This window comes from Sciurus carolinensis, chromosome 2, assembly GCF_902686445.1.
Source record: "Sciurus carolinensis chromosome 2, mSciCar1.2, whole genome shotgun sequence".
Classification (NCBI taxonomy): domain Eukaryota; kingdom Metazoa; phylum Chordata; class Mammalia; order Rodentia; family Sciuridae; genus Sciurus; species Sciurus carolinensis.
Window position 1 is genome coordinate 197,306,056 of NC_062214.1, and position 569,720 is coordinate 197,875,775.

General features: G+C 48.4%; 11 protein-coding genes, 1 non-coding gene and 2 pseudogenes across 27 annotated transcripts; 9 read left to right on the forward strand and 5 right to left on the reverse strand.

Annotated features, from left to right (window-relative positions):
* Positions 1-1,187: 1,187 nt before the first annotated feature.
* Trnaa-agc (transfer RNA alanine (anticodon AGC)) lies at positions 1,188-1,260 on the reverse strand. The gene has a single exon. It is a non-coding gene; the product is annotated as a tRNA-Ala (tRNA).
* Positions 1,261-7,998: 6,738 nt separating this feature from the next.
* Positions 7,999-139,366, forward strand: Rcor1 (REST corepressor 1). The gene is made up of 12 exons (XM_047538626.1): positions 7,999-8,534; positions 8,615-8,674; positions 89,524-89,607; positions 110,901-110,953; positions 115,527-115,688; positions 116,341-116,459; positions 120,745-120,823; positions 124,004-124,198; positions 130,699-130,776; positions 131,005-131,062; positions 131,907-132,136; positions 135,150-139,366. Exons 1-12 carry the CDS (start codon positions 8,246-8,248, stop codon positions 135,189-135,191), a joined length of 1,449 nt encoding a protein of 482 aa, XP_047394582.1. The 5' UTR covers positions 7,999-8,245; the 3' UTR covers positions 135,192-139,366.
* LOC124976029 (60S ribosomal protein L9) lies at positions 15,183-15,918 on the reverse strand. The gene has a single exon (XM_047538627.1). The coding sequence runs from the start codon at positions 15,895-15,897 to the stop codon at positions 15,319-15,321; it is 579 nt and encodes a 192-aa protein (XP_047394583.1). The 5' UTR covers positions 15,898-15,918; the 3' UTR covers positions 15,183-15,318.
* Positions 33,548-34,334, reverse strand: LOC124976028 (E3 ubiquitin-protein ligase RNF138-like; annotated as a pseudogene).
* LOC124976030 (vacuole membrane protein 1-like) lies at positions 113,928-115,520 on the forward strand (annotated as a pseudogene).
* Positions 139,367-188,003: 48,637 nt separating the features above from the next.
* LOC124976651 (transcription initiation factor TFIID subunit 4-like) lies at positions 188,004-189,325 on the reverse strand. The gene is made up of 3 exons (XM_047539420.1): positions 188,438-189,325; positions 188,197-188,346; positions 188,004-188,087 (listed from the first exon to the last, which is right to left on the reverse strand). The coding sequence occupies exons 1-3, from the start codon at positions 189,323-189,325 to the stop codon at positions 188,004-188,006; spliced, it is 1,122 nt and encodes a 373-aa protein (XP_047395376.1).
* Positions 188,873-290,669, forward strand: Traf3 (TNF receptor associated factor 3). 3 transcript variants are annotated; one of them, XM_047539454.1, is made up of 13 exons: positions 188,873-188,892; positions 189,336-189,439; positions 242,331-242,454; positions 265,154-265,412; positions 266,452-266,503; positions 268,781-268,885; positions 269,946-270,113; positions 274,572-274,652; positions 276,960-277,034; positions 278,622-278,714; positions 282,620-282,760; positions 287,200-287,374; positions 288,116-290,669. In XM_047539454.1, the coding sequence occupies exons 4-13, from the start codon at positions 265,171-265,173 to the stop codon at positions 288,685-288,687; spliced, it is 1,704 nt and encodes a 567-aa protein (XP_047395410.1). In that variant the 5' UTR covers positions 188,873-188,892; positions 189,336-189,439; positions 242,331-242,454; positions 265,154-265,170; the 3' UTR covers positions 288,688-290,669. The 3 variants fall into 3 exon arrangements, with proteins under 3 accessions (XP_047395410.1, XP_047395409.1, XP_047395411.1); XM_047539453.1 differs by having other exon boundaries at positions 188,878-189,093; XM_047539455.1 differs by lacking the exon at positions 276,960-277,034 and having other exon boundaries at positions 188,878-189,093.
* Positions 290,670-298,728: 8,059 nt separating this feature from the next.
* On the forward strand, positions 298,729-307,608 carry Amn (amnion associated transmembrane protein). The gene is given in 15 exon segments (XM_047541144.1): positions 298,729-298,862; positions 299,479-299,597; positions 299,711-299,755; positions 305,356-305,443; positions 305,632-305,736; positions 305,739-305,845; positions 305,970-306,024; positions 306,027-306,106; positions 306,188-306,256; positions 306,258-306,297; positions 306,413-306,495; positions 306,680-306,842; positions 306,913-307,102; positions 307,182-307,275; positions 307,358-307,608. Coding segments are annotated over 15 exon segments (1,380 nt in total). The 5' UTR covers positions 298,729-298,819; the 3' UTR covers positions 307,457-307,608.
* Positions 307,609-313,616: 6,008 nt separating this feature from the next.
* Positions 313,617-408,039, reverse strand: Cdc42bpb (CDC42 binding protein kinase beta). 2 transcript variants are annotated; one of them, XM_047536544.1, is made up of 37 exons: positions 407,495-408,038; positions 369,719-369,810; positions 366,746-366,829; positions 363,314-363,409; positions 359,885-360,033; positions 356,628-356,721; positions 354,239-354,439; positions 352,567-352,815; positions 350,986-351,065; positions 348,038-348,204; positions 347,845-347,964; positions 346,783-346,916; positions 344,616-344,858; positions 342,372-342,482; positions 341,283-341,527; positions 341,086-341,191; positions 340,600-340,724; positions 340,083-340,188; positions 338,609-338,757; positions 337,341-337,435; positions 333,274-333,353; positions 330,055-330,144; positions 329,654-329,731; positions 328,181-328,286; positions 327,667-327,803; positions 326,947-327,086; positions 325,760-325,841; positions 324,077-324,293; positions 323,869-323,931; positions 322,395-322,991; positions 319,769-319,866; positions 319,597-319,681; positions 319,396-319,513; positions 319,172-319,289; positions 318,353-318,458; positions 318,194-318,264; positions 313,617-313,894 (listed from the first exon to the last, which is right to left on the reverse strand). In XM_047536544.1, the coding sequence occupies exons 1-37, from the start codon at positions 407,667-407,669 to the stop codon at positions 313,763-313,765; spliced, it is 5,139 nt and encodes a 1,712-aa protein (XP_047392500.1). In that variant the 5' UTR covers positions 407,670-408,038; the 3' UTR covers positions 313,617-313,762. The 2 variants fall into 2 exon arrangements, 1 of the variants encoding a protein (XP_047392500.1); XR_007106446.1 differs by lacking the exons at positions 313,617-313,894; positions 318,194-318,264; positions 318,353-318,458; positions 319,172-319,289 and having other exon boundaries at positions 319,456-319,513; positions 322,579-322,991; positions 407,495-408,039.
* Positions 408,040-420,113: 12,074 nt separating this feature from the next.
* LOC124976652 (translation initiation factor IF-2-like) lies at positions 420,114-421,364 on the forward strand. The gene is made up of 2 exons (XM_047539421.1): positions 420,114-420,997; positions 421,267-421,364. Exons 1-2 carry the CDS (start codon positions 420,114-420,116, stop codon positions 421,304-421,306), a joined length of 924 nt encoding a protein of 307 aa, XP_047395377.1. The 3' UTR covers positions 421,307-421,364.
* Positions 420,923-430,435, forward strand: Lbhd2 (LBH domain containing 2). The gene is given in 5 exon segments (XM_047539135.1): positions 420,923-421,493; positions 427,187-427,272; positions 428,880-429,039; positions 430,163-430,243; positions 430,246-430,435. Coding segments are annotated over 5 exon segments (510 nt in total). The 5' UTR covers positions 420,923-421,357; the 3' UTR covers positions 430,293-430,435.
* Positions 429,233-457,399, forward strand: Exoc3l4 (exocyst complex component 3 like 4). 9 transcript variants are annotated; one of them, XR_007107019.1, is made up of 14 exons: positions 434,408-434,523; positions 439,853-440,268; positions 441,175-441,829; positions 442,773-442,884; positions 443,090-443,212; positions 443,757-443,857; positions 444,081-444,161; positions 445,660-445,774; positions 446,240-446,359; positions 446,437-446,589; positions 447,203-447,324; positions 448,422-448,712; positions 456,266-456,413; positions 457,284-457,387. XR_007107019.1 is itself a non-coding variant. In XM_047539127.1 (12 exons), exons 2-12 carry the CDS (start codon positions 439,869-439,871, stop codon positions 448,612-448,614), a joined length of 2,175 nt encoding a protein of 724 aa, XP_047395083.1. In that variant the 5' UTR covers positions 429,233-429,319; positions 439,853-439,868; the 3' UTR covers positions 448,615-448,951. The 9 variants fall into 9 exon arrangements, 5 of the variants coding, with proteins under 5 accessions (XP_047395083.1, XP_047395081.1, XP_047395084.1 ...); XR_007107017.1 differs by lacking the exon at positions 456,266-456,413 and adding an exon at positions 453,733-453,901 and having other exon boundaries at positions 457,284-457,357; XR_007107018.1 differs by lacking the exon at positions 456,266-456,413 and adding an exon at positions 449,368-449,498 and having other exon boundaries at positions 457,284-457,314.
* On the forward strand, positions 457,155-470,599 carry Tnfaip2 (TNF alpha induced protein 2). 5 transcript variants are annotated; one of them, XM_047539132.1, is made up of 13 exons: positions 458,182-459,667; positions 459,769-459,868; positions 460,835-461,192; positions 461,451-462,093; positions 463,961-464,075; positions 464,219-464,341; positions 464,517-464,617; positions 465,234-465,332; positions 465,752-465,872; positions 466,718-466,840; positions 467,057-467,212; positions 467,377-467,498; positions 468,790-470,599. In XM_047539132.1, exons 3-13 carry the CDS (start codon positions 460,850-460,852, stop codon positions 468,929-468,931), a joined length of 2,088 nt encoding a protein of 695 aa, XP_047395088.1. In that variant the 5' UTR covers positions 458,182-459,667; positions 459,769-459,868; positions 460,835-460,849; the 3' UTR covers positions 468,932-470,599. The 5 variants fall into 5 exon arrangements, with proteins under 5 accessions (XP_047395086.1, XP_047395087.1, XP_047395088.1 ...); XM_047539130.1 differs by lacking the exons at positions 458,182-459,667; positions 459,769-459,868 and adding an exon at positions 457,155-457,536; XM_047539131.1 differs by lacking the exons at positions 458,182-459,667; positions 459,769-459,868 and adding an exon at positions 457,915-458,120.
* A 47,619-nt stretch (positions 470,600-518,218) lies between these two features.
* On the forward strand, positions 518,219-518,890 carry LOC124977376 (ras-related protein Rap-2a-like). Its single transcript, XM_047540885.1, has one exon. The coding sequence runs from the start codon at positions 518,283-518,285 to the stop codon at positions 518,883-518,885; it is 603 nt and encodes a 200-aa protein (XP_047396841.1). The 5' UTR covers positions 518,219-518,282; the 3' UTR covers positions 518,886-518,890.
* Positions 518,891-569,720: the final 50,830 nt, after the last annotated feature.

Consider the following 569,720-nt stretch of genomic DNA (forward strand, 5'->3'; position numbering starts at 1 on the left):
CTGTGTGCTGGTGCTGAGTCCCGGGGAGCAGGGAGAGGTCCCTCAGTCCATGCAGGGGTCATCGCAGCCCTGAGCCATGCCAGAGGAAGATGACGGGCTAGGGCAGGGAGTCAAGATGGTCAGGGAGGCCAGAAACCTGAGCCATGAAGGACCCGGGTACAGTATGGCCATGTGGCCTGGTAGGAGTAGCGTCCCCAGGGCAACTGGGAGAAGGGAGAGCCCCCACAGTGGGAACTCGGATGTGGCCGTGGGCCTGCAGAACCACTCCTGTCCCACGTGGAGACTCCTTCAGCCACCTCAGGGGCCTGGGACTGGGTCCTCCCATGTACTGTGGCCCTTTGAGGAAGTCACCGGGAGGCCCCACGAGATTATATGCTAGGCCTTTGCCATCTCCCCAGTCCTCTTATGGAGGCTCCTTAGAGTGGTGCTCCAGAGAGGGTGGAGAGGACCAGGCAGGAACAGGAGGCCGGCACCTCCCTCCACGCATCACACAGGGACGGCCTCAAGGTTGGGGCTGGCGTAGCTGTAAAATAGGGACCTGGGCAAAGAGGAGCATGTGGGGTGAGGAACCCTTAGGGTGGCCTTCCTCTGGGAGCAAGGTCACCACGTTGGCCTGGCACCCTAGCAGGTCAGCTTTGGTGGCAGCCGCTGAGCTGGCTGGTGTGGGGAGTCAGGCCGGAAGGCCAGGGGCCTGGCAGGGTGGTTGCTTCCAGCAGCACCTGGGCCAGTAGGGGTGCTAGGGGAACAACATCCGCAGAAACATGGCCCCCAGAACCCGTGTGGCTGTGTGGTGGGCCCTGCACCCCTTCCTCTTCCACTCTTGCTATTTAATCATCTTTTTGTCAGTACTGAGGATGGACCCAAGGTCTTGTGTACTCGAGGCAAGTGCTCTGCCACCGAGTTGCAGTCCATGCTCTTTATTTTTTATTTTGAAACAGGGTCTCACTAAGTTGCCTAGGCTGGCCTTGAACTTGTGATTCTCCTGCCTCAGCCTCCCCAAGATGCCAGGATAACAAGCATGTGCCACCACGCCCAGCTCATCTCTATTGTTTTTTTCAACCTTAGGGTTTGAATCCAGGGCCTTATCATACTAAGCAAGTGCTGTACCACAGAGTTATACCCCAACCCTTTTAAAAACTTTTATTTGTCTATTCATTTATTTATTCATTTATTTATTTATTTATTTTTGGTGGTGCTGGGGATTGAACCCAGGGCCTTGTGCATGCTAGGCAAGCACTCTACCAACTGAGCTATATCCCCAGCTCTCCCCAAATTTATGTTGAGACAGGGTCTTACAAAATTGCCCAGGATGGACTCAAACCCTCAATCCTCCTGCCTTGTTTTACTGAGTACCACCATGCCTGAGTCCTCTCCTTTCTTTTTTTCTTTTCTTTTCTTTATTTTGTACTGGGGATTGAACCCAGGGGTGCTTAACCACTGAGCCACCTTTTGTTCGAGGATCACTAAGTTGTTTAGGGCTTTGGTAAAGTGCTGATGCTGGAGCTAAATTTGTGATCCTCCTACCTCAGCCTCCTGAGTTACTGGGATTACGGGTGAGTGCCACTGCATCTGGCTCCTTTATTTATTTACTTACTTACTTTTCAGAGACATAGAGGTTTATTGAGGAAGTAGGTATGCATTCAAGGGAGAAGGCAGGTTATCTCCAGAGGCAGAGACAGCCTCTATTCTTTAAACACCTTTATTGAGATATAATTCACAAATTATACAATTCATTCACTCACTCTACAATTCAGTGGCTCCTAATGCATTCGCAGACCTGTGCGAGCAACTCCATAGTTGATGTTAGAACATGTCATCATCTCAGAGAGCTGTGTTGGGGCTGGGTGCGGCTCAGTGGTAGAGCGCCTGCCAAGGTGCATGGTGCCCCGGGTTCTGTGCCACGAGCAGCCACTCCCACTCCTCTGCCCTTCTGCCCTGGCAACACCACCCCACTTCCTGTCTTTACACATTCGCCTATTCCGGGCATTTCATGCAAGCGGACTACATACTATGTGTTCTCCTGTGACTGGCTTCTTTCATTTAACCTGATGCTTTTGAACTTCCTCCGTGCTGAAGTATGGATCCACTTCTCTCTGGAGCCGAATCACATTCCAATGCACCACATCTTGTCTGACGACTCCTCGGATGATGGACATCAAGGTTTTCTACTTCGAGGCTATCATGAACAATTTCTATGGACATTTGCATGCAAGTTTTTTGTGGACATATGTTTATGTTTCAGTCCTTTTTTCATTTTTACTTCTTGCAGTACTGGAGCGCCCAGCAAGCGCTCCGCCACTGAGCTGCACCCCAGCCCAGCTGTCCTTGGTTCTTTGAGTATATATTTAGGATTGGGATTTCTGGGTCAACTGGTGGCTTTCTGTGTGACTTTTTGAGGAACTGCCAGACTGCTCTGCAAAGCAGCTGCACCCTTTTGCATTCCCACCAGCAGTGGGTTCCACTTTCTCCTTGTCCTCGAAACACTGGTTGTGGTCTTTCTGGTAATAGCCACCCTTGTGGGCATGAAATGGTCTCTCATCGTAGGTTGATTGAGCCACTGAGTCATATCCCCAGCCCTATTTTGTATTATTATTATTATTAATTAATTAATTAATTTATTTAGTGACAGGGTCTCACTGAGTTGCTTGGGGCCTCGCTGTTGCTGAGGACGGCTTTGAACTCCCAATCCTCCTGCCTTAGCCTCCTGAGCTGCTGGATTGTAGGTGTGTGCCACCTTGACAGGTGCTCATTGAAGGTCTTTTGTTTTTCTTTTTCTGTTGCCTTGCACATGCCAGGAATATACTCACCACTGAGCTGCACCCACCGCCCTTCACTGTAGTTTCGATTTACATTTCCCTGAGTTTGGGAGTTCTATATTCTACAGTCATTTGCCTGACATGTTGCAAGCGACACCTGGCGTCGTGTGGGCTGTCTCCTCCTCTCCGTTCGTTCCGTCCCTTCTTCCTCTCTTTTTTTCTTTCTGCCATGTTGGGAATGAACCCAGGGACACTTTACCACTGAGCTTTATCCCCAGCCTTTTTAATTCTGAGACTGGGTCTTGCTAAATTGCTGAGTTGCTCACTAAGTTGCAGAGGTAGGACTCAAGGTTGTTATCCTCCTCCCTCAACCTCCCAAACTGCTGGGATTACCGGTGTGTGCCACCATGTCCAGCTAGAAAAGTTTTAATTTTTATTAAGCCGAGCTTATCTATTTTTTTCTTTTGCTTTGGGCATTACTATTGCTTATTTTTGGTTGTACTGGGGATAGAACCCTGGACCTTGTGTAGCTAGGCAAGTGCTCTACCACTGAGCTACATTCCCAACCCTTAAAAAAAATTTTTTTTTCTTAAAATTTCAAAACAGGGGCTGGGGAGATAGCTCAGTCGGTAGAGCGCTTGCCTTGCAAGCACAAGGCCCTGGGTTCAATCCCCAGTACCGCAAAAAAAAAAAAAAAAAAAAAAAAAAAAATTTCAAAACAGGTCTTGGTAAGTTGCCCAGGCTGGACTCAAACTTGCTACCCTTTTGTATTATAGTTTTACCTCTCACAATTAGATTTATGATCCTGGAGATGAGAGTAAATGCTATTCTGAGACGTCTCCAGCTGTAACCTGAGACAGTATCATAGGTGACATAGTTGTAGGCACTGCTAATACCGCCTACCTTCATAATTGAAGGAAATGCTAGATTTCAGTTAAAGTTTAATTTAAAGAAAGCTGTAACCACCCTCCCCAGCTCCTGGATCTCGGGCTGAGAACTCCTGGGGTGGCTAGAGTTCCTGCTGAAGTCTTGGGTCCCCAGGGCTCTTTGGGGGCCTGACCCTTTCCTGGCCTGACTTCAGGACTGTTTTTCCTGCTAGGCCCCAGCCCTGTCCCATGCCCTGCCACCTGCCTGTCTTCCTCCTTGGAGAAGCTTTTCCTTGCCAAACAGAAGTCCAACAGGATATCACCACCACTAAGAGACAGCAGCCATGGGAATGATCAGCGCTATGGTTTAGAACCAGACAGGTGTCCATGCTGGCTCCAGACAGGTCCCTCACGCTCCAGCATTTCTGCGAGTGGCTCTAGCTTCATAGCCACAGGTGCCCTCGCTGGCTCCTGCACTCAGCAAACACAACTTCAGGGTTACTTCACCACCCGGTGCCTCGGTTTCCTTATCTACAAGGCAGAGGCAGTGGTGCTATTGTATTTACTGATGGGGTTACTAAAAGTGCTCTCAATCTCAAGACTCAGGGCCAAGGCGGGCGGGCAGGACACTAGCTCTCTTTGGTCTGTGTGTTCTGTCCTAGGTTCTGTACCAGGTGATGTTTGCCATTTGTCATCTGGGTAGTTGTAACAGAAACTCAAATCGATCCAGGATTTGAGGCCTCGTTTATGGGGGTGGGGTAGGGAATGGGAAGTGTTTGAATAAACTCTTAGTCTTGGTTCTTTTCCCCCCATTGGACCCCCTTTTCACAGGATAGTGGGCTGGGGGATGGCTCCCTGGAGCAAGGGGGCTGTTCCTGGGTAAGGCAAGGGTGGCTTGGGTGCAGAAGGAAGGAGGCCCTCTCTCAGGAGCTACACGGAGTTTGAGATCCCTGAGCAGCCAGCTTCCTTCCCCCATCAGGCTCTGCCCTGGAGGTCACAGGCATTCCTGGCTCTGAGGTCTAGATCTCAGGAAGAGGAGCTTTCCTGAGAGTTCACAAGCGTTCCAGAAAGGGTCTTGATTGGCTTGTCAAAGTCGCATCCCATGCCTGAGTCAACATCTGTGGACAGGAGGCTGGGAGCTCTGATTGGCCAGGCCTGGTTCCCCTGCTGTTAGGAACAAGGACTCTGAAGTCAACCACTTAGAGGATGCAGGGGAGGTTCCTGCAGAATGATCCTGGACTGATAAGCCATGTCTTCCCCACAGCACACATCCAATGTCTCAGTCAGGAGCACTTGTTCCAGGGACATCCCCTCCCAGGGGGCAGCCCCTGCGTTGTGTACCTGCAGCAGGCTGTACTCCCTATCACCCATCCAATCACTCCTCACCCAATAAATACCTAATGAACATCTACTATGCTCCAGGCACAGAGAAGGAGCAAAAGCTGAGCAGGAACCCCAGCACTTACAGGGTTGAAGGAGGGGGGGAGTCTGCCAAAGCCACTGAAGGGGAGCGGTCTGTGAGGAAGGAGGTCAGGTGGGCCTGTGGTTCAGTGGTTAGGGAAGTAAGGGAGTTCCTGGGAGAGGTGATTTACTCAGGTGCTGCCCAGAGGCTCAGTGGGACTCAAGAAGTCACTACTGCACTGAGCAGCAGGAAAGTTGTAGGTGACTTTAGCAAGAGGTAAGGGGTGGGGACACAGTGGTGCTGGGTGGGGTGAGGAAAGACTGGGATGAGAGGGAGAGAAGGCAAGCGTGGACTAGTCTCTGGAGGATTATGTCTTCGAGGGGAGCCAAGAAATAGCTCCAAGGCAATAGGGGGCTTGGGAGCAAAGCAGTTTCCCTGCTTTTTGAAACAATGCCAGGTCAGGAGGTGGATGGCCCAGGAGGACAGCAGGAGGTGGGGTCCCCAGAGGGGAAGCAGAGCCTAAGGAAGAGGTGGGTGGAAGCAGGGAGATGTGTCAATCTGGGGACTCAGAGGAGACATCTTGCCTGATGATCCAGTTGTTCTGATTAAAGAATGAGGAGGTGAGGCCACAGGCAAGGGAGGTGTAGGCAGAGGGAGAAAGTGTGAAATCTTTGTTTCAGACCCTGAACCTGGAAGGCCTGCTGGCTGCCAGCTGTTTAGAGTGACCGTGTGAAGCATGAGGTCATGAATTCATGGTCAGGGGTTGTGTGTTGGACCTCCATCCCAGCAACAGGAATGGGGGCTTCTTTCAGATTGGGGTTCCCTATGAGGGAGGGAGAGAGGAGATGGGGAGGTAGACTTGATAAAAATCCACCAGGCCAGGAAGTAGGTGGCACTACTTGCATCTAAACATTTTTTTGAGAGGAGATCTTGTTATGTTGTACAAGCTGGTCAAACTCCTAGGCTTGAGTGATCCTCCCTCTTCAGCCTCCCAAGGGCTGGGACTAATGGCTTGCACCATCTTGCCCAGCTCCTTACTTGCATTTCATAGATAAGGAAGCTCAGAGTTTGCAGGTGAATATGGTATCCATGTGACTTTTGGGCCAAATTAGAGCAGGGCCTGGCACTTGTTGGGACCCATATTTTTTCCGGGAAAATAAAAAATGGTTGCAAGGTCGCTGGTGAGGTCTGTGAGGAAGCAGGTCAGGTGGGTCTGTAGTCCAGCGATTAGGGAAGTGAGGGAGGTGCTTATAGTCGTAACCCAGTTAGAAAGTGGGCTCAAGCTTGGAGGGGAGGACGACCCTGTGCTCTGCCATCCCACTGCCCTGGTAAACATCACCGTTGAGCCCTGTAGACTACCTTTCCGGAGCCTGATGGTAGATCTTGGTGGACAAGAGCCAGCAGGGCAGTGCTCCGAACCTCACTCCTCACACAGGGCTCACCTCTGGCTGAGTCACAGGCCACCGACCGGTGCCAGGCCAACCGGATACCGCCCCTGGTTCTCCCCTTAGCTTTGCTGCGGGCACCCTCCCTGCTCAGGTTCTCTATCCCGGCCAGCTGACCGGCAGCGCCCTGGGCTCTCCAAGGACAGGGGCGTCCTTCTCAGGAAAGTCCAAGAGCTACCCATGAACCTGGTGGGGCAGGGGGTCCTCTACTGGGAAAGCTCCCGGGTCCTGCTTCTTAAAGGTCACTTAGGCAGAACTGAACGTGGTCACTCCAGTGAAGTCAATGATGGTGGTTCGGGTCACAGAAAATGTGGAAGAGAAACCCGTATTCATTCAGGCATTGGAACCATAAAACTCGCGATTTCTCCCTGTAGCTATTTATATCCTGAGCGGGTCAAAACTGTCCCCATGTGAAGCTCAGGTTTGAAGTAACTTTAAAGACCCACGCCACTCCCGGCCTCCTCCGGGCCAGCGAGGAGCAGCGCTGCTGGGGGGCTGGTGCGGGTGGGCCAGTCCCGCCGAGTCCCCGGCTCAGCGGTCACTCTTCCGGCTGGACGCTCAGGCTGGGTCTCGGCCGGCCCCCGACCCGTCGGGGCTCGCGTCCTGCCCCGCGGGGAAGCCGGCCAGGGTGGGGCGAGGGGTAGTGCGGCCAGCGGACCCCGAGAAGCGGCCTGGCGCCCACGGCGGGCCTGGGACCGAGAGCCCCCTCCCTTCTTCCCGGGCCGCCCCGCCCGCCGCTGAGGGCCCCTCCTCCCGGGACCCCCGGGCCAGCCACTCGACTTCCCGGCCACGGACTGCGCGGCGGCTCCGCCCCCACCCCATCCCTCGCGCCGCCCGGGGAACCCCCCGCCCCCCGCCCAATTAGCGGAGAGCGCCCCCGGCCCGAGCCCACTGCGCCCGGCTGCCTCGGGGGACGCTGTCCCCTGGGAGCCCGCAGCTCGCGGCCCGCACAGCCCCAGGCCCTCGTGGAAGGCGGGGGCTCAATTAGTTTTTTCAATTAGTTTCCTCTCTTTGTATAGAACCCATTCAAACTGCCGTACTCCTCCGCGCGATGGGGAAAGTAGTTCCGACCTTGCCCGCAATTAGTTCTCGCGTCGGGCACATTGTACTGCGGGGGCCGGTGGGACTCTCGGCGGCCGGGCCCCTCGGGGGCCGGGGCCAGGGCGGCGGGGGGACTCGCGGGCAGGCGGGGCGGGCGGGGGCGGGGAGGCGGCGAACTCCTCGCGCTTGCCTCGAGAGATGGATCATGGGGCGTAGAGCGATGGCAAACCTCAAACCACGTACAGTGGGCGATACGCGTCAACCCAACCTGGTCAACGGAAGCGCGGAGCCTCCCCTCGCCCGCGCTCCCGCCCTGGTCCCCCTGACGGACGCACGCGGGAGCCAACCGGGCCGCCGCTCGCCGTCCAAATCCCACGAGGGCCAATCGGGGCGCGGGGGGGCGGGGCCTGCGCGCGTGGCGTTAGGCTGCGCGCGGCCCACCCCTCGGCGCGCAGGCCCCGCCCCTCCCCCCGCCCGCGGCTCCCGGAGTAGTTAGAGCCAGCGAAGTGCGGGCGGCGATGAGAGCCAAAGTTGCGCTCGGTTCGGCGCTGGGGGCTTGAGGCGGCTCGGCGCTCCGCCCGTCTGGGCCTCCCCCGGCCCCAGCGCGTGCCGCTGGGCTCCCGCGCGCCCGCCAGCCCGCCCGGCCCCGCGCCCACCCGCGCCCCCTGCCCGGCCGGCGCCCGCTCCCCGCGAGCCGGGGTCCCCGCCGCCGTCGCCCGGCCCCGGGCCCCGCCGATGCCGGCCATGGTGGAGAAGGGCCCCGAGGTCTCAGGGAAGCGGAGGGGCAGGAACACCGCGGCCGCCGCCGCCTCGGCCGCCGCCTCGGCTGCCTCCGCCTCGGCCGCCGCCGCCGCCGCCGCCGCCTCGGCCGCCGCCGCCTCCGCCTCGGCCGCCGCCACCTCGGCCGCCGCCGCCCCCAATAATGGCCAGAATAAAAGTTTGGCGGCGGCGGCGCCCAATGGCAACAGCGGCAGCAACTCCTGGGAGGAAGGCAGCTCTGGCTCGTCCAGCGACGAGGAGCACGGTAGGTGGCAGCCGCCCCCGCGCCCGGCCCCGCACGGCCCGCGCCCGCGCCCGCGCTGACCGCCGTGTCTGTTCCCGCAGGTGGCGGCGGCATGCGGGTCGGACCCCAGTACCAGGCGGCCGTGCCCGACTTCGACCCCGGTGAGTAGCGCGCGGCTGGCCGCGAGCGGCGGGAGCCCCGCGACAACTTTCTTTTTGTGCGTGTTGGCCCTGCGGTCCGCGGGGGCACGCGGGGCGCGGCGGGGGCCGCGCGCACGCACGGCGCGGGCTGCGGGCCGGCGGGAGGCCCGGCCCAGCCCGCCCCGCGCCCCGGGCCCTGGCCGCGACCGCACCTGGTCTGGGGCGCGGGGTGCCGGCGCCCAGGTGAGCTGCGCCCCGCCGGGCCCGGAGGCGTGCGGGAGAGTTGGCGTGCTGAGCGCCCGGACTGAGCGGCCCGAGACCCTTCCTGGGAAGCCTCGCCCAGCTTTGCTCTGCGGGCCTGTGCCCTCGCTGGTCCTGGACCCCTCGCCCCTCCTGAGAAGGAGTGGGACGACGACCCCAAAACCAGTTCATAAAACTGTGCTTTCCAGAGGACGTCCGCTTGGACAAGAGAGGCTCTCGGGTGGCAGTTTGATTTTTAGGACCTATTTGTAAATTGTGTGTGCATTTCCTTTTTTTTTTTTTTTTTTTTTGGTTGGGTAGTGAGGAGGAGCGGAGAGGAAGAGGTTGTGAAAGAATAGAACCATCAGGAGCTTTAGCTAACCAGTGGTTTCCACCTACCCGAAATCCCTGCACCCCAGAAGGGAGCATTTACTTCCCTTGCTGCTCTGGGTGGAAGCAAATTTAAAGTGGTACAAGGGGGGAAGAATCCAATCAGACAAAGGAATTTTTCAGATTTTAATACATGAGATTCTCCCCCGTCTCTGTATGAGACTGTCTTTAAAGGTTGTTGGTATAGAAAATGTTTGAAAGAACGTGGGTTTTGTTTCAGAAGTAAAATTTAAAAGTCTCTTGTACAGCCGGAGTGAGCAGTCCTTCTTCCTGGTTGGAGGGCTTTAGAACTGGAGGTTCTCTAAGTAGGTTAGACCACTAGTTTGTTTGAAGAAATAAATGCTTTTCCTTGGAAACAAGACTGCCGAAAATTGCAAGGGATCTAGTCCTCAAAAAAGGCAATTGCTCTTAAGCTGTGATTAAGGTACTAAACACTGGGTGTGCTTAGAAGTGAAAATGCAGAGGGATCCCCTGGTGGGCTGGGGCACTCTGGGAATAAATGACTTTTCCCAAATTTGCATTCTAAATTTTGGCTTGAAGACTTCCTCTCATATTTATGTAGCCTGACTTCCAGATTTGTATTCTTTTTACGCCCCTTTGGTAGTTTCCCCTTCCCCCAGATCTTCCTTTTTTGGTAGTCACTTCTCATTTGTGAATGACAGGATAGAACCAGGCGGCCAGGCTTTTTCTCTTCTGTGCAAAGCTCCTCCATTCCAGGGTTGGCCACCAGGGGAAGCATTCCGTTTTTTGGTTACAGTTCACCCCATCTTCATTTTGTAGGTCAAGTCTTATCTGTGGTAATATACAGAACTGAAAGCTTGTCACTAAGTTTTTCCCAGGTGTTATTTTTAAGAGTCAAATTGAGCATATCTTTGAGTAAGTTGGTCAGTTTTTGATGTATTAATTTCGGAAGATTTATTTAAGTATGTTGAATGTGACTGAGGAAAAGGGGCATATTTGATAGTCACAGGTCTTAGATTTCTTTCTTTTTTGTTTTTTGGCTTCATTGTTGGGAATCCAACCCAGGGTGTCAGGCATTCTAGGCAAAGAGCTCTACCACTGAGCTACTTAGAAGCCACTTACATCCTCATCCAGGACTTAGAGTTCTGACATTCATCTAATACTGATGTTTAGCTCCGGCATTGTTAATAATGAGCCTGACCTCTTGGGAGTTGTATCTTCTTTGAAACAGTATATGTTATAGGATAGTATTTTGAACTGTCCTTTGATATATTATCCCCCACCCCCACCCCCGTTGGTACTGGGGATTGAAATCCTTGGACTTCCTGATGGGGTAGGTACAAGCATAAACTTGCTAGAGCCATAGGATTTTAGAAAGTAAAACGTTGTAGATGTTCTGATGCATCACTGTGCCGCCAATTGATATTAACATTTCCAAATTTTCCTGTTTTGTGTTTTAATCTGAAAGGAATCCAACTAGTATGAAATTATTTCATATCCTATTTTTTCACCCTGAGCAGTGGGACACATTCTTGGATATGGCTGAAAATTGTGAGACTTTTCTACTTTCTAGTAATTTTTCATGTGTGTTCTCATTTAACTTGAAATCTAAGGGAGAGACTTTTATTTTGGAATAGAAATTTTATGACATGTTTGTTTTGTGGCACATTTTTCTTTTAGGTCTTTAGACTTGAGCTGTGTTCCTTCTTTTTTATTTATTTTATTTTTATTTTTTTGTGGCATGAGGGATGAAACCCAGGGAGTCTCTATCACAGAGCTACATCCCCAGCCCTTTTTATTTTGAGACAGGATCTTGCTAAGTTGCCAGGCTGGCCTGAACTTTCCATTCTCTTGCCGCAGTCTCCCGAAACACTGGGGTGACGTTCTTTACACTAGTAAAAGAAGTTAGAATAACATGGAAATGAGGCTGCAATTGTGACTGTTTTTTCTTTCTCCCTGCTGGAGTGGGTTTGCGTTTTTGAGTGCTGGGAGTTGAACCCAGTTCCTTGCATATGCTAAGCACACACTTTGCCACTTAGCTAAACCACAGTCACTCCCCCAGGTTTTTTTTTTTTTTTTTTTTTTTTCCTCTTTGTGGTGCTGGGAATTGAACCCAGGAGTGCTCTGCCACTGGGCTACATCCCCAGCCTTTTTATTTTTATTTTTACAGAATGCATTTTGATACATTGTACACAAATGGGGTACAACGTTTCATTTCTGTGGTTGTGCACCCTTGTAGTTTCATACCATTGGTGTAATCATACATGTACATAGGTTAATGACATTTGTCTCATTCCACTATCTTTCCTTCCTCCGCCCCCTCCCCCAGCCTTTTAAAATTTTATTTTGAGACAGGATTGCTCTAAATTGCCAAGACCGGCCAAGAGCTTTTGATACTTCTTCTGAGATTACATGCATGTGCCATGAACCCTGGCTTTTTTGTCTGAGTTTTGGGTGCATCTTTGTGTTTTTTAAAAATTATTATTAGTAGTAGTAATGGTAGTATCGTTATCCTAGAAATTGAACAAACAGATATGAAATTCATCAAAAGCTTCTTTTTTTTTCCTTCCCTAAAATTGAACTGAGCTACATCCCATCCCAAACCTTTTTTGTTTTCACTTTGAGACAGGGTTTGTAAGTTTCTGGGCTGACCTCAGGCTTGTGATCCTCCTACCTCAGGCTCCAGTGTAGCTGGAATTATGGGCATGTGCCACTGTAAAATAAAATTAAAATGTGGCTTTTTTTTTTTTTTTTTTAAACTATATACAGTAAAGGTATGTGGGTGGAAAAAGTTGACTTTAATTTTTTTTTAGTCAGATTTTATTTATTTGCAGATCACAGCTTGACCCTGTTCTGTGACTGGTGGGAGCTAAGATTGCCTGATAGTCCCTGTATAGTCCAAGGAAGAGTTAATTTTGTTATCCCTTGCAAATAGCAAATGAAGTGAATAGATGTTGGTAGTGCTAAAATGCTGATTCAGCTCTTATAGTCTAATTAAGACAGAGATTAAGAGCGCTTGCCTGGCATGTGTGAGGCACTGGGTTCGATTCTCAGCACCACATAGAAATAAATAAATAAAGGTCCACTGACAACTAAAAATAAAAATTAAAAAAAAAAATTGTTCCAAAAAAAAAAAAAAAAAAAAAGAGAGACTAAGATCAGTAGAGAAAAAGTTTTTCCATTTAGTATCAAAAACAAGCCAGAGTGCAGCCCCTCCACCTTTTTAAAAAATATTTTTTTAGTTGTAAATGGACACAATATCTTTATTTATTTATTTTTATGTGGTACTGAGGATCCAACCCAGTGCCTCACACATTTGAGGCAAGCACTCTACCCCTGAGCTACAACCCCAGCGCCCTTTCCACCTTTAATTTGGGCTTTGTTCCCATAGGTGGTACCCAAGCCTATTATATTGCCATGGAGGATGTTGAGTGGTGGCTGGTTTCTTATACAGTCAGCAGATACAGAACAGTGAAGGGGATCTTGTGGATCCCACCTCTGGTTCTTTCCTGCACTAGCAAAGCGTTGCTTATCTTGAAATGAGTAGTGTTTTTCTATATAAAAATATGAATGTTCCTGTGGTCTAGCTGGGAGCATGCAGCTCCAGCATACAGTCTGGTCTGTATATCTCTTTGGTCATTTCTTTGTGGCTCTTCCTCTTTGTTTTCTTCTAGCCAAAGGAGCACAGTGATAGGAGGTTAGGATTGACTCCAATTCTGTTTTCTGAAGCATGTGTTTGTTATGTCAACTTTATCCTGAGTTGGTTTTCAGTATCACAGTTCACTGTGCTAAAATTACAACTTTCAGAAGAGAAACCCACTCCCCCCCATCAAACCCAGGGTTTGCACATGCATAGGAAGCGCCTTGCCTTAAATTACACCCCCAGTTCCTAGAAGAGGAAATTGTTAATGGTGAATATTTTTGAGATAATGATCCTTTAGAAGAGCATCCTGTAGTTTGAACATTGAGTTCAATATGTGGAATCAGCTTTGAAAATTTGTAGTGTCATTGGAGCTTAATTGTCACTTCAGAGTTGACTTGTAGTAAGATGTGTGATGCTTTCATGTGGACAGATTTTACCGAATAGGATGCTTGGCCTGCTTTTCATTTGCTTTCATTGATAATCCTATGCTGTTCTTCAGACACATTTTCTGTGCTTCTTGTTCATTGTAAAAACCTATTTTGTTTTTTAATTTTGTACGGGGGATTAAACTCAGGGGTGCTTAACCGCTGAGTCACATCCTCAGTTTTTTTGAGACAGGGTCTCCCTAATATGCTTCGTGCCTTGCTAGGTTGTTGAGGCTGGCCTTGAACTTTCAATCTTTCTATGTCACTGGGATTACAGGTGTGCTGCACTGTACCTGGCTGTGAAAATCTTTTTCATATACATCCTAAGATTCTTAGGTTGTGGTAAATGCATTGTGATTTAAACATACTTTCAGGCAGTGTTTGCCCAAATGAGAGGTAAGTGGCAATGAGTCCTGTGAGTGATCTACTTGGTTTAGTGGTGTGGTAGGGTGATATACAGAACTGGTGGTTGGGAAATGAATGTCTATTCTCTGCTACTAAGAAAGTGAATCTGACTAATTTATTTCTAGGGTCCTCAGTTTCTCCACTTGTGAATCATGGAATTTTTTAAAAAGTATTCATTTTGGTTGTTGATGGACCTTTATTTTATTTATGTGGTGCTGAGGATTGAACCCACTACCTCACACATGCTAGGCAAGTGCTCCACCACTGAGCTACAACCCCAGCCCATGAATCAATGATTCTTTTCAGCCTGAATTGTCTACAGTAATGTCAGTTATAGAAAAGTATCTTTTTTTTGGGGGGGGGGGGCGGGGTACTGGGTATTGAACCCAGGGGTGCTTAACTACTGAGCCACATCCCCAGCCCTTTTTATTTTTTATTTTGAGACAGGGTCTTGCTAAGGTGCTGAGGCAGCCTCAAACTTTCAATCCTCCTGTATCAGCTTCCTGAGTCACTAGGATTATAGGTGTGTGCCGCTGTGCCAGGCTAGAATAGCGTCTTATAAGCATAATGGGTTTTTTTTTTGTTTGTTTTTTTTTTGGTGCTGGGGATCGAACCCAGGGCCTTGTGCTTATAAGGCAAGCACTCTACCGACTGAGCTATCTCCCCAGCCCAGCATAATGTTTCTTTTAGAAGCAATTTAGAGTAGAATGCTGGAACTTGGGCTATGAGAGTTAATTCTGGGTTCCAGTCTTGGATGTGCTGTTGCCACCTTCTGTTGACTCTAGGCTAGCAACTTCACTTTTGCCTTAATCTGTAAATACAGAGAGTCGAACTTTGTTCTCAAGGGAAGGAATTTATTTATCTAGTATATGTAAAATGCTTAGCATCATGCTTGGCATGCAGTGGGTGCTAAGTAAACATTTTCTGCTGTCCTTATTCTGACTATTATTTATGTAACATAGGTTGCCAAGTAGTGGTCCCAGAATTTTTGGCCTCACTGCTTCTATAAGACTCCATTGTAAGGAAGCCATTGGTTGCTTTTAAGTTACGTGTACCCGCTACAATTTAAATAAATGTCCTTTCCTGGAAGAGAGAGTAGTTCAACACTTTTGGATAGCAGAAGAAAACACAGAGGTCCAGAAAGAACAGGTGAACTTGTTCAGGTTAAGTTTTTGGATAGTACAAAAAAAACCTTGGGAACCAGGGCTGGAGGAAGTTCCGAGTGACTGGGTTCTGGGTGAGGAGGTTTTTGCTCTGAACTTCCAAATTCTTGTCTTTGAGAGTTAATGCTTTTGAGGTGTTGCTCTCCTACTACAGTATTTCATTCCATAGGTGGTGACAGTGACTCCAAGTTCAGCTGGTTGAGGCTGACCTGGGCAGTTGTTTTCAGAGCAGTATTGAAGGCCATTTGTACTGAAGAAATTTAGGGTTACTCTTTTTTTTTTTTTTTTTCCTGTTTTGTTCCTTTGAAAGGACACTAAAGTTTATTCATCCTGTCGGAAAAGATTAAGTCCGAAGTCAATAGATATCTTTTATTGCATCACTTAATATCAAATTGACTCTCCAGGACTGTGTTTCTGTGGCTGGATAACTCTTAGATCTTATTCATCAGCCTGCTGAACTGTTCCTTTTTCAGAAACATAAATACCATCCAAAAATTTTCTGATATCTTTGTTTTTCACTGTTGTGGCTTGCTGAATTAAAGCAGCTGAATTTGAAACAAGTTCAATATCATTTCCTTCAAGGATTAATTCATCTTTCTGAGCTTGAGACACTGAGCAAGCAACACCTGTCCTCATACGAACCCTGCGGATATATTTTTCACCCAAGAAATTTCGGATTTCAACAAGAGACCCATTCTCCTGAATAACAACGTTGATGGGGAAGTGAGCGTACACAGACCTCATTTTGTAACGAAAGCCCAGTGTAACACCCTTGATCATGTTCTGTACATGACTACAGATCGTGCGAACAGTGGCCAATTCCTTCCTATTTCCCCACCATTTGTCAACCCGAAGCCTCTTCTTTTTCTTTCCAAGGAGGCTGAGTTCTACATTGATATGATTGAAATCCCTCCGGAGGGTTCCTCTTGGGCCCTTCACAATAACTGTGCGTCCCTTCAGAGTAATGTCGACATTTTCTGGTATGTCGACAGTCTGATTGCTGAGAATGGTCTTCATTCTCGCAGTAGATGCGGCAAAAAGAGCTAGGGTTACTCTTGGGAAGATGTTTTCTTTGACATTATCAAATTCTGTGGGGCAATTTAGTTGAAAAAAATATTTATATTTGGAGATAAACATAAAAGTCCTGTCCACAAAACTGTATTCCTTCCTAGTTTATTGTGCTGCTTTTATTTTCCTTCTGATACTTATACCATTGTAATTGGTCTGTGGTGTAGCCCTCCCTTTTTTTGAGGTGTTCTTCAGAGGTTCCATGCAGTCTTTGAAGATAAGAAGTGAGGTTTCCAATTTTCTTCTTGCCCTTATAGGAAACCATGAACTCGATGTAGGGAACTTGGTATAGGGAACACATGTTGTTGGTATTTGTTTTAAAAGCAGAAAACCTGATAACTTTCTGGGAGAGAGCAAGTCAGCAACTGTTATTAAAAGACTGGATAAACAGGAGTTGAGGACCAGATGCTGACCCAGTGAATGCCTGCAGCTGAAAGGCAGTTGTAAGAAATGTTTGTGACACCAGAAGTGGTAGGGAGGAGGATCTAGTTTCAGTATAACAATTTTTCTTCTGTTTTGTGATCTGGAAGCTTAATGTATATATTTAATGTCTGCTTGGATTTTGTGGTTTCTGTTGTTGACGTCTAAAAATGGAGTGTAGGGCTGAGGTTATGACTCAGTGGTAGAGTGCTCACCTAGCACGTGTGAGGCGCTGGGTTTGGTCCTTAGCACCATACAAAAATATATAAGTAAGTGGGACTGGGGATATAGCTCAGTTGGTAGAGTGCTTGCCTCCTGGGTTTAATCCCCAGCACTGCCTACCTAAACAAATAAATAAATAAATAAATAAAATGAAGGTAATATGTCCATTTACAACTAAAAATATTTTTATTTTATTTATTTTTTTGTTTTTTGTTTTTTTCAGTTTTATTTTACCACTAAAAATATTTTTAAAAAATTAAAAATGGAGTGTAAAGTTGATTTTAAGTGGCCAAAATGTATTTAGTGAAAGTATTTGAGAGAAAAAATATTTTAGCTGGGTGCAGTGGTGCATGCCTGTAGTCTAGTGACTCAGGAGGCTGAGGCAGGAGGATCACAGGTTCTAGAACAGACTCAACAACTTTGAACTCCTGTTTTAAAATAAAAAAATTAAAAGGGCTGAGGATGTAGCTCAGTGGTAGAGCACCACTGAGTTCAATCCTCAGTTTAAAAAAAAAAATGTATATCAAGGTAGACTATTTAGGGCCATTTGAGGCTAAACTTCACACTTACTGTTAGAGCCTTGTCACTAGGTACAAAAATAATGTGTGGTGATGGTACTAGTGTTCATAATTTCAGAAACAAAGAGTTAAACTTTTAACAATTCCCCTGTACTGGGGATGGGACCCAGGGCTTTGTGCATGCTAAGCAAGCACTTTACCACTGAGCTACAAACCCAACCCAAGAATTAAGCTTTTAAAAATTGAATGTGCATAATTTGAATATACCTTTTTGCAGATCACCCTAAAGTAGGATAGAATTATACAGACAGGGTTTTTGAAAAAACACTTCAAATAGAATAGTACCTCCACTGTGGTTAACGCTGTCACCATTAGGCTGTATTTGCTTGAGGTGCAACTAAAGCCTAATTGCACCCCTCTCCTTTTCATTAATTTGTAGTTGATTTGTATTATTTCTGTGATCCTTTGCATCCTCAGAAAAGCAGATGCCAAGATGAAATTAAATGTGGGAATGATTCATTGGAGTAGGTGCTTGTGAAGGATAAAGAGGAAAGGAAGGAGGTTTTGGTGGTCAGAGCCAGTAGAGGATGCAGTGGGACACTGTGCAGAGGGAAGGATGGCTGTGATTGGCAGAGGATCCTCAAATGACAGTGCACTTGAAACCCGAGTGGAGCTGTCTCAGGAGGCCTGCTGTGGGACATCTGCTGTGTCCAGTCATTGGCTGGCAGCACCTGGGAGAGCCTGCCTCAGAGGACCCAAAGGTGCTGGGCAGCTGGGTCTGTTGCAGAACCTGCTCTGGAAGAGAAGTGGAGGGACACACTTGAGGCTGTGAGAACTCACATGTTTTTGTACTTCAGTGTATACTTATGTGTGATAAAGAAAATATTTTCTTATTTTTATTAGTCTTTACATAAATGGTTACTTGTGCATATTCATTTGCTTTGATGCTTTCCAAACAAGGGCACTCCCACTCAGAAGGCACAAGTTTTTTTTGTTTGTTTGTTTTTACCTGTGATTGAACCCAGGGGCATTTAACCACTGAGACACATCCCCAGCCATTTTTTAACTTTTTATTTTGAGAAAGGGTTTTGCTGAGTTGCTTAGGGCCTTGCTGAGTTGCTGAGACTGGCCTTGAATTTGTAATCCTCTTGCCTCAGCCTCCCAAGTAGCTGGAATTACAGTCGTGCCCCACCACCCCTGGCATATATGTAGTTTTTTTTAAATGTCTCTTTAATATTGTGTGTGGGGAGAAATATTGAGTTGTTTGATTAGGAAGGAATAAAATTATATCCTGCACTGGAGACTATTCTCCAAGACTGGTTTTGGCATAGTTGTTGTAATATTTGTCACCAGGGCCCTTGATTACTAAAATGAATGTCACTGAGAATTGACACCTTTTTTGTGTTATTTTAAAACTAATGTTATTCAGTTCATTTTTGTCTGCTGACTATTAACCAGTTGGCCAGAGTTACATTGCCTAATGTCTAGAAAAGTTCTGGCTTAGTTTCTGAGTAGCATGTAGTTGTAATAGCATATTAGAGGTTATAGTTACAACTGATTACTATAATGGTCAGTTATTTTCTCACAAAAGATTAAAGTGGGGCTGGGGTTGTGGCTCAGTGATGGAGTACTTGACTAGCATGCGTGAGGCACTGGGTTTGATCCTCAGCGTGGTGTACAAATAAATAAAATAAAGTTCTTGTGTTAATCTACAACTAAAAAACAACAACAAAAAACAACAAAAAACTAAGTCACTAAGTGCCTCAGTTCCCTCATAAGGAAAATGAAGATACTAACTTCATCTCATATGGCTGTTGTGAGGGTTAAAGACTTAAAGTGGTCAGACCAGCTTTGTACAGAGTAAGCACCACATTGAGCTGGCACTGAAAGATCATTCTTTTGAGGGTTTTCTGTTAGTAACAAGCTGCACCTCCCCATCCACACATTCACCCATTTCCTTCGATTAGTGGCTAATCTGTTAACATAGCTGAATTTAGTTTTTAATTCACAACACTTTAATCTTTTAAAGTGCTCTATCACTGAGCCACTACCCCAGCCCCTGACTTAGTGTTTTTATTCAGTCTAATAACTTGCTCAATACATTATTAACTCAGTCTGAGATCATCTATCAGCTACATTATTATTTTATATATCACTAAGAAAGGAAAAACAGCCCTCAGACTTCAGTCTATGTTTCAGGGAGAGTTAGCCAGAAATCCTCTTTAGAGAAAAACACTTAAGAGCAAGACTTTATTGGATCGGTTAGTTGATGGGCTGTTTCCACATGGCCTCAAGTGTTGTGGAGTTTTATGTTTAGGGTTGCCAGAGCCAGCTTCATGTCTGTATTCCTCTTTTTGAGAGTGAAAACACAGATGAAATGGGAGGTAGCCAGCTTGGTTGGAGTGAGTTGCTTTACACCTGCTTGTGTGTGTGTTGAAGTAGGGTCTTTAGCACTCAGAATGCAGTGGAAGGTGGTTTTGGTTTTGGTTTTGGTGGTGCTGTGTATTGAGCCCAGGACCTTGCACATGCCAAGCAAGTGCTCCACCACTGAGCCACATGGCAGCCAAGTGGAAGATATTTTGAAGGGAGCAATTTCTTGTGATTGTGTGATTTAGAGTTACCTACCAGATAGAGTGTTGTAGGCTACAGACTTGCAGCTGTCTTCTTTTTCCCCTGCTCCCTCTCAAATTTGCTTTTATACAGGATTACATTTCAACCTGAACTATAGAGTGAGTTCAAGAACCTTGTCTTGAATAGATGTGAAATGATAAAATATCTAAGAGTATTTTAAGAAATCCTTGATTTCAACTGTACAGCAAATGTATCTGTCTGGCTAGTGCTGTTTTATAGCTAATTTCCCTCCCTTGCATAGTCTTATTCTCTTCCTTCCCACCAAAAACCAAATTCCTTTCCCCTCCTTCCACAAAACCAATGTGTAAATTTGTTGGTGTTATTAGATAATTTTATTATAATTTTCAGAGACTTGAATATATAACTGACTCTTGCAATGTGGATTTGAACTGTAGGGGTCCACTTATATGTGAATTTATTTTTTGGAGATTTGTGACAATTTGAAAAACCTCACATAAACCTTATAGTCTAGAAATATCGAAAAAATTAAGAAAAAAATCATGAATGTATATATGTGGTTATTGCCTGTTTTACATTTTACTACCATAAAATATGTATAAACCTATTATAAAAAGTTGAAATTTATGAATACTTATGCACACAAATACAGACCTACATAGTGCCATTTATGGTCTAGAGAAACATAAACAAACATAAAGTTGCAGAATTAAGTCAGAACTGCATAAAATTAACTAGTACATACTGCACTATGATGATGATTTCATTGCCACCTCCTGTTGCTAATGCAGTGAGCTCAAGTGTTAAAAGTGTGTGTGAGCTGATAATTTTCACATGGGCAGTTTGTCTCCAGTAAATTGCCTGTTGTAGTAAAAAAAAAAAATGATCTCTGGCAGTTCTTGAGTATTTTTAACCATATGTAATAAATATAATATACAATGTATGTGGTAATCAACTGTTATTGATAAGACTTCCAGTTAGTGGCAGATGATTAGTAGTTATATTTTTGGGGAGTGAAAAGTTATATGTAGGCTGGGGATATAGTTCAGTAGTAGAGTACTTCCCTGGTATGCACAGGCCCTGGGTTCCATTCCCAGCACCACCAAAAGAAAGAAAAGTTATGGGGTTAGGGTTGTGGCTCGGTGGTAATGGGCCTCCCTAGCATGTGTGAGGAACCGAGTTCCATCCTCAGCACCACATAAAAATAAATAAAATAAAGGCATTGTGTCCATCTGCAACTAATATATATTATAAAATATATATAAATATACATATATACTTTTATAAAATATATATATAAATATAAGTTATACATGGATTTTTAAAAAATTTTTGGTGGGGGGCACTGGGGGTTGAACCCAGGGGTGCTTAACCTCTGAGCCATATCTCCAACACTTCTTATTTTTTTATTTATTTATTTTTGGTGTGGTACTGGGAATCGAACCCATAACCTTGTGCTTGCAAGGCAAGCACTTTACCAACTGAGCTATCTCCCAGCCCTTCTTTTTGTTTTTTTGAGACAGGGTCTTCCTTTACTTAGGGCCTTGCCAAGTTGTCGTCTTTGAACTTGTGATCCTCCTGCCTTAGTCTTCTGAGTTACTGGGATTATAGGTGTGCCCCCACCACGTCCAGCTGCACATGGATTTTTGACTGTATGATGATGGGGTCTTGCTTAAACCTGGGGTGTTTCTTGCTGTTTATACACTCTCACTGAAGGCTCTAGTTCCTGGATTATCTTTACTGGCAATAAAGCCTAGAGTTCTGCTTACAAACTTAGTTAGGTCTTAGGTGATCAGGGTAGGAGTAAGTGGAGGTAAGTTCATACCTAGTCTGTTCTTGTTACACTGGAGCTTCTGGGAGCTAGTGATATCATGTACTTCAGGTTTTGTTGAACCACCAAGTCAGTTTAAGTAATTTTAAGACTCATCTTTTGCTTATTTGTCATAGTCAAAAGGTCAGAAGTAGTTCTGACCAGGTGCAGTGGCGCATGCCTATGATCCCAGCGACTTGGGAGGCTGAGGAGAACGAGTTCAGAGCTAGCCTTAGCAACTTAATGAGACCCTGTCTCTAAATAAAATATTAAAAAAGGACTGGAATGTGGCTCAGTGGTTAAGTGCCCCTGGGTTCAATCCCTGCAATCCCTGTCTCCTCCCCCACCCCCCCAAAAAAGTAGTTTTACTGGCCAGGCGTGGTGGCACATGCCTGTCATCCCAGCAACTCAGGAAGCTGATGGAGTATTTAAGTTCAGGGCCAGCCTGGGCAATTTAGCAGGATCCTGTCTCAAAACATTAAAAATTGGGGGGTGGAAAGGAGAAAAGGGCAGGGTAGAGAGCTTGTGTGGCATGTGCATGTCCCTGGGTTCAATCACCAGTGCTGCAAAAAACAAAGAAAGGGGGAAAAAAAACAAAAACAAAAACCCAGAAATCAAACCAAAACAATAAAGAATATGTGCTTGATTTGACTAACTTTTCTTGAATAGGCATTTTGTAATGGACCAACTATAGTTATTTAAGAAATGGAACCCAAAGAAAAATGAACTTTTAAATTGCAGTTAAGAGCTTATTTTCCTCATTTTCTGACTTTTCTTAAAGTGAATTGAAGTGAAAAACACGATCGAATATATTACATTTATAGGAAAGCATGAAACAAAAACAATTTTGCCTTTTAATAAGAGGTATATATTTTGTATAGTTACATACTCTTTTTTTTTTTTTTTTAATGGAAGGGAACGTCATATGACAAAATTAACCATTTAAAAATGAGCAGTTCAGCCAGGTGTTGTGGCAGGTGTCTCTGGTACCCCTCCTTGGGAGACTGAATCTGGAGGATCACTTGACCCTAGGAGACATTGGGGCAGCGTGTCTCGAAAACAGTTCAGTGGCATTCAGTACACTCCCATTGTGTGTTACCAGTACTCCTTCTGGTACTAAAATAGTGGCACATCCCAGAAGAAAATCCCAGATTCATGGGTCAGGCCCTTTCTCTACTCTTTCCAGCTCCAGGCAACTTTTTGTCTCAATGATTACTTATTCTGGATCTTTCATACAAATGTATATGTGACCTTTTCTCTTTGGCTTCTTGTTTGTTTTGTGTTGGGGGGTGTTGAACCCAGAGTGCTTTACAACTGAATTACATCTCCAACCCTTTTTACTTTTTATTACTCTTAATTTTTTTGTAGTACTGGTGGTTGAATTCGGGCCTTAGGCGTACCAGGCAGGTGCTCTACCACTGAGCTTCATCTCCAGCCCCCTATTTATTTTTTATTTTGAGACAGTGTCTGGCTAAGATCAAATTTGTGATCCTCCTGCTTCAGCATCCCATGTGGCTAGGATTATGGAAATTTTGGGGGGGAGGGTACCAGGGATTGAACCCAGGGGCACTTAATCAGTGAGCCACATCCCCAGTGCTTTTTTGTATTTTATTTAGACAGGGTTTCCCTGAGTTGCTTAGGGCCTTGCTAAGTTGTTGAGGTTGGCTTTGAACCTGCCATCCTCCTGCCTCAGCTTCCCTAGCTTTTGGGATTACAGGCATGAGCCACCATGCCTGATTGGGATTATGGAATTGTGCCACCTTGCCTGACTGTCTTTGTACTCTCTCTTTTTTTTTTTGTACTGGGGATTGAACCCAGGGGCACTTAACCGCTGAGCCATATTCCCAGCTTTTTTTTTTTTTAATGTTTTTTATTTTGAGACAGGGTCTCACCAACTTTCTGAGGGCCTTGCTAAATTGCTGAGGCTGGCTTTGAATTTGCCATCCTCCTGTCTGCCTCCCAAGGTGCAGGGATTACAGTGCATCCTTTTACTTAGCAAGAATTTTTTTTTTTTGGCAGTGATGGGAATTGAACCCAGGGCAGGACCTCATGCATGCTAGGCAAGTGCTCTTCTACTGAGCTACATCCCCAGCCATTTGTAGAATTAATTTGTAAAATTTAAAAATTCTTAATATTTTGTAGTACTGAGGAATTGAACTCAGGACCTTGAGCATGTTGGACAAGCACTCTACCAATGAGCTATCTTCCCAGCCCTTTTTAATTTTTGAGACAGGCTCTCACTAAGTTTCTCAGGCTGACCTCAAACTTCCGACTCCCCTGCCTCAGCCTCTGAGTTGCTGGGTTTACAGGTGTGTACCACTGAACCAGGCCAAGGGTTCTGGTTTTCCTATACCCTTGCCAATATTCTGTTTTATTTTTTGTGGTACTGGGGATTGAACCCAGGGTTGCTGTACCACTGAGCTATACCCCTAGCGCTTTTTATTTTTATTTTGAGACAGGGTCATGTGAAAATGCTGAGGTTGGCCTTGAATTTGTGATCCCCCTGTCTCACCTCTTGAGTTGCTGGAATTACAATTGTGTACCACCTTGCCAGGCTCACTTTTTATTTTCTGTTTTTTAAAAGTTATTGATAAGGTATGTTTTATTTTCTAAGTATGCACTCTACCACTGAGTTGTACCCCCAGCTCTAAGATACATTTTCGAGCTCCTTCCTGAGTTAATTTATTGGGTAGCATTTTGGTTTGTAGAGAGCAGTGTTTGAGGGACTTAGAGATTTAAATTCCCATGTCCGCTCTCAAGGAGTCTGACCTAATTTAAGAGATAAATCACAATGAAGTATGAAAATCCACTGGTAACGGTGTAGAGAGGTCTATAAGACCTGATGTTGTGGTGTCACCACCTGTGGTGGAGGGTGGAAATTGAAGGGACCAGGGAGAAGTTTTAGATGGAACAGTTCTTTAGCCAAGGCTATAAAAGTAGGAGTTATTCAGTACTTATGATTTTATGGTGCTTAGTAATTAAAAATTAATATGTGACATAGAAACTTTTTTTGGGGGGGGGATACTGGGGTTTGAACCCAGGGGCACTTAACCACTGAGCCACATCTCCAGCCCTGTTTTGTTTTTTATTTAGAGACAGGGTCTCACTCAGTTTCTTAGGACCTTGCTCTTGCTGAGGCTGGCTTTGAACTCTCAATCTTCCTGCTTCAACCTCCTGAGCTGCTGGGGTTAGAGGCATATGCCACTGCCCTCAGCCATAAACTTTAAGTATTATAAAATTGTTCAAAAAATTCTAATTTAAAGATGTTCAGTTATCCCAGCAGTTTGGGAGGCTGAGGCGGGAGGATCGTGAGTTCAAAGCCAGCCTCAGCAAAATCAAGACCCTAAGCAACTTGGTGAGACCCTGTCTCTAAATAAAATACAAAATAGGGCTAGGGATGTGGCTCAGTGGTTAAGCATCCCTGGGTTCAATCCCCGATACCCCCTCCCCTGCCCCCCAAAAAAGATGGTCAGTCCAGGTTTTCTTTTTAATTTAGAGTTATTTAGCTACTAGTAACTACTAAATTTAGCTGGGCATGGTGGTTATACACTTATAATCCCAGTGATTCAGGAGTCTGAAGCAGGAGGATTGCAAGTTTGAAGCCAGACTCAGCAACTTAATGAGTCCCAGTCTCAAAATAAAAAGAGCTGGGGGTGTAGGTCAGTCCCCAGTACTGCAAAAAAAGAAAGAATGAATCCATTCCTTCTGTTATTCTGTTATACTAGGCACGTTTCAGATGCTACTAGCTATCATATTAGCTCAGATAGAACATCTCCATTGTTCCAGAAAGTTTGATTGGATAGCACTGATCTAGAGGTTCTGAAGAATTGAAAGCTTTGTTGTTGGTACTTTTTATAGCCAGTTCAGAAGCCTTGCCTCTTCGTCAAGGTACATGATGAAATTTGAGATTAGTACAGCTGATAAATATGATGGCTATGTACTGAATTCCTCTAGTGGGATATTTGTTCACCATACTGCTATTAAGCTGCTCAAAATAAGTTTCCTTGAAAAAGCAAGTAGAAATGGATGGTTTTACTGAAGATAAACACATGGCCTAAAAAAAGTTAAAAGGCTGGCTCAGCCTTGTGGTTTAAATGGTTTGATTTGTGAAAACAGCCTCCTTATTGAGGTACAGTTGACAGAAAATAAAACTGTACATAGTTAACCTTTTTTTGGGGTAGTACTAGGGATTGAACACAGAAGCTTACATGGGCTAGGCAGGGGTTTTGCCACTGAGCTACATCCCTGCCCCTTTATTTTTCCTTCCTTCTCCTCCTACTTTTTTTTTTTTTTTTGAGGTCCTGGGAACTGAACCTAGGGGTGCTCTACCACTGAGATATATTACTAACCCTTTTTAAATTTTATTTGGAGATGGAGTCTCAGTGAGTTGCTAGGCTGGCCTCAAATTTACAATCCTGACCTCAGCCTTCCAAGTTGCTGGGATTACAGGTGTGTGCCACATGCTGGGCCAAACTGTACATATTTAAAAGTGTATAATTACATGTATTATTAGGCTGAATGACATCTTGTCGCTTTTTGAAAATCTCTTCAGTATTCTCCTCCTCCTCTTTTTTTTTGAGAAAGGGTCTTACTCTGCCCAGGTAACCTTCGATTCCTGAGTTTTAAGTGATCCTCCCTGCCTCAGCCTAATCTTAGTAGTTGGGCTACTGGTGGTCAGTAGGTTGACCACTACACTGGCTTCTTCATTTTGAATATCTGCAAGTTGTCTCGGCTAATGCAATGTTGAGTATGCCTTTAATTTTATCCGTTGTATTTTCCATCTTAGATACTGTAGGTTTGATTTGGGTCTGTTTTCTTTGTAGTTCATGTCTCAGCACATGCAGTCTTCTTAATTTTTTAAGACATTGGGTCCAGGGGTCCCCCGCTCTACTTTTGGTATTGGTGATTGAACCCAGGGTTGCTTTAACACTTGAGTCATATCCCTAGCCCTTTTTATTTTTTATTTTGAGATAGGGTCTTGCTAAATTGTCCAGTCTGGTCTCCCATCTTGTGATCTTCCTGCTCTGGCCTTCTGATTACTGGCAAGCACTGCCATACCCAGCCAGATACAGTATGAATGCCCTTGTCTATTAATTCTATAATAGTGTCATTTCTGGGTCAGTTTTGGTTGATTTTCTCCTAATTTTGGGTTGTCTCTTCCTCTTTCTTTACTTGTCTGGTAAGTTTTGTTTGGAGCCAGACCTTATAAATTTACTTGGGTGGGTACTGGGTATTTTTATATTTCTAGAAATGTTCTTAAATTTTGTTAGGAGATATGGCTAAGTTAATTAGAAGTACTTTGGTCATTTCAAGTCTACCCTTTAGTTTGTTAGAATGAAAACAGCATTTCTTCTAGGGCTGATGTTTCCCACTACTGAGTACTTACCTAATGGTCCTTGAGTTCTGAGGCTTTCTGCTCTGGCTGTCAGGAGAAGGCACACTTTTATCCTTGTGTGAACATCACAGATTGTTCCATTTGGGTGGTTCTTTACTAAAAAGCCTCAAGTAGTATGATGATTGTACTCTGCTGGGTGCCCCAGGCCCTTTGCAGCTACTTGGGGTTCTCTTTCCTGATACTTTGCCCTATGTGCTCTAGCCTCTTGGCCTCTCTGCACTTCTGCCTTTTTCTCACCAACTCTGAAAGATGACTGACTATTTCATTCAGCTTTTTTGTTGGTGTGACCACAACAACCAACAAGGACAACTTAGAAGAGGAATGTTTATTTGGAGCTTTTGGTTTCAGAGGTCTATGGATGGCCAGATCTGTTGCTTTGGGCCCAAAGTGAGGTCACACGTGGTGGAACGTGCGATGGGTGAACTTCGTTCCACTCATGGAGGCCAGGAAGTAGGGGGTGGAAAGGAGGGAGGAAGGGGCTGCAGGGGAGATGAGCCCTTCTAGGGCATGCCCCCAGTGATACCCACCTGCCTACAGTTACTTACCTCCTGGTCAGTCCACTTAGACTAGGATGGACTGATTCGTTTGCAGCCCTCAGAATCTCATTTTACCTCTGCATATTCCTTCCTGCATTAACAGGAGCTTTTGGGGGACACCTCATATCTAAACCATAACACTGATGCCCTGCGGTCTCCTCTCTCCACACTGCCGCACTTGTAGGGTTCACCTCATTTGTTTCCCCTGGCAGGGACCACTGTACTTGTTACCTCATGTTTGGTGACTTGAAAACCTGCTTCATGTATACCCAGTCTTTAGTTGCCGGAGATAGTAGGGTGAGAAGAAGACAAACCTGTTTTCCTCCTCTGCTCTGTTACATTCGCCACAGAACACTCCTGTGACCTGATGTGAGGGGTTTTTTCCTCACACCAGTTTCCCTGTGGACATAACTAGGCATCACTTCTGATGCTGTAGTGTCAAATCCCACAGGGCTGAGTGCTGAAAACTGCCCCTGGCTCAGATACCAGTTGCAAGTCTAGGTCACTTGTTTTCTGACTGACTGACTACAAACTGGGATTCCCATTTCCCCTTTTCAGGTTGGAATAATTTACTTAAACAGCTCATAGAACTCGGGGTAATTCTTATGTTTGCTGGTTATTGTATCAAATAACAAAATCAACAATTTAAAGAAAAAAGTTCTTATTAGGGATTGAAACCAGGCAGCTGCCCATGCCAAACATTTGTTCTAACACTAAGCTATAGATTAAAGATCTTTTTAAATTTAATTTAATTTTTTAATTTTTGGTGCCAGGGATTGAACCCCGGGATGCTTAACCACTACCTTTGTATTTTTTGAGACAGGATCTTGCTAAGTTGATTAGGGCTTACCTAAGTTGCAGAGGCTGGCTTTGAACTTGCAGTCCTCCTGCTTCAGCCTCCTGAGCTGCTGGGATTACAGTCAGGTGCCACTGTACCCAGCTTGATTAAAGATCTTAATTGACTTTTATTTTATTATTTTATTTTTTGGTACTGGGGATTGAACTCAAAGACACTCAACCCCTGAGCTACATCCCCAGCACTGTTCTATATTTTATTTAGAGACAGGGTCTTACTGAGTTTCTCAGTGCTTTGCTTTTGCTGAAGCTGGCTTTGAACTCTGGATTCTCCTGCCTCAGCCTCCCCACTTAATTGGTTTTATTTATTTATTTTTTGGGATCGAGGATTGAACTCAGACGTGTTCTATTACTGAACTACATTCCCAACTCTTATTTTATTCTATTATTATTATTACTGTTATTAATTTTTGATACTGGGGATTGAACCCAGGGGCGCTTAACTGCTGAGTCACATCCCCAGCCCTTTTTATTTATTATTTTGAGACAGGGCCTCGCTAAGTTGCTGAGGCTGGCTTTGAACTTGTGATTCTCCTTTTTGAGCCTTCCAAGCAGCTGTGATTTCAGGTGTGCACCACCGTGCCAGGAAAGTTCCTAGAGTTTTTATGTAGTTTAGTGCTGTCCCCCCACCCTTTTCCTGGAGGTTGGCAAGTGTGACTGAGTGCTCCAACCCTGTCTTCACTTGGACTTTTCTGGTTCCTGTTCCCATTCTGAGGTGACCTAGTCACCAGGAGACACTACCAACACTTAAGAGGCTCCCAGGGTTTGTGAACACCCAAGGAAGATTGGGAGTGTTTCACATCATACAGGGCAAGTCTGGATGATGATGTTCCATTTGACTGAGAGCCGAATTCTAGATTTCTTAAGGAAGGAAAATTCAGGAATTTGTTATATTCCCTTTTTGTTAGAAAACATTAATAATTATTTAAAATGTATATATGTGCACATGTGTATAACCCCTACCCCTGGTGCTGGGGATTAAACCTAAGGCCTTGTGCTTGCTAGGCAAGCACTCTACCACTGAGCCACATCCCCGCTTCTTTTTGAAAGATTGAGGTAGAGTCTCACAGTGTTGTTTCAAACTTGCCTCAGTCTTCCAAGTAGCTGTGAGTATATGTATGTGCCACCTCACCTGGCAAGTGCTTACATGTTTGTTTGTTTGTTTGTTTCAGTCCCTACCCTATTCTGTTTCTTCCTAAAGATACTAGTTTTTTTTTTTTTTTTTAATAGCTGAGCTATATCCCTAGTCTCCATGGCTTTTTAGCTTTTAGCTTTGGATTTTTGCTTATGGAAACATTTAATGAATAGAACACAGGTTGAGTAAGTTTTCCTTACCTGGAATACCTGGGATCAAAAGTGTATCAGTTTTGGAGCTTTTGAAATATTTGTGTAGACATTGTAGGTTTAGCATCTCTCAGCTGAAAAATCAAGATGCTCAGAAATTTTTAACTCTTTGAGGGACGGTACTGTTGGTCAAAAAGTTGAAATCTGAAAGCAAGTGGAGTATTTAGGATTTCAGATTTTCGAATTAGAGGTTCTCAGACTGGCTTTTACAAACAGAATACCAAGTTTTATGTTTTCATATAGCTACTTATTCATTTCAGTATTTGTGATGAAGTTTTTGTTCTGATTTCATTGCTTCTTGAAATCTGATCTCTACATTGATGACTGTAGTCCAGAGTTCTCCAAAGGGTAGTTATTTTGAATTAATCACTTGTTAAAAAGTGAATTATTTAAGAATTTTTACAGGCCTGGGGCTTGGGCTTAGTGGTAGAGGACTTGCCTAGCATGTGTGAGGCTCTGGGTTCGGTTCTCAGCACTGTATATAAATAAATAAAAAATAAAGGTCCATCAACAACTAAAAAATATTAAAAAAAAAAAAAGAATTATTACTTGTAATTAGTGTACTTTGGAGAAGAGTATGATTTAAGAACTATGCTTGTAATGTGGTAGCTCCATCTTGCTGGAAGATGGTCAAATGAGAACTTGTGTTCCTTTTGAGGTACTTACAGAACATTTACTCTCTCCTGGGCAGTTTCCATTATATGTTAAGTGCTTTTCCTGTGCCCTATATTGACACTCCTGAACCAAACTGGGACTTGATATTCCAACTGATGTACTCTCTTGTTTTCTGGTCCCCTGTCAGTCAACAGGTCAGTTTCCATGGCATGGCCATTTTTGTGCAGCATCATTAGTGGAACTGAGGTTGGGGTTTGGGGCTGTAGCCTCTGTATCCTGCTAAAGCAGGGTGTAGATTTTAATAGCTGTGTTTTATCTGGTTTTACATATTAAGTTTCTGGATAGTAATCCGTTCTTAGTTTCATTGCTGTAAAAAAAAAAAAATCATGTTTATAAACTTTTTTTTTCTTTTTTTGGTACCAGGTATTTAAACCAGTGGTACTCTACTACCACACTACCCCCCAGCCCTATTCATTTATTTATTTATGTATTTATTTATTTATTATTTTTGTTTTTTTTAGGAGATCATTTTTAATTGAAAAATAAAGCCATAAATCTCAAATAAGACTGTTTAAACAAACAACATAAACTAATTTATTGAGAGAAAAAGCTTTCCTAAGTGGTGTGAAATTTAGGTATCGGTATTGATAGTTTCTCTCCTTTATCCTGACAAATATTTAAAATAAGAACTTTTCCCCATGAATTAAATGTGTACAGGTTTATCCCTATTTCTAACCTACTGACAAAAGGAGGTGAGATTTTAAACAATTATTTCCATACTTGTGTTCCCAGAGAAAAGCAAATACCAAAGTCAATATTTTCCTTATGGAAAACATGAGACTATTAATATTTAACTCATTCAAAAACACAATTTCATCAAGATAATCTCTCTCTTTTTTTTTTTTTTTTTTTTTTTTGGTGCTGGGGATCGATCCCAGGGCCTTGTGCTTGCAAGGCAAGCACTCTACCAACTGAGCTATCTCCCCAGCCCTCATCAAGATAATCTCTGCAACAATTTTCTTTTAAAGAAGTCTATAAATTTCAGAATGGTTGAATTGACATGCTAGATGTGTTAAACTTTAAAAGAAATTACTAAAGCTACTGCTTTAAACTGGAAAAAACTGGTTGAAAATATCTTTTTGAAAAGAACTCATACAGGGGTTGGGGATAGCTCAGCTGGTAGAGTGCTTGCCTTGTAGGCACAAGGCCCTGAGTTTGATCCTCAGTACCACAAAAAAAAAAAAAAAAAAGAACTCATACAGCTGTTCTTAACATTACATTCATGTTAACTGCAGAGAAAATGTTAAAGCATACAGTAAACATCACTCCTAGAATAACAGAACAAAGGCATTAAGATGTAGGGCTTTTTTGTGTGATTGCTATTACTATCTATAAACAAAGTCACTACTGTTTGAGAAAGGTTTTTATAAAATTTCACTTCCGAAATTAACATTTTTATTAAATCAAGTTTAAAAAAATGTTCACTGTAGAAAAGTCAACAGGGGTTTTAAGAAAACCAAAATATACCTTTTTATACAATATATGTATATGTTAGCAGCAAACTGCTTCTAAGATTTTGATCTTTTCATAATTTTAAAGAAAGCATAAACATTGTATATTAGTATGGAATATCAGTGAATTTACTTTATCCTTTTTTCTGTGATTTGACCCATCTACAAAATACTTTGATTCCCATTACTGAATATTAATAATAAAATTAGTTTTGACTTCAAAGTAGTGAAACTATGGCCGGTAAAATAATATTCACACATTATTTTTGAGAATAACAAATGAGCACCATATAAATAGGTAGTTGTATTTAAACTCAAAATTTAAGGTGTAATAGCAACCAACTTAGACTGCTTATTAGCATTTGACTGTTAATTTTTTTAAAATTTGGTGATAGTCAAAATTTTAATCAAGTCAGATAATTCAATCCTATATTGCTTGCTCATTTTTAAATTCTTAGTAAAAATTCTATATAACATGACAAAATGCATGCAAAGATGTGTATGTATATTCATTATGTATATATACATACAAAAGTGTATGCACATAATATATCTTCAGCTTTGAATTTCTTTAAATATATCTATAGAGTATAATATCATCAACTGAAAGTTTCTCGTAAGTTTCATCTTAGCTAATGAGAAACACAGGCTATTGAAAATTTTGCAGCCAAATAACTGTTATTCAGCTTAGTATTTCAGCTTACAAATTAGTCAAACAAACAAGATTGAATTACCAGCTCCCCCCAAAAATAAAGTTTTCTCTTGATAGTTTCTTCTAAGAGCAAATGAACTTTTTTTTAAGTTGTAGATGGACACAAAACCCTTATTTTATTTATTTGTTTTTTATGTAGTGCTAAGTTTTGAACCCAGTGCCTCACATGTGCTAGGCAAACACTCTACCCCTGATCCACAACCCCAGTCCTACAGTGAACTTTTTATTTTTAATTTATATTTAAATATTTTTTTTTTAGTTGCAGATGGACACAATACCTTTATTTTATTTATTTATTTTTATGTGATGCTGAGTATCAAACCCAGTGCCTCACAGGTGCCAGGCAAGTGCTCTACCACCAAGCCACAACACTAGTCCTACAATGAACTTTTTAAAGAGTTAAAATTGTTAAAGAATCTCCTAGTCTTCAAAAATACTAAATGTTATATAAATGTAATTTTCTTATACTTGAATACTTCAGCTATAATCAGTGTTTAAAAAATTTCCTTGGGATTCTTCAATTTAGCACTTGAAGTTTTCATTCTGCAACTCTGACAACTGACTCAGATTTGTTAATTTTTTATCAATCATGAATTTGCTATTGTTGGGATACCTGTGTACCATAAATAAGAGAAACTGCACCAAATTTCAAAAGCAACATAATAATAATGAAGAATTTAAAAATATGTAATATAAAAAAGATAAAAGTATAACAGGGATTCCCTTTTTACCACTATATTAGTGAAATGTAATCCTTTTTATGCTCTCAAAGAAATGTCACAATCAGAACTTTGATTTTTTAAATTTGTCAAGAGGATGAAGTTTTTAGGAGACCCAACCTTTATTTTTCAATTAAAAAATTTAGAACAGTAGATTGAATTTCTTTTTCTTTTTTTTTTTTTAATAAGCGGTGCTGGGGATTGAACCCAGGGCCTTGTGCTTGCGAGGCAAACACTCTACCAATTGAGCTATCTCCCCAGCCCTGAATTACTTTTTGAAATAGTGATTTCATGTAGTTTTCCCCTTAAAGATGGCACTTGCAGGTACAGAGATGCAGAGATATCGGTAGGCCTCAGATGTTTACTTGAAAAGATTCTTCAATAGCAGTTTGATATTGGATTTCCTCATCTAGCTGGAGATTCACAAATTCTCCGTAATTGAACTGATGTCTTTGATTTAGGTGACTAGCAAAATTTCTAGTAATCTGACTAGGATCTCCCCAAGGAAGAGACACACAAATAGGACATGTCATAGGAACTGTCTAAAATAGGTGGTTGGTGGTCGGGGGCTGAGGAGATAGCTCAGTTGGTAGAGTGCTTACCTTGTAAGCCCAAGGTCCTAGGTTCAATCCCCAGCACCGCAAAAAAAAAAAAAAAAAAAAAAAAAAAAAAAAAAAAGTCCTGATCTTTAAAATAGGTGGTTACTGTTACAGTGATCAAGGGAATGCCGTGTGGTAAAATTTGACTCTTGACTCAGGGGACACAGGTGGGATGCTCAGAACTTGAATTCTCTCGGTAAGTTTCTCTATTATCAGACAGGGATGTTTCAGTCCTGTAACTATTCCCTACTGAATCTTGAAATGTCTGAGTTTGGAATAATACAAGAAACACCATATTCATCCTGATACTTCTTACAAAATTCATAATGATATCTCATGTGATAGAGTTTAATCTCTTTTGCACAGCATCTACAGCTGTCAGAAAACTTTCTCATGATATTTTCAAGATCTAAAGCCTGTTTTGGGGATGCTCGTTTTCTTCTAGTTACAATTCCATGAGACAGGGGACTTTGATCGCAGTCAAGAAACAGTAGAAACCATCTTTGGTGTAAGATGTGGCTGTGGACAGCTCGTCGGCCATGGAAGGTGTGGTGCAGAGGAACAGGGTGATGGTGGTGGCCTGGGGCCCGACTCCCTGCGTGGTCTTACTTTTAAATTTTGAGACAGTGTCTTGCTAAGTTATTGAGGGTCTTGCTATGTTATTCAGGCTGATGTGGAACTTGATCCTCCTACCTCAGTCTCTCTAGTACCTGGGATTACAGGTGTGCACCATTGCACTGGGCTAAAATAGTTCATTTTAAAGCTGATGAAACAGAGGTTCAGAAACATGGAGTCATTTGCCCAGGAACACACAGCCTGTGGGGAGCTCACTGTCCAAATTCAGGCAGCCAGAATGGGGTGCTGGGTTGTGCCATATACCCAATAATTTCCCCGCTGGGGTCAAGCCCTAGCAGGGGTCGGGGGTCCTAGGTGGATGGGAGGTGTCGGCGTGGTGGAGAAACAGCAGAGACACCAAGTGTTCTGAGGCTGAATCTCTCTTTTTATTTTTCTGCCAGCCTTTTTATAGATATATTTCTTTAGTAATGATTATATCATTCTATGGTTAGTTTTAAAATAAGAAAAACCTTCAAAGTACAATCTATGCTTCTTCTCAAAGTACACATTCTCTCTGTATGACAGCCCAGACCAGAACAACCTTATTTTCCAGCTAGATTAAAACAACCTTGTCTCCCAGCTAAACTGAGGGCACCATGATCTGCCAGCCTTCAACCTTTAGAACAAACACGTCACTAGATTTTCTGAGATACCACCCCCACCATGAACTCCAGTGTTTAACAGTGAAGTTTTTATTATTATTAAAGGGCAAAGAAATCAACTTATTGTTAATATTTAGTCTATTCTATTTCATATAATGGTGGACTACAATCTTATTTGATTCTCAAAGAATTAGACTAAACATAGGAAAAACACAAATTATATTTATGACTAACCTAAGTATTTTTATTGTGTAAAGTATCTCTAGAATCAACTATTAAAACTAGGAAAGCAACAAAGGCTAAATACTGCATCCATGCTCAGAGGAATGCTTCTTTATCCATCTATATTTAGAAATTATACCAAAGCCATCACAGACTCCTTGTAACTTGAGCATAGCTACAGTTGTTTATTTTCATATATTTTATCTATATGTTACTGCTAAATTTTTATTGTTTACTCTTTTGTGTCCCAATACAGTAAAACCTTCCCAATGTTTTTCCAGTAAGTTTCTAATGCTATATTGATTATTAATATTAAAAAGTAACTACACATGGAGACATGCCATGCCTGTGTCCCCCAAGAGGGAGGACAGTCAACAGAACCATGTCAAGTTTTGGGTCCTCTACTCCAGCAGAAACGTGCTAAGCATTGGAGTGGCAGGAAATAGATGCAGCATTCCCCTCACTCTTGTTCCATCTGAAAAGGATTGTCTCCTAATGACACTGCTTTCCCTCAGGCCCTCTTGGTGGTACTTGTTCCCGTGTGTCCCTTGCACCACTGTACCCAGAAGGACAATGTCCTCCTTTGTCATCTTGCCATTGCCATACCTTTCTTCTCTCCTGCCTAAAAACACCTCCCATGCACTTGATGTTATATCCTTGCAGTACTGCCTTTTGCTATGATCTTTTTTTAGCAAAGATTGCTCTTGAGGGCGAAGGCCTTTATCATTATGCAGTACCCCTCTTTTTTAATCTCTAGTGATGCTTACTGCCCTCAGATCAATATGGCTTGGCTAGCTTTCTTGTCAGTGTTCAAATGGTATTTTTTCCCCGTTCTTTTACTTTCAGCCTTTCTTTATTCTAGTATCTGGGTATGTGAATGGGTTTTGTCTAACTCCTAAAAGCAAGGCTTTAGTTCCATTTAAAGTGGTTATTGTTATGTTTGTATTTAACCTACTGACTCAGTTTTCTATTTAACCCATCTATTCTGTTGTTTCTCTCTCTCTCTCTCTCTCTCTCTCTCTTTCTGACTTTATTTTGTATTGATTGTCTTTATTATTCTGTATTTTCCCTTGGTTTGGTGGTCGTGATCTTTTTGTTTGTATTTTGTTTTGGCAGTGCTGGAGATCCAGCCCAGGGTCTCCCACTTGCGAGGCAAGTGCTTTTACCGCTGAACTATACCCACAGCCTCCCCATAGTGTTGTTTTAAAAAAATAAAACAACAACAAAAACCTTTCTCTTAGTGGTTGTCGTAGGGATTAAAACTTGTATCCTTGATTTCCTCAATCTAATGTTAACTTGGTGCTTTTACCTGATGACAGGACAGTACTCCTTGTAATACTTTGCTGCAGTGAGCCCTCAGGTCCCCAGTGTGTCCAGTTGATATTACACATTGTATTTATTAGAATAAACCGTAAACTTATACAGTTACTTCATTCTGATTTACCAAGATATTGGTCTTTTTAATTGCTCTTGTTTTTTTTTTTTTTTTTGTGCTCCTCTTAAGTTTCTCTGTGATTTATTTTTCTTTTGCCTAAAGAATACCCTTTGATATCACTTTTAGCATGGGCCTGCTAGATGAACCTGTTTAAAGCAGTTTTTATTTCAGCTTTTTTTTGGTACTGGGAATTGAACCCAGGGGCACTTAACCACTGGAACCACATCCCCAGCCCTTTTATTTATTTTTTATTTTTTATTTTTTTATTTTTTTTTGCAGTACTGGGGATCAAACTCAGGGCCTTGTGCTTGCAAGGCAAGCACTCTACCATCTGAGCTATCTCCCCACCCCCCCAGCCCTTTTAAAGAAATATATTTTATTTAGAGACAGGGTCTCACTAAGTTGCTCAGGGCTTCACTAAGCTGCTAAGGCTGACTATGAACTCGAGATCCTCCTGCTACAGCCTCCTGAGCCACTGGGATTACAGGTCTACACCACTGTGCCTGGCTCAGCTTTGTTCTTAAAGGTCATTTTTATGGGACATAGAGTTGCAATATGCAGTTAGAGTTGACCTTCAGTTTTTGTGGGTTCTGCAGATTGAAAATATAAGGAAAAAATAGCCTCTATGCTAAGCTGGTACAGATCTTTTTTTCTTGTGGTTGTTCTATAAATAATATAGTGTAACAAATATTTACATAGCAGTAACATTGTATTAGGTTTTATAAATAACCTTGATCTGGTTTAAAGTATAGGAGGATATGTGTAGGTTGTGTGCACACATGCATTATTTTCTATAAGGGACTTGATCCTTCATGAGTTTTGGTATCTTCAGGGTGTTCTGGAGCCAGTGTTCTGAGATATTGGACCACTCTATAGTAGAGGGGGACCACTGTACTTTCCTTTTGCAATTCATGGGTATTTCATTGTGTTTGACCTTAAATTTTTCTAGTAGTGGGTTAACCATCAGTATAATTGTAATCTGCCTTTTTTCCCAGTTGTTTTAAAATTCATTACTTTGGATTTGAGCTATTTTTAAAATTTTATTTTATCTTTAGTTGTCATTGTTTTTTTTAATTAATTAATTTATTTATATGCCGTGCTGAGGAACGAACCCAGGGCCTCACACATGCCAGGTAAGCTCTCTACCATGGGGCCACAACTCCAGCCCAGGATTCGAACTATTTTATTGTAATTTCCCTAGTGTGATTTCCCTTTCCTTTCCTTTCTTTTTCTTCCCTTCCCCTTCTGTTTCCCTTTTCCCTTTTCCCCTTTCCCCTTTCCCTTTCCCTTTCCCTTTCCCTTTCCCTCCTCCTCCTTTGCCTGTTGGGAATCAAACTCAGGGCCTTGTGCCTGCTGGGCAAGCTCTCTACTCCTGCACCATGCTTAACCTGCCTTGCTTTTTTTTTTTTTTTTTAAGATTTGATCTTGCTGTTATTTTGTCAGGCTGACCTTTTCAACTCCTAGGCTTAGGTGATCTGCTCACCTCAGCCTCCTGAGCAGCTGGTATTACAGGTGCCTGTCACCATGTCTGACTTTTTACCTGGTTATTTTTATTGTGTGTTGTATATCAAATTTACCATTTATAAAACTTTTTAAAAATAATTTGAGACCCAGAATAATATCTTTTTCTAGGGAGGATTTATATTTTCTCTGCTACATACAAGCACTCTGAAATTACTTAAATCCAAATTTAAGAACTGAGATGATTCAAAGCTGAGTTGAAGCCCCTTTTGTTTTGTTTTTGTGGTGCCGGAAATTGAATCCAGGGCCAATGCATGCTAGGCCAGTGCTCTCCAACTGAGTTTCAGTTCAGCTCCTGAGACTCCTGGGAGGGGGTTGCCTTCTTCAGCCTCCTTCCTAGTGTTATGCCTCCTAAGATAGAGGCTTTTGAGGGCGCAGCCGAGAGGAAGGGCGTTCACTAACTGCTGTCTCCTTCCCCTCCCCTGATGGCATACCCTGTATTCTGTGCCCAGATGCATGACTCAGTTGTCTTAGTGTTTCAGTGCTCTTCTCTGGAATTGGCACATACCCTTTGTGGGAAAAGGTGACCCTGTAGCTGAACCTCCTTTTATGAACCTCAGGATCTCCTGAATTCTGAACCTATGTTGTTAGTTTTCTGATTCCTTCATGCAGATACTTTTAAAAAATGTTTTATTCAGCTTTTGGTTGTCCTTAGTGGGAGGGGTTCAGATTACTTAGTCTAGAAGAGAAGTAGTTTCTGCCTTTCTGTTACTTAGTCCAGTACAGTTCCTGAAGTCTTGTGACTTCAGTGTCTGTGCGGATCATTCTTCCCAGAGCTACGGGGATGGCTACGTAGGTTAAACCACACAGTGACCTCCTCCTTCAGATTCCATAGGTTCTTAATTCCCTACCCCTTCTCCTAGGGCTGCTGTTCTCAACCTCAGCAGGCACAGGCCCTCTGTTGAACTCCCATTCCTTGAGTTACCTTTGTTGTCTGAAATTCCTTTCATCTTAATTTTAAACTTAGTGTTTTATTTCTTCTTGATTGTTCCAGTTCAAACCTTCTAAAATCCTAGTCCCCACTGTTTTTAACCCCTCCATGACCTGTAGCGTATGTCACCTTCCCCCCATCATTCTCGTTTTTTTTTCTTTTCAGAATTTAATGTTTTTATTAATGTAGATTACTAGACAAAATTGATGCTGCAGGATCAGTCTTGTTTTTGTTACCAGGGATTGAACCTAGGGGTGTTTAACCACTGAGCCACATTCCCAGCCCTTTTTTAGTTTGAGACAGGGTCTCTCTAAGTTTTTTAGGGCCTCACTAAGTTGCTCACTGAGTCTGATTTTGAACTCTTGATCTTCTGCCTCAGCCTCCCAAGTCATGGATTACAGGCATGTGCCATTGTATCCCACCCCCAAATCATCCTTATTTCTTAGATTCAGTAGTCATTGTAACAGGTTCTGTCTTTTCCCTTTCTTCATCTTGTTTCATCTCCTTTTTGACTAAGCCACAACCTGTATCTTATCCTGGATTCCCCAGAAAAGAGTTTAGGACAAAGCTTACATTCTAATACTTTATTTGAAATTTGATTTTTTGGGGGGAGAAAGTGAGGCAGGGAGGAGGGAAAGCAAATACAAGTGCTTGGTATCCAGCGGGCAATAGCTTCACAAGCACCTTTGCTGGCTAGGCATGCTGGAACTCTAGAGAATCAGGTGCCTCTCAGAACACTTTCAGGGGTCAGCTATGTGGGGAGGACAGCTGAGATACTTGTTTATTTGGTTCTTCCCCCTCTCTTGTCTCTTTTTAGTCAGAGTTGCCCAGTGGTCTTAAATACTCTATGCTTTTGGGTTTGTTATTTGGAGACGCAACTGAGTTTGGACCTTGGAGCTTCTGCCACTGTGGGCTTGAGGAAGGCCAGCCCTTACCATGGGTGAGATGTAGATGGCTGGTGTTGTTAGGATTGAGACACTGGTGACTCACGGCTTTAGGGTTCTGCAAGCTTGCCAGGGTTGCTGAGCTGCTTCTGCTGGGAAGCCGAGCAGTAGGCAAGACTGTGGATTTCGGGGAGGGGACATGACCTACATCTGGTGTGGCTGATTGTGATCTGGCCTTTGCCTGTGCTGTGCTTGCTTCTGTAACTGAGCACAGCTGTAGGCATCATCAAACCAGTCTCAATTTAAAGTCACAGTCTCCTTGTCCATTACAGCTGTATTTTGTTTTCTGATTTTAGTTGCTCTTCTAGATAGTTTGTTTCTCAATTTAATTAATAATTTAATTTTGCAGTGCTGAGAGTTGATCCAGGGTCTTATTCATGCTGGCTAGTGCTTTCCTACTGAGCTAAACCTACATCCCCCAAGATAGTATTATTTTTATTTTTTTGGTCTTGGGGATTGAACTCAGAGATGTTCTACCACTAAGCTAGCTATATCTGCAGCCCTTTCTGTTTTGAGTCAAGCCCTCTCTAAGTTGCCCAGGCTGACCTTGAACTGGGGATCCTTCTGCCTTAGCCTCCTGAGTCACTGGGATTACAGGTGTACGCTGCCATACCCAACTCTCAACAGTAAATTTAATCTTGTACTTTAAATCTTAAATTCTTCTTTTCCCACCTTTCCTTTATTTCACTGGGGAAAAAGTTGAAGCACTTAGAAGAAAACCTCTACAAGCTGCCAGGACAATTTGTGCCCCCAGCTGATGCCTGCACCTAATACTCTGCCTACTTCTGTAACGGTTTTTGCTCCCAGGGGATGTGAACTAGACTCCCTCCCCTCTGCCTATTTAAGGATATCACTCCAGTGATGTGTCCTTCATTTTTGTCATCAGACTTATTTTTTGTATCATTCCTATCAGCTTATTGTTTTACAAAATTCCTCTTGATTATTGTTTCTATTCCATCTTCTTTTTTTCTCCTATTGGTATTGTGGATTGAACCCAAGGATGCTTTACCTCTGAGTTATACCCTCAGCCCTTTTTATTTATTTTTTGTCCCATGACTAATTCTAAAATGAAAAACTAAGTAACCTATAATTAGAAGAATCTTAAAGGGAATTTTGCAAGTATAAATGGATGAAACCAGGTAGAGAAAAGACCAAGCAGGGGAATTGCCTGAGCAGGTAGAAAAGAGGCAAAGCATACATCTTTATGTGGAGAACTTCTTCCGGAAAGTTAACCATAATTGGGGCTAAAAAAATGAGGTGACTACACGCTGGGAATTTTCACTCTTTGGGGGGAAATGTTTATTCACAGGAAACGAGTAGTTTAGAGTCGCCATGAACTGACTGTCCATTATCTTTACTCTTACAGCCCTGGGAACTTGGTGGAAGAGGTGGGCCAGGAGCTAGGCCTTCACTTTTTATTTTTTGATATAGACCCTTGCTAAGTTGCTGAGGTTCTCAACTTCCCAAGTTGCTGGGGTTACAGGTGTGTGCCCCTGCCCGGCATTTCTCATTTCCTCTTGAACACATTGAATGTAGGCTTTCACTAGCACTGCTCCTCCAGAATTGTGCTCATGTTGCTAAATCCAATACTCAATCTGTATTCCTCACCTTATGTGACATAGCTACCACAAGAGATACACATGTATGTCTATGCATACATGAGAAGAAGCTTATTATACATAAGTGAAAAAAGTGGGGCTGGGGATGTGGCTGAGTGGTAGAGTGCTTGTCTAGCTACATGAGGCTCTTGGTTTGATTCCCAGCACCCTCCTCCCCCATTATAGATGTTGATAGAGTTGACTTACATGACTGCGGAGACTGAGAAGTCCCCAAATCTGCCTTTGGCAAGCTGATACCCCAAGAAAGTGGTGGTAGAAATTCCCATCCCAGTCTAAAGACCTGACATCCAGGAAGGCCAACGTCCCAGCTCAAGCAGTGAGTCCAGAAGAGTTCCCTTACTGTTCCATTCAGGCATGGATGAGGTCCACCCACATTAGGAAGGGCCATCTGCTTTACTCACTCTACAATTCAGATTATCTCATCCAGAAAACTTGCATAGACAGACCTAATATCTGTATACCCTATGTCCCAGTTGAATTAATACATAAAATCAACCATCACAGAATTCTTTTTTCCCTTGACATCTAGAATAAGATGCCTACATAGACTGTTCAAGATGTGATCCCTGTCACCCCTGGCCTCAGCTTCAGGTACTCTCCCCTCTCTCCTCTCCAATTACATGTGCCTGCTTGCTGCCTCTTGATTGTGTGGGCAGGATGTGCCCTTGCCTTAGGGCCTCTGCACTCAGTGTCCTGGCCTTGTCCGCCTGCATTCTCATGGCTCATGGTCTTCTCCATCTGCATTGTAGTGGTACATTCTTAGGCTTTTTCTAGTCTAAAACTTGAGCTGCATCCCCAGCCCTTCCCGTTCTTTTCTTTCTCATTCACCCTTATCATTATTTAACTTGCTTCCTTATTTATCTTATTTATTGTCATACTACAGTTCAGCTGAAAGGTGAACGCTGTGAAGGTTTTTTGAATCTTCTTGTCTCTTATTGCCCCCAGCTTCCAGAATAATGCCTGGAGAAAATTTGGCTTTACTAGCAACTTTCCACTTGTTTGTTTATAAGTGTAGACAGAATCCTCATCAATGAATGCCTTTAGTGACCTATAGATACCTCCTGTTGTCTAACCAGGATGAGCTGATGTGATTCTGAAGGCATGTGCCAGTTTCTCACCTTCTTTCTTTCCAGCTCTTGTGTTTCTGAGTCTGCACGTGCACTTATGTAGGATGTGGCACTGTGCCGAAGAGCTTTACAGTCAGATTTTATTTAGTCCTCATGACAGTCCTACAAGAGCAGTAGTATTGCTATTGTACAGATGATGAAACTGATATCTGGAAAGTTTCAGCAACTTGCCTGAGGGCTCAAGTGGTAAGTGGGAGAACTCAGCTTGGGGTGACTTAATCTGGATCCTGTATTTCTGGGTTAGTACATTATATGCCACTTCCTAGATATGAAGATGTCATCTAATTTCGTGTCATTCAGGAACTGTGGAAATCTTGAGTGGTTATTTAAAGTCTTTAAGCCATAATAGTATACCCACTTACATTCTCAAAGTATAGGTTTAGCTTATTCTCAGTATAAAACAGCAACTCAGAGTTAGGAACCCTGTCAAGATAAGTGCAGAAGCGCCACGCTTCAGGCCTTTGTCAGTCTTAGCCTCCCAAATTACTGAGGTTTTGGTCCCCTTGTTCGGTTCCTGGGTCTGTGATGTGTACCTAATTCATAAGACTGGAAGGACAGTGTGACCACCACCATGAAGGAGCTGGTCTGTTCTACCTCATTGCTCAGCTCCACTTCCCTCTGGAATGTTCCATGGGAATTGCAGAAGTCCTACCTTCCCTCGTAGGAAAGTGTGCTGGACCACTCAAATGTGGTGGCTTAAAATAACTACTGTTTTGTGATTTTTGATTAGCCGGGTAGTTCTGCTGGGCTAGCTGGTTTTGGTGTTATCTGGTGGCTCCAGTGTGAAGATAGGACTTCTGGGCCTTTTTCTTTTTCCATGTAAATCTCAGGGCCTCCCCTTTTCCAGTGTGGGATCTCCAGTGGGCTGGCCAGATACCTAGGCCAGATATAAACAAATAATCCATTGGAGCAGGAAGCAGAGATCGCTAGTTCTTATAAAGTGGATGTCCAGAACTGACTCATTGTGACTTCTGCTACATGTTCTTGGTTAATGTGAGTCATGGACCAGCCCAGAATTGTGAGAGGTGACTACACAGGGTCATGGGAGTAGGTCTCTTGACAGTAGACTAGTGTAAACTACCTTTGGAGTGAACAGGAGCCTATTAAAAGTTATGCCATGGGGCTGCGGTTTTAGCTCAGTGGTGGAGCCCTTACCTAGCATGTGTGAGGCACTGGGTTCAGTCCTCAGTATCACATAAAAAAAATAAAAAAATAAAGTTATTTAAAAAATCTAAAATAAAAGAGTCCACTGTGTGGATGGACCACGTTTTTAAAAAAAAAAAAAAAAAAGTTAGGCCAGGGTAACAGGTATGAACTGGAACTAAGTCATCCCTGGACACATGGTCCTTTTTGTCATGCTTATGCTCTGGAGGGAGCAAGACCTAGGTCTTCCCTTGAATCCCTGTCTCTTTGATTCTCCCGGTGTGAAATTTGACTGACTGTGTTAAGTACAACTTTGATGTTTTAGATTCAACACGTTCTTTAAACACATCCCTGTAACTTCATCTACGGGTGCTCAAGGACTGTAGAGAGAGATACCAGTGTTAACAGTGGAGATAAATTTACTTTGTACTTCCTGGGAGAGAATTTTGTATGTTGGTCTCCATTGGGGAGTTTTCCTGTGGGATGTTTTGTCTTCTCTTTCCTTCCTGAGGGAATTTTTCAAGATTTATTTTGGGGCTGGGAATATAGCTCAGCTGGTGGAGTGCTTGCCTTGCAAGCACAAGGTCCTGGGTTCAATCCCCAGCACCACCAAAACAAACAAACAAACAAATTAGTTTGTGTACTGTTTTCAATTTCCATGCTAACCTGGAACCAAATCCTCTCAAAACACAACTCCATTCTTGCAGATGATCAGATGCTCTTAGAGGTCTCCTCCAGTCCAGAGTTTCAGAATTCTCTTGAGACCGCTAGAAAGTGGTTACAAACACAAATAGAACAACTGGAAAGCTGAAGTAAAGTCTTCCACAGTTCAAATGTGACCTGAGGCCGGTGGCGTTCAGGACACTTTGAATGCAAGTTATTTGCAATCCACATGGAAGTTGTTCTTAATAAAATCCCAAGACATGAAAAATTGACTAAAAATGCTAAAAGTAAAATCCTTCTTTTTTATATAGTGGAGGATGGACTTCTAAGGTCTGACCATCTTGGGAGATCAATGCCTGTAGAATGTCTCTGATATGCTTGTACACCCACACAGGGTATGCTTTAGGCAGCAACTTCAGTGAGACCTTTGCTTTTTCCTGAAACATGGTTTGCTGGGAAGATGGCAGTTCCTGCAGAAGGCCTGCCTGGTTCAGGGCTACATTTTGTCTGGGGTGAGGCGATGACAGTGAAGACCCTCAACCCAAATGCTATATGGTAGCCTCCTTGTTAATCTTGACCACAGCATGAACAATGAAACAAAACAGACCTCCCCAAACAAAGCCTCAGTGGCTTTGGTTGTATAGTCTGTTGGGCAAAGCTAGTTGCTCTCTAATGTGACAAAGGCAGATAAGGCTCTGTGCTTCTGGCCATGATGGGACAGAGGCTTCCCAGCAGAGTGGATTGTCATGTATGCCAATCAGTACTCTGCTTTATGACACATTTCCAGAGCATGTTTTACATTGCGTCTTGTAGTCAGGCGGCAGCTCTAACTCCAGGCACATTTGTAGTGAGGAAGGCCAGCTTCAAAAACTCTGTCAGTGGAGAGAGAGGGTGAGTCATGTTGGATCAGGATGATGGTGCATTTCTTCGCATTAGTTTGACAGGCTCATATTCAGATCCGGGAAAATTGTTAGCAAGCTTATTTTATTTTCAAGATGACTTGGGCATAGATGTTAATCTTTACAGTTATTAAATAACCACACAGGGAGAAGATTGCACTTACAGAGCACCTTTTGCTCATTTTTAGAGGTCTGTGAAGAAGAACAGAGGCATTTTATGTATGAGGAAACTCAGGTGATGATGTGACAAGTACTCTTGAAAGCCTAGGATATTATCTGTGGTCTCGGACTCTCAAATTCTCATAGTTTTGTCCTTCCTCTGCCCTCCCCATTCCGGTAATTTATACAGCCATCCTTCCCAACTACACCATGTATGCTTTATCTTCCACTGTGAGGTGTGTGTGTGTAATCTTCACCCTTCCTGGTAAAATAGTCACATCTGGCTGTGTTGCCCTAATATTTCTCATATGCACGTTTATTACATTGTTATATGGAACATACTGAATTTTTTAACCCAGGTTCCAGAATCCTCTGAAGTTGTGTGCAAATGTTGTATGCTCAGTTTTTTTTTTTTTTTCCTGGAAAATGGCAGCTTCCATAGCCTTCTTCACATTCTCAGTGATTTCTGACCAAAACAAAGTCCCACAGTCTCAAGAACCAGTGTTTTTTAGATTAATATTTTGAAACACTCTTATTAAATGAATGAATGCACATGACTTGCTTAGGAAAGTGCCTGACAAGAAGTTCACTATCATCCTTTTATGATATTAATTTTTTTAATATGTGTGATCTTCAAAACTTTGAACAGCAGCAGTCCATGGAGAAGAATATTACCAGGTTAACAATCCTTGTGGTTGACTGCATTTGGGTTTTCTTTCATTTTTTTTCCCTTGTAATCATTTGGAGACAAATCTCCAAATATTTATAACACTTCCCCATATTTTGGATTATTTCTTAGATTCTTAAAAGTGAAATTAATTGCTGGGTCAAAATGTGTGAACATTTCTAAAGCTCTTTGTACACCTTTCCAGTAGTACCGTATAGCAAGTCTATTAAGTGTATCTACTGAATACCAGAAGGCACTGCCCGTTCATCCAGCATTTCTCTGCAGCAGAGATATTGAGTATGTTTACTGTATATTTTTGCTTGTACTAGATACATGCACTAGGGAAAGTCTGGCCTGAGTAGTATGTATTTTTCCAGTTTCTAGAAGGTGGAAAACTACTCTCTTTTGTGAATTGTCTTGATATCCTGCTATTTATGGAGTTCTTACTGTTTTCTTATCAGTTTGAGGTATTAACAGCCACCTGTTGCAAGTAGGTATTCTGATTGTTTGCCTTTTAATTATTTAGCTACTTGTGTTTTTGGTTAAATTGGTGGTTTCCTTTGCATATGCTTCTTTTTTTCTCTCCCAATTTCTAGATTCTCCTGCCCTGTTCCATTTCTCCTAACTTTTCTCATGCAAACTTAGACAATTTTCTTTATATTTTTAGGAAATCTCTCTTTTTTAATGTTGCTATTTTTTTAAACCTATATTTATTTGTATGTGGTGCTGAAGATTGGAGCCAGTGCTTCACACATGCTAGGTAAGTGCTTTACCACTGAGCCACAACCACAGCCTGCTGAAATCCCTTGAAATGAAAGTATTAAAGCAATATATATTTATTAAAATGCATTTTATTTATTTATTTATTTGTTTTGCACCATTAGGGATGGAACCTAGGGCCTCGTGTGTGCCTTACCATTGAGCTGTGTCATCAGCCCTATATTTATGTATTAATTATTATTTTTTTGGTACTAGGGATTGAGTACAGGGGTGCTTAACCAATGAATTACACCCTCAGCCCTTTTTATCTTTTATTTTTGAATAGGGTCTCACTAAATTGTTTAGGACCTTGCTAAGTTGCCGAGGCTGACTTTGAATTTGTGATTGCCCTGCCTCATCCTCTAGTCACTGAAATTATAGTGTGTGCCATTATGCCCAGTTTAGATTTAGGGTATTTTTGGTTTTGGTTTTTGTTTTTTTAAAAATCTTTCAGTGTATAAACACTAGAAATAAATATTCAAGTTTAAAATAAATGTCTTTTCAGGCTGGGGAGATAGCTCAGTTGGTAGAGTGCTTGCTTTGCAAGCCCAAGGCCCTGGGTTCGATCCCCAGCACCGCCCAAAAAAAAAAAAAAAAAAAAAAAAAAAGTCTTCTCTACAGTTTAAATTATGTACTTCTGCAAATTTCAGTACTTAGGAAAAAAAGATGGGTTTACAAAACTAATAAAAATATTGGTGGGCCCCAAATTAAAGACTTATAGAGTAGAATGATTTTTCTCATCATGTTTTCAAGCCAGTTTGACAAATTTGCTGTATCCAAAAGACCAGAAATCCGTGTACCAGTTCCGGGAGTAGCACATGTAGACAGCCCAAGGTCATTATCTACCCAGAAGTGCAGAAGTTGTTCCTGAAGCCTGGTTAGAAACACTGTGTGGGGTTGGGGATGGGTTTAAGGGGTTAAACTCATGTGAAAGGGTATTTAGGATTTGTAGGGAAGGGAGGGTGGGTTCTTGATGGGGTGATACTAGAGAGTGTTCCTGCCTTTATGGTATTACTTTCTGTTCTAGTTGGGATATGATTCTCTTGGGATTCTTTTCTTGATTTGTACAGCTGCCACTGTGCTGTTCTTGACTGTATCCATGGAAACCTAAATAGAATGATAGCAGTTTATAACCTGTTGTTAGGCAGATCTAGCTCATAATGTATTAAAACTTTTCATTAAAAAGAGTTTGATATTTTACCTTTTATGGGGAAAGGTAACTAAGTGAGGGTAGTTTGGAATTACAACTGTGAAATTATATAAATCCTTTCTTGTAGAAAAGAATAGTCTTGGTTTTTTTTTTAGTTAATCAAATGTCAGAAATGGAAGAGAATTATTTTAAATGACTGCATATCTTAAGGCTGGCCCCTTAGTTGTAAAGGGTCAGTGTTGAGGTGTGTGTGGATTGGATGCAAACCCTTAGAGACAGCAGACCTCAGAGTGATCACATCCTAAGTGTGATCACTAAGCCTCTGGAAGGCTTAGAGACTAACCAGGGTGGCTTCATGGAAATTGAGATACCAACCTCCTATTTGGGTTACAATTTAATAAGAATACAACTTAATAATAACACCAATTATTGTTATTATTATTGTGGTACTAGAGATTGAACCCAGCTCTACTGCTGAGCTGCATCCCTAGTACTTTTTTGGGGTGGGGTGGCAGAACTGGGGATTGAACTCCTGTGCACCTACCATGGAGCACATCCTCAGCCCTATGTTGTATTTTATTTAGAGACAGGGTCTCAGTGAGTTGCTTAGCGCCTCACCACTGCTGAACCTGGCTTTGAACTCAGGATTCTCCTGCCTCAGCCTTCTAAGCTGCTGGGATTATAGGTGTGTGCCGTGGTGCCCAACCCCAGCACTTTTTTTTTTTTTTTTTTTTTTTTTTTTTTTTTAATTTTGAGACAGGGTCCATCTAAGTTGCCAAGGCTGGCCTTGAACTTTCACCTATCTCAGTTTTCCAAGTTGCTGCAGTTACACAATTTAATTTTTTTTTTTTTTTGTACTGGGGATTGAACCCAGGGGTGCTTAACCACTGAATCACATCCCCAGTCCGTTTTTACATTTCATTTAGAGACAGGGTCTTGCTGAGTTGCTAAGTGACTCGCTAATCTGCTGAGGCTGTCTTTTTGAACTTGAGACCCTCTTGCCTCAGCCTCCCAAGTTGCTGGGATTACAGGTGTGTGCTACTGTGCCCAGCAGTTTTAGTTTTTAATAGATAAAGTGACTTGGAATAAAGTACTTTTCAGAAGGCATCAAGTGAACTGTAATTGGCCTCTTATCGTGTTGTTCATATCACACGGTGTTCTTCCCGAAAGACTGGTCTAATTTTTTTTCTTTTGGTCTGATTAAAATTTAAAGAACCATTTGAGTATTCAGTAGATAATATGTGAGGTTTTTGCACCAGTCATGTTAAGTGTGTTGCAGGATAATTTTAGGAAGCAGTTATCAACTCCACTTTACTGATAAGAAAACTGAGGATTTAGAGGTGATACTAACTTGCCCACTTGATTGCATTCTTTAAGAAAGCAGGGGCCACCTTTCATTTCTGCTGTGATCCCTGTTTCTGGTAGAGTTTCTCTGCAAAATTTCTAAAGGCTGGTTTCACAAAAATGGTTGTTGTAGCTCTCATTTAGTAGCTTTGAACTTTGAGCTGCAACTCTCTCTTCATAGAAAAGTTGTTGGGAATTGGAACAGCAGTCAGTCTGCATATTTAGCAAGGGAATCTGACATCATTTCTTTGTTGCTCATGTTGGGAACATTTGAGAATACCTCTTGTGATTTTTGTAAAGCCCGATATTTGGGCGCAAGGATAGCTAAGACAGGGTCTGTATAATTAGTGACAGCATTCTATCTGGGTGTGTTTAGTTTTCACTTCTTTCCCTTCACTCCTGCCCCAGCTGTATCTTAGTCTACTGTCCTTTTCTTGATCTAAAAGAAAATGTAAGAATAGAAGGAATCTGAGCTGGGCACAGTGGTGCATGCCTGTAATCCTAAGGACTCAGGAAGCTAAGGGAGGATCATAAGTTCCAGGCCAGCCTCAGCAACTTAGAACCTGTCTCAAATAAAAAATAAACAAGGACTGGGGATGTGGCTTAGTGGCTAAGTGCCCTGGATTCAATCCCCAATACCAAAAAATAAAATTAAGGAATCCAACAGATAGAATGAATTTCTTTGCCAATATTAGCAAGTGCCTGTGATCTTGCAAATCTTGGGTATAAGTTGCATGTAGTGCTTTGAATTTTTTTAACTTTTTTTTTTTCTTTCTTGGTAGTAGGGATTTAACCTAGGAGTGTTATACCTACAGCCTTTCTTAAATTTTGTTTTGAGACAGGTCTCCTTAAGTTGCCCAGGCTGGTCCTGAATGTGTGATCTCCCTGCTTTGATCTCCTAGGTAGCTGGGATCATAGGCCTTTGCCACCATTCATGTTTTGGAAACAGAAAAGTGGATGAGTGTATAGTTACTTCTTTGGCAGAACTGACAGGATGGTGTGATGGCAGTGTGCTGCAGGTCTCAGAAAGGCCTAGGAAGTGGAGGTGCCTCGTGTCTCCAAAGGCCTGGCATTGTAAGCGCTGTGGCTAAACTGGAGTGCCAGCTGCAGGTCTGTAGGCAGTCCTGGATTTCTAGATTCTGTTTTCACCCCAGCAGCCCAGCAACTGTTCTCTCCTTATCCCAAAGAGACTTGAGAATTATTTGAAGGCAGAGGCTGTATGGGACCAGACTTGGGGGAGTGGGAATGTGCATAGATCAAGTGAAGTTTGCATATTAAATGGTGAGAAACACTTGGCATCCCTGAATTCTATTAGCTTGGCATATGCTCTGCAGGTACCAGTTTTGAAGATTTTTCTTTGGGAGGAAACTGACCCAGTGGGAACTCTACAGATGCTGACAGTCGAATGTTACCCTATATTCCAGGTACTGTTCCCATTAGTGTTTCCTTAAAACAACAGTGGCATCATTTCGTTGTGTCTGGCACTTTCTGGTGTCTGGATTTGGAAAGAACTCGGCAGGCAGTTCTGGCTCAAGTTTCTTGACTGTAGCTTCAGTTGTGGGCACTTGGTGGCTGGACTGAACAGTAAGGTGCTGAAGCCGCTGGGTCTGTCCATACCCTTCCTCTTGTGAGCTCTCACAGATTGGTTTGTGCTCTGTACAGCATTATACTTTGGTGGTTTAAGAGGAGGCGCAGGCCTCAGAGGCAGGGTTTCCTGGAGACCTAGGGGTACCTGTATGTCCTGGCCTTGGCAGTTCCATGGCAGTATTGTTCTGCCATAGTCACACATATGCTCAGCTTTAAGGGGAGGGAACATGAATTCCCGTTCCCTGCTGGGAGCTGCATCAGAGTCGGACTGTAAAGGAGCACATGTGTGCTGAGAGAGGTTGTTGTGTGTGTCTTTGGGAAATAACATATGCTGCAGTTTTTGGTTTGATCCTAACAATTCATATTCCTCCTACTTGGAAATTACTCTCATATCCTTCCCCTGAACCTTCTGGTCTCATCACCTTATGGTATTAGCTATAAGTTCAGGATGTTATCACCTAAAGCAGTCCTGTTGTGACCAGCTGAAGCTCCTTAGGTGTGCTTTCTCTTAGTAATCTGCTGCTCCCTCCAGCTTAAAATGGTGGGACAGTTTAGGATAATTGCTACAGACACATCTGTTCAGAAGAGTGGACAGCAGGAGGTTCAGTAGTCCCTGGTGTGTAGCTTTTCTGAAATTCAGCCAGGACTCAGTTCTGTTGCCTGGGAGTGATTCTCTGGGGTTCTTGTCCTTGCTCTTTGAGAATTTTGTTTTAACTTTTATTTTTTGGTGTGCTGGTGACTGAACTCAGGGCCCTGAGCATGCTAGGCAAGTGCTCTATCACTGAGCCACATCACCAACCCCCCCCCCCTTTTTTGGGGGGGGTGCTGGGGATTAAACCCAGGGCCTTATGCTTACAAGGCAAGCACTCTACTGACTGAGCTATCTCCCCAGCTCCCTCCCCAGCCCTTTTTATTTTTTATTTTGAGGTAGGGTCTTGCTAAGTTGCCCATTCTTGACCTGGAACTTGGATCCTCCTGCCTCAGCCTCCTGAGTAGTTAGGATTACAGGTGTGCACCATGGTACCAGGCTTTTTGTTCTGCTTTGAGTTACGTTTTTGTACAAGAAATGGTTGTTGTTTTAATAGAGGACTAGTTATCTTTGTCAGCTTTTGTGCTCATAGTATTTTGGAAGGAATATAAACGTCCCTTCATCCTGTGCTGTTTTTGTCTCAGTCCAACTGGTACAGTTCCTTTAAGAATGTTGTGGTCTCTTTACATTAATTTATAATCCACACCATTAGGCAGAAAACACATTGAGAAATTTCTTTGTGACAAGTCCTTCAGTTCCTTGGGAGTCCACTGTGGAAGAGCTGACCTTCACCTTCTCAGAAGCTGTGGAAGGAGGGGGCCTGCAGAAGCAGTCTGTAAGATCCTTAGGAAATTCTGGGTCTGTTTTGGAGGTCAGTATGGACCACCTTTTTAGATCTGAGGTTTTTAAAAAAGTTTTATAATTACAGTCTGGTTTTGATCTTCTCCCCTGAAAATAATTGAGAATCATTTCTTACTTTTTGTTTTCATAATCATTTTTGCAGTGGGGATAATAGTTTTATTATTTAATTACTTATTGAACCTAGCTAGTCTTGATGCCTTTTTAAAAAAATATTTTATTTCATTCATTTATTTTAAAATATTTTTTAGTTGTTGATGGACCTTTTATTTATTATTTATACACGGTGCTGAGAATCAAACCCAGTGTCTCATGTATGCTAGGCAAACACTCTACCACTGAATCACAACCCTTGCCCCAAAATTATCATTTTAGTTTTCTTGCTTGTTTATTTATCCAGTACTGGGGATAGAACCCAGGGGCGCTCTCCCACAGAGGCACACCCCTAGCCTTTTTGTTTTGAGATAGGGTCTTGCAGACTTGCCCATGCTGGCCTTGAACTTCTGATCCTTATGCCTCAACCTCAGGAGTAGCAGGGATAATAGGTGTCCACTGTCACACCTAGCTTGATTCTTTTATTTGCTTTTTAATTTTTATTTTTCTGCAGTTCCACATTTTTTGTTGGAGTGTTATGGTTATACGTGATAGGATTTGTTACTGCATATTTGTACGTGCACACAATATAACAATATAATTTGACCAGTGTCACTCCCCAGCACTCTCCTCCTCCCTTCCTTCCACCCCTTGGTCCCTTTCCTCTACTGCTCTCCCTTTGATTTTCATGAGGTCCACCCTCACCTTTCTTTTCCTTTTTTCTCTCTAGTTTCCATATAGGAGAGAAAACATATGACCCTGACCTTATGAGTTTGACTTATTTCATTTAACATGATGGTCTCAAGTTCCACCATTTTCCTCCAGATGACATAATTTCATTTTTCTTTATGTCTTTATCCTTTCTTCCATTGATGGCACTCACGCTGGTTCCATGGTTTGGCTACTGTGAATTGTGCTTCTGTAAACATGGGCTTGCGTGTGTCACAGTAGTGTACCAATACTTTGATTCTTTAGGATAGATCCTGAGGGACGGTATAGCTGGGTCATATGCTGGTGGTTCCATGCCTACTCTTTTGAGGAACCTCCGTATTGACTTTTTTTCCATTTATTTGTTGGTCATTTGTATTTCTTCTTCTTCTTCTTCTTCTTTTTTTTTTTTTTTTTGGGTGCTGGGGATCGTACCCAGGGCCTTGTACTTACAAAGCAAGCACTCTACCGACTGAGCTATCTCCCCAGCCCCTGTATTTCTTCTTTAGAAAAGGATCTGTTTAATTCATTTTTCCATTTATTAATTGGGCTAATTGATTATTTCTTATTGTTATTTTTTTAGTTCTTTATATATTCTAGATATTCTGTCAGAAGAGTAGCAAGCAGAGATTTTCTCCCGTTCTGTAGGTTGTCTCTTCACATTCCTAATTGTTTCCTTTGTTGTGCAGAAGCTTTTTAATTTGATGCCTTCCCAAGTATTAACTGTTGGCATTATTTCTTCAGCTTTAGTGGTCCAATTGAGAAAGTCATTGCCTGTGACTGTGTGCTGGAGTGTTGACCCTATGTTTTGTTCTAGGAGTTGCAGTTTCTGTTCTAATTCGGAAGTCTTTGATCCATTTTCAGTTGATTTTTGTGCAGGGTGAGAGATAAGGGTCTAGTTTTATTCTTCTACATATGGATAACCATTTTTTCCCAGTACCTTTTGTTAAAAAGGCTCTTTTCTCTACTGTTTTTGGTGCCTTTGTGAAGGATCAGATGACTATCTGTGTAGGTTTGTCTTCTGTTCTGTACCACTGGTCCATGTGTCTGTTTTTAAGCCAGTACCATGCAGTCTTTGTGACTCTAGCTCTGTAGTATAGTTTGAAGTCATGTATTGCTCTTTTGACTTGGAATTGCTTTGGCTATTCTGGGTCTTTTATTCTTCCAAATGAATTTTAAGATTTTTTTTTTCTAATTCTGTGAAGAATGTCATTGGTATTTTGATAGGGATTGCTCTGTATCTATGTATTGCTTTCAGTGGTATGGCCATTTTAACAATATTAACTCTGCCTCTCCATGAATATGGGAGGTCTTTGCATCTTCTGAGGTGTTCTTCAATTTCTTTCTTTAGTATTCTGTAGTATTATAGAGATCTTTCCCTTCTTTCATTAGATTCGTTCCTACATTATTATTATTTTTTTTTTTTTGGAGACTGTTGTGAATGGAATGAATTTCCTGATTTCTTTCTTGGCAAATTTGTGGTGAAAATGGTGGAGGTTTTTTTTTGATCTTCTAAGCATAGGATCATCTACCAACAGTGATAATTTGATTTCCTCCTATTTTAATCCGTTTTATTTCCTCTAGAATTTCTAACACTATGTTAAGTAGGAGTGGTGGGAGTGGATATCCTTGTCATGTCGCAGATTTTAAAGGGAGTGTTTTCTTTTTACTTTTTTTTTTTTTGGGTGCTGGGGATTTGAACCCAGGGCTTTGTGCTTACAAGGCAAGCACTCTACCAACTGAGCTATCTCCCCAGCCCCAAAGGGAGTGTTTTCACAGGGTTCACAGGTGTGCACTACCCGCCTGGCTTGACTACTGTATTCTTACTTTGCTTCACAACTCAACTCTGTGCAGCCTTATTTTATCACAGCAGTGGGAAGCAGTCTGAGGGGCACTCTTTGAATTCTGCCTGGAAATCTCCTTAGATGGAGCATTGAATTGAATTTATTAGGTACATTTTCTGTTTTTCACATTTCTGTAGGCCAAATTTCCCACTTCTACATAACAGGAGTCCCTTATTCTCCAATCTTTTTTTAAATTTCCCACTGGTCTTTTCCTGTCAGTCTCCTTGCTGAGGCCCTCCAGTGTCTGCCTGCTTCTCAGACCTGAAGCTGGTGCTAGTTTTTTGTTGCAGCAACATCTTACTTCCACATGCCAAAATTTGTTTCACCACTCTTTTTTTCTTTAAATATTTTTTTAGTTGTAGATGGATTCAGTATCTTAATTTATTCATTTTTAATGTGGTGCTGAGGATTGAACTCAGTTCTCCCAGCGCTCCATTCACTCTTACTATCTGGAAAATGACCCCCAAAATTCAGTGACTTAAAATAGTTTCTTGCTTAGGGTGGTGGCACAAGCCTGTAATTCCAGCAGGTCTGGAGGCTGAGACAGGAGGATTGTGAGTTCAAAGCCAGCCTCAGCAACGGTGAGGTGCTAAGGAACCTAGTGAGACCGTGTCTCTAAATAAAATAAAAAATAGTGCTGAGGATGTGGCTCAGTGGTTGAGTGTCCCTGAGTTCAATTCCTGGAACAAAAAAAAAATTCATGGTTTTTGTGGGTCAGGACTTTGGGAAGAGCTTGGTTGGACATTTATGGCTCAGGTAATTTCTGTGGTTGCAGTGAAAACAGAGAGCTGGAGGACTAGTGGATGTGGGTGGATGAGGCTGTGCTTGCAGCTGGGGGTGACTGAGCTTTTCTGACCATGAGGTCTGTGTATATTAGTTTGCATTTCAGGGCATTGAGACTGCACATGTGATGACTCTCTGTCTAAAGCTGTTTTTCCCAAGAGAACCAGGCAAAATCTGTTTTACTCTTTATGACTTAGTCTATTTATTTATTTACTTTTTGTGCTGGTAATGGAACCAAGGGCCTCAAGCATTCTAGATAGGTAAGTGTCTACCATTAAGCATCATTTCAACCCTGAATTAATCTTGGGGGACTTCTACATAGCTTCCGTTGTAGTCACAAACCTGTCCATGTTTATGGAGGGAATGTAGACCTCACCTCTTAAAAGGCAGAGCGACAGTTGACCGCACTCTGAAAAGATCAAGTAGGGTGGCCAGCTTTGGAAATTACAGTTTCCTGTGAAGTAGTCAGATCCCTGTCTGATCACTGCAGGGCAGTCTGGCCACTGAACGTGCCTCATCTGTGTACTTGATGTTAAAACCTAATGTTTCCTTTTCAACTACGGCTGAACAGTCAAGGGTTATCAGGCACATGAAAAAAGTCTCTAACAGTCTTAACACAAACAGATAAAAGGAAGCCCATGAAGAAACAGGAAATGCTTTGCGGAAGAGAAGTTCAAACGTCAAAAATAAAAAAGCTTAAAGCATTGGGACAGAATTCATGACACAAAATAGGGGACCATTCAGAGAACCAAAAAGAGCTCTTGGAAAATAGGACAGCAGGGGGAAATTTTAATAGGAAACAGGAAGTCTTTCAGAAAATATTAAGCAAGGATAGATGAAAAGAAGGGACAATGTACAAACCTTGATTGAATCCTTGACAGAAAAATATTATTTGAGTCAGATGCAGTGGCGTATGCCTGTAATCCCAGCGACTCGGGAGGCTGAGGCAGGAGGATTGTGAGTTCAAACCCAGCCTCAGCAAAATCAAAGTGCTAAGCAACTGAGTGAGACCCTGTCTCTGAATAAAAAGATACAAAATAGGGCTGGGAACATGGCTCCATGGTTGAGTGCCCTTGAATTCAATCCACAGCACCCCCAAAATACCAAGAAAAAAGAAACATTATTTGAGGTCAGAGGATTTGTGGAAATGTGAACAAGGATTGTATCCTTAGTGGTAATGAATAAATGCTGATTTTCTGTAAGTATGATAATGACACCAACCATATGGAAAAAATTCTTATTTCTAGAAGATGCATACTAACAGTGTATGATGTCTACATTTTGAGGCAGGAGGTGTATACACATACTATATGGGAGAAGTGAGGGCATGTGTAAGAGCAAGGGACAATTATGTGATTATGGCATAAGGTTAATAATTGAAAAATAAAGACCAAAAACAACAGAATACTTCAGTGTTAACTAATCATAATCAGTTCAGGGAACCCAGTGTCTGAATTATTATGTGTTCAGAGACAGGGAAAAGAGGATATTGAGAGGAAGCAATATTGAGTTAATGCTTGAAAAATTTCCAGAGCTGAAATAAGTCTCCAGATGGAGCAGACCCACTGAGTGCCCAGCACAGGGATGAGAGTGAAAAATAGATTTGGCACTGCACCATGCCATTTTAGAACACAGAATAAATTGTTCAAATTATGACATTGTTCAAGTTAAAACAATGGACTGAGAACCTAGGTGGCAACTGTTTCTAAGTGCCCTGGCTTTACTTACAATCTAGGATTCTGTGCCAAACAGCAATGTGGAGATAAGACAGTTGTGGTCATGTAAGATTTTTTGCAATTACCTTTTTCCTCCTGGATGACTTGAAAATAAGTTGCAGGTGTGATGCTCTATCCCTCACTCTCTAGGTTTTTTCTTTTCTTTTTTAACCTTTATTTTATTTATTTATCTTTTTTGTGGTACTGAGGATCAAACCCAAGGCTTCAACTTGCTAGGCAAGTGCTGTACCACTGAGCTACAACCCTCACCCCAGGATTTTTCTTCTTAAGTAATAGCTTTATTGAAATGTAATTTATGCAGCTCATCCTTACTAAAGTATATGTAATTTTGTGATTTTTTTTTTTTTAAACCAATCTTCACTGGGTTGTACGATCCTCACCACACCTGTTATAGAATTTCGTCACTCCTGAAGGAAACCATGTACCTTCTAGCAACCACCCCTGTGATCCCCAGCTCTACATGTTGCCTGTCTACTTCTGGGCTCACCTGTTCTGAATGTTTCATGTAAATGAGCCCATATGAAATGTGGTTCTTGGTGACTGACTTTGTACTTAGCATAATTTCCCTCAGTGTTAGGGATTGAACCCAGGGCCCCTCTACCACTGAGCTACACCCCAGCCCTTTTAAAATTTTTATTTTGAGACAGTGTCTAAGTTGCCTGAACCTTCCAAGTAACTGGATCACAGTCATGTGCCCTAACACCCGACTCCTTCATTTCTTTTTATTATTGAATAATATTCCATTGTATAACTACACTATATTTATCCATTATCAATTGATAGACATTTGATATTATATATAGCTAAACTTTTGTGTACAATTTTTAAAAATATATGCAGAAATGAAGTTTCATTTCTTTTTTCGGTGGGTACTGAGGACTGAACCCGGGTTACTTAACCACTGAGCCATATCCCCATCCCTTTTTATTTTTTATTTTTGAGACGGGGTCTTGCTAAGTTGCTTAGGACCTCACTGAATTGCTGAGGCTGGTCTTGAACTTGGGATCCTCTTACCTCAGTCCTCTGAGTTGCTAGGATTATAGGCATGTACCACCACACCTAGCTGAAGTTTTATTTTTATTAGGAAAAAAAAGTTCCTTGAGGATTCATTTTGACAAAGTGGAAAGTGATTCCAATAAAGAGGAGGCTGAGGGATACAGGGCAAAGTGAGGAAGTAAGAAATCAATCAGGCCAAAGTGGTGCATGCCTGCAATCCCAGCCACTTCAGTGCTGAGGCAGGGGGATCACAAGTTCGAGACCAGCCTCAACCACTTAGCCAGGCCCTATGCAACTTTGCAAGACTTCTGTCTCAAAATAAAAAGAGCTGGGATATGGCTCAGTGATAAATCATCCCTGAGTTCAATCCCCATTTGTCCCTCCACCCCCCAAAACTTTGGTCATGGCTAAATTGTTGATGTATGATGTTTGTATACATATATATACATATATTATATATATATGTATATGTGTGTGTGTGTGTGTATATATATGTATATATATGTGTATATGTGTATATTTATATATGTATACGTGTGTGTGTGTGTGTGTGTGTGTGTGTGTGTGTGTGTACGTACGTCTCCTTAAATCTCAGGCCACAGATCTGAATGAACTCAGCCTAAGGAGCTGAGGGAAAGGGACCAGAAGGAAGCAAGTTGAAACATCCATGAAATGATCTTGTCTCTGGGTGTTGACTTGGGCTGGATGCTGGGGGGAGGTTGAGACTTCTTGTCATGGATGTCTTGAACAAAGATATTAAGCCTGGTCCTGAGAGAAAGATATGTGTCCTGGGTCTTGGCTTTCAGGAATGTTTGGCTCTCCATATCTTTCCTGGATTTGCTGTGTGGGCCATGCTGGCTTTCCTCATGGCATCTGTGAATCGACTGAGCAGCCTTTGCCCAAAGACTGTCTGTTGGTTTCCTGCCCTGTGTTCTGCCTGTATTACCCTTGCAAATCCCCACTCCCAGTGCCTCAAATGTAGTGCCAGGCTCCTTTGTATGTGAATGTATGTGAATGTGAAGGTTTTTATGTGAATGTATGTTTTAATTTCTCTTGGAAATACATGGGAGTGTAATGTTTAACTTTGAGGAACTGCCAGACTGTTCTCCAGAACGGCTTACCTTATACAGTTCCCTCCGGTGGTTCATGAAGGCCCAGTGTCTCCTCCACGACTTTAATCATAACGGTTCGGGGTGTAAAGTGGTAGCTGATTGTGGTTTTGATTTGTGTTTCCCTGACCGCTGATAGTGTTGAGTTTCCTGTGCTTTTGTGCAGAAATGTCTGTTTTAGACCTTTCTCCATTTTTTAATATTTTTAATGTATCAGTGTATTTTTCCTGTAAATAATGGTGTTATAATTATATGTGTATAACCATTAAAATCTGGAAATGAAAACACTGATACAGTAATACCTCTAACCTCTAACATCTCTTTGATGTTTTTCAAACGTCTGGAATCCAGTCTAGAATTATGTGTAATATTTAGTTGTCAGTTTCCTTAGTTTCGTTCCTTCTGGAATTGTTCCTTAGTCTTTTTTTTTTTTTTGTGGTCTTCTGTGACTTATTTGATTTTGAAGAATACAGCAGTTACTTTATAGGATGCCCACCAAATTGAGAATGTCTGATGCTTTTTCATGATTAGATTCAGATTTTCTTCTTTAGGCAGGGTTAGAAAAGAGATGTGCTTCTTTGTGTGCCACATCAGGAAATACATGATGTAGATTCATCTCACTTTTGGTCCCATTAGCTTTTATCTCTTTATTTTAAGATGACATCTGCCAAGATTCTCCATTGTGAAGTTATTTAAGAAAAATCTGTGTACTTATTAATTAATGAGTGTATTAGGTATTTTGTGGGAGGTGAGTTTGGGGGCTTCTCTGCAATTTACTTACTCATTTCAGTATGGACTTAGGGTTTCCCATTTTATTAAATAGTTACAGCCAGTTCATAACTATCATTTTTTTTATTCGATGCTCAATTTATTCCACATGTGGCTAGTGGGAGCCTCTATAAGCTGGCTCCTATGAACTTTTGAGAAGTCTCCATCATTCTTTGAAGGCTATTTGCTTTCCAGTATATCAAAATATTCCAAGTTCATCTCGCACTTTCTTGACCCATCCTGGCATCAGCCGTTTCTCTAAGGAGCAGTCAGTTGGTGGAGTAAAATAGAAACTAAATTCTGGGCACTAGGTATGTGTATTGCTGCCAGGGTATCATTGATTTTAGGCCTTGAAGCAGGCAGAATAGTTAATATCTGTGAACATCTACCCCACATCCACAATCCATTTCTCTACCCACACGTGTTTGCAGACTAGACAGCATAAATTCATAGCATTACTGCCATTTTTTTATCTAACACCATGGAGTTCCTTCTAGTCTCTTTCTTTCCTTATTTGTAATTCCCTTCTCTGACAGGGAGAATCCTGGTTCTTGTTATCCTTACTATATTTATCCATTTGTTTAACCAGCCTAAAAACGTGGCCCAGACACAGGATTCAGAAAATGGGGAATCCAGCAAGGGGGATCGTGAAGTCTTTTCTTAGAGTAAAGAGAACTTATGGGGCCAGGCTTGGTAGCTCATACCTGTAGTCCCAGTGACTTGGGAGATAGACAGTAGAGTCATAAGTTTGAGGTCAGCCTGGGTAATTTATTGAGACTGTATCTCAAAAATAAAAGGGCTGGAGATGTAGCTCATCTTCAGAGGTAAAGTGCCTATGAGCTCAATTCCTAATACAGAGAGAGAGAGAGAGAGAGAAAGAGAAAGAGAGAGAATTGTGATAATTGCGGTGCAGGCGTTGACCAACCAGTCCACATCTGTGGATGAAGACAGAGCTATAGAGGGATGTTATTAAGAAATAAACCTGAAGTTGCTGGGTGAGGTGGCACACTCCTGTAATCTCAGCTGCTTCGGGAGTCCAAGGCAGGGAAGATCACAAGTTCCAGGCCAGCCTGGGCAACTTAGCAAGACTCTGTCTCAAAATATAAAACGCTAGGAATGTAGTGCAGTGGTAGAGTGCTTGCCTGTGTGAGGCCTGGGTTCAATCCCTAGCACCACAAAGAAGAATGTATGAGATGTATACTTCTCATGGAAATTTGGGGATGAGTTAATGATCAGTATACAGAAAACACAGTCATCCCCCCCACCAAAAAAAAAAAAAAAAAAGGACAATTATCAATTCCACGTGAAACAAATTGTGTAAGAATGAACTTGAATGGGGCTGGGGTTGTGGCTCAGTGGTAGAGTGCTTGCCTAACGTGTGAAGCACTGGATTCGATTCTCAGCACCACCTATAAATAAATAAGTAAAATAAAGGTCCATCAACAACCTAAAATATTAAAAAAAAAAAAAAGAATGGACTTGTAACAATACTATACAACATGGCTCAACAATAAGGTGTTCATAAACATTGAAGTACAAATTTTAACCCAAGCACGTTAAACTGGGGTGATTGAAGCAGGGGAAGTTGTTTGTATAATAAAACCAAGTCCTTCTCTATGTTTGATATTGAATAGATGCATTGAAACTGGAAAAGACATCAATAGTAGTTGAAGCTTATCATTTGGAAATACTGGAGGAAACAGCTAATAAAATTGAAAGCTGTTCTCTGCGGTTAGGACAGATTGCCATTGTCCTGAACTGTATGGAGCAATTTAGGAAATAAGTCTAGATAAAATATGTAGGGGCCTGAAGAGGTGATTGTCTAGTGTGGTATCCCTTAAGATATTTGGGGGGGCTGGGGAGATAGCTCAGTTGGTAGAGTGCTTGCCTCGTAAGCACAAGACCCTGGGTTCAATCCCCAGCACCAAAAAAAGATATTTGGGGTGCTTTTTGGCCACCAACACCTTTCGGGCACCCTATATTTAAAGATAATTTCCCATCTTACTAGTTCAGATTACACTAAAATGGAAGCTGTTAAGATCCTTCTACCCAATGTAGTTAGCCATGGGCATGTGACTTACTTTTGGCCTATGGGCCAGGACCACATGAGGACTGGCAAGCAAATGATGTGCAGTCCATGCACTTCAGTATAGGAGACCCAGCATGCTCTATGTGGTGTTCTGTCCCCAGTGCCCTCATGTGTGGCAGCCGCAGTAGTAAGGTCTCTGCTGGCTGCGTGGCCTCTAAACCTGAGTCTTCCACTCTGCTAGAGAGTACATGAACCCCTTAGTTGCTTGAACTAGCTGGGATGGGTTCTGTTTATTCTAAAAAATCTGACTAATGAAGAAATTGGCCCTGGAAGTGATCCCAAGGAAATGGATTGGTTATGTAGCTTAACTGTGTGAAGGCAGTGAAGAAGGGAAAGAACTGGAAGAATCATAGTCTATTCTGAAATCAGCCAGTGAATAAAGTTTCAAGGATCAGGGGATGAGAGTAAAAAGGCACACAAGTTCTACAAACCTTGCCATACCCACTTGATTAAAAAAAACAGGACAATACAGACTTCCCTCAGATGGTGGGAAGGGAGGTCAAGACCACACAGTAATGGGCAGGATCAAGCCATTTAACCTGTCTGTTAGTGGACTGTAAGGGTGAGACCTGATTTTACTGATGAGGAAATGGGGTCCCACACATGCTGTGACCTTTCTGTATTTGTGCAGTGGATCCGTTATTCTGCAGTTGTATGTGGAGAAAAGCACTCAGGTTCTGTCCTTGGGTTCTATTTTTTCTCATGGGTGGTAGGAGTGCTCTGACAGCTGAGCAAGGAACGACTGTCCTGAGGCGTGCAGGACATGGAGAGCTTTTCATCTGAGTTGTGAAGTTCTGTATGGTTTACCCTTGGTGAATGACTTAGTTTCTCTACTGGGCAGTGAGAACAGGATCCAGGTATCTGGTGAGGATGTCGTCATTGTACTGCAAATTGTTGATTGTTAATTGTTAGAAGGATTTATTAGTGAGTTTGGAGTATTGCTGTTGGTAAGGGATATAGAATTTAAAGTTTAAGAGACTAGAGAAGCAGGGAATTGATGCAAGGAAGTTACTGATTATTTCAGTAGCTGACTTCTGTGGCTGATTATCAGAAGGTTTTCTAATACTGAAAGTTTCCTTTCCTGCTGTAGGATCTTTTTGCTGAGTTGGCCAGATTAAGTAGGAAGTGCTTAGTCAGCCTTAGATGAGAGAGCCTTGTAACCTTAAAGTCTTAGAGTCTTAAAACCTTTAGCGTCTCCTTAAAGCATCTTTAGGATTGAATCTAGTCCTGGTGTCTGGATTCTTTTAAACTCCTAATATGTGCCAGCACCTTTGCTACTTTCAAACATGCTATTTTGTTTAATCTCTGTGAAAAGGGAACTGCTTTCACAGAAGAGAAAAATGAATCCTAGAGAGAGAAAGGAACCCTGTTTCCACCAGGCAGTGCTGGAATTCCATTCCAGGATTGTCACACTGTATCAAGTAAATGTTTGCTGCATTAAGCAAAGACTCAGACACTGAGTATTCTGAATCAGCTGTGAATTCCAGCACCTAGTGGGATCCCCTTGGGCAGGCACATTTCTCAGACCTTTGTCTGATTCTTGTTGTCTTCAAACTCCCTGCTGCTTTATGTAACTGTATTTGTTTCTTCCTCACGTTTTCCTGTTGGCTTGTTCCTCTAAAGAATTCCCTTCAAGTATTATGTCATCCACCCACATCTATATTTAAGTATTTTTATTGTGTTCTTTCACTGAGACCCTAATTAGGGTGAAAATTCCAAACTGTTTTTCTTTCTAGCATACTCAGTTTATATCACCTAGAATCACCCTACCAGCCGAGATCCCTGTGGCCCCCTCTCCCCAGTACTGGGGTCCTAATCCCTTTTCATTTTATTTTGAGACAGAGTCTTTCTAGGTTGCTGAGACTATCCTCCAGCGTTATCCTATTGCCTTAGCTCCCTGAGTAGCTGGGACTATGAGGTGTGTACCACTGAGCCTGGCTCCAGCCAAGATTTTTTTTGCTGGGTGCCTAATAACCACCTACTTTGAACATTTTCTATTTTTTCACTGACAAACATTATCATTGATAAATAATGAATACTTAGAGTGTACACCTTTGCATGAGATGTCAGGGAGGTATATCTATAAGATTTGAGGGGAGTACAGAGAAGAAACCATTGGAAATACCTGCTGTTGGAATTATAATTCCGTTCTTTAATAATTTTTAAGAGATTTGCATCTGGTGTTTTTAGCCATTATGTAAAGTATGGATTCCATTTTGAGTTGGACACTTGGATAAAACTGAAGAGTAGATAAGAGGAGCTGGAACTTAGTGATAGAGTATTTGCCTAGCACATGTGAGGCCTTGGGTTCAGTCCTCAGCACCACATAAATAAATAAATAAAATAAAATAAAGGTTAAAAAAGAGTAGGTAAGAGACAAGTTATAATTCCTGCTAGTCACTTAGCAGTAGAGTAAGGCTTCTCAGTGCTGGTCGCTGAGGTTCTGGGGGCACAGCCCTTCCTGTGATACGGGATGCCTAGGGAGAAGGTGTTGGTTGCAACCACAATTCCTGACAGAGGGATGTGACCAGAGTTAGTCTGTGTCATTTAGAATTGGTGGTCTTGGCCACATCTTTTTCCCTGTGGCTACTACCCCCCATCCTTTTTTAAAAGAATTAAACTGTATGTAGGTACATGGTACAAAATTAAGAGATGAAAAAGGTTTACACAGTGCAGCTAAGTTTCCTCCAAACTCCTGTCCTACCATCTCCCCTCCCTGGAAGGAGCAGCTGTGACTGGTTTCCCTCCTGGGTGTCAAACTGGCTTCCCAAGGGTTTTACTTAAGGTGAGGTGCATTTTACTTTTGCTTTGAGAAAGGCAGGAGACAGGATGGTTCGTACCTTTCTGTGGCAATTTGTAAATTTTTTTTTTTTTTTTTATCATAACATTTGTTTTGGTAGTCTTTGAATTTTTAAGAACTTGCCTGGATATCTATTTAGAAAGTCATGGTAATTATAAGTTCTTGTTTGTGAATGTGCTTGGCACATAACAGATGATGAATAAAGGTTTCCTTATAGCTTGTCCTTCTGTGCCTCCCACTGGAAGTTGGAGGTATGCTTGAAACAAAGAACAGGGAGGAAGAGTTGTCTTTTTTTCTTTTTGGTACCAGGGATTGAACCCAAGGACACTTAACCACTGAGTCAGAATCCCCAGCCCTTTTTATTTATTGTTATTATTTTTTATTTTAAAAATATTTTTAGTTGTAAATGGACACGATATCTTTCATTTATTTATTTTTATGTGGTGATGAGGATTGAACTCAGTGCCTCACATGTGCAAGGCAAGCGTTCCACCACTGAGCCACAACCCCTGCCCCCTTTAAATTTTTTTAAATTTGAGATAGGGTCTCACTAAACTGCTGAGGCTGGCTTTGAACTTGGAATCCTCCTGCCTTAGCTGGGATTATAGATGCAGACTACTGTGCCAGACTTGAGTTGTCCCTTTTCTTGGTATAAATTTGAGTGGAGTAAATTATTTTCATTTCTTGAAATCACATTGCTCAGATACTTTTTATGAAAAATTTTCTCAAGTCTAATCTTATTTTTTCCTTATATAATTTACGTTGAGCATGTAAACCAAAACATATAAAGAACAGAAATTTGTGAAAAAGATTTCTGAAGATAGCTTTGCAAAGTGTTCCAGATTGAGTAGTGTGTGCTGATGTGTGCATGGTGCCAGATTTAGGATTTCCCATCTGTATTTTCCTGTTGGCAGGTCCTTTTAGGTGACTTCCTTCCTTGTGTGTAAGGCATACAGGCTTCCTGCCTTTTAGGTTCATTAAGGCCAAGTGCTGTAGTCCTGATCTAAGGTTGATCTGCTTTCACTTGGAATTCCGTGATTAGCCTTCCTAGTGAAGTTTTGTTTGTGTCTAAGATGAATATAGCACAGAGGTGTTGTGAGGATGTTTTAGTGGTTTAGTTAATGGTTTCTGCTTTTTAAATTTTTCATAGTGTTGGGGATGGATCCCAGGGCCTCATGCATGCTAAGCAAGTGCTCTACTACTGAGCTATAACCTCAGCCATTTAGTTACTGGCTTCTGAAGATGAAAAGGACCTTGTGATTGGTGTAAGATTAGAATGTCAGACATCACGTTGCCCTGGAAGATTAGAGTATAAGACAGAACTTTCAGTTTTATCCATTCCTTTTGATAATAGGAAATTTGGCCTATTTGTCCTGTGGGATTTTATTTCACTTTATTTTATTGCAGTGCAAGGGCTGGAAACCAGGACCTTGCCTGTGCTAGACTCCCAGCTTCTACAAGTGCAGTCTTCCCTGATTTCTGGCATGTGATCTTTCTTTGAAAAAATGAACTGCACACTGTAACTTTACAGTTTTCCTTCTGTTTGTGAATAGTTTTTCTTACATTTTTTAGTGTTCCTTTCTCAGGAACAGAGTAGCTGTTGTCCCCGCCTTTGCCTTTTCTTGTACTCTAGATGAAAGCCCTCATCCAGATCCCATGTTGGCATCCTGTATCACCACGGTGAACCAATTGAGTCCGTGGGGGCAAGGGGGTATACCACTAAGCTCCAGCCTTGATTCAGAGGTCACGCCTTCTCCCACTGGAGTCCTCGTTGTGTTGCAGGATCCCATCCAGGCCATCACGTTGCATCCCATGGTCTTGCCTCCCCAGTCTCCGGTCTGTGACAGTTTCTCAGCCTTCCTTTCTTTATAAAGATCTTTAGAGTTTGGAGGAGTGCTGGTCTAGTTTATAGAATATCCTCTCCACTTGTTTGATGTTTTACTTTTGATTAGAGTGGGGTTATGGGTTTTGGGGAGGAATCCATGGAGATGAAGTGCCCTTTTCATCCCATCCTATTGCAGGAGGGTGAATACAGACGGTCATTACGATGTTAATCTTGGGTGTCTCACCAAGGTAGTGTTTGCTAGATTTCTCCACCGAGTGCACCCACTCCCTCCCATGAAAACTCTTTGGAATCAAGTCACTAAATCCAATGTACACTTTGGTGGGGGAAATTAAGCTCCACCTCCTAGAGTGGAGTTTCTGCACAAATTGATTTCCAGTGCAGGGAAGCTGCCTTTTCTAGGAAATGCCTTTGCCTACTTTTCCGTTGTCTTGTTGAGATTTTAATAAAAGAACCTTTTATATAGTATCTTCATAAATATTTGGATAAATTACTGAAATTAGCTGTTTGCATATGAAAAAATGGAGTTGTCCTGTTGCTAGAAAGTTACATATTTCTGCTCTGCGTGCAGAACTGTCTTCACCTCACCAACATTTACAGTGGCCAGGTACCACAATTGTTAGGGTCCATTAGCATTTCTTGGCTATTCTGGTGGCAGGTAACACAACACTAACAACAGGAAGATCACCTGCAAAATACCTGTGAACTGACACAGAATGCCAGAACAAGGGACTTTATCTTGGAAATCTTATTTCTTAAGAAGACGGGTATGTGGCAAGTGTGATCAAGTGTGTTCAGAGATGCCTGGACTGGAACCTGTGCCCCCAACCCCTTTGGTTTTGGTACTTGGGCTTGACCCCCAGAGCACTCTACCAGTGAGCTATATCCCAAAGCCCTTTTTATTATTTATTGTGAGACAGGGTCATCCTAAGTTGCTCAGACTGGTCTCAGACTTGCCGTCTTCCTGCCTCAGGCTTTCAGGTTGCTGGGATTAGCATATACCACTGTGCCCAGCTAAGGCTTGGCCTCCATACCATATCATCTTAAGCAAGGCACTTCTCAGATGTGGTTTCTTCCCATGTAAATTAAGCAAAACCATCTGTGAAGTTCTGTCTAGCTTTAACATTCTAAATTGGTTTTGGGGGCTGCATGGACTTGGCGGGGATTCTTATAAGGTAATGTGAAGCAGTGTCAGTACAGACTGGGGAGAGATTTCCCTCTGTTGTTTAGAGAATAAATTTGAATTTGGATACAGAGAAAATAGAAAGTTTGGCAGGGGCATTATCTTTATTTTTATTTTTTTGTGCGTCTGGGGCTGGGGATTGAACCCAGGGTTACTATACCAATGAACCACATCCCCAGTCCTTTTTACGTTTTAGTTTTGATACAGGGTGTTGCTAAGTTGTTGAGGCTGGCCTTGAATTTGTGATTGTCCTGCCTCAGCCTCTCAAGTCTCTGGGATTACAGATGTGTGCCATTGTATGTACAGCTGGCAAGGCCATTATTGCAACCTAAAGAAGTCTCCCCATCCACCCAGGGCCTAGATCAATGTTTGGGAATGCTGGAATAGAGAACCATAGCCACAAAATATGGAGGAAGTTTTGCTCAGTTATTTTAAGGTGACTTTCTCAGTGTCTTAATCTGAACACTGTCTTTCATAGGTTAACCAATTGTCTGGTGAGCAGAGTGCTCAAGGTGTGCCAAGGTATTTAGCTAAGCACCTTGTATAGAAATTCTCATTTAATTCTGTCACCACGAGGCAGCCAGTTTTTCTACATGCTCTTCTAACATCTTGCTTTACAAGCTTTCAAAATAATTCCATTCAAAATAATGCCTCCTAATTTAATTCATTATGAGGAACTCATATAACATGGGCTTAGTTGTTAGCTGTGTCCTTGGCTAGTTGCTCAGTTTTCACTAGGGAAAGGAGAAATGGAGATGGGCTGAGTCTGTGTTAGAGGCTTGCAACGGTGGGCCTTCACCAGCAGCAGTCACTGTGGCTGCAGAGTTCTTCTCTTGGAGTGCTTGGTACTGGCACATCTATGTAGCGTAGCTGATGCTGAGCAGCGTGCTGGTGCAATGTTGCTGGTGTGTGGTCCCATGAGGAACAAGAGGAGCCTGGGGCCAAGACTCCACTGTGAAGTTCCTTGGTCTTCACAGTGCATTTCTCCCAGCTTCATTTTGTTATTAGGATTTTACATAACCGTATTTCATTGATGTTAAGTGGTGGTCTTTTTCAGTTGATATTATGGAAGAAAAGTGTTTGTGGTCTCTCCAAAGAAGACCGATTCTGAGTCCAAGCCACCAACAGGTTCAGAGGAATGAGCGAATGAAAGGTACTTTTAGTTCGAAGGAAGCTGCAGTTTGCTTCGATAGCGTTGATTGGAACTAGCTTTCCTTTTGGGAATAGGGAAGGACATGGATCAGGTATTGGCTGCATAGTGATGTAGTCAGTCCTGAGGAAAGTATTCATCTAGCTTTGTCCTGGGCGCATTGTGAATCATTACTTTTTAAGTAGCCTTGCCAGAGGTGCCAAGTTTAGGCCCTTCCAGTGCTCTCTTGAAGAGAGGCAGGTGGAGGAAAGCTATGCACTTCCTGGCAGCCTGGAAGTAGAAGGGAGGGGTGTGTCCCAGGGGCCCTGAGCAGCAGCAGCCACAGCCTCATCCTCTTGGTTCTCTGACTTGTCGGCAGGGACTACCATTGTGAAGAAGAGGAAATAGAATGAGGCCCTGCTCCCTTTCTAGAACTTTTATGGGTTGACCTCCCAACCTCTATATTTTTTAACTCAGCACATATGAAACACCTGTAATGTGCTAGAGGCTAAAGTACTGTAATTGACAGGGGTATACGGCCCTCATTCAAGAAGCATTACCCAGCATGTCCCCGGTGTTCAGTATGTGCCCCTTCTGGTCCTCACGGACACATGGGCATGGTTGCATCACACTCTTCATTTCTGCAGGGTCACTGAAACTGGGTAGCTCATTTATCATCCTTCAACACAAAGTGACTGAAATGGGATTCAGACCCAGCCTGGAATTTTGGTTTCAGTTGCAAGCTCAGATCCTAACCAGAGGTACGATTCTGTTCAAGTCACTTAACTTCTTTTCAGATGTGAACTAGGACAGTTCTTATTTCGTGGGGTTATTTTATGTACAAGGTACATGACACAGATATGTAAAGTTCTTTGGCCATTTAACTGGTACCTAGTAATGTTAATTATTTTAGGTCTTACTGACCCCAAAGCTACTAATGACTACTGCGAATAATTGAATCTTACGTGGTGATTTTCTTTCCCCAGTAGCATTTGTCTTTGTGCAGACTGTTAATGACGAGAGCCTGCTGGGATGGAGGGTCTGTCTTGTGGGAATATTGAGGGGGTGTGGATCGCCAGCCTGGACTCGCCAACAGTGAGAGCAATGTTCACAGAAGGTGGTCCTCCAACCCATAGTAGTAGTGGTCAGCTGGTGGGAAATAGGAAGGGACACTGCAGTGGGAAGGAATTGGTAGAGGGAAATGAAGGGCACAGCATGAGCAGGTGTACTGGGAGCTCAGGGTGGAAGGGTGTATGGTGGGTTTTATCACACACAGGGAACTTTGGAGTGATTTTTTTTAAAAACCCTGTGTTTTAGAATAATTTTAGATTTACAGAAGGATTGCAAAGATAGTGTGTTAAACTTTTAGTCAGCTTTCTGTTGCTATGACCAAAATACCTGACAAAATCAATTTAAAGGAGGAAAGACTTATTTTGACTCCGTTTCAGAGGTCCCTTGCTTTGGGTGCGGCAGAAAATCATGGCAGAGTGGTGTGGTGGAGGAAAGCTGTTCACCACATGGCAGCCTGGAATAGGCGAGAGGGCCACACAGAAAGGACTGGGGACAAGACACACCCTTGCAGGACACACCCCTGGGGCACACTGCCTCCAGTTAGGCCCCAGCTTCTACAGTTTCTACCACCATCAAGTGTGCCATCAAGTTGTTCACTCATGGATGAGGTCCAAGCCCTCATGATCCAGTGAAGTCCCCAGAGCCCTACCTCTGAACGTTGCTGCACTGGGGACCAAGTGCTTTTAGGGGGCATTTCAGATCCAAACCATAAGAGAGAATATGGAGAGTTTCTCTGTGCCCCACAACCCAGATTTCCCTGTTAACAACATCTTCCATTAATATGGTACATTTGTTACAATTAATGATTGATTTGATATTATTACAGGGAAACCATGATTTATTCAGATTTCCTTAATTTTTTCCTAATGTCCCTTTTCCATTGCAGAAACCCATCTAAGACACCACATTATACTGAGTTGTCACTTCTCCTTAGGTTTCTCTTGGTTGTGGTGGTTTCTTAGATTTTCCTTCTTTTTGGTGACATTGCTCTTTTGAGGAGTACTTTTGGGAAGTTTGTAGGATGTGCCTCATTTAGATTTGTCTGGTGGTTTTCTCATGATTAGACTGAGGTTATGGGTTTGCAGGGAGGAAGACTACAGAGGTAAAGTCAGAGGTACCTACTGTCAGCATGGCTCACCAGTTCTGATGCTGCCGTGGTCAGGTGTCTCCTCTGTAGAGTCCCCTTCCCATACTCTTAGCAGCAGTCACTGTGCACAGCCCATGATTAAGGAGTAGGGAACTGGGTCCACGGGGAGTGACTTGATCTGAATTGTGATTCACAAAGGTTGTGCTAGCCACAGTGGAGAGACTGCATTGGGGGGTGGGTTCCTGTTAGCCTGGAGTTGTTTGTTTGTTTTCTTTTCTTTCTTTCTTTTTTTCCTGACAGGGTCTTGTTAAGTTGCCCAGACTGACCTCAAATTTGTAATCCTCCTGCTTCAGCCTCACAAATAGCTGGGATTACAGGCAAGCACCACCTTGACTGGCTAGCCAGGAACTCTTTTTATTCATTTATTTTATTGATTCTTTTTATTTGTACATGACAGTAGAGTCCATCTCCATAAAATTATGCATTGTGATTAGGGTACCAATCTTGTGAATGTTCACAATGGTGGGATTCCCTGTGGTGCAGTCACATATGTACAAGGGAAAATTATGTCGGATTCATTCCACTGCCTTTTCTATTCCTATCCCTGCTCCCTACTGTTCATTCCTCTTTGTCTAATCCTTTGGACTTATATTCCTCCTGCCCATTTATTGTAGGTTAGCTTCCACATATAAGAGAAAACATTCATTCTTTGTTTTTTTGGGGGACTGGCTGGTTTCACTTAGTATAATGTCTCCATTTACTGGCAAATGTCATAAATTTATATCATTCTTCTTTAAGGCTGTATAATATTCCATCGCATACATATGCCACAAATTATCCATTGATCTGTTAAAGGGCACCTAGATTGGCTCCATTAGCTTAACTATTGTGAATTGTGCAGCTGTAAACATCGATGTGGCTATGTCACTGTAGTATGCTGGTTTTAAATTCTTTGGATATATACTGAGGAGTGGGATGATTGGGTCAAATGGTGGTTCCATTCCTAGTTTTTTGAGGAATCTCCATACTGCTTTCCAGAGTGGTTGCACTAACTAGCAGTCCACCAACAACATACGATCCTACCCTTTTCCTCACATCCTCACCAACATTTATTGTTGCTTGTATTCTTGATAATTGGCATTCTGATTGGAATAAGATGAAATCCCTGTGTAGTATTAGTTTGCATTTCTTTAATTGCTAGGGAAGTTGAAGATTTTTGCATGTATTTGTTGACAGTTCGTATTTCTTCTTCTTTTTTTTTTTTTTGGCGGTACTGTGGATCGAACCCAGGGCCTTGTGCTTGCAAGGCAAGCACTCTACCAACTGAGCTATCTCCCCAGCCCTGTATTTCTTCTTTTGAGGTGTGTCTGTTAAGCTCCTTTGCCCATTTGTTGATTGGGTTATTATTTTTTGGTATTAAGGTTTTTGAGTTCTTTCTGTATCCTGGAAATCAATGCCCTAACTGAGGTGCGGCTGGCAAAGACTTTTCCCCATTCTGTAGGTTCTGTCTTCACAGTCTTGATTGTTTCCTTTGCTGTGAAGAAGCTTTTTAGCTTCAATCCCATTGATTGATTTTTTAAAATTTTATTTCCTGTGCTTTAGGAGTCTTGCTAAGGAAGATGGTTCCTAAGCCTACATGTTATATTGCTGGGCCTACATTTTCTTCTAGTAGGTGCAGGGTTTGTGGTCTAATACTTAGGTACTTGATCCACTTTGAGTTGAGTTTTGTGCAGGTTGAGAGATAGTGATTCACATATGGATTTCCAGTTTTCACAGCACCATTTGTTGAAGAAGGCTATCCTTTTTCCAGAGCATGGATTGGTGATTTTGGTGCCTTCACCTAGTATGAGATAACTGTATTTGTGGATTTGTTTCTGTGCCTTTTATTCTGTTCCATTGATCTTCAGAGTTCAAACTGTGTTTGCCAAGGACATGATCCTATATATAGAAGACCCAAAAACTTCATCAGAGAACTTCTAGAATTCATTAATGAATTCAGCAAAGTATGATACAAAATTAACACTAGTAAATCAATTATGTTCCTATACACCAGTGATGATGAATCAGCTGAAAGAGAAATTAGGAAAACCATCCCATTCACAATAGCCTCAAAAAAACAAAAACAAACCAACTTAGAATCAATCTAACAAAAGAGGTGAAAGACCTCTACAATGAAAACTACAGAACGCAAAGAAGATTTTAGAAGATGGAAAGCTCTCCCATGCTCTTAGATAGATAGAATTAATATTGTCAAAGTAGTCATACTACCAAAAGTGCTACACAGATTTAATGCAATTCCTATTAAAATTCCAACAAATTTATTTCCAGTGGAAATAGAAGAAGTAGTCATGAAATTCATTTAGCTGGAAACTCTTATGACAAGGTGAGAAAAGATGAAGCTCTCAAGTCATTGTCATTGGAGGAGGAGAGGAAGTGTGGGTTGAGAAGAGTTGAGATTTGCGGTTCATGAGGCTTAATGGATTTGGGGGTGCTGGAGGACATGAGGGAGCAGGAGTCCTAGGTGATTGGCAGTTGGTGACTGGACTATGTAAGTAACAGTGTCCTTTTTCAAGAACAGCTAGAGGGATCAGCATGGTGGCAGTGACAAGGGTGAATGAGGTAGACAAGCACTGGGGATTGAACCCAGTCAACATCCTACCACTGGGCCACATGCCCAGCCCCCTTGTTTTTATTTTTCATTTTGAGATAGGGTCTCTTTAAGTTGTGAAGGCTGGCCTTGATTTGTAACCCTCCTGCCTTTGTTTCCCAAGTAGCTGGGATGACAAGCATGTGCCACCATGCCCAGAACAAGTACAGTTTTAGACATTCTGTGTGGAGATACTTTAGAGTGGTTGTTGGATTATGTGGGTTTTGTGCTCTGTAGGCACAGAATGTGGTAGTCACTGTTGCAAATGGTAGGAGAAATCTTGACTATACATGTTGTGTTTTAGGAAGATTAATTACTACCAGGGTGAGAAGAGGCACCGAGGGGACACTGATGTTTAGGGAGAGGTTGAAAAGAAATGGGAAAGGCCAACGTCTCAGATCAGATCTGACTGCTGATGAGTCCTGTGTCTGTTTAATTCCTTTGCTTCAGATCCTGTGTTCTGCACTCCCTGCAGATAGAAAATACTGTACCAGGACACTTCCTGTAAGAAAGACACTTCTCCCCAGGATAGTTGATTGTTCTGGTTGACGGTTGATTCTGGTACCAATCAGAATAGATCTTGCTGAAATTAAGAATCAAGACAGATGAGGAGCCAGCTACTGGAAGGCCAAGGCAGGAAGATCAGTTGAGACCTGGAGTAGAGACCAGACTGGGCAACATAGGGAGACGCCCACTCAAAAACAAAAACAGAGATGGCAGAGGGCCTGTGGGAAGTAATTGACCCAGCAACACTGAGAAGCAGCAGTAGGGTAAATGAAAACCTGGGAGTTCACATGTAGTTGGACACAATACTGCTGGGAAACCCAAAGCAGGCATCCTGTTCATGGGCATGTTTGGGGCAGTATCTAACGTTGCTTGTGCCCTTTCTGTCTCCCCTGCTTCCTCCCTCAGCCTTGCTTTGTTCTTGTTTTCCTTTTTTTTTTTTTTTTTTGCTATACCTCTTGTTAATCAAATGCAGTGTAAGTTAAAATATTTTTAAAATTATTTTTGTTTTGTAAAAGCAGGTGGGTAGGGCATTTATTATTATGGAGAAAAAAAAAATCTTCCAAAGACAAAAGCCTGACTCGTGTAGCTCTTTAATTTTTTTTCTTTGTAAAAATCACAATCTTTAAGAGGGAAGTTATTTTCCAGCAAATTTAGGAAAGCTTCCAGGAGGTTCTAGTTTTTAAAGTCTTTATGACTTTCTTGTGTGTGTTTTTTTTTTTTTTTTTTTTTTTTTTTTTTTTGAGGTACTGGGGATTGAACTCAGGGCCTTGTGCTTGCAAGGCAAGCACTTTACCAGCTGAGCTATATCCCCAGCCCTGACTTTCCTGTGTTTAATGGGTTTAATTCCATAAAGTTAGTGATTGAAAATTGTGTAGTTATTTATTCCAATTTAAACTTCAAGCATTTAGAAAGGAAGAGATGAGAAGAGAGCACCAAACAGGACATGTGTACTCTGATTGTAGGAAGATGTAAGTATTTAAAAATTGGAGTTGCTGTCAACTGCCTCTGAAAAAGAGGACAAACTATTTTCAATCGAGAATACTTAGGCATTTAACTTATGGGCAGAAATACTGGATAACAGGGGGGAAAATTGAATTTTATACTCTAGTAGTTTTTTGGTTTTGTTTTGTTTTTCTGGTGCTGGGGTTGAACGCAGGATCTCACACAGGCTGAGCATGCACTCTACCACTAAGCTGTGTCTCCAGCCCTATACTGTAGTTTTTGATCTGTCTTTATACTTCTGACAACATAGTGCTCAGTGGTTAACACCACTGGCTCTCGAATCTGTTGCTTCAGTTTGCTTTCAGCTTCGCTGCTGATACATGTGATCTTGGTCAGGCTACCGCATCTGTGTGCTTTCTCTCATCTGTGAAATGGAGTAGTGATAGCACCTGTCTCCTAGGGTGGCCATGAAGGTTAGTAGGAGCCGTGAGGGGCTGGGGCGGTAGCTGTAGCTTGGAGCACTTGCCTAGCATGCAGGAAGCACTGGCATTGATTCCTGGCACTGCAAGGAGGAAAAGTAAAACTGAGTGCACGCATGTAATAGCATGCAGTGAATGCTTGAAAGTGTCAGTTATGGCAGCAGGAATCCTGTCCTCCTCCCTGTCACCTGGATTTGTATCTTTCTGAATGCTCCAGGTCAGAAACCAGCAGTTTGGGAGTTATAAAATGTTTTTGGTCCCTAAGCTAAAGATGCTCTGAAGGTGAAATCCAGGGATGCTTACCTTCTCGTGGTGTAGTAGGAGTAGGGTGGCCAAGGGAACACTTAGGAATAAGAATTTGCCTATTTTTAAAGCTATATTCCTTTATTATTCCCTTGATCCCTACTCATGAGTAATCTGTCCTATTTGGAATTCCATGTGATATTTTATGTGGGTACTGGTGTGCAGCCTTAAGGAGATGAACTTGAACTTTGAAAGTGGACAGAACAATCATTTACTTATGAGAGCTAACTTACCATTAAGATGGGTTGTCACTGTGGAGACATGGTAATTAGTGTGAATATAATGACACTGTGGTGTTCTGGAGTTAGAACATTCAAATTAAGTTTTCTGGTCAGAATCCTTAGAAGATAGATAGTATTTGGTTTGTAGATCATCATCTATCTCCATGACAACTATTTTGTACCTTTTTATTGAACTTCTGGTGAAGTTAAGACATTTCAGGAAAAGTTATGAGTTAGGGTTGTGGAAAAGAAGACTTGTTACAAGAGCTTGTAGTCAGCATGTCTTACAACAGGATATTGCAATATGATTATTATTCATGGCAAGAAAAGCCTACTGGGAGGGAAATGAGCCATTTCAGTTCATCCCGTTCATCTCTCTTCCCCTTACTCGGTGTTCCTCCAGCTGTCTCTTTTCTTATCTTCCCCTTTCTGCTCCCACTCAGGTCATCAAGGGCATAGTGGACCCTGAGTTCAGGACAACCCCTTCTCATCTTCAGCACCCTGGGGGATGGTCCTGTGGGAGCATGGTGCCTGCACCCACGCAGCCCTCTCCTTTCCATCAGCTCACACTTTATATGGACACCCACAGATGGGCTAGTGTGTCCTGTCCAGCTGGTTCACCCTTCTTGGCCATTGTCATCACACACAGCCTGGGTCTGTGCTCCTAAAGTGTGAAGCAGTACTCAGCTGCTGGCAACCCTGACCTCTGCAGGAGAAAGCACGCAGTGTGCAGTGAGGACACAGTCACAGTTCTCTTGCCTGGACCCTGAGGGTGGGCATGCTGCTGCTTACACCATCCATCTTGAATTGCTAATAGATGTGGAGTGATAACTAGTTTTTTCTTCCTAAAATTATTTATATCTTTTACCTTATCAAATTCTGCAGCAATTAATCTATTTTATTGAGTTTTATGGAGGACCACCCTTGACTTTGTTTATCTTTGTGTCTTTGTTTTCCATTTCACTAATTTCTGATTTTCATTTCGGGACTTCTGCTTTCCTCAGTTTGGAATTTCCAAGTTCTTCAGTTGGATACTTAGCAAAGTAATTTTTAGCCTAATTTTATTATAAGCATTCACAGCTAGGAACTTTTGGTAAACTACCTCTTCTGCTGGTTCTCATATGTTTATATAGTCTTTTATAGTTCAGTTTTAAGTAATTTTAATTTTTTTAGTTGAGAGTTTTCCTTCCACTGAGGATTTTTTAAGAGTATTGTATGAAGGATTTTGGTTTAGCTTTTACTTGCATTGTGGCTAGAAAGTATAATCTCGATGCTACTTAGTCATTGCATTTTGTTTATAGAGTTGATTTATGACCTTGTACGTGGTCAGTTTGGGAAACTCTTTTATGAATTTTTAGTCTTTGCTTAGGCTGTCAGCTGCACCCTCTGTGTAGGGTACTGAGTGTGGAACCCAGCCTTGTGGGTGCTGTAGGCAGGTGCTCTCCTGCTGAGCTGCACCCCTAGCAAGGGATGCATTTTTTTACACCATCATTTTATCTCTTTGGCATTGTGACTAATATTTTGGCTTTATACTTCTTCACCTGTATCTCATCTGCTTAATTTACTCATTAAGCTGTTTGTTTGGATGATTCTATTTTTCTTAAAGAATACTAGCTTGTTATTTTAAAAACTTTGTCATTTTTTTATGCTGTCTTGTTGCTTACTCATTTTGTGATCTCAGCTTACTTCAAGATTTCATATGTATTCATAATTCTGAAATTCTGAATTTTTATTAATTACAATATAACTGGTATTTGCAAACCCAGATTGAAGGACTGTTCATCTCTGAAGGTGATGTTGCCCAAGTATTTTTAGGTCTTGGTCTGTGGTAATTTGCCTCCCTATAATCATACCGTGAAGTGGCACCACTTGAGCAGACTAGCTGCAGCTGAGTGGAGTGATCTGCCTGGGTTTATTTCCCTTAGAGTGGTGTCCCCTTCAGCACTCAAGAGTTCTTGAGTTTTGAAGGTGTGTTGTGTTTATTTGCTGTAAGTAGTTTGTGCAAGTTCTCTCCTTTTAGGGAAAGAGCAGTATAAGAGATACATTATGAAATGACTCTTCCCAATTTTTAGTTGTTCCCTTAACATTTTTCTAAAGAAGTATTATGAATGTGTTCTTATGATGGAAGTTCAAACTGGGGAACATATGAAGCTAAATTACAAATTCTTTCTTTTTCCCTATCCAGTGACCCACTTCTTTTCCTAGGAATTATCTGCATTTTAAATTTATAACATGGGTTTTCTGATCTACAATTTGATATTTTTGCTTTTAAATTCATTTACTCATGAGAAAAATATACTAAAAGCATATAAAATAAGTAATCCCTCTGGTTTTTTATAACAGCTTTATTGAGATGTAATTTACTAAATAGACAGTTCACTTATTTAAAAAATACAGCCCAGTGGTTTTCAGTACATTCACAGAGCTGTGCAGCCATCACCACAAATCAGTGTGAGAACATTCTCATCATCTTACAAAGAAACCCTATGCTTGGCAGTGACTCCCTGTTTCCCCAAGCTCACAGCTTCTGGCTACCACTTGTCTATTTTCAGTCTCTATAGTTGCTTGGTGTATTATTTTTATTTTCTTAGTTTTTCTTTAATTGATTTTGGTTTTGGTACTGGGCTTGAACCCGGGTTCACTCTACACTGAGCTACACTCCCAGACCTTATTATTTTTATTATTGATATTTTGAGACAGGATCTTACTAACTTGCTGAAGCAGACCTTGACCCTGTAATCCTCTCTTCCCCCCACCCTCCCCAGTTCCTAGGATTAAAGGCATACACCACTCACCCAAACAGGTTTTATTTGTTTTTTATTTTTCTGTGACTGGCTGCTTTCATTTAACATAATGTTTTCAATTTTCATCTGTATTGGGCATGCATTAGTGCCACATTCCTTTTTGTGACCATCATGTGAATAATGGTGCCATGAACATTTGTGTACAAATTTTTGTGTGGACCTGTGTTTTCATTTCTCTGGGCTGTGGTACCGCGGCTATATAGCACCTCAGTTTAGCCTTGGAAGGAACTGCACCATTTGTATCTCCAGCACTAGACGAGGAATCCCATTAAAACATGGCAAAGGATCTAAACAGAAATAAATGTTTTTCCAACGAAGATGTATACAAATGGTCAATAAGCATAGCCAGTGTGCTTAGCATCATTAGTCATCAGGGAAGTCCACATCCAGCTGCAATGAGACACCACTCCTGCTGGCTAGAACCTAAGGTCAGTCAGTACCAGGTGCTGGCAGAGATGTGGAGAGATTGCAGTCCTCACACAGTGCTGGTGGAATGTCAGGTTAACATAAAATGATGCTCTGCTTCTGACCAGAGGACACTAAAATATGCCACTTTAGTATAAGAAGTAGCTAATTCATGGTTTCAGGGAAGAACAAAAAATAGGATAGGAGAGTATTTTCCTTAGTGTGGGTCACTGAGATGATTTTAAAATTGAATACAGAAGCTGTATTAGAAACATCAAATCATACAGTAAAGACTTCTTTTGTAATTCTTTTGTTTTGAAATTGTATGAACATAAAAATAGACAAAATAGCATTTGTCTACCACAGATTTGCAGGGAGAAAAATCCCCTCTTAGAATGGCTATCAGCCTGATGTTTAAAATCTTTTTTTTTTTTTTTTTCCTTCACATAAGAGAGTTTATTAAGCAAACAGGCAGAGTGTCTCCCTGCAGGATAAGAGAGAAAATGAGAGGAAAAGAGAGAGATCGCCCACGCAAGAGAGAGTGAAAGGGGGCGGGGGTGGGGGTGGGCGATGGCCAGGGAGCCATTCTTAAGTAGTGGAATTTCGCGGGCTAGACTGACAAGCTAGTTTATAAGTTGGGAGGTGGGGAAACGATTGCAGCAAAAAGGGTGGGGGAGGGCTGGGGAGATAGCTCAGTCGGTAGAGTGCTTGCATTGCAAGCACAAGGCCCTGGGTTCAATCCCCAGCACCCAAAAAAAAAAAAAAAAAAGGGTGGGGGAGCAGCTTTATATTATATTCCCCCAGTTTTTTTTTTTTTTTTTTTAATAAGAAGATCTTTTGTTCTCCAGTTCTTTCCCCACTTATCTCTCCTTTCTGCCTATGTGACTAGGCCTGGTTTTGCAGGCGAGATGTAAAAAGTAAGAAGCGTATGGGGCAAGGGGAGAGCCAAAGTAATTCAGCCAGGCAAGGGCTTAGGGGGCATTAATTAGCAACTCCTTGCAGTCCTTGCAGGGAAATTTGGTAATCAGTGGCCTCCAAGGATCCTTGACATTCCATTCTCCCAGGGCAGTCTCCAACTTCCAGACTTCCAGAGGCAGATGGCTTTCATGGACATCATTTCCTCGATTTGGCCAATTCCCTATTTCTACACTAACTGCCTGTCCCCAATTCTGGCTTCACTCCTGTTTTGAGATCACAGTAATTTTACAAGAAGAACCAATCTTTTAAATATAACTTTAAAGAAGCTGAAGTCTGGCTTATTTTGGAGCCACTCTAACATGCAGTAAGTTGGGAAGGGAGGCAGAGCCTTATCTCAGGTACTGCATGGCTCTTTACAAATCTTAAGTGCAGTGTTTTAATTCTGATGTTGATCTTTGCTTCTTTCTTAAATGTTTTTAAGACATTTACATATATTGATTCCTGAGTCTATATGAACATTAATTAACACAATTTAACATTGTATCTAAAACATGAATTAAAGAAAGGCTGAGAGAGCCTATAACTTTGCTTTTGTGTGGCAAAGTGGCAAAATGCTAGAGCATTAAATGATAGAAATAAATCCCCAATAAAATTTACTCAAAAAAGTTTAAAATTGCCATTACAGACAAGTTTAATTTGGAGAATAGCAGCTTGATAAATTTTCTGCTTTAAAGTCTTGTATACCTGGAAAATATGAACACATTTAATATACAAAGAATGACCATTGCACAAGTACCTTGATACTTATATGTTACCAAATACAGTTTTTAAAGAAAACTTTAGATTCTGTAACGTGGTACAATACTCTAACGGTTGTTGTTTAACCATAATGGTATGAACCCTAATTTTTAAGGCTAATCGTTCTAAAGAATAAAACTTATCAGACACAATGTTAAGAGTAAATTAGTGTTTCTGTAGAATTGTGCATGTTAGGGCATAGCTCTTAGTAAACCCTTTTTTATTTATCAGTCTATGAAAACACCAATAATGTTTAAGTATGTTATCCCATGGAATTTAAGGAGTTAAAGAGTACTTGATGTTATTTAATAATTAAGATTTTTAACTTTGTAATTAATCAGATGTCTCTAACAAACACATTTGGGTAATCCCATACATGTCAACTCAAATTCACTCATCTTACTGTAAAAAAACAAACAAAAACAAGGTATCAGACAAGTGTACTAACAGTATTTGCCACCTCTTTCCTGTTGAAGAAAAGTCCTAGAAAAACTGATGTTAGACATTTTATAAACATCAACATTTTATTAGTTTGACCTTGTGAGTTAACTTTAAAGACATTTTACTTTTATTAGTTTACCCAATTTAAATTGAACTTTTTAAAATCACGTGAATTAAAGGTATTCAGATCCATTTTTTAAATTTTAATTTTATGTGCGCTATATTTAGTTGCACACAGACAACACATAACACAAAACAAAGGCCTTATAACGTTTATCTCCATTGCAGTGTAACAGATGTTCAAAAATAACTCCAGAGTTGGATAAAAAGAACTGATCAAAAATCATTAACCTAGGTATGTAGGATCAAAATTGTGAGCTCAAAAAATATAGCATTTAGGAAAATCAAGAGTCCAAGAAGAAAAATGATAATGGCCATTAATTATAGCATGAGAGAGTGAGAAAGAAAAGGGCAGAGAGAAAGGGTGAGAGGGAGAGATAGAGTGTTCTGTGTTGCAGTCCAGGAGAAATTTAAAATGGACACTTTTTTTTTCCCTCTTCAATCGCAGGTTGGTCCCTCTCAGAGCCAGCTGCAGTTTACATTCCAATGTAGGCTTCAGCAAGGCTAGGAAGGGGGAATTGCTTAGGGCTTTTAAATTTTTTTCCTGGTTGGGAATCAGGTCAGGTTTGGATGCAGAAGATCATGAAACATTATCTCCGGCTACTTTTGAGGAATTGGGCTGCTATATCACACTCCTTACTGTGACATACCACTGACTGTTGAGCTGGTTAAGGTTACTTCCTCCACACCAGCCACTTCCCGTGGGAGTCTAGAATATGTGCGCGGGACCTTGTGGCAGGAGGACTGGGTGGGCTGTGCAGGAGAACGGAAGCAGAAACAGAATTGGGCAAAGGAGATGGAGAAGCAGTGGCTGGAGGGGCCGCTGTCGAAGTGGTCCGTTATGAGGGTGGTTTTTAAGCTGAGCTGAAGTTGGAGGAGGAGGAGGGATTAAAAGGGGGAGAAGAAGCCAAAAGGAGGTGTTTGAGTTTGCAGGAAGAGCAAAGAAGTGCAAGAAAGAAAAGACTTGAAGATAAGGACTCCCTTTGCATCTGCCCGCTTGCTCACAGAAGCTTTGTGCAATTACATGGCCATTTTGGATTGATTACCTAGGTCGGGAGTTAGGTAAAGGGGTTTAAGATTGTCTAGTAGACATCCCAGGGATGAATCTGCCAGAATGGAGGACCCAGATCCGATGGTGGAGACTGATACAACTGAGCTAGTGTCCAGGGTGTCCTGAGGTCACAGACTAGTTAGCTGGAGACGAGAAGGCAGCACAATGATGGGGTCATCACACAAGCATCAGTGTGTGCCAGGCAAAAGCCGAGAGTTGAGGACCCGATGTCAGGATTTTCGAGAGTGAGCACAAAGAGGAGCCTTAACCCTGAGAGAGAATTGCCACCATAAAGATCAGGGCCCCACCATCATATAAGATCAACTAAGGGGGCCAGCTATAACTGCAAAAGTTGTGGATGGAGGAGCCCCCATTCCTCAACCACCTTGAGGGTACCGGACCATCAACAGTCGCGTCTCAGGTCAGCAGAGGAATGTTTAAGCTGACCTAGGGGAAAACTCACCAATCTGAAGGCCAGTGGTGGATGTGGAGAGCGTCCAGGCGAATGGAAGATGAGACCAGCATCTGGGGGTCTAGGGCTACAGATGGGAGTCCACCCACCTAAGCGGCAGTAGAAGAGCCCATCCAAGTCATGGCACCAATGTAAGAACCCAGAAACCACTCCAGACGCGGGAACTCTCATAAGAGAGTTTATTAAGCAAACAGGCAGAGTGTCTCCCTGTGGGGTAAGAGAGAAAATGAGAGGAAGAGAGAGGGGGTGGGGGGAGAAGCGTGCAAGAGAGAGAGTGAAAGCCAGGAGGAGAGGGAAAGAGAGAGCTGAAATCTTTTTTGTGTAATCCTAGCAACTTGGGAGGCTGAGGCAGGAGGATTACAAATTCAAGCCAGCTCAGGAATAAGATGTTATGGGGTGCAACTTAAGAACAGACCGATCACCACTGAGAAGTCCAAATTTGAGAGTCTTTATTAAGCTGGCCAGCTGACTGTCTCACACAATGCCCCAAAAAATGGCTATTGGGAGAACAGCCCCAACCACAGGGTTGTAGGGATTTTTATACCAAAAATCACATCAATCATAAGTGTCTGTTGCTATGATTCAAAATTACAAACTAACATCATGAGATCATTGACAGAGGGGGAAGTGTGTCAAACCGACCCTTACCTAGGTACAAACTAAAGAATGGTTGCTAACATCCACACAATTACCGTTTACATGGTACATTGGTTACTACATAGGAGTTGCCATTGTATATTATTAAACATGTCACACCAAGTAACTGATGATGGGTACAGAGGCAGGGTGTTCCCATGGGAGAAGCTTATTTCCTACATAACATGGAGTCTCAGAGCAAAATGCAGTCTGTTTAGTTATTTCCCTTTGAGTCTGGCCTATAACATTCTCATGGAGTCAGATCTGTCAGCCCATCACATAAGACACATTCCTTAAATGAGTGTACCCCCATAACATAGATCATCACTTTTACATTTTAATATTGCTTCTGATATACGTTTCCTTTAACTTGCTTCTTGTCATAGAAATGGTATGGATCTGATTAATTTTATTTTCAGTGTTTAATTCCTTTTAATTCAGATAGCCATAGTTTATCCAGTCCCTGTTAACAGGTGTTAAAGAGTTTAGTTTTTGTGCTGCACCTGCTTCTGTAGTGACTATGCTTATCAGTCAGTGTTCTCCAGGTAGACAGAGCTGATAGAGTATTTATGAGTGAGTATCTGCATATGTATGTGAAGTTTATTTTAAGGAATTTATTTGTCTGATTTTGGGAGCCCGACAAGTCTGAAATCTTCAGGGCAGGCCAGCTGGGTAGAGTTGAGATGTCAGTTTCCGTTGCTTCTCTAAAATTTCAGTTTTACAACTGGGCACTGTGGCACATGCCTGTAATCCTAGCAACTTGGGAGGCTGAGGCAGGAGGATCACAAGTTCAAAACCAGCCTTGGCAATTTAGCAAAATCATCTCAAAATAAAAAATAATAATAGTAAAATTAAAAAACAGCAGGGAATGTAGCTCAGTGGTAAAGTGTCCCTGAGTTAAATCCCTAGAACTGAATAGACAGATGGATGGATGGATGGGATCTCAATTTTTCTCATAAAAGTCTTTCTTTAGTTGGGATAAGCCCTTTCCATGTTACAGTGGGTAATTTTCTTAATAGTCAACCGATTGAAGGTGTTAATTCTATCTACTAAACTTTTATAGCAATACCTGTGTTAGTGTTTGATTAAATAACTGGGTATTGTAGTCCACCCAAGCCGAAGCATGAAACTCGCACACCTAGGTGCAAACTACTTGGGAGCTGAAGCTTCCTGGCTGCTGAAATGGGTGAGGGGCTTTGGCTGGAGGCCTTCCAGAGCAGCTTGGACATAGTGACACCTGGTCTCAAAACAGAAAACAAAACAGAAACCAGACTGAGCAGCACATTATTGTTCCAAGCCATGTCTTAACGAGTCTCCAGGGCAAGGACTTTCATACTTGGGAAAAAACCTCTACCCATAGTTCATACACACATTGAATGAGATTTTATGCTGTTTTTCATTCTTATTCTTTAAAAAAAAAAATACAATAATTAGGACTAGTAAATTTCCACAGGTCTGAGCAGCATGTGGAAAATGTGTGGACAAGGAATTGCCGATTGTAGGGTCACCCTGCTTCTGCTTTCCCCGCTCCCTGTCACTCCCACCCCCAGTGCAAACCCCTTTCTTCTCTGCGGATGGCACTGATTTGTTTCCTTGTGTCCTGTCTGGTTGCTCTGGGTAGGTCTCTGTTCATGTTCTGAGGTCTTTAATACTTGATTACCTACTCCAGACAGCAGCTTTAGCACACACCAGTTTCTATGACATTGTTCCCTTCTCATTGTATTTATAGTTCTCCGTTTAGATATAGCAAAATTGACCCATTTTGATGTACAGTCCATCTCCTCAGAAGATCAGCTCTGCTTGCCGTGACCCTCCTGCACCTCTGTCTTGGAGACCATTGGCCTGCCCTCTGTCTGGTTGGGCCCTTTCAGAGTGTCCTGTGAATGGGTGACTTGCCTTTGCCTGGGTGGTGCTGGGGAGATGTGTCCTTGTCTCTGCGCAGGTGAACAGCTCCTTTGTTTTTACTGCTGTATCCTCTTCTGCCATTTGTCCATTCCCTGCAGAAGGATCTTTGAGTAGTCGATGGTAAATGCAGCTGAGGCACGCCGAAGTGGTAAGGTTTGGACCCCGTTTCTCCCGAAAGCTGTTGCCCTACTCCAGCAATTCATGAACGTGTCAGTTGCTCTTGGTTTCATCAGCACCTAGTGCCACCTGTCTTTAGCTTTAGACATTCTCGTAAGCATGTGATGCTTACACATTGTATTGGATTTACATTTTCTTGATGACTGATAATGTTGAGCGTCTTTTCGTGTGATACCCATCACATACTTACACTACTTTGGGGAAACCATTTTTTAAATCTTTAGCCAAGCATGTTAAAGATTGGGTTATTTTACTGTTGTGTTTGAAAGTTTTCACATATACTGGATGCAGTCCTTTGTTGGGTGTGTGATGTGTATATTTTCACAGGGTATCTCAACAGTGTATTTTGGAGAGCAAGTTATTTATTAAATTTTACTAAAGCATAGTTTACTGTCTTTTATGGATTATACTCTTGGTTTCATGCCTAGGAACAGTTTTCCTAAACCAAGTTTATGAAGATTTTTCCCATATTTTTATTCTAAAAAATGTATAATTTTATGTTTGTCTGTAAGATCCTTCTAAATCAGAATGTTAAGATGTGGAATACGGATTGAGGTTCACTTTTGCATATGGAGATCCAGTTGTTCAAATATTCTTTGTTTGTTTTTTTTTTCCTAGCCTGAATTCTTTTTGTACCTTTGGCCTTTGTTACAAATCAGTTGAACATATTTACATGGTCTGTTTCTGGACTCTTCAGTTGCACTGACCTCTGTGTCCTCTGCCAGTGTCACGCTGACTGGGGTGCCTCACACAGCAAAGGACCTTCACACAGCTTGGTTCTGGCTCCGCTGGTTGTCTTGCCTCCAGCTTTCTTCCATTTATCTGTCATTTTATTTATATTGGTATAGACTTGTAGTTTGTTATTTTATTACTCTCATTCATTTTGTTGTTTAAGTTGTTCTTGAGTTGCCTCACAGGAGATAGATCTCATTGTTCTCTGAGTGCCTTCTTACTTTCTAGCATAACAAAATATTGTAGTGTTTCTAATATTGCTGTCCTAGCCCTCGAATAAACCATTTCTTCAAGGAGTGCTAGTTTCTTTTATTGATATTTGGAAACCATGCCTGAGAACTGATGTACTCACTCTTGCTGGTTTGTCATTCCTTCAAGACCCTCTTGGTGGATGACTGTGGGAAATAAGTGCATACGTGTGTATATGCCACAGATACAGTTTAGTTGATCCTGTAAACCATGATTTCACACTGTTACCATCGGTTCCTATCTATTCCTATTCTAAAGGAAATCTTTTCTAAAAATTCCTTTAGAATTTTTCTAAAAACCCTTTCCTTCCCATAGTGTAACTCTTTGACTAGATGTTAATTATTTTGAGATTCATTTGTGTTCTCATGTTTAGTGTTCCTTTTTATTGCTGAATTGTTTGCCATTCATGGATACACCACAATGTTAGAAACTGTCAGACCTTTCCCCCAAAGTGATACTGCTGTTTCATACTCTCACCAGCAGCACAGAATTCTAGTTCTGCCACTTCGGGATTGTTAATGTCTGTAGTGTGGTATCTTTTAGTGGATAATGTGAATGCATTTCATGGAGCTCTGGTTTGCCTTTTCCTTAATGACTGATAATTGTAAACACCTTTTTGTGTGTTTATTTGCTAAATCCATGCTTTTGGTTGCTGTGGTCTGAATGCCTGTCTGTCTGTCCTGCCTGTCTGTCCACTACAACCTAACTGTGGAGTGTGGGCAGGAGGTCTTCAGGAGGCAAGAGGCTACAGGGCATCACCCTCATGTGTGGATTTACTCCCTTAAAGAAAGGGCACTTGGGAGGCGGCTTTTTCTCTTGACTTAATTTTATTTTTAGATTATGTGTACCATCAGTATTTTTCTAAAAGTCAGAAGTATATAAAAAGGCAAACTCAAAGGTAGTCACCACTATCTTTTTTGGTCACATTCCTGTCCCCTCATGCTTCACACCTTGTTCCATCCATAAATTCAATTTACCAGACCCTGCATTTCCTAATTCCCTATTTATAGTGGGGGGGAGGGGTGGTGTTTCTTTATTTGTTTCTGCCTCTGGTTGAGTGGGGTCCATAACTTTAGTCACATTTTAGAGGCAGTTATGATAAGACTGGAAGAAAAAGGCCATTGCTGTAGCCATCCCTGTGATCCCAGCCACTCAGGAGACTGAGGCACAATGATCCTGAGGTTACTATAATAAGAATACATTTCAAAAAATAGAAAAGGAAAAAGGATGATGCTTTAAATGTCCTTGTTGTAATATATGACATTTGTTTGCAGTTAATCAAGTTATACCAGTGGTCAGCTGGACACTTGGCATACATAAACCTGTTGGCCTTTTGTTTTGCATCACAGATTTTTAAGAATTTGAAGACATTTTAGAAGCTGCTTTTCTGGTTAAAAATTTTTAATGGTTAAAGCTGTTGATAGAATCTTTGTACCAGTGTTGTTAGGTCACTGAAAAGTCAGACTGGCAGAGAAAGGTAAGGGTGCTGTGCACATGGAGAACTCACAGTTTGCAAGAACCTGGGGGGCAGACAGCTCCTTTCTGGGTGTACCTGAGGGCAGAGAGGGGAAGGAGCCCTGGGTGCTCTGCCCTGTTGTGCCCTGCTGTGCTGTCTCTCCACCTAGCAGGTGGCAACAGTGATACCTGCCTCATATGCACTGTATTTAGGAAATAAAAATCAGGTAGGAAAGGACCTGGAGATAGAAGGGTCTCAGCAGCCTGCTCCTTCCCCATGCCCTGTCTGGGGAAGCATGGATGTCTCAGACAGCTTCAGGAAAAGAGGCCCCTGTTCTCACTACTTGGGGCCTAGAAGGCCAGAGTGCTGGTATTACTTACTGCTTGCTATTATATCTGCTAAATTATATTTAATTTATAAAATTATAATGAAAACTTTTTTTTTCTTTTCACAGCAAAACTGGCAAGGCGCAGTCAAGAACGGGACAATCTTGGCATGCTGGTCTGGTCGCCCAATCAGAATCTGTCCGAGGCAAAGCGTAAGTCTGGAAGCCTTCCTTTCTGCCATGGGACCGGGGCGGCTTCTCCACATTGGGAGTGCCTGTGCATACTGCATTCTCTCACATTTTTAAGTCATTTGTAGAGTTTGAAAGTATGGTTTTCTTTACTTTGGCTTCCTAACCTGTGGTTTCTTGATCTTAATTTTTTTTTTTTTCTCCTTCAAAATTCTGTATAAGCTACTATTGAAGTAAGTAGGAGAAATGACTCAGAGTGGAAAGAAAATTATGCTGTTTATTAACTCCCTCAGCTGGGAGTTTATAGATTTATGAGGACAAAGAGTTACACAAGTCTTAATTTGGAAGATCATTAAGGGCAAATGTGTATTATTGGAAAGAGGCCTTACTATTAATCCTTGAGCCTACCCGGAAATAAAATTTCTGAATTTTCTGTTAACAGTGTGTGAAATTTTTTTAGGCAAATATTTTAGTGAGTTACACTGAGTTTCCTTTGTGACAAGAGATAGGGTTTCTATAGCTGTTAATATTAGTTGTATTTTCTGTCCTCTCTGCTCACTCAAGATTAATTTTACATCTGCAATATTACTATGAATCTTTGCCATTTTCAAAGTTCTTATTTTCACCATAACTTGAAGATAAACCCTCCTTTTGAGAATTTTTTTGGAGGAGGTCTATGGATGGCATTTATGGGCTTTGTTAATTCTGAACTTATGTGCAGTGTTTTTGATCTGATGTACAGTTTTTTTCTGAAGAAAAGGACCTTGGATCCTCTAAGAGATCTTTGACAACATAGGTTAGAAATAATTGTTCTGCAGTATGGTAAGACTTAGAAATTTATCAATGATGATGGTCATAAGGAATCTCTTGAATCATCAGTGAAAACTGGAACTCTTAGGCTTCGATTAAGATTTCCTCCTAGGTTATATTTTGCAGTATTAAAGTAGGTGTTAACGGATTTCCAGTGCTAAGACAGTATGAGAGATGATGCCTATTCTGTATCCTCCTCATGAATATTCAGCATCCATGTTAGCATATTTAAGTTGTTAAGAGCTTACATACAAAGAAATATGTTTAATTTTGACTCAGAGGGATCTGTTTTTTTTGTATAGTACCTTCCCTGGAACATGGAAATTGAACTACTTGTAGTAATGTTAAACATAATTAATATGATACTCTTCTCAATCTAATGTGATTTTTTTTTTTGAGGGGGGGGGTACTAGGGATTGAACCCAGCAGTGCTTAACTACTAAGCTACATCCCTGCCCTTTTTTATTTTTTATTTTGGAACAGGGCCTCCCTAAATTGCTGAGGCTGGCTTTGAACTCATGATCCTCCTGCCTCAGCCTCCCAAGCCTCTGGGATTACAGGCATGTGTCAGAGTGCCTGACTCAAAAGAACATCTTAATTTTATCACCATCAAGCTATTGTTGAACGAGTTTTTATAAGAACAGAATAGCAGAGAAAGAGTACTGGCATTTCTGATGCCTTTGCCATGTTCGAGAAGACCTTTCTAAGCATTTCCTGATTTTCTTCTTTCCTTGTGAGCATTTGTAGGGACTTAAAAAAGCAATCTATGCCATTTTTGAACATACTGTTCTTTCTTAAAGAGAGCTGAAAATCTGCCTCCCTGTGTTGTAAAGCTTTGTTTGCTGGGCTCTGCTGAATAAGTCTGCTTCACATGAGTCATCCTGTCTCCTTTATTCTGAGTCCAAGTTTGACCTGCCTAGTTGCTGTGAGTGCTCTTCAAGGTGGTTTGATTGTGGAGTCTCTTTCCACGTGTTGCCTTCCTGGACGTATTCTGTTCATAATGCTCATCTTCAGGTGTGGTGTACAGAACTGAATATTGAGGAGGGTGGGCATTTGCTGAACTTTATGCCAAGCACAACAGGTATTGAAATGCTGTCCGTGTTCCCATAGCTTTCAGTCTCCACGGTAACCCAAGGGAAAGTTCCTGCTTTCATTTTACAGCTTGCCTTCCACATGGGTATGTAGAACCAGCATGGATCCTATGTGATGGAGCCCAGAGTGCTGTCCAGAGTTACTGGGCTTCTGGTTGGGCTCTGAACCTGTCTCTCAGACTGAGTCCTTCAAGTCTCAGTCCTGTCTTCACTCCTACCACCGTCCATCTGTCATTGCAAGCCAAGATTATATTAGCATCTTTTGCATATTTGTATTTTGTTACCTGTTACAATCTTTGGAGTCAGAATTTGATTTTAATATTTTTTTCTAGACCTAGAAGGAAAGAGCAGAATATAGAAAGTTAGTAGGTTTTAAAATGGTGCTTATTGCCTAAAATAAATTTGCAGTTTTAGTTTATCGTTTGTTTATTTTAAAAAATTCTTTAGTTGTAGATGGACACAATACCTTTACTTTATTTATTTTTATGTGATGCTGAGGACCGAACCCAGTGCCTCATGCATGCTAGGCACAACCCCAGTCTCCTGTAGTTTTAGTTTAGTCACTGCTCAGTATTAGTTAAAGCTTTAAACCTTACAGACCAATCTAAAAGTAAAAAAATTTTTTTAAGTACTGAGATTTGAACCCAGGGTGTTATGTATGCTAAGTAATCACTCTACCACTTAGCTACATCTCTAGGTATTTTTAAATTTAATATTTGAGACAGGATCTTGCTAAATTGCCTAGACTGGCCTCAAACTTGTGATCTTGCAAAATGCTACTATCCTTCCTCCACTATTCTGCTTTCGTAAACTCACAAAACAGATTTTTTTCTCCTTAAAAAAATCACATTAGATTGAGAGTATTGTGTTTATTGTTTAACATTACTAGCTTCCAAGTAGCTTGGATTTCAGGCATGCACCACTCTATCCAGGTGTAACATTTATATACTGTTGAAAGTTTAGAAAACAGAAAAGCACAAAGAAGAAAAATTAACCCATTTTCCCATCACCCAGAAATAACTGCTAAACATTTTGGAATGTTTCTTACAGTCACTTTCCCCCTACGTATTGTATAGATGAAATGAGATGATGGGTGTATATGTGTGTGTGTGTTGTTTTGAGCACTTCCCACATTGTTAAAATGCCTTGTGGACATTTTAAAACACTAATAGTTCATCCTATGGATTTATCAGTGTACTTAGCCATTCCTGTACTGAAAATTCAAATTGTTTTAAATTCATTGCTATTGTAAACAGTCTGCCATTAAAAACTGAGTCATAGACCTCTGTCCATTTTTTGTTTTCTTTTGTTTTAGTACTTTTTAGGGTTGCATTCCTAGGAATGGGATTGTGAATTAGAAGGGATTTGCTTCACTGCCCAAGTGTGAGGACGTGTACATGTGGCATTCTTTCATGTCAGTCAGGTTTTTCTGAGTAGGTTTGTACTTGTGGAGTTTGGGAATTATGCCCTTGACTAGTGATCTAATCAAAATTAGGCATTAAAATGTAATTTTGGTGTTACAAGTATAGAGAATACAACTATACAGAATTTATTCTCTTGGTCATTTATCATCTTTCTTAGTTCTTCTTCTTGGTAATAGGCAAAAAAAGTAGTTTTCTACTTGCTACTTGCCTTTCTCCTTTATTTTAAAGGAATGTTGAATCTTGATTGTTCATCATTGACTTGAACTTTAGGTGGAATCAGGAAATTGGAATGTGAGTAGATTTTAGCAAATTGCAAGAAATTTTGCCTATAGATCCCTGACTTTTCTCTGTTGGTTTCTTTTTCTCTCAAAGGAATTGTTGAGATTCTGCCTCTTAGGATTACTTAAGATTATTACAAAATTTTTAGTTAAAAACTTATTTATAAGAGTAAATGGTGCTGGACTGGGATTACAGCTCAGTGGTAGAGGACTTGCCTAGCACGCGTGAGGCACTGGGTTTGATCCTCAGCACCACATAAAAATAAATGAATAAAATAAAGGTATTGTGTCCATCTACAACTTAAAAACACAGTACTGTAAAACATTTGAACAATGTGTAACACATAATGTAGATAGTGAAAGCTCTTTCATAGCCATTGTTTATAATACATATTTTTCTAACATTTTATGCATATTAATAAATATATAAACTATTATCACAAAATATAAACTATTCATCAATATGCTCTTCAAAATATATTTGGGACTTTGTTCCATCTTACCACATCTACAGTTACTTTTTGACTATAACAAAGTATGGCTGTACTATAATTTAGTTGTTGTCTTTTTTTTTTTTTAAACAAAATTGCCTCTAATAATAAATATTTGAATATTATAGTCCTTTCCCCGCCCCTTTTCTTTTAATAAAAGCTGCAGTGAACATTCTTATTTACTGTACCGGTAGCATAATGATGTTTCCATCAATGCATATATGGTGGTCCCATAAGATAATAATGTAGTTGGGCACAGTGGTACATGCCTGTGATCCCAGCTGCTTGCAAAGCTGAGGCAGATGGATCCCAAGTTTGAGGCTAGCTTCAGCAAGTTAGTGAGACCCTGTCTCAAAATAAAAAGGGCTGGGAATGTAGCTCAGTGGTAAAAGCACCCCTGGGTTCACTCCCCAGTACCCCCCAAAAAAAAAAAAATAAGCACTGAACTGAAAAATTCCTATTATCCAGTGGCATTGTAGCTCTTGCATCTACTCATTTGTTTGTGGATACTGCTCTGCCAGTCCTTTAAGTATAGCCCATATAATCATGTACAAAGCATGAAAATGAAGACAAATGATGATGGGACTGGTTTCTGTCTTTATTTTATTTTGAATCATGATCATTATTTATTTATTTTTGACGATCTTAAGGATGGAACTCAGGGCCCCAGACATACGAAACAAGCACTCTGCCACTAAGCCACATCCCTAGTCCTCATTGCTATTGTAGAGTGTACTTCTCTTTACTAAAAAACGCTGTAAAACCGCGTGCTGTGTCATGTCAGCAGCTCATACTGCTCATGTTTTCTGCATCTCTTGATTGCTTCGTTTTCTCGTGTGTGATCACCATGACCTAGGAGCAGAGGCTGTAACTAATGCAGCCCAGTGTGCAGTAGGCTATATATACCACATACATTTGTGTAAGTATACTCTGGTTTTCGCACAATGACAGAAGAGCCTAATGACACATTTTCAGAATGTATCCCCATTGTTAAGTGGCACATGACTGTCCTTCAGAGAGTAATTTTAGGTTTATAGCTAAAGAAAGCAGAAAATACAGAGAATGCCCACATACCTTCTGCCCCCCTAAACCTGTAATCTACCCCTCCATTGACATCTTGTACCTGAGCTCACCAGAGGGGTGTATTGGTTTCAGTTGATGAACTTTCACTGACAGCAGATTGTCACCCATGTGCCATTTTGACACCAGGGCTCACTCCTGTGCTGCATGAACACATGGGTAATGGCATGCTTCCACTGTTGGAGTTGTCATGCAGTGTAGTTAGAGTGCCCTAAGAATCCTCTGTGCTTTGCCTTTTCATCTTCCTCTGCTCCTCAGCCCCTGGCAACCACTGACCCTGCACTGTCTCCGTAGACTTGCCTTTTCCAGAGGCCATCTGGTTGGACTCAAAGTACAAGGCCTGCCACTTAGGACCATGCCCCTGAGGTTCCTCCATGCCTTTGTCCTGCTTGATGGCACATTTCTGTTTAGCACTAAATGATATTCCCTGTCCAGATGTGAAGGCTGTGGTTATCCATTTGCCCACTGGAGGGCCTCCTGGCTGCCTCTGGGCTCTGCAGCCTGACCAGAGCTGCGGTTGCTTCTCATGGAGGGGTTTGTATGGTATTCACCGAGGAGCATGGTTGCTGGACTGCAGGCAGGAGCTTGTGGTCTCCTCCACTTGGTTTAGCCTTGTGCGTACCTGTGTGTCTGAACTCTTGATTTTGTTTCATTGTTCTGGGTTATTTTGTTGTTGTTTTCCTTTATTTAGTACCATCTTTTCCATCTTCCTGACTCATGTATTTTTTTTTAAGTAAATCTTAGACTCGTGGAATGAAGTTCTCCCCAGAAGTATCTTGCTTGGGTTGCATTGGATTTGAGTTCATTCATCATTGATAGAACTTCCTCCTGCTCAACAAAAATAGAAGTAACTAGGTGAGGGATGCAGAAAGCTTATGCTTAGTGGTGAAGAGAGAGCACAAAAATGAACATGTGAACAAATAATTTGTTTCTAGTCCTTTTTAGAGGCAAAAAAATTGAATTCTAGAGAGGTTTCATCAAATGTTTACAGTCTCACAGCTAGTTAGTAGCCAAGATTTGCCTAGCACACATCTGCCTTCATGCAGGCCTTGTTTAAGAAAGTACATAAGTACTTAAAATATTACTAATATTACAAGGGTTGCTTTGGACTGTGCCTAACTAAAAGCCATTTAATGGGAGGTACAACCTGTGGGGTTTGCTTAGAACAGGTGCTCTGTAGAGACACCTTTTGTGTTGAAGAAATGTAAATAATTCTTAGCAGCATAGATAAGAGCAGTAGAGTTGAAACAATATTCCAACAAATGGTCATAGAAAATTGTTTGAAACAGTGTATAAGGTGTAGGGGCAGAGACTTGAATGACAAGAACAGTCTGCCATTGTGTGGTGAGGCTGGAAATGGTCACTCAGTGGAGAAGACTCTTGACCCTTAGATTATTTCAGTCCTGGGTGTCTCTTACCCTGGCAATCCCTCAGGCCCAGCAGAAGGCACTAGTCTCTCCTGGGGAGCAGCTGCAGGACACTGTACACCTTTGGGCAAACTGGGGAGGCATTGAGTGTGCGTTCACTTACAGGACAAGAGCCCAGTGCTCTCTGAACAGGAGAAGCACATCCACAGAGGAATGGGGCATGAGGAGGAAAGCAGTGCTTTGTTTTGGAGATTGCCAGAATGTGATCCATGGTACCCTTGAGGAATTGAGATGGGAAAAACTAGAAGGCAGTTGGCTTCTTAAAGGAATGAGGATCCCTTGAAGGGTTTATAGTTGGAAGTGGTAGCATTCACATGAGAAAGCTCTTGACAGCCTTAGGATGTAGACAGGGGTAGGGACTAGGGCAAAGAGTTTCTGTGCAGTTTGAGGTGGGCTGCCCTGGCCATGCCAGCACTTTGGAAGCAAAGCAGAAACTCAGGAAGGCCAACCAGCAGTGTCATGAGTCTTTGAACTTGTCAGAATTGGTGTGGTGGTCCAGGGCCTTCGGCATGCCTTTCTTACAGGTGTACCTGCACCCTTCAATCCTTGATTCCATGCTGCCTTCCCAGTTGCTTCCCTTCCCCACATTGTCCCCAGTTTAGGCCACCAGACCTTGCCTGACTGCACTTACGTATTTTCTAGGGATGCTATGCACTGTGCAGTGCCCAACCCCCCGCAATAATGGTGTTGGGGATTGAACCCAGAGCTTCAAACATTCTAGGTAAGTGCTATTAACATTGAGCTGTATCTCCAGGTCACCCCTGCTTAGATTTTATTTTGAGACAGGTCTCCCTAAGTTGACCAGGCTGGCCCTGAACTTGGCATCATCCTGCCTCAGCCTCCTAAGTAGCTGAGACTACAAGTATGCACCATAGCACCTGTACACTTCCCTCTTGTTCCTACACTTTCATCAGGGAGGTGCAGACTCACCTGATGGACTTCGTTTGTGTAGGGAGCAACTGAAGATTAGCAGAACACTAGTGGACATATGAGTACCAAAAACTTGCAAAAGAGTGTTTGGTGTTGTTGGTTTTGTGACACTGGGGATTGAAACCTGGTGTGCTCAGAGCCACAGAGCAGCATCCCCAACACTATTTTAAATTTCATTTTGAGACACCATCTTGCCAGGCTGTTCTGGAACTTGAGATCTTTCTGCCTCAGCCTTCTCAGTCAGTAGAATTACAGGTGTGGACTCTTGCATCTGGCTTTTTGTTCTGCATGGGTAGAGGGTTTGTTTTTTTTCCGCCTTGGTACTAGGGATTGAACTCAAGGGTGCTTAACCACGGGTCTACTTTGCCAGCCCCCCACTTTTCTTTTTCCTCTTTTTTTTTTTTTTTAATTTGGAGACAGGGTCTCACTGAGTTGGTTAGGCCTTACTAAATTGTTGAGGCTGGCTTTGAACTCAGAGTCCTTTTGCCTCTCCCTCCCAAGCTGCTAAATTCTAGGCATGCGCCACTGTGCCTTACTGTGTTCTGTTTTTACTAGTGAGTCTTGCTTTGAAATGTGTAGTTAGGTCACATCTCAGGCCCAGTCTGGTTCCTTTTACTGATTTGGGGAAAGCAAAGCTTACCAAAGCAAGTGTGGTTGAGTATACAGCAGAAGTGTGACCTGGGGCAGTCAGGGTGGGGGGTTCTTAGGGAAAAGAAGGGGCTAGGAAAGGGAATTATCTGAGGATGATTTGATGTTTGAGTTTTTGAAAATGGAATTTGAAAGAGGTGGGTTGGAGCTAGTGTGTAGATTCCAGCACTGAGGTCCCCAGGGATGGTGACGGTTACTTCCTGAAGGAGCACACTTCCCAGGAGGGCTTGCTGCTGTCTGGGGCTGCTGTGAGCAAGGCAACATTTGGCCATTGGAAGTCGCCACAAATAGATTGTCCTGCTCACTTATGCATTATGTATTTTATAAGATATATATAGTAAGTGCTTATGCAGTTATTTAAGTGTTTGCATCTTAAAAATTTTAGAAAAATGAGAAAAATCTGGTACAGTGGTAAGGAGCATGGTTCTCAGTGTTAAAGGACAAAGACAGAAATTATTAGCTGTACCAGAGATAGTCAAACTGAGTGATTCTGTTTTTGAGCTGGCTATTAATGGTTAAGGAAGAGTTAACACATACATGTAAGATGTCTGTTTGTGCCAAAATACAAGATTAGATTAGGGATATTAAAATAAGCTTTAGCTTTTCTTAATAGGAACCCTTCTTGCAGGACCCTTCTGCTTCAGCACAGTTTTAGTACTGTGTACTGTGTGAAAGTTGAGAATTCATACACACGCACACTCAAACGCGTTCTGTACTTTCACATAGATGTGTGTGGTGAATACATTTGCCACCTATGTTGTGACTAGAGAGCAGTCTGTGTTCAGAAGATCCTGGGCTCTGCATCCCTGTGAATCTCACCAGAACCTGACAGTTGTAACCAGGCCTTGGGTAGCCTGACTCTTCTTCTGCCTTGTGAGCTCACGAGTGTCCTCAGTGCCCTCTGTGGAATGTGTTCCCAGATCTCCACACAACTTCTGCCTTCAGTTCCTGCTGTCACCACTGGGGTGTCCCTGTGTCACAGAGACCTTCTCTGACCACACTGTGAAATAGGAACCACTTACTGTCTTTGTCTTATTTCCTTCATTCCTCTTATTATCACCTTCCTCTAAAATATTATTTATTTTGTGTCTCTCCACTGTACTGGGAAACCGAGTGGGGGAACTTGTACATGTGTTAGCTCTTTCAAACTTCTTGGCACATAGTGGGTGTACCACACACTTCTTGCACACACTTCTGGTGCAAGAAGAGAGAGTGGGAGTTTGGAGATTCCTTGGGATAGAGATTTTCAAGTATGGCGTATTTAGCTAATTACTGTGCAAATTGGCTCATCTGGACTCCTCCATGTGTTCTTCACAGCCACTCACCTTGTGGTCACCGTTTTTTTAAACTCAGTAAACATTTGAGTGACTGCTTATGTGCATTGGTAGGCACTGGAGGAGAACATGGGCAGCCCAACGGGCTGGCTCAAGTGTGGCCTACAGTCCAAGGGGATGTGGCACCAGGAGGTGCCTGGTTCACTGTGTTGTGACACTGGAGTGCATGACAGCTCTCTCATGTCCCACCTCTGACTGCATTTTGGGCAGGGCTGGGAAGATAAGCCTACACTGGCTGGTTTCCAGCTTTCTATAAATACATGACTATAGCAAAGATTAGAATTTGTGATTAGAATGAGTTTTTGAGTGTGTGAAAATTACCTTCATCATTTCTACTTCCTATCAGGTGCTTTTAGAATTGGCTAAAACAGGCTGGACTGCCAGACAAACAAAGCCAAATGTCTCTGTGCGTGAAAGCTCCGTGGTTACTTGATGATGCCGTCCTTGCTCCATCACTCCTCAGCCTTCACCCTCTTGAGCTGGAGTCTCAGCTCTTTGGTTATGATTTTTCTCTTCTTCCTGCTGACAGTGCACGTTTGATTATAGTTTGGAACTGCTGCAGATGTTACCATGGGAGTATTATTTGACCTATTTCTTCATCCCATCTGGAGTATAGATTCTCGGCTTTGAGAGATTGATGCCAGATAACTTCCCAAAGTGGTCAGACTGGTTTATCCTGTTGCCACAGTAAGATGCAACTTTTATTTGCTCTTTGTCCTCTTTAATTGCTGGGGTTGGGTTTTAGACATCTTGTGAGTATCACGTTGTTTTTCATACCCAAGAATTTTGCTACTTTTATTAGGTGTGATGATGGCCTTATGTTTATGTAAAATATGTTCACATTGAATAAACATTCAGATTGGTATTTGTAGCAATTAAATAAATAACTGGGATTACTGTTTATTTATTTATTTATTTATTGGTACTGGGGATTGAATCCAGAGCCTCATGCATGCTATGCAGGTACTCTGAGCTGTATCCCCAGCTATGAGATTTACTTTAAAATTTTTGAGCACATTTTGGGTTCAACTAGCTGACTTAGAATATGGACACAGATTATTGTTGCAGTATTTATTAACTATTTTGTGGTTATGTAGAATATATATACTCAGACACACTCAATATTTGACTGTAATATATAAAAATAACTCTCAGATGCCTCAGAAAAAAGTCACCTATGTACATAGAAGTTTGTTTTATTATTAATAATGACCTATAATCCTTCACCCCCTGATGTAGATTTTTTTTCTGTTTAGGATTTCTGGGGGCCCAACCCAGGTGCCTCTCTTAACATGTGTTCTGTATCTATGCCCCCAACAATGTAACTATAACTAGTGTGTGCTTCTGTGCACTTTGGTTGTAAGCACAGATGTTATCATACTGCATATAACAGTTTTAAAACTCCAGTTCCTGTGATTAAAAAATAAACTGAAATTTGAACTTCAATAATATCCCATCTTGTAGCTTGTTTTACCTAAGCATGTCCCAGTCTATGTGCACATGGTACTGGTGATGGAACCCAGGGCCTCACATTTGCTACAAGTGCTTCAACCACTGAGCTACATCCCCAGCCCTTTTTAAAATTTTATTTTGAGACAGGGTCTCAGTAAGTGACCCAGGCTGACCTTGAACTTGTGCTGCTCCTGCCTCAGCCCCTGAGTTGCTGGAGTGACAGGTGTATGCTCTCTCATCTAGGAACTATGTTCCATTCATGAAGATGTAGATTTTTTTTTACTGTTTGTCTTTACTATAAATGACAGGTGAGTATGCCAAAATGTGGTGGACAAGAAAGCCTCCTTGACTGCAGATCAGGGTTCCCAGCTAAGTGCATTCATGATTCTTTTTCTCTGGCATTTATGGCAATTGCGATTAATTATCTGTGTAACTATATGTCTGTCCAACTGTAAGAGTTCCAAAAGTGCACAGATTATCTTATCACAACTATGTGAGCAGCACTAGGCACACAGTAGGCCTGAATGATTTGTTGAATCATTGGAAAAATAATTCAATGTAAAACATTCTAGCTTATTTAAAAAGTCACCCTGCTGCTGTGTACTTTGGAAGTTCTGAAAGAAGCTGTTTTCTGTCATAGCGCTTCTGTGAAGGTTCCTTTACTAGATGAAGAAACCCACAAGTTTTGGGCATGAAACTGTTGGGATGTGCTGTGGAAACCCCTCCCCACAACACACATGCTCACTGTCTCCAAGAGACTGCTTGCCTTCTCAGGGCTGAAGAGATGGTTCCTCCAGGGGAAGTGACTCGTGTTTTTGTGTGTGTGACAGCTTCCTGTGACAGAAACCTCTTTCCCTCAGCTGCTTGAATGGACTTTAGGACCCCTTCTCCTTGGAAGGTGGAAGAACCAGGGCTAGAGGATGCATGCCCCAGAAATGAGGCATGCTGAGGATTTGCAGAGCTTTCTATCCGTCTTCTGACCATCCCTTTTTTTCCTCTACCCAGAACCCTTCAGTACTCTTTAATAGAGCACAGGAAGGAAAAATTTTCGCATGATTGGGAATACATAAATTAAGATGTTATAGCTTAGTGGTATAGCATATGTTTAGCCTGTGTGAGGCCCTGGGTTTGAGTCCCAGCACTGCACCAAAGGGGGGGGGGGAGATAAAAAGCTGGTTGCCATGGTGTACATACATCTCTTATCCCAGCAGATCAAGAGGCTGAGGTAGGAGGATTATAAGTTCAAAGCCAGCCTCAGCAAAATCGAGGCGCTAAGCAACTCAGTGAGACCCGGTCTCTAAATAAAATACAAAATAGGGTTGGGGATGTGGCTTAGTGATCGAGTGCCCCTGACTTTAATCACTGGTACCACCCCCAAATAATAAAGTTAAAAGCCTTATTTATGTAGTAATAACATAAAAATCACATTTCTCCTTGTTTTTGTGATTTTGATATCTTCATGATTTTTTATTGCCAGGACTTTAAAGTTCTGTGCTTGTTGAGATGTGGGATTTTTGTTCGTTTCACTGTGTTTTGTTTTTGATTTAGATTCTCACTGTGCCAGGCTGGCCTCCCAGTTCCTGGTGTCAAGTGAACCTCCTGCCTCAGCCTCTTGAGCAGCTGGGGATTAAAGCACTACCATATGTGACTTGAGATTATTTTTATTATATTAAAATGAGGAGTGCTGAATTGGATGCAGTGACACATGCCTGTAATTCCAGTAAGTGGGAAGTTAAGTCAGGAGAAGGCCAGCTTCAGCAACTTAGCAAGACCCTTTATCAAAGTTTTAAAAAGGGGGGTGGCTGGGGATGCAGTTGAGTGGTAGAGCACCTGAGTTTCAACCCTAGTACCATTAAAAAAAAAAAAATTTTTTTTTTTTAAATGAAGTAAAACTGTAAACCCATGCCCTGTACTCATAAGTATTGTGCTCTGATTTACTGACCCATCATAACAACATTGGGAGCAATATAAAAAAACAAAGTACAGAACATCTAGAGTGTGGTCAGATCCTTCCTCGAGCTGGGTGTGTTCATTTTGTGAACATTCACCAAAATACACATAGTATTTTTTGAATACCATATATTTGCATAAAGTGCACCTATATGTCTGTGCACACACGTATGCGTACGTACATGTATGTGCCACATAACGGTGTTTCAGTCAACATCAGACCTCATCAATGACAGCAGCACCAGAAGATGGTGTTGTCTAGTGACATACATCATGGTACTTCAGTGTGGGTATGTAGACTCTGTGGTGTTTGCAGAACAAAATTGCCTAGTGATGCCTTTCTCAGAACGCATCCCCATTGTCAGGTGACCTGTGGCACGTAGGTGTGCACATGTACACACACATTATGAGGTGGGCACCCAGGACCAGTGTGTTCCGGAGGCTTGTCAGGTGAGTCTGATGAGTCAGGATTGGAAACTGCTGAGCTGGAGAAAGCTTGGAGGGAGTTGAACTGGGCTTGGTTTCTCCTGCTCAGCCATTTAATCTGTGGTTGTAAACTGCACCACTGCCTCTGTTTGAGTCTCACTAATGTTTATGAAGGAATTAAGCTAATAGTTCTTTACATGTGTTTATTTTAGCCCCCACGTTACTCTGTGAGGGCACAGAGCAGGGTCTTATTCTGTCCCATAGTTGAGGGAAGGGGATTATTCAGCAGGCTGTTAGCAGAGGACAGCAGCTTTGCCCCCAGTCCAGGCTCCCCCACTGTAGCCAGCTTTGTGACAGGCAAATGAACAGCAGCAGCCTTCTTTTTCTTCTTCTTTTTTCTTTTCCTGTCAGTGTCAGGGAACGTAGACCATGGCTCCTCCCATCGGTTCACATTGTACAAAGGTACATTTGTGTAGGAGCAAATGAGATTATTTTGAGTTACACGATTGCCTGCTCAGGGACAGGTCAGGTTGGTTGGTTTGATATGGAAGAGGCACAAGTGGACGTTTTGTCACTTGCTCACTTCATTCTGTGAGTGTGCTTTGGGAATTTTTCAAGAGAAAGATACATATTATTTGATTAGTCAGAAAAAATAAATGGGCTTCTGGTGACTGTTGGTTTTAATGGTACAAAAGGTGTGTGTGTGTCTTTTGGGATCTTTACACAGATGAGTGAAGAATGGTGCCAAGACAGGAGCGCTCTCACCCCGTTGTTACTGAGACCTCTGTGTGCTCTACCACGGAACTCTACAGACCCCATCCCTGGGAAAAAATTGTAATGGCAGCATCCATAAAACATTCACATTCAGCATTTAAAAATTTTAAGAACCACTCATAAAATGGTGAAGGAACTTTTAAGATCAGTAGTGGTCACGTACTCATACTAATGAGAAAACTGTGTTGTAGAGACGAGGGCAGGCAGAAGTCACTCAGTGGTACAGGATCCTGGATGGAGGGAGGGTGCAGGGGTGGAGTCTGGATAGGAGCAGATGCCACAAGCTGAACCCCAGTGTGTATGACCAAATGGGGTGTTCATTCACATACTCAGTGTTCAAAGGAGCAGTGTTAATAGCAACAGAAACTACACAGCAGACTCCGTGACTATAGCGGGGAACCCTGTGCTGCTGTGAGAATGAAGAACATGCCAAAATGCCCATCCTAGTAACAGAGAGGAGAAGCCAGCCCAAAAGGTGCAGCACACAGTGCGAAGCAGCCTGCCTTTGGGGCGCCCGCACAGCACCAGGCAGGTGGTTCAGCTCATCAGGAAATGACCAGTGCACAGTGTAGACTCGGCTCCCTCTGTTGGAGAAGTCAGAGGTAGGAGTGAGGAGCTACAGGTGCAACTGCCACCATACCTGTACTGGTCTCTTTGTACTTTTTACAATTGAATAAGGGCTTCACGGTGGGTTTGTATTTAATCATAATCATCATCATTGATTTGAAGTACTGAGGATTGAATCCAGGGGTGCTCTACCACTGAGCTACTGAGCTGCATCTCCAGTCCTCCTCCTTTTTTTTTTTTTTTTTTTCTTTTTGAGTTAAGGTATTGTTAAGCTGCTTGGACTGGCTTTGAACTTGGAATCCTCCTGCTTCAGCCTCCTGAATTGCTGGGATACAGGCAACCTCACCCAGCCTTATTATGTTCTGTAACTTAGATGTATGTAACATTTTAATGTACCTTGTATTACATAATTTAAAATATTAATGATTTGCTAGAGAGTGTAACTCAGTGGTAGATTTTGTGTTTAGTGTGCCAGGCCCCTGGGTTCGATATTCAGCACCTGAAAAAAGATATTGACTGTGAAAGGACCCAGGAGGATATCTAAAACCTGTGACTGAGACTCCATCTGTGTGAGAATTCTAAACTACCCATGTGATCATGATGTATTGTGGTTTATTAAAAGTGCTTTTAATTTGGGGATAAAGGTCCCTGTTGTAGTCATTGGTATGTATATAGAGAATATCTTAGTCCATTTCCTGTTGCTAGAACAGAACACCTGGTTCTGGGTAATTAATAAAGAATGGAAGATTAGTTTGGTGCAAGTTCTGGAAGCTAGAAAGTCCAAAAATCTAGTGCTGGCATCTGTTCAGCTTCTGGTGAGGGTCTCCAGTGGCTTCAACTCAGTTTCAGAGTCAGTGTAAGCAACTCATTGCTCTGGGCCCCGAAATGAGGCAGGACAAAGATCATGATGGAAGGGTGGGGTGGAGGAAGTCAGCTCAGGACATACAATCAGGAGGTAGCCATATTTTTTGTCAAATACGTTATCTGTGTAAAGTGAAGTTTTTTGTTTGTTTGTTTTTTTCAAACTACATTAGGAAAGACCTCCATAAAGAAGCTGCATTTCATTCATGATTTGGAAGGACTTGATCACATTATGCTCTGGCAGATTTCTGCCTTGTGTCTTGTGCCCTCCCTCTTCCCTAAAGACAGTCACTGGGAGCATTAGAATGTTAACTGCAGTCGGTGCCCACCAGGTGGCACAATTGCCTCACTTAAATGATTTATTGAGCTGTGTCAGTGAGTTGCAGTGATAACTCATTCCTTATGTTAATAACAAAAGGAGAGACCATGGTATTTATTATATTTAAAATTTTTTGGCATGCTCAGTTTGAGTATGAGAGAAATTGCAGTCGTGTTTCCTGTGCCTTAAGCCATGCCACTGCAAATGCTACGATAACTTCTTCAGCAGCTCTGTTAAGGCTGTAAGCTGTGTCCTCTGCCCACCCTATGGTGTCATCCTATTGCTTTGCGAGAATCTGCAAGATCACAAGGTGTTCTGAGTCTCTGCAGTATCTGGGGGAGGGAAGGGTGAGTTAAGGTTACTATGGGAGTTTTCATCTGCATTCTTTCCCTTTTGCTGTTCAGTTGAGATTCTTGCCAATGGTACTAAGGGCATTTGGTTTGGATTAAATCATAATATAAAAGCAAATAAAGCTTGGCAGGAGGATCCATCTGTTTTTTACCTTCAGTTTCCATCACTTCAACCACAGGTTTTTTTTTTGTATAGAAGATTGAACCCAGGGGGCATTTTACCACTGAACCACACCCCCAGCCCTTTTTATTTTTTATTCTGAGACAGTCTTGGTAAGTTGCTGAGGCTGGCCTCAAATTTGCAATCCTCCTGTCTCAGCCTCCCAGGTGGCTGGAATTGTAGACATGCACCACTGCTCTCGTCCACTTCAACCACAGCTTGACTTTCTTAACTCCAGTCACTAGATAGAGTATGTTAGTCAGCCTCACTTCGTTCCCTTTCCCTTGGAGACAGTCCTTATCTGAAAAACCTTCTCCCTTTGACTCCTTTCCTCAAGAGACAGGATTGCACGTGGAGGGTTAAGGCCACACATTCTAGGATCAGACACTCCAAGTATATTTGTCTCATTTCTGTCATTTACCAGCTGTGTGACTCTGACCAAGAAATTTGACATCTCTGAGCTTCAGTTTCTTCATTTGTGACAGTGATAATAGAATTATTACAAAGGATTAAAAAGATAATCTTTGTGCTGTGTGCAGTGGCGCATGCCTGTAATCCCAGTAGCTTGGGAGACTGAGACAGGAAGATCACAATTTCAAAGCAGCCTCAGCAACTTGGTGAGACCCTGTCCCAAAATAAAAAAGAGCTGGGATGTGGCTCAGTGGTTAAGTGCCCCTGGGCTCAATTCCTAGTACCAATAATAATCATCATCATCATCCTTGTCAAGACTTAGGACACTGGCACAAAGTAGCTCTCAGGTACCTCTTTTGATACCAGTCTACTGAGATTACAGGCATGAGCCACTGTGCCTGGCTAACTATGGTTTTTAGGTAATCCATGTAGCTGTTGAAGCTCCCCTACTCCCCTCAGAACTAGGAGTTGAACACAGAGGTGCTCAACCACTGAGCCACACCCCCAGCCCTTTTTATTTTTTGAGATGGGGCCTTGCTGAGTTGTCCAGGTTGGCCTTGGCCTTGTGCTCCTCCCGCCTCAGCCTCCCAGGTCACTGGGGACTTTCCTTGAGTTGTCATCACCATCCATCCCTATTGACTGTTAGCTGGTGCCCCTATGCCATCTGACACCTGTGCTGTTCCTTCATGTATTTATGTTCTCTTCTGTCCTCTGTGTGTGGTCTCAAGCTGCAACAGGAAATCAGATTGGTTTTGCTTTTGCATTTTGACCTGCATGTAATACAGTGCTCTAGTCATATTAAGTACAGTTCTATAATATTTTTTTAGATGTTGGTAGGCCTTTATCATATTCACTCATTTATATGTGGTGCTGGGAATCAAACCCAGTGCCTCACACACGCTAGGCAAGTGCTCTGCCACTGGGCCACAGCACCAGCCCAAGTTTAGTAATATTTGAGTGAGTTTTGGAATTTTTTACATTTTCTTGATGAGTGAGATCTTTCTGCATTTAAGTGATGTTTCCCCCCCTCCAAAAAAAAAAAAAAAAAAAACCCACAACTCATTCACTTGTGTTTGTCATAATGGTAAGCTCTTATCTCTTCAGAAAAGCTACAGAACTGGGTGGGGTGGCTTGTCTTTAGCCCCAGCTGTTTGGGTGGCTGAGGCAGGAGGCTGACTTGAGTCCAGGAGTTCAGGAACCAGCCTGGGCAACAGAGTAAGACCCTGTCTCAGAAATACCAAACCAAACAAAAAAGGCATGGGTTTCTATTCTCTGTGCACCTCTTATAGAGTCAGAGGGGTAGCCAACCTAATTAGGGTTACTTAGTTCTTAATTGTTTCAGTAGGAATTGGCAAGATTTTTTTTGTTGTTGTTTTTAAATTGTATTATGAAGAGGTGGAGTTTTAGCATGGAGCAGTTACCTCACTGACTGATTTTTCCAGCTCCTGGCTGTCAGGTTGGGGCCAGTTTAGTTGCATCAGACAGGCCCCCCACTCACACGCAGACTCATTCCTGTGCTGGGAAGGTGGGTGGGTGTACATGCCCAGGCCCGGGGGGTCACATGGGCATCTTCTCAGGCTGAGCACCCTCGACTCTCCATCCCGACTAGTTGGCCCACTGAGCTCTGCCCACAAGGCGCCTCACTCCCAGATTGGGACGAACTCTGGTTGACTTTCTAGGGGCAGGGTAGAATCAAGATCCTTACTTGCCGAGACAGGAAGCTCCTCCTTTCGGGAGGAGCTCTTCAGGGTCCATTTTCTTGTCTGAGAGCAGTTTGCCATGCAGCTTGATCCTCTTGCCAGTTCCTCTCTTTTTCACCCCCGTAAGCATCAGTTATCCTTTGTGTTTTATGAGGGCAGCTGGGAGCAGGTTTTATTTTTTTAGGTTGAAAGTTCATTTCTACTTTACTTAGGGAGACCACGTGGGAGGTTTTAAAAATGTGTATCTTCCATTTTCATAATGACCAGCAACAGCTGCTCCTGTTCATGAAGGAGCAGGTACGTGGTAGGTGCCATCCCTCTTACTGTCAAGGAGGTGCAGAGCTGAGGAGCAGGCATAGCAGGAGGGATGTGAGAAACAGCTTGTCCACAGCAGCGTTTGTGCAGAGTTCACTCTGGTCCAGAACATCCAGAGGAAAAGGGGCAGCCAGGAGGAGTGGTCTGGTTCTCCCTGTTAGGCAATGGCCCAGCTTTAGTGGTGAGAGCTAATTCCTAGTGTGAAAACAAATTACAGCAATTCAATTAAAGATCTTGATTGACTTTATTTTTTATTTTAGAATTGTACCATATTTCATCCCGTAGACTTAAGTGTGCCTGTCCACTGAGCAGAAGAGGTTGGCATGAGAGAGAAAGGGAATGAGGCAGAAACACAAGAACCAAAAGTGGATTTCTCTGTGGGTTAGGGAGACAGCGAAAAGAAAGTAACTGATTAGTTAAGTTCAGGTTATTTCAGTTTACAAGAGTGTAACTATTAAAGCCAGGGAACTTCATTACCATACTCATTGAAATTGGCCTATTTGGGAAATTTTGCTGTTATCTGTTTAATTCTGCTGAGTTGGAAGATCAGATAAACCTTAACTTAAGGTGGATGACATGGAACATTAATGTGTCTGACTCCATTTTGGTTTTTAGCCTGGTCTTTGGGGGCCCAGTAGAGGAGCTTAGTCAGAAACAGTGGCTTTCTAAGTCCCTTTAATTCAGCACTGGGAAGGTCAGGAAAGTGGTGAAGGGAACACAGTCATTAGATCAGCACTTCCTGTGGGCCAGGCTCTGCTTCATGAACTCAGAGACAGACAGCTGGGTTCAGGTCTCTGCCTGACCTTGCTGCCTTTACTTCACTGGAGGAAGCCAAAACGTGGAGTAGCACAGTAGCCCCAGCCTTCACTCAGCACAGGTTGTCACCCTTTGGTGGACATTGTTGATGTTGACAGTCTTTGACAGCATTAGTGAGCCTCATCACAACCTCAGAGTCCCACCTGGTACTACCAAGTGGCTTTCTTTAAGGAGCTGTGGTAGAGTTCTTTCCTTCTTCTACAACTGACTCCAAGCACATCTGAAAGAACATGATTTTAAAGGCCACCTTAGTAAGAGCACCTGGTTGTTTAAGATACTGCAGTTGTGACAGCCAGCCTGAGTTGCAGCAGCTGGAATCTACTGGGTTGGTACCTTGCACCCTTCATACCACCAGGGAGTGCCTGTATTGAAACACAAAAGGGCAGAGGACAGTGGAGCAGCATCCAAGAATGCTTGGTTTTGCATTGAAATTTTAGCTAAATCTGGTTGGAGAGAATGGATCAGGCTCTGTGAAGTCCATTGCTGAGGCAGCAGAATGGACTCTTCAGCAGATACCTGTGCCTGGTCCCAGCAGGACAGGTCACTGAATGGCTCCCTCATGCCTGAAGAGCATGTGACTGCCTGGCATGATCAACCCTATTGCAAAGTGGAAAGCAAGGAATTCACCTTGGCACACACTGCTCCTCCACCTCCACCCCTTAAAATCACCAGTTTCAACTTTCTCTGACAAACCAAGATCATTCAGTTTGTTACTTTTTAAAATTCAGGTAAATTAGAATCTGAGTGAAGTTACCAGCAAGTTTGAATTTTAAATATAAAAAAAAATTAGAGCCTTAGTATTAATGTTAATATTGAGTGTGCAGTTATAGGTATTGCTGTTTGAATTGATATTTTTCTTTTTCCTTTTTTTTTTTTTGTTAACACACAATAAAATTTCCCCCAAGTATTAGAATACATACTAATAAAAGAATCTTTATTCTTTTTCATAATAGATCTCTTTTTGCTAAATTGGTTGTCAGTTACACAGCAATTATGAATGTGGTTGTGATGTACTTGCATCTGTATACTGGGATTAATGTCTGATTGACAAAGTCACTTCTGTGTCCATGGGCAAGGGAGCTAGTGGAAGCCTCTTTTTACAGTTGTCATTGCCTCTGGAGCATGAGATTTGGGGGCAAGAGGAGATAGGGAATGGAAGGAATTTTACTATTTTATTTCATGCCGTTCTGTGCTTCTTTATTACTTTTTAAGCTCGTGTTTTTTTGTAATTCATGAAGGGAAGTCACTCATGAATTTAAGGCAGTGCTGTTGACCAGCACTTCGTTGCTTTTCTGGCATACCTGGGAAGAAGGACTAGAAAGTCCTGAGGAGGAAGGAGGATACTTCTCCTGGGGGTTGAGTGTTTTCCCAGAAGCCAGCAGCTGCCACCTTGTATGGGAATATTTACCTCGCAAGCACAAGGCCCTGGGTTCAATCCCCAGCACCAAGGGGGAAAAAAAGATTATGCTCACCACCTGAAGGTAGCTGCTGGTTAGTACTTGAGTGCGTTCATTCTGACAGTTCTCCATGGGATTTATATCTGTGGGGTCTGCGATGGGGTGTACCATGTGATTTTGCTTTTTTTACAATCTGCTTGGGTGTTCCGCCTTAAACATGACAGACCTGGCACAGATCTGTCAGTTCTGGGGGACCGGACTGTGCCATCTTTCTGTCTGCTCACCGCCTCTCCTCCTGTCTTGCAGTGGATGAGTATATCGCCATCGCCAAGGAGAAGCACGGGTACAACATGGAGCAGGTATGGGTGTTTTCCTTGCTGTTGTTGAAAGTGGTTTCTGAGGCAACCCATCAGGGGCTTTCTGTGTGCTTAGTAGCAGCACTACTTCACTGGCAGTTGGCAGTGTCACAGAACCTGGGCTGCTTTCTTCTGCCCAGGTGAGGGTTAACACAGAGGCTTTGATTTGGAGGCAGCCCTGTAGGTGGTGCACTTCTTCACCCTTCACCCTTCACCTAGGTGGCCCTAGGGCAGTGGTTGCCACCCCGTCAGTAGCAGGGTGGGTATGGAGGATTATTCTTCTTAGTATTAATGTTAATATTGAGTTTGCAGTATAGGTATTGCTGTTTGAATTGATTTGAATTGCTGTGAGATATTGTATTCTGACTTCTGATGTCATACACAAACCCATAGTGTTTTATATTCATTGTTTGGAGTCACTTTCAGGTTGTCAACCCTTGAGTAAGGTTTTCATTTAAACACCATTTAGAACATTGGTAAGACGTGTTTTTCTACAAAAGTGTAATGGTAATCTTTTTTCATCTTTACCTCTACTTACTTACTGTTTTAAGCATATTAAGTGGAATCATATTAAGTGCTTTCCATGGCATTGATCTGGCTCTTACAGCCTATAACTTACACTTCCCATTTATACCAATGATCAAAGGTACCATGAGTTTAGATCATATAAAATTATACATTTTCCTTTAGGTTTTGCATTACTTTTAATTAATCTGTCTTGAACATCGGAGGTGCTTTTAGAAAAGTCACTTACATTAGAGCCAGGTGTGGGGTATACACCTGTAACCCTAGCTACTCAGGAGGTAAGAGAATGGCAAGTTCCACGTCACCCTCAGCAACTTGGTGAGACCTGTCTCAAAAGATAAAACAGGTTGGGGGGTGTGGCTCAGTGGTAGAGTACCCTGGGTTCCAGCATCTTCTGCCTCCCCTCAAATGAGCATTTAGCATGATCATTTTCACTTTAGAATTGTGATAAGAGGCTGAGGCCAAGCTTGGGAAACTGAGGCAGGAGGATCTCAAGTTCAAAACCAGCATCAGCAACCTAGCAAGACTCTGTCTCAAAATGAAAAACATAAAAAGGGGGTGGCTCAGTGGTAAAACCACCTAGGATCAATCCTCGATACCAGAAAAAACCACCACCACCACCAACAACAACAACAAAATTAAATAAATAAATAAATAAATAAATAAATAAATAGAAAGGTAGGATGTGTGAGCAAAATGGAAATGTCAGTAAAGAGAAAACCTAAAATGAAATTTAAAAAACTCTGGAGCTAAAAATTATAATAGCTAAAATGATGACTTTACTTGAAGAATTCAAAGTTTGAGCAGGCAGAAGAATTAGTGAATTTCAAAATAGGGCAATTTAAATTAATGGAGTTTAAAAAGGAAAAGATTTAAGAAGGGTGAGCAAACCCCAGGGCCTCGGGGCCATCATCAAGGAGAATAACCTAAGTATTGTGGGAGTTCCAGGAAGTCGAGGGATGACAGAATCATTGATGAAATAAAAATAATGGTCCAAACTTTACAGAGCTGATGAAAGTCATGAATATAAATATCAGAGCAACTGTCAGATAAGATGAACTCCTGCCCATGCCGAGACGCAGCATGAAACTCAGAGGTGAGAGCAGCAAGGGGGAAGCCACTGGCACATGCACCGACTCCCCTAAGCTTGTCACATTTCTCAGGAACTCTGAAGTCCCAAAGACAAGGGTTAATGCATTCACTGTGCTAAAGGAAAACTTGTCAACCAAGATCTTACATCTGACAACACTGTCCTTCAAAAACATAAAGGAGTTTACAGATAATAAAAGGAGTTCATTACCACCAGCTATGCCTGTGGGCGGTCTCAAGGAAATGAAGGGACACCACCCAGGTGTGGTGGCACACCCTGGCATCCCAGGGACCCAAGAGGCTGAGGCCAATCTCAGCAACTGAGCCAGACATGGTCTCAAAATAAAAAGGGTAGGGTTGTAAGTTGGTGATAGAGCTATCATCTGGGATCAAGAGAGAAAGGGGAGAAGGGAAGGAGAGAGAAGGGAAATAAATACTGTATGATTCGGCAGTTCCACTTCTAGGTATATACACAAAGAATCGAAAGCAGGATCTCAAACAGATATCTGTATCCTCATTCACAGCAGCTAAAACATAGAAGTGGCCTACATACCCAACAGGTGAACAAATAAGCAAAATATGGTATATACAAACAATGGAATATTTTGCAGCCTTAAAAAGGAAGTATGCTGTAGCATAATGAACCTTGAGGACATGATGCTGTGGAAAGTAAGCCAGTCACAAAAGCACAAACCCTGCATGGTTCTCCTTGTGAGATCCTAGAGCAGTAAAGACAGCACAGACAGAAAGGGGAGTGGTGGTGCGGGGGCTGGGGAAGGTGTTGACAGGTATGGTGGAGTTTCAGCTGCATACGAGGAGGAGGGTTGTAAGGATGGGTAGTGGGGTCGTTGTACCACAGGTGGATGTGTTCAGTGCCACTGTACATGTAGAAGTGGTCATAGTGATAAATTTTGTGGTTTGTATATTTTATCACAATAAAAACTTGGGGGAGGGAGCCACTTCCACGGACTGTCTTGAGATGCAGAGAGCTACTGATCTGTGAACTGGCAGAGAATGAAACAATTATGACTTGACGGATAGCAGTGAACAAGGAAAAACATAACAATTTCACAGACCCCTCTTCAGTAAATGAAAAGAAGAGGATGGATTGGGAAAATGGAAAATTGTCCTGGGAGATGGACACTCATTACCTTGTAGAATTTTTCTCTATAAATCTGAGTCATCTTGGAGGAATGGACCTCAAAATTATGGTGTCGTCAAAGCATCGTTGTGTCTTTTTTACTGCCGCTTGCTATATTTGTAGCTACGTATGATGTTGAAGTAGCATGCCAACAGCATATGCAATATATGGAGACAATTTCTTTTGTGTGCCAGTTGGGTAGGCTTGGCAATTATGTCTTCTGTTGGGCTTGGAACAGCTGCACACCTTTTGGCTTTATCTGGGCCCCAATACAGCTTCAGTTACATTAGCTGATTATGAATGCAGCTCAGTTAATTTCTCTGAACCACCCCATTCTGATGAGGTTTGCCCAGCTGAAGAGGGCTCTGAAGGAGCCATCGCTTTATGGAGTATCATCTCAGAACTTAGGATTGAGGCATGCATGTGGGGTATCGGGCACAGCAATTAGAGAGATGCCTCCTTATTTCATGACAAGGGCAGCTTGCCTCTCAGGTGCTGAACCAGATGGTGAAGAGTGTGAGGGATCTGGAGAGATGCTGGAACATGCAGACTGACAATACTTTGCCTCACAGGCTAACCTGGCAGTTCAACACCAAGTACAGAAGAGAGGATATTTTTGGAATTTTGGTCTGCACTTCAATTCCAAGCATTCTGTTTGATCTGGTTGGAATAACATGGATGTTTTCTTGGACCTTTTTGAACCTTCTTTGATGCAACTCTGACTGGAAAAACAGTAATTACCAGAAATATTCAGAAACTCTTCATTTTAATAAGGTTCAGAGAGCACATAGTGGAACAGCTGGTGACTCATTGATGCTGTCTCCAGCATAGGTTTGTCTCTGCAGAAGCCATTCTGGGATTACCTGGAGCCCTAGCAGCAGAAGCTTTATTGCAAAAAAACCAAATGGGTACCCCACAGGGAGAAAGCTGGTTATCCTGGTTTTTTTTGCCTGTCATTAACTCTAGGGCACAGAGTTAGACCAGACAGCAGTTGAACTCAGAGGAGGAAACTAAATAACGAGAGGAAGTTTTTTAACTGCAGAAATTAGAATGGATGGGTTCTGCCTTTAATCAGGAGGACTCCAAACCAGGAAGGAAAATTCCCCTCTCCAGCTGTATCGATTTTGAAGACTTCCAGGTAGCACACTTGTCTATATTTTGCACAGCATGCTTTCCTTCGTACATGGAGCTGCTCACCCTTGATCATCATATTAGGGCAGACTACAATAATGTCCAGCCACCAACCAGTGGAACCTGGCCTTCCGTTAGTCACTTTCAAAAGGCCCATGTGGTACAGTTAGAGAATTCACACCACTCCAGAAGTTCCAAAGTATTTTAGATTTGTCAAGTTTTAAGGCTTGTTACAAATGATTGCTTTATTTTTCTAAGTCATCAAAATGTTTGTAAATTACATAGATTAGATAACGGTATAATTTATTATGCCAGCCTGCCCCAGCCTGCCTCTCCACCCTCACAAAAAGGCCTTTGTGTGAGGTATTGCACACCCTCTAGCAAGTTCATCTTTAAACTTTGAGACAATGTAAGGAAAATCTGGTTGGTGTCTCATGAGCTGACATCACTTTTTGTTTCATTTATTTAGAATGAAGTCAAGGAAGAACTTTGTAAAGACATCTTTGATCATTCAAAAATAATGGGGGGAAATGGGGCATATGACAGTATCTTCTGCTTAACAGTGTATATGAGTCAAACATGTATTTGGATTTAAAGTTATGCATGTTCTTTTGCCAGTCTGGCTTCCATTGTAGTGTTTCCTTTACTCTATTTGTGCAGTCTAAGATTTCACTGGTATCATTTTTCTAGGCCCTTGGGATGCTCTTTTGGCATAAGCATAATATTGAAAAATCATTGGCTGATTTGCCCAACTTTACCCCCTTCCCAGATGAGTGGACTGTGGAAGATAAAGTCTTATTTGAGCAAGCCTTTAGTTTTCATGGGAAAACTTTTCATAGAATCCAGCAAATGGTGAGTAGACGAGACCACTGACATCCCCTCTCTCCCTGCCCAAACAGTGTAGGTGAGAGACGAGGGCATCGTCCTCCACACAAGTTTCCCCTTGTTCAGTGAAGCTGCCTTCAGAGGCAGAAGCATCCTAGTGCTGCTCTGGGGGTGCTGGGCTTCAGTGCAGACGCACCTGCAGCAGCTCTTGGCGAACTCAGCCTCTGCCTTCCACCCCAGAAGTTAAACCAACAGAAGGATCTTTGGTGATTGAGGTGGATCATGCTGGGTCCTTGTTTGTCTGCCAGGGGAATATCTGCATATCTTTTATATTCTGAAAGTTATTTGGTAGATTCCTATTTAAAAATTTGCTGACACTTGTATTAATGGTGTAAAAACGAACTTTAAAAAATTAAGCTAAAAGTTGTGCTAAGGACATTGGTTATGTGAAAAATAGTTCACCTTAGTCTGACTTCACAATCTTTCATTGGCCAAGCCTACTAATGGGCTTGAGTAATTTGAAAGTGTATTTTGTCAATTGTTTTTCTTTATCAGAAAAATGGACTGTGACTTAGGATATTTCTGAACGTGTGAAAAGTGTCCCTTGTTAAGTATAACTAAACACATTTGATTTTTAAAGATTAGCTTTAAGTCTAAACCAATTCTTTTTTGTATTTAGCTTCCTGATAAATCTATAGCAAGTCTGGTGAAATTTTACTACTCTTGGAAGAAGACAAGAACCAAAACCAGTGTGATGGATCGCCATGCCCGGAAACAAAAGCGGGAGCGAGAGGAGAGGTGAGCCTGTTGCTGGGGTCAGGGAACTTGTAAGAGCTGCTGGCTCCCCAGAGGGATGATGGAGGACTGTACCCTCAGCCAGAGGTTGATGTGTGCCTGACGCTGGGGTGCTCCTCCTCAGGCACTTTGATTCTGAGTGAGTGACTTCATCGCATTTTCCCCCTGCCCTTTAAAGGTAGCTCCTTCTAATAGAAAGGGCTCTTTTGTTTTATAGGTTGAAATTAATTTGGTATGGTAAGTCAAGAGTCATTTGACACGTGTTTGTTTAGTTTGTTAAAAGAAAATACAGCTTAAAAAGGTAGTTCTAAGAGGAAAGTTGATAGCTATGAGTGCCTACAGAAATAAATCAAAACGATTCCAAATAAACAGATGATACATCTCAAGGTCCTTGAAAAAGAACAAACCAATTTCAGAACCAGTAGAAGGAAGGAAATAATTTTTTTAAAAATACATATTTTTAGTTGTAGGTGGACACAATACCTTTATTTTATTTTTATGTGGTGCAGAGGATTGAACCCAGGGCCTCACATGTGCTAGGCAATCACACTACAAGTGAACCACAACCCCAGTCCAAGGAAATAATTAATATGAGAGCTGAAGTCAGTGAAATTGAGAATAAAAAAAATACAATGAAATGAAGAGTTGACTTTTGAAAAGATAAACAAGATTTTAAGCCCTTAGCCAAACTAACCTAAAGAAAAAAAATGAGAAGACCCTTATTAATAAAATTAGAGATGAAAAAGGAGAAATCACCACAGACATTATAGAAATTGAGTGGATCATTAGGAACTATTTAGAAAACATTCTTCAATAAATTGGAAAACCTAGAAGAAATGAGTACATTTCTAGACACATACGACCTGCCAAAATTGAATCAAGAGAATGTAAAAAAAAAAAAAAACAAAAACAGACCAACAATCAGTAGTGAGATAGAAGCAGCAATAAGAAGCCTTCCAAAAAGAAAAGCCCAAGACCAGATGGATTCAGCTGAATTCTGCCAGACCTTTAAAGAAGAACTAATGCCAGTGCTCCTTAAATTATTCCATGAAAACAGAAAGGGATGGAACACTTCCAAATTCATTCTGTGAAGCCAGTGTCACACTCATACCAAAGCCAGATAACAGCACTTGAAGGAAAGAAAACTCCCAAACCAGTATCCTGATGAACTTAGATGCAGAGATCCTTTATAAAATATTAACAAATTGTATTCAACACCATACCAAGATTGTACATCATGACCAAATTGGTTTCATCCCAGAGATGCAAGGATGGTTTGACATAACACAAATGAATGAATGTAATTCACCATATGACTAAAATTAAGGACAAAAATCACTTAGTCATCTCAATAGAACAGAAAGCCTTTGACAAAATTCAGCACCCCTTCATGATGAAAACACTGAAGAAATTTGGGATAGAAGGAACTTACCTCAGTATCATAGAGGCTATGTACAGAAAACCCAAAGCAACCTCATAGTAAATCAATTTTAACTGAAAGCATTTCCTTAAAATCTGGAACAAGGCAAGGACATCTGTTCTCACCATTCCTATTTAATATATTGCTAGAAATTCTACACAGAGTCAACAGGCAAAAGAAGGAAATAAAAGGGATAAAAATAGGAAGTAATCAAATTATCACTTTTTGTAGATGATATGATCCTATCCTTAGAAGATTGAAAGGAAAAAAAAAAAAAAAAACCACCATTTTCACCACAGATTTGCCAGGAAAAACTCAATAGCTAAAACAAACAAACAAACAAACAAACAAAATCCTAGGAATAAATCTAACCAAAGAGGTAAAAGACCTCTACAGTGAAAACTATATAACATTGGAGAACACCTCAGAGGATGCAAAAACCTCCCATGTTCTTGGATAGACAGAATTAATATTGTTGAAATGACAATACTACCAAAAGCAGTATACAGATTTAGTGCTATCTCCATCAAAATACCAATGACATTCTTCACAGAATTAGGGGAAAAAAAATTCCTAAAATTCATTTGGAAGAATAAAAGACCCAGAGTAGCCAAAGCAATTCTAAGCCCCCCCCCCCCCCCCCCAAAATGCTGGAGGCATCACAATACCTGACTTCAAACTATACTACAGAGCTTCAGTCACAAAGGCTGCTTGGTACTGGCTTAAAAACAGACACATGGACCAGTGGTATGGAACAGAAGATCCAGAAGCAAACCCACACAGGTAGTCATCTGATCCTTGACAAAGGCACTAAAAACATACAGTGGAGAAAGACGGCCTTTTAAACAAATGGGGCTGGGAAAAAATGTTATCCATATGTAGAGTGAGACTAGATCCTAAGCTTCTGCCCTGCTCAAAAATTCAGTGGGTCCTTACATGGAAGCTAGAGAAGAAAAAAGAAAAGATTGTGAGGAGGCAATCTCATGAAAATCCTACATCAGTGGAACAGAGGAAAGGGACCAGGGGGAGGGAAAAGAGGAGGGAGGGAGGAAGGCAGTGGGGGATGATATTGTTCAAATTATATTGTGTGCATGTACAAATGTGTAACAACAGGTACCATCATTAGAACAACTCTAATGCACCAGTTTTAAAAAATGGAAAAAAAATATTAAACCACACAAAATGTAACAGTTTAAGCTTCCTTCTTCTCTTGTTGTCCATTTGTGTGTGAGAATGAGAAACTTTTTTTTTTTTTTTTTTTTTTTTTTTCCATTTTTTGGTGGTGGTGTCGGGGATGGAACCCAGGGGCTGTAACATGCAGATAAGCCTCACCACTGAGCCACACCCAGCCCAGGTGTTATTCCAGGTAGCTTAGTAAGCTGTAGTGAGGAAGGGTGTCCTGAGTTAGGCCATGTGGAGCCATCTCTTCTCAGCCCTGTGCTCAGCCATCTTCCAGCCTTGACCCTGCAGGTTCCACTCACCTCTCTCTCAGCCATGCCCCCAAGCCCGTCTCCTCCACTGTGAACTGAAGGAGCTTGAGGCCCAGAAGGCAGTGCACACAAGGCTCTCCTCTTAGAATGGTAGGACTACGTGGGGGCTTTTAAACAGTTAACGTTTGCCACGTTTTCTAGCGTGTATTTTTATGAACTAATAATACAAAATAAAATGGAAAATGAACCACATGGGACCCAAACTCCCTTTCTCAGGACAGTATTTTATTATCTTAAATGAAAGAGAATAACGTGCAAGAACACATTGAGTACAGGGTGTCGTTTTTGGAGAATTCAGATCTCTGGGCTTGAGTATAAATTGAGAGTGGAGTTAACAACATCTCCTAGACTCTTTCCAGATATGGGATTCAAGCTACAGTAAAACTGCTGACCTGTGTATATCTGTGTATGCATATCAGTGGGTCCCTTTCAGGATCACTAATCTTAGCAACTTTTGATTAAATTTTCATTTCCTTCATATGTTAGGTCTAGTGTATTGTTTATAAATGGGGTCTGGCACTACAAGCAGCAGTCAGAATTAAGTAAAATAAAGTGGATTTGCATATCTTGAGTAAGACATGAGAGTACTGGCTGACAGTCCTCTCTGCTCACTGCCCAGGTACTGCTCCTTGAATTATGCTGTAGGTGCAAAGAATTGCTGTGCTCCCACCCTCCACGTGCACAGTGACCCCTCCATCACTGTTAGCATGCACAGCAAGAGGGACACACAGCCACAGCAGTTGCACCTGAGAGGTGGTTGACCTCCCAGGACCTGCCTGGGGAAGTAGTGGCAGAGCCTGGCATGTTCCTCAGCCCAGGCTCTTCTCATACACTCTCCTTCGCAGAACTGCTTGCAGCCCTGGCACTGACTGGGGAGGAGTTGCAGGATAGTGGGTGTGCTCAACTGGAGTGGATTTGGGGGTCCAGCAGGAGGCTGGCATTGAAGCCTCGTGTCTTCTGTCACTAGTGTTCTGTTGGTTTTCACTGGACAAACCAGGTCAGGCTACTTGACTTCTGTGAGACTCTGCTGCCTCATTTTTTTAAAAAAATAGAGTTCCTGTGATGTGCAGTGGCTCACAAATGTAATCTCAGCCACTCAGGAGTCTGAGGCAGGGGGATCTCAAGTTCAAGGCCAGCCTCAGCAACTTAGCAAGACCCTGTCTCAAAATAAAATAAAAAGGGCTGGGAATGTTTTCAGTGGTAAAGGTGCCCTTGGGGTCAATCCCTAGTGCCACAAATAACAAGTTTTTATCTCAGCAGTCTGGAAACATATAGTAATTTTATATGAATCTTCCATTAAATCAGTTTATTGCTATGTTTGTACATGAAATAGCATTAATACAGAATAACCTTTCATTAACTTATTCTTGTCTTCCAGTGAGGATGAACTGGAAGAAACAAATGGAAGTAACCCCATTGACATCGAGGTTGATCCAAACAAGGAAAGCAAAAAGGAGGTATTTTTTCCCCTAGTACTTGTTTAGGGAAATAAACACTATTACTACTTACACAAGTAAAACCCTCCTTACCCATTCTACTTAGGAGATTAGTAGCACTTTTAAAACAGGACCAACTTTGCTTTGTAGAACTTAGAATTCTGTTTGTCAGGAATTGTGAGTAAGGAAGGCTTACAGGAAAAGCTAGCATTGGCCAGTGAAGCTCATTTTGGAACAGTCCCCATGCCTTCTCTGAACTAGAGGGTGGTAACAGCAAGGCAGGACTGCACCAAGCAACTGCTCCCGGCCCCTCCTGTCTGTCCCTTGCCCAGGCTTTGCCCAGGCAGGACCCCTGAGGTGACTGAAGAGGCCTCAGGGAGCTGACACGGACTCTGTGTGTCCTCTTGGTCAGCAGCAGCAGCACAGTCCTGTGGTTGTCACTTAATCTTTCACGACTTAAAAGTCATTGCAATAGATTTTTAGTCCCCAGATTCAAGGGGTCCATGAGCCCCTACAGTTACGCATGACCGTTATATGTTTCATATGGGTATAAGAAGCCTAATGTGTCAGAATTCTCAGTGTTCTCTATCCCAAAAATATAAGAACAGTTATTTTAAACATTGAAAAACCTAAGGAACTAGACATGTCTAAACTTTGTCACAGCAGTAGTACTTGCTTTTTATAGACAAAATAGGAAAATACAGATAAACAAAAAGAAGGAAATAAAGTGATTTTCAGTGTTACCACCTGTAATTGCTGCAGACATTTTGGTGGTTTTCCAAACAGCTTTCTTTGTAAAACATACATGCCCATGTTTATATATACTTCTGAACCTATTCAATTTTTAAAAAATAATAAAGGAGGCTGGGTGTGGTGGCACATGCCTGTGATCCAAGCAGCTCGGGAGGTTGAGGCAGGAGGATTGCAGATTTGAGATCAGCCTGATAACTTAGCAAGACCCTTTCTCAAAAAATTAAATGGGCTAGGGAGGTAGCTGAGTGGTAGAGTGCCCCCACTGGGTTCCATCCCCACTCCTAAAATAATAGTAATAATTTTTAAAAGGGATCTTACAATGTAATTTTTACCACCTTTTAGGTTTATTCTACCTTGAATTTGTTTTTATGTCAAATATATTTGATACTCAGCTCTATAGTAGTAATCACATGACACCTTCTGCATGTCGCTTGTTTGTGGCGTGTGGATTCCTCATGTCCCCCCCTGCTCTCTGCTGTTAACACTTTTGAGTTTTGAGGGTCATGTAACTATTTTTGTGTTTAATATTTTCCACTAGAATTAATTCCTGGAAGCTGAAATGTGTTAAAGTGTTCCTTGTTCATTTTTATGGCTTCTTTCAATGTGTATCACCAAACTGGTAATCCGTCGTTTTTTCTGGAGGCATTTTTGTAAGTGATTGATATGTCTGCCCAAATAACAAGATCCTAGGGGCTAACTGAATTAGGCTGTTTGGGAAAGGAAAATGTACTCAAACTTTTTATAAAAACTTAAGTGGAACTTTTTTTATATAAAAGAGCATTTTAATTATTATCCTTAGAAACTATAAAGACTACACATGATTCAGAAATGGGACTACACCAAACAATGGCCAAAGAAGAATTGTCCATTCTATGCCTTTTCTTTGGTCTGGTCGATCAGAACTTTAATGTTATCAACTATAATTGTCATTGCTTGGTGCCTCACATTATTTTTTTTTAAATTAATGTCTTAGTTGTAGATGGACACCAAACCTTCATTTTACTTATTTATTTTTATGTGATGCTAAGGAATCGGATCCAGTGCCTCACGTATGGTAGGCAGGCACTCCACCGCTGAGCTATAACCCCATCCTCACTTCTCACTTTTTTTTTTTTTATTTTCTGAATTATCATTGGACCTTTATTTTATTTATATGCGGTGCTGAGATTTAAACCCAGTGCGTTATGCATGATAGGCAAGTGCTCTACCACTGAATCACAAACCAGCCCACCTCACATTATTTCTATCCATGTGTCCACCACAGTCTACTTTCTCTTCCACATAAATTTGAGTCCCCTTTTTCACATACTGATATGCTACCTCTGAGGCCTGGCCGGAACACTGATATTCTATACCATGTTGTCTTATCAGTTTTCATAATTATTTATATAGGACAGTTTCCAGTTCAAAAAGAAAATTGGTCAGATCTTAGTTTCTCTTCAGTATAAAATGTTATTAGAACATGTCCTTAGTCAATAGGTAGTCTTATTAAATAGAATAGTGCCATATAGAACTTCATTTTATTGCCTGCTAACACTTTTACTACCATGTTCAAGAAGTTAACATTGCTATCACAGTTTCCATTGGTCATTTTAGCTCACTCATTTAAAATATAAAGCCTGAACATATTTTAAGCTTGATCACTGTGTATATATTACCTCACCAAGACGAGGTTACAAACAGTTATGAAACTTAATGTCTTTAAGATGGTTGCCAGTAAGACACAGATCCTTTCCTTGCCAAGATTTTGTTCTGTTTCTTAAAAATTAGCAGCACTTGTGTGTTTTTAGGTGATAACTAAGTTGTAAAACTTGCTCAAAAAGTTAAATGTTGTCCAAAAAAAAAAAAAAAAATGTGTAAAAAGTCATAGTTCGTACTGTAGTTTGCCTCCCTCCCTCCTCATGCACCCCCTGCAGGCAACTGCTCCACCACTGAGCTGGATCCCCAGCCAGTTGAAGTTTGTGTTTCCTTATGGGAAGATTTAAAGAATTAAAGATCTTTACATATGCCAAACCATTATTTTCTTTCTGTGGTCGTATGGCTGTCTGCATTACTGGAGATGCTGGGTTAAAAGAGCTCCGTTTTCATTTATCTGTCTGTCATATAGGTAGATAGCTAGATGGCCACAGAACTCACAAGAGAAGAACATGTTTTTTTTCTTCCTGTGTTTCTACAGAAAGCTGAGAATGCTTATTAAATAGAGGCATAAAGAAATGGAATAAAGATGTCTCTTAAAAAGAGGAAACAGGGACACTGAAGTATTTAACCAAAATCCCCATAGCCGTGGTTTGTGTCTGTTAAGTGCCCATTAGAGTTTATGGCTGATAATCAGCATGTGGCATGGCGTGTGTCTTAGATTGTTTGTGGCCATGTTAAGGACATGCTTTTTGCTATTCATGTGGCATTTTTACCTTTTAGTTTCATTTATCAAATTTGTCTATCCTGCAGGTGCCTCCTACTGAGACAGTTCCTCAGGTCAAAAAAGAAAAACATAGCACACAAGCTAAGAATAGAGCCAAAAGGAAACCTCCGAAAGGCATGTTTCTGTCCCAAGAAGACGTTGAGGCTGTTTCTGCCAATGCTACTGCTGCTACCACGGTGCTGAGACAGCTGGACATGGAGTTGGTTTCCATCAAACGACAGGTACCCCAGTCTGGTGCTTTGAGTCAGCTTCTACTCTGGAGGTGTTGCTGCTCACAGTGGCTGTTTCCTTTCCACAAAGCTAAGAAATTGAATAAAAAATATTGAATATTGGCTCATGAACTGTTTAAAAATTTACTTTTAAATTGAAGTACAGAAAAAAGCATGTGAATTTTAATTTATCTACAGTATATACATTTGTGCGTGTGTCTGGGTCTGTGTGTCTTTGCGTGTGTCTTGATTTTCGACACATGAATGCGCTCCAGTGGCATATCTGGATCAGAAAGGGGGAAAGCACTGCCCCTTTTCCATCTCCAGATCTCCACTCCCTCCCCTCTTCTATTAATTGCCTTCTCCCAGGAGAGGACCTTGGTTCTGTGTTTTAAAGGCCACAGATTTGGATTTTATATGAGTGATAATCATATATTTCTTTTATGTCTCACTTTCTTTCAGCATGCGAGAGCCATCCACATAGGGGGTAGCTGTCATCTTGTTCTGTTCTTTCTCATTGCTCGATAGCACGAAGTACCTGTTTACTGCTGGTAGTCGTTTGGGCTGTTTTGCCATTTTAGGCCATTACATGTTATACTGGTACCAACATTGCTTATATGAATCCCAATGCATCATGCCTTTGCCTCTGTTGGGCACCTCTTTATGGATCCCTATGTGTGGAACTGCCGAGTTAACACCTGTGCAGCACTACTCCCAGTAGGCTCCGTGTGACCTGTCTGCTCACCTGGGCTTCGATTGTCCCTGCTTGCATTTCCTGCCTTCAGCACTGTTTGAGTTGTTGGACCGTATGTTTTCGTCAGCTTTTTCACTGTGACCAAAAGACGCGACAAGAACACTTTTAGAGGGGCTGGGGAGATAGCTCAGTTGGTAGAGTGCTTGCCTTGCAAGCACAAGGCCCTGAGTTCAATCCCCAGCACTGCAAAAAAAAAAAAAAGAACACTTTTAGAGGAGGAAAAGTTTATTTGGGGCTCATGGTTTCAGTCTACAGATGGCCAACTTCATTGCTCTGGGCCTGAGGAAAGAGAAAACATGATGGCAGAAAGGTGTGCTGGAGGAAGGCAGCTTAGGAGAGGACACCAGCAAGCAGAGAGAGCTCCCTTTACCACAGACAAAATGTAAACCCCAAAGGCACATCCCCAATCACCTACCTGCCTCTCAGTGGATTGATGCACTGATTGGCTAAAAACCCACAGTCCAATCATTTCACCTCTGATCTTTCTTCCTTCGTCTCACACATGAGACTTGTGTACACCTCATTTCTAAACCACAACAGGATTTCCAGCTCTCTCCCTGTCTTCCACTCACTCACCAGGGTTTGTAGCACCCTCCCCCACCAGTTGTGACAACAGCTTCATCCTAGGCATTGCCAAAATGCCCCTTGGCACATTGTCCCCACTGTGTCCTGGAAGCAGTTTCTCTCTCTCTCTCTCTCTCTCTCTGTTTCATAATGGTGTCTTGTCCCACTCTCTGTCCTGCTTGCAGTCCCCTGCTTGTTGGCCATTTGGCTATCCTCTTGCTGGCCCACTCATCTACTTTTTTGTCCATTTCTTTTCTGTTGGATTGTTTTCTTCCTCATTTGTAGATGGTCTTTATTCAAGTTCTGACTTGTTTCCTACCCACTTGTCTCATAAACATGCTTCCCATTCTGTGTCTTGCCACATGTTAATGGCATCTTCTGAAATTCTTTTTTTTTAGTGGGGGGTGGTACTGTTAGAAATGCTGGGATGCCGCAAGCAATCAAGCCCATGCCGGGAAGTAGCTCAGCAAGGCAAACCACTTCTGCAGGAGGTGCGCTACCAACCTGGCTCAAAAGCACGCATGGGAAGGCAGCACTGCTGCTTGCTCAGGAGGACCTTGGGGTTACACTCCACATGGCTGGCTAACTTTATATTAGGGTGGGCAAAGGGAAGGGCCGCAGCTTGTATAGCTGTGACTGGATCTTACATCCTGATTAAGGCTAAATACTATATTCTGAAGATGGTCCACTGAACTTTATTTTTCACGGTACAGGGAATTGAATTCAGGGAGCTATAACACTGAGCCACATCCCTAGCCTCTTTTGTTTTTTATTTTGAGACAGGGTCTCACTAAGTCTCTGAGGCACAAACTTGGAATCGTCCTGCCTCAGCCAGGTGGAGTTCTTTAAGACAGTCTGTTTCTTAGCTTGTCTTCACTGGCTGGTGGCTTCAGCTCTGCTAGGAGCCTTTCCCCCCGGGTGGGAAGACACGTTCCCTAGGAGCACGGCCCACTTTTTGCATCTTGATCTGCAGCCTGCCTAGAAATGTTTTTCTGTGTAATGTGCAAAGGATGTTTGGTATCTTTAACGCAGGCATCTATTTGACCAGGTACTTCTTATTGAAAAGCCTGCCCTTTCACACTGCAGCGCAGCAGGACCTTCGTTTTAAGTTCATGTGTGTGTATTGATGGGTCTGGTTTGGGGCACTCCGTTCCTTTGGGCTGTGTGCTCATCCTTCACTGATGCTGTTCTAGTTTTATGTACTATGTAAATTTACATACCTGGTATCGTAATTCTTCTAGTTCTTGATTACCCCTGGCTTTGTACTTCCCTAAAGAAATTTGACTCCAATTTCTAGAAAAATGGTTAGAACTTTGGGATTTTGTTAAGTTTATATCCCTATTGAGACTTCTAGATGAGCGAACATGGTGTACCCAGGGGTCTTCAGTCTCTCCTTTGTCATTTCCTAGTGTACAAGGATCATACATCCTTTGTAATAGTTTCATGTTCTTAGGTATTTGATACTTGCTGGAGTACTCTTGCAAAGGAAAGCATTTTTAAATTTTCTCTTGTAGGTATTTGTGCCTGCTATGTAGAAAGGGTTTGTCCCTGTTATTTGATTGCATAGTGCATTTATTCTGGAGAGTCAACATAGCAATCTAGTATTGGCCTTTCACTCTGTCTGTGTCTGTGTGTGTGTGTGTCTATCTCTGTCTCTCTGTCTCTTCCCTGCCCCCTTCTGGAATTCAGTTCCAGAAAAGCACCAGCAAATCATGAAATCATGGGTTTTTGTTACTCTTGATTTCTCCCTTGCAAGGTTAAATGGGAGACCAGTTGTCATCACCCAGGTGAGACATGTGGGGTCTGTGAACCTGTCTTCCTTCTGGTGCTCACAGGGAGACAGTACAGACTAGGGCCAGGCGTTCCCCTGGGAGAGGAGGCAGCTCCTTGTGCTGTTGGCACAGCTGAGCTCTCATCTTGGGAGAATCACTTAATCTTCTGGGCCTCTTCTTGAACATGGAGATGAATCCTTGTGGCCTGAGCTCACGGGACCATCAGGGCTGCTGTGCAGGAGCGTGCTTGGCTCAGTCTGCAATGGAGAGCTCTGATGAAAGTTGGTCTTGCTTTGCAAGGAGCTGGTTTCCTCCTGCTGAGTTGGTTCCTGTGGTTGATGTTTGCTATTGTTAGTATGTGAAGGAAAGGCGAGGCCTCCTTCTACAGAGGCTGCTGACTTCAGTACAGGAGGTAAAAATGATGCCTTGGTTTTTTGCATCAAGGGCAGGCTTTTTTTTTGGCTTTTGTTGTTGTTTGTTGAGCACTGGGGACTGAATTCAAGGGTTTGCCACCACTGAGCTACATTCCCATCCCTTTTTATTTTTTTGAGACAGAGTCTCACTAAGTCACCCGGGCTGGGCTTGAACTTCTACTCCTCCTGTCTCAGCCTCCTGAATTTCTGTGATCACAGGTGTGTGCCACTATCTGGCTAAGGCAGAGATTTTTGTAATGTGAAGGTAGCTGATTGGGGGTTGACAGTTTTGAAAAGGGACAGCTTGGAGCCCAGCTTACTGGGTGAGGAGATAAGTGCTTTCACGCCACAGCCAGCAGTATTGTGACTGCCAAGTACACTTCTAGGCTCAATGACCATTAGTCATGTGAGGGATAGTCGCTCTGTGTGTCCAGGTTTGCTAGTATATCAGGGAAACACTTAAAAATAATGGGATGAAACCCACTAACAGCTTGGATAACTAAGGAGTGATTTTTCTCCAGTAGCAGGAAGAATCAGCATCCCTGGTTGCTGGCACTACTTCATCTGTTACAGATGCTTCCAGGAATCCAGGTGCTTTTAGGTCCTCTCCTCTGCCATTCTTAGTTTATTGGCTTCTCTTCTTGCTGTTCCCCACGTGGGATATTCTGGGAGCCATTTTGTAACCCCTACATTTGTATTCAGGGCAATAAGAAGAAGAGATGAGGTAGAGCTAACCTGTCTGTCCCTAATTGCAGGAAAATCTAAGCCTCCCTACCAGAAGCCCCAGCAGATTCCTGCCTGCCAGTGCCCCCCATACGTTCCTCTTCACTCCAAGAGAATAGCATCAGCAGCTGTCAGAGACACCAGGGAGAATGGGGCTGGGCGCTCTGTTGTGCTCACAGCAAGCAGAGCCTGCTGCACTGGACCTTCTCTGGGTGCAGAATGAAGTGGTCTGACAGTAGAGATGTCCCTGTGTGCACAGTGAGGGAGGGAAGAGAAAGCTGTGCTCCACAGGGAGGTCTGGGTGGGGGCCAGGCCATCTGCCTTAGTGCCCATCACTCTGTCCCCTCTTATCGTTAGTTGCCCCTCTGGTGTCCAGTCCAGTTGGTACAATGTTGACGATTAACCTCTTTCTTAATCCGATTATAAACATTGGATATTTCAGAGGTGAAAAGTGTCAGGACTAGAGGTGTATGCTGATGAGAAGTTAGAACTCACTTCATGTCTGCATTTAATCTCCTTGCTTCTGGATAGAAAATGCATATTTTAAGCACGTTAATCTCCTTGGAAAATGAGTGTGTTCATTAATCACAGTGCAGCGTATACCCAGTGTTGCCATCTGTGAAAGGCCAGTTCACGTGAAGAGAGTGGCCCTTTGCCTAGGACTGCCAGGGCTGCACAGTGTTCCAGGCCCTGACCGCTCCCTGTCGGCAGCAGCTTAGTCTAGTTTTTAGCCTGAGGAGTATTAGGGGGGTGGGCTCCCCAGAGTTTTGTGGGTGGCTGGTGGGTGCAGGAGCTGCAGGGTGGCCAGTGCTGGCGGGCTCAGGTCACACTGAGAACGCACTGGGAGTAAAACTCTAGGACCAGTTTCTTCTCTTCTGGCTCATCTTCCTCAAAACCCAGTGAAAGAAGCAGATTTTCAGAAACCAAGGTCCTCATTTGTGGCTTTATTGTAGGGTGAATTTGGTGCATGTTCTATTTTCCTCTCAGTTGTCTTTGGTCTTAATGTGAAAAGATTGGAAGTTGCTGTTTCCAGTACACTCTGGGGCATCTGATGGCAGATGGTCACATTCTGGTCTGCATAGGGCTGGTCTTACTTGGCTACTGATCTACAGTGAGGAAAAATTTTCCTATACATTTCCCCTCTTTAGAATTTTTTAGAAAAAAATAAAACAGGAGGAAAGGGCATGGGAAACTGGAAACAATGGAATTTTAAAGGTTACATAAATATAAAAGTTTTTTAGGGCTGGGATTGTGGGCTCAGTGGTAGAGCACTTGCCTAGTGCATGTGAGGCACTGGGTTCGATTCTCAGCACCACATACAAATAATTAAAGGACCATCAGCAACTAAAAAAAAAAAAAAAAAAAAGGTTCTTCTAAAAGAGGATAGGAGGGATTGTCAAAAATGCCCTCTTCCCCACCCTACCTCAAGTCCTGCTTCTCCTTTTCCTTTGCTCATAAGGGAGCATCTTCCACTTGTGAATTTCTTTGATGTTTTACTTGAGAAAATCATCCTGCTCTTTCTCTCACTTTCTGACTTGCTGGTGTGGTAATTCAAAGATTACAACCAGGAGGTCAGAGTTCTCTGGTGTGTGGCATGGAAATGCCTCTGCTGAAGTTCAAAGTAAAGAGCATGACCTGTGACCTGCCTCATCAAAGGGTGCACAGGAAAACAGGCCGCTGGTTTCATTGCTTGTGTCTGTCTTTTGATTGGGCTAGAGCAGTGATGGACCAGGTGCCCTGAGTCAAAGCAAGACCGAGGAAGAGGATCACTTGTGAGAAAATGAAGACATTGCAGCTGAGCAGAGTCAGGGTGTGGAGAACGCACTGGCATATTGCTGCCTTCCGTCTCCTTTGAGGAGGCCAGCACTGCACCTGGGCAGCACAGGGTAGAGCTCTGGGAAGCTGTCACTGCAGTGCCACATGGGTTCTTGGCCTGTTCAGCTGTTACCTCAGCTCATTTCTGTGTGGTGGGAAGCCCAGAAATGTCCTCTCCTTTGAGGCAGACTGCAGCTGCGTGTTTTGCCACTCAGGTGGTCACCTGTGAGCACCAGGCACTTTTTCACCACCTTGCCTTCTTGGCTGCCCCTCACCTGTTGCTCTGATCAAGTAGCTTCAAGAGTCTTGCAAGATAAAAGATACTATCAGGGGATTGTAGAGACCTCAGGTTTGGTCTGTAACAGGGATGAGGAACTGTTTTGCTCTTGTCTTTTGTTGTTATTGTGGGGACTTTTTGTTTTGTTTCTTGTAAGTTTCATTTTTAAAATGAAAATCTCCTTTCCTTCTTAGATTCAGAATATTAAACAGACGAACAGTGCTCTCAAAGAAAAGCTTGATGGTGGAATAGAGCTGTATCGACTTCCAGAGGTAGGGTTATGGAACGTCATCCAGGAAGTTGTACCCACATGTATGTGCTTAAAATGCAATGTCTGTGACACATCTTCAAAATAAATTTCTTAGAAAAGAAGGGTATGAGCACGATTTTACAATCTTTGGTGACAGTATAATTTGACAGGAGAAAATGACTCATTAAACTCTGATAGGACTGTATTTATCTCTGGGTGTGGTGTACTAATGCTGCATTTGCATATTCAGGTCATACAGAAGTGCAACGCCCGCTGGACCACAGAAGAGCAGCTACTGGCTGTACAAGGTATGGGTGTCCTCAGAAAGCAGGGGGTTCGGGGGATTAGGTAAGGGAGCATTGTACCTGAATGCTAGCACTTGATTCCTGTGGAAGAGTGCAGTCTCCTAGTGGGTATCATCTTGACCATGTTTCCTGACTGTCCTTTCTATTCTTCCTTTCCCACTTCTCACAAGTTGTAAAACTAACCTGGAAGCCAGTTTTCTTTTCTTTCTTTCTTTTTTTTGTGCCAGGGATTAAACTCGGGGACACTGAACCACATCCCCAGCCTTTTTTATATTTTGTTTAGAGACGGGGTAATACTGAGTTGCTTAGTGCCTCACTTAAGTTGCTGAGGCTGGCTTTGAATTCCCAGTCCTCCCGCCTGAGCCTTCCCAGCTGCTGGGATTACAGGCTTGTGCCGCCACACCTGGCTGGAAGTCAGTTTTCTAAGGGTGTGAGTATTGCACTTTAGCATTTGCTTGTTGAGCTCTGAATAGTCAAAAAGTGTAAATTCCCCAAAGATGCAGATAAAAGTGTTAGAATTCTAAGGTAGGTGGTGTTCTGGACTTTGGGAACTTGAAAAACTATGATCAGAGCATCCACAGCCCTGGGCCCTGCAGGACTTGAGCAGGTCATGTTCTGTGATGTGTGATGGAAGACAGATCCCAGCCCACTGAGCATGTGCTGGCATCCACATGGTGTGTCTAGACTTGACTGCCATGGCTTTCCACTGGAGTGACATGCTGAGATAGTGCCTGCTAGTCAAAGCCTACGTTTTCTTATCAGAATAAAGGGTAAGCCTTGGTTTGTGGGTTTTTTTAAAAATTGTTTTTCTCTTGTATTTAAAAAAAATGCTCTCTTCCATCCTTAGCCATCAGGAAATATGGCCGAGATTTTCAGGCAATCTCAGACGTGATTGGGAACAAGTCAGTGGTACAGGTGAAAAACTTTTTTGTAAATTATCGACGCCGCTTCAACATAGATGAAGTTTTGCAAGAATGGGAAGCAGAACATGGTAAAGAGGAGACCAATGGACCCAGTAGCCAGAAACCTGTCAAGTCCCCAGACACAGCTCTCAAGCTGCCTGAAGAGGAAGAGGAGGTGAGTGTGAGTCACGCAGTCTCCCCTGCACCACCCTGCCCAGAAAAGGCCAGTTGTTTTCTCAAGAAGGAACTTTTCCTCTGGTGAAATGTCTTTAGGATTCAGTGCATGGGAAACGCCTGCCTGTAATGGCCCTAATATGCATGTGCTGGTGCTGGCCAGTTGTCACTGTATACCACTCACATTGTAGTTGACAAGCAGATTCTCAGTTCTATCCTGGTTCCCTCCAGCCACAAAATACTCCACATGACCAGTAGCTGCTAAACTGTCATGGAACAACATGTTGGAAATGCCCTAAGGAGTGTCTGTATGACTGGGTCACATCTCGTGTGTTGTGAGCTGGTCATGGGGCTACTGACCCCTCTGGGTAGCTACATGACTTCAGGGCCCTGTGGTGTGTCCTGCTGCCCTCTCCCAGACTTTGGTGCTGTTTGGAGCTGACTGGCTTAAATACTGATGGGGCAATTCTAGGTGCAACAGCTGCCAGAAATTTTGGGGGTGTGGGGTGGCAGATGCCGAGGTATCACCATCTGAGATGGTGGCACTGAATCATCAGCACTGTCTGCTAGGATGAGGTCAGAAGCTCTGCTGCAGAGACCTATCCTCCCTCCCTGCTTCTTGCCTGGCTCCTTACTATCTCTCACCTCTCCTGGCCATCCCACTGCGGCCTGCCTCTGCCCCCAGGGAAGGTATACACTGGGCGAAGCCTAAGGCAACCTCCACACTTGTGAGTTTCCTCATGGACACGGCAACTTCAGGTTTAGCTTTCTGAGGAAAGTCACTTCCTCACCAGTGTCTTCCTCAAACCATGTGGGAATGATTTGAAGTTGCCTGTTTTCTGCTGTGTCACTAGTCTGTCCAGGGCCTGTGCACCTTAGCTAGAAAGGGCCTCAAGGCCCTTTTCTCCACTAGAAAAGAACTGAAACATATTAATGGTGTTAGAATTAGATTCTTTAGAGCCTTCTACCGGAAAATCTTACATCATGTGTAATCTGTAGTATTGCCAGTGTGAGTGGTACTTGAGTCACCTCGTGGCCCACCCTGTGACCCAGGAACTTCATAGCATCTGAGCAAAACTTAGATTTCTGCCTGTTAGCAGAGATTTTGTTGTTGTTGTTCTAGTGTTAATTGCCCTTCTGGTAACAAATCAACTTCCCTAAAGTCCTGGAGTAATTGGAAGCATTAAAAAGTTGGGACAACGGGGAGAAGAATGTTAGAATTTGTAAGACTCAAAGCATCTTCCATGCATCTTCCAACTGTATTCCCAGGGCTGCTGTTCTCTCTTGGTATTTAAAGGACCAGCATGAGAAATCCGAATCTTCATCAACAGGCAATCAGCTCTTCTGCATGTGACTTTTTCTTTTTATCTTAGGCCTGGGTCATGTACAGACTTAGAGTTACTGAGTGTTACTAGTCCAGGAGGTCCTTCACAACCTGCTCCTTGTGTAGGGTGTGCTTCAGAATTTCCATGTAATGTCTTCCCCCAGCCCCCTCTTGATTGATTGATTGCAATACTGGGCATTGAACCCAGAGGCACTCTTCCATAGAACTACATCACTTTGCTCTTTTTACTTTTTAATATGTCAGGTTGCTCAGGCTGGCCTTGAACTTTGATCCCCCTATCTCACCCTCTTGAGTTGCTAAAATTCAGGTGTGTGCCCCTACGCCCAGCCATGTAATACCTTTTCCCAGCCTGGCCCATCTGTAGCTATTTTCTGTTTTCTATGTATTAGTTTGTAGAAGGAGATTAGCCTGTAAGGGCATCTCCATTTCCCAGGACCAGTGAGGATGTGTTAAAGCACTAGCTGACTGACTGCTCAGTGCTCAGAACCTGAACTGTTGTAGTCTCACGCTCTCGTTTACCCTGTGGGACCAGCAGCTGAGGTGGTGTCCTGCTGCCCCTCACTCTCAGATTTTTTCTGTGTCTTATGCAGAACATGCAGGGAGTAGGACATCGAAGCTGCAGAAGTGCCATTAGTACGATGGCCTGTCAGTTATAGATAAGTTTCCCCAGCTAAGAAGGGAAGGTAGCCCAAGGGGTTTGTGCGTCTGAGATTCAAAGTTCCTTAAGGCAGCCAAGCATGGGGGACAGGAGACAATGTCATACCCAGCCGTGGATAAAGGGTGTGGAAGGATGCTGAAGTGTCTCACTTAAAATGATGGAACGATGGAGTTCAGTGCTGTCACCACAGCCTAGCCAGGGAACCTTCCTGGATCCCAGCCAACTGGATATGGTCACCCCACCTGCATAAGAGATAAACAACACGCAAAGGAACAATGAATTTGACAGTGTAATCAAACTGGAGAGAAGCATCTAGGCTGTTCTCCTGCCAGTCCGCAGATGCACATGCGTGTTTAGCCAGGCTGTGCTCTAGGTTCCTTGGCACTCACCCTGGCTGGGGGTGACTTTTTAGTTTTCATTCTCAGCATGAGAAAGTTAGGAAGCTAAAACAGTTTGGAGTTTTCATTACCAGTGAGGGCAAATCTCCTGATTTAACTGACAACCATTCTTGTAAATTGCTGTTCCACTTGAAGGACCAGCACTTTGAGATTTTAGATTCATAGCCCCGTTGCTTCCCAGCAGTAAAACACCACATTCCCTTTGGAAATCTGTTTTGAAAAATAAAGAGATGCCTTTGTGACTTTAACAGAGATCTGCAGTCTTCGGTTCCCACCCCCTGGCAGGTAACCAGAGGCGGTTTGTTCATGGTGCAAGGACCACAGCCTTCCCCTAGTCCACGCGCATGTAGCCGTGATTGCCTGAGAGGTCCTGCTGGCCGAGCCCCAGTGGAGAAGGCATCACTGTGGTGCACGTGATGCAGATGGGAAGACTGATGCTCACGAAGGAAGCAGGCACACACTTGCCTGCTCTCAGGGTCATGCCTGCTGACCACACACTATTTGCTGTCAGGGTTGGTGTGTGTGCACGCTCTGCCCTCCTTGAGGGCACCAGGATTAGCAGTGTGTCGTTGATCTGCTCTTTGACCCTTTCCCTCCCTGTTTTTCTCCTCAGGCTGCTTCTGTCCTTGATGTCAGATACGCATCCGCCTCATGAGAAATGCTGATAACTCTGAACACTTGGTATGGACTACATGTTACCCAGGATATCAGGTATTATGAGACATCACCTAGCCATCTGCATCACATCTCTGTGGACAAGCAGCTATTACCAAAAAGGCATACACTTCCAGTCCTGTGCTACATCTGCCTTAATTCTTTGCTCGTTCCTCCCCATTGGCGCCACTTCCCAGAGAGCTCCGTCGCATCTCTCCCTCTGCCTCAGTGCCAGGGAATCCACGGCCTGCATACCTCCCTCAACTCTGGGGCTCACCCCCCAAGCGGAGTCCTTGAGCCCCACCGATGGCAGCTCTTCTCAGTCAGCAGCTTCAGAACAGGTAGTCTTGGAAGGCCCGACTCTGTTCCTGCATGGCCTGCAGTTTCTACTTTGTGCATAATGTAATTTTCAGAGTTACTGACCCTGTTGGCCTTCGAGAAAGTTTCTCTTCCTCTCTTCTGGGGCAACCACCTAAGTAAAGTCAAGCTTCTTTAGAAATCACAATGTATCGGCAGACTGCAGCGCAGCCTTTATTGTGCCAAGCATCTGGATGCACCTCCTGTTTCCTAAATGCAGGGTAGAGTTACAGTTTCCAGTTTAGTCAACTTAAATCACCCTCCTTTCTCCCTTCCCCAGTGATCAAAAGCTCACTCAGAGCAGCTCTCCTTGGACACTGTGGCTTAAAGGGAATGTGGGCCTCAGTGCTTTCTGCCTTTAGCTCTCAGCATTACAGTCCCAGGGTGGTGCACCCATCTTCTCCTGACCCCGACCCCACCACCACTGCCGCCACAGCCCTGAGCGGTTCGGTCCATATCACTGTACCTGGTGCTCGTACATTTGGAACTGGTGCCTTCTCCTTTTGGCAACCATGTTATCGATCCCTTTTCTGTTCAAGTGTCTTATTTAAAGTTTATTGCTTGCCAAAGATGACATCATTGAGATAGGAGACAGGGAGAGCTTCTGCAGATTCCAACAGAGTGCAGATTTTGAACGTCACGATTAGCTCATTAAAGCATATTAGAATAACTGGTGATGGTTTTATAGAAGCTACATACGGTTTGTTCCTGTCCTCCTGGTGTGCCTGGCCTGTTGTGTGTCACTTCATGTGTCCTTTTATGTCCTTTGTGTACTGATATGATCACACAAACACCATCCCTTCTCTTTTAATAGCAGAGTACAGCACAGAGAAGTGATCAGTGGATTGGTCTAGTAAGACCAAGATGAAAAGAAAATCTTGGTATGTAATGCCTTTTGTTGGACTGGGAGCAAGTACAGTTTTCTAGGGAATGTTCTGTGACTTCCGGAGCCACCTTGGTTCTCCCCCAGACCGTGGGCCTGCTGAGGCTTGGGGCTCTGGCAGCCAGGCGCATTCCAGCACCCACAGCCAGCCAGCCCTTCTGCACTAACATGTGGAGGTAGCTTCTGTTGTTGTTTGCATCCTTCGAATACTTTTTTCTGCTTTTAATACCAAAAAGAAAAAATGCAGATGCTTTAAGGCATAAACAGAATTCTTAAGAATTTAAAATATGCAATTAAAATTTGATGTGTTTTGATTCCCAAGCACCTTGCCTTTTTTTTTTTTTTTTTTTTTAAGTCAACCGTTCTTCTCTTTAGGAAGAGGTTCAGCTAGAAACCTAGGTTTAAAGGTTTGTATGTTCTTTTTGAGACGTCTGAGGGAAGGTCATTCCAGAGGGAGTGCGGGAGCTTTCCTGGTCCTGTCCCTTGCCAGGCGTCTGTTGGGCATGGCCTGCTGTGGTGCCTGCCTTCCTGTCTGGAGACAGGCAGCACTGACACCAGCACTGAGTCCTTTTCATACGCCTGCTGTGTGTTTGGAGGTGGCAGAAAGCACAGGGCCAGTCAGCCTGCACTCTGCACCGTGTCTGCGGGACCTGAGGCACTTGCTGAAGCCGGCTGCTCTCGCCACCCTCCGCACTCCCACCCAAGCAGAAGTGGTAGGCAGTGGCTGCAGTGGCGCTTTCTTTCTCCATGTCGAGGCTGTCCTAAAGAGTTGGTCTCTCCTGGCAATGACTAGAAGGATAGTAACCCTTAGATGGCATGCAGGCAGAATGACAGTGTCCCCTTACTTGGTTCCTGGGACTGAGTGGCCTCCATCCCTGGAGAGTCAAACACTGGTGCACTTGTAATCTTAGCAACTGAATTTGGGCTCTTTCTCCAAGGGAAAGGGCGTGTTGTTTTCATTTGACAGAGAAAGGACAGTCTGCCCAGCTGCCTGCCATCGCTGCAGTGAAGATATAGCACTGTGTCTTTAACATTTTTCATTACGCTGTCTTTGCAATTATGTAAATGCAAGAAATCACTTAGCTTTCAAAGCTGCGTGGTGTGGTCTTATTTATGTGAAGACTTAACATATCAAGAATTAGGTGCATTGGCAGGTTGGGTTTGGGACGTAATAACTGCTTCAGATGGAATGTCACTTAAGTTTTGTGTTCTTAAAAATTATCAATGTGAATGTCATAATTATATATATTTTTGTGGAAAATTTCTCCTAAGTATAAGTTATTGTGCAAAACATAGTATCATGGACACAAATAATAGTTTAACTTTTAGTTTAGAAATCCTAAAAGATATAAATTGTATTGCATATGCATTAAAAGTTTGTTTTATTTAATTTTATGTAGATGTGTAAAATGTTAGGTAAGAATTTTTTTCACTTATCCATTTAGACACCTTGTTACTTGAATAATGTGTTGGCTGGTCAGCAGCAGTGACTCTATAACATAGTTCTTTCAACCGAGAAGTAACCAGGCCTCAGTTGTGTGATGAGCTTAGTAGTGGTACAGTCCAGGCGGGAGCTGGTGTTGCAGGAACCCCAGGTTAGCGTGGGACACCTGCTGGGTTGTCTTGGTGTGTGTGTGTGTTGAGACACCCCTTCCTTTTAGTAGTTTTTGGTAGTTTTTAACCTGTAAGATCCATTGATGGGCACAAGCCTCTAATCCAAAAACAAAAGTGAAAAAGTAGTTTTGAAAGTCTGCTGTGGTTGGGTGTGGTGGCGCATGCCTGTAATCGCAGTGGCTTGGGAGGCTGAGGCAGGAGGATCATGGGTTCAAAGCCAGCCTCAGCAAAAAAGCGAGGCCCTAAGCAACTCAGTGAGACCCTGTCTCTAAGTAAAATACAAAATAGGACTGGGGATGTGGCTCAGTGGTTGAGTGCCTCTGAGTTCTATCCCTGGTACCCCCGCCACACACACACACACACACACACACACACACACACAAGCTTACTGTGGTGAACTAAGCTCTTTTCTGTTTAGGTAAAATTTCCTCAAATATCATATACCACTCTTAAATATGTTCATTGTCACTGTAAATTTCAACTATACCCTATTTTTGGCTTTCTGAGCATCAGATATACTATTGGTATAACTGCACACCAAAAATAAGCCAGCGGTGCTTTTACGCTAGCTGGATCCCTGCTTTTACCTGAGAAAAGGAAAGATGGAGCCAAGTCCACTGGGGGCCTCTTTTTCCCTCTCAAGCCTGTTTCAAAACCTGTGACCCAGGAGTCAAGCTTTTAGTATCAAGTGAACTTTGCTACGGGTTGACTCAAGGTAGCCCGGTCTCCGAATCTAGTGACCTTGTGCAGTGCCCTTCCGCCACCCCCAGGATCTCTGCAGCCTTTCCTAATTGTAGTGAAGCACAATTCCAGTAACGTTAAGTCAGAGCAAGGAAGGTCAGGACAGTCTATGCATGTTGTAAAATAATGAGTGTTTACAGCCACCTTCTCCTGAAACAAAAATTTATACTGGAGTGGATAGTATTCCATTATGTAGACTTACAACTTTGCTAAGTGCTTTTTAGATTGCTTAAAATTTTTTCAAGATTTTAAAAGATGTATAAGGTTAAGTGTGCAAATATAATGGAAATGCTGTATATCTTTTGAAGTGATAAAATCCATGTTGGAATTTTAAAGAAAATATGTTGTGATAATGCTGTTGTAAGTAATATTTTCATGTCTCTTTTTGCCTGTTTTCTATTTCAGCACATTCATTGTGGTGAATGTTCATAGCATTATAATTGCTTAGCCATTGAATGATAATTTGTTAGTGGAAATTGGAAGATTTATTTGTGAAATTCTGCAGAATTCATTTTTCTATTTCCAATATTTGCTGAAGTTAAATAAAAATTTTCAAGCCATTGATGTAATAAAATATGAAACAAAGCAATTTTCTGGATTCCCATTTCCACCGTCATATAAAGTGGGGTGTTCTTCCCTTTCCGGCAGGCCTTGGGATTTCCAGATGTTGATTTCCCCAGGATTAAACCCTGTGGATACTCAGCCCAGGGTCACCTACCTTTAGCCTTGGCTCTGCCAGAACTGTGTGATGATCTCCTGGGTGTACACTGATCTTACAAGTGGTGTCAGGTGGGGGCACGAGTTCCTAAAGCTTGCAGTAGTTGAGGCTCAAGTGTAAATGTCGGGTGAGTTTTGCAGCTTGGCCACTCCTCAACCTGCCCTCTGGAAGCTGAGCTCCACAGGGCCCCTAGTGTGCCTCCTTTGTTTCTTCAGGTCACTGGGCTCAGGTCCCTCTCTGAATGGCGTGCAGAACGCTTCCGCTCCCTGTGCTGGAGTGCTGGGTCTGGCCGGATGGTGTACTGGTCAGCTTTCTGTCCCTGCAGCATACTCCCGAGTCCATCACTTACAGAGAAGAGGCTTGCTTTGGCAGTCTCAGTCCATGGTGGATTGACCCTCTTGCTGTAGGCCTGCAAGAGCACATTGTGGCAGGAAAGTGTGGCAGAGCAAAGCCACTCACCTCATGACAGAGATGCAGAATACACACACCAAACCTGCCCCACCATCTCCTTGAAGCCCAGGGACCTGAAGACCGCCCACTAGGCCCAGCCTGTCTGTCTCTACCACCTCCCAGTAGTGCCAGCCTGAGGACTGGGCCTTTAGTATGGGCCTTTGGGCAACACGGCAGGTCCAAACTACAGTAGAAATTTACAAAAACCTAACTTTGAAATTCGGCATTGTCTCAAAGAGACTTGGCAGTAGGGGGAGGGGTACCTCGGTGTGATTTTGCCTGGTGTAGGAGGTTGGGGTAGCATGGCAGGGTCGGGCCTTCTCAGAACAGAAGTCTACTGGAGAAAACCCACCAGGTACCCCAGGGGTAGTGCAGGGCGCACTGCCAGTGCTCCAGGCCCTTCTGGGAGGAAGGGCTCCACCATCTCCCACCCACAGGAGTTTGTCCTGGAGTTGACCCTGCATGAAAGGTGCCTTCTGCTTGGGTGAGCCCTGAAGAGAGCACCAGGAGAGAAGGCCAAGGTTCTGAGAGCACAGATGTGTGGAGATAGCTTATGATGTAAACAAGAGGGAGCCAGTGCCAAGGGCAGAACCCTGGGCTTTTCCGGGAGACAGCAGAAGAAAGAAGCTGAAAGGGAATCCAAGTCAGGGAAGGGAGGTCCCTGCCGCGGGGGCAGCCCTCTGGCAAGAAGACACCAGGCATCTGGGACAGGCACTGAAAAGGGGCCATTTGGACTTGGCCTTTGTTGTTTTGCAGCAACTTGAGGCAGTAGTTCATCTTGAGGCAGGACTAGGTGCGCGAGGCTTAAATTAGGAACAGCAGGGAGACAACATGGTACCAAGATCAGGGGTGTGTGAAGCCCCAGGTCCTGGCCCCTTTCCTCCAGGCTATATGCAGGTGTCTCCAGGGTTGCCTCTTGTGCCTTGCATCATGCACCCTTGATCCTGCTGCAGCCCTGCAGGCAGGTGCTACGTACAGCACTCGATGCCTTCGTCCATCGAGCACTCCTGGGAACTCAGAGGGGCAGCCTGGAGGTAAGGAGGAGTGCAGTCCCCAGGCAGCCTCTGGGGAGTCCGGAGGCACCTCATGTGCTGCAGACAGGCGACTTTGGGACAATCCTTGGGCTCCAACTCAGTGGCTCATAGAGGTGACCAACTCCAGAATGCACCTGTATCAGTTTTCCTCCCCATCTCACTCTGGTCCACACTTCACAGTTGAACTCTACCCATAACCCTCGTCTCAGGCTCTGCATTCTGAGGAATCCTGGCCAAGACAGCACACGGGTGAGAATGCCTGTCCAGGCCTTGGCGAGTCAGTTGAAGGGAGGGTTTGAGAGCCCTCACCCTGGGTAGTGCAGGAGAGGCAGCGACGGCGCCATCTTCGCGACTTCGTGTTCGTACCACCTCTGGCACACGTGTGTCCTGAAGAGCCAGCCCATGGGCCATACTCCGTAGCCTCCAGGTCTGCACTTCTGGTGCCCTGGCCGTGCCGGATGCTGTCGCTCTCTGCTGCTTTGTGCTCGTGGCTTCATTTATGCTAAGAGCAGCTCATGGGTGATCCACGTTTGCTCTTTACCCTTGACTGGTTGGGACCCGTCCTAAGGGAAACCCCTAAATGCACTTGCACTTTGTCCTAGCACAGCTGTAGGCCTGGAGCGGCCACCAGCCTTGAGCCAGCTCACCACCTTCCTGGGGGTTCGTCAGCACCTGTGACCTGAACACTCACTGGGGGACCCCTTCCATTCCCTGGTCTCAGCTGCAGCAGGACCACTCGACCTCTGCGTCTGCAGAACAAGTCTGAGACCCAGAGCCCTTTCCCGCCCGCCGTGGGCTCTCTGCCTGGGCGTGTGGCACTGCTGCATGCCTGCAAAACTCCGGCCCTCAGGCTCAGCCATCCCCACTCCCTATAGAGGGCTCCGTCCCAGGCTTCTGCACCCTAGCCACACTCTGCTCTCCACCAAGAAGTGATGGAAATTCTCATTTTATTTATAAATAACCACTGTGCCTGGTGTGCTGGCAAACAGTGAGAAGGAAGCTCCCCCATCTCGCCCTCTGGCCTCTGGGTTCTCCCCTCAGGAGCCCTTGCAGGTGGTTCCTCACACAGTCTTCAAGAGATGAGCCACAGATCTGTTGCAGGTGTGCTGTGCACATTTACACACTGTCCCCTGTTCTGGGCCTCACTTTTCTTTCTTTTTTTTTTTTTTTTTTTTTTTTTTTTTTTTTTTTTTTTTTTTTTTTTTTTTTTTTTGGGACACGTGAAGAGCCTCGTCTTTCTGTTGTGGCTATAATGATTTGCTGGAACCATCTCATCGGGTGATGGGCACCTAAGGTCCTTTGTGGTACTAGCAGGAAGTCACCTGTGTTGTTTTCTGTGTGCCCGTGCTCTTGTGGAGTCCATAGCTAAGATTGGACACTCTGGGTTAGGGTGGAGTTTACATTTGACAGGTACCACTCTTGTCTTCCACAGAGGCCATGCCAGTTTTCTCCTTCTGCCAGGAATGAGGCAGCCTGCTGCCCCCACACGCCCTGCCTAACACTGCAGTCACTGAGCATTTGGCTGAGGTGTTGGATAAGCTTTTCAACCCCTGGAGTGTGGGTTCCTCGAAGTCAGGACTGTCCTGCGGCTGGGTCTGTAGAGCTGGGAACAATAGGCACATAAATGCTTATTACAGGAATCAAGAATCTGGGTGCATCGAGGGGAAATGAGTACCTGCTGGTCCTTGGCCTTGTGACTATTGATGGACTCCCAGGGAGGGGGAGTCACAGCTGCCCATCAGTTCCCAGACATCATGAGGAACTGACCAAAGTTGAGTGTTTTCAACTGTACCTCCGCGTCACAAGCCAGGCCCCAGGCCCCTGAAATGCCTGCCCCGTCTCCACTTCTCATTCCCAGTCCACGTTCTCGGGCTTCCTGCTCCAGCCTATGTTGCCCAGGAGTATTTTCCAACTGTTTGAAGCCAAATCTCTCGTGTTTCAAATTGGAGGCTTGGATTCCATTCCTGAATCACTGGATATCAGCCACGAGCCTTTCAGTCCCATTATATGAGGTACCTTCCTGGGCTAATCCCTGGCGAGGAGGTGGCCACTTAACTGCCTCCCTGACTCAATCCTGGGTACACCTGCTGCTGCCCTGCAGCAGCTCAGCTGTGGTCGGGGAGCAGGTCAGAAAGCGATGAGAAAGGTCCCCACCTTTTTGGGACTAGCCACTGAATCAAGGCGACTACAGTGCCTACAATCAGCCCCAGGTGGCAGGTGGCGTGGCCTGCTCTCCATTGTGAGCTCAGGAGAATCCTTCAAGCACCCAGCCTCTCGATGAAAGAAGACAGCAGCTCGGGTTCCGCCCTTGCAGTGTAGCGTGACACCCCAAAGCCACTAGCAAGAAGAGAGCCTTGAATTCCAGCTGGGAGACAAGCAGGCACCACCCCCCCCCTCCAGAGAAGACGCCAGCGGGGCTTCCTGCGGCCAGACGAGTGACTCTAAAGGACGGGTGCTGAGGTAGGCTCCTCCCCTCCGCCCTGAGACTCCTCCCTGTGTGGGGGCCAGAGCTAACTGGGGTTTGGCACTTGGTGTAGGGGTAGCTAGTAAGTGGGGCGCGGACTTTCCCAGGGGGAGCTCGATTGGGACACCAGGCAAGTGTGGCGGACCCCAGGCTGGGGCAGCATGACCAGGTTGGGGTGCACATCTGGCCTTTTCTACATGCTCACTGCAAAGCCCAGTTGTGTCTGAAGGCCATTCCCCCTGGCAAGGAATGAGGCCTTTTTGAAGAAGTGGCTGGATTCAGGTATGGGAAGAAGTGTACAGAGGAGCCATGGACTCTTCTGCCAAGACCAAAGAAGCGCCCACAAGAATGGGTTTTTGTCTAAAGGAGGCGGGAGCCAACCTCATGACCTCCCATGGGGCGACTGTGGAACAGTTCCTGTTGCTGTAGCTCCTCGGCAGGGTGCTTGCCTGGCACGTGGGAGGCACTAGGTTGGATCCTCCGCACCACATAAATAAATAAAAAATAAAGGCATGCTGTCCATCTACAACTACAAAAAAAAGTAATGGCTGGCCAGGTGGAATGACTCACCCTGTCATTCCAGTGACTCAAAGGGCTGAGGCAGGAGGGTTGCAAGTTTGAGGCCAGCCTCAACAATTTAGTGTGATCCTGTCTCAAAATTTAAAAAGGTCTGGCAGTGTGGCTCAGTGAATGTGCAGTACCATAAATAACGTCACTATGACTGATGAAACCAGCAAGTTTGTGCTGTGCTATTTCTCCAACACCCATTAATCACCACTGGCCATTAAGAGAGCATCAGACATGTACCCAACTTTCTTATCCCGTTTCAGCGTAGTTGAATCATGCACGGACATATAATTGCATATGTGTGTAATTAGACTATATAATTTTAGAATATACATATCTGTATATATGTATACTTGCATATATTTATACACATACACGTTTACTTCAGCTAATAAATGTGAGTTTAAAAAATTGCCAAATTTCAGCTGATGGTGAACTGGACCTACTCAGATCATCAGTGGATGCTTAAGCCATCTCTGGAAAGTTGATGTAGAAGGTGGTCATAGATGAAGCTGAGCCCATAACTTCTGGTGAAACCTACACTTCAGGGGTCCCAGGAAGGCAGAATAGGAGGCACCACGGCTAGATGGCAGTTGCATTGGCCAAAACCCTGTGTTCAGGTTCAAACTGTGCAACTGCTTTGGAACTCGGCCTGTCGAAGCTTGTGACTTCCAGGAAGGTCCTCCATGGTAAACTGTCCTTAGTGTCTGTGAATTTTAGCTCACAGCAAGGAAGCAGCTACCCCTTCCCCCTGGCAGAGAGACTCCCTATTCCATCTGCACACAGCTTGCCGGCCATGGTGGACAAAAGGGTCTGACTTGCAAAAAAAAGAGGGATCTGTGGGGTTTGGTTTTCATTTTTTTGTTTTGTTTTCCCGGACCAGGGATTGAACCCTGCGGCGCTCTACCTCTGAGCCACACCCCCAACCCTTTCTCGTTTTACTTGACACAGGGTCTTGCCAAGTTGCTAAGGCTGGCCTGGAACTTGTGGGCCTCCTGCTCAGCTTCTGTGGCAGCTGGGATTACAGGGGGGCCTCTGTACCCAGAAGAGATCTGTGTTTTGCTGGCTAATGGCTTTTTCTGGTCGCGAAAGGGAAGGTACAGAGTTGTGCAGCAGTGTCACACACACACTGCCCTGTGGGCTGCAGCAACGTGTAGGCTTCAAAGGGCCAGAGCCGGTTTGTGCTTGTTGATTTTAATGTCACCTTCGTTTTCTCTCTTCCCCTTTTGGAAGCCAGGCAAAAAGACCTACATACTTAGGTAAGAAGTCAGAAACTGCACATGTCCAAGGAGAGGCCCAGGCCCAGAAGAGACCTGAAGTGTCCACCTCAGTCAGGGCCTCAACCTGGGGCAGCCTGTGAGACTCAAAACCCAAAGCAGGAAGGGATGAAGCCCAGCTACCAGAATCGCCTCATCATTCGATGCAAATGACCAGTTTTCAACAATAGCAAAACCAGACAGCCCCGAAAGCACCAGGCGCAGGAGAAGCACGACCCACCGGAGAGCAGAGCGGAAGCAGTCCCTGAGCGAGCCAGTGGTGACAGCTGGACTGAGATGCTCCCCCAGCTGTCTTGATGCTCCAGAGAGCTGAAGAGAGGAATGGGACGAGTCAAGGAAACGCGAAATAGCAGCAGAAAGAAGACCTAGACCAGCCCAGAGGAACTCCGGCAGCTGAAAAGCAGGAGGACAGAAATGAAAACTACACTCGAGGATGCAAAGGCAGATGTGAGCGGTCACAGCTGAGGAGATGGGAGGCTGGAAACGACCGAGACCAAGGAGCAGAAGGAAAAAGAAGAGGAGGAGAGAGTGGAGGCGAGGTCGTGTGGGGCCAGCACGCAGCCTGGGACTCAGAGAGATGGCGTGAAGGACCAGTAGTCACAGGGTCCTAGAGTTAAGGAAGGATAGGACTGCGCACCCAGGTTGATCAGTGAACTCTGACACGAGCTCAAGAAAATCCCCACCAAGATGCTGCGATGACACTGTCAACAGCCCAGATTGTCAAAGGAGCAAGAGAAGGGACTTCCCCTCCCTCCCAAGAATTTCTACAGAAGACAATCAGCAGATTTCTCATCAGAAATATTGGAGTCCAGAAAATAGTAGGTTGATATGTTCAAAGTGCTACAAGAAAAGAAAAGGCGGTGGGGTCCTCAACCAGGAAAGTAAAACGTTCTCAAAAACTGAAAGAGTTCATCGCAAGTAGACCTGTCATGTCCCAAATGCCTTGGGAGGCCTGCAGCGTGAGAGTAAAGGACATTATTGACTCCAAGCTGGTACCAAAAATAATACATGTTAGGCCTGTAATCCCAGCAACTTGGGAGGTAGCAAGTTCAAGGCCATCCAATGATATAGCACCCCTGGGTTCAATCCCACAACAACAACAACAACAATTTTTTTAAAGGCCCCCATTGACCAAGAAGGACCTTATTTATTAATAAAAGTTTCAATACAGCAAGGGGGTAAAATATGTACACATGGAACAAGACACCATCAGAGTACGAGAAGCAGAACTTGAAGGGAGGAATAGACGCAATGTCAGTTCAAGTCATCCACACACCCACACTCGAGAGAAAATAAGTAAGGACTTGACAACAATGATAAACCAACTAGCTCTAACAGACATACGTGTGGACGACTGTCCAACAATTAAATTACATTTTAAGTGAATAGGAGACATTTTCCAGGATAGACCCTATGTTGGGCCATTTTAAATTCCAATGACTTTAAAAAGATACTGGAGATTAAACTCAGGAGTGCCTAACCTCTGAGCCCCATCCCTTCCCCTTTTTATATTTATTTAGATACAGGATCTCAATAAATTGCTTAGGGCCTCGCTAAGTTGCTGAGGTTGACCTTGAACTTGGGATCCTCCTCCTGCCTCAGCCTCTGGAGTAGCTGGCCATGTGTGTGCCACTGCACCCAGCAACATGCAGAATTTTAAAGATGCAGTGAACAGTGCCAAGGGGAAAGTTCATGGCAGTAAACACTTCAAACAAAGATCTCAAGTCATCAACCTGACTTGACAACTTGCGGAACTAGAAAAGAACAAGCTAGCTAGCAGAAGGAAGGAAATGAGAAAAAGTAAGTGAAAGAGAATAGAAAAGCAACAAAAATCAATGAAAACAAAAGTTAGCTAATTGAATATATCAGTGAAACTGACAGATGTTCAACTGAGGAACGAAGAAAAAAAGACTCAAATTACTAAAGTCAAAATTGAAGGTGGAGACATCACTCCTCATTCTACAGAAATAATGACTGTATGCGTGATAGCACACCCTGTAATCCCAGCAGCTGGGGAGGCTGAGGCAGGAGTTCAAGGCCAGCCTCAGCAACTGAGCAAGACCCTAAGCAATTCAGTGAGACCCTGTCTAAATAAAATATAAAAAGGGCTGGGGATGTGACTTGGATGACTTGAGGTCTTTCTTGTTTAATGTGCTTATTGCACCCCTGGGTTCAATCCTCAGTACCAAAAAAGAACGATTAGTTTCAGGTACAGTGGCATGCACCATGTAATCTCAACAACTTGCAGGACTGAGGCAGGAGAAGGGCTGTTCAAGGACAGCTCAGGGAATTCAGTGAGACCCTGTCTCAGTAAGAGGGGGTTGGATGTGCCTCAGTGGTCGAGTGCCTCCGGGTTCAGCCCCAGTATCCACCCCCCAAAAATTAGAGTACTGTGGAATAGTTTATTATTTTTTAGTACCAGAACTGAACCCAGGCTTGCTTTACCACTGAACTGTATCACTGATCATTTTTTAATTTTCGTTTTGAGACAGAGTCTCCCTGATGTTGCTCAGGGACTCACTAATTGCCCAGGCTGTCTTTGAACTTGAGATTTTCCTGTCTCAGCCTCCCAAGTCACTGGGATGACAGGTGTGTGTCACTCTGCCTGGCTTGTACTATTTTTTTCTGTGCATATCTGTAGTAAGGCTTGCTTATAAATCAGGTACAGTAAGAGAAACGACAGCAGTAATAAAATGGAACAATCACGCCGTCATAAACGTCACGTGAAGGTGAGCTCCCCACACACTGTGCACCGTCGCTCTGCTGAGTCAGGGCTGGCAGAGGCCTCCTGACAAAGTGCCACCTCACCCAGAGGGTGGCACCCAGCTCCATGGGGACTGAAGCTTCCGTGCTTGCAGACCTCACCCTGCCTGTCGCTCCTTCTGACTGCTTTATCTGCATTTTAGTTGTAGATGAACACAATGCCTTCATTTTATTTTTTATGTGGTGCTCAGGATCGAACCCAGAGAACCCAGGGCCTCGTGTATGCTAGGCGAGTGCTCTACTGCTCAGCCCCAGCCCCAGCCCCAGCCCCTGGCTGTTCATTTGCACCCTTTCAAATGTGCCTTGTAGCTGGGCACCATGGCGCACACCTGTAGTCCCAGTGGCTCCAGAACCTGAGGCAGGAGGATGGCAAGTTCGAGGCCAGCCTCTGCACCTTACTGAGACCCTGTCTCAAAATAAGAAAAATAAAAAGGACTGGGGGCGTGGCCCAGTGGTTAAGCACCCCAGAGTTTAATCCCCAACACCTCCTCCCCACAAAAAAAAAAAAAGGTTTCCTGGGTGAAGAGTTGCAGTTTTCAGGACTAAGAGCGTTCTGGAGCTGATGGTGGGATTGCACCACAAGGCGGATGTACCTAATGCCCTCCTCCGAGGTTCGGGTGGAAAGCTTCACATGGTGTGTATTTCATTTCAGCAGAAGTCACAAATGCATGAGGAACAACAGCTGTGAAAAAGGCAGAGTATCCACCTCATGACGCCGCAGAGGGGCTGGTCAGCTCTGCACGTAACGGGTTTGTTAAAACAGCAAGCAAGATTCATGGTTTTTAAAATGAACCCTATTCAGAAGATGGTTCTGCTCAGTAAAATGTCCCTCTTGGGACTGGGGACGTAGCCCAGTTGGTAGAGGCTTTCCTCGAGAGCACAAGGCCCTGGGCTCGATCCCCTGCGCTGCAAAAAAATAAATAAAAAATGAAATGTGCCATTTGGAGACTTTCTTTTTATAGGGCCACTTCAGAGTTCACAGCAAACTCGAGAGGCAGGTGCAGTGATTTCCCTCGTACCTCTGCCCCCACCGGTGTGTGAGCTCCCCCGTTGTCAGCGTGCCCCACACGGTGACGTCGGGAACGGGCCGCTTGCGCGTCCTCGCCCCTTGCCGGCCACACAGACACCCTTTTCTCTGCGTTCTTTTCTTCTGAGACCAGCTCTCCCTGTGTTGCCCAGTTGGCCTCAGACTCATGATCCTGCTTCAGCCTGGGGTCACAGATGTGTGCACCACGGCATCTAGCCGAACCCTAATGATGACACGCTCACCCGTGGACAGATTGCCCTTGGGGGGTCCTGGGGTGCAGGAGCGGGCCCAGCACCTGTCGTGTCTCCGCGTGCACAGGCATGTGTACACGTGCGTACGCGCGGTAGACACACTGGCGGGGCGGGGTGGCTTCTCCTAGTCCTCTGTGCCACGGGTCTTCTGTGGCAGGCTCACCCCAGGCCTCGTGCATGCTGGGCAGGGGTCCTGTGGGCCAAGCCCGGCCCCCCGGTTTCTCCTCAGTGGGCCGACTCTTCCCAAGGCCACGTCTCTCATTGCCACGGGAGGGCCTCTCGGCCCAGGAGACTCACTAGTGCCTGGACTCCCCTGTGGAGTCCGCCCAGACCGCGGCAATCTGCACGGGTGAATATTCCGATGAAATGGAGCAGGAGCAGGAGCACAGAGAGAGGCGGGCCCAGAATTCAAAAAGGAGCCAGGGTTCCCAGGAAGTGCATGTGGACTCCACCAGGATTCCTGCACATGTGACACCACCTTCGCCCCAGCTACCCACCCTGGAGGTGGCGTCGGGAGCCTCCGCAGTCCTGCATGAGCACGCTGACCGCCAGGCAGACTGGTGGATTACCGGGAGGCCCTCAGCCCTGAACCCTTCCTGGTGCTCCCCAGAGGAGTGAGTGGAAGGCTCTCAGCACCCGTTCCGCAGCCGGGTGGAGAGAAGCCTACAACCCTACGAGGGCACAAGCAATGGAGCAGCTGTGCCCACAGAAAAGGCTTCCCACCCACGGTAACTAGGCTCGACCCTTCTTAGCTTCTGGGGTCAGACGAGAGTGGGTGCAGTGGCTGCAGATGGGAAGGTCTAAGATGCCTCAGAAGGCCGAGCCAGGCTGTCAGGACGACCTCTCACTTCCACAGCCAGCCAGTGAAGACTCAGAGATGGCAGCGTCCAATGTCAAGGCTGAACCTAAGACTTCAGCCGACTGCAGGTGCCTGCCATCCCAGCAACCCAGGAGGCTGAGCGGGGGCTGAGGGGAGGCCGAGGAGAGGATTGCAAGTCTGAGACCAGCTCAGCAACTTAGTGACACCCTGTCTCTAAATAAATAAATAACCTGGGGACGTAGCTCAGTGGTTAAGTGTTCTTGGACTAGTCTCCAGTACCCAAAAACAAAAAGCCTTCAACAAACACCAAAAGGCAAGGAAATCTCTGAACCCCATTAAAGAAGCAAATTTTCCAGAAACTGACCCTAAAGAAGTGAAGATCTATGCATTGCCTGACAAAGTAGTCAAAATAATAATTTTCAGGATGCTCAGTGAGTGATAAGAGAACTCATACAACTCAAAGGAATCAGGAAAATAATATGTGAGCAAAAGAAATTTATCAATATAATTTCAAAAGAACCGAACAGTTTCTGGGACTGAAGATAATGACCAGGAAGAAAAATGCAACAGAGCTCCCAGAGACTAGGTCAGGCAGAAGGGCCTGTGAACACCAGACCGTTCAAAAGTACCCAGTCAGAGGAGAAAACAGGAAGACAGGAAAAACCAGTGAAGTCTCGTGGGATCTGCGGGATACATATCCATCAAGCAAATTTATATGTATGTTATGACAGTTTCATAAAGAAAAGAGAAAGGGACAGTAATCTTATTTTAAAAAATAATTGGTGAAAATCGCAAATTTTTTTTGTACCTTTGTGTTATTATTTTCATGTAGTGCTGAGAATTTAACCCAGTATCTCACACATGCTGGGCAAGCACTTTACCACTGAGCTACAACCCCAGCTCCAAACCCCAAATCTCAAGAGTGATATGGATCTCAGGATTCATAAATTTCAGAATCTGCAAATAGGATAAACCCAGAGAAGACTTCAGCAGAACTCATTATAATCTCATCATCAGGAGTCAGCGAGAGCCAGGCACAGTGGCACATGCCTGTAATCCTGGCAACTTGGGATGCTGAGGCAGGAGGATTACAAGTCTGGGGCCAGCCTCAGCAATTTAGCAAGGCCTAAATAACTTAGATCCTGTCTCAAAGTGAAAAAATAAAGGGCTGGAGACATGACTCAGAGGTGAAGCACTCCTGGACTCAATCTCCAGTATAAAAAAAAGAAAGTCAAAAGAATTTTGAAAGAGCCAGGAGAAAGCAACTCATTGCATACAAGGGAACCTACTTAAAGCTATCAGTGGATCTCTCAGCAGAAAACTTGCAGCCCAGGAGAAAGTGTGGTGATGTGTTCAAAGTGCCAAGCAACTACACCAAAACGGCTACGTGGGGGAGTGCCACGTAAAAATAAGTAAATAGAATAAAGGTCTTGTGTCCATCTACAATTAAAAAATATTTTTAAAAAATACCAAAAGTACCGACCAGGAGTATCATGCTCAATAGCACTTCTTCAGATATGATGGACATTCCCAGACAAATGCTGAGGGAGCCCATCACCATGAACTCATCATTTCTGTCTTACAAGAGGTGCTAACTGGAGTTCAAGTGTAAACTAAAGGACGCTAATTAGTAATAGGCAAGTGAGAAAGCTTAGAACTCGCTGGTGAAGGTAACTGTCCTCGGTCCATGACACTGATCCTGGTGGTGTGGTGCATAAATCACCTTTTAACTCCAGACGTTGAAGGACAAAAGTATTAAAATAACTGTGACTTCAGTAACATGTTAATGGGTGCACAATGAAAAAGACGTGGATGGAGATGTCATTAACATTAAATGTAGAGAAAGAAGTAAGATTGTGAAATCTTCGCACGCAATTGAAGCTAGCTTGTTATCAGTGTAAAATATTATGGCAACCATGAGGAAAAACTCCTAATAGATACACAAAAGATAAAGAAAAATTCAAAGTTTGTCATTAAGAAAAACAGCATCAAATCACAAATGAGGGCTGGGGAGATAGCTCAGTTGGTAGAGAGCTTGCCTTGCAAGCACAAGGCCCTGGGTTCGATCCCCAGCACCGCAAAAAAAAAAAAAAAAAAATCACAAATGAAGGGGCCAGGACTCAGTGACCCTGCGCTCACCTAGCACCTGTGAGGCACTGGGTTTGATCTTCAGCACCACATAAAAATAAATAAACATAACAGAGGTATTGTGTCCATCTACAACCAAAGAAAAGTTTTTTAAATCCAAATGAAGTCAGAATGAGAGGAAGAAAGAAGCAAAGAACCACAAAACAGTCAAAACAATTAACAAATCAGTAAGTCCTGAACTATCAGTAATTACATTAAATAGAAATGGATTAAATTCTTCAATCAAAATGTGTAGGGTGGGTGAGTAGATTTTCTTAAAAGATGTAACAATGTGTTGTCTATGAGAGACTCACTTTAGGTTTAAGGGCACACACAGCCTGAAAGTGAAGGGATCACAAAAGATACCCAGGCCCACGTTGCCAAAATAGACCAGGAGGGGCTATGCTTACCTCAGATAAAACAGACTTTCATTCACGAACACTCTTTCCAAGAGCCCAAGAAGACTGTCAGACAGTGATAGAGGGTTCATTATTAACATCTAATCATCACACACATGTGTGCACCCAGTTCTGCGGCACCAAGACATAGTAGGCAAATACAGAAGCAAGACAAGATTAGGAGCCCTCAATCACTGCTTTCAAGACAAAAAGCAGAAAGGAAACAACTCGAAAGTCCAAATGGACCTAACAGACAACTCTAGAACATTCCATCAGAGCAGTACAATACAGTATTTTTATAATACACATGCTTCTTCTCAAGCATGTGTAGACAGATTCAGAATAGAGAGTTCCCCCCCCCCCAATAAATTTGTGCGTTTACAGTCAACCAGTCTTCAACATGGAAGCCAAGAACACACACAGGGAAAGGGTAGTCGTCAATAACTGGTGCTGGGAAAACTGGATCTCCATATCCAGAAAGTGAAACTCGGCCCTGATCTCACCCCACATCCTCTCAAAGTGATTTAAAGACATAACTATAAGGTCTGACCCTGCAAAGCACCTGGAGGAGGACAGGGGAGACTTCTGGACTGGGCCGTGGGTGAGGGCGTTGAAGTTTACACCTGTAATGGTGGATGCACCAGTTCATCTGTACAGCTGTATGGTTTTTACCTCAAATATCTGATGTTCTTTTGTTCGGTACCTTCATGTCCAAGATGATTAGATAAGGGCTGTTATAAAGGATTGTAATAGCACGTGCAGTGGCACACCTGTAATCCCAGCAGCTCGGGAGGCTGAGGCAGGAGGATTGTGAGTTCAAAGCCAGCCTCAGCAACTTAGCCAGGGCCATGAGCAACTCAGGGATACCCTGTCTCTAAATGAACCATAAAAAGGGCTGGGAATGTGGCTCAGTGGTTAGGCACTGCTGACACTGGCCTTGAACTCACGATCCTCCTGCCTCAGCCCTGTCTCAGCCTCCTGAGTCACTGGAATTGACTCCTGAGGAGTGGACACCTGGGCCTGGCAATTGCTACGTGTTCTTGAAGTGTGAGCCCTTCATCATTATGTAGCACCCTCCTTCCTCCCCTGAGAACCTGCTTTGTTCCGGAATCTGCTCCCTTACCCATTGCCCTGGCTGCTTCCCTTCTTGTGGCTAGTGTTCCCATGATATGTCCTTCCACATCCATCAACTGTGCGTGCGCATGTGTCTTTATGTTTAAGGCGACCTCTTGAAGACAACGTGCACTCGAGTCTTGTCTTTGATCTACTTTAACAACCTGTCTTTTAATTGGCACGTTATGCTCTTGATGCTCAAAGTGATTTCTGATGTTCCTGATTGAATTTGTACCCTTTTTGTTGAGGCTTTTGTTTATTTTTGTGTGCTGTGCTGGGGGTGGAGCCAGGCCTCACACATGCCAGCAGGTGCTCCACTGCCAGCCCTTTTACATGGACATGGGATCAGATAAAGTTCCCAGGATCATCTCAGACTTGTGGTCCTCCTGCCTCAGACTCCCAAAAAGCTGGGATCACAGACATGTGCATGTTTACTCCTTTTTCTTCTTTTTTTTTGTCCTGAGGATTGAACACAGGGATGCTTTATCACTGAGCTGCATCCCCAGCCCTTTTTGTAAAAAAAATAAATAAATGAAATTATTTTGATACAGGCCTTTGCTAAGTTGCTGAAGCTAGCCTCCAACTTGTGATCCTCCTGGCTCAACCTCCTGAGTCTCTGGAATTTCAGACATTTGCCACCGTGCCTACTTGTCTTCTACTGTCTTCCTGCTTGTTGTGATTTTCTTTGAGAGTTTTATGACTCCATTTTCTCTCACACCACGTCAGTTACATTTCTCTTACTTTTGAGAAATAGTCTCCCTACACTCACAGTGTCTTTCTACAGCTGGTCCGAGCCAGTCGTTAAGTGTGGTGCTGCTTCACAGGTGGGTGGCTGCTGGACAGAGCGGTCCTGGTTCCTCCTGCCTTCATGTCACTGAAGTCTTCCTTTTGCTCACAGGTGTGTGCACATGCGTGTGCGTGCATGCGAGTGCTCGCTCCAGCACCTGCACACATGATGTGGTGTGTTGGTGTTGTTATTATTTTAAATGAGCTTATCTCTCAGGTCAACTGGCACTAAGGAGAAATAGGTAAAGCACGTTTTCTTTTACTCTCACTTATTTCTTTCTGGCTGGTCTTCCTGTCTTTATGTAGCTCTGAGCTTCTATCCAATATAATTTTCTTTCTAAGTGTTAAAAGAAACTAACCCTAACCCAAACCCAAACCCTAACCCTAACAACCCTAACCCCAACCCTAACCCAAACCCTAACCCAAACCCTAACCCTAACCCAAACCCTAACCCTAACCTCTAACCTTAACCCAAACCCAAACCCTAACCCCTAACCCAAACCCGAACCCAAACCCTAACCCTAACCCTAACCCAAACCCTAACCCCTAATCCTAACCCTAACCCTAACCCCTAACCTTAACCCGAACCCAAACCCTAACCCAAACCCTAACCCTCACCCTAACCCCTACCCCTACCCCTACCCCTAACCCTCACCCTAACCCCCACCCCACCCCACCCCACCCCCTCAGGTCAGGTTCGTCTCACAGTCTTCATTTCTTTTTCTTCTTCGAGGGGTGATTTCACAGACTACAGGATCTAGGCTCTCAGTGCTTGAGATGTCCCATGCCACTCGTGCGTGGTTTCTGAGGATGAGTCGGATGTGACTCTTCCCCTGCGTTTCTGGTGTAGGTGTTCTTCCCCAGCTTCTCCCGTTTCTCCTTATCTTTCGTTGTCCAGAGCCTTAAACTGCCGTGGCTGGTTGCCGGGTTCTGCTGTTTTTCTTGAGGGGAGTCCTGCTTGGTGTCCTAGGAGTTTCCTGGATCTGGGAGTTCTCGGTCCTTCCTGTTGCGATCACCTCTTTCTTCCTTCTAACTTTGTGTGCTCTCTAGCTTTTGCTGAGTTTGCCCACAGTTTGGGGACGTTTGTTCTCTCCCCTCAGTCTTTCCTGGGGGGTGTTCGTGGTGCAGGTTTCGGTGGAGATGGTCTTGAGCCCAGAGAGCCTTTCCTCAGCCTGTCCAGTTCCTAAGAAGCCCGTCCAGGGCACACGGAGCTCTTCACCTCTGGCACTCTGGGGTTCTTGGTCAGGACCTCGGCCTCCTGTCTGCCTTGCCGGCCGCCCCCTTCGCCGTGGGGTGCGGCCGCGGTGGTGGTCTGAGCTCCCTGTCTGACGGTTCCGGTACTCCAGCCACGCTGAAGTCTGGCTGCGAGGCCCTGAGTCTTCAGGCTGCCTTGCCTCTGCGCCTCGCAGCTTCTTCCTGTCAGCTGAGAGAGACTGCTACGCGTAGGCCTTGGGACTGCGGCGGTGAGGGGCAGGCCAGCCCATGGCGAGGGCTGCCCGGTGGACACGGTGTTCAGTGACTGCGTGCACATTCACTCTCAAGGTGCACTAAGGGTTCTATTGTCCCCAAAGCTCCCCAGCCTCGCCCCAGCCCCAGGCAGCCTGATCTGCCTTTTGTCGCCTAAGATAGCTTGTGTCTAGTCTAGAATCCCGCGTGCGGAGAGTCGTAGGCCACGTCATATTGTGTCCATGTCCTCCTGCTCACATGCCGGTTTTAAGATCCCCCCTGTTGCTGTGTATACCTGCAATCTGTTTCTGCTTGTCCCCCGACTGTATATTGTTGTATCAATATAACATAATTTGCTTGTCTATCACTTGATAATGGAAATTTGGGTTATTTCCAATCGTTGGCTTTCATGACTAATGTACTGTGAAATTCTCACAGGCAAGTCTTTGTGGATGAGTGTCTCCATTGCTTTGGGCTAAATTAGAACTACTTGGTCAATGTATATTTAGCTTTCTAAGAAACTGCCAAACTGCTTTCCAAAGCATTTGTGATACTTTACATTCCCGCCAGCAGTGTGAGGGTCTGGCTCATCTGCATCCTCATTGACTCTGGTATCACCAGTCTTTTCAATTCTAGACATTTTTAATTGCAGACTGAATCTCAAATGCATATGGAAATGTAAAGCTCTACCGTAATCAAGACATATTTAAAGAGAACACGAAGTGGAGACCTCAGAAAACGGCCGGGCATATGGCTAGTGGTTAAGTGCTCCTGGGTTCAATCCCTAGTACCAAAAAAACAAAAACAAAAACAAAAACAGTGTGGTATTGGTATATTTAGATGTCGAATCAATGAAACAGAGATCTCAGAAACAGATCCGCATCCAGAGGTCAGCAGGCTTCTGGCAAACGGTAGTCCAGTCTAGTCTCTCAAGGAAAAGTCCGCACAGCCATCCACACAGAGGAAACGGGAATCTGATCCTTGACTTACGCCACATGCAGGAATCGGCTCATAGTGGGTCTAAGCCCAAGGAAAGCCAGCATGAGAAAACTGGGAAACACAGGAAGACAGTCTTCCTGACTTTGGAACAGGCAAGATTTCTGATAACACAAGAACACTTACCGGGAAAGAACAGTTTCCCAAAGCAGCTGGGGCCCCGTGGAAGAGCTTGCTTCCCTAGCACGTGTGAGGCACTGGGTTTGATCCTCAGCACCGCATGTAGACAAATTCATTAAATAAAGGTCTAGCAACAACTTAAAAAATAAAAAAGAAAGAAAAGTTTGCCGAAGCTGAATTTAGTTGAGCCTCTAGATCTAACTCACAGTTTGCCAGGAGGTGGAGCCGTATGCCCTGCTACCTCAAGTAAACAATGAGCCCAGCCCCAAGGCTGCAGTGCATGTGGTTCCTCCTAGTTAATGACTTGAAAAGGGGAAGGGGGCTTACAGAGCCTTGAGGACCTCCGGTCAGACTCCAAGTGCAGTCCCACCAGTAATCTGTGAGTGTACCTTTTCCCACACATCCTCACCAATAGTTATAATTATTTGTATTTTTGATGATTGCCATTCTAACTGGAGTGGGATGATATCTTATTGTAATTTTGATTTGCATTCCTCTGACTCCTAAATATGAACATATTTTTATATATTCGTTGGCCATTTCTTCTTTTGAGAAATGTCTGTTTATTTCATTTACCCATTTATTGGTAGAGTTCCTTCGCTTTTGATGTCACTCTTTTTAGTTCTTTATGTATCCGGGTATCAATCCTGTATTGGAGGAGTAGCTAGCAGCTGTTCCTCTCCCATTCTGGAGGCTCTCCCTTCATGGTTGCTGTGCGGAAGCTTTTTAATTTGAAACCATCACATTTGTGGATTCCTGGCTTTTATTTCTTAAGCTGTGGGAGTCTTAGTAAGGAAGTCAGTTCCCGCACAAATATGTTGGAGTGTTCACCCTGTTTTCTTCTAGAAATTACAGTGCTTCTGGTCTGATCTTTAGGTCTTTGATCCACCTTGAGTTGACGTTTGTGCAGGATGAGAGATAGGGACCTATTTTCATTTTTCTACTTGTGGATATCCAGTTTATCTAGCACTGTTCGTTGAAAAAGCTGTCTTTTCTCCAACACGCGTTTTGGGTATCTTTGTCAAATATCAGACGACCCTTTCTGTTTGATTTGTCTCTGTGTCTTCTAGTCCATTGGTCTTCATGTCTGTTTTCATGCCAATACCATGCTGGTTTTTTTCCCATACTGTTTTTGTTACTGAAGCTCAGTTGTATAATTTGTGATCAGAAATAGACCAATGTCAAGCAACAATTAAAGGCCCTCCAATAAAGAAAAGCCTGGAACTATATGGATTCTCAGCTGAGTTTTACCAGACCTTCAAAGAAGAAATAATGTCAATCTTCTTCAAATTATTCCATGAATTGGAAAAGGAGGGAACACTGCCAAATTAATTCTATGAAGCAAGTGTCACCCTGATACCAAAATCAAAGACACATCAAGGAAAGAAAACTATAGACCAATACCCTGAGGAACATAGATGCAAAAAACCCTTAATAAAATAATAGTCATCTAATCCAGGCACAGTGGCACATGCCTGTAATTACAATGGCTCAGGAGGCTGAGGCAGGAGGATTGCAAGTTCAGTGCCAGCCTCAGCAACTTTGTGAGGGCCTAAGCAACTTAGTGAGACCCTATCTCAAAATTTAAAAATGAAAAAAAGGGGGAGCCGGGGATGTGACTCAGTGGTTAAGTGCTCCTGGTCCAACCCCTAGTACTGAAAAAAATACATTTATATTTATTAGAAATCTGTATTCAAAGCACATTAAGAAAATCGAGTTGGCTTCATTCCAGGATGCAAGTTCGGTTCAACATACACATCAATAAGTGTAATTCACCACATAAATAGAATTAAAGACAAAAAACACATGATTATCTCAGTAGATGCAGGAAAAGTCTTTGACAAAATCCAACCCATTCTGATAAAAACAGTGAAGAAACTATGTTTTTGTTTGTGGGTTTTTTTTTTTTTTTTTTTTTTTTTTTTTTTTTGATACTGGGGATCAAACTCAGGGCCTTGTGCTTGCAAGGCAAGCACTCTACCAGCTGAGCTATCTCCCCAGCCCAGAAACTATAGGTAGAAGGAACCTACTTCAACATTGTGAAGGCTGTATCTGAAAAACCTAAAGCCAACATTATACTGAATGGAGAAAAGCTGAAGGCATTTTCTCTAAAAACAGAAACAAGAAAGCATTTCCACTCTCACCACACCTATTCAACCTAGTCTTCGAAACTAGCTGGAGCCATCAGGTAAGAGAAGGAAATCAAATGGACACAAATAGGAAAAGAAGAACTCAGGTTACCTCTGTTTGCTAATGACATGATTCTATATCTAGAAGGCCCAAAAAGCTGTACCAGAAGACTTCTAGAGCTGATAAACAAATGCAGCACAGTAGCAGGATATAAGATCAACATACAAAAGTCAAGAGCTTTACTCCAACGATGAATCTGTTCAGAAAGAAATCAGGAAAACTGTTCACAATAACCAACAAAACAAAACAAACAAACAAAAACTTGGGAATAAACCAAAAAGGTAAAAGATCTCTCCAATGAAAACTATAGGATACTGAAGAAAAAAATTGAAGAAGACCTCAGAAGATGCAAAGACCTCCCATGTTCATGGATAGATGACTATATCAAAATGGTCATATTACCAAAACAATGTGCAGATTCAGTGTGATCCCCATAAAAACTCCAATGGCATTCATCACAGAACTAGGAACATGTCCTAAAATTCATATGGAAGAACAGAAGGCCCAGATTAGCCAAGCAATACCGAGTACTCCCTCTCCCCTTACTCCCTCCATTTAACTTTCTCTCCCCTTCTCAAACACCTTTATTTTATTTATTTATTTTTATGCGGTGCTGAGACTGGAACCCAGTGCCTTACATGTGCTACCACTGAGCCACAACCCCAGCCCACCCCCAGCCCTTTTTATTTATTATTTTGAAATAGGAGCTCACTAAATTGCCCAGACTGGTCTCCAACTTGCCATCCTCCTGCCTCAGCCTTCCAAGTTGCTGGGACGACAGGCATGTGCCACTGCATGAAAACTTGCCTGGAGAGCTGAGGAGGCTGCTTTTCCCATCTCCTAGCCAGTATTGGCTGAGACCCTGCCTAACCTAGTCCCTGGCAAAGGAATAACATCCCACGACCAGCTGTCTCCCACTTTCCCTCTCCCAACACCACTTCTGCCTCCTGCCTCCTCTGTTCCTGACACACCTGGACGCAGCCAACACCCGAGGACATTCTTCCCCTGGGTTGTCGCTTCCTGACAGGCTGTATAATTGTTTTTCTTTCCTGCTTGTCTCCCTCCATGAGGATGCAAGCCCTTGAGAGCAAGGACTGTGTTGTTGGCAGCTGTAACTTCGGTGTCAGATTTCCAGGCACACAGCGTGCCCAACAAATTCGGATTGAATACATGGACCCCGAATTGCCTGCTGGGGCCAGTCCTGAACACCCTTTCTGCTCCCCACAACTTCCCAGCTCCATGGAAAGAGACCCAGAGAGAATTAGTGCAGAGTCTACACGGGGCTGGGAAACCTGAGGACTCACCTGGACTCAGAGGGACGGGTTGGGTGGGCGCACACTGCGCCTGTGTGTCCTAGAGGCCCCTCTCCAGGAAGCCTAAATGGCTGCTGGCTGCCATGTGTTAGAGGAGGTGCTAGTGGGAAAGACCCAGAAGTACTGCCAAGTGGGGGCCTCTCAGAACGAGAGCCAAGCCCTCTGGCTGCTCTGACCTGCAGGCACAGCCAAGCTGCCCAGTGCCAAGAAGGCTGACCACGAGGCAAGAGGATCTCAAGTTTAAGACCAGCCTCAGTGCTCTAAGCAACTTGGCAAAACCCTGTCTCAAAATAAACTAAAAAGGGCCGGGGATGTGACCCAGTGGTTAAGCACCCCTGGGTTCAGTCCGGTACCCAGAGAAAGAGAGGGTGGAGCCCTGGAGGGGCAAGGCCCACGCCCCGGCGCACCAGGGTCCAGCACTAGTGTGCTGCACACAGCCTGGGACCCCAGCCTGTCTGAGAGCAGCAGCCCAGGAAGGGGGCAGTGCCTGCCCATGTCAGGTCTGTATGGGACAATGGGAGAACAGCCACAGGATTGGGCCTGGGGCCTGGGCCAAGAGCTGCCATCAGGGCCTGCTGGTAGGGGCTGTCTGCTGCAGAGCCTCCCCAGACCAGGGTGCTGCCTCTCCTCACGAGACCTGGACTTTGGGCCAGAGGGGGAGGAGTTGTCCACACCAGGTCCAGTGGCTCAGAGCAAGTGAATCACGGGCCGACAGGCCAGCAAGACCAGCTCCTGCTGCCCCTCAGAGTGCCAGCAGGAGCAGGGGGTCATCACCTGACTGTGTCCAGGCAGCAGAGTCGTTGGTGCAGAGGTGTGTGGAGCTGGCTCTGACCTCCTGCCTCAGGTGCCAGAGGGAAGCACACCAGGGGCCAGCTCAGGGGCGGAGGGAAGGTGAAGCCACTGCTGCTCAGAGCGTGACTCAGGCTGCCAGCCTGCCAGTCTCTCTAGTGCTGCTGGCGAGGGAACTTTCTATGACCAGGAAGGGTGTGTGTCTGGATCCCATCCTGTCTCTGGGGAAGGCCAGCTTCGCCCCTGTGCCCACTGTGGAGGGGCGTGTGGGCTGAGCCTCTCTCAGGCCCTGGCCAAGCTCAGGGTGATGGGGTCTGTGTGACTTCCTGCTTTTCTAATCCCTGCACCCACCATCTGAAGGGTCACTCCACCTAGAGCGACCAACAGCCTCGGTTTCCCCAGCAGTCAGGAACCCCAGCACTGCAGTGGGGAATGCCAGCCCCCTTCCCTTCCTTCCTCTGGCTGCCCACCAACATGCAGGGAGCAGTGAGGTGAGGAACCACATGCCCAGGCCCGCCGCGAGCAGACGGACTTTCCCTCGTGGGCCCTGAGGCCCTCTTCTCTGGAGCACAGCCAGGGGTCACTTTGCAACAGTGCTGCAGTGGGCACAGGCCAAGACCCAGGCGAGGTGTGTGCGTGGTGCACAAACAGGCCCCCAGGCGGGAACAGGGAAATCACCCTACCCCTCCGCTGTGACTTAGTTGGCCTGGAGCTGCTTGTCCTGCAGCCTGTCTACCCAGGGTCAGTCCCTGGACGTCCAGACTAGAAGTAGCCTGGGGCCTGCTGAGCTCCTGGGGCCAGGCCTGCCTGCTGCCCTGCCATCTGTGCCTGTGGTCATGACTCCTGGTCTGCTGCAGCTGCTCTGGGCTCCTGCTGCTGGCAGTCAGCTCCTGCCTGGACTGGGGCTTCCCACCTCTGGTCCCGGGGCACCCCATTGCCCCTGCATTGATCTGCTCTGCACCCACTGTGTGCAACCTGGGATTGCAGTGGGTGGCAGTGACCTGGGGCGTGACCCTCAGCTGATCCTTCTCCCTCCTGGCCCTCTGCACTCCCTGGACCTGCAGCAGCGGCCGCAGCCTCTCTGAACGTGAGATGAACCCCTAGGTCTGCCCAGGCCGCGGCTGGTTTAGCAGTGCGCTTCTTCTTACTCCCAAGGAGGAGGAGTCGGCTGAAGCCTTGGCTTTGGCTCTGCCTTCCTGGGGGCTGGCAGTCCACGGTGCTTGACCTGCCGCCCGGGGAGCAGAGCCCGCTGCAGGATGGAGCCTGAAGTGAGCACTAGTTTCTGCGCGTGATGGAAACCAACTGGCCATTCAGTAGAAAGGGGGCTTACTAAAAAGGAACGCAGTCCTCAGGACATTAAAAACGGAGTTGGCACGTGGCCCAGCCGCTCCACGCGGGGCACATCCCCAGGAGAATGGGAAGCAAGGGCCCCACGGAGGCGCCCCTCAGGGGCCGAGGGCCGGGAACAGCATGCACACCAGCTGAATGACGATCGTGTGCGCAGCCGTGCAACCGAGGATCCTCCCGCCGCAGAAAGCAAGCCTGCACCTGCGACAGCTTGGATAGCACATTATGCTGAACAGAATAAGCCAGGGGCGGAAAGACAGACACCCCGAGCGCGGCTGTCGAGCTGGGGCGGGGAATGGCGCTCATGGGTGCGGAATTTCACTGCGGGGAGACGCTGGGAGTCCCGGGGTCCCGCGGCGGCTGCGCGGTGAGAACGTGCGTGGTCAAGGCGGCACTCTGTGCACTAGGAGTATCTTACCGCGTAACAAAATGGTATTGTGGGGCGGCGCGGGGCTCAGCGGCAGAGCGCGCGCCTAGCATGCGTGATGCCCTGGGTTCCATCCTCAGCACCATAAAGGTCCATTGACAACTAGAAAAATACTTAAAAAAAAAAAATAGTGTTGAGGACTGGAGATTTCTGGGAACAGTGGTGAGTGAGTGACCAGGCAGTCCCTTCCGCCGATAGCAGTGATCAGGTCAGAATCAAATGCTGAAGCAAACACCCCAGCAATATTGGAAGCTGCGGAAAGCACCCGAAGCCAGAGAGAGGCCAGAGGAGCCCACCCGGGAGAGACACAGCTAGAGGGGAAGGACCGAGAACTCCAGAGCTGCTCAGCGCCCCCAGCCTGCCTGGAGACAGCTGCAGGGCCACTTGTCCCTGTCATCTTGAAGGAGCTGGAAGTGAGGGGACCATAGGAGGCATGGGTGGAAACTGCCCAGACACCCGCTGACCGCAGTTGTGCCCCGTCACAGATCTGCAATGTCCAGCAGGAAAGCAGAGGGATCTGCTCTAGGAAGGCAGTGTGCTGGGAGAGATCTGTGGGCTCACTGCTTTCAACTGAGTGACCCAGCTATGCCCAGCTTGGGGCTGGACTTGGGCGAAGCATCAGAGGAGAGCCTGGCGCTGTGGAGATGCAGCGGATGTAGGGGAGAGTCCTCAGAAGCAAGGGAACAGCCGGGCTCAGTGGCTCATGCCTGTCATCCAGCTACTCGGGAGGCTGAGATGGGAGGGTCACAGATGTGAGGCCAGGCTCTGCAACTTAGCAGGGCTGTCCCAAAAAAAAATAGAGAAAAGAGCAGCCAGGGTTCAGTCCCTGGTACCACAAAAAATAAAAATAAAAAAGAGAAAGAGACTGAAGAAGATAAACAGCCTCAAAGAAAGTAGAATAGCTGGGCCTGCTGACTCACACCTGTAATCCCAGCTACCAGGGAGTCTGAGGCAGAGGATTGCAGGTTCAAGGCCAGCCCGGGCAACTTAGCAAGACCCTGTTTCCAAAAAAAAAAAAAAAAAGTGTTGAGGATGTGACTCAGTGGCAGAGCACCCAGAGTTCAAACCTGGTACCCCCCCAAAAAGGCAGAACAACCTGAGGTGTCCATCTGGAGTAAATGTTGTCTCAGAAGAAGAGACGGAGAAAGGGGCAGGGAAGATAGCTCAAGAAACGGTTGTGAAAACCACCCCAAATTTGGTGGAAAATGTCAAATCGTGCGCCCAAAAATCCCAGTGAACCCAGAGCAGGACTCCAGGCCCATCCTGGTCCAGCTGCTGGAGGCCATGGTGGCAACTCACCTGCGGAGGAACACGGCGGGGGTCCCAAGGGCACAGCTATGCCGTCAGCAGCTGGCTCCCAACAGAACCTGTTCAAAGAGCTGATATTAAAAACCCATAAGCCAGAGCTCGACCCCAGGGAAACCCTCTTCAGAATGAAGACAAAGTGGAGAGAGTGCATCACCAGCAGGCCCTTAGCACCTGAGACGCTGAAAGGAGTCGCTGGTCCCCGCTGGCACCTTGCATCCCCAGGTGGGGTGGAGAGCAGCAGGCCTGGTGTGTGGGTAAGTGGAAAGACTGGACCACCAAGGACAGAAACTACTCTGCTTATTTGAACAGGCGGATTTTAACACAGGATTTCAAACTCCCAAGATGGGTAAAGGAGAACTTTAAGGATCACAGCAACAGCAAATGCAGGACCCTTGCTACGTCTGGTGCTCAGGGAGGCCGAGCCTCGGGGACGTTCACCAGAAGAGGGTGCCCCCCCACCTCCAGGCTGAGATTCAGGCTCTGTGGGGGGTGCAGGCTATCCTGGGAGCATGCGGCCTGGTGACTAAGGCATGACAGAGGTGCTGCCTGAAGCTGGTTCACAGGAAGTGGCCCCCTGGGAGGCTGGGAGACTCCTGGACACTGAGCCTCAGCAGGCCTCTGGCCGCTGTGCCCTGGGAGCCTGGGAGCCAGGAAGCCGAGCCCCTTCCTTGAGTGGGCCTCGCAGTGTCCCTCTAGCGCCCTCTGCTGACAAAGCCTAGCATGGCCCAGCAGGCAAAGCAGGAAAGTCTGCCAGGTCCAGCCTCAGCATCCCAAAGCAGGACAAAAAGGGTCGGTTGGAAGATGAGAGGCCCTGAGCTGACCACAGCACGTGATATATATATATATTTTTTACTCCACGTTCTGTTTATTTGCTTCTTTAAAAGCACCACTCTTTAAACAAAAGTGACGATGCCGGGCTGGGGCTCGGGCTCAGTGGCAGAGCGCTTGCCTAGCATGTGTGAGGCGCTGGGTTTGGTCCTCAGCTCCACATAAAAAATAAATATATAAAATAACAGTATTGTGTCCATCTACAACTAAAAATATTTTTTTAATGATGATGCCTATATGTTTAAGACAAGTAGATGTAACAGGTGGCGCTAGCACTGGGCTCCTGTTCGGTGAAGGTGCACCTTACTGTGTCACTTAGGTCATTCAGGACCTGTCCTGAGCAAACTGGAGTCAGTGCAAATGCAGGTTTTAATCTCTGCAGGCATCACTGAAAACACAACGGGAAAATGATGGAATGCTAAAAAGTCGTGTGAATACAAGAGACGATAGGACAGGGGCGTGGAGGCTGGGGGATGGGCCGAATGGGCCAAGCGCTGGTCCGTCACCTGACCTCCTTCCAAGAGGCCCACGCAGGTGGGATAAACACTCCCACTCAAAGGTAAAGATCGTTAAAATCACATTTTTTGAAGAGCCAAGTCCAGGAGCTCGGGTGGAGCCCAGCGGCAGGGCTCTTGTCTTGCACCCACAAGGCCCTGGGCTCCATCCCCAGCACTGAAAAAGCAATGAGAAGGCCCAGTGCAGCTGTCTGAGACCCAGAGGGACACACTTCAGATGCAAAGGCGCAGACAGGACAGGTTGAGAGTGGAAGTATAGAAGAGTTACGCACAGGGCTGGGGAGATAGCTCAGTTGGTAAAGTGCTTGCCTTACAAGCACAGGGCCCTGGGTTCGATCCCCAGCACCGCAAAAAAAGAAGAGTTACACACAAAGCGAGCCCAAGAGCGGGCTGTCCATGACGCTGTGGCACCAAACAGGCCTCCAGGCCAAACGAGTCACTAGAGACAGAGGGACGATGCACCATGATGACAGGGCCGGCTGGGCAGGGATGTGCATGCATTTGCAAGCAGCTGGCAGTACCCAGAGCAAGAACTGGCAGAATGGGAGGAAGGAGCCACTCCAAAGTCATTGTGGAGATGTACCGGCCATTTCAGAGTTGACACAACAGCTAGGTCAATAAATCCTTGATGGGACAGGAGTTGGGAACCCCACGGAATCTCTGAGAGGGCACCAGTGCCCCACCAGGTGGCCCCCTGCCGGCACAGCATGCCACCTGGAGCCTAGAATCTCAGTGGACTCCTTGCTGCTGGACGCACACAGCAGCCCACACAGCCCCTGCCTCTGAGGCTGGACATGTGCTTCACCACTGCCACCAGGGCCCGGACAACAGACGACATGGCTCCCGTCATCAAGGCCCCTGCTTCTGGTTCATTCCCGAGTTCACTGCTGAGCCTGACAGTGGCAGCGTATGAGTCACGTCACGAAATCCATCCTTCCAACTGCTGGCGTTTGTCCCACTTGCTAATGAGACAGGGGCTGGGAGAAGTTCAGTGCCCGTTCCGGATTCTGCAGCAAGAATGTGCCAAAGGCAGGATTTGAGTCCAGGCCCAGGCGACTCCAGACCCTGGAGGGTCTACTGCACAGGAGCACCCCCACACTGCTGAACATCATCAGGACCAGGGGCAGGGCCTCCCAGGCCTCTGAGGCCCCTCCATCTCTGGAGCTGCCAGTGCTTTGGGGTACAGGAGAAAGGGACATCCCTGTTGTCAGGTGGCTGCAAGGCCTGCAGGATGCAGAAGCCCTGGATCTGCAAGGCTGGTCAGACTCAGGGTAGACAGGACAGAGGTGAAGGTGTCCAGGGAAAGTGGGGAAACAGCCCGAGCGAGGATTTGGAGGGTGGCAGCAGGCTTGGCCCTGTGCTCAAGTCCACCTGCCAGGGTCATCGGGGGCCCCCCTGGGCCACTACAGGGAAGGCCTGGTGGTGACTGTGCCCCCGGGCTATGGTCAGCATGATGCAGGGCCTCAGCTTCGCCTCACACACTTCATCTGGGTTGACTGTTCTGCCCGGGGACCTCTCTGGAGACCAGCAGGGCAGGCAGCTTAGGGCCCTGCCCAGCTGGTGTCAATGGAAGATACCGTTCCCTACCTTTCCCTGGACTGGCTTTTGGGGCAGTTCCTACAAGGAGGTGACATAGGCGCCCAGGAACTGCCTGCCTGAGAGTGAGTGTCTCCAGACTGGCTGGGCTCATCAAGTACCAGAGTGGCCAAACAGGTGGTCAGGGTCTGGGGGGCACCCAGGGACATTTGGGACATTACTATTCAGCCTTCTTGAGAAGGAAGGGGGCCCCTGGACCTTCAGGGTACAAATCTGTCCTGGCCCTCTGTCCACTCACCTACTGAGACGGCTGCCCCTCCTACCCCTGCCCTCACTCTGGGTGATCTCCAAGTTCTCTGTGTTCCCATGCAGTCCTCTGTCTTTTGCTGGCATCTCTGGTCCCTGCTCAGCCCTGAATGTTTGCGACCTGTTCTTCTGAGTCCATAGAGAGGCACTTCCATGAGGGGCTGAGGCCTGGGGCTGGAGGACGCAGGGGAAGGTGGACAGGCTGGATGCCTCAGGGTCCCTGGGTAGTCAGTGGAGCTACACTTGCCCCAGGAGCCCAGCTGGGGTGGAGAGACCTGGGCTCTCTAGAAGGTTCTGGGACCTCAGAAGCCCCAGGGCCTGCCTTGTGCTGGTGGCACATGAGGGTAGAGGATTCAGGGAAGGGGCTGGGCTCCCGTGAGGCTGGGCTGACGTCCTCACAGGGAGGCGCTCGGGCCTTGCTTGTGAGGAGGTCCACCTGCCACCCGTTGAGGTGTCGGGGGGTGGGTGACAGTGAGCGGAGCAAGGGCCCCTGAAGGATGGGCTGCTGCCATACCCCAGCCCTCAGCCCCGAAGGACTCTGAAGGACAGCAGCTGAGCTGCCCTTGGTGCTGGGAAGGAAAGCTAGCTCAGGGCCCCAAGGCAGAGTTGGCCAGGCTCTTGCCTTTGCTCAGAAGGTCTGCAGCAGGGCAAGGACACCAGTGGGGGAGGGCGGGAGGGCCTGACCGGTGGGTTGAGGCTGGGCAGTGGCCCTGGGGATGTAGTGGGCGACAGTCTGCCCAGCCCTGCCAGGAGGTGAGGATTTTGCAAGTGAGGGCACAGAGCTTCAGAGAGGGTCCATGTTCACTGTGTACTTGCCAGTCGAGCTTCCCCTCTGCGAGTCCCCAGCTTGGGAGCTGATGTCCTTGGTGGCACTGAGGGAGAACAGCTTGCTGGGGACAGGATTGGTTGGACTCTGGTCATACATTCAAACCCCAAATTAGTCTTCTGGTCATTTCACCATCTTCTCCAAAGGTCCTGTCAGGTTCTTTTCCCCATGTTTGCACCTGCTGGCACAGCCCCAGCCCAGGCTGCCCACCTGTGCCCCGAGGTCCCTGGCCCTGTGGGGCCTGACTCCAGACTCTGGAGTTGGCCACTCTTGCTCACTGATAAAACAGATGACAGCGCAAAGCCTGGGCTCCTCTGGCTGTGCTGGGAGCGGTCACGAGGTGCGGTATTTTGAAAACATGAGCTGGATGTCCAAGAGTGTGGCAGGCTTCCCCCCGGATGTCTGGCGCCCTGCTGGCTGCATTTTGGCGACAGAACCTTTTTAGCCTGCAAAGCATGTCACTTCCAAGAAGCCTGGGATTGAAGGTCTAGCAGGCAGTGGTCCGTGCTGGTCAGCTGGGGGCACTGGAGCCGGCCTGCCCCCGGCCTTGGCTTCCGCCCCTTTGCTCAGGACTGGAATGCGTGTGCCCGGCCTCTCCAGCGCACGGCCCAGCCCACGCCTTCCTTCCCCAGTCCCTGCCCTGGGGACGTGGGCCACAGGCGACCTGGTCCTCTAGTAAGCCCTGAGCTATGGGACAGGAGTGGCCGCCCGCTCTCCGCAGCACCCACTGCCTGGCTCTCCAAGGTCAGACCTGTGGGGCAGGCTGCCGGTGAGGACCCACGAATGGACCAAACCCTCACTCTGGCTTTGGAGGCTAAGACTGTGCTGGGGCTGCTGGGCCTTGGGTTGGTCCTTAAACCAGTGTGGCCTCTCCCTTGATCATCCTGAGGTCCCCAGAGGTGGCCTGACCCAGTCCTCCCTCATTCTACCTGCAGCTCAGTTTCAGGATCCGAACGGAGTCCTCTGCCCAGCCCAACCTCCGCTCCCCTCCTCGGGAGGCTCCCAGAAGAGGGGGCATCTGGCACCCACCCCTCTGGGGTCTGGCTGCCTATTCCTGTCCCACCACCTGCTGGGGGACCAGGTGGAGTGAGTTGTTGGGGCCAGACCCCTCTATTTTTGGCACTTCTGACTCCGGGACTGCTGTAAACACTCCTCCCTGCCTGTCCCAGTCTCCCTGGGCCCTGCAGGCCGCCCCTCCCCAGTACCGTTCCTGTGGCTGTCCCAGGCCCAGAGCAGTCTGGGGACTTCCTGCCGAGGAATCTGGCCCTGTGGTCCCAGCCCTCCACTCAGCCACCGCTCCCCTCCCCAGCGTTGGGCTCAGTGCCATCTGGTCCAGGCCTCCCTTGGGGGCTGCAGTACGCAGAGCTCCCAGCCCCAGGAATCAGCAAGAGCATAGCAGGCCCCTGCCCAGGAGCCACGTGTGTCCCTGTGTCCCCTGCCTCCCCTGCGGTGCGCCCCAGCAGGCACCCCGTGCCGTGGGCAGCAGTAGCCAGGCACTGTGTCGGGCAGCTCGTGTCTCCTGTCTTGCTGTCTTCCAGGTGTGCTAGCGTTTCAGGGTGGACTGAGGCAACCCAGGCCACACAGCCCAGGAGCTAATCCCAGAGGCTGGACCTGGGGGAGGGGAAGACAGGTGGTGTGGCCACCTGTGCGTACCTGTCCTGCTGCCTCAGTGGCACCTGTGTGGGGTGGGGGCTAAGCCTTCTAAATGTTGTTTGCTGACATCTGTGCACTGCCTACCCTCCGGCCGGGTGAAGTCTTTCCGGCTCACCGTTCTGTGTTTTTGCAGAGGAGTGGGGGCAGGGCCCTCTCTAGTCCATTATCCGGCTGGCTCGGGGAGATAGTGGGGCTCTGTGCACGCACAGGCAGAATGTTCTGGCTTGCTGGCATTAGCCAGGAAACAGCAGGGAGCATATTTTGAGATATCTGAATATCCGTGGCTGTGCAAACCCAGAGTCAGCAAATAGTCATCAGCAAGTCATGAGCAGTCACGCCGGTGATCCCCGTGGAGACACAGCCACTCCTGGGAGTGTGATTCCACCAGCGACGACGGGGTGTGACTTGCGGGCACCTGGAGCTCCACCCCACAGGGGATCCTAAGGAACCTTGCATGGGCATCTCAGGACATCTCATGCGAGAGCAGCAAGGCTGGGCCCTACCAGTGGCTCCTGACCAAGGTAGTGAGGATGGCCTGGGGTGATGCTCCCCAAACTCCGGGCTCAAGGGGGTCCTTCCTGGCTTCGGAGAAGCCTGGAACCCTACGGCCAGAGCACCTCATGTGGGCCTCTCATGGCCGCACACAAGGTCTGGTCCTGGACAGCACTGTCCACCATGGCTGTGCAGAAATCAGAGTGTGGGACAGGGACACAGAGGGCGGGCCAGGCTTGAGTCTCGGGGGCCTGGCCCTGGGTGGTCTTCAGCATCACAGCCTCTGGGAAAAGTGATAGTGATCAGATGCCCACGCCCTGTGTGATAGGAGGGCGCAAGAGGGCCCGAGAAGTTCAAGGTCAATAACATCTTCTAAAATAAAACCCAGGGGCTGGGGCTGGGGCTCAGTGGCAGAGTGCTTGCCTAGCATGCGCCCTGGGAAAAAGATGGAGAGAAGACAAAGCTCCTCCTTGACGGAGAATGCCAGCTAATAATAAAGTTGTAAAGGGAACGGTGCATTAGAAACACTGCCATTAAGAAAAACCAGGAGCAGGCCATATGGGCCCTGCAGGGAGCCCTGCCCTGGCCTGAGCAGAGCTGCGTGGGGCCTCCTGTCACCAGGATGCAGAAGTGGCCACAGAGCTCACCACCTGACCTGCAGGCCTGTGAGGACCAGCTGGTGCTCCATCAGGCCTGGGTGTGGAGAGGACTTGACTGGGCCAGGGAGAGGTGGGGGGTCTCTAGGGGCTCCAGGGCCCCTACAGCAAGTTGCAAGGTTGTCCAAGGCCAAGAACGCAGGTGAGTCCAGCAGAAAGCATCTGTACCTCACTGTGTGCTCACAAGTCCTGTGGTGCCCTGGAGCAGCATGCTCTGGCGAGGGCAGGGAAGCCAGGCGGTGGCAGGGCCCAATCCCAGCCCCATGGCTCAGGAGCTGTGTGACCTAGACACGTTACTTTCCCTCTCTGGGCTTCAGTGTTCTCTAAAACAGAGATGAAGAAAATTCCCCTCTCCACAGACTCTAGTGGGGATCAAGATAATCAGGGGCACATCCAGAGGGCCTGAGTGGGAGGGTTGCAGGGTCATTGGCATCGGTCATTGGCATTAGCCGGACAGACAGCACGTTCTTTTCAGATACATTGCTCCCCCTTTCTCCCTCAGGACCACGCACAGCCTCTCTGGATCTGCTCAGTGTGCCCTGGGGTCCTTCCAGGCTGGGAGGGAGGCAAGGAGGCACACTTAGTGGTCCCACAGCGGCAGAGGCAGGGGGTACTCAGGCCCAGCCCCAGGCCAGGGGAGCCCTGTTAGCCCAGAGCCTACACAGGAAATACGAGCATTTCTGGTCGCTTTTCCAACTGAGAATAAAAATAACTTTATTGAGACCCACAGACAAAAATGCTGTGCTCATCACGATGCGTCCTGAGACTGTCCTCCCAGCAGCCCTGACCGACGGCTGAGTCATTCCTTCTCTTGGGGCATAACTGAGTCTGGTGGGCGCCTCTCTGGTCCTCAGGGCCAGGGCCCTCCACGTGGCCACAGCCACTCACGGGCAAGAGGTGACAGCAGCCTGGGAGCCTCTGAGAGGGACAGCCTGGGCCACACAGCGACTTCCTCCCAGACCTGGAGCTCCCGCCAGTCACTTCCCCCTGGTTCCCTGGTCAACCAGGGCCCAGCCCCAGCCCACAGAGGAGCCCTGCAGCCCACTGGTTCCCTCACTGGTCCAGTAACAACCTCCCACCCGGCCTCAGGGCGCCCCTCCCTGGCCCTTCCCAGATGCTGCCCCGTCTCCAGCCCAGCCTCGCCTCACTTCCCAGAAGCAACCCACCTGCTGCTGGAGGATTCCGGGCCCCGCAATCCAGAGAAATGGCTTTGTTTGAGGTCACCTGCAGTCTCCCATTTGACAAATGCAGCTCCGGTTCTGATGGCCCTCAAGGCCCCTAGGTTTGAATTAGAAAGGGGCATCTCAGGCTGGGGAGATAGCTCAGTTGGTAGAGTGGTTGCCTTGTAAGCACAAGGCCCTGGGTTCAACCCCCAGCACCGCAAAAAAAAAAAAAAAAAAAAAAAAAGGGGGCATCTCTTCTCATGGCACTTTGCTTCATGTGACAGAAAGTGGTCCTAATATACTAATTAGTTAGAACACTTCCCTTTACTGTGCACAGCTCTAAGATGTCTATGTCAAAAACAGCAGACCCTTGCACAGTGCACCCACTGCGTAACCTCTCAGAGCTACCCTAGGAGCACTTTGCAGTTCTCATCCTGCTCCACCTTGGAAGCATCCAACACATTTGCTCCTCTAACTGCACAACTAGGATTGTGTTCGTGCACATTTGTCAGTGAGGTCCCTACACTGGCCCCCAGGACACCGGTAAGTTGGAATGAGCCACACTCAGAGTGTAGTGTGTGAATAAGACTCTTATTAGGAAAGTTCAGAGCCAAACCCCCCGAGTGCAGGGAAAGCAATCTCTCTGCCCCCAGAATGTGCAGAAAAATGGCATTGAGTTGGTTCAGCCTGCTTGGTCTTTCTGTTGTACATCACAGCAGCATCACCCCCGGACACCTCCACACTCATTGTGAGAGAGCAGTGGTCACAAAGAGTCCACCCAGAGGTCCTGACACCAAGAGGTGCCCACAAACATTCTTCCAGCTGGATCCCATTGCACACACGTGTAATCCCAGCTACGTGGAAGGCTGAGGCAGGAGGATCCCAAGTTCCCAGCTACCTGGGCAACTTGGTGAGACCCTGTCCTCAAAATAAAAAATAAAAAGGGCTGGGGGCTCAGTGGTAGGCGTTTGCCTACCATGCACAAGGCCCTGTGTTCCATCCTAGCACAAAAAAAAATCAGATGTTCCAAGCTCAGACTTTCAGAGGCGATGAGCTCACTGTCATTCGGTGAGACTGGATACCACATGCTAAGTATAGATAAAGTTGCATTCTCAGAATATATATAAGTCCTTATTTTGGGATCGTCTGATGGGGGTCAACATCTGATGTCCACATGATTGTTTTTTTAGCCTGCCTGTGTATTAGCAGGTTGATAATATATTGGGAAGGTCAGTAGCTCGGCCAGTGTCCCTAGGAACAGCGCTGGCCTGAGAGAAGAAGAAAATGCACTTAGAAAGCCCAGGACATTTAAGTCAACCTGGCGACAGCACAGAAAAGAGCCCATGGCCCCAAAGAGTCACTCAAGGACACCAGAGCCAGAGAGCCTTTTCATTTATTTTGATAGGTGGAATTTAGTTTTAATTACGTAAGAGAATACTTCATGAGAGATTTTCAAAGAGAAATGAGATCTTAATAACCTGAGCGCTCATTACAGGCCTCAGCTATTAAATCTTTATAAATCTCCACTGGAAGCGCAGAGCTGCCGCCGGGCTGGGTGGGTGGCAAACCTGGAGTCCCGGGGAGCAGCGTGTGACTGGCGTGTGCTGGAGGCTTCTGTGTCTGGGGCTTTGAGTTCCAGCGTGGGATCCCCTCCCTGGGGGAACCGTGACCAAGTGCTTCTGGCGACGACAGTGGGCGGTGGGAAACAGAGTCTGGGATCTCAGCCTGCCCGAGGAGACCGCCCTCCACCGAGCCCGTGTGGTCGCGCTCTCCTAGCACACACCCCACTCTGACACTGGGTGCCTCGGGGGAGGCTGAGGTCCCCACGTGACAAGATGCTTGTGCAGCAGCTATGGGTGTCACAGGGCCTCCTTCTGGTTCCTGGACTTGATCTTCCCTTTGCCAAGACACTCAGTCTCATGGCACCAGGTGAAGCTGGGCCTGAGGCCACAGCTGGGCGCTGGCCGTCACTCTGCTTCCCGCAGGACAGTAGCACCCCCGTCCTCCCCCCAGGGCTCCCCAAGGGACCCTCGGGGAAGGGGGATGTGGCCCTGCTCAGGGATCTGGGGCCTCCCAGGGGACTTTTGGGAAGTCTGAAGGTCACAGTGTGGTGGATTCTGACATTCTGTCTTGTTTTGAACCAAGCTGAAGGCATCCGCAGGGAAGGTTCAAGTCCATGACCACATTCTCAGGTGGGCAAGGCACAACCAATCAAGTGATGTCAAACAGAGACCGGAAACGCCGTCTCTCTGAGCACGTGCCGGGAACAAGAGCATCTCCAGGAGCAAAGACCAGACGGCGACTGACACCTGCTTGAAAAGCGTGCCTGCCTGCACCCCTGCGTGACATGGGACACTGCACGTTCTCGTTTGGATCCTAGGTGTCCCCCAGAGGCCTCTGTGGCAAAGGCTCGGTCCCTAGTGTGGCCCTGCTGACCGGGAGTGGGACCTTGAAAGACAGGGCCTCATGGACAGTTGTGAGGCCACTGGGTGCCCCAAAGTTGGATAGTGGACCCCTGGTCTCTTCCTTTTCTCTTTTGCTTCATGGCCATAAGGTGACCGACTTCATGCCGCCACGGCCAGTCACAGATGAAAACCTCCAAAACTGTGAGCCAGAATCGACCTTTTCTCTTTACAAATTGGCGATCTTGGGTATTTATTACAGCGGCATAAAGCTAACACGCCTCGTCAGGAAGCTGCACCCCCCTCACTATGGATTGGGGCTCCCTGCACCTCGGTCAGCCCGGGCGGTTTCAGCTGCAGGTGGAAGAAATCCGATACAACTGCCTTAAGTGATGGGGAGAGTGCGCAGCCTTTCCCCAGGAAGGGCAGTTCCGGTCTGACCAGCTTGGCCCCTTGTCCTTCCTTCCACCCTCCCTTCCTTCTCCACGTTGGAGATTAAACCCAGGGCCTTGCACATGCTAGGCAAGTGCTCTACCACTGAGCCACATCTCCAGCCCTTTTTATTTTTTATTGAGACAGGGTCTCACCAAGTCACCCAGGCTGACCTGGAACTTGTGATTCTACTGCCTCAGCCTCCTGAGGAGCTGGGATTACAAGATGCCCAGCTTTGGTGGCATCTTGAAGGGCCTTTGTCCTTTCCTCTGGCATGCTTGGGTGTCCCCTGCAGACCCAACCACTAGCAGCAGAAGGGAGGCCATCTTGCCTCTGACTTTCTACCTGCCTGGAAGTCCTTCCTTCGTAGCCGTCCCTCACAGCTCACTGACCAGCACTGGGTGGCAGGCCCCATGCCGAGCCGTCATTGGCTAGGAGAACCACCAGCTTAGCTGATCAGAGCCTACCATCTAGACCCCAGGAAAAAAGTGGGCTCTGCCTAAGGGAGGAGGGGCAGCCACGGACTGTGGGCTGGAACTCTGTCCCCCACCTCCCTGGATTGTTCTGCCAAAGGCCCTCATAGAAGAGCCCCTCTAACCTGCTAGGGTCTGGGTCAGACTGAGGTTCCAGTGGGTGAAGAAGGCTACATTCTGGAAGTTCCCAGGAGCTGGAAGAGGTCATCTCCACCTGGGATAGTCCATGGAGCGTCCAGGGCCACGCTCACCATGCTGTGTGGCCATCAGGAGCCAGGCCCTCTCCTGTCTGGCCCCCAGCCCAGCAGTGTGCACACCACCATCTCCCTCTCTGCTCTGCCGGGAAGGCACCAGCAGGGCTGTGCCTGCAATGTTGGAGGGACCCGTTGGAGCTCTTCCCACCCACGGTGCAGAGGGACTCCCTTAGTCCTCACCCTGCCACCACGGGCATCATGGTTCCAGAGCGGGGCGAGGGCAGCAGAGCAGGTCACAGAACCCTGCAGCTGGCAGTGGGGGCTGTGAGTCCCTCGGGTGCCTGCACTGTTGCTCCACACACCCAATAGAAAATCCTTTTAAAAACTGAATGGAAGCCAGGGCAGTGGTGCACCCCTACGATCCAGAAACTCCGGAGGCTGAGGCAGGAGGACCGACCTCCGCAACTCAGCAAGACCCTGTCTCAATTAAAAAATTTATTAAAAAATAAATTAAAAAAATAAATAAATAGGGGTTGGGCTCAGTGGTCAAGTGCCCCCGAATTCAATTCCTAGTAGTCCCCCCTAAAATTGAACAGAATCCATGCCAACCTAAGTAACAGATTCTCCAAAGAATATGGACACTTATTTAGTAGCACAGCACTGCAGTGGGGGTGAGCACTGGGCGTCTTCACGGGGGCTGGGCAAGGGGCAGTGCTCAGGCAAAAGGAGAAGGCCTACATCGGAGCTGAGACAGTAACCCTGGGCTGGAAGGATCAATAACAAGAGTGTGGCATTGGCCGAACAGACGGTTGTCAGACAGGCGTCCTTGCAGAAGTATTTTTGTGGAAGGTTCTGGTGGCCTTCGTGCAAGCTCGTGGGCAGAGTCTCTGGGTGATCGTTCTTGTTACTGAGCATATGCGCTTGAGGTCCTTCCCTTACAACTTCCCGACTTGCTTTGTTTTTGTTTTTGGTTAGGGCTTGACAGAAGTGACTCCATTTTTGTTTGAAACTTTCTCATTCACATACTGTGCAATTCAGTATTTTGAAGAGTTCGATCCAGGGGTTGGTGTATTTGCAGAGTTGTGCCACCACTGCCACACACTATCTTAGAACACGTTCATTCCCCCCCGGAAGACAACGCGCCTGCCTACAGTCACCCCACTCCCCTCCCCACTGCCCCAGGTCTGCCTTCTCCCTCGTGGATCTGCCTGTTCCGGACACTTGTCACGTGAGCACACATACGGGCCCTTCCTGCCCAGTCTCTCATGTCGGGTGGTGCTTCACCCTCGTTTTGGTCTGTATCGGTGCCTCATTTCTTTTATTACTGAATAAAATTCCACTGCAAACAGGTCATAAGGCATTTGCTCACCGGCTGAGGGACATTCCAGTTGTCTTTGCCTTTTGGCTGCTGTGAATAATGCAGCTGCAAGCATCTATATATGTGTTTTTGTGTGGATAGATCCGCTAGAGGAGTGGACTCTCTGCCTGAGAGCCTTTTTGGCAAGGTCATGGTTAGTTGGTAGGGTCAGAATGTCCAGCGCACTGCCCTGGGAGGGAGCTGAGACTTGGCTGTAGTCTCGCAACTAAAGAATTTGTTCTGGGTGGGTCATTGCTGGAGCGGACAGGCCCAGCCCTGAGCAGGTACCAGCAAACCCTGGGGAAGGGCCAAGGATTCTTGAGGCCCATGCTGGGGAGAGAGGACGGAGCCCTCTGACCAAGGGCAGGTCAGGGACAGGACGTGGGCATCGGCCTGGCGCTGGCTCCCTGACCAGGGCCCTCTGCTGCTCAGGACTAGACGACCCCACCCACTGTCTGTGATCACCACTGATTTTCATTAGTGCTTTAATGTCTGTACCACTTCACGCAACGATGTCCTCTCGGACTTGAAAGTAAATCTTAGCTCATTCTAATAAAAGCCATGTAAAGCTCAGCCAGAAATCTAATTGTATTTACTAAATAGCTAATAAATATTTACTACCAACCCCATTGCTCCATAAAATTGAACACTGTTTCTTCTGCAGGCTCTCTGGGGTGTGAGGCCTGCTGGGGAAGAGGAGGAGAGGGGCTGGGAAGGAGAGAGGAGGGCCTGGCTGGGCTCCCGGTCGGAGCTGAATGGTGGTCCTCCAGCTAATCCTCCACTGTGCTTCCTGTGGTTGAGAGCCGGCTGCTCAGCAGAGCCTCTGAACCGAGCATGATCATTTTATTCAGAGAGCGAGTATTTCTGCAAGGCTTCGTTTCAGCTGCGATTCCAAACTGCTCTCTTGGATTACACATGGAGGCTTATGACATTTTCCACTGAGGTGGTTTTCAAATTAACTGAAAACTTAGCAGTTTTGTAATTGTTGAATTATAGACTGTCAGCTCCCCATCTTGGACTCCTGAGTGCATCCATGAGTCTTTTTAAATCTGAAATTTTGCTGTAGGCTGAGTCCTCAAAGAAAGATATATACCCTTGACATTTTAAAAAAATTAATGGAAAAATCACTAAATCCCTTCAAATGGTACATCGAAGTATAGCTACTGTTCTTTCCCCATGCCCAGTGAGAATTTAATCATCACAAAATCTTAATGTTCAATATTGAAATTTTTATCCAAGAGACCCAAAAAATGTTTCCTAAGGAGCAGATGGCATTTCCTAGCTGGAATCCCTGGCTCTAATTTGAAGCTGTGGCAACTTGACAGATGACCCAGTGACATGGTCCTTTACCCAAACTCAACAAATCTGGGGCCCCTGAGGTCAGAAAGAGCCCCGTGGTGAAAGCATGGGTTGGCGGACTGGTCTAGGAACTCCCCAGGGTTGGTCCCACTTGTTTCCAAAATCATCTGAAGCCCCAGAGCTTCTGAGGGGGCCACAGTCTCACCAGTGGAAGCAGGACATCTCCCCAGGTGAGTGTGAGGGGCAAGGGTCAGTGGGGCAGAAGGCTAAGGACCAGGTCCATCTATGCAATTGTAGATGGTGTCCAGTTCTGTGGGCTTCTGGATTTTTGTAGTGGGCACCATTGTTGCCTGTGCTAGTGAACTTTACTGTGATAAGCACCTCAGGAAAGTTAGTTTAAACTGCAGCTGTTTATGGGCCCTTGGTTGCATGAGCTGGAGTTTGGGCTGGGCCACACCTGGGCTCCTCACATGGCTCAGCTGAGGCAGATGTAGGCCATTGGCTGGGACACCCTGGTTGTCCTCCAGAAGGCCGGAAGGCAGTTAACCTGGGTTCCTTCCCATGCCGTTGGAGATCTGAGGGCCCCAAGGGGGTAAACTCCAAGGCACAGTGCCTTTTGGGCTTCCTCGTGTGTAACAGTGGCTAACGTGCAGTTGGTCAAAGCAGGTCGCATGGCCACGCTAGAACTTAAGGAGTGGGGAAGAGACTCCACTTTTTCCTCCTCAGAAGGAAAGTCCCATTAAAAGGGTGTGGATGCAGACAGGAGGCCATCATGGCCATTCTGCAGCCTGCCACAGAGTCCACCTAGACCACTTCTATGGGGCAGTGTACACAGTGTACACACGCCAGGGACTGGCCATGACCGCCAGCTCTACCCTTCCTCTCTGCCCATGGTGGGGGTGAGTCAAGGGTACATCAGGTTGGCCCTCCTTCTAGGCAAGGACGATTCATGCTCCTGAGCCCACTGGAGTCGGTCGGGGCTAGACTTGACCTGATATCACACCCCCGTCCCGCGCTTTCCCTGGTCTGTCCTGCTTTCCTCCCTCCACGTAGGGAGGTGCATCCCCTCAACAAACTTGCCCCCAAACCCCTGCTCCAGTTCCACGTCTGGTAGGGAGCTCAACTGTGGAGTGCAAACTTTCTTTTTCTTTTTCTTTCCTCTGGGATTGAACCCAGGGGTGCTTTGCCACTGAGCCGCACCTCCAGCCCTTTTTTTTTTTATTTTGAGACAGAATCTCACTAAGTTGCTGAGACTGGCCTCAAGCATGCCATCTTCTTGCCTCAGCCTCCGGAGCTGCTGGGAATATAGGCATGTGCCACCACACCAAGGAGCTTGTGCTTTCTAAGGATGGCCCTGCGTTATGTCCCATCTCTTGTGCTTTTCTACACTGGGCCCCTGATGCCCTTCCATGAGCTGCAGGTCCAGGCCCTCCCTGAAACCTGGGCAGGCTACAGACTTGCTTGTAGCCATAGGTCATAGGGGAAATGATGCTGTGTGATGTCTGAGAGTCACTTACCAAGGGCGACACAGTGTCTCCCTTGCTAACTGGAATTCCTAGCCCTGCAGCCTTTCTGCCTGGAGGCTGCCATGTTGTAAGGAAGCCCAGCAGGCCTGCATGGGGAGAGACCTGGCCAGCCCAGATTCAAACTCCCCAGCTAAGCCTTTCTTGAATTCCTGGCCCATAGAAATTGTGAGCGATAATAAGATGATTGCTCTTGCTTAGCTCACTAAGCCTTAGTCTTATTTATTGTTCACTAACAGTGTGTGTACACTGACGTTGGATGAGGGCCGCCTCCCCATCATCATGATGAGCACAGACAAGGACGGGCTTCCTGTGTGGACACTGTCCTGGCCCCGTTATCAGGAGTGTGTCTTCCTAACCTGTTATTGTTTCTCTTTTCAGCCTCCCAAGGCAGGGCAATCGGGGCTGGAACCCGACAGATCTTCTCTCTTCCCTAGCAAGCTATTCTGCCCTTTTAACCTCCCTTTCCCTGCAGTATCTGGGAGAGAAACTTCCAGATCAACAGGTGCCTCCAGGGATGCCCAGTGGAGAGAGGTGGTGAAGCTGGTTGAAGGTCTTTCTCCCCTGCTGGAAACCCTGGAAGCACGCCCACTTCCTGGGGGACAGCAGTGTATCTGGATTTCCTCTCAAAGACTGTCGTTCTCTCCGACCTGCCGGAGGGGGTAGCAGGTGCCCGTCCTGTGGGTGTGTCTCTAAAAGGGGAGCTGAAGGACGTGGTGGGGGCAGGAGGCCATGTGCCTCTTTGGTCAGAGTGTGCAGAAGATGAGATGCAATGTCAAGTGTTGTCATGCATTTCACAGCCCCCAAAGGCCACCTGCTCCTTGGTCCTCGGTCCTCTGCAGCTACCTGGAAGACATGCAGCAGGGGACAGTGACACTCTGCCATGGGGGGGTGGGCTGAGAATTGGGGGTTTGGGCTGGAGAATGGGGGGGAGGAGGTGACTGGGGAGCAAGATGGGGAAGGAGAGATGAGGGCAGGGAATGACTGGCATAAGGGGAACGGGGAGGATAGGTAGTAAAGGGAGAGAAGGAGGTAGTGGGCAGCAGGGAATGGCTTTGGGGAAATTCCAGCACTTTTGAAATCATCTGAACTTTGATGCATATAGCTCCAGGATGCGACCGGACTTTGCATGACTACGAGATGTGGTAGAACTTGTTTGTTTAGGCTTCTTTCATTTCTTTTTCTCCTGAGCAAATGTAAGAAATTTGATTGCATTTTAGCTTTTCCGGCCCTTTGACAATCCAATGGAAGCTAGGCCCTTGTTCAAGGGGCAGAAAAAACCCACAAAATGATATTGGCCAAATTGTATCGATGACAAATTCCACTGTCATGTACGATGCACTAGTAAAAATATGGGGAAAAAAGAAACCACAGAAAATAACCCACAACACACAATTCTGAAGCCAATTTCAGCCAGTTTTCGGCTGCCCCCTTCACGTCTTCGCAGGAGCTGCAGTGCCCGGATGGAAGGGAATGAAGGGAGGGTGGGGAGGAAGATGGAGGCAGCAGCTCAGCCCCAGGGGCCTCACGGAAGGGCAGCTGCAGGGATACCCCCCAACCCAGCTGGGCCACTTTTTGGAGCTTATAGCTGGTGCAGAGTTGGAATAGACCCCATCTTCAGCTGCCCGCTGGCCGTGTGAAGGGAGGAGGGAAGGCTGCCAGCATGCACAAACGGGTGGCTTCTGATGGACCCTGGAGCAAAATCAACGTTAATTGTCCTTAACATGGAGAACAAATGGAACTCAGGCCCTAGACAAACCAGGACAGTGTATCTTTGTCCTCTTCTGACTTTTGTTGTCTTTTGAGAATCCAGAGAGGTCACGTCTACACACTGGAAGCAGGGCAGGGGTGTCCATATTCCACAGCCTAACTGCCCTGGGGACTCCGGAGAGTGCCCAGGGAGGACAGGAGGAGGCCCAGGACCCCCAACACCCTTCCTGGGGGTGACCTGGGAGTAGTTGCTCATCGAGCCGTGGTTCCGGGCGCTGGCAGCACCATTTCTGCATTTGAAGTTGCAGAATGAAATACCCATCCGAAGAGCAAAATCCCCAACCAAAGTCAGAGCCCCCAATTTTGGTTCCTCAACCATCTGTGGGGAAATTTTTTAGTTTGCCTCACACTCAAAAAGAAAAAGCAAGGGAGGAAAGGCCATTTCCTGTGACTGGTCCTAGGAGGCAGCAACCCCAGCTCTGTCCTGAGTGTTCCCTAAGTGCCCTGGCAGGGCCTCACCTCCACCAACAACTGCAAGGTGGCCCCATGTGGGTCCTGTTCACCGATTCGCACTAATAGGTGGTGCCCATTACTATCCTCCAAAAGCGGGGAGGTACTTCACTGCAGGGGTGCAGGAGCGCACCCAGACACCTGGGCTGTGGGCCTCAGGGTCACGGAGCCCCCGTGTATGTCCCGGCCAGGTCTTGTTCCCTTTGACTGCCACCTAAGGCTCCCTCGGAGAGCTCTGAGTCTTCAGCCCTGGGATGAACGAGGTGGCTGGTGTTGAGCAAGCCCTTGGCAAACTGGCGAAGTAGTTACTCATACAGCCTGCTAACTCCAAAGAGCAAGTATTAGAGCAGCGCTGCGGCTGCTGGATTCGAGCCTCAGCACTGCATATAAATAAACGAATAAAATAAAGGTCTATCAACAACTAAAAAAAAATTTTTTTTTAAAAGTAGTGTTCTGCCTGTCATCCCAGGGGCTAGCACATGGGCAGTGCTTGACTCCCTGGTGGAACAAGCTTACGTGGATCCCTGTTGGAATACTGGAAGGAAACTCAAACTTGATGGTTAAGAAGTCATGTACAGCGGCATCGCACATGGGACTGAATGTTTTAGAACAACTGATTAGCTGCAGGGGTGTGATGGGAATCTGGATTTGTGAATCTACTGATTCTTTTTTTTTTTTTTTTTTGGTACTGGAGTTTGAACCCCAGAGGCATTCTACCACTGAGCCATGTCCCCAGCGCTTTTTTATTTTTTCTTTTGAGTCTCACTAAGCAGTTTGCTGAGGTTAGCTTTGAACTGCGATCCTCTTGCCTCCAGCTCCTGGCTTGCCGGGATGATAGGCGTGCACTACCATGCAAGGCTGATTTCTTTTTTTCATCTTTGCAACCTAAGACAGACGAGAGAGGGATCCACCACTTGCAGGGGTGCTGAGGTCCTGTTAGGCCTCCAGATTGGAACCCACACCCCCTGAGCACCAGAAGAGGTACTGGCCTCGGGGGAGAGAGGCTTCCACTTCCAGAGCCTTGAAGGTCTGACTGGACTCACCGCTGCCTGCTCACCAGGCCTTCAGCTGCTCTGGAGGTTGGGAATTCTAGTTATAATTGAACTTATTAACTGGAATTGACATTCTTCAAGTGATTAAGACGGGAGTGGGTCAGAGAGGGGGACGAAGACACAACCAGCTGTGTGGCAACTCACAGGGTTCCACTGTGATTCCTGGGGGGGGGGGGGCGGCAGAGGCCTGGTCTTTGGCATCTTGTGTATGTGCTCAGGGGTGAGGCCAAAGGAGGCCAAAGACCCCCAATCTTCAACAGCTGCCCAAATCCCCCTATTAGCGAAAGAATCGTGGTCACCATGGTGGTGGCACAGAGCGCAGGGCGAGCTCTGCGGCCTCTCCCAGAGGGACCACCCCCAGCCCCCTGGCTTTGTGTTGGGTTTGGTTTGAGTTCATATGTTGGCAGTCAGCCCCCACTGTGAGGTATTCAGAGGGTGGAAAGGTAGAGGGTGTTCAGAGTGGGCCTTGGGAGGTGACAGCATTAGTAAGGTACTCAGGCTGGGCCCCACGGTTGAATCCTGGCGGCTCTATCAGGAGAAATCAGAAGAGACACATGCTTCCTGTCTCTAGCCATTTGATGTCCTGGGTCTTCCAGGACAGTAAGGTGGTCATTACCAGATGTGGCCACTTGACCTTGTACTTCCAGAACCATGAGCCAAAATAAACCTCTTTTCTCTAAGATGTACCCAGTCTGTGGTATGTGTTATTGGCAATAGAAACACACTAGTACATCTCTCCCATGGAAATTCCAGAGCCCACCCCAGCTCTGAGCCAGCCAGGCCAGCGCCCTGGCTGCCAGCTGCTCACCATGAGGTTTGACCAAGTGAACCTGAGGAGAAATTTGGCTTAGGGTGGGTGGCCCGCTCATGTGGCCATCAGCTGTGCACACACCAGTCAGCCAGGTGTTCTGGGGGCTGCCCAGAGCCTTCCTCAGGGAGACTGACCAGGGCATCCACCCTGTCCAGGTCAGAGCAGTCCTGGAGACAGCAAAATGGCTAAGAGGACAAAGCCACCTGTCAGTGAAAATGGGTATAAAGGTGGGCCTGTGTCCTCTGCTGGGACACTCAGGAGCACACATGCGAGCCCCCCATTTTTTTGGATATGATAAACTGCATTAAATCAGACTCCATGTTTCACCCCAGGGCAGAACTTCCCCTCTGCACTGAATGTGGGAACCAAGTGTGGACAGGTCAAAGCAAAATACCTCTCGCACACCTTGCTCTCACGAACCGTGCATCCGTCACAGCCGTTGTATGGCCCTGGGCGTGAGGACCTGCAGACTTCTTCACTCAGTGAGGAATGCGCAGCACCTCCAGAGGTACAAGACCTCCTTCAGCAGCACCCCAACCACATCTGAGAACATCTATACAGGACCCGAGCAAACCCACCACGCGACCGACCCTGACTTGGTGTGAAGAATTGGACTGTGGACACCTGAGATGAGATCATCCCTGGGTCCCCAGGGGAGTCGGTTTATTCTCTGTATGACCACGGGATGGCCTTTGCAGGACCACCCGTGCTTCTGCTGGGGGAGCGCAGCACAGCAGGGCAGGACATGCGGATTGCATGGCACTCCCCAGCAAGCATTCCTCCTCTCAGCGCAGCTCTGTGGGGCAAGGCAGGCAGTCGTATTTCCGCCCTACGAAAGGGGAAACCCGGGCCCAGGGAGGTCAGGTGCCTTCCTAAGATCTCACAGTTAGTCATCAGTTGACTTCTGCTTTTTCCATTCCTGGTCTGAAATTCTCCCTCTCTAGGCTGGGTGTGGTGGCAGACATCTGTAACCCCAGCAGCTCGGGAGGCTGGGGCAGGAGGATCACAAGTTCAAAGCCAGCCTCAGCAATTTAGCAAGACCCTGTCCACTGAGGAAAGCTTGGCAAAGGTTGCTCTGCAGGGAAAGTGGGGCAGTGACCGGAGCTGGCTTGGCCTGTTGGCTGTGTGCCATGGGTTCTTAGATCCCCACCCATCATTCCCTGAGTCCCCTTCTCTCCTCTGCTCTGAAATGTACTTCCTTTCAACTACTGTACTTGTCTCTATGGCATTTGGAGTTGAAATTGGAAAAAACCTAACACGTATTCATTTAAAAACCAGATCCCAATGGCTTGTCAACAAAGCATCCACCACTGGGTTTAGGACCCCCCGTGACAGCCACAGGTAAAGGGAGCTACCTCACTGTCCTCTCTCTGGTTTGAAGGTGGAGGTACCCAGTGTTTCCGAGACTCCCGAACAGGGGTCACCGGGTCAAGGATTCACTTCCGTTTTGAATGCTTGGGATGTTTGTGTTTACTTGCGGCCTTTATTGCAATGCTGACACGTTAGAACAATTCTTGTCTTTTTCAAACATTTTGTCTTCTTAATCCGAGACCTAACGTGGATCCAGAAACTTCCCCAGCAGCGCGTACCTCCTCCGAGGCTGCTGGGTGACATGAGCTGGGCCCGAGCTGCTCTGGCAACCACTGGCTTTTGTTTGCAGAGTGGAAGGGCTGGTTGGGAGCCGGGGGAACAGAGGGGCTACCGAGGCCTGTGGGTTGGGAAGAGAGCGGGATCTTAGAGAAGGCACAAGAAGTTTACAATGAGGTTCAGGAGTTTGGCTGTATGGGGATTGGTACAAATCCTCTCCCCTTCCCCCAAGGACATCTTTCATAAAAGATCCCTTTTTCTTAGGAACATGGTAGAGTTTGAACAATTTTCAAAGTGTTAAAGGTCAAGGTAGATGTGAAGCTTTAGTCAAAATGCCTGTGGGACTTGACTACACCCAAGACTCATGTTTTCTGTAAGATTTTGCCAAGTGCCAGACATGGGAGTCTGTATATATGTGCACGCACATAAATCCCAGCAGTTTCTAAAACAAGGACACCTTTGTTTCCTGGAGAGGCCCACAGAGATGAGAGACAATCTGAACTGCTTTTTGTGGCCAGTTCCCTGAACCTCCCACCTTCCCTTCCCATCTCCTTAGCACTCACAGGCCTCCCCTTGGCTTGCTCTACCTGTCTGTGCCCTGTCATCTCTGCAGTTGGTCTCCACCCTCCTGACCAAAGACAGGACTCATCCCAGCAGGCTGCGTCTCTGTTGGGGCACCTGCACTGTGCTGGCTCCACTTGAAGCTCAGGCTGGACAGGGATGGGGTGACTAAGTCTCTGACTTCCAGGCTGGCTGCTGGTGCATTCCCAGTGGAGCTGGGCGGAGAGGGTCCCCTCCACCACCACCAGCAGTTCTTTTAGTTTAAAGTGTGTTTTTGAACATCTGATCATGAATCAGCAGTCAGTTTAGAGGGTCTTGACTACCATTTAAAAAAGAATATGTCAGAGTGTATCCCACGTGTGGGGGGAAGTACAACAGTACTGTGTGTGTCTGTGAAATGTGCTCAAAACCTTTGGAAGCCACTTGTCTGAACAATTCCTGTAGCTGTGATTTTGGGACAATTTGTAATGCTGTGGAGAGACAGAAGCAGTCAGCACGCTCCAGCCCAAATTGGACACACCGTGGCTGGTGCATTTTGCATGGGGAACTGTCACTCAAGGCCCTGGTCATCCTATTCCAGGAGAGGGTTGATGGCCTGGGTTCATAGGCCTGAAGCCCCTACCACCACAGAGAATGGTGTTTCCTCCTCTCTGAAAACCAAACAGAACATGTCATGCTACATAAATCCTGTGAGAAATTTCTTTGTCCAGAAATGGTATTGGCTTGTTGTTGGGGGTTGCCATAGGGAACAGAGAACTCAGTCTTTGAAATGCAGGGAGACGAGTCCTGTGATTGGCTCCCCTTGCTGTCATTCACTGCTGCTTAGCAGCAACCGAAGTCAGAACGCCCATCCCCAAAGCAGTGGCCCTGCTTGGGGCAAAACTTCTTTGTGCTGTTCCCCAATTCCTCAAAGCAGGGGATCCAGAACTGCCCATATGACCGCAGAAGAAAAAGAAGAGGGGGATGGGGGCGGGGCGAGAAAGAGCAGGCGCCGGTCTCACCAGCAGAGGGCTCAACCATTCAGTATGTCCATTGTGAATGTGGTTTACTCTGCTTCGGTGGAGAACGAAAGGAGCTGTAGATAACCCCGCTGATGGGCCTTTGAGCCTTCTGCCTTTTGGCTGATTTTAAAAGAACCAAAAATAGTCCAGGGTCTCTCCTGACTTTGGTAGAGTTTAAAAGCAGTTCCCTTGTAAAACACAGTGTAAGGTGGTAGGTGAGAGTATGCACCCGGTCGACAGTATGCCAGGACTGTGGTCTGAATAGGGAGGAAGGCCTGGGGGGAATGGGCAAATATGCAGAGGCCTGGGTCCCTGAGCCTTTGAGGTCAAGGTCATTGCAACTTAGGACAGGCAGGAGAGGACTCCCAAGAGACAGTCCATCTGGGGATCTGTGTTTAACGCACAGCCCCAAACTGCATGGGTGGAATGGACGAGGCTGGCCTGTCACCTTGGCATGGTTGCTTGGGGAATCTAGCGTCTCTCCTCCTCTGAGCTAAGAGCTGTGCCCTTGTGGTCCGGATGGGGGAGCCACTGGCAAGGCCCTGCTGCCAGTGGCGCCTAACAAGCACCTGTTGGGCTAATGCAACCAGAGACGTGGGGTCAGCCTATCTGAGATTCTGGAACATTCCACGGGGCAGCCATACGGGGAGATGCTGGACTTCCTGCCTCCACGCACGTGAGCCACTGGAGAAACACAAGATGACTGGCTTAAGCTGGTCACACTGGTCGCAGCACTTATCCTTAAAAGCTTTCCAGAGAAGTGAAGAATGAGAAGTCCATGCTGTTTCCTCACCGTACACTGGTCAATTCCAGTGATGGCCTGGCTCGTTAGCTGGCCTGCAGCCTCCAGGGCCAGGCCCTCACCCAGTCCCATCTTGCCAAACCCCACGAGGCAGTATTGGGGGCTTGGTGGGTCCTCGATGGCTTCGGGGACCGGGGGCCCCTGGAGAAATGGGAGCCCCTGACCCTGGAACTGCCCAGGAGAGGAGTGCCTGGGTGCAAGGTGTCCACCAGGGTTTGGGCAGACTGGCCACCTGTCCACGCCGGACAGAGACACAGCTCCTGGGTGTGGGAGAAGCCCAGGGAGCGCACTCGGCCAGACCCGAGTCCTGCCCGGCGTGGAGTAGCAGGGGCGGGAGTGCTGCGGCACCCCGGGCCGGTGGCCCGCGCGCGCGGGGCCGGTGTCCCGGGGCCGGTGTGCGCGCGTGCGGGCAGCATGCCTTGAGCACGTCTGGCGCGTCTCGGTGGGCGACCCGCGCGTGGGGGCACGTGACACGGAGCAGGCTCGCGCGTGGGGCGGCGCGGGAGCGCGCGCGGCCTGCGCAGCTCCCGACCCGGAAGGCGGGGCGCGGCGGGGGCGGGGCGGGCGGCGCCGTTGCTAAGGCGGGCGGCGGCGAGGGCCCTTGGCAACGGGCGGGGGCGCGCGCGCCGGGCGCGCGCCGGCGGCGGCGGGGATTTCCAGCGCGCGGGAGGAAGTGCCGGCGCGAGGGTGCGTGAGGCGGCGCGGCGCGGCGGCCGCCGCGTGCGCGAGCCGGTCGCGGCGCAGCAGGGACTTTCCAGCCGGCGGCGGCGGCGGCCGCCGGCCCTTCCCCGCCCCCCGCCATGGGGCTGCCCGGGGAGCAGGACGCTGCGGCCGGCGGCGGAGGACGCGCCCGGCGCCCCTGAGCGGCCGGCGGCGGCGCGCCGCGGGGTAAGGGGCGGCGGCGGCGGCGGCTGCTCCCGGCGGGCGGCGGGTCCCGAGCGGCGCAGGCCCTTCCCGCCGCCGCCGCCCGCCGCCCGGGCGCCGCAACTTGGGAAACTTTGTGCGGAGGCCGCGGCCGGGCCGCGCCGCCAGCGCCGGGCAGCGGCGCCAGGCCTCTCCGGCCGCGGCGAGGGCGGTGGGTTTCCTCCGAGCCGTTGCTCAAAAGTTCATACTGAGTCATTCCTCTGCAGATGAATGACTGATTCACAGCCCGAGCTGCGGAGGCCGGCGGCGGGCGGTTCTGGGATCCGGCGCGGGCAGAATGCGCACATTCCACCTCCGATTAACGCCAAAGGTCAGAGCGGGTCCCGGGCGGGAGGGAGGCCAGCCTGCCGGTGGCCGCCCCGGGCGGTGCGCCACGTTCCGCACGGGCCGCGCTGCGGACGCGGCCCTCGCGTGGGGACCTGGAGAGCGGGTTCCGAGAGGACCGCGTCTTGCCCCCGGCCCGGAGCACGAGGGGATGGATGGAGACGAAGTGTGGTGGACGTGCTGTGAATTTTAAGAAGCCGCGGGCTCACGGTCGCTGCCGAGGAGCCGATTTCGTTTCGCGTCTTTGGTGCCGAGCCCCGAGTCGCTTCGGCAGCGAGACGGGGTGTGCGCGCGTGTGCGCCGCTGCTGATGCGTGTGTCGGCGGAGCCGGGACGGCGGCGCGGAGCGGCGCCGCGGCCGCCCCTCATTGACATTCACGGCACGCAGCCGGGCGGGGGCTTTTTTCTTGGCGTTTTCTGTGAGCCCCCCGCGAGGGCCGTGGGGATGCCCCTGCCCGGGACTGGCCAGTGTCTGGACGCCGCATCGGAGCCGCGTGCAGGGCTGGCGGGGCTGGGACCGCGCGCCGGGTGCTCGCGGGGCCTGGGGAATGCTGCAGCGCATGCAGGCAGCCTGGCTCCCGAGGGTGCGCGTCACGGCTCCAGCGAGAGGAAGTGCTGCTCCCCGCCGCCGGGACCTCCCAGTGTGGACAGTGTAGCGTTCGCCCAAAACCGTTTGCCCAGAGCCCAGTACGCCTTATGGGCGTGCAAACTGGAAGATGGCCCGCGAGGCGGGAGAGCCCTGCGAGCGGGGGCTCGGGACCGACCCCGCAGACCCGCCGCGGGTTCCAGCGTCACTAGCGAGAATCAGACCTTATGGTCGCTGAGGGCTAAGATGAAAGGTGTCTCACCCAGACGCCATCTGTTCCAGCTGTCACGGCGAGAAGGCCAGGGACGCAGGGAGAGCTGGCCAGGGAGAATTCCAGCGTCTTTACAAAAGATATGTGAATTTCTCTGTGAGAGGAAAGAAGACCAGTTATTTTCCTTGGATGCAATCCATTCTTTTTGGAGTTAATAAGATGGCCTCAGGCTAAGGCTGCAAAGACGTTCCCCTGGAAGCAGGCAGCGGCAGCGGCAGGTTGGCGCTGATACCTTCGTGCCATTCCCCGATCTGGTGGTGCCTTGGAGAGAGAGTCCTTCGTCTAACTAAACATCTGAACTGCTGCTGTTTCCCCTGCGTTTGGATTTTCTCTAAACACCCTTGCTAGACTTCCTTAGATATTTCAGTGTGCAAGTCAAGGACTTTCTCAGGTATTGCCAGGATACGTATGCTGATGAGCTGAAAGATGAGAGTGATTTATCATTCCTTAAAATCCTTTTTTATGATGCTGAAGCTGTGCCTCAAGAAAGATGAAACTGTCAGTGGTGTTGCAAGCCTGCGCTGGCTCAAGCACACAAAGGAAATTGCATTACATTTGCCCATCTCTATTTTCTCCTCTTGTATAGCAAGATTCTTCAAACAGCAAGTGATCTAACTTATCGAATATTATGCAATAGCTGAATTTCCTCTCAATGGTCACTTCAAGAACTATAAGAAAAGTCTCATGACCAGGACCTCAGTGTCCATTCTGTGAAATCAGGACCCCTTGCATTTTTTGCAAGTGTTCATAAAGGAAGAAAAATGATTTTTTTTTTTTTGCAGGTGGGGGAGTCATAATAATTCACTTCAGGTACAGTCAGAAACCGGAAAGAGAGCTATAGTAAGGAAGAAGGAGGTGAGGCCAGGGGATTGGGAAGCTGACCAGGGAGAGGCAGCTGTGGCCTGAATAGGGGGAAGATGCTTAGGCTTGGGCGGGAGGAATGAGAGTCAGTGAGGGAGACCCAGAGGCCTGCAGGCTAGAGGGCGGTAGAGAGGTAGGTGGGGGGTGGGAGTCTGTGCAGGAGCTAATGAAAAGGAAATTCAGATTCACACAGAAAAGAAAAATAGCAATAATTTGCGTGCTTGTGTAGTTTCTTTATTCATAATTAACAAAAAATAAAAGCGGGACTGGGGCTGTAGCTCAGTGGTAGAGCTCTTGCCTAGCACTGGGTTCGAGCCTCAGCACCACATAAAGATAAATAAAGTTTTGTGTCCATCCACAACGGAAAAAAATTTTTAAAAAATAAAATGACTTTTTTAATTTTTGAAAGCTTTTATTGGCAAAGGTCTGCACAACACTGTTCCAGGAAAGGGTGTAGGAGGGATAGACCAGCGTAGAGAGAAGTCAAGACTTCTACAACTGAGGATCAACCTTCCCCTTTTAAAATGTTTTTGGTGAAACTTCTTGGTCAGTGGGTTAAGCTGGCAGGTAGAGGGGTGTCATGAATGTAGGGGACAGCTGACTTCTGCCCCTCTGGGAGTCGGGTGGGATTCCTGCTGCATTCTGTGTTCCCTGAGATAAGTGCATCAGCTGGGTCTTGGGAATCTTTTTCTCATTTAATTAACACTCAATTAATGTGCCCTGAGTTCCCATAATATTCTAGTTACCATGCTGGAGTGAGTGAGGCACATCATCTGCCTTTACAGGTGTGATTTGCAGAAATCTGGGGCATTTTGGCCCCGTGCATGATAATGGGAGGTGTTAGAGGCCAGCAGATACTGGACTGTGATCCTAGGGCAGGAACCTAGCAGGAAGGGTGAAGAGAAAGGAAAATTCACCATCCTGCACGGAGGGAGCTTTGCCCACCAGGAAGAAACTAGAAGACGGCTATGGTGGCACATGCCTGAAATCCTGATTGTGCAGGAGTCTGAGGCAGGAGGATTGCAAGTTTGAGGCCAACCTTAGCAACTTATCCAGGCCCTATCTCAAAATAAAAATTAAGGAAGGACTGGTGGGGTATAGCTCAGTGCCCTGGGGTTCAATCCCCAGTGCCAGGGGGAAAAAAAATGGAAATCTCTTGACTGGCTAGAGTGGTCGAGGTGGGCTTCTGGGAATATCATTGAGCTGAGCCCAGTGGTAGAAGTCTCTGGCACAGGGGGTCCATCTGGGCTCACTTGTAGACCCTGAGGATGGTGGGAAGAGAATTTGGCCTCCCCACTTTGTTTTGGTAAGATGCTGATAGTGGCTGTCCTTCTCTTCCTTGCCAGTACATGTGTACTGGGGATGTTGTGGGTCAGTGGGTTTTCTTAGGGGCTGCCTCCTGTGCTGCCCTCTGACTCTTACCAGGCCCTTGACCCTGAAGTGCAAGAGGGTCTGGCAGGCTGTGACACTGAAAGGCATGATCTGTGGAGGGGAATGGACAGTGGACCCCAACCTGGGCAGCAGTCCACTGCCCTCCCCACTGTTTTTGTAGGTAGAAAATCTCCAAAAGTGGTGGTGGTTTAAAGGTGTAAAGGGTTAAAAACAAAAAGGCCTTTCTAGTGAGACCATTAGGGTAGAGAAAGGAAATCAGGAGGGAGGAGAGGAGGGCAGAAGCAGTACTGGAGAGTGGAATTATCAAATGATGTGCAGGTACGAATTGGACACAGTGGAAACCACTGTTCTGTCACCCTTCTCCCAAACCTGTCTTCCTTGCTAATACAACCTATATTTCTTTTAAATTGCCAGAAATGAGAAGTTAGGTCTTTTATTTTATTTCATGGTTTACTTTTTTCTAGGATTTGTTCCATGTTAACTTTAGCCATTAAAGAAATTAAATAGAGGCTATTAGGTAATTTTTTTTTTTTTGTACCTAGGATTAAATCCAGGGGCACTTAACCACTGAGCCACCTTCCCAACCCTTTTTAGATATTTTATTTAGAAACAGGGTCTCATTGAGTTTCTTAGGACCTTGCTAAGTTGCTGAGGCTGACTTTAAACTTGTGGTCCTCCTGCCTCAGCCTCCCGAGTTGCTGGGATGACAGGTGTGCACCTCTGTACCCTGCTACTTGGTAATTTCTTATAAGGCTATTCTACCCAGAAAGATTCTGGGATTTGTTGTTCTGATATCCTAATTTCCTTTCTAGTTGAAACATTCTGTGGCAAAACCCAAAAGCATATTTATTAGAAGCTTGCTATCTTTAATTGAAGAGAAAAGCTAAGCCAATTAACCAAACTTGGTAACAGATTTTTTCTTTTTCTTTCTTTCTTTCTTTTTTTTTTTTTTTTTTTAGTATTGGGTATTGAACCCAGGGGTATTTTACCACTGAGCCACATCCCCAGCCCTTTTAATTTTTTATTTTGAGACTGGATCTTGCTAAGTTGCTGAGGCTGACTTTGAACTTGTGGTCCTCCTGCCTCAGCCTCCCAAATTGCTGGGATGACAGGCCTGCACCACTGTGCCTGGCTCTTTTTCTTTCTCATTTTGAGACAGCATTTTGCTAAGTTGCCCAGGTTGACCTGGGACTTGCCATCCTCCTGCTTCAGTTCCCAAACAGGCCTGGCAGGTAATAGAATCTTGAAGGCAGCTGTGGAGTCTGTGATGAATTGTGTGTCCAGAGGATCAGTGTCCCTTAGGCCTGCGTGCATGTGAGGGCCATGGTTTTTGGTAGGCCTCCCTCCTCCTGACTGCCAGGCACATGATTGGGTAAGAGCTTGGTTAGTGTTTGCGTCCAGATTCTGTGGGTTGGGTGTCCATTGCTGTAGTGCTACCTGTGCCTTGGGGTCTGTGTCTGCAGTTGGGCAGGCCTTGAGGGCCTCCTCTGACTTTTCCTGGGGGACAAGCCTCCTGTCCCACTGTTGTTCAGATACATAATGGGGTGCATGATGGGAGGCTCTTTTGCCGCTACAACTGTTAGCTTTCCTGGGTGCTTTTCATGACTTAAAGCTGGAAGGACAGGCACACCTGAGTCCTTCCTTGCCCAACAATGCCCAGAAGTCATAACTGTGCTGGAAATTAAGTTCCCTCATTTTTGGATTAATGTAGTTGCTGTTTTAAACCTTACTAAGGGATGAATTAAGTGTGTAGGTTTCAGAAGGCTTCTCTGTGTGATTTTTCCCTTAATGGGAGTGGGGGCAAGCCTATTAGATTTTATCTTAAAATTTAATGTAGATTTTACCTTGTACTTGGTAATATTTCTGACTGTCTTAACATAGCTGCCAGTCTGTTCGTGCAGTTGATTCTCCAGAAGTTGTGTGGTGCTTCTCCTGGATGCCCATGCGTGGGCATGGTGGAGCTGACAGCTTGGAGGAGCTGAAGTCCTGCCCTCTGTGCTGAACTGGAAGGCAGCTTATGTGGGCCACTTGACCTCTGAGTTGGTGTCCCCGTCTCTAAGATAAGTGTCATTTGTTGTGAACAAGGTGGACAGTGAGGCAGCCTATAGATGTCGACTTTCATAGCATGGTCAACAGATGTGGTAGAGGAAGGACTTCACCATCGCAGAGTGTTAGCAATGTGCCAGAGCTTGTTGGAAGGGACATAGGGTTTCCTGGGAGGCAGTTGGGGCTCGGGGTGTTGGGTCAAGTGACTCTCTCAGTGGGCAGGGCGAGAACTGTTGGCCTAGGCAGTGTGTGTTTTCCCTGGCGTTTTCCATGTTCCCAAGATTGGCCCTAAGGATGCTGTTGACTCTAATTCCGAAGAGGAGTAATTGAGAATTATAGGTTGAGTGTTCTCTCTCTCTTTTTTTTTTTTTTTTTTTTTTTTTTTTTTAATTTTTCTTAGATGTTGGTGGACCTTTATTTTATTCATTAATTTATATGTGGTTCTGAGAATGGAACCCAGTGCCTCGTACTTGCTGCACAAGCGCTCTACCATTGAGCCCCAGTCCCAGCCCAAGGTTGAATGTTCTTAATCCAAAAATCCGTAATCTGAAATGTTGAAAAATATAAACCTTTTTTTCATACTAGAGATTGAACCCAGGGGAGCTGTACCACTGAGCTACATCCCCAGCCCTTTTTATTTTTTATTTTGAGACAGGGTCTTGCTGAATAGCTGAGGTTGTCCTCAAACTTGGCAATCCTCGTAGCTCAGTCTCCTGAGTCCCTGGGGTTATAGGTGTGTGCCCTTGTATCCAGCCAAAATTGAAAACCTATTGAGTACCAGTATGACTCCACAGACGGAAAATTCCACTCCTGACTTGATGTGACTGGTCATAGGCAAGACAGGCACACTGAAAGTGTCATATAGAATTATCTTCAAGTTGTGTGTGAAAGATGTGTATTGGACATAAATGAATTTCATGATTAGACTTAGGTCCCATCCCAAGGTAGCTCATTATGCATATGCAGATATTCCAAAATCCAAAAGTATCAGAAATTTGAAAGACTACTGGTCACAAGCATTTCAGAGAAACGATATTCAACCTGTATTTAGTCAACACAATTTTTTTTTGAGAACTTCCTACATACTGTGAGTTATACTGGTTTCTAAAGCTAAAAGTCAAAGAAGGTGCTTCCTGTCCTCCAGGAGCTTCCATGTCATGACTGAGCCAGAAGAGTAATTTGGTCATAGCACAGTGCAGGGGGTGCCATGACAGGAGGACAGGTGTGGCGGGACTGTTGGGGTGCCACAGTGTGGACCACAGGATCACACAGGATGAGCCTGAGCGAACCTGCAGAAAGGAAGGGAGTGTGGCTGGCTGGAGTCCAAGTCTGAGGGACCATGGTGGCTGTGGTTCAGGGTTGTGGGCACCTGAGCAGGGAGCTGCTCCCCTTGGGGTGCCGTCTGTGGCTGACCTGCCTGTTGTGATGGGAATTGCCCCCCTTGGATGGGAGGGGGCAGGCCTGTTACAGTGTGGGTCATATTTCTCTATAGCTCTATGGACAGTTGAAGCTGCATTACGACCAGTTTCAGATTTTCTTCACATTCGAGACTTTTGGTTTTGCTTTCTGAGGCTCGATTTTAGTTTTGTTCTCGTGGTTTTGAGTAAATTGAACATTGCTCCAGCAGACGTTGTTCGCATAGCGCTTCTCTTCCCGTGTCTTTTTGCCTGTGTTGACTTATTTTTCTAGTCAGTGCCCATTCCTTCTCTTTGGGTTATTTTCTTTTAGCAGCACCTTGTGTTCAGTGTTCCTGAACAAGTCCACTTAGGGGCTGGGTAGCTCAGTGGTGAGTACTTGCCTGGCCTGTGACACCAAGCACCAAGGAAAGTCAGGAAACTTTTACCCTGTGGCTCAGCCTTGCTTGCATCTTACTGAAGAGCAGTCCCTAACTGATTTCCCCTTTCTCTCTCCTGATTTATGTTTAGAGCGAAGTCTAGTAATAATGACAGCATTTAGTCCTCGTGTCTTTACAAGCACGAGGTTGTTGGTGAACATGTTTCTGGAGCCTGGCCACTCTGGTTGCAGCACAGCGCCCGTCCATGGTGGATGTAAGTGTAGCTGCAGACGACTTTGGGTGCAAACCCTTGCCATAGGTGGCGGGAAATGCTGGCATTGGCAGCTCTTCTGCTAGAACCACTGTAAAGCTTTTGAGTGTGAAGCCAGGAAGGGCCGTTGACTGGACAGGTGCGGTGGCTTGTTTCCTGACCATCTGTACCTGCTTCAAGAAGGGCTGTGAATCCTGGGACTCGGTGGGCCCTTGTGGTGGCACAGGGTGGACTGTCCGTTCTTGGGCGGGTTGGCCCTTGCAGTGTGGAGGCAGTGGTAAGGTCACAAGTCCTCCCTGCCTTCTCCATGTTTTGGGATATTCTGGTGCCTCTCAGGTCTCTGGTGTTGGGGTGACAAGGTACTCGAGGTAGGATCACTTTCATTCTTCGTATTTCAGTCTGCCTGAGATGTGCCTAGTAGTAGTGAGGCGAGTTTATGTACAGAACGGGTGAGACCTGCTTTGAATTCTGGTTCTTTCCTTAGCTAACTGTGTTTAGTTACTTATTTTCCCTAAATCTTAATTTCTCAGCTGTGAAAGGGTGAACGTGGCATTCTGGAGACGGATGGTCTGTGATGTGTGGTCAAGGTGGTGCCTGCGTGCTGACCACAGTGAAAAGCACTGTGATCCTTTAAAGAGGGCTGAGCGCTTGCCTAGCGTGCCCGAGGCCCTGAGTTCAAGCCTCAGCACCTCATAAAATTAAATAAAATAAAGGTATTGTGTCCATCTACAACAAAAAATATAAAAAAAAAATAAAAAATAAAGAGAATGGAGAGGACGGAAGTTTCCTGCCAGACCAGCGTTCCTCTCCCCCTCCTGAGCATGTGGTTTCCCACAGGGACAACACGGCTTGTTAGCAAGGCGGGTGTTTGGTGTTTTGGGGAGCACAACTTGGCTTGGAAGGGTGTCTTACTGGCGGACAGTCTTAACACAGGGTAAGATGTCTGAAAGCCAGAATCATAGTACGTATGCAAAGTAAGCTAGGCTAGACATCCCCTCCATAGCTAGATGCCCCCTCCTGTGTGTGTGTGTGTGTTACTGGAACTGAACCCAGGTGCTGTACTCTGAACTATACCCAAAACCCTCTTGATTTCTAATTTTGAGAAACTGGATCTCACTAAGTGCTGAAGCTGACCTCAAACTTGTGATCCTCCTGCCTCAGCCTCCTGAGTTGTTAGGATTACAGGTGTGCACCACTGCACCTGCCTTAAGTCCTTTGTTTTCTTCCATTATTTAACAGGAATAATATTCTCCAAGTTTTTCAGGTCTCTGTTCAGATTTCCCCTCTTTGGAGGGGTCTCCCCTGAACGCTGTTGATTCAGAAGTCCGGGTTGTCATTCACTGATCTTTTACCTTGCTTTTCCTGTGATCTGCTGTCTATCTGGGAACCTCCTACAGCCTGCGACCTTTGGCTCCCTTCACGTAGCGCAGTGTCTTTGGGGCACATCCGAGTTGTAGCATGCCTGTCCAGCCTTTCTGTGCTGCACGGCCCAGGCACGTTTTGCAGCTCGTGAATCCATCCATTCTTCTGGGCACCAGCGTTTGGGTCATTCCACCTTTTTGCTACTGTGAATGGTGCTGCCACAGACACTTGTGAGTCCGTCTCTGAGACGTGTTTTCCTTTCTCCTGAGTATAGACCTCGGAGTGGAATTGCTGATTGTGTGGTGATTCCCTGTTAACTTTATTTGACCAGCAGTTTGCCAGTTTCTGCGCATCCTTGCTAACACTTGTTTCGTTTTTTTCTGATTAAAGCTATCCTAGTGGGTGTGAAGTGGTATCTCATTGTGGTTTTGGTTTATATTTCCTTGATGACCAGTAATACTGAATGTCTTTTTATGTGCTTGCTATCCATTTGTGTGTGTGTGTATAATATAATATATATATATATATATATATATAATTAACTTTTAACAATGTCTGCTCATGTTTTAATTTGGTTGTTTATCTTTTGTTGTTGAGTTTTAAGAGTTCTTTATTTCTTTTGTATAGTAAAACCTTTTTTTTTTTTTGCACTGGGGTTTGAACCCATGGGTGCTTTATTACTGCACTACATCCCAGTCCTTCCTTATTTTGAGACAGGGTCTTCTAAGTTGCCTTGCCTGGCCTGGAAGTTTCGATCCTCCGGCCTCAACCTCCTTAGTATCTGGGTTGATAGGTGTGTGCCACATGCTATCCTTGATAGTAAACCTTTGTTAGATATTACTTGCAAATATTTTCTTCCATTTTGTAGGGGTTTTTGCACATTTTCTTGATAATTTCCTTTGCACAGTTTTTAATTTTAATGAAGTCAAATTTATTTATTTTGTTTCTTGTGCTGTTGGTGTTAAATCTGATAAATCCATTGCCAAATCCCAGGTCATGAAGACTTACCAATATGTTTTTTAGTTTTATGTTTTAATTCTTATATTTAGGTCTTTGGTTTATTTTGAGTTAACGCTTGTGTTTGGACTGAGGTTTTGAGATAACTCTGTGTTTGAACTGAGGTAGGAGTCCCATTTTATTCTTTTGTAGGTGGTCATCCAGTTTTCCCAGTACCATCTTTTCCCACTGAAAGATATTGGTATTCTTGTTGAAATTAAATTGATGTAGATGTGTACATTTATTTTCAGACTCAGTTCTACTTTTATGTCATTACCACACTGCTTTGATTACTCTAGCTTTGTAGTAAGATTTTTTTTTTAATCATTACTGGGGATTGAACCAGGGATGCTGTACTGCTGAACTACATCCCAGTTCTTTTTATTGTTTATCTCGAATCAGGGTCTGACTAAATTGCCAGGCCTGCCTTGAGCTTGAAGTCCTGCTTCAGCCTCCCGAGCAGCTGGGATTACTACCATACCCAGTTATTGTTAAGTTTTGAAGTATAAATTTGAAAGTATTAGTCTTCCCACTTTGTTGCTTTGTTTTCTGTATTGTTTTGGCTGTTTAGTGACCCTTAAAGTTTTGTATGAACTGAAGGGTTAGCTTCTAAAAAGGTCATTCGGATTTTGACAAGGATTGCATTGAATTTGTTGATTGCTTTGGGGAGTTACCATCTTAACAATTAAGTCTTTTAATCGGTGGACAGGGGATGTGTTTCCAGTTATTTATGTCTTGTTTAATTTCTGTCTATTTATATTGTGATGGTGCTCAAGATCAAATCCAGGACCTGCTACATGCTAGGCAAGCATTCTACCATGAGCTACACCCCTGCCCTGTCTTCTTTAATTTCTTTCAGCACTATTATACTTTCAGTGTATAAATCATTCACCGCTGGATAAATTTATTCCTAGGTATTTTGTTCTTGTGGATTCTCCTATAGATGGAATTGTTTTGTTTTCTTTTTGGATTGTTCATGACTGGCATATAGAAACAACTGATTTTTTTGCTTGTTGGTCTTATGCCCTACAACTTCTAATTTTATTTTGAGACACAGTCTCACTAAGTTTGTTAGGACTTTGCCAGATTTTAGATACTGGCCTTAAACTTGACATCCTCCTTGCCTCAGCCTCCTGAGTTGCTGGGATTACAGGCATGTGCTACCACATTTGGTGCTAGTTTTTTTTTTTTTTTTTTTTTTAAATCATAAAGGTTGTTGAATTTTGTTAAGACCTTTTTGTGATTTAAGACGATCACATGAGCCAGGTGCAGTTGCTGGAATTACAGAATTCCAGACTTGGGAAACTGAGGCAGGAGGACCCTAAGTTTAAGGCCTTAGCAACTTGGTGAGACCCTCAGCAGCTGTCTCAAAGTAAAATAAAAATAAAAAGGGCTGAGGATATAGCCCAGTGGTAAAGTGGGTTCAGTCTCAGAAAAAAATTTTTTCCTTCTATTAACGTTCTATATTATAGTGATTGATTTTTGTATGTTGGATCACCTTGCATGATAAATTTCACTTTGTCATGGTATGTAATCCATTAAATGTCCTGCTGGATTGTTTGCCACTGTACTTGTTGAGGATTTTTCGGTTGTGTTCACAAGGAATGTTGGTCTGTAATTTTCTTTTTTTATGGTTTCTTTGATTGTGGTATCAAGATCATTTTGGCTGGGGCCATGGCACATGTCTGTAATTCCAGTGGCCTGGGAGGCTGAGGCAGGAGGATCACACAAGGCCAGCCTCAGCAACTTAGTGAGGCCCTAAGGGACTTAGAGAGAGACCCTATCTCAAAGTAAAAAATAAAAATGACTGGAGATCAGGCTCAGTGGTTAAGCGATCTTGGGTTCAATCCCTGGAAACCCCCCGCCCCCAAAAAAAAAAGTACCACATTTTGACCACATCATGTTTCTTCAGATTTTTGTTACCTGTTCTTTCCTAACTCAGAGCCATACTAGGAGGGTTTCTGAGTAGACGTGCTACTGGTGATACCACATAGCTCTGCACTACCCAGCACCTGTTCATGCTGCAGTTCAGTCTAAGGCCCCAAGCTGCCCCTGATGGCTCAGAGCTGGGGAAAATCAGGGCTGACACTGCCACCATGACCCTGTGTCCTCCAAGAGAGAATCAGGGAGGGAACGCTGCTCCTGGGCAGAAGGGAGAGGTGCCGTTTTCATTTGCTCAGAAGCTGCAGCGTGTTCTGGATAGTGACTGTTGAGTGTCATTGACTTACACCAGAAATCTGTCAGGTCTCCTGGTTCTGAGGGCTGGCTGGCAGTGCCACCTGGGTGAAGCTTCTGTCCACACGGCGCTAACCGAGGTCGCTCACTCAGTGGCATTCACCTGGTGGCTGGACTGGTCTCCAGGATCCAGGTTGGCTGCACTCACCTGCCTGGGTGGTGGAAAGGCCAGGCTCATGGTTCCTTTCCCCACGTGGTCTCAGGGCCTCTGCAGATGGCCTCTTGCATGGTGATGCCAAGACTCCTGGAGAGCGTGTTCCAGGAGAGGGAGTGGAAGCTGCCTGACTCCTAATGCCTGAGCTTGGAAATCAGTGTAGCGTAGTCCTGCCGAGTTCCATTGGTAGAGAAGCCACTGAGCCCTGGAAAGTTTGCTGAGCCCTCCCTCTCAGTGAGGGCGCCCAGACCAAGGCCACCCCGACCCACTAGGTGCAGGGTACTCAGGCTCCAGGTGCCCTTAGTTCTGTCAGATCTGCTTTTGGAATGGAGGACTCACCTGTTGTCTTTTGCCCATTTTCTGTGAGAAAATACATTCAATGCTGCAAAGGAGGAATTTATGAATAAATGTCTATATTGCACCCCTTCGTAAAATGGCAATTGCTATATAAAATGTGTGTCTTATTTGCTTAATCAGCAGTCATGTTCCATCACTCATGTGTCGAGAATTTTCTAAGTACAACTTGGGGTCAATAAATTTTTCTTTCCTGTTAACTGATTTTAAAACTTATTAGAAACCTTCACTTTGATTTTAAGAAGTATTACAGAGTTTAAGTTTATATTTCTCTCTGTTCTTCTGTTTAAAAAGTTTCATTGGCCTGGGGATATAGCTCAGTTGGTAGAGTGCTTGCCTCGCAAGCACAAGGCCCTGGGTTCAATCCCCAGCACCACAAAAAAAAAAAAAAAAGTTTCATTGAGAAAATATTAGTAAGCTTACATATCCTAAATTTTCTTTTCTTCACCTAGAGCCTCCGGGTTAATTTCCTAGAGACTTGTTAAAATACCGTCGTGGCTGTTTTTGTGTAAAAGTGTGGGATATTTGGCGATGTTTGCAGAGGCATGTCTGGATGAGCTCTCATTTTCTGTGACCTCTCTCTTCCCAGCCTGTCTCAGCTGATGGCTGCATACTGTTTGAGCAAGGGGAAAAGCCATGGGGTCCCGGGTGTGGAGGAGGAGTGGATTTAAATAAGGAAACAAGAAGCCGGCCTCTTCAGCACGTTGTGTTGGGGTGAATGAGGTCGCAGGGAGCCCAGCAGCCCTGGCTGTGCAGCCACCCAGCCCTGTGTTTTCCAGGACAGTCACTCCTGGAGCTGGCCTTGGGTGCAGAGTAGGCATGAATGAGGAGCGTGAGTCACTTGAAGTGTTTGATGGGCAGAATGATTGACCACTGTGACTCATGTGGGAACCGCCAGGAGTCCTGTGTGCTCCTGCTGCCCTCCTGTGACTCCTGAGGTCAGGAACTGTGGGTCCACGTGGTCTGAGGTCTTTTGCCACAGCATGTGTGAATATTTTGAAAGGGCTGCCTGTTTCTCACTCTGTCCTGTTTTTTGGAGTTTTATAAATGTCCTGGCTTTTGGCATATTATAGGGATAAAGTAATTGCTGTCTGTCAGCCTCTGGGCATGACTCTTTCAGTACCACGTAGGTTCTTCATTCTCCGTCAGAAATGTGCCACGATAAGGTGACTGATACTGTGATGACCGGCGTGGGGGTGATAAGCCTTGAGGCCTGGGGAGGGGCGACGGACATGAGAGCAGCAGCTGTTCCCAGCCTCTCTCTTGTGTCCTGGTTCTCACAGACCAGGCCTCACCTTGACCAAGGATGAGCTGATAGTGACCCCTGGCCTTTTATTTTGTCCTGGGTTCATAGGAACTGCTTCATGTCCTAGTCGCTCTGCTTGGAGTGGGACATGTGGGGTCTGTTCACCCTGAGGAGCTGTCTGAGCTTGTCTGCAGAAGGGGCCACTTCCCATGGAACCCCTGCATCTCTGGACTCTGCAGTGCTGGGTGCATTCTGTGTGAGCAGAGGCTGGAGAGCAGGGGCATTGGGGCCAGTGACCTCCTCCCTCTGCAGCTCTACAGCGACAGGAGTTGAGGAAGAGACTGGGACAAGTAGCCTAGCCCCCTGTCTTTGAGACCTTGGACAAGTCACTTGGTCTCTTTGAGACCCTCATTTCCTTGCATAGTAGGTATGGAAAACAGAGTCATGGTTATGAAAATAAAACAATGAGCTCACCATAAATCAATTTGCCTTAGAAAGGAAAAATGGTACAGTACTGAAGGGTAACAGAACATATTTTTCAGCCCAGAAAAGAGAAGTCTGGATGTGTCCACCAAACATTTACCCTCTCAGCGTGTATTTATCTATTATGTGCTTGGCTAAGCTTAGGTGCTCAGTATATTTTTGTGTGTTTGTGCTAAGTGTATAAAACAACATTTAAACGAGCCCTGACTAAATTCAGTTTAGTGCAGCAAATCTCAGTAAAGCACTTCATGGATTCTTGGCACGCTGGTTAAGTGCCAAGTGTTTGTATGTATACACGCGTTTGTAAAGTATGTGCACACACAGTGCTAGTCGAGATACTGTGTTCTCCAGAAACCCAGAGTGCGAGATTCAATCTGGAACGTTATGTGTTATGAGGGAGGTAATCGAGCAGAAATTAAAGGGGCAAATGACAGAATGAGTAAGTTGGTAAACTAAAATGTAGGTCAGAAGAGAACTTTTTCTTAGATTACATGAGGAATTTTACCAAATGAGCTTCCCCAGAGAACTGGCGTTAGGGCGGTAACTGGGCTGAGATGGAGGCCTGGCAGAACTGACCTAAGTCTGGGTGTGTGAGACCAGGAGTGATCTTACTGCTGGAAGCAGAATTGAGAGTTGGGTGATACTGTCAGGGCAGATGAGTGTTATGGAAGGTCCCTTGACCGAGGCACTGCAGAGAGTGCACATGGAGGGAGCGGCAACTTTGACAGTGTCACTAGGTGTGGTGGTGCACGCCTGTGATGCTGATTACTCAGGGAGCTGAGGCAGGAGGATTTTAAGTTTGAGGCCAACCTCAGCTATCTAGCGAGACCCTCTCTCAAAATAAAATTTAAAAGGGTGATCAGTGAGGATGTGGCTCAGTGGTAGAGCCCTGCTGGGTTCCCTCCCCAGTACTGCAGAATAAGAAAAGGAAACAGGCGCTCGTTTTCAGCAGCCTGCACGTGGTACTCCACTCGGCAAGTGCCCTCCTCCTGCAGTGCAGCAGCAACCCCGGAGAGGCTCCTTCTCCTCGTCCTCGGCTTCTGCCAGCTGCTGGGCAGCACCACTTCTTGGTCTCCTGTCAGTGTGGTTGTCCACTAGGACTTGGCCTTTAGTGTGGTGAGTCCAGGATTATACTTGTTTTAAGGGAGGGGAAAATTGCTTATGCTGCATAGAGCCCAGATGGTGGGGTGTCTCATGACTGCGGAGGTTCATGATGTTCTGTGGGCATCCCTGGAGCCTCCCAGACCCCTTTGACTAAAGTACAGACTCCAAGCAGGACTCCAGATAGAACTTGGACTGCCTTCTCAGAATCTTTTGTCATTAGCAGTTTAATTCCCTGAATAGTTTTTTTTTTTCCTTTTTTTGGTACTGGGAATTAAATCCAGGAATGCTCTACCACTGAGCTACATTCCCAACCTTTCTTCCTTTTTTAAATTTTTTCTTTTGAGGCAGAGTCCTGCTAAATTTTTGAGACTGACCTGGAACTTGAAATCCTCCTGTCTCAGCCTCCCAAGTTGGTAGGATTACAGGCAAGTTCCATCATGTTCGCCTGGCTCCATTTAATGGTTTTGCGTCAGTGATTCTGAATCCTGGATTCATGAGAACTATCAGAAATAACCATATAAACAGGAGGTCATCCCAGACCATTTCTATCAGTTAAGGCCCCAGAAATGCAGATTTAATAACTTTTTTTTTTTTTTTTTTTTTTTTTTTTTAATTTTGAGACAGAGTCTCACTAAGTCTCACTAAGAAAGAGCCCCCAGGAAGATGATGGGCTTGGCCTGGGCCGGAGCCTCTGGTGTACACAAGATGCATGCTTCTTTGATGCCTAGAAGTACAGGGTCTCAGGCCCTGTGTTTCACCATTGTCTCTGTGAGGTTTCCAGGCCACTGCTGTATTCACGGGAGGCACCGCAGAGCTTTGGTGGGAGGTCACACCCTGTGTCTCTTCCCAGCTTGCTCACAAGCTTGGGGATGTCACTGACCCTGGCAAGTCTGGGGCCCTGGCTTATAAAATGAGTGTGATAATGAAGGCACCCAGTTCCTCATCCCCGATTCTTTTTGTTTGTTTGTTTCATTACATTTTTTTTAGTTATAGATGGACACAATACCTTTATTTTATTTATTTATTTTTGTGTGGTGCTGAGGATCCAACCCAGTGTCTCACATGTGCTAGGCAAGCACTCTGCTGCTGAGCCACAGCCCCAGCCCCCTTAGCCACAATTCTGAACCTAGCACCTCTGAACACAGAATGGTTTCTCTTAGGAGCTTATGCCACTTGACCTGAATGTAGGTGAGGCTGTTGACAGCTTTCTTCCATGTACTGTGAACTGTCTCACTGCAGACTATTGGTTATGTGTTTTCTCGTGGGTACTACCCAGACCACCCAGAGTGTTGTACAGCACACAGTAAATACCACATTTCCTTTCTAGAATCCAAAAAGTTCTCAGTTATGAAACACATGTGGCCTTGGTTTTGGATCAGGGACTGTGGTGCTTGCTGTAAGTGCCAGCTTACAGGTGGGCTGACATGTATCGTGAGAATACGTCAGTATGCACGTAGGACTCCTGGCAGCTGGAGGGTCTCGTAAGCAATTTCGGTGTGTTCACACTTCCCCGCCGGGTCCTCTCTCTTCCCAGTGCTTGTATATTTGTGCGCCAGTCTTTATCCTTCATATAATTGGGTGTTTTCTACACATCAGAAGTGAGTTGCACCTACAGATGGGGCACTCTCATCCCTCTGTGCAGGATGCTGGCAAGGTGTCACAGGAGTGAAGATGTGTGCATGGCATGGACCCTGCGTGCAGAACCTGGGAACTGGTTCTAGAGGGGCACATAGGCACACGAGGCATTTTTAAGAAAACATTTACCAGTGACTGGGGCTGTAGCTCCATGGTTGGGTGCCCGTCGGTGTGTGCGACGATCGAGGCCTGGGGCTTAATTCCCAGCACTGCCAAAAGGGAAGGAAAGAAAAGAGCCTGTTTAATAACAAGGCTCAGAGGTGTGTTAGGTGACTTGCTAGAGGAGGTGGGATTCTTGTGGTGCATGAAAGGGGCCATTTAGAGTTCAAGATGTTGGAAGGCTGGCCCTCACCTCTTGTCATCATTTTCCTTTCCATTCTGATGAGGCATGGTGGGGAGACCCAGAGAGACAATGTGGTGTGGTAGTCAGCCTCTAGAACGGCTGCTCCAGGACCTCTGCATGCAGCACGCTTCTTGCCCCTGAGGAGGTGATGCTGTGAAGGTGGCTACAAACAGTGGAGTGAAAATTTGGACACTCGGTAGGGTTTCCTCATATCTGCCTTTACCAGGGTTCCTCCTCCCACCATGTCCGGATTTTTCCTTTTTGGTGCTGGAGACTAAACCCAGGGCGCTTCACCACTGAGCCATATCCCCAGCCCTTTTTTTTTTTTTCATTTTGAGACAGGGTCTAAGCTGAGTTGCTTAGGGCCTCACTAATTTACTGCAACTGGTCTTGAACTTGTGATCCTCTTTCCTCAGCCTCCCAAGTCTCTGGAATTCACTGATTTTTTCTTTATGAAGATTTGGAATCTTCCGTTCTCTGGTGTATTCTTCAGATTCCTTTTGCTTCAAGTCTCATCATTTTGGCCAAGAAAAAAATTGGGTTTTTCCTTTGAGTAGAAAATAACCCTCCATATGTCCCAGACTTCCTATTGTGTGGCCTCCCTGTGACGAAGGGAGTGGTCTCATGATATCTACTCTCTCACAGGACAGAATACAACATTCTGAGGTAGCTTGTTCTCAATTCCCCATTCTTGTGGTCTCTGTTATCTAAAATTTATATGAATTTCACAATGTGATATATAGTATCTACTAATGTTACAAACCTTTGAAAATATGTGTACTGAAACTGACCCTGCAGGACCAGAAAAAGTACTGTTTATCCCTGTGGTTCCTTTTCAATCCTCCCAGTCTTTGACAAGCACCAAAGTTTTGACCTTCCTAGGGCACAGAAGATGGTGCTTTCTTTAATCTCTTAATTACTGGTCTTCAGTTTCCTTTCCTTTTGGCCCTTTGGGAAGTATTTGCTCTCCATGCATATTTATTGCCCTTTGGTTTAGATAATTTAGATAATTGGCAACTAGTTTTGCTCTCATTATCACAAGTTTTGATCTGGGTTCTGCATCACCAGGCCCATGTCTGGGGTGGAGGGGAGTCTGGAAGGCCGAAAGAGGGAGGCACCAGGGGCTTGCTTTGTGTGTGAGTGTTCTTAGACGGGGGAGGGTTGAGTTAAAACCTCATGTGCTTTGGTAAACTGAAGTGAGCTTCTGATACCAAACAAGCAAGTTGTTTAAAGTGTGTTTTATTTTTTATTTTTATTTTTGGTACTGGAGGTCAAATCCAGGGGTGCTTAACCACTGAGTATATCCCCAGCCCTTTCTATTTTTTTATTTTGAAACAGGGTCTCTGTAAGTTGCTTAGGGCCTCACTAAGTTCCTGAGGCTGGCCTGGAACCTGTGATCCTCCTGCCTCAGCCTCCAGAGTCACTGGGCTTGCAGGCATGGGCCACCATGCCTGCCTAAAGTGTGCAAGTTATTGACTCTTCTGAGAGAGTGGCATTCATGAGAACAGTGACAGGTGGAAGAGAGTGTCCAGAAGACCATTCTTGCTCCTGGTCTGTGGACTCCTGGGTGCCCAAGCCCTTAAGCAGAGATTTACCACCTACTGCACACTGCGCCCCCACCCGCAGGATGCCTGGCTGAAGCCATACCTGCCTGCAGCTTCTGTTGGATTCTCCTCCCAGCTGATGATCAGGGAGGTGCCACGGAGCCCCTGCATTCAGCCAGCTCTGATTCCACCCAGTCTCACCTGTGGAGAGAGTAGTTTCCAGGAGCAGGTTGTCCTGTGTGTCTGCCCTGAAGGGCAGTGGCCAGCCAGGTGGTTACTTAGGGACTTGATCCTTGGAAGTGTAGAGGCTGGAGCCCGTGGCAGCCCTCCACTGCTCTTGCACTTAGACCTGCCCTCCAGAGAAAACACCAGCATTCCTTGATGTCATGGTTGCTACCTCGCCAGGGTAATGCAGATGTGTACATACTGTGCCTTTTCAGGCTGGTTGTCTTAAAAGGACATTTAAAATTTACTGTGTTGATCCTGTTGCTGTGGTTACATTTGTACAAAAGACCCCCTGGTCTAGGGCAGTGATTCTTATGGGGGCAGGGGCAGTCTGCTCTAGGGAGTACGTGGCAGTGCCTGGGGACTTCGTGAAGCCAAGGGTGGGGATGTCCCCGGCCGTGAGGGAGAAGCCAGGGGTGCTGCATAGCACCCCAGCAGAGTTGTATCTACTAACCCAAAATGTCAGTAGTGACAGTGCTGAGAAAACTTGTTCCAGAACTTGTGCAAATGTCTAGTGAATGTAAGACTATTTAATGGTTTTATAAGGTCAAATGCTTGCCTCAGAAATTTGGTCTTTGGTCATAAATGAGATCTTCAGAATTGACATTTTTAATACTGTGAGTCTACTTGGAATATGTGTTAAAATGAGCAGGGGGACTGGGAACTGGGAGGTTAGAGTGCCAGGGACAGAAGCCCACATGTCCATCAAGCCAGTCTGAATAAACCCTTTCTAAGATTCTATAATGCACAGCAAAACTTTGGTTAACAGAATGGGAATTTTTGAGTAGGTGCCATTAGAGAAATAAAATAATTTTCCAACTGTGGTTCCCGAGTTCCCCAAGTTTATGTCTTTAACTGGTACTTCTCTTTGAGCTTTGGTATTGGGTTGTGTATTATTTAATTACTACTGATTGAGCCCTTGGTATGTGTCAGGCACCACCCTGAGTGCCCGATTATGCAGGAAGCCGTGTGGGTAGCTCCCCACTGTCATGAAGCCTGGGTTCCAACACAGGGCCTGAGAACAGGAAATCCACTGCTGATTCCAGAAGAGTAGAGGGGATTGGTGGGACTGGGGTCAGGTCAGGAGTGGAGCACTGCACATATCTGGTCTGAGAGGAGCTAGCAGACCAGGACCTGCTGGAGAAGAAGGTGACCAGGCCAAGTGGCCACCTGGTGTTTCCACTTGATCTTCCCCTAGAACTTTGTCCAGGTGCCTCACAGTAGGTCCCTGGTGCTCAGCTTTGTGTCTTGCATTGTTTTCATCTCCCAGGCCCCAGCCCAGGCCTGCCCTCTTGCTGATGCTGGTGCCCCCACCTGGTCTCCCCTGCACTGCCCGTCCCTTTTTGTTCCCTTCAGCCCAGAAGGCTGGGTCTCCTGAGGGACGCGTGCCTGTCTGCCCTTCCTGTCTTCACCCGTTAATGATTCCTGCTGCCCAGTTTCCTGCATGTGCCCCTCAGGCCCCCAGTGCTGTGTCCCTTTCTGTTGGCCTCTTCAGAGAAGAAACCTCTCACCTGTGTGGCCTTTGGTGAGGAGGGGGAGTGCGTGATTCACGGGGACCCACCCTGCTTCCTGCGAGCTGGGGTTTTTGTGTAGGGGATTTTTGTGTCAGTTATTTTTTTCCTCACCTTTTGGAGTATGAATAGAACTGAGGCTGAGTGGCAAGTGCGGAGCGGTGACCGCACCCCAGGGAGCCCTCCGTCCCAGAGCTGGCTCCGATGTGCCTCCTGTCTTCAGGGAGCACAAGAGAAAGCTTCTGAAGTGTAGCATGGAGGACACTGCAGGAGAGGCAGGGGGCGGGCACAGTCACTCCAGCACGGGGATGAGCCTGGCTCCAGTCAGGGCGGTGTGCACAGTCCTGCCAGCCCTGGGGCGTCTGTGTTGGGAGGGAGTGCGGGCCAGCACTTGGAAGAATGGAGGAAGGATGAGGAGCATCTGTAAATTTCCAGGTGGAAAGTGAAAGTAGAAGAAGCAAACCAGGTGTTAGAGGGGACCTTTGAGGGAAAGAACTGTCTGAGACATTATTTAAGATGACTTGCTGGTGACAGTAACTTCCAAATTGGTCTAGAAGGTGGGTGCTGGGTGGAGATCCATTTTCTAAGAAGTAAGGAGCTAAAAATGTAGAGGGTGCATTTTCCTTCTAAGGAAAAATACATCCTGAGTCTAAGGGCTGATTGTGTTACTAGAAAAATTTTAATCTTTTGATCATTTTGAGCTTGTTGATAAGATTGACTTTAAAAAAATCTGGGAACTGGGTGTATACCAAATGAGGATTATTTTTAAGCTTTATAATAAAATCTTTGACAGCATAGTATTTTAAAAACCATGTGATAAAGAGCAGATCTTTGAAGGAAACTCGGTTTCAAAGCTCAGAAGTTCATCTAGTTGAAATTAAACTGAGGAGGTTCACGCCAGGGGACTCTAGGCTGTCTTGAGGTGCCCCAAAGCACCTTAGAGGTCTGAGTAAGCACTTTAACATTTAACATGCACCATTGAAAAGCCATCCATTTAAAAGATCGGAGGACTAGAGAACTCTGTACTGGTATGATTTACTAGGTGATGTTGGACTAGAAAGAGATTTTCTTGCCTTGAAAGAACACAACCTCCCCGGGGTGGGGTGGGGCAGGGCAGACATGCAGGTGAAGGCTGTGCGAGGCCAGGCCGAGGAGGCAGGGGGCAGAGTAGCAGTATGAGTAATCCTGTTGTAGCAGGCAGAAATGTCATCAGATGGGACGTGGAGCCCCGTGTAGGAGTAGTGGTGTCTAACACAGGCTGGTGATCTGTAGGTTCTTCTGTTTTTAAAGGATTGTAAAAATAAGCAAAGAAGAATATGTGACAAAGACCGTGTGTGACTCGCGAAGCCTGAGATGTTTACTATCTAGCCCCTTACAGAAACAGTTTGCCAACCCTTGACTTAAAGGGTCAGGGAACACCTTATGACAACACAACCCCTAGCCTTTGAGCAGGAGTTCTGTAAAAGGACTGTGGGGCAGGGAGGGAAGGTTATCCATCGTGGCCCGTCTGGGTGCCACTGTGAACCCAGTACTGGAGTGGCAAACTTCAGACGCGTCTGGATGTAAGAGCATTTGTGTCACAATTAGAGTTGATTGTGAGACGTGAAATAGCATTTGTCTTTTCCTTTTCCTTCTGGTGCTGGGGATGGAGCCCAGGGTGCCTGCCACTGGGCCACCTCCTCAGCCCTTTTAGTTTTCTTTTTGAGATAGGGTCTCACTAAGTTGCTAGGGCCTTAACCAGGTCAGCCAGGCTGGCCTTGGACTTGTGATGCCTCAACCTCCCAAGTTGCTGGGATGACAGGCATGGCCGCTGCATGCAGCTAGCATTCCGGGATTTTTGTTTGTTTGTTTCCCCCTTTTTTTCCTGAGACATGCTGTCCTGAATTTGTGAGGTAAGTTTTTTTCAGAAGCAATTGAATTGCTTAACTGGCCTTGTCTGTGGTAGATCCAGTTTCTGCTTTAAGGCTAAAGATTTGCTGATGTGCTTATACTGGTGGTTCACATTTTCTGATTAGCAACAGACAAGTTTTGGAGTGCAGTGATCTCAGAAACTGAGGAGCTCGAGAAAACCTTGAGCAGGGAGTCGTTCTTGGTGAAGTCTGTGACTGTGCTTGGGCTGCTCACTGTTGCTTGGAGAATGTCAGGGTCAGGCCTGTCTTAGAATCGGCCTTCCTGGGAGTGGGCGTGTTCTTTCAAGAGATCCCTGACTCTGGTGGACAGTCTGGATCCCAGTGACCACCTCTCAGGGCAGAACTTCTACAGTCACTTACTTCAAGAGGCCATTCTTGCTGGATGTGGTGCGTACCTATAATCCCAGCAACTTGGAGGCTTCCCGAGGGCCACAAGACCCCATCCCAGGCTTCAGTGTCCTAGAAAAGTTGTGTGTACGTGTGTTTTGATGCCTTTTCATTTTCAGAAAAAATCCAGTGTGTTCAGGATTGAATATTTAGAAAATGCAGATATCTTCTTTGTCTCATCACTGTCATGTCATTTGTCTCTTGGGGGACACAATTTTTTTACAAAAATGGGAACACAAATGCATTTTAGTTTTTAAGACCACCCTTTTAAATTAAAAAAGCAATAGCCACTCAGTTGTAGGAAAAACTTTTTAATAGGCAAATCCACAGATGATAGAGACAAATACTTAAAGTTGTCCCCGCCAAGGTGTCACCATCCCCGGAGAACTGGTTCCAGGATCCCTCGGACACCAGAGTGCACAGATGCTCAGGTTCCTGGTGTGGAATGGGCCTGCCTGGGTCCTCCCTGAACACCCTCCTGTGCTCCTGACTCACCTGGCTCGCTTGGACACCTGTTCAGTATACATGCTGCTAATTAGTAGGTGTTATGCTTTCTTGCTCAGGACCTAATGACAAGGGAAGAAGTCTACATACTCAGTGTAGATGGTTGGACCCTTGGTGTGGGACATGCAGACTCAGAGGGCTGGCTGTACCAGGGAGCCATCACACTGTCCTTGGGGTATACATGTCTATTATCAGTCAGCCTCTGTGGAGCAGATCTGTAATCCCAGAAACTCCAGCGACTGAGGCGGGAGGATCCAAGTTCCACACCAGCCTTGGCAACTTAGTAAGGCCTGACTCAGAAAATAAAAAGAGCTGGGGATGTGACTTGTGGTAAAGTGCCCCTGGGTTCAATTCCCGGTACCACAGAAAACAAACAAAACAAAAAATGACTTTGAGATATAATTCAGATCTAAAGTCCACCATTTAAAAGTATACAGTTGAGAGGTTTTTAGTGTATTTAAGAGTTTTGCAGCCATCCCCACAGATTTGAGAACATTTTCACTTCACAAAAAGAAACTCACTAGTTGTTGGCCTTGGCTCCCCTCCTGCCTCCAGCTGTGGGCAGCAGTGGGCAGTAGTGGTCCCTTTTGTGCCTGGCCACTTACTGTTTCTAGGGATTTCACGCGGGTGGAGTCCCACATTCCCTCGGTTTCTGGCTTCCGTCACGCAGTGTGGTGCTTTCAGTGCCAACCATGTGTCTGGGGTCCCCTCACCCCTTCTCCAGGAGGAGCTCCGCCACCGCGTGGAGCGTGTGGGCAGCACTGGGCTTTGCTCGCTTGTCAGCCCCAGGCATTGCATTTTCTCCCCCTTCTGGCTTTTTAAAATTTTGAGACAGGGCGTGACAGAGTTGCTGAGGCAGCTTTGAACTTGAGATCCTCTGCCTCAGCCTCTGGAGTGGCTGGGATTACAGGTGTGTGCCCCACGCCTGGCTCCTTTTGCTTTTTGAAGTGGCTGCTCGATCAGCACCCATGTTCTTGTTTTTGTTGGACAGAGGCATTTCTGGTGATGGCGTTGTGGTGGTGTGGTGTGGTGGTGTGGTGTGTCGGTTTCTTCAGCCTGCTGTTGGATACAGGTTGTTTCCAGTGTTCTGTTTCACAGTGTGCAGTGAGTACCTTTAGCTGGGTCTTTGTGCACTCCTGTGGCAGCTGGCAGGACAGACTTCATAAACATTTGCTTACATTTATGACTTGGGCATGCAATTTTTATGAAGTATTTGAATGAACAAATGCTTCCATTTTAATAAAAAGTACGGTTTTAGAAGTCAGACTGAAGAGATTGACACAACAAATGGTGGTGGGTTCTGTTCCACGGGTTGGGAGCAGCCAGTGGTGAGGGCGGGAGTCTGAATTCTGGTCCTCTTGAAGAGCATGTTCTGGGGGAAGCAGACCAGTGAGTACCTCAGTTAATGCTGAAGAGTGGTGGTAGGAAGGGTGTGAGCTGAGTCTGTCCTGGGAGGGTCTTTCTGAACAGGTGGCGTTTGAGCCAAGGGGGTGGGGCATGTGAAGACCTGGAAGCAGAATGCTCTGGGCAGATTGGTCAGGAAGCACCAAGGCCTGGAAGCGCAAATGTGCTGGGTGTGTTTTAGGAACAGTGGGGAGGCCAGTGTGGCTGGCATGTGGCAGAGGGTTGGGTTTGGACTGTGTCTGGAAGACTGAGCCCTGTGTCTTGGCTGAGGGGTTAGAAGGGCACCTCGGTGCCTGGAGCAGTTGGATGATCCAGTTATTTAGCTAGGGATTGCTGCAGGTAGAGCAGGGGGGAGAGATGCTGAGAGCTGGGTTGGAGCTGCTGAGTTGGAGATGCCTTTTGGTGCTCAAGTGGAGCTGCACCTGGATCTGCCATCTGGAAATGCGGGTGATGGGACTGGATACATTGGAGAGTTACAGAAAGCTATTTGGACATCAAGCAGGACGAGGATGCTGATCTTTAGATCTGGCAAAGTAATGGGCCAGGGATGTGACTCACTGGCAGAGTACTTGCCCTAGCATGCAGGAGGCCCTGAGTTCAATCCCCAGTACTGGGCAGGAGTTGTCATGGATTTGGAACATGGAGGTATCTGTGGATCCCAGCAAGAGGAGTCAGTAGCCATAGTGGGTGCAGGTTTTCAGTGGGGATGATATGTGTGTACTAACTTGAAAAATTTTGCTCCAGGGCTGGGACTGGGGCTCAGTGGTAGAGCACTTGCCTCGCATGTGTTAGGCACTGGGTTCAATCCTTAGCACCACATAAAAAAAATAAATAAATAAAGTTATTTTTAAAAAGGGTCAGGTCTTTTTTAAAAAAATAAGTCTCCTCCGAAATGGACAGAACAGTGGAGGTGGGGAGCTGGGACATGCTGTCAGTCTCTCTGGCATGAAAGGGAGAGGTCCAGGAGGGAGGGTAAGAGAAGGGGCATCCTCCAGTGGTAGCAGAGGGTGTGCTGGCTCAGAGGACCCAGAGAGCAGGGAGAAGAGGCAGTGACGGCAAATCTTTAGCTTCACAGCGGGCGGGCAGGGAGAACAAGTCCTGTAGCCTCTGTTTCCAAAAGTGAGAGTAGGCATGATAGGGGCAGGGCTATGTTAGGGTAGCTTCAGGGTTAAATGGGAAATTAGCATGAAAATACAAAATCTGAGACCTTACATAGATTGCTTCCTAGTGCTTACCCTCAGGGTTCTTTCTCCTGTGCCTTTGAGATTACTTTGGTAGAAAAGTTTGAGAAGCTACTTCATTATTATAGCCTATTGTGTTGGTAAATCTCACCCAAGCGAGTATTTAACCTTAAAGAGTCTGAGATTCGCTTAACCATTTTGTTATCCCTAATAAAGCTTCTGCAGCTGCTCCAAATAGCCCTCCATTTGTGCATTTCAGTAGCCGTTTGGCAAGCCACTTCGTTCAGCACTGGGAAGGCATGTGGAAAACTGCAGGGTGTCTGCAGGCAGAAAGGGGACGTGGGTAGCAGTCACCTGTCTCTGAAGGAAGGACTCGGTGGCACCCTCCTGGAAGCTCAGCACCCTCCAGGGACTTTGAGTGCCCCTTTTTCCTGTGTTCTCAAAACACTTAACAACATACTGCATTAGTTCTGACGAGGTCGTCTGGGCGAGCCAAGCATAGTGCTGTTGGCCACTGTTCATAGCATCAGCAGTCTGTAGTGATAAGTTGTTTATGACACTGCCTGCTTTGTGTCCCCCCCCCCCCCCCCCCGTACTGGGGATTTGAACCCAGGGCCTCACAAATGCTTCTCCCTCACTCTCCCTTTCCTCCTCTCTTCCCCCACCCCACCCTTCCTCCCTCCCTTTCTTCCTTCCTTTCTTGAACCCAGGGGTGCTGTACCAGTGAGCTATATCCCCAGTTTTTATTGTTTCAAGATAGGGCCTCAGTAAATTGCTAAGACTGACGTCAGATTTGTCGTCTTTCTGCCTTACTCGACCTCTTGAGTTGCGGGGATTACACTGCACTGTACCACTGTAGCCAGTCCCAGCCCTTTAAAAAATGTTTTAATTTTGAGACGGGGTCTTGCCCAGATTGGCTTCAAACTAGTGATCCTCCTGCCTCAGCATCCTGTGAATCTACCATGCCTGACTTACTTTTTTTCTTTCTATACAGTTTTGTCATGATTAATGCCCCCCCCATCAAAGTTCCTCCACCTTCTTAGAAAGTCCTGTGAAGTGTGTTCTTCTGTCGAAGTTACTTCATGAAGTAGAAACATTTGAGAAGTCAGAGGTGTTGTCCTTGCTGACAGATAGATGTCCGAAGCCTGGAGGGAGCTTGCTTTGTTGTTAATAGTTTATGTGCACAGCTAGGTCAAGTAGCCCTTTACTGCCATCAAACTTCAAATCATGGCCTTAACTGAGACTCAGTTCTCTGGCCAGCATCCCTCCCCTAGCCCCTGGCAGCTGTTCCAACCTCTTGTTTCTGTGAGGTTGACTTGTTCTAGATTCCATGTGTAAATGAGATCCTGTGGTGTTTGTCTTTTGATGCCTGGTGGAGTTCTTTTAGCATGATGTCCTCTAGGTTGCTCATGTCCATACTTAACAATAATACATATTGGAAATCGCTGAGAGGAGATCTCAGATGTTTCATCACACACACAAAAAGTTGGGGGATGGACATGTCAGTTATCTTAATTTAATCTTTCTACCATGTGTGCATATACCAAATATCAAATTGTACCCTATGAATATATAATTGTTCTTTGTCAATTAAAAAATTACTTAATTTTAAAAACCTCTGCCTCTTTCTTGTCTCCCAGACTCACACCCTCTCTGGCCCCAGGTGCCCACCCTGTGGTGTGCTCTAGTGCCCCAGCAGGTGTGTGGCACACCTGGTGCTCACGGCAGTCCTTGCTCCTGGCTCTGGCCTGGTGAGGCATCAGCACCTCCTGGTCCCAGCTGTGCTTGCCCAGTGACATGACTGTTTCTTGGTCATTGGGGTCGTGGTCTATTTTCTTTCTGGTGCACCCAGCATCTGGCCAGGTACGTGGCACACATGTGCTCTGAAGGCTTGTGAAATGAGCTAGTGTGCCAGGCCAGACTTGCCCTCTGATGGCCGCTGCCTCCTGGCCAGCAGGGCTCTTCCTCCTGTGTCTCATCGCACTGCTAGCATGCCAGTACCTTGGCAGTGCTTATCCTTCATTTAATAGCTGTAGGACCACAGTCCTTCATCTGCAGCCCTCAGGGCTAGCGTGTTCTGGGTTTGGAATCTTGGAGACTTGAGAATCCCTGAGTGTGTCCTAAGTTGTGGGACGTTGTAGACAGCACCTTGTCATCAAACACATCTTGGTTTTTGCAGCCAAACAGATGCATATTGATGCCAAATGGGACAGACAGAGATGAATCTCCTGATGTCAGCTCAGGGCACACTGCCAAGTGAGTTGGGAACACTTGGGCAGTCAGTGTTCAGGGCTTTCTGCTGTTCAGAGTTGTGATGAGGGGTCGTGGACCTGTTGCTGCACGCTTGACAGCATGGGGTGGGGAGAGAACATCACACCGGCCCTTCCTCGTGGATGGGCTGCCCCTGTTGGAGTGACGGCGCACACTGGGGAGGCACTGCTGAGGGCAGCCATGGTTTCCTGGATGCCCCTCATTTTCTTTGAAAAGAGTGCCCTGCAGGTATGGCAGTTCAAGGTGAGCCACCGGGTCTGGCAGCTGAGGCCCTCCTGTGAAGCAGGGTGGAATGTGTGCCCCTCAGGGTGTAGGGAGCAACTGTTCCGGTTCTTCTGGATCCTGGTCCCTGGGACCTACTCAAGGGAAGGGGTTCAAGGAGTAGAGCAGGCTCAGGGTAAGCCTGAGTGTCCCAGCAGCTGTCCCCTGGTCCTGGCCCTCTACCTCTGCTTCCTTCTGCTGAGAGGGAATCAGGATTGGGACTCTGAGGCCCAACTGGGAAGGACTTGTCTGGAGTCACTCAGCATCAAGTGGAGGCAGTATACAGTTTCCTGACTTTTTAGATACAGTGAGTATAGTTCTATTTTGATGTTTATAAGAACATTTTTGATGTGGATAGATAACCTTTAAAATTTAAAAATGTACCTACTTTTTGACATGGTGTCTGGCTTTTGAAAATGCATTTAATTGCCAGGTTACAGGAATGTCTGTCCTTTTTTAATTAGAAAATGAAGTGCTAATATTCAAATATGCCTAAATATGTTTCAAGCCTCTAAAAAGGATGTAGGGCAAAACAGTGTGTTCCTGAAGTAGATGTCACTCTGTATTATTCCTATTATTTCCAGAGTTTTTTTGTGGCCTTTGATAAATTATGTATATCAGGAAATATGTATTAAAGATTACTTTTAATTTAGGATTATTTTTGTCCAAATACACTTTCGGTCTTTCAGAGTTTATCAGGTAGATTTCAGGAAGTCTGAGCGTGGTCTCTTGCAGTATATTTTAAGAGCTAACAGTTTTCCTTGCAAACTTCCTTCCAGGCCCCTCCTGGCTTTCTGAGTGATGAGTAGTGCTGGGATGAGGGAGTGTGGCCTTAGTTTCCTGGTTAATGTTTGCAAGCAGTTGGTTTTCAGGGCTAAAGAGACCCCTCTTGGTTTTTACAACTACCCCTTTCTGGAGACCAGCTTATAAACTAAATACTACCTGGTGGTTTTACCCTTGCCACAGATGTCCTAAGTTCTTGGAATTGGAAACATTTTGATTTCTTAAAGTTTGTGTGATTTCATAGGTTATGTAGTTTAGAATGTTTGCATCTGTATTGCATGGATAAACATGTCAGTTTTCAAGTGTGACCTTTTAGAAGACAAAGGGTGTTTTTTTAAGGTCATAATAGAGAAGTTTCGTGTGTTTTAATTGCTTAAATATCTTCTTTTACTGGGATTAAAAAAATAAACAGAATGTAACATGGGAAAATGCTAAATGGATGCCACACTGTAAGATTTTCCACCTAATTTTTTTCAGTGAAGCACAGTGGGAAGGCGCCATTAACACTTGAGATGGTATCACAATTTTGGAAAAACCATTTCAACACCCAGGCGTTTAAATAAAAACTGAAGCTCTCTCAGGTTTTGACTTCGCTTAGCTATGTAGTTAGCAAGCCATGTAATGTTAAAACAGTTTTAAATTACCTGTGTTTTCAACATGTAGATTTTTTAAATTTTGTATTTAAACTATGAATTTACCAACCTGAATAGTTAGAAATAGAGTAGTATATAAAAATCAGATCTACCAGACCAAAAATGTATGCATATCTAAAGTAGTTTCTTTTCTTGATTTTGGTTCAGTTAACAGAGGAAGGTATCTTCACATCTGTAATTTCTGGTAACTTAATGAGAACACCCTGAACTTTTGGGTCACAATAAATTTTCCCATTATGTAAACTGCTTCACACACGGGCTGACTCATTGTGAGTTGTGAGCAGACGTGATTCTCTTCCTGCGGAGCAGAGAAACACTGAGAAGCTCAGCCTGGCGCGGGAGCGCACTGGGCCCCCGCTCTGGGTGCTTCTGGGAGTCGGCGTTTTGAGGCTGAGAGGGACTGATGGCAGGAAGAGGGAGTGGGGAGCTTTTCGTAAGGCCCAGAGAATGTTGTCTTGCAGTGATTTGCTAGTTTATTTTATGCATATGCTTATTTTTGGTTTTGTGAGTTTTATGTTGAGTTAATGAATTTGTTTTTTTTAACCTCAGGGCTCAGAAATATTTTGGGATCTTAAAAATTTAGGCACACTCATGTATTTCACCCTGGGCAGAACGAGGTAAATGAGTATTTTGGAGGGTGTTGATAGGTTCCGCAGCAATACTTTCCTCTTGTGTGTGAAGTGCTACATTTACATATCTTTGTAATTTATATCTTTAAGGTTAAGGTCAATTTTTTCTTAAAAAGTTGTTGAACTCTGAGATTTGGTGAGGGGAAGTTACCAAAGTAGTTGTGAATTGTTTCAACAGTGAGAAGCTTATTTAAAGATTTTTGAAAGGTGACCTCCAAATTAATGCATTTGACATAGTGCAATCTCCCAATTACGGTGTCCTGTTTTGATTTTTAATTTGGTGGGTGAGCTGCACCTGGTTAAGTGTTTAGGTCTCTGGTCTGATTATGCCTTTTTATTTGTTTATTTTATTTTATTTATTTTTTTGGATACCAGGAATAGAACTCAGGGGCACTCAACCACTGAGCAACATCCCCAACCCTATTTAGAGGCAGGGTCTCACTGAATTATTTAGTGCCTCACTTTTGCTGAGATTGACTTTGAACTTGAGATCCTCCTGCCTCAGCCTCCCGAACCACGGTGCCTGGACTGTGTCTGATTTTTAAACAGCAGCAACCTGACGAGGTAGTGGCCTTGTGCAGTGCCCCCAGCCCTGAGTGTGCCGGATGTGCCAGAAGAGTGTGTCCTGGCCTATTCTTGGAGGAACTTGCACAGTGTGTGGTCCTCAGCCAGGCATCTGGTGGTGTTGCACTCTGCTGGGTTCCTGCATGGGTGTGTCAGTCCCCTCAAACAGCCCCAGAAACAGTGGGGCTGTTTCTCCTTTTTGCTGTGAAGAGCAGTGCTGCTCTGAGCAGGGTCCATGGGTTCTGTGTGGACACAGGCTTTTGTTTCTTTTGGGGGTGACTAGGCATTTGCATCAGCATCTGATGCTGCTCATGCCTGCTGCTCAGGTCCCCCTTTAGGTTTGGAAAGAGCCTCTCTAGGGGCTGGGGATATAGCTCAGTTGGCAGAGTGCTTGCCTTGCATGCACAAGGCCCTGGGTTCAATCCCCAGCACCACACACACACACACACACACACACAGCCTTTCTATGGTGACTGGGGCTTATTCAAAACAGCAGCTTCGTATTTCATGCTTGAAATCCTTGGACCCTTCCTTTACCAGAGAAACTGCTTTCCTGATGCCAGATCACATCTAGTGGTCATGGAATGGTCTTATCAGCTAAGTACCCAGTTAAGTTTTTGGCAGATAATTATCTAGGCAAACTAAATAAATTTGCCCGTGTTTTGTATTTTCCCTCACTTTCTCTTGGGGGCATTGTCTGTCCCTTGGCCCCTGCCCCTGGGCTTCCCTTCAGGCAGTGCGCTCACTACCTGGTGCTCTCATGTTGGCTTGGGTACCTGGGTTGCAGTTTTGAAGCAAAGTCCCTTAGGGTAGTATTGGTGCTCTTTTGTCACATGTCCAGGTGACACCTACAGGGATATTTCCATGATTTGTATCAATCCATGTAAATCTGAGTGAACATATTAGCTGACTTATCTGAGTTTGATTATTAATTTCATTACTGCTATTAATAAAGGGACAGGTTTTGCCATGGTCATTCTAGTTAATGGCGAGAGCCCTGGAGGGCTTACATTATGTTCTCCAACTGAGTTAAGCTTGGAACAGTGATCAAGGACTTTGTTCCTGTATTTTTTAAAGTTGTGCTTAACATTTGGAGTCAGCTTGTACTTAGGGAGCCTTTCACGTGCGTTCTAGGAGTCAAAAGTCAAATCAAGTAAGGTTGTAGGATAGTTCTTACTCCTTTCTTTTTTTTTTTTTTTTTTGCGGTGCTGGGGATTGAACCCAGGGCCTTGTGCTTGCAAGGCAAGCACTCTACCGACTGAGCTATCTCACCAGCCCTCATCCTCCTTTCTTTGACAAGGCATCTGGGATTTGGAAAGTATTGAGTGGCCAGGCATGGTCAGCGCCAGAGGGAGACGAAGGCCCACTTGGCTCTGCCCACGCTGTGAGTGAGAGGAGACACACCCAGAGGAGCACAGCTGAGACCAAGCAGTGCTGCTTGAGCACCCGGGGAGCACTTGGAAAGCTGCCTCTCCTTTGGAGTCTTGCTGCCTCCTCATCTGCAGAGTAGGTAGCAGGAAAGACACCCCCACAGGCCTGCAGGGGGCCCTGCAAACCTGGCACTGGATGTCACTGCCCTTGACTTTCAGAGGTCAAGCTGACTCCTCCTCTGGTCTTCATCCACGGGCCCCAGGGGGGCAGTTCATGACCCCTGCCAATCTCTTTCCATCTGCAGGCACTGCCCCAAACCATAGCCCTGGTAATCCCATCTCTCCAGGTGTCATCTGGTCCAGGAGGCACAAGAATCCTGATGCATGACCCTACTCTCCTGCAGAGCTCCCGGGCAAAGCCCAGTCAGGCCAGACCTGCAGGTCTCCCTGCATTAGGCTCAGGGGCACTGCCTAACAGCTCAGTGGGGAAGTTGTCCTGCTCTACTACAGCTGCCTGGGGCTGGCAGGAGTGAGACTGCCACAGAAGACAAGCCTTGATCCTGACTTGAAAGGCAGAGTTCTGCTGGAACTGCCATGGGGTGTGCCCAGAGTGGCACCTAAATTGGCTCAGTGGCATCTGATAAAAGTTCCTCTGAGGCTTTTAAACTGCTCTGGTGAGTTTATAAAGCACAGCAATGGGAAAATAATTGTCTGGTGCCGCCTCTGCCCTTCCTGCACGCTTCACCATGTGCTGTGAGAGGCCCCAGTCAGTTGGAGTTCACGCTGGCAGTGCGTCAGGTCTGGCCTAACGTGCAGCCATGCATCACGTAGCAACAGGGTGCCTTCTGAGAAGTGTGTTACTCGTTGATCTGTGTGCACATCATACAGTGCCTACCCTAAGCTAGCCATGACTGCGCGAAGCCAATAGGGTGGAGGTCTGTGACCAGAATGTCAGTGTGGAGTGTGACTGTATTTGCTCATTCATATCTCACCTTGAAAAGGAGAGACAGGGTGATGTGAGAAATGCTTACCTGTCCAAACCCCAAGAATGGACTGAGAGACAAAGGCACCAAGAAGTGAGGTTTTAATGACCATTCTGCGTGATGGGGGGCCTGGAGGTCAGGTGTACTAAAAGTGGGTGTAGTCAGCATTTTACCCGCCAGAGCGCAGGGTCCCTCCCCCAGTTCCTCATTGGCTGAGTACTGTGGGGTGCGCTGCCTTTCCTAGGTTTCACTGCCTTCTACTGGGTTACTTAAAGAAACAGACCTGTAGTTGTCTCCACCTCCCTTTGTTCTCTTGGGGGAAAGCCTCTTTGAGTGAATGCATTCTGACGTGATGCCCTTACTTCTTTACTGCCTTACGTTTCTTAGGAGATTCGGTCAGGCCCACCCTTCCCCCATCTGCTGTCTGGGGGCTGTTCAGGTGCCTGGACTTCAGACATGCTGCTCCAGGGCTGTGGTGCCACTGTGTGAGTTAACCACTTGCAACTTTCTGTTCTGCTGTTTTCCCTCCGGCTGCCTGTGTAACATGCCAGTTTTACATTGTATTCTGAAAATGAACCGCATGATTTCCTTAATAAAAATTTTCCCAGGAACCTCATCCATCGTACTTCCACGGGTCAGCATCGTCCTGTTAGGGTCAGCACACATTTGCTGGGTACCTGTAAAACCGGAAAATAGGATGGTTAGGAGGTGGCTTGTGGAGGCCAGGGTCTGGATTTGAGTTCTGTCTGGTGGAGATGGTCCTCAGAGCAGCCCACAGGGAGCAGCAGGGTACCATGGAGGCAGCGGCCAGCTCTGCCAGTGCTCTCTGAGAGCTGCCGCCGCTGTGATGCCATAAGCACACAGGTACAAAACCTGTCACTCAATGCAGTGTGGTGACCTCAGGGACCACAGGAACCCAGAGCAAGGAGCCCTGCTGCTAGGAGTGGGAAGGGAGCCAGGAAAGACTTCCTGGAAGAGAGGTCTTCAGACTCTAGGATGGGAAGTGGAACTGGGTAGACAGGAAGGCAGAGAAGGTGCATCCTCTCCAGAGACGACAACTTGATGTCTGTGGGGCGCCACAGGGCTTCATGCATCCTTGAAATGAGGACGTGACCAGCAGAGTCCTCAGTTCGTTCATTCACTCATCTAGTCCTTTGCCTAGAGCCTATGCAGTGTCAGACATGGGGCGGGATAAAACATGTCTGGACAGACGCTGTGTAGGCAGTAATCATGCCAGGGTCATTGGAAGACATGATGCACAACTGCCCTTAGGTTCAGATTCTGGCACCTCCAGTTGGTTACCATGTGCCTTGGGCAAGCGTGGCCCTCAGCATGGGACACCTAAGTATCCATTAGTTGTAGGGTTGGCAGGACTGCTCAGGGCTGCTGTGAGGGTTAGTGGGCTCCTGCCCCGGTCAGTCGGTGGAACGTACACACTCTTGCTGAGGACCCACTCCTCCACACTAAGGAGTGTGCACTACTCAAGAACCTTCTTCCCTGTCTCTGTCCTTTCCCAGCCCAAGCCACATCCTTCAGGTCCTATCAGATGCCGTTCCTGTAGAATGGTGTCCTGATCCCTTCTGGACCCCAAGAATGCAGTTCTCCTCTGTGGTGCTGGCCTTCTCCCTGGTGCTTGCCCTTAGGCTTGGAGTGACTGTTCTCCATTCGTCTTCTCGCAGGAGGACTGAACTTCTCTCATCTGCATCCCCCTTCACATGTAGCACATGGCCAGTGCTCACTGAATGTACCAAGTGAATGAATGAAAATCAAAGATCAGACTACAAAAATCAGAGTAAGCAGACTACGGTTTCAAAAGCCTCTGTGAACTGACTGTGTGGTCCATGGTTTACTATTTCAAGTGCTCTGACCATGTAAGGATTTTCACTATACTGGAAGTAGTTGGGTGTCCAGGTAATCACTGCCAACTCAGAAACTAGACATGCTTGCTGTGCGTGCATTTTTTGGTAATGGAATCATGGCTGGTTCCCAGCAGCTCCTCAGTGGGGCTTTGCAGCTGGAGTTCAGCAGCAGATGTGCAGGGTTCTCATGGGAGTGCTCGAGCATTAGGCTGGTGTGGCATAACACATTCTTCTTAGCATTGTACCCAGCTCAGTTGTCTGTGACGTCCCCCAGTAAAAACCACATACCAGTCAACCTGTATGAGATAGAAATGCCCCCAGAGGTTTGTAACATTTTTTTTTAAAGATCCTTAAAGAAACCTTTGTGATTCCAAAGGCAGCTTCCTCTGCCAGTCTCTCTCCCGCGCCTTTGCTTCTGAGGTTGGTAGCTTTCAGAAAGACTGCAATGCAGCGGTTACCAGTTTCGTTAATATGGAAACCGCCCGCGGTAGTCTTTTGTGCCCCTCCACACTGCTGCCTGTGATCTGAAGGGGAGATGATGGAGCTGATATTCCCCAGGACTGTGGTTGAGCAGTGAGAATGCAGGCGCTTTGGTGAGTGCCCTGGCTAGTGCCGGCTGGCCCTGCAGCAGCTCTGTGTGCTGGTGCAGTGGGCTTCCCTGGGAAGCTGAAATTGAAGATGCCTTTGCAGTTCGTGCCTGGTCATTTCGCTTTCACCTCTTGGGTCCAGACGGTGGACTGTACAAAAGGTAAGGGACTTGGCAAATCATGCATGTGTGTGTTAAATGATGATGAACATCCTGAGTCAAAATAAAGAATTAGGATTGAATAAATCTCTTTCAAACCTAAGAAATAAAACTTTATTACTTGTTAGTGACAGTTTTGACATCTGAAGAATTATTTAGTGTGGACCAATGACTTCTAAATGAATTATTGAAGATGTTCTTTGAAGAGATCTGCTTTTTCTTTTGCTTTCTAAACAGTTCAATTTCAGAGATGTAGGTACAGATTATAATGTATTTGCTTTTAAATGACAACAGTTTCTTTAATGTGGCAGGGGATGTTTCCTTGTTACCGTCTCTGCCATATGCCTGTAGGTGAGGAAGTCCGATTCCCTCAGTTCTTATTTTGTCTTTGGATGAGCATTTTCTTGAGTGCAAGCTCTGTTCTCATGCATAGGGCAAGGTGGGTACCCCCTCTGGCTGATCCTCTTTGTTTATGTAAGAGGGGAGCCAGTATCTGAACTCAGATTTATTTTGCTGTGAATTGGTGGCCTCACACTGTATTAAATGCATTATGGGTGGTAATTTTACATGTCTAACACCAAGAAATATAATGGCAGGGTTACCATGGCAACTGCATGCATTCTGGAAAGCTTATGAATGGGTTCTGAACCCTCTGGCCTGTTAAGTGAGATTTTCCAGCTGAGAACCTGCATTCGTGACGAGTGAACGCACTCAGCTTTTCCCTACCAGCCTCAGCTATTCAGCTCAATTCTGCCTCTGCTGACATCTGCCTTGGCTCCTGATTCCTGACAGCAGACCATGGTTGAGAGGTGGTTTTCAGCTTCAGGTGTGTGTGATGTCTTGCCACCTCAGTCTTTGGGCTGGTGTGGCTGTGCCTCCTGAGGATGGATGATAGTCTGGCATCCCTAGAGTGTAGTTGCAGCCCCACGTGCTCATGGGGTCCTGTGCTTGCTTTCTTCCTTTTATTTATTTTTTGAGGTTTTGATAAACCTAGAGGTGCTCTACTGCTGACCCACACCCCAGCCCTTTTTATTTTTTTTATTTTGAGACAGGGTTGTGCTAAATTGCTGAGGCTGGCTTTGAACTTGTGATCCTCTTGCCTCAGCCCCTGAATCACTCGTGTCACAGGCACGAGCTGCTGTGGCCAGCTTCTGAGGGAGCGCTGTCCATCTGGAGAGCTTCTTTCTGGAGCACACCCCAGATGGCAGGGAGCCTGACTTCCTGGTTTGCAGCCCTGCCTCTTTTTTCCAGAGGGATGGTGGTTGGTATGGGGGTTCGGGTTCAAAGTATCAAACTTGTGAAAGTAGCAAATGAGGGCCTGCTTTCATTCTGGTGGATTGTTTGCTGATTGCTGGAGTTATCTGTAGCCGTTTCTTTAAAAACAGTTCTCATGTCTCTACACTCTGTTGCAATCTTCAGTAGACTTGGAGGGGGCCTGAGTGGTAGGGTTGGAGCCGGGGAGGCGTTTCTGCAGAGGCAGTGGTTCCTGAGAGAGGCCCAGCTGGGGTCTGGCAGCACTTTCTTCCTCCTACAGGATCATCCTCTTGTCACTGAGCACACAGTTCATGCAGCCAAAACTTGAGACCTGAAGGCGACTGGTCATCTAGGCACATGTCAGTGGGCATGTTGCTGTGGCTCAGCTGTGGGCCTTGGTAAAGAGTCTTTGTCCAATCTTATCCCTTTATTTTACAGACGAAGAAACGGAGGTCCAGAGAAGTTACGCCATTTGGTTAAGGTCCCAGAGCAGGTCAGAATCATTTGTAGGAGCAGAAGCCTGCTCCCGAGGGCCACTCTCCTGGCAGGAGTGTGCTTCCTGAGGGAGGCGGTCATAGCAGCAGCCTGCTTAGAGCTCTGACTTATTAGGAACCCTTCCTGCCTACCTTCTTTCTTGGGTCATTTATTGAACAACTACAGAAGCTGCTTGGAGATACCCGCAGGAGGGAATGGAGGGCGTGGCCTCTGCCCCTCGGCCGTGCACTGGTGAGAGCCATGCACACTGGATTGTCCAGGCGAGCTCTGGCTCAACTGCCACCCTCTCCCTGTCTGGCAGTTTTGCTCTCTGCACATGGCTGCAGTGCCCAGCAGTTACCTGGTGCATCAGAGGCTTCACTTGCTAAGTCAAGGCCACGATGCTGCACTTCCTTAGTCAGGGTGACTTGGGGACAGTAGGTTTACCATACTACTGCAAGGAAGAAGAGGGTGAGATGCACGTTGATTTTCTAGCCAGATTCTGGGTAACCCTGGTTATTAACCTCCAGCTTTTGAACCAGGTTGAGATTTAACATAGGACTCAGGTGACAGGCTGCATTTTCCTAAATGGCTTCAGTGATATTCCCTGTCTTATGTGGTATTTTTATGAAGAGATGGGGTCTTTGTTCCTTTGCTGTGAACCTGGGCTGGGCTTGTGACCTGCCTCACCTTACAACCTGGCAGAGTTACTCAGTGTGACTTCTGAGCCAGGTCTTACACAGGGTACAGTTTTTGCTGGTTTCTCTGTTTGGGTTACTTGCTCTGGGGAAAGCTGTGTGCCAAGCTGGAGGAAACCCTCTGGCTGGTGCAGAAAGACTTGGTGAGGACTGTAGTCAGCAGCTACCAGAACATGAGTGAGTCTGGCTTTCTCCTTCAGCCGAGGCCTTGGACCTGTGGGGCAGAGACTTGTCACCCTCTGTGCCTTATCCAGATCCCTGAGCCACAAAACCAGGGTGCACAACGTGGTGGTTTTTGCTGCTTCATTTTGGGGGAATGTATTATGTAGCCTCATTGCTAAACTCCTTAGTGTTTTCATTCATCAGTATTAGATTATTTTTAATCTACAGAAAGCACAAGAAGTTAGTACTCTTTGATAATCATGCATTTAAAACATTTGTTATAGTTACTTTGAGGTAATTTGCATGCCATGAACTGCACCCCTTGATAGTGGGCCTTAGCACGTTCACAGTTGTGCAGTGTCACTGCTATTTAAGTTTAGAGCATTTTCATCACTCAGAAATGATAGGCTCTTAATTTACTCAGCTGACAAATGGGAAAAAGATGAGGATCACTGTGCACCAAGCATAGCTGTGGTCCTGTGTGTAAGTCCCAGCAGGCACATACTGGAGGGGACAGTGAGGTGGACAGCTGAAGGTTGGAGCTGTCATTGACTGCGGCCTCCTGAAGCATCTGCTCTGAGCTGGCTTCATGTTGAGGCCCCAGATGAGAAGTGAACTTCAGTGGGGCTCTTGTGGAGCGGCAGGTCGTGAGTGTGGTGGGTCAGAGGCTACCCTATGGACAGGAAGACCATCTCCGGTAGGCCTCCCTTTTGGATGGGATGGAGTGCAGGGTTTTAGGTGAGCATTGGCCCAGTTAGGTGCTTGACATGCCCACACTCCCTGCCCTCGGCATGCATGTGGGCTCACCTTCCCACCTGCCCTCCCACACAAGCGCATGTGGAGGTGTGAAGGCAGAAGCAAGGCGTGGCCCAAAGAGGAACGGGCTGCTACTGGCCTAAACCAGTTACCACACTTGTCTGGTCTGTGGAGAGCCATGTAGTGAACCCCTGGGGACCAATTCTATGTCTCTGCCTTTGGGAAACAGGTTCTGGTATCAGGAGCCTGTGATGCACTGAAAATGAATTCAGTAGCATAATCTCATTAAAATCGTTCTTTGGTTAGAGGAGGAAAAATTACATTAGTTGAAGGAGCATAGGATCTTGACTTGTTAAACAGAGATGATACTCAATTAAAAATAACATATTCCACATATTCCATTTAGATGAACCCCGTGTGTGTTGCAAAATCGCATTTCACAGGCAAATTCATCAATTAGAGATCTTTGTGAGGGTCCTTACGCCCACTGGTTGGGGTAAGCATCCTTTGAGCGTCTCCCTGGCAGCCTGTGTTCGGCTGTGGGGCAGTGTTCCTGCAGTGTGGAAAGGGGTGGAACTGCCTGACCCTTGGGCTTAATGAGCATGAACAGCTCTGCAGAAGGGAGACAGGAGCAAGGCTGTGATGGGGCCCAGCGAGCCTGCCCTCCCAGACCCTTCTCAGCCTCTGTGCAGCCGGCCTTCCTCCTGAGCACGTGGCAGAACTCCCTCCAGAATGAGGGTCTTGTGACCACAATCAGAGAAATGATATTTCTAGTTCCTGTGACTTGCTTCAGGGAAAAGGAATTCTGGCCTCAGGGAATCCTTTCAGGGGGAGAAAGAAGTGAACAGACGGGAGGACAGGAGATTGTGAGACCTTGCTTTTAAGGCTGTTTCTGTGGTCCCTCTGATGTCCTTAGTTCAAAATACTCAGCATGACAGAGTGCCAGGCTTTGGAATATTTGTTTTCTTAACTCCATTTCTTTTTCCTTTTGAGACAGGGGTCTCACTAAGTTGCCCAGGTTGTCCTCAAAACTTGATGATCCTCCTGCCTCAGCCTCTCTACTCTACTGGGATTACAGGTGTGCATCACTGTGCCCTGCTGCAGGCTCCGACACTTCTAAGTAACTTCAGCTGTAGAGTGGAGACCATGTCCCCATGTCCCCGAACCTAGTTGAAAACATTTTCAGAGAAAGTGTTAGGACAGGGCACAGGTTTGCCATGCTGTGAAAAGGTGTTTCTTTGATATTCTCAACTGCTGAGCACAGGTTGTGGATCTTGGAGCCTCAGCTGGCGTCCAGGCCCTTGCTATGCTCTTGTCTGGTAGGCTGCCTCCCCGCCCACCCCCAGCCATGGCCCATCTGCCCAGAGTGCAGGCGTCTCGTCTGTTGCAGAGCCCGCCCTTCTTACAGCACTGCTCCCTTTCCCTTCCACCTGGTTCTGAAAGGGTCCCATGGTGGTGTCCCATCCTTCACCGTGGCTGTATGGCTCGTTATGGCTTGCAGCTTCAAATCTTGGCAAACAAGTAATTTCCTGCTTTCAGATTTGGTCATCTAAAAATTCTGTATATAATATTAACAGAACAAAGTTTCTAATAGATGAGTTGTTTAAAACCAGGTTTTGTGTCACCTTTAATAAAGATAATTTTGAAATGTCATTTAAAGCCTGGAAGTCTTGGTATGGAAGTTTTATTTTTGTGCTTGGAAGAGAAGTATGAGAAGAAAGATCTTTTCAATAGGCACATTTTCTAGCAACCCCCGCAGTCCACTTAATGCTCACCCAGCCTGTCCACACTCAAACCTGTATGTATCAAGCAAAAGCACAGAAAATTCCTGTGCCCTAGAATTATGCCAGAATTTTTTGTCCTACATAATCTATAAAATGAGATGCTGAATTGATGTTTAATACTGAACTGCTTTATAAACATTTGATTTTCCTTATTGTATTTACGTGCTTTTACAACTTTTGAATCTGAGAAGTACAGAAAATAGTTCATGTCCACCTGTCCTTTGGCTCATGGTGTAAGCGCCCCTCCCGGGGAGGTCTTCCCGGCAGCCAGATCTGCTGATTGGCGTGGCTGTGGTGTGCGCTGCGTGCCCCTGGGTGGCGGTCTTCGTCCCGGATTGCACAGGTGTCCATCCTGTGCAGTGCCACCCTCGGGACACTCGAGGGCTCGCAGTGGGTGGACGGATGCCGGTGCTGCCTGTGTTGTGGGCGGGTGGTCTGTGCCAAGCCCTCCCTGCAGGCCCCAGGCCTCATCAGGGGGTTTCCGGGTCCACCAGGAAGTCGCTTCAGGACTGACTGCGTTCTTCCTCAGGTTGTCAGTCGCTTCGACTTCCTGTGTGTTCCCGGCCTCCTGAGAGGCGACAGCTAGTTCGTGTCCTCCAGTGGTTCATTCCTTGCTTGGCTCTTCCTTCAAGTTTTTCTTTTTTTTCTCCACCCCCCCCCCCCATATATATATCCTGTAGGATAGCAAATTTAAGGGGATTTTTCACATTCAAGTGTGGAGACTGAGGTGGTTTCAAAAAGCTGTCAACCTGCCCCAGCTGCCTCTGTTCTAATTTGTGGTCAGGTTTCTAAGTTTTTTTTTTTTTTTTAGGTTTCTAAGTTTTAGTTCCCTCTCTACAAGTGCCAGACTGGGGGCAGGACACCACCATTCAATACTTGGTGGTGCGTTGGCCCCGGCTGATGGGACAGAGCCAGGTGCCTTGAGTAAGCTGCTGCTGGCTGCACACAGGAAGATGGGGCTGGTCATGCCGTGTGCACACGTGACTGGGTCCCCAAAGCCTGGCCTCGGGCATGCCTGGCGCACTGCATCCTGGGGTTGCTCAACAGCACCATCTAACTTGTGTTGAAGGATTTAATTTTCATGTTTTTCTAACAAAATTTATCAGTATAACCATTTTATTTGTATAAAGAATATTGGCAGAATATTTTATATTCAGAATATTGATTAATTTGGGGGATACCTTAAGAGATTTGATGCTGTGAAACAAATTTCTATTCACTGAGGAAACTGCAGGAAATCTTAATCATATGAAGCAAAACCAACATTGCAGAATAGATTATTTGAAAAACCAGTTAGATGAAAATTTCAGGATGACTTGGAACGCTTTCACCCTTTGGTTTATCTCTAAGTTGCAGTAACCGATCAGCGGGGTTCCATGTGAGAAACATGTACTACTAGTGGGCCTAGAGATTTTAGCAGGTGGCTTTTATTTGGTTATGAAGTAGACTTATTCGGGAGGGGAGGGTTTGTGAAGCACGAAGAATATTAAATTCAGAGAAATGCTACAGTAAATAATAATAAGTTTTCAATGTGACTCCTTTGGAAATAAAAATATCTTCCCCCAACAACAGTTTTAAACATTATCAGGTGGCACAGGGCAGCCAACCCCTCTCACCTGTTTCTTTCCCTCTGCCTTATTCAGGTGCACTTGGATAATGCTTTTCCAAAATAAACTAAATTGGTCTACTCAGTTCTCGTATTTAAGTAGTAGCAATTAAGTAAATAGTTATTTGCACGTTGTGGGAAAATTTGGTTTTGCCCAGGTACACTCGTAATATCTTGAAGTCAGGAGTGTCCTGAGTTCTGCTAAGGGCATGCCATGTCTGGCGCTTCTGGGTGAGAACCTCACCTGCTGGTCCTCAGAGCATGGCTTAGGAAAGAGAAGGAAAAGAAAGAGAAATGAGTGACGGGGTGTCAGCGCTCAAGTTCAAAACATGAGAAAAGGGCAGCTTCAACTGTCATGCACTGTCGATATTTGGAGACTTTGAGATGTTATTTTGCTTCTTGATATGGAATTAGTCTGTTGTGAAGGGTTCATATTTGCAGGTTGCTGAGGCATCGAGAACACTGTGATCAAGGAAGACCCTGAGACCAGGTTTCAGTCCTGGGACTGGCTTTGAGCAAATTGCTAAATGTCATTATCCTACGTACTCAACAGTTCATGGGTGGATTGGGCCATTGAGGGATCTTTTTAAGGTAACTTAGTATGCACAGGGCAGTTGATTTTAAAGCATAAATCTTTGTTTATGCTTTAAAATTGAACATGCCCATGGTGCAGCAGTCGGCATCTGTTAACATGTATTTACATGCTGATCACTCTGCCACGTTAGAGATGTCTGATACTGAGCAGTGTCAGTCTGCTCTATTTTCCTCCTCTCCACAAGGGGGCAAAAAAGGGAGAACAGTAGTTGTGGTTGTGAGGCATAATTTAATAATAATTGCAACTAAATGTATCGAATGCTTGCTGAGTGCTAGTTTCTATTGCAGCCGTGCTAAGGATGCTGAGGGAATAAGATGCATTTCAGTCCTCAGAAAACTCCACCATTCAGGTGGGAGTGAGCAGGTAGCAGAGTGAGGCAGAGGCTTGTTTGGCAGTGTGCTGACGGTGTCCTTTCAGGGCCAGGGTTTGAGGAGGTGAGTTTAACTGGGGTGGGAGGATTTTAGAAAAGATTGTTAAAAGGGTTTAATTCCAGCTGGGCACCATGGCACACACCTATAATCTTGACTTCTCAGGAGGCTGAGGCAGAAGGATTGCAAGTTCGGAACTAACCTGGGCAATCTGGGGAGACCCTGTCTCAAAAATAAAAAGGTTTGGGGATGTGGCTCAATGGTCAAGTACCCTAGGGTTCAATTCCTTGTACTAAGAAAAAAATTAATTTCAGAAATAAGTACCTCCTGGGTGCCTGGCACCTCTCTGGGTGTCGGGCCTCTGAGGTCAACTTGCTGTGGCCCCAGCTCTACAGCAGCATGCAGTGTGTGAAACCTCGGAGCCCAGTGGCATGCGGCAGATGCCAGCACACCTGAACCAAGTCTAGAGGATGCAGCCTTTGACAACCCAAGACCTAGTACAGACAGAGTATGTCATGGGTGAGGCCAAGCCTGGTGGGCTAGATTCTTGCCCAGAGGCCAGGCAGAGCAGAGTGCGTGGGAAGTATGTGGTGCTTGGAGTTTTTGTGGGTTTTTTTTTTTTTTTTTTTTTTGTACTGGGGATTGAACTCAGGGATGTTCTACTCTTGAGCTATATCTTCTTCAGCCCTTTTTAATTTTTAATTTTGAGACAGGGTCTCACTGAGTTGCCCAGGCTGGACTCCAATTTGCAATCCTCCTGCCTCAGCCTCCCAGGCTGCTGGGATTACAAGTGTGTGTCACTGTGCCCAACTACTTTGTGAATTGTAATGACATATGTTGGTTATACTAACTTCCATGAGTTCTAGACAATCTTGTCATAAAAATTATAGCTTTAAACTGGTCATGGTAATGTAGGACTATATTCCCAGTGACTTGAGGCTGAGACAGGAGGATTCCAAGTTCAAAGCCAGCATCAACCACTTAGCGAGACCCTGTCTCAAAACATTAAAAGGGCTGAGGATGTGGCTCAATGGTTAAGCACCCCTGAGTTCAGTTCCTGGTACCAAAACAAATTAGAACTTTTAAATTTCAGTCTTTGCTTCCTCACTAAATTTAATACCATAAGAGTTTTAGTTATGAAGAAAAATTTGTATTAATACATTTAAAAGCGTTTTCTTGCAGTTGTGCCTTAGAAAATGAAATAAATGATGGGGAGAATATACAGAAGTTGGCTTGTACGTAAAATTCTTTGATTCTTGGGTAGATGACACGTCTTTTGCCTGCTGAGTGCTTTCTTGTCACATTTATCAGGCAGGGTTGGAAATGAGCAGATGATTTCAGAAGGGTGGCAGTCCTGCACAAATAAGAGAGGAAGTCCACTGGCTGATGGTGTCGGAGGTCGGATGCCTGCTTTGGCCAGCTGCTGAGTGGCCTGGCGTTGTGCAGTGGGCTCTTGATGGCCCACCGCATGTTGGGAGTGTGCGGGCGCCACCGAGGGCTGTGTGGCTGTGCTGCCCGTCCACAGCAGTCTCTGTGTGTGTACCTTCATCTACAATTACAGGAAGACTTTTGTCCTCTTAATGCTTTGCTGTCTACAGAGTGCTTTTGTTTACTAATTTATATCCATTTGACACACATTTACTGATTGAGGAATAACAGGACCAGATTTATGCCCCACCAGGACTAGGGTGAAGCAAATAGTGCAGAATTTAAGGAGTGCCAAAACCTCTGTGATCGAGATTAGCAATATTTCAGTGGACTACTTTTTTTAAAAAATATTATTTAGTTGACAGTGGGCCTTTATTTTGTATTTAGTTTTATGTGGTGCTGGAAATCGAACCCATTGCCTCATGCATGCTAGGCAAGCACTTCACCACTGAGCTACAGCCCCAGCCCACAATGGACTACTTTTAAACAATCAAGTTCAGTGCAAAAATCTATGGTGTAAAAAACAACTTTTAAGTAAAAACAGGATCAGTGTTAATGATGTTTCTTTCTGCCTCAGGCTTAGCATGGCACTGTGCCTGGTACTGTCTTTATGTATAATTTTGGTATTTTGTTCCTCATGGGTTTTTTCCATTAATTTTTATTTTATCTCTGTTACTGAATTTTTTGGCACTCCCTTAAGCTTTGTGCCTGAGGCAAATCGTACCCTAGTCCCCAACCCAATTCCCATCTTGAGCAACTTGGAAACCAGATAGAACATATGGAGCAACTGGCAGTCAGGCAGGTCGGGTGTGTTCCCTGAAGTAAGGGAAGCCGTGAAAATGTGAGTGTGGCATCCCAGGTTCTTCCCAGAGCAAGAGTCTGCAGGGCCACAAGGTGAGTGTTAGGCTCTGCAGGCTTGGGTGTCTGTTACAGCTGCTCTGCCATCAGCCCTGGCTCCTTCTGCACCAGGCGTAGATCTGTTCCAGCAGAACTTTGTCACAACCGCAGCAGCAGGTTGGATGTGACCCTCAGCCGGCGCTTGCCAACCCTGGCCGAGGGACAGGTTCTGCGTTTCAGGGCGGGGCTGCTGTGCCCACTGACCTGATGAAACCAAGCAGAGTTTGGGGAACCCAAGGTAGGTAGAATTTGTGGAGCAAAGTGTTGGAGAAGAGGAACCTGCTGAGAGCGCTCCAGAGGTCTGCAGGACTACCCAAGGGCTGGGTCGTATCCATGTGTATGCAAAGAACATACTTCACAGCCAGGAAAATCAAACAGGGCTGGGAATAATCGTGCTCTGCTGCTCTGAAGCTTGCACTAAGAGTATGTGTTGTCCAGGGTGGTATCAGTTAGCTCCTCCTAAGACTTACCTGTTCATCTTAGTTCGGGAGGATTCAGGATAACTTTCATCGAGGGCATCAGATACGTTGCTCAGAGGGTATGACCTCAGTAGCAGGGCAGAATTAGCCTAAACTAATAGTCTGGAGTCAGTCCAGTTTGCCCTGACTCCAAGTGACCTGTCCACATTCCCAGAACAAAGCCCAAACTAGGCATGAAAGATACAAAACGCACTGTGGCAGAGTGCACACTCACCGTGCAGGAGGCGCTGGGTTCATGCTTAACGCTATAAGACGCAGAACGACCAAAAACAGAACAGCTTATTGTCCCAAAAGTACCCTAACAAATTCTCAGGATGCTGTAGCGGGAGCGGGAGCTCAGTGGTGGAGCGCTTGCCCAGCACGTGCAGGCCCCAGATTCCATCCCCAGCTCCACAAAACAACAAACAAAAAACAGTAAAATCCAACGCCCAGTATCTAAAAAATCTGCCCAGGCATAGATTTGAACCAGTATCACTATGTGGCCACTGTTTAAAAGGTAGAGGAAAACATGAGCATAATAATGAGTGAAATGAAAACTGTAGAAATACTGAAATAGGATTTCTCAACATGAAAAATGCAGTGTAGTCATGAAAAATGCAGTAGAGAGATTAGCAGCAGATTAATACTAAAGAAGAAAAAAATGAGTGAATTAACAGCAAAACACAGCAGTAGAAACTACCCAAAATACAGCACAGAGAAGCTTGCGTGGAATAGCAGTTTTGACGTGTAAGGCGGAGTCAGCTAGTCTAAGGTGTGGTAACCCACGCCCAGAAGGAGAGGTACAGGGAGTAGAGATGATAATTTAAGAAATGATGGTTGAAAAATGTCCATAGTTCATGAAACCATGAAGCTCAAAAAACCTAGAGCAAACAGAAAGCCAACAGCTGTGGTGGTGCACATCTGGTAATTGGCAGGGGGATCCCAAGTTCAAGGCCAGCCTCAACAACGCAGCAAGGCCCTAAGCAACTTGCTGAGACCTTGTCTCAAAATAAAAAATAAAAAGGACTGGCGATGTGGCTTAGTGGTTAAATACCCCTAAGTTCAACCTCTGTACCCCTCTCCCCAAAAAAAGAATATTGTGAATACTTCCATGCTTTTAAAATCTGACAACTTTAATGAACACAGTTATCAAAGCTCACTTAAGAAATGTATATCCTTGCTGGGTGCAGTGGCGTATGCCTGTAATCCCAGCAGCTCAGGAGGCTGAGACAGGAGGATTGCGAGCTCAAAGCTAGCCTTAGCAAAAGCAAGGCACTAAGCAACTCATTGAGACCCTGTCTCTAAATAAAATACAAAATAGGACTGGGGGTACGGTTCGGTGGTTGAGTTCCCCTGAGTTCAATCCCCAGTACCAAAAAAAAAAAATATATATATATATAGATATATATATATCTATCTATATATATATATATATATTTTCTGTAAATTTCTAAATTTTTTTAAAGTTGAATTTGTTATTAAAATATCTCAAAGAATATTTTAGACCCAAATGGCTTTACTGGCAAATTGTACTGAATATTTAAGAAAAAAAGCTTTTTCAGTAAAGAGATGGGGAATAAATTTTTATAACTCATTCTGTGAGACCAACCCCATAGGAAGACCAGACAAAAGATTTTACAATAAAAGCAAACCTCTAAGCAGTGTTTATAATGCACACAGAAGTCTTCAGTGAGTTTTTAGCAAACCCATCACACACAGCAATGTGGAAAGAGGAGGATGTTACATAATGACCAGTTGAGCGTCATCTCAGGAGTGACAGGTTGGTTCAACACTGGAAAATCTACCAGTGAGTTCACTGTAGTGATAGACTCAGAGAAGGAAAGGCCAGTGATGCACAGGGTGGAAATGTGGAAGACAGAAAGCAGGAGACAGGAGGTAGCAAGGCCCAGCAGCTGTGTGGGGGGTGGGGGAGGGGGCACAGAAGCAATATTTGAAAAAATAGATACCAAAACTACAGGGTCAGAGCACCAAAAAATGACTGGCAGAAGTAAAAAGAAATCCACACTCAAACACAAACACATGATAGTGACACTGCAGAAAGCCAAAGAGGAGAAAAATCTTAAATACATTCACAGGAAAAAGATCATCTGCAAATAGTCAGCTGGCTTTGCAGTCAGAGCAGTGAAAGCTGGAAAGATTGTGGAATGATAGTTTCAGTACACTGAAGGAGAGAATTCCATCTCTTCCAAAATAAATGTCACTTAACAATAATGAAGTACGGGTTTTAAATACATGCACACGTGCATGGTCATGACAGTAAGGTATAAGTTGCAAATATGGTAAATGGTAAATGGAATTAACGAATTGTGGTTCTTGGCATCAAGAGAAGGGTGACAATGTAGGATTTTCTTTTTTCCCTTTTCCCTTTTTTTTTTTTTTTTGAGGGCAGGGTCTTGCTAAATTACTAAGACTGGCTTCAAACTCATGATCCTCCTGTGTTTGCCTCCTCAATCACTAGGGTTACCCATAAGTGTCACCATGCCCAGCTAAAATGTTGTGTTTTAATATTGGACTTTTATAAATCAAGCTGCATATTTTAATTTCTAAATAACTAAAAGGTTAAAAGCAAACTATATAACTTTTAGATAACACTCCAGGAACTAGAATGATAAATAATCCAAAAATACACAAATAGGTGGGACTGGGGTTGTAGCTCAAAGGCAGAACACTTGCCTAGCACCACATTAAAAAAATGAAAATAAATAAATAAATAAATAAAGGCATGCTGTTTATCTCCAACTATTAAAAAAAAAACAAAAAAACAGAAAGCCCTTGGTACTGTAGAAGAGTTAAGTCTATATGTGAGTGATTACTTCCAGTGTAAATGGATAAGTGTTCCAGTTAAAAGGCAAAGATGTTAAATTGGAGTTTGCAGAAATCTAGTGATGTGCTCTTTACAAGGGTCCCATCCAGACCATAAAGTCTTAGAAATGTTGAAAGTAAATTAGTGAAGAAAAATAAACTGTGTGGTCTCTAACCAAGGCAGGGTTAAGCAGTGTCGGACAGACAAATCACACTTTAGGGTAACTCTGCTCCAACAGGGACCTGAACAACGGTCGGTGCAGGCAGTCCAGGCTGGCAGCTTCCTGTCCACACAGCCATTCAGGGACTCGGGTTCCTTCTCCCCTGTGGCTCCACCGTCACCGAGGACTTGGCACACTCTGCAGGGTCCTCTGCATTTGGGAGAGAGGGTGGAGGATCATGTAGGAGGTCTGGCCAGCCTCAGGGTGGTGTGTTTTACCGATGCTCACATTTTGCATGACCAAATTGAACTGCAGGGAAGGCTGGGAGCAGAATCCAGCAGTGTGTTTGGAGGTGGAGGAAATGGTTTTGAGACAGACTCTACCAGTTTGTAATGATAAAAGTTTCAATTCAAAAAGAAATCATAATAATTCTAAATTTGTAGCCTGGTAATATGACTTCAGATTATGCAAAGTAGTGATTGACATACCTTCTAAGAAAAATAGGCACATTTAGAACTATAGTGGAGATTTCGACCCCTCTCAGTAATTGGTAGAATAAGCTGACCAACAGAACAAATCTGTAAGCATAGATGTTTTAAGTGGATCATTTGCCTTTGTCTTATGTATACACATAGAACATCTCATCAGACAACAGCCACATGCATTTTATTTTCAAGCACTCAAAATACATTTATAGGCCCGGAGTTGTGGCTCAGTGGCAGAGTGCTTGCCTAAGCATGTGTGAGGAACTGGGTTCGATTCTCAGCACCGCATATAAATAAATAAAAAATAAAGGTCCATCAACAACTAAAACAATATTACAAAAAAAAAAGAAAGACATTTATAGAAACTGACCAATTTGGGGCTGGGGAGATAGCTCAGTCGGTGGAGTGCTTACCTTGTAAGCACAAGGCCCTGGGTTCGATCCCCAGCACCCCCCCCCCCCAAAAAAAAAAAGAAAAAAAAAAGGAAAGAAACTGACCAATTCAGGCCATGGTGCAAGTCTCTCAGATCATAATATATGACCTCTATAGACTGAAGCTGTAAATCAGGAACAAAATGATGAAGTTTAAAAATAAATTCTAAAGATGATGATTTAATGAGGAGTTAGAAAATATTTTCAACAGAATTATGGTAAAAACGTTATGTATCAAAACTTGCAGAATGTAGTCAGAGCTGTACTTAGAGGGAGATTTATGATCTCAGAAAAGTAGAAAGGCCAAAAATAAGTAGGATAAATATTAAAATGAAGGAAAGAATAGCCAAAAAAACCCAGGGAAATAGAAGGAAGAAACTAATAAAGACAGGAATGGAATGAATCAAAAGGAAAAGTTAGAGTAGGAAAGATTAGTACAGGGCCAAGGATACAACTCAGGGGTGCAGCACTTGCCTAGCATGTGCTTGGCCCTGGGTTCTATCCCTGGCATCCCCTGCCATTATCCCCCCCCCCAAAAAAAAAAAACAACAACTAAAGATGAACAAAGGCAAAAATTGGTTCTTTGAAACATCTAGTTAATATTGACAAACCTTTAGTGAAACTGATAAGTGGAAAAAAAGACAATTCATGAAATGAATAGAAAAGCCATTGTGGATTTAGTAGCCTGTAAAAATATAAGGATATTAAAAGTTGCATCATTGTGATTAATGTAAAAACTTAGATGAAATAGACACATTTCATGAAAAGTATAACTTACTGAGATCAGCTGAATAAATGGAAATTGTCAGGGTTGTTAGATTGTGTGTTGCCTTAACTGGCTTGAGCAGTTCTTGACCTCCAGGTGAACGCCTGTGCTTGCAGATGGTACTTGTGTCCCTGGGAAATCCGTGCACTTGTGAGGAGCCTGGATCGCTGGCATGGAAGGGCTACCGGGGGCTGGCTGTCCTGCTCTGGCTGGGTCAGGCTCTTGCCCCGCACACTCCCTAGATGCTCTGAGCTTCGGCAGGCCGCTCAAGCATCAGCTGCAGACTTGTGTGTGCAGGTGTGTGGGTTTTTTGGGAAAGAGTGAGTCTCTGTGAGTCCCTGAATGAGAGAGGATAACTTCACTCGTTCTGACCTGGGTTGTGCATTCCTGGGGGTGAACCAGCTGTGGCCAGGGCGACTCTTGAGTCTGACTGGACAGGTCCGACTCTGGAAGCTGATGGGTTCAGAGGAGGGACTTATGCCTGCGAGAAATTGGGGTGCAGGACCCATGGGAAAAGTGAAATGCTGGTTGGAAAAAGTAGGTCTCCACTGCAGCGATTGCCAGATGAAAAGTGTAGCTTACTAGTCATTCACTCAAGATAACTGGAAAGGCTTACAGAAAAGGTCATTCTTGGGCTGCCATTACACAGCTGTTCAGTTAGCAAGAACTAAAAAGTCTTAACTAGTTTTGTTGAAAAATTGAGCACCAGAAATGCTTTCATACCCTTTCCCTGGCAGTACTAACCGTTATAACTGCTTTGGGATATGTATGTAGCCAAAGTTGAATACATACCTGCCCAGTAGGCAAGCAGTTGCTCTTTTAGGTATGCACACTTTGAGTGTGGCCTGGCCGTACAGAAAGATCTCAGTAGTGTCCAACTTTGTTCTAAGGCGGAAAGTACCAGGGGACAGAGGAGTGAGTGAGTTATGGCATATGTACACGGGGAGTATTACAAAGTAAGGAAAATAAATGGTGGCTACAATGGCAACGTTTTGTTTGGGGTTTTGTTTTGTTTTGTTTTTTTGTCTTACCATTCTCCCCCCCAAAACAATAACAGTGTTGACTGACAACATGCTCGTTCGTACATGATTGTATTTATGTAAAACTCAGAACAACAGTCTATGTTAGGGCCACTCAACTGGGTGATAAGTCCTTAAAGAGAAGGGAGGTAGTGACAACTGTGATAGTTAAGGTAGTGGTTCTTGCAGAGGCCAGGGTTTGGGACCAGAGAGGCCCCAGCCTTTCTGGAGTTATGGTGGGGCTGGTTCCCTGGCCAGCATGGGAATTGAGCTGGGATCTATAGTAAACGAATGAAACTGTGTATTTCCTGTGGGTATGCAGTACTTGATGATAAAAGTGATTTTAAAGTAAAAAGAAGCAGGCTTTATAATGCACACTTTGTGCAAAAAAAATGTAAAAAATTCACAGAACGAGTGAAATGGGGGACGGGATGAGGGGAGAGAAAGGCGAGGCTCTGGGGAAGGAAACTGGCCAGATTATATTGTTATATTGGGTGCATGTACAAATATGTGACAATAGATCCCTCTATTCTGTATAATTATAACGCATCAATAAAAATTAACAAATAACAAAGCCCACGAATGCTAGGGGAAAAAAAGAAAATTCACAGTGTTAAAAATGTTTATCTTAACAGTATAGAAATGTAAAGTTTTAAAAATTGTATTTATATTTTATTTATTTATTGCAGTACTAGCATGTTAGGCAAGTGCTCTACTACTGATCTACTCACAGGCGTGAGCCCAGCGAACCCTGATTTTTGAAGCTTTTAATGCTTTTCCAGATGAGAGTTGACCCAGTGTTGCTCTTACTTCTAGGTGAAGGCCGACACTCCACTCCCTGGAGGAAGCTGATGTTGACACTCCTTCTCTTCTTGCTTTGCTGAAGCCTCTTCCTCCTTGGTCAAGCTTTGCAGATCTTCTTACAGCATATGACACACAGGTATGTTACTGGAAAGTTTGTCGTCTTGTTTATTTTCATTTGAAGTCAAGGTCTTGCTACGTTGCCCAGGATGGCCTTGAACTCCTGAGCTCAGGGCTCCTCCTGTGTCAGTCTCCCGAGTGCTGGAACTGCAGGTGCATGCCACCACACGCATGGCTATAGAGATTTTAATGTATATGCATTTCTTTATTTAGCTATTACTTTTTTGCTTTGCATAAAACAACCTAATTCCAAAACATCCTGAATTACTCATCTTGGTCTTTAGTAATTTCCTTCCAGCACATGTGTTTAAGAGTCTTTTACATACGTGGCACTGTGTTTTGGTTTTTGACTGACCTTTTATTTTTCAATTTTTTAAAACCAGCACTAAATTCTGAGAATAACAGATAGACCCCTACTGGCTCAGGAAAGATGTAAAATCTGAAAACCAGGAGTAGTGGCCTGTGACCCTAGGTTCTGGGTTTTCCCTTTGTCAAGAAGTGGCCACTGAAGGAACGTGCTGATGGCCCATGGCTGGATCCTTTGATTTGGGAACCCTTTACTCCTTAGCTGCCTTCAGGAATTTTAAAGAAAGCAGAATACCCTGTGTTAACTTCTTAATTTGTGATTGAGTGGCATTTTGTGCCTGAAATTAAGAATTTTAATGCTAGAACATTAAAATGAAGATAAAAGGAGTTTGAAATATTTGCATCCAAAGTGAGATTTAATACATAGCTCTTTTTGATAAATTGAAAAATAGCAAGAAAACTGCTATTTGAATTTTTATCTGTATTCACAGTGTCATTACAGTACCATTCCACTTTCCTGAGAATGCTCAGTTCTTTGAGTTTGAGGCTGGGTATCACTTGAGTTCTCTCTGTGACTTTCCCGTGCATTTTGATGCTTGGTCGTTCAGGCTCTTTTTCCTGTGGTCAGTTTTCCCTGCCTGGCTCTGTCCGTTTCCACTGGACACATCCATGTGCCTTTGCATCTCCTGTGAGCCATGGGGGTCTAGAGGCCCGGCTTGCAGGCGGTGGCTGTGCACTGGTTAGCACGTGGATCTGCTTGTGGCACTGGAGGCCAGTACTGTGCCTAGGCAGTCACTGGAGGTTGCAGAACGGTGGTGTGCTATTTGTCTTTTACTTTTCCTTGATGGATTGTCAACATTTCCCTCATTGAATATTTGGGTTAGTTCAAATAGGAAGGCAGGATAAATAAATGCCTCATTCTTCCCTCTGCCCATTCCCAAGTGATGGCTCTGCAAAGCACCTAAGAGTATGCAGTGATCGCCGGGCAGGGTGGTACTCGCCTGTAATCCCAGCCCCTCGGGAGGTCAAGGCACGAGGACCACAAGTCCAAGGCCTGCCTCAGTGACTTAGCGAGGCCTTTAGCAGCTTGGTGAGACCCTGTCTCAAAATGAAAAATGAAAAGGACTGGAAGTGTGGCTCAGGGATTGTGCCCCTGGATTCAGTCCCTGCTACCATTTAAAAAAAAAAAAGAAGAGTAAGTAGTCATCATGCGAGCTCCATCCTAGGAGCGCCACGGGAACCCGAGGACAGAAGCAACCTTGAGCCATTCAGTCCATTGCGGTGGTTCTTACAGACGCTCCTTGTGCTGCTTCTGGCCAGAGGAACCCCAGGTTTGTCCTTCGTTCTTTAGCACACCCCCTAATCTGCCCTCCTTGCTTTCTGGTCTGGAAAGCCGGCCTAGACTTATCATGTGGCTTGTCTACTTTTCTGCTGCAGACCTAGGATCACTGTTTCTCTGAGCAACTCCTGTGTAGGAGACACTTTTCTTTTTTTTTGATACTGTGGATTGAACTCAGATGCCTTGCCACTGAGCTACACCCCCAGCCCTTTTTATTTTTAGTTTGAGACAGAGCCTCACCAAGTTGCTGAGGCTGGCCTCAAACTTGGATCTTCCTGCTTCAGCCTCCCAGGTTGCCAAGACCACAGTCTGGGCAACGATGCTTATTGCTGAGGCTGGTGATTATTTCCAGACTCTGCTGAACAACCAGCGCATAACACTTTTTATGTGAAAATATGTCATGTGTTTATACTATTTTTATTTCAAATTTAAGAATACGTTTTTTTGCTTCTTTGATTTTAGATTTGTCTCTTTTCTCTTATGCTAGAAGTCGTGGTTCCTAACAATTTTAGCATCTTCACTCATTTGTTTTAACCTGTAAAGTATTAACGATTGTTTTGCAACAGAAGTACCAACACATTACCAGCAATTTGATCACTGAAAATAGCTTAAGGTTTTCTTTTTTCTTTTTTAATACAAAATTTTTTTAGTTGTAGGTGGACACAATACTTTTCTTTTTATGTGGTGCTAAGGATCGAACCCAGGGCCTCACATGTGCCAGCTGAGCGAGCTGCCACTGAGCCACAGCCCAACCCCACCTTAAGCCTTTCTGCAGTCATTCTTTCCCTTGGCGTGTATTTCCAGAACTGTGCTGCCGAAGTGTCGTTTTATTTAATTAGCTGAACCAGTTCTTCACTGTGTCACCAGCTAGTTACACAGATATATTTCTTTCATTTTAATCTCAACTTTAAGGAAGAGCTTCTTAATTTTGTTACAGGTTTACTAAACATTTTCATGGTTCCAGGTTGAAATAAAAATTTTCAGAAGCGTAGCTTCCATTCCTGACATTTTGACCGTTTCCTCCCCCTCTGTAGGTGACTTTTTAGTTTTTTCTTTCCGTTTTCTGCGCGTGTGTGTGTGTGAAGAGCGCCCAATAAGGCCGTTCTGAGAAGAGGATTTGCATCAGACCCTCCACAGCTCCTGCCTGTACAGCCAGGTGGAGACGAGGGAGTCTGCAAAAGAAATTGGAAGAACAGAGATGAGGCCAGTGTTCTCTGAAATTTCATGCCTTAGTCTCAACCTTGACTTAAACATTGACAGCCTCTCTCTACTATGGCCGTGCTTCATGCTTTTCACTTCCATCTCCTAGTAAAGCTGATGCTGCAGGAAGTGAGCCTCGTGATGCCCTCAGCTTCCACTCCCACGGCCCTGGGCCTCCAGCCCGTGGGACAGGCGTGGCCTGACCTACAGAGGGCTGCCCGCTGCTGGAGGCTTGTGCATGCAGGTGCCCTCACCCAGCTCCTCCTTCCTTTCCAGAGGGCAGGACTCTGGCCTGGGTGTCTACACGCAGTAAGGGTTGAGTGGCTGCTTTTTTAAAAGCCTGAGTCATGCAGTCGAGGGATGTGGGCCCTCCACTCGCCCGGTTCTTCTCGTGTCAGCCTAGGCAGGCTGTCTGCCCCCTCTCTCGCCCTTTTTCCCTGGGGTCTTTGGATCGGTGGTTGTGCTGTTTGGCCAATCCTTTCCTCTGCCTTCCCAGTGCCTTGGCCAGGTGCCTCTCCCACAGTGGAGCAGTCGTTTGGCACCAGATGTCACGGAGGAGTCAGTGTGCTGACGGCACACCTGCACGCGGGTCCCCAGAGGCATCCTTGCCAGCGACGGGCACTGCCCCTTGCAACCCGGCTTCCCTGGGCTTCACGTGTAGCTGTTTTGACGTGTGGGCTTCTCGCCCTTTCTTGCTGGCAGGAGCCATTTCCTTTGTTTATCTGACGCTTCCCTTTTTTGGTTTTCCCCAGGCTTTCCAATTCTTGGAACACCCTTGTCAGCAGACGCACTTTTGTTTCCAGTTTCTGGGCTCCAATTAAAACGTGGCACAACTTCAGTCATAGGAGCAGGGAGCATGAGGCAAGCCATCAGTCATGGAGGCAGCGAGGAAGGGAGCAGACCCCTGCCCACTGCTGCATTTCCAAGCATGAGCTGGAGACTAAACTTCATGGAGCCTTCCTCAAAAATTAAAGCTTTCATTTAGATTAAAAAAAAAAAAAAAAGCTTCAGGATATAATAAATTCATGCCTGAAAATGTTGCAGACAGTAGATCATCAGTGGAGCAGCACTTGCGCTTGAGGGAGCTGCAGAATCAGGACCCCGCCCTGGCACAGCCGCCGGCCGGGGCTGCGCTCCAGGTCTGAGGAGGTTTCGGCTGTACGGTGCCCTTTACTGTAGCTTCCTCTGCACTGTCTCTGCTTGGTGGGCCTTTGCTGCTCTTCTGCAAGTGTGTGGAAGCACACATTGTCTCCCACCTCATCCCCAGTGAGGACCAGCAGGTGAGACGTCAGCGGAGGCTGGGATTCCTACCGTGTGTGGCGTGACGTGATCCCAGAGGTGCTTGTGTTCTGTCACTGGGCATTGGCACCTTCAAGTTGCTTCCCCAAAGCATGCTGTCAAATGTTAGTTGAGCCCTGTGCGGTGGCACACGCCTGTAGTCCCAGGGGCTGGGAGGCTCAGAAATTGGGAGGCAGGAGGATCAGAAATTTCAGAGCCAGCCTCAGCAAAAGTAAGGTGCTAAGGAACTCAGTGAGACTCTGTCTCTAACTAAAATACAAAATAGGGCTGGGGATGTGGCTCAGTGGTCAAGTGCCCCTGAGTTCAATTCCTGGTACCAAAAAAAAAAAAGGTAGTTGAAAGTTGCCTTGAGCACCATCTTTAATGCATTTGACTGAATCTGCATTAATTTTTCTTCATTAACATAATAATTATAAGGGACTGGGATTATAGCTCAGTGGTACAGTATCCCCTCCAGCACATGTGAGGCACTGTGTTTGATCCTCAGCACCGAAAAAAAATAAAGGTATTGTGTCCATCTACAACTAAAAAATGTTTTAAAAAACAATCATAAATATTGTAGAATTTCATTTACTTACAATTGCTTCATCTGATTTTTAGGATAAAGATACAGTTTAACTATTTCTGTACTCAAGTGTAAGCAAGTGAAATAAAGGTATTTGTGTTTGAAGCAAGAAATCTCATCAGAGGTTTCCACAGTCCTGTTTTGGGAGATTCAAAGATTTGACTTGATTTCTTTCTTGCTGCTTCTAGCTACTGTCCTGTAGGTGGACCATGTGTGGGATGCCCAGCCCTTTGCAGCTTGGCAGGAACAACCAGAGGTAGTCACAGTTTAGAAATTACCCTCGCAGATATTTTAGAAAAATTTGGCCTTTTGACTTGAGGAACTTTCCCTTTACAGTGGCTTTTGGTTTGGAGCCTTTGAACGCAGCTTTCCCTTGGGAAGCACCCTCGCCAGTGTTGCTGTGCCAGCTCAGGAACTGGCTGCTGCTGGCGGGTCCCAACCAGCCTCTGCACCAGCAGTCTGCAGCCCACGCGTACCGGGCAGTCCTCTCGCCCGCATCTCGATGACTTTCAAGCCTCCTCCCCTCGGCCGTGGCTGCTCCCTGGCCTCCTCTTCCTATTCAACTACTCAAGAGGAGGCACTGGGGATGTAGCTCAGAGGGAGCATGCTGGCCCAGCAGGGGCAGTCCCTGGAAAAGAGAAAAGGAAATACGATGAGAGGAATCTGGGGGGTCTCACAGGACCCCCAGGAGGTGTGGCAGGAGGTGCAGCATGCTGACCCTTTCCCTTGGGGTGGGGAGGAGTGGTCACCAGGTGGTGCAGTACAGGAGGGGTCCTTGTATCTCACCCCTTCTGACTCTTTCATATGAAATTTTTGTGTGTGTGTGTGTGTAAAAACAAAAATTTAATGTCTCATAGTCCTGGGGGGCGGTTACAGGTTGAAATTAAAGTGCTGGCGGAGTTGTTTCTTCTGAGAGCTGTGAGGTGAATCTACTTCAAGCCTCTCCCTCCGCTTCTAGTGGCACGCTGGCAATCTTTGGTGTTTCCTACTTGTGCAAGCATGGCCCCATCTCTGCCTTCATCTTCACATAGAGTCCTCTGTGTGGTCAGTGTCCATATTCCCCCCCCCTTTTTTTTTTTGGTAAACAAATGGGATACATGTTGTTTCTCTGTTTGTACATGGAGTAGAGGCATACATTTGTGTAATCATACATTTACATAGGGTAATGTTGTTTGATTCATTCTGTTATTTTTCCCCTTCCCCCACCACCCCTCCCACCCCTCTTTTCCCTCTATACAGTCCTTCCTTCTCCATTCTTGCCCCCGCTCCCTAACCCTAACTCTAACCCAAACACTAACCCCTCCCACCCCCCATTATGTGTCATCATTCACTTATTAGCGATATCATTCGTCCTTTGGTTTTTTGAGATTGGCTTATCTCACTTAGCATGATATTCTCCAATTTCATCCATTTGCCTGCAGATGCCATAAATTTGTCATTCTTTATGGCTGAGTAATATTCCATTGTATATATATATACCACAGTTTCTTTATCCATTCATCAATTGAAGGACATCTAGGTTGGTTCCACAATCCGGCTGTTGTGAACTGAGCAGCTATGAACATTGATGTGGCTGTATCTCTGTAGTATGCTGATTTTAAGTCCTTTGGGTATAGGCCAAGGAGTGGGATAGCTGGGTCAAGTGGTGGTTCCATTCCAAGTTTTCTAAGGAGTCTCCACATTGCTTTCCAGAGTGGCTGCACTAATTTGCAGCCCCACCAGCAATGTATGAGTGTACCTTTCTCCCCACATCCTTGCCAACACCTGTTGTTGCTTGTATTCTTGATAATCGCCATTCTAATTGGGGTGAGATGGAATCTTAGGGTGGTTTTGATTTGCATCTCTCTTATTACTAGAGATTGAACATTTTTCCATATGTTCGTTGATTGCTTGTAGATCTTCTTCTGTGAAGTGTCTATTCATTTCCTTAGCCCATTTGTCAATTGGATTATTTGCATTCTTGGTGTAGAGTTTTTTGAGTTCTTTATAGATTCTGGAGATTAGTGCTCTTTCTGAAGTATGATTGGCAAAGATTTTCTCCCACTCTGTAGGCTCTTTCTTCGCATTGATGATAGTTTCCTTTGCTGAGAGACAGCTTTTTAGTTTGAATCTATCCCAGTTGTTGATTCTTGCTTTTATTTCTTGTGCTATGGGAGTCCTGTTGAGGAAGTCTGGTCCTCAGCCGACATGTTGAAGCACTGGACCTACTTTTTCTTCTATAAGATGCAAGATCTCTGATCTGATTCCGAGGTCCTTAATCCATTTTGAGTTTAGTTTCGTGCATGGTGAGAGATATGGGTTTAGTTTCATTCTGTTGCATATGGATTTCCAATTCTCCCAGCACCATTTGTTGAAGAGGCTATCTTTTCTCCATTGCATATTTTTGGCCCCTTTGTCTAGTATGAGAAAATTGTATTTATTTGGGTTTGTGTCCATGTCCTCTATTCTGTACCATTGATCCACCTTTCTATTTTGGAACCAATACCATGCCGTTTCTGTTACTGTTGCTTTGTAGTAGAGTTGAAGATGTGGTATTGCAATCCCCCTGCTTCGCTCTTCCTGCTAAGGATTGCTTTAGCTATTCTGGGTTTCTTATTCTTCCAGATGAATTTCATGATTGCTTGCTCTATTTCTGTAAGGTACATCATTGGGATTTTAATTGGAATTGCATTGAATCTGTATAGCATTTTTGGTAGTATAGCCATTTTGACAATATTAATTCTTCCTATCCAAGAACATGGGAGATCTTTCCATCTTCTAAGGTTTTCTTTAATTTCTTTCTTTAGTGTTCTGTAGTTCTCATTGTAGAGGTCTTTCACCTCTTTTGTGAGATTGATTCCCAAGTATTTTATTTTTTTCGATGCTGTTGTGAATGGGGTAGTTTTCCTAACTTCTCTTTCTGAAGATTCATCACTTATGTATAAAAATGCATTAGATTTATGTGCATTGATCTTATATCCCACTACTTTACTGAATTCACTTATGAGATCTAAAAGTTTTCTGGTGGAATTTCCTGGTTCCTCTAAGTATACAATCATATCATCAGCAAATAGGGATAGTTTGAGTTCTTCTATTCCTATTCGTATCCCTTTAATTTCTTTGGTCTGTCTAATTGCTCTGGCTAGAGTTTCAAGGACGATATTGAATAGAAGTGGTGAAAGAGGGCATCCCTGCCTTGTTCCAGTTTTTAGGGGGAATGCTTTCAGTTTTTTACCATTTAGAAGGATATTAGCCATGGGCTTAGCATAGATGGCCTTTATAATGTTAAGGAATGTTCCCACTATCCCTGTTTTTTCTAGTGTTTTGAGCATGAAGGGGTGCTGTATTTTATCAAATGCTTTTTCTGCATCTATTGAAATAATCATGTGATTCTTGACTTTAAGTCTATTGATATGGTGAATTACATTTATTGATTTCCTGATGTTGAACCAACCTTGCATCCCTGGGATGAAACCCACTTGATCATGGTGCACTATCTTTTTAATATGTTTTTGTAAGCGATTTGCTAAAATTTTGTTGAGAATTTTTATGTCGATGTTCATTAAGGATATTGGTCTGAAATTTTCTTTCCTCGATGTGTCTCTGTCTGGTTTAGGTATCAGGGTAATATTGGCTTCATAGAATGAGTTTGGGAGGGTTCCCTTCTCTTCTATTTTACGGAATACTTTGAGAAGTATTGGAATGAGCTCTTCTTTAAAGGTTTTGTAGAACTCGGCTGAGAACCCATCCGGTCCTGGACTTTTCTTTGTTGGTAGGCTTTTGATGACTTCTTCTATTTTATTACTTGAAATTGGTCTATTTAAATTGTGTATGTTCTCCTCGTTCAGTTTAGGCAATTCATATGTCTCTAGAAACCTGTTGATGTCTTCGAAATTTTCTATTTTGTTGGAGTATAGATTTTCAAAATAGCTTCTAATTATGTTTTGTATTTCAGTCGTGTCTGTTGTGATGTTTCCTTGTTCATTCCGAATTTTAGTAATTTGGGTTTTCTCTTGTCTTCTCTTTGTTAGTGTGGCTAAAGGTTTATCAATTTTGTTTATTTTTTCGAAGAACCAACTATTTATTTTGTCAATTTTTTGTATTGTTTCTTTTGTTTCAATTTCGTTGATTTCAGCTCTGAGTTTAACTATTTCCTGTCTTCTACTTTTGGTGTTGGTCTGTTCTTCTTTTTCTAGGGCTTTGAGCTGTAGTGTTAGGTCGTTTATTTGTTGAGTTTTACTTCTTTTATTAAATGCGCTCCATGAAATAAATTTTCCTCTAAGTACTGCTTTCATAGTGTCCCAGAGATTTTGATTTGATGTTTCTTTGTTCTCATTTACCTCTAAGAATTTTTTAATTTCCTTCCTAATATCTTCTGTTATCCATTCATCATATAATAGCATATTGTTCAATCTCCAGGTGTTGGAGTAGTTTCTGTTTTTTACTCTTTCATTTATTTCTAACTTCAATCCATTATGATCTGATAGAATACAAGGTAGTGTCTCTATCTTCTTGTATTTGCTGACATTAGCTTTGTGGCATAATATATGGTCTATTTTAGAGAAGGATCCATGTGCTGCTGAGAAGAAAGTGTATTCGCTCTTGGTTGGATGGTATATTCTATAAATGTCTGTTAAGTCTAAATTATTGATTGTGTTATTGAGATCTGTGGTTTCTTTGTTCAATTTTTGTTTGAAGGATCTGTCCAATGGTGAGAGAGGCGTGTTAAAATCACCTAGTATTATTGTGTTATGGTCTATTTGGTTTCTACAATTGAGAAGGATTTGTTCGAAATACGTGGATGAGCCACTGTTTGGGGCATAGATGTTTATGATTGTTATATCTTGCTGATTTATGCTTCCCTTAAGCAGTATGAAATGTCCTTCTTTATCCCTTTTGACTAACTTTGGCTTGAAGTCCACATTATCTGAAATGAGGATGGATACTCCAGCTTTTTTGCTGAGCCCATGTGCATGGTATGTTTTTCCCCATCCTTTCACCTTTAGTCTATGGGTATCTCTTTCTATGAGGTGAGTCTCTTGCAGGCAACATATTGTTGGATCTTTCTTTTTAATCCAATCTGCCAGTCTATGTCTTTTGATTGATGAATTCAGGCCATTAACATTCAGGGTTATTATTGAGATATGATTTGTATTCCCAGTCATTTGGTTCATTTTTAAAAATTTTATTTATTTATTTTTTTGACACAACTTGGTTCCTCCTTTATTTGACAGTTCCTTTAGGATAATTCCTCCCTTTGCTGATTTGCTTCTTTGTTTTTTTATCTCTTCCTCGTGGAATATTTTGCTGAGAATGTTCTGTAATGCTGGCTTTCTTTTTGTAAATTCCTTAGCTTTTTTTATCTTGGAATAATTTTATTTCATCGTCAAATTTGAAGGTAAGTTTTGCTGGGTATAAGATTCTTGGTTGGCATCCATTTTCTTTCAGAGCTTGAAAAATGTTGTTCCAGGCTCTTCTAGCTTTTAGGGTCTGGATTGAAAAATCTGCTGATATCCGTATTGGTTTCCCCCTGAATGTAATTTGGTTCTTTTCTCTCACAGCCTTTAAAATTCTGTCTTTATTTTGTATGTTAGGTATTTTCATTATAATGTGCCTTGGTGTGGGTCTGTTGTAATTTTGTGTATTTGGAGTCCTATAAGCCTCTTAAACTTGATTTTCCATTTCATTCTTCAGATTTGGGAAATTTTCTGAAATTATTTCATTGAATAGATTGTTCATTCCTTTGGTTTGTTTCTCTAAGCCTTCCTCAATCCCAATAATTCTCAAATTTGGCCTTTTCATGATGTCCCATAGTTCTTGGAGATTCTGTTCATGATTTCTTACCATCTTCTCTGTTTGTTCAACTTTGTTTTCAAGGTTAAATATTTTTTCTTCAATATCTGAGGTTCTGTCTTCCAGGTGTTCTATCCTATTGGGTTATGCTTTCTATGGAGTTCTTAATTTGGTTTATTGTGTCCTTCATTTCAAGGATTTCTGTTTGGTTTTTTTTCAATATCTCTAACTCTTTATTGAAATGATCTTTTGCTTCCTGTATTTGCTCTTTTAACTGTCGATTAGTGTGATCATTCAATGCCTGCATTTGCTCTTTCATCTCATCATTCAATGCCTGCATTTGCTCTTTCATCTCATCATTCAATGCCTGCATTTGCTCTTTCATCTCATCATTCAATGCCTGCATTTGCTCTTTCATCTCATCATTTGCTTCTCTGATCATTTTAATTATGTACATTCTGAACTCCCTTTCTGTCATTTCTTCTGCCATGCTGTCGTTGGATTTTATTGATGTAACATCTAGATTTGTTTGGGGCATTTTCTTCCTTTGTTTTCTCATATTGTTCAGGAATCAGTGGATCATTAAGATATTGCAGATTTCCTCTATTGACTTATAATGTCCCTGAAGATTGCTAGTATATCCCCTCTTATCCTTCAGTAGCCTGCAGTCTTGGAGGAAGTTGATAATGCGGTGCTCCAGAAGGAAGCTGCCTCTCTAGGGGTGGTGACCCTCAGGTGGGGTATATGCCCTGCTAGTGGGCAGAGGTGCCTCCACTTGTTGACCAATGGTCATCCAAAGGGGAACTAGGCTGCGGGCTGAGGCAAGGCCTGTTTGTGCCTGTGTCTCTGGTTTTACCGTCTTTGTGGGAAAACCTCACGCGGTGGGGAATACTCACCCGGTGGGGAGGTCTCGCTGGTCAGTTCCCCTCCTAGAGGTTCCCCTCAATCTACAACTACCGCCTGGGCTGGGCTGCCTTCCTCTGCAACGTTCCCAGGGGTCCGGACCTACCTCCTGGGCCTGGGAGCCTCACCCTTCGCAGACGAGTCTCCTTAGGCTGCCTCTCCTCAGAGAATCTGCCCACAGTCCTGGAACCTTCGCTCCGCCCCTAGGTGTGTCTCTGTGCGGCTCTTCCAGCAAGAAGCCACCTAGGTCCTGGGACCCTGCTCTGCACCTAATCGCCTGGCTATGCGGCCCCTCCTCTGAGCCGCCACCTGGAGCCCTGTACAATAGCTCCGAGTCCCAGAGACCCACCACACACCTCTTCCTCCGGACAGCTGCCCGGTGTTCCAACGCAGTCACTAGGAGTCCAAGCAACTCACTTCGTGTCTCCTCCTCCCGCCAACCGCCCGTAGCCCTAGGCAGTCACTCCGAGTCCAAGTGACCCGCCCGGTTCCTCCTCCTCCTCGGGGTAGCCTCCCGGGTGTTCAGGAGCGGTCACTTCGAGACCAAGCAACCCACTGCGCTCCTCCTCCAGGCAGGCCACCAGTGTTCAGGAGCGGTCGCTTTGAGTCCAAACAACTCACCACTCGCCTCCTCCTCTGAGCAGCCACCCGGAGCTCTGATGCAGTCACTCCTGAACCAAGCGACCCGCCGCGCTCCTCCTCTTCCTCCGGGCAGCCCCCCGGTGTTCAGAAGCGATCGTTCTGAGTCCAAACAGCTCGCCACGCAGCTCCTCCTCAGGCAGCCGCCCGGAGCCCTGTGGTTGCTCCGAGTTCAAGTGCTGTGCTGAGCCGCCTCCTCCACGATGATCCCAGTTGTCCGTGTTTACCGCTCCAGCGGGGGGGAGGGGCGTCTCGCTGAGCAACTCTACTTCAGAATGTTCCCTGCGTTCCGGGGTACCGCCCCATCCGGGATGCCTCCCCAACGGGAGAGACTCACCCGGCGGCTTTAAGTTGGTCCCAAGTCTCTCAATATCTCCTCTTTTGAATCCTGCGTCCTGGAGCAACGTGAAATGCAGCCGCCCTCTAGTCCGCCATCTTGAAAACCTGAAATTTTTTACATTTAAAAAATTGAAATTAAAAATCACATAAAATTCACTGTTTAAACCACTTAAGACATGCAGCTGCGGGTTTTGTGTCCGCAGTGTCTGTGCTGTCGCCGCGTCTAAATCCAGAACCCTTCACCACCCTCCCTGCTGGTTGCTCCTGCTCCCACAGGCCCACTCCTGAAGTCACTCAGGGCCTCTGTTGCCACGGAGTCGCCTGTTCTGGACTTGCCACGCCGGTGAAGGCACCGGTATGCCACCTTGGTCTGACCTCTGTCACTCGGCCTGGTGGCTTCTGTTCTGTTCTCCACTCCATTGGTGGCCCTGGGGCCGAGTCTGCTCTTTGGCTGTCAGGAGCGATGCTGCCGTGAACACTGGTGTCAGGGTCTTGTGTGAAACGCGTGCAGTTCTGTCGCTCCTGCGTGGAGCAGTGGGGCTGCTGGTCCTGGGATGGCTGACTCTTTGAGGACTTGCGCGGCAGTTTTCCCCAGTGGCCACACCATTTTATGTTCCCTCCAGCAGCGCGGAAGTTTCCCATTTCTCCGTATCCTTGCCCAAACCTGTCATTTTTCGTTGCTTGAAAGTTAGTAATTCTAGAGTTTTTTCAAGGTGAAGTTCACGAATATCAAATCAGCCGTTTTAAAGTGGACAGTTCACTGCACTCAGTGCCCACTCACCCCAGAGGGAAGCTCTGACCCATTGGCAGTTGGTCACACTTCCTTTCCCCGCAGTCTGCTATCTGCCGGGTTGGAGAGTCAGCTGTGGGGTGGTCCTTGGTCCTTGTGTGTAATGCCCAAGAGCTGGGCAGCTGTCAGGAGCACAGTGAGCCTGCACGTCTGCTGAGGAGCGTGGGAGGCCCAGGTGAGTGTGGAGAGGGAGACGGCTGGTCCACTCACAAGCCTGCCCACCTCCCTGAGATGGATTTCTTCCAGAGCCCACCCACACAAGTGGGGTGGACTTGTGTCCTTCAGGCATGGCGTGGCATGATGGGAATTGAGTTCTCTGGGTCAGTTTCTGGTCAGGGGCCCTTTGATAGCTGCCCCCCTCTTGTTACCCCCTGTGCCCATTCCTGTTCTTCCCTAGGTAACTGTCTGTGCTCACAGATGTTCCTGTTCTATATGTTTCTTTTCTTTTTATAAAGCAGAATTTGCTTTTAGATATACATGACAGTAGAATGTATTTTGGCATATTATACCATGAAGTGTAACTATTCTCATTAGGATCCTGTTCTTGTGGTTGCACACGATGCGGAGTAACCCTGGTCGTGCATTCAGATACAAGGCTCGGGAAGTTTGGTCGGATTCATCCTACTATCTTTCCTATTCCCCTCCCACCTTCCCTTCATTCCCCTTTGTCAAATCCAATGAACTTCTGTTCTTCCCTTCCACTCTCCCTTGTTGTGAATTAGCATCCACATATCAGAGAGAACATTCAGCCTTTGATTTTTGGAAACTGGCTTATTTCACTTAGATGATATTCTCCCATTCCATCCATTTACCGGCAAGTGCCATAATTTCATCCTTCTTTATGGCTGAGTAATATTCCATTGTGTGTTTATGCCACCTTTGCTTTATCCATTCATATGTTGAAGGACACCTAGGTTGGTTCCTTAGCTTGGCTATTGTGAATTGATTGTGCTGATACCAACATTGATGTGGCTGTGTCACTTTAGTATGATGATTTCAAGTTCTTTGGGTATAAACCTAGGAGTGGGACGTCTGGATCAAAATGGTGGTTCAATTCCAAGTTTTCTTTCTTTCTTTCTTTTTTTTTTTTTTGGTGCTGGGGATCAAACTCACGGCCTTATGCTTGCGAGGGAAGTACTCTACCAACTGAGCTATCTTCCCAGCCCATTTCAAGTTTTCTGAGCAATCTCCATACTGCTTTCCAGAGTGGTTGCACCAATTTGCAGTCCCATCAGCAATGTATGAGTGAACCTTTCTCCCCACATCCTTGCCAACACTTATTATTACTCATATTCTTGATAATTGTCATTCTGACTGGAGTGAGATGGAATTTCAGTGTAGTTTTAATTTGTATTTCTCTAATTGCTAGAGATGTTGAACATTTTTTCGTATTTTTCTTTAACCATTCACATTTCTTCTGATGAGTGTAAAGTGTCTGTTGAGTTCCTTTGCCCATTTATTGATTGGGTTTGTGTGTGTGTGTGTGTGTGTGTGTGTGTGTGTGAAGTTTTTTGAATTCTTTGGGTAACCTGGAGATTAATGCTCTATCTGAGGTGAGTGTGGTAAAGATTTTCCCGCATTCTGTGGGCTTTTGGTTCACGTTCTTGATTGATTCCTCTGCAGTCATACTTTTTAGTTTGATACCATCCCATATATTGATTCTTGATTTTACTTCTTGTGCTTTAGGAGTCTTATTGAGGAAGTCCATTCCTAAGCCAACATGATGGAGAGTTGGACCTACTTTTTTTCTAGTAGGTACAGGGTCTCTGGTCTAATGCCTAGGTCCTTGGTCCACTTTGAGTTGATTTTTGTGCAGGGTGAGAGATAGGTTTTTTTGTTTTTGTTTTTGTTTTAAATAAATTTTTTAGCTGTAGGTGAACACAGTACCTTTATTTTTATGTGGTGCTGAAGATCAAACCCAGGACCTCATGCATGCTAGGCAAGTGCTCTACCACTGAGCCACAGCCCCAGCCTGAGGTAAGAGTTTAATTTCATTTTGCTCCGTATGGATTCCCAGTTCTCCCAGTACCATTTGTTGAAAAGGCTCTCTTTTCTGCAATGTAGGTTTCTGGCACCTTTGTCGAGTATGAGGTAACTGTATTTATCTCTGTGTCTTCTGTACCATTTATCTTCATGTCTGTTTTGATGACAGTACCATGCCATTTTGATTACTAAAAGCTCTGTAATACAATTTGAGGTCTGGCATTGTGATGGCTCCTGAATCACTTTTCTCACTAAGAATTGTTCTGGCTATTCTGGGTCCCTTATTTTTCCAAATGAATTTCATGACTGCTTTTTCTATGTATGTTTCTTGTGAATAGAAACATAAAATATGTGACCTTTGGTGTCTGATTCTTTTATTTGTCTTCATGTTTTCAAGGTTTATCCATGTTGTTACATGAATCAGAGCTTTGTTCCTTTTTAAGGCTGAATAATATTCCTTCTTGTGGATGGATCACATTTTATTCATTCATCTGTTGATGGGTATTTTTGTTGTTTATACCTTTTGACTATTGTAGATATGCTGCTGTGGACATGGTTGTACGTGAGTTTTGTTTTGTTTTGATTTTTGAGTACCTTTTTTTATTCTGTTGGGTATATACTTTAGAAGAGGGTACCTGTGAGTATGATATTATAAAATATCTATTTGGTCTTCACCTGTTTCCTGGATTACCACTCCTGAAATCTTGGACTCACTGAAGTGACAGGGACTTTATTTGCCAATGAGTTGACTAATGGCTGGCAGTCCCTAGGTAGCTTCAGAGCAGGGATTAGTCACTGGAAAGCCCAGGTAGGATTAGAGGGTTGGACCTTCAGCTCCACCCCACCCTCCAGGAGGGCAGAGGTAAGTAGGTGCCAGTGGCCGTCGATTCTGGTCAGTCACGCTGTAGCGCAGCCTCCATGGAGGAAGTGGAATGGAGCTCGGAGCGCCTCGTGTGGCGGCTCCTGGAGGGCAATCTGCCCAGAGAGGCCGCAAGAGCTCCTTGCCCCTGCCCACGCCCTGTGTGTTCTGTGTTTCTCATACTCAGCCTTCTCCCCTGGCCCCCCAGTACTGGGGGTCAAACCCAGGGCCACACACATGGTAAGAAAGTGCTCTACCACTTGACTAGGTCCTCAGCCCTTTTTAAAATTTTTACTTTGACTCAGGGTCTCACTAAATTATTGAGGCTGGCCTGGAACTTGGAATCCTCTGCCTCACCCTGTGGAGTAGCTGGGATTACGGGCAGCCTTCCGTGTCTTTTGTAATAAACTAGTAAATGTAAATAAGTGTTTCCTTGAGTTTTTGAGCTGCTGTAGCAAATTAATTGATCCTAAGGAGAGGGTCGTGGGACCTGTTTATAGCAGGCAGGCAGAAGCAGGGTTAAAACCACTTGGGCTTGTGCCTGGCATCCAGAGGTGGGGCAGTCTTGGCCATTGATCCTGCACCTGTGGGATCTGATGCTGTTCCCCAGGTAGAAGTGTCAGAGTGGAATTGGGTCAGGGGACACCTTGCTGGTGGCTACAGAACTGATTGCTTACTTGCTGGTGTGACGAAGCCCCCCACCTTTTAATTTTACCTAGTTTTGTAGTGCTAGGGTTCAGACCCAGGCCTCGCCATGCAGTCTACACTAACTCCAGCTCCATCCCCACATCTTTTGGGATTACAGAAGTCGTCCATATTTTTTTTTAAATATTTTTTAGTTGTCGATGGACCTTTATTTATTTTTATTATTTGCTTATATGCAGTGCTGAGAATGGAACTCAGTGCCTTGCACATGCTAGGCAAGTGCTCTACCACTGAGCCACAACCCCAGCCCAGTCGTCCATATTGATGGTTGTAGCGTGAGAACAGAGGACAAACGATTGGTTTTATTCCCCATAGGTAGGCTGGCAGAGATCTGGAGATCAAGTGTGGGTGAGGATGTGGGTTAGCAGACACTCTCCTGCGGGTGGGACTGTATGTTGCTTCCTTTGCCTGGGAGTGCACTTTGGAACTTGCTTATTGGCCATTTGCATGACCCGTCCACCAGTAGTCCTCTGCCTCCCAAGATGTGGACAGAGTCCAAGGCAGGAACATGCTCTTGTGAAGGGCCAGAGAACAGGCGGAAGGTGGTCACTTAGGTCTGCCAGCAGAGGGCTGTGAACACAGAGTTGCGGAGGCAGCTCGTGGTAGGCACCAATCGGAGCAGGTGCTGGGCTGTGGGCTCTCTGCGTCTCTCACCGCACGCACTTTACATACACAGTACACAACTGCTTTCATGCATGTCTCCTAACATGGTTCTTGAAAGGCAAGAGAGAACCCCACTCTGGTCCTCCACGCACCAGAGAAAGGTGGAGGCAGGTGTCTAAGCAGCTCTGACCGGTGACCAGCAGTGCAGCCCATTGGCAGCTGGGGCTCATCCTGAGTGTGTGCCGTTCCTTCCCCTGGATTGGTCTTGGAACCTTGTCAAAAGTTGATTATGGCCATTGATATCAGGGTTAATTTCTGGACTTGGAGTTCTGTTCCTGGTCTCTTCATGCCGATACTACAGTGTCCTGATGCTTAGCTTTGTTGTAAATTTTAAAGCCAGGAAGCTAGTTGTGAAGTGGAGTATACCTGCATACCTGTAATTGGAGCTCCTTGATTTGATTATAATCTCAGTGTGTATGTCTGCTTCTCTTATTGTATCCATTCCTGGATATTTTACCCTTTTGGATACTATTCAAAATGGATCATTTTCTTATTTTCATTTTCACATTGTCCATTGCTATGATATAATCACTGTTAATTTTTATATCTTATTGTGTCCTGTAGTCTTGCTAAACAAGTTTTTTAGTTCATCTGGATTTTGGTCAGTTCCTTAGGACTGTCACATAAAAGATGATGTTCTTTGCAAGTGGGTAGTTTTACTTCTCCCTCTCCCATGTGGATGCTTCCTGTGTCTTCTCGCCTAAGCGATGAAAGCCGTCCTAGTGAGGAAAGGCTCTGAGACGAGGAGCCAGCGCCAGCCTCGTCAGATTCCTGGTGCCAGTTCTTCCTTACGTGGTGCCATGGAGTTCGAGGAATTCTGCATGTGTCACCTAGAGACGTCTCGTGGTTCTGTGAGAATGAGAAGTGAGGCTCAGAGGGTAGGTGCTGGGCCAGGCAGAATGGCAGCGGGCCGCCCCCCTACCCAGGCCTGCTCACGGCCTGCCGCCCCGTCTGTGGGCTCCCCGATGTGGACCAAGTCCTGCCCTGGCACATTGGGCCCGCCTGAGTCTCATCTTCCTGAGACATCCCAAGCCATGGGCGGTGGCGCACACCTGTAAACCCAGCAACTCAGGAGGCTGAGGCAGGAGGATTGCTAGTTCCAGGCCAGACTCGGCAACTCAGCGAAGCTCCATCTCAAAAAGGGGGGGGGGGGGGGGCTGGGATGTAGCTCAGTGGTAGAGCTCCCCTGGGTTCAATCCCCAGTACCGAAATAAACCGCAGGTCCCCTCCATGGCCACCTGGTGGGGATGTCACTGGCTTCTACCTCTTCCTCTGCTGGGATTGGAAAATCAGAATCATGCCATCAGCCCAATTCAGAAATTCCCAGGATGCCCCAAAGGAGAGGTGAGGCTTCCTGGTACAGTGCTCACACTCACATGTCGGCCTTGGAGGGCCCCTTTCTCCACCCCCTCATTCCCTCAAAGCTCTCTGGGGACAGGGGCAGTTTCTCTCCTCCCCGTGTGCCCTGGCACCGGAGGCACAGGTGTACACCTTGCTGCACCCAGAGTAGGTGTTGGCACAAGGGCAGTTGTCGGCCAGCCTCTGCAGAGTCCTGAACCTGACCAGGGTGTGCTCGTGGGCTGCGGAGGGCTTGGTGGTGTGCTGGAGCCCCCGCTGCCCTGTCCTGCTCGCTGGGCTTCATGGGTGGGCGTGCCGGCGAGAACCCTGGTGCTCACACAGCAGTGTGACTGGCCCACAGCACTGTCCAGAAAGTGCTGTTGAGGCCAAGGTCAAGTGGGAGCTCCCGGTGCTTCAGCGAGGTAGGCGTCCCCCAGCAGGAAGGAGCAGACCTGCGCTCCACCTGACTGCGCATGGGCAGAACGGGTGTCCCTCATGGTGAGCCCTCGGCCGCCTGTGGGCAGCAGTCCCCTAGCTCTGGGAGCTGGCACCTGAGCCAGGGCCCTTGGAGTCAGTGTTCTGAGGAGCACAATTGGGTTGCCGTCCACTCAGGAGTGGAGCACACGGGCTGAGTGGGGCAGGGCTCCATCGCCAGGAGCGGGGACTCTTTCTTTTATTTGTTTTCATCACCTTAGCTTTGAACATATTGCCACTGGAGACTCAGCTACTACCCATTTTGTGTTTTGGGGAGAAATGTAGCTTGGCAGTTTGTTAGCTCTGCAATTACAAAAGCAGTTAATTCACATGGTGTGCTATCTTGTATGACCAGTATTTTCTCATGAAGGGAAATCTCTTCACACTATTTGCTTGTGAAAATTAACATCGAAATACATAGCAAAACCCGGAAGTCAGCCATCATGAATGCACTATAATTTCAACAAAAAGCAATTTATGAGCTGGGTGCAGGACACACATCTGTGATCCCAGCTACTCAGAAGACTGAGCCCAGAGGATCACAAGTCCAGGCCAACCTGAGCAACTGAGTGAGACCCTGTCAGAGGCCAGGGCTGGACAGCCAGGGCATTTGAGGGGCAGGTAGTGGGAAGCAGGTCAGCTCTGGCCAATTCTTTCATCAGGTGCAGTTAGCCCTGGGTCCCTTCTGCACTTAGTTAGGAAAGATTAGCAGCCATCCTGATGGACAGGATTCTGGTTGCAAGCAGAAAGCAGAGTCACTGACCCCTTGAGGTCATCTCAAAAACGTCTTCTGTTTTCACATATCCCCAGGTTGCACACCAGGCTTCCTCGTGTGCCTAGCAGCATTGCACCTCTTCAAGAATCTGTCAGTGTTCTGCTGCCCTAGCCATGAGGCATTCTTTGAGCCTCACGAAGAGGCAGCAAGAAGCAGTGCAAGCCCAGAGCTGACTGCGCACCTTGGAATGCCTGTGGTCTGCCCTGCTGGGCTGGGGTGTGCCGTGGCCCTTCTGAGTCCCTCCCTGAAGAGAGATGGGTTGGGCCTGGGATGGGTGCCCATGTCTTGTGAGTAGGAAGAATTTGCCGAATGTGGGGTGCAGGGGCACACCTCAGTAATCCCAGGGCCTGGGGCTGAGCAGGAGGACCACAAGTTTGAAGCCAGTGTCAGCAATTTAGTAAGACTCTGTCTCAAAAAATAAAGGACTAGGGATGTAGCTTAGTAATAAAGCACTCTTGGGTGCACTCTCCAACACCAAAACAAACCAACAAGAATTTGGTGTTTGGTATGTACAGACACAAAAACGGGAATTGAGCCCAGGGTGCTCTACCACTGAGCTACATTCCCTGTTCTTTTTATTTTGAGATAGGGACTCCTTAATTTGTTGAGAGCCTTGCTAAATTGCTGAGACTGACCTTGAACTTGGAATCCTCCTGTCTCACCCTCCCAGGCTGCTGAGATTACAGGTATGTACCACCTCACCTGGCTGGGCACTGATTAGTTTTGAGAGATACATTATCAGACTGTCAATAGCTGTGTCCCCATTATGGGAAAGGATGGTAGAGGGTGGACTGGGAGAATGGAGCTCAGTGCAGAGGCTCCATTGGGCATCTGGGCATGGATCTCTCTGAGGCTGGCATGCCTAGTCGACACCTGGTCACCTGCCCCTGGCTGGGCAGTGTAGGCTGAGCCCAGAGGCAGGAAGGGCACATATGCCCATGGCCGGAGCTGCTGGACAGAGGCTTGGTAAAGAAGTGTTGCAGGGAACTGGGCAGAAACTTCCCTGAGAGTCCTTGGAGCACAGATCCATCTTGACACTGTCCACAATTGAGAATTCCTTATTATGAAAGCATACACTCATTGTATAATATCCAGAAAATTAGAAAGAAAAACCAACCTTTATACCACTTCTGGAAACCTTTAAAATGTGCTTTAGATAAACGTGTCAGCAAATATTCAGAATGATTAGTCAGTTTATTCATGTTTATTCTTTTTTGGATGGGGTGCTGGGGATTGAACTCAGGGGCACTCAACCTCTGAGCCACATGCCCAGCCCTATTTTGTATTTCATATTTAGAGACAGGGTCTCACTGAGTTGCTTGGTGCTTCACTTTTGCTGAGGCTGGCTTTGAACTTGTGATCCTCTTACCTTAGCCTCCCGAACCACTGGAATTATAGGCATGTGCCACTGCGCCCAGCACATTGATTGATTGATTGATTGTAGTTATAGATAAATAGACTGTCTTTATTTCATTTTTATGGGTGCTAAGGATTGAACCCAGTGCCTCACACAAGCTAGGCAAGTGCTCTGCCACTGAGCTACCATCCCAGCCCCTAAGTTCATATTTATTAATGTTTGGTATAATTGTCTTTTAAGCGAATGTTTCCTTAGGAACTTTACGTAGCTGCCTTATGATGTATTTTTGTTTACTTGACCTCACAGTTTCAGCTGACAGAGACTTTGTGCCTCTTTTTTACGAGTGCTTATTTTACCAGTGAATGGAGTTGCAGGTGAGAGGCAGCCATCCTTGCAGATAAACCTTGAGCCAGGTGCAGTTGGAGAGCCTGCCCAGAGACACACAAGATCCCATCCTCTTCACGTCCTGTCTGCCAGCCCTGTTGCTGGACATCTTAGTACCTACATGAACCTTAGCCTCGTGTAAAGAGCCTCCTGTCTTGTGCATCTCTCAGCCTTGGTGTGAGAGTGCCCTGCAGGCTGGGGGCGGGGGAGGGGCAAGCACATCCAGCAACTCAGGAGGCGAAGCAGGAGTACAAGTTCAAGGCCAGCCTCTTCAACTCAGTGAGACCTGTACCAAAATATTTTAAAAAATAGGTCTAGGGATGGAGCTATGCTGGAGCACCCTGGGGTCTAATGCTCAGTACCACAAAAAAGAAAAGAAAAAGATAGTGCTCGTAGAGGGGCCTACCCGGGCCTGCAGGACAGAGTGCCCAGGGCGATTCAGGGCTTGCCGGAGCAAGGGTTGGGGGGTAGAAGTGAAAGTACCAAGCCAGTGGGCGTGCCATGGACTTCAGTGTGCAAGGACAGCACTGGGCTTCTGGAAGCACATCAGCCACGCCCAGCACTCTGTTGGCATGCATCGTACTGTTCTGGCCCTGGGCTTGACTACAGCGCCATCGTGGTGTGACAGGGACACCTGGAATCCTGTTGTAAAGTTGACCAGGATATAAAATTGACTGACAATGGCTATTGCTTTGGCCAAAATATTGGAAAGATGCATTGAATTTGAAACGGGACAGAGTACTAAGTACATGTTAAAGAACCTTGAAAACATAGTTTCCCAAGCATAACCCTAGGGAGTATTTTGGATGATAGCATTGATGATATTCGGATGGGAATACCATCATAGAAGGAAACCATTGGTCACGTCCAATTTGGAGCGCGTGGGGACGTCAGGAAGGGCTCTCACGGGTCTCTAACACGGAAGGACAGGCATCTCTGGGGCACTGAGCTTTTCCAAAGCTGCTTGCGCCTTCCCTGCCCGGGGTGGTGGGCAGCACTCTTCATTATCTGGTGTCTTTTCCTGGCAGGATTTCTCTGTCCTAAAATGGAGTCGAGTAAAAAGATGGACTCCATGGGTGCCCTGCAGACCAACCCCCCACTGAAGCTGCAGCCCGACCGCAGCGGCAGCTCCGTGTTGGTCCCCGAGCAGGGAGGCTACAAGGAGAAGTTCACCAAGGCCGTGGAGGACAAGTACAAGTGTGAGAAGTGCCGCCTGGTGCTGTGCAACCCCAGGCAGACCGAGTGTGGGCACCGCTTCTGCGAGAGCTGCATGGCCGCCCTGCTGAGGTGGGTCCCCACACTCTGCCCTGGCAGCTGTGCCGTGCCTGCCCTTACCCTCCCACCGGTCCCTCCGTCTCTCTCTCGAAAGCAAACCTTGATGGCTTCAAGCCCAGAGGCAGCGAATGAGTCTTGAGCCAGCTTGTGAGTCCTGTGGGGAGTCAGTGGGATCCCCTGCCTGAGTCTCTTGAGGCCGCCGCATACCTGCCCCTCCTGCACTGTGTCCCCCCAGGTCCATCCTGTGAAGCCTCCCCTGGTGTGTGGCCACCCTGTCCACAAAGCCATGGTGTCCCCACCTCTGTGGCAGTTCTGCTTGAGGCCTTCAGGGTTCTGGGTGGAGATGGGCACCAGCAAGTGTGCGCAGGTGCTCTGCTGTGCGCACTGGCGGGAGGCGGAGTCAGCGCGGGAGTCAGGCAGGCCGCTCCTAGCTGTGCTCGCACCAGCCCCTGGGAGCCCAGCAGCCAGACTGCCGCCAGCCACCCTGCCTCACCACTGTGGTCTTGCCCACTCAGCCTCAGTAGCCACTCAGCTTTGCCCAAATTGAGCTTGGTGATGGCAGTGTCACCACAGGCTCAGCACTGATGTCCCCCAGCCTGGGGCCCGGGGCCTGTCAGCACCTCAGGCCCAGGAGAGGCCTGGGGCAAGTAGGGAGGGCAGCTCCCCATGCAGCTGGCATTGGCCTTCCAACCTGCAGCTGTGGAACAGGAACTGTGGGCACAAGGTGGGAGCGCGCACGCCCAGGAGCTCCTGCACAGCTGCGATCCAGTTGCCAGCGGGACTTGTCGTTTTCATGCACTTCAAGAGGGACTTTCCAAGGAAATTGAGCTAAGCTATTGTACTTAATAGCTTCCTTTTGAAAATGTGCCATTTAAAAAAGAATTCAGCCCTTCTCTCTGGAGGCTTTACGTTTTAACCAGGTTCCCCATGGTGTCCCGAAGCTCTGCCTGTTGCCTAAGCTGGGGCCTAACCAGAAGGGGGTGGGTCCTCGTGTCCAGTGAGCCCAGTGAGAAGGGACTCTGCTCTAATGTAGCTGTTGTGTTTCCTTCAGCTCCTCGAGTCCAAAATGTACAGCGTGTCAAGAAAGCATCGTTAAAGACAAGGTACTCTTGGGCTGTGAGTGAAGCGCTTGTCAGGAGTGGTAAGCTGGTAACACTCCCCACGTGGTCAGCGCTGGGTGCTCTGGAGGCTCTGGACTCAGGTCTGTCTCAGGTTGAAGAGCTGGTGCTGCAGGCTGAGGCCCAGCACCGGGCAAGCACCTGGGCAGAGGAGGGGGATCATATCCCTGGGTGGTCCCTGTCAGACACTTTGTCCTCTGAGCCCATCTTGCTCTTCCAGCAACAGTGCCCCCTGCTGAGACCCCAGAGGCTTGTGAGGAGTCAGGGGGTAGATGTGAGTGAGGTGCTCTCCGTGGGGCACCTGTCTCTGTCCAGACAGCTCATGCTCAGCCCTTGGGCTAGATTCACCTTCACATGTGCCCTGGTGTGAGGGGTCCATTTGAATTAGTTCTCTGTCCTCTTCCCAGGCAGCTATATGTGCCAACCAGAGCCCATGGGTGTCCTTGCCCATAGAGTGCAGGGGGCCACCCAGGCTCACCCACTGGCTTCCTGCAGGGCCTGAAGGGTGGTCATCCACACACTGCTAAGCCCTGCTAGGCACACTTGTCGTTTAAAAGGACTCATTCTTAAAGTACTTAAATATCAATAAAAATGTATGTGGTTCCAATATTTGATTAATGAACCTAACAGGTTTTTAATGTAAGTCATTAAATCGCAAAATAAGATTCCTGCCCTGGGGTTTTGCTGTCTTAAAAGGCACTTGCAGAAGTTGAGCTTATTGGTCAGGGCAGCCCAGGTGAATGGAAGGGTGTAAGATTACTGGCAGCAGGTGCCTGTGGTCTGCTGGGGACAGGGCACTCACTGGAACCTGCTCTGGAGTTTGGAAAGAAAGTCGGCCCACCCCTATGTGCTTTCTTAGCATCCACCTGCTAAAGACTTGGGTCAGTGATCACAAGAACAGCAAGCAGTCGACCCTGCTCCTCTTGACCGGCTAACCTGTGATGTGCTCACATACCTGACAAGCTTGACTGAGGGGGATTGAAGCCACCGGTTAAGGGGGTGTAGGTCTCTTTCATTATTCAGAATGACAATCTTTATTTTTCAGTGACATTGATAGCTGAGGAAAGATTACTAGTTTTGCTGAAGAATCATTAATAAAACGGAGTAAAGCCATGGGTTGTCACTGACAGCAGAGCCAGTGGGGCCCGGGAGACCTGGAGCATCCAGCCGTCCCCATGTGATGTGGGCCTTCAGGCATCTTACCTGGAGAAGGGACATTGGAGTCAGTGTCTCAGGCCCTCAGCTCTCAGACTCTGGCTTGCTACTCTGGTTGTTTTCACTCACTACTTTTTTGTTTGTAAGCTTAAACGCCAGCGGCTTAGGGAACTTAGTGGCACAGAAAGGAAGCGTACATCTTACCCTTTAAAAATAGCTGTTTTGTTGACTTTTGTACCTTAATTCATGACCTTTTTTAAAATTTGCGTTTGTGAAGGATTAGATTGTTTCCAAATCAGTCTATTTTAAGTCTTGACAGCTGTTGTCTCTGTTCTTGCCTTGTGGGGCTAGGAAAGGCCTGTCGAGTACCTGTTTTCCGCCCTGTGCCTGGGGTAGACAGAGGGAGTTTCTCAGGGTCCCCTGAGGATGGGGCGATGTGGACTGTTAGAGGGAGAGCACTTGTTTTCTAGGGGAAGGTAAGATTAAAGGCAGGAAGGTGTTATTTTCAGAGAAACATTTTTTTATTTTTAGATTGACCTTTGTGCTGTGTATTTAGAAGCTTCATTTTTGGTGAAATAGGAATTATAAGCAGCATAAACTCAGGAAAAGGAACCAAAATAAATGTTTTACAGATCATCCTAGAATATGGTCCTGGTTTTCTAGCAAGCAACTAGAGAGTGTTAAGCGCTAGCTGGTCAGTGGGGTCCTTTGGTAGGAGGTGCGCCCTACATTCTCCTCTCGGTTGGCTCCAGATCATGGCCTGAGCTCAAGATGAGGTTATGTCAGAGTTCACAACTTTCTCAAAATAAAAGATGAAAGGAAAAATGTCAGGATGCTTCAGAGTGCCCTTTAACAGTTCAGCATCATCCCTTTTCTCTGGGCTCACCTAATAGAAGAGAGTCATCATAGTCATGTGACTTGGACCCTGCTTCTTGCTGGGATGGCTCTTTCATTCCACTTGTAGAAATTAAGAAGATCCTTAGTACTTTCTGAGGTCCACTTAGAGTTGCTCTCATGAGTTTTTAGAAGTGGTTTGCCTTGTCCAAAACAGTAGCATGTGGAGTTTAAGAAATATTAATCCTCTAAATAACTGTCTTTCATTTTTAGGTATTTAAAGATAATTGCTGCAAGAGAGAGATCCTGGCCCTTCAGATCTACTGTCGGAATGAGAGCAGAGGCTGTGCAGAGCAGTTAACACTGGGACAGCTGCTGGTAGGTACCTGTGGCACCAGCCAACTTCATGCTGAGAAATTCAGGTCCCTTTCCATGTTCAGATCACAACCTGGTTAGGGTGATGTGACTCCTCAAGGTCATGGGCCAGGAACTATGGCACATGCCTGCAATCCCAGCGACTCAAGAGGCTGAGGCAGGAGGATGCAAGTTCAAGGCCAGCCTCAGCAACTTAGCAAGACCCTGAGTAACTTAGTGAGACCCCATCTCTAAATAAAATATGAAAAGGGCTGGGGATGTGGCTCAGTGGTAGAGCTCCCCTGGTTCAGTTGCCAGTACCAAAAAATATAAAAGTTTTTAAACCACTGTCTTGGGGAGGGTAGAAGAAAGGTAGGGACATGATGGTCAGGAATGATACATGCGTGGGTGAAAATGTCCCCATACTTTGTACCATAAACATTCACTAAAGTACACACAGTCTCTTAGGAAAGTGGTCTGACCTCTGGGGTGTACAGTGTTATTTTTATGACATGAGAGGTGGAATTGTTGACATTTTCACCCTAATTAGAATAGAGAGAAACTTGAAAAACCTGAGTTGGATTTTTTTTTTTTTTTTTTGGTGGTACCAGAAATTGAACCCCTGGGTGCTCTGCCCCTTACTTTATTTTATTTTTTATTTTGAGGCCATCTAAGGTGCCAAGGCTGGCCTCAAACTTGGAATCCCCCTGGCCAGCTGGGATTTAGGTTGGATTTTAATTTGCAAGGCACAGGAAACCTTTTGTCATAATGAAATACCACATGGCTTTTTCCATGAGGACTTTTTTCAGTTAGTATCCTGTTTTATCATGGGAGAATGTTTGAATTGGAGTAAAACGAAGTTTTTAGCTGGTACCCACCCATCTGTCTGGGAGGAAGTGTCAACCCTCCTCCACAGCTTGTGGAGGAACTGTGAGCACAGTAAGTCCCTCGGCAACCATGTACCCGCCACTCGCCCTGAAGAGCCGTTGGAACTTTCTGTAGTTTCTCATTGCATAAAGTTAGAATCTGCTTTTCAGACTGAATTTTTTTGCCAGTTAAGAACTTTGAGTTGTTTGTCATACAGGTGCACCTAAAAAATGACTGCCAGTTTGAGGAACTTCCCTGTGCACGCGCTGATTGTAAAGAAAAAGTGTTGAGAAGAGACCTGCGCGATCACGTGGAAAAGGCCTGCAAATACCGCGAGGCCACATGCAATCACTGCAAAAGCCAAGTCCCGATGGTCACACTGCAGGTGCAGTATTGCTGGTTTCTCCTGCTCTGTGTTCAGACACACCCTCTGCAGAACAGCTTTCTAAATGATGATTCTAACAGGAATAGAGAGAGGACTAGATAGCACTTTTCATCTAACTTTATTTCAGAGTAAAGCTGTATTTGTTTTGTCTGTTTTGATTTATATAATTAACATTTTTCATTGCCTTGATTGAATATCATTTGGGGTGTCAAAAAAATGAAGAATGATTATTCAAAAAAGGTAGAATTTGTAACTTGTCCCAGAGAAAGGCCTCGAAATTTTGATGGGTTGCTCATCTTTTCACAGCTGCATGACATAACCATCACTTACAGCAGGCTGATTTATACTGCAGTGTTGAAGTGCAGCTGTCTGTTTTGGAGAGAGCAGAATTTTAAATGTTTTCCTGCTTCGGTTGTTTTGGCACGGTTCTGTACTGTGTGTTGGAATCACGTCACTTCTGTATAAATTAAAGAGAAAGGAGAGCTGCTGAGTGTGGAGGGTAAACTTTAAAAGCTATCCATTCATTGAGCAAAAGCTTCCCATGTACTACTGTGTGCCAGGGCCCTTCCAGGAGCCAGGGCTTCCTCAGGCAGCTCACCTTCTTGTTTGAAGAGATACTAATACACAGGTGTGAAGGCTCACCTGGCATAAGGGCAGGGGTGGCGAGGGCTGGCTTCTCAGGGCAGTTGGATGATTTGTGTGGGAGACCTACTGGGGTGCCCAGGATCTGAGATGACCAGTGGGTTTCAGGAACTTCATGGGACACCAGGATGAGGGAAAGGCACTAGTGGCCTTGAGCGGGGAGGCAGGAGAGCAGGCATTGTGAGTGCAGTGCTACTGGGGCACTTCCTGAAGGTGGGGCAGTGGGATCAGCTGATGGCTCAGCTGGATTTGGGGCAAGGATGAGGCCAGACCTTGTGACGGAGCAGCTGGATGGACTGGGGTGTCCCTCCAAGTGCAAAGTAATACAGGTGAGAGACTTGGGGGCAGAAGCGTGGAGGGAAGCGGTCCAGGCTGCAGACGTGTGGCTGTGGGACTGGAGGTGGAGAGCAGGGCCAGAGTGCACAGAAACCTGGGCGTGGCTTCCAGGTCTCCATGAGGGGAGGCGGTCAGCAGAGGGGTGGACTAAAGAAGGGTGGAGCGGCATTCCCAAGGCAGAGGGCACTTCGGCCAGGGCGTACAGGCCTCCAGAGAGCTCCTTGTGTGGATATTTTGGAGCACTCAGTAGCCACAACCGAGGGAGAGATTTCTCGCCCTTGATTTCCCTGTAAAACGAAACGTGCCTGCGTTCCCATCTCTGTGTGTAATTTACCTCCTATCACATTCTGGGCCTGGGTCTCAGCCTCGCCTGCACTGGGAAGTCCTTTTTTCTTATGGAATACTGTAGCTATTCCCAGTTACTGAGAACTTTTAGGCACGTTGGGAAATAGCAGCAGCACTTCTTGTAAGTGAACAGTTCCTCCAGGAGCGAGCTTTCAGTGAGACACCTAATGAATAGTACCTCAGGCCTTACACCTGTTAATATATTGCTATTGAAGTTACACTGGCTTCTTGGAAAAATCAATTATTTGCAGCATAGAATCCAGCAATTAATTTTTGTTTGAGAAGGAATTATAGAGCCTGTCAGTTAAATGCCAAATGTGTAACTGACTGTGTAACGACAAGGCCAAGTCAGCTGCTAAGATCTGGTGTGGCAGTCAGGCACAGTGGCCCACACCTGTAATCCCAGCAGCTCAGGAGGCAGGAGGATCACAAGTTCAAAGCCAGCCTCAGCAACTTACGAGGCCCTAAGCAATTCAGTAAGACCCTGTCTCTAAATAAAATACAGAAAAAAAGGAGGGGTGGGGCCAAAAAAAGGAGGGGTGGCTCAGGGGTGAGTGCTCCTGGGTTCAATCCCCGTACCAAAAAATAATAATGATGATAAGATCCGGCACGGCATACGGACTCGAGAGGCACCCATGGAGGGCCTGCAGCCCACCCCTGTGTACCTTGCTTGGGTCACATGTGAGAGTAACTGCAGTCTTTCTCCTTCTGGGGGGGAGATGGCCAAGGACCCTGTTGGGTTCACCACAGTGTGGGAAGCACTGTGATCATGACCAGCAAGGAGGAGGGAAGGCTTCAGGGAGCAGGTGGCATTTGATTGGTCAGGGTGTTCAGGCATGGAGTGTCACTAGCAAGTTTCTGGCCTGAATTTTGTGTGAATAGGTGTCAGATCTTGGTGCACCACACTCTTGTGGTGAAAACCCTCGGCGGCTGTTGGAGCAGTGAGGTCCTAGAGCGCATCTCCAGGTCAGCCCTGTTTCTCCTGGGCCGTGAGTGGTTCTGTGTGTTGAGGGCCACTGCAGCTGCCCTGCCTCTCTGTGGCCGGGCAGTACCTGACAATGGCAGAGCCGGTGCACTGGCTTTTTCACACACCTCGGAAGGTGCTGGGATTTGCCCTGGGCCTTCTCTCCCTTCAGTGGCCTGATTAAATTCCCAGATCCTTTGGTCTTTCCACTCTAACACACTTAATCTCATCTTCTTAGGCCTTAAGTCTATTTTTAAAAAGAGCAGCCATCTAATGTACGCAGACAGAAAGCCCCAGTCAGCCTGTTTCCTGCTTTCTGTTTGTTTTGTGATAATCCTGGAGATTGAACCCAGGGGCATTCTTTTTATTTTATTTTGAGACAGGGTCTCACTAAATTGCTGAGACTGGCCTCAAATTTACAGTGCTCCTGCCTCAGCCTCCTGAGTCACTAGGATTATAGGCATGGGCCAGCACACCTGGCTCTGTCCTGTTTGTGGTATATAACATAAATCAAATGTTGGCCAAATATGCATCAATAAAGCTTTGAAAACTCTGAATCATTGGTATTTTCTGAGGATTTCTGTGCTATCTAAACTGTATCAGATTATTCCTGGACAGTTTGGCAATATCTGTCAAAATCCGATTTAAAATGCCTGTGCTGTTTGATACCCAACAGACAGACCTACTTTTAGCAGTTTCTCCCTCACATAGCCTTACGGAGACTTTCAAAGGTATACCAAGGCCCTGCCCGCCTCAGACTCTGTCCCAGTACCACCCTGAGCTTCTCTCAGCACTGTCCTGTGTGATCTGGGCTACAGCACCAGGTTCAGGGAGGGGGCCAAGCCTCTGTGGAGCTTTTACCTTATTTCAGAGCCAACACTTGGCTCTGTGGGCCTGGACCGTCTCAGCCCTCAACACCCTGGAGGAGTGGTCTGATCACTCCCCATTGACATGGGAGGGGTTGAGGTCAGAGAGGTGAGACCACTTGCTAGGAATACACAAAAAGCCTTAACTTCATGTTCTCTGGGAACTCTGGATCCACCCAACACGCAACATGGGTGTCCTCAGCCTGGTGCTGAGGTCCCCATGTAGTGCTCCCTCTGGGGGAAGTCTGCTGAGGTTCCACCCTGCCAAGCCCACTGATGAGCTTGGGATGGCAGTGGGCTTGCTCTCTGCAGGCTCTGAAACCTGGGAGCAGGAGCAGAACAGCCTGTATCTCATGGGTTTCCCCTCTGCACTGCAGACCCATCATGCATGCTCAGAGGGTCAGGAGCTCTAGAAACATGCCAATAAGGATGAGCCTGGTGCTTGGCCAGGCCTTCCTCAGAGAAGCAGGAGCAGAGCTTCCTGGTTCTGAGCACATGCTTCCCTGTGGGGGCCACTTTCCTCAGCTTGGACACACTGCAACTTGGGGCAAGTGCTCTTCCCGGTCATGCACACTGTGAGGCCAAAGGAGGACCTGCCACAGACCCGTGGGGACCACAGAGCTCAGGGCTGGGGGAAACTCTGCCTGGGCTCCTTGCTCAACAGTGTTTCTTAGTGGGAACTTCCATCTCTAGCTCTGCTTTGTTGTGGGCTGGGTTTGATGTCCTCAGCAAAGTTGTGCCTTTGCTGTGTCCAGGGCAGGCACTGTGGCAGATGTCCAGCAGGTGTCCTGGCCCTGAGTTTAGGTTTAATAAGCACCATCATTCAGTGTCTGCAGAGCTGAAATGTGTACCAGTCAGAGAAAGGCAAAACCAGAATTTACCATCTCATCCACACACTAAGGACAATCTACATGAGATTTCAGGACAGTAGCTTAAAACCCAGGAGATCATGCCATGTCCACATGTCTGAGAAGCATCTTGTCCAGACCCCAAGCTAAAGCCAGGGAAGGAGCTCATGGGGTGCATGACCAGGCATCACTTACAAGGCTGTGTGAGCTAGAGCAGTGTGCCGTGGGGACCCTGCTGTGGGAGCTGTTGGTAGGTAGTACCTGCCTGGGTGGTTTCCACAGGTGTCCTACCTGGTCAGCTTGCTCCGTGATGGGGACCTGAGACCTCACACCCAGGAAGGTAACTTCCAGAGTTGAGAACCGAGCAGAGCGGGTGCTTTGTGTCCACCTGGGAATGGCTGTGGGTCCTGAAGGATAGGCTGTGTCTCAAGGCTGACATGCCTTGTTTTCTCTGTAGAAACATGAAGACACCGAGTGTCCCTGTGTGGTGGTATCCTGTCCTCACAAGTGCAGCGTCCAGACTCTTCTGAGGAGCGAGGTAAGGTGCAGCTGGCCACCCTCAGTCACGACGTGCAATGGTAGTGCGTTCCAGGAAAGCAAGCAACAGAAAGCCACAGAGTAGTATACTTAGGGTTAGAAACTTTGTTAAGAATTGAGAGAATGGGAATGCTTCATCTACAAGGAAGCTAAGGTGACAGTTCAGAAAAACACTTTTTAAATCTATACCACCAGGGAGTCATTACAGCATCATCCCTAGAAAGTACAGCAACTTAGAGACAGTCCAGAGTCATTCTGAGCACCCTGCTGGGCAGAGGTAGCCTGGGTAGGAAGTGGGGTGGGGTGGGGGCGTCTCATGCTACCATGGCACCTTTTTTGAGACAGGTGGATTTTGTGTCAACTTCATTTAATCAGGGTATATTCATATGAAAGAATTCCAGGGATTAGGAATATTTTTGTGACTGCTCTGTCCTGGTGGTTGTTCTTGGCAGCCTCAGAGATGACCCTGCCCCAGGCTCCCTGTCTCTGATCTGAGCAACCTACTCACCTCAGCCTTTTCCAGCAGCCTGAAATCCTACCACTGGATCTGGGGGAGAGGGCAGCCTCATACATCCCCACCAAGCAAGGCTTGCATGGGCCCAGGTGGGGACAGAGTGTGGGGAAGACTCCAAGGGCCACACTCCACCAAGCCGCACCCTCCCAGGACCTTGATGGGTGAAGATGGGCTCTTGCCTGGTGACAGAGGTCTCTGGGACCCCGAACATGCCCATGGGAGGAGCTGTACCTTAAAGCTAGTAGAGGACAGTCTGCTGCTGAGACTGTTTCCAGGGTTTTGTAAGCACTCTCTGGAATTTCACCCAGGGCTCTCTGGATAAGGGTCAAAAATTGCCTCTTTTGCCTCTAAGTTATTATTATTATTTTTTAATCTTTAAACTTGCATTTCTCTTGGTTTCTGGTAAAAAGAGCTGTTGGGCTGTAGGTTATTCTTGCCTCTATTTCAAAGCTCCTGTAAATTCTGTAGGACTCTGAGACAATGAGTACTATGAATAAGACCAGTTTGGGACGAGGTGCAACACTGAATTTATAGTAGTACATTGAAAATAGCATGTCAAATGTAGTACTCATGCTGTCAGCATGATCATGCTGCTGATCATGTCAGCAGCCCTCAGAGAACATCATAAGGTCTAAACCAGCATTGCTAGAACAGCCCCCTACATATGTGTCTCCATTCCCACCTGTGGGTGCATTCGGGTGCTTCCCTCAGGTCCAGCCCAGGGCTTTCTGCTGGGTTCAGGGTAAGGGTGTGATCCTTAACCACCAGGACTCTGCCTAGCTCATAGACCATTCTTGAAGTGTGTTGGTGGCAGAAGACACACAGGCCCCTGGCATTCCCGGGACCTTCCTCTGAAACTCTCATCAGATCAGAGCAGGCTGGAGATCCATTTTCCCCTCTGTCCAAAATATCCACCTGGAGTGCCTTTGTCCTGGTGGACTGAGGAACCCTGGGCCCTACCTGGACCCCCTGGAATGACAGCATGATACGCTAGCACAAAGAAAAGCATGTTCCAGGCCTGCAGTCAGTTGCACTGGCCTACTGCATAAGTCTGTGTCTTTAAAATACCGTTTTAGGTTTTTGCTTTTTATTAGCTGCCTCACCAACACTGGAGTTGAATGGGAGGAGGTTTTTTCTGTCAGGATTAGCTATTTCCAACCCCTCCTGATTTTCCTTCCTTTAGTTAGAGGAGGCAGCATAAGATTCGTGTTGTTAGAATGGCCTTAGAGGTCTTTGGACAGTTGGTGAGTTTCTGGCCATGCCAGGGAGGTGTCTTCAGACGGGGCGGGGAAAGCTCATCTCCAGTTACCCGAGTCTTGCCAGTAATGGTGCAGTGTGAGCCGCATTGGAAATGGGCTTATTTTGTGTACTGTATATTAGACGTGTGACCCAGGTGCATCCTGAATGCTTTCTTTCTTTCTTTTCTTTGTGTTTCATGCAATTTTTGTTTATAGTCTTTAAATGTGCATTTCAGTTTACTTTTTTTTCCTTTTCTTTTTAAATTTTGGCACTTCAGACAGCATATCACACTTTGAACAATTTTGTTCTAAGAAACTGCAAGTTTAAGAAATGTTACAGTGAATGTATTTCTGTATATTGGTGTGTATATGTGCATACACGTGACGATGCTGTATATCTGCTGCCTGGAGCGTAGCGCACAGACGGTGCGTCCACACCTTAGCTGGTAAAACAGGCCTCTTAACAGTAAGGCCCAGAGGCTCTCTGGGCCCTAATGTGTTTGAGCATTTTCATGCAAACGTTTGTGCCACAACTCACGTCTCTTTCCCGTTGCAGTTGAGTGCACACTTGTCAGAGTGTGTCAATGCCCCCAGCACCTGTAGCTTTAAGCGCTATGGCTGCGTTTTTCAGGTCAGTATCCAACATTTGTCCTTCTAGTCACTGACATTCTGCCGTGAGAGAAAGTTCTTATATTAACATTTTAACATGCAAGTTCGGGACTCTCTGTCCTTGTCATGAAACCAGAACACCTTGTTGCATGGGCGACAAGCCACATGCAGCGGGTGTGGGTGCTCTCCTGCCAGGTTGGTGGTGTTCTGAGACCTCAGGTGGACACTGCTGAGGGGGTCGCCAGTGCACTAGGAGAGCCATATCTGAAACCAGCCAGCAGTGGGACAGATGGGAGGACATTCGGTGTGTTCTGTGGGAGTTTTAGCAATCAGTGGAACATAAGGGAGCATCAAGTGAACGTAGTTTCAACATCACGGGTGCCGTTACTCGGCTGTACGGATCCTGCACAAGTCCACAGATGCATTTGTACACACACCTGTGCTGACTCTGACCCTCACGGGGACAGATCCAAACTGAGCACAGCCCATAGGAAGATGGTGTCGCTGCCACACATGTCATGTAAGAAACCCGCAGCCAGCTTCTTGGTCTTTGTTTTTTTTTTTTTTTTTTTTTTAACATGTCTGAGATTGCTAGTGAATTAGAATTAAGTTTTCATTTAAATGATATCATAAAAATATCCAAAGGCAAAATGTATCACAATGGAAGTATTGTACATTTGCTCTTATGTGTCACCAGTACATTATGATGAAGTTGGTACAGAGACACTGACCTCGGGGTATTTTCTGAGGAAGTAGGAAGCTGAGAGTGAAAATGACTAGCTGTCCCTTGCTTCAGGCCCTGAGGAGAGACCCCTGTATGTCGTACGTAGTACCATCCATTCTCTGTGTATGTGTATATATATGTTGATATGGAGCAGAACTTATATCAATATATATATATGGATATTCTATGTACAGAGTATATGTTTTGGAGATCATGAAAATGTTTTCTCTGGCTTCTTAATTTTCCAATATCAAAACAAATTCTATCTTCATGCCAATTATTTCCTTGAATACATGAAGTACTATTCGATGTGCCTCTTCTGACTCTCAGATGGTCTGCATCTTATGTACTCTGTAGATCGTTCATGTTTTGTATGTAATTTCCAGTTAGCCTTGGACTGTGGGGAGCAGTACCTTTTGGATGCAGTGGACTTGAGCTGACCAGTGAGCACTTGGAAAGTGTTCAGAACCCCGCTTGGCTGCGTTTTGCAGGGTTGCCACCGCAGCACCTCATGCAGCTGCAGGTGTCTGAACGTTTTCCATCTTATTTTTATTTTTAATGAGAAAGGCAATTTATAAAGGAACAAGAATGAGCTTAAAATTTAATTTTTGGACTTTACAAGTGTGAAATGTTGATAAGAAGCCAGTCGAGGTGAGAGTCGAGGAAGGAGCCTGCACTTGAGGTCAGCCCTGCAGCGCTGCAGTGTGCCCGCGGCCTCCTGGCTGCAACGCGGGCCCTGGCGCCCTGGCGGGGCTCAGGGGGCTCAGGTCCTGAGGCAGCTGTACATGAATAGCCCTGTGTGTGGTTCTGCTCCTGGAGTCATCTGTCAGTTGTCTGCCTCTGCAGTGGGTGACTGCTTCATGCGCCTTGCCTTTGCTCTCACAGGGGACGAACCAGCAGATCAAGGCACATGAGGCCAGCTCCGCAGTGCAGCACGTCAACTTGCTGAAGGAGTGGAGCAACTCGCTGGAGAAGAAGGTAGGCTGCTGGTCCTATCTTCTATGGGGTGCGAGGGTTTCCTCAAATTACTTAAGCTTTTTCATAGTTACTAATAGTTTTTGGTGAAAAGAAGCGGCATCAAGAGCTTATGGATGAAATAAATTTTCCTTAGTGACCTTGAGCTTACAGTCTTCTATTGGTGGTTTTTCTGGTCAAGGAAGTGTGATGCCTTTATTTTAAATCACATTGTAGCCATCTGCGCTTGATCTCGAACAGAGATTGTAGGATTTCCAATGTCCCCTCCCCCTGGTTTTGCAAAAGGTGGCCAGTCTGGAGCAGAGCAGTTGCCTGGGGCTGCTCTGGCACTGAGCAAGCACAGTGGATTCATGAGACTGAGCCCTGTGGACCCAATCACCCAGGACACTCGGTCCCTGGCCCCTTGCAGAACAAGTTTGCCAGCCCTGATGTGGATGTTAAGGGGCTAAATGTGTTATAGCTGGTGTTTTCAAGACACAGCTAAAAAGCATTGCTACATTCCTAGTACTGCAGTGGCCTCTCAGTGACATTGACGTCTGGTGCTCCAGCCGCATACAGCATCTCTGCTCACAGACCCTCCCCTGCTGTCTGCGAGAGGTTGTGGCTGTGGCCTGTGGCCACTCCTTCCTGGTGGTGTTTGCTCTGTGCTGTTCAGCTTGGGGGCTGTATTTTCATGAGGAGAAGATGAATCCTTCAAGAACTGATGAAGAAGATGCTGTTATGGGATCTCCCATTGTGGCTTATTTACAAAAATCAAAGCTTGGGCTAGGGTTGTGGCTCTGTGGTGGAACACTTGGTTAGCATGCATGAGGCCCTGGGTTTGATTCCCAGCACTGCCACATTTAAAAAAAATCAGTCCTCCAAATAAAAGATTATTTCAGTGTTCATGACGCATCTGCAGAGAACTTGCAGTAGGAAGGTACCAAAATCAACTGGAATAGCCAGTGGAGTTGACATCTGAGTTTTCTGAAGGCCTGTAAAGACTTAAGCACCTTGTTTCCAGTGGTAAGTGTGCCTGCACTTCAAAGAGCCTCGAAGTCTAGAGCAGGGGATTTTCATGAAGTCTGGCATAGAATAGCTGGCTAACGTGCATGCTCATGAACCTGAGAGGCTGCAGTGGTGGTGTGCGGTCACTTGCAGGGAGGGTGAGGCTGTGGAGCAGTGACAGGAAGCTCTTGGTGCTGAACCTGAGGTACTTTCTCCGTTAGCACAGGATTTACTTCGAGTTCGTGGATGGTTTACCTATGAATTTCTTTTAGCTTCTTTTGAAACATATCCTCTGTTTATGCCATTTGAAAATTATAGGCATAGGGCTAGGAATACGGCTCAATGGTAGAGCACTTATCAAGCATGCATGAGGCCCTGGTTCAGTCCCCAGTACCCCCCACACAAAATGCACAGGCATAAGTCAAGGGCAGCTTGCCTCTTGGTTGCTGCTTCTCATTTCAGAGGCCTCTCCTTCCACTGGAAGGATTGGTTCTGTGATCGCTGCGCTAGATGTGTGACCTCTGCTGTGTGGGTCTGGGCCTGTGGTCCTCAGGGAGACCACGGGAGGCTCTGTCGCCCCCACCAGCGTGCAGACTGCCTCCCCGGCTGCAGGCCCTGCCCTTCCTTCCTCCTCACCTTCCTTCATTTAGAGTGCATAGCAGGAGCTGCTGCTGGGGTGACAGGCATGTGCCACTGCATCCCACCCAGAGTGGCGATCCATACCGTTGGGAGGCCCAGGACACAACAGTGCTAGAGTGGCCTCCTCCGTGCAGGCCTCCTGTTTAAACCACTGCCTGCCAAGGCACGCCACAGTCCTGGGGTCACAGGATGCATGGAATGCCACCCCCTTGGGTGCTGCTCAAAGATTTGTCTCTTTCCAGCCCTGGCCCTGGTGTTGGGAGTGGCTGAGCCTCATTGGTGCTCATGGAAAGGTGCTTCTCTGGCCTTCCTCTTGGTTATTTTGTTTGTCACAGTAGAAAACAGAATGTTTGAGTTGGTTCAGACAGACGGATCCTCAGGTTCATGGTCAGACTAAAGCAAACGTGTTGTAAAATCTGGGCCTTGTGAAGTGCACACCCGTGTAGTACCTAGAAGGGAAGTGCCGCAGGCGGGGTATCCCCAGGAGGTGCTGGGAGTGAGCGCGACTGGTGCACCTGCCGAGGGAACCTAAAGGGGGAAGTTGAGTGCTTAGTGTCACCACTGTGAGTCACTTCTGCTCCTCTTCAAGTATTTGATTTGTTGCACAAAAAAATTATTTTTTTTGGAGATACTACTGAGATTTTCGTCAGAAGTTGGCATACATATAGTGTCTCTTTTCAGGGGTGGGGGTGAGAATAAAGTGTCTCTGCCAGATGGGAAGGAGTGAATTGTGACTTCAGGAGAGGCCAGCCTGCTGTGTGGCCTCACGTGTGCCTGCTTCTGCCATTGGCACCCTGACCACTGCAGGTGTCCATGACGTCCGAGACTCTATATGTTTAGGAAGGTGATTTTTGCTGAGTAAAATCCTAGGAAAGTGAAGTCATATTTTGCTTATGGGACATTGCAAGTCTTGTACTCCTGAGAAAAGGCAAGTTTGCTTTTACATAAAATAGACTGCAGTTATCTCCAAAGGTGCTTCTTTCCTTAAAGGACACTTGGTCTTAGATTGACTGTTCTTTAGGTGGACATCATCAGGAATCAGTTCTTGTCACATCCCATTTGTCCTAAGATGAGCTTAAGCCAGTGCTAGGCCCGGTTGGTTTCAGAGAGCTCTTCATCGCACAGTCCGGCCGTGAGTGAGTCGTGGCGTTCGGACCCCTCCTGGAGCCCAAGTCTGCTGGGTGACAGCACCCTGAAGGGCTGGCAGGAGGCATCTGTGACAGGCAGTGGCCAGGAGCTTTTCCCTGGGGGGCCAGAATGCCCTTCATGGAGATCTCGTGAGGACAGTAGACAGTAGCTTGGAGCTGCCGTCATCTCAGGGCCTGTTGAGACCAGGTGTACACTGGCCCTTGGGAACTAATTGTTTTTCAGAGAGATTTTGAAGAGGTCACAGGTAGCCTTGGGGATGTTGGCCCTGCAGCCCTTCCTGTGACTGGTGAGTGACGGAGGGTGCTCCAGCCCTGTGTTGGGTTGGTGTGTTGGCCCCACGACGAGCTGACGCCCTGGGTGACTTCGTTCTCACCAGGCTGCTTCTGGCGTTGGGCTTTCACGTGCCGAGGCTGGCAGGCAGTGATTGTGCCCTGGGTGCAGTGCGAGGTCTAGGACGTGTGTGCGTGGAAAGGGTTGAACCAGGCCCTGGGTTCTGGGGTGAACGTGGAGTCTGCTCTGTAGCAGTCCTGGAGTGTGCCTGGCACTGTTCACTATACGAGCTCATGTGCTCTTCTGCTGAGTCCAAGCCTGTAACCAGCATCTCCCTGACTCCACGTGTGAGTGGGTCTGACCTGCCTCGCTCCACGTAAGGCCCTCCAGGGAGTAGTGTTAAGTGAACTCAAATAAAATAGAAAACACCAGGGTGCATTGTAGATGAAGGCAAGTCTGGTTTTGTGAAACTTGATTTTCAGGTGTGCACACACAGCATTGGTGCAAATGGGTGAAATGTAAGACTGTTTCTCACTGTGTTTCCTGGTCCAATTTTGAAAGCTGCTCTGGTGAACGAGCAGTTGTTTCCAGCAGACCCTCTAAAGCCACCCCATTAAATTCCAGCGCTCTGCTGCTCTGTACCTCACCTTACTGCTGGGATAGGTTCTGAGAATGGCTGCCAGGGTCCCCGCACAGCTCCCCAGCACTCCCATCTTCTGTGTGGAGGGATTTATTCTCCTGGAATTCCTTTCAGTGTGCCAGTAGAAGGCCCAGGCTGAAACTTTAATTACCTTCATTATCTCTGTTGTTAATTAGTAGCCAAACCGCTTTTTGTTACATTAATTGAAGAATTTCTTTTTCAGGTTTCCTTGCTGCAGAATGAAAGCGTAGAAAAAAACAAGAGCATACAAAGTTTGCACAATCAGATATGTAGCTTTGAAATTGAAATTGAGAGACAAAAGGAAATGCTTCGGAATAATGAATCCAAAATACTTCATTTACAGGTAAGCAGCTGAATGGGCTGGACAAGAGGGCAGGGAGCCGTCTGTGCCCTTCTCTGGGCTTTCTCAATGCTGTGTGGACTGAGACCCCTGCCTTGGGCAGACAGAGGGCCCAGTTTCTCTTGTGCAGGTGAAGATTCGGGGAGAGCACCTGCGTCAGCGCAGGGCCCGGCCCTGAAGGCTGGCCTGTTACTTCTCTTCTGTGCCCTTAGTCCACTCTGGGTAAAGCAAGACTTAAAACTTGTGTTTTAAATGTTTTGACTTGGCGCAGTTGAGGGGTAGAGTGCTGATCCCAGCCCCACACACAGTGGGTTTTATTACTGTTATTTCACATCATTCTTGAGCACTGCATGCAGTTTCACTTCTAGAGTGAAGTGAAGCCAAACCCTTTTGTTCTGTGTTTTCTAGCAACATGTACTTATTCAACGATTTTTCATCAAAGTAATCCAGAAACAACAAATAAATAACCCTTTGCTGCTCTGAACCAAGTGGCTGTATAAATGGGCCTGATGGAAATGCCATCATTTCTGTTGTCTCCACTAGGTACTTGTGAACAGGTCATCCTTTAGCTACTTTCTGCATGTGACTTTTTTTTTTTTTTCTGTACTGGAGATTGAACCCAGGGGTGCTCTACCACTGATCCCACATCTGCAGCCCTTTTTGTTTTTTATTTTGTGACAGTCTAAGTTGCTCAGGGCCTCTCTAAGTTGCCAAGCTGGCCTTGAACTTGGGATCCTCCTGCCTCGGCCTCCCAAGCCACTGGGATCACAGGCTGTGCCCCTGCACCAGGCTCTGCACACAACTCTAGTGTCCATGTGCTGTAGTAATTCTTGGGTGTATCACACATGCCCATGGAAGAACCGCTTGTGTTGCTAAAGTGGTTTTTAGTGCTCGTAAGGAAATTTATTTTCCTAAATTCTAAGGAAAAGGAAATACCTTTAAGAATCCCAAGCCCCGTGGCATTGTTGGGAATGACTGTCCTCCTATTTGACACTGGAGATTAATCATAGTCTCATGAATGATTTGGGGATTCATTACATTTATTTCAACTGTATTAAAGTTTGTGGTTGCCCAGGGAGACAAGGACAAAGCACAACGAACACTAGGTGGACTTCACAGGTCAAAAGGTGGTGGTGGTGGCGCCCAGAAGTAAAGGTGGCGGAACAATAGCCGTTGGTGTTGTCTGGACTTCAGTAAGTGGGCAGGGCTGTGGCTGACTGCTCTCCTCTCCATGGAGACAGAAGCACAGGGAGGCTAGATCATATTTGAAGAAAGGGACTCAGATCAGACCAGTGATCAGACCCCCTCAGATGCAGGGATAGGGGCAATAGGGCAAAGGGCTTCTTGAGGTGGCTGCCCCTAGCCAGGGTCCACCCAGGTCTGTGCAAGGTGCAGCCCTGCCTTGGAATCCCCGTGGGTTGGACAGCTCTGTCTGCTGGTGGGAGGCTGCTCTGGCCTCTGCCTGCCTCCAGGACACACCATGGGAACCCCAGGTGCCCAGAGGCGTGGACAGTGACCACCTGGCTGAAGCACCTGCATCTCCAGAGCCCCCACCCTAAGGTTTACCTTAAGCTCTCCACTGGGCCCCGAACCCATGTGACTGATCACCTCTGACTCGTCCCACACTCCTTAGTGCAAGTGGGCCTTCTCGTCACTCCTCGAGAGGCTCCACACCCACCTGCCTTCCCTGGTCTACTCCAGCAGCACCTCAGACACCTTGGTGTCAGTGTCAACTCCACCGCCCCCCGCCCTCCTCAGGGCTCCTCAGCCCTGAGTGTGGACCCCTCGGGGACAGCGGGCCACCTCACTCTGTGCCCTCTCTTTCCTTGTCTGGTTCTCCAGTGATGGGAGGAGTGCAGATGGAGTTCAGGGCCTCACTCCTAGGCTGTGGGCACAGGGAGGCGGCTCAGGAGTTGGGGGAGTAGGATTGAAGAGCTTGTGTGCTTTGCTGGTCCAGGAAGGTATGGCAGGCTTTGTTTTGTTTTGATTTTGGTACTCGGGATTAAACCCAGAGGTGCTCTACCACTGAGGTAGCTACTTCCCCGGCCTTTTTTTTTAAGGCAAGGTCTTGCTAATCTGCTGAGGCTGGCTTTGAACTTGCAATCATCCTGCCTCAGCCTCCCAACCATTGGGGTTACAGGTGTGTGCCACCATGCCTGGTGCCAAGAAGCTGTTTCTTAACAAGAGTATAAAGAGCATATTTTTCTTAAATCCCATCTGCTTGGGAGGCTGAGGCAGGTGGATTGCTTGAGCCCAGGAGTTCAAAGCCAACCTGGGCAACATAGTGAGACCCTGTCTCCAGAAGAGAGACGGTGGATATGTGAGCCTGACATGCCCGCTGGCTGCCAGTGGCTCTCAACGGGTGGTTCTTATAGCCGGCGGATCTGCAGGGCCAAAGCCACAGCTCAGTGGCACCCCGGGCATCACCACACATGTCTCTGTGCAGGTTCACAAGCTCAGGTCCCCGTGACCTAGGAGTGGGAGGACAGCCAGGATGGTGACCGCAGCCCCAGAATGCGTGTGCGTGTGCAGGGCAGCGGTCTGTGCCTCTGCTGCGCATCGGCCTCTGCGGGCTGTTCTCTCGAACGCTGCAGCGGCTGGTCCCAGGGCAGGCTCTTCAGAATGAAGTCTCTTGGCTGTGTTAGAGCACTTGCTAGATCCATGCTCTTCTGTGTGACTGTGCCAGTTACCCTGGTGAGAGGTCTGACTGGAAAATCACGTCACTTAGCTCAGCCTCGCTCACGGGGACCGTGCGTGTGATGAGCACAGGGGCCCTGCCCTGGCCCTGCACGGGTGCACCGCGCCCTGGATCTACGTCCCTGCTGCGCCGGGAGCCTCCCTGCTGGCAGAGTGGCCTTGGTTAGACCCCGCAGTCCCCTTCTTGAGATCAGGCCTGGCATCATATAATACCATGGACCCTCGTGCCACTGTCCCCTGCGGGGCACCAGTTCTGGGGTTGAAGCAGCTCAGAGGCAGGAGGCTTAAAAAGACAAGTGGCTTGTCCCAGGCCATCCTGCAACTCAGGGTTCCCTCCTGGGAGCACTGAGTTACCATCCAGTGTCCCTCGGGCTGTGTCAGGTGTTCTCGTCCACGCTAGGAAGAACTCATGAGGACTCACACTTGTTCCAAGTGTGCTGATGTTGTGGCCATTCATTAGTGTCAGTAGCATTGATCCCAGGGAAACAGATCCCGGGAACTGAGGACCGAGCCTTTGGCCACAGGCACGTGTTTAAAGTGACGTCAGCCTAACAAGAGGTGTTCTTTGAGAGAGCTTCCTGGCTGTCTCAACGTCAGCTCACACAGGTTTCTTGGAAGGAGCAGGAGGAGCAGCACTGTGCCTTTGCCCCAGAAGGCTGCCCAGGCCGGCCCCATTGATTCCTTCAAGGCTGGTGACAGCCAGCAGAGGGGCTGAAACCTGCAGTTTCAGAAATAGCCTTCCAAAGGAGAAGAGAAGACGGGCTGGCCCACCTCGGCCTCCGGCCTCCGTGAGCTGGCTTCAGAAATGCAGATTCTTCTCAAAGTGGAACCTTCCAGGTCTCTGGCTCCAGCTGACAAGTCAGCAGTCCTTTAAACCCTGGGCCACCGCAAATGGAGCACAATTCCTGTCCCTCGTTACCATGTGATCTGTTTCTGGAACAAGGTTTTCTGAGTTACTTAAATTAAGATAGCATAAGCTCAGGCCTGGGCGGCATAGCCGCTGCGAGTCTGTGGGCAGACTCCGCTGGCCCTCCGCCCTGTGCCCTGAGCCCCGAGCAGGGAGCAGGTGGAGGAGGAAACCTCACTCACAAGCACCACCCCGCTGGCTTTGCCCAGAGCCTGAGGCCTGCTGCCCACCCTGAGCAGAGTCGGCCGGTCTCTGGGGTGGTGTTAGGGTGGTGAGCGCTCCCTCCTAGGACCCTCATGCAGTGCTGGAGCCCCGACAGTAGCCACAAAAAAAGGTTGCACTTCTGTCCTGGGCCAGCCAGCAGGGTAAGCACACAGATGAAAGACAGGGCCACACAGGCATGACTCCACCGTCCCAGACCTGAGGCCCTCTTTGGAGCAGGGCCTGTGGGCACACGAGACCCCTAGCTACATGTGGGTGCTAGGTGAGTGGCCCTGGCAGCCTGGCCAGCATATGGAGGTGCTGCCAACCTGTGAGAAGCCAGCGGGGAGCATGTGAGTGTACGGGCAGGGTCCCGACCAGGGGTATCAGCGCAGAGCTGGGGGCGACTGAGGCCTGGCCCAGGAAGGGACAGCGATTGCTGTGGGCAAGGCCAGCGAGCGGGTACAGCCCGGGGAGGAATCCCTTTCCGCTGACTGCCTGCCCTCGCTGCTCTTCCCGGGCCTCCCCTGGTGGCACCAACTGCATGCGGAGAACGCGTGTGTGCTTTTGCTGGAACAAGGCGCGTCCTATGTGAGTTGTGACTGTTGTTTGCCTTTTCACATCCTTGATCTGGAAGCGAGTAATAGACAGCCAGGCGGAGAAACTGAAGGAGCTGGACAAGGAGATCCGTCCCTTCCGACAGAACTGGGAGGAGGCCGATAGCATGAAGAGCAGCGTGGAGTCCCTCCAGAACCGTGTGACCGAGCTGGAGAGTGTGGACAAGACTGCGGGGCAGGCAGCTCGGAACACAGGTGAGGGGCCGGGCCGTGGTGTGGTGAGGGCCACGGCCAGGATGCCTGCGCAGAGGCAAGAGAGTTTTCCTGCCAAGATCCCTTCAGTAGACAGGCACTTCCCGCTTAGACTCATCCCTCTGTGCCAGGCCCAGTGTGACAGAGTGCAGAGCTCTCCCCGAGGGAGGCTGGCACCACAGGGAGGCCCAGGCCTACTGGGCAGGGTGCCCCAGGGCATTCGTGGGCCTGGCCTGCACGCCAGAGGGCCTGGGGCAGAAGCAGAAGCCACACGCAGGAGGCCCAGCACAGGCCACCTGAGTGTTTCCAACACTGAGTGGACGTGGGACCTGTGCCTTGGGCCGAGGAGGACTGGGACTGTTGGCATGAGGAAGACTGGTGGTGGGGAAGGATGGGGTCCTGGTGATGCAGATGGGGTTGGAGTTGGAGGAGCAGCTCAGATAGGTGGGCAGATAGGTAGCTGTCACCTGCCTTCAGGGGCCTGTGCAAGGAGGCCGTGGCTGAGTAAGACGGCTTCACCACTGACCTGCACGAGGCCCTGTGACACGCAGGCCTTCACTCGCCGCCTTCCTAAGCTCCCCCTCCGCCTGACGGTTCTCTGCTGGGGTGACTAGGGTGGAGTGGGGGCTGTGCAGACGTCCTGGGACAACGGCCCCCGCCTGTGGTGTTGCAGTGCCGTGGGGGCTTGCCTCTACCCCTCTGATGTTCTGTGTCTCGTCCCCACGCCCCTCCTGGCCCATGCAGGCTTGCTGGAGTCCCAGCTGAGCCGGCACGACCAGATGCTGAGTGTGCACGACATCCGCCTGGCCGACATGGACCTGCGGTTCCAGGTCCTCGAGACTGCCAGCTACAACGGCGTGCTCATTTGGAAGATCCGAGACTATAAGCGCCGGAAGCAGGAGGCCGTCATGGGGAAGACCCTGTCTCTTTACAGCCAGCCCTTCTACACGGGCTACTTTGGCTATAAGATGTGTGCCAGGGTCTACCTCAACGGAGATGGGATGGGGAAGGGGACGCACTTGTCTCTCTTTTTTGTCATTATGCGCGGAGAATACGATGCTTTGCTGCCGTGGCCGTTCAAGCAGAAAGTGACGCTCATGTTGATGGATCAAGGGTCCTCTCGGCGCCATCTGGGAGATGCGTTCAAGCCCGACCCCAACAGCAGCAGCTTCAAGAAGCCCACCGGAGAGATGAATATTGCCTCTGGCTGCCCCGTCTTTGTGGCCCAAACTGTTCTAGAAAATGGGACGTATATTAAAGATGATACGATTTTTATTAAAGTCATAGTGGATACTTCGGATCTGCCTGACCCCTGAGGAGTAACTGGGGAGGTGGATTTAGCAGAAGGTAACTCCTCTGGGGGCTTTGAACCAGTCTGTCTTCACCGAGGTCCTCGCACTCAGAAAAGGACCTGGTGGGGCTCAGGGAGCAGCAGGAGGCGGACGCACGGCTGGCGGGAGGAACCACACGTGAACACACTCCAGCGTTTTCTAACGAACTCGCCACTCCTCACTCTGAAGAGTTATTTATCCTTCAACGAGATAAATATTGCTGTCAGAGAAGGTTTTCATTTTCATTTTTAAAGATGTAGTTAAGTAAGGTGGAAAACATATGCTAACAAAAGAAACATTTTTCTTCCGTAAACTTGAACACCAAAACGAGAAAACACGTGGGGATAGCTGGACCTGTCAGCATGAAAAGCAAAAGGAAAACTTATGAAATAATAATGCAGTTCTGGTATATTCACCCTAAAAGTCAGGAGTGCAATCTTGTTTCAAATATAGTGCATTGTCTGTTTTTAAGGCCTCATCTGGTCTCTGTTCTGATGATTTGTTTGTCAGAAGACCCTGAAATGCTAGGTCTTTTTTTTGAAAGTCTCTAAATTCAAAAACCATTTTTTAATTTAAAGTTCTACAAATAATTGTTACTGCAAACATTTTATTTTAAAACGTTGATAGACTGATATTTCTTGGAAGAAAATGTAAACTATCTAACACTGGTTATCACTTGTGATAGGAAAGAGAACATTCAATCTGTTGCTATTTCTCGTTAGAAATGTAAACCTTCAATATCTGTCGTAGTTAATGACACTACTTCAAAATTATTATGAAAGGAACATTGCTCATGGATGCTGTGCATCATTTTCAGATTTATAATTGTTTTCACCCTAAAATAGGGCATTAGTTGAACTTTGGAGTTCTAAACAAAATCCTGTAGGCTTTTGAGATTCTGCCCCGTGTTCAGACAAGCTCTCCATTGCTGACAGCACCACCTTCGTCTCCAGCGTCGTGTCGGGGGTGGGCAGGTGGCTGTGCTGCAGAAGGCCCTCGCGGGTGTCCTTCACCTTGTCACACTGCTGCGCTGGGTGAGTGGCCTCCGAAAGCAACGCCTTTGCTCAGAGATGGCGGCGTACGGTACACGTGCCTTAGATGTGACGTGCTGCTCCTCCACCCTGGGTTGTGTCCGGCGTGATCCTAGAACGCGATGGCTTGACCAGACTCCTCTCCACCGCTAGGTCTTTGTGTCTACAAGGCCCTCAGACCCCCTGTGCTTGCCAGGGCTCTTCAGTGGCCTCTGGAACTTGCACCGCTTAGCTGTCCCCGGTTGCAGACTCCAGGCCCCACAGCCTGCCCTGCCGCCCTGAGCAGGCGGCGGGAGCAGGAGCCGCGCCCTCCGCCCCCTCCCCGGCCCAGAGCAGAGCCCTCTGAGCTTTCCAGAGACGCCGCTCTGGGGTCTGTCCAGGCCGACTGCCCCACGACACTCCATGGAGGGGAAGGACGCCGGTGGTGGCCCCAGCCCGCCGCTGCGCGCAGCACTGAGCTCACTGTTTACGTCTCGGGCCGAGGGTGAGTGGAGCCGGAGGCCTGCCCGCGCCCTCTGCTATGCACCACGCCTCCCGGTGCTCTTACACTGATGGGTGCTACACGCGACGGGTGCTTCTCGGCAGAACCAGCGTGTGCGAGCCACCGCGTCCGTGCCACTCGCCCGGAAGACGCGCCCACGACTGGCCAGCTGGGCCGCACACTTCAGACTGCCTGCCACTGGGCTCCCCAGGGTCGTGCGGGGCGGCTGGCTTGGCCTGGCGGCCCGCCTTGTCTCCGGTGCTGCCGTCTGTCCTGGGTGTGCCTTTGCCCCAGTGCCTGCTGGAAGTGCCCTCCGCACGCCTGTCCCTGTGCTCCCGCAGCCCCCGCTTGGTTCCAGGCCCAGCCGTGCCCTCCACGGCGGAGCCACTGTGTCCTCCATCTTCCACTCCATCCTCCGCTCCTGGGACTGCTCTGGGTAGATGAGTGTCCTTGTGCCCCAGGGAGGAGCCACCATCCCTGTGCAGAGGGAAGGACTTTCTGCTAGAACTGCGGAGCCCGCTGTCCCCAGCCTCCTCCAGGCCTGTCCCTGGGTTCTAGCCCGGAGGCCTGGAGGAGAGAGGAGCACCTGGCGGGCCCCAACTGGCTTCCCCAGAGCCAGGCCTCCGCACGGGGACTCCTGCCCCTTCACGGGAAGCCTGCCCAGCACCACGGGTCAGGGCGAGCTGCGTGGCCTGGTGGACGCCTCCTCCCCTCCCAAGCCCGGCCTCGTGTGACCCTGCAGGCACTTGGGAGCTTGGTGGTGGGTCGTTCCAAGTCCCTCCCTCTCCCCCAGCACCTGTGGGATGTGCCTGGAGGACCGCGGAGTTCTCTGGGGTGAGGGCGTGGCACGTCAGTCTGCTGCTTGTGCTCGGCGATGGGGAGTGGGGTGATGGGGCGCCCCTGCCCCTGCTCACGGCCCCGCTGTCACGCTGTCCCCAGGTGGTGCTGAGCCGTCCCCAGGCAGGCCTGGCGCTGCTCCGTGCGTTCCCCGGTGCCCCAGTCGGTGCTGTCGCTCAGGCCATCCTCGGGCTGAGGTCCACCTGCCTGAGGCCTGGCCGCCCATCTGGCCTGGTCTGCCCTCCCTGCTTCACAGGGTCCCGGCCACAAGAAGCAAAGGGCAGTCCATACACTGTGAGTCGGGTGGCTCTTCCCGTTTACCCAAAGTGACAAAAGACTCCCCACAGGACAGAGCTGCCCTGCCCTCTGAAGAACCGTGCTGAGTCCTTTGCGTGTCACCTCTCTAGGGACATGGGTGCCACTTCCCGCTTCTGCTCCCCGTGCAGTTTCAGCACTGTGGCTCTGACCGTTCTTGCCGCGGGCCGCGGGCTGTCTGGCTACACATGTGTGGGCCTGGGGCTCTGCCTCGGGCTCCAGCTCCGGGGCTTATGGTGGGAGAAGGGAGCAGCCCGGAAGTCAGAGTGCGCGACGGTGCAGGGCCGGGCTCTGGTGCAAGGTGGGAGATGAGGGACCCAGGGCACGAGGGCTAGGACCAGGCAGACCAGCTCCGTGGTCCAGATCCAGTGTCTGGGCTCCTGGGAAGGGTGAGGAGTCCCCGCAAGAAGGCAGCTCCCCACCCCGCCCCACACCCGTCCCCGGAGCCTGCGTTAGGACCTGGACGTGCTCACCACGCAGACACAGGTGGGCAGAGGGCTGTGTGGGGGCCACATCTGCTTCTGATCCATATACCCCCGCCCCCTCCGGGCACCATGGCCGCCCTCTTCTGTACTGCATCCCAGCGCGGCCCCCAGCCAGCCAGCGGGGGTGCTTGCTCCAGGGTCTCCCGCCTCTCCTCCCTTGTTGCTCTCTCCACCTTCCTTCCTCCGCTGGCTGTTGCCCCAGGGAGCCTCCGTGGGGAGTGGGGGGGCTCCCACTCCCTGTCAGCCTCTACCAGGACCGCAGGCCCACTGCCCATCTGGAGCCCCACTGATTCGGCTTCCCCTTGACCACACGTGGCCAGCCTTGGTGAGGACATGGACATCAGGCACAGTCCCACAGGGAGGCCAGCCGCCCCCCAGATCACCTCAGTCGCCCAGGGCTGGACCAGCATCCTGGTAAACGCTGCCACTTGGGGTTGTCACTGATGTCACCCCTTTGTTCAGCACCGTCTGTGGAACAGGTGCCCAGTCAGGCCCGGCACCCCACACACTGAACTACGCCCAGCCGAGGAGAGCGTGCTGGCAGGCCGCCTCAGCAGTGTCCGCGCCGCAGCCAGGCCACACCTCCCTTCTCCCCCATGCCCGTGCAGTGGCATGGGACCGTCATCGTATGCCCAGCCAAGAAACTCCTGGCCAGGAGGGGCGGCAGCATGCTGTCTAGGAGCACAGGCCCCTGGTGCCCCTTGCCTGGTCCCTCCACAAGACATCCCTCTGCTTGGGTCAGGCGCGCGTAGGGAAGGGCCGTGCGGACCTGATACACACTCTTCTGAGTCCGGGCCTCCCTCGCCCGGCTCAGGGGGGCGCTCAGAGCTCTGGGGCACCTGTGCATCTGGTGTGCGAGATGAGCGAGGGTCTGTCACCAGATCTGTCTCTTGGCCCAAGACCACAGTCCTGTCTTCCCGTTTGCAAATCTCATCAGCTCCGTTTTCTCCAAAGTTGATGTCAGGAGCCCATGAGGGCCTGGTCAGGTGCAGTTGGTGTCAGTGGTGACCTGGTCAGTGTTCCTGTCTTGGTGTGGCTGGAGCTGGGCCAGCAGGGATGCGTGAGGCAAGGTCGGCAGTCCTTCCCAGAGGCCTGGAAACAGGCCGGGGTGTTCTCCACCTGCAGAGGTGTGCCCTGGACAAGCCCAGCAGAGCTTGTGTCTCATTTCCCGAGTTGCTTTCTGTCTGTGAGCTTGTGTGAAAAAGGTTCAAGTCCAGGACCGCTGTGCACTCCCAACATGGGTGCTGGGTGGTGTTCTGAGTAGTCCCTAGACAAGCCAGGTAACCCTCAACAGCAAACTAAGCGACTTAATTGGAAAAACACAAAAGCCGGCCTTACATCCAAGGATTTCCATAGCAGCCTCTAGGAGAGCCTCCGGGGAGGGAAGTGTGGAAGCCACTGGACAGCTTGACCTCGGTAGGATGCGTCAGTTCCTGGTGGTCCACCTCTTGTGTTCAGTTCTCTTACCCAGAAACAAAGACCAAAGAAGGCCAATCTCTCATTTGACTATTTTTATCTGCCTGTTTTAAAACTTGCCGTCTGTAGTGCGCTCACTGTGAGGACCCTCTTGACAGTCCAAGTGATTGTGACCAGTGATCACTCCCGTGTCCTCTGCTCTTCTAAGAAACAGTGTGAGTTATTGCTCAGCAATAATCCTGTTAGGAGTTAGCAACATGTCTGATTTCCCGATAGCATTATTATGTTCTGTATTTTTGTTTACTGTATATTTTGTGTGGTTTTATTTGGTATTTATTTGTGTTTTGAGGTCTTGCAATGTTTTTGTGTTTCCGATGCTAATAACTAAAGTTTGTAAGACTGTAGAATGCAAAACTTTGACATGCTAAACTGTCTTATTAGAGGAAAATAAATCTGATTAAGAGTCCTGGTTTCTTGCCACTCTCTCGAGGCTGTGCCCAGCCCCCAGTGCCCGTGACCGTTCCACACCACTTTTGAGAGCACGGTGCTGCCTGACATCCTACACTGGGTCCTGCCCGTGGTCCCTGGCCAGCCCCAGGCCACCCCTCAAGGCTATGGCTGCTGGCCCCACAAACCTGGGGTGGTCTCCACCTCATCTGTAAAGAGGGGAACAACCTCTGCCTCCTTTCTGAAACACACTGGTCACTCCACTGGCGCTGGGCCTGGGACCTCTGGCTGCTGCTCCCTCCTCTCTGGCCACCTCCATTTCTCCAGGTAATCCTTTGGGTCAGGCCAGGCTCAGAGGAGATGCCATCAGCCTCCAAATCTGGCCCCCTGGGCAGCAAGAAGTGACAGGCGCAGGAACAAGCCCCACAGGTCTTCTGGCCAGGCCTGCAGGCCTTGCCTGGGACCCTACACTAGGTCCCCAGGCTGAGGGTGCTGTTGGGGACACCACAGGGCCACTGTCAGATCTGGCCCAGATCATGGAGTTGCGCAGGGGCAAGTTGAGGCCAGAGGAGAGATGGGGCTCTGAGCCGCCCCTCCCAGGCCTCGGAACAGGAAGGGTGCCTGCTGGCAGGAGGCCCAGCCCCGTAGCAGACTTGGAGCCAGGGCGTCGTGCAGGCCCGAGGGGGGACCTTGACTGCCCTCCTCAGCCCAGGGGCGGGTGGGCCGCTTGGTCCTGAGCCTGGGGAGGAGGGCTGGGGGGAGAGCACAGGGGTGCAGGGCTGGCAGCACAGGAAGTGCGCTCAGGGAGCCCCCGCGTGTGGACCTGGACATGTCCCCATGCACCCCTGTGCAGCCCGGGAACCCCCCATACAGACTGCCCGACGGCAAGTCAGGCAGTGCTTGGTCAGAGTCCATTTTCAACAGGACACGAAGGCCTGGTGGCCAGTGCTCTGAAGACGGAGCGCTGCAGGAACCATCTCGAGTCTTGTCTTGTGAAGTGCCCGGAGATCAGGCTGAGCGGAGGGCTCTCACCGCCCGGCCCTGGCACTGTGGCGGCTGGGCAACCCAGGCAAGGTCCTTCACTGCCCTGGAGCAGGGCCAGCCTGTGCCCACTGCCCCATGAGAAGCTGAGGCCTGAAGGGGGCGCCACCAGCCTCCTCCCATCCCTGTCCCCCTTGTGCCCGCAGCAGCCTCGAGTGGACTCAGTCTTGGGACCCTTGACCCCCCTCTGCCTTGGAGAGGGACTCCCAGGCCCTGGCGACCAAGGGCTGGGAGCAGCCAGGGTGGGACTGAGTGGCCAGGAGGGCTGACCCCTCAGTTCCATTTGCTGGGGTCCTGTTGCTGGAGGCCTGTGTAGGGAGCCCTCTGGCGGGATGGACACAGCCAGCAGAGGCCACACCAGCAGGACACACCCTCTGGTGACCTTGGACTGCCAGGCCCTCCCAGGACCACTGACCTGAAGTGTTAAGCTCAGAGAACTCTGACCACTGATGGACACCCAGGGGTGGAGGCCAGGTGGTGGCCATGGCTCCAGGAGGCTCTTGCCCACCTCCAGACCTCTCCCTGTGGAGCTTGAGACCCAGGCACTGAGTACCCCCCACCAGCCTCTCTGGGGTCCAAGGTGGCCAAGGAAACTGCCTCCACCTGCCACTCTGCCCTTACTCGAGTGGCCCTGTCCCATCTGCTCCCACGTCCTGCCCGGCCTTGCTGGGGCCCTGCCAGAGGAGCAACAGGCGTGGAGCCCCACAGCAGCACGCCTGATCAGCTGTGGCCTCCCCTTCAGCTCCGAGGATGGGCAGGTGACTGACCTGCCTTGACCCGCACCCTCAGGGGCAGACGTGCCTGGGGTGGCTCCCACCTGGTGCTCGGAGGCCAAGGCCTCTCCAGTGCCTCCCTCTGTCCAAGGTGAAGCACCCACTGCTCCTGCCTCCCCTGCCCTGTGCCCTGTGAGGTGGGCACTGCTGCCCATGCTGCAGGTGAAGGAACCAAACAGAGGCTAAGTGATCGGGCAGCCGCCCAGCATTTGGGCCCAGGACGGTGCAGCCGGTCCAGCCCCGCCCAGGCTGCCGCAGCCCTCCCTGTTCCTCATCTCGGGCTCCCTCAGTCGTGTCAAAGGCAGCCCAGCGAGGCCGGTCCCCCTCCCACACTGCCCTCCCTCCTGCCCGCCGTGGTTGCCCACCCTCCTCCAGCCTCCTCGTGTTCTGCCTTGGTGGGCTCCTTCCTTCCCAGACTTCCACGGTCAACCTGCCCCTTTCCCTACCCACCCCGTGTGGATGGCAGGGTTGTCACGCATGCTGCCCACACCTCAGGGGGGCTGTGAACTAGGATAGCCAGTCCAGCTGGCCACTTGAGCTGCAGAACTGGTGCACAGGTGGAAATAGGAACAGAGACCTCATGGGGACCCTACTGTGACAGCCTAGTCAGGGAGGTGGTGAGTGCCATTCTTAAGTCTGCATCCTCGCTGGAGGGAAAAAGGCTGTGTACACAGGGAAACCAACACGGGGGCAGGTAAGCCAGAGCAGCGAGAGACAGCCCCAGAAGTAATTGCCAAGTCCCTGGATCCAGCCGTACCTGAAGTAGCCATGCCATGAGATTTCCTAGTTACTGGAGGAAAGTCGGGGTTGGCATTTCTCCTGCTTCCTTCCCACTGAGGTCCTAATCAGTTTGCAAGTATTTGCCCACTGTGTGCCTGAGGGCCAGGGGCACCTTGCATGCAGCCAAGGCCCTGCTGTGAGCACCTGGCATCCATGGCTGGTCCCAACTTCTCCCTCCCACCTTTGCTCCTCCCCGGCGGTTTCCGGTTCCCCGAGGCTTCCATGGCCAGGAGTGGGGCCTCATCCTCAGGCCCACCTCCAGCCTCTGCTCAGATGTGTTCCTTTGCAGGGTGGGGATGACCAGGGCCAGCAGGCCCCAGCCCGCCTCTTGCCACCTCCAGCCCAGCCTCCACCCTGGCTGCAGCTGGGCCTTCATCCTTCTCCCTTCAGGAAGCCTCCCCGACTGCCCGGTGCCCTGTCCTCTGCACACTGCAGACTCGGAGTGGCCCGGGCAGGAGCAGCAGCAGTGCACAGAGGTTCTGTTCCCCAGGGCCTGGCCATCGGCCCCTCTGGAGCCTCCAGGCTCTGCCCCATCTCGTCCTCTTGCTGCAGCAGAAACTGCAGACTCTGGGTGGCCCGAGTGGACTTCAGGCGTGGGCCCCAGGGGTAGGTTTGCTCAGCCCCATCGACTCTCTGCACTGAGAGCCAGGGCAGAGGACGGACGCAGGTGGAGGCCCACTCCACAAACCCTCCTTCCCAAGGAGAAGTAGGGGGCAGAGCAAGCTGGAGGTGACCCCAAAATATCTCTTTCCTTTGTTCCTGGTTGAGGCTACGGAGGATGGAGCTTCCTGCGGGCCAGTGTGGGCCAAGGTAGGCTCCTACACCACCCTCGACCCATTCTTGGGATCTGAGGTTGAACTGGCAGGGGTCAGGCCCCTCCCGGCAGCACTGCTCTGCTGAGCCACAGAGAGCAGATTCCCCTGCTTCAAGGTGACCCTACCAGCACACCGAGGGGACAGGTGGGCTCCCTCCCCAGGCAGGGGAGTCATGGCGCCACCCAGACGCAGAGAGGCCAGAGAGACCCCTGGCGAGAAGCTTCCTCACTGGATGAAATACCCTGTGCGTGGGAGAAGCAAGACCGAGCAGAGGCGGCGAGGACAGGAGGTCTGCAGAACAGGGCGGGTGACCCCGAGGCCGGCCCGCCGTCCACAGCTGCCACCAGGCACGGCCCGGGCACCTCTGCCTCCCACCCCCACATGCATCCTCCGCTTGCCAGGCAGGCCCGGTGCGCATGCGCAGACGTCTAGGCCTCCTCCGCCCCACACCACCTGCCACCGTCCTCTGTCCACCCAGCCACTTATTCACGTCTGGTCACCTGCAATCTCATCCACACAGCTTCCGTCCACCAGCGCTCCTCTCGGTGCCCCTAACCCTGTTCCCATGTTGAGCATAGGGGCACACCTGTAATCCCAGCGACTGGGGGAGCACGGCACCTTCAAAGCCAGCCTCACCAACTTACTCAGAATAAAAAAGAAAAGGGCTGGCGACGCGGCTCAGCGGTGAGCGCCCCTGGCTTCAGTCCCCAGTACCAGAAACTTAAAAATAACAAAACGAGGGCTGGGGAGATAGCTCAGTTGGTAAAGTGCTTGCCTCTTAAGCACAAGGCCCTGGGTTCAATCCCCAGCACCGCAAAAACAAAAAAGAAAAAAAAATAACAAAACTAGGAGGAAGAGCCACTGCCCAGCCGTGTCTCCCGCCCCACAGCAGCTCAGCTCCCCGGCTTCCGTGCCCATCCAGCACCGACCGTCTCCACGGACCATCCACACCTGCACACCCGGCGGAGGCTGCCACGCACCTTTTGTCCACAACCGCCCACTGGCCGCCCCGCCCTCCACCATTCTTCATCCAGCTGTACCCCATGCCATCAGTCTGTCCAGTGCCTCCACCTGCACCCACTGTATCCATCCGAGTTCCGGCTGCCATCCATTGTCCACCAACACATCCACCACCCAAGACCCCCGCACGACCACTGGGGCCCCACTCTGCACCCACCACCCCTCCTCCTCCTGCATTCAGTTGTTCACACCCATCCATCCATCATCCATCATCCATCCACCTGCGGCTGCGTGCGTCCACAGCCAGCCATTCAGCATCCACACTACACCACGCGCCAGCTGTCTGTCCACCACCCAGCCATGACGGTCCCCTGCACACCATCCCTATCCCCCCTTCATCCATTAACCATTCACCTCCACAGTCCCATGGGCCAAGGTCACTCCCAACCCTCCCATCCACTCCCATCTGTTTGGCATCCACAGTCCACTCAGGCCAGGAGGTGGGAGGGGAGCTGCTGAAGTGGACATTCGGCCTCAACGGGTGGGCAGACAAGGGCCGAGGAGAGCGTGAGAGCCGAGTGGTCAGGCAGGGCGGTCCTGCCACGCCCAGGTGTGGGGAGGCCGAGAAGGCACTGGAGTAGCCGGCGGCCTGAAGGTAAATGTGTAACGGTCGGTCTCCCGGCCGCTCACGTGGGCCGCGGGGGCAAAGTCTCCGGGGACGCGGGAGCACGAGGCGATGGGCGCGCTGGGCCGGGTCCTGCTGGGGCTGCAGCTGTGCGGTAGGCTGGGCGCGCAGGGGCCTCGGTTCCCTCAACGCACCCCTGGGCCTGCGAGGGTCGAGATCAGGGGGAGGCTGGGAAGCCCGGGAGGCTGGGGAGGCCGGGTGGGCGGGCGGCGGCTGGCGCCCTGCCCTCCAGACCCGGAGCCACTGCTGCGCGGCCTCGGTTTCCCCACCCGCCCGGCGCCCTGGCTGGCCTGCGTCGCCTCAACGCCCAGGAGCTTTAAAACCGCGGTCCAGCCGCATCCCCTTCTCCTCCTTCGCCCCTGGGGCCGGCTCCCTGCCAGAGCTCTTCCCCGCGGGTCAGACTCCTCCAGGAAGCCGCCTGACCCCAGGGCGGAGCTGAGTGCGGCCTGCCCCGCCCCCGCTGTCACTGCAGTGACCCTCGGAGCTCCGGGCAAACTTGGGGCAGGGCAGGGCAGGGAGGCGCGAGGTGTCCTGGTGTCCTGTAGGAGAGCACGCTTGGGCTGGCTCTGCAGATCCAGGCGTAGGACACCCTCCCCACGAGGCCGGAGCCTGGGCCAGGCCACCTGGGGACCCACCTGTGTGGCCTACGGCTCCTCTCTGGGAGGATCACCCTCCCTGAGAGAGGCTCCACTTGGCCACCCTCTCCCCAGCGCTAACAAGGGCCGCCTACAAATTCTGGGTCCCCAACACTGGCTTCGATACTCCTGCCAACTGGAACCAGAACCGGACACCATGCGTCGGGGGTGCTGTCCAGTTCCCGGCAGACAAGGTGCCTCAAAGTCCCTACTGGATGAGGGATGGGCCTTGGACCCTGACGCCCTTGTGATGGGGTGGTGGTGAGTCTCTACCCACCACCCGAGCTGACACCCCTTCTTCCTGCAGATGGTGTCAGTCCTGGTGCGAGAAAGTCACGCCATCTCAGCTATGGTAAGGCCAGGGCTGTCCCTGAGGTTGGATGGGGACTGGCCGGCAGCAGAGGCCCGGGAGCCCCTACGAGGCAGTGTCTGAGACCTGCCACAGGTGTCCGGCCTCTGGAGATGCCAGGGGGCACCCTGCCTCCACCAGGCTGTGCCTGGGAGGGCACCTCGGTCCCCCCTGCCCTTCTGCCTCTGGCCCCGACCCCTAGGAGTCTGTCTTCCATGAGGTTTGCTCTGGGGAAGACTCTCCACTTGCCCCATTCCAGGGAAACACCACCCCTATAATCCTGGGGCTTCCCCTCAACAGTACCTAACCTAGTGTTCTAGAGAATCGGGAGGGTTGGGGAAATAGGGCTTCCGTAGCCTCCGCATCCTGCACTTGCCTGGAGACTCGCCTTAAGGCACAGGCTACGTGACAAGCCCACCTCCGTTTAAGGCAGGGTGGGCCAGCACTGCGTCTGGAGAGGCTGGTTCTCCTCTTTGTAAATGGCTGGGTTGGGGGAATCGAAAGCACGATGTTTCAGAGCGCGGGAAAAGAGCGCGGGAAAAGAGCGCGGGAAAAGTGCGAGAAGTCCACCTCCCGGGCCCCTCGGTTTCATCGCCGGCAGCCTGCCCTTTCTGTGCTGCCGGGCAACCGGGAATATTTGCTGTCCACCCTTTAACAGAAAGGACAGCGTCTTAAGCTCCATTTCCCAGCCTCGGGGTCCTCACCGTGCGTGCCTCGCCAGGGTCCTTTTGCAGTCACCATGGAACCTCCAGCATCGGTCACCTGCTAGCGAGGGCGGCAGGAGCTGGGGGTCCAGTGCTAGGCGCTCTCCTGGGGGCCACTGGGAGGGGGAGGGGCAGTGCCCGGCCCAGTACCACAGGGCGGAGGGTGGCTTCGCACCGAGAATTAAAATTCATTTTTATTTTTACGACTCGCTGGAGATCGAATCTGGGCCTCGAGCCGGCAGGGCTGCGCCCAGCCTCCGGAACTGACTGGGCCGGGCTGGGCGGCAGGGCGCAGGGCACACCGGCGGGGAGCGGGCCAGGGCGCCCGAACCCGGGCCGGTCCCCGCGGCCCTCGCGCGACCGTGGCAGCCCGCGGCGGCCTCCCCTGGCGGCCTCCCCTGCCGAGAGCGGAGTGTGCGGGCGCCGCGGCCTGGGGCCCTCCGCCCGACCTCGGCTTCGGGACGATCTCAAGGATCCCTCGCTCACTCACGCATGGGGCCGCTCCGTCCGCCCGTCCCTCCCTCTTCCGGGCCAGGCCCCGGTGCCCTGCCTTCCTTCGCGCCCCAGGACCCGCGGGCAGTACCCAGGGTAGGGCCAAGGGCAGCGGCCGCCTCGGGAGCAGGACGGACCGCGCCTCGGCGCCCCGCGCCCCGCCCGGTGCGCTGCCTGCCGCCGACTCCGACGCCTTCTGCCTTGCATTTCTCTGGTCCGGAGCCTCCCTGCCTGGAACTTCTTCCCTCACCGGCTCTAACTTCTCTGTCCTTAGTCCAGCTGCGTTGTGGGGACTCGGTCTAGGTGGACGTGAGCTGCTGCCCATGCCTTCTCACTGAGCACCTGTGAGCCTGGCCTGCAGGTGCCCTGCCCAAGGAACCCCTCATTCTAATCTACCAAATGCAAAGTCCGTGGCCTTATCTCTGTTCTGATGCTTTGCTTAACGATCCCCTTCCCTGCCCTCAGTCTCAGTGGCACGAACTGTGGTTTGTCTACCAAGGGGCAGTTTTGCCACCAGGGGTGCGTGGGTGGGTGTGGCGCCCGAGGACTGTTTCAGTCCCTTCTTAGAGTGGCCCACCTTCTCCAGCCTCCCCCAGGCCCCAGCCGCACAGCCTGCGGAGGTTCACTGACTGTCCACTGTCCTGGCGCTATGGAAAATCTTATTGTCTGCTGGGGCAACTTGCTCCCTCCCTCTTCTGTGACAAGGTTCTTTGTGGATCTGATTGTTGCCGAGCAACTGTAGAACAGGTTTACCAGGCAGCTCCCACTGCACCACCCCCAAATCCCAAATCCTGGAATGTTGACTGGAACAGCTTTGTTCTATGGAGTCCTCTGTTTTGGAGCCTGGGTTGTCTCTCTGAATATTTCAGCTCCTTCATAACCTTTTTACAGGATCTTAGAATGTTCCCTACAGAAATCTTGTATAGTTGTGTTTTTTGTTTTTTTTATGGGACTGGGGATTGAACTGGGGGCCTTGCGCATGGTGGGTTTGCACTCTGCCACTGAGCCAGGTCCCCAGCCCCTTCTTGCATAGTATTGATAAATGCATAAGTACTTTATAGGCTTGGTTTTGATCATGGGTGGTGCCCTATACCTAAAAATCATATTCTGCAGTTGGTTGTTTTGTTGTTTATTTTTTAGTACTGGGGATTGAAGCCAGGGAAACTTTACCACTGAGCTACATCCCCATCCTTTTATTAAAATTTAAAACAGGGTCTCATTGTTTAGTGCCTTGCTAAGTTGCTGAGGCTGGTCTTGAACTTGCAATCCTCCTGCCTCAGCCTTTGGAGAAACTGCTATTGTAGGCATAGCCATCGCACCTGGCTTCAGTCTTTTTCTACTTGGATTGAGATATGCATTTCCTCCTTTTAGCCCATTACTGAGGTTTTTTGTTTTCGAGTTTTTGAAAGATTGTTTTAGTTGTCAATGGATTATTATTATTTATTTATATGTGGTGCTGAGAATTGAAAGCAGTGCCTCACACATGCTAGGCAAGCCCTCTACCCCTGAGCCCCAGCCCAGCCCCATTACAGAAGTTTCCGAGGTTCAGCTCTCAAGACTGATTGATGTTCTTTTGGCACACACCTGCAGCATACCAAACTGGGACTTCTTCAAGACCCTGGACTTGTCTGTCATATCAGTTTTGCTGTGTGTGTGTTGAGGTGGAAATTGTCCCCAGTGCTCTCCATTCCTGCATGGTTGGGACATGAACCCTACTTGGTTACCGTTGTGTGTGTGTGTGTGTGTTTACTGTGATTGCACCTTGAACCCAGGGGCACTCTTTTACTGAACTATATCGCAGTCCTTTTTATTTTATTTTTTAAATATTTATTTTAGTTGTAGATGGACACAATGCCTTTATTTTATTTATTTATTTTTATGTGGTGCTGAGGATTGAACAGTGCCGCACACTTGCTGAGGCTGTCCTTGAACTTGAGATCCTCTTGCCTTAGCTTCCTGAGCCACTGGGATTACAGGCCTGCACCACCATGCCCAGCGACCATCTAGTTTTTAAATTAAATTAAATTCCAAAAATTTAAGACAATTTCTTAGAGCAGTTTTAGGTTTGCAGCAAAATTGAGAGGAAGGTACCGGGTGTTTCCCTGTACCTCCTGCCCTACCCATGCAGATTCTCCACATCACCAATATCCTGCCCAGAGCAGCGCCAGCCCACGTTGACCCTCCAGATCCCACTGTGCACATCAGGGCTCCCTCTCCCGGTTGTTGTGTATTCTTTTAAATTTTTTTTAGTTTCAGTGGACCTTTATTTTATTTATTTATATGCAGTGCTGAGGATGGAACCCAATGCCTCACGCGTGCCAGGCAAGCGCTCCCCAGCCCCAGCCCTAGGCCCCAGTTTGTGAACTGCTCACACACTAGGCTGGGGTGTGGCTCAGTGGTGGAGCCCTTGCTTAGCAAGAACAAGGCCCTGGTTTAATCCCCAGCAACCCCACACACAAGGCGATTAGCTTACCAGTGTGTGGCACCACTCTTGCTGCCTGTAGCTGTTGGAAGGATCTGGATTTCTTTTCCTTCTGGAATCATGCAAGCATGTTTGCAGGGTGGGTCTTTGGGAAGCACTTGTTCTGAAGTCCTAGGCTGAAATGACAGGGCATTTTCATTGTGCCTTCACACTTGATCCAGTCGAGGTTGATATAAAACTCCACATGGAAAATTCTTTCCCTTTAATATATAAATTTATTGTTCTGCTGTCTTTTTGCTGGGAAATAGGAATCTGAATTTCTTTTCCTTCCTGGGTGATCTGTTCTTTCTCTTTGAGGCTTCTAGATGTTCTCTTTGATATAAATGGTACTGTCATGTGTTTACATGTGTGGATCTTCCAATTTCCCTTTAGGCACTCAGTTCGAGATTTTCCATCTTTCTTCAAATTAGAAAGTTCATCTTCATTGTTTCTTCAAATATTTGCTCTTCTAGCCAGGCAGGTGGCACATGCCTGTAATCCCAGCAACTCCGGAGGCTGAGGCAGGAGAATCGCAAGTTCAAATCCAGCCTCAGCAACTTAGCAAAGCCCCAAGCTACTAAGCAAGACCCTGTCTCAAAATAAAAATTAAAAGGGCTGGGGATGTGGCTTGGTGGTTAAACCCCTCTGGGTTCAATCCTTGGTACGAAAAAAAACAAAAACAAAAAAATCTTTTTTTTTTCTGCCCACCCCTGTGGGTCTCAGTGCTTGGGCCTGCCTTCCATGTCTCCTCTTCCTCTTTCCTGCTGTCTTCTGGGGAGCCTGGGGGTGGACGCTAGTCACTGGGCATCTACAGCTGGCTAGTTCTCATGTGGATCTCACCTGCTTCAGCTAGTCCTTTGAACCATTGTGATTTTCATAATTTATTCATGTTTCCCTTTGGTTCCTTTTTATTTTTCCTTTTTTATTGTTGTTTTGTGTGGTTCTGGGGTTGGCCCCAGGGCCTGCTCCTGCTGGGAGAGCTCTGCCACTGCGCCCGGTTCATTTGACAACCTACTCTGTCCCCTGTCTTTTCTGATTCCTGCCCTTTCCTGCATTTTCTGCTGGCTGGTCTATGATGCCAGCATAGGGTCACAGTGCTGTTGGTCTGTGATCTGGTTGGTCTTTGGGCAGGTACTATGTTCCAGGAAGGGCTACTAAGAGCCAGTCCTGCCCCTCAAGTTGGGATGAGAAGCTGGGCCCTGAGATGCTGATCCGTCATGGCCCAGCCAGTGCCCCCACCCCAGTGGGAGAAGGATGGAAAGGGTGGGGGTCCTAAGGCTTGGCAGGGGATAAGAGTGGGTTGGTCTGTTCTCTCCCTCCTATTGCCAGGTTTCCCAACACCTGAGACCTGGGGTATGGCCTGGCCCTTGTGGTGAAGGGCTGCCATGATGGAGCCATGATGGGGGACACAGCAGGGACCAATTCTAAGCCCCCTATGCTCCCGCCCTCTCTGGAAGCCCTCTCCTCCAAACTAAAGCCCCCCTGTGGTTTGTCATTGTTTTAAAATTTAGTTCATTGTTTTAATATTTAGAAGCCCTCTGCTTGTAATTTCTCAGGGGTGGGGGAGGTGATGGGGATGATCCATGGTGCTGGCAAGTGTCATCCCTGCTCCAAACTCTCCACAAGTCCCCAGGTCTCAGCTCGGTCCTGCTCCTCAGCCTGAAGCTCTGCCCCCTTGGCTTAGGTGACCCTCTAGCCTCCACTTCAGCTCAGAGTTCTTGGCTCAGGGCCTTGGTACAGGTTATTCTACAGCTCCATCCCGCGCAGAATGCCTTCTTTCCCTGGCGAGGTCCTGCTCACCCGCTAGTCTTGGTCAGAGCGTGGTGCCCCCGGCCCTGACCTCACCCTGCTCCATGGTTGTGGCTCCTCCCCGCTGACCCTAGGAATGCGGGTGGGCGCAGGGCGGGCCTTGGACCCCGCGCGGCCTCAGCTCATTCCTCCCGCAGCTCCTGCCGCTGGATGGGGAACTCGTGCTAGCCTCGGGAGCGGGATTCAGCGCCGCAGACTCGGGCTCGGATCCGGACTGTAGCCCAGGTGAGGTGGTCAGGCGGGGGCGTGTCGGTGGGCGGGGCGGGCGGGGGCGGGGCCTCCTGCGGCGTGTCTGTCTGGGGGCGGGGCGCGTCGCTGGGCCTTGGGGAAGGCGCGTTCCGGTGGCGCCGGCCGGGCGGTCCGGGTGTCTGGACTCCGGCATCCCCGCGCCGACTTTGGGATGCGCGCCCCAGATGCCCCCGCGCTCTTCCGCAACCCCGACCGCTTCTCCTGGCTTGACCCTCACCTGTGGCGCTCGGAGGAGGCGCGCGGCTTCTTCTCCTTGGACGCCGAGCGCGTGCCTGTCGCCACGACGACGTCGTCTTCCCGCCCGACGGCGCCTTCCGCGTGGGGCTGGGCCCGGGCGCCGGCCCGCTGCGCGTTCGCAGCGTCTCTGCTCTGGGCCAGGTGAGCGGCGCGAGGGGGCTGGGGTCCCGCTCCCCCCGGCCGGCGCCCGCCCGCCCCTGCGACCTACCCCGTGGTGCGGAGCCCGGGGATCCGCCGGGTGGCCGGCTCACGCTGCCGCCCGCAGACCTTCGTGCGCGACGAGGACCTGGCCGCCTTCTTGGCGTCGCGCTCGGGCCGCCTGCACTTCACGGGCCGGGAGCGCTGAGCGTGGGCTCCGAGGCTTGCGCCGACCGGTCGGGCTGCGTGTGCGGCCACGCCGAGGTGAGCGGCCAGCGCGAGTGGGGCCTGGGTCTGGGCGGCTGGCCGCTGCCCCCCGGCGCGACCACTGCGCCTGCCCCGCAGGCGCTGCCGTGGCTCTGCGCCGCCCTGCTGCAGCCCCTGGGCGGCCGCTGCCCCCAGGCCGCCTGCCGCGACGGCCCTTCGGCCTGAGGGCCAGTGCTGCGACCTCTGCGGTGAGCGCCCCGCCGCCCTGCTGCTGCGGCGGTTGACCGAGCGACCCTCCCGCGCTCCCGCCCGTTTCCCCACCGGGCCGGGTCCGCGGCGCTGACCCCTGCCCTCCTGCCGCAGGAGCCATCGTGTCGCTGACCCACAGCGCCGCCTTTGACCTGCAGCGGTACCGGGCGCGGCTGCGGGACGCCTTCTTGGCCCTGGTAGGGCCGCGCGGGCGGCGGGAAGGGGCGCCCCATCCCAGCAGCCTCTGAAGGCCCTGCCGGGAACCTGACCTCCTGCAGGGTCTCGGGGGGTCGTCTCTGCTTCCTGTCCCCTAGTGCCCAGTCCCTAAAGCCCCCAAGGGCTCGAGGGCCGGGGCCCCAGCCTAACCTCACCCCTCCCCAGCCACAGTACCAGGAACTGCAAGTGGCCGTGTCCAGGGTGCCGCGCCGGTCGCGGCTGCGCCAGGCCGACACGGAGATCCAGGTGGTGCTTGCGGAGAGCGGACTCGAGACCGGCGTCGCGGGGCGGCTGGCCCGGGCCCTCGTGGCGGACGCGGCGGAGCACGGTAACCGCCCCACTACTGTCCCCTGGCGCCGCGTCGCTGCCGCCAGCCGCTGAGCCCATCTCCCTTGCAGGCGAGGCCCTCGGGGTCCTGTCGGCCACCCTGCGGGAGTCGGGCGCACCTGTCGGGGGCGACTCCACGGAGGGGCAGAACGCGCCCGGGTCCCGCGCGGGGCTCGCGGGCGGCGTGGTGGCCGCGGTGCTGCTGGCGCTGCTGGCGCTGCTGGGGACCGTGCTGCTGCTGTGCCGCACCGGGCGGCTCAGGTAGGCGGCAGGCTCAGGTTTGCAGCCGGCGGGGAAGCGCAGGACTGCCGGAGGGGCTCATCTGTGTCCCGCTCCCCAGGTGGAGTAGGCAGGAGGACGCAGAGCCTGCCCCTGCGGGGACGCCCTCGGGCTTCAGCAACCCGGTGTTCTTCGTAGAGACCTCGGAGGAGCCGGTGAGAGGACGGGAAGGTCCGCGGGGGGCTCTCCAGGGCCTGGAACTCTGAGCAGCGACCCTGAGCCTGTGTCCCCCTACAGCCCCCAGTTCAGCCACCCAGCCCGACCCTGAAGTTGGACAGCAGCACAAGCCGCAGCTACTTTCTCAACCCGCTATTCGCCACCGAGGCTGAGGCCTGACCGCGCTGGCTCCTACTTCCTACCCCTCCTGTGAGGGTACTGGGTCTCTGACTGGGGCCTCCTTAAACCTGAGATCTTAAGTCTTTTCCAATCCTCCCTGGAGGCCAAGGATAGGCTGGTCTTGCCCAATAAAGGTTTTTTTCTGCTCCTGCCATCAGAGAGAACACCTCCTGCCCTGCCCACCCCTCTGCCCCTACCTGATAAGGAGCTGGGCTGGTTTTGCCCTTGCTGGGTCACAGGGCTGGGGAGTGGGAGGCAGTTCTCCTTGCCTGGTAGCAGTGGAGAAGTGGGGCTGGCTAGTAAGCAAAGGGGCCCAGGGTAGCCAGTGGTTTAGGACTGCACCAAGCAAAGTGCCCGGTGCTAAAGAAGGCACAAGCAGAGAACTCAGGATGCCTGTGGAGCCGGGAGGCGGGGGAGAGGGACAGACCCAAGGACTACTGGCTACAGGGCAGCACCTCCCCCTACCCCTCAGCCACTCAGGCCCAGGTCCTGGCTGGCTGGCTGGCCTGGGAGAGGGCAGTCAGGTGGGCATGGACTTCTAGGGGTGCTGTTCTGGAAAGGCAGGGTGGGCCTGTCCCCACTCTGCTGGGCGTGGGGGCACGGCTACACTTGGCTGGGAGGCAGTGCTTCTCAGCCCTGGGTGTTTGACGCCTGTCCGCCTGAATAGGATGCTCCATGAAATGTTTCTCTGGGACTGGCAGAGCATTTGCAGTGGGGCATCCATGCTATGGCCAACAGTGTTCAAGGAGGTTGAGGAAGAAGGGTTTTTGTTTGTGGCCCTGAGTGTTGAACCCAGAGGCACTCTACCACTGAGCTACACCCCAGCCCTTTTTATTTTCTGAGACAGGGTCTTTTATAATTGCTGAAGGTCTCACTAAATCACCCAGACTAGCCTTGAACTTGTGACCCTCCTGCCCCAACCTCCTACAGCATGGACCACAGTGCCTGGCTGAAGAAAGAAGTTTTTAAAGGAGAAGTGAGGAGGGTTACATAAAGTATTCTGAATTGGCAGCTCCAGGGAGGCAGGTGCCAGCCTGCCGAACATGGTGGCCAGCAGCCATCCTTGCGGAAGCACTTGCTGCACTGGGTTCCAGCTGCCTTGGAGAACAGTCTTGTCACCAGGCCTGTGCACAAGATCCCCTCCCTCCTTATCTCCTGGCCTTATTTTTATTTTGGTTAGAACCTGACAGAAGTGACTTCACTCTGAGTCTCACAACTTCCATTTTCCCCCTTAATCACGGTCTTTTTCCCAAAGCACCACCAACCAATCATCGTATAGTTGAGTTTTGTTTGAGATGGGGTCTCTGTTGCCCAGGCTGGTCTTCAACTTCTGGGCTGAAGAATCCTCCTGCCTCAGCTTCTCTAGTAGTGGGACTACAGGTGTGTGCCACTGTAGTGAGTCACACAGCTTATGGTTGAGGCTCTTTTTAAAAAATTTTTTTTGGTACTGGGGATTGAACCCAGGGGCACTCGACCACTGGGCCACATCCCCAGCCCTATGTTGTATTTATTAGAGACAGGGTCTCACTGAGTGCCTTTGTGCCTCACTATTGCTGAGTCTGACTTTGAACTCAAGATCCTCCTGCCTCAGCTTCTGGAGCTGCTGGGATTATAGGCCTGAGCCACCACGCCTGGCTTTTTTTTTTTCCCCCAATAACTGGGGATTCAGTGCAGGGATGTTTTACCACTGAGCTACTTTTTTTTGGGGGGGTACCAGTGATTGAACCCAGGGGTGCTTAATCACTGAATCACATCCCCAGCTGGTTTTATTTTGAGACATGGTCTCACTAAATTGCTTAGGCCTTCCCTAAGTTGCTGAGGCTGGCCTTGAACTTGCAATCCTCCTGCCTAAGCCTCCTGAGTCACTGGAATTATAGGTGTGCATCACATGCCCAAACTATTCAAGTTTAAAAAAAAAAAAAAAAATATATATATATATATATATATATATATATATATATATATATATTTTAGTTGTCAATAGACCTTTATTTTACTTACTTATATGTGGTGCTAAGATTTGAACCCAGTGCCTCACACATGCCAGGCAAGTGCTCTACCACTGAGCTCCAGCTCCAGCCCCTATTCAGGTTTTTTATATCCTGGATTTTGGTACTACATGTGTTCGGAAGTCCACTTCTAGACTTCAAGCTAACATATAGTGTTTCAAAATAGTCCCAAAAGATCCTTTGAATTTGTGTTACCAGTTGTAATATCTTTCTCATCTCTAATTTTATTTGGGTCCTTTCTCTTTCTCTTTATGAATAATCTACAGAGCTAAAGTTTTATCGATTTTGCTTATCTTTTCAAAGAATCAACTATGGTTTCTATGGTTCTTAGTGCAAGATTTTGACCAATGTATAGGTGGTCTTAAAAGAAAAAGTAGACCTGTTTGAGAAAATTACTTATAAATACTTTTCTCATTGTTTTCTTCTAGATTATTAATCACTTAATTAACTGTTTCATCACCCTAAGCCAGTATTTGCCAGGCAAACCAAAATTCTCATTTCTTTCTTTTTTTTTTTTTTTTTTTTGTGGTACTGGGGATTGAACCCAGGGCCTTGTGCTTACGAGGCAAGCACTTTACCAACTGAGCTGTATCCTCAGCCAAAATTCTCATTTCTAAAGGTGTGACTCTCTAGTGTTTGGATTGCCATGGAGCTAATTACAATACCATTAATTTTGAAAAGTTCCCCCATCTTGACTGAAATGCCATATAAAACCTTTTAAGCTGGTTTACCTTGTTTTTGTTTTTAATTTGTCTTCATCTTAATAAAATGGAAAAGTCAGAAATAGGCACAGGAGTTTACATTAGCACTGTAATCAGTTTTACGAACTCTCTTCCAGTGATGTGCAAGCCAGAGGATGCACAGGAATGGACTGTTCTGTGGCTGGGGTCCCTACAGGGTGACCCCTTCGTGTTGGGATCTTGGGCTCCCCTTTTGTTTCAGTCTCCCAAAGCAAAGGGAACCCCACGAGCCCTGCCAGGGAACCACAGGGCAAAGAGCTTCGCTCTGACAAGCATGCTGAACAGGAGCCCTCCTCAGTTGCTGACAGCCTGGCCGTCTGACCTGTGACCAAGTCTTCCTGGACACTGGTCTTGTGTCTGCAGGCACCTCACCTGCCTGCTTCAGGTAAGCACCACACAAGACTGCCCCTTGAGATCACTCACAGCTGGTGGTGCCTGCTATGACTTCTCTAAGTGGCCACCTGTCCCATGTCCCCCGTTTACAATGTTTACTTTGCTCTTAGAAGATTTCCGGAAACAAGTAGTGAGAAAAGTAAAGGAGCCGAATCATTTATGTACACCTGTAACCAAACAAAAGTGAAACCACAATAAAGGTGCTCATGTCTTCAATTAGACACGCAGATTAAACAAAATATTAAACTAAGTGCACAAACCCAGAGGACACAGCAAGTTCTGTGGAGTGTGGTACCCCCAGGGGGTGATGGCTGACAGGGTTTGCTGGAAAGACAGAAGCCCTTTGCAGTCCCCAAAAGTGATGTTGGATCCTTCATCTAAGTCTATCCATGCTCACCCTCAAGTAAGCAGGAGCCTCTTCAAATGGGGGTTCAGCCAGAGGGAAGAGTCACCAGGGCAGAAAAAGGCCTGCCTCAGAAAAGCACCCAGGGCCCAGTATAGACGCGAGCCTGGAGCCACTGACTCCTTGCTCCAATCCCACTGCTGACAGCAGCCAGGTTCTCCAGAGGATGCCGCTTGGTAAGAGCAGAAACACTGCAGCAGGAACGGGGTGTCACCGTCAGCGCAGGCGGACTCGGAGGCTGAAGGAAGGGGTTTTACCAGAGATCGCGGAACAGTGGCCCTTGGCTGGAAGGACTGAAGGACTGAAATGTGAGAGGCTGTGGTGGCCTCCGTGCAAGGCTGTGGTCGGAGTCTTGCGAGCGGAATGGGCGTGGCAGGTGCTCTGCTCTAATCTTGGTGAGGACTTGACAAGACTGGCTGTGCTTTGATTCCCGCGGCTTTCACAAGTCTGCCACTGCAAAGCAAGGCCTTGCCTCCCGTCTGAGGGTGATCAGAGCTGGAGTTACGCACTCTGGGATGGCAGGTCACGTGTGCAGACGCGGCCAGGGGAGCGACCTCGTGCGGCAGTGGCCCTGTCACAGCCTGGCCTGCGGCTCCTGGGCTGCAGTCTGTGACTCCTACCACAAGCTCTCACTGTGTGGATGCACGGTCCACCTGTGGAAGCTCCTCGATGCCTTGTGTGGTCACTGCTGCTCCCAGCAGGTCCGTGTTGGGACAGAGAGGAAGGCTGCATGTCCCCCAGGAGATCAGGTGTGGTGTCCGGTTGCCAAGGAACGCAGACCCTTTTTTGGCAGGACCCTTGGGGGCTGGTGCTCCTGAAATGTGCCCCATTGCTCTCCTGGCTGCAATTACGGAGGCCCAGGGAGAGGCCCCAAGGAGCTGTGCTGAGCAGTCCTACTGGCCAACGTGGACTGTGCAGAGCAGCTCAGAGCTTTGGGGTCGCTGCTGCCATCAGCAAGCTGGCACTTTCCCAGGCTCCCAGCCCTGCCTGCCACCCAGCCTGCAGCTCTCTGAACTCTTCATGCCACACGCCTTGGCAGGTGCTGTTACCCGCCTTCACTTTACCAAGGACCCGACTGGCTGGAGGTGTCAGTGAGTGGCAGGTGTTACCTGATTCACGGTAGGATGGTCCTGATACCTGACCAGCCTCCCTCTCAGGGGCTGGTCACCTATGCTGCCCAGGTCTCCTCCCTGCTGGGGGTTGGTATGTGCCTGAGGACAGCAGCCCCTCCTGGTTGTGCTGCTCTTCTGCCTAGCACTGCCCACAGCCCTTGAGGGCTCCTGCCACTCAGGCTGAAAGCCCAGCTCCTTGCCCTGCCAAGAAGGACCAGGGAGCCTGGCAGAAACAGGTGGCCAGTTTGCCCTTCCCACCACACCTGACCCTGCTGACCATGGCCCAGGTGGCCCCTGGAGACCTGCCACAGGAAGTCAGCCTCTCCCATGAAATGCAGGTGGCCTTTCGTGTCACTTCTGCACTGACCACTAGCACAGCTTCTGTGGGCAGGACAGCCTCCGTGGACCTTTGGGGAAGAATTTCCTGTGTGGGTGCTCCTGCGCAGCCCAGGCACTCAGGCCACGGCAGATCCAGACAAACCACAGAACATGAAAATTGCCATCTCCTGCTTTATTGACAGGTAAATTGTTCAAAAATGTTCTCACGATTCAATAATTACAAAGACTTAGACTTACATTAAAAAAGTAAAAACCAGAACCCCCAGCAGGTGCCTGCCCAGCGTGAGGCCCAGGAGGGCAGGCAGGTGCTGGGTGACAGCCAGCGGTGCCACACCCCTCGGTGCCCACCCAGCCAAGCGCACCCGCTGTGGGAGAAGGGGAACCCGGTCTTGAGCTGCGACAAGCTGCATCTGCTGCCACAGTGAATCACAAGCCTTATGAGACACGGCCACAGACCTGGTCACTCAACACAGGATACAGAGGGGTGAGGTTCCACGCGCAGGCGTCACCACGCCGTGAGCTGGGCCACGTGCAGGAGTGTCGGGCGAGTCTACGTGATCCACACGGGCTACTAATCACGGGGCTCCATGCGGGGCGGGAAGGGAAGGCCACAGGGTGTGCCTGCAGGTGGCGCTGGCTGTGGCAGGAGGCAGGAGTCGGTGGCGAGTGAAGTGCAGCTGCCCTCACGGTGCGGGTGCTGCTGGCACCTCACAGCCATGACCAGAGTGCACTGGCTTGCAGGGACACGAGCGCCACTGGGCTGGGCATGTTCACCAGGGGTCAGTGGGACTTCCACGGCCGACTGCGACAGCTGGATGAATGGAACAGTCACACCCTGACTTCCACGTTCCTGTCCTCAGGCTCCAGTGATGCTGGGAATGACACATGGCTCCTACTCTTGCCCTAAGGTTGGGGACACAGCCTCGGGAGCCAGGGAAAAGCCCAGGTGCTGAGGCCGAGCCCGGAGCCACCTGCTTTCTAAGCGGGCGCTTCTCACGGGTCTCTGCTGAGGCAGCTGGCAGCGCCCCGCAGCCTTCCCGGCTGGTTTTTGGGTGGGAGGGAGGTGTGTGGTGGTCCTTCATGTGCAAACAGAAGAGTCGCCTCACGGCTGTGCAGACAAACAGATCTGGTCTACTGCCACGAACAACGTGGTGTAAAACTGATCATTACTATAATAAAGACTTTTCTTCATCTCGTATCTACAGACGGATCTACATTTCCTTGGACAACACTGGAGGGTCAGCTCAGTCTTGGCACTGATGTTGGGGCCATCCTGGCTCCTGACCCCATGGTGGTGCACTGGCAGTGCCTCAGGCATCACAGGCTGGCTGCTCCAGGCCTTCGAGGGGGAGCTGGCTCCTGTGGGGGGAGTTGGGGCTCGGCGGGCCGCTGGGGTTGGAGCTGTTCGAGGGAGTTGAGTGTTTGGTGGAATCTGAGTCAGGCTGTCAATGTAAAGAGAAGAACACATGAGAACCAGCTGTCCTGGGCCTGGGAGAGCCACACAGCCCTGCCAGTGGGACAGGTACAGTGGCTGCTCTTCTCCTGTTAGGAAAAACACTATATAAGCTATTCATAAGGGTCCTCATGCTTGCCGGTGACAGCTTATAAATGCACTTGGAAATAACCTGGTACTGATAACTACAGAACATAGTGATTCCACAGTGAAGAAAGCTGACCTGCAACCAAAGGGCCAAAAGGCACAAATGACACTCTCCTATGGGCCTGTCCCCAACACAATGAAAGGGCCTTGTGAAAAACCCATGGTTGATACCATTCAGTGGCAAGAGACAGCTTTATTCTGAGATCAGGAAAAACATAAGCGTGCTGGTTTGACCGCTGCAGCGCAACCTTGGACTAGAAGTTTTAGCCAGAAAAGCTAGGTAAGAAAAGGCTCTGGAGGTGCCCAGCTGGACAAGAAGCAAACTGATCTACATTTGTAGAAGACATGATTCTATACATGGAAAAATACAAAGAACCCACAAAAAAATCACCAAATGGATTCAGCACAGTTAGAAATCAGTTGTGCGTCTATCCACCAGCAATGAATAGCCTGAAAAGGAAACTGAGGAAAACGAGTCCATTTGCAATAGTGTCCAAAAGAATAAAACAAATTTAACCAAGGAGGTGAAAGATTTAAGTGCTATAAACTGCAAATCACTTCTAAAAATAAATAAATACAGAAATAAATCAATGGAAAGATATCCCATGTTCATGGATTGGAAAACTTAAAGATGGCATTACTCCCCAAAGTAGTCTACAGATTTGGCAGAATCTACTGAAATTCCAATGGCTTTTTTGCAGAAATGGAAAAGCTAATCCTCAGTTTCATACACAAGTACAAGGGGCCCAGAATAGTTAAAGCAATAGAGAAACAGAGTTCAAGGACTCACACTTCCCAAACTCACTATTTCAAAATACACTACTAAGCGACACTGTGGTACCAACATAGAGACAGACATATAGATAATGGAACAGAATGGAGGGACCAGAATAATACTAGTGGTCAACTGATTTTCAATATAGGTGCTGAGGCCATCCAGTGGGAAGAGCAGGCTCTTCAACCAATGTGCTGGGTATTCACACGCAGAAGGGAGTCAGAGCTCTTCCTCATGCCACAAACAACTAACTCAAACAGACCAGCAGCCAAACCCACAGCCAAAACCATACAGCTCGTAAATGAGAACAGGTGTAAGACTTCATCACCCTGGATTTGGCAACAATGGATTTTAGATAAAGACTTATAAAGTCTAAGCAACAGAAAAAAAAAAAGAACATAAATTGGAATTCACCAAAATTAGAAACTTTTATACATCAAAGGACATTATCAAGAATGTGAGATGATGATATAGAGGAGAAAATATCTGCAAAAGATATATATGATAAGGATTCAGCATTCAGAATACATATAAGGAAATATCCCAATTAAAAATGGACATGGGCTGGGGCTGTAGCTTGGTGGAGGAGGATTTACCTAGCATGGGTGAGGACCAGAATTCAATCCAGCAACACACACAGGAAAAGAAAGCACAAAGCAAAGGACTTGAGACAGTTGTCCAGAGAAGGAGTATGAATGGCCACATGATGAGATGCTTAATATCACCTCATCAGAGAAACAGAAGTCAAAGCCACAAACGGTACTTTACAGATAATGGAGACACTGGAACTCTCATACATTGCTAGTGGGAAAGGAAAACAAAGTTGCTGTGAAAAATTTTTTGGTAGTTCCTCCCAAAGCTACAACAGGCCGCCTGTCATCCCCCCTACTTGGGAGGCCGAAGCAGGAGGATTGCAAATGCCAGGCCAGACTGGGCAATATAGCAAGACACTGTCTCAAAACAAAAATTAAAAAGGGCTGGGGATGTGGCTTAGTAGAGAGCACCCTGGGTTCAATCCCCAAATCTCTAGAACCAACAAAAACTAAACTAAAATAAAAGTTAACAGAATTTCCACATGACACAGCAATTCCAGTTCCAGGTACATACCCAAAAGAAGGGCAATCAGATACTCAAACATGCGCACACACATGTTCATAGTGGCATTGCTCACAACAGGCAGAATAGAAACCGCCCGAATACCATAAGTGCAAGAAGGGAAGCAGCATGGCCTGTCTGTAGGATGGAACGCCATCACTCAGCCTTAAGATGGCACAAAGTATGGCCACAGCCTACAATGCAGACAAACACCAACAGGAAAGTCAGACACAGAAGAAGAATGTCCTGGAGGAGAAAGCGCTCAATTGTGGAACGGGGTTGCGAGTGTCAGGAATGCTTCTGAACCAAGAGTAGTGGTGGCAGTACAGCACTGAACACCACCACGTTGTTCAAATTAAAACGGCCACTCAGGCTGGGTGTGGCTCAGTGACGGAGCACTTGCCTCGCATGCTCAGGGCCCTGGGATTGGTCCCCAGCACCACAAAAAAATGAAGAAATAAAAAGTCACATTTATGTGTCATGAATGTCACTTACATGAATTTCAGAGGAACAAACAAGATTCCCATGAACAGGTGCCTTACGTGGGGACAACAGGGTCCTGCGGGGCTCCCGAGGCCGGGGACAGGAGGAACACTGGAACAGAACGCTCACCGACAGGCACTAGGAGCGTGCTGGTAGAACAGCACCCGCGACCAAGGATGCGAGGAAGCGTATGGTTATGGTATACAACGTGCGCAGGCGCGGAAGCCCAGAGGCTGCTCGGGAAGGCTAGAAAAGGACCTGGCCAGCCCTGAGAATGCTGCCAGTCGAGAGGAACAACCCAGCCAGACTAGGGTGTGTGCAGGGGCCAGGCCTGCACCACCAGGACCCTTCCCAGCAGTGCTCAGCGCCCCCCAGGGAGGGCACAGGTACTGCACTGATCACATGCACAGGTGTGTTGGCAGCTGCCTGAAGACACACACACACACACACACACACACACACACACACACACGTTCTTTCAAGATGCCAGGACAAACAACACCCTGCAAAGGTTTTTCTTCTGGGGGCTGGAGATGGAACCTGGGCCTCACATGTGCTGGGCAAGTGCTCCACCACGGAGCTATGTCCCCAGCTTTTTTTTTTTTTTTGTATCAGGGATTGAACCCAAGGTCACTCAACCCCTGAGCCACATCCCCAGCCTTTTTATACTTTATTTAGAGATAGGGCCTGGCTAGGTTGCTGAGGCTGCCTCAGCTTCCCGAGTTGCTGGGATTACAGGTGTGCGCCACCGCACCCGGCCTTCCATTGTATTTTTAGACAGGGTCCAGCTACGTTGCCCATGCTGGCCTCCTGAAAAGCTACTGAATACACTCCAGAGATTTCTCTAACCTGAAAAAGATAAACTGGACTGCATAAAAACTACAGGTTATTATGTGATGAAATCGCCTCAAAATTAAACGACTATTAGAAGATGTGAGTCTGCAGAAAGTGTCATGTGTCAGCAGCTGAACATCACATTCCTACAGTGTTCCAGTGGAGCCTGGGGACGTGGGGAGGGGAAAGAGGGTGAGCTGGAAGACCCGGCCTCAGTGGGCCTCCGGTGGGCAGCAAATGCTAGACAGCGCTCTGTGCTGGGCTGAGGCAGAGCCACGTGGCGACACCAAGACCTCTCACTTCCAGGCCGCCCTCAGTGCCATACGAGTCCCAACTCACTTATCTGTGTCTTGGCCACACTATACACTGGGGGAAATGAGGCATGGGGTAGTATGGCCTCAAAGCACAGGAGGTGCTGCTGCCCACCCCCCAACCTGGTGTCGGGAAGAGATGTTGGTGGAAAGGAGAGCAGAGCCAGAAAGGAAGGTCCTCCAGGACTAGGGCACCTGCTGGCATCCCACATGCACATGCAAAAACTACAGAAAATTCTGGAAGGCTGGAGCTCCTGGGAGGAGATGAATTTTCAGGGAAATTTTCATCAGGATGTGCCTGTCTCACCCTCGGCAACTCTGCTAGAGGGGCTAGGATGGCCCTGGGGCAGCGATGGCCTGAGCAGGAGACCAGGACTCATGACCAAGGAGGAGCCTCCATGCCTCCCTCAGGGCGCACAGAGCTCTGGAGGGGCTTGCGACCATGCCCAGACCTCCAGGCCCAGGACGGCTCCCTTGGGAGCCTCAGCTGCACAAGCCTCCTCCTCCTCCAAGCCTTCAGCACACTTGACCTGGGTGCTACCCGAGAGGCAGCAAAGCATCCTTCTCAAAAGCCCCTTCGGTCCTCTCCACAAGTGGACTCACAGGTGGACATGCCGCTTGTGTTGCTGGGGCAAAGCCCTACCTCTTTGTCGAAGTCCTGGTCGGGGTCAGACATGCTCCTCAGAGGTATGGTCCCTCCGGGCTCTGGCCCACCTGCAAAGCGAGGACAACTTTCACCTTAGGGAACAGCTGCAAGGTGACAGAGACTCAGGTCCCTGCTCGGCCCGCCCCTTCCTGGTACCTGAGGAGGGCCAGGAGACGTAGGGCTTGCTCCTGCAGGGAGGCTGCCGGGCCAGGCTGGCAGGGGCAGGGCCAGGCCTTTCTTCCTGGGTGAGGGGTGCAGCACTCTGGTGGGAGAGAGCATCCCATGAGCAGGGGACAGTGACCAGAGGCTGCACTGGCATCCATGGCCCACAGTGGCATCTGCATGATGGGACTGGGCAAAAGGGCTGCAGATCCTTGGACATGGTCACCTCTCGGTTTGAGCTAATAACTGGCATGCAGTTTCCAAGTCAAATCCTGTAGTTGTTCTTTTGTGTTGGGGGGATGCTTCTGGGGATTGAACCAGGGGTGCTCTACCATTGAGCTACACACCCAAACCCTTTGTTTTGGAGACAGGATCTTGCTAAACTCTAGAGGCTAGACTTGAACTTGTGATCCTCCTGCCTCAGCCTCCTGGATATGATAGCTGGGATTTAGGCGTGTGCCACTGTGCCCAACCGGCACACTTAGAATCTTTAAGAAGCACGTTACCTGTTCATACTAAGAAGTTAGAAACCCTTCTCTGATGGCTGGTTTCCTAAGGGACAATGAGGTGAAAATAGGGTCTGCCACCAGCCCAGATGCCTACCCATGGTGCAGCCAGTGGCTCAAGGTGGTGTGGGGATGCCCAGGACAAGGAAACTGCTCGAGAAGGGAGCTCAGGCAGGTGGCCGCGTGACAGGTCAGCATGACGGCGAGAGGCCAGGGAGCAAGGTCCTGGGGGGCCCTGCCTTTGTGTTTCAAAGCCAGCTGCCTGCACGGGAGCCCCAGCCCCGCCCCGCCCCAGCCCTGAACGCACCAGAGGCAGGTCCATGAGCACCTGCATCCCGTCGCCCGGGCCCATGTGGGCCACGTGGTTGAAGTTGGTGGGGTTGGATATCATCTTGGATCTCAATTCTGGGTCTCTGAGCATCTCTCTGGGAAAGGAAGTGGTTTGAGCTTTAGGGATATGTAAAGATCCCCTTGGCTCGGAGCCAGTTCTTCCTCCCACGAGGCCTGGCCAGCCAGGGCCCTGGCCCTTACCGCCGTTGCTGCAGCCTCTCCTCCTCCGGCACCTTGAAGACAAAGCGCCGTTTGCTTCGTGTCCGGAGCATCTGCTTCTTGCTGCCATCTGAGGTGTCCGGCACGTTGAGGACTGTTCCTGCAGGACGAAGCGCACAGTCACCGCGGCTGCGGCCCAGCAGGAACAGCCCCGTGCTCCCTCTGTCCGCTGCTGAGAGCTACCTGAGGACTTGCTCTTGAAGTAGATCAGGCGCGGAGGCTCACAGCCGAGGAGGTTGAGGCTGCCGTCAGAGTTCAGGGGCCTTATCTGTGTTGGAAACCAGAGAGTGACAGTTGTGTGTGGCGCAGGTGGGCAGAGGAAGCCCACCCACACAAGGCCTCCAGGCTGCCTCACCCTCCGCAGGCCGATGGTCTGCACCCACTCCATGGTCTGCACGTCGAAGACGTCGACACCGTACTCGCTGTACACTGTGACGTGGGAGCCGCTGCAGCCTGGCACAGATGGAGCCAACAGGTGAGCAGCAGCACTGGGCCTTGCCTGCTCCGGCCTCCTAGGGCCACCTTGGGCTGCCAAGGTACAGAGGAGGGGCCGCAGTGCTCCCAACTGGGTTTCATGTTCCCACCTTTCAGGTCACGTTCATTAAAGGGTGACACACATTTAACGTGCCACCAACCCAGCCTAACTGCGTGACGTTTTGGTGCTAGGGATGGAATCCAGGTGCTCCACCACTGAGCCACATCCTCAGCCTTTTTTATTTTTGAGACAGGGTCTCGCTTAGTTGTTGAGGGTCTCACTAAGTTACCCAGACTGGACTTGAATTTGCGATCCTCCTGCCTCGGCCTCCAGGGTAGCTGGGATCACAGGTGTGTGCCATGCACCCCGTCTGTACATCACCGCTTACACACCACAGCAGAGATGCTGAGAACGATTTTAAGTTTGCTTTTTCATCTAGTTCTCATGCAAGAAATGAAGGTTATAAAGGTTTATCAGTTCAGGCCGAACACATTTCAAGTTCAGGAGGGGCCAGCTGTTCAGCAGCACCGTGCAGTGGGTTCCTCTCCCAGAGAAGCATCAAGTCAGGTTCTGGGTGAGTGTGTGAGGCCTCCCCACTGCACGGTTCTGTGACAGATCCCCATGGACGTGGGGATCCAGCAGCCTGCTCTGAAAACACATGGTGAAGGAGTACTTCAGGCTGGAGTACCTTCCCAATGGCTGGCAATAGCCAGCCAGCCGCTAGGTTGAGAGTGGATACGTGAGGTTGTGGGGATGCCCCACTTTGAGGATGGCAGTGAAGGCCACCTGCATGACCTGATGGACAGGGACAGTGGGTGTCCACTTCCCACAGGGCCACCCTCTGGGCACCCTTACTGCTGCCACTCAAACTCAGTCCCCAGGTAGCACCTCATGGACACACAGAGCCGAAGGTCAGCAGGCCATGAGGTCCACAGAAGGCTGTGCCCAGTTCCCTGAATCCGGGGCCAGCCCACTTCATCCTGTTCCAGCTGCAGAGCACCTGAGCACCTTCGCTTCACTCCGTCACAGCCTCTCCCCCTCCCGAGCGGGAGAAAGAAGTACAACAGGGCCAGGGAGGTAGACGGGGTGCCAGGCCTGGTCACCAACCTTTCAGAAGTGACATTCCAGACACAAGGTGGTTCTCTTTCTGAGGGCCACATGCAAAAGCTGACCCTGAATTAACTTTAAGGTGGGCATGCTCCACAGGGTAATCCTGGGGGAAGCACTCTTAGTTGCTGTGTGGGGATTTGTTTCTGATAAACGGTTAACTGAGATGTCTGAAGAAATGTATAACCTAAAAAATTAATAGAGTGGAAAGAACATGGGCTTTGGAGTCTGAAGATGAGCGAGTCACAGAACCCCTGTGGTTCTCGGTCTCCTCTGCAAGTCATGACTGTCAGCTTTCCTAAGAGATAGTTAGGCACACAGCACTCAGCAGGCAGCTCCATACAAGCACTTCTTGATCCTAAAAGTTAACTTATTTTTAACCAGCTCTAAAACTGACTGGGCATCCATGTTATGCACAGAGTAGAGAAGAAAGGAGACCACAAAGGCAGGGGCGCATGCTGGCTCTATGTGGCCAGTTGCACAAACACTGTGCTAGTGACCCAGATCTCCTCCAACTTTAACTGTGCCAAACAATCAGAGGGCCTTCTGAGAAGCTGGAACTCTGTGTGGCGGGAGTCCTGCGCTGGCTGCACTTGAGGCCAGAGACCGGAGAGTGGCACCACAGCCCAGGCCCAGCCTGTACCACCCTTACCCCACCCTGCTGTCCTGCAGGACAGTGTGGGACACTGCAGCCCCCCAGGCCTGGCCACAAGCAGGGAAGACAAAGGCTTCAGTTTTAGGTGATCAGGGAAAAACATGGCATCCGCCTCCTATCCAGCGCCCTGACCTGGGGCTGCATGTCCTGCTGGCTGCCTCCTACTGTCCTGCTCACTCCATGACAGCCAGATGGAGAACTTCAAGGCAAAGGCCCTTCAAAGCACGAGGTTGCAGGCTGGCTAGAAGTGACCACCTGTCAGGCCCAGGCTCTGGAGGTGCCCAGGTCAGCCCGGCTCTGCCTAGTGCCACTGGTGTCAGCCAATTACCAACACAGATGTTTGAAAACAGAGTGGCTCGTACCACCATCAGGAAACACTGGCCCCCAAAACCTGCAGCTTATTACATTGCTGTGTAAGTTTAGATAGCAAGAGGAAGGCCTTTGAAAAAGGTCCAACACCAGGTCCCTTCTTCAGTTCACTCTGCCTCTGCCCACACAAGTCCCTGTGGGCTCCTCTGTGGAGCACCTGTAAAGCCACTGGAGCAGGCAGGCCGGGGCCCCTATGGGGCCCCTGTGCTGCCGCAGCGTAGCATCCGACCAGTGCTCACCTCAGGGGAGCCTGGGCCCCTCCTGCTTCTGCAACCACTCAGCTACAGACTGGGAGACAAACCACAGCAAAGGAGCACATGCCGACCGTGGACGTGAGAAGCGGCAACGGGTATGGCAACAGAAACATATACATACTACAGGCGACAGGAGCCGCAGGCCACATGAGCTCCTGCATGCGTGACCTCCGGCCTTGAGGGTCCACGTACAGTCCCATGTGGCTGAAGCAAAGCAGGTACTCCTCGCTTTTGAGCTCCACAGCACAAAGGGCATCGAAAGACTGCTGTGAGAGGAACGCAAGCGAGGGGTCAGCGGGATTTACCAGGTCTAGGGACGGCCCGTCCCCCTGGATGCTCAACAGAGAGAACCCAGAAGGGTAGCCGACACAGAGCCTGTCCTTGAACACGGCCATCCACTGCACGTGTCCCGGAGCCACCAGCTCACTGAACTTCCTGTGGCAGGGCTTAGTTCTCTGGATCTCATAGCAGAGCACCAGCCGCTTCACGGCAACAAACAGGCAGGTGGAGGAGCTCTTCCTCAGTGTCGCTGTGGCTATGAGCTGGCAGCCTTTGGTTTCCGGAAGCTTGATGTCAAAGTTGCCTTCGGCTCCATCAAAGGAAGACCACGGACAGAGGTGCACGTGGTGGTTCCGTCCACAGAGGAGGATAACGATTTTTTCCTTGGGTGCGAGCTCAATCTGGTACACCTTCTTACAGTCGGCAGCGCGGACGATCACTGGATTGCAGGGAGGACAAGGGTGAGGGGCACCATCCACGTCTTGCACAACCCAGCTCTCCTGGGGACCTGCAGGAAGGTGCTTGCAGCCCCCACGTGGCCAGCCCCAGCCACCCTCAGCCACAGGGCCAGAGGCACGAGCACCCCGGAGCCCCTGCCCATCTGCCTAACATAGTCCTCTAACACCTCGATCCCCCATGTCCACCCACCCTGTCCCTACACATGCCCTCAGTGTGCCAGGGCCCTAGCTGGGCATCACTCCTGAGGGCAGCGAGGCCTTGCAGGGTGGATATGGACCTCATAGCAGTTCACGTCCTAACTGAAGAAACCTTGGTTTGCATGCAGAGAACAAAGGCTGTATCCAACCCCCCCCCAGGTCCCCAAAAAACTCTGAAAGTGCCCACCCCTCGCTGGCCCCACACTAACCCTGGACCTGTGCTGGCTCAGAATCTCCACCCTCACTCTGCTATGGCCACACAGGGCTTCTGGGCTGACCCCTTGCTGCACAGAAGGGCCTGCTGCCAGAGAGGTGCACCCAGGAAAGAGCTAAGGGACCGGTGCTTCAGTGCACAGTAGCTGCCAGGTCCTCCTGCGAGGTGCGCTCACCTGCACCCTGGAGAACCCGATGAAGTGACTACACCCTCACTGCATCACCAGGCCGTGGTACCGTCGAGACATTGCCTGGACATGCTAACGCACAGGGGGGCACTCAGCAGGGGCGGCCGCCGCGGGTTGTGTCCCCCCTCAGCCTCTCCCTTGCTTACACAATGCTCCATGTGGGGATTTAACCTATACGTGGGGCCACACTGTCTGAGTGCCTGCTGTTGGCGCCCAGGCTGGACCTGAGATGCACGGGTGGGAGGCCCCTGTCACTCACCGTCTCGGGTGACCTCGATGACGTAGAGCCCTTCTTCTAGGCCGACAGCAATCCTGTCTCCATCTGGGGGAAAGACACGCGTCCTGTGAGTCAGTCACCTGCCTCTGTGGACTGTGGGGCAACTGTGCCCTGGGGCAGCATGGCCCCGACTGAACTTGGCACCACAGCCACTCCAGCCTCTCTGCCCTGCTGCCCTGTGAGGACGTACCCACAATGGCGGCTGTGAGGGACGGCCTTGATGAGCGCAGCGTGCTGTCGTAGGCTTCCTGTGGGACGTGCACGACCTGGTTCCTCAGCCGGTTTTTGTGGAGGATAGACTGGAGTCCTTCCAGAATCCCCACCCACTTCCTCTTTTCATTCTCATTCTCTGTCAGAATGAGCAGTGAGCTGGTCTTAGCAGGCGAACCTAAGAGAGAGGCTGTCACCTTCACGAGGGAAACAAAACAGACAGCAGCGGTCAGGCCAGGCCCACCCAGAGCCACCTGGCCCCACAAGTCATGAAGGGTAGGTCAGGCTTCCTAGAGCTTCTGCTTCTGTCCCTGCAGGCCACACTGCAGGGGTCCTGCAGTAGCCCCTCAGCTGCTGTCCTGCGACTCGGCAGCAGTAAGTGGGAAGGGGTGAGGCTGTAAACACAGCCCCGCAGTTTCTTCCTGGTCAGATTTTATTGATTCTTTTTTTGTGTGTGTGTGGTACTGGGGATTGAACCCAGGACCTTGTGCTTGCAAGGCAAGCACTCTACCAACTGAGCTATATCCTCAGTCCCCCGGTCAGATTTTAGTTGACTCTGCTCTTGCCAAAACTGGGGTTTAACTGCCCACTTTGATTCCTTGGGTAACTTTATTATAATTTAAAAGTATACTCTTAGAAAGTGTCCAGGAAAGACAAAGTCTCAGACACTCTCACCTACACCCTCCTTCCTGTGAGCGTCACCAAGAACTAATTAGGAAGCTTGGAGGCTTTCAGCAGTTGCACGATGGTCATGCTAAGCACGTGTGGTGGGCGATGTTTGTACTGTGAGGGAGAGGCTGTTTCTGAACAGAGCGCTGGTTTAGTGAAGAATGACTCAGAGACTTAAGCAGTCAACCAATAAATTGAACTCGCAGGGAAGAGGAGGCGTGTGTGGGTCTTTCTCTGATCCACAGTCTTCCAGAAACTTCCTAACGACACAGCAACTAACACTAATTCAGGAAGAGGTAGGCTCAACTCAGTCACAGAATGGCTCACAAGCCAGGTTGACCTAATTAAGAAACAATTTCCCCTCAGTTTTGCCGTGAGTGAGGAGCAAATGCTGGGGAGGGGCGTGCGAGAGTGGAACCCTTCTGGAACCATGAGGCCCTGCTGGCCCAGGCAAAAGCTGAGACCAGGTGGGTAAGGCACTGCGGAGTTGAAGAGGGAAGGCCAGCGAGGTGTGTGGGAGCCCAGGAGGACTGGGGGGACAGGGGGCGCATGACGACCTGGGCAAGATGGGAGGCGGGACTGCTAGGTGTTCCCGAATACCTGCTGCAGCACAGAATGCTCTCAAGAGCCGACGTAACTTTAACCATGAGATTGCCCCCGCCCCTGTCCTGGGGATGGAACCCAAGGGTGCACGACGTCTAAGTCCTTTCCACGTTTTAACTTTGGGTACCAGAGATTGAATCCAGGAGTGTTCTACCACTGAGGCCACATCTCCCGTCAGTTTTCAAGTTTCATTTTGGGACAGGGTCTTGCTAAGTTGCTTAAGACCTCGCTAAATTGCTCAGGCTGGCTTTGAACTCATCATCCTCCTGCCTCAGTCTCCTAAGCTGCTGGGATAGGACTGTGCCACTGCACCCAGCAATCATGTGATTTTTAAAATAATTAATGAAATAGCCTCCAAAATATAGGGGGAAAAATCAGAAAAAAATCATACCCTGAATATACATGGAATGTCTCGGCGTGTTGCGTGGATGACATCTGAGGCCAGAACTGAGCTCACTGAAAACTCATCATCCCTGGTAAGAAAGAAACACAACTGGCTGCCATCCTTCGGCCAGTCACTCCATGAAGAGGGACACCCACGCCAGGCTACTTGCCCCCACAGCAGTCCCTGGCTACCTTTTGGACCAGGAGACATGTAAAACCAACTCCCCAGACACCTGCAGAAGCTAACGGCCAGGATGCTGAGAACACGGCCTGTGCCCTGACGCGTGCTGCCACTGTCCCACAGTCACGACGTGACATCAGCGAGGGCACAGTCAGGGGGCCACTCCTTAGCCACGTGTGGGAAAGGAGGCTCGGGTCAGCAGGGAAGCACGGCTCCAGCACCCGGGACACTGGCTCTGCGTGCCAGCTGCGGTCTGCCCTCAGACAGTGCCCGTGATGTGGGCTCACGCCAGGCTGGGGCACATCTCTAATGGCAAAGGACCAGCAGGAAGGACACTGCTGCAGGTCTCTTGCCCCCTAAGAACCAACCCGAGTCTCCAGGCTGGACCCTGGCCAGTGCAGGTATTGAGTCTGCTGCCAGCACCAGCCATACCAAGTGGCACAGGCCTGAGTCCAAGCCCTGCAGTGCCTCCTGCTCATCACTGGCTTGACCCGCATCAACAGTGGAATCCTATCCCCCATTCTACAGACAGGGAGAACAAGGACCAGAGGCATGAAGTCAGAGAGATAACAGGAGGACGGCAGGCAGAGGCCCTGCCACTCTGCATGCACCTGATGCCAGGGTGGTAGGATCAACTGACAGGAGAAGAGATGAGGTCGTGTGGCACAGCTATGGCCACACAAAGCTCTGGTTCTCAGAAAGCTCCCCAAGGTACATAAGGGCACCAGCGACTAGTTTGTACAGTTTTTCTCTGGGATTCTCTGCTTGTTCCTGGGAGTGTAGTTTTATGTTGAATGTCCATCTGGCAGATTTGCAATTTACAAATATTCAAAGCCGGAAAGTTATAGCACGTACTTAAGTACCAACTCAACTTTCACTCACCTCTGAAACAGCACACTGGGGAGACAGAGGAATGAGCAACATTAACGATTACCCCAGTAACAAACTCACTTTAGCTAAAAAGCAATGTGGACCCAGATTCACAGAACAAGGGTGGTACTGCAGGAACAGACCTGAGGTCCAGGACTTGGCTGGCAACGACGCCTGCTGGGTGGACTTGCCCTCGGGCCAGGTCGTACAGAAAGAGCTTGCAGTCACAGACCACCGCGTAGGCCCGCTGCCATCCCTTCTTCACCCCCGTGGGCTTTGGGACCTATAAACGAACAGTGACCACGTTTCTCTGGGCCAGGGAGGCCAGTCAGGGCGTTTCTGGGCAGCAAATGGAAACTGCCAGTCCCCTTTAGCCCCCCACTTGCTCCCATCTGTGGCGTAACTGTCCGTTTCCCCAGGCTGGTAGCCAGGGCTGAGTCTGGGTGGAGTGGCCTTAGCCTAGAAAGTTCAGGTCACTGCTGAGCAGGGCTCCACACATGACCAGGTAATGCAGGAAAAGTGACGATGCAGCCAAGAGCCAAGCTCACACACAGAGCACCCCAGGGTGCTGTGGCTGGGAAGGACCTGGAGCTCTGGGAACCTGGCTTTCCACTGGCCATGCTCAGCCCATGAGGAGGGAGTGTGGGTAGACCAGGTGAAATCTCAAGTGCTTCCGTGGGGCCTCAGGCCCACTCAAAGGCCTAAGTGCATCATTCCCAGGGAGGGAGGCCTCCCAGGACCAGTGCAAGGATCACTTCATTCAGTGAAGGCACTGTGTAAAGAGGAACCATGTTCAGTCGTCACCACACTTCAAAGACACCGTGAGCTGGCAAAGGAATGGAAGCTGCAGTCCCCCTTCCTACCTTGACATAACCCTTGTAGGCTGTTCCTATGCCTCTCTGCACGTCCACACCAAGGGGCCTCTTCGACTGCTCAGGAGGAATAGGGCACACCTGGGGAGCACTGTCTCTGCAAGATGCGTGGCAGGCGAAGGCACACACTGCAAGAGAACAGCCTGGTTCTTGTGCCCTGGAGCTAAGAGGAGGCAGCGTGATGGCCCCAGGCACCCAACCCAACCAGGAAGGCCACACACAGGAACTGACCCCCACAGAGCTTCCAAGGGACACGCACGGTGGACTAGCTGTGGACGTTATAGCCTATGATGGTCAACAGGCGACAATCACCTGCTGCAGCGTTCTGTGGACACAGCCGGTACAGGATGACCAGGCCCTAACTTAGTGCTTGTAAGAATGAAAAATGACCTGTCCAACTCACAGCTGCACCCTCCCAGGACAGGTCTGCCTGTGGAAGGAAGCTGGTGCCCAGAGCATGTCAGGGTCACATGCTATGACCTCTGGCGCAGTGGCTGACACTCACCCTCACAGGCGTAGCCTTGGCGGATCAGTCCGACCATCAGTGAGGTGCAGTGGCTGCACTGGGTGGGGCTGGAGAAGGACTTGATGCTGAACTGATGGGCTTTTGGCTGAAGAAGAACATCAAGAAGGTGGTCAGGCACCCCAGGAGCCAAGTCCATTGGGTCATTCTACTTTTTTGTCTTGAAAAGCTGGAAGCGTGACATTTTTCTCTAGACACGTTTTCTGGAGGGCTAATCTGAGTGGTGGGTGGAGCCGAGGAGCGGAGCCAGACACGGGCCCACACTTGCTCCCTGCAGTGATGCTGGCTCCCTCCAGCACTGGGCCGAGCCGTGGTGCCACATGGCACAGCCAACCTTCTCCCTGGCGGTAGCTCAACTCCCTTGGATCAGCACCAACTGGCTTTTGGGGCCAGTCTGGGCACACACCTGGGTTGGGCTGTCACCTAGATGCCTTGGGTATGTGATCAAGACCTAAGTAATAGATTATCTACAGCAGCCCTGTCCCCACAGCAAAGGCCTAGAAAGACCCACCGTCCCAGCTGGGAGGACAGACACACTAGAATGCAACCAAGAAAAAGAGACATGAGGGTGGCTGGAAAGGTAAAGTGTGCTGGGCCCATGACAGCATGTTTATAAAGCCCAGACAGCAACAAAAGTGACGTGCTACACCAGAGGACACATGTGGCAAGATGCTGTGTGAGAAGAGGGGAGTGGTGAGTACCAACTCCAGGCAGAGCACCCCTGGAGGAGCTGGAGGAGGGTGCACCACCAAGACACCAGCAGCCTTAGGGAGGTGCTTCTGGGTCTCAGGCGTTCACAAGATGAATGGCCTCTCGCTTTGGTTCACAATTCTGCAAGAACTGAAGTCTCACAGCCAAAGCATGAATCACTCTCAAACAAGATCAAGCTTCTCATCTCCAGCTGGAACCACAGAGACTGGTCTACGTCAAACAAAACAGAAGCTCCATCCCAGGCACGAGGTGGATGCTTGCAAGGCTCGACGAGGGGTAAACTATCATCTGCACTGATGTTTACACGTGAGAGAAAGAGGACCAACCTGCAGAACCCCTAGGCCGGTACAGGAACCAGGCAGAGCCATGGGCACTGAGGCACAGGGTGCACTCACGGTGGAGACATTCAGATGGAGTTCCATTTATGTGGAGGAGAAATTCTTACCCACCACCACATATCTTGTGTAGCGAGATAAATGCAAATAATTTTGGAGAAGAACTGGATATAAAAGAGGTTCCAGTGGGAGAGGAACAAGCTGGGGAGAGTGAAGTCTGAGTTTCCAGTTAACCTGCGTTGTGCGGCTTCAGTATGACACAGGTCCTGGCTGGCTCACTGTTCTGAACAATCACCACCAGAACACAAGGGCCTTACTATGTGTACACAAAATTAACACACCCATTTTATTTACACAGAAGCTGTATTCTAAAACCAAGAGGGCACCTGAGTGAGAAGCAAGGCCCTACCTTTGGTCCAGTCAGGGCGAGGGCCTGCGTGGTGGGCAGTGGCACAGCGGGTGGCCTCTGTGGGGGCCGAGCCATGTCCTGGGAGACAGATGAGAAAAGTGAGCACTGTCCTGTGCCAGCACTGTGCTCAGAGGCCAGGCCCTGTAGGGGGTTTATTTCTCTCTAGAATTTATTAATAATGAACAATCTGCATTTTTAATTCACTATGTTGCTGAGACACCTGAAGAAGCCTTGCTCATCCAGCTGACGGACTAGCAGGAACTCAGGGGAAGGCACACCAGGAGCCAGGAGGGGCTGGCCTTGATGCTAGGGTGCTGCTGCTCACCAAGGATAACAGCTGCATCATGTGAACACGGGGCAGCCCCAGGGTCCCCGACATCGACAGGGCATCACAGCCTCACCTCCTGCTGCTCTGTGCCTGCAGCCACAGAAACTGATGGGGACACTTCTGTCTTTGGAGCCTGTGATTCTTGCTCACTGGCTGAGCTAGTCTGTGGAAAGAAAGATAAGAGAATGCTCTTAATATAAAAGCATGACCCACTGGGGCCCAGAATCCAGTCCTTACCCCTGAATCCCAGTATGAGGTTTGTCAGGAGCCCCCACTTCCCTGCCTTCCCTGAGGACCACTGTTGTTGGCCTTCTTTGGCCGCAATGGGGACCGCCTAGGGAGGTGGAATCTGGCAAACCACCATTATCACCAAAGGTGAGTCAGTGTCTGGCCCCCACCTCCACCTCTGTCCACTGACACTTAAGGATAGGAAACCAGGGAAGGTCAATCCTTTGAATTAGCTATAAGCAATTTTCTGTAGAACTGACAATCCTCAGACCAACTAGCAGATACTTCTTAACCTCTTTTCAGGGATCAAGAAGCAATCAACAAGGCCCCTGGGCCTGCGAGCACAAGCAGAACTTCCCTGAGGGCACCACGAGAATCCCCAGGCAGCTATGGTGATGAGTATGCCCAGAACAGTCATCTACTGCTGTCCCTGTTGACGCTGCCCACGCCAATCGTGTGCAGATGTGCAGCAGCACTCACTGGCTGGGCCCAAGAGAGCAGCCCACAGCTAGGGTAGTCCCTACACCCCATGCGCACTTTCCAACAGCTGCAGTCACCTGGGCTGCTGAATGCAGAGTCATGCTCAGCTGGGAAGTGGCACGCACCGCACAGGTGGCATGCGCAACTGTGTGGCAGCATTTAAATTTGTGGACACATCCGTGAGGGAAAGACGGGATCAATTAGATAATTATCAGAGCTAAAAAGTGTAAGTGAACAACCCAGAAGTAAGGCAATTGGATGAGTCTCTAGCAGGATGCACACTATCCAATTTCGGTCCCGTAGACCCCACTGGTCTCAGTGCTCAAGTTGTCAGGACGCAAATGCAGGAAGGGAGTGTGAGGAGGCAGCCTGCTCTGGGGAGAGCCATAGGCACACACTTCCTGACAGCTAGGGGAGAGAGGCGGAGGAGGGCGTCCTGGTGCAGGGAACAGGGGAACACATGCTGGTGAGAAAAGGCCTCTGGGCAGCCGTGGCTGGAGCAGCTTCTAGCCAACAGCAACAAGCTCAAGACAGGGAGTGTGGCGGCTCCCAAAGGCGAATCCCAGAGTCGGGTGGCTCCCAGCACAGCTGCCTCAGATCCAACCGAGGCTTCTCCTTTATGATGAACTCTCTACTCACATCACAGAGGCACTGAGAGAGACAGGAAATGGCAGGTGTACTGGCTATAGGAACAACCTGCCTCCTCTTGGACCCTGCTGTCCATGGCTGCAGATGGGACGGCACTGGCTGGAAACCCACCTGCACTGAGACCTGCACTGTTCATTTAACTTCACGGAAAAGTACTGCTTTCCTCACCACATCCTGTTACTGCTGGCCAGTGCCTTGGGTCCCTTGGAAACTTTGCCCCTTCCTCACCATGATGGGGTTTGGCAGCACAGTGACCAGAAAGGGGTGTGACTAACACAGCATCAGGCTCTTCAAAGAACCAGCGAGCAATTAACAGCTAAATGTGTTCATTTCTTAAAAGCTGAGGACTTCAGGGAAAAGACAAGGACCGTGATTTGATAAAAACATAATGTGCTGACAGGCAAAGGGGGACAGCTGTGTGCCTCGGTGGTGACATGCAGTCTAGGGAGCTGCAGGTGCCCATGAGCTACCTGCTCAGGACAGGAGCCACTCCAGCAAACACCTCAGCCACGTGCTGGCCGGGTAGAGTTAAGTGGGAGGCCAGCACCTCCTGGGCAGGACTGGTGCCCAGGTGTCCAGCCCACGTTGGTCCACAGAAACTCGGGGAGATCCGAGTGTAGAACGCCCCAGCAGGAGTGGCAGGGGCTCTGTTCCAGGTCGAGAGACACGGGAGAGCTGTGTCTCAGGGTGACCCAGGACCTCTGGTGGATCCTGAGCTGGGAGGGAAAACCAACCGTCGAGGGTGCTGCTGGGACAACAGGGGAGAATGCAAGGCCGACTTCGGAATGACGACGCTGGCTATATAGAATGTCCTTGGCATCAGGAAATGCTGAAGTATTTTAGGGTCACTTACACAGTTCAGGGGGAAGTCTGTGTGCACACGGCATGGGGGAGGGGAGAACCCAGCAGAATGCTGGTGGGGGTGGCACACACTTAAGGCGCCATTCTTTCCTCTTCTCAGAGGATCAAAACTGTGTAAATGAAAAGCTGGAAAGCCACCACCAACAGGCGCCTCCTCTCAGGCCCTTCAACGGGAGCTACTTTCATGATTCCAGCTTCCTGGCTTGCTTCAAGTGGCTGCTAGAAAGGGTCCGCCTTCGTGCTTTGGAAGAAGCGTGAACAGTCATCCTGCCTTCCTGGAATGCCACAGGGAACCTGGCACAAAGGGGTGGAGGCAGGATTCACCCCACATGCTGCAGCTGCTTCCCAAGTGGAAGTGCGATCACGTGGCCAGGCTCCTGCTCCAGCTGGCTCCATGACTCACTGGTCACCAGGCAAGTGGCTCGGAGCCAACTCATTCGTTTGTTTGTTTGTTTGTATGTATGTGCGTACTTGTGTATATGTACGTATGTATGTATGTATTCATTATTTGTTTATTTACTTTGGTACCAGGATCAAACCCAGGGGCGCTTAACCACCGAGCCACATCCCCAGCCCTTTTCTGTATTTTACTCAGAGACAGGGTCTCACTGAGTTGCTTAGGGCCTTGTTAGGTTGCTGGGCTGGCTTTGAACTTGTGATCCTCTTGCCTCAGCCTCGTGAGTCACTGGGATCACAGGCATGTGCCGCTGTGCCAGGTGGCAATTCATCCTTATGACTACAGCCACAAGGAAGTCACGCAAATGGTGACATGACTGATAATTATTTTCCGCAGTGTGAGAATTTATCTTTAAAAAAGTTACCCAAAATACTACGTGGTCAGAAGTTAGTGCAGACTTCTGCCCCGAAGGTGCTGAAGCTTCCTCATCGACTTGCCTAGATGTGAGCTGAGAAAGCTCCCTCGGGGCAGCTCTAACACCTTAAGTGCCTTTAACCTACAGTATCATCAAGTCCTAATTTACTACTGTGCTCACGGCCCCACCAGTAGTCAAATCATAGTCTATTATTTCTAATTTGTCACAAATTCATTTGTCACTTAAAAGAAGTAATCACTCACTCTAAATGTCAGGTCATGTGCAAGAGGTGCAGTGTTGAAATACTCAAAAATGGAATCTTGAAAATCTGGAAGCTTGAGCCCTGTAAGAAAGAAAGAGCAGTCAAGGAAAAAACAAAAGAATGATCGTCCTGTTCAGTACGAACATTCAGCACTGACCAGAAGTCAGTTCTCCCTAAGTCAACTAGTAACTTTGATGTACAAGTAAAAGTACCACGATGGCTTTCCTTGGAGTGAGCAAGAGGCTCAGCACCTTTGTGAGAACACTCTCGGAAGAGAGAGCGGATGCCATGCCACACTGCAGCTCAAACCGAGGAAGTGGTTCTTGCCACTGAGTGAGGGCAGGGCAGAGAATCCAACACGGACCCAACACCCACAGTGCTACTGTGTGAGAGCAAAGTCATGGGTGCCATCAGGAGGGAAAGGAGCCTAAGGAGGGAGAGAAATCTGCTTCCACACGAACTCCAATGAGCCAGTCATCAGAATTTAAAAGGGAAACCAGACAGGTACAGTGGCCACACCTGCATTCCCAGTAATTTGGGAGGCCAGGATGGGAGGATGGCAAGTTGGAAGCCAGCCTCAGCAGCTTAGTTTTAGAAAACATGTGGACCCCCTTGAATATCCCTAATCATGACTCAAAAAGGAACAGGAATAAAAATTTATGACATAAAAAATAAGAAAAGCCTTTTCTTGGCAAGAAAACTCTATAAGCAAAGTCAAAGTAGGAAAAATACCTGCAACTCAAAACACAAATCAAAAAATTTCATCCCTAGGGCATGAAAAGTTTCTGCAGCTTAAGAATAGCAACCTGATGCTAAGCCCATGGCCAACATCATTCTTTTTTTTTTTTTTTTTTTTTTCCCCAACATCATTCTTAATGGAGAAAAACTGAAACCATTCCCTTTAAAAACAGGAACGAGACAGGAATGTCCTCTTTCAGCACTTCTATTCAACATTGTCCTTGAAACTCTAGCCAGAGCAATTAGGCATACTAAAGAAATTAAAGGGATACGAATAGGAAAAGAGGAACTTAAGCTGTCATTATTTGTGGATGACATGATTCTATATTTAGAAGATCCAAAAAACTCCTCCAAAAAACTTCTAGACCTCATCAATGAATTCAGCAAAATAGCAGGCTATAAAATCAACACGCATAAATCTAAAGCATTTTTGTACGTAAGCGACGAAACATCTGAAAGGGAAATGAGGAAAACAACTCCATTTGCAATAGCCTCAAAAAAAAAAAAAAAAAAATTACTTGGGAATCAATCTAACCAAAGAGGTAAGAGATCTCTACAATGAAAACTACAAAACACTGAAGAAAGAAATTGAGGAAGACCTTAGATGATGGAAAGATGTCCCATGTTCTTGGATAGGCAGAATTAATAATGTCAAAATGGCCATACTACCAAAAGTGCTATACAGATTCAATGCAATTCCAATTAAAATTCCAATGATGTACCTTACAGAAATAGAGCAAGCAATCATAAAATTCATCTGGAAGAATAAGAAACCCAGAATAGCTAAAGCAATCCTTAGCAGGAAAAATGAAACAGGGGGTATCACAATACCAGAACTTCAACTATACTACAAAGCAACAGTAACAAAAACTGCATGGTATTGGCACCAAAATAGACAGGTAGATCAATGGTACAGAATAGAGGACATGGACACAAACCTAAATAAATACAATTTTCTCATACTAGACAAAGGTGCCAAAAATATGCAATGGAGAAAAGACAGCCTCTTCAACAAATGGTGCTGGGAAAACTGGAAAGCCATATGCAACAGAATGAAACTAAACACCTATCTCTCACCCTGCACAAAAATCAACTCACAATGGATCAAGGACCTCGGAATCAGACCAGAGACCCTGCATCTTATAGAAGAAAAAGTAGGTCCAAATCTTCAACATGTCAGTTAGGATCAGACTTCCTTAACAGGAATCCCATAGCACAAGAAATAAAAGCAAGAATCAACAACTGGGATAGAATCAAACGAAATAGCTTTCTCTCAGCAAAGGAAACTATCAGCAATGCGAAGAGAGAGCCTACAGAGTGGGAGAAAATCTTTGCCACTCATACTTCAGATAGAGCGCTAATTTCCAGAATATATAAAGAACTCAAAAAACTCTACAAATAATACAAATACAAACTCTACCAAGAATACTAATAACCCAATCAACAAATGGGCTAAGGATATGAACAGATGCTTCACAGAAGATCTACAAGCAATCAACAAACATATGAAAAAATGTTCACCATCTTTAGTAATAAGAGAAATGCAAATCAAAACTACACTAAGATTCCATCTCACCCCAATTAGAATGGCGATTATCAAGAAAACAAGCAACAATAGGTGTTAGAGAGGATGTGGGGAAAAAGGTACACTCATACATTGCTGGTGGGGCTGCAAATTAGTGCAGCCACTCTGTAAAGCAGTGTGGAGATTCCTTAGAAAACTTGGAATGGACCCACCATTTGACCCAGCTATCCCACTCCTTGGCCTATACCCAAAGGACTTAAAATCAGCATACTACAGAGATACAGCCACATCAATGTTCATAGCTACTCAATTCACAATAGCCACACTGTGGAACCAACCTAGATGTCCTTCAATTGATGAATGGATAAAGAAACTGGTATATATACACAATTATATATATATATATATATATATATATATATATATATATATATATATATACACATACACACACACAATGGAATATTATTCAGCTATAAAGGATAATAAAATTATGGCATTTGCAGGCAAATGGATGAAACTGGAGAATATCATGCTAAGTGAGATAAGCCAATCTCAAAAAACCAAAGGATGAATGATCTCGCAGATAAGCGGATGATGACACATAATGCGGGGGTGGGAGGGGGGCAAGAATGGAGGAAGGAGGGACTGTATAGAAAGAAAAGAGGGGTGGGAGGGGCGGGGGGGAAGGAAAAAATAACAGAATGAATCAAACATCATTCCCTATGTACATGTATGATTACGTAAATGGTATGCTGTTACTCCATGTACAAACAGAAACATGTATCTCATTTGTAAAAAAAAAAAAAAAAAAAAAAAGGTATTTCCAATTAAAAATAAATAAATAAATCTTTATACAGAAAAAAAAAAAAAAAAAAAAAGAATAGCAACCTGAATTTAAAAAAATGGTCAGGAGAATGCAAATTACACCTGTAAAAAGTTTGCACTCACATACTCAGGGTGGCAAAAATCCCCAAGTATAAAATCTACTGTGAGCTGGGCTGTGGGACTGGGACCCCTAGTGATTTGTCAACACCTAGTGCAATGTATGCACGTTTGCCCTTTGACCTGATAGCCCTGTTCCTAGAAATTTATCCTAAAAATACACTGACAAAAATATGCAATGTTCAGGCGGGGATGGTGGTGCACAACTGTAATCCCAGCTGGGAGACTGAGGCAGGAGGATCAAAAGTGCGAGGCCAGCCTGGGCAATTTAGCCAGACCCTATGTCAAAATAAAAAAGGACTGGGGATGTAGCTCAGATATAAAGTGCTTGCAGTTCAATCCCCAGTGCCAAAAGAAAAAAAGAAAGAAAAAGGTGTGTATGTGCATGTACATGCGCACGCGCACACACACACGCCATACACACGTATGTGCAATGACGTGTGTGGTAAGTGCACACAGCCCTTACTGCAGCTCTGTTTATGACAGCAAAAGCTAGGCAACAGCCCAGCACCCATCGGCAGGGCCCAGCTCACATGGGCAGTCCTCAATGGGCTCAGGATGGTCTCAGTGGCTGAGGCCTAGTGGTTGCCCAGCACTGAAGGGTGCGGAGCATGCTGCCTCTTACGTGGCCGGTGAGTAGAAATGCGTGACCATCAGTCTGTATTTGCTTTGCTCTTAAGATGAAACAAAGGAAGAATAAATCAATTGTTTTAATAGATTATTCAAAATTCTCACTTCAGAATGATTTAAGTTCTTTGTATGACTAAAAAACTATTAAAAAGGAAGCAAAAGAAAACAATACCATTCCTTAGAAAAAGCTGATATTTAAACAGTTCAAAATTCTTGTGATTTTAATTTACCAGTATCTGCTCTAAATTTTTCTTCCATCTTTTTCTTCAGAATTTCCACTTCTTCTAATAATTCTCTGTTTTTGGCTTCAGAGTCCTTTAGTTTACTAAAATAAAACACAAATGGCTTTAGGTGCATTGGAAAGAGGCCATTCATGTGGTTCATGGTGTGCTTTGGGGGAGAGGGTGAAGGGGCTTCTCCCTGACTCCTGGGAACAGACCAGAACACCCTAGGTGCCCAGCACACTCTGGGTCTTTCTACTTAGTACATTACAGAGAGTACAAATAATTCAAAATTGTTAACATCTAAACATGTAAAAGTCAGGGCTCAGGAAGCCCTCATGCGTTTTCCACACCTGCATCTGTTTCCAGATGAGTCATCAGTCCCATGAGGACACAGAACAGACCACTCAGCTGTCAGACCTGCAGAGGCCTTTCCTACGATCGGCTAGACAGTGGGTTGCCCTGGGAGCTCTCGCTTTCCAGGAGGGAACAGAGGAAGACTGGCACAGGTAGTGCCTGGCCAGAAGGCAAGCAGGGCAGAGTGGGGCTCTGCACTTGTCAGTGAGGGACACTGGAGGACACTTGACCCATGCGCACCTGTGCCTCAGGGCATGGGAGGGTCATGTGATTTGACAGAACAAAGCTACCGACCGGCTCCTGGAGTAGAGGAAGTGTGTTTACACGGCAGCCAGGACCAAATGTCTTCAGCCCCAGACAGACAGGACTGGGGCCTGGAATACCCCTCATGGCAGAGCCAGCCCTAGGACTCAGGAGCTGTGACCCAAGGCATCGCGCACAGGGCAATGGTGCTGTGTGCGAGCTCTCGGCAAGTGGGCACACCCGCTTGCGGGTGGTGTTCCTAGACTGCTCAAGGTGGGGACAATCTCCATAGACAAGCCACCTTTAGCCTGTTGGGACAGCAGCTTTAGCTTGGGAAAAAAAAAAAAAAAAAAGAACTCTGAGCTGACAAAATAAGCAACTAGTGTCCCTCAGACATGTGGCGTGAGTCCTGCCACCAGGACGGGGAGACAGGCCCCTCCTCACACTGCCTCTACCCCCTGAGGATAGCGCACCTGCTAGGGCAGGCACATTCACCCAGCCAGCTCTCATGGCACCTGCGAGGTGCCAGAAACCTGTACAGCCCTCGAAACTCTCCAAGGCAGACCACCCTCCTGTGCTCCCGTGGACAGTAAAACAGGGCCCACCTGACTCAGAGGTGTGCCCACAGTTACAGAGGAACCCTGCTCCTGCTGAGAGGAGCACCCTTCTCAAAGTACCTTTCGAAGGAGAGATTGGCGTCTTTGACCTTCCTCAGCTCCTCCTGGACGAGCTGTTTGGCCCGGATCTCTGCCTCGAGAGCAGACTGCAGTTCTAGACGTGCAGACATGTCCAGCTTTTGGCTACGGCGAACTTTCCAAAGGGGGTCCTTTGACATTGGTGAAGACATTAAAAAACATCTTAAACTATTTATTTGGTAAACAAAATGAATACAAACAAGTAATTCGACTTCTTCTAATCATAAACTTTACTAGTATATTTAAATTTAATCCTCAGATATTATCAAAGTCCATCATACACAATTTTAGTTTTGATGTTTCCTAACTTTAATTCTTTCTTAGAAGTCTAAAAAGCAGAACTCAGATGATTTTTAGAAGAAGGACAAAACTGATTCTGTGGGTCCACAGAACAAACCTGGCTGCAGGACAGGGTCTCAGCTGCCTTTCCCGGCAGCGGGGACCCTTCTCTACACCATCACTAGGGATCTGTTGTCACCAGTCCTGCCTCAGCAAAGGGCTACACGCGAGGGAAGAGTGACTATGGCCTTGAAGCACCAGGCAAAGGGAAGCCAGCCAGCTGGATGCCGTCACTCCTCTGTGTTCTTACTGAGCTACCCAACCTAATGTGCCTGCTTTCAAGAGGCACAAAAGAAATGCCATCTCAGTGCCTTTTTCTTTTTTGGTACCAGTGACTGAACTCAGGGGCACTCAATCACTAAGCTACAACCTAGCCCTGTTTTGTATTTTAACTAGAGATAGGGTCTCACTGAGCTGATTAGCACCTCGCTGTTGCTGAGGCTGGCTCTGAACACTCGATCCTCCTGCCTCAGCCTCCTGAGACACTGGGATTATAGGCGTGTGTCATTGTGCCTGGCTCTTGGTGAGTTTTTTTTAAAGCTGTTGTCAAAAACAGATGAAAATTTTTCATTTTCCACTCAAAACAGTAATAAGAAGAAAACAGAGGAAGACTTTTCAAAAGTATTAATCAGAAGTGGGTGAGGAGGGACAGATGGCAGACTTCTAGCTAGACACCAAAGATAAGTGTGAGAAAAATTATTCACAAAATAACACACACGGACATATTTTTCAAACTGAACTCAAAAGGCGTGAGAAGCATCTGCCCTGGGACTGCTGCTGCCCAGGGAGAGGACAGGCTGCATTGTGTCCCCAGGTAGCTTACGGCTTGTTGCATTCCAGGGCTCAAAACACTGAATGAGTGGATGGAGGTCAAGTCAGCAACAAGGCTGCTGCCTAAAGATCATCCCCCAGAGCCTCAGCTGTCATTGCTAAGTGAAGGAAGTCCACCAGAGGAAGCTGATGACGCGTTCTTCCAAGGAGGGCTAGCATTTGCTAGCCACATAAGTCTCTTCATTGGAATTACCTGAACAGTACCTCTGCACCACAGCCCTACTTACAATAAAGCCACCCCTGAGTTCTTCAGCGGTAAAAAGGCAGGTTTCAGAACAAGTCCTACCAGTGTTCTTGATCCCAGACTAGAACTCCTCAAAGCCTCGAGCTCTTCAGTCATCTTAGAGGCCAGGGCCTGAAGGTAACCCCGTGCATCTTTCTCATCACTGACCCTGGAGGGACAAGCAGATGTGGTGTCTTGGAAGGCATGACCACTGGGGTGAGAAGCCTAAAGACCAGCACATCCCACCATCCTGGGACACAGCCTTGGGCCAGCCAGAGCGCCTGTGACCCAGGGCCAGCTGGGACCCTCTGTGCCACTCCCTCCCAGGCTCTGCCCCATCAGTGTGTGGGCTGCCACGGAAGCCCCATGCCCGTGTCGTCCAGAATGAGAGGGCACAGCCTGACCCAAGCCCTTCAGGAGGCTGGTGTTTCCCACCCTCAGTGCAGCTTAGAAGACCACTGGACAGAACTGCTGGCCTAGCCCAGAGGCGACCCTGGGGAACCGCGAGGCACAGGCAGGTGCGGATGGGCAGGAGCGCTCTTGGGGATCTGCGGCCGCACGGCTCAGTGCCCACACGCACCACTGGATGATTTCTGCGATCTGAGCTTCCCAGTGTGCCACGGACTCCTTCTTGGCTGCCAGGTCCTGCAGCTCATCCTCCAGCTGTCTGTTCTGGGCTGTGAGCTTATCCACAAAGGCACAGAGCTGCAAGCAAACAATTCAGCACATCACTTGTTAAGGTGGCACCTGTCGCCATGGCAGCATGACTGAAGCTGGAGGTCCTTATGGAGATTCTGAACACTTTCTATCTTTAGGAGATTTTTCCAAAGTAAGTTCAGGATAGGGACGTTCTGGTAGTCTCTGACTTAAATTTCAATTAAAATCTGGCCCTAAAAGTGACTGAGCTGGTGATCTGACGTAATTAGCCTTTAACTGAGTGAAACAGCCCATTTAAAAGACTAAACCTGTTACTTCATTTAAAAATGAAAATATCTGAGAGAGACACTAAACTTCCAGAAGACTCCGGCAAGACACAATGCAGACTGCTGACCAGTGCCGCGATTACCCTTTCGTTCTCGGCGGTCAGCTTCTTGTTCTCGTCCGACAGCATTGCCCTCTCTCGCTCGTACTTATCTTTCACCGTGCCTATTGCCTCCTCCATCTCACTGTGCCTGAGGAGGTGGAGGAGAAACCATTTCAGACGCTTCCAGTGTCACTCACGTCCACACCCCTTGTCTGTGTTGAGGCGCTCACAAAGCTTACCGTTCCCGTTTTGACTTTTCCAACTTGTCCTTCAACATTAAGATTTCTTTCTGAAGGGTCAGCTGGTGGCTCTCAGAGTCATGCACCTCCTTCTTCACAGTCTTCACTTCCAGCACATGGGAAGCCTCCCGTCGGACCAACTCCTCCTCGTAAAACAAGACCTTCTTCTCAAGCTCCGATTTGATTTTGGAAATCTCCTGCTGGTGTTCCAAAGTGGCCCCGGAGCCCCGGCTTCCTTGCTTCACCTGCAGATAGAGGTTGAATAAACTGACAGATGTGTGTGTTCCCTTGAGGAGGGCACTGTCCTTCTTCCCCACCGAGTGCAGACCATGCAAACAGCAGCTCTCCCTGCTGCCCAGGGCACCTGGCTGCCGGCCTGCTTGTAGGTTTTTATGAGCATGGGCAGCCTGGGGGCAGTCTGCCTTGCAGAGGCACCTGCCCAGCTCTGCCTGGGCCCTGCAGCTCTGTCCTAAGCTGCTATGACTTTATGTGGCTTGCTCACCCTTCTGGTGACTGGGTAACGCTGAGGTTTCCACTCTCAGCAAGGGTTGGGGGTGTTGACAGGCCAGCACAAGATGACAACACCAAGAAATGTGACAAAGAATGGGGCACAGCAGGGACGACGAGGGAGAGCACCTTTGCACTGGTGGCAGAGGAGGATAGCTAATGGGTTCAGGAGGGCAGGCCAGGCTGAGGGAGGCCTGCAGGGAGGGAGGTGTTGGGGGGGAGGTGTCCACTGTGGCTGCTAAGTGCCACACACGCTAGGGAGGGCTGACTAAGGGACAGGAAGTTGGTCACAGGCGTGTGGAGGTCCAGCACACAGTGCATTAAGGGCTTTTGAAGAATTGTACTTGGCCAATTAAAAACAAGGGCGTGAAGGTCTCGGGTGTCAATCTGCCACATCTTACTGTGTGATGCTTGAAACTTGTAAACAAGGAAGGAAAGAGACACGCTGGGTATTTACAAGTGAACGCAACCACTAAGGGGCAGCCTTGCTCTCCTTCTCATGTTCTGCCACTGATCTGAAACTGCCCTGTGTGACAGTGTCCCCAGGCACCTTGGTGAGCAGCTCTCCTGGCTGAGCACTACCTTGAGGGCCTCGAGCTCGCTCTCCATCTGCTTGCAGAAACTCTCACTGTGTTCTCGAAGCTTGCGCTCCTTGGAGGCCTCGGCTAGGGCATCTTCCAGCTGCACTTCCAGCTGCAAGAAAGCAAGATCCGCTTTTCATGAACACAGAACAAGCCCCCTGCTGTGGTCAGCTCTCCACCTGAGGGCTCGGGACAGACCTGGCAGGACCTGTGCTCATCTCCCCACTGCCAAACCCACTCCAAGTGCAGTCAGGTTGAGAAGCAGCTCCAGGGCTTATCTGCAATGCTACCTGTAAGCCACTGGTAAGAAGCAAGTTTAAATCTAGTCTACAGGAAAACTTGAGATTTCAGGAAAGGATACTTCTGAGTATGTGGAGAACACTGATCCAAATTTTTTTTGGGGGGGTGGGAACTGGGGCTTAAACCCAGGGGCGCCTAACCAGAGCCACATCTCCAGCCCTTTTTATATTTTATTTAGAGACAGGGCCTCGCTAAGTTGCTGAGGCTGGTTTTGGACTCGCAATCCTCTTGCCTCAGCCTTCCGAGTTGCTGAGGTTATAGGTGTGTGCCACCATGCCTGGCCCAATTTTTAAATGAAAGTTCCTAACACCCTCAAAGGAGAGTAGTGAGAACCAGCTCTGATGTGGTGACTTGCTCGGGCCACGTTTGCTTCATCTTATAAGCCTAGTCTGTGTGTCTCAGGTTATTTTAGAGCAAAGCCCGGACACCCAAAATGTCATTTCACCCATAGTTCTCTACCCGCCACTGCCCCTAGAACAGGGGATTGAACCCAGGAGCAATGGGCCACTGAACTACACCCCATCCCTTTTAATTTTTGAGACAGGTAGTTGCCCAGGCTGGCCTTAAACTTGGGGTCCTCCTGCCTCATTAGAGATATCCACCACCATGTCTGGTTCAACCAAAATTCTTAAGTAGGGGTTTTACTAACGTTGTAGCTGGATACAATATAAAATATTTGGGTTGGAAAATTAAACTATGATAAAAAAAATTAGGTACTTTGAGGCCAAATGGCAGATTCTGAACTATGAAGGAACAAGAGCACGTACTTTCAGGCTTTCCAAGTTCATAGGCTGCTCAAGCAAGTTGTAGCAGAATTTAAAACCATAAGCATTACTTCAAATACGCTACCTGACAAGAACAGAACATTCAGAATGCTCCAGGTGGGAGCCAGAGCCCTGGAGGTCCCAGGGCCCCTTCCTTTTCCAAGGGCCTGTCCCTCAGAGCCAGGCCTTCGTGTACTCTGTTCACACAGAACTTCAAACAGACTCAATGAAGAAATAGGTGTGAGAACCCATGTGTTTTCTATTATGCCAGATGCTAAAAAAAAGGAATACAAATGCTGCTAAAAAAAAAAAAAAAAAAAAAAAAAAAAGTCTCCCCTCTCAGTTTTTAATGATATTTTTCATAAAAATGTTATTTATACTAACATGAAATAGGCTTATTGTTGCATTAAAAAATTATTTTAATTTCTAACATATGCATAAGAAGGGCTACAGCCTACTAAAATAAAGCTCTTTGGGGTCCTTCGTAATTTTAAGGGGTGTAGAGGAACGTTGTGACCAAAAGGCCTCCAGTGCTGTGGGACCTCAGATAACTGACTAGAGGCAGCGAGACTGACTTGTCCCCACTTTGTGTCTATCCTCACGGGGGACGCAGGCAGGCACGGTCACTGAAGTCCTGCCGTACCACATCACAGTATGAATATTAGTTTACTTTGGTAGGGAATTTTAAAAAATCAGGCACTCCAGAAATATCTTGTAATAATTCACAAATGTGGGCTGGGGTTGTAGCTCAGTAGAGCGCCTGGCTAGCATGTGTGAGACCCCTGGGTTTCACACCTAACATCTCAAAAAGAAAATAATAATTTCACAAGCAAATATTGAGAGATAAGAACCACAGAACATCTGGTGTGTGTGGCACACACCTGCAGCCTCAGGAGGCTGAGCAAGAGGATTGCATGCTTGAGGTCAGCCTGTGGAACTTACCAGAACCTATATAAGATGAAAGGGATGGGGGTGTAGGTCAGTGGCAGAGCACCCTCTAGGTTCAATTCCCAGTACCAGAAAACAAAAACAAAACACTGAAAACACTTGGCGGATCAACTTCACACAAAATTTAAGATCCACTATAGTATGATGTATGTAATACAGCCCAGGCTTTCAAAGATGTCTTAAGATCAAGTTAAAATTCAATCAGTGCTATCTCTTAAAATCTAAGGAACTACCTCTTTCCTGAATTTCTCAGATTTGCGGATCTCCTGCCTCATGGAGTCGATCTTCTGCATGGCCACCTCCATCTCCTCCTCCTTGTCCCGGAGCTGCCGGGACACCTTCTGCTTCTGGGAGCGGAGCTCTGCCATGCGCTCATTGAGCTCCGAGAACTCCTGCAGGGCCCGCTTTCGCTGCTGATGGGCATCTTTGAGTTCTTTGGTCTGGGATTTCAATCGCTCTGAAGCTTCAACCAATTGCTGATCAGAAAGAATGACAGATGTTTTATGTCAGCTTAGTAAAGATTCGAAGGCTAAAGTTCAGTTTCCACTGTGTTAAAGAGTTAAAAGTGACTGTAAATGCTGGTCACAGATGCTGGTCATAGATCCAAGAATGCACCTTCTTGGAAAAAGTCTTTCTGCCTCACAGGCAGCCTTGAAGTCCACTGGCTTAGGGGCTGAGCACCAACTCCAACCAGGAAAGACCCTGCACTGCACAGAACAGCCTGCTCAGGGATGCCTGGCCCCATCAATCCACCTCCCTGACTCATCTGCAGTCACACAGAAGAGGTAGCAGGAATCTGGGCACTAGATCTAGCACTGAGTTGCAAGCAGACCAACAGAAGAATGCATGGGTGGTCATGCACTATTCAGCAACCAGGACAGATTCCGAGAAGCATGCTGGATGACTCCACTGCGCAAATAAAGTGTGTCTTCACAAACTAAGACAACTATGGTGTCAACAGGCAATATAATCCTACTGGACACCACTACCTCTTTGGTCTGTCACTGTCCTCAATGTTGTTACTGTTCATGAAAATGCTTAAGATTTAAATTAAAGTGAAAAACAGCACACACAGGCACTGGATAACAATCCTTGAATTATGGATGTTGACCGTCCATCTGGGTGGAGTAGCAAGTGGGCCTGGCCACTGGTGACACCAAAAGCCTCCTTGCTGCTGGCCATGCTGACCATCCTGACCTTCTGGCAGATGATCTGCAATCTGTCTGCTCAGTCTCCCTGCAGTCAATCAACAATCTGGCTGTTCAGTTGCTTAGAGCCTGAAAGTGACATGCTGGAACAAGACAGCAACCAGAGCAGGGTGGAGGCATCCACTGGGCCTCTGTGAGCCCAGCTCGGAGCTTCAGAGACTACGTGCAGCGATGAGATGCCACATGTCATAGTCTGGATCTGGAATGTCCCTCAAAGGTCATGTGTTGAAAGCTTGGTCCCTAGCTGGTGGCACTACTGGGAGGCAGTGGAAACCTTAGAAGATAGAGCCTCATAGAAGAGGCAGACAACTGGGAGCATGTCCTTGATCACTAGTCTCTTCCTGTCTCTCTTTTCACTCCCAGCTGCCATGAGGTGACAGCTTTGCTCTGCCACATACTCTCCATGATGATGTTCTGCCTCTTTGTAGATCCAGAGTGGTGGGGTCAAGTGACCATGGGACTGAAAACCTACTTCAAAATATTTTCCCTACTTTTTCTCAGGTATTTTATCACAGCAACAGAAAGCTGACTCTCCCACATGTCCCCACACTGCACTGGACAAATGACTCAGGTGAACTTAAGAAACAACTTGGGCTTGACATCCGATGTAGAGAGCTGATGAAACTAGGTATAGAGATGGAGGTATATAAAGGAATGTGTTTTAGAAAATGTGGTCCTAAATGTGGTGTTGGCATACTGGTATTACTAAAGATCAAACTTACGAGGAGTGAAGGGGGGACCACCCTAATTTTAACACACCATCTCTTCTGCAGCTCTCTGGTATACCCGAGATGTCCCTTCAGAGAGAAGAGGCAGAAGTGCTATTGGGGCATGGCCAAGCAGAAAGGAGGATCTGCAAGCCCACCCAGTTGGCTCAGTTACTGTGGATGCTGCCAGGTGCTCTGGATTGCACTGCCTCACTCAGAAAGGGGGAAGATACTCGTACTCTGTAGGGCTGGGGTGGAGACTGAAGGTGATGAACTTCAAGTGGGAGCTAATGCAGCCAGCACTTAAGGTCAGTCACAACCTGGGAGGCTGTGCAGCAGCCAGGGGCAGCAGGGACCCCAACCTGCAGGGGGCACAAGATGGCCACACACCAAGGCCCCCAGGAGGTCTTCGACTATCCGGGGGAAGCTCAACCTTAGGAAACTGCCAAATCACTGCCACCTCACACAGAAGCACACCATGCTACCTTGTGGAAGTCCTCCTTCTCCTGCCGCGCCAGTCGGTACTGCTTTTCTAGGCCCTTCAGTCGGTGGGCGGAGTCCTCATGCTCTTGGCGAAGCATCACTGTGTCCTCCAGCTGCCGCTCTAGCCTATTTGAATCTGGGCAGAAGAGAAATAAACTGCATGTCTCTGTATGAAGTAACTATGTCAGCTGACTTACAACTCAAAAGACCTCTCTCATTCAGACTTCATTTGCTTTTACATGTGTCACATGTTACTGTGCTGCAGGGAACAGGCTCACTACACTTTATTCTAACTGCTCTCTCTCCAGGGACTATGAGCCTTGGACACATGTGCCCACCTGTCCCAGTCCCTATAAACTGTGTAACCCAGCACAGCCCCTGGCCTTGTCTCAGGGAGCTGTAAAGGTTTCAGTGACTAACCAACTCAACCCAAGCCTTTCTCCGCATTGGGATGGTGGGGTTCAAACTGAGATGACCTGGGGATATGAGTGGCCAACAGAGCCAGCCCACACAAGGTTAAGAGGTACAGCTTAGGAGTCAGCTGAGTCTTTTTAGAAAGCTTTGATAACCAGGAACCATACACAGGACTGACGATGGGATAAACAGTATCCCAGCCCCGAGAATACTGAAAAGCAGGTAGGGCCATGACTGCTTTTTAGAACTGTCAGAGAACAGAACTGTCAGAGCTACACAGAGGAAAAGCAAGAGTTACAGAGAAAACACAGGATGTATTTGGTAACTATAAAGCTATCATCAGAACCAAGCAAGGTGGGAAATAATTTTAAAACTGACAAATAATTTTAATACTGACAAAATGCCAGAACTCTAAATAGAGATGCTAAAGCTTGAACTTCGTCCTGCCTTTGCACCTTATGAAAAGGACTTGGGAATTTTCCTTTTCAAAGATTAACGACAAGGCTGGGCGTGGCTCCATGGTAGAGCACTTGACTAACAGGGCTGAGGCCTGGGTTCTGTCTTCAGCACTGCCACAGAGACAGATCAGAACAGAAGAGAGACCGACACTCATGCATGGAGGCCGAGCAGCTGCCTCTGGGAACACTTACCTGCCATTTTGTTCCTCAAGTGCTCAATTTCTTCATTTAGCCTTTTGATTTCCTTGTCTCGGTTGGAGTTGCCAAGGGCCCGCGTGGCAGCGTGAAGGGACTGCACCGTCTGCGTGGACTCTGAGGGAGACATGGTGTGAGCGTGGCAGGCTGAGGGAGGCTGCGCCAGGCCCGCAGGCTGCCCTGTACTCACCCTGCAGCTTCCGGCTCAGCTCCAGCTTCTCCTGCTCCAGTCTTCGAATGCGCCTCTCATAAGCTTCAACCTGCAAGCTGTTCTCCAAGTCCCGCTGCACATCCTCATCTTTGGTTAACATGTTGGACTGCGTCATGCTCTTCAGAGAGCCACGGTCAGAGAAGCAGCTGTGAAACAGAGCATAGGCCTTCTCATCTACTGAGAGCTGACAGTGACTACACTGGCATTCAAAGGCTTCTGAGGCGAAAGACAGTCCTTTTTTTTTTTTTTGTGGTGCTGGGGATCGAACCCAGGGCGTTGTACTTGCAAGGCAAGCACTCTACCAACTGAGCCATATCCCCAGCCCAAGACAGTTCTTTCAAAGTGGCAAACAAAGTATCTGTGAAAAGACTTGTTGGTGTCTATGGATCCAAAGCAAGGTGGCAGCCCTCCTTCCCGCAGAGGACTGGATGGCGAGTGGGAGCCTGGGAAGCCTCTGCAAGGGATGGAGGCACACCCACCTCACTCTTGCCCAGACCACACACACACAGCATTCTGCCTGAGGAGTGGGACTGAAGGCAGCAGGGCTTCCCGGTTTTTGGCAGATTGCCAGAGCTGCACGGGCCATCTAGGGCTCATCTGGGATAGCTATCAAACCCTCTGGGGTTCATCTTCTTACCCTGGCAGACTAAATGGCCCTCTGCAGAGCTCCGGCTGGCACGGCTGAGGACCGGCCAACTGGTAGGCATACTTGATATGCACGCAAGCACCATCCCCTGCCCAGATGGAGGCTGAAGATGTTCTCTCACCCAGCTCAGTTCTTAGACTGCTGTACGTGTTATTTGGTTCTGCTTAGTTCACTAGGAGACACAACATCAGGAAAACCTTTTTGAGTTCCCATGCTGAGTCTGATAAAGGCACGAGGGTACACGTTTCTATCACAGAATATGAACTGATGAGTGTTTCTGCAGGGGGCTCTGATAGAGCTGGGCTGTGCCAGCCCTGCAGGTCTGTCCAGGAGGAAAGCTCTGGGCCCAACCCACCAAACTGGGTCTTGGCAGGTAGGCCTGGGGCCCTGCAAGTGTGACAAGCACTCAGTGCCCTGGGATGTTCTGGAAAGGTCAAGAGCCTCTGGTTCAACTGCTAAATGCTTCCACCTGCACTGCTTCCCTGGACAGGGGCATCAGCTGTCACTCTGGTTTGAGTGTTGGGAGCCCTGGTCCTTCACACCTCAAGAGTGTCATGAGCTTAGGCAGAGGTCCCTCTCCTGAAGACCCTCATCACCTCAGCTGCCAGCTCTCAGAAAATACCAGGAATCCAGGACTGGATCCTTCCTTCTGCAGGGGGGTTCATTGGCCTCATCTCACCTTCCTTTCTTCATGGTCCATTTCTTTCCTTCCTTTCTTTCTTTTTTTTGGTACCAGGAATTGAACCCAGGGGCACTTACCCACTGAGTCACATCCCCAGCCCTTTTGTATTTTATTAGAGACAGGGTCTGAGTTGCTCAGGACCTTGCTAAGTTGCTGAGGATGGCTTTGAATTTGCAATCCTCCTGCCTCAGCCTCCCGAGTCCCTGGGATTACAGGCATGTGTTACCACGCCTGGCTCCCGTTTCCTTTTAAAATCTGGTGGAACACCTCAGACTACTCAATTTTAGGCTGGACCAACAGACAAAAGCACCAGCCTTGGCATCTGTGGCACTGCAGATTTCACCTCGAGTTAAGGGATGTGTTTCAGCCCCACTGAGGGAAACTGCAGAGCTGGGCTCCGGTCCTTACACAAGCAGGAGGCGTGCCTACAGATGGCTCTCAGTGGAGCAGAAGTGCAAATTCAGTAGCCACCGACTTTGACACCCAACACATTCTGCCAGCACAGGGGCCAACCAGGTAGAAGTCAGCCAATCACCACCTGTGGATCCAATCAGACCTACAGTTTGTTCTTGTGCCATCAATAAGCCAAGAATGACTCCCACATTTTTAAAAAGATTGTAAAAGAGTACACAAAAAGCTAAATTATAGGGGCTGGGATTGTGGCTCAGGGGTAGAGCGCTTGCCCAGCATGTGTGAGGTGTGGGGTGTGATCCTTAGTACCACATAGACATGAATAAATTAAATAAGGCATTGTGTCCATCTGCAACTAAAAATAAAAGTTTAAAAAAAACCCACCTAAGGGCTGGGGTCATGGCTCAGTGGTAGAGCGCTTGCCTAGCATGTGTGAGGCACTGGGTTCGATTCTCACCACTGCATATAAATAAATGAATAAAATAAAGGCATGCTGCCCATCTACAACTACAAAAAAATTAAAAAAAAAAAACAAAAAACACAAAAAAAACCCACCTAAATTATATTCCTGTGTTGCCTAATGATGGGACACATTCTAAGAACCACATCAGCGGACCATTCCATGACTGCAAACACCAGAGTCCATGGCACCAGGAAGAAAGGCAACTGAGAGGTGCAATGGACACAGCGGGGTGAGCTGCTGCAGGCAAGCACGTCACAACAGGGCCTAGCGAGGTGCAGGAGACAGCATTCCTCAGCTCATCGCTGGACCACATGCGGTGACAGGTGCTATACCTCACACGACTAGCAGCACAGGCGGCATCACCACAAGCAGGCAACCAGAGCACTGCCAGACCTTGGCAGGCTGTGGCATCACCAAGTGGCAGGAGCTGTTGTGCTCCACTGTGATCTCACTGTAATCTCCACTGTATACGGGATCTGGCACTGACCAAACGTCCTTATGTGGAACCTGACGATTTACTGCCTTGCCCTTCAGAGAAAGTCAGCCAACCTTGATGTACACCTGCAGTGACCAAGAGTGTATCTCTAAAGGACGGCCAGCCCTGTGTGTCCCTTGAGCACCGCCCTCCCAGCCCTCTCAGCACAAGCATGCCCAGCACAGAAGCCCCCTCAGACCATGTGCCTCTCCAGGGAAGGCTCTGCTGGGGAAGGGCAAACCAGACGCACCTTTCTGTTGTGAACGTGAAGCCAATGAACGGCAAATGCAATCCAGAGAAGCCGGTGTGGGAGCCGGGAGGTAATATCTCCTGCATAAGAACATAAACAACAGGAATGAAATCCACATCCAAATGCCCAGAGGAAAGGATGCTACGCTGCTGTGAGGGGGAGGCGCCAGGCCAAGGGTGGCTGACAGAGTGCCTGCCCACAGTGCCGCCTGCACGCCTCGCACTTCTCGTGCCTGGCTCCATCCACTGAATGCACAGCACGGTTAAGAGGATAAATGCACCCATGTGACACCCAGCTTGGCTCAGCTAGTGACTGCCAAAGTTTCTAAAGCCACAGAATCCACTACTGAGCATGACAGTGTGCAGAGAACAGCAGTGCGGACACATCAGCCTTCTGGGGAATGGCTGGGGCTCTCAAGATTTTGGTCTCAGAAAGCAGCTCTGGAGTTCAAAGGCAGACTGTTTCCAATTAGTTTATCTATTTTTCAGATAGAGGGTCTTTCTTAAATAAAAGTATCTGGGGAATTCAGTGTGCGGAGGTTTCCACAGTCTAGGAACAAGTATCTGATCAATGGTGTCACTCTGCAGCCTTCACCGGGTCTGAGGTTCAGCCCTTATTTTTTATTTTATTTTATTTTTTTGTAGTGCTGGGGACTGAACCCAGGGCTTTGTGCTTGCGAGGCAGGCACTCTACCAGCCCTTATTTTGAACGTGGCACTTTCTGAGTCAGTGCGGAGTGCAAGCACAGACTTCCTCCTGAGGCTGCAAGGGGTGCTTCAACAATCATCCCATGCTGCTCCTGCCTAGCAGTTGCCTAGGGTCAAGGTCACCTAACTTGAGAGGTTGAGAGGGATAAAACACATGCAGCAAATGATACTATTTTAGTATGAGGAATTCTCAAGGAATAATAAAGATTTTTCCTTCACTTGGCTAAACCTCAGTTCCTCTACCCTCAAACTAAGTCACATATAAAAAGGTCTGATGAGACCAAAATAAAATTATAAGACATGAGCACAGTACTGGACTGTGTGTCAAAATGGCCCTGCCAGACCAGACCAGAGTGTGGGCAAGCCCCACAGCCAGGACCACAGTGGAAACTGCCACCTCAGTTGTCAGTGCAAACTTGGATCCTGTTTTGTTGCCATCACTCTGAATCCTGCTGTACAAAGAGTGTAAATGCAGACCCTGAAAGATTTAGCGTGCTCTTGGCCAGAAGCCATGCTGGCTCACCACTGGTGGGCCATGGGCTGTGCTCCTGGTGAGTCTTTAGACCCACAAACTGGCGACTGGGCTGCACCAAGGCTCGAGCACAGCAGTGCATGTGACCAACTGCTTTGAAAGGGTATGAAGTATGATGAAAATAAGAGCAAAAAGGTTTCTGAAGAGTTCCAAAGCAAAAGAGCTTGATCCTACTCAAACTCAGCAGTTCAGCATCTTTTAAGAGGGACACTGAGAGCCAAGTGAAAGGCTGGAATAAAAGGTACACTTTCTTTGGACAACTGCCAAATATTTAAAGTCCGTGTGGTTCTTCAATGTATTAACTTGCTACAAAGCAGCACCTTGGCCTAACGCTGACACTTACAGCATTTCTCAGCACATCATCGTCCACGTCAAAATTGGAGGTGTCAGAAGGGCTGCTCACATCAGGAATGTAAGGTGCTTCTAGGTTTCGTATATTTTCCCAGTTGAGACCTTCAAAAAACGCGTGTTTCTTAAAGTCCTCTATTCCATTCTGCCCTAGCCGGCGCTCTCTGCTGCAGATCAATCTCTGAATGAGGTCTTTCGCTTCTTCAGAGACATCCGTGACATGGGAAGGGAACTGAAATCGCTCCTGGGTGGGGGCAAAAAGCAGCAAACAGACACAAGTCAGAAAAATCCAAGATGTACAGACAGTATAAGGAAAAACCAGCTCCGAAACCATGTCCTTGTGATTTCATGGTAACTACACGTAAACCAAAGTTAGTGAACTTTAGTTCCAGAAAGGCAAACTGCAGTGCACATAAACTACAACAGTGATAGACCTTTGCCAATCAAAGCAGCAAAGAATGCTGTGCAGAATGCAAATGGGCACAGCCTTCTCAGAGTGCATCTGCTGGCATCTAGGGCAAGTCAACATCCCAAAGGTTATTCTACAGAAAGTCATAAAGAGGAAACACAATCACGACTGTATTTCATCTTGACCAAGAAAATGGCAAAATGCCCATCAAAAGAAGACTTGTTAAAAAACAAGACATACACCATGGGAAGGCACTGTTGTACGCTGATGGAGAAAGGCACCAGACACACGTGGACAGGACACCTGCTTGTCTGCGTAGACACACTCACCAGGCTTCACGCTCACGGGACAGAGCAGACCTGGACACAGCCCGACTCACTGTTTGAGCCTCCCTTCTGCTGTCTACACAGAAGGGCCATCACCGACATTGCAGGTGGCAGTGAGGATCAAGCCAACGAGCACACACAAGCAGTGCCTGGCCTGGCCCTGCAGGTGTCAATACTGGTGACAGCAGTTGCCACCTTCTATACACATGTGAAGTCTCTGCAGAAAGGATGTGCTAATTCTTAAATGAAAGACATGTTTCTACTTTGGGGAACATCTTTTTTAAAGTGTAGCTTTTGCTTTGATTTGGAGTTTATGTGTAAGACCATTTACTGCTTTCCTGCCAATCTGCTTCCCACGTGAGCAATTAGTGGGAGACCCTGGCTGCAGGACAGGGCAGCATACAACTGGGGGTTCTGGGATGTGTGTGTGGAACATGTGTGCAAGAGTGAGTGTGCGTGGGCAGCATACAGGAAAGGAACTGCTACCAGCATCTGGCAGAAAGGACGGAAACGGCACTGGGGAGACATCTGGCTAAACAATAAACACTGAGGAAGGCAACACCAAAGAGAAAAATTAGCCTCTGGGAGAGGGAAAAGAGGAGAAGGGAAGGAACGAGATCAGGAAGGATGGAGGACCCCTGCCCAGGGAGACGAGCAACCACTCGTGAGGCCGGGGCTGTGTGCTCCCACGGCCTTCCCAGCAGCGCCAGGCTCCTGACTCCTGAGGCCGCCGTGCAGACGCTGCACTTTTCCCCAGAAGCCACTCCACACACCCGGGCAACACCTTCGAGGCTTCCCTCCCCTCTGCCCACAGATCCATCTAGCAACCCTCTCCTGTCCCTCCCCTCCTAAGCCCCATCAGTGTGGGCGGACCTCCCTGCAGGCCTGTACCTGTAGTAAGAAAACACAGGGCACGAGAGTGGGAGTCCTACCTCATGGTTCATGATCTTCCCGTAGGTCTCTACAAGCGACTCTGCGTAAAACGGCGTTTCTCCATACAGCATCTCGTACATGCAGACACCCAGGGACCACCAGTCGCACTCAGGCCCGTACTTGCCCATGCCATCCTCCATGGCCTGCAGGATCTCGGGTGAGATGTAGTCAGGTGTGCCCACGGCCACAGAGGACTGAACCTGTGGGTAAGATTGAAGGAAAACTGGAGTGCTCTGAGGGCCCATTTCTAACAACTCTCTAAAATCCAGCACCAACAGGAAACAAAATAATCATGAAGAAAAGCAGTGAAGGATCAGGATTTACAAGTCTAACAATTCGAGGCTCAGTGGCGGTAACGCTCTCTTGCACCACTAAACATGGAGCAGGTCCCAGGTGGTGAGGCCCTTGTATGCGTGGTCTCCTAAGGCTTTCCACAGTCCCAGGGGGCGACCTTCCAAGTCCCCAAAGGCAGACTCCCCACATCCTCATCCCTTTTCCCAGGGCCGAACTCTGACTCTCCCTCCACCAATCGTTGTTAAGGGGCTCTTGTTATAACAGGGAGTCAGGTGGGGATCTGCCTGGATGCTGTATTCCTAACAAGCCCTCAGGGGTCCCAAGGATGCTCACCTGCAGACTGGTCTCCTGGATGGAACACAAGTTGGTCCAGGCATTAGCTAGGGACTTGGGCATTCCCTGGCCAAGGAACTAGGAGGCAAACACCCCCCAAAAGGGAAAGAACAGTTCCCTGCTCTAAACATTAACAGGTTTCTGTCTGAATGTAGTGACACCTCTCCCAAAAGCTATGATCAGCAAGGGCCACCATCACAGGAAAGCAAGAGGCTGCTGGGTATAGGAGAAAAAGACTACCAGAGGAGGCAGGTCTGTAAGACTGTGGCTCAGACAGGAACTGGAGCACAATCACAGGCCTCCCCTGGGGCTCCCTAAGAAGAGCAGCTCGGGCACAAGCAGGGCCAGGGTCGGCAGTGGTGAGCACTGCTAGTCTGCAGGAACAACAGGGATTCTGCATGTCGTGTCATTAGTCACTTCCCTGCATAATGCCCCCCCAGGGCCACAGGAGCCTCAGACGTGAGTGGAGGAACTGCTGGGTGTGTTGGAGGTAACCCAGGGTCAAATGCCCACTGATGAGGCGATGGGTAGGCAAGAAGGGCGACCAAGGTCAGTGCTAGAGTCACTGAGAGACTGAGTCAAGAAACTCTTAGCTACCACTTGATTGTTTTGTGGTCAACACTTAGAAACAAGAGACTGGTTTTGTGGAAAGAGCGTGAACTCCAGGATGGGCGTGTTGGTGCACACTTGTAATCCCAGCAGCTTGGGAGGCTGAGGCAGGAAGATGGCAGGTTCAAAAGCCAACCTCAGCAACTTAGCGAGGCCCTAAGCAACTCAGTGGGACCCTGTCTCTAAATAAAATACAAAAAAGGGCTGGGGATGTGGCTCGGTGGTTAAGTGCCCCTGGGCTCAATCCCTGGTACCAATCAAAAGAGAGTGAACGCCATGTAAAGCATGACTTGCTGGTTTGAGCTTTTCAGCAGCATGAAAACCTGCTCATAGAAAAGGACCAGACGGCTGGCTTTTGAAAGTATTTCATATGACACTTTTAAGTGTAGGTTTTCAAGGAGAAAAGACTCCCAAACACACATATATGAAGTTGTGGCTACGGGAGAGAATGCAGATGAGCCTGCTGTGGAAAAAGCAGGGCTGTAGTGGAGTAGCCACCCAGCTGTGATGCTGGCCAGATGGAGATGAAGCTAAGAGAGCAGCAGGAGCGGCCTTGGCCCTCTCACTAGAGAAGTCCCTGACAGGCAGGAAGACCTGCCCAAGCAAAGGGAGAAGGCAGTAACATGGTGGTGCCTGCCCACCAGGCCAGGCTCTGTAAGTCAGGACCAGGAACTGCCTGCGTGCTGCAGGGCTGGCAGAGTTGCAGCAGCCCAAAAGTCTGAGGGGTTGACAGCTACTCTGTAGGCATACACGTGACTTTTCTCAATGGAAAAACAAGAAAAAAAATTTTTTTTAGTTGCCCAGATAGAAAATGTTCAATTATCTCCTAAATGATTTTCTTGATTTACATCAATTAACTTGGGTACTGGATACAGCTCAGTGGTAGGGCACTTGCCCAGCAGGTACAAGTCCCTGGGCTCCATCCCCAGCACCACAAAAATAAAATGAAAGGGAGCTAGGGATGTAGCTCAGTGGTAAGATGCATGCTTAGCTTGCACGAGACCCTGGGTTCAGTACCTAGTACAAAAGCAAAAGTAAAACCAACCCAACAAAATCTTCACTTCTTAATCATATCTCAAATTGAACACTTAAATTCCTTGTAACTACAAACCAAACCCACCCAAATGGAAAATCTCCAACAAAAATACCTACAGTTCCATCATCGTTCATCTTCAAACAGGATCCAAAGTCAGCCAAGCGGATATGACCATTCACATCCAAAAGAACATTGTCAGGTTTAATGTCTCTGTTATTAAAAAATAAATACATAAGTTAACCATCTCTGTGAAATACATTAGGTAGGTCAAAGCTCTGAACCAGCAGTGGGTTGGTAGATCAGTTGGGAAATGCTACTACCATCATCTGAGAATAGCTGTAACACCAAGGCCAAGTGCCTCTAAGTCAGAGCATTCTGCTTGAGACCCGTCGGGAACAGCAGCAGGCGCTGCCACCACTGCCACTCACTGAATCCCCAAATGACCCAAAAAGCATGCTGTCATCCTGTCCATCTACCACCCACCAGGTAGTGTTTGCTGGGAGTCTCCTTGCAACTGAGACAAGGCTGCCCCACTTTCATGAAGTCTGCCCAAAGCTATGGGTCACAAACGTGCCTTGTCACCTTGACAGTGTCACACAGGGCGGCCTGGGTGGGAAGTGCTATGATGAAGTAGGAAACGAGGCCAAGGGGCCAGTGCAGCATGAAGGAGCTGGGTGGTGGCCTCCAACTGAGAAGAGCAGCCTGATGAAGCAAGAGTCAGGGCACAACAGGGACGACTTCCACAAACACAGGTGAGCAGAAGGGGACAATTCTGACCAAGAAACAAAAGCACAAAGCAAAAGAAAACTCTAGCACAGCACTCCAAATGGAAACAAACCCCTGCAAACAAGCACTCAGGAATATGAGAAAAACAAACCAAAATCCCACAGTGAATAATTTTTAAAAACTTAAGAAAAAGAACTAGACAAAATTGGAAGAAATGAGTAGATTTAACTTGGGGGAGAAACAGAAGAAAAAGATAATATCTTATCGGAATTAGGAAGCCAAAGGAGAATTCAAATCAAAATCTAATGAAAAACATTGAAGAAAGGGAGAAAAAGATCAGAAGTTATAAGAAGAATAAGGCAAGAAAGGAGGGAAGAGCACAGCAGAGGCTGCTGGAGACTGCGGGGATAGGCAGAGCCCGAGGCCCACTGTGTGTGTCCAACTGACCTAGCCCACGCCCCAGAGGTGAGGATCCACAGGCTCAGAACCAGTGTCCTGTTCTGGCGGAGCAAGAGATGCCTGAGGTTCACAGGGAAGACATAACCCACAAGAGAGCACTGGTGAGGAGGGCTGAAGGGCAACCCCTTTGTGGCCTCCTCCCACCTTGGGCCAGAGTGAAACTGGCCCAAGAACATACTGCGGACACGATGGAATGGAGTCCATGACCAAGGCGGCATTTCAAGTCACTAGGAAACACAGACTGAAGATCACATACAGGAGATCCATTCCCCACGCCAGATTTAAGAATAAATTCCAAATGTATTAAAGGTCCATACATAAAAAATGAAACTACATAAATGAAAAAAATAACACTACAAAAAGAAAACATGGATTTTCTTTCTGCAGATTAAAAAAAAAAAAAAAAGACTACTCATTATGTCTTGAAAGAAAAGACCAATAAATCTGATTACATAAAACATCCTTCTTAATCTGCATGGCAAAAAACACAACTAGCAAAGTCAAAAACCAAGAGCAAACTGGGAAAGAATACTTGCAACATATTGCAGATAAAAGACAAATATTTAACAATTGAAGGAAGTAAGTAGATACTCTATAAAGAAGTAAAAACACATGAAATAATTCATAGAGGCAATCACGACAAAGATATGAAAATGATGTTCAACTCCACAAGAAAGTTTAAAAAGGAAAACTATTCTGAAGCCAGGGCAGTGGTGCACACCTGCAATCCCAGCAACTCAGGAGGCTGGGGCAGAAGGATCTCAAGACTGAGGCCAGCCTCAGCAACTTAGGAAGACACTGTCTCAGAATAAATAAAAAGGGCTGGGGATGTGGCTCAGTGGTAGAACACCCCTGGTGCAATCCCCAGCACCACAGAAAGGAAGTGGCAGGGAGGAAGGAACATAATTGTGTAGCACTGCTCATCTGTCAGGTTTTCAAGAACTTTGACTCTGGTGCAGGTGAGGGATGGGGGATTAGAGAAGTGGAGAACTGCAGGTGCACCCTGGGCTCTTTTCTGGAGTTCTGTTTTGGGTAGCATGTAGGCAGGGCAATTCCGAGCTATTCCAGACATGCAGAGGACTGAGCCAATGAGTCATGATTTGAGGAGCCAGAGGGGTTAGGAGGAGGAAGGTCGAAATACGGAATGGGTGAAAACCAGTAAGTGCGCTCAGGACTCCAAACGGCACCGGCTGATGCATGAGCCCACAAACGCTGCGCATCCACACCTGCACTGCACTCTGCCCTCCGAGGGCCCTGATGACATGAGCATATCCAGCACACCGATTGCCATCTTCACACCATTCCCTGCTAAAGCAGCCAGACCTCTCTGGGAGATGACTGAGAGGGCGTGGAGGCTCAAGATGGGCCAGAACCTGAGGCTGCCCTCAAAAACAGCTGAGGGCAGATCACAAACCTGGGTGCCAAGCAGACGCTGAGCACATGTAGGGAGAGAGAGATTAGCAACACACTAGTGTCTCCAGTAGTGTTTCAATTACTGGAAACAATGAGGAAAATGTCTGGGAAGCACAGCTGGCGATCCTACAGGAAGGGTGGTGCTGGAACAACTTTGGGAGAAAAGTCCTGTACAACTTTTCAACTTTTAAAAACTGTTATAAAATTACTTTGATAAAGATAAAAATAAAACTAGTTTCTACAAAACAAAACAAATCACAGGACTATCTGTGTGTCTCTAAATGCAATCCGGGCCTGCCTGCAATGGGAGAGAAGGGCACAGTGGGGACAGGGAGAGCAGAGGGGTGGCTTCCGGTCCTATCCCAGAGCTTCCCACTGCTTCGACAGACACCCGACCTCCTTCAGCCAGTCCTCCCTTATGATGTCCCAGGGACAGGGAGGGGCAGAGCTGAGGAGAGTGTGGAGATGCCACAGGATGGGAGACGCAAAAGGGTCAGTAAGGGCAGGCATGTAGGACTAAAGGCCGAGGTGGTTCAGCAGGCCAGAGTGAGACCATCACAACAGAAGCCATAACAGCTGGAATCCCCTGGTGCAGGCCAGGTGTAAGACATGCGCAAGCAAACCATTCTGTGCTTGGTTGCTCACCAGGAGGACTTGCTACCTGCATGACTCCCTGGATGAACTGCAACGTGGGGTTTGTGACTCAGGGACCTCCAAAAGGAAGGTTTTAGCATCTGAAATGTGGTGTACAAGGAATACAGGAGAAGATGGTTACCTGTGCACATAATGAAGCTGATGGATGGAGTCAATGGCCAGCACCATTTCACCAATGTAGAACCTTGCCATGTCTTCTGGAAGTTTGTCTTCAAATTTACTAAGCAGCGTCAGTAAATCACCACCCACGTAGTAATCCATGACCAGGTACTACAGATTGGAGAGCAAAGAACACAATGCTGAGTCCCCAGGGAACCTGACAACTAAAGGCCAAACTTCCACTGCAGAAGCCCATGGACTCCTCAAGTCTGACCACTGGTTTCTCAGCTGCTCCTAGTTACCTGGATTGCCCCCCTTGGAATGTCCCTGACGTGCTGTAATGGTGCTATAATTTACGTCACGCACGTAAATTAGAGCAGAAAACGGTCTTCAGTAGAGAACACACTAGTCACTGAGAGAATGACTGGAGGCCTGCTGTTGGAGAAAGTCCTCTGAGAGTTAGTGAGCTAGAGCAGGAGCACAATTCAGCACCTGGCAAGTTCCGTGGAGCTCAGCTCTCCAGGCCTCGAGTCACAAGCGGACACTGGACACGGAAGGAAGTGAGCTACCTACAAGCAGCTCTTGTTTGGAAAGATGGTGTTATCAAAGAGCCAGTCACACCACAGACACATCTGAAAAGCCACTGCTACAGCAGCAATCAGAGCAGTGTGAGGAGATGTCTTCGTCCACTGGGGCTGAGCCTGTCCCTGTGTCAGTCAGCACTGGTGCTGGAGACCTGGGTTTGTTGTGCCTGAGGACACAATTTCCTGTGCAGCACTCAGGAGGCCCCGGCTGCAGAAGGCTGTGGAGGCCCCAGTGGAGGCTACTCACAAAAGTCATAGGGCCCAGGACAGGCAAAACTGCCACAGTGGGATCAGGGTAGCAGTCTCAGCCCTTTTGGAACCACCAACCCCTATGCCAATTTCCTTTTAATACAGTAACAGTTAACTTTAACTCACCAACAAGAAAGAAAACCAGCACCAGGTTTACTGAGTCAGGGGATAATCCTTTCAAATGTACTGAGAACCTACCAGCAAGAACAGCTCCTATGCACTGAGTGACTGCAATGCTTTGTGACCTTGGGCCACCTGATAGAGGCCTGTCATCTCTGTAGTCCCTACAACAGCCTTCCCCCTCAGGTAAGCTCAAGATCCCATTTTATAGGGGACCTCCGGTGACCTGCCCAGTCGCCCAGCTAGTATGTGACAGCACTACACTGGACTGCAGGGCCCACCAGCTTTAACAAAACACTGCGAAGGTCATATCCCTAAGAAAGGAACAAACCACCCACCTCTAAGGGAGTGGACCCAGCTGGATCTGAGGAAACCAGAGAAACCTGATTTTAGGTTCCTGGTCTCAAAGAGAACTTCAACCAGCAGCCTTCTCATCCTGCTTCCAAGATGCCCCTCAGCTGCCCGTCATTCACAAAACCTCCCCGCCCCATCTCAGCCAACTCTTGCCACAAGGAAGCCTCTCGGTGAATGTATGCCAAGTCAGTTCTTTTGGGTGCATGTTTACTCTCCCTCTGAGCCTGTTGGCAACCCTGGGCAGCAGGGGTAAGGTTCCTGCTGAGCAGAGCTCACATTAGTAAAGGAAGAAACTATGGCAAACATGGAGACCCATAAGAAAGGGCAGAAGACAGCAGATCTGCCTGATGTGGCTGGTGACCAGAGGCTACCAAGCATAGACCATGGGCAGGTCCAAGCTAAGAACCAAGGGCAGCCAGAGGTCATGCTCCAGGCAGAGGCCTGTGTGCAGAGAGGCCAGGGGGAGCACAAGTGAGCCTGGTGGGCAGAGAGGACCCACAGACCCTGGCAGGGACTGCGAGGTGTGGCAGGTTCCAGGTGGGAGGTAAGCATGCTAGGTGTGGAGGGCGGGGGGGGGGAGACAGCGGGAGACATCAAAGGTGCCCTGGAGGAAGCGAGGACAGCTGCTAGTGCAAGGCTGATGGCCTCTGGGAAACAGGCAAGGACTCAAGGGTGGAAAACGGAGGTAGTCTAGTACTAAACCAATGATGCCACCACGGAGCCCTCGGGGACACCAGGCCAAGTCAATAAAGCAACTCCACGGCTGCAGGTAAAATGGGTTTAATTTCACAACATTCCCATTCGGGTCCCTACGATAGAAATCACACCACGCATGACAGTCCCCAGGGGGGTAGAGGCAGTGCACTCCCCACACCTGCCGCTCACCACCTCCCACGCGGAAGGGATGCACCTCCTCCACCTGTTGCAGGCCCACAGCCATACCCCGGGGAGTTTCAGCACCCTCACCTCTGTTCTCCCATCCCGAACGTCTTTTGTCCTCACTGCGCAAACCCCAAATCTCTAACTGACAGTGTCTTGATTTAGACCACACCTGGTGATGCCTGGCTAATGCATGACAGCAGCACGCTCTGCTGATTATGGAAGAATATTTGAAATAAAACAAAATAAAAAATCTAGCTTCTTCTATACAGATCTACATTGCCAAGTGCTCCTAGGGAAGTTTATTCAGTGATTACCAAAAGAGGAAATGAACTGGAGACAGTTCACTTGAGTCCTCAGGATGGGCACACTGACCCAGGAAGTAACAGGGTTTCTATGGATTCAGCCCAGAAGCATCTGCCACCTACCCTACCAGACAGGCCTAGGCAGGGACCCTGGGAAGCTTGCTGTCTGCGTGAGGTCTGTGGGCATGTGGCCACCCTCTCTGTGCCCCAAACACCCATTTATAAAATGGAAAAATCATAAAGGTTCAACTCCCAGGGTCCTGGGAAGACTGAGATAAGCACAGCCTGGTGTATCATGCGTGGCCAGCAGACACCAGTTGCCACTCTGTGTGGTTTTAATTGTAAAGAGCATAACACAACATTTAACCTAATGCTGGGTGTTCAAATCTAAGGGATTCCTTTGATGCCTGAGAGACAGAGATGAATAAAAGAAACCCTACCTTACCGTGCTTCTCATGAGCAAATCAAACATATGACCAAGGAGCTTCAGGGTGACCAGGTAAGTCAATCACTGAGAAAAGGGAAGGGCCTCTGGCTCCTGCGTGGAGACTTTGGTGACAACAATGGTTGTACCAGACTGTGGAGGAGGTCCACTAGGCCAGTGGAAGGCATTCCCTGACAGGCTGCCCAAGGGACAGAGAAGGAACAGCTGTGAGGCCAGACCTGGCCATTCTAAATCCTCACAGCAATTTCTTACACATAATTCAAATTAGAAAATGTTTTAAACCCTCAGATTATTTAAATGTGATACATCCAGCAGTAACCTAGGGATTGCAGAAAAACAATACACCAAATTCCACAAGTCTATTATTAACATTTGCATCTGATCACTACAGTAAAATAAGGTCCTTAGTTTTATCAAGTCAAACACGTATTTGAGAAAGGTGAGTTCCAAACCGTCTTAGTTTCCAGTGTGGCAAGGGAACAGCCAACGTGGGGCGGAGGTTGGACTGGACATACCAGGTAGTTCTCATCCTGGAAGGCGTAATGCAGCGCAGTGATCCACTGGCAGTCGCCGTTCACCAGCACGTCGCGCTCTTCTCGGAAACAGGCAGTCTGAGAGGGATTAGGACAGTCAGTCTGTGTCCACTGGGGTGGGGGGCGGGGAACCTCCTGCTGAGCACATTCCCAGTAGGGGGTCCCTGCTGTCACAGCCACTCTGGATACAATGCCTAGCCGCTGGCCCATCACATCATCTGGAACCGAATGCATGGTCACCCCTAGCAGCCTCTGCTCTTTTCCTCTACTGAGCCCTGGCGCACAGTATGCTGAAGGGCTGCTGGAAACAACTTGCCTTGCCCTCCCTGCCTTGCCTGTGGCCCAGGACACAGGGCCATGCCATTCTCAAGGTGGATCAGCAGGATCTTCCTAACTGGGCCCTCTGCAACACCGCCCACCTGCTACCCAGGTCCTGGGGTGTGTACCACCCCACGGTAGCTCCGTCTCACTCCACCTGCTGAGCAAGTGTGTGGCCAGCAGGACAGGGGTATGCCTGTTTGCCAATCTGAAATGTGGTTTATTCAGAGTATAATAAAGATGACCATGACAGAAGATAGCTTTGGAGACATGGCCAGGAGCACCTTTGTGGTTATGTGGTTGCAAGGAAAGAGAGTGTACATGCCAGCCCTGACAGGCACCTACTTAAAAGTTAAGCGGTCTGGGGCTGCGGTTGCAGCTCAGTGGTAGACCACTTGCCTAGCATGTGGGTTCAATCCTCAGCACCACATATAAATAAATAAATAAAATAAAGGTATTGTGTCCATCTAAAAAAAAGTTCGAGGTCTCTGGCATAATTATAATAACGTCTCCTCTTTACTGAGCACATGACATAATAAGATTTAAACACTCTTCTGTTTGGAACTGGCAAAGTTTAACAGAAATACAAGTACCACTCTCTCACTTGAGTTTTCCAAGAACTTAACTTTTCAAAACTCTTGACATTTTCCTTTCAAAACAAAATGACTGAGGTCCATGTACCCCAATGTTATGAATTATCACAAGACAAGGGGCAACAATCAGTCAGATATGGAGACAAGCAGCCCCCTTTGCCAATACTGGGTCACTCCAACGCAAGGCCTGGCGCAGAAATGGCTGAAAGACGCTAAGCATTGGTGTGGCTGGCCTCCTGTCTTTCAGCATGGCCTCTACAAGGACAGAGGGACAGAGCAGGGGGTCCTTGGCTGGATGAGGCCCTGGCTTTGAGGGGCACACCAGTGCAGGAACCTACAGCACTGTGATGTCATTTCCATGAGGAGCTGCTCTCCATGTAAAGAGAAAAGTTGGGCTTCAGTTGGGTTCGCCTGTGTAGTGACCCATCAACAGGAAATATACACATCATTCAGTATCATCTCAAGCAGAGAGAACCAAGTGTAGTGGCACATGCCTGTAATCCCTGCAGCTCAGGAGGCTGAAACAGGAGGATCACAAATTCAAGGCTGACCTCAGCAACATAGTGAGGCTCTCAGCAACTTAGTAAGACCCTGTTTCAAATGAAAAATAAAAAGGGCTGGGAATGGAGCTCAGTGGTACTCTCTGGGTTCAATCCTTAGTACCGAAACAAACAAATAAATAACAGAAACTTGGTATTTTTTTAATGACCAAAGATGATGAAACAAAAACCCAGCCTGGTCTGACTATGAATTTACACAGCCTAGCAACTCCTCTATCTGATCTTGTTTCATCTATGCTTTAAAAAAAAAAAAAGACTTCTTAACGTCAATATTGTAAAATGTAAGATTTAAAATAAGTTTAATAATGAGGACTGGAAGGCCAATGGTTTAGGACTACCATGACATGCCAACACAGGCTCAAGCTGAGCCTATTACCTAAACTCTCGGGTGGTCACGACAACCAGCACACCTCCCCATTCTCCAAGAGTGCCAGTTAAGCTGTGTCTGTGTAGCCAAATTCGAGTGGCATCATCACGCTGCTCTGTAAGAGCTGCTTGCTGGCTGGGGCACTGGGTCCATGCCACGCACCTCCCGCTCTTTCACACAGCACTACCTGCTCTCACTCCTCTAGTGATGGGGAGAAGGGCCACATAGGATGAGGTGACCAGAGAAGCACAAGGGGAAGGGGCAAGGATGAAGGAAGATGCAGAGGTGAGGGGGAGACGCTCAGGATGTGCATGGCTGAGGCAGGGTGGTGGGTTGCCCGTGACCACACAATGCAGTCAACCCACATGCATTTACTGAGCAATGAAGGGCTGTAAGCGGTACAGCAGAGAAGAGGGGTGAGTGAGGACAGGAAAGAACACCCCAAATGATTCAGGCAGGATGAACTTGAGATGCTGGTGGTAGACTGAAGTGAAACTGCTGAGTGCACAGAGGCTAGGCACTCAAGAGAGTGGACAGACACCAGCTGCTATCATCTGCATAAGGCAGCAGCTACCGCTGGCAGAACAGGAAAGAACTCCAGGACAACAGAGGCAAGGCCACCTCGCACGTCAAGGAGGGCACAGGTAGCAGATAAGGCTAGGAATCACAACAGGAGCTTCCAAAAGGTAGTAGTGGCCTGTGCAAAGGGAATGGCCCAGTCAGAGAACCAAGTCCAGACAGTACTGGGAGCAGATCAGAGGCTTGGGTGACAGAGCCACTGCCACAGGTAGTGCCTTCAAGGAGGGGCAACAGTGTGTCTGGCAGTCATGAGCGAAGTAGAGTAAAGAATGGAGCAGACCTGAGAGGACAAGGCAATAGGTCCACTGCAGGAATGGTTGCTTGGCTCCACGGGCAGGGCAGGCAGAGACAGCAGGGAGGACATGCTGGGGCCTGCCCAGCAGCCCTGCTGGCTGAGGCAGGCAGGAGGCAAGACCAGGGCTGAGGACAGTGAGAACCGGGAGAAAACACATCGAGATGATCAAGCAGCAGCTGCCCACTTTTGTTTAGAAGCTTCACTTCTGCACAAGGGAGTGCCAACACTTCTGTAGATAAGTGGGCTCTGGACTATTCGATCCCCTTTGCATGTGGAGCAGGACTGCACTAAATGCCTAAACCTCCACGAATGTTGCTGTTTGCAGACAGAATCCTGGCTGAAGGACTCAAGGTGGGCCCTGAGCAGTGTGTGGAGGACACTGGATACGAGAAGGACAGCAGCAGAAGTAGGGGCTGGGGAGGCTCAGGCGACCTCCCAGGGCTACTGTTACTTCCCTCTCATAACACACCCCATTTTGACTCATTATTTACTTATTTGTTGGTGTTGGTGACAAAGCCTGGGGCCCTTTACCACTAAGCCACATCCCCAGCCCTTTGTATTTTGGAACAGGGCCTCACTGAGCTGCCCAGGCTGGTCTGGAACTTGCGATCCTCCTGCCTCAGCCTCCTGAGTGGCTGGGGTCTCAGGCCAGCACCACTGCACCCAGCTTACTTATTTGTTCTATATTTGTTCCGCACTTACCTCTGCTCTTTTAAGCATCTCCCACTTGTTGAGGATTTTCATGGCGTAAATTCGTTCAGTGTTCTTCATTTTGACAACAGCAACCTATAATACAAATGTGAGTTTAACAAAATTTTAGTTAATCGAACAAAAGCACATCTTTAAATAGTTAACAGTGAAATCCCAACTGCCTGAGAGACCTGGAAACTGAACTGTCAAAGGAAGCAACGTTTCCTCTGTAAATAAAGACTGCCCTTTCATGCCTCCAAAATTAACTTTACCCACACTGCAATTACCTGGTACCACCTGGCTCTGCCCAAAAACTTCAATACTTAGCAATGGGTACGAGGAATGTCAGTCCTCTAACAGGGCTATGTCTGGCGTTTTTCCTCTCACATTAAAAACACCCTTGTAAAATTTGATCAAGACCAAGGGTTCTCCCCACACTCAAGGGCCCATCTACATGCTCCTGTCTCCCCACCCCACCCATTTCCACCTCTTCTCCAGCAGCCTCTGCAAATGCCCACTGTTCATCTAAGTCTTGCTTTACAGGGCTAGTGAGCACCGGAACAACGGGCGAATTCCTTCTTTGGGCCTTGGTTCTTACAACTACCTGGCCTGTTGGGAGGATGAGCTGAGTCGCTGCAGGGGCACACAGCTGGCCATCAGCACGCTGGCTGTCAGCCAGGTCCTTTCCAGCACAACTCCCACATCACCTCTTCCAGGAAGTCCTCCTGGTCTCTCAGGCCCTGCCAGATCCAGAGCGAGCCTTCCACTAGTGCCAGTGCTACTGCAATGCTGCACATGACGGGGCACATTCAACACTACCCCAGGAACCCGCACTGGCTACGGGTCCTCAAGCAGCCAGCATGCCTCCTGCACACAGGTGGCACAGATGGAGAGTTCTCAAATGGAATCATCTATTTCCTGGCCCTTCTAAAGGTCACACGCCACACAAGAGCACCATCAAGGGACTGGTGAGAGCTTGCCCCCCGAGGGCTCTCCCTGTGCCAGGCCTGGCTCTAAGCAGTCTATCTGCACTCCCATTCCATCTTCACGACAACCCCAGACGGTGGCACAGTTAGCAGCTGAGTTTTCCAGATGTGGAATCTGAGGTTCAGAAGGTTTACATAACATGCCAAGAAGTGGCAGCCTCACTCTTAGGCACATGCTCCTATAGTCACACACTGACAGCATCACCTTTTCTGGGTGACAATGAAGGGTGTCCATGCCCTAATGTGTCTCCTGTACTCCCTCTCCAAAATACCCTGTGGCCGGTGTGGCTGTTACTGCAGTGCTCTGGTGGGCCTGGCCTCCTAAATCTTGGCACCAGGCAGAGAGGCAGTGGCAGTGTGCTCCAGATGGAAGCCAGTGTTGATTTTAAAGGATTTATCTGTCTTCTTACTGCACAGTAAAACTCATATAGCATCAGCAAGTTACTTAGCACCTAGACATTTTTCATTTTATGTGGAGTTCTAAAGATTTCCCTGTGGCTCCTTTAAATGAAAACTTTCCTGTTGGTGGTAATCAAAGTCCCTGCCTAGGTGGGATGGAGTGGAGGGGGTGTCGTGGGAAGAGACAGGAAGGCACTTTCTAGGGAGAAAGTGGGGAGGGGACCCATGGCACTCTGCATCCACAGGGTACTGATTACACTGGCACAGATGAGTCAAACACAAACTGCATACCTAGATCTGTGCATTTTCTAGGCAATTATATTTCAACATTTTTAAAAAAATTAAATGGCTTTCTGTCCCAGCACATGGTGAACTGAATCTGGCTGGCAGTCCTAGTACTGAGAAAAACCCAGAGCTACAGTTGCGCTGAGGCAGGCTGCAGAGGACTGCTTGCTTCCTTGCCCCCACCCTCAGGGATGTTGCAGAGATGGGGTGGGACAGGGGAGGTGGGAAGATGGGCAAGAGCAGCGGGGAGCATTCTTTTCCTATATTCTACTGAAGACCTGCAGATGATGTAAGGGTGTAATGAGGTGCCTTTAACAGACAAAAAAACTCATCAAAAATACTAAGATGCTTTCTGAGACATGACAGAACTGTACGGCCTTCATAGCCACAGGAGATACTGCTGAATAAAGCAGCAACCACACATGAGAAACTACCAGTCCTGTACAACCACCACCATTGCCCACTTGGCACACTTCCTGGGAACATCAGTGGGCCTGGAGTCAGTGCTCTTGCCACCAGGAGAGCAGGCAGAGTGCTTTCCTGTGTGAAGTTCCCTCAGTAACCACCAGGAGGCTCCTAAGCAGATAGAGCCTAAGATCAGAACAGGTGCTGATGCTCCGCAGTCTGGAGGGACCAGGGGAAGCTGCCTGGCATGGCTGGGGTCAGCAAACTATGGATGCAGATAGCAGCCCTCACTTCCCTCTTTTTGCTTTTTAAAGAAAATGCTGTCATTTCTCAACAATTTGATTTTTCAAACCTTATTTATGTCTGTAAGAAATTACGGCCCCCACCCCAAAAGAAACTATGGTCCCTTGCCCAGCACAGTGGCACACACCTGTAATCCCAGTGGCTCCGGAGGCTGAGGCAGGAGGATCACAAGTTCAAAGCCAGCCTCAGCAAAAGTAAGGTGCTAAGGAACTCAGTGAGATCCTGTCTCTAAATAAAATACAAAATAGGGCTGGGGATGTGGCTCAATGGTCGAGTGCCCCTGGGTTTAATCCACGGTAACTGCCCTCCCCGCCAAAAAAGAGAAACTATGGTCATGGTCCCAACAATATTGATAGTCATCTGCCAATCATGAGCTTTCTTCCTTTTTGACAGCACTGGGGAGGAACCCAGGACCTCATACATGCTAGGCAAGCACTCTGTAACAAGCTGCACACCCAGTCCTTTGTGATCACTTCTTAATTCTATCCTTCAGATTTTACCCACCCAGAGCTCGCCAGAAAATACCAATGCATAGGTCCCCAAGGTGAGTGGAGCTGTTGCTGCCTTGGCCATAGAGGTGAAATTGTCTAAGTAAGACTTCTCTTACCTCACCAAAAGCACCTCTCCCAATTACTTTGATTATTTCAAAGTCCTCTCGATGAAGCTGCATATCCTTCACCAGCTGGGTAAATGGTTTCGCTGTAAACAGAAAAAAATAGTATTAAGAATTTAGTCAATAATTTAGCAATCTGAAAACTTGAGGCACACTGAGTTATACTTCAAAAAGTGTTTACTTTTTAAAATATTCAATAAGTGAAAAGTTTTAGAAAGTCTGTTTATGCTAATTAATGTGGACATTTATCAGCAACCATACTGTAATGTCTACTCTAACAAATACCATCACTATAAAGATCTCCTGGTAAAATCTTTTCCTCTTCCTGGTCAAAGCCAAGATTTACCAACTGAGAGAGCAACTGACAGGTGTTAGGTGCGCCTGTTTGTCCTGAGGGACAGCTCAGTCACTGGCCACAGAGCATGAGATGAGGTGAGGCAGCTCTGAGTGGCCCATTTCTGTACTCCACAGGTCACAGATGGCTGGGGAACAGGAGGCACCTCCAGGATGATGGCAGGCCCAAAAGTGCCAGCAGCATCCCCTATTCTATAAAGGCCCCTATAAACCACGCAGCATCCCTAACAGCCAAGTCCACTGCTTGGGCACTTTATCACATTGACCATGTACTCTTCATCCTGACTCCTCAAAAGTAAAGTTCTGTTATTATCCATATTTCATAAATGAGGACACTCCCCAAGAACAGGGTGTGCGGCAGAGCCAGGCCTAGACCTTGCAGTCCAGCTCCAGAGACAGCACTGTCTTGACCACTGTCCCTCTTAGGGTGGAATTGTTAGTTTTAGCTCTTACACCTGTCTTTATTTTCACCTTCAGGTGCAAATTCACATGTTAAATGCAAACTTCTATTTGTCCTATATATTTCTTTTTCAAAATATCCATTACTTCAGTTTTGCAAAATGTTACCATTGGGCAAAACTGGACAAGGATAGTATTTCTTAGCACTGCACATGTACAATTAGTACTCCAAAAATGTGCAATCTGACATTTTCTGGACTTTTAAGTGAGCTCCACATTATTAATCTAATTCTGTATCAGTACAGATTAAGTCAGCTAAGACAGAAAGTAGCTTGCACCACGGCTGTGACCTAAATCTCCTTTGCATCTCCCCTTTTTCCACATTAATTGCCCTGAAGTTACTCCATATTCCATGTCAAGCTTTCCCCCCTATGCTTCTGGCGAAAACATTTTTTGTTGCTTATACATTGTAACAGTTTTGCACAAGTGTCCCTGAAACCGGTGGAAATGGATTTATCAGGGCCAGTCTGACAAGAGAACAGCGGAAACAACCCAAGTAAGAAAGTTTAAAAAGATAAACTACAAAATCGAGCAAAAGGAAATCCACATGGATGAAAGCTAACCTCTAAAAATAGAGGCATTAAAAGAAGAAACCAGAAGGAAAAGTCTAAGGGAAAACATCATTTTTAAAGAATACTTGATATTTTCAAACATTTCTGATGCCACAGTAACAACATTGTGCTGATGTGCAAGTATTACTAAGTTCATAGTAGCTAAAGTCAGAAAGACAGTGACAATGGCAGACCACCCTGCTAATGACACAGGGGTTGGGCGAAAGAGCTAATTAGGAAAGGTGATGAGGCCAGGCAAGAAAGACGGATGGGGTGCAGCAGGTGGAAAGGACAAACAGTGACATTTCCCATGGGGTTGCTGATGAGTATCAACATGAGAATAAGATGACCCTGCCCTCTGGACTGGAGAGTCAGCAGACAGAACCCACACCAGACATCTGAACAAGAAAACATCAAGAACTCTTAGGTAGGTGACCAAGAAATGAAAAAGGGCACACATGTAAATGGTCTCAGACAGCAGATGCAGGAACCACTGCCCTTAGGACAAAGAGATGAAGGGAGGTGGTTTACACACCTGGTAAAAGGCCCTGTAAAGCTCAACTCAGTCTCCAAGGACAGGGCAGCACTGGCCAGTCTTAGAGTCTCTAAGTGCAAAGGCAGGGACTCAGGTATCAAGAGGAAGGGCTGGTCAGCCCACACTGGGTCCCCGAGGGGACTGTAACAATGCTGTTCAACAAGTGTGGGGTAAACTCCAAACTAGAACCGGCTGCCTACACTAGAAAGAACCTGGCTGACAGGATGAGGAGCTAGTTACCAGGTGTCACAGAGAGAAGAAATGGGGAGCTGCAAGCTGCCACCTCCTGGCCTTGCAGGTGCCCTCTCACACCCTCTTTAGGCCAAGTGTAACAGGGAGCAAGGATCAGAGTGCCAAGTGGGGGTGAGCAAGCCAGGTGGGGGTAGGGAGTTGGTGTATACAGAAAAGCTGATTGGATACACACACAGATGATAAGGGCAGGTTCCTCACTGTCAGAGAAAGGTGCTACGGGTAAGAGAGAAAACTGAAATCAGCCATTTGTACGGGATGGCATGGTGTTGTGTGTGACCTCGCTGTTGGCATTATATAGGTAGATGGAGAACTATACACAGGCATAAATGGTATGTACACATTTGGCCCTAGCTCGTCTACGAGGCCTGGTAGGAGCAACACCCAACAACAAGCGTAGGCAGTGCCAGGGCTCGGCTTCTAAACACCATTCTCCTTGCAAGAAACCTGAGCTCCTCTGGCAAGTCCAAAGCCCTGTCAGCAGAGTGCAAGGTGAGCCTGAAGCATCCTGTTATGTAAACAGGCTCAGTGGTGGCAGCAAAGGACGCAGGAAACCAGGAGGGGTCTGTACTGACACCAAGCAATCCATTTTGACATCTGGTGTACAGAATAGACCTAGTCAAAACACACGTCAACCACAAGTCAAAAGGGTGAGTGACTATAGCAAAAGCTGACAGACACCACCTAAACCGAGTGACTGAGTAGCCACCATTAGTAACATTACAAAGTTAAACTGACGCCATCTGACAGACAACTTGGAAAAAGGAGCCTCACTTCTGTCACTTTCCTACACAACACACCTAACCTGAACCTAATCTCAGAGAAATGCCAGGTAACTCCATGTAGGAGGAGCATGCTATAAAATGAATGGTCAGCAAATTCCAAGTGCCAAGGTCATGAAAGCCAAGGAGAGACTAAGGAGCTGTTGATGCAGAAGGGAATTCAGGACACGGACAAGGTCACACAGGAGTGGCTCTGCACCCATCCTTGGATCACACAAGACAGTGTGAGCAAACAGTGCCAGCTTGACACCTTTGAAGACTACACAGCAGCAAGCATCAATATGAAATTCCTGGTCTTGAGGTCACACTGTGGTTATGTGAATATCCCTCTTTGTAGGAAACCCACTGAAGCACTCAAGGGCAAGGGGGTGCAACAAAAGAACTCAATCTCCAAAATCCAGGGGTGAGAGCTCCATTATTTGCAACTTTCCTGTATGTTTGAAACTGTTTCAAAAGCATTTTTTGAACTTTTTATTTAAAGAAGTCAATTGTTGCAAACTGGAAAACAAGCAGTAGAGGTTAAAGGATGCCACTTGATGCACAGATGCAGGAGCACTAGGGAGTTTTTCAGCCCAGGCACCTTGATGAAGGGAACACAGTTTACTGAAGTGGGAAAGACCCGGAGATGGCAGGCTGGGATGAAGAGGGGAAGGTGGGGTAATGGAGTAAAAAACATCACAGTTATTTGCTATGGTGCCTGAGAAGGTAGAGACCAAAGTGATGTTGTTGTTGTTGTTTTTTAAACATATTCAACTGCTGTCTTTTATTTTCACAAAAGGATCACTTTGGAACCACCAGCTTATGTAGTGGGGGAGAGGTGAGGGCTGGGAAGAGGAAGGGCATTCTACTGCTGAGCAACTGAGGGGTGTGCAGGAAGGAAGCAGAGTGTCTGTTTTCTCTAAAGCCATTTTTCAGTCTGCTGATGTTATTTCATCACCTAAATCTAGAGTCTAGGATGCTCTTCAGAATACAAATGCTACAAAATTTTATGAATTATATCCACTGGGGTGCAATGCAGCTTGTCACACACATACTCTTATAACATTCAGATGCAAAGCAAAACCATAACAATCAAAAATCAGTAAGGACTAATTTTAAATATCATTTATACAGAGATTCTCTTGGATAACAGACATTCTGGCTGGGTGTTGTGGCTCATGCCTGTAATACCAGCTACTTAGAAGGCTGCTGCAGGAAGATGGCCAGGAGGCCAAGCCCAGCCTCTACATTCAGCGAGACCCTGTCTCAAAAATAAAGTAAAATTTAAAAAGGGGGAAGATGTGGCTCTGTGGGCAGTGCCTGCCTAATATGCATGAGGCCTTGAATTCAATCCCCACTGGGTGTGGGGCAGAGAAGACTACAGATATTGTGGGTAGCTTGAAGAAAATGACCAGCTACACCACATGAAATGATATTGGACTCTCATGCTGATAATGAACTTGTAGATTATGGAGTAAGACCAAACATAACTTTTAAATTTTACAAAGAATAAAATGAACTCTCCTTCACATTCCACCAACAAATACTAAATGCTACTGAGTCAGCAAATATCTACCAGGCACTTGCAACGTGCTGAAGATCCAGACAGGTCTGGCCCCTCTTTGGCTCCGAACAGAGTCAAACTAATCAGCTGGCACCTCTGCAGCTGCAGTCAGTCAGACAGGGATGGGTGGGGCTGTGCCATTCATTTTTACCTGAGGCTTCAGGTGTGGCATCTAGCGCCTTCTGAGGCCCCCAGATACCACCCTCCCCAGCCACAAAGTCACTTTCTCCTGGGTGTCTTCCTCACTGATCTAAGTCCCAGAAAGGCAGGTCTACCCCACAAGGTTATCCATCACTTCCCAGGCACCTGTCATGATGATGGAGCTCAGTAAATATAGTCCACTGTGCCTGATACCTGTAAGGCTCACAATGACCAGTTGTCACCAAGAGGTTACCTTCTCCTCAAGGAGGGCTTGCTTTCTTTCTTGTTAGTAAGACTATATTGAACATCTTGGGATAGTTTCCACCCCAAAGGATGAATAAAAACATAGCCCTAACCCTGACTCTGACCCTAACCCTAACCATTTCTCCATAATTCGGACCCCCCTGAACTTCTCTTAATGCCCTAAAACCTAATGAATTCAACATTCAAGGGTTACCACTTGCAAACAAAATTCAAACTACAAGGAAAATTGGAATCCAGTGCTCTCTTCAAACAGGAAAACTTTGCTAGGAAGTGGGCGTGGAAGGAGGAGCTTTGGCTGAAAATCATTGTGAAATGAGAAACCGATGACCCCTCCACCCCTTCTTGTTTACCAAGAGAGGAAATAAGACCAGATTAACTGGATGGGGGTAGGTAAGAGGAAGGAGGGCTGTGACCCAGTGCAGCAGCCCACAGGAAGACAGGCGGGACATCCCACTTCACCCTCCCCAGCTCCTGCTGTTGGCCTCCCTCTGGATTTGACTGGACTGTTCCTCCCACCCCTCAGTCTCTTCAGTTCTTGCCTCAGTAGCTTTGTGTATACATTTAGAATTGGAAACAGTTTGACAGATTATCTGGTACAAATAACACATTTACAATGATGCATCAGGGCCCCAAAGGCCACTGACATGCAGAGGGTAAGAGGGACAGAAGTAAACTTCACTCGATGGCTCCGGCTCCTGAGAATACCTCCCCCCTTTCAACAGTCACTCCTGCTCTGGTCCCTTTAAGAGACAGCAGGCTGGAAACTGCCCAAGGCAGTAACTGCAGGGCTGGCTGGAGCATGGGGAAACACTGGGGGACACCTACAAAGGGCACAGTAAGGCCTCAGCTGGCAGCAGGCATCAAGGGCCCACATCTGCCTGGTCCTGTGCTGGTTCCTCCTGCAGAGGGAGAAAGGTCAGAACAGCACGCAGGGGCCAGGAAGCACAGCCAATGGCAAAATGAAGCGGACAGGTTCGCCTTGCCAGTGCACAACTAACACCCCTGTGAGACAGGTTGAGGGTCAGATTCTTGGCCAGCCCGAGCAGGAAAAGCAAGCACTCACAGGCCCATCTTAGAACACTTCCCATTCTGGCTGCTGACAACCTACAGAAGATCAACACCTTCATAAAGTTTCTGGAAAATGTGCTCAAATTAAAAAAACCCGTTCACTTCTTTCAATAACTAAGATGTTTTATAAAGTGACAACACTCTCCATCACAGGCAGGCAGGCAGTCATGGATACTTCCTCAGGAATCACAAGTTAGAGAAAGCAGACACTTCCAGAAAGCAAAGCTAAGTACGAACTGTCCCACCCAGGAGGATGGCAGAACTATAATGCTTATAACAACAGACAATAAATTTCAACTGAATGCAACATGATATTTTAGAGAACTGAAAAGAAAGCCCTTTAATAATATTCTGAGCCAGAAGCCAAGTGGGCTTCAGATCCGGCAGTGAAAGTCCAGCAGCCAGGGCATGGAGGCTGGGCCCCATCAAGGCCAGACCAGGAAACCCTCATTCCAAGCTCAGGCCAAGGCGGAAGGACAGGGGTACTGCAAGCATAGCTCACACCTGTCACAAGACTACAGGGTTGGGAATGCCTGCCTTCCTCTTTGCCTTCACTCAAACTTGACAGACGGAATGGTTTCTCCATTCTTTCCCATTTGTGGGCTTGCTCTGTCATCACCAGAATAAAATCCTAGGGCCTCACCTCTGCCTATCACTCTGAGGTGATCTGTCTTCCTGCTGGAGAGTAGTCTGTTCCACCTGAAGCCCCCAATCAAGGAGGCAGCAATCCCCAGACAGCAAGTGCCACATGCAGCACTGCCCTTTGGAAGTCCTTTGGCAAGGCAGAGACTATGTGATCAACAATGTGAAGAGCGAGCCTACGAATGGGAAAAAATCACTACATGCATCTCAGATAAAGCATTAATCTCTAGGATATATAAATAACTCAAAAAACATAACAAAAAATCACCAAATAACCCAATCAATAAATTGGCTAAGGAACTGAACAGACACTTCACAGAAGAAGAAATACACCTGATCAACAAACATACAAAAAAACGTTCATCACCTCTTGCAATTAGAGAAATGCAAATCAAAACTGCTCTAAGATTTCACCTCACTCCAGTCGTAATGGCAATAATCAAAAATATAAGCAATATTAAGTGTTGGTAAGGATGCAGGGGAAAATGTACACATTCATACATTGTTGGTGGGATTGCAGATTGGTTCAACTACTTTAGAAAGCATATGGAGATTCCTCAGAAAACCTGGAATGGAACCACCATATCCCACTCCTCTGTTTATACCCAAAGGACTTAAAATCAGCACACTACAGTGATGCAGCCACATTAATGTTTATAGCAGAACAATTCTCGATAGCAAAACTATGGAACCAACCTAGATGCCCTTCAACAGATGAATGGATAAAGAAAATGTGATACATATACTCGATGGACTATTACTCAGCCTTAAACAAGAATGAAATTATGGCATTGGCAAGTAAATGGATGGAAATGGAGAATATCATGCTAAGTGAAATATGCCAATCCCCTAAAACCAAAGGTCAAATATTTCCTTTGATAAGTGGATGCTGATCCATAGTGGGGGGGTGGGTAGAAAAGAATGAAGGAACCTTGGATTATACAGAGGGCAGTGAAGGGATGGGTGGGGTTGGTAGGGACGGGAAGGAAGGTAGATTGAGACAGACATTATTACCCTATATACATGTATGAAAAAAAATTTATTTAGATACTTATCATAGAGCCTATGCAAAGCAAGTGACCTTCACAACATAAACCCAGGTCCCCTGCTGTTGGGAACAGAAACATTTAATATTTTTTTCAGGGCTGAGGGTAGAACATCGCCTAGCATGTATAAGGCCCTGGGCTTGACCCCCAATGCCACAAAAAGTTTTAAAAAATATGTACATATATGTATGTGTACACACACACACTCCAAGTGTATGACAGAGTGACTTAAAGTACAGAGCCAATGGCATCATATAAGTTACATATGCTTATGTAAAATGCTGCAAAGGCTTCATCACAAGGACCCTACTCTGCTTGGTGCTACACAATGACATGGCTAGTTTCCAGGTTATCTCTTATGTGAGTCATTAGAGCATCCTTTCTACATATAGCCTAAATTTGAGAAAAAGGAAAATCAGAAATAAAGAATGAGTGCTAGTTATCAAGTGGCTGAAGAGCTCAGATAAAGCTTAAATTAATTAATGTGATAGTGTTTTTACATCGGTTTCACACTGGGTTCCCCAGGCCAAGTGTTGCAGACCTGTAGTGTATCCCACCCAGGAGGGGCACCTGAGTTTAAAAGTCAGCCTGCTCCACTGGAAGCACCTTCCTGCCAGTCAAACACATGATATGCTGCCAAGGGTCAGGCTCAGCTGCCCTGAGTCTAAGGTGGTGGTTTTAGACATGGAATGCCCAGATCGGGAGCAGTGGGGGCAGCAACACCTGGGAACTCTTGAGAAGGTGAATTCTCTCATCTTTCTTGGGACCTACTGCACTGCACCCCAGGAAGGCTGTGGTTTTCAGGCCCTCGGTGTCAGCCTGATGCACACTCACATCTGAGAAACCCGGGGTAAGGAATGGAGCTGCCCCAAGGTCACCGTTACTAAGTAGAAGGCACATCCTGAGTGCAGGGGCTGGTGCCCCTCCGCCACTGAGCACATGGCAGACTCACCTGCAAGCTGGGACAACAGCCTATACCTCAAAAGTCTCGCTGGGTGTACTCAGCTAGGTGACCCCACAAAGCATTCAGCTCTGTCCAACAGTAAGTTCTCCATATACCTGGGTCACATTTTGATTTCTGATCAGTTATATTAGTATATATGTCACATTTAACAATAAGTAAACCACTGTATCACCAAACATACCAGAGAATCCAGCCAATTCACCAAAGAAGGTGCCCTGGTTACAAACAAGCACCACCAGTAGGTCACGATACAGTCGACATCTAAGCACCACAGAAGAACTGACACTAAGCCCTTCACACCAATTACCGAAAAAGGGCCCTAGGTGGTGGTCCTCGGGGTGGCCTCTGCTGAGGAGCAGCCCTTGGGCAGCAGGCTGCAGTGGGCAGAACTGAGCATGGTGCCTCCAGCCTGCTAGGTCAGGGGGCTATCCCTGGTCCCTACTTAGATGAGCACTTCTCCTGCCTTCCCATGGGCTCGGTGCCGAGGTGACCTGCATCTGCGGCAAGTGTGCAAGGAGTGGCAGGAGCTCCTGAGCCACATTTCCATACAGGTGGCTACTTTCCTCTGCGGAAGCCCAGCTTAAGAACGTCTTTATAAATCCAGAACAAGAGAGGTCACTGAAAGTCACATTTTTGCCTGCTTCCTGCTTCTCCACATGGTGAGGCAGAAGCAGAACGCAGTCATTGAAGCCACATGTAGAAGAGCACGGAGAGGTCCGTCGCTCCACGGTTTGGGGGAAAATGGGACAAAAGAAACCTTTAAAAAAAATGCACATTTTTCCCCCATAGTAAGTAGAATTTTAAGAGTTTTAATTCTCTATTTTATTTGCTTGAGTTCATTTTAATAAGACAGGTCCAAAAAAAGCCTCAGCAGTGCACAAAGAAGAAACAGCAATACCTGGATGTGGAGCACTTCCCACGTCTGTATGGGAATGATCCGCCCCGACGGGGCTGCCTGCAAGCACAGGCCAGCAGGCAGGGTGTGCACCAGTACCACCTGCCCACCTCCCACAGGTAAGACCAGTAAGGCCCTGCGACACCATGGCACAGAGTGCTTGGTCCCGGAGGGAGTGAGTAACCTGGGCCCTGAGCCCTTCCCCAGAGCACTGCAGGCCGTCAGGACGCTCCTGGACAGGTACTCTGCAGTGGCAGGAATGCAGAACCTACTACCCACAGAGAAGGTTCCAAAGTCTTGTCAGAACAGCCATTTCCAGTCTCCCTGAATCTTCTCCTAAGCTAACTCTGCTTTTGGGATCACACCAGCCAGGACAGACACAAGGGAAAAAGTCCTAGGTCTCTGTTACCCTCTAATGTAGGCCATGCCAAAATATATCATGGCAAGAAAAATCACAATTTAATATGGCATCTTAACTATTTCCTTAACTAAAATTTTTGGGATGAAGAAAATCCAACCACAGATTCTTGTTCTTTTCAACACTGTTCCACGTTCTAGGGCCTTTCAACAATCTCTCTGGTTTTTCTGCAAGCCCCAAGTTTCCCCAGCCCTCCTCACCCGCGCCACTCTTCAAACGAAGCCAGCATGAAGAAATGTAACATCTGCAACCACCACCAGGCCTGCAGGCCAGCAGGCCAGCTCTATGGGGACGAAGCCTAAGCAGCCTGCAGTCACCTTTTGCCAGGAAGCGTCACCTAATAAAGACCCAAGGACAAAGGCCCTGCTTTATTATCCCTCAACACTGGAGCAGAGGAGCAGGTTAGCCCAGGGCAGAAGCAGGGCACCCCGGAGCCAAACAAGCAGCAGAGCAACTCTGAGGAGTCGACTGCAGGGGTGCGTTTCTTGGCATGGGGATTTTATCCCCATGAAGCTGTTTTAAAAAGACAGAAAAGAAACAAGGGCTTTTCAAACCAGTGTTGGAGTCTTGTTACTGCATTAGGTAGGTGGGGGGGAGGGGGTGTTTCCAAGCCCCCAGGATGGCTCAGTAAAGAGCAGCACAAGTAAAGGTAGGAAGGAGGGAGCCACAGGGTCTGAAAGGGCCAATCGCAAGGCTCAGGCGGATGCAGGCAGAGCTTCTGAACCTCACGGGGGTCCTGCACAAGGTGTGGTATGCTGCCTGAAGTCTGCGTTGGATGAACACGAGACCAAATGCCATAATATAAAAAAAAAACACTTCATAAGCTGCAGTACAGCATTAAGATAATGGTTGTCAATAATACAATGACTACTACCTAATCAACAGGTGCCAGAAAGCCTCTACTTAGAGCTTGGATATGTCACGAATCAACTAAATCAGGGTTTTAAAAATCTACCATTTGCCAGGAACTGTTCCAGGCAGTAGAATAGACCTATGAGCAAACAGAAGCCCCTACCTGCAGGGAGCTGACATCTCGGTAGAGTTAAGATGAGGAAGAAACAATAAATGGAAGGAGCAGGTAAATTACACAGGAAGGAGTGAGCCTTGCAGATAACAGAAAAGGTGGGGCCGGGGCGCCAGGTAGTCTGCATCTCCTGATGAAAGTCATGGAGATGGTGAGAAAGGTCAGACCACTTGTATTTGGAAGGCAGAGTCACTGGGTATCCTGCATGACTAGCCATGCAATGTGACAACTACCCAGTGCACTGGTCTGAGTGACCAGCAGTCTAGAGTTAGCCACAGCTGAGATGAGAAGGGAATCTGTGAGTATAGATTACCAAAGGAAGCCTAGGTATTGGGTATGCAGCAGGGCTGAGGTCAGGAGCCCGGATGGGATCACTCAGGGAGTTAGCAGAGATGGGAGAGACAAAGGACTGAACCCTGGGGTGCATGGCACCAGAGAGGAGAAGTAACCAGGAAAGTGGGGGCTCTGCTCTGTCTTGAAGGCAGGTGAGGGCTGCCATGGAGCCTCAACAGAAGCAGCAGTTCTGAAGGGCATGGGAGACAAAAGTCTGATTAGACTGAATTTGAGACTGAGTGGAGGAGTGACAGAGGAAGGGCAGACAATCCTGAGGTTTACTGTAAAAACACAAAGTGTACAGCCAAGGGCACAGACCTATAATCTCAGCTACCAGGGAGGCTGAGGCAGGAGGATTGCCAAGTTAGAGGACAGCCTGGGCAACTTAGCAAGACTGTCTCAAAATAAAATGTACAAAAGGATGGGGGTGAATGATGGGGACATGGTTTAGCAGCAGAGGGCTTGCCTAGCAAGTGAGAGGCCCTGAGCTCAATCTCTAGTACTGAAGAGGCGAGACCCACAAAGTACAGATGAGAGGCTTGCAAGTGTTTTCACCACACATTTGTTAAAAAAAACTAGGCATGGGTCTTGGAATGGAGGCAGAGTCAGCTCATTCCCAACTTGTGCTCGCAGCACACTGGCCAACTCACCAGACCAAGCATGGTTGTGACGGGTCTCGGTAACTCAAGTGACAGAAGCTCACTTACATGTGCCTAGATGCCAACGATAAACCAGCACGTTAAATTCTAGGGTTCTAAAACAAACCTCCCAAACTTCAAAAGGCCGTCAGCAGAACACAGCCACCTCCTTCAGGGGAGTGCTGACGGCCCCCGCTCCACCAGGACAGCGGGTGAGTGACGGCCTCTCCAGGCACAGCTTACCTGTGCAAGGTTCCCAGCTCCCACCACACACACATGTGCTAGTTCTCTGATGAGTCGCTGGTTTCCAGGAGAGTAAAGCAGGAACTGCACAGATATGGACAATTTTTTCTTTGCTACAGATTATGGTTCTGCTCGCTATTTTTTCTCCCATTTTCCTAATCTTTCATTACTTTTAATAAAAAAAATTTAGTTTTGATAAAGAAATATATATTTATAAACACATTTTGTTAAGCCAACTACTAGGATGATATGCACGTATTTTAGTAACACACAGATTTCACAGTGCACTAAATGGAGGCATTCTGGATCCTGTATGGTAGAGTCAGGCCTCTCACTAGTTCAGCAAAACGGGATGGCAGCCACACTCAAGAGATGACTCTAACTCCTCGTTTGGGAACTAGATAACGGGAATCGTGGTGACTGTCCAGTTTCCCCCTCACATTCTACACAGTTCCTTTAAAGGCATAAAGCATCATTATAGACTGTTCCCAGGAACAGCAGACAGCACTGATGGGGGGCAGGCCCCATCACTGGGAGGGCAATGTGGGAAAGGAGCTTGGCCTCTGTGAGGCTACAGGATGATAAATAAAGAATGAGCTCCTCCCTGCCTCCCAGCAAGAGGCTGGGCCATCCAAACACACAGAGATGCCCACCCCCCATCAGAAGGCTGGGACCGGAAGGAAGGGAAGCGTCTGCACCTCTTCCTCCCACAGTGCCTTGTGTCCAGAGGCCTCTGCTGCTGGATGGAGGACAGAGGGGCTCCAGGCTTTGGCCACTGAAGATCTGTGACAGAAAAAGACTGCCCCTTCCTGGTCCTGACTCTGGGATCAGAGACTTGCTAACACATTTTTAGAGGATAGTAGTCACAGGACTTAGAACAAAGTAACCTGATAACATGGCATTTACAAAAGAAACTCAACCAAGAGTAATAGGAAAGAAAGTACCAGTTCACAAAGCATCAGCAAATTAACAGGACTCCAAAGCAAGCTCCATTTCAGTAATCTGTGGAAACCTTGACAATCAAAAAAGTACACCCACTGGCTAGGGTTAATCAAATTTATAACATGGCCCTACCTGTCTGACAGGCATGAGAAAGCAGGACCAAGATTTAATACATTACACCTGCTTTTTACTCTTTTGTGTTCCACACATTCGATAGGTATCAAACCCACCCCTTTGCTGATGGCAGCTACCACTTTCTGAACACCTACAATATGTCAAGGATGTCACATACAATCTCCAAAACATGCAGGACAGACACTATCTCCTTCTGAAAACTAAGCCAGCTGAGGAACGCAAGGCTCAAGTGCATAAGAACAGTGGTATTTTTATCCTTTTGTTATTTATTTCATATACATATATGACTTTTCTTATGATATTAAGAATTTTCCAGTTGGGTATGGTGGCCAATTCCAGTGGTTTGGGAGACTGAAGTAGAAGGATCAAGAGTTCAAAGCCAGCCTCAGCAATTTAGCAAGGCCCTAAGCAACTCAGTGAAACGCTGTCTCAAAATACTAAAAAAGGCTAGAAATGTGGCTCAATGGTTGAGTGCCCCTGGGTTCAATCCCTAGTACCCCCAAAAAGAAAAATAAAATCCATTTTAAAACCCAGAAAAAAATTAACTCCTTATTTTCCTTGTATTCTTAACCTCCTACCTGACAGTCTATTATCCAAGTTTTTTGTGTGTGCCACTGCTATGAATTCAGAGAAGTACAGTGTTTTCTACACAGTGCAACAAGAGCCATGTCTCATTTTGGGTCAATATTCTGAGGAACAGTCAGTGGCAGCAAGTGTCCTTTCAGTTCAGGTGAATCACTTGCTTCATATAATTTGGACACTGGTAATCCAGTTTCTTCTCTAAAGAGAACACCTGACCACCAGCTTCCTTCCCACGTCTGTGGAGGGAGCTCGAAGGATACCACAGGTGGCCCCAGGACCCAAGACCCAGGAGCTCTGTCCCAAGCAACACCCAAGAGGAGGTGTGGATGTGTCTCCAGAAGGACACACACAGGACTGTCCACAGCAGCTTTGCTCCTGGTGATCAGGAGCTAAAAAGAACCCAGAAGTTCACCAACAGAAGAGCAGATGCTCTGTGGGGTTCACATGATGAGCACTAGCACCACACCTGAGAAAGCAAGAACAAACTCACATCCTGCAGTCTGGTGATGCTCGTGGGTGCTGTGTGAACCCGAGATCAGACACACCCCACTGCACAATCCAGTGCTCAAAGCGCAAAGCCAGACACCACTCCAAGATAATTCAACAGTGAAGAACAGTCTCCTCAACGAAGGACATGAGGACACAGGACAGCCAGATGCTAGAGTCATGGACCCTGCCTCGCCTCTGATGAGAAACATTGATGCAAAATGGAAGAGCTGAAACTGGAGACTCTCAGAAGAAAACAGATACAAATTCAAAAGCATGAGCAAAAATGAGAAGTCAGGTGGCATCAAAACCAAAAACATCTGTGTCTTTGAACTAAGTTACTAAATGTGAACAAAAAATGTCCAAAGGACAGCATCAAGAAAGTGAAAAGACAACACAAACAACAAAAACCCAGACACCTGCCAGGTGCTGTGGCACACACCTATAATTCCCCAGTGGCTTGGGAGGCTGAAGTCTCAAGGTCAGATTCAATAACTTAGGGAGGCCCAAAGATTCTGTCTCAAATAAAAAACTTAAAAGGGCTGGGGATGTGGCTCAGAGGTCAAGCATCCCTGAGTTCAATCCCTACTACCAAAAATAAAAATAAAACCCCCAAAACAACAACGCAGACTCCTGTGGTACGGGTCACAACAGAGCTTACCTGGGAGAGGACGTAGGGGTGTCACAATGGGACCTGCTTGGGTACATAATTCTTTCAGTCATTTATTCAAAACATATTAAAGATGTTTAAAAGATCTCACTGAAATGAAGAAACAGATATAAGGGCTCAGAGCAAGCTCTGGGCTTAGACCTGTCAGGGACAGTCCCAGGATGGGGGCCACTGGGAGGTCACCTGAGGCAGTGGAGGTAAGCCACCATGATGCTGTCATCATCCCAGGGGGCTTGCTGTGCTGCTGCTTGCCCAAAACCCAGGACAGGAGCTGCTCTGGGGACACACACCTGTCCACAGGTGGCACTCCCTCCACCGCATGGCCTGTAGCTCCCATCTTCCTTCCACTTCTGCCTCAGGGGTCTCTTGGCACCTTTGCACCGAGAGCCCATCACCCTCCAGGCCCTCAGGACTCATGTCCCCGGGGCCCAGGAGCCCAGCTCAGGGGCTGCCTTCTGCAAGCAAACGCTGACCTCAATTGAGTGAAAAGGGACCCTGTGCTTCCCAGACGCTTCCCAGCCTCCTCCTCCCCCTGTATCAAGGTAGGGGCTTGTGACCCACACAGGGGTGGACACTTCTATCTGAATATAAACATGAATCCTCGCTTAACAGGGCTTTATTTTTAAGTTCATTCAACTGGAAAACTAATAACTAATAACAAGAAAAACAAGTTTATGCCAATTATTTCTAAAAATTCCAGCTTCTATCCTGGGATGGAGAGAGTCTAAGCTGCCAAACCTGCCTATACCAATCTTCACTGATGTTCTTAAGTGCCCAGAGCTGAACACTGAATTATCTAAGTCTGCCTGCCAATCTTTCAGAACTGGACAGCTGATACACTGTAGTATATAAAAGCAATCATTTTAATGGAAACTCTTCTCATAACCAAAAACTTCAAGCTTTCACTGTGTTTAGTGACTAGCTCTATGTTTCTGCATAAGGAATAAATATATGGAAAGGGGAAAAAAATTTCTACCAAAATTGTATGAACCTGCTAGAATCAAATCCACTGCCAGATACCTGAAGCTACAGGGAACAGTAGTGGCCAGACATGGATGTAAGAATGTAAACACAGCAACTCAGACCCACATCTAACCGGCTTCCAGTAGCTGCTTCTGAACCAGTCACCAAGCATGTGGTTCAGAAGAAAGCGTTCAGTTTCTTTCCAAGAGCAGAAATAAGGAACAGTCACCTGTTTCCCCTCACCTGCCCACCCAGGTCGGTTATCTTCACAGCCGTCACCAGGTCAGTCCCTGGGGCCAGACCTCTAGGGGCTCCAAGCATAATAACATTTAAGGTGGAAAAATGGTCTTTTTCTTTTCTCTTTTTGGTGGTACTGGGAACTGAACCCCTAGCACAGTTTTCTACACTGAGTCCCCATCTCCAGCCTGTTATTTGAGACAGTCTAAGTTGCCCTAGCTAACCTCAAACTTGGGATCTTCCTGCCTCAGGTTTGTGAGTAGTTGGGATTGAAGTTGTACACTACCACAACCAGCGCCCCCCCCACAAAATACTTTTCAAAACACTTAATCTACAGAAGAATCTAGCTCTTTTAAGAAAGAGGCATATAACATTGTTTCAGTAGCCCATTTTAAATGCTACTTGTTTCAGCCTCAACTTAAAAAATTAAAATTTAATTTGTTCAGACTGGGCGCCAGTCTACCCACATTAAATGTTAAGTCATATTATTCAACTGAACGTATGCGTTTCTGGGATACCTTTTTTAAAATAAGTAAAACCCTCTGTGCTTGGTATTTCCTCAGTAATATAAAAATGTCAGCATAAATGAAATGCAAGGGAAAATAATCCAGACACTGAGCACAGAGAGACAGTAAGAGTCTGCTGTCTTTTTCTCTTAGTCTGCCATTCCCCATACAAACATGTACACAAACAGAAAGGAAGGATGTACTTCTCAAAATGTTATTTTGACTTCATATAGCCATTGATGAACTGGAAGCTGCCTCTCTCTACTAGATGCCTGGAGATGAGACACTGAAAGTCAGACAAATGAAAAGAGCTTTCCAAATAATCCCTACAATTTTAGTGAAAGCTTGGCCAATGCTTAACATTTTTTAAAAGAACATCTATCTTTGTGAAGGCTGCATTTGCTTCCATAAGTCAAAAAGAGCTGTCAAAAGTGCTACTCCTTAAACAAAGGCTTCAGTAAAAATAAGACTTCTAGTACAAGTGTACCTTGATTACAATCGCGGTACTGTGCAGGCCACACCAGGCCTCCCCAGGTGCTCAGCAGGAAGCAGCTGGGAGGGTCTTCAGAAGCACAGCATCTGCATGGCCTCATTTGCATGTAGACCTGTGACCCCTCCCTCTAAGAGCCAGCAGGGAAACACATCAGAGCTGGATGTACCTGAGCACAGCATAGCTCACACACAGTCAAGTACCAACATGTGTTCCTTAAGTTCAAATAAAAACCACAAAGCTCAAGAGCACACTTAAATAGCTAAGTCCTTCCTGATGTGGACCCAAAGAGTCTCCAAGGAACAGCTATCACATTGTATACACAACCTGCCGAGTCATGTTGTTTCCATAAGACACACACCACAAGCCAGGTTGCTGAAAAAACTCATGCAAGGCGTGTCCAGCCCTGGCTGGCGGGGATGTCTCCAGTGTCCGCAGGGCAGCAGGAATGCTGCCACAGCCAGGACTGAACAATACCACGCACATTTCTCTCATTATCCTGGTCTTCTCTGCTGCCTCAGAAAGGGGTTGAGGTCTGGCCAATCATCCCCCATAGCAGGTGGCAGTCCCACCTCCAACTGGCTACAGTCTCTTCCCACTCCACAGATGCAAACCCCAGAGGACGACTGCCCCTTGGAACAGTCCTGCAAAGCTGAACATGCCATGGAACAAAGGCCTGCCAAACCCTCTCCAGTCTGTGCTGACTCTGTGAGCCAGAAGGGTCCCAGCAAGGGGCCCCAGCAACCTTCCAGTAAGCACCTGGCCAACACCAAGAGGCCGAGGGCTGGAGGAAGGGGAAAGGCCCTGCAGGCTGTTCCCACCCCACTGCTCTAGGAACTGTCCACTGGTCTCTCAATAAACCCTGGGTTTACCTGGCACCAACAGGCTGATCCAACCAAGATCCCAGTGCTCCGTGTTGCACACACAGTTCTCCAAAATTCCATTCAGAATAAGATACCTGAGTCACGTCCCTAGGTGTCCTGGGGAGTATGCCTGCCCTGGAAGGTGGCAGCTAGATAAGAGGAGGTGTCTGGGGACTCGGACTGGGCTGCGTGGTCTAGAAATGAAGAGAGGGAAGCAGCTCTCAGAACTGACTGTGGGATTTTTCTCAAGTTTGGCAAGGTGACGCACGATGCACGTTCCTTTCCCCAACACCAGACCCTTTCAGAAAAGCCTGGTCTAATAAACTTGGACTGAGACACAGTTCCCAGCTGTGTGCCCTTCCTTCCATTTCCTGGGTCGTCTCCATGACATTTGGTTTTTAGGAGGGGCACCAGGGATTGAACTCAGAGGCACTCAACCACTGAGCCACCTCCCCAGCCCTATTTTGTATTTTATTTAGAAACAGGGTCTCACTGAGTTGCTTAGCGATTCCCTTTTGCTGAGGCTGGCTTCAAACCCTCGATCCTACTGCCTCAGCTTCCCAAGCCACTGGGATCTCAGGTGTGCGTCCCTTACTCTTCCTATGCAGGTCTGTCTCTGGGGCCCACCCAGGAACCCCACCACTTTGCACCACTCTCCTGCGCAGGGCTCTGCAGCCTGCTCTGCCTGCCCTTCATCCACTAACTCAGTCAAATCTGTGGCCAGACCCAGTGCTACCATGTCACCTCAGGGAGGTCACCCTTCTATTCCCCCAGTGAAAGGAAGTGCTCTCAACTCCAGGTGGGTGGCTTTTTATTCCATTCTCCGTAGCACACAGGCCTCTCCAGAGGATGGAGGACCTGCTGGCCACTCCGAGGGCCCAGGGCCCAGGCCCCAGTGCCTTATGCTCGGGAAACACACCACCAGATGAGGAGACAATCCTAGACAAACACAAGGGGGAAAACTATCAGAAAAGAGATGGGATCCCCAAATACAATGCAACTAAGAGTAAAGGCAGAAGAGCCACATGTGACTTGAGGAAAAGGACAGAGTGCCAACCAACATGAATCCACCCTTCAGATTCACTGCAAGGGCAGGCGGGTGGCTCAGTGGTAGAGTGCTTACCAGCATGCTCAAGGCTCTGGGTTCCATTCATTAAAAAAAAAAAAAAAAAGCCTTACGAAAATGCAGGGAAGCCAGTTGGATGTGTGGGCCAAGGAGGAGGTAGCCCCCTGGTCAAGCTCAGGAGCCCTGACCCAGCCACAGGAGCCAGGAGAAGAGAAGTGATAACAAACTTACCCAGCTCTCAGTCCCAAAGGACCCACATGGACCCCAATCAGGCTCTGGAGACCAGTTGGTACTCAAGAGAGAACCTGCCCCATGCCGATAATGCTGGAAATCAAAAGTGCCATCTTACATCAACTTGATCTAAATAGTTTATTCCCCACAAGATATATGAGGATAATAGTGCAGAAATGATTTGCCAAATGCCCAGTTTGTCCAGCTCAGAAAACACTAGCAGTTTAAATGTGAGCAAGACAAGACAAATGAACTGCTTTCCTTGAAAAATTGCAAACAGGGAAAAAAGCAGCAAAGGGAAATAAAAGAAATGAGGGAGGTACATAATCCAAATGCCATGTACAGACTTTGTTTTCACTACTACAGAACAAATCAACTTTAATAAAAGGAAATTTAAACAACAAATGAATATTGAATGATACTAAGGAATTATTTCAATATCATGATATTATGATGGCTATGATTTTTTAAAAAAACTCTCATCTTCCTGAAGAACACATTGAAATAGTTACAAAGGAGATGACAGATGTCTGGGATTTCCTGAAAATAATCCTTTTTGGTGGCTCAGTGGCAGAGCACTTGCCTAGCATGGCTGAGGCCATGGGTTCAACCCCTAACACTGCAAAGAAACAAAACAATTCTCTTTGGAAATAGAAGGGATTAAAATGAAATACACCGGACCAGGAGTTGAAAATTGATGAAACTGGGGGTTCATTATTCTACAATATCTACTTTTTAATGTATTTTAAAATTTCCATTACACATTGTTTAAATTTGGATAGGGAATATTACCATTATTACCATTTTTATTAATACTGATTACAAAACCCGCCTAATGAATGGCACACGTCTGTAATCCCAGCAACTCGGAGGCTGAGGCAGGAGAATTCCAAGTTCAAGGCAGACTCAGCAGCTCATCAAGGTCCTTAGCAATTCAGTGAGAGCCTGTCTCAAAAAAAAAAAGGGATGGGATACGGTTCAGTGGTAGATGCCCCCCCCCCCCCCGCCCCCGGCTCTGAGTTCAATTGCCAGTACCATAAAAAAAAAAAAAAAAAAAAATCATTGAACAATGAGTTTCCTTTTTCAAGTGTTCAAAACAGGAAGGCTGGATCCCAAATGAGGGAAAGCTCTGTTGTCAGCCACACAGCAATTCCCTCACGGAAGCATTATCACAGCAGAAAATCAGCTTCGTGCCCAGTGTATTTGCTATGAGTTCGTTTGTTTATTGCTGGCATTCCTTCTGGGTCGTAAAAGTTTTATGAGCTGGTAAAACTTCTGTGCAACCTCTGCAAAGCTGCCGTGACTAATGGCTTCTGTACTCAGTTTAAACTATCTACACCTTGGGACCTGGTCAGCATCGGCCCAGTTACACTCTGGACTTCAGTCCCAAAGGTCTGTCAAGGTGGTCTTATTGCTGAACCTTTTTTTTTTTTTTTTTTAATTTGTACTGCTGAACCTTTGCCTCAGGCTTCCCTTCAAATGCAGTGAAGAACATTCAGGAAAACTGAGAAACTATGTTCATAATCTCCCACACCAAATTTTATTTTTAAAAACATTTAAAGTTCATTTTACTGGGAATTATTTCACATGAGATCATAAATCTAATACTTTAATCATCAATGAACTTGCAATACAATCAACAAGAAGTCCTATAGCAGGAAAAATGAAGCATGGGAGTGCAGGTGGGGTGTGAAGTGGAATCTGCATCAGAACAGGATGGGTTTTTGCTTTTATCCTTAGTATTAAATGAAGTTTACAAACCAATTGTTATTAAAATGATATTGGAGAAGAAAAATTATAAAATCTGCACACCTGTACTCCCAGCTACTTGGGAAGGTGAGGCAGGAAGATCCCTTGAGCCCAAGAGCTGGAGACCAGGCTTGACAACATAGTGACCTTCTGTCTCAAAAGCAATTCTTTTTTTTTTTTTTTTTAATTTCATCTTACTTAGGAGGCTGATCAGAAGTATCCAAGTTCCAGGTCGGCCTGGGTAACTTAGCAAGACCCTGTCTCAAAACAGAATTTAAAAAGGGCTGGAGTCTGGGCTGGGGTGCAGCTCAGTGGTAGAGCACTTGCCAAGCACAAAACAGACCCTGGGTACCATCCCCAGAACTTCAGGGAAAAAAGTCTGCTCAATTGTGGACCTAGCAATACTCAAGAACATAACCAGCCAAGAGGGACAACTAGTAGACTTCATCTAAGCCAAGTTTCTAAGTAATCTGTGGCAAAACGGGCAACAAAGGATTCTCAGTCTTTGACAGGAAAGTTCCAGGACGAAAAAAAGAACTGACCATAGAGTAAGCAGAAAGATCAGAAAACATGAGAGAAAGTTCTAATCAGTATCCTTGAAAAGAAAGAAGGCTCTCATGGCCACCCCAGCCACTTCAGCAGCCGCATAATCACAAAGCAGGATCTTCCAAGGTGGTACTTCAGCCCTGGATTCCACATTCAAACAAGGGCACGACAGGACATGGTTTTTTAATTCTTTAGTGGTACTAAGACGGAACCCAGGTCCTCACACACGCTAGATAGTGTTCTACCACTGAGCCCACAATAAGGCATTTTTAGACATTCAGTGGATGGCCATGCTGATCTCTTTGGGAGGAAAACCAACTGCCATACATGATGTGTACATGTATACAAAATACATAGTATAATGTACAGATATACTGTGTGTATGTGTGTGTGTGTACATATACACATATTCTCTTTTCCATGACACCACCAGCAGATCATCAAAAAAAGAACCCAAGAAAGAGTCTGGTAAACAAAAAGCAGGGGCAGCTCAGAATGACCAAATACACAGAATTCAGCTAGGAAGAAATGAGAGGGCACTGGGACCTGGGGGAGCCCAACGGGGCCCAGGGCAGGGGGCTTACCCACCCACCCACCGCTCACTGGGTCAGGACTTGGGCTTTACAGTGAGCAACATTTAGGTAACCAGAGCTGTTTACCACATGTTCTTTACTGGTTTCCATCCTTAAGACCAGCCTTACACACAACAAAAATGGCTTCACTGTAGTCACACAACCTAACAGAAACTTTAAAAACTTTAACAACACAAAATCGATAATTCCTCTAACTCCTGAGTGAAAATGAATTTAAAAATGACAAGCACAGATAAAAAGGAAATTAATTTTTTTAATCTTTATTTATTTTATGTGGTGCTGAGAATCGAACCCAGTGCCTTGCACATTCGAGGCAAGTGCTCTACCAACTGAGCTATATCCCAGCCCCCAAGGAAATTAATTTTAAAAAATTACACATACAGTCAGGCGTAGTGGCGTACAACCATAATCTCAGCAGTGCAAGAGGTTGAGACAGGAGGATGGCAAGTTCAAGGCTAGCCTCAGCAACTTAGTGAGACCCTACGTAACTCAGTGAATCCCTGTCTCAAAAGGGCTGGGGTGTGGCTCAGTGGTTAAGCAACCCTGGGTTCAATTCCTGGTACAAAAAAAAAAAAGTATATATGCATATTTATATAAATTATCTATTCCTATTAATAAACCAGAAATTAATCATAAAATGGATGGTGTTTCTAAGAAAATATTAATTACTAATTAAAATTAGTAAAAAAAAGAAAAAAGACTAAATTGAATACTAGTTTTGGAAAAAAATTTGAAAGCAGCCTAAGAATATCCCCCACTGAAATGCACTATAGTCAGGAAGTTTTAAATAAATACTTTAAAATTTCACTCTTGAATGTACTTGAGCACAAGACAAGACTCGAAGCTTAATAATTTTTCATAGAACTCTTACCATAACTCTTACCAAAAATATTCCAAAGATAATGTAAGAAGAAAATTTAAAAATCAAACTACTCTTCATTTGGGAATATAAATTTAATCAGTAAAATATGAATACCAAAGGTTCAACTACAGAGTTAGGAAATGGAACACTATGGCTAAGAGTATTTTATTTGGGGGATGCATGAATGACAACAGTGGTATGTGTAATAATACAAACAATGAAAATTAACAGTCAATCCAAGACAAAATCAAAAGTACTCTTAAGACGCAAAATAACCAAATTTAACATTAATTTCTCATGAAAAGTCTTCAAACAACTATGAATAAAATTTTGAGCCAGGTGAGGTAGTACACACCTGCAACCCCAGTTACTCCAAAGCTGAGGCAGGGGGACTGCAAGTTCAAGGTCAGAATGGGCAACTCAGCAAGACCCTGTCTTGAAATGTGAAACAGAAAGGAGCAGGGGAGTTGGAAGTCTGGGGACACAGTTAAAACGGTAGGCCTGGCATGTACGAGACTCTGGGTTCAATTCCCAGTACCACAAAAATAAATAAATAAAAGAAAAAAAAGAGAGAAGTGCACTTGGAATATAAAAAAAATCTTCAAATTCATATTCAATTTTAATGGAAAAGGTCCAGAATATGCTTTAAAATAAAAAAAGCAGCAAAAAAGTTAATATAACAAGGGGGGAGGAGACTTTCACTTTTTATGGCATATCATCCTGTGCTGTTTAAATTTATGTGATTATGAGCATACACATTCTCATAACTTAAAATACTTAAAAATAGTACCAGCTCAATGTAATCACTGTGACCTACGATCTGATGCTTTTAACACTCAGATTCGGAAGGGAACCTGAAATCACAAAGAAGCATGACCTGGACTATCTGTGACCACCTTCCACAAACTACTAACAAATTCAGAGACAAGGAACAGTAACTCAAGAATGTCTGCTGAGGAGGATATATAAAGAACTCAAAAAACTTAACAACAGCTCCGGATCCACTTCTGGTTTTTCCTCCTGTGCTCAGGAACCCCACGTTTCTGTGTGACACAGGGAAGGAGAGACTCCAAGGGAGAACATGGGGCAGAGTGAAGAGCAGGAAATGGAACCATTCATGGATGTGGCCATTGATTTCTCTCAAGAGGAATGGGAATACCTGGACCCGGCTCAGCAGAAATTATACAGAGATGAGATGTTAGAGAACTACAGAAACCTGCTCTTTCTGGATGAGTGAGCTTCCCTTCAGAATCTTGATTCACTATCAATACTGAATGTCCTTCCTTTGTAGAGTATCTCTTGGTAGGTTCCACTGTGCATGAATGAGTTTCAGATACTTACTTTCATGGAAATATATTGGGAAATTGTTGATATAGACAGGAAAATATTAATTATATTTCTTTTTATGTTTAACCTCATTCTTTCTTGATATGATGTACACCCCTCACTTCAGATTTGTCAAAGAAATTCAACAGAATCATATATTGTGACCTACCCCTTAAATGTATTTCCTTATCTTTGATTCATTCTCTTTACTGTTGATATTTGGAAATTGTGCTCAGTATTAGAAGAGTGCAATGTTTTTTATATATTCTAATGGGTCTGTCAGGAAACAATATTTGGGGAAATAATTTTCCAGAATTTGGTCTTACTCTAATGAAAACAGTACTAGGGCATAAACATCAGTAATTACATGGAGGTTTCCCAACAGTCATTCCACTTTACAGTAAACAATCCTCACTGTCTCCAAGCCATTCCTATTCACATTTATGGACCAAAGGAAAGATCCATGGAATCTAAAGAGACAAGAGACACTAGTTGTTTTAACGGGTTTTTTTTTTTTTTTTTTTTTTTCTGCTGTGACCAAAAGATCCAACAAGATCATTTTAAGGAAAAAAAGTTTATTTGTGGTTCATGGTTTCAAAGGTCCTTGTCTATAAACAGCCAGCTCCATTTTGGGGGGCTTGACAGGAGGCTGAACATTATGCTGAAAGGTTTTGGTGGAGGAATGTGGTTCTCATGATGATCAGAAAACTGAGAGGTACAGACTCCAGAAACCAGGTAAAGAGACGCCCTTGAGGTGTGCCTCCAATGACCCACCTCCTCCAGCCAAACCTACCAGACCACAGCTACCTACAGCTCAGTTAATTTTATCCAAGGACCAGTTCTCTGATTGGGTAAATGCTCTCATAACCCAGTCTCTTCACCCCCAACCTTTTCACTTCATGTCACACATGGGCTTTTGGGGATACTTTACCTCCAAAATATAAGAGCAACCATATATACAGGTGGGTAGATATGAATAAAACCAAAGATTACTGAAGATAGGTCCCAATATGAAGGAGGAAACCACACTTAAATATGTTAATTGAGAAGCTCTAATCCAACAGAAATGAATTTTCAGAAACCTAGTTTTATCTGTCTTGCAGTCATAAAAGGGCATGCCCCTCCCTATGCTTATCATAATTTCAAATCCTTTTACAGTTCTTCTTCCCCTTAGTGATCTCTGAGTATATTCAAAGTAACAGCCAAAGTACTCCCCTTTGTCTATTAGGATCTGCATCATCTGACATCACTTTATTGATTTTGAAGGCCACTAGAATACCTGTTTACATTTGTGACTATCTCTAGGTTAAATCATTGCAATATATTAGTATCCTGAAACAGTTTCTCTAATATGATTTAAATATTCATTCATTTAAATTTTCTCCTCTGGGCTCTTTATTGATCTGGGTTTTCTAGTTCTAGTTCTTTGTGAGTGCATAGTTATGACTGAAAGTTATTATTGTAAATAGGATTTTTCTAGTAATATGGTTATTGATGATTTTATGGATTAAATTTTCTATCATTCTCATGCCCATTTGTGTGTTCCATTGTTTAGAATAGGTTCCCTATTGAGACATAGTTGGGTTTCCTCCCATCAATGAATAATGTATTTATTTTTGTAATGTATACATTATGATTGAAAGTAAACTGCCTTTACTTCACAGTTTTGAGTAATGTAAGTTGAAATATACATGAACTATGTGCCTGTTCCCTTAGAATTACATGTTTTACATGGTTTATAAATATTGCTCCTGTTTTGTTTATGATTGTATATTGTGTCTTGTTTGTTTTCTCCATCTAGGTATTTGTAGAATTTATCTAATTAAAATATGTGGATATATGTACATATACTGAGGTTTGTACCCAGGGGTGCTCTAATCCTTAGTTACATCTGTAGCCCCATTTTATTTTTATTTTGAAATAGATTCTTGCTAAGGTGTTCAAACTGGCTTCAAATTTGCAATTCTTCCTCAGCCTTTCTCACAGTCAGTTTTACTAGCGTGCCCATCATATGTTTATTGATAAAATGCTACCTTTGTCCAAAATAAAGATTTTAGCATTTTAAAATAAGACTATCAAATATTTTTACATTTCTGTTTATCTTTTATGTATTTTTAAAATTTAAATGCAATAAAACCACATAAAATTAAAAAAAAAAAAAAACAACTTAACAACAAAAAATAAAATAACCCAATCAATAAATGGACAAAGGAACTGAACAGACACTTCACAGAAGATGAAATAAGATCGATCAACAAATATATGAAAAAATGTTCAACATTCCCAGCAAATAGAGAAATGCAAATTAAAATTACATTGAGATTCCATCTCACTCCAGTCAGAATGGTGATTATCAAGAATACAAGTAATAATAACTGTTTGCGAGGATGTAGGGAAAAGATACACTGCTGATGGGACTGCAAATTCGTACAACCACTTTGGAAAGCAGTATGGAGATTCCTCAGAAAACTTAGAAAGGAACCACCATTCCACCCAGTTATCCAACTCCTCAGTTTATACCCAAAAGACTTAAAATCAGCAGACTATAGTAATGCAGCAACATCAATGTTTATAGCAGCACAATTCATAATAGCTAAGCTACAGAACCAACCTAGATGCTCTTCAACAGATGATTGGATAATGAAAATGTGGTACATATACCCAATGGAATACTACTTGGTCATGCAAAAGAATGAAATTATGGTAAATACCAGTAAATGGATGGAAATGGAAACTACTATGCTAAGTGAAATAAACCAATCCTAAAAAACCAAAGGCTGAATGTTCTCTCTGATATATGGATGCTGACTCACAATAGGAGTGGGGAGGGAGGACTGGAGGTTCACCAGATTGGAGGGGGTTGGAGTGGTGGGAAGGGAACAGGGTGGCTGGGAATGGGAAAAACAGTGGAGTAACTTTCCTATGTTCATATGTGAGTACATGACCAGTGAAACTCCACATCATCTACAACTATAAGAATAAGAAGTTATACTCCATGTATGTATGACATGTCAAAATATGCTCTACTGTCATGTATATCTAAAAATAACAAAAATTAAAAATAATTTAATTAAAAAAAATAATAATAAAAAGAATATCTGGTGAGAAATTAAAGAAAAACTCACTAACAATACAATAAATGTACCCAGCGCAAAGAAACTCATTCTCTCAGGGAAAATTTAAAGACCAAAACAACTTCATTAAAAGCCCCAAGCTAAGCCTGGATGCCACCTGGTCGAGAAGCCTCCACTCCATTCCAAGGCACAGGACTTTCATTCCTTCCACTGCCTTGTGGGTTAGTGTATGGTATTTGTTTCTGTGCCCCTTGCTGCATTGTATGCTCATGGGAAACAGCATTACTCCTATTAGGCACTGAATATACACAACATGTATTTTACATAATACTTTGTTCTCACTTTGTGTGTGTGTGTATGTGTGTATGTGTGTGTGTGTGTATATATATATAAAACTCATTTTGTTTGTGTGCTTTGAGGATGATATTTGTTTTGTGGACCTATGACCTGTGTTGATCAGCCTGAGGCTAGCATATTCCCTTGGTTGGAATGTATAGGTCGAAACTTGAAAGTTATTTTTTACTCATAAGGGTTTAAGGGTTTAACCTGGTCATCTTATGCTAATTAGAAGCTCTGATTGGCAGCTTTACGTTTCTTGATTAAAATCCTAAATAAAGTAAGTCTGAAGCCGTCCTTCAAAAACTGGTGAAAAGATAGGGAACTTTTCTACTTGGTGCTTAGTGAAAATGTTTTGAATTAGTGTGTATACAAGTTATTGTCATTTCTTTATATTAATTCAGAAGTTTTCTGTCAAATAAATAACAATTTTTCAAAAAAAAAAAAAGCCCCAAGCTAGACAGCCCAGATGCCTACCAGGAGTGGACAGGTAGAGTGGGCACATGAACCGTGGGCTCTGCACAGTTCCCAGGAAGGACAGCTACTGACATGCAACCATTAGTGGACCTCAATTGCTTTTACTTACAATTCTCCTTTTTATTGTGGTAAAATATACATATTACATATCACTTATTTATTTATTTTTGGTACTAGGGACTGAACCCAGGGGTGCTCTAACAATGAGTCACATCCCCTGCCCTTTTCACTTTCAGACAGGGTCTCACTAAGTTGCCGAGGCTGGCCTCGTGCAATCCTCCTATCTCAGCCTTCCAAGCCACTGGGATTTATAGGTTTGCACCATCACACCTGGTCATTTTAACCATTTTTAAGATACAGATAAAAAGAAGACAGAATGGAAATTAAAGAGGACATTACTACTGACATTATAGAAACGAGGACTGTTAGCCAGGTGTTGTGGCACACACTTGTAATCATGGGGATTTGGAAGGCTGAGGTAGGAGGACCACAAGCCTGAGGCCAGCCTCAGCAACATATCGAGACCTGTTTCAAACAAAAAAGATAACCAAACGAAATGGAAAAGTCCCTAAAAACACACAAACTATCCAAATTGACTCCAAAAGAAAGAGAAATTGTGAAAAGACCTACAAGTAGAAAGACTGAGTTAATTATTAAAAAACTAACCACAAAGAAAAATCTAGATCCAGGTCACACTTACATACCACCAAATGTTTAATACCAGTGCTTCACACACTCGTCCAAACAAGGAAGGAACACTTTTAATCCCTTCTAGAAGGCAGTATCTCCCTGATACAAACCAGAGGCAAAGGTATAAGGAAGTCAGAAAACACAGTTCTTCTAAACATGGAAGCAAAACTCAACAAAACATAGTGCCAGCAAGTCAAATCCAGGAACATGAAAAAATTTATATACCACGACCAATTGGGATTTATCCCAATAGGCAACACTGTTGTTTAATATGCAAAAATCAGTTAGTGTAATGTGCCACATGGACAGGAGGGGAAAGCCACATGGTAGTCTCAACAGGTACAAAAAAAAAAAGCACCTAATAACCTAACCCAAAAGCACCTGACTCCAGGAGCAGAAGAGAACTTCCCACCCTGATGGGCATCCAGGAAGCCCACAGCCTCCAGCACACTCAGTGGGATGAGGGCTGCGCTGTCCCTGCCACCAGGAAGGAGACAGCACCACATTTGCTCACTCACTGCTCACTGTCCTGGAGGGCCTACCCAGGGCAATCAGGCAACAAGTAACAAAAGGTGATAAGATTCTGCATGTGAAAATCTTAAGGAAACAACTAAAAACTATTGGAACTGGGTTGAGGGTGTGGTTCAATGGTACAACACTTGTCTAGCATACATGAGGTCCCGGGTTAAATCCCCAGTGCCAAACAACAACAACAACAACAAAGCAACAACAATCACAACACAAAGATGATTTAATTTAAAAGTGGACAAAGAATGTGAATAGATATTTCTAAAAAAGAAAAAGAAATCCAAAATGGCCAATAAATGGAGAAAAATATGTTCAACATCATTAGCCATTACAGAGACTCAATCAAAACCATAACGAGAAGTCACTTCATACCCACCAGGGTGGCTAGGATTAAAAAGTCAGATAACAACAAATGGTAGAAAGGATCTGGAGAACTGGAACCCTCACGACTGTTGTGGGGTGGCATAACTGCTATGGAAAATGATCTGGCATTTCCTCAAAGTGCTAAGCACAGAGCCACGGAATGACCCGCAATTCTCCCAGGCACACACCCAAGAGAACTGAAAACCTCTGTCCATGTGTAATTCCTACATGAATTTTGATAGCGTTGTTACAACAGCCAAAAGACAGACAAAACCCAAATGCCCATCAGCTGACAAATGAATGAACCAATGTGGATCACCCACACCACAGAACCCCATCCAGCAATAAAAAGGAACGAGGTACTGATGTGAGCAACAGCAGGGACCAGCCAGGAAATATCAGCCAAGTGAGAATAACCAGGCACAGAAGGCCACACCCAAGGCGACTCCTGTCACAGCAAATCCGTAATGAAAGATTAGTGGATACAGGCTAAAGGGTACAGGGTTTCTTCTCAAGGTGGTGAAAATATTCTGGAATTAGCCAATGCAGATGGCTGCATGTCTACAAATGTACTAAAAACCACTAAATTATATACTGTAAACAGATAAATTGGACATGAATTGCATCTCCACACGGCTATTACCAAAAAAATAAATGAAATAAAAATTTAAAGGAAGAAATCACGTGATAAATTGCAAAAAGCAGAAAAACCTCTTTTCACTAAAATAAACTTGGTTGTATTATTCAATTTCATTTCTCTCATATTGCTGATAGCCATCTCCAGTTTTTATTCATATTGTTTCACAAGGATTATCTAAACTTCATAGTTCAAATCTTTTTTTGTTTTTTAAAGAAATATTTGTAGGGAAATATCCAGGCTTATCACTTTGGTTACATAAACCAAGATGATGCCTAATTTTGTTTTTTCCTTCCTTCCTCCCTCCCTCAGAAGCACTTAACCACTGCACTATAACACAAACCCTTTTTTTTCTTTTTTGTTTTTTTCAGGGCTGAGGACCCAACTCAGGGCCTTGCATATGCTAAGCAAGCACTCTGCCACTGAGCTAAATCCCCAACTCCACAAGCCCTTTTTAAATATATATTTACTGACAAGGTCTCATTAAGTTGCTTGGGGCCTTGCTAAGTTATTGAGGCTAACTTTGAACTCGTGATCCTCCTGCTTCAGCATCCAGAGCCACTGCAATTACAGGCTGTGCCAACATGCCCAGCGATGCCTGATGTTTTGAGAAATATTTCGGACATCATTTATAACATAAATGCTGTCCCCCACACCTTAACTAACTGGTGAAACTGGAAATAGGGCATTCCCAGAAACTTTCCAATTTGCTGCTAGACAATTATTTTCTACAGATTTGAAAGCAGTATTCTCTTGACATTTTCCCATTTGGTTTTTGGTACCAGGGATTGAACCCAGGGGTGTTTAACTAACAAGCTACGTCCCATTCCATTTCATTTTTTTGTTTTGAGGCAGGGTGGCACTAAGTTGCTGAGGCTGGCTCTGAACTTGTAAACCTCCTGTCTCAGACTTCCCAGGTGCTGGGATTATAGGCATGTACCATCTGGCCTACTTCCCCAGTTCATTTTAAATGTACATCAGAAAGTTTTTGTTAAAGGTTGGACTGTAGCTCAGTGGCAGAGCGCTTGTCTAGCACATGTGAGGCACTGGGTTCCATCCTCAACACAGCATAAAAATGAATAAATAAAATGAAGGTATTGTGTCCATCTACAACTAAAAAAAAAATTTAAAAAGAGAAAGCTATTGTTAATATACCTAAAGACTCTAACAATGATTCAAATATCTTGGAATAAAAGAATCCATTTGCAATAAAACTACAAAAGTAACTTTTTTTCATTTTTCTTTGGTGGCAGGGATTGAACTTAGGGGCACTTAACCACTAAGCCACATCCCCAGTCCTTTTTATTTTTACTGAGACAGAATCTTGCTGAATTGCTTAGGGTCTGGGTAACTTGCTGAAGCTGGCTTTCAACTCACCATCCTCCTGCCTCAGCCTCCCAAATTGCTGGGATTATAGGTATGCACCACTGTGCCAGCTGCAAAATTTTTAAGAACTGCTGCATACCCATAAATCATAAAATCAAACATCTTTTTCAGTAGTGAAGAAACAATACAAATGGTTTTTGGTACTAGGGATTGAATAGGGAGAGGGCACTTTACCACTGAGCTGCATTCCCAGCCCTTTTTAGTTTTTATTTTGAGGCAGGGTCTTGCCAAATTGCCCAGGCTGGCCTGGAACTTGCCACAGCCTCCCCAATTGCTGGGATTATAAACACGTGCCACTGTGCCCAGCTAACCTTCACTTCTTTCTTTTCTTTTTTTAATATTTCTTTAGTTATTGATGGACCATTATTTTATTTTTATTTACAGGGGGTGCTAAGAATCAAACCCAGTGCCTAACACACGCAAGGCAAGCGCACTACCACTGAGCCACAGCCACAGCCACAGCCACAGCCACAGCCACAGCCCTAGCCCCAGCCCTAACCTTCCCTTCTAAAGTTAAGATTACATGTGTCTTTTTAGGTGAATTTTAAATTCTAACTTGACTGTGGATTTCAGATCTGATTTTCTTCACAGGAGACAAAATGTGAAGCCACCACTGTAGAAGTTCTTGAAAAGGAGAGTGATGAGCAGCACGCGACACTGACCTGGCAAAGGCATCTACTTCCTGGGGAAAAGTATTCATTTAGGCTGAGGGCTTAAGAGCTTCAGCTAGGCCGCTGCTAATAGGAACAGAAAGAAAAGGTAAAATAACTTTTTCTTGCTTCAAGACAGTTAGCAGCAAGGTTGCCCAAGGCTGCCCTGGTCCTGGGGAAAGACACCTGGCAAGGGGCTGCTTCCTCAGCAGTGATTAGGGAAAATGTTCAGGAACAGGTTACCCACAGGAGAGCAGGGACAGGGCAGATCACATGAGTTCTCAAAATTCCTATGTTTTCCAATCCATGACCAAGGCTGTGGCAATCACAGGAGTCACTGGTTCAATAAGGTAAAGAATGACTTTAGAAGTTGTTCCACATGTTTTCCAAAGAGGTTCAAATCAAAGGACAGAAGCTGAATGAATAAGATTCAAATTTCTCTTTAAATTCCTAATGTGTTCCTAAGAACTACAAAAACTTCAAAGTTTCCTATCATATAATCAATCCTTTCTGGAAAAATTTAATTTAAAACCAATTTTGTTGCCACAGTTACCAATCAATAAAACTGACCAAATAAACCTAGTCCTTAACACAGATTGTCTAAAACCAAACTGGGGAGGATGACCTTTACTTCATAGGTAGTATTTCTTTTGTACACACACACACACAGTTTTTCTGATAGATTTAAAAACCCAAATAAAGGATCCAAAATACTATATGCAGCAATTCACTGTACAGGGTCTCACTAAGTTGCATGGGTTGGCCTAGAACTTGTGATCCTCCTGGCTCAGTCTCCTGAGTAGCTGGGATTACAGATGTGTACCACCAGCCTGGCTAGGTTTTTGTTTATTTGTTCTTGCTTTTTAATTCTTTCCAATTTTTTTTTTCTTTTTTTCTCTTTTGGTACTGAGAATTGAACCCAGAGGCGTTTTAACACCGAGCTGCATCCCCGGCATTTTTATTTTTTATTTTGAGATGGGTCTCACTAAATTGCCCAGGATGGCCTTGAACTTCCAATCCTCCTGAGTTGCTGGGATTACAAGTGTGTGCCACCATGCCCACTTTTTTTTTTTTTTTTTTTTTAATTAAAAAAAGTGAAAACCCTGTTTTTGGTCTCATCCAACAAGTCGTTTACTTTATTGGTCTTAAATACTTTCTGCCTCTTTACCAAGAAACACATTCAGTCTTCTCCTGGTGGATTCAGCATAGTTTAGAGTTAATTCTGTCCTCTTGCCTGCTGGTCACAGCATCACTGATGTCAGCACAGACAGAAGACTTAGGGGCATCTGGCTCAGTGACAAGAGGAAGGGCCAAGGCAAGAGGCCAGAGACGAGCTGTCTGCCAACCCCGTGCACACCCTGGGCACTCTTGAGTTCTTCGACTTACACTTCAGTACTCCGCCTGAACAGCGATTCACTGCAGTGCAAACTCCTTCAGGCTACCCACACAGTGGTATCCTGAAGTGAGAACAATTCCTTCAACTCCAATTCTGTTTTTATTTAAAGATGTAACACAGACACTTCCATTCACCTTAAAGCCCAACTGTCCATGAAGATATTTGAGAAGAGAAAAAAACTGGCTTGTCAATGTTTTATGGCTTTAACTGTCCTATCTCATGCCATGTAGTCAATATCAATATGCATTTCAAAGTATACAATCTAAATTATGTTGACCTAATTTTTATCATGCAACCTCAACATTTCCCTATAATTTGGATCTTATCAAAAGACCTGTTTGGGCTGGGATATGTACTCAATGGTGGAGCACTTGCCTCGCATGCAGAGGCCCTGAGTTCAACACGTAGCATGGGATTGGGGGGTGTCACACAATGCCCACCCAGGACCCTGTATCCTAAATCTTTGTTTATTTACTTATTCCACTACTGGGAACTGAACCCAAGAATGCTTTACCACTGAGCTACATTCTCAGCCTTTTTCTTTTTTCTTTTGTTTTTGTTTTTGAGACAGGGTCTTGCTAAGTTGCTGGGGTTGGCCCTGAAATGAATTTGAGATCTCCTGCCTTAGCCTCAGGAGTTGCCCAGATTATAGGCATGCACCAGCTCCTAAATCTATTTTTTAAAATATAACCATGTTACAAGAAATTTTACCCAAAGAACCCATTAAGTTTAAAATGCACATTGGCACCACCAGTTAAGCCTTACTCATTAAATCTGGGAGCCCCACCTACACATATGGAGGGCTGGGCGTCCCCACAGTGACAGCCGTGTACAGTCACATTCATGAGGAATTCAGAAGATGCTGTCACATTCAGGATAAGAACCACAAATAAGGAAATCAACTACAGGTTGGCAACATCAGTTCCACTCATTAAGAGGAAGCGCATGGCAGAGATGTCCAGGTCTGGGTGCTGGGAAGGCATGCTCCATGATGCATATCCACACCACGCAGGACTGCCTCCCCGTCTGAAGGCCACACAGGAACCACTGCAAGGACCACTGTGGTCTGTCCAGAGTCAACAGGTTAGGATTTCAAACATCAGTTCCATCTAAACGTGACACTATTTATAATACTCAAGCTGTGAAAAAAACACTTAACACATGAAAAGACATTTTTATATAATAAAGATGAAAGCAGGTTCACCTCATGTGGTTGCTTATATTTGTTGCTATTTACTAGTGGAAATTTTAAAGTGTTTCATATGCTGTACTTCAAATGGAATCATTTACATTTTTAAAAAATAGCTTAAAGAAAGACACATGCAAAGCAGGGTATTTCCAACTTTTAATTAAGGTCCAGAACTTCATAAAAGAACCCAATCAAGCTATAAACATAATCAAAGGAAAATTAAAGACAAAACTCTACAATGAAAGCTAGATGACTTGTCCCATACAGCCACTGTGGCAATAAGAAAATAAGAGCCAGTCTAATCTTTTAAAACTTAAAAACCTATTGGGTGTGGTGGCGCACACCTTCATCCCAGAGGCTAAAGCAGGAGGATCACAAGTTCAAGGACAGCCATTCAAGGTAGCAACTTATGGAAGCCCTAAGCAACTTACAGAGACCCTGTCTCGAAATATTTTTAAAAAGGGGCGGGGGGCGGCTGGGGATGTAGCTCAGTGGTTATACGCTCCTGGGTTCAATACCTGGTCCCAAAAAGTAAAAAATAAAATGAAACTTAAAAACCTAATACTTACGTTTTCCAAATTACCTCAAAGATATTCCGATAAATCTCAAAATCTAGGCTGAATTGTCTGTTTTCATCCCTAAATTTTAAGAATTCTACATAACTGCCATTAGCTACCTGGCAAGATTTGAAAGGTAGAGAGAGGCTGACTCCAGTGAATCCAGACTCAGGATAGCTTCCTGAGCAGAAGATCCTCCAGTTGGGAGTCAGGGTACCTAGCCATGCTCTACAGTTTTATTAGAAAGGCCACTCTTTATTTTCACACAGAACAACTAGACAATTACAAGTATACACCAAACAATAATTGCACACCTATCTTTAGTAATACACCATTGTGGTATTACAACAGTGTATACATTAACATACATAAATGTGTATAGTACTTTTAAAATGTTAATATTCATTAAAATGCCACCTTATGTTTAAGTCCATTCTGTCTGCTCTGTAATTTAAAGCTTCCATTTCTAGAGTTCTTAAAAGAATAATGTGATTTATTTGTATCAAGATTTTCAAATGTCAGAATACAACTTTGAAAATATGTCTATGATATAGTACACAGCTTCTGTTTAGAACTGGAAGTCAAATCTTATAAAATATGACTTCTTTGCATGCTGAGAAGAGATTTCTCCAGTGAAACGCAGAGTATCCCCTAGTGGTATCCTAGTAGTAAGAGCGCTCAGTCTGCCAAGGCCCCACCCAGGTTCCAGGTCAGAGGCCAGTTGGGTCACACCTCACTACCTAAATCCACCTTCCTCTGCTTCCTCCCCTAGGTTGCATCTTACCCACCTACTGTGCACTCAGTTAAGCCTGTCTGTGGAACCTTACAGATTTCAAGTTCCAGTGCTCAGAAAGGAAAGACAAATACAATATTGAGGAGGTTCTGGTTGTAACAGGCACCTAAGACCTCACCTTCAAAGTAACTGTGAAGTTAGTTAATTATCCAGTTACAGATAAAGGACCCCTGGAAAGCAGTACTCCGAAATGACAGATCCTCTATGTAACCAAGAATAGTGGCCCCATGCAACAAAGCACCACAGCTGTCCTGGGGCTCAGGCCTCCTCCTGCTGTTCTCACAGGCATAGAATATCATCTCACTGAAGAGCAACCAACAGAAACCCTCTAAATACTGCAACTTAAATTGTAATTTGTAAACAAAATTCCGAATTCCAGTCACCACTGTGGCAGAGTGGAGGCCTCAGTGTGGAACACATTCATTTGTTTCCTCATGTAAATATTGGCTTTATCAGCAGTACCAAAGATTAGAAATTACTGGTTCAAACTGCACAGTCCCAGTAGCCTGATGACACAAAGGACACAAGGGTAAAATTTTCACCAGGTTTGGCCTGGACCAAAGCCTTGCTTCGTCCTCACAGATGAGAAATCCGAGGGTCCTGCAGGGATGATGGTGTTCAGGAGAGAAGATCACAAGGGTTTCAACTTACACTTTTACCTGTCTTGGGAATTCTAACCTCGCTTAATGGCTTAAGTTTTTTGTCCTAATAAAGCATAATACGTTAGTTAATTAATGATTACAGCATTTTAGATCCCTGAATAAACTACAAACAGCATGCAAAGATCAGGTGAACAAAAGTTTATAAGTGACAGTTCCAGCTACCCAAATACCACAAGGGTCGGGCACAATTACAATGAAGGATGAAAATAACTCATTTATTCTGTGCTGGAGTGTTTAAAGCTCTTAACCTTAAAATTCCCATGTGATGCTACAGTAAAGGGGTGTTCAAGCTCTGGACACCTAGGAGATGTGGACAGGCTGTCACCCGGAAGGGGCCTTCGGAGTTGGCTCCCGGGGGACGCTCAGGAGGGGCATGGGGGGCGGGCGCCGAGGTACAAAAGGCACCGGCGGCTGCCCTCGCACCCCGCAGAGCGCGGTCCGGGAGGGACCCGGCGACGAGGTGCGGGGCGGGGGCGGGGCGGATGTCCCGGGGAGCGCAGCAGGAAATGATCTCCAGACCCGGAGGGTGGGTCCAGGAACGGCCAGGGCGATGGCCCGGCGCGATGGGGGTGGGAGCGGGCTGCGGCCCGGGGCGCGCGAGGAGGGGACGCGGAGAGCGCGGGCCAGGTCACTCACCCCACTCGAGGAACTCGGCCACGTACTTGTCGCGGCGCAGGGCCGAGTGGCTGCACTCGGTGTAGAGGCACACGAGCACGTCGAGCAGCGTCTCCACGCTCAGGGCGCTCTCGTTGCGCCACGGCCCGTCCAGGAGCAGCTGCTCCAGCTTCTTGAGCCGCACCTTGGCCGACATGGTGCCGCGCGGCCCGCTCCCCACGCGCCGGCCTCGGCCTCCCGCGCGGCCCGGCGTCAGGGCCAGCCCTCGGGGGCCCGGCCGCGAGCCCCGGCAGCGGCGGCGCCCGGTCGCCGCCCCGTCCGCGTCGGTGCGCCCCGGCCTAGGCCGACATCTTGGGCTCCGTCCCGGTGGCGCGGAGTCTGGGGCGCCGGGCCCCGCGGGTCCATGGGCCGGTCTCCTCCCCTCGGCGCCGCGGCCCGCCCGCCGTCCCCGCCCTCAGCGCCCGGCCGCGCCCTCCCTCGGGCCGCCGCCGACCTGGAGCGCTGCGGAGCCGAGCGCTGCGCAAGCCCGGCCGGCGCCCGAGCCCCGACCCTAGCCCGGCCGGCCGCCCAGCCCGCGGCCAGCAGCCAACCAGGGCGCGGCCAACGCGGCGCAGCCAACCACCGCGGGGCCGGCCGCCGCCGCGCTGACCTCAGCGCGCCGCCCCGCCCTCGCCCCGCAGCGGCTCCGGGCGCATCGGGCCTCGCGGCTCGCCGTAGGAGCCGGGCCGGGGGCGGGGCGCAGAGTGCGCCGCCGAGATTGCGGGCCGGCGCGTGCGCAGAGACGCCCGGGCGGGGCGCGGGGTCGCGCTGCGCGTGCGCGCTTCCCTCAACGCAGGGCCCCGGGCTAGCTAGGCGGAGGTGCGGTCAGGGCAGTCCCCTGGGGCCTCGGGCTGCCTTCTTGGACCCCGGCGGTTGCAGTCTGGTGGCCTTCTAGGTTCGCGCCGGGGCGGCCTCGCTCCTGCCCGGCCAGCGGCGGGGGTGCTACCCGAGAGGCGCGACCTGCGGGTCCTGGCCCCAGGAATTCGCGCTGCCCGCAGTGGCCATTTCGGGTTCCACTCTCTAGCCTCCTAGTGTGACCTCTGGTGGGAAGCGGGCTGTTGTCTTCAGGCTGTCACCGCTTTACTGAGGCCGATGGTGGTTGTGGGAGGGGGTTGAGGGAAATCCACCCGAACGAACGCTGGCGTTGGAGAGGGGACGTCCTGCAGCTGCGGAGGCCACTGCGGCCATGCGGGCGGGCAAGTGGGCCGGCAGCCAAGGGAGCCCGCGGCAAGGCTGCCTATGGAGCCGTCTGAAGAGCGGCCTCCTTGCAGGAGAGGCATTGACTGGAGGGGCCAGGGAACCTTCCGGACTGCTGGGAACGTGCCCTGACTAGCTTTGGGTTACACGGGCCTGCGTGTGAACTTCTCACCTAAGATCAGTGCATGTCACTGTCCGTGCATCTGTATACAACCTTAATTCGTTAAACGCAGGACACAATAATCGGGTATTAGAGGTCAAAATGGTGATTACCTTGGAGGGTGCTGACTCTTGGCCCCCTGACCAGGGAAGCCCAGCTATGTGTTCTCAGGCACCCTTGAGGGTTTGCTGTATACTTAACAATAAACTCTTACCTGAGCTGGCTCCTGTGAATTTCCGATCTTTGCAATCAACATACCAACCCCAGACTAAGCTAGCCTATCCCCAGCACTCCAGAATGTACACACAACATATTTCCTTCAAGCCACAACCAAGGACTTGGGTTCAGAAATTAGAATGTTCAGTCCTACAGAGTTAAGCCTCTGAAGTTTAACTTTAGATCTATCCTTGGGCCCCTTACAGCCTAAGATGAGCAATGACTAGAGGACACAGTGCTTGGCTCTTCCTGTTTTTTCCCCAGCCTCTCAGCTAGGCTCAACCTGCGCCTGCCCATCTGAAACTCTGCCAGGGAGAGGGAATGGGGAAGTTTGGGAAGAGCTATGGTTCTGTCTCTGGACTAGCAGAGAATAAAGTTGACCCTCTCCTAAGGACATAAGTGGTCTTCTTGGCAGTTCCCTGATGCCCTCTCTCCTGAGTCCCTTTAACCCAAACAGATGTATCACTCCCCCCTGCCCAGTGGTGGATATTGAACCCAGGGCCTCATACATACTGGACAAGTGCTCTAACACTGAGCCACATCCCCAGCCCAGATGTGTCATTTTTGAGGTGGGTATTTATCTGGTAGCTATGGGAGCCCTTCTAGGTCCTATCATGAATGACCCATTAGTCTTTTGCTCCCTGAGAAATGCCTTGGAAGCCACCTCACTCAAGGTGGAGGAGGAGCACCCATACTCTCTGACCCTCAACAGGACCACTTCGCCAAATCCTCTGTCTTCCATCTCACTTTTCATTCTAGGGTGAGGACAGGTTTCCAAGCCTCCCCCTTGACAATCTACATGTGGCAATCTTGCAAACTCAGTTCTTGAGAATTCCACATTGCTGTCTCTCCTTGACTCCTCAAAACTTCAGTTTAGTGTTCCAGTATGTTCCAACCTTAACATCAGACAAAAGCCATTGTCCCTTTGGTGGACAGCCCTTGTGTCTGACTGCCCCATACCCCTCTCCCTGAACCCCGTTCCCTGTGAATGTCTGCTCCAGCTCCACTCTGATCGTGAGATTCTAGAGCAGTTACCACAGAGGTGAGCATGTCACCCAGGACCAGCTGGTCAACTGTCCTCCCATGGTATTCATGTGACTCAATCCAGGCTAATCAGAGAAGATCTTCTTCAGGATATTTTATGCTAAAACTTAAAGAAAATCCTGTATTTTTCTTTAGGCCAAAGGTAAGTAAACAATAAGTGGTCAGATAGTAAATATTTTAGGTTTGGTGAAACAGTCTCTATTATCACATGAAAGCAGCCATAAATGATATATAAATTAATGAGTGTGGCTAAGAGCCCATAAAACTTTATTTAGAGAAACAAGTGTCTTGAAGGGCTGTAGTTTGCTGATTCTTACTTCACAGCAAAAGCTCTGATGGTAAGACTTCAGGTCAGCCACCATAATCTTGGTTAAAAAAAGGTGGTGGAGAGGGGATAGAGGCATTGAGGTGGAGGCCGTGGCTCCTTGAGGTAAGGAGACAGAGCAGAAAGAATGGAAGAAATGACATCCAGAACTCTCAGGACAGAACTACATAAAGGAGAGCACTGTGCAAAGAAGACTGGAAATCTGCAAAGTTCCCTCAAGCACCCAGCAACATACTGAGCAGTGCTCATGTGGGAGGAAACTACCCAGAGTCCATTCAAAAGGTTTAGAGGAGATAGTGGAAATGTGTTTTCCACCAGCCAAGCTGGAATTGAGGCTTTGGATAGAATTCTCAAAAAATATTGTGCCTTGATAATGGGGTTATCACTACTAGGAATCCATCTAATCATCTGTCCCCAGACGTCCTAGAAAAATCGCTATAGACTGAACACTCTTCTATATCCGCCTAACAAGTCATAAAATGAAGACACAGAAGTCTCAAATTCCGAGTAATTCAGCTGCACTCCAGAACAAAACTACAGAACTCTTATAGGAGGCAAAATATCCAGCACCCAAAAAGATAAAGTCACAATGTCTGGCCTTCAGAGATTACCAGACTTTCCAACAAGCAAGAAAACGCAACCCATAATGAGAATAATCACTCAAAATCAACCTAGAGTTTACACAGAAGTTAGAATTAGCAGAGGGGCTGGGGCTGGGGCTCAGTGGCAGAGTACTTGCCTGGCACATGCGAGGCCCTGGGTTCAATCCTCAGCACCACATAAAAATAAGCAAATAAAATTAAGGTGATGTGTCCATCTACTACTAAAAAATATTTTTAAAAATAATTAACAGAGAAGGGGCTGGGGTTGCAGCCCAGTGGCAGAGTGCATGCCTAGCGTGTGTGAGGCACTGGGTTGGATCCTCAGCACCACACATAAATAAATGAATAAAATAAAGGTCTATCAACATCTAAAAGATATTTTAAAAAAAGGAGAATTAGCAGAGAAGGACATTAAAACAGGATAAATATATTGCTGTGCTCAAAAAATTAGAACCACGAAAATCATTTTTTAAAAAGTAACAACTTTTAGAGATGAGAACTACAATTTCTATTTACTTTTCTCTTTTGGCGCTGCGGTTTGAATCCAGGGGCACTTTACCAGTGAACTACATCCCCACCCCTTTTAAATGTTTTATTTTGAAACGGAATTTTTAAAAATATATTTTAAATATGTTTTTTAAATGTGGTGGCATGGGCCACCACACTCAGTTATTTACCTCTCTCTCTCTCTCTCTCTCTCTCTCTCTCTCTCTCTCTCTCCCTCCCTCCCTGATCTGGGAATCAGGGTCTTGCATGCTAGGTAAGTGTTGTACCACTGAACTACATCCCCCAGTGAAAATTATGTCCCGTGGGATTAATGACACATTAGACATTACTTAAGAAAAGATTAGTCAGGTCAAAGCCTAGAAATAGAATATTCAAAATAATAGCAAAGAAAAAAGAAGTGAACAGGGCACTAGTAAACTCTGAGGTAATTTCAAGTGACCTAACATATGAATTAATACTTGAGATCCTGAAGGAGAAATAAAAGAAAGAGGGTCAGGAAAAATATTTGAAGAAATAACAACTGAAAATTTTCCAAACTCGATGAAAACTAAAATAAAAAATTTCAGAAGTTCAACTCAAGTGCAGGAAACATAAAAACAACAATAACTACAACTATACCTAGGCACATCATAAATTGCTGAAAACCAGTGGTTAAAGGAAAACAAAACAAAAGACACATCATGTACAGAGAAACAAAAATAAGGATGATACCAAATTTCTCATTGGAAACAACATAAGTGAGAAGATACCAGAGCAACATCTTTAAAGTACCAAAAGAAGCTGGGGGCACTAGCACATGCCTATAATCCAGCCATTCTTGAGGTTGAGGTGGGAGGATCACAAGTTTGAGGCCAACCTCAGCAACCTAGTGAGACCCTATCTCAAAATAAAGGATGAAAGGAACTGAGAACATAGCTTGTTGATATAGTGCCCCTGGGTTCGATTCCCAACACTGGGGGAAAAAATAACTGACCTAAAAGTCTATATCCAGCAAAAATATCCTTAAAAAAAAAAGTGGAAATAAGGTATTTTGGAAAGAGGGATCTTTTCTAGATAACATTTACTACACTGGATGAGCTTCTTAGATTCATTTACAGTACATCCTCTAAGACAACCAATTTTGGGTGAAAGTCAGAGGAAAATGGGCAAGTTCAGCCCTTGGTACAAGCTACCCTGACAAACTTATGACCCAGCAGATCTATGGTTTTGAAAGTGTGAGGGTCAGACAAAGATGCTCTGTGGAGCAAGTTCTGATATAAGAATCACAGCATATATCCCCAAGGTTTTGGAGTCAGTTCATACCTCCTTCTGCCAACAACTCTTCTCCATTTCAAAGGCAGTACTGGCTTGCAGCTGGGTCTTAGTAGAAGCTGAATGCCTGGCGATGGATACCAAGGAGGTACGCAACTTGAGCTATTTTTCCATCAAAAATTGGAAGCCAGGTGTAGTGGCACACACCTGTAATCCCAGTGACTCAGGAGACTGAGGCAGGAGGATCACAAGTTCAAGGCCAGCCTCAGCAACTTAGGCCCCTAAGCAACTTAACGAGATCCTGTCTCAAAATAAAAAAATAAAAAGGTCTGGGAGTGTTGCTCAGTGGTTAAGCATCCCTAGGTTCAATCCCCAGTACCAAATACCATACATATGTATGTATGTATATTTTCTTTTGCTGGGGGGAAAGCAAGTAGATAAATTTCTCAGAATGAACACAGAAGGCCTGCTCATGGGAATGAAAGCTCACCAATATGGCATTTACTGTGGAAGAAGCTCTCAATACTCCAAAGGACAGGATTATGCCACTGGGCTGGGGCTGAGTGGCAGAGTGTTCACCTAGCACGTGTGAGGCACTGGGTTCCATCCTCAGCACCACATAAAACCAAATAAACAGAGGTGTAGTGTCCATCCACAACCACCACAATAACAACAAGGACAAGATCACCAATTCTATTCTCTGTCCTCCCCACCCCAGTGCTTGTTCAAAGGACCCATGTTCAAGTGACCAGCAGGCAGGGGCGGAGCCTCTGAGGGGCCCCCGCTCACCTAGGCTGACTTGCCTTCCATTCTGACGGATAGCTGAATGCCATCAGCAGGGACCATACTGAGCCATTCGCAGGGGCCCAGGCGGTTACTTGGTGGGTGGGATGACGATGGGAGGTTCCTTCAGTTACAGAAAGGACAGTGACTTGCTTCCATATATTTCAGGCAAGGACTTCCGTGTCCAACCGCATTACCTCTACCAGCACCACCATTTGCAGACTTGGATAATGCTTTATTTATCTGTTACCATGGCAACTCAGACACCCTGGCCTGGGAATACAGGACTCATTTTATAGAGAAGGAGGTATGGCAGAGAGTTCATACCCATGAGATTCTCTGACTTAGCACATGTCGGTCACCCAAAAGCAGCTCGTTTGAGAAAACAAGAACGAGGATGGAGGCTGAGGAACAGAGGCTGTGGTCCTGTGTGAGAACCAACTCCCTATGCTGTTGAAGTGTCAGCCTATAGGGTGTGAGTACGTCCCCCACCATCATAAGTCCCGGGTGCCATCCCCCAAGAGCCCAGTGAGTCTAGGAAGTGAGCAGTGGAGGCGGGGAACCCTTCTGCTCCACCACAGCACACAGGAGTTCTGTTTTCCTTCCTGTGACCTTGGCCCCATGTCCAAGAAAGGAATGCTTCCCTCAGGAAACACAGTCATGATTCTGACAGACAGACCCCAGCTGAGGCTACCCCTCCCCTTACCAGCTCTGCTGGCCCCACCTGAAGCCAACAGGCAGGCAAGGGACTCCTCAGACCCCAACATCAGGTAGATGTGGATTGGTTCTGCCCGATGTGGAGCCCAGGGGCTTTGCTGAGCCACTTCTGACTGCTTCTTGCTAGTCATTCTTATCACCGGGCAAGGGAAGGAAGGTCATTAGGGACAGGCCCAGAGACGACTCAGATCCTGAACAAATAATAGTTTGGGTCATCGCACTGAGGCTAGGAAAATAGTGGTGCTGAGGAACCCACCGTGGGTAAGGAACCTTCTGTTTCCTTCTCGGCCCTTCCACCTGCCCACCTGTGCCAGAGTTCTGCTGGTGCTGTGTCTTAGGCTTCACATAGGTGTATACCCCAGTGGTCACATGACCACAAGAGGCTAAGGACATTGTGTGCCCTTGGGGTTGAGGACACATTTTCCTCAAATGTGGATGCTAAAGGACCCAGGGGGTGGGTAGTTTGTCTTTCCCTTCCAGAACACCCCACCCAGTTCTGAGTCCCACGTGGGCTGTCCCCACAGGCCGCCTTGCCTTCTGACTCCTGGGAGACTCTAGCATGCAGAGGGAGCCAGGTGAGAGTGGGGGGGAGTTTCTTCCCCAGGAAACTGATGGCTCAGCTCCTGTATGGGGCCCTTCTCCTGGGGCTCCTGTGTCAGGTCTGGCCACTCTTCCCTCTGGTCACTCCCAGAGCACCAGAGCTGGTAACAGCAGCCCATCCCTTCCTGACCTGTCTGGACCCTGCTGACACACAGAGCAGGCCGCTCGCATGGTCTGCACCGTGTAACCCCTGTAGGGCCACGGTCTCGAGTGCAGCGCTATTCATTGCAACATTACTTCTCCTGATAACGGAAGTGGACTGCCTGGCACAGGGGCACTCCAGAGGCTGAGGCAGGAGGATCACAAGTTCCAGGCCAGCCTCAGCAACTTAGTGAGACCCTGTCTCAAATGAAAAATGAAAAGGGCTGGGATGTGGCTCAGTGGTAGAGTGCCCCTGGGTTCAGTCCCCACCCAGGGGAGGATGTAGAGTCATTCATTCAGACCAGGAAGAACTGGTGAACAGCCCCTCCTCACCAGCACTGCGGGTGTGAGGACGCTGGAGCAGCCGATCCAGTCCTGTGGACAGACCACACAGGAGTGAAAGGGAGAATCTGGGGGAGAGGTGACTCTGAGGAAGGTGAAAGGGTGGCGGGTGATGTGACGTGGGCTTGCCGACAGACCCTGAGGAGGCTGTGGAGGCCTCTCTTCATCTTCTTTCTTGGATCCTGTGTGCCCATGTTCAGGCTGCTGCCTGGCTCATCTCTGAGGTTGTCACCGTCTGGCTCCCCTGACCTGGGGGCCGGTGGGTCTCCCAGGGTGGCTTTCTGGCTTTCCGGATTACACACTTGGCCCTTGCTTACTTGGATCAGAGGCAATCCAAGCAGGAAGGAGGCAGCCTGCACGGCTGCTGGGCAGGAGCCCCAGACATGGCAAGCAGGAGGTGGTCAGCGAGCACGGGCGGGCAGGTGGGTGCAGCCATGAGCCAGGCAGACCCCACAGGCCGGGACACGTCCAGGTGGTGGCAGACGGATGGGAGTGTCTGAGCAGCTGCTCCCTCCTTGCCATTGCCTGCCTGGTTCTGCTGGTATGGTCCCCTGGCAGTGGCTCCTGAGGTTTCCTGCCACCAGACTCCTTAGGCCTCAGCTCCCTCTGAAGGTGTTTTTTCTCCCTCATTCTCAACATCTGAGCTGACCACATCAAGGACTTTGAAAGTCAGGGGCACAGGCCACTACCCTGCCAGGGTCAGACTTAACAGAAGTACTGTTTGTGCGAAGGAAAGTCAGGGAGCCAGCGATGGGGGATGCTGGAGGGGACGAAGGGCCCCTGGAGGCCCAGGTGTAATGTGACTGGCCGTGTCAGGCTGAGGGTTGGGGACCTCCTCCTCCTCAGGGATCGGAACCAAAGGAGTTCTTATCACAGAAGCCAAGTAAGCAAGGGTCAAATGTGTAATCCTGGAAAGTCAGAAAGCCACCCTGGGAGACCCACCGGCCCCCAGGCCAGGGGAGCCAGATGGGTGACAACCTCAGAGCTGAGCCAGGTGGCAGCCTGAACGTGGTGCAGAGGTCTGTATCAGCCAGGCCTGCCGGAATCAACCGGCACCCTCAGACAGGGCCATCTCAGCAAGGGCCGTTCGCAAAGAGCCCAGTGACAGAGGGAGAAGGTGGAAACCACAGGGATGGTATAGGGAGGAGCTGGCGGCTCAGCAGTCCCTGCCATGCCCCAGGTCTTCTGATGGCCCTCTGAGGCCCCCTCCACCCTCTCTAGCTGCTGCATCTGGGAGAGCACATGGACACTACCTTGCAGACAAGGGGGAGCCCTGCTGAAAACCTGAGGGAGGAGACAAAGATGGGCTTCTCCCCATGGCCCTGCTATATGGCCCCTAGCAGCGTCCTGGCTGAAGGTCACTCTCCTCTCCAGGCAGCCAAGTGCAGGTGATTGTCCTTCCTGAGTTCCAGAGTCAGCTCTCTCCTCTTCCTTCTAAATGAGAGGGGTGAGAGGGGTGTCTGTCTGACCCCTCGCCCAGGGGTAGGCAGCACCACCCGACCTGCCCCTCCCTCCCTTGAGACTCCGTCTCTTGTTTCTGGTCACTTGGCAAGTCCTGTCCTTCTAATCTCTCAGGCTAGTCCTTCTGGGAAATGTCCATTGAGGCCAGGAACGTCCCTTGAATCCAGGGGCACTGAACCCAGCAGTGCCCAGCAGCTGCACACTTGGGGCGCTCCATGAGCTGGGTGAGAGCGCATGGGAGCCAGACACTGACTCTGGGACCTCCAGATCCTCATCTGAAAGGGGAAGAGGACCCACTATTGCAGTCTGTGAGGCTTCAGGGAAGTCATGTGTGCAGCCTGCAGTCACAAGGGATAGAGTACATGTAGACGGTCCTAGATTGTAGACACAAAGCAGCTGATAACAACAAGGATGGAAAGGCAGAGACCAAGGCGCCGATCAAGGGCCTGGTAATTCCTGGCCCTGTGATGCTCCCTTCCTTCCCCAGCAGCCTCACCCATCTCCTGGCTGCTAAAGATGACTTCCCACAGGTCAGCACTGGCCGCCTCCCTCCCTTACTCATAAGTCTTCCATGCCTCCCCAGTGCCTTGGGGATGAAGAGGAGTCCCTAGGCTGGCATTCAGGGTCCTTTGGAGCAGCAACAGCTACAACTTGTTACAAATGCACCCCAGACCCACTCACCCAGAGCTGGAAAGAGCAGGTGGGGGCTTCTGCCACAGACTCAGGACTGAGAACTTCTGGACTGATTTGCTGTGGTGCAGCCTCCCTCCAGGGCCTCTGGTCTTGGCCTTCTGGGCATGCACTTTTCTCCTGCTGCCTACCTATGTTTGTCAGCTTTCTGTTACTATGAAAAAAAATACTTGATCCAATCAATTTATAAGATGGAAAGGTTTATTTTGGTTCATGGCTTCAGAGTTTTCAATCCATGCTTGTTTGGCCTGTTGCCTTGCCTCTGCGGTGGCATAGAACATCATGCCAAGGGCATGGCAAAGAGAGCAACAGGAAGGGGCTAAGACTAATATCCCTGGCTCCAGACCACACCTCTGATGACCTAACCTCCTTCCACAAGGCCCCACCTAAAGGCTCCCTCACCTCCCAGGAGTGCTGCCCAAACTGGAGACCAGGCCTTCAACATAGAAACCTTCCTTTGGGGGACATTCAAGGTCCAAACCCTGCCAATGTTGAGTAAGAATGAAGGAGACTCAGGGAACTTCAGGGTGACATCTAGTCTAGATACTGCTTGCACCTGGGCAAAGGATTACACACCCTTTAGCAGACTTTTATTTACTTATTATATTTTGGGGGTACCAAAATAAGAAAGAAGGCAGGGCTTTGCACATGCTAGGTAGGTGCTCTACCATTAAGCTACGTCCCCAGCCCATTTTGTTTATTTTGAGACCGTGTCTCAATAAGTTGCTGAGGGCCTCATGAAGTTGCTGGAATTTACAATCCTCCTGCCTCAGTTTCCCATGTTGCTGGAATTATAGGCATGTTCCACCGCACCCTGCTGTTGCTAGATGACTCCTCATCTGCTCAAAGGTCATAACAACAGTCCCCATCTCACAAGGCCTGAGGACAAAGTAGATAATGCACAGGGCAAGTGCAGTGGGTGCCCCAGAACCCAGGTCTTCAGCATCATTAGTGATCGTTATACTGGCTCTAGCACTGCCCTCCCCACCCATGCTCAGAAGACCACCCCTCAAATCAGCCTTCAAAGCCCTGAGCCAGGGCTGGCACATTTGGACTCTAGAGTCCTGGAGCCTGGGTCAGCACCAGGCCTGTTGACACAGGGCCTGTTGCTGGGCCCTTTCTCCCGTGCACACACCTCCTAAGGACGGACAGATGCAGGGCTGGGGAACCTGCACTAGAGCTCTGGTGGTGCAGGTGGGCCCAAGTTAGTGCCCTTGTTGAACAGTCACTAGAAGGAAAGGCTGGCCTGCCAGGCTGAATCACTGCACAGGTGAGGGATGGGGAGATGGGCTGGGGAAGGTGTGGAGCACCAGGAATCTGTCCTGGCATCCACTCTGTTCTTCCTGGCTGCTCCTGGTTGCAGAAGCTAGGCAGGACCCGGGGTGGCAGGCACACCCCTGGGAGTGCCACGCTGGGCGCTCCAACCAAGCCTTGAACCCCGCCCTGCTCCTACCTGTAGGTGGGGCTGAAGTGGGGAAGGGTTGTGTCCTCTTGCTCCTAGGGTGCCTGGAATTCACCCAGGGGCTTTTAGACCCCAGCTGGCTCCAGTCAGAACAACCTGTTAAAGTCAAGGCTGGGAAGTGAAGAAGCAGAGTGGGAATCTGGGGGCCTAATACCCAGCAGAGGCTCTGGTAGGGAGGGGAGGGAGAATGCCAGGTTCCCCTGTGGCCAGCTGGTCTCGGATGGCAGAAAGCAGGCAGACAGGAAGGGCCAGGGAAAACTAGAGTCCAACCACAGTTCTGCCCTTTTCTACTTGTGCAACCTGGAGGACACTTGACCTCTCTGAGTCTCAATGTCTGCTTCTGTACCAGGGAACAGAGGTTACCAGCTTCTGTCCCTAGTGCTGAGGTGAGGAGTAGAGGTCCCTGGGTCTCCACTGGAGTGGGGCCAGTTTTAAGGGGGTGCTGAGAAAGGTGTGCCTCCTCTGCCCCTCAGTATCTGGCCCGAGGTGGCAGGCAACCCAGTGATTTAAGCCTGGTGCAAGACCCCAGTCCAAATCGGAGTGACTCCACTCACTCAGCTCTGCCTTAGCTCCTAGGCCTCGTTTCTTTCTCTGTAAAATGGACTGATGTGTCATTCCCATAGAGGTCATGCTTAAGAAAATGATCCAGTTGTAGGCAAAGCGCATGAACAGGGCCTGCCCTACAGGAAGTGCTGTGTCAGCCTGCTAGGCTCCCACATCTCCATGCTATGGGAACATGCACAAAGGGCACTCGTTTTAAACTGTTTGTTACCCCACGGTGGCCTGTAGCAATTGCCACTCATTCACCGACTAGTCCTGGAGAAGCATCCGTGCCCACCTCTGTGAACAGGAGCTGCTGCTTAGTGGGTGGGATTGGGGTATGTCAGAGGCTGGCCGTCTACCACGGCCAGTGAGTCCTCAGAAGGCTCTGCAGCCAAACCCCTGACCCCGACCCCTCATCCATCCACACAGACACCATGAGCCAGACCTGTCTCCGTTCGCAGCTGAATGGGTTGGGGTGGGGCCATTGAGAGTCACAAGGACAAGCACTGTCACTTGTGACGGGTGGGGCGAGGGTGGGCCGGATGATGACCTTGCCCGGGATGACCTCAGAGGGCGTGGCTGTGGACAACTCCCTTCCTTTCCGCTGGTCGGCATGGTCACCTGCAGTGGCACCGGCCCAGCTCGGCCTTTGGGCTCTTGCTGCGCTGTCCTCACCACCTGGCTACCGGTCCAAGGTCACCTGTCCCTCAAGCTCACCCACCCTCCGCCGCCCGGCTGCAGTCCTGCCGGTTCTGGGCCCTGGATCCATTGCGCCCGGGAACCCGACCTCCCTTCCGCGTCCCGCCCGGCCAAGCCCTCTGCTCAAGCGTCCTGGTCTCGACTTCCTCATCCGTGCCTTGGCGAGCAGGGCGTCGGCAGCGCGTGGCCCAAACCCCCTGAGCCTCAGTTTCTCTGCGGTAGCGGAGAGGGACTGGAGGCGGCGGTGCAGACTGGAACAAGAGTGTCCACCCGGCCCCCTTCCCTGGCTCTTCCTACCCCGGATCCCCGCTCGCTCTGGTGGGGCACGACCGAGGGCCAGGGACTCGGATCGACAGGCAGAGCCGCCCAGGTCCACGCGCCCGCGCGGGGTCGCCTCCCTCTCGGAGTCCGAGCACGAGCGCGGCGCTTGCCGCCCAGGCCGGAAGGGGACGCTGGAGACCCGCCGCCGGCCCCCTGCTCCCCACTCCGCCCGCTGGTCAGGCGCAGTCCTGCGGCAGGTGAAGGCCAGGTCCCTCCTCCCGCCCCCGCTCCACGCTCGCTGGGAGGGCAGAGTGCCCCACTCCGGGTGTGGCTCAGGCTGGATCTGTCCCCCCCGACTTGACCCGGGGCTCAGCGCAGGCTTGGAGGGAGGCCGAGGTGGGCGCCGTGGCAATGCCGGCGGCTCTCGGGTCCACAGGCCCAAGGAATGGCCAGCTCTCCCAGCTCTCTGGGACTGTCTCTGTTGGTAGGATTTTATTAAGGTATCTTTTAAACTCCGAACTCTGGTTATTTACGTCCACAAACTTTGTGCCGCCAGCCAATATTTAGGAACCTGGGATTTAGTGTTGGAGTAAAACAGCTGAAAATCCTTGCCCGGGCTTTTCCTTGTGGTGGGGAGAGACCGTAGGGGCGGCGGGGGAGGGGGTCCAGGTTTCCTTCTGCTGAACCTCACCGCGGTCAGCCGGTGCCCAGGACCTCCGCCCCTCCTCTCCTCCCCTGCGGTCGTTTACTTAGGACCAGCTGCCCACAAGCCCATCAAAGGCAGAGAATTTGAACTTGCCTCAAGGATCAGCACCTGAGGACAAAATGTAGGACGACGGTGTCCATGTCACCCTTCCAGTATGGAACGTTGCAAAGATATGCAAATATATTGTCTGCCTTGTGCTACCTCCCGGGAAGTGCTTTACCTGAGAATGACCACCAGAGGACGACAAGAGCCAATCTTCCTGGCCCAGAGCCAGGTATGCTGATACTACCGTCCTCTCCACCCAAGCTTTGGAAGGGTGTGTGTGTGTGTGTGTGTGTGTATGTGTGTGTGTGTTGGGGGGATGCTGGGGAAGGTTTAACTACTACAGTCTCAGCACTGCCAGAGAACGTTAAGAGATGGTTGGTTCTTAACCTTCTCCTACTGCATTGGAAGGGACAGGGAGGCCCAGAAGGGGCATGGGCTCCCTAGACACATGGCAAACTGCAGCATGACACAGAACTCTGCTTTCAGCTCTGCCTGTTTCCTGTGAGGGTCCCTGGTGAAAGCAGGAGGGAGGGGGAGGCTAGAGCAAAGGCCAGCCCATATGGGACCTACAAGCTCAACTCTAGGCTCCAGGCCTGTCCTTGGAGGTGCCCCTGTCCCCTGTCATCACAGCGCACACCTCAAGGGCCTTTCTGGAGAGCTCTAATAGAAGCAATCTCCAGGAGCTGTGAGGCCCTTGGCAGCTAACACCTGGGGTAACAACTAACACCTTAGGTGATAGTTAACACCCAAATTAACAAGTAGGGAGAGCAATTCCTGCCCAAGTGGCAAGGAGGTGGGTACCTTTGGGGGTGAGATTGTAGGAGGGGGCCATGTCTGCACAAAGCACTTCCTGGGCATCGGGTGTGGAGATGGTGCAGTTGCAGCCATAGTGACCAGTGTGCCAGGAGTCCAACACATTCAACATTGCTGCGTGACCCTAAGGCAAGCAAGCCCCTGTTCTTCTGGTTCCTGTGATCTGGAGTGCAGAAGCACATCTACAGTGTAGACAGTGAATGGGGGTCTCTTCTAAGACATTAGCTAACTGGGGTATTTGCCTGCCTAACGATGTCCCAGACCTCCCTGTTGTCCTATGCTGGGGACTGATTCCTCAGCCAGGTGTTCTCGCCTTGCAGTCTCACCTTATCGGGTCTCCATGCTGTAACCACAGTACCCACTCATGCTCCTCTTGCTTCCTTCACCCCATTTCCGGGAGACAGAGGCACTGAAGTTTCAGCATAATATTCATTTACACTGACAATTCTCTCTCTGACCATTTGCTCCCTTGGGACCATCAGGCCATGAATTTGAATTGGGCATTATTCATCTCAGTGATCCCAGAATCCAGCACTAGTACTGAGTAATAAATGTTTACTATTTATATTTAATATTAATAGTTATTAATAAATGAGTATTTCACTTATGGATTAATGGGAAAAGAATGGCAAGGAAATGGATGAATGATGGAAATGAGTAGTGGAGAGACAGGGTGAAAAGTGTTGACTCATGCTTATGCATATATGATTAATATGAGACTATAATGTAAGGATAATAGAAAAATACATGGAAGGAGATGGATGGGTGAATTACTGCTGGTGGGATGATTGGTGGGGATAAATGACTAGATGAACAAATGAACTAACAGATGAATAATGGACACAATGGAAAATGAGTATGTGTGTGTGGGTGGATGCATGAATAATGGTTGGCTAGGTACTGGAAACATGGCAGATGGTGATGCTAGATGGTGGATGGATGGAAGTTGGTAATTGCATCTATGTAATGGTGGTTGATTAAGTGATGATGAATAGATCAACTGTAGATTGACAGATAGAAGATGGAGTGATATGGATGCTGACAGAATGGATTGATGGATACTGAATGAATCTATGGACAGTGTATGCCATTGTAGGTAATAGAGGGTAGATGGTAGGTGCTCAGTGGATGGATGAATCATAAAGTATATATGGATAGTGGGTGGCAGATAATGGTTAGTGGATGATAGTGATGAATCTATACCCAGAGAATGGATGGATGGTAGATAAATGTTAATGGATATAGGATTGATGGCTGGATCATAAGTGATGGATGTCAGAAGGAAGTTGGATGGTGACTGTATGTGCCTGAACAGAGAATAGATGCAACATATAAATGAAGCACTGTTATGGTTTGGATAGAGTGTCCCCTCAGAACTCCTGTTAATGCAGGAATATTCATAGGTGACATGATTAGATCATGAAAGCTGTAACCTAATCAGTCCATCCTAGTTGCACCTGCAGGCAGGTGAGGTGTGGGTGGAGAAGGTGGGTCACTGGTACATACCCTGGAAGAGTGTTTATTCCTCGGATCCCTTCCTACCATGAGCTGAGGAGTTTTCCTTCACTGGACTTTTTCTCCAGGATGTACTGCCTCACCTTGAGCCCAGAGCAATACAGCAGCCACTTACAAACTGAGACCTCTAAAACTGAGAGCCCCAAATAAACTCCCTGCCCCCCAAGTTGTTCTTGTTGAGTGTTTTGGTCATGGAGAGGATGAAAAGCTAACTAAAACAAGCACCAAATAAATGAATGATTGCCACCTGGATGATAATGGGTTGTGTACCACTGTCTTTGGAAGTGTAAATGGAAGATGGACAATGGGTATGTAATGAATGGATAGACTCTTACTAGGTAGATGATGATTAGATGTTAAATGGACAGGTGATTTTGTAAATAGTAAATGGTTACATCTTGGAAAATGGATGTATGAAATGTAAATGGTGGATGGTTAGACAATGGAGAGATGTTGGATGGATAAAAGGTGGTGAATGGTATATGGTAAGTGGATAGAGATAGCAAATGAATAGTGAATGGATGACCAACAAAGATGGATACTGAATGGATAGTGAATAATAGATGGGGGACAATGCATAGATGGATGGTGAATGGATTATATGGTGGATGGATGATGGTCAAAGAATGCTCACTGCTCTGTAAGCAACACCTACAACAATACCTGTCACAAATATGGCACTCAGTACTTTTTTTAGGCCACATATAAATAGATGGTAGATGATACTGGGTGGATTTTGAAAGAACAGTGAATTGTAGTTAGATAATGGATGGATGGAGGATATCAAGAGATGGACATTGAATAGATAGATATGAATTGGATGGCAATAAGAGGTGGTGGAGGGTGGGCTGGTGGATGGATGGATGGTGGATTGTAGTTCATAGAACTATGAATAAATGATGGAAGGTAAATGTCTGATGACTGCATTATCGATGAATGAATTGTAGCTGACTGGCTGAAAGCTAATGGATAACAGCATACATGAATAATAAATAGAGAGTAATTGATGATTGACAGATAAATGGTAGATGGACCCACAAAATATGGATGGAAAGATAGTTGTTAAATATTTGTTGGAAAGCTGCTACATAGTGAGTGATAGCTGGATAAATGGTGGATGAAAACTTGGTAAATGGATGCTGGATTGATGGGCATTTTCATGGTGTATCAATATTTGGCAAATTGTGGGTGTGGGTGGTGCATGGATGAATGCATAGTGGATGGATTATGATTGGACAGCATTTAGTGTCAGAGAATGGATGATTAGTGGATATTAGTTGTTGGATGATGGCTGGTGGTAGATATTGGATGGATATTGGATCCTGGATGATGATTGAATGGTGGACGGTGAATGGATGAATGGTAGTTGGAGTGTGGAAGGCAGATGGTGGACAAGGGATGGGAAGGATGATGGGTTACTGATAGTGAGTGATGGATGGTAGATGGCTGATGTTGGATGGTGGTTGGATGTGACTGGATGGCAGAAGAACCTTAACTAGGTGTGAATGGTGATAGATGGTGGATGTTAGATTGTGAATGTCAGATGGAAGTTAGATAATTGATAGTGGATGTTAGATGGAGAGTCGTGAGCCTCAGAGATTATGCACCTGGCCTCAGGTATCAGGCGTGTGCACCAGACTGGATGGGACTGACTGTTCCAGGGCTGCTTTGCTCCTTTGCGGGGAATGAGACTGGGGGTGAAGGTGCCAGGGGCTGTGGATTGATCTCCCCACTTTGGGCTTTCAGGGTCCACTTCACTTCTCTCTTCTGTCGTCCCCATGGAAGGGAGTCCTCTTCCTGTTTCTGGCCCCACCTAATTCTGCACCCAAGTGGCTGAGGTCAGGTCCTTGGGGAGTGGGATCGGGGAGATGAAGCCGAGGTTAGAGTGGGCAGGGAGGGGGCACTGAGGGGCGGCCACGCCCACTAGCAGAGCGGGCGTGTGAAGGAGAGGCAGGGAGAGCGAGCGCGTGTGGGCGGAGAGCGCGGGGGAGGGCGGGACGCGGGGAGGAGAGCCCGGCCGGCGAGCACAGCGCCAGGCGAGCGGAGGTCCGGCGAGCACCCAGCGCGGGCGGTGAGTGTGCGTGAGGGCGGGGAGGCCCCTCTCCACCTTTCCTGGCCGCGGGGGCGGGTGGGTGGGAGAGGAGGGGGAGGGGTTGAGCGGGAGCTCCTGGGGCGAAAGGCGGGCTTGGGCGTCGGGATCATCTCTGGAACCCCTGGTGGCTGTGCCCGACGGGACCTGGCTCTCTACACCTGGGAGCACCTGGAGGTGTGGACGGTGCTCCCAGTGCCGCCCGCCCACGCTGGTACTGGACCCTGGCAGGAGAGGAGCAGCCCTTGGGCGCTTGCTTTCGGCCTGCCGCCCCCACCCCTTCCTCGTTCACTGTGACAGCTCTCCTCTCCTCATTCCTCTCTGGTGCTCTGTGTCTGCCTCCGTCTGGTCTGTCTCCAGTTCCATCGCCTTGCCTTGTCCCTGTGGCCAGTGGTTTCCCTGCCTTGCCCACATCTGCCTGGGTCTCTCAGACTTCTCTCTGGTCTGTCCTGGCTGCCATGGGCTCTACTCGAGATCCTGAGGTTCTGGGATGAGATTCTAGAAGGGGTTCAATGGAGGGCCAGACCTGGGACAGCGGGTCATGGGGGCATTCCATGGGATCTGGGACTGGGAAGAGGCTCCAGTAGGCATGGACTGGCTGCTCACTGCTTGGGGACATCTCCCACCTCAACACATAGTGTGTGTGCCCTTCTCCTTCTTGGGCTTCTCTGGGACCTGAGCTGACCTGAACTGGGAGTTTGTTGAAGGAAATCTCACTTCCCAGAATAGCAGCCCCTCCCCTTGCTGGGGGCCCACAGCACCTGGTCTTCAGCCAGCAGGGTGTCACAGGCATTCTGTTCTGCTGGTCGCTGCTCTCCCTGGGCCTGGTCTTCTTCCAGCTCTTCTGCCCCTTGCCCATGGCCCCCTGCTGCCATCCAGAATCAGGTCTTTAACTGCCAGAACCCACCCCAATTTCTGCCTTGACTGGACATGTCCCCTAGAGCCCACCTGGCCACACTGCAGGTGGAGAGGTAGGTCAGTCCTCTCTTTCTAGAGTCCTTGGATCCACTTGCTCTTTGCAGGCAGGATGTCATTTCCCCTTTTGTGGTGGGTGCTCAGGGACTAACTGGGTGTGTGGAGTGTGAGGAGGAACTGGCATGAGGCCAGCCTCTGTCACTCCAGGTTCCTGGCTCAGAAACCCACTTGGGTCCTCCAGGTGCCCTGGCTGTTCCCTGCTTTAGAACAGCTGACCTGGCTACCTCCTACTCCTCCCTCAGGCCAGCTGACCTTCCAGGAAGCCTTCCAGGGCCTTGAGGCTAGTTCAGTCTCTTTCCTTCCTACCTGTGCCCCTCTGCAGCCCTAGGCACTGTGTGGCAGCTGTCCAGTGCCCCTTGGGTGGGGGCTCAGCAGGGAGCAGCATGATAAAGATCCTACAGGAGCCTTGGGCACTGTGCCAGGCAGGGCAGGGTGGGTGTGGGGCGAGCAATCTAAAGGCTTCCCGGAGGAGGGGGACATCCAACTTCAGCCACAGTGGACACCTCATTCCTGCTCCTGTCTTTGTGCAGCCTGTCAAGGCAGCAGCATGAGCAGCCCCCAGCCCACCTTGTCAGAGCTAAGCCCTGCTGAGGGAACCGGTGACCCAGCAGGGAAGGTAAGTGGTGGAGGTAAGGAGTGGGGGCACAGGAGGCAGTCAGCCTCAAGCGTTGGATCATGACTTGGAGCAGGCCTCTCTTCTCTGCTGGCCTCGGTTTACCCCTCCTGGTCAGGGAGGCTGTTGCTATTTTTTCTTTACCGAAGTCTGGTGCAGAAAGCAATTGAAGGTGGCCCATACTGGCTTACTTAACATCCTTCTGGATTTGGGGACACCAGGGCTCATTCCGCAAGATTAAAAGCATACTGTGTTCACTCTTGGGTGGTACAATGCCAGGGACCTGCCCCCAGCTCCAGTTTTGTGGGAGTGGGATGTGGATGCGGCACAGAACTGAGGTCTCTGCACAAAGGAAGTAGCCCGGATGCTCTGGGTTCCAGTGCTGGGCAGGGAGCAGTGGAGCCAGAGAGAGCAGCCCAGAGTTGCAGAAGGCCATCACGGAATATGGGATACAAACTCTGCCAGTCTGGGCCCCCTTCAACAGTGGGGACACTGAGCAGAGCAGTGCTCTGGATGGGGGTATGGCAGGAAAGAAAATGGCATGTGGGGAGGGAGACGAGGTGGGGAAAGAACCCTGAACTGACAGTGCAGGAAGCAGGACAGGGGGTCCTTTGCTGTCCTTTGAAGTCTGTCTGCTCCTTCATTCCACAGAGGGCCCAACCTGGTAATGCCTGTTCTCACAACTCAGGGTCACCTGCAGTACTTGGTTAAGAGAGGGTCCTTAAAAAATCAAATCATTCCTCCCTTTTGGTGGAATGAAATTGACCAAATTGTGCTATGTACATAAATAAATATACCATAGTGGAAAAAAAGAGAGGGTCCAACATGCATTGAGGCCCGCTGCCAGGTGGTTGTGCTGCAGCAGTTCAAGGACCACTTGGCAAATTCCACCTGCTGAGCTCCTGCCCTTCCGCAGAGCACGTTTCCCACTGGCGGACAGAGGACCTGCACCAAGCAGCTGTCCTTTTAGATGGAAGAAATGGGAGGTGGGGAACTCCAGGAAGAGAGAGCCTGCCTAAGGGAGGGCAAGAAGGTGGGACGACACAGGCGGGTCCAGGCCGCGGGGGCTGAGAGATGGAGGTGTGTGAGGTAGTACTGTGGCCTCCACCTTGGAAGGCCTTGAATGGGAGGCGGAGAAGCTGAGGGCACTCAGAGGGCTGGTGTGGGCACTGAACAATGAGCCAGAGCTCGGGTTGCCACGGCAACATCTTCCCAGCTCCTCTGAATGGAAGGAGGAGGCCAAGGTCCCAGCAGGGAAGACCCCAGGAAGGGGTTGTGCAGGCTTCTAGGTACAGGAGCGGCTGGGGGTACACATAGCTCCTGGAGTAACCCCGGCCTCTCCAGCCTCAGTCTGTCTGAAATAGGATTCTGGGGATGAGCCCAGGTGTATTCTCTGGTGACCCCAGGGAGAGCTGTGGCCTCATCACCAAGTGCCTCACCCTGCTAGTGGGATGAGGGGTGGGACCACTCTTGGGGATACCCATGTGTGCACACACACACAGGCTCACCCCTGCCCAGGACACCTAGTGGGGCAGGGGGCGGGGGAGGAGTGAGGGGGCAGGGGGCCCAGGGCCTGGTGTTGCCCTGACCCCTGTCGACTTTCTCTTCAGGCAGTGGGGAATGCCCGGGAGAAGGGCCCTCGACTGGGCCCACGGCTGCCCTCCATCGTGGTGGAGCCCAGTGAGGCAGGTGCTGTGGAAAGTGGGGAGCTGCGCTGGCCCCCTGAGGGCACCCAAAGGGGTGCCCTTCAGAGCCAAGTTGTTGCTGCTGGTGAGTGAGGCTACCTGTGGGGGCGCTGAGAGGAAAAGGGGGCACTGCCTCCTGGTCCCAAAGCAGGGCCTCATTCCTGCCCATTCCAGCAAGAGGCGCTGGATCCCTCCAGCCTGCTCACTTCCACCCTCTTGACCTGCCTCCAGCCTGCGTCCAGGTGCCTGGGCGCCGCCTAGCCCTGTCCCCCAGCCATCGCCCTCCTCTCTCCCACCTGCAACTGAGGTCCCCTCACCCACCCTTGTGGCCTCAGGCTTGCACCTGGAAAATACAGCCAGCTTTGGTGAGTGAATGAATGCACATTCCCGCCCCTCCCCACTGCCCCTGCCTCTCCTCCTTTCCTCCCTCATTGAGTCAAGACCTTTGGAACATTGCACAGTGCCCCCTGGGGCCTGGAGGAGTCAGGGTACATACAAGAGCACACATGGGGACATGGTCAGCTCCCGTCCTGGCAGCAGATGCCCTGTGCAAAGGCTGGAACCTCTGGAGGACCCTGGGGCAGGAGGGTCACCAGGGCCAGGCCCCAGACACAGGATGGCAACAGGCTGGGCAGTGGGGGTCTCTGGGGATGGCTCTGAAGCCACTGGGGGTTGGGGAGGGGACAGGAGGACTGAGCTGTGTCCTCAGAAGTTTTGTGTCCTCTCACCCCGTGAAGGCCTATCCTCTAGTGAGAGACTGAACCCCAGCCCCAGCCAGGGCTGCTCGCACCCTGCCTTGTCCTCTGCCTGTCCCTAGACCTCAGCCCCTGGTGTTCAGCAAACCCTTGCAGCTTAGGCCCAGAAGGGGTCCATGCCTATAATCTCCCCTGCTGAAAGCCTCTCACCCTTTGTCAGTTTCTGCAGAACCCAGGACAGCATCAGGGACTGCCCCTTGGGTAAACTCTGGGATTAGACCCTCGGAAAGTCCAGGTCTGCCCTGGGTCACCCTTGACTCTGTCACCCTTTTCTCTGATGTGCAGAGGAGGGGAGGGGTGCCCCTGCTCTCAGAGCAGGTTCTCAGCCTCCTCCTTCCCTCGTCCTGGCACAACTCTCCGTCTCACCCCTACCCAGGTCCCTGCCAAAGGCCTGCCTAGACTGGTGCCATCCACCCAGGCTGCAGCCCTCTGCCTGTCTTTCTATTTTTGCAGCCCCCTCCCCGAGTCTACCGGGAACACCAGGGAAGGCAGCGGATGATGTTGGCAGTGAGTGTGCCAGCTCCAGGGATCAGGCACCTCTGGTCCAGTGACAGAGAAAGACATGGGGGGCTCTGCTCTCTGACTGCGAAAAGGGCCTTAGTCCCAGTGTGGCTGGGCTGTTGCACAGAGAAGGCTTGTCCTTCCCAGACATCCCGTTGGCAGAGCTTTCTGTCTCACCAGGTCTGGCCAGGACCTCAGCCCCTGCCCTTCCCCTCCAAGGCCCAGGTCTGAACCACATCCTCCTTGTTCAGTGGTTTGAATCAGAAATAAAGGCACTTCCTGGTGGCCAGTGAGCACACTTGGTGGAGACTCAAGGGACTGAGGACAATTTTGGTTCTACCCATAACCTTCCAGACTCCTCAGAACCCAGGCTGACCAGGTCGAGTGCCAGGTGGGTGGCCACTTGGGGGTTTGGCATTCGGGTGGGGGTGGGGAGTGCCAGGCTGCTGAAGGGTTGTGCTTTCAGGTGCTGTAGTGTTTACTCTTCTGCTGCTCCTGCCCAGGGGTACCCTCCCTACTCTACCTTAGCCTAGCCAGGACCAGCCTCTTCTACATGGCCTCCCACCCCTCCTTTAGTCCAGGGTCTTAAGGGCAGGAGTCCTGAACCTGTCACTCCCCTTAACCTGGGTACAGCAGGGCACAGGGTCAAGTGTCCTATACCAAGTTGGATCTCATTAACTCCTTGAAAAGTCCCATTTTACAAATGAGGAAAATAAGATGCAAAGCAAGATGCTCAAGGTCAGTCTTGGCTGGGTCTGTGAAGGGATCCCTGAGGCTAGGAAGCCACCAAGCTGGCCACAGAGCCCATGTAGGAAGTTGCATGGGCAAGCGCCTTTTCCTGCCCCATGTGTGTCTCCTGTCTCCAGCAGGTCCATGACAAGGTCTCTCGGCTCTGTGCCACCACTGGGGATGTGGGGGGGAGGGGGGCCAGTGCTGCTGCCTGGTCAGGGCAGGCTGGTGTGGCAGTAAGCTGCCCTGCCCAGGGCCCACTCCCCTGCCCCTCCCTCACATGAGCAGTCCTCCCTGGCTCCCAGCCTGGCCTCCTGCCCCTGGCCAGCCTGAGCCAGATCTGAGGAAGTTCAGGGCCAGGCAGAGGGGAGCCTGCATCCATGTTAGCTCTGCAAAGTCCACAGGCACTGGTGGGTGGGCCAGTGTCCTTTCTAGCTACAGGGGAAGTGGGACACCCAGGGCCCTCTGTTCCCTCCTGGTCCAGTGCTGACCTCCAGGGCCAAGGCGCGCTTCCTCCAACACATCTTCTTTCTAAAAACAGCCCACCTCCCAAAAAAGGGTAGAGGTGGGCGCGAGGGTGGGGGCAGCGCTCACGCGCGAGCCTGCTTTGATGTTAAACCCGTGGGCCCAAGCTGGGTGCAGGGCCCAGGATGTGCCCGTGGGCCCTCCGCACACGCACAGCTTGGGAGGTGTGGGGTGGTCCCTCAGGATCCTCCCTGTCCCGCGCCCTCCCTGTGTAGCCAGGAGCCCGGGACAGAGCCGGGCAGGGAGAGCCTGATCTGGTGGGGGCGATGGGGGCGATGCGGGCGGGGAAGGGGCAGACATTTCGCAGGAAGTGTTGCGACACCGGGCTGTGGGGTGAGAGCCGGCAGGCAGAGCGCGGGCTGGGCGACGGTCCGGTCACTGAGCTTGAACCCTCCCCGCGCCGCGCCGCGGCAGGGACTACGGCGCCCGCGTAAACACGACTTGCCGAAGTCCCCGCAGCGACAGACGGCGGGGCTCCGACGGAACGCCAGGCCGCCCGAGGCCCCCACACTGCCACTTGGCAGCTCACTGTCTACAGGGGCATCCCGAGCCCCGGTACGCGTCGCTCGCGGGGCCCCAAGCAGCCGGCTGCACTGGCCCGGCGCCCGGGGACCCGGCCGGGGCGGAGCCAAGGAGGTGCCCTGCCCCCCGAGGTCCCGCCCCTCAGCGCGAGGCCACCAGTGTCATCCTGAGGCTCCCCCTGGCGGTCACCGGGGCCAAAAAAGGGTAGAGGTGGGCAATGCTCTGCAATGCACAAGACGCCTGAGACTCAGAGTGGGCACTACCCCTGCCCTGCAGCACGGTGCAGGAGCAGAAAGTGGAACCAGGGCCTCCTGTTCTCAGACCGGGCTCCACCTTGGACCCTAGGACAGTGTAGGTGGTTTGAGCCTTTGGCGTCTGTGTTCCTCTGTGACTGTCTGACTCCAAAAGAACCCCAAGGGTAGGCAAGCCTCTGGTGGTGAGGATCCTTCTCCCCATCTTCCTCTACCTAAGAGGCAGGTCCTCAGCTGATGGGAGCCCGTTTGGTCCCCCCACATAACTCCATTTTATGGAGAAGTAAACTGAGGCTCAGGAAGTGAGTATTCTGGGACTATTCTGTGCGTGGCCGGTCATATTTCTCCCTCGCAATTGCTCCCTGCTCTGCCTTCTGACTCTAGCCAGGCAGGTCCTGTACCCCAGGCGCCTCTGAGACAAGGCAGGGACTTTTCCACAGGGATTTTACTGAGAAAGTTAGGGGAAAACAACATGGAAACAGAATAAAAGAACAGCCACATGCTGGCAAGTAGGCCTGGGCCTGGGGTGCCACCGAGCTCGAGAGCAGTCCCTAGGCCCTGGGCACCACCTGCTGTTCAGTCACCTGGGACTTGAGTGCAGGTGACCCATAACTGGAGGTCCGAGTGCCCTGATAGGACCCAGCTGACTTGTCGTGGGCCCCTGCCTCTCTCTCTCTCTCTCTTTCTTTTAAATTTTTTAGTTGTAAATGGACATAATACCTTTATTTTATTTATTTATATGTGGTGCTGAGGATCGAACCCAGTGCTAGGCCAGTGCTCTACCACTGAGCCACAGTCACAGTGCCCCCAAGTGTCTCTTGAGTCATGCTAACTCCTTCTCATCTCTCATTTCCTCTGACTGTGGAGGCCAGTGGGTAGGCCATGCTGAACTTGGAGGACAGGACCGCTGGCCTGGTGGGTTCCTTGGAGGCTGAAACTGGAACTCTTATACCCCACTCCACAGAGGGGACCCAGGGCTCAGGGGTTAGGGTAGTGGGAGGTCTATCTGAGGAGTGCTGATGTCTGGATATGACGCGGCCTGTCTGCAGATGCAGTGGCTATGCAGCATCCCCAGTAACTTCCAGTTTGCTATGGCTGAATATTGTCCCCCAATTTCATATGTCGAAGTCTTCTGAACATCAGAAGGTGACCTGATTTAGAGACAGGCTCTTTAAGAAGGTAAATAATTAAAATGAGGTCATTAGAATGGGCCCTCATCCAATAAAAAGAGGAAATTGACACAGACAGGCACAAAGTGAACTCCTGGTGAAGGTGCTGGGAGAAGCTGGCTACCTACAGACCTTCAAGGAGAGAGGCCTTCCGGGAAGCCAGCCCTGCCGCACGGGGCAGAGTCTTCTGGTCTGCAGAGCCTGAGCCCAGTCTGTGGTGCTTTGCAAGGCGACCCTGGGACACTAACACACAGCTGCCCTGCTGCTGTCCACACCCGCCTGGAGCAGCAAACTGGTTCCAGTCCAGGGTGGGACAGGCCTGAATCTGTTCTCCTGGAGTTTCCCTGAGTTTCTTTCCTAGGATGCTTGCTGTGGAATCCCCCTAGGAAGCGGGACTCCCTCCAGGAGGGCTCTGTGACTACCTGACTTGCTGGGGGGGAGTGGGGCCCTTGTCCCCAGGCATCGGGCTCAGCCCAGTTCCACCTCTACTGTTGCACTGACCCCAGCCCAGACACCATCTCTCCCTTACTCCTTGGGAATGGAGGGGACAACTGCTCCCTGGGTGTCACTGTGAGTGCACCTCCCACCTGTCTCTCTCTCATCCTGGGCTGGGGATAGAGCCCAGAGACGCCCGCAGGCTGGACAAGTGTTTCTGCCACAGCTGGGTGCAGGGGGTCTTGGGATGAACTTGATGGACAGCCTGGTGCTGAAGCCCCTTCCCTCAAGGTAGGTGTGCCCCTGGCCTCTGGCCACAGGAGGGGCTGCCAGCATCCACCCCCACTGCCTCAACCCAGGTCCTGAGGGTGGTCCTCTCTCCCCTGCCTCAGTGGCCCTGACCCTCTGCCTCAGTCTTAAATAGGCAGGAGGGATCAAAGGTTGGAGCGATGGCCTCTGGCATGAGAGGGGCGGGGACTTTTTTGAAAGTGAAAGTATGGGGTCCGGTTGAGCGTGGGGAGCGGGTGGAGCCCAGTGGGCCTGGGCGGTGCTGACCACGGCTGGGAAGTCCCAGCTGTTGGTCACTTGGGCTGCTTCGGAGGTCGCAGGCCTGGACCCAACCCGGGGCCTCACTCAGTCGGCTTTTCCAGCGTCTGCCTGGGCTCAGTGTCTGCTCCCTCAGGTATGTCCTGGTTAGGTGGGGCCTACGGACGGAAGGGAGCTGCAGACAGCGGGCAGGGACTTGGGGGACTGAGGTCACTGCAGCTCCACTCACGGCCAGAGCGGCCGCTCAGCGATGTTGAGTGAGTGAGTGAGAAGTATGGAGAAGTGTAGATTTAAGACTCAGTCACAGGGACACATCTGCCCTCCTACACAGGCAGTCACCACACATGCAGAAAGCACAGAGACACATGCACAAGCCAGGAAGGCCTGCATGCAGATGCAGACAGACACAGGGGGACTCATGGAGAAGGCCACCTGGAGCCCCCCTGCGGCATCCACATACTAGAACAATCACACACAGGAGACAGGCCCACATGCAGACCTGCAGAGCTCATGCACACTAAGTGTGGACATAGCCCCAGACTCGCACCATACCCCAGGCACCTGCCCTGTACCTGCCCTGACAGTGCCCAGCTGGGCCAGGTCCATTTCCTGCTCCGTAGGCTCCTGGTCAGAGGCAGACATCCCAGACTATGTACCTGCCCTTAGTCATGGAACTGGACCCACGACAGGAGGTGCTGACTGTGTCCTGCGGCTCCTCAGACGAGGAGCCTCTTCTGTTAAACCCTGGAGGAGTGGGCAGGTGGAGAAAGTGTGGCCAAAGTCACCGCAAGTCTGTGCAAAGGTGTGGAAGAGGTGATGGGGTGGGGCAGAGCATGAGATGCAGTCAGGAAAAGCCTCCAATGCCAAGCCAAGGAGGAGGCTGTATTTCGCAGCAATGGGAGTCTGGGAGGGTTGTTCTGTGGCTACTCTGAAGGGGCCTTTTTATTTCCATCCCCCTACCTGGTACTGGAGATTAAACCCAGGGGCTCTACCACTGAGCTACACCCCCAACCCTTTCTAATTAAAGAAAAAAAAATTGAGACAGTCTAACCAAGTTGCTGGGAGGCCTCAACTTGTGATCCTCCTTCCTTCTGCCTCAGCCTCCTGAGTCTCTGGAAAAGGAGCCTTTTAAGTGCCTTTTTTGGGAGCAGAGGGAGGTACTGGGAATTGAACCCAAGGGTGCTCTACCACTAAGCAACATTCTCAGTACTTTTTATTTTTTATTTTGAGACAGGGTCTCACTAAGTCACTTAGGGTTTCAGTAAACTACTGAGGCTGGCCTCCATCTTGCAAATCCTCTTGCCTCAGCCTCCTTGAGTTGCTGGTATTACAGGTGTGTGACACTGTGCCTGGCTTTAAGTGACTTTATTTTTGGTACTGGGGATTGAACCCAGGGGTGCTTTACCACTGAGCCACATCCCCGGCCCTTTTTATTTTTTAAGACAGGGTCACACTAAATTGCTAAGGGTCTGGTTAGGTTGCCGAGGCTGGCTTTTTTTTTTTTTTTAAATTAATTAATTAATTAATTAATTTTTTGACTTATAGTTTTTTTTTTTGTTTTTTTATAGTAAACAAATGGGATACATGTTGTTTCTCTGTTTGTACATGGCGTAAAGGCATACCATTTGTGTAATCATAAATTTACATAGAGTAATGTTGTTTGATTCATTCTGTTATTTTCCCTTCCCCCCCCACCCCCCACCCCTCTTTTCCCTCTATACAGTCCTTCCTTCCTCCATTCTTGCCCCCCTCCCTAACCCTAACTCTAACTCTAACACTAACCCCTCCCACCCCCCATTATGTGTCCTCATCCACTTATTAGCGATATCATTCGTCCTTTGGTTTTTTGAGATTGGCTTATCTCACTTAGCATGATATTCTCCAATTTCATCCATTTGCCTGCAAATGCCATAATTTTATCATTCTCCGAGGCTGGCTTTGAACTTGGGATCCTCCTGCCTCAGCCTCCTGAGTCCCTGGGATCACAGGCGTACACCACTGCACCCAGCTCAAATGACCTTCTTAAAGTGTCTTTTCTAGTAGGTTCACTGGGTATAGGAGAGCTACCGATCTGATTGTATTTACAAAATCAGTCCACAAAGCCTGTTCACCAAACTGTCCTATTAGCCTCTCATCATTTTCAGTCTCAGGTTTTCTAAGCAGATAATCATATCACAGTGAGTTTTATCTGTTTCTCCATAATGTTTATAGTTCTTATTTATTTTTCTTGCCTTATTGCCTTAATTAGCTCTTCTAGGCAAACATTGAAGCATAGTAATGAGAACAGACATCCTTGTCCTTTCCCGTGTTTTCAGACTTTCATCTTGCAAGGAAAGCTTTCAAGGCGGGTTGGGGTTTCAGCAAGGCATCCCTTCTGCCCCGAGGAACCCAAGGAGTTCAGAAAGGAGAGCAATTAGGAGACTGTGATCCGGCAATGGTGAATGGCTAGTGGGAGTTGAGGGGGTACTGCTGGTCCAGAGCACAGTGACTTCTTCTGAGCTTTGCGGGATGAGTGATAGGCCATTCCCAGCATAGGGTTGCAGTGGGCACTGAGGATTGCCTGTGAGGACCAGGGCTGCTGCAGAAGGGAAGGTCTAGGAAAAGGGAGGCAGAAGAGAGGCTGGGCTTAGGGAGGGTGGGAAAGCACAGACTCGAATTCTCAGTTACAACTGGGTGACCCAAGGTGGGAGTTCCCAGCAAATTGTGTCTTCTGGGTGACTTTAGTTCCCTGCCACTGACCCTGCAAAAGACGTGGTAGCCTTACCTACAGAGTGTGGGGTTAAGGGCCCAGGGCTCAGGCTGGCCTGGGTCTGAAGGACCTTAGAGCTCAGTCAGTGCTGCTCCCATCAGGGGGCTAGAGCACAGGTCTGGCCTCCCTGGATGCTCAGGGCAATATGGACGGGGAAACAGAAGGAGAGACAGGGAGAGGCCATGGAGGGCAGGCTCAGGGAGAGGCCCAGCCACCAGTATGGCCCCTGAGCAGACCAGTCAGGGTTGAGGGGCACTCCTTACACTGAATGGCTCACTTTTTCCAGACTGCTCTGGGGTGGTAGGGAAGGGGAGATGGGCTGAGACTCCCAGGCCAGGAAGGAGGGCCACATTACTGCAGGAAGTCCCAAGTGCCCAGTGAGCAGACAGATGGTGGTGGCAGACGACACAGCACCGTCTGAGGAGTCCTTGGAGGTGGGGGTGCCCTCGGCTCCTGAAACTCAGGTCAGATTTGGGGAACAGAGCGAGGGAGGTCAGGAGGGGGAGCAGCCTGAGGGAGAGCCTGGAGGCTGGACATGCAGAGGGACAGAAGGGAGGTCTATAAGACCAGATGGGCTGGAGCCGGAGGAGGTTCAGTCCAGAGAGGGAGGGCTGTGATTGCCTGGATGTGGGCCTCAGGGTTGGCTGAGGGCACGCGGGAGCCTTGGACCGGTTTAAAGCAGGGGAATGATCCATTTGTACTGTGAAGGTCAAAAACGGTTTGGGAAGCTTCTGGGAACTTCAGGGTCATTGGTGGTGTGGTGCAGGCTGAGGGGTCATCTGGGAGCCTTGCTTGCTCAGGCTGAGTGAGACCCCAGCTTCTTCCTGTTAACCTCCCGTGAGAGGAGACACCCTACCCTAAAATCCATCCCTGTGCTCCCTGGTAGAGAACTGACTTCCTGGTGCTGGAGGACCCGGGACAGCCAAGCCTCTGCTCCTTGTTTCCAGACAGACCTGGCTCGGCCCACTGTCCCACCCCTGAGCACGATGGCTTGAGGCAAGAGCCAGCCATGGCCTCAGGTTCCTCTTCTGTGAAATGGGGCAAATGAATCTCACAAGTTTGTTGTCATGGGGACCTGATTTGTGTCAGGCATTGGGCTGGCATACAATAGGTGTCTATTAAATATGGACTCTTCCCCAACTGAGGCAGGGGCCCACCTGTCCTTTCCCCACCAGCACCCCCCAACATGACAGGGCACCCAGAGCCCCCAGCAGGGGTAGGGGCAGTTTGAGTTGTAACTGGCTTCTTATTGTTTTTGCCCTGTGGGCACCAACCCCCAAGGCAGGTACTGAGGGGCCCCAGGAAGAGGAGAGGGGAGGTCAGCCAGCCCCTTGCCGTATGTGGATCGAGTCTGAGTGGGGCAGGGTCCCTGAACCCTGACTCAAGGGGAGGATGGTAATCTGTGACCAGGGTGAGGCCAATAATGTCCCCATCAATCACCTGTGTCTGTCTCCCTCAACTGGGCCTCCTTCCAGCTGCCCAGTGGCCTCTGGATCCTGGAGGAAGGTAGGTCTCAGCTGGCCCTTGACAGAAACCTTTGCTGGAGGGCATGGGGTGGGTGAGGGTCTGGGCAAATTGAGGCCCAGGGAGGGGCAGTTGTAGCCTGACATTACCCAGGGGTCTGGTGCTGCTCCAGCAGGGGCTTTGCCAGGTGCCTGGGGTGGTGGGAGCCCTTGGGAGGGGCTGTGGGCTCTGCCTCTGTTCGGTTTGTACCCTCAGTGCAGCCAGCCAGCCCTGCTTTTGCCCTCAGTTTCTCCAAGGATAAAGTGATACCTTACCAGCCCAAACCCTCCTCCACCCTGTCCCAGTTTGCACAACAGGGGAGGGGGAAGGTGCCAAGAGCTCCCTCTACTCTCCCAACCGCAACTTAGCCGAAAGCCAGAAAGGCAAACATACTGGCTTGGCCCTGGCTGGAAGGGGATGTGATAGAGCCTCGCAGAGGGTGGAAAGTGTGCCCCGTGCCATGGGGACCCCACCCCATTCTCTGTGGTGGAGGTGGGGGGAAGGGAGCAGGAGGTCCAGTGTGTGGGAAACAACATGGAGACCCTCTCCGCCCCCTGTTAAATATAAACCTGAGGCCCCTCCTACCACCTTCCCTTTAGGCTGTGTGGCCTAGATAAGCAGCAGGGTGGCTTAAGCCAATGCCCTCAAGCCCCACAGCACCTCGCTCCAGAAGAAACGGGAAGGGCATGGACTCCGTGGGAGTCCCTACCCTCATCTTTAAGCAGAAGAAGTCCTGCTTTTTAGGTGGAAAGGGGTGAGCCAAGTGTTCTGAAGGACAGTAAAGGGGCTGCTGGAGGGAGGGATGGGGGGATTTGAGGTCTTAGAACCTAAAGTTCAGAAGTCCTGGATGTGGTTGCTGGGCCCTGCCCTCCTATCTGCTGTGGGCTGAACTGGGCCCCAGAACCTGCATGTCCCACCCCACCACCTCTAATGCTGGTGGGAAGGGCTGGTCTGGCAAGCCGAGTTGAAGATGGGCATGGGGTGAGGTCCTTTTGTGGGGTGGTGGCAGGGGAAGCTTCCTGGTGGCCTGGTAGTTAGCCTGGCAGTAGCCAAGGCAGTGTCGTTTGGACAGACTGAGGGTCGCCACTTCTAGGAAGCTTGCCGTGTCAGAGGTGCTGGGTCTGGTCAAGTCCCACGGGACTCCCCCAGGATTCTGTGTCTGCTCCTGGGCTGGGTACCCTCCAGGTCTCTTGAATCTCCTTCTCATTCCCAGTTCTCCTGCTGCCAAGATGCCATCACCACGGACAGTGACCCCTGGGCCAGAACTGCAGAGCACCAAGGAGCCTGGACTGAAAACCCAGACCCCAGCTCAGGGTAGTGGGCGGGTCAGCAGTAAGGAGCAGCCCAATGCCCACCATGAGGATACCATGAGGCCAGGCCTGGACACCCTGAAGCGGGCCTTCTCCTGGGTAAGCCCTCGGGCCTCCCAGGCCTCCAAGGAGGACACAGGCCTGCTCAGGCGAAGTTCCCGCTTCCTGTTCCGGTCTTTCCAGCGTACTGTGGATGAAGGTCTAGCTTCTGGCCAGTCCCAGGGAGCTGCTATGCCAGAGGAACCCTGCATGGTCACAGATGGTGTCAGCCAGCAGGAATCCACCCGGGTGGGGCCTAAGGACCTGGAATTTGAGGCAGGTGAGGGCCTCACTGACAACACTAGGGAAGAAAGGGGAGGAAACTGAGTCAGAGGAGGCAGCAGGGCTTCTGACAGGCTCTTCTTGAGGCCCAACTTCCCCAAACCCTGCTTCCTGCACAACGTTACTTCAGATTCTTCCAGCATCTTAGGTGGAGCCCCCACTAGGCAAATGAGAAAAGCAAGGCTCAGGTTAAGTGACTTGCTTCCAGCTGCACAGCTGGAGAAGCAGAGGAATGAGATTTGAACCAGGATCTGCATGACTGCAGAAGCTTAGACTCTGCACAGACTTTCACAGCCTAGTTCCTGGCCAAACCAGGGCCATGCAAGAGGGACTGACCCTTTCTGATTTCAGAGTCACGGAGGGTGCAGGGGAGGCTCTGGGACTGCCCAGAGGAGGACAAACTGGACTCTGAAGAAAGGGTGCAGGTAGAAGAGGGCTTCTGGGGCAGGGGACTGGCAGGGAGCAGAACAGCCAGAAACACAGACTTTAGATCCTGGGGCAGAAGCCTGGGCATTACAGGACCCACCCAGCTGGAGATCTGACCTATTAGACCTGCAATCTGCAATCGGGTTGCACATTAGCCAACTAGGGTTGCTCCACAGAACTGGGGTCCTGGTGGGAGTAAGGCAGATGATAGGAACTGCAAGTGGGGAGGGCGGGGACTGGTGCACATTGCTCTTTCCAGCCAGGTTTGAGGCTCCAGTTCTGCTTCTTCCAGTGTGATTATAAGCAAGGGCTCCTGGCAGGAGGGGCTGCAGGTGAAGGAGGTTTCAGCTGGGCTCAAGGCATTTGGGTGAGGGGCTGGGTTGCCTTGGGCAGGATTCAACAGGGATCTAGGTCTCCGTTCGGCCCAGGGTTCTGGGGTGGTGCATCTCACGACCCCTTTTGTCACCTACCCTTACAGAAGGCAAATCCGTGGCCGACCTCATCACTGAGAGGCAGCTGCTAGCTGCTTTCGCACAGCTCCGGTACCTGGAGACGAAGTTGGTAGCTGAGAAAGCCTCTCGCACCTTTGAGCAGGACCCCACAGCCTTTGCGCGGCGTGCCATGGACGTGTGCCTACATTACGACGGACTGGCGGCAGAGATCGGCGCCATCGTTCGCGAGACTCTGGGTCCCGAAGGCGTAGACCAGGCCGCACTTGTTGAAGTGGCCCGCGTGGTGCGCGCAGAAGAAGAGGCCCACCCGGAGCTCCCAGCCGACGGCGACTTCCTGCGCACACCCCGCCACTGGCGCCGGCACTGGGAGGACGCGGTGAGGCGCAGCGCGCAGGAGCGAGTTCGGCGGTCAGGCGCTGGGCTGGCTTCGGAGCCTGACGAGGGCGCGTCCGACCTGGCCCAGCTTCTGGCAGAACTTGGTGGCTTGGTTCGACGCGACCTGCAGAAGGTGCGGTTGGTGGTGCAACCGGCTTACGCGGCCGCCGGCTTCCCGGCGTGGGAGACCTACCTCCGCGCCTTCCACAGCGCGGTGGCCCAGCGCCTGCAGGAGCTCGCGCATGCCGCCCGCGGCTGCGAGCAGCTCTATCTTCTGCTGGACTGGGCAGCCAATGTCTACGGCAGGTGAGACCTGCGCCACGGCGACACGGGCCAGAAGGGCTCTCCTGCCAACCGAGGCCTTGGGAACTGGCTCCGGGTTCCTCTCTTCATTCCCTCCCCGGTGGGGAGCTGGCAAAGGGGCGCCCCAGAGACAGGGACTTTGACCTTCTTGCCTCCCTGTTAGGCTGCGGTGTGACTCCCGCCCAACTCTACGCAGGTTCCTGAAACCGGAAAGTCTCCTGGGGAGGTTCCCAAGGAAGCAGGGCGCCCAGTTAGAGGACTTAAGCTAGTCCATAAGGTGCCTGTGTATTCCTTAGAGAAAGGGACTTCTCCAGGCAGGACACCACTGTGGCTACACCGCGGGGTGTGGGCTGACCGACACTTTCTCCATCTATGGAAACCCAAGTGCAGGGTACAGCCTGTTGGGGGCTGCCACCTCTAGCTCTGAGGTGTGATGGGGTGGTTCATCTCTCTAAGGGTTCCCAGCACCAGGGGCAGGAATACCTGGGGAAGAAGGCTGCCTGAAAATCTTGGGTTCCTTAAATTGCCGTGTGACCTCAGGCTCGTGCCAGCCGCTCTCTGGGGTGGGTTGGATTGGGATGGGTCCCTGAGCTGTACTGTGTGTGTGTGTTGCTTAGAGCTCAGTCTTGGGTGTAGGCCAACCATGAGGCATGAGGGTAGAGGTCACCACTGAGGCAACCTGGCAGAGGTCCATGGACAGCTCCTTAAGCATGCTGAGCAGGCACAGCTGCTGGAATGCCAGGAAATCCAGCGGTCAGAAGCTTCCGGGGAGGGGGTGGTGGCATGGTTCCCTAGAGAGTGGGAGTGGGGGTGGAATATGTGAACAGAAGTCCAAGCTCGGGGCCCTGCAGTGATGGCTTTAGCCTTTGAGCTGTTGTGAGGGGCATCAGAGCCCTGCAGCATCAGAGCCCAACCCAGGCCAGCACTCCCACCGGCTGTTTTCCAGCCCTGACTTCCTGGGCGACCCGGACCTGGCGCTGCTCACGGAACCACTGCCCCCACTCCTAGCGCCTGGCGTGTGGGCTCGACTGGAGAGCGACTACACCAGTTTCCTGGAGGTATGGCCAGCTGGGGCCTGGTTCCAGGGGACGGGGTCCTGCGGGAGGGTAGTCCCAGGAGCTCACCCTGTCTCCAGAGCTGACTTGTGACCTGGCAGCGTGTTCCAAATCCCTGAGGGCACAAGATGGGGTTCTGGAGGCTGGGGTGGGGGACAGAACTCCCTCCTGGGAGGGTCTCACCGTGGTCCCATCCAACTTCCCAAAGACCAAGATTGCAAGCTGCTTCGACGGCATCCTGCAGCTGGAGCAGAGCCGCTGGGCAGCCGCCAAGGCCCCTGATGTGCTGCAGGGCCTCTACCACTCACCGCTGTCCATTGATGTCCACATGGTGCGCCTGGGAGGAGAAGGGGAGGGGCTTGTGTTCAGACCTTAGGCACAAAGGGGGGACCCCAGACTGTTGTATCCAGTGCTAACCATTCCTGCCCATTAAACAGGAGTCTGAGGCCCTCAGTGGGGTGAGAACCCGAGCCCATGGGGCACATGGCTAGGTTGGGGTACAGTTCCTGGTTGACCTTCAGGTTGCTCTGCTTACAGCTGGAGCCCCGCTGTAATCCCAGCGGCTCAGGAGGCTGAGGCAGGAGGATTACTAGACTAGACTAGTTCAAGGCTAGATTCAGCAACTTAAGGAGGACCTAAGCAACTTAGTAAGACCCTGTCTCAAAATAAAAAAGAAAAAGGACTGGGGATGTGGCTCAGTGGTTAAGCACCTCTAGGTTCAATCTCTGGTTCAAACAAACAAACAAACAAACAAACTGGAACCGTGATGGCGAGGGAGAGCGAGGAGGGCTGGAGAGGTCGTTGGGTCACGAGCTGTAGAACTCTGGGCATCCGGGTTGGGGCCCGGGCCGCGCTCAACTCAGGGTGGCTCACAGCTAGTGGCCGAGCATGTGAAGGCGGCCGGCGCTATCTCCGCGGAGCTGGAAGCCACCACCCTGCGGATCTGCACGCGAGCACTGAGCCTCTTTCTGCCCAGGTGTGTGTGCGTCCTCGGCCAAAGTGAGGTGTGTGGAATGGTGGGGCCAGGCGTGGGCGGCGTGCACCCTATGGATTCAGGATGCGAGAGACCAGTGGGAGGCAGGGACCCCCTGGACTCCAGGGGGGACTCCAGGATCGCAGGTCCTGGAGCTTGGGCGGGGGCCCGTAGTCACAGCGCAGCCGGGAGTGGTCCCCAAGGCCTCTGCGTTTCCTGCCCCCAGGTTTGAAAAGTCTTTTCTGGAGTCGGAAGCCGTGAGCGAGCCGCACCTGGGCGCCTACATTAACGCCTGCGAGCAGCTGAGGTAGGTCTCGCCCGCTGCTCCGCAGGCGCACTGCCCAGCGCGGCCAGCAGGAGGCGCGCGAGCTCCGGAAACCCTCCGGGAGGCTGCGGCGGCTGCTGTGTGCGTGCGGGTGATGGGCAGAGGAGCTCGGACCCGTGCTGGAGCAGACGGGTTCCTCCTCCGGAGTTTGAATTCGGGCAGGCGCTCAAAGACCTCCTGGGACTGACCCTCCCTGCCCGGGCTCCTGCCATGCTGACTCAGCCCCGGGGAGCCGGGCCCTGAGAGGGGTGCTGGAGGGCCTCACCCTGACTCATGGCCAAGGACATCCGACTGCCCTAGTTACTGGGCTGTTTCTTTCCTCCCTTCGTCCCAGCCAGACTTCTTCCTTTCGGGGGGCACCTTCTCCTCAGAGAAACCCTCCCTGAAGCACTCCACCCTGGGCTATGCTGTCTGGGGTCTGTGCCCCTCTGTTCTCCAAAGGCGAAGGCCCTCCCTGGGGAATGGGAGACTGCTTCAGTGCCTTCAGCTGCACTGTGCCTTGTGTCCTCCACTGCAGAGGGCAGTGGGCCACTGGTCAGTCAGATCCCAGTTCTGTCACTGGCTAGCTAGGTGGCCTGGGACAAGTCACTTCATCTCTGTACCTCTTTCCTCATCTAAATGGTGGCACCAGGGCATCTGCTCTCTAGAGCTGTGGGAACTCTGCCTTCTTGTGGACCCTTGAGGTATGCCAGGCATGTGGGTGCTCTACCCATCTAGTGGCTTTCTTTCTGAGGGCCACATGCCAGTGGGAAAGTGGAGGCTCCGGAAATGATGCTTGTCCACTGTTGTAACCAGTAAGTGGCGTAGCCAGGATGTGAACCAGGCCTGCCTGAGTCCATGATGGTGATGAGGCACTTCTTCTCCAAACCTCCCCCTGCCCCCGTGTTGCTGGGGATTGAACCCAGGACCTCATACTTGCTAAACAGGCACTCTACCCCTGAGTGACATCCCAGCCCCTCTAACATTCTCTTGTTCCTAAACTGCCAGGCTGATCCTCGGCACTGAGACCCTGGGGGTTCATGCCCAGTGAGCATTCTCCACCCCTCGGTAGGCAGTGATAGAACTTCAGCCCACCATGCTCTCCCTGGACTTTGGGAACTGGGTGTAGCCTGGTCCTCAGTTTTCTTCAGCAGGAAATGATGAAGTTCAATGGAGGGTCTATGCCAGGCATGGTTATGCTGTACCATCCCATCACCAAGGGATGGAGGATTTTTTCTTCCTACTTTCCACACCCAGCAGGTGTGGTCTATTCCATGGAGCCTGGAACCCAAGTCCCAGAGCTGCCAGAGGGAAGCTGGTCTACCCCTTCTATGATTGGCTTCCAGGGCTGCTACATTATGCAGCTCCAGGGGCTGTCCTTCACACTATAGTCTAAATGAATGGAGCTGGTACAGTGCCTACCTACAGGGGTTTGTGCTGGGCCTTGTTCTCCAGCCACTTCCCCTTGGCCTCCTCTTCACAAGTCTCGGCCCCTTCCCAGGACCAGTCTTCTGGCCAGGTTCCCAGGAACTCTAGAAGAGCTGGAGAAGCCCCTGGTGGCTGCCACCTGTAACTTCCAGAAGCATTTGCTCCAGGGCTTGCAGAAGGATGTGCAGGTAAATGGGACAGGCCTTTCTCTCCCCTCTTCCCACACCCAGTAGGTACTATCTATTTCCTGAAGCCTGGGGCCCAAGTCCCAGCATTCATTTACCCCAGGACCGATTTCAGGGCCCAGAGTGTTGGGGATGGGCAGGGTCCCAGATGAGCTCCAGTTGAGTAGGATGGTTGGGAAATTCCTCCCTTCTCACTGTTCACCTCTTAGAGGTCAACACCCACACCCAGGATGGTGGGTCCAAGCAATCAGGTCTGGGCCCCTCACCCAGACCTTCAAGTTGTCCCCAGGCAGGGGACACTAAAGTTCAAACCCTGCCCACGGGAGCTCCTGCCTGGAGGAGGCCTTCTGGGAAAGGCATTCCAGTGATATACTTTGTGGCTGGGAGAGGGGATGACACCAGGGAACCCAGCAGGAAAGGGGACCAGGGATGGTGCCCTGGGCTCATTCCCCACCCCTCTACTCCCAGCCGCTCTTCAGGGTCTTATGCACCAAGAGCTGGCTGACACAGGACACGCTGTACCCCATCATGGACAAGGTGGTGGCCTTCGCCCACCACCTCAAGCATGTAGCCCCACCACTGGCAAAGGTACTTCAAGGGGGATGCCCTGGCAGGGTCCCCAGGGGATGGGGTTGTTGACCCTGACCCTGACCATGCTTGCCCAGGATACTCTGCAAGAGGTGCACCGTTACATTGTGCGGGAGTACCTGGCACAGGCACTGAGGCCCCGGGAGCGCTTCCGGGGCATGGAGCGTGTGAATGGCGCCCACAAGATGAACGTGGAGGCCCAGGCCATCAGTGACACCTTCCAGGGCTTGGTAGGAGCAGCATCTGGCCACTAGGCCCTCGGCTAGTGCCCCCTATTCTCATTTCTATTCAGCACCAAAGAAAACCGGGTGGGTGTCGGGGGAAGGCCCCAGCACTCAGCGGCCTTGGGCAGCAACAGATCTCCTTTGCACCCTCCATCAGGAGGGAGGGTGGCTAGGTGTTTGGGATCAGTGGGGTGAGCGGGTGGGGACACTTTGCATTCATTTTCGTGCAATTACCTGGGCTCTAAGGGAAGGAGCAAGCATTTGTTGCGGCCCCACCTGATAGGCAAGGCCTGGTGGAGGTCCCCCGCACTCCCGACCAGACCCCCAGCCCTCGGAGCAGAGGCACTCCCTCTTCCCCACACACCATGATTCCTGGCAGTGCTTTCCCATCTGGGCAGAGACAGGAAGATATCTCTGCTGGAGGTGGGGCGGGAAGATGAATTCCGTGTTGCAGACGCCACCTCAGTGTCTAGGACTGTGTCCCCTTCCAGCTTGGGGGAGGCAGTCACGTGGGGGATTGTTGCCCGGCAGCAGGGCTGGAGGGCACTAACGGCGGGGCTGCAGGCTGGGGCTCCTGGGAGCCATGGCCCAGCCCGCACGTATTTTCCTGTCCGCAAAGGGCTCTGAAGCCACGTGGCTTAACCAAGCCATCCCGTGCGTGGCCGAGATCCTGGGTGAAACTTACAAGGATGACATCCGGCGGCACCTGGAGACACTCATCCAGAGCTACCCCGACATCAGGTTCGAGGCCCCGCCTGCACCCCGACTGGGTTCCCGGAGTCCCGGAGCTTAATGTTCGGTCCCTCTCCAGAGTCTAGGTGGCAGTGGGTGGGTGGGTAACCAGTGGAGCAAGGAGCAAGCTCGTTTGGGACCAGCTCAAACCCAGCGCGGAGCTGTGCGCGCATGTGTGTGAGGACCGCAGCCAGGGAGGCGCCTTTAACCCGGGCGCTGGACCCAGGGTGAGCCGGGTCTGCTGCTTCCGCGTATTCTCCAGCATTCCGAGCAGTCTCATGGCGCTGGGGTCAGGCCTCCGCCTCTGGAATCCAAGAGCCGGCCACCCCCATGCGGAACAAGCCCCCTCTGGATGCCCTAGGCTCAGACCCGCCAGAGGAGGAAGGCTTTGATGCCCGGGTGGGTCGGGGACTGAGTCATCGAAGCCCATGGAAATCCCAGTTCAGGGCTCTCCAAGGCTTGGAGATTCCGGGATGGGAAGACAGCAGAAAGTCCCTGCCCCAGCCCCATTCCTGGGTTGCGGCTGTCCCCGGCTGTCCCCAGGGAGAAGGCCCTGCTCCTCATCAGGGCCCGCCTCCCCCGTTGTGGATGGGAGTGACCACCCTCTCACAATGTCCCGGGCTTCCCCTCCAGCCCCTGCTCACCCCATCCTCCCTGGCTGCTGGGGGCGGCCCTTGGAGCCCCTCATGCTGATCCATGAGAGGGGACGACTCCGGCATCACTGGGCGCGAGTCTTCTACCTCCACCGCCCCCCTCCTTGCTGCCTGGCCGCAGGGTCACCTTTCCCAGCTCCACCCCCTGGGCTGCATCGCCCCCTCCCTTCCTCTCCACCAGCACGGTTTCTCGAACTGGTCGCCAAACTCCCTCAGTGCCTGTGCACAGGCTCTTTCCCTGCGGGCATGACGCCTCCCTGGCACCCTGTACTTGGCCCTTCTGGGCCCAGGTACTGTGCACCCCATGTCCCACAATCCGCTTTCCTCCAGAGCGCCTCTGACTGGGCTTCAGGAATGCTGAGTGACTCATGCTTCCTCCCCAGCCAGGGGTTCCTTCGTCCGGGTTAGAGTGTTAGGGGCTGCGGCTCTGCAGTGAGGGCCATGTCTCTGCAGGCGAAACCACATATTGGCCATTCTGGCGCTGCGTAGACTGGGCCGCCGCAGGAACCAGAGCCTCCTGCAGCATGCCCAGGACCTGCTGAGGGCTGCGGCCAAGGCTGTGGGCTCAGGAGCCACTCAGGACCGCATGCTTTTCGAGGAGATAGAGTTGTCTACCTTCATGGACCAGCTGATCACCTGCATCTAGTGCTCCCCTGATCCCAGGCAGTCATTCCAGGCCCTGCCCATGACTCTGAAGCCCCGTGGAATTCTTGTCCTCAGTCATGCTTGGCTGCTTGGCTGGAGGTGAGGATGAAGACATTTCAGGCATTTGTGGGGGAGTATATTGGGGTGGCAGAAGCTCCCTTTAATACTACTGGCCAGGGACGGCTACTCTGGTAATTGTCCAGCACCACCACCGCCCCAGTCTGAAAGTGGAGAACAGAGTATTTATTCTAAAAATAAATGTGAATTAAAATGGTGTCTCCCTACAGAGGGGGCGGAGTCAAGCTGATTGGGAGTGGGAGGCCTGAGCCCATGCACTCAGGGCCAGGCAGGAAGGCTCCTTTTGGTGGGTGGTCCTTCGTTACCTATTATACCTACTGAGAGCCTGAGGCAGCCCCAGAACTGGGAAGGCCTCAACTCTGGGCCTCTGGGTCTGCTTGCCTGGCAGGGTTGGCCTTGCCTTGTGGGAGTGGGCACTGCTCTGCCTCATCCTAGCTGCCTAGCTGAGGCCCCTGGGGGACAGAGAGAGGCCAAGGCTTGTGGCTTGAAGTATTTGGGTTACAGGTGGCAGGGACTTCCCAGTAATAAAGTTGCCAGGTTACTTTAGGGGGAGTGTTGCCCATTGAGCGTGTGTCTGGGCATGACTGGTAGGTGTCAGTAGTGGGGGAGCCCCAGAAGCGCCAGTGTACCCACGCCTGCGTGCCCCTTCTCTTTGGAATCTGCCTGCTCTCTGAAGGCCAGGCTGCCAGGGAACCTGTTGGCACTGGCAGCTGTGACTTTCTGGGAAGTCTGGGAGCTGAGGGGAAGCTGAGGCAAGCCACCTTAGATGCCCCTGGCCCTGGCTGGAGTTGGGGCAAGCGACTGCAGGTAGGCCAAAGAATTTTGAATTTTGGGCCGAGGTGCAAGGCGAGTGGGTGGTGCATCTCTCCCAGCTCCCCCTGGCCCCTCCCTGCTCTCTGGTCAGCCAGGGGGCAGTGCCCAGGCAGATTTACACTAGGACATACAGCCAGGTTCTGAGTCATCTGGGGCCTGAGGTCTTTGGTCACCTGCCAGAAGCAGTCCCTGCTCCCCCATGGATGCACAGAACTGGAAGCCAGAGGCAGAGCAGGTCAGGCAAGGGAGAATCCAGGCCTCCCTGGGTAGGGTGGGGTGGGGGCAGGCAGGACAGGAATGAGGAAGTAAGGTAAGGTTGGGGTTCCCAGGCTCCCAGACTGGGTGGGGGCAGGGAGTGTGTGCTGACACTGTCAAGCAGTACTTGTGCTGTTAGAGAAACGAGCTGGCAGAAGGCAAGTGGTCTTGGCTCCTCATAACCCAGGGTTCAGAATGTGAGAAGGGCATCTCTGACCCTCATGGAGGCCAGTCTCTCCCCTGCCTGACCCTACATGTACCCCCAGTAGCCATTAGTGTCCTGCGAGGGGAGTTGCAGACAGGGTTCAGAGGAAGGTAATAGGAAACCTTATCTGGCCCAGTACAGTGACACATTCCTGTAATCCCAGCAACTGGAGAGGCTGAGGCAGAAGGATCACAAGTTCAAGGACTTCCTGGGCAACTTGGCTAGACCTTGTCTCAAAATGAAATAAAAAGTTCTGGGGGTGTAGCTCAGGGGTTGAGCACTCCTGGATTCAATCCCCAGTGTGGTATGGGGACGGGAGAGGGAGCCTTATCCGGCGAGGTTCTCCCCAGAGAGCTCCTGCTACCCCAGCCTACCTTTGAGGCCAAGCTATTCATTGAACTCCTGCAGCCCCTGACCCTTACTGGCCTAGCCCTGCCTGAGCCTTTGGCGGAAGGTGATGTTCCAGAGCTGGGCTGGGCTTCTGACCTAGGCCACTTCCCAGTGGTGAGAAGTGGCAACTTCCTGTCTCGTCTGTTTGTTTTGGTGCTGGGGATTGAACCCAGGGCCTTGGTCATGCTAAGTATATAATCTATCACTGAGGCAAATTCTTTTCCCGCTCTGTGCCCAGTTTTTCCAACTGCAAAAACCTGGGGAGGATGAAGAAGCAGCCACAGAGCTGGGCCTTTGGCCTCCTTCTGACCCCTTGTCCCGATGCCCCAAAGGCCATGCCCTACAAAAGTCAAAAACGCCCTGGGTGTGGGAGTGGGAGAACCCTGAGTGTTCATGAGGGAAACCCTGAGTACATGAGTGTAGGTCCCTGGGTTGGGGAGGTCTCTAGGGGAGACTCAGGGGGCTCCCAAGGCTGAGCAACTTCTGCCTGACCAGAGCTTCATAATGCAGGCAGGGAGAGGCATAGACACTCTCAGAGCCTCAGGCTTCTCTTCCTGAGGATTTCTAGACCTAGAGATAGGAAGTCAGGGTTTTCCTGCAGAAACTGTGCAAATGTGATCCTTGCCCCTCTGCGTTCTGAGCATCAGTGTGACCCCTCCACCACCCACCCATGTGCATGCTCTTGAGTCGTGATCAGGGACACGCCCAGCTCTCCAAGGCCCAGTCCAGAGGGGCAGGAGGCCAATGGCAGTTCCCACAAGGGTGCTGTCAGTGGAGCTGGGACTGTAGTGGGGGGAGCCAAACTGGTGCAGGTTTAGGGCTCTGGCCACTGGCCCTTCTGCCCTGACTAATGGGACCCTGCTCCTCCCTTTGCCTGCCAGATCCCATGAGACCTTCAGAAGAGTCTAGGGTGTTTCCTTGGCCATCCTGTTGTCCAGACCAGGCATGTGGGGATGGATACTGGCTCTGAAAGCTGCTTCTGGACTTGGCCAGTCATTTGGTTGGGCCCCTGGGGATGGAAGGCTCTTGTCCAGCTCTCTCACTTCTGTCATGGAACAGGGCAACCTGGGACCATCCACCTTGCCCTTTAGACTCAGATCCCAGGCTCTGCCAGCTCTACTCTGGTCCCTGCCTCTGTCTGGTCCTTCTTCCTGTAGTGTGGCCTATTGCTAGATCCTCTTCAGGGCTCAGCCTGTTTTCCCTCAGGGTCACCCATTTCCTGGAGTCCTTCATGTCTCTGTTGCTGAGCCTCAGGTCCTTGAGACAGGACCTGTTCTGAGTTTTCTGGGGCTCCAAGCCAGGCCCAGCTGGGAGAGCAGTGACAAGTTGCAGAGACCCTGTGTCCCCATGTACAGGACAGGAGCTTAGGTGTGCAGGTTGGCAAACTGTGGGCCTGTTGACCCGAGGACATTAGGTATGGTGGGAGAAGGGGACTTAGGCATCCACACCAGCTCAGACTAGGGCCTAGTAGGCTCTGTGACCCTCTGTCCATCCTGGTCCCTGGGCTCAGGCTCAACCCAGGCTTGAATGTGCCATGCTGCAAGAGCCCAGGAGGCTGGGGCATGCAGGACTGTGAAGGTGTCTCAGCTCTGCTCTCCCCTAACTGGTGACCTGCAGTCCCACTCTGAGGCTCAGACTCCTTGTCTATAACGTAGGAGAGGGTACTCAGTAGGGAGGGAGCTCAGGGTGAGACTGTCTACCAAGGTCCTGGCACAAAGGGCATGCTTCAGGTGGCAGTCAGCGTGTCACCTCTGTGCCTATGTAGCCTCTCCCTCTTCATTTCTTGCCTGGTGACCTGGCTGCTTCCTTCCTGACCTCAGTCCTCAGCAAGCCCCTGTAGGTGGGGGCAGCACCTTCAGCAGCTGGGCAGGGTTTCCTACTGAGCCCCTCACCACTGCCTAGGTGGACACAGGAGGCTGCAGCATTCTCAGGGATACTTTCCATCCCCAATCTCACTTCCTTCCTTTGCTACCACAGAAATCCCCTGTGGGAACTGCAACAGGTCACAGGGGCCCCTACCATGGCCAACATCCACCCACCATCCATCATCAGGCCCTGGGGAGGAGCAGGACCAGGCTGCACAGGGACATGGCCCCTCTCCAGCCACTCTCTGTGGAAGCAGGGCAGGGGCCCTGTGCTGGTGCTGTGATAAGACAAGGCTCTAGGTCTTGGAGGTCAGACCCTGTCTGGTAGAGGGATTATGCCGGAAGCCAGGGGCCCCACTGGCAAGGGTCTCCTGGGTCTCCTGCTGTCCTAAAAGGCTTGAAGGGATGTGAAACTTGGACATGTCACACCTTCCCATCAGTTTATTATTCTCCTGGGACCTGTAGGGTCTGAATTAGTCATTGCAAAGGCCCTTCCTCCTTCCAGGGACAACCTTCTATGTCTCTGCACACAGACCACCCACTTATTAGCTGTTTTTAAAATATATTTGTTATTTTCATTTTTTACCTTTAATAATGTTTTGGATAGTAATGCATTCACATAGATCAAAATTAAAATGGTTCATCAAAGACAAAGTAAAAAGTCTCCTTCCTATCTTCTCACCTTTGTAAAAGCAATACTTACCCAAGGAATGAATATTTATGAAAAGTGTAGTTACTGCCATTGTTGGAGAACCTGGTTTTGCTGGGGGGAGGGGGAGGGGGAGCATGGAACCCTTCTTCCTGGTCCCTATAAAATCAACCAGTGAGCCTAAGGCTCTGAGGTGGATAGAATCCCAAACAGCAGGACCTCTGGGTCTTGGCAAGAACTGCAAAGAGCATTGTGCTCTTTCTGGGGTGCCCACCCTCTGCTGCTGTGCTTGGTGCTGCTGGGGTTCTAGCCTGGGCTGCCTGAACCCAGAGGTACCACATCCTGGAGGAGGGCCTGGAGCTGCATGCTGTGCCCTTTATGCCCAGTGGTTGCTATTTCTGTCTCCTGTAAGCCACTCCGTCAACCCTCCCGGCATCCTGTGGAGGTCTGGGGCAGCCTCCCTCCCCTCCCACGTTGGCCCAGCCCCATGAAGTGCTGGGATTCCCAGGAGAGCTCCTGCCCAGTGACCAGCCTGTGTCATTGGGAGGGCGGAGCTCAGGGGCTGCTTTCCCGGAAAACATGTCAGCTGACTGGGAAGTGAGATTGGGGATGGAAGGTAGTCCCTCCTGGGACTGAAGGGTGGGAAGCTGAACTCGGCATCTTGCATCACTGTCAGGGCCCTTGTGAAAGGACGGTGACTGGGTGGGCACCTAGGACGGGACAGCCCAGCTTGGGGAGCAGAGACCCCCGACCCCCTGAGTTTCATCAGGGCTGGCGCCTCGGGAAGGCCCTTGGGAAGCTGTTGGGGTTGGGCTCCCATTGTCCCATGGCCCTGGGTTTCTGCCATGTGGCTCTGTCTTACAGGGCTGGGTTCACTGAGCCCCCAAGAAGCCATGCCTTCTCAGGCCTCAGTTTCCCTTTCTGCCAAACACCAAAAGGAGTCCTTGGCCTGGCTTCCTCAAGGAAGGGAGGGGCTATCATGAGTGGACAGCTTCCCTGGGGGAAGGACTGCTTGCCCTGTGTGTCTCCTCTGGTGAGTGCCCTTGGGTCTCCCGCTTTGGAAGGAGGGTATATCTTGAGGGTGGCTCCTGGTCAGCTGTCCTGACCATCCCATGATCCCAGGGAGGTCAGCAGATTCCAGCCAAAGCCCTGTGCAGCTATAAATGACCCGGAACAAGTCACTTCCTCTCTTAGGAAGGCTGGGAGGTGGCAGGAACACCAGCCTCAAAACTTTAACCTTTGTGTACACATAACTTCTGAGACTCAGTTTCCTCTTCTGTCAACAGGAGATACAAAGCCTGCCCAGTGCATTTAGTGAATGGGGCATCCCAGGGAATAAGAGGCCCCAGGAAGGGTCGCAGGTCTGGGCATGGCCTGAGAAGTGAAAGGGAGAAGCCCTGTCCTGCAAGCCAAGAACCATGGGAAGTGCAAGTCATTGCATAGAGGGAAGTGGGTCTGGCCATAGCAGGAGGGCTGGGGGCATCCTAGAATGCCCTGCTCTGCCCCTCCAGGGAGCCCACTCCACAGCCAGCACCATCCTGTGACTGAGGTTACCAGCCAAGCCTTCTGGTCAGGCCTCCGGCTGGAGCCAGGCCCCACAACTCAACAGCCTTCTAGCATCTGCCTGATCAGCCCGCCTAGCCTTTGCACGTACCAAGCCCCACCCAGGTCGCTGTCCCTTCTGCCTTCAACTCCCCGTCTTCTGGAGAGATTCCCTCCAGCTACCTTCTCAGAGAGCCAGAGAATGAGTTTAGGGAGGGCCAATAACACACCACCCTGTGGTGTCCTCTGGCCGGAGGCTGGCAGAGCTGCGTCAGGCTCTCCCCCACTGCACCACAGGGCAACGGTGGAGGTTTAACTGATTGACAGAACAAGGTAATGAAAAATATTGGGATTTTTTCCCAAGAGTTGTGAAAGAAGTGGAGGACAACATCTGCTATTTCTACATCACGGGCTTGTATGCCTTCCTTTGGTTTGATTCCCCCCACCCCACCCCCACCCCGGTACTGGGGTGGAACCCAGGGCCTCACACATGCTAGGCAAGCACTCTATCACCGAACTGCACCCCCAGTCTTTAATATTTTTAAGTTTGAGAGAAGGTCTTGCTAAGTTGCCTGGGCTGGGCTTGAACTTGCCATCCTCCTGCCTCAACCTCCTGAGTAGCCAGGATTATAGGTGTGCGCCACTGCACCTGACTTGTGTCCCACTCAGTCAAGCAGCATTTCAGAAATCAAGCAGCATTGGAGAAGTGGTATGGCCCGGTGCTGCTCTGTCACTGACTGGCACATGACTGGACCTGCCTGTGCCTCAGTTTCCTCACCAGTACCCATTTCATACTGTTGTCTGATGAAGTCAGTTGATGCATGAAAAGCACTTAGAATATAGAGCCTAGCTCCTTGGAGGCCAATAGATGTCAACTAGTATACCTAGATGAACTGAAAGCAAGGACACGAACAGAGATGTGCATGCCCGTGTTCAAAGTGTCACTATTCACGGTAGCCAACAGGTGGCAGGAACCCAAATGTCCACTGAGGGATGAATGGAGAATCAAAATGCAGTCCATCTATACCATGCAACATGATTCAGACCTTATTCTGACACCTGCTGCAACATGGATGCATCGTGAGGCATGAGCTGACGGGAATAAGCCATCCCAGGACAAACACTGTGTCACCTCCTTGCATGAGGTGTGTGGAGTTGTCAAAGCCACAGAGAGCAGAATGGTGCCAGGGACGGGAGCAGAGGGAATGGGGAGTTCCTGTGTAATGGGTACAGAGTTCCAGTTTTGTTTTGCTTTCGGTACTAGGGATTGAAACCAAGGGTGCTCTGCCACTGAGCCACGTCCCAGCCCTTTTTAATTTTTTATTTTTAGATAGGGTCTCACTGAGTTGCCCAGACCGGCCTTGAACTCATGATCCTCCTGGCTCAGCCTCCTGAGGGCTGCGGTTACAGGCATGCGCCACTGCACCTGACTGAGAAAGGTGCATGACAATGCGAATGTACTTAATTCCACTTAAATGATAAGTTTTGTGTTATATTTTACCACAATTAAAAAAAATAATAGTAGTTGCTAGTTGAGCAGAGGGAAAAGAGGGGAAGCCCCATGTGTCCACTGAGACCTGGGTTTCATGCAAGGAGTGGACCTGGCTCTGGTGTAGGTGCTGGCCTCCATGACTTATGGCCTGGGCTAGGGGCCTTGCCAGTTCCCTCTGGGGGAGGTGGGGACCTAGACAGCAGCTGGTCTTGCAAACAGCACATGATGCTTATTTCCTGCTGGGGTGGAGATCCTGGCTGCCTCTGGAAGTGCCTGGCCTCTTGGGGACTGTCAAGAAGGGGGTTAAAATAACTCCTGTTCTGTGGGCCTATCCCACTGGTGTCATTCCCCTGCCCTCCACAGAGCCCCATTTTCAAAAGATTTCCCTTATGTTGGGGACTTCACAATGGGACCTTTGACCCCACGTCTGAACTCAAAGAGGGGAAGTGTCTGGTGCAGCTGCACAGCAGGAGGCAGCCCCTGTTTCTTCCAGTTCCAGCTCTTGCTCTGGGTGAGCCACTGTGGGCAGCTGGCATAGGCTGGTGACTGTCCTGTGAAGTCCGTACTGACCAGGGGTTTTGAGCAGATGGTGGGGTCTTGAGGGCCTGATGCGACACCCTCCCCGAGCCCCCCTCCCCGAGTCACAGAGTTCTCCAGCATTTCCCAATCTGTTTGGGATTAGGAGAGGGGTGGGTGGAGTAGCGGCCGGGGTGAGTCATGTGGGGATTGCACAATGAGCCACAGACTGTGAGAGGCAGTGGGCCAGGGACCCTTGGTTCTCATCCTCTTTGTTCCCTCTCTGGTTGGCCTTAGTCTCCCCATCTGTGTACTACGGAGTGGATGGAATGACCCCCCCACCTGAGTACTGTGGCTCTGCAGGCTCCTCTGAAGAATAGGCCACCCCTGGGGACTCTGGGAGAGGAGGTGGGATCTCCCTGTTTTAAAGCTTCCTCCTGGCAGGCTCTGGCACCCACCCCTGGGACTCCCTAGGGATAGGATGGATGACAGTTCAAGCCCAAACCTGGCACTTGGCCATCACTCCTGAGGAGGAAGAGGAAGTTCTCAGCCCCAAGGGACACCCCCCAAACCCAGCTTCCCCCAGTCAACTACCCCTCCTGGCCTCCAAAGATCAGTGCCAGGCTGCGGGGGGGGGGGGGGGGGGGGGGGGTTGGAGGAGGAACCAAACAAAAGGTGGGGAGGAGCCCAGGCTCCAACTAGAAGCAAAAGGGAAGCTGGTGCCCAGCAGGAAATTCCTGAATGACAGAATCCTTCCCAGAGAGCAGGACTCCCCGGGATGTGAAATAGGAAGGGGAGGAGGGAGGTGCCCAGGGCTCACCTTTACGCCCGAGCCCACCACCCATTCTCTCCTCCCTTCCACCAGGACACACCCTGAGAACCAGCGTGCAGACGGGGAAACTGAGTCCCAGAAAAGGGTTTGACCTGCCCAAGGCCACGATGAGCGGGGAGAGCTGAGCCTGGGGTCTGGGCTTTGTGCTCATGATCTTGCCTGGTCTCAGGAGCCTGTCCTGGCCCAGCCTAGCTCTAGAAAGGGAAAGTGCTTCAGTGGGTGTTCTGCAGGCCTGGAGGTGAAGTCGGTCTGCCAGTCTCACGTAGTCCTGCCTGTGTAGCCTCGGGTAAGTCATTTCACCTTTCTGGGCGCATCTCCACTTCAAGCAAGGCGTGATCATGAGAGGGCAAGGCGATGGCCCAGCACGGGGTCCTGTGGACAGCAGCCCCTTGCCCCTTCGCGCCTCCTCCAGGAAGCCCCCTCCCACGCCTCCACGCGCCACGGCTGTGCCCAGAGGGGCGACCTGGCGGGGACCGGCGTTGCGGTGGGAGGGGGCGCGGGGCAGATGGGGCTGCGGCCCGCTGGGACGCGGGGGGCGCGGCCCTGGGCGCGGGCCCCTCCCAGGCGGCCAATCAGAGGCCTTCGTCGGACAATGGCCCGGTGGGTCGCGGGGCTGCGGGGAGCCGTTCTGCGAGCCCCACTTACCCTGCCACGCGCGCCGCGTCGCCAGCCCGTCCCGGCTGCTGGAGCAGTGACCCCGCCCTCGCTCCCCTCGGCCGGCCCGCGCTGGGACCAGCCCTCGCCGCGCGGGGCCTTGGCCTCGGCCCGCGGGTTTTCCGCGGTCGCGGAGGGCGGGCCGGGGCGGAGTCGGCGACTATTTCAGGCTGCTCGGAGCCCGGGCCAGGACAGCGGCGGCCCGGCTCCGACACAGTAAGTGACCTCCGTTGCCTGGTGTCTGTCCTCACCGCTCCGCGCGGCTTCCGGTCCGCTCTGACCCCGAGACCGCGGCAGGACTCCCCGAAGGAATGGCCTGGAGAGGCCGAGGGGACCCGGGTGGGAACGCTCCGGGAAACGGAGACCTGTGCTCTCGCTGAGCGTCCGCGCACCAGGGCACAGAGGTTTAGGTTTGGGGTTGGGGTTGGGCGCGTGACGCAGAGCTCGGTCCCTGGAAGGAGGGTCAGGACAGGGGCAAAGGTGCGAAGATCTTCCATTTGCAATTGGAAGCCAGCGTCCCCGCGGGCCTCCGGGACTGTACGTCAAGACCTTCCCTGCCTGTGTCTGGGCATCTTCATCTGGGGTTTGGTGTGCCGCCGGTCTATCACCCCAGGACAGGAGCAGGCAAGCCAGAGACCAGGGGAGGCTTTGTGTGGCCTTCAGCCCTGGGCCGAGAAGGGTTGTGGTGCCTGGGATTGCGGATGGGCCCGTGCCACTGCTGCACCACAGGCTGTGGTAACACCACCTGCCTCTAAACAGGTGCCTTCCTGCCTTGGTTCGCCCAGCCAGAAGCCTGGAGTAAAGGGGCTTCTCCTCCCCTCCTGTGCTGCACAGGTGTGCGCTGCACAGGAAACTCCCTCTCACCCAGGCCAAACCAAGTACCAGCACTTGGCTTCTGGTTTTGCCACATCCACTCAGCAGCCCTGTGAGGTGGGGCCTTTTCCCCATTGCACAGATCGGGAGACAGTTCTCTGAGAAGAGGGGTTTCCAGTCCCCCACCAGTGAGGTGCAACCTAGCTCACAGCCAGGCCTTTTTCTCCTGTATCAGCTGCCTCTGAGAATTAGGATCCAGGTGCTGCTGCTGGACCTGGAGGATGGGGTGTTTTGTGCCATAAGGCAGAGAAGGCAGGGACGCTCTGTGGGGACCTGCAGGAGCCAAGCTTGGAGGTTGCATAGAGTCAAATTGTGAGAAGCTGTGTACAACTGGGAGGTATGGGACAGGTCACCTCTCCCTCACCCAGGAGGAGGCCAGGGGGGCCTAGGCTTCCAGGGTGGAGCTAAGCAGCCCTGCCCATCAGATCAGCTCCTCTGGGTGCTTGGCATGAAAATGGGATGGATTAAGAGGGACAGAAGTGCCTGGTGGCTTTGAACCTGGGAGTTTGGTTGGCTTGGGTCTCCCCAGAGCACGCTCTGCTTGGTTCTGGAACTCTCAGCCCACAGGGTTCCAGGGAGGCAACTGAGGTCCAGGACTGAGGGACTCTGCCACGGGCAGCTGATGAGGATGGCAGGGGCTGGGAGGGGGGCACCCAGGCTTCCTGGTCAACCAAGTGGCTTTGGCCAAGCCCCAAAGTGTGGGACAAGACCCCCAGGAAATGGGACAGTGTAGCAGGGCTGATGAAGGCGGAAGGGCTGAGGCAAGAGGACTGCTCCAAACTTCCATGCCTGCCATGCTGAAGAAGACTGCTTCTTCAGAAGTGTGGATCATGCTATCTGCCTTGCAGAGCTGGTGCAGGGTCAGCCAAAGTCGCCCTGATGAGTGGGAGGTATGGCTCAATGTATTTATTCTTGAGGGTAGGGCAGGCAGGTGGCACCGTGGTATGGGTTACAGTCACCAGGGAGGCCCAGCCTCGGCTCTCTCCCTCAGGGTCAGTCGAAGATCCCTCTGGTGGAACTGACATTGCTCTAACAATGCGGAGGGTCCTGCCTCTCTGGATGCAGCTTGCAGGACAGTGGGGAAAGCAGAGGTAGGAGAAAAGCCAGGCTCTAGAACAAGATGACAGGCTTGACCACAGGGCTATTTTAAGATTAAATAGCACAACTTCTGAATGAGAGAGGAAGAGATGGGATGGGTACCCAGGAAGGGCACAGAAACTGGAAATTTTGTGATGATGATGTCATCCCATTTGGGAGCAGGCAGGATGGGGCAGAAGCCAGGAAGTCTGGGTTCCAAGCAGAGTTGTTGTATGAGTTCAGGCAAACCTGTGCCTGGGTGAGTCCCTTTTTCCTGTGGACACGTGGAGGTTCTCTGAGTTCCCATTCCATCCTCCAAAGTTTGAGAGGCCTTATGTCTCCTGCAGATCTGAGCCCTGAAGTCAGTGTACGTACAGAACTAGGATTTGCTCTCCTTCAGCCCCAGCAAGAGCAACTGTATTTCTGCTCATGGTATCTTTCTGTGACTCCACAGCCACATAAGAACTGGGCAAGAAGGATGAGGAATTGGGGTTAGGTAGGGGGAGGCCTGGGTTCAGGCTGGTTTCTGGGTGTTCTCTGACCCCTGGCATGGTGCTGGCTGTTCTGGACCTCTGTTCTTGCCCTGTCCAAAGGGACAGCAGCCATGCCCTACCCCCTCTCCCAGGGCTCTGTGGGATTCTTGGAGGTACTCACTTCCTGCCATCCTTTTTCCCAAGAGGGTGGACTGTAAAATGCAGGACAGGCCCCTTCATCTGGGAGGCTTGATGTTCCCAGCCTCTATCCTGCCTTAGGGGCCATTCTGGGAGGGCCTTGGGTATCAGGAGACATGCAAGCGGAGGCACTTGTGACTCGGGAGTGGGTGGTGTTGGTGCTCTTCTGGGCCAGGAGGTTTCAGGGTTCTGTTGCTTGTACAGGTGAGAACAGAGGCACTCAGTACCGCCACTGGGCTGTGTGCTATTGCCTATGTGCTCAAGCCCACTGTGACCGCTGGCCCCGTCGTCCCCAACCCCGACTTGCAGGACTGAGCCAGGGTGATGCTGAAGATGATGACCTTCTTCCAAGGCCTTCCAGGCCAGCAGTCTGTGCCAGAGACTCTCAACTTTCCTGGAAGCCCACAAAAGTTGCCCTCCACATCAGAGGGTGAGTCAGAGGCCTCCATGTCAGAGGCCTCCTCTGAGGATCTGGTACCACCTCTGGAGGCTGTAGTAGCTCCAGATCAGGAGAAGCAAGAGGCTGCAAAGAAGAAGAAACCAAAAGGACTGGCCAACATGTTCAGCATCTTCACCAAAGGCAAGAAGAAGAGGGCGAAGCCCAGTGTGGTGGAGACCCCAGCGGAACCTGAGTCCAGCCCGGGGCTGGATGGCCCCATGCCCACAGGTAGGCTGGGATGATGGCTGGGGCTGGGGGCCTGCCTAGAGCTGGTCTAGGCCTGGGCAGGGATGGGCTAATGGATCGAAGGAGCTCTCACCCAGGACAAAGCGGGCAGGGAGGTGTTCACCTTCCTCTGTCACCAGTGTCCTGGGTCTTGGGGCCCGGGTGGGGAGGGGTCCTGTGTGGGGCACTGGGGACTCAGCCTCCTCTTGCCCGGATCGGCTGGCAGCCCTGGGCCCTGCCTCACGCGGGTCCCCTCCGCAGTGGAGGAGCTCAAGGCGGCCCTGGAGCGCGGGCGGCTGGAGGCCGCGGGGCCACTGCTGGCGCTGGAGCGGGAGCTGGCGGCGGCGGCGGCGGCGGCGGCGGCGGCGGGCGGCGCGAGCGAGGAGGAGCTGGTGCGGCGCCAGAGCAAGGTGGAGGCGCTGTACGTGTTGCTGCGCGACCAGGTGCTGGGCGTGCTGCGGCGGCCGCTGGAGGCGGCGCCAGAGCGGCTGCGCCAGGCGCTGGCCGTGGTGGTGGAGCAAGAGCGCGAGGACCGCCAGGCGGCGGCGGCGTCCGGGGCCGCGGCCCTGGCGGCCACGCGCCCGCGGCGCTGGCTGCAGCTGTGGCGGAGCGGCGTGGCGGAGGTGGCCGCAGAGCGCCTGGGCACGCGGCCGGCCGCGGGCGCCGAGGGCCGCTCGGAGACCGAGAGCATCTTCCTGCACATGGGCTGCACCATGAAGGAGGACCTGGAGGCCGTGGTGGAGCGGCTGAAGCCGCTCTTCCCCGCCGAGTTCGGTGTGGTGGCCACCTACGCAAAGAGCTACCATCAGCACTTCGCGGCCCATCTGGCCTCCATGGCGCAGTTCGAGCTGTGCGAGCGCGACATCTACTTGCTGCTGCTCTGGGTGCAGAACTTCTACCCCAAGTGAGCAGGCGCGGTCAGAGGGGCGGGGGTCCCTGCGCAGGAGGGGTGGGGAGCGGCCAGCCGCAGAGTCGCTGGGCTGGAAACCATGGTGGGCTTGGGCTCAAAGGGGCTGAGCCTGCGCCTCCGGGGACTGGGCACAGTGACCAGGTGGATTCTGGGCCTGGGTCTGCTTTGCACTTGAAATCTTAAAATTCCTGGGCCCCAGTCACATTCTCAGTTGGGGAAACTGAGGCACAGAGAATGGCAGGGGTATGTCATTCATTCATGAAGTCCCAGTCTGGAGAGGGGTGAAGCAGACTAGAAAGGGTTGTAGCAGGGGTGGCCAGGCTCAGGGGAGGCCAGGCCTGGAGGAGCCAGGGAGCCAGCTGCTCTGAGGCAGCTCAAGCTAAATGTAGTCAGACTGCAGAGGATACCAGGACAGGTGGTAAAGAAGGGAGTAGGGAGGATGATGTTCCTGGCAAAGGGAGCGTCACCCTGGGAGCTAAGTGGAGCCTGAGCTTACATTTATCAAGATTGCTGTAGGGGCAACCCCAGGCAGGAGAGCTAGCAGGGGTGGGGTGGGGCCAGGTGCCCTGTGGAGAAGACCCTGTTGTGCAGGGTTGCCCTGTGAGCCTGGCCACCAAGGGCTGCAGCTCTTTAGTGGGAGGCTGGCTGTGCCAAGGAGGGCAGCTGGTACCCAGCTGGGTGTGGCCTCAGGCATCCTCTGAATGGCCCAGACCCTGGATTTCTGAGTGTGCCTGTCATTCACACAAGCTTCTGTGGAGAGTCTCATATTGCAGCATGGAAATGCCAGGGGTTCTTACTGAGGGGACTCAGCTCCTACTCTGCCCTGTCCCGAGGGAAGGCTGGGGGTGTAGACTGTGTGAACAGTGTCTGAGGATCTTGGGGACCTCCGGGTGGCCAGTAGGCTCTGTTAGTATTGATGGACCTCCTCCTTGAGGAAGGCCAGAGGAAAGGTACAATGGGGTGGCAGGTGAGGAGCCAGCAGGGCATAGGGAAGTGGGCACAGGGCAGGGTTGCCAGAGAGAGTCCTGCCTGAACCAGTTCCTGCTGCCTGGTCCTGACTCATCAGGAAATGCTGGGCACTCACACCTCTGCCTGTTGGCTTTCCTGTCCCAGTGACCCTGAGTTCTCCTAGCCTGGGACCCACGAGGGTTGGCAAAACAGGGAACTGGGACCAGTCTGGGCATTGAGTCCAGGGAGGTGTTGTTGAGGCCTGTGTAACCAGACATGTGGGGAACCAAGGGACACAGGTACATCAGACTGGGCAAGGGGCACAGAGAGGGTCATTCTTAAGCTTCCAGGATCCTTAGGAAGTGCCAGGGCTCCACAGATCCCCCAGGAGCTCAGGGATCCTGAGAGGTGCCCGAGAGGTAGCCAGGGGGACTCCGTGAGCAGTTCTGAGGCAGTCCCTCCATGTGGATTAGCCCCTCTGTGGGGGCAGCAGGGCTGGCCTGGCAGGGGTCGCAGGGCTGGGTCACAGTGAGGGGGTGGGCATGTCTCAGGGCCACTGAAGTCAGGGGTTGGGTTGTATCTGTGCAAGAGGGGAAGCCTTGGAGCAGGGGAAGAGGAGATCTGAAAAATGGCTCTTGTGGGGAAGACATTGCTGGAGCCCTGGGGTGCGGGGGGAAACAGGGAGACAGAGGTTCCATTAGCTGGAGGAGAGGTGGTGGTAACTGGCAGGGGCTGGGCAGTGTTTCAGGCTGACAGAGTCTGGGGACTGTTTCAAGCAGGAATGCTGGGTACGGGGAGAGGGTGAGAGAAGGCAGGTGACTCCAGGGTTCTGAGCCAGGCCTGGGGAGTACCGAGGGGCGGGTACTGCTGGGTGGGCGCAGTTCTCCTCATGCCAGGCTTACTCTGCCCACAGTGACATCCTCAAGAGCCCCAAGCTGGCAAAGGAGCTGCAGGATGTCAGTCTTGGGAGCCTCCTACCCCTGAAGCAGATTCACCTGCTGGAGGCCACATTCCTGTCCACCGAGGCGGTAAGTCCTTTGAGCCGGGGCGGGGGGTGGGGGCACAAAAAGCAAAGGGAGGCTCAGAGACAAATGACACGGGCAACGAGCTTGACAGCTACTTCCAGGTGAGCGAGGTCAGCACTACCATGACCTACCCCTCCTCCCCCCAGGCTAATGTGAAGGAGCTGATGGCCCGAGCCCTGGAGATGGAGTCACAGCACTGGGCCCAGGATGTGGCTCCCCATAGGCTGGATGGCCACTGCCACAGTGAGCTGGCCATCGACATCATCCAGGTACCATGGTCTGCCCTTTGGGTTCACACACACCCAGCCAGCCTGTGCCTGTGCCAGTAGAGCCATGCCCACTTGTTCCTAGTGCGGGCACAGGCCCATGTCTGAGTACCTGCCTTGCTCCAGCATGCTCCCCCAGGGCCACCTACTGCTCTGCTTACCTACTGTCACCCCACAGATTGTCTCCCAGGGCCAGGCCAAGGCCGAAAACATCACTCCTGACCTGGGCACACAGATGAAGCAGGTGCTACTGGTGGAGCTGGCCATGTTCCTGAGGAGGTGGGTGTGCCCCAACTGACACAGGGGTGGCGGTGGGATGACTGTGCAGCTACCTCTCGCAGAATCATGTCCCTCCCTGTGCTCACTCAGGTGGGAATCCAAGCAAGATCAGCCCTACTCCCCATGCCTGTCATTCAGAGCTAGGAGTCCTCTGACTCCTGTTCTGTCCCCTGGGCACTGGGCCACAGGTGGTGTGACCTCTACAGAAGTTAGTATGGTGCTTCCTACCCCTGGCCCCCTTCAGTGAACTCGAGGCAGGGCAGTCTCTAGCTTCCAAGGGCATGCTCGTGAGGGGCCTCGGCCCCTGCCACCTCTTCCACTCCCAGAATTAACTTGGGTGCTCCCCACCTCTGAGGACTCCTTTAGCCAACCCCAGCACCTTCTGGTCATCCAGCTGTAGAGGGGGCCTGGTGAATGGTGGGGACAGTATAGCCCCAGGGCAACCCTCTGGAAGCTCTGAGGGGGCTCAATCCTCTGGTCTTAGCTTGTACAGCCAGTGACAGGCTGCTCCCTGGGTCATAGAGAGATAATCACACAGAAAGGTGTGTGAACCAGGGAGATTGGCTGTGGTCGTGGTGTTTATGCTGGTCCTGAAGGTGCCCCTCTATCCTGACAGCTACCAGCGCACCTTTGATGAATTTCTGGAAAGAGGAAAACAGCTGAGAAATTACAGGGCCAACATCATTGCCAATATCAACAACTGCCTATCCTTTCGGTGAGGATGCTGGGAAGTTTGCGTGGGGGAGAAGCAGGGTAACTGGGATTCGGAAGGAGGAGGAATTGCTTAAGCAAATGTATGGAATTAAAGTTAGCGAGGCCTTGGCAACGGGGGCCTAGGGCAGCCATGTTTGGCGTCATTCACATGTTTATGAAGGGGCACAGTGATTGTGCCTGCTAAGCAAATGGCAGACTGAGAGGAGAGTCTGAGTAACTTGCCCTCTGGTGGAAGAGCATGCTGCAGGAGTGTGCTGGGATAAGGGCACGCGGATGAGAGGACTTGGACTTGACCCCACAGGAAATGGGGAGCCCTTGAGGGTTTGAAAGTGAAGAGGTTTGGAAAGATTCATCTAGGCTTACTGGGTGTGGGGCTGTAGACTGGGTAGTCTAGTGTGGCTTCCTGTCGCCACCATCCAGGACATCCATGGAGCAGAAGTGGCAGATACAGGATCCCCGAAGCCACCTGCTGGACCCCCTGAGTGAGCTCAAGGTTCACGGCTTTGACACCCTGCTCCAGAACCTGTTTGTGGACTTGAAGGTAGTGGGAGTCTTTTTTGTTGTGGATCATCCTGAGCCCAGTGTCAGGAGGGAGGGTGGGCTTGGGAGGGGCCCAGGAGGAATGGCAGAAACACCCAGGTGCGGCTCCTGCTCCAGGTCTCTAGGAGGAACGAGTACGGGCCGGGGGTACCCAGGTGGTGGGGCCCCAGAGGACTTTTGGCTTCACCCACCACCTGGTCCTCGTGCTTATAGTGAGAGGGGACCCTAGGGCTAGGGGGTGCGGGAGAAGTCTCAGTATCCTTCCCTACCTGGCCCCCACTGTCCCCAAGTTTGGACACTTTCCCTTACTCTCCCCTAGGTTCCTCCCCCCAACCCCCACACCTGACTCCTGGCTCCTGGTGCTCAGGGTCTTTGGCAGCTGAGATCCCATCTCCTGGGGTCCAAGAAGTCTGTGAGGGGGAAGGCAGGGGGGTCCCTTGAAAGACAGAGGAGGGGTTCCCTGCCCAGAGTCCAGGACTGGAGGCTGGGGCGGTTGTGGGTGGCGAAAGCCCGAGTGGTGACCCTGGGTGACTTGGCACAGGTCTCACAGGCCCAGCCAAGCACAAGGTATTGTTTATGCAGGAATTTATTTATATAACAGGGAGGCGGTAGAAAAGCCTCAGGGCCGGCAGACAGGCTGTCCTGGCTCCTGAGCTACAGCTGGATGACCTTGGAGGAGTGTACGCAGACCCTGCCTCCACTTCCTGTCTGGGACCTGAGCTCTGCACGGGCTCCCTGGAAGTCCTCCAGTCCCCTCGCCCTCCCGCCCATCAGTGTGAGGGTGTCTGTGCCTGGCGCCCTTCCTCTACAGGGCGCGGCCAGACATCCTGCCTCTCTCCTCCTCAGCCGCTGTTCAAGAGGTTCACACAGACCCGCTGGGCGGCGCCCGTGGAGACCCTGGAGGAAATCATTGACACCATAGTGGGAAGGCTGCCTGAGTTCTCAGAACTGCAGGACTGTTTCCGGGAGGTGAGGAGGCTCTGGGCTGGTGGCTGGGGCTGGGTGCAACCTGAACACCCATGTCACACGTGCGTGGACATCCACACATGCTCACATGTGTACATGGGAACACGGGCACGCGTGTGCACTCCTTTGCTCTGGATTCCTGGCTTCGAAGCTTTAAGGGAGGTAGTGAGCTCCCTGTCAGTGGTTGACTCACACCACCCTGGCTTCTTACCTGCCCAGGAGCTCATGGAGTCTGTACACCTGTACCTGGTGAAAGAGTACATCATCCGCCTCAGCAAGCGGCGCCTGGTCCTCAAGACTGCTGAGCAGCAGCAACAACTGGCGAGGCACATCCTGGCCAATGCCAATGTCATTCACAACTTCTGCACTCAGAACGTGAGCCCCTGCCCCCTCTGTCCCAGGCCCCCCTAAGATGGGCCCCAGCTCCCGGGTCTAGGACAGCCCCTGGGGGCTTCTCTGAACCTGATAGTTATGGCCCTGCACTCTGGGTACCAAGTGCCTGTGAGGACAGGGGGACTCAATTAGGCCTGTGCCCGCAGGGCTCTGCTGCAACCTGGCTGGATCCTGCCCTCCCCACGCTCGCTGAGATCATTCGCCTGCAAGACCCCAGTGCCATCAAGATTGAGGTGGCCACATATGCTACCTGGTACCCTGACTTCAGGTGAGAACGAGGGACCCTCAGGATCTAAGCAGTGAGTGTGGCCTTGTCAGGTCCACTGTGGAGTCTGTCTCTCCAGGACCTGTGTGGCACAATTGCTGTTAGTCCACTGAGACGCATGTGGTGTCCAACCTGTGCTGGGCACTAGACCGGGGACTCTTGTGTTTGGTCCCACAGTGGCCGTACAGGGTGACACTGTTTATCTCCATTATACAGCTGAGGCCCGGAGAGCGGAAGGAATGTGTCCAGGTGACAGGGCTGGCTGGTTAGTGGTAGAGCTAAGATGACAAAGCCAGATGGCAGCTCCACTGCCCATGCCCTTAGCTCTACGTGAGGCTGCCCCTCAGAGGGGAAGCAGATCAGACACCAGGCTCTGCCACGAGGCCAACAAGTCCTCGGGGGCTTGGACCTAGGCCTGGGCCCTGGGGCTCTTGTCGGGATGGAGGTTTGGTCCCTGGCTTCCTGAGGGTCTGGTGAGCCTTGGACATTATTCCTTTCTGGGCTGGGTCCTCTGACATGGTAGGGAAAGTTTGAACAGGTCTTTCCTGGGATCAACCTAGCTTAACCCAGTCTAGCCCAGGTTGCTTCACTGTACTCATCCATTCATCTGTCTACCCATTCAAGAGCCCATCCACCATCTCCTCATCAGCCAGCCTGTCCACCTATCTACCTGTCCATCTAGCCCTCTAACCACCCACCCACCCATTCATCTACCCATCCATCCATCCATCCATCCATCCGTCCGTCCATCCACCCTTCCACCAGCCCATCCACTCCTTTATTCACCCGCCCACCTGCCCACCCACCTATCCATCCTTTTGCTCATCCCCACGACAATTCTTAGTGGTCAGCTAGGTGCCAGACCCTCTTCTAGGCGCTGGGATGCAGTGAAGTACAAGACAGCTGCCTCAGTCCTACAGAAAGTGGCTCACGCACTTTTGAGGGCCAGCGGTCATGAAATAATTAGGCAGAGAAATATGACAGTTGCAAGCTGTCAACTTTGACCAAGATCATGAGCAACAGGGGTTGCTGACTTCAGAGATGGGGAAACTTGGAAGAGGTGAGAGTTCAGCTGAGACCTAGAGGGCAGGAAGGTGCTGGTCACCTCCAGAGGGTGCAGAAGAGCCAGTGTAGAGGCCTGGCTGGAGGGCAGTAGGGGAGGGACGGTGAGGACCCTGCTGGACAGAGGGTTGGCTGCAGGGCCCTGTAGCAGGGCCTGGAGTCTGCTGGGCCAGGAGGGTGTCAACAGGGGTGTCAAGGACAGGTTAGGCTGACAGGATGTTCTCCTTGCCAGCAAAGGACACCTGAATGCCATTCTGGCCATCAAGGGGAACCTATCAAACAGTGAAGTCAGGAGCATCCGGAACATCCTGGACATCAACACGGGGGTGCAGAATCCCTCTAGGTCCCTATTTTCACATATAAAGGTTGGTTAGCTTTTCCTGCATCTGACCTGCTTGTGACCGCCCAGGGAGCACCAGGCACAGCCCCACTTGGTGACAGCTGCCCCACTGGGGGCTGTTAGATCACCACTGGCTCTGTGACCCTCCTGGGCCTCTCACGTGCTGCTGCTACATCTGCCTGGTCCTGGCTTTGAACGGGACCTGAGCAGCTGGGATTAGACAGACCCTGCTTTGTTCATGTGTCCAGTGGGCCAGGAGCACCCGCTGTGGGAGCGGACGGGCAGCACCTAAGAAACCCTGTGTAAATGGTGGTTGGTTGTGTGTGTGCCAAGGGAGGCCCGTGATGGTGTGGCTAGGGGCCAGGAATCCTGGGGCATCCCCTGCTGGGGGCCTCCTTCAGTCTGTCTTCTAACAGTCCTCCACGTGTGTGGGCCTGAATTCCCTTCTGCTTCCCTAGGCCAGGGACAGAGCCTTACTTGACCTGCTTTCTTCAGCCCAGGGCTGCCCTGAGCTGGGCTTAGCAAGTCTAGAATTGAAGATAGACTCTCATGTGGGGCTCCTGACGGGGCTGCAGGGGCTCCCTGGTGAACTGGGGCAGAGGTAGCAGAAGAGCCCACTTCCAGATCACCCTGACCTTGAACGCAGGCCACACTCTCCTCAGCACTCCCCAAGGGTTCTCCTGAGAGGGTCTCAGGAGGCCCGGTGTCCACTGCAGCAGGGCCCAGGACCTCCTGGCTTCTGGGGTCCTCCCTGCCCTGGGCAGAGCCAGGCCCAGAGCTGCCTCCGTGAGCCCTGCCACCCTAGCAGGGCCAGCTCTGCCGCTTCCCTGTGCTGCTGTAACAAAGTCCTGAACTGGCAGAGTAGAACCAAAGCCTGTCTTAAGTTCTGGGAGTCGGAAGTCTGACAGCAGAAAACAAGGTGCCGGCAAGGTCACATTCATTCTGGGGGCTCTGGGGAGAGTCGTTCCCTGGCCCTTTCTCTGCTTTTAGAGGCCACCCACATTCCTTGCCTGTGGCGAGTCAGCGGTGGCTGGTTGTGTCCTTTTCACATCACGCCACTGTGACCTCTTCTGCCCACCTCTCCCACCTTTAAAGGACACTAGTGACTCCATGGAGCCCAGCTAGAGAATCCGAGGTCATCTCCCTACTTACCGCCAGCTGCACAGCAACCTCACCTCCATGTGCAATTTTTGTTTCCATCTGCCATGTGGCCTCCAGCCACAGCTCTGGGCATTAGGACATGAATGCCTTTGGGGTTATGCTGCCCACCACAGCAGCCACCTCTCCCCTGCCCCACAGGGCGCCTCTTCTACCCCAGGGAAGCATGAGTCCAGTCTACCTGCTAGGTCTCCACCACCCCAAAGGCCCTGCCCTGCCCTATGCCTGAAAGTTCCCGCTCAGCACAAGAGGGGCGTTTAGACCCCACCCTGACCCAGCCTCAATTGTGCCTTGGAGGGTGCTGAGCTGGGGTGCGCAGCCAGCTCTCTGGGTTTGTCCCCTCTTCCCAGGTACTGCCTTACAAAACTGGCCAGGAGCTGGCGGATGTGACTCATGCACAAAAATCCATGTATATTTGTAGGCGTCAGTTTTGTTGATATTATTGTTATTATTATTATTATTAATAATATTATTTTTGATAGTACTTCTTTTGTATGTGTATACTCAGGACAGGATGTTTTTATAGCTTGGTATTAAACTCATTTCAAAAGTGACCGTGGTGTGGCTTATTTGGGGAGCTGCAAAGTTGGGGTGGGGATGGGATCATCCTTAGCCACTTTCTCGGCCTCCCCAGCTCCTGTGGTCCAGGCTAGAGAATGCCCACCCGCCCCTGTTCCTTGCCCTCTGTGCCCGGGTCCTCCTTTGCCAGTCTGGGTCATGACGCTTTGGGATCTCCCTCACAGCCCTTCACTGAGGACGAGGGCTGGTGGGAGGATGGCTGTGGCCCTCATTTCAGCTCCACGCTTGGGCCCGCGGGAACTCGGCACAGTGTTGGAACTGACTGGGAAACCACAGCTGGGAGCAGAGGAGCCAGTGTGCGTGGCGGCTGCACCCGAGTTCTGGCCAGGGATTTGAAGCAGAGCAGAGTTCCTGAGGAGGGAAGAGGTGGCTATCCCTGGGAGGGGCCCCAGGGAGCCATGGGGTCCCATGGGCAGGTCAGAGGGAGCCGGGTGTGGGCTGATGGGGCTGGTGGAGCCCCCATGCAGGAGGCGACTGGAGGCCCCATAGTGGTGGCGGCTGCAGGTCCAGAGCGGTTTTGATCCCCTTGGGCACTGGCCTTGAACCCGTGCCTGTTTCCTACTGGCTCCTTTGTGGAACCCTGGGAAGATGGGGGGACAGTGTGCCCCTCACTTACATGGACCCCGATGAGTGTGGGAGAGGAGCAGGGGTTGAGGACAGGTCCATTTTAAATGAAGCGGGTGGACATCAGCCGAGCTCGGAGGCAGACGAGGTTGACCCATTCAAATCACTCCCACTCTCCCCAGGAGGAGGAGGGCAGCACCTGGGTGGTCCCCAGGGGATGGGGACAGGTCCAGCCCTGGGCACCAGCCCAGTCACCGATTGGGTTCTATGTGCACGTTTGCAACCTGAGCGACCCAAGTGGTTGAGGCAGGAGGATTACAATTTGAGGACAGCCTCAACAACTTAGGGAGAGGCCATCTTAAAATTTTAAAGGACCAGGGGCATGGCTCAGCGGTAGAGCAATTCCAAGCATGCGGGATGCCCTGGGTGTCGTACCCAGTACCGATTTTCCTGACCTAGAAAAATCCCTGCAGAGGTCAGGTTTTGCCCCAGAATTGGGGGGTGAGTCATCTGATGCAGGGACAGAGGCAGAGATTTAACACAGCCCTGTGCACCTGCTGTACAGACTTTGGTGGAGTAGGGAGAGGAGGCCACACTCCGTCTTGGGACAAAGCAGAGAGGGACCTCTATCCCATCTGTGCTGCAGGTGGGCACTGTGGGAACCGCTGGTCAGGGTCCACCCTGGGCCAATGTTTTTGGGAGGCCCGCAGGAAACATGGAACAAGTAAATAAGCAGATGAAACCCAAGTGCAGGGGGTGTGATGGGGTAGGCTGACCAGGGGAGATTAAGGAGGACAACTCTAGCTGTGACCCTGGGACTTGAGATCCCTAGCACAGACCTGGGCTGAGCAGTGCAGGGGAGGCTGCAGCCTGGCAAAGACCCAGAGAGGCACGGGGAAGGGTTCAGGTTTTAGGGAAAGAAGAGGTGGGGGGTGGGAGGGCATGGAGGGAGACCCTGCAGAGGAGGCACCGACTCGGATGGAGCTGGGGGGCGGTCATTCCAGCTGTGAAGGGAGGCACTGCAGGGTTTTGAAGAGGGCTGTGGTGCCATGTGGGTTTTGACTTCAAAAGACCCTCTGGCTGCTACATGGAGAATGGATCTAAGGAGAGGCCTGGAGACCTCATAAGGGGCGCTGGGTTCGCAGGGGAGAGACAGTGGCATTGGTGAGGCCGTGACAGTGGAGTGAGGGGGTGGGCTCCGCAGCAGAGCAACTCGTCAAGCTGCCCAGAGAGCCTTGTCTGCCTGGGGCCAGCCGTGCACGTTCCTAGAGGAGGAAGGCCTGGGAGAGGGAAGGCCCTGGGAGGAAGCTGGCTGAGCCGCGCTGATAGGTCTGCAGAGAGGGAGGTGGCTCTCTGAGCAAGATCAAGTGACAGCCTGAGTGTGAGGCTGCTGGTCTCCAGTGCTCCGGTGCTGCTTTGGAGAACAGTTTTGCACACCCTGAAGAAGAAATAAGCAGGCAAATGCACATACCTGGGAACTGGCTGTTCACTTCTAGAAGTCAGCTCATCCATACTTCAACATCCGTGCAAAATGACACAGGCACCAGGCCAGTCACTTCAATTGCAGTGGCAAAATACAGGAAAATCCCTAAATATTAGTTAAAGCAATTTGGAGGAAGATATCAGGAAGGCAGAGTGTGGTGGCACATGCTTGTAATCCCAGTGGCTCTGGAAGCTGAGGCAGGAGGATGAAAAGTTCAAAGGCAGCCTCAGTAACTTAGGCCCTCAGCAACTCAGTAAGACCCTGTCCTAAATGAAATACAAAAGAGGGCTGGGGATGTGGCTCAGTAGTTAAGTGCCCTTGAGTTCAATCCCTGGTACAAAAATAAATAGATTAATAGATCTCTCTCTCTCTCTCTCTCTCTCTCTCTCTCCTCTCTCTACACACACACACACACACATCTCGAGCTGCTGGATTACAGGTGAGCACCACTGTGTCGGCTATACCAACATTCTATAACTGAGCACTTAACCGAGGCAGAGCAAGCAGGAGATTCAGGGAGAGGGGAGGAGAGGCGGCTGGGGCATCCCGAGTGCAGAACCATCCAGCCCGGCTGAGCGCGTCTGCAGTGGGCAGGGCAGCGGCCTGGGATTTCTACAGCCCAGCTCAGTGCTCAGGTGCAGGCAGGGAGCACAGAGCTGGTTTAACCAAGGACCTGGTTTTTGTGATGGCCACAGAGGACGAGCAGAGTGGGGTGTCTTGCGATGGACTGTGGGGTACGAGCCGGCAAGGAGGGAGGAGGGGTGAGGGGCTGTGAAAGAGCTCTGGGTGGGAGGACAGGACTCAGGTGGCAGAGGACTGCTGGGTACAGTCACAGGAAAGAGTGAGTGAGGGCAGGGACAGGAGGCATGGTTACAGAGGGTGCCTGGGCAATTGAGGGTGACCCCGGAGTAGGGCTAAGGAACCGAGCACGGAGGCCCGGGGAGCAGCTTGTGGCTGCTGGTGGACAGGGGAGAGAGTAGGCAGGGCTGATGGCCTCTGAGAGGTCAGGAGACACCAGAGGAAAGCAGATGGCAGCAGAGGAGGGAAAGGGGAGACAGTTAGGGGTGCACGCCACAGTGTGCGTGGACACTGAGTCAGAAGGCCTCTGCCTGGTCTGCTGCTCCTTCCCTGGCCCTATGGAGGTCGGTGTCCTCAGACTCAGTGCTGGATCAGGCTTGCTAGTGGCCGTGCTGGAGCTCAACTTGGAACCTGTGGGTAGTGACCCCAGGAGGGGAGGAACCTGGGAGGAACCTGGGAGGAACCCAATTCCCTGAGCTTTCAGGTAAGTGGTGCGGACGCTGAGCCTGCAGTAAGGACTGGGTGACTCAGGTGGCTGGACTGCGTGTGGACAGTAGTTATCACTGCAGAGGCACCTAAGGTCCTGGAACAGTCTGGTATGAAAAGGATGCAGGGGCCTTGTCAGCCGGGACCTCCACTAGTGGGACACTACCACCTCTGTGGGGTGGAGGGAGTGTGGCCTGATGATTTGGGCTAGCCCTGTAGGCTGGACCCAAGCCTGCCTGAGCCAGCTGCCCCTGGGACTGGTGTCTCTGGGGCGATCCCAAGGGAGGAGCCTGGAACAGCTAGGGTGTCTCGCCTTTGTGAGGCTAGCCCGAGCTGGCACACATGACAGCAGAAAGTCTCACGGGCGGCCCACAAGAGAGGGCAAGCCCACAGTGCAAGTGCTTTTCTGATTCTCACTTGGGTCACATCTGCTGATGTTCCATGGCCAAAGTCAGTCGTAAGGCCAGGTCTAGGTTTAGGAGTTGGAGAAAGAACTGGATGCAGCGGCACATGCCTATGATCACAGTGACTCAGGGGGTTAAAGCAGGAGGGTCCCAAGTTCAAGGCCAGCCCCACCATTTTAGTGAGGGCCTAAGCAGCTTAGAGAGTCCTTGTCTTACAATGAAAATAAAAAAGGCTGGGGATGTAGCTCCGTGGTAGAGGTCCCTGGGTTCAATCCCCAGTATCATCTGCCCCTGACTGCAATAATATGCACCCCTCTATTCCCTCCTTCCTGAGCTCCCCAAAGCATCCACTGTGTGTCACAGCTGCAGTCAATGGTCCTGTGAGTCCAGCAGGCCAGCGCATTGTGAGGCTGCTCAGTGCAGTTCCCTTGCTCCGGGAACCTGTGAACTAAATGGGCAAGATGGGTGCCTGGACACACGTGACATGCAGTTGGGACAGGGACAGAAATGCCATCCGACAGGGAAGGAAAGGGGCCTCCTGGAGGCCAACAGCTTGTGTGCTGACCTCTCCCCTCTCCAGCGGGGGCTGGTTCTGCTCCCAGAGTGCACTCTAGCCACCTGCTGCTTCAACGGCTCTGGGGGCCTGTCTCTCCTCTGTGCCCTTGGCTCTGCCTGCTGTGGGCTCCCTCTTTTGTCATTACAAGTGGTCCGAGCTTGTAGTTGAGTGACTTTCTCTGTCTTTATGGCAGCCAGGTGCCAGTCAAGAGGTGGCAATGCAGGGGGTGTTTAACATAAGGAGTTATTGACCAGAGCGGTGATTGGAGCAGCAAGGGATGACAGGCTTACGAGGAATAAAGATGTCTCTAAAGGCACAGGGACAGCACCTATCAAGCATAGCCACCACCTTGAGGGCTGAGGTGGAGCACCTGGGAAGGAGCAAATCCAGAGCAATCCCCACCCTGCACCCAGGACTCCAGTCTCCTTGGAAAGGATGCAGCTGGGGCAAAGCACACCAAAGTGCTCAGCCAGCAGGACGTGCTGGAAAGTGGGCTTCTGGGATGCCAGGCAAGCCCTGCCCAGGCAGGCGCCGTGCCGCAGAACTTGCTGCAGAGCCACCTAGGAAAGTCCCAGGGAAGCTGTTGGAGGAAGATGCCCAGCTGCCAGTGAGAAGCCCATCACCCAGGTGATCCAGAAAATCCCCTTGCTCCTTCCTTGTCCCTCTAGCGCCCTCTGCTGACGAAAATTGGAGCAGCCAACTGGCAACAGGGGGTGTTGGAAACCCAGGCCCGGCCAAGAAAGCTGGGTTGGAGCTGAGAGGCTGCAGGTGGATAATGGGCAATCAGCTTCCACATGCACCTTCCCGCACACATTGAACCCTTCATAGAAATCCACACCACGGGTGACCGTCTGTCCTTTCTACAAGGGAAGCCAGGTTCACCCTTCTTCCAAAGGGAGGAGACACAGTCCAAGGGCTGCTGTACCCATCGCTGGCTGAGTGGATTCCTCCTCAAGACAGCGCAATCCGTGCAGTGCTCCGTTGCCCAAGGACTGCACTGTAATATTGATTCCAATGAATGCCACAGTGTGCATGCTCTTATAAATATGTAGCCACAGCAATATAAATACACACAGTGACAAGGCCAAGGAGAGAGAGGGGGGATTGTTGGCTTGTGCTCAGAGTGCACATGTAGAGCAGGCAAAGAAAGTCAAGCCATGCCACCACAGCCAGACAGCCATGATGCCTTCCTCTTTACCCACCAGCCTCCCTCTTTGATTACTCCTCCAGATGCTCCCCACCTTCAGCTAGGGCCTCAGCTAGCTTTGCAGACCTTCACATGGTGAAACAACTGGAGCCTGTATTCCAGAGGCCCTGAGTCCTCAACTGTCCTGCCTGCGCATGGCTGGAGTGGCCTGTTCAGTGTCGCTGTTGGCCGCGGGAGGGCGCGTGCTGCATCGAGTCCTCCCTCCCGGCACAGTCCTCCTGCTGCTGCGCCAGCAGTTGCAGCCGACTCTCCTGAGAAACATCTCCCGACTGGCTTGCCAAAACCTGTCGACTGAACAGAACACAAGGAGGCTGACACCGAAGCGAAGTCAAGCTTTATTGGGAAGTAGCATTGCAACGGGAGCAGCTGAACTTTGCCACAGGACACGGCATATTCAGCGACGGAGTGGGGAGGGGGGAGTTTTTAAAGGCAAAAATGGAAGAAGGGCCACTAAATGTTGAACTAATAATCTTCAGCGATGTTCTCGTGGTTCCAGTGGCCTCTGTGTAAGGGTGTGGCCTGGCAGTCTTGCCACAGTTGCTACCAGACAGTCGTGTGTAAGAACACTTCCTGCATAAACTCTCGGCTTCGTTTATTTTGTTAGGATCGACAACTCCATTTTGACTTTGACCACTTTCACGACATTCAGAATCAAAATCCACCAGTGAAGCAATCTTGTTTTAGGCCTTCTCCCCTATCCCTCCCTGCCCAGTGACATCACAATCCCCAGATGGCCAGGTGGGGATAGCACCCATTGTTGTGTGCTCTGGCTGAAGTATGCTCTCCTTGGAGACTAAGCCATCAAATCAGCACAGCTCCAAGCTGCTGGACGGGAAGTAAAAATTCTGCCAGTGGGTTACTGGGTGTAACAGTGCGTGGACCCATCTCACCTCCACCCTTGGCTCATGGGCCCGTGTGTTTTGACCACCAAACCATGATCTCTGATTCAAAGCATATGTGGAATCCTGTAACACAGTCCTAACCTTCTTGGTGTTGTCTGTTGACTGCACCTTAATAAAATCTTTGGAGTCACTCAGACTTCCAATGAGGTCACTCACTTAAGGGTGACAGGGTAGGTGGTAAGACCAACAGATTCCATGGCCAAGGTCACGAGCCCACTGATGCATTTCCTTGCCACAGAACGAGGTCTTGATCAGAGGCTGTACTGCATTGAACACCTATGGTGGGTAAGGGTCCCTGAGTCTGCAAGCGGTGCAGCCGGGGGTCTCCCCTGGTGGGCCTGCAGTGCTGCAGCCTCCCTTTTGGGTGGGACTACAAATTCTGCAGGCCCCTCTATTGACCAGGCTTGAGATTTTCTTCCTCAGTCTCTGGGTGGTAGAAAACTCCAGGAGGCTGCGGCCTGGGCCGAGGGAGGGAGGCGATGTGGAGGAGCTCATGTGCCTCTGGAACCTGCCTGTGGCCTCACACGCTGTCTCCACATCCTGGCAGATCGCTGCTGCATGCCCCAGACCCGTGGCTCTGCCGGTGCACCCACACTTGGCTGTGATGTGAACCCAGGTGGGATGGCCACGCGACATCCCATCCTTGGGTATTTGGTCCCCACAACGTCCCAGTGGAAAGTCAGAGGCAGTTTCTCAGAAGGAAGATCAGCATCTTCAGAAGGCGGCATGGAACTGCCCCCAGGGTTGGTGGTCTGACTCGGTAGGGACAATGTCAGTACCACGGGGGCTGCCGGCTCGCAGGCTCCGGATGGCAAAGCTGCCTGATGTGTAGAACGGCGGGCATCTGTGCAGATGTCGCCTGGTCTCCTCTCGAAACCGCTCCTCATGGGGGACTCCAGGTGGGTCACCAAGCACACTAACGTCGCCTCTCACTCGGAGGGGATCTTGAAAAATTCTCCAAGCAAACGACCCTTTAGAAGCACAGAAATCCCTGGCCCTCACTGGGGTCAGGGGGGCTCTCCTGAGTTGACGGGTTTCATTAAGGCAGCTACAGTCATGCTCCATCCTGTTCGTCAGAGCCAATAAGCCTGCCGTCCCAAAGTAGTGGGCCTGTGTGATGTTTTACAGAATGTAAGGATGATAAAGTTCTGTGCACAGAGATGGAGATCAGAGTGGTGTCTGTGGGAGCTGCAGGGGGCAGGGAGTGGGGAGTTGTTGATTAATGTGTAGGTTTTCAGAAGAAAAAATTTCTGGAGCCAGATGACGGTTGCAGTTTGCACAACCATGTGAATGTTCTGAATGCACCAGGGAGATTTTTAGAAATGCAGAAAATCTGCCTCGGACTCATTGGATCAGTATCTGCAATTAAGCAATTCCCAGTGACTCATATGGAATTTAAATATTTTTTATTAGCTTTCAAAAAAAATACAAGGTACAAACAACGTTACTAAAAGTAAAAAAAGAAATCTCTGTGGACTGTTAGCAGAAGCAGAAGAATTTATATAGTCATGAAGCAACATGGGGAAGGTATACTGTTGGCCCTGCCAGGTAAAAGCAAACTGTTTCTGGTGGACTTTGAAATTTAACATGGGAAAAAACAAAAAACAAAGACATTAGGTAGGCCATTTTAGCTACAAATCCAGGGTTTTAGCAAAGGCACTACATCCAGGACAGCTGCTTCAAGTGGATTCGCCACGTGATCTTGTTTATGACCGTTCAAGTCCTCCAAGGTCTGTCCGACATCTACACAGGTAGATGTGTGGAAATGGGATAGGTATTCCCATCCCTTTTCTTTCACATCTTTTGCGGGTAGGATCAACCTCTGCAATTCATGCAGGGATGTGGTCAGGGCCAGGACCAGAGGGGGAGTTAGTGAGGCACCAGGGTGCAAAACTGAAGGAGACCCTTATTCTCAGGACCAAGTGGAGTCTGCACTTAGATTTCATCTCTCAGGTGCCCCACTCTTACGGGGACCCTGGTTTCCAAGGGTATGCAAAAGCGTTGTTGGAAATTAACATATGCATCTACCACTGGTGAGAATGTAATTTAGCATGAAATTTCTGGAGGGCATTTGGTTATTTTCAAGAATTAATTTCAAGGTTTCAAAAATTATCTCATCATTTTTCATAAATTTATTCTTTCTTGTGAGTTTTTAAAAGTTTGACTTTATTTTTTTACTAGAGTAACACATGAACACAGTTTAGAAAGTCAAATGAAAGCCTTAGCTTAAAGATCAAATGTCAGTCCTGGACCCTGTGCACCCCCAGGTAGCCCCTTCTACCTCTATGTGAACCCTCTGGTCTTTCTTGAGTTTTAGTCTTGACATCTTCTATTGAGTTGTTACCATGTAGGTCTTGAAGAATTATAAACTTACTAGGTTTTCAGAATTTTAGTCAATAATGTAGACCGGACCTTTCCCCATAATAATTATCTCACTAACTCCTGGGCATAAAATAAAAGCACAGTGGGTTTTGCCTGTCTTATAATCATAAACTTACCAGGTCGCATTGTTCGTGCTAAGAGGTTTTGGTTTAGTCTCTTGGTCTGGGTGGTCAGCCCTGTCACTCGGGGGGGTCAGGAACCCGTGCGTACCACATAACCTCTGTGAAGTACAGACACCAGCTCGCTGCTTGGGAGTGCGGCCTAGCATAGAAGGTGGGTACACAACCTCGTCGTTTATTGGGAGGGACAGCAAGTCAGCCAGCAGGGCACAAACTGAGGGTAGCAAGCAGATGAAGGTCAAAATATCACTGTCACTCCTGAAAAAGCCAATGTGAAGAATGTGGCCTTTGTCAGGAGCCTGGGGCGCCCAACATGAGCAGCATCACAGGACAGGCACGCCCGTCGTACCAGGTGGTGGTGCATCCATGAAAAGACCAGCAGAATGCATTTAGCAAATCAAGGCAGAGAGAAAGGCCCTGTTGGCTGAACCCCTCCTTCTTCCTGGCTGGGGGTAGGGTAGGACACAAGAGACCAGGGTCATGGCTCTTGGGAATGCCCCTACAGAGAGCAAAGGCAGGATGCCTTGCTCTGAGCCTGGCCTTCCTCCTCCCCTGGTATCTTGGAACAATCCCTGTTCAGAACAGAGGTTCCTCATTCTTCTTTAAGGCGGTACCTTCCTCCCTTGTCCAGGTGCACTTCCATCCATGTCCCTAGTGTCTGGCAGGTAATGGGGAGTTTCCAGTATTTTGCTGCTACAATTGAAGTGACTGGCCTGGTACCTGCGTCATTTTGCACGGATGGTAGAGTATGGATGAAATAACTTGTAGAAGGGCAATGGTCAGCTTACAGGTATGTGCATTTGCCTGCTTGGCCCACATTGCCAAATTCCTTCTGCAGTGTTGTGCAAAACTATTCTCCCAAAGCATCTCAAGAGAGCTGGAGGCCAGCAGCCTCACTCTAAATATACTAATTAGTCTATTAAGAAATCAGGTTAGGAGCTGGGGTTGTGGCTCAGTGGCCCAGTGCTTGCCTAGCATGTGTGAGGCACTGGGCTCCATCCTCAGCACCACACATAAATGAAATAGAGGTCCACCAACAACTTAAAAAAAAGGAAAGAAAAAGAAAGAAAATAAATCAGATTAGGTGGCACTAGGGATGGGAGGAGCACAGTGAAACTGGTGGTGACACAGGGTCAACTGTACTAAGGACACTTCCTTTCCCCTGGAATCACGGTGGGAGCCATGTCAATCTTCATTGTGATAGACGCACAGATACGCACACATAGAAAGTGACTGAACTGTGTACTTCACATGTGAACCACTTATTGAAAGTCAATCATACCTCAGCAAAGCTGTTTTAAAACCCCATGGAGACTGTTAATTTTGTCCCATCATATTGTCAAAAAAAAATTGTCTCTAGGGCTGGGGAGATAGCTCAGCTGGTAGAGTGCTTGCCTCGCAAGCACAAGGCCCTGAGGTCGATCCCCAGTACTGCAAAAAAAAAAAAAAAATTGTCTCTATTTTGTCAAAGTTATAAGAAAACTGATCCCCTGTGGTAGAAGAGTGAATTGGAAGAACTGTGATCCCTCTTGTCCTTGGGCTCTGGTCCACGTCCCCCTGGGATGTTTTACTTTCCTCCTTTCCTCAATACACACTACCCATGATAAAGTGTCCTTGATGAATCAGGCACAGCAGGAGGACGGCGACAATCACCAGGGATACAATGAGCAATTACAATAACATACTGCACTGAAAGTCATTCACATCTTACAAATTGCCTATTTCTGGAATTTGCCATTTGATGTTTTCAGACCGTGGGTGACCATGAGGAAGGGAGGCAGGGAAGAGGAAACCACGGTCAGGGGGGCCCTCTTCATTAAAAAGTGCTTCTACTCTTTGTGATAAAAATTAAATGCACTCTAGCTGTTATTAATTAAGAACCTCTTAATTTATTTCTTTTGTTTTTCCCCAGTAAAATTGAGCCCCTTGGGTCCTTTATTTTGCTTCTAAGGTATTGAATTTCCAGGTATTGGCCTTAAAATGAAAATGTACATAATTAACAAAAGGAATCTAAGACGGTGCTAAAGATGTCTCCTTCCCCTGAAAACATGGAGTGGGCAATGTCTTTCTGAATCCTAAGATTTGATGAAGGAATTCTGTTCGATGCTATTTTGCTAATATAGATTTGATAATTGAATTATGACCATTTATAGGAGCATAAGTCTCAATTTCTTATGCAAAACTAGACTCCTGTGAAAATTCATTATTGTTGCCAACTTGCTCATTTTTTTTTTTTAAAGACAGTGAATCTGCTATTTAAACAGAAGAGTCTGACAATGTTTCTAAGGGTCTAGAATTTGTTGTGTGACTTTTGAGAATACCGTTAAGTAAGCCTGGAATTCGGCTGGGTTGTCTTTCATGAGCGCGTGTGGCCTGGATATGTGGAGTAGCCACGCTTCCGTATTCCTAACGAGCACACACAGGGAGATTTCTCAGGCAAACGGAAGACAGTTCGCCCCTTGGCTAAATATCTTGTCTTAGTAGAGAGATTGAGAGTCTTGTCTCACCTTGAACAGGGTCTTTGAAGTCATGATTTTACTTCTAGGGAATGTATGTTATCAGAAATAATAAAACAGGCCAATCACGGTGATGCACACCTGAAATTCCAGAGGCTCAGGCAGAAGGATTGCAAGTTCAAGGCCAGTCTAAGGAGTTTAGTGTGGTCCTGAGCAACTTAGCAAGACTCTGTCTCAAAATAAAAATAAAAGGGCTGGGGATGTAACTCAGTGGTAAAAGTGCCCTGTGTTTAACCCCAGTAAACACCCATTCAAACCCCCCACCCCCCCCAAAAAAAAAAAAAAAAAGAAAGAAAGAAAGAAAGGAAAGAAATAATAGGACAGAGCTGGGGATGCAATTGAGTGGCAGAGCAGTAGCCTAGCATGTATGGAGGCCCAGGGTTCAATCTCCAGTTCTGAAAAGGAAAAGACAAAGACAAACGTTTGTTATCATAGGTACAAGGATCCTCATTGTAAGGGAGACTGGAAACTCCCAAAATATCCAATAAAAGGGAACAAGACAATTATAAAATTATAATGCATAACACAATGTGGCCATTCAAAAAGTAAGGCAGATATGTCTTCCTGAATTGGAAAAATGCCCTTGACACATAATTAAGTAAAAGGAAGTAAATTATTTGTGGACCAATATCGACAGCAGGACTTCTCTGCACCAACATGTTACCCTGGAAATCACTGGGGAGGGGCCGAGGGCCCGGCGGGCTGAGGGCGCCGAGCAGGAAGGTACAGGAGCAGGGGGCGGTGGCGCATGCCAATTCCAGTGGCTCGGGTGGAGGCTGAGGCAGGAGGGGAGGCTGAGGCAGGAGGATCGAGAGTTTAAAGCCAGCCTCAGAAACCTAGTGAGGCCCTAAGCAGCTCCGCAAGACCCTGTCTCTAATAAAATATGAAAAAGGGCTGGGGATGTGGCTCAGTGATTCAAGGACCCTGGGTTCAATCCCTGGTACCAAATAGATAAATAAATTAAATTAAATTAAATATAGGGGGGCGGTTCTCTCTGTTCAAATCTGTGGAAACAAAGCAGTGTTTTGAACAGACATGGTGGTGTGTTTGAGACACTCATTTCTTCAGTGAGTGAGCAATTTAAAGTCCTTTATCTTACTATTTTATTTAGTCTGGGCATTTTTCCACAATGAAGTACTTTTGAAAGTAGGAAGTAATTTTAAATAAATCTCTCTAATGGACTCCTACAACTTCACTGAAATAAGACCGCCTAGGATTTCGCTTAGAAATGGGACCCTTGGGCTGGGGCGTGGCTCGGCACTAGAACACCTGCGCTGGGGCGTGGGACCTGGGATGCGTCCCCAGCCCTGCACAGAGGGGCCTGCTGAGGACTCTTCTGTCCCTTCCTTGGTGCAGAGCAAGTGGTGGCTGAGCCTAGGCTGCAAGGCATGGAGGAGGGCCCCACTGGGCAGAGGTGGGGAGGATAGGAAAGGGGCCCGGCTGCCAGTCCCTCTCCCTTTGCACTGGGAGGAAACGGATCCAGACCTGGGGTCAACAGGATCAGGGCCAGGGCCACGGCAGGGCAGAAGCTGTGTCACCCATGGATTTTAAAACACACAGCTTAAATTGTTGCTAAGGATGTGATTTTTTTTAGGACATCGTAAACATTGACATTTAAAAATAAAACTCACATCACTCTTGGCTGGGCCTGCTGAGCTGATTTCTCAGCTGTGAGATGGGAATTTGTAAGATCCCCTTGGAGAGAACAGGGTGACCCACCACTCCTCCATGGCTAGTGGCCTCATCCTGCAAATTCATGCTGTCATTCCTCTGGGTCCCTCTTCTGGATGCTGTCCTGGTAACACATCCCAGGTGCACCCTGTTTATAAAACTGTTCCTCAGATCCCTGACCTAGGGGACCAAGGGATGAGGTCTGGATTGTTCCAGTCTCCTGCATGCCCATGTGCTGCCCACTTTCCTCCAGAGGCCCCAGATCCCACCCGCATCCTGGGTCAGGTAGCTCCAGGGCAGGGTGTGGCCAGCATGTGGATCACCTGTCAGGCAGTGGCCCCAGAGACTGCCTAGGACTGTGGGAACCTTGGCTTCATAGGAACTGCAGGGGACCACTGTGTCTGTGGGTCAACAGACCCCAGGGGCACCTGGAGGAGGAGAGTGGCCCTGGAGAGAGGAAGCCATGCCTTGGTCTCCTGTTGCAGGAGGTTCCTGGGGCTTGGCAGACCCTGGGCCCTGAGGTAGAACTGGGCATAACTTCCTTTCACTGTGCTGGTTCGCCCCCTAGTGGCGGCAACCGGCCCTCTCCTGGGTACCGCCCTTCCCAGCCCTTGGACAGCTGGTTTCACCAAATCCCTTTCCACTCCAGAGGACTTGGTGCAGCTGGGCAAGCCAAATGCAGAAAAGCAGTCCAAGGACAGCTAAGACCTGCACATTTTTGGTTAAAGACCTTGCTGAAACAATTTTGAAATCTGTGTGTGGTCTCACAGTTTTTATGTCAATGTTTAACTTTAAAAAAAAAGTGTAAATTGCTGCTCAGGATATAATTTTAGGATATTGTAAACATTGATACTTGAAAATAAAACTCACATTACTCTTATAAACGTATCTAATTGAATCTAAATACCATAGTGATCTTAAATTTTTTAAATCAAGATATAATTTGTGTCCGGCAGAGTGTACAAATCTTGAGCATGTGGGCTGATTAATTTTTAGGACTGTACAACTCATAAAACCAGACGTTGGGCAGTCCCGACCCCAGTACACCTTGGCGTCCCTTCCAGGGCAATACACTCCAAGGGCCATTCTTCCTGTGACTTCTATGATCCTCAATGAGTCTGCTTGGCTTTGCCCTGCACGTAAATAGGACTGTACATTTTATCCTTTCACACCTGACTTCCTCCACCTCACGCCAGGTCTGTGCCATCCAGCCATTTCGCTGCACAGGTGTGTAGTTCATTGCTGCTCGTTCTATGACTATACCCCGATTTATTTTCTCACTCTGCTGGGGGACATGTAGTTGCTTCCAATTTAGGGCAATTGTGAATAAAGTTGCATAAACATTCGTATTTGACCATAAAGCTCTAAAACGTTAATTTCTTCCAATCATCTGCACTGGGCTGGATGAACGGAGATATGCAGCCCTCAGCATTTCTGAAGATCCTCAAAGGCCACCTCAGGAGCCAGGCAATGCTTGGTGGCACTCGGAAGACAGGGGCTTTTCCAGCACCTCCGCTCCTTCTCCAGTGCTGGAATCAAACACCTTAGCACAGGTGGCGACTCCTGACTTCTGAGCTGACCTGCAAAGAGCTAATACAGGCGGTTCTCTGTGCTTTGGCAAATTGTCCCTGTGCTTGGTGTGTCCTGTCACAGGTGGATGGTGATGGAGGGGCTGGACAACCGGCCATGGAAAGACAATGCCATGGTGGGACTGGAAGGCTCTGTCCCATCAGGTGGGAGGTGGAAGGACCTCGAGCCTCTTATAAGGGGTCCACCCTTGAGGCTCAGCTCCCTCTTAAAGTCTCACCTCTCAACACCCGCAGTTAGGATGGTTTCGCTCTCTCAGTTAACGGACCTTTGCCCTCTGTCCCGAACTCTGAGTTATGGGAGCCACCCAGCTTTCATTACCTCAACACGACCTATCTTCTCCCATTCTTCTCTTTGTTGGGAGTAATTTAAGACACGTGGAGCAGCCGCAGAGACAGCGTGGCGTCCCCTGTGCTAACGTCTCGCGGACCGAGGACCACCTGTGAAAACTCAGAATTGTCCATCGGCTCACTGTCATCAGCGCCATCTAAACTGTTCAAGGTGGGGACAGCACTTCCCCTGAGATCTGCCCTCTTAACTGGCGACGTCGGCCACAGGCAGCACGTGGTCGGGCAGCAGAGGTACGCTCTCCTTCCCTCTCAAGGCTAAGCTGCCTTCCGTGGTCAGGACAGACCACGTTTCTTTTCCTCAACAGTCTTTGGCCCCCTTGTCCCTTTTTCGTCTTCTGGAATGAACTGACTGGTGTCACTGTTCCTTCAGCTCTGTTAGCTCCGAGGCTGTGGCCGCTGGTGCCCTTGGAGCAGAGGCTGTGGGGTCTGCCCTGCGCAGCCATCTGTCACCGCTGCACGTGGAGGAGCTCCCCCTGGACTCACGCCACCTTCTCCACCAGCCCCCGTGTGCCGGTGGTCGCCCAGCTCACGCAGGCCTTGTCCACCATGGTCCGTGGGTACTGTGTGTGCTGCATTCCGCTGTGTTTGAGACCACTCCCAAAGCTGGAGGAGTGTCTGCAAGGCAAAAAGTGGCATCCCGCCAAGTGAAAAAGAACATGTCATTCTCCAGACATAGCGGAACATGCGTGGAGAAAAGGACTAGAAGTACGCATCCGGTTCTCCCAGAAGTCAGGAGGGACCCTGGATGTTTTATGTCATCTTTCAGTTCATCTGAGACGTCTCCTTGATTGTACCATATGAAAAAGATTGATATGGCATGACCGGGTCACAGGTTCCTGGGGGTGGCAGACACTCGCTGTTCTAAACGTGGTTCAAGGATCAGAGGTGCCCACGCCACCAAGAGCTTTAGATGGAAAATGCAGGGCCATGTAAGATTCACCTCCTGCATCCCAGAGATCAGAGTCCCAGCTGTGTGGGTGGAGCAGGCAGAACAGGCACTCACAGAAGGTTCTGGCTGGGACAGAGCTGTGTAAGGTCAGCGGGCCTTCAGAGCTCAACTGCATGAGCGTGATCCACCATCGTCACCGGGCCCACGGGAAAGACCCATTGTCAGGACCAAAGTCCTTGTGCCAGGGCAGGACAGGTCGCCAAGAGGCCAAAGAAAGCCGGGCAGATGGCCCACAAGGCCTAAGGATCCACTGACAAATGCCTGTGGGGAACGTCCAGGGGGGACAGGCCCACAGACAGCACCCAGGTCCCTCACGGGCCAAGCAGTGTCTCTGTCCCTCACAGCATTTCGGCTGGTGGCAGCTGGCTGGACAAGGGGCAAGTATTCATACGGTTAACATTAGCTTGCCCTGGTCCTCATGTGCGTGACGGAAGCCAGCGTCCTTCAAAACAGGCGTGTCTGGACTTTCCAGCCCAGGCTGGTTCTCGTTGCTCCATTAACTTGGGGAACAGAGAGGGGGCATTCAGGACATGGTGCTCTCCAGTCCTCCTTTTCTCTAAGGATGATACACGTGTGTTTAAGATCACTCCTTGGGGCCTCTAGTGTCCATCGAGAGGGATTCCAATAGAAATCATAATAGATCCATGAAATGGCATATCAATCAGCTGTTTAGTGGATGCTGAGCAAAATTTTTGAGACATAGAGAAGCTATCCAATGAACCCTGAACCCACAAGCCTGGGAAGGTCCAGGTCCCGAGGGCACTACGGGGGCAGGATGAGGGACAGGATCATTCTTCCCACCTATTTCCTGTGATTGATTGCTGTGTCCTGTGCTCACTCGGTTCTCAAAGCATTTGACAAAATACAGTGCCTCTTCATGTTCAAAACCCTAGAAAAACTAGGGATAGTAGGAACATACCTTGATCTTATAAAAGCTACCTATGCTAAACACATGGCCAATATCATTCTAAATGGAGAAAAATTGAAAGCATTCCCACTAAGAACTGAAATAAGATAGGGATGCCCTCTTTCACCACTTCTATTTAACATCGTCCTTGAAACTCTAGCCAGACCAATCAGACAGATGAAAGAAATTAAATGGGTACCAATGGGAAAAGAACTTGAACTATCTATCACTATTTACTGACAACATGATTCTATATTTAGAAGATTCAAAAAATTTCCACCATAGGACTTCTAGAACTCATAAATTAATTTAGCAAAGTAGCAGGATATAAAATTAATATCCATAAATCAAATGCATTTCTATACATAAGTGATGAATCCACTGCAAGAGAAATTAGGAAAACTATCTCATTCACAGTAGCCTCAACAAAAATAAAATACTTAGAAATCAACCTAACAAAAAAGGTGAAAGACTTCTACAATGAAAACTACAGAACACTAAAGAAAGAAACTGAAGAAGACATTAGAAGATGGAAAGATCTCCTATGCTTATAGGCAGAATTAATATTGTTAAAATGAACATACTACCAAAAGTGTTATACAAATTAAAAGCAATTCCTATTAAAATCCCAATGACATTCTTCATAGAAATAGAAAAATCAATCATGAAATTCATTTGGAAAAATAAGAGACCCAGAATAGCCAAGGCAATCCTTAGCAAGAAAAGTGAAGCAGGGGGCATCACAATACCAAACCTCAAACTATACTACAGAGCAATAGTAACAAAAATGGCATGGTATTGGCACCAAAACAGACATGTAGACCAATAGTACAGAATAGAAAACACAGAGACAAACCCACATAAATACAGTTATCTCATACGAGACAAAGGTGCCAAAAATATACATTGGAGAAGAGATAGCCTATTCAACAAATGGTGCTGGCAAAACTGGAAATCCATATGCAATAAAATGAAATTAAATCTCTCTCTCTCACTCTGCACAAAAATCAACTCAAAGCAGATTGAAGACTTAGGCACTAGAACAGAGACCCTGTGCCTAGTAGAAGAAAAAGTAGGCCCAAATCATGTCGACTTACTACCTGACTTCCTTAACAAGACTCCTAAGGTGCAAAAAGTAAAATTAAGGATCAATAATTGGGATGGATTCATACTAAAGAGTTTCTTCTCAGCAAAGGAAACAATCAACACTGTGAAGAGAGAGCCTATAGAAGAGAAAAAAATCTTTACCACTCATACCTCATATAGAGCATTAATCTCCAGGACCTATAAAGAACTCAAAAAACTTAACACCAAAACACCAAATAATACAATCAGTAAACAGGCTAAGGAACTGAACAGACACTTCACAAAGAAGAAACATGTCAATCAACAAACACAGGAAAAAATGTTCATCAGTTCTTGCATTTAGAGAAATGCAAATCAGAACAGCTCTAAGATTTCATCTCACTCCAGTCATTAAGCACTGGCAAGGATGTGGGGAAAAAGGTACACTCATACATTGTTGGAGGGACTGCAGATTGGTGCAAACACCATGGAAAGCAGTATGGAGATTCCTCAGAAAACTTGGAATAGAACCACCCTTTGACTCAGTTATCCCACTCCTCCATTTATATTGAAAGGACTTAAAATCAGCATACTACAGTGACACAGCCACATCAAGGTTTACAGAAGCTCAATTCATAATAGCTAACCTATGGAACCAACCTAGATGCCCTTCAACAGATGAATGGACAAAGAAAATGTGGTACATATGCACAATGGAATATTATTCAGCCATAAAGAAGAATGAAATTATGGCATTTGTAGGTAAATGGATGGAACTAGAGACTATCATGCTAAGTAAAATAAGTCAATTCCAAAAACACAAAGGCTGCATGTTTTCTCTGATAACCAGAAGCTGACAAAGAGTGGTGGGTGGGTAGGGAAGAATGAAGGAACTTTGGATTATGCAGAGGGGAGCGAGGGGAGGGGTGGGGCGGTGGGGATGGGAAGGACTGTAGATTGAGACAGACATTATTACCCTATATACATGCATGAAATTAAAAAAAAATATTTGTCACTGTAAAAAAAAAGATAATGAAAAAAATTTCAGTACCACATATTATTTTACTGAGGTTATTGTGAAAATTTCACATTTTTTTCTGTTCCCAAATGAAATTGATGTGAACTTACTAAGAATAAAAGAAATTCTTTTTAAATGTAATGCGCGGATTGGGCTGTGGCTCAGTAGCAGAGCGCTCGCCATCACGTGTGAGGCACTGCGCTTGATCCTCAGCACCACATAAAAAGAAATAATAAAATAAAGGTATTGTGTCCATCTACAACTAAAAAATATTAAAAAGCCATAATCACGGAGGAGGCAAGGGAGGGAGGCAGGGGCTGGAGGCCTGGGGACACTCTTCCCTGCTGGGGTGGTCATACTGGTGACGCGCACAGCCCACTCCTGGGTCACCAGGGTCTCCAGGACCTCTGCGTCCAGGAGAGCCTTAGAGAACACCGTGTCCCCCACCCTGGGCGCCCGTCCAGCTGGGCAGTGAGCGGCAGAGGCCAGCTGAGGGACTGTGCGAACCTCGGGCTTGTGCTGACTCGGCAGCTGTGATGAGGGGAGAGAAGACAATCGGGTGGAGACCCCTGGGGAGCGTTGGAGCGTCCCCTGGCTGTGACGAGGACAGGAGGGTCTCGGAGGGGCCGGCCGTGTCTGGGCCTCCGTTTCTCCTGTCCCAGGGACGCAGTGCCGAGCTCTGGTGATGGAGAGGAGTCCCGGAGTCGCTGAGGCAGGCGGGGAGACAAGCTCTGCGGACAGGGGCTGAGGCAGCCTCGGGGCTCAGGGTGAGCGACGGCAGTACCAGGGGGGCCCCGGCCAGCCTGTCCCCGAATTGCCCCACCTATCCTGAGCCTCCCCCCGCCCTGCTATGTCGGGGGTGCGGACCCGGGTGCTGCCCCTGGGGAGCCCAGCTGTCGGCCCTCCTGTCCACTCTGCCCGCAGCTGGACTCACTCAGGCCAGGAGGTGGGCTGTCCCTGCCGGTGCCCCGTGCCGGCCAGCACAGGAGTGAGAAGCCAGTGGCCAGGCGCCAGGCTCCCGGGGGCTTGCTTGGCTCCTTCCCTGCACCTCGGTCCTCCCGGCCGCCGAGCTGCCTGGAGCCCTGGCAGCCCCGACCTGGGTGCTGCTCTTCTACGGTCGGGAAGCCGACCTGGACCTTTGCTGCCCTGAGGTCCCCAGAAGGCCCTGAACCTGGCGGGTGGGGCCAGAGTCCTCGGCTGTCCAATAGGCTCTGAGCTCAGGACCACAGGGGTCCTCTTCCCACCCACTGCTGACCCTTCCCTGGCGGTACACAGTCTCTGTTCTGTGTCCCACGCGGGCCACACTCAGCCGTGTCCCCACTCAGTCCCTCCCTCCTCTGGGGTGACAGAAACACCAACATGACCTGTCACACAGGAGGCCCCTCCTACGGGCGGCCTGCGGGCTGAGGGCCTCTGCTCAGGGCCCCGAGGCCCCTTTAGCCGTGACTGAGCTTCCCTCCCTGCCCGTGGGAGTCTCTGCAAACCCCAGAGGGAGCGGACTAGCTGCCCCAGCAGGCGCTGATGACGAGGGTCCTGCTTGGGGGGTTCCTCATGATTTCCACATTGAAAAGACAGTAGAACATGGCCACTGTAGGATGATTGTTGTTCCAGTTTCTCACTCTGGCAACGGGCAGTTTCAGGGAAAGAATCAGCGATTACTCTGCCTTTTTAAGAAGAAGCATTGTATTCTGAGTGCAGCGCCCGCCTGCAATCTCAACTCGGGAGGCTGAGGCAGGAGGATCGCAAGTTGCAGGCTAGCCTCAGCAACTTAGTGAGGCCCTAAGCAATTTAGTGAGAACCTGTCTCAAAATAAAAAATAAAAAAAATAGAAAGGGCTGGGGATGTAGCTCAGCAGTAGAGCACCCCTGGGTTCAAGTCCCAGTGCCAAAGCAAACAAACTAAATTATAAAAAATAAATAAATAAAAGTGAAGTGTGGGCGTCAGCATGGTGGGCCCATTAGAAGAAGAAGAAGAAGAATTGCCGTTTGTAGGGAAAACTATACTTGGACATTTGACACAAGGACAGATTTAGAAAATCACAGTCTAAAAACCTCAGTCAATGATCGATTCAGGGAAGGATCTCTGAGAGCTGCTAAGACAGCAGCCACCCGGGGCTGGGAGACAGAACGTCTGGGCGTTGACTCCCTGATCTGCTGGGCAGCGAGCGAAGCCTACGTCCCCCATGGAATTTCTTGCCAAAAAATGTGAACTTAACACTGTCAAGTCTTTATTTGTCTAACTGAAATACAGCAGATAGAGAAGCAATTAAATGAAATCTCAAGAAACAATTTTTAAAATTTTGAATATGAGACTCCTACAAAGACTTGACCAAGCGTCTTTAAAGCCACATGAAATACTAGACCTCCTCAATGAATTCAGCAAAATAGCAGGCTATAAAATCAACACGCATAAATCTAAAGCATTTTTGTACTCAAGTGACGAAACAGCTGAAAGGGAAATGAGGAAAACAACTCCATTTGCAATAGCCTCAAAAAAAATAAAATACTTGGGCATCAATCTAACCAAAGAGGTAAAAGATCTCTACAATGAAAACTACAAAACATTGAAAAAAGAAATTGAGGAAGACCTTAGAAGATGGAAAGATCTCCCATGTTCTTGGATAGGAAGAATTAATATTGTCAAAATGGCTATACTACCAAAAGTGCTATACAGATTCAATGCAATTCCAATTAAAATCCCAATGACATACCTTACAGATATAGAGCAAGCAATCATGAAATTCATCTGGAAGAATAAGAAACCCAGAATAGCTAAAGCAATCCTTAGCAGGGAGAATGAAACAGGGGGTATCGCAATACCAGAACTTCAACTATACTACAAAGCAATAGTAAGAAAAGCAGCATGGTATTGGTACCAAAATAGACAGGAAGATCAATGGTACAGAATAGAGGACACGGACACAAACCCAAATAAATACAATTTTCTAATACTAGACAAAGGGGCCAAAAATATGCAATGGAGAAAAGATAGCCTCTTCAACAAATGGTGCTGGGAAAACTGGAAGTCCATATGCAACAGAATGAAACTAAACCCCTATCTCTCACCCTGCACAAAAATCAACTCACAATGGATCAAGGACCTCGAAATCAGACCAGAGACCTTGCATCTTATAGAAGAAAAAGTAGGTCCAAATCTTCACCTTATTGGCTTAGGATCAGACTTCCTTAATAGGACTCCCATAGCACAAGAAATAAAAGCAAGAATCAACAACTGGGATAGATTCAAACTAAATAGCTTTCTCTCAGCAAAGTAAACTATCAGCAATGCAAAGAGAGAGCCTACAGAGTGGGAGAATATCTTTGCCACTCATACTTCAGATAGAGCACTAATTTCCAGAATATATAAAGAACTCAAAAAACTCTACACCAAGAATACAAATAACCCAATCAACAAATGGGCTAAGGAAATGAACAGACACTTCACAGAAGAAGATCTACAAGCGATCAACAAACATATGAAAAAATGTTCACCATCTTTAGTAATAAGAGAAATGCAAGTCAAAACTACACTAAGATTCCATCTCACCCCAATTAGAATGGCAATTATCAAGAATACAAGCAACAACAGGTGTTGGAGAGGATGTGGGGCAAATGGTACACTCATACATTGCTGGTGGGGCTGCAAATTAGTGCAGCCACTCTGGAAAGCAGTGTGGAGATTCCTTAGAAAACTTGGAATGTACCTACCATTTGACTCAGCTATCCCACTCCTTGGCCTATACCCAAAGGACCTAAAATCAGCATACTACAGAGATACAGCCACATCAATGTTCATAGCTGCTCAATTCACAATAGCCAGACTATGGAACCAACCTAGATGTCTTTCAATTGATGAATGGATAAAGAAACTGTGGTATATATATACAATGGAATATTACTCAGCTATAAAGAATAATAAAATTATGGCATTTGCAGGCAAACAGATGAAATTGGAGAACATCATGCTAAGTGAGATAAGCCAATCTCAAAAATCCAAAAGACGAATGATCTCGCTGATAAGCGGATGATGACACATAATGGAGGGTGGGAGGGGAGCAACAATGGAGGAAGGAGGGACTGTATAGAGGGAAATGAGGGAGGGGTGGAGGGGAAAAAAAAACACATGAAATAGATAATCACAAAAGGGAGCTGGGTGCGTGGCACACGCCTGCAACCCCAGCAGCTTGGGAGGTTGAGACAGGAAGATCTGGAGTTCAGCAAGACCCGGTCTCTACATTAAAACAAGTAAACACACACACACACACACACACACACACACACACGGCTGGGATGTGTTCAAGTGGTGAAGAGCCCCGGGTTCAATCCCTGGTACCAGAAATAAAGGAGATTCATTTAGTTAAGGAAATGGCGGAGGAGCTCTTATCAGAAAGAAAAAAAAAATCTGTGAAGCCCAGCGTGGGGGTCACGCCTGCAATCCCAGCGACTCAGGCTGAGGCAGGAGGACAGCAAGTTCCAGGCCAGGTGGGCAACTCAACAAGACCCTGTCCCAAAATAAAAAGGGCTGGGGTTGTAGCTGGATGGTAGAGTGCTTGTCTAGCCCGAGAGGCTGGGGCTCCTCCCCCAGGACCAGGAGGAACAAACATCTGTGAACTCTGGATGAATAAAAACTGCTGCTTGGAAACCCTGGACCTTGACCAACAGCCTACAGATGCCCACAGGGACACCATCCTGAGACAGACAGAGGTGAGCACAGACAGCTTTTCCCAGATTGCTCCAGTTTGCAATACTACGCTGAAGGAGAGAGTTCCGTAAGGAGGCCAGTTGTAGCCGGGATCAGGAGCCAGAGGTCAGAGTTGGCCCCAGCAGCTACGATGGAGGGGAGATTCTGGAATAGCGGGAACCACCAAGGGAGGCCTCCCTCCCAACTTTGCACACATCTCCTGAAACCCAGGGCTGACTTCCAAACTGCACACATCTGCTCACAGGACTCCCAGGAGCCACGGGACAATGGCGCCCGCACAGAAGAGGCACCCAGGCCTGTGCGCCACGGCACCAAGCGCGAACTCCTCCCCTGAACCTGCTCAGCTCCTCCCGTCATCAGGGACCTGCAAGGTAAAACCTGCTGGGATGTCCCCACCCAAAGCTGGAAGGGCTAAGACGAAAAAGAGAAGCAAGCAGCAGCCTGAGCTCCTGGCTTGGGGACTGTCCAGTGGCGCCGCCCCAGTGGGAATGTCCAGAGGCCCCAGGAAGTCAGCACTGCAGCCGCTCTCCACAGAGCGGTCAGCCCGAGGTACTCGCCCGCGGACGTGGACGCGATGTCCACAAAGACCTTTACACGAGACTGCTCAGGGCCCAGCACGGCCCTCTGCCAGTCGTGCAAATAAAGTTCTATTGCAACACAGCCCACTCCCTGTGCAGGCCCCTGGCTGCTTTCACGCTCCGACAAGGAGCTGGGTGCTCCACGAAGCCCAAGCATCCACTGGTCCCTGGGCAGCTGGAGTGCTGACCTCGGGTCCACAGGCTGGTGGGTGAGCCCCCAGGTGGCGGTGTCTCTGCAGTGCCCAGCTAGTGGTCCAGGCTGCACGTGCAGGGAGCCGGTCGCACCCCACTGGGGGTAGCCTCCCCGGAATGTGCAGACAGGGATTGGCAGAGCCTCCTCCCTCCAGGTGGGCAGAGAGAGGACCCATAGGGCTGTGTGTCAGGGACCAAGAAGTTCTCATTCTGAGAACATTCTGACCTTTACAATAAGCAGCAGCGCCCCTCCCCCCTCCTGGCTGATAATTCTGACAGTATGGCGCCTATGGTGCCGTCCCTGCTTCTCTTCTGGGACTTCACCTTCCCGCCGTTGCGAACCTCACCTTCCCGCCGGCGCGAACTTGCAGCCTATCAGGAGCCCAATAGAAGAACACAGCCAACCAGGCTGCACCTCGTCATACCCCTCATTCCCTGAGCATATAAATACCCCTGTGTGAACAATAAAAATTTGCAGCTTGATCAGAATTCCTGTCTTGCTGCCTCTCCCTGCGTCTCTTGTCCCTTCATTCCTTCTCTCTTAGGTTTGCCGTCCGCGTTGATGTCCCGCGGGTCGGGACAGTTGGCGCCCAACGTGGTTGGCTCGAGCCTTTGTTTGAGAAGCGAACGCTGCCCTCTGGGGAAGACTTGGCCAAGCGGGATTCGAGATCGCCTCGGTGGACGCGACCGGGAGTCAGATCCAGGAGGAAATTGAGGCCAGCGCAAGGTGAGTGACGCACCATGGGACAAGCAGTTTCGTCACATGATTTGTTTCTGACGGGTCTCGAGGAGGCCCTCAAGACTCGGGGAGCGCGTGTTAAGAAAAAGGATTTAAGATCATTCTTTTCATACTTGGAGGATTTGTGTCCTTGGTTTCCCCTCGAGGGGTCAATTGATGGTAAAAGGTGGCTCAGAGTAGGAGACTGCCTCAAAGATTATTATGAGACTTTTGGTCCTCAAAAGGTGCCCATCACTGCCTTTTCTTATTGGAATTTAATTAATGAGATTCTTAAAAGCTCACCCTTTGACAGTGGTACTTTAAAACTTGTAAAGATTGGGGAGCAGGCAATGCAATCCACCTCTCGCCCCCCATAGGCATGCCCTTCGGTTAGTATTCAAATGCCCCCTACTCAGCCTTCTCAGGACCCTGGGACCCTCCCAGACCCTGGGAACCTCCCAGACCCCACCTTACCAAAAAAGTCCCCTAAAAGTCCCCCTAAGATTTATCCGGTTTTAAATCCCTATGATGAGTTGACCCCAGAGGAGGAGGCTACCCTGGAGGAGGCAGCGGCTCAATACCATTCTCCAGACCCGCCACCTCTTAAAAATCCACTTCCCACTTATACACCCCCTGCCTTTCGTGCTCCGGCCCCTCAGGGACCTACTGCCCCCCCCAGACATTTTTTCCCCACTTCCCTTGCCTAATCTAACCCCTTTACGTGAGTCTCTCCAACATAGGCGGGAACAAATCCAACTTTTAAAAGAACTAAAAGCCCTTGATGCCGAGCTTCGCTCACTGGCCTTGGGCACGGAGTTAACACAAACTGGCCCAAGACCCCTCAATACTCGTAAGGTGAAGCCACGTGGTCAGCCTGTTCTTGCCTTTCCAGTCACTCGCAGTCAAGCAGATCAGCCCGCACAAACTGAAGCAGAGAATTTAAAAGGAAGTCAGGAAGAGGAATCAGGGGAGGAACAAGAGGTAGAACCAGAGAGGGAACAAGAGGAGGACCAGGAATCAGGGGATGAGGAGGAGCCCACCTCTGGACAGAGTGGAGCCCTTGGTTCTTATAAAAGGCTGAGCCTCCGCTTTCTTGAAAGACTTAAAAAGGCTTGTACACAGTATGGCCCCACTGCACCTTATACACTGGCCTTGCTAGAGAACCATAGTACACAGTGGCTCACCCCTAATGATTGGAAATTTTTGGCCCGAGCCACCCTCAGTGCGGGTGACTTCCTGTTGTGGAACGCAGACTTTAGGGAATACTGTCGGGAAACTGCCCAAAAAAATTCAACCAAGGCTTCCTCTAAATCCTGGACCTATGTTAAACTAGTGGGTAATGCGCCATTTGATACTAACCCTAAACAGGCACGCTTTCCTACTGGGCTCCTAGCACAGGTTCAAACTGCTGGTTTGCATGCTTGGAGACGGCTCCCTCAAAAGGGCTCGGCCACCACCTCCCTAGCAAAAATTCGTCAGGGTCCTGACGAGCCTTACAGTGACTTTGTTGCCCGGCTTAATCTAACTGCGGAGCGCTTACTTGGACCAAGTGAAAACGAGAGCTCCTTTGTAAAATATCTTGCCTTTGAAAATGCCAACCCAATATGTCAAGATGTTCTTCGGCCCCACAAAGATAAAGGGGACCTTTCTGACTTCATTAGGCTGTGTGCCGGGGTAGGAACAGCCCGTGCCATGGGTCTCGCCATTGGTGCCGCCTTCACCAAGGCCCTTCACAACCCTGGCCCACGTACTTGCTTTACTTGCAAACAACCTGGCCATTTTGCGCGAGACTGCCCAACAGGGAAACTGGGTCAAGGACCCATATCTCCTCAAACAGGGACTAAACCACCTCCGCTCACCCTTTGCCCTAAATGTGGTAAAGGTCGCCACTGGGCCAAGGAGTGTAGATCCAAGACCAATGCCCTTGGACAGCCTATTCCCTCTAACTTCTCGGGAAACTCCTCTCGGGGCCAGCCCCTGGCCCCGACCACCCCCAGAGCAAACCTAGGGGCAATAAGGTTTGTTCCCTCTCAGACTCCCAACCCAATCCAGGCTCCCTGTCCTTCTCCACAATCACCTCCCTCCAACGTGCTACCCCAGGCAGCGCAGGATTGGACCTCTGTGCCTCCACCGATACAATATTAGACTCTATGCAAGGACCTCAAATAATACCCACTGGGGTTGTAGGCCCCCCTCCACCTCATATGTGTGCTCTTATTCTTGGGAGAGCTTCTACCACCTTACAAAGTGTTCAGGTCTTCCCTGGCATCATTGATGATGATTACACTGGAGAAATTAAAATACTGGCCACAGCTGTTAACGGAGTAGCGGCCATCCCTGCAGGAACAAAAATTGCACAATTAATACTCCTTCCCCTCAATTCAGGAAATTCACCAGGAAACACAGCCTCTTTAGGTTCCTCTGATGTGTATTGGGTCCAACCTATCTCCCACAAAAGACCCACTCTTACCTTATTTATTGAAGGAAAGAAATTCCAAGGGATCCTAGATACTGGTGCGGACGGCACAGTTATTTCTCAAAAATATTGGCCATCAGAATGGCCCCTCACCTCATCACTAACTGACCTTAAAGGAATAGGGCAGTCAAGAAACCCCTTAGTTAGCTCCAGGGTGCTCAATTGGACTGACACAAAAGATAACACAGGGAATAAAGGAACCGTTACCCCCTTCGTTGTTCCTGATCTCCCTGTCAACCTTTGGGGACGAGACATTCTAAGCCAAATGAAAGTTATTCTTGCTAGTCCCGACTCTTTAGTCACTCATCAAATGCTTCGTATGGGCTTTATCCCTGGTACAGGCCTTGGGAGGCTAGGACAAGGACAGGTTGAGCCTGTACAGCCCATACAAAAAACAGACAAATTTGGACTTGGGTATGAGGATTTTTAGTGTCGGTCCCTGACCCTCCTGTACCCCATGCAGACAAAATTATTTGGGAAACTCAAACTCCTGTGTGGGTGGATCAGTGGCCCCTTACCCAAGAAAAATTAGAGGCTGCCTCCATGTTAGTACAGGAACAGTTGACAGCCGGCCATGTGGAACCCTCAACCTCACCCTGGAATACTCCTATTTTTGTTATTAAGAAGAAATCAGGCAAATGGCACCTTTTACAGGATTTGCGCGCTATCAATAAGGTTATGCGCCCGATGGGGGCATTACAGCCAGGCATCCCTACACCGGTAGCTATTCCTAGGGACTATTATAAAATGGTCATCGACTTAAAAGATTGCTTTTTTACTATTCCTTTACATCCTGATGACAGACCCTATTTTGCTTTCAGCCTCCCCCGCATCAATTTTCAGGGCCCTATGCAAAGATCAAACCCAATTTTTGCTACAGACGAGGGATGAATGGGGTATTGCTCTATCAGGCTTTTTGGGAATAATCGATAACCACCTTCCCAATGACCCCCTTTTGCATTTTGCTCAGTTACATCCATTTATTTTTCCTCAGGTTACTCGGAAGGCTCCTATTCCACAAGCCCTTACTGTTTTTACAGATGGCTCCAGCAATGGCCGTGCAGCCTTTGTTGTTGATAATCAGCCTACCACCTTTGACACTGCTTATCCATCAGCACAGCTTGTAGAATTGTTTGCTATAACACAAGTCTTTATGACATTTTTTGATAAACCTATTAATATTTATACAGACAGTGCTTACATTGCCCATTCTGTGCCCCTATTGGAGATTTCACCCGCCATTAAGGCTTCCTCCAATGCAGCCTTTTTGTTTAACCAGCTTCAACAACTAATTCAGGCTAGAAAACATCCATTTTTCTTAGGACACATTAGAGCACATTCTGATCTTCCCGGTCCCCTATCACGGGGTAATGCTCAGGCTGATACAGCCACTCGGTCCCTTTTCCCAGTTCTTATTGGATCCATCCAAGAGGCCACAGATTTACACAAACTTCACCACTTAAATTCTCAGAGCCTTCGGTTACTCTGTAAAATTACCAGGCAACAAGCAAGGGAAATTGTAAAAGCGTGTCCTGCTTGCGTTGTCTCCCTTCCTATTCAACATCTGGGTGTTAACCCTCGAGGATTACTGCCCAATCAGATTTGGCAGATGGATGTTACTCACTTTCCTGAATTTGGGAAAACAAAGTACATACATGTTTCCATAGATACCTTTAGTGGCTTTATTTTTGCATCACCGCATTGCGGAGAAGCTACCAAGGATGTCATTTCTCATCTTGTCTCAGCCTTTTCCATAATGGGAAAGCCAGCACATATTAAGACAGATAATGGCCCTGCATATACCAGTACCAAGTTCAAACAGTTTTGTGCCACTCTTCAAATCTCTCATACTACTGGAATTCCATATAACCCTCAAGGTCAAGGCATTGTGGAACGTGCACACCTCACCTTAAAAACCTGGCTTACCCACCTTAAGGCCTCTTCCCTTGCATTTACCACTCCCAGGGATCGCCTTAATCATGCATTATTTACTCTTAACTTTCTTACCCTAGACAATGAAGGACATTCGACCGCAGACAGACATTGGCATCCCTCTTCTAATTCTGCTCGCCCATCTGTTATGTGGCGCGATCCTTTAACAAATAAATGGAAAGGCCCAGATCCCGTCCTCATTTGGGGACGAGGCTCAGCTTGTATTTTAGATCAAGAACAAGCAGCCCCAAGATGGTTACTAGAACGCCTGGTCAAACAGGTCAATGATTTACCACAACCCAGGGACGGAAACCTTCCCCCTGAGGATGAATCTTCCTCTCTTATAGATGCAGCCGACAATCTATGCGAAAAATCCCCTGAATGACAGACCCTGTGACTGCACACCATTGCTTCTCTGGATAATGGCTGCCTGTTCACTGCTCTCCCACAGCCATGCAGGACTTGAGGACCCTGCTAAGGTCCCCTCCTTTGCTTGCTGCTTATTGTATCTATAGGTCCTTTGATATTCAACAAGATCATGGCTTTTCTTAAAGCTCAAATTGAGGCTATACAGGCGAAACCTATTCAGGTTCATTACCATCGACTGGAGATGATGGATCGTGATGGTGATCTTAAAAGACCATCACCCCTGTGAGCTGAACTGGACAGCCAATGACGGGTAAGATTCGTAAGAGCTCATACCAACCTAAGACAGGAAATGAGGGCTAGAGCCTCATTATCCAATGCCGGGTAAGGATGTTGCTCTATCACGGACAACCTAAGACAGGCGCAGTTCCCGAGGGATTGTCACTCCAGCCCTATACCTGTTCAGGCAAACTGTGCCCCCGTCTCGCCACATAACCTCTATCACCCCCTTAAAATATGGCTATCGAAAAATGGTCAATAATTTTATATAAGAAAGGGGGAAATGTCAGGGACCAAGAAGTTCTCATTCTGAGAACATTCTGACCTTTACAATAAGCAGCAGCGCCCCTCCCCCCTCCTGGCTGATAATTCTGACAGTATGGCGCCTATGGTGCCGTCCCTGCTTCTCTTCCGGGACTTCACCTTCCCGCCGTTGCGAACCTCACCTTCCCGCCGGCGCGAACTTGCAGCCTATCAGGAGCCCAATAGAAGAACACAGCCAACCAGGCTGCACCTCGTCATACCCCTCATTCCCTGAGCATATAAATACCCCTGTGTGAACAATAAAAATTTGCAGCTTGATCAGAATTCCTGTCTTGCTGCCTCTCCCTGCATCTCTTGTCCCTTCATTCCTTCTCTCTTAGGTTTGCCGTTCCGCGTTGATGTCCTGCGGGTCGGGACAGCTGTGGCCTGGTAGGGGTGGTGGTAGGTGGGTGCCAGGTTCCCTGATCCTCCCTGGCCCGGGAGCCCTCCCTCGTTGTGCCCTCCCTGGTGCCAGGGCCTGCGGGTGCCAGGTGCATCCACCGGACCCCAGACCCAGGCCTTGCTCCTCCTCTCCCTGGGTCCTAGGGGCTCTGCTGCCTGGTTGTTCTGCCCTGGGTGACCCCATGCCCAGGCTTGGTTGCAACCTGGGCCATCGAATGGACCGTTGGAAGATGCTGGGGACAGGGTGTGGAGGAGACCTCTTTGGAGTTGGCTCAGAGCTCCTGTGGAGAAGACTGAGGAGGCCGCCAACAGGGAGGCTATTCCAGGCTGGCGCCCTCCTCCTGTGTGGCCCGTGGGACTCCAGGACCGGCAGGGACAGAGGGAGAACAGGAGTCAGAGCCCTGCTGCAGGAGCCCTGGCCCAGCAGCTGGGTCTCCCTGGAATAGGGCTCCCGTGGACCTCCTGGCCTCCACTCTTAGAAGAGGCTGCCCGTGTGGCTATAGCATCACGGTGACTGTGTCCTCACCCCCGGGAAGAAACGCCCCACTCCCGAGGCAGCCACTTGGGGGTAGGCAGGGAGGGCTTCAGGGAGGAGTGGGAAGGGGTTGGCTCAGTCCAGCAGGGTTCCCTGGAGGCCAGGACCCACCCTTTCCAAGTCCCCTTCTGAGTAGAACACAGGCAGATTCTGCTCATGGGTCACTGGCAGGCTGGGGGTCCCCAGGTCTGACGTTGGAGCACCATGTCCACAGGGCCCGTGGTCAGGAAGGGTCCTTCAGGAGCAGCTGCAACCCTGAGCAGCAGCTGGAACCCAGGGGGATGACGGACATCCGGTCAGTGCCTGTTGCCTCTGACCTTGGTGGCAGAGAATTCTGCAAAAACTGGTGTTTTTATTGAGCATCTCATTTGTTTCTCTTTTGTCTTTTATCTGATAATGCAACTGTGGCTAGCCAGACTGCTTCTGCTGACTCCTGCTTTTGGCGACCTAGATCTGCACATTTGGTGACTCTAGACCCTGAGTGTCACTGGAGAGGACCATGGTGACATAAGCTGAAGACGTGTCTCTCCAGAGAAGCTGGCGGTCAGGACTGCCGGGACCTGCGAGGCCCCCAGCCTGGGCCGCAGTCTTCAATTTTCAGCTGGCTCTGCCAGGCCTCAGAAAGTGGTGCTCACTTTAAACCCCAGACCACAGGAGGTCAGGGCCGCTGTCACAAGTTTTGGGGACTCTTTGGTTGCTGGTCTCAGTGAAAACCTTGGTTCGGAAAATTCCCTTCTCATCTCCTTTGCCGATGGTTGAAAATTTTCAGACTTACTTTTTCCCTCCTTTTTACTGGTGCTTACAGTCGCACACAACAGGGATTCATTGTTACACAGTCATACCTGCACACAGTGCGACAGTATAATTTGGTCAATTTCTATCTTCCACATATGAGAGAAAACACACACCTTTGACCTTCTGAGTTTGACTTGTTTTGCTTAACTACATGGTCTCAAGTTCCATCCATTTTCCTGAAAATGACATCATTTTCACGGCTGAATAAAACCTCATGCGTATATGCACCACATTTTCTTTACCCCTTCATCTGTTGGTGGACACCTAGGCTGGCTCCACAGTTGGGCTGTTGTGAACTGTGCTGCTATAAACAGGGGTGTGCCTGTGTCACTGTAGTTCGATGACTTTAGTTCTTTAGCATAAATGCCGAGGAGAGGTCCAGGTGCTTCCGTGCCTCATCTTTGAGGAACCTCCTTACTGATTTCCATTTTTAATTTCATACAAAGTTACAGTCCCTCCAATAGCGTGACACTGACCCTGTTTCTCCAGCATTTGTTGTCATTTGCTTTCTTTCTCTTGACCTTTATTTTATTTGGTTTGTGTGTGTGTGTGTGTGATGCTGAGGCTCCAACCCACGGCCTTACCTGCGCTGGGCAAGCGCTCTACCTCCGAGCCCCAGCCCACGTCATCTGCTGTCTCCACGGTGGCCCATCTGCCTGGAGTGTGATGAGGGCACACGGCGTCCTTTGTAAGGATAGGAGGCTGGTCCCGCTGCTGCCTGGGGAGTCCAGAGGCGGAGTGAGGGAGAAGCAGCCTTGCTGGCATGGCCGGCATTGCTGGGAGCTGGCAGGCTCTTGCCTTCAGTGACCACCACACCCCTTGTTCCCAGGGAGGTATGTGGGTCCTCGACAGGTGGGTGCCTCAGTGTCCAGTGTTTCAAACAAACAGTCCCTCCTGGAGAGTGGCCCTCATCTCCCTCAGGGGCCAGGGGGAGTTGCCATCAGAGGGTCTAAAGAAGACACTGACGGCCGAGGTTCCTGTGTGGATGGAAGTGACTGGGTCTGGTTTTGCTGTGGGCAGCGTTTCCGGCAGGCACCTTCCCGGCTGTGAACTTTCTCCATAAGGGTCCAGGGTGAGCCGGGAAGGGAGGGTCTGTGGGTCCAGCTAACGTCAGTGAGTTCAGAAGAGATGGGGCAGGCAGGAGCCAGAGAGGCTGCGGGGGACTGGGCTGCGTGGAGGGGCTTCTGCACTCCGCCGCTTGCCCTAATCGCGAGGCCTCTGCAGGACACCTGCCCTGTGTGCTGATCTTCCTTCTGCCTCTGAACACCAAAGCGCAGCCTCAGTGACCGCCTGGGCTCTCAGTGACTTGGTTCTTTGGGGGACCTTTTTTCTCCCACAGTTGCAGATGATGCAAAAAAATATTCTGCAACTTCATTCAGAATTTCTAGTCTTGGAAGTTTTTATGTCCTCTGACCTACTTCATTGCCAGAGAGGAGAGAAGCCGCTGCCCCACCGTGGTTGCGTCCCTGTTTGTCCAGGCTGCTGGCCTGTCAGCAGACATGTTTGGGGTGTTTCTGGCGGTCAACAGAGTGGCCCTCTGTGTGCTGCTCCCAGGAAACTCATGCAGCTGCTCTCAGATGCCAGTAGCAGCTGCCCCAGGCTTGCCACTCCCTCTCTGTGCCTAGAGGTATGGGGTCCCAGTTCCTCCCAGCTGGGAAGAGATCTAGAGGGCAGAGATTCTTCCTTTCCCCAGGCTCAGGAAAGAGTCGGAGCCCTGAAGAAGGAGACTAGGTCAGGAGACCAGGAAGGGCACACCTGTAATATGACGTGTGGCTGGCTACTTGCCGAAAGCATGTGACCTGACCTTGAATGGCAAGGGACAGGTGCCCCTGGGCTGCCTAACCCTGGGCAGGAACAGGGAGGTGCAGACCACTCGCTCCAACATCATGTATGGACAGGCACACGTTTCCGCACATGGCCTTGATTCCCCGACGCACCGTTTCACCTCTCAGGTTGGGTGGGGGGCGTGTTGATCAATTCAAATGCCAAAACTCAAGACAAGAGAAGGCAACCTGAGGCCTCAGCGCTGAAGTTCCAGCGGATGTAGAGTCCTGTGGTTCTGAAGTTCTGCCGACCCTCAGATTGCACATGGTTTTGAAAGAGAGAAGCTGAGGCCAAGGAAGCCCCTCAAGTTGCATGAAAGAAGGCAGCTGTGCCTCCCCAGCCACCTGCAGGTGACCGCTGGGATCAATCCCAGGCACACAGATTGTGGGTCATTGCTGATGGCGGCCCAGCTGTGACCCCCAATGAGAGACAATGGCTTGCAGCCTGGCCCGGTTCAAAGGCTGGCGCTCCTGTGTGGTTTTCTCGAACCCCACCGGATAGTTCACTCTCCCAGGCAGCAGGTGGGAAAGACCCAGTCTCCCGATGGTCTCCCAACCTGTGTGGAGATGTCCTTTATCATGAGCGTCTGTATTTCACAAGCAAGAAGAGTGAGGCCATTTGCTCACTCCTCCATGCCCCCTCATTACCCCAATCCTGTGCTGCATAGACAGCCCTTCAGGTACAAACAACTTCAACTTGCAGTTAGCAAATGTATCTCATCAGTACACCCAGAGAAACTGGGGTTTAATTCACAAAGGCAAGATCTATTGAGTCTAGTCAACAAACACCCAGTTTGCCTGTGATGCAACGTGTGTGTTCCTAAAATTCACTGTACTGTGCAAAATCACACCACTAAGACCACGGCAATTATAGGGGAAAATGGGGCTGGGGAGAATGCTGAAATCGCTACCTCAGTGACACATTGCTTTAAAAAGTAGGAACCTAATAAAAAGCTAGAACTGTCTTATATGTTATATGTTGAAAAAATTTGTTGGGGATGTAGCTCAGTGATAGAATACTTACCTAGCATACACAAGGCCCTGGGTTCCAGGTACTGAAGGAAAAAGAAATTCTTAAATACTACAATGAGGTTGTAGCTCAGTGGTAGAGCACTTGCCTAGCATGTGTGAGGCACTGAGTTTGATACCCAGCACCACATAAAACTAAAAAAGCAAAATAAAAGTATTGTGTCCACCTACAATTTTAAAAAGTACTATAGTGAAGCCAGATGTTGTGGCACCTGCCTGCAATCCCAGAGAATTGGGAGGCTGAGGCAGGAGGATTGCAAGTTTGAGGCCAGCTTCAGTAACTTAGCAAGACTCTGCCCAAAATAAAAAATAAAAAAGGTTATGGGTGTGGTCAGTGGTTAATTGCCCCTGGGTTCAATCCCTGGTACCAAAGACAAAAAGTAAAGTACTACGATGAGCATGGCTGTTCATCTGAAAAGGCCCAGAATTTGCTGCGGAAGTAACATGGGAAGGTGGGAGGAAGGTGACCCCTGCGTGAGTCACAGCCCAGGGTAAACTGAGGCAGGCAGGCAGGTGGCAGGCGCGGGCGTGCGTTCTGGGTCTTGGGCGCCTTGGTTCTGCTGGTGACGTGTTCTGTATTCGCCTGGTGATTCTCGAGAACCAAATGACATGTGAGCGAATGCAGAATCCACATTCTGCTCCAACTGTTCCCTAATTGTTGAGCTGTGTTGGGACAAATTCACAGTTTCTGACTAAGAGTTCCCAGGAAGCCGCAGCTCCCGGGCACCTGCTAGAAGGCAAGTGCCCCGGGGACCTCCTCACAGGAGCCACACTGCAGCAAGAGGGCCAGGGACACGATAGTAAGGTCACAGGTCGTGAGAAGAGCAGGGCAGGACTGGAGGGGCCGGCGTGTGGCGACCCTTACAGGTGCACGTGACCGCGTCCTGTGCTGCCTCAGCAGCACCACAGACCGCGCCTCGGAAGCAGACCCGGAGGCTGGAAGCCTGAGGGAGGGAGGGCCGGGCTCAGGCTGAGCTGGGAGGGAGAGCCTGCTCCGGGCCTGGCTCCTGTTCCGGGGGTCTGCCCGCCGTCTGTGTCTTTCCTGACCTCTGCCTCCATCTTCACGGGGCGTTCCCCTGGCTGTCTCTGAATCTCCCCTTTTGTAAGGACACTTGTTATTTTGCTATATGGACCCGCCCTTTTCCAGTATGACCCCATCTTAACTAATCACATCTGTGATGATTCTATATGCAAATCAGGTCACATTCCAAAATAATGAGGGCTAGGATTTCAGCATATGAATTTTAGGGGGACACTACTCTTCCTATAACACTCAGTAAAGGGGAGACCCCTTTATGTAAGTTCGAGCAAGAGACCTGAATGCAGTGAGGGAGTGAGCCAGGCAGATATCCGAGAGAAAGTGTTGCAGGAAGAGGGGCCAGGCAGGCTTCTGGGGACGGTCAGGACCAGGCACAGTAATGAAAGTGTGTTAGTCGGCCTTGCATCGCTGTGACCACAGTACCCGACAAGAACAACGTAGAGGAGGAAAGATCTCTTTTGCCTCATGGTTTCGGAGGATTCGGACTGTGGTCGGCCAGCCCCATCATGGTGGAAGGCTGTGGCAGAGGAAAGCTGCTCAGCTCCTGGCAGCCTGTGGCAGAGAGGGAGGGACTGGGGACTAGACAGACCCTTCCAGGCAGCGTCCAGGGACCTGTTCTTCACCAGTCCTACCTCCCAGAAGCCCGTCCACCTATCAGTCAGAGCCCTCCTGACCCAGTCATTGCCTGCGAGCCCCACCTCTGAACCCTGCTGCCTGGGGAGCATGTTTCCAACACGAGAGCCGTCTGGGGACATTCCAGATCCCAGCTGGAAGACAGTCATGTGTCTCGAAGGTGGCGAGGTGAAGAGTGGTAGGGATGAGGCCAGAAACAACGCAGCTCATCCACGGGAAATCCATCACCATCAGAAATGAGGGTAGCAACGAGAACTTACTGCGCCCTCCCGGAGCCGTCCTGTCTCCACGCGTCTAGAACCCAACGAAACGAACCTGCGCACAGACGGAGCGGACATGGGCAGAGCGATGGTGGCCAGGCTGGGCTGGGGCTGCTGCTTCTGTCGCTGCTCCTACCCACGCAGATTCATTCAAACCAAAGAGCTGTTGTGAGGCGTTCGAGTAACTCCTCACGGAGTACCTCTGTTGCCCCAATTCAACTACCGCCACACCCAAGGCAGGTGGCAGAGCCCTGCAGTCAGCAGCCAGTCTCTGTGGTCTTGCTGTCTCTTCTACTTCTCCACTGTTAGAGGCTCAGGCCAAGAAACATCTCTACTTCCCCATCTTCTAAACCCAATCCAAATGGCAACCAAAAGTCCAGTGTTTCAAGGAAGAAGCAGGTCTGCATCGAATCTACCAATTCCACCCCTGATTTTATTGGCACAGGAACGTTGAGCATTCCAAGTTGATTGGTTTGAAGGACACGTGAAGGTTTCACAGGTGATGAATGCCAACATTAAATCTGTTGGAGTTTCACGTACAAGATAAAAAGAGAAAACTTTCAAAATTGAAACAGGATTTCCTTGAATGAGGCATAGGAAATATGGACACTTAAAACTCTACCTTGAAAACAAGAATAGATTTTATCTAGAGAAAAAGGGTGGAATGTGGAATGGAGATTTCAGTTTTTATTTGGCTCATGAAATCTATAAGGCCGTAAAACAGGTAATACAGAAAGCTTCCATGATTCTATTTATATGTGCATTAGAAGGATTTCCAGGTGTTACTGTAAATTCTCAATGTATTGTTTCAGCAGTACTAATTAACACTGATATGTTCTAGATAAAGTTTCATATTGTTAAGCTATTTCTGTTCCCTTGGGAACTGAACTCTTTCCTCTGTGGTTTTTGGATTTGACATTATGTTTAAACTTTTATGTGCAAATTGACATGTGCTAGGGCAAGGATTGTAATCCACCCCAAATCCGGGTATCATGAGTAAACCTTGCTTATCCTCCCAAAGTCAAACGGTAGGCATCTCCCATCTCCTGTTTTTATTCAATAAGAGTGCCAGATTTCTTTAACTAAACTGATTTCAAAGAGTTAGATTGCATTGACCTCAACTGATTTCAAAATGCTGGTTTTTATTTCCGCATCTGTTGAATACTTTTCACAATTTAATCTTGGTCAGTTTTGAAGGTAAAATGGTAAATCTTGAAATTAGAAAGGTAACTATGTGAAGAAGCCAAAACTATAAATCAAACATTTGGGAAGTGAAGACTGGAAGCTAGCTTGCATACTAAATTCACAAAAACTTTTATGCTTTTACGCCTTTTTTAAAATTATGGATCAGAATAGCCACTTTTGGAACACTTTCTGTCATCAGTTGATATTTTTAGGTAGTTAGAACCTGATCTTAAGCCTAAAAGTGGTCTTGATCCTCTAAATCTTGTACAACTGCCTTGATACACAGAAATCTTTTTAAAAAAGACACTCCCTGAAATCTTTTGTTTGCATGGTCACACACTGATGCTTACGTGTTCCAATATCTAATATAGCCATAGTAGTCTTGATGACCCAAATCATTTTTTCTCATCTTTAGAAACCCACATGGACACAACCCAGATCAAACAGATCTAAAGCTGCTGTGTGATGAATGAACATGCTGCTCTGCATCACAGCTGAATGCTGTGCATCTATTTGGATGGTATATTGTATTTATGCTTTGATTCACACTGACTTCTCACGTTATGGAATTGATTTGCATTGAACACAAACTGTAAACAAAAATAAATAAATAGTTGAAAGAACAAAAGAAAAAGAGTAATGAGAAAGGACAGAGATCCCAGGAGTTTATCAGAGACTGAGAAAATCAATGGGCGTTTCCAATTGAAAGGCATAAGTCGACCTCGACGTCCCTGTGAACAGGCAGCTTGGCTGGGCAACCCTGGCGCCTCGTGGCACTTCAGCCAGCCAGGTCCCCCTGTGTGTCCTTTTGCTTCTCGGTCTAGTAGAACAGCAAGAAGGAAGTAGGAGTGGATCTGCCATGGCTTGCAGATCATCTGCATCTATGAACTATGAGCCCTGAGTCTCCAGTGACTTTGTCACGTCTGCCCAATCCACCCTTGGGCCCTGGCCATGGCTGCAGTGACCAGCTGGTGTGCAGGAGTGGCCTGGCACCCCAGCTCTTGGCTCTGCCATCTCTGTGTGCTCCTGGGGCTTCCGAAGCTCCCTTACCCAGCCAGTGCCTGTGCATGCCAGACGCTGGTGGCATTGGCATTGACGTGGATGCCGTGGGTGAAAGCTCCCATTCCTGGTGTCCAGTGGGTGATTCCAGGGCACATCCTACCCCGTGCCCAACTCGTAATGTGCCCTGGCGTTGGATTCTCTGTGCTTCTTTTCCCAGGGTCCCCTGTCCTGATCCCTGAGTCCACTGCCAAACACGACTTGCACACAAGAGCATGTCCCAGCCTACTGCAGAGAGCTGGCACTGGAAGTGACCCCAGATAGCAGAACGTGGGGTGGGGTTCCGGGAGAGGCTCTGGGCCCTGCTCACCCACCGTGAGGCCCTCACTGCTGGGGGCTGCACTGGCCTTGAACCTCAGTGCACCCTGCAGTCACAGCGGCTGGCCTGGGTGCGGTGGGACTGGAAGGCCAGGCCTGGGCACTGTGGTAGGGGTGGCACTTTAATCACATTGTGACAAGAGTGATAAGAAGGCCTGTGGGGTTGCCTGACTCTTATTTATGGTTTTAAAAATGCCAAGAAAACCCCCCAAAACCAAAGCAAACAAACAAAAAACCTAACAGGCTCAACCTAAGAGTCTCCATGGGAGCCTGAAGCCTTCTTGACAACAGGAAGGTTTTAGGGGATTGGCATATTTCACTTAGCATGATATTCTCCAATTCCATCCATTTATTTGCAAATGCCATAATATTCTTCTTCTTTATGGCTGAATAGTATTCCATTGTGTATATATACCAGAGTTTCTTTATCCATTCATCTGTTGAAGGGCATCTAGGTTGGTTCCACAATCTAGCTATTGTGAACTGAGTTGCTATAAACATTGATGTGGCTGTGTTACTGTAGTTTGCTGATTTTAGGTCCTTTGGGTATAAACTGAGGAGTGGGATAACTGGGTCAAAATGTGGGTCCATCCAAGTTTTCTTAGGATTCTCCATACTGCTTTCCAGAGTGGCTGCACCAATTTGCAACTCCACCAGCAATGTATGAGTGTGCCTTTTTCCCACATCCACGCCAACACTTATTATTGCTTGCGTTTTTGATAATAGCCATTCTAATTGGAGTTAGATGAAATCTTAGAGTTGTTTTAATTAGCATTTCTCTAATTACTAGAGATGTTGAACACTTTTTCATATATTTACATACATACATTTTTAATAATTTTTTCATATATACATTACAGACATGCAGTTGTCCTTGGTGTTCAGCAGGCGTAGCATCTGCGCGAAGCCTACGTGCATCCGCTGATACACTTCACCTCTAGCTTACTGAGAAGACACGACATGACGTAAATGCTATGTAACTAGTTGTTACACAGCATTGCTTAGGAAATAATGACAAGAATAAAAAGTCTGTTCAGTAAACACAGGGTTTTTTCCTGAGGTTGGTACAATCTGTGGTTGCAGATATGGAGGGCCAACCACACATTAGAAGAAGAACAACCAGGCCTGGTGGCACATGCCTGTAATCCCAGTGACTAGGAGGTTGAGGCAGGAGGATCACAAGTTCCACGCCAGCCAGGGCAACTTAGCAAGGCCCTAAGCAACTTAAAGAGACCCTGTCTCAAAATAAAAATGAAAAATAAAGAAGGACTGGGGTATAGCTCCATGGTTAAGTACCCCTGGGTTCCATCCCCGTGCCAAAACAAACAAACAAAGTGAAACAAAAAACACAAGAGCAAAAAACCTTGCCTGAAGAGAAATTCCTGAAGGACCCAAATGGCTCCAGAAGTCTACTGCCACCGGTTCTTCTACAAAATCCCCAGCACCATCTTCAGGAAGCGCCTCCTGTTCCCCTCTCCTGTGTCCCCACGACCTTCGAGTGCCCCCCAACTCCAGTCCAGTCTCATGGCCTCCAGTGTCACTGCTGGACATACACTACTGCATGGCTCTCTGTCCAGTGTCCCCGTTGTCCTTGGGGGCCACGTGGGCCATGGGCCATGGGGGAGGAGTAGGACTGGGGGGCCCTGGTGGCTGGCGGAGATTAGGCCCACGAGGGGCTGAAGATTGCAGGGGAGCAGGCCAAGCTCTCACTGCCTTGTGGGCCTTCAGGGACAGAAGCTTGGGGTCAGGCCTGGTGTGAGGGGGCCAGAGAGATGTTGAGGGAGTAGAGAAGGAAAATGTCTGGCTGGAAAGGATACCAACATGCAGACGGGGACACTGCAACTTTATTTTTTTAAAGGGAAACACACCCTTTTTCTTGGTACCAGGGATTGAACCCAGGGTGTTCAACCACTGAGCCTCATTCCAGCCCTTTCTATTTAATTATTATTTTTTTTATTTTGAGACAGGGCCTCCCAAAGTTCCTGAGGCTGGCCCTGAACTTGGGATCCTCCTGCTGAGTTGTTGGGATTACAGGTGTGTGCCTCCTTGCCAGGCTAATGTTCATTTTTTAGAAACACTTCAGAAATACTTAAGGACCTTCACTCTCTAATATGGGATCGGTTTTCGTCAGCACCGATTTTGGTCTAAATAATACTTCTGACAATGAAACCCAAACAAATAAAAGGTGATTTTTTTCCCCTTTTCTCTCTCTCTTAAAAGTCTTTTGGTTTGTATCTATAAATTTACAAATTTAAGATTCTTTATAAAATAATTGACAACGTAGCATCTCTCTCAAAAACATACACTTAACTACATTAGATAAGTTTTTAACCCTGTCCATGGATGTTTTAATACCTCTTCCTAGCTAGTTTTTTTTTTTTTTTTTTTTTTTTTTTGCAGTGCTGGAGATTGAACTCAGGGCCCTAAGGCAGGCACTCTACCAACTCCCCAGTCCCTAGTTTTCTTTTTAACGAGATGGAAAATGTTTCTTTAAAAAGCAAAAAACTGATCAAAAGAATTCACAGTGACTGAAATTAAACATCTCAATAGGGTAACCTAAAATTATCTAAAACACTTAAATATATTTTTATACACTTTTTTTTGCAGTAAATTATAGCTATAAGTGCCTTAAAGACTCTAGTCTTCTTGATGACATCTTTAAACTTTTTTATACCTAGAATATGCAAAACAATACATTCTGCTGAAGTTTAGGCAAACTGCATTATTTTGAAACACAGCGTAACCTAGGTCCTCAACTTTGACACCCTTATGTTAAAAAACATTAAAGAAAAGCATTTCTCTAGTTTCATGTCATCTTCATATGTACATGGAAATCTGAAAAAAAATTTCAATTTATCAGCGTAGGTAGCCTGGAAATTTCAGCGCTAAAGTAATCTGCTTTGGTGAAAATTATATTGATTGAACATCTACACCTATCCAATCACTATTCTGCAATGACTGGATGGTAGTGATTTTCATCTCCACTTACTCATATGCATGGAGACACTCCCTAAAACTTGGAGTTTCATCAGCATTTACTAGTTAAGATTCCATTCACAGAGGACCAGGAACAATTGCCTTATTTTAAGGGCAGTGGGATTCACATCTGAATATTTGGGGGTAGAATCTAATTAGTTCTATTTATGGAATCCTAAGTCATTTGGGGGAATTCTGGAAAAAGTATACTAATTAATTTGCATTGAAGCTATCTTCTGAAGTAAATCTGCTCAAATATCCTCCTCCCCATTCTTTTTTAACATAAAGGTATCACTGAGCTGTATTTAGTTGTGAAAAGGCATCATTCTATTCTATTTAATGACATTTACTTTGAATCCATTTTGAGGTTGGGATATATTTAAGGCAAAAGAACTAAAGTAATCCAGATGAGTACCTTTTCTCCTGTCTCAGCCCTATCTTGGCAGAATTGGTGACACTATTCAGATACCCCATAGGACTCCAACAGGATCCACCAGGCATTTGTGTCTCATAGGGGTTTGGTTTTTATAAAAAGGCTTATTAGAAAGGTTGATGTGTTTTGAATGGAAATGCTCGTTCTACCAAATATGACTTAACTTCCAACTCTGGAAACACTGGACATTTTCTAAAGGGGGATGGATTTTTTTCTTCTGCAGCTAAGAAAATATATGTGCTAAAAAACACATTGCAGACTCGTACTTACAAACGTACACATATATTCCCTTGCAAATTTCTCCTGAACTTAACAATTGGTTCTTGCCCAAATTTAGACATTAATATATCAGAAAGAACTGTCAGAGATGGACACAAATCTATAGTTCCAGATTTGGGCCATTTTCAATTTCTATGTGCCTAAAAGAAATACAAAATTTGCGTGAAGACATTTTTGTAGTTGGTATGTGTGACTGTGGGGAGAAACAGGAAGTTGACAAGGTACTCAGCACTGGTTTTGGACCAGGCACTAGAAAGGAATGTTGCCTGGCCACATGGCAGGATGCAGTCCCCAAGGGCAGCACCCAGCCAGCCACACGTGGGATCCCACAGGGCGTGGCAGGTCAGAGCCTGTGTGCATTAGACAAAGGTGCAGATTAGACCTGAAGGAGTGCTCGGAAAGTCTTAAAGCATTTCTTTTGCTTATGTCTTGGTTCAGGTCTAAAAGAATCTTTGGCCACATCTCATTGGTTCTGACTAGCTATTGTCCTTTTACCATCTCCTTGAGTCTCTGGGAAAATTCAGGGTTCCAAATTAAGGATACCTGAATAAAGCAGCGTTTTAAGATCTGGCATATGTTTCACATGGAAATCCCCCTGCCTGTGAGGTGCTGACAGAGAAGGCCACCATGGTAGCTCTTGCACAGGAATCCTAGTAAGGGATGAATACAACAGGCGATCGTGACACTGAAATGCACACTTCATAGTGAAGCCGAAGTTGAGCACTCCGGGTCTGGACAAGCTGCGTCAGCATGTGGGCAGGCTGCTCTGGAGCAGGACGTAGACCGAGGGCTTCCAACGCTGCCAGCTGCCCACTCTTTTCAGAGGCTGGTGGGGCGATGAAGACGAGCTGCCTTCTTGCTGTCTCCCCGTGTGGGAAGAGATGGACCACGAGACCCTGGGCAGCTGTAACGCAACGTCCATCACAGCTAGGGCATCCCAACCAAGGGAAAATTGTGGAGGAACTGGATTTTGCTCCTTAATTCTTGGAACTTTTTCTTTAGGTTCTGCTTGGTGGATCAGAGTCAGAGGCGTGGCGAACGTCTTCTTTTTCTTTTTGGTGCAAGGGACACTTAAACATTGAGCCACATCTCCATCCCTTTTGTGTTTTATTTTGAGACAGGGCCTGCTAAGTTGCGCAGGGCCTGGCTAAGGTGCTGAGGCTGACTTTGAGTCACGATCCTCCTGCCTCAGCTGGGGTCGTGGGCCCGCGCCACTGCACCTGGCATGGACACCTCTTTATTCTGCATCACGGCTCGAATCGTGGAGGCATCCAGCGAGGTACAGGCCTAGGTGGGAGACGCAGGTCTGGGTGGCTTCTGGAGGGCCTTCTCCTTGTTGGTACACAACTCCAGCTCACACTGTAGGAAGAGTAGGGAGGCGTTGAACACGGGCTTAACGACAAAGCTGAGTCACTCCTTTCAATCTAGTGGGATAGGAGAGTGCACTCTCTTGGGACTTGTGGAATTCACAGACTTGTCCTTAGGACCAGTGTTCTCAATGACAGTGTAATCAGACATCCTAAAGCGTTAAAGCTACACATTCATGGAGTCCTGCTTAGTTGGTGAGCTACACATCATCTCAAGTCCTGCTCAGTCGGCGAGCAGGCAGAGTTGGCCTCTGGTGTTGGATGTCAGACAGTGTAATCGGGAAGCCATCATGGACTTGGCCAAATGTCTCCAGCTGCTCACAGGACCAAACCATGAACATGCAACTTTTAATCTAAGAAGCGCCATAAACACCTTCACCTTTACTGTACATGCCTGTTTTCCTTGACATAAACACCTAAATTCTTAAAAAGTCTTAGAGTATTGAGTCTAGATGATTCATGACTACATGCTTTGCTAGCTTACACATGCATTTTTTTTCAGACTAAATAAAGCTAAGGGACAGTGATGCTAAAGACTTATGATATGGGTGTATGCCAAACATCACCTTTAACTAGATGCCCTCTACCTAGCCAACTGAAAGAAGCAGACCCCAGGAATGCCCTGCACTCCATCAGTAGGAGAATCGAGCCCACAAGGATGGTGTCATCCCCATGTACTTCTCGTGGTCACTATTTACAGCATTTCCTCTAAAAGAAAGAGCCCACATCCCCAAAGTCCAGCTGACTCCTTCTGAGTGTGTGACTTGCTCTACAGATGCTTTCCTGAAGAAATATCCTGCTTTCCTTAAAAAAAAAAAAAAAAAAAAAAAAATCCTCTTTAATCTCTCTTTGACACATCCTGAAATTCCTGTCTGTGATTTTAGTCAAAACCTGCTAGGGTGAGGTGAGATCACCTTCTCCCTTCTGGGGGACTTCCTCGGACCCCTCTGTAGTGACGATGGACAGCTCTGCTGCTGGGAAGACAAATCGCCTGGTCTGGTGGTGACTGCTGGGAAGGATGCCTTCTTAGAAGATATGTTCTGGGCCCCCCAGGCTCCAGTCACAGACCCCTCCGGGCACGGCCCCAGAGTAATTTAAGCCTCCAAAGCAGATTCCTTATTATATCACAATATCATATGTATCAGCAGACATATCACACAAATTAAAATAGCAAATCTTCATAGTTTTCATTCCTGGAGCTGTTTTGGGGGGAAGGGGTCTCTTTCAGATTCCTTGCCCCCACACAGTCTCTTGATCTCTGGATGTTGTTACTTTGTTTCTTATTTCTTTAAACACATAAGATGTAACTATTTCCAGTCTGATAATACCCATGTTGCAGTTTTCCAGCTATGGCCCTGGCTGCCCACCAGTGGCTCTCACTCAAGGCAACTTTCTTGTGTTCTGTGACATTGGGGCTGTGGATTGCCTGTGTTGCTTCAAAAGCATCTGTGGGAAGTAGCTGAAACTTGGACAGAACTTGTTTCTCCAGGGAATATTTGGGGTTATCCATTTATCAGACCGAGTTCTAGTTCGGTTATCTGGCAGTCTGAAGTCTTCAAGATTTCTTTTTTTTTTTTTTTTTTTGAAACCACGCTACATTCATGGTCAAAGTATGACTGCTACTGATAGTACATCAAAACCTCTGCAGCGTTCACAAACACTGCTATGCAGGATGGATTCTGAGGACACTTAGAATTTTGACCCTGAGCCTCTGCCACCCAGAAGACAGGACAGTCAGCAAGCCACTGCTGGGATCCTTCCTGGACAAGGGATGCACAGGTGGGAGGGGGGCTCCCTGATATTCCACACAGGAGAAAGGACAGTGCAGGCACCCCAACTCTCAACTAGGGCACCCCAGAGCTTTAGAGGCTAAGGTGGTTGCTGCTGCAGCAGGTAGAGGGTGGAGGAGCTTAGGAAGACAATCCCAGAGCTTGGGGCCCAGACCTCAGGGTGCTGGGAAACCAAGGAGTAGCAGGTTATCCAGCTGGAGTAGAAGGAGCCTGAGGAGGTGGTGGTGGGAAGTCACCTGGAGGGCCCTCTTCACAAGTAGTGACCACAAGGCACTGTTGAGTGTACTCTTTTCACTTCCAAAAGTGACCTGGGTTGGATCATTCTACTCTTAGGCCCTGTTGAAAATTCTCGATTTTATCAGGAGGGCACAGAGGGAAATCTGGGAAGGGTTAGTTGGGGAGGCTGTGATTGACAATTTATAAAAATCCCAGGGCTCTGCTCAGGGAGATGGGACTGGTCCTGACCACAGTGACGCGGGGGTACCCTCATTGTGAAGTTCTCTGGCAGGCTCCCCCTTCACCTGCCCTTGATCCTGGGGTCCTCCTTGCTTGGAGGGCCTCAGCTGTAGGCCCAGCCAGGCCTGACCTTGAGCGGGCAGCCTGGCTAGATCCACCAGGCTGCGTCAGGAATGGTGGAGAAATCCCTGAATTTCCTGGGTTGGCCTGGAAGGAATCAGGTTACCTTCTGATCTGCTGACAGAGGGGCTCCCCTAGTACGCGGAGCTGGACTGAGGGCTGACTGAGGGCCCCAGCTGGCCGTAGGGCGGAAAATGAGGGAAAGGTCCAGCAGGGCCTGGCCAGCTCTGGGGGATCTACCCAAGACGGTAGGCCGGGGAAGAGGGGAGGCCTGGAGAAGGGGCTGATAGGGCTGGCCGCCGCCAGGACGCCTCGACCCGGGGCGGGGCCAGACTTGAGAGGAGTGCGGGAGGCAAGAGGCGGAAAGCCAGGGGCCCCCATCTCGTTGGCTGAGGTGGGTGGGTGCACCTCGATCCGCTGGGACAGATCCAGGCCGGGCGGGAGCAGGTCCAGGCTCAAGCGAAGGTGCCCACCCGTCCCGGGCCCCAGAAGACTTGCGCCGGGCCTCCGGGGGAGCCTTCCAACCCCGCCCCCTGCCCGCCCCCTGCCCGCCCCCAAACCCACCCCGCCCCCTGCCCGCCCCCGCCTCCGCGCGCCATTGCCCGCGCCCTGCTGCCGCGCGTCCCCTCGCGTCCTGGCCATGGAGGGCCTGGTGCTGCGCCCAGCAAAGGGCTATCGGGTGGTGCTGCTTGGCAGCGTGGCAGTGGGCAAGACCGCGCTGGCCACGCAGTTTGCGTGCGGCCGCTTCCCGGAGCGCTGCGAGCCGTCGGTGGAGGAGCTGTTTAGCAAGGTGATCGAGGTGAACGCGGCGCCAGCGCTGCTGGAGATCGTGGACACCGTGGGCGCCGACCACCTGGTCACCCTCAAGGACCTGTACATCAGGAACAGCGACGGCTTCGTGGTGCTCTACAGCGTGTGCAGCGAGGCCTCCTTCGAGGCCGTGCGGCCGCTGCGAGAGCGCATGGGCCGCCTGAGGGGGTCCAGGGCCGTGCCGCTGGTGCTGGTGGGCACCAAGGCCGACCTGGACGCCGAGCGCCAGGTGCTGACCGCGCAGGGCCGCGCGCTGGCCCGCGAGTGGCGCTGCCCGTTCTTGGAGGTCACGGCCAAGAGCAAGCTGATGGTGGACCGCGTGTTCACGCAGGTGGTGCGCGAGATGGAGGCCCTGGCCCCGCCAGAGGAGGAGGCGCCCCGCGTCCCCGCCAACGCCCAGGATACGTGGCCGTCCGAGAGGTTCATCGGCTAGTACGCGACCGAGATCTTTCCGGTCGGTCGCGCCTCAGGACTTCCGAGCCTCAGAGTCGGTGCTCAGTGCCTTTCAGCAGAAAGCTACCAAGCGTAAACAAGTGTGCGCTTCTGCACACCAGCACGCCGGCTCCGAGGCGCCGCAGGCCTGCCTGCTTCGACCCGGGCCCGAACTGCGCAGCTTTGTTCACCTCTGACAGCGCTATAAGAAGAAACCAAAAAATCGCATTTCCCCTCGTACGGAGAAAATGCCCTTCTTTTCTTTCATTGGAATTTGTTACTGAACTTGTTACTGTTGTGATGGGCACCTCGAGGTGGTGTGTGGATTGATTGAGGAGGGCCCCGAACTGTTCCGCGTTCCCTTGCAGCTTTTTAACGAGTTTCCCTCTCCCTCACAGCCGGGATTTAGAGCAGTAAGCTTTTCCTCAACGTTATTTCTAAATATAGTTATGACATACACGGCTTTGGTTTGAAAGGACATATTGTTGGAGGTTGACAACTGCCCACACAAAGAGCCCGGAGCTGCCTGTTTGTAGCTGGCATCGAGTCGATTTCTGCCACTGTAAATTGAGCGGAAATAAAAAAAATGGCTTTAGAAGTTGATGATTTTAATGTGTCCGTCTCGCTTCTGTGTAAATCTGTAATTCCTAAGGTTCTCACACACTCTGCCTCCAGTTATTCTCCAGGAAACAAGCTGGTAACTAGCGGGAAGGGTGCCCATCTGGAACAGAGCATTTTTGCAGAAGTGCTTTGAGGAGCCAGGGTTGGCCAGATGTTTTGTCTGAATACCTTCGGTTTAACAGCGACAGGTTTAACAGATCCTGAAGCACAAGCAAAACCAGTAAGGATGTCAGTGTATAGTCTTCACATAATAACAGGAGGTTTTTCTGTTATTTGATAAATGTTTAAAAACTGACTTTTCAAATGAGGGCTTTGTGTGAATTTGCACAAGTTAACAAGTTCACCTCCCTAGCTGCAACATATTTTTTTAATTTAGGAAGCCAACTTAACCATCTTGAGCAATCTTCTAAAAAAAATAAATAAATAAACGAGGAAGCTCAAAACTATGCCTGTGATCTGAAATAATCTGTTAAGGAAAGTTATTTATACAGTAGTTGTATGAGGCTCTTTATTTGTATGATAGGTGGTTTGGGGTGTACTGGGTATTGAATCTAGGAATGCTTTACCACTGAGCTACATCCCCAGTTCTTTTTATTATTACTTTATTTTGGGGGTGCTAGGAATCTAAACTAGGGCCACTTGCATGCCAGGCAAGCCCTCTCCCACTGAGCCACACCCCAAGCCCTGATATGTGATATTTTAATAGGAGGATAGATTTTTTCCTTAGTGTAAAGAGTATGTTTCAGAGCCTTACCGCAGATCCCCAGAGAGGGTTGTCCAGGACGTCAGTTCTTCCTCTCTTCCTCCTGTTCCTGAGACAGGTTAGGTCAGAAGCTGCTGACTCCCTACCCTCAAGGACCCTAGATCTTGCCCGGCCATCGCCTGGTAGAGCTGTCAATCACCTCTCTGAGGAGTCCTTTCAGAGGGGAGGAAGGGTAAGGCATCAGTGGTGGGAGCACTTTCCTGGCCTCAGAGTCACTGCTGCAGTTAAATCTGCCCTTCCTGCTGGAGCAGGGGCAAGATTGTCTGCCCACTGGGTAAGGGGCCGTGCGGGAAAGCTGGCAGGGGAGTGTACAGCATCTTGCTCCCAGCCCTGAGAGCTGGCTCTATCCATGACAGGAATCGGAGTGGCTGGGTGGCTGATCGGGTCCCCCCATCAGACACACACCCTGCTTTCTGACTCTCTGCCTTTCTGTGCTGAGGCCTCCAGCGAAGGCTTGTGTCCCTGCATCCCAGTTCCCCTAGATATTAGGCCTCGATCCAGGGAAATATCCCCAGACAGCCACTTCTGCCTTTGGATCCCTGGGATGACCTCAGACACTCCCACTCAGATCCAAGTTTCCAACCAAGAGCCGAGGGCTCTTTCTAGCTGAGCAGTCAACTAGATGGATGAGCGTGGCTCCGTGGCCAGCTCCTCCACCCTCAGCAGTGTGTTTGGAGAAGCTTTCTGGGCGTGTGTGCACAAATGTACAGATATACACAAAATCAAAGACCTGCAGCCAGCGTTTCCCTTCTCTTCCGACTTTCTAATTTCTAACTTCCCTGTGTTAGGCAGGAGTCCCCTCAGTTCTGCAAGAGATGGGCCTAAAGTGACCCCAGAGTGAATTTGCAAGGGGATGCTTCCTCCTGCAGGCATTGGGCCACTCCAGGTGGGGTGAGGGGCAGGTGTCTCCCAGTTCTTGGTGCTAGAGTCCCACAGGGATGTGGCAGGTGGCTGAAGACCCACAAGCCACAGCAGGGTGAGTGCAGTTCTGGCCAGGGCTGGGCCATTGCTCCCCTAAGTGCTGAGGCCTCAGTGTGCAGTGTTCAGGTGGATGGCATGATGCCAAGGATTCCTTGGGTTTAAAACACTTGCCTTCTGCCTCTGCGAAATACCTGCTTCTTTCCAGCATTCTCAGTTGTGTGATCTGCCTCTCTTCTTGGGTGCTGGAGGTCTCACTGTGTGGAGGGCAGCCCCTGAGAAGCCTGTGGGCATCCCTGCCTTCTGGTACCCATGCCCTGTTATACCCCTCCCTTCAGGATGGACTAGACCTAGTGGCCCTCTTAATGTAACATGAGCAAAAAGCTGGGATGTCATTTCCCAAATTATGTTACAAAAAGGCCAACTTCTGCCATACTCTCTCTCTTGACCTTTCTGAGTCCTTATTCTGGGAAAAGTGAGCTGCCATGGTGTGACCAGCCCCATGGTCAGGGCCAGCAGCAGGCAAGGACCTGAGACCTGCCGTGGCCTCATGACTGAGCTTGAAAGTGGGTCGTTTCCCTCTGGGTGTGGCGAGGCCAACCCCTTCCTGCAGCCCTGACACGCTGCTCAGGGGACCCAGCTCAGCCGCTCTGCAGAGGCTCCTGACCCACAGGACTTCGAGATCTGTGCTTGTGGATACCAAGGGCAGGACTGGCTTCGGGGCAGTGTGGAAGCTGAAGGCTGACGTGCCCTGGAGAGACTATCCTGAGACAGCAGGGTGCAGATGCTGGGGCGGGGCAACCAGGAAGTGAGGAATGCCTTACTTAGCGCAGCCCAGCTGCCTCTGGCCCTGGTGGAGAGTCAAATGTGCACCTGCTACAATGCAGGTCCCGCTAGATCTCCCAGCAAGACACTGACGGCACCTCTTGGTTCCTTCTTGCTGCTTACGATAGAAAATCCAAAACGAGAAATGAACAAGAAGCCTGCTAAAAAGGAACAAGTGCTTGGTGGTTTGGAAATTCCTTAGCATCTCCAAACTATGAAAGACCCTACATTTAAGAAATGGCTTCTGAACAAATTCTGAGTCCAGAATTGACCCACTGTGTAGCTACTATGGGTAAGACTGAACCCTCCTGTTAAGACCTCGGAAAGATCAAAGGTGATGCCCACAGCAATTCTCTGTCCCACAAAAGGTCCTTTAAAAAGATGAAGTTGTACCCCAATCAACAGGGGCAAGGCTTTGCCCCCAGCTATGCCGGGCAGGAGCCTAAGGTGGGAAAGGACTGCTCTCAAAGGCTTTGGGTGTCTCTTCTCTAAAGCTCAGTGGAAATCACAGAGGGTTCAAAGCCTTCCCCCCAGTACTGGGGTTTGAATCCAGCCTCTCTAAATTGCTGAGTCTGGCTTCAAACTTGCAGTCCTCCTGCCACAGCCTCCCACGTGGCTGGGATCACAGTGGTGAGCCACCACGGTCTGGCCCACGAGGTTTTGAAAGATTTACGTCAGCACAGATACCACCAGTGTGGACTTGAAAAGCAGGGCAGTAGAAAATGAAAGGAGATGTTGGACCCCCCAAAATCAGACTGGAAGGAAGCAGGCTGAGAAACTGAGATCACCAAATGTGCTCTCTTCCAGAAAAAAATAAACGTTTTTTAAAAAGGTGATTCAGGGGACCAGGTGTAGTGAAGCACAGCTGTGATCCATCAACTCTGGAGGCTGAGGCAGAAGGATCACAGGTTCCAGACCAGTCGCTGCAACTTAGTGAGACTCTGACTCAAAAAACAAACAAACAAACAAACAAAACAAAAGAATGATTCGGGGAACAGAACCCAGAGCTCAGAGGGTGGAGCCTACGCCATGGAGATTAATCGCAGACCTGAAGACCTATCAAAAAGTCGTCGATATTTGCCCAGCTGGCTCTCAACTGCCCTGGACCTGAGCTCCTCTGCCGCCACGCGGCGTGCTAGCTGTGAGAGCAGAGTGGGGCAGCAGGGCAGAGGCAGGAAGCCATGGCGTGGTTTCATGGGTGTAGAGGCTGCGAGCAGGTGCACTGCAGGGGCCGTGTGCGTAGGAACCATGCGGTGAGCAGGATCCCGATCCAGACTTGATCTAGTGACAAGACTGAACTGAAAGCGGGTCATACCTGGGAGGTGAGGTTGATCCGTTTTGAAACATGAGAGCAGCATCCCTTACCCTCAGCACGTGGCATTCCTGAGATAAACTTCAATTGGTTGTCATTTGGTTTTTTTTTTTTTTTTTTTTGGCGGTACTGGGGGTCGAACTCAGGTACTCTTATCAGCTGAGCTATCTCCCCAGCCCTGTCATTTGGAATAAACCTTTGTACAGTGATGAATTGGCTTTGCTAAGATGCGTTTTATAGTTTTTCATCTGTGTTCATCAAGGAGACTTGCTTGTGATTTTCTTATCTTTAGAGTGCCCTTGTTTGCATTTATTACCAGCTTTAAACCTACACACACCACACGCCCGCAACCGCCCAGTGCTCCTGCTTCCTTCAGCTCCTCCCAAACACCTCACGTGAGAAACGCTCACCTGTCCAGCCCCGAGAATGGACTGAGAGACCAGGGCACCGAGAGGCGAGGCTTTCACCACCGTCCTGCGAGATCTGGCCTGGAGGTCAGGTGCCCCCAGAGTGGGTGCAGTCAGCCTTTTAACCCCAGAGCGCGGGGTCCCTCCCCCGGCTCCTCATTGGCTGAGTACTGTGGGGTGCACTGCCTTTCCTAGGTTTCACTGCCTCCTACTGGGTTACAATGAAATTGTAACCTTGTCCCCACCTCCCTGAGTTCTCTTGTGGCAGAGAAGTCTTGGATGGAGCACCTTTGGGCTCTGGGCAGGCAGGTCCCTACCTCTGGCCTCCTGTCTGTCCGGGACTGGGAGTTTTACCTCTTGGTGTTAAGTGCACGGACACTTCCATTCTGCTGTTCCCCTCCTCTGCCTTTCTCACATCCCGGTTTTATATTCGAGGTTGAATGGTGTATTCTGAAGAGGGAGCGCTGACTCTTCTCACCCCCTGCCCTCCCACACCTCCTCAGAGCCCCATGGCTCACTGAGCCTGCTCCTGCTGCAGCGAGCAGGGGTATAGAGTAGCTGTTCGCACACAGGTGTGTCCCTGGAGTCCTCAGCTGGGGCACCCACTGGACCCAGGCCGCTGTCGGGCGCTGAGGTCACACTACTGGCGCCAATCGCGTGGCAGCCAGGGTGCGGGCAGCAGAACCCACTCTAGGTAATTGGAACGGGTGTTGGTTCAGCCACCACCACCAGATGTTTACGGGGAAACAAGCACTCCTGAGGAACTGTCTGAGGATGCTGCAGAACCTCGCACGCACACGTGAGCGGGGACAGGCTCCTCTGGGAAGCAGAGCTGCGCCCGGGACTGGGAAGGGACCTCGGCACACTGCTCAGAGGTCCTCGACTTCCATGATCCTGCCTTTCACAGAAAAGAGCAAAGAGCAGCGAGGCATTGCCTCCAAGCGTGTGTGTAGGAGTGGGCAGGCGACAGGCAGGTTCCCAGCCAGACTCGAGGCGCTGGAGCAAGGGCATGCGGCTGCCTGCCTCCAGATTCTGCTCTTTCCTGGTTTCTAGAAAACCATGGATGCGCACTGGTGACCCGGCAGGGAGGAGCAGGCAGCCTTGCAGATCTGGATGGGAGGGGTGACCTTCTTCCCGGGGGCCGCTGAAAGAGACTGTCCTCTACTCAGCCCTGGGTGGGGGCTCTGCCTCTGTGGGGCCACTTTCAGAGCCACCTCTGGGACTCTGATCTCAGAGACTAAAGACAGAAGCCCAGGTTCAGAGTTTCCTGCAAACATGCACCTGTCCAGGGCACAGCTTGGGTGGGCCCTGTGGGGGTTTTGGGGAAGATGGGGCAGATGGTCCTGATGGCACACAGAACCAGGAGGAGCAGGGGGCCCCTAGGGAGGGGTGCTGGGGAAGTCACAGGACAGTCTCAGGGCAACGGGCCAATAAGGGGCTCCCAGGCACGATCTCTGGGCTCAGCCTCTCTGGCCACTGACCCTGAGACCCTGGCACAGTTGCGTGGTGTGAGGGCACTCTTGCTTTACCATCCCATGGCCAGAAATGGCCCCATGGCTGTCTGTGGGCTTCGAGGACAGCCCATGTGGCAGATGGAGGGTTTTCCTGGGTCAGAGCCTCTTGTTCAGAGAGGCTGGGGTCCTGGAACCCAGGGTGGCTCTGACAAGGCACCAGCTAGCCGGGAGCCCCAGGACGCTGTCCAGTGCCCTACCTGAGAATGGGGTGGGGGCACCTCACTGTTGAGGCAGGGAGGTGTCTCCAACCCCCGATGGCAGCAAGCAGCCTGGGAAAGGAGCGCGCGGGACAGCGGGGCCAAAGTGCTTTTCTGTCCCTGTCCCCTTCTGACCCAAAGGAGGGCCTCAACGGGCGAGAGAGCACCACCAAGGGGTGAGGGGCTTTCTGTGGGCCCACCAGAGCGGGAGGCCAGAGTGAGCCCACGCTGCCACCCTGCAAGAGAGCTGGGCCTTGGCCTCTGCCTGGGCGTTGGAGGGGTGGGAAAATGGGACCATCACCTTGCTTAATGCCACGCAGAGTATCAGTAGCGCTTTCTGCGAGGAGCCCTTCAGTTGGAAGGACAGGGTCAGAACGGGGTGGGAGGCTCGTTGGGCTTGTCCCACCTTGGAGCATGTTCGGATGCCTACGGTGGCTTCGGTGGGGCGGGGGAGGGGAAATCAGCACAAAATCCAGCTGCTTTAAAAACAAGCTACAGTGGTAGAGAGCTTGCCTGGCACGTGCGAGGCACCGGGTTGGGGCCTCAGCACCACATAAAAAGAAATAAATAAAAACTAAAGGTATTGTGAAGAAAAAAAAAAAAGAAGAAGAAGAAGTAGCAAAGATAAATACTAAATAAATAAATAGAAATGAGCTGAAAGGAAATCCTCCCTACTTACAACAGGTGAAGCCTTTCGGGAGAGAGTTCTCACAGACCCTTCTGAAAACAATGTAAAAAGTGTCTATGCATCATGGACTGTCTTTCTGTTCTAATGCTGGTGTTATTTTAAAATAACCAGGAACTCAGACAAAGTAGGTTGATGGGTAAACACTCTGACCCACAGAAGGCCTTTAAAATACACTTGTAAACTCAAAAAACCTAACACCAAAATGCAAATAACCCAATCAATAAATGGGCAAAGGACTTGAACAGACTCTTCACAGAAGAAATATGAATGGTCAGCAAATATATGAAAAAAAGTTCAACATCTCTAGCAATTAGAGAAACGTAAATCAAAATTACACTGAGATTCCATCTCACTCCAGTCAGAATGGCAATTATCAAGAACACAAGCAACAATAAATGTTGGCATGGATGTGGGGAAAAGGTCCACTCATAGATTGCTGGAGGGACTGCAAATTGGGGCAACCATCCTGGAAGGCAGTATGGAGACTCCTCAGAAAACTTGGAAAGGAACCACCATTTGACCCAGCTATCCCAGTCCTAGGTTTATACCCAGACGACTTAAAATCAGCATCCTACAGTGATGCAGCCACATCAATGTTTCTAGCAGCTCAATTCACAATAGCTGAGCTATGGAACAAACAGATGAATGGATATTGAAAATGTGGTACACATTGGAATATTACTCAGCCTTAAAGAAGAATGAAATTATGGCATTTGCCAGTAAATGGATGGAACTGAAGACTATCATGCTAGGTGAAAGAAGTCAATCCTGAAAAACCAAAGGTCGTATGTTTTGTCTGATATGTGGATGCTAATACACAAGGAGGGGTGGGAGGGGAAGAATAGAAGTTCATCGGATTAGACAAAGGGGAATGAAGGGAAGGGAAGTGGAATGGATCACACATCACTTTCCTATGTTCATATATGAATACACGAGCAGTGTAACTCCATGTCATGTACAACTGCAAGAATGGAATATTAATTAGAAGAAGTTAGACTCTGTGCATGTATAATACATCAAAACACACTCTACTGTCATGTATACCTAAAAAGAACAAACTTTTTAAAAGGAAGAAAAAAATAATAAAATGTACTTGCCACACTGGGTCCTGTCTTCCTCCCCAGGCTGACTTTGCCCCTCTCTAAACTGACTTTGGAAAAAGATGACAGAGAGCAATTATCCCAGTGTGAGAAGACTATGGCTAACGCTTCAGAATAAAATGCACAAGACAAACAGAAAACCATTTTGTTGGCACTGAGGAGCTGACACACGTCGACTAAACCCAAAGGTCATGAGCAGCAGAGCCGAGCCCTGGGTCTGGAGCACGGTCACCCAGGGCTGACCCTCCCCAGGCTTCTCCAAGCAGCCTGTGTTAGAGCCACACGGAGGGCGTCACCCAGCGGGGCAGGGCAGCGGGCGCGCTTTACCATTCGTGAAACCCCATAGGACCACGAGGCTGCTCTTCAGCTCACTGTCCCAGGAGAACATTAACTGCAGGTCACAACACACTGGGGGCCACGTCCCATCTGTGCAGGGAGATGGGGCTTCCTGTGTGGGAACTCCAAGCATCCAGGGGCCACTGGCTCAAGGCTCACTTGTCCTTTTTCACTTCCTTTAAAAGACACGCAGTAGGTAATTCTGAGCTCAAATGCTTAATCATTGTTAAGTATAAGCATGGTTAATAAAACCAGTGAAATACTATTTTGAGAATTCCCTCTTGCCTTTAGGCCATTATTAAGAACTTAAGAGGTAAAAGGCCAATTGATAGAGCAGAGTTAGTACCCGTCGTACCTGTTGGGTGAGCACCCCGTCCTCTGTCCACACGCCTTGGAAGTCAGTTACCCCGTCGGTCACAAAAAGGGCCCATCCAAAGGGACAGTGCCGCACAGGACCACACAGCAGCTTCCACCTGGGCCTCAGGTGACAGCTGAGCCCCCACCTCCTGCCCTGCCTGTGCACACACCCAGTCCACCTGAGCCTTGATCTCGGTTGTGACCAGGGTTCTTCCTGGAGACATCAAGAACAAGAAGAAAATGAAAATATTCCCAGAGAAACAGATATCAAGAGTTATATTAACAGGTAACAGTTGGTGACCAGAGGATGTCCTTCAGGAAACAGGACAAGAACCCAGGAAGAGGTCTGAGAAACAAGAAAGTGAAGACAGAGGGGACAGGAGAGGAGCTGCCGCCCCACCCGAGCCTGGAGGGACCTGTTGCTTTGTGGTTAGAGACGACAGGAAAAGAGCCTGACTCTGCAGAGCGCCTGGGGACGGACTCTCTCCACAGCCTCCGCAGGAGGCAGCTGCTGGCAGCGTAGAGCAGGTGACAGGAGGACTCCCTGCTGAGGACAACGGAACCACGCTCTCGGGAGCAGGAGAGCTCACGAGGCGGACAGAAAACACCCAGGGCCGTATCAGGGTTGGGGCGAGTGGATCTGGAAGAGGGAGCCGGGCATTTGCGGCAGGTTTCTCCTGGGGAGGAACCCAGGTTGCACGGAAAGCCATGCTACACCTTCCAAAGCCCCAGGACACCCAGGTGAGAAGCCCCTGCTTGTGAGAGACTGTAGATGCCACCAGCCACTCCTGCACCCAAGGACTGCCTCACCCCGGGAGCTGAGTCTCTCTCCTGCCTTTGAGTCTGACATGGCTGATGACTCCCTTTGGAACCAAGTGGGATGTGGGGTGTTGTGTCAGCTCCAGGTCAAAGCTGGGAGAGGACTAGCAGCTCCTTGCCTGTCCTCCTGAGTTGTGCCACCACACGAGTGAGCGCAAGACCAGTTGCCCGTCATGAGGAAGCAAGTGAGCAGGAAGCGCCCTTGAAGCCACCAGATGGGTGCTGGCCGTGGGAGGGAACCCTGGGATGGTCCATGCCCACTGAACCCCTGCTCAGCACTGCCGCATGAGTGGACTACCCCATGCCAGGTCCCCCAGGACAGCCACCAGCAAAGCCCCACTAACATATGGGGCCAAAGGAAAGAAGGAACCGTTTAACTTAAGCCACATGGTCTTGGGAGCGGGGAGTAGCAAAGGATCCATCAGGTCAGTGCCCTCTGCCCAGCAAGATGGGCACCCGGGTCAATTCACAGCTGCTTCAGGCTGGGGTCTCTGAGGCTGCTCCTGCAGCAAAGGGTCAATCAGAAGTAAATCAGTCTTCAGAGAGACTGATGCCTGCTTTTAGGAAGAATTTTCAGGAAATCTGCAGCTCCGAAATTAGATTAAGGTGTTCTTTATTGCTGGTTCTGCCGGACACCTGGAAGAACCACAGATTTTTCTGGAGGATGAACATAACCTAAGCTTCAGGTTGTTTCTACAAAAGATTTATTCACGATGTCATGGAAGACAGACGATGAACAAGGTGACCAGACGGACAGCAGAGATCCCACGTGGCGGTTTGTTAGGCACAAACCTGAAAATTGCCATGATTGCTCCACCCACGGGGACCCAGGCTTGAAAGCTCCACAGAGGGTTGAAAAAGCATAAGAAAGCAGGTGGCATACATGAAAAAGAACCAGATGGGAATGCTAGCGCTGAGAAGCATTAACACTTCAATTAATTGACAAATTAACTGTGGATTTGAACATCAACACACAACGTAAATTATTCAGAATATACCAAAAAGTAACAAATAGAGAGGAAGGCGAGAGAGGGCAGGGAGGAAGTCACAGGCCTCCGATTCTGGAAAGAAACAGAAAGTGGACCAAGGCACTTCAAGAGCTAATGGCTGAAGCTTTTCTAAATGGGCCAACGACAACATACAGACACAAAGTAGAGTATAGCAGACTCAATAAAAATCACAACGCACTTATAGAACCCAACACCGGGCTCTAAGAGCAGTCAGAGGAAGAAAGAGGGAAGCAGAGTCAGACTGAAGACGAAATTTTTTGGTGCTGGGGATTGAACCCAGGGCCTTGTGCTTGACAGGCAAGCACTCTACCAACTGCGTGATCTCCCCGGTCCCTGATGACAAAATTTTAACAAGAACAATAAAGTCCAGACGTCAGTGGAGAGACAACGACCACGCATGGAAAAACCATCGCAACCTGATCATCAAACCCATCTTTCAAGATCAAGGACTAAAAAAGACATTTTCAGCAGAAAAGAAGTTGCCACCGACATTTACACTGAAGCAAGCTCTCAAGGGTGTGCTTCTAACAAATGGAAAGGGACAGAGAGGAAATGGGAGAAAGTTGCCGAGCTAAGGGGAGGTTGCTGGTCAGCGTGTTATGGAGCACAACTAAGAACAGACCGATCACCACTGAGAAGTCCAAATCTGAGAGTCTTTATTAAGCCGGCCGCTGACTGTCTCACACAACGCCCCCAAAAAATGGCTATTGGGAGAACAGCCCCGACCTCAGGGTTGTAGGGGTTCTTATACCAAAAATCACATCAATCATAAGTGTCTGTTGCTATGATTCAAAATTACACACTAACATCATGAGATCATCGACAGAGGGGGAAGTGGGTCAAAATGACCCTCACCTAGGTACAAACTGAAGAATGGTTACTAACATCCACACAATCACCGTTCACATAGTGCATTGTTTAGGAGCAACAGGAATCAAAAGAGAGCAATTTTTCATTACATAAGAATTGTCATTTTGTATTGCTAAACATGTCCCGCTAAGTAACTGATGATGGGCACAGAGGCGGGGTGTTCCCAGGGGAGAAGCTCATTTCCTACATAACCTGGAGTCTCAGAGTAAAATGGAGTCTGTTTAGTCATTTCCCTTAGAGTCTGGCCTGTAACGTTCCCATGGAGCCAGATCTGTCAGTCCATCACAAGTGCTGGCAACCGCGCTGTGCTGTGTGAGGTCCAAGACAAGACAGAAATCAATCACAGTAACACCAACGCGACTTTTGAGAAAGTCTACCAAGTGAGACTTTGCAAACATCCCTACGTTCAGGAAGCTGAAAAGGTCTTGAGTTACTTCAAACTTTGATAAGTTAATTGTGAATATTTAAGATTTTAGGAGAATCACAAGTTCAAGGCCAACCTCAGCAACTGAGTGAGACCCTGTCTCAAATTTTAAAAATTTAAAAACCTTTGGGGATTTAGTTCAGTGGTAGAGCACCCCAGTTCAATCGCCAGTACCAGAAAAATAAATGAATGTAATAAAATAAAGTAAAACAAAATTTTAGTGTGATCATTACAAAACATAATACTCTAAACAAAATGGATAGAAGAAATGAAAAGAAAAAAAATCTACCAGGAAGATCAGAAGAAACACGGAAACCAAAAGATAAGACGTTACATTGAAATTCAAATACATTTTAAATACATTAACTACATTTTAAATACATTATATTTTAAATACATTATTTTAAATATATTTTAAATACATTAACTATATTTTAAATACATTAACTATAAATGCAATTAAATCTCCAACTTACAAAACAAGAATTGTCAGGACAGATTTTTTAAAAAATCAAAACTACTGTTGTTAACACATTTAAAATAAGAAGATATATAAGGGTTAAAAGCAAGACCACAAAGGCCGTGGGCCATGGAAACGACTGACAAGCCAGGGTGTCCCCACCACTAAGGCCCCAAGACTTAGGCAATTCAGAGGCCCCACCGAACCAGGTGGAGCCCCCACTGCCTCCAGGGCCTGCCTGTGGAGGGCTCTGCATCTTTTAAATGTCTGAGCTCCTCCTTTGGTTCAACTCCCTTCTGCCTGGATTTCAGCAGCTCTGTAGAAGCGGCCAAGGAATCTGAGCACAGTGCTGCGGACTCAGGCAGTTAGTGCCTCGGCCACTATTTGCTTGAGTCTCGGTTCCAGCAGCTGAAAGCATACCACGATGACACAGGAGTTGGTGGGTCAGGGATCTGACAAGGGACAGAAAGTATTTGGATGAAAAGCAGGGCAGCTCCCAATAGCATTTAGCTATTTGATGGGTGAAGTCTCCCTGTCTCCGTCCATTAGACAGCTCCTGTTGACAACAGCTGATTAGATTCGATTTGAAAAATAGAACCTGGACCCAGGGAACCTCTGTGATGTTACCCGACTGTGCCCCCAGGCACCTTCTCCCTGCCTCAGAGTTGTTACCAATACAACATCCTTGAGCCCGAGTGACTTTGAGCACTTCAAATGCTCACGTGAGCTGGGTGCAGCCACGCACGCCTATAATCCCAGTCTCTTGGAAGACTGAGGCGGGAGGATCACAAGTTCAAGATCAGTCTGGGCAATTTAGAAGGACCCTGTCTCAAAATCAACAATAAAAAGGGCTGGGGATGTGGCTCCATGGTAGAGTGCCCCTGGGTTCAGGACTCAGTACTGGGAAAACAAAAGAAAAAAGAAATACCTACACTGAACTGTGATGTCAATGCAGAACAAAACCCAGATTCCTGAGACAGAGTGGGTAAAAGAACAGAGCTGTCCCAGTCGCGAGTTTGTACTGATCGGATGTGGACACGTGTTGAGACGCTGCTATCTTGGCTGTCGTTGGTTAATAAAAACTCCACCAAGTTAGTCCACCTATTTCTTTTTACATTTTTTTGATGCGACTACTAAAAACGCACAACCCCCATGTGGCTGGAATTGTGGCTCACGTAGTATTTCCCACCACTAATGTGGAACGCCCCTTCTCCCCTGACGCCCCTTCTCCCCTGCCCCTGCTGTCCTCTGTGCAGGGGTGGCTACCCTCCTACCCCTGGACGGAAGGGCCCTTGCTACCTTGCTAAGGGACACTGAGGTCTCCCAAACTTGGCCCAACACAGACATGCCTACAGCACTTCTCAGGAAGGGCGCTGGCTGAGGGGTCAAGCAAAGGCCAGGGGTGGAGTCCGCTGCTGCACCCACCTGCCCCCAGAGACCGGCGATAACACCCAGGACCAGTGCCTCCAGGTCCCATGGGCTGCTCCCAACCCCCTGCCTCTCCCTGTGTCACAGACCATCGACCCATGGAGGCAGTAATGGCTAGGTTGGGAGGGGAAAGGAGACCACCCTGCGGGAGTCACCGGCCTGGCGCAAATACCCCTGGTCACTGGGCACAGGAACAGGAAGCACTAAAGGGTTCCCCCAAAGTCTCTGTCACCTTCTGGGTGCCCGAGGCACCAAGGTCACTGTGTCCAGAGGAGTCTGGGCTTCACTGTAATCTGGACCTTCCCACTGACTTTATGGGAAATCCAAAATATACTCAGGAAAACCTCACTGCGCACCAGAGTCTTGAGCAGCCTGCTCCACCAGCCCTGTTCTGCAGGGTGTCCTGGGTTCGCACAGGTGAACTCACCCAACCCTCACCCTACCCAGGTCCCCTTCTCCCACCCCTGCAACCCCACAACCCAGGGGCCACAACCTAGCACAGGCTCTGGCTGCCTGGATTTAGACCGTGACCTCTCCACTGGCTGTGTGTCCCTGGGCAAATGGCTTAATCTTTCTGAACCTTTGTTTCAGAACAAGCTTCAGAATTGGCTTTGAAATGAACATTTTAGCAGGGTGTAGTGGCACACACCGGTAATCCCAGGCTGCCAGGGGAAGATTCCTGGGCTAAATAAATAATGACTCAGTAAAAACTGGGAGCAGCAGAGTCATTATTTAGCCCAGGAAGCTTCCCCTGGCAACCTGGTCAGCACCAAGACAGAGCTCTGCAATCAGACTGCAAGGACTGTCATTAAAAAAATTTCTCATAGTTCTGATTTTTTTTTTTTCGTCTTTTCTTTATTGTGGTAAAATATGCACAGCATAAAATTTACCTGTACAGGTTCATGGTATTGAGTACATTTGTATTGTTACCCTGCCATTACCAACCACCCTTTTCCAGAACTCTTCCCACTGTGAATCTAAAGCTCTGTCCCCATCAATTAGTAGTTGGACCTTCCTGCCCCTTAGCCCATGATCCTCTGTTTGACTTCCTGTCTCTGTTAATCGACTCTTTTCAGAACATTGTGTAAGTGGAACCAGGGACATTTGTGTTTTAAGACCAGCTCACGTCGCTCAGCATCTCGTCCTCAGGTAGCACACATCCTCCGAGCATCCTTCCCCCTGTTGGCCGAATGCTATTCCAGTCTGGGACTCCACACGTCACCTCCCCACTGATCAGCAATGGACTCGCTTGCTTCACGGTTTAGTTCCTGTGACTACTGCTGCTGTTGTAGTCGGCTTTCTCACTGCTGTGACTAAAGGACCCGACCCACGACAACTGTAGAGGAGAAGAAGTTTGTTTAAGGGCTCACGGTGTCATAGGTCTCCATCCATAGACAGCAGTCTCCGCTCCGCGGGGCTCGAAGTGAAGCAGGACAGCAAGGCGGAGTGTGGCAGAGGGAGGCAGCTGACATGGTGATCAGGAAGCAGAGAGATCTCCACTCACCAGATACAAAATCTACCCCAAGGCCACCCCACCCACCCACCTCCTCCAGCCACACCCTACCTGCCTTGGGTTACCACTTAGTTAATCCCCATCGGGAGATTAAGTCAAGGACTGGATTAAGGCTTTTATAATCCCATCGCTTCTCCTCTGAACCTTCTTGCACTGTCTCACACATGAGTTTTTTGGGGACACCTCACATCCAAACCCTAACAGCTGCCGCGGACATGCGTATGTTAAGTCCCTGCTGTGGATTCTTAGATGTGTTTCTCTTTTATTTTCCAGTGTTGGGATGGAGCCCAGAGCCTCTACATGATAGCTAAGCGCTCTGCCGCTGAGCCACGCCTCCAGTCTTTTTTTCTTTTCTTTTTCTTTTTTGGTATAGGGGCACTTTACCACTGAGCTACGCCCCCAGCCCTTTTTGTTGTTTTATTTTGAGTAGGGTCTTGCTAAGTTGCTTAGGGCCTCACTACGTGGCTGAGGCCTTGGACTTGCATCCTCCTGCCTCAGCCCTGGACCTGCTGGGATCACAGGTGTGCACCCCGCCACCCAGCGCTGTAGTTTCTTTCCCAGTGATAAAGGCATTATGGTTTGAAAACTTCACCCACCTGGAAAGCTCTTGCCAGTCCAGGCCCGCAGCCAGTAGTCACATCTCGTGACTGGAGAAAGGAAGCCCAACCCTGAGGCTGGGAGGAAACTTCCTGGAAGGCCTCTGGGGACAGTGCCATCAGCAACCTCATTCGAACTCTGGAGAGGATTCCATCCAGGTGTGGAGCGAGGTAGGACCCAGTTCCCTGCCTTCCTGTGGGGAACCCCGTGTTTCCCTCTGTGGTTATTGAACGGTGGCCCCTCTTTCACAGGCGTCCCCTCTTTAAACTTAGGCCACCATGATCCTGAGCTCCAGTGCTTCACCACTGACCCAGATCGCCTCTGAATGTGCTCAGGAGCCTCCTACCTGGATCCCACACACCTGCACTGGTTCCACGGCTGCTATAGCAAATTACTACAAACCTGGTAACTTATTTTAAAAAGCCACTTTACTGTCCTGCAGTTCTGGAGGCTGGAAGTCTGAGTGATGTGGGCCAGAATCGAGGTGTGGACTGGGCTGTGCTCCCTCTGGAGGTTGGCAGATCACCTACTCCTTGCCTGCAGCTCACACCCCTTGCCACACCTTTAAAACCAGCTGCTGCAGTCCAGCCTTCTTGCCTCCACCTGCCTCCCCCGTCCACTGCCAAGGACTGCCATATGGTCCAGAGAGTCTTGAACTGTCCTCATTCCTGGTCGATTCTGTCTGCAACCTGAATTCCCTTTCCCTTGCAGCCTAATGTGTTCCAAGTTCTGGGGATGAGGGTGTGAACAGCACCCCGCCCACTGTGCACACGCTTGGCAAGGGCCTTCACTCCCTCCTCTCCTTCCCCACACGACCTTGAGCAGGTACTGTGCCACAGGGTTCTTCTCGTACTTCCTGGACACCTCCCCAGCCCATCTGAAACCTCCAGCTATTCCCTTTTGCACTTCCTGCCTGGCCACCCTTGTCCCAGTCCTGGGGCTGGGCCGTTTCTAGAACAGTCCCACTTTAGCCAGCTTTTGCATTGTTGTGACCGAATTACTCAAAAAGAATAACTTAGAGGAAGAAAGTTTATTTGGGGCTCACTGTTTCAGAAGTCTCAGTTCATAGTCCACCACCATCAACTCCACTGCGCTGGGCCCAAAGTGAGGCAGCACATCATGGGGAAAGGGCCCAGCAGAGGAAAGCTGCTCAGCTCATGATGGGGTCAGGAAGCAGAGAGAGAGAAGGGGGTAGGGAGGAAGCAGCTGAGAAGAACAACCCTTCCAGGGCACATTCCCAGTGCCCCACCTCCAGTCATGCCCCCCTATCTACAGTTACTACCCAGTGAGTCCATCCAAACTAGGATGGGCTGATTATGTTACAGCTCTCAATCACTGACCCCCTTCACAAGGCAAAACGCATTCAGCCTCTCTTCAAGAGTCTCCATAGTCTTAATAGTTTCAGCATTGCTCGAAAGTCCAAGCCCAAAGTCTCCTCTGAGACTCAAAGCAAAATCTTGACTGGGAGCCCTGTAAAAATCAAAAGCAAGTTACGTCTATTGGATATACAGTGACACAGGGTAAACATTCACATCCCAAAAGGAAGGAATTAGGGGCATGGAAAGAAGGGATAGTCCCAAAGCAAGACTGAAACCCAGATGGGCAAACAGGTCCAGTAACTCACATACAGCATCTAGGACACACGGTGGTGGGATGCGCTCTCTGAAGGGCGTGGCAGCCCCACCCTTCTGCCTTGTCAGTTGCAGCACACACGGTTCCCTCTTAACCTGTCTCTCTCCACAGCCAGCAGCTTCTCTCAGCGGACAGTCCAAGTTTCTGGCGTCTCTTAATCCTGGGGTGTCCATTCCAGCTTTGGCTTCACCCTTACAGCTTCACTCATTGCCCGCTCAGCAGCAGCCCACAGGGATTCTGACCCTGTTATACTTTGCCTGGCCCCCAGGCCTTCCTTTGAAATCTCGGGGGAAACCTCCATGACCCTTTAACTCCAGCATGCCTGCAGAGTCAGCACCACATGGACGAAGCCAAGGTCTCCTGGCAGCTCACACAATACCTGGATCCCCTGAAATCATGGCTGCCAAGGCCTCTGAGTGCCTGTGTGGCTCAGCAAGGTGAAACAACTTCCTAGGCCCTACTGTGTGATCAAGGAGCCCCCATGACCTTTTCTCAAAGGAATTTTGCCTTCCGTACCCTGGAGCCTGTAATGGGTATGGTCGTGAAAATTCCTGAGACACCCTGAAGGCGTCTCTGTGCAAAGGACTTAGTATCTCTTTAGAAGCTGTAATCTTTTCAACAGGCACAACTTCCTCAGCCCCAACTTTACATCTACTTTTCTAACCAAACTGCAAGTTTTTAAAATCCTTTAACTCTGCTATTTTCTCCCAATTTTCATAGTAAAACTGGCTAAAAACTTCCAGCAAAACCCATGCCACTGAAGAATGCTGTGCTGCCTCGAGATTCCTTTTACCGGATGAATCAGTCCATAACCTGTGATTCAGCCTCACAAAGCCTCAAGGCAAAATGCAGCCAAGCTCTTTACCAGAATAACAGGGGTCTCTAGTCCAATTCCCAGTTGAGTCCTCAGTTCCCTCTGAAGCCTCCGGAGCACAGTCTACACTTCTGTTGGCATTCTGGACCATCAGAACTGCCCATGAAGCTCTGCTTACAACATTCTAAAGCTTTTACAGCTTGTATCTTTAATCTTTTCAAAATTCCTCCTGCAAGCCATTCCCAAAGGCTTCCTGAACCACCTGGTCAGTTAGTCACAGCAATGACTCCAATTTCTCAGTACCCACTTCTGTTTCAGTCAGCTTTTGTTTCACTGTGACCAAAATACCCAACTCTAAGAACAACCCAGAAGGGGAATATTTTACTTGGGGCTCAGTTGCAGAGGTCTTGCTTGACAGGGAATATGAAGTTATAGGAATAATTCTATAACCTGGGCCCACTGTGCTGAGCCCCACAGGCTTTCTTCTTTTTTAAAAAATATTTTTTAGATGTTGATAGACCTTTTTTTAAATTTTATTCATTTATTTATATGTGGTGCTGAGACTGGAACCCAGTGCCTCACACATGCTAGGCAAGCGCTCTACCAGTGAGCCACAACCCAGCCCCTACATGCTTTCTTCTTGAAAAAGCAATTTACCTGCAGCCCTGCCTGACTTAAGTTGACAGAAAACAATGTGATATCTGCAGGAAAAACATAGGCCCAAAATGCCAATAAAAAGAACACAAGTTAATCCAAAGGGTGGGACTTCTGTGACCCCTTCACAGACCAGATCCCAGAACTCGGGGAAATAAAGATAATTCCCCCAACCATAAAATCTGTTAAGAACTTGTTCCAATTAGAACTGGTCAGCATGGGCCAAAGTGACCAAGAGTTCTCAAGTGCAGTGTGAACTTTAAAGTCTGATGTCATTCTGCTGTCAGTCAAAATTCAAGAGGCAGACCTGGGTGAGACTCTCTGGAAACTTTCCTGGGGCCCCATTAAAACTCAAGGGTATGTGGAGGGCACTGTTCTCTTCTCCAAGAGGTCCCACTCTCTCCTTGAGGGAGTTCTTTTCCTTTTTCCCATCCCTCCTACTAAACTCATGCCTGATACTCTGAGCACGTGTCTGAAATCTTTCTCACATGGTCACAGAATTGGTGTTTGAAGAGAGGGCCACCAGCGCTGTCTCAACTTTGCAGGGGACCTCATACCCTTTAAGGATCCGGTTCATAGACGGCTGATTCCATTGCTGTGGGCCCAAGGTGAGGAAGTGTATCGGGGGAAGGGCCCTGCAGAGGAAAGCTGCTCAGTTCCTGGTGGGGGCAGGAAGCGGAGAGAGAGAGGGGAAGTGGATGGGGCTGGAAGAAGGAGCCTTCCAGGGCAGCCCCCAGTGACTGGCCTCCTCCAGCCCCGCCGGCCTGCTACAGTTGCCACCCTCAGTCGGTTCAAACCAGAATGAACTATCAGGTCACAGCTTTCACAGTCCAAACATTTTACCTCTGGATGTTACCCATATTTGTTGCTTCCTGCTCCTGGTGTCAGGAAGCTCCCAAGCATGCACCACCAGCAGGTAGACTTTGGGTTGCCCTAATCACCAGTCAATAATAATTCCTGAATTCATACCATTTCCCCCACATTTTGTTTGCAAAGCAGGGTTTCCGGCACCGTGATGACTTCTTCTCATCTCCTGACGACTCTTTGAGGTAGGCACTACTTACCAATGGCGAAAATGAGACCAGCCGAGATGAGGTCACTCCCCCACAGTTCCTCGAATATAAGGAAGAACCCCCTACTTGTCAAATTCTGGGCAGCTGCTACTACTAATCAGAATTTGGGTTGGAGCTGGGCACTGTGGCACACACCTGTACTCCCATCAACTCAGGAGGCTAAGACAGGAGGATTGCAAATTCAAGGCCCGCCTCAGCAACTTAGCAAGGTCCTAAGCAACTTAGGGAAACCATATCTCAAAAAATAAAAAATGAGCTGGGGATGTGGTTCAGTGGTTGAACACCCCTGGGTTCAATCCCTGGTGCCAAATAATAATAATAATAATAATAGTAATAACAACAACAACAACAACAATAATAATAATTCTGGCTGGAACTCCCTTTGCCTTATTCAAAGATGCCTGGGCTGTGAATACTACACTTGCTACACCCAGAGCCCAGAACAAATACACGCTCCAACAGCTGGAGTGGAAGTATATACAGCTGTGCTTCCCCAAGTTCTGCCTGGTACACCATCCGTTTGACCAGACAGGGCTGGTGGCCCAGCTGGGCTGGGATCGAGTATGTCCAGGATGGCTTGGGAAGTCCAGTGCACTTCTCTCAGAGTCCAAGGATGCACCCAACGCCTGTTTCTATGTGTCAAGTCTGGGTCTGGAAGCTTGGGGCCCATCACCTCTGGGCCCCCTGCAGCACCAACAGGCAACTAAGTCTCCACCCATGAAACCCCAGGATGCCTCACCTCCACAGAAACACCCGAGCACCTGCAGCCTTGGCAAGGACGCAGGAGGAGCCAGGGTGCACAGCAAACACAAAACAACCCCCCCAGCCTGCTTGGAACCTGCCAGGCAGCCAGTCACTGGACTTTCCTAATTCCAGCAGTAATGGCACCACGCACCAATAAACTCCAGCTTTGCCAAGCAACTTGGGGACCAGGCTCCGCATGACTCCAGGAGACAGGACTGGGAAAGGAACCCCTAAGGAAAGCCAGGAGGGGAAGGTTCAGGATCAGTTCCACTCCCTCCCCCTGCAACCCTGGAGCTCCTCGGGAACCACGTAGGGGTGCTCATTCATGCCGCATCTGTCCAGACAGCACGCCTCATGGGGGAGCAGGGAGAGACTCCTCCCTACCTATTGCTACTGTTCCTCTGAGACTCCTGACAAATACAGGTGCCTGTCTCCTCCCAGGCCCAAGACAGAGGCCCTGTCTGTACCCCTGGAGAAGCCCCCTGCGTTGTTCACAGGAGCAAGTAGGCCACATAGGCTGCTGCTTGACATGAGCCTGTCTTCCAAGCTGACACAAAAGGCTAGCCTCCTCCTCAGGCTTCTTCATGTGGCCTCCCTGACACCCCAGGATGACCGGTGCCACCCCTGCAGGCTCCCTGGCAAAGCACCACCCAGTCAGCTACTTAGAGCCTGGGCTAGTGTCACTTTACCAAAAGCAAGTTCAAGATGGAAACTTGACACCAGTAGCCACTGCCCAGGAATCCAGCATCTCCCACCCCAGCTGTGCCCTCCCCAGGCCTGTTCTCTCCCACAGATACTAATGGAGGCCATTAAGTCCTTGCAAACTTGGCTCACCCCACTGACCAAAGTGCAGCCTCTTTTCCCCAGATGGGCAGACTGTAGAATGTTCTCAACATCCATCCAGTGGGTCCCACGCAGGAAGAACAGAGCTTTCCTCACAGTGGGGGTGGGGTGGGCAGTGGAGTGGCTCACTGGAGAGGGGTGATTTGGCGGAATCCATCCAGACTGTACCTGGACATACTTCCTGTTGACCTAAATAACAGCGAGATCCTCCTGTATCAGTGGGTCTACTCAGAATGAACACTGAAATGGGACTATGCTGGCCCTAACGACTATGTGCACATTCAGGGAGCTGGGCAGGAGAAATTTTTAAAGGCAAAGCAAGGAGGATTACATAAATTGTTTTGAAACAATAATCCTTGGCTGCAAGGATCAATACCAGAGCTGGCAACAGTCCAAGACTGGACAGTGGCCAGGCAGATGTCCTCTTGATGGAACTCTGTGAGTGTGGTTGTGAGGCCTTAGTGCCAGAGTAGGCTTCTGGTGGTCTTGTGTGACAGTTCTTGTCATCGGGCACATGTGTGAGCTCCCCTCCATCACCACCTCCTGGCTTTATTGATTTTACTAGGGTTTGACACCAGCGACTCCGTTTTGATTTCTGGGGCATTGTGACCTTGCTTTCTATTACGAAAGCGTGCCCTTCCAATATCCTGACTAAAGATGGATTCATTCCAGACCCAGATGATGGCAGCGTGTTTACAAAAGCAGAAGCCCAAAATGCACCAAGAGGAAACAACTGAATAAATTGTTTGCAGCAGCCAGTACATTGGCACTTCCAGGCCACGCAACACGTGGCCGAGGTACGTGCCTGCACAAAGGCCACCCACGGAGGGCGTGGAAGAAACCGTTTTGCAAACAGGTGGTTGCCTGTGAGTAATGATGAGCCCTTTTTGGAAGGATTCACACGGGACAGCGTACAGAGAGTAGCTTTGGGATAAAAGTCCCAGGAACGCAGGCTGAGACTTTCTTTCTAGACTTTCCTCCACTGCTGAAGTCTCCCAAGATAAAACACCTTTTGGAACCATGCCTCTGGCCAGTGGGAAATTACCAGGCTTCAGCCCACCCAGAGCAGCGTCAAAAGCTTGCACCTCCCTCTGCTCTGGGAGCAGGGGTCCCTCCCCAGGACCCCTCCCTCCAGCTGGAGCCCAGGTAGGCCTTGCCAGCACATTCGCACTCGCTGGATTCTGCCTGGTAACCGAGTCAAATCCTCGGTCTCCAGATCACCCCGAAGCTGGGTTACATGCTTCTCTAGTTGCACTGGGGGCGAGGAAGGGAGTGTCTGCAAGTCCCTTCTGTGAAAGGCAGGTTCTGCCACCCCACAAGCCCCACCAGAATACTCCCCCTGAGGGAGGGGCTCCACTTGGGGTCAAAACCAAAGACAAAGCACTAAAATTCATCCCTTCTGCCATATGCCCATGTCGGCACATGCCCTTGCTGGGCAATTCCAGCCCTTGGCAAAAGGAAATCACCCCCCACACCCCAGAGGCTGCCCTGGTCCCACGCTGCAGCCCCCTCTGCCTGTGACTTTGCCACCCCCCGCTGAGGACAGGGATGACCCGGGGATGAGTCCTGGAATAAAGTCCTGCTCCTTGGGTCCACCTCCCTGCTGCACACAGCCCTGCTTAGGTGCCACCCTGGTGGCTCTGCAGAGCCAAGCTGTGCCCTGCCACCTAGTGGCCGCGGGTGCGAGTGTCTCTTGGGATTGGCTCGTTGCCCAACAGGCGGCATCTTCAGCCCGGTGTGGCTCTGAGGACCGAGTAAGGTCTTCCCCCTTGGAAGTGAGAGATCCCTGGGAAAGGGTTCTGAGACACGTGCCAGTGAGTGTGTTAAGGTTGAGTTCTAAGAAAAATCCTCCAGAGCAGAACAGGTGGAGGCAGTGAACAGCACCCCACGACTGTAGCCCCAGGCCCCGTTACCGCCAGGCGCAGTCGAACACCTCCATGGTCGTCCACTTAACCCCACGGCCACCCAGGACAGGGGCTTTCTCAGTGTTTGCTCCGACCCCCAGTAAGAGCGTCATTTCGCGTGGGACCCCATGCATACCCACGGTGCCCAGGAGGTGGCTCTGCCCCCAGTCCCTTCCCGAATTGTATCCTCTGCCACTTGAGGTTGCCAGATTCAGCAATACCCATATACCCGTCCTGTTAAATTTGAATTCTAGACAAAATGACAAAAGCTTTTTAAAAATATGTGTACATCCCATACAATATTTGGGATATCCTTATGCTAAAAAAAATTGTTATTTTTCTGAAATTCAAATTTAATCCTGTGTTTCACCTGGGAACACTGACTCTACTCCAGTTTATAAAAACTGCTGACTGTGCTCCCTAACCAGCGTGCAGCCCATGCCAGGTGGCAGCCTGCAGTTTGATAGGGCAGTGTTAGGCGACAGGACCTTGAGCCTTTCCTTCCACAGGGGAGCCCACATCAGCAGAGGCACCCAGGTACACCTTGAGAGGCAGGGCGACTTTAGAGACACCTTTGGATCTGGGCAGCGGACCCCGATGCCTGACAGAGAGGCACTTCCTGCCGCAGTAGGAACCAGCAGCAGGGTGCTGCACGACCCCGCACACCCACACTCACACACACACACAGCAGAACAGGCCAGGCCACGCACGTCCAGGACGACCTCTCACGTGGGCCATTCGCCTGCCTCCTGCTACTTCACACCAGCAAACTTGGCTTCCAGGGGAAACAAATCCTTTCCAAAGCGTTCCTGGCTTCCCGGTGAGGAAAATGAGCCCCTTGGGGAGTCGAGGTCCTGTGGAGGGGGAAGTGTCCCCAGGACAGAGCAGGTAAGAGGGACTGGGCTGACCTGCACTCAGCCATCTTCACAGCTTCCACAGTGCCTGTGATGTGGGAGAGGGGGCATCCTCCAGGTGCCGAGGTTGGGACGCAGGGAGGCTTCTGAGGGGGTGCGAGTTCCTGCTGCTGACCTGCAGGTTCACTTGGGTGGTGGGCTTGTGAACTGGACCATGTTTTCACATACCTGCACTACTCTGAATGTCCACTATGCACCAATTAAAAGTTCCAGAAATTGCTTTGAAGTGAATCAGGTTTCTCTTTCTCCATGTACTAAACTCATTTGCACAAAGTTCATTTCTCTGCAGGTCAAAACGGAGTAGCCCTTTGCAAACCTGCATTCTGAGAGTTTTGCCCCACCGATTAACTTGTCACAGCAGCAAGCCCCTCTGAGGCCGGCTCGTGGCTCTGGCACATGCATCTGGCAGCAGCTCTCCAGTCAAGCGTCACCCCAGGAACTGGATCTTCTACCGGCCCCTGAGAGTGCACAGGGTACAACACGGAGCGCAGAACCTAGTGCATAGTGTGCCCGAGTGGACAGGTCATACTGAAGCAGGAGGAGCCAGGGTGCTGGAAAGGATGCAGGAGGTGAGCTGTCCCCAGGGGCAGGGACAGTACAAGGGGAGGTAATCATACAGGCCTGAGGGGGATAGTCACTGTCACCCTGGCTGGTCATCCTAACTGGAAAGCCAACTCAAGCCAGTGAGTAGGGACACCAGGGCTGGAATCAGGAGCTCTTGACCTCAATGCCAGTGCCCACTCCCTGACCACAGAACAGAGATGGGAGCCATCAGGCCCCTGCCAACCACTGTTGGCCCCTCTGAGGGTCAAAGGAGAGACGTTGGCACCTAGCGGTCAGCTAGACCTTCAGGAGTGAGGCGGCCTCCCATGGCCATGCTCTCAAAGGTCAGACTGAGCCTCATTCCAATGCAGACTCCAGGAAATGTGGGGCAAGGCCATGACCCCACAAGGAAGTAATCAGGCAAGCCCAAAATGTGGGACGTGCTACAAGACAACTGGCCCAGTTTCCTAAATGAGACATGGTATTAACACAGGGAGGGGGACAGTTCCAGATTAGGGGACACTTCTAAGAGACCTGAGAGACATTAACACACACAACGGGCAGACCCTGCTTAAGTCCCCATGTAAACAAATCAACTGTAAAAAGACATTTTATGAACAGAGCAATTTAAATGTGGCAGTGGGTATTCAGTGATATTAACCCTCAGTTTACCATTGAGGTCCAGTGAGTCCAATTTTCTTTTTGTTAGTTTTTGTTGGGCAGTTCAGTTTATAAGGACTGAAAAAGTTCATGACTTTTGTTCTCTCTTAGAGATTTTCCAAAGAATAAAAAATGAAATTTACTTATTATTTTTTAATATTTTTTAGTTGTAGATGGATGTAATATCTTTATTTTATTTATTTTTATGTGATGCTGAGGATGGAACCCAGTGCCCCACTCATGCTAGGCAAGTACTCCACCACTGAGCTACAACCCCAGACCAGAAATTTACCTATTGTTTAAAACATAACAAAACAAAACAAAACAAGCCAGGCATGGTACAACACACCTGTAATGTAATCCCAGCAACTCCAGGCAGGAGGGTTGCAAGTTCAAAGCCAGCCTCAGCAACTTTTAGTAAGGCCCTAAGCAACTTAGAGATACCCTGTCTCAAAATTTAAAAAAAAAAGGGGGGGGGGGGGCTGGGACATGGCTCAGTGGTTATATACCCCTGGGATCAATCTCCAGTACAAAAAAAAACCAAAGTCATTCTGTTCTGCAATTACCTCATGGGTTTGTTCAAGCCAAACTTACCTTTCAGGATACTTAGAGATTTTATTTGTCCTGTATCTTGGAATATTTTGCCTTCAGCATCCTGAGTATTATTTCAACACTACTTACCAAGTACATCCAGTTATGCTAGAAGACTGAGATAACAAGAACATGGAAGCCCGATGGAATTCCCTAAAGGACAACATGATGGCGACTACGTCCCCATGACCACGTCATCCTGCCACCCTCAGCACAGCGCTGCTCCAACTCTAAGGTCTGGAGAGAGGCTTTGTTGTCCACCTGTTGAACAACACAACTGAGCGCACAGAAGTTTTCACTTTGCCCACTCAACAGCGAGGAGAAGAAAAGAGGCTCAGGGAGACATTTCCCTTTCATCAGTGTGATAAAGAGAAAGTGCAGTGGTCTATTTGCACAATATAGCATTCAGCCTTAAATGTAAAAGTGGGATGTAAGATCCAATTATACCCATTTTGAGTTTCCCGACCTGCATCCAATCGTTCCATTTAAACTACAGCCCTTCCTTTGCCCTCCCCAATTGAGAAGTAGCCAATCTCTAGATCATAGCCCTGAAGTCCTCCTATCAGAGCAAGGACCGTGCTGCGTTAAGGGACAAGTATGGCGGCCGGCCCACCCAGGTGTGCTTGCTTGCTCTACACACCTCGTTCAGTAGCACACTCTTTTTTGCAGAAGTGAAGTTTGACTTGCCAAGTAACTTTTGAGCATGTGCCTGATTTCTTGCCACACCATGATATATATAACAATCTTGGGGTTCGTCTGGGATAATTATATCACCCAGCGGTCATGGAGACTCCCTCCTTAGAGGAGAGGTGTCCCACTACTTTGTGTAGCTAAATGGAGGCTGGTAAGCAACATGAAATCGACCCATTCCTGGGTTGATTTTTGCTTTTTGATTTTGTCGATTTTTTCGATTCCTGGGTTAGATTTTTGCTCCTCACTGCCACATGGTTGGAACTGTGTGGGGTCCTTTAGTGGTCTTGGAGGCAGCCTCCTTCTAACTCCACCCCTTCCAATTCCTTTCTTTCCATTTTTGATCCCTCATGCAACACTGACCTCCTCACTCTTCGAGAGGCAAGATATATTCCAAACTCTGGCAGAGGTGCCCTGCCGCAGCCCTTCCACCTTTTGGCTTGTCTGGACCCGGGGGCCTCCACCACTGGGATTGCTGAAGGGGACGCCCTTTCATTCTCTCGTGGAACTGTTCTGTCCCATGGTGGGAGACATCCAGGAAGGCTTTGATCTCAACTGCCATCCTGGTCAAACCTCTCCAACATGGGGGCAAACCAGTCCATCCCACAGGACTCCCCGTTAGGTGTCTCATTTAAAAATTTTAAAATCCTCCACTTCCAATCCAATCTCAAAAGTAAATGCCTTATTAGGCTGAGTACGCAGATCTGGCCATAATATAAATTAGACAACCTAACTCAATGGCCCAAATTCAGAATTCTGCACCTTTGACCTCCAAATCCATCATGACCTTAGACGATTTCCTCCAAGGAAATGGCAAGTGGCCTGAGGTTCCTTACCTTCGAGCTTTTTTTAACCTTCACTCAAGACCCTCATTATGCCAACCTCGCTCTGTTCTGCAGTTAATTCTTGCTGACTCTCCACTCCACCAAGCCCCCTACATCAGGTGCTGACCCCCAGTCCTCTTCTTCATTTACTGCCCCTGAAATAGCAGATGAACCCCACACCCCCAAAGTAAGTAAAGTTGGAGGCTATAAAGGAAAGTTTCAGACAGAAGTGTCTGATAACTATCAAAAGAGACTGATGGAGTCACAAGCTTTTTTCTGAGTCAATTTGAGACCTACAAATCTTTCTAACCTCCTGCATAGGTGGACTTGATCTGAGTTTCTGTGTTTGCTAGTATGAAATGAAAGAGTCTCCAGAAGAAACATAAACTATAGTACCACACCTTAAAAGACTGATTTTTACAAAAGAAAAAAAAATGGTTAAAATGCCCTATTATGAGGTTTTGCCTCTCAAGCTTAAAACAGCAGCTTCCCTTACTTCTTAGCTTCTGCCATATCTCTGTCTCTCCAAGGCTTACCAGAGCTTGCAGAAATTGCAAGACTTAAAGGCTTGCAGAGGTGATTACCCAAAACTGGTTTGAGACCAAAAGAAAAAAAAGTGTAACTTTTAAATTCAAGGACCTAAACGGCTAGCTATCTTATCTGCTCTTGTACTCTACCACCCTGCTTTCTGAACAAGTTTCCTCCCTAAATACTACAGCACAGGAAGGGGAAAATGGCAAGATCTCATAAGTACAAGTTTTCTTTTCTTTGAACATCTTTACTTGAGGATTTCAGGACACTCCTTAGATATCTGGACTGACTCTAATCTGAGCCAAAAGTGCACTGTGACCTGATAAAGATGCTCTGCATGCTCCTTTACTAGAGTAATTTCTGCCATGTCATTATTTTTAGAACTCCTGCTTTTAAAAAAAAAATTCTATATAATTTGAGCTCATGGTTTTATGGCGAATTCAATTTTTTTTTTTGGGGGGGTTGCTGGGGATTGAACCCAGGGCCTTGTGCTTACAAGGCAAGCACTCTACCGACTGAGCTATCTCCCCAGCCCCGGTGAATTCAAATTTGATCCTGTGCACCTAAATTAATAGCATTTATTGGTCCATCTTATTTTATCTAACTATAGAGGTTTTTACCCTCTGTCTTTGTTCAGAGGCCAATTTTCAAGGGTTAGCTCTCAAATACATTGGAATATCTCCTTTTACAAAATCCTAAGACAGACCTAGACATGGTGGTTTTGGGGATAAATCTGATACTTATCAAGGACAAATGGCCACCTGAACCTTCGATTTCAGTGTCCATCATGGCTGTTGGACTTCACATCTAGCATTTCCAACTGTACAGGCCTGCTATAAATTTAAGCCATAATGTAAAAGTCTGATAGGCTCTATTTTAATTTCTAACAACTTAAATCTAATAGAGCCTTTGATAAACATCTATAGCATTGTCTCCTACCTGCGGAGGTCTACTTACGAAAAGCTACAAGATCTTTGTTTCCTGTCTGTTTCATGTATGTGTGCACACCTGTGTATTGTATTGTTGTGTCTACATATGTGCTTGAGTCCATGTATCATGTACATGGTATCAAAGTTGGCATAGATAAATGAGTGATCATAAATAAAAATTTTAAAGAGAAATGGATCCAAATACCTTTTAGTTCATGTGACTTAAAAAGTTTAATTTAAATTAGGTAAACAGATGAGAGTAAAGATGTCTTTAAAATTACTAACTCAAGTTTTTCTAGGTGGTCAGACAATTAATAGAGTGTTGGTTTCTATAAAACGTCTAGAATGTAATATCCATTGTTTCTAGGATTTTTTCCAATAAGGAAGAGATAGCTAGTACTATTAACTACATTTGTCTGATATCTTGGTTTTTACAGTCAAAAATGAGTAAGTTAGATTTAACATCAGCATCAATGGTATTAATCATAAATGTGTTTGTTAGAGGAGACATCTGATAAATTTATAAGATTAAAGTGCTAAAACATCAACTGCTAAATATAAAATCAAGTATTCTTGACTTCTTAAACTCCATAAAATAATATGTTCAAACATTAAATGTGTTTTTATAAATTGATAAATGAAAAAAATAGTTGAAGATTGTTTTGTTTCTGGGTCTTCACTAAAGCAAGATTACTAAGAGTTAACATTCTAAAAAGCGTAATTCTATATGCAGAGAGTCCAAAAAGTTTCAGTTGCGTTTCAATTAAAGTACTGTAAATAGCATAAAGTATTTCATCTTACTAAGAGGAGTAATTGGAAAAAAAATCAGAAATTTCATAAGGATTGTTTCAGAATGTGAATTTAAAAAGAGAATAACAGCTAGGAAAGAGATATGAGAAGGTTCTAGCTATGGAAATATGTTTCAGTAGGAAAATAGAAGGAAAAAGAAATGTTTCTGGATGAATATGGTAAAGTAAAAAGTTATAGAAGGTCTTAAGTTGCAGGTTTATGGAGGGTAAATTTTAAAAAGTTTGTGCGTAACTAAATCAGTTATATATAATTAGCACAATCAGTTAAAGTTATTTAAGGCTTTTTCATAAGGTCAAATATTAATGTACTGATATAAATCAAAATTTAATCCTCTATGGGTTGAAGTAACAAGAATTTCTTAAAACATTAATCTGCTCTTACCTATCAAGATAATTTCTTGTGTCTGTTAAATTTTATTATTTACAGAAACTAGTCTTAAAGAAATTAGGGTTTGTATAACTCTGGTTAAACAACAACTATTATTTGAGAGTAGTACATTACACTACAGAGTCTGAATTTTCCTTTATGTATTCATAGATATCAATATCTATGAATACATAAAGTATGCCAATCTTCAAAATATAAGATTTAAAAGAACATTTTTCCCAAACTGATGTTCTTCTAACCAAAGTTTGAAATAAAGATTTGGGATTATAAAAATTATGTTTCTTGGTTCATAGTTATTATATAAACTTAATATGTTTTTACTCTTGTTAATTTCATTTTGTATTTTCCTTCTAAACTTTATAACTATTATCTGTTAGAGGCTTACAGAAACACAACTTCTAATATAACAACCTGAATTAATTTGAGATAACAGTCCATCACCAGACAAGATGTAAGGCTTACTTCCAGTACTAATACTGACCCCCATTAAATACAAGGGGTAAAATAATTGGAAAGTTATAGACATTAAAGGTAAAACCCAGTATTCTTACTTTAAAACTGGTGAAACTGACTTGCTGTATGTTTAAGGCCAAAACTTAGAGACTAAAGTTAAGGAAATAAAAGGGCCAAGAAAGAAAAAATAAGCCAATATTTGGTTCTTGCCCTCTGAGACTGGCTCAAACCCAGGAAATGGCAGGACTTCTTTAGGGGCTTTGTAACTCTGGACCACATAACCTCCCAATCAGGGGACCAATTAGACCCTGGAGAACAGAAAGCCAACCAGTGCACATGCTGCAAAGAGGAGGGTCACTGAAGAGGGAGATGTGTCCCTGATGCTTCCAAGGGAAGTCATGTGGTCAATGAGACCCTGATCCTTCCTGGCAGATGGCACTAGAGAAGTTAAGAGGCTTCTCTCAAGTTCCCAAGAGTGACCCCCCTGAGGGAACTCAGCTGTCTCTTAATAATAGATAGGAACAAGGTCAATTTGACCAGCTTGGTCTTAAACACCTAGCAAAAACAGTTATAACCAAAGTAAAGCCATACCTGGGCATTTAAAAGAAAAGACAATAGTTATTTTAATGGAACTTAAGACATACACTTGTGTCAGCCCCACAGCCCTGATGCCCCCCAAATTCTGAGGCATTTTTCCATTGCGAGGTTCATATTTACCCCTGCCTACCAAAAAAATTAGACTGGCCTCTGTATCTTGGTATTTCTTACCACTCAAATTGATGTTTTACTTGCAACCAATGTTTGCCAATCCCAACAACAGTGCACACCAGACACAAGAGAGCCCTTTGGTTTATTCCCTTACACATAGGGCTGGAGATATTCACTGGGATTGGCAAAGGGGCTGTGGGATTAGGAACCTCTATTTGTTACTATAAAAAGTTGTCAGAACAGGTTATTGAAGATATCCAACAGGTCGTCCTTTCAGTACTGACTTTACAAAATCAGTGGGATTCCTTGGCATCTGTTGTCCTGCAAAATTGTGGGGGCCTAGATCTCCTTTCTGCTGAACAAGGTGGCCTCTGCCCTCTGGGGGAAGAATGTTGCTTCTGTGTCAATCATTCACGACTGGTAAGGGATAAGGTTAAACAACTACAGGACTGATTGGAATAGCAGAGATGAGAACTAGCCAATTCCTGGTGGGCCTCACTGGGAGACCCAAAACTTCCTGGTTTCTCCCTCCTTTTACCCCTCTAATATGCATTTTTCTTGTAATAACCTTTTTTCCTACCTTAACTTTATATAGAATCAACTTCTTGATAAGGTGACCCATCTAGCCCAAACACCTCCCAAGAACATGCATAAGCCATTCTCCTCCTTCATTCACAATGTGACTCTCCTGAGCCCCATAAGGAAGGAATCACCCACGACGTGTTGAAGTTCCCTCCCTCTACACCCCCTCAAGCCACAACCACCAGGACTGTGTAGGAGCCTAAGATACCCTCACCTCCTTATCCCCTTCCAGATCTCTGACAGGGGATCCCCCACTCCACTCCCTTCAGTATAAAATAGCCAGATATGATGACACCACCCCAAATCATTGTACCCCTTTTAAACCCTGGAATGAAGGAGGTGGAAACTTACAAGCCTTCAGGGCAGATAGGAAACTCAGGACTCTGACCTTTCCCAGTTTCCTTTATCTGCCAAAGTTCCCTGTCTACCAAAAGAAAACCCACCAAAAGTATCTGACAAACTCCTCCATGTTGCGACCCTGCTAAACCCAATAAAACTCAGACCATTCTTGTAGCCAGTCACCATTTTCCTCTTGAAAATGTGCCCTTCTGCTGCCTAACAAAGCATCACTGATCTGTTGAGGTCGGTCTCCATTTCTTTCTTTTTTATTCTCTTTGATTTGCCTTCAGTGTGAGTGTGACTGGGACGTGAGCACAGGAAACCTCCAGAGGGGAGTAAGTCTCTAAATAAAAAGACTCCAGTCTAGAGAAAGAGGGCGCCAGCAGAGGAAAGGACACCAGAAGTTCCCCCAGATCATCCTCTGGGCTGTATGTTAGAATATTGGAAATATAATCCTAGAATGAAAGGGAAAAAGAAACCAAAGATGTTAAAATACTATTATTTTTCTTGGACTCAGGAGCCTATCTTAAAGTCTCCAGTATTTTGGCCAAATGTTGGGGAAGATGAAGATTGGATAATCTGTCAATTATTGGTAGAATATATAAATGACAGAAGTCCTGGTAATCAGGAAGAGATAGATTGTTTGAGAAAGGGACCTGTGGTTCCTTCTTCTTAAAATTACTAAAAATGAGGATAAAACTGGTGAGACTGAGAAGGAAGCATCGGATGAATGGGATCCCTTGCCTTCCCCCAGGAATGTTTCAGAAGAGGGTGGAGAGGAACCAGGGCTGGCTGCAGTGGGTGCCCCCAGCTCTGCACTTGTCCCAGCCTAGACTGAGAAAATAATCAGAACAAGGCAAACAGAATATTCCAAAGTTCCCCTTTCCCCAGATAGAGAAGAAATCAGACTCCTTTCCTTTGCCCACCCACCTTTTATCTTTAATGTGAAGTTCCTCTGGGAGGGGGAGAAATTGGATTTGTAAATGCTCCTTTAACTAGTACAGAGGTGAAAATCATTAAATGAGAACTGAAGTCTCTGTTAGAAGACCCACGTGAGGTTGTAGACTGATTAGACCTTCTGTGGCCCACAACTTGACACCTGGACCAAGCTATGTCCATCTGGAGTATTTTATTTCTGGGGCAGGAACAGGGAATGATTTGGAGAGCCACGATGGCCCCTCGGGAATGTGAGCATCCAGCTGGACCTGAGCTTCTACCTGCTGAAGTAAAATTTCCAAATCAAGAGCCCCAATGAGAAAATAATGACAAAATACGTGTAGGGGCCACATGAGAGATCTTAGAGATTTAGTTGTAAAGGGAAGAAGGAAGACAGTCCCTTGATCCCAAAACACAGTCGAGGCTTTCGATACGCAACAAGGAAAAGATGAAGGACCAGCAGCATTTTTTAATAGATCAAATGAACGGATGAGAAAATATTCTGGATTAGATGTTGATGACCCTTTAGGGCAAGGAATGTTAAAACCATAGTTTGTGACGAATGGCTGGCCTGACACTGCTGGAAAACTACAGAAACTAGAAAATTGGAAGGATGCAAGTTTAGAGGAATTGTTGAGGAAGCTCAAAAGGCGTATGTAAAGAGGGATGAAGAGAAAGAGACCAAAGAACAAAATCATGCTCTCCACCACGGCACAAGCAACCCAAAGAGAAACAAACCCTAAAAATCAGGGGCAAAAGGGGCGCCTCTCAAGATACCCGAGAAGATAACAGACCAAGGGGACACAGAAGAAAAAGGAGAAAATAAATGCTATGCCTGGGGAAGAGCCATGCCCAACCTGGGACAGGAAAGTAAAGTGGAGAGATCCTGCAGAGTGGAGTCCTTTGGAGAACTTGTTCCTGAAGAGCGTGTGAACCCCCACACTCTGTAAATACCTGGACTGCCTCGGATTCCATCCACAAGTGCACTCTGGTCTGATATGGATGTTCCCCGCTTTCCTTCTTTAGAGTAACTACGGCTGCCTTTTTGTTTTTCAAAACCTCTGTCTTATTTGAGCTTTTAGTGAATTCATGTTTGGTTCTGTGTGACAAAATCAATAAATTTTGTTATAATTAGTCTTGTTTTCTCTGACTGAAGTTTTTAAGTCCTTTACCTGTTTTTCCTGCTGTCCTTATTCAGAGATCAACTTTTCAAGGAAAAGCTAAAAATCTTAGTTTCCTGTGGGTTTTATGTATATTTGTGCACACCTCTGTATTATATATTGTGTTTATCTGTTTTTTTTTTCTATATATCATTTACATGGTACCAAAAGTGGCATATAGATAATTTAAATCATTTAAAATTAAATTTTAAATTAAAAATTCAATTTAAATTGGTTAAATAAATAAGAATAAAGATGTCTTTTAAATTACTAACCCGCATGTTTTTCTAGGTGGCCAGCCAATCAAGAAAATATTAGTTTCTTTAAATGTTATAATGTCATAAATGTGCAATATCCATTGCTTTTAAGGATTTTTCTCTGACAGGAATAACTAACATAAAGTGTTAACTAGACTTGTCTTATACCTTGGTTTTTATGGGTAACCTAAGTTTAAAATGTGTAAAGTTTTAACATAATCGGGATAAACATTTATAAATGTGTTTACTAGAGGAGACATCTGATTAATTTGCAAAGTTAAAATACTAAAACAGTAACTGCTAAATATAAAAAATGCAAGTACTCTTAGCTTCTTGAATGCTATAAGGCAATATATTTGGGCCTATTAAATGTGTTTTTATAAGTTGCTGGTAAATGGGAAAACAAAAGTTTCGGCTATGTTTCACATATTGTGAAACAAAGTATTTCACCTTATTAAAAAGGAGTCATCTGTCTAAATTCAGAAATTCCTTAAGGATTGTTTCAGAATGCAAATTTAAGAAAGGGCCTGAAAATAGAAGAGATAGGAAAGTCATAGGTGTTACTGGCAGGAGTTGAGATCAGGTTCATGTTCCAGGGAGGCAAAGAATGAGCTGTGATCACCACCAAAGCAAGCAAGCAGGGATTCTATTAAAAAGGAAAGTGAGAGAAAGATTCACAGTTCCCATTACAGTGGATCTGGGCGGGGCAAGAGTGGCCTTTAAGTCTTACAGCGCTCCTCCTTTTAAAGGCACATAAAGAGAAGTTGATAAGCTCCTCTTGATTGGTTTTTGCACATTCTGCAAAGGGGAGGATCCTTGGAGCACAAAATGTCCCTGATGCTTCCAAAGGGAGCCACGTGTGGTCAGAAAGACCCTGACCCATCCTGACAGATGGCACAACTGATACAGGAAAAGCTAAAGGAGTCAAGAAGGAATCTCAGCTGACCGTTAGAGTAGAGAGGAACAAGGTCAATTTTGACTAACTTGGACTTAAATACCTGGCAGGAGAGTATGACCAAAGCACAGCCATACATGAACATTTACAAGTCAATGGTTCTTTTAATGTAACTTGAGATGTACATTTTAACAGACCTCCCCAAAGTAAGTAAAACTGGAAGGCTGTAAAGGAAGGGATTTTATACAGGAGTGTTTGATAAATACCACAAGAAGCTGTCGCAGTCACAAGTTTGTTCTGAGTCAATCTGAGACCTACTAGTCTTTCTAATCTCCTACTTAGGTGAACTTTATCTGTTGGGTTTTTTTTTTTTTTTTCTGGTGTGATTTTTTTTTTTTCTTTTTCTTTTTACAGACTGCGTTTTGATTCATTGTACACAAATGGGATAGAGCTTTTCATTTCTATGGTTGTACACAATGTAGATTCACACCATTCATGTAATCATACATGCACATAGGGTAATACTGTCTCTCTCAGTCCACTATCTTTCCTTCGCCCACCTCGTCCCACCCCATTTCCCTCTACATAATCTGAAATTCCTCCATTCTTCTCTTACTGCCCGCCCCTGTTATGTATCATCATCCACTTATCAGAGAAAACAGTTGACCTTTGGTTTTTTGGGATTGGCTTATTTCACCTAGCTTGATATTCTCCAACTCCATCCGTTTACCAGCAAATGCATAATTTTATTCTTCTTTATGGTTAGTAGTATCCCATTGTGTGTATATACTACAGTATTTTTAATCCATTCATCAATCGAAGGGCATCTAGGTTGGTTCCACAATCTGATATTGTGAATTGAGCTGCTATAAACATTGAGGTGGCTGTGTCACTGTAGTATGCTGATTTTAAGTCCTCTGGTATAAACTGAGGAGTGGGATAGCTGGGTCAAATAGTGGGTCCATTCCAAGTTTTCTGAGGAATCTCCATACTGCTTTCCAGAGTGTCTGCACCAATTTGCAACTCCAGCAGCAAAGTATGAGTGTGCCTTTTCCCCACATCCACACCAACACTTATTATTGCTTGTGTTCTTGATAATAGCCATTCTAATTGGAGTTAGATGAAATCTTAGAGAAATTTTTATTTGCATTTCTCTATTTACTAGAGATATTGAACACCTTTTCATATATTTGTTAATCACCTGTATATCTTCTGTGAAGTGTCTGCCTATTTCCTTAACCCATTTATTGATTGGGTTCTTTGTATTTTTGGTGCAAAGTTTTTTAAGTTCTTTATAAATTTTGGAGATTAGTGCTCTGTCTGAAGTATGTGTGGAAAAGATTTTCTCCCACTCTGTAGGCTCCCTTTTAACATTATTGATTGTTTCCTGTGCTGAGAAAAAACTTTTTAGTTTGAATCCATCCCATTTATTGATTCTTGCTTTTATTTCTTGCACTCTGGGGGTCTTGTTAAGGAATCTGGTCCTAAGCCAACGTGATGGAGATTCAGGCCTACTGTTTCTTTTATTTAGGGAAAGGTCTCAGGTCTAATTCCTAGATCCTTGATCCATTTTGAGTTGAGTTTTGTGCAGGGTGAGAGACAGGGGTTTAATTTCATTTTACTGCATATGGATTTCCAGTTTTGCCAGCACCATTTGTTGAAGAGGCAACCTCCTTCTAGTCTGCAGCCTCCCTCTAGTCTGCCATCTTGAATCCTCTTGTCTCTAGTATGATTATTATGAGCTGCTATGTGGGTTCCCTTCTTGGAAAAAAATGCAGAATTCCCTTCCATGGGAACTAAAGGCTAATTTCTAAGAAAACATATAGCAGCCATATCCTCCAGCTTATCATCCCTCAGGTTAAAGGAACTTCTTTTTCATACTCCTCCTCTGGAATTCACAATTCATCACTTTCAGGCTGGCAACTTGATTTTAATCAATACCTGGAAAGAAGACAAACTTCAACCAAGCCAAACGACCTTACCAAGGGCTCCTGATCACTGGGATGGCTATCTGAAATGCTAAAAGGGGAGAATTCATTACCATGGGTGGGCCTTGTGAGAAATAGAAAGCCTGTGGTCCATTTTCAGAATACAGTATCTAGTCTTAAATATAAAATTGGAAAGTAAGATCCAATTGTAGCCATTTTGAGCTTCCCAACCTGTCTCTAATTGTAGAAGGGCCATTTTAACTATATCCCTTCCCTAATTTTAAAAGTAGCTAACCACACACATTATAACCCAAGCTCCTCCTATCAGAGCTCAAGGGGAAGTACCGCCTTAGGGATAAAAGCAGGTGGACTGCCCACCCAAGTGTGCTTGCTTGCCACTTTGGAAGTGCACCCTCTGCAAAGTTGAGTTTGCCTTGCTGAGTAACGTTTGAGCACACACGGATCTTACAGCACCCCAATATTTCTAACATCAAGTAATTAGAAGTAGGGGAGGACAGAGTGACTTTCTAGTCAGACACCAGCCATGATGTCGAAGTCCATTGAATGAGAGAAATCTCTGTGCATCCTTCAGGTGACCAGGTCTAGATGCATTTTCTCCAAGTTTACTTCCAAGGACAAAAGGGAAATATTCTGTATCCAATCAACAGGAAAGACTTCAGTGTTTTATAATAAGAATTTGAACTGTCCAGTTTTCCAAAAGGAAGGTGACAGCATTCTTTCACCTTTTTTTATATTTGTGAATAAAATGCAATGCATTGGTTAAATGGACAAGTGCTGAAGGGAAGTGTATATACAGATCCAGGAGGGAATAGATGATGCAGATCATTCTAATGAATGTTTATAAATCACAAAAGGAATATTTTCTGTATCCATGCAGCAAAGAAAATAACTGTGCTTTCTTTAAAAAGAATCATGTCAACAATTTCAAAAGGGGCCATGCATAACATCACAAGCCTGTACTCACAGCAACTTGGGAGGCTGAGGCAGGAGGATCACAAATTTGAGGCCAACCTCATCAACTTAGCAAGATCCTGCCTCAAAATAAAATTTAAAATGATGCTGAGGATATAGCTCAGTGGTATAGCATCCCTGGGTTCAATCCTCAGTACTATAATATATTTAGTTTTTACAGTTTTCTTCAAAGATCACATTTTGACAGTGCTAATGCAAGGAGGCCAGCAAGAGCCCACAAGAGGTGCATCTGAGACCTGGAACCAGCACTCACAAGGTGCTCGAGATTCATGCAAGCCAGGTGAGTGACAAGTCGCTACTGGCATTCTAAGGATGCTGCCGTGTACTTTCAAAGTCACAAACGTGAAAGAAAAAGATGTCTGATCAAGTTTGTTGTTGCGACTTCTTTATTCTTGTGCAATTATTTCTAAAATGACTTAAACATAAGAAAATACAAAGGATCCTTTGCACTGAGGTGGCCAGGGTGATGCTGAGTTGGGAGGTTCTACTGTTCACAATGCAAGGTGTAAGGACAGCACTGCAGTTACTTACAAAGAACTGCTCTCTTTTTTGAGATTCCTGCAGTTAGCTTACACTCCCAAGTGTGGGGACAGTTGAATGACACAAGCCAGGCCAAGTGAGGATGGCTATGGAAACCAAATGGCTCCTTTTGCTCTGCTCCTGTGAATGGCACACATTTCCATAATAAAAAGGTTTCTTTTTATAAACAAACAGGATAATGTTTCAACAACGGGGAGTGTCACCCTTTACAACCCAGAGGCAAACAGCACTCCAATCAGGCCCCGGTGCAGAACAGTTCACCTCCACCCTGGGAACACAGAAGCCCCCCATGCATAGTCCAGGGGAAGAGGAGCTTGGTCCCACATACAGTCTCATAGTGGGTCTTATCACACTGGCCAAGAGACTGGCCTTGGCAAAGTCAACCTGAAGGCAGATAGAACCCCAGCTCCCTGCTCTCCTGCTGGCCAAAGCACTGGCCCTGCCCTCAGGGTTCCTGGGAGGGGCATTCACTCCTAGATGGCACCCAAGGAAGGGACTCCCAGCAAAAATGGGAAGTTAGAGCCCACCAGCGCCATCATGTGGGTACTTCTGCCAGACACTCCCCTCCCAGGTAACGGCAGCAGAGGTTGAAGTGAGCTGGTGTGCGTCCAAGAACTGCTTGAAAGACCAAGGGCACAGACTGCCACAGAGACCAGGGGAGCCAGTGCTGAGCGGTCCTGGTGGCAGGGATAAAGTCCAGCCTTCCACTCTGCTTGCTGTGCCAGGCCACAATGGCCATCCCCACAGATGGGACCCATGACAGAGCTCCACATTCAGGGTCTCAGAGCCCAGTGGTCAACCCTTACATATACATACCCAGCCCAGGCCAAGATCCAGGGGACCAGTTGGCCACGACCAGGCTGTCTCCCAGAACGTCCCTCAGATGTATAGCTGCTTTCTAAGCTGAGAGGTCTCTGAGTACAGCAGGGCTTCCTACAGGGACCAGCTAGTCCTCATTTCAGCCATGGAGACTCTGCATCCCAGGCAAACAGCAGTTACCCCAGGCTCACTTGCCCTTCGCTCAAGCAAGGGGGCTTGACCAAATGATTCTTCCCAACTCAAAGTGTCTTATCTTAAGACAGGTGGGGGAGACATCTGCGCCTCCCACGCAGAGATGCAGCCTCAGGCAGAGACCCACTGAAGGTTTCTCAAACTCTTGACTGTGACTGGCTCTACTCAATGTGTTTTACATGACTGCACCATGCATGCACGTGCACCTACATACACACACATGCGTGTTTTACATGACTGCACCATGCATGCACGTGCACCTACATACACACGTGTTTTACATGACTGCACCATGCATGCACGTACACCTACATACACACACACGCGTGTTTTACATGACTGCACCATGCATGCACGTACACCTACATACACACACACGCGTGTTTTACATGACTGCACCATGCATGCACGTACACCTACATACACACACACGCGTGTTTTACATGACTGCACCATGCATGCACGTACACCTACATACACACACACGCGTGTTTTACATGACTGCACCATGCATGCACGTACACCTACGTACACACGCTTCAAAACACTACTTGAAGATAATCACAGCAGAGATCGCGTCACCAGGGGCCAAAGGTACAGAGTGCTGGCTCCTCTCATGAATGGGGCTGCTTCTCTGGAAGGAAGATGTCAGGGGCCCATGCAGACCCCCATTCCCTGGGCTTGGCAGGCTTCCTCCCCTAAGGTCATTGGGAAAATGTGGAAAGCCAGAATCAAGGGTCAGCCTCCATTCCTTGCCCAGGAAGACACACTGGGTAGGAGAAGCTTCAGCCAGGGACAGCAAGCCTCAGGTCATGACCAAGCTGCACATGGTGACCAACTCACCTGTGCTACAGGTAGCTGCAGCTCCCACCCTGCAAACCTCAGTGGTCCTTGGGAGAAGCCTCCCCACACACTCTGCTGTGCTTCGGCCATTCCCAGGGGAGGTGGCAATGCTTCAGCCATGCCACTCCCTCAACTAAAGCAACAATATGGCAGAAAGCAGATGTCAAACAGGAGTCATAGCCCGATCCCTCCCTGCGAGAACCCCTGACCCCCAGAGGTCACCGGCTGCTCAGGCTGCGGGCTCCATTGAGCAAACACTGGGCTCACAAGCAGCTGACCTAGATTCTCGGCTTGAACTAGGACGTTTCCCAGGCAGTCGAGGAAGTACCCGCATGAATTTAAATGTTGCTCAGAAGCTAAAGAGCTTGATGGCAAATCAGGCCGCTCTTCCGCAGGGACCTTGGTGCTGGCGCTATCAAAGAGCACAGCCTGGGGCAGGCAGGACACGGGCGGCACAGCCTCTCTGAGCTCCAGGCTCTCACAGAACTGCTACAGAAAGATGTGGCTTTAATCATTCTGCATTCTTTCCCAGACCTCATGACCTGATTTTCCATCCTCTTCCTCAGAGACCTGCATGGTAGCAAAAGAATCACTTCCCATTTTGACCCCAGCATGGGTCAAACAGGAGCTTAACCCTCAAAGCAGAAGACAGGAGTGTCAGCAAGCAGGAAGGAACTAGAGATAGAGACGGCTGTCGCCTTGAAGGTAGCAGGGGTGGTCAAGCCAAGGACAGTCATGCCTGGGAGTATGTGGTGGCCACAAGAATGCACTTCCCCTACGCTCCAGCTCTGGGCAAGGTCCCAGCTATGGAGCACTGACACTCATGTTTCCCAGGGGCTGCCACCAGTCAGTGACCTAGAACACCAAGATTACCAAGTCAGACTCATTCCAGGGGACATTGGTGTGAGACTCTGGCTTGGTTCTGGCTGCAGGATTCACAATGGCCTTGTCAGACGTTCCTCAGGCTGCGTGACCCCAACAATCCTGCCAACATTCTCTCTTCTCTTGGAACCAGACCTGGTCTCCCTAGGAGCAGCAGGCCCTGACTGCAGGATTGCTCCACGTTTTCTCATGCTCGGGGGTCTGTGTCTAGAGTTCATCCACCCCACCCCAAGCCCTCTGCACACGTGTACATCCTGAGAGAGTAGCCAATGCCTGCAGGGGAGGGTGAGGACAAAAGAAATTATCCAGACACTGCAGAGCAGGAGTGTTCCAAAACAAAAGCGACAACCTCTGTTACAGAGCCCACCAGAAACAGAAAAATTAGAAAAATGACCAATGGTTTGAAATTAACCTACTAAACACAGCTAATAAGGGAAATATTAGAAATGCAAAATAATAATTGGAAAGTATTAAGATGAAAAAGCCAAGCAGAAATTTCGACCATGAAGAGCATGATTAGAAGTTAAGAACACAATAAATGAAATAAAAAGCAGATTGGACACAGCTGAGGAGCAGATCAGCAAATGGGAAGATCCAGTGGAGGAGATATACTAGAAGGAAGAAGAGTAAGACCAAAGAAATAGAAAACGAAGGCCAACAGAGATGGTGGCTAGGTACAGAATCTGGATGCAGGAGATTCAAGGGGATCCAGAGCTATACATCTCAGGGAAGGAATAGTGAAGACTCGAAGACAGAGTTCCCAGAAGCAAAAACCAAACTAAATGAAGATCCCAAGACTGAAAGGTCAGAGGAAACCCACACACAGAGACTAAGATGAAAAGAAAACTAGCCAAATCCAGAAGAAACATACACCTCCAGCAAGCCAGAAACAAAAGGCCAGCTGTCATAAACGCAGAAGTCAAGTCGTCTGAGGAAGCCAAAGGATGTGAGCAGCTGGCACAATCTCATCTGCTTGGGAGGCCATGACAAATTCAAACACCAAAGAAGATTAAAAAGAAATATAGACAAAGTGAGACTGATACAGCAGATTAATGTGGTAGAAACTGTCTCAAACACATCAAAAAGTTACAATAAAATAAAATGGATTAAACCCATCAAAGACACGTACATACTGGATTTTAAAAATCCACACATATAGTCCATGCTATTTGCCAAAGATACATGTAAAGTCTATGGACACACAGAATCAGATATGAAAGATGGAAACCAACAAGGTCGGCGAGTATTTGCCAAAAAAGAAACTAACCCAGCTGGAAGAGATTTCAAGAGCAAGCTGTATTAGGGACAGAGATGTTACTACATCACAACAAAAGATTCAACTTGTGGAGTTGATAAAGCTATTTTAAACATGCATGCACCTGATAGAGTGGTCTCAAAATTTATGAACAACATAGAGAAAAGAGCAGGGCTATCATATTAGTGGAAGTTTTCAACAGAGCCTTCAAGTGTTTGGGGGTTTGTTTGCTTATTTATTTTTGGTACACTGAGCCACATCCCCAGCCCTTTTTTGTATGTTTTATTTTGAGACAGAGCCTTGCTAAGTTGCGAGGCTGGCTTTGAAATGACAATCCTCCTGCCTCAGCCTCCCAAGCTGGGGTATTTTTATTTTATTTGTTAGTGTTGGGGATCAAACCCAGGGCCTTGAGCAAGTTAGTCAAGTGCTCTCTCTGCCATTGAACCATAGCCCCAGACCCGTCCTTCAAATATTAAGCAATAAAAAAGCGACCAAAAAAAAAAAAGCAGCAAGAATTTAGATCTGGAAGTCAAGAGATAATATGCATCTAGGGAGAGTTTTAACAACCACAAAGAAGGAACACATGCAGGGTATTTACAGAATTTTGCCCAGTACTACCCAGGTCTCAGCACACCGCAAAGACCAGGTCTCACCCCGATCACAAGTTTGGATCATAAGCCACTAAGAAGAGATGTTCCTAAGAAAAAAAGATGAATTTTGAAAACCCTTGTGTATCCATCTGGAAAGTTAAAACACCTAAGTGCTAAGAAATCAGAGTGGAAAGATACAGCTGAATTCGAGAAGAAAAGTGACAATCACTAAGTTTTCCAAAACTGAGAAGTGACACTAACATCCAGACTCAAAGCCCAACCCTTGCCCTCTGGGAACTGGAACTGACACCAGGCTTCAGGCAGAAGTGCCAAGCATGTGAGACCAGGAAGTGGGACTAGAAATGGAATCCACCAAGCGTGTGTTCTGTGTTCTTAGAGGAAAACGGGGTTCAGATGCTGTGGTGTGTGGGGCGTTGGTGTCCAGGCGGCCAGGAAGGTACAATGTTTATTTATACACACCCAACGCCAAGGAACTGCCCCCCTTCTCTGGCATGTGTGGCCCTGATATGATAGTTTTCCAGGTTGGCTGGAGTCTGTCAGTCATGTTTGTCATGAACAGATAAGCAGACCCAACCACAAGGTCCCCATGATGCACAGAACCCATAGCCTGTAGAGGACCTGGGCCAAAGCCCAGAACAGAATCACTGGCCCCTTCGAAAGCTCAGCCCAGCACATCACAGGAAGTCACCCAGGACCCCCAGCATCTTCCTACCCATGTCAATTAAAATAAGTAATTGCCCCATCTTATTTGATATGTGCAAAACAGAGAACGGCCCGGCTGCAGAAGGAAACCTCACTGTCTGTGAGGTGGACTGGTCCTCACTCCCCCTGCCCTCGGCCAGAATCCCATTTCCCAGAAGGCACCTGTGGTGTGAAATGAGGCCCTGAGTGGAAACGCCCTTCATGAGATGTGACCAGGTGGTTATAACACAAGAGCTGGGCTTTTTGCTGCCCTCTTCTCTAGCCCAGCTCAACCGGGGCTCTCATCTTTGTGCCCTGGACAGAGTCTGGCCCCTCTCTTTACTGGCCTCCTACTTGGAGTCAATCCTGCCTCAGCAAGTGCAGGAGAGTCAGGCCTCTGGGGAGGACTGCAGGGCCCTGTTCTCTGCCCACCTGAGCTCTTGGGCAGTCCCACACCACCAGACTGTCTGCACAGGAAACTTTGCCGACCCCAGACTTCCCTCCTTGGTCTGGGTTCAAACAGAAGTTGGTGCCTCACATGTGTCTTTGACATCTCTCTGGGTTTCAGTGTAATATTAAGTATTACTATTGTGGTGTGGGTCCAGTTCCTGGATCCATCACACCCAAATGCACAGAGGCAGCTCCACAAAGCAGGTTCAGAACTGTGCTGTAGGACCCTCACCTCTCCCAGCCATACCCTGTATGAGCTCCAGGTAGCTGCAGACCCCTGATATACTGATCACAGGGTGAGGAGGACAGGTACAGTAGCCACTTTACCTGGAATTACCAGTCTAGCTCACACCATGCCCTGGATGCCCAGCAAAGGTAAGTGGCCGACAAACATGAATCACCAAAGACGATGGGCACAAACTCCTCTCTTAGCTGCACACACGTCCTCCAGGAGCTGCCCACAGCTGGTGGCCAGAGCCATTCAGTTTTCTTTGTTTTCCCACCTTCCACCTCCACACTCACACCATCCATTGCACCTGAGCCCAGCCAGGCAGGGCCACTGCACTGGGACCCCTGGGTGTTTCTACTGACCAATCATCACACTACCTCCTGGTCGTGGGTCTTTTTGAAGGTTCTGGCTCTGCAGGTGTGCTGCAGGTGTGTGGACAGACCAGTGGAAGCCAACACCAGTGGCCACGAGCACCAGTCTCACATCCCTCAACCACAGACTCCCTCCTCGGCAGTGTCTCCTCCGGCCCTTCCCTGACACTGATTCTTCTAAAGTGCCAACAGCCAGCAGTTACCCCTTGCAGCTGCGTGAACAGGAAGCTTTATTCTGGGTCATATCCTAAAACTGTGTGTGGCTCCAATCCCACGGCTTAGCAGCCGACAGGGACAGGAATCTGCTCTGGGCATATAACCACGCACAGCATCTGGTCACAAAGAGTCAATGATCTGTCTGAGGGCAAAGGCAGATGTGGGCAGGGTAGAGGGAGCGGCTCTGGATGAAGCGGTGCCTGTAGGAGACACACAGAGTCCCCATATCTCACCCTAGGTGGCATGGGTGTGATGAATAGGCTTTTTTGTTTTGAAGGTCTAGGTCTCTAAAATCAGCACATTCTATGGTTGGAGGGTCCTTGGTGTTTGTGTTTTCAAAAGGAATATCAGGAAGCTGCCAGGTAGGGGAGGCAAGGACCCAAATGGGGCCCAGTGAGGGGGGTACCCTAGTGAGGGGAAGAGGAAAATCTGCACTCCGGGAGTTTAAGAGGCAAAATGGCCCAGGCTCTGCCCAGGTGTGGCTCCAGCAGGGGGCGGACACCTGAGGGCCCCCTGCCTTGGCGCGAGACCCCTGGGCATGTGGCAGGGCAGTGCCAACATCTTCAGCCAGAGTTCCCCAGGGGGAAGCCCAGGGACCTGTAGAAGTCTCTGGAGTCACTCTGCCCACTGTGCTACAAGCAGAGCCTCCACGTACTGCAGAGCAAGTCGACACATAAGCACGGAGATGCTGTTGGGGGGCAAGACCCTGAAGAGCCACAGCCGCCCGCCCGCTGGCCTTCCATCTGTTCAGGCCGCTCCGCCCTCCCTGAGCTATCCTAGCTATCATTCCTCAACAACGCCTGACCCTGACACATCACAGGACCCTCCCATCCCTCAGGCCCCATGCCGAGGGCATTACACAGACTCACCTGACGCCCCAAAGAGCCCGCCCCGTGCCCTTGCTGCCCCATCCCAGGCTGAGGAGCAGAGGCTGCGGGAGATTAAGCAGGAAAGCAGGATCCAAACCCCAGTCCCTCTTGCCCTATCATGGCTCCACAGTGCCCATGGAAGCAAGTCCAAGGTCTGGCTGCCCATCGCCATGCCCCCCTCCCTCGCTGCCACCACAAAGTTCCTCTGGGGTCTCCCTGACCTGACATGCCTCCCTGTCCCTTGAATGCCATGCAGTTTCTCAGGCTTTTGTCATCACAACCCACAGCTAGGGAAGAGTTTTAAAAGACCGCGGGACACACATGCCAACCTATGATGGAGATCAAGTATGCAGGGAAGAATGCTGTCGCCTCCTGCAGAGCTCTGAGTGGGTCTAGCCTATTTCACTTTTTAAAAATGCTCGTCTGCACAGAACATGTCACCCCCAGCGTGAGCCCTAATGTAAACTGCTGACTCGGTGGTGAAGGGTCAGAGTGGGTCAACGGCCGCCCACAGCCAGTGCGCCACTCTGGAGGGGTGTTAAGAAAGGAGTGGGGGCGGGGCAGGGTGCTCAGGATCTCTGTGCCTTCCATTTTGTTTTGCTCTGAACCTAAAGCTACTCTAAAAAAAGAAAGTAAGTGTCAAGTAGAGGCTGGGGATATGTCTCCGTGGAGTGCTGGCCCAGCATGTGCAAGGCCCTGGGCTCATCCCCGTACTGCAAAACAAAGAAAAAGGTGAGAGAGAAAGAAAGGAAGTGTTGTGTTCCTCTGGCCCCACTCAGCTTTACCCCGGCTGCCTCCGCACTTCCTAGAGAACCTGATCATCCCTTTGCTCTAGTTGGTTTTATTTATTTTCAATTCTACTTATAGCGTATAAGTGATGTAGGTAAAACCTGTGCCCTGCCGAGGCTGACTAGCCATTCTCCTTTGCCTGGGACTGAGGGGCTTCCCAGGGGGAGGGATTTTTGGTGCTAAAATGGGAAAGTCCCAAGCAAACCCCATCAGAGGGGACACGTGTTTACAACGTGGAGTCCAACGTTCCACAGCCGGAAGGAACTCTGCTTGCACTGGCTCCCCGGCAGGTGCTGACTCAGCGTGGGCAGCTGCTGCATTGTCGTTTCCCGTGTGGTGCCCCTCAGGCTGCACTGCAAGGGTGACTGCTTGCCGTGGGTGTCAACGGAGTGGCCCAGGCTGGAGCGGGCTCCTTCGCCGCTCACTGGGTCCTCTGGGCGCTCCGGAGGCAGCCTGGTGGAGTTCAAGCAGCTGAACTGGTCTAGCCCCCTCCCAGTGAGTCTGGCTGGATGAGTTCACTGGTTTCCTGCACCTGCTCCCAACTCCAAACTTCACTCCAACAGCTGTGCTTCCCAGGGTGACACCAATCACAACCGCAAGGAGGGCGAGACCATGACGTCAGAGGAGGAAGGGGTGCTCAGGTCCCGTACACAGTGCCCTGAAGGCATTTCATTAACAAAAAAAGAAGGCATTTGGAACCGTGCTGGCCAAATGTGAAACATCTGCAGGGACCGCATTCAGCCCAGGTCTGCCAAGACACGTCCTGAATTAGGATTCTACTGAAACCATCTCAGTTTCTCTCAGAGCCAAAGGAAAAATTCTATCTTAAGACATGTTAAATTTCAGAGGTGGCCAACAGAATCATGCTATAGTAATGTTCATAAGCAAATTCCTTTGACATTTTAATCCAAAGAACCAAAAGAAAATAATTGTAATTTTTAAAGACACATAGTATGCACATCAAGATTTCTGCCAAATGTTGAGTCTTGGGTTTTTTTGGGAAGTGGCGACTATTATTAAAATAGAAAAGTACCAGGGGCTGACCATAAGTGTAAGATGAAATTAAACCCATATATTTATGTTTAAAAAGACTGAAACTCAAACTTGGATGTGTTATCCAGGGGATGCCTGTAGCCGGCAGTGAGGTGGAAGAGAGCCCCAAGGTCACTGTCCCGACATCGGGTTCCAGGCCAGCCTTCTCTGCAGCAGGATACCCCTTGGTCACCAGGGGCCAAGGGGCAGGACCAGAAAGCTCCCACACCCTCCCCAGTCTCAGCTTCCCACTGTGGAGAATCACCTCTGGTAGCTCCCCAGCCAGACATCACCCGGATGTTTTGTTTGGCCTACACAGTTTTTGTTTTGGTTTCCTTTTCTTCTACAGTTTTTGGAATTTCGGCTTTTGGTTTCCTTTTCTTCTAATTAATTGAATGTAAATGCCTTTAAATCTCAGTCTCTCTCTCCCTCCCTGCCCCACCCCCTCAGGTTTAGCCTTTGGCCATTGTCCCTGCCTCTTCCTCTCTGCCTTGTTTTACTCTGCTGTCACCGGCCCAGCCCCTGGAGGACTTGGGTTTACAGCTCCTACTGTTTTGTTTTGTGGTACTGGGGACTGGAACCAGAGGCACTCTACCAGTTATGTCCCCAGCCCTATTTATTTTATTTACTTATTTTGGGAATTTAACTCAGGAGTGCTTTATGTCTGAGCCACATCCCCAGTCCTTTTATTTTTATTTTTAGACAGGGTCCTGCTAAGTTGCTTAGGGCCTCACTAAACTGCTGAGAATGGCTTTGAACTCCCGATCTTCCCGCTGGGTTCACAGGCACGTGCCACTGCACCCACCCAGGCCTTTTTTTTGAGACAGGAGCTCACTAAATTGCCCAGGCTGACCTCCGACTATGATCCTCCTGCCTCAGCCTGGGATTACAGGTCATGCTCTTATGGGCCTGTTACCTCACAAAAGGCTGGCTCTGGTAGCTGCCAGACAGAAGCCAACTGAGAAGACAAGAGGCCAGGTCAACAGTGATAGAGGAGCTTTATGAGGATAAACTATCTGATGGGAAAGATGAAGGACCGCTTCACCCTAGGGCTGTCTTCCCCGGAGGCTGGTTCTGGGCCCATTTATATGAGTGATTACAGACTGGCTGGCACGTTCTCACAGGTGAAGGTTCACGGTCAAATGGCAAACACTTGATCCTAATTGCCTAAAACCCAGATTTTTTTTTCAGTTCTACAAGAATTATGAACAAGGATCCTTATTTCCTCAGACTATGTATGAGCTAGAGGGGATAGCTGCCAGGCCCTCCCGCTGATCACCAGTCAGGACAAAAAAAGAAAACATACTGACCTGATAATCTTATAAACTGATAACCTGATAAACTGATAATCTGATAACCTGATAAAGCAGGGGGATCAGTAAGGCTGAGTAGGGAATCCGCATGTCTTCGCACTGGGCTGCAGGGCCCTGGGGTTTCCAGCTTTGCACTCTATTCTAGTTCCACTGAAACCCTACTGAGGGTTTCTGCCTGTGTTGCTGAGGAAGTTTCATGGCTTCAAAAATCTTTTTGGTAATGCTGCAGAATATCAGTCTTCCTTTTGCACAGGACAATAACAGTTCAAAGTGCTAAAATGACTTGTCAAAATCACAGTAAGTCAGATTTAAATGGATTGCCATTTGCCAAAGAGCAAATTTGAAAAATACAGACAAAAACAAAACAAAAAATGTGTAAATATATCAGTGGCTATTAGTAATACTTACAACGTACACTGTATTTTAATTGCAGGAGTACGAGTGTTTCTATAGCCACCATCACTTTGTACCTGCTTGGATATAGTCACTTGGGCTACTTTAAAATTGTGGGGGTTTTTGCGGTGATAAACATGCCAAGTTCACCATTTTTGAGTGTACAGTTCCATGGCATTGAGTGTACTGACACTGTGCAGTCCCCACCACCACCCATTTCAGGACCTTTTTCATCTTGCAAAACTGACCCTCTGAAACAGGAAGGACAACTCCCCATGCCCCTCGCCAGCCAGCCCCTGGGCCACCCCTCTCTACTTTGCATCCAAATGAACTTGCCGGTTCTCACCTCAGCACTTGTCCTTTGGTGACTTGTTTCCTTCAGCATAAGGAACGAACCA

What these genes read in the sequence shown, in the direction of transcription:
- Tnfaip2 (XM_047539130.1), top strand. Translation starts at nt 460,850, where the DNA reads ATGCTGAAGATGATGACCTTCTTCCAAGGCCTTCCAGGCCAGCAGTCT. An exon ending in TGGCCATCGACATCATCCAG is followed by an intron (nt 464,342 to 464,516) that starts GTACCATGGTCT and finishes GTCACCCCACAG; the next exon opens with ATTGTCTCCCAGGGCCAGGC. An exon ending in TGCAGGACTGTTTCCGGGAG is followed by an intron (nt 466,841 to 467,056) that starts GTGAGGAGGCTC and finishes TTACCTGCCCAG; the next exon opens with GAGCTCATGGAGTCTGTACA.
- LOC124976029 (XM_047538627.1), bottom strand. Translation starts at nt 15,897, where the DNA reads ATGAAGACCATTCTCAGCAATCAGACTGTCGACATACCAGAAAATGTC.
- LOC124976651 (XM_047539420.1), bottom strand. Translation starts at nt 189,325, where the DNA reads ATGACTCAGTATGAACTTTTGAGCAACGGCTCGGAGGAAACCCACCGC. An exon ending in TCTCTGTCCGGCGTGGACAG is followed by an intron (nt 188,347 to 188,437) that starts GTGGCCAGTCTG and finishes CCATTTCTCCAG; the next exon opens with GGGCCCCCGGTCCCCGAAGC. An exon ending in CTGGAATTGACCAGTGTACG is followed by an intron (nt 188,088 to 188,196) that starts GTGAGGAAACAG and finishes GTGTTTCTCCAG; the next exon opens with TGGCTCACGTGCGTGGAGGC.
- LOC124977376 (XM_047540885.1), top strand. Translation starts at nt 518,283, where the DNA reads ATGGAGGGCCTGGTGCTGCGCCCAGCAAAGGGCTATCGGGTGGTGCTG.
- Traf3 (XM_047539454.1), top strand. Translation starts at nt 265,171, where the DNA reads ATGGAGTCGAGTAAAAAGATGGACTCCATGGGTGCCCTGCAGACCAAC. An exon ending in TGCATGGCCGCCCTGCTGAG is followed by an intron (nt 265,413 to 266,451) that starts GTGGGTCCCCAC and finishes TGTTTCCTTCAG; the next exon opens with CTCCTCGAGTCCAAAATGTA. An exon ending in GCAACTCGCTGGAGAAGAAG is followed by an intron (nt 278,715 to 282,619) that starts GTAGGCTGCTGG and finishes TTTCTTTTTCAG; the next exon opens with GTTTCCTTGCTGCAGAATGA.
- LOC124976652 (XM_047539421.1), top strand. Translation starts at nt 420,114, where the DNA reads ATGACCTCAGAGGGCGTGGCTGTGGACAACTCCCTTCCTTTCCGCTGG. An exon ending in CTCTGGGACTGTCTCTGTTG is followed by an intron (nt 420,998 to 421,266) that starts GTAGGATTTTAT and finishes TCGTTTACTTAG; the next exon opens with GACCAGCTGCCCACAAGCCC.
- Exoc3l4 (XM_047539127.1), top strand. Translation starts at nt 439,869, where the DNA reads ATGCCATCACCACGGACAGTGACCCCTGGGCCAGAACTGCAGAGCACC. An exon ending in GCTTGCAGAAGGATGTGCAG is followed by an intron (nt 445,775 to 446,239) that starts GTAAATGGGACA and finishes CTCTACTCCCAG; the next exon opens with CCGCTCTTCAGGGTCTTATG. An exon ending in CAGAGCTACCCCGACATCAG is followed by an intron (nt 447,325 to 448,421) that starts GTTCGAGGCCCC and finishes ATGTCTCTGCAG; the next exon opens with GCGAAACCACATATTGGCCA.
- Rcor1 (XM_047538626.1), top strand. Translation starts at nt 8,246, where the DNA reads ATGCCGGCCATGGTGGAGAAGGGCCCCGAGGTCTCAGGGAAGCGGAGG. An exon ending in AAGCGGGAGCGAGAGGAGAG is followed by an intron (nt 116,460 to 120,744) that starts GTGAGCCTGTTG and finishes CTTGTCTTCCAG; the next exon opens with TGAGGATGAACTGGAAGAAA. An exon ending in TGGTTTCCATCAAACGACAG is followed by an intron (nt 124,199 to 130,698) that starts GTACCCCAGTCT and finishes TTTCCTTCTTAG; the next exon opens with ATTCAGAATATTAAACAGAC.
- Cdc42bpb (XM_047536544.1), bottom strand. Translation starts at nt 407,669, where the DNA reads ATGTCGGCCAAGGTGCGGCTCAAGAAGCTGGAGCAGCTGCTCCTGGAC. An exon ending in CAGCTTCATTATGTGCACAG is followed by an intron (nt 356,722 to 359,884) that starts GTAACCATCTTC and finishes TTTTAATAACAG; the next exon opens with AGACATTAAACCTGACAATG. An exon ending in ACCAGGACTTCGACAAAGAG is followed by an intron (nt 313,895 to 318,193) that starts GTAGGGCTTTGC and finishes TTACATTGACAG; the next exon opens with CCTGACTCAGATTCCACCAA.